Source organism: Dama dama, chromosome 19 (assembly GCF_033118175.1).
Source record: "Dama dama isolate Ldn47 chromosome 19, ASM3311817v1, whole genome shotgun sequence".
Classification (NCBI taxonomy): Eukaryota; Metazoa; Chordata; class Mammalia; order Artiodactyla; family Cervidae; genus Dama; species Dama dama.
In genome coordinates this window covers 14,544,106-15,100,775 of record NC_083699.1, presented here as the reverse complement: position 1 = coordinate 15,100,775, position 556,670 = coordinate 14,544,106, and the positions used below count along the sequence as shown (strand labels likewise).

The 556,670-nt window shown below is 40.4% G+C and overlaps 5 protein-coding genes, 1 long non-coding RNA gene and 1 other non-coding gene across 12 annotated transcripts; 3 read left to right on the top strand and 4 right to left on the bottom strand.

Annotated features, from left to right (window-relative positions):
* The first annotated feature begins 60,909 nt into the window (after nt 1–60,909).
* On the top strand, nt 60,910–61,014 carry LOC133074323 (small nucleolar RNA U13). Its single transcript, XR_009697167.1, has one exon. It is a non-coding gene; the product is annotated as a small nucleolar RNA U13 (small nucleolar RNA).
* Nucleotides 61,015–103,572: 42,558 nt separating this feature from the next.
* Nucleotides 103,573–130,995, top strand: B3GALNT1 (beta-1,3-N-acetylgalactosaminyltransferase 1 (globoside blood group)). Of its 6 annotated transcripts, none has more exons than XM_061168247.1 (7): nt 103,580–103,672; nt 104,673–104,757; nt 106,913–107,000; nt 122,357–122,423; nt 125,425–125,520; nt 126,407–126,427; nt 129,265–130,995. In XM_061168247.1, the coding sequence occupies exon 7, from the start codon at nt 129,338–129,340 to the stop codon at nt 130,331–130,333; it is 996 nt and encodes a 331-aa protein (XP_061024230.1). In that variant the 5' UTR covers nt 103,580–103,672; nt 104,673–104,757; nt 106,913–107,000; nt 122,357–122,423; nt 125,425–125,520; nt 126,407–126,427; nt 129,265–129,337; the 3' UTR covers nt 130,334–130,995. The 6 variants fall into 6 exon arrangements, with proteins under 6 accessions (XP_061024231.1, XP_061024230.1, XP_061024234.1 ...); XM_061168246.1 differs by lacking the exon at nt 103,580–103,672 and adding an exon at nt 103,691–103,948; XM_061168248.1 differs by lacking the exon at nt 104,673–104,757 and having other exon boundaries at nt 103,573–103,672.
* A 13,711-nt stretch (nt 130,996–144,706) lies between these two features.
* Nucleotides 144,707–469,793, bottom strand: PPM1L (protein phosphatase, Mg2+/Mn2+ dependent 1L). Its single transcript, XM_061168244.1, has 4 exons — nt 468,621–469,793; nt 246,318–246,492; nt 158,762–158,923; nt 144,707–155,235 (listed from the first exon to the last, which is right to left on the bottom strand). Exons 1-4 carry the CDS (start codon nt 469,017–469,019, stop codon nt 154,889–154,891), a joined length of 1,083 nt encoding a protein of 360 aa, XP_061024227.1. The 5' UTR covers nt 469,020–469,793; the 3' UTR covers nt 144,707–154,888.
* LOC133073879 (small ribosomal subunit protein uS8-like) lies at nt 441,928–442,353 on the top strand. Its single transcript, XM_061167864.1, has one exon. The coding sequence runs from the start codon at nt 441,955–441,957 to the stop codon at nt 442,345–442,347; it is 393 nt and encodes a 130-aa protein (XP_061023847.1). The 5' UTR covers nt 441,928–441,954; the 3' UTR covers nt 442,348–442,353.
* LOC133073878 (uncharacterized) lies at nt 457,302–460,476 on the bottom strand. The gene is made up of 3 exons (XR_009697059.1): nt 460,396–460,476; nt 458,662–458,707; nt 457,302–457,440 (listed from the first exon to the last, which is right to left on the bottom strand). It is a non-coding gene; the product is annotated as an uncharacterized LOC133073878 (long non-coding RNA).
* Nucleotides 469,794–530,486: 60,693 nt separating the features above from the next.
* Nucleotides 530,487–531,070, bottom strand: LOC133074211 (calmodulin-like). The gene has a single exon (XM_061168243.1). The coding sequence runs from the start codon at nt 530,851–530,853 to the stop codon at nt 530,512–530,514; it is 342 nt and encodes a 113-aa protein (XP_061024226.1). The 5' UTR covers nt 530,854–531,070; the 3' UTR covers nt 530,487–530,511.
* A 22,380-nt stretch (nt 531,071–553,450) lies between these two features.
* Nucleotides 553,451–555,495, bottom strand: ARL14 (ADP ribosylation factor like GTPase 14). The gene has a single exon (XM_061167863.1). The coding sequence runs from the start codon at nt 555,396–555,398 to the stop codon at nt 554,745–554,747; it is 654 nt and encodes a 217-aa protein (XP_061023846.1). The 5' UTR covers nt 555,399–555,495; the 3' UTR covers nt 553,451–554,744.
* Between the last annotated feature and the right edge of the window lie 1,175 nt (nt 555,496–556,670).

The window sequence follows — 556,670 nt, the reverse complement described above, 5'->3', positions numbered from 1 at the left end:
CTGATACTAGAAGAACTCTTAGAAATACACACACTATCTTTTTATTAACAGTTCTAGCATTAATAACTCTTACTATTATGAATAGTAATTTTCCTTTACCCTTCTAGGTTCTGTGATCAGACCCCTTGTAATAAAAGACAGATTAAATAGAGAAAAACACACAGAAGTTTATTAACATATATTTCATGTATACAAGGGAGATACCCACGAAAACTGAGTAAAATACCCTGAAATGGCCCAATCCATTACTTGAAATACTATCTTCAGCTAAAGACGAAAGAAAGATGTTGGAAACTAGGGGAGACAGTTACAGGAGGTTATCAGGAAAGACACAGTAAACAGGGCAAGGTCGTTATGCAGATTTAAGCCAGCACCTTCTTCATGGATGAGTTTTGTGATTTAGAGTCATTCTCTTCCTGGTACAGAGAGGAAGATAACATAATCAATGGAGATTTCCCTCGCTGCTGCTGCTGCTGCTAAGTCACTTCAGTCGTGTCCGACTGTGTGTGACCCCAGAGACGGCAGCCCATCAGGCTCCCCTGTCCCTGGGATTCTCCAGGCAAGAACACTGGAATGGATTGCCATTTCCTTCTCCACTGTAGGAAAGTGAAAAGTGAAAGTGAAGTCACTCAGTAGTGTCTGACTCTTAGTGACCCCATGGACTGCAGCCTACCAGGCTCCTCTGTCCATGGGATTTTCCAGGCAAGAATACTGGAGTGGGGTGCCATTGCCTTCTCCAGGAGATTTCCCTTAGAAAAGGGTAAATTCAGCTCTTTTTTAGCTTCTCCTGTGTCTGCTGTTTCTTAAAAAAAAATAATAATAATCAGTTCAAAATAATCCTTATGCCAAAGAGGTATATTTTGGAGTGGGATATTCTGCTGTTTTTCATTCCATCCTTTGAAAGTTCCCTGCTAAGTTTCATAGTCTTTGTGAAGTTGTGAAGTCTTTGTGAACTAGTCTCTTAGTACTGAGAATAGGTCAGTTCAGTTACAGAGCTGTGTCTCACTTCAGAAGGTGGTATAAGGGAGGAAAAATAATTTCCCCTCTATCCTCCCAGCTTGTTGGCTGAGTGAGACCCACCTGTAGTAAAAAGACTAGGTCAGGTGACTGTGGCTCAGACAGTAAAGCGTCTGCCTACCATGCGGGAGACCCGGGTTCAATCCCTGGGTTGGGAAAATCCCCTGGAGAAGGGCAAGGCAACCCACTCCAGTACTCTTGCCTGGAAAATCCCATGGATGAAGGAGCCTGGTAGGCTACAGTCCACGGGGTCGCAAAGAGACAGACACGACTAAGTGAGTAATAGGAGATAAACAACATAATTATATGAGACCCCCCCACTGCCCCCTGCCCCGCAAAGACATGAGACTCAAAGTGAGCAAAGCAGGACACTTTTATACTGTTGCAGCTACGCATTCCAGGAAACAAACTCACTCAGAAGAGCAATGCAGATAGTGGAGGGCAGTTTATGACACCAGTGGGCCCAAGGCAGAGTCTCCACTTAGCCAAGGACCCTGACCAGGTTTTGTGAAAACCTTATATACCCTAAGTGTACATGCTCAAACCCACCTCCCCAAATGCTCTGAAACTAGTCTGAACAAAGGAAAAGAAAGATACACTCAAAGTTAACCCGTGATTCGTATGCCTTAAGCCTAGGTAGTTAACAGTGGACAATTATCAATAGGCCTGTGGTCATACCCCAATAAGCATAATAGAATTTATGATTCTATTTGGTTACACAGATAATTAGGGTGTTCTTTTAGGCGACAGAGAATCTAGGTATGAGCCCTGGGGCTCTTCCATCCGGAGGTCTGCTTTTCCAGGTGGTATGTCCTTTCCATAGATACTGCACACAGAGCTCAGAGTCCACAGTCCAGCCCAAGATGGAGTCCTGCTTTAAAGATGAAGCCTGTCCATCTGTTTCCTCCTTCATTTTAGACAAAGAAACAATAAACATGTGAACAATTGACAAGACAAGAGGGTTTTGTCTTGGGGTAGTAACATGATGAAGTAGCAAGGTTTGTTTCTACAGCTTTCTTGGCCCTAAATTCCCTGTCTCTGGTGATAAAAATGCCTTCTGCCCTCCTGGTACAGGGAGGGTACCTTGTACATGAGAGGTTTATCTCCTACTTTTTGGAGGGGGGACAAAGTAAGGTCAGAGTTCTTGCATCAGCCATTTCTAAAGTAACTTTAATTCAAAATAATCAATATACCGATGTGGCATATTTTAGGGTGACATATTCTGAACCCCTATAGAGCTATAGATGATACAGCTGGGCTCCAAAAGTGAGGCTTATATGGTTCAAGCCATTAGGTATTTAATTAGAGGCATTTCTAGGGAAACAAAATAGTAACAAAGGTTAGTAATTGAAAGAGACTGTAAGTCCAATTTCTGAGTTCTGAGGGGAGCCAGTGATTTTGAGATATTTGGGTGTGAAGCATCATTTGTGGTTTTAATCTCTCTGGTGATGTCATCAGATATCCAAGGAACTTTATGTGTGGCCCACACAGCAACAGGCATGAAGGTCAGCCACACATGAACTGTTGCAGTGATTCCTCTGAAGTTTATATCAAGTTGTCCAGCTTCAGTTTGCAGAGAAAAAGGCAGTCTCTGTTCTCAGTGGCTTTAAATCAGATGAATGGAAGAAAATTAGAAATGCTAGCTTGGAGAGTCATCACCAGATACTTGAAATTAGAAGAATTCAGTATGCAGCCTAATTTACAGGTAGATAAAAAATCTCAAAGACAATTTACAAGACTAGATTCTGGTATCCACTGAACGTGTGCTATTGAATAATAATTCTCACAGGTTGCTTATAGGTCATGAGAGTAAAAAAAAAGCTAACTATATGAATAGCACCTTGACCAGAAGATCAAAATGAGCACAAATTATCACAAATGAGAGACTAAGGACACATTGCCACTAATGTAGCCAGCATGCAAAATCTGAAACTAATGATGAGGAAATATTAGACAAGCTCAAAATAAGACAAATTCCACTTTTTTATTTTACAGGGTCTATATTTTTCCAAAATATTAAGGTCATAAAAGACAATGAAAAGCCAAGGAAATGTTCCATATTAAGGGAGACTAAAGAGATGTTACAGCTAAGTGCAGTTGGCCCTTGAACAACGAGGGAATTAGAGGTACCAGTCTTCCTCACAGTCGAAAGTCTACATTTAGTTTTACAGTGGTCCGTGCATATCTGAGGTTCAGTATCCTGGGATTCTGGTCCACCAAGTGTGGACCACGCAGTACTGTAGTGTATATTCAGTGAAAGAAAACCGTGTATACGTGGACTCACAAAGTTCAAACCCCTGCTATTCAAGGGTCTGCTATGTAATAACCTAGTTCTAGATTGGACCCTCTGCTGGAAAGGAAATGTTTGTTATAAATATATTATTGGGTCAATTGACAAAACTGGAAAGTGGATGGTAGATTTAGGAAATATAATTATATCCAGATTAAGTGTACTAAAGTTGATAATGGTGCTGTGATTATGTGAGAGGGATACCTTTGTTCTTTGTAAGGTTAAATTAATTAAACAAGGAAACCATTAGACTGAGGTGCTTTGCCTGCATAGGTAAACCACAGCCTAGGTCTATAAATGCTTCAAGGTGAAGAACTCAGAACCAAAGGACAACCAGTCACCAGCAGCAAACTAGGCTTTCATAAATGAAGCAATTAAATAATTTCCTTGTTTTGTTTCTACCTGTTCTCTATAAAAATCTTTCCCTGAGTTCTTGTTGGCGGAGTGCTCCTTTCTCCTTCTGGTTTGGTGTTGCCTGATAGGAATAGTTCTTGTTCACATAAATTCTTAATATTTTTAATATGCCTCGGTTTGTCTTTTAATAATTCATACAAACTGAAGTATTAGGGGTAAATACAGTGGGGAAAAGGTGGTTCAGAAAATACACACATTCAATGAGTTTATATCTGTATATCTATCTTGATATTGATATAGATACATAGAGAGATGAGGGGACTAATAATCTACCAGAATGGCATAAAGATTACCTTCAATGATAAAAATTTGAGCAAAATATGCATTAGGATATCTTATCTGAATTGCCCTTATCTGGCTAAACCAGAGCCCCTCAAAATGCAGCTGCCATTTAACACCCCTCCAAGGGAGTTGCATGTTTGGGAGAAAATGGAATTCTAGCACCAGGAGGTGAGAATTCAGCTGCCATAAGTTCCCCTCCGGGAGAGTTTCCAGCCAGGAAGGAGGCTCCTCATTAGCATCAGGATGAAACAGCCCAGTAGAATCTTTTGTACTTTCCAACTAAAGTCCTTAACCACACCCAAACTTTTCCACTATTAAGATGCTATACAAACTGTTATGAGTGGTCTTACAGGTTTGTAAATAATTGTCTTTCCTCCTGGAATGTGGCTATTGTCAGTTAATTCACAGACCTCCACCACCCCACTCTGAGGTGGTAGAGGAACAGTTCCTCCCCCAGTAAAGAACAAAAGATAAAGCAAACGAGGCAAAATGTAAATAACAGGGGGATCTGATGGAGGGCATGTGGTCATTCTTTGTACTATTCTTGCAAATTTTCTGTGAGTTTGAAACCACATCCAAATAAAAAGTTTTAAAAACTGAAAACCAGAGATACACATTGAAATGATATCTGTAATAGCAAAAAAAGAAAAGAGAAAAATTCTTAAATAATTTTTATGTATCCATTCAATGTCATCATCAAAGCTGATGTTTTTAAAATGTTCTTTAACATGGGAGAATGTAATATAAATATTCCTTTAAGAAAAAAAGAAATGAAAGCAATCTATACAGGAAGATGCCAGTTAGGTCAAACACTAAATGGTTTATGTATTTAAGCAGGATATTAAATAATGTAAGAAGAGTCTCATGAAATTGTTTTCAGCTTCATAACTGGAAAACCAGACTTACTCTGAACAGCTCTAGCAGTTAAGATATGTCTGGGGAGGGAAAGTAGAAGAGCAGTACCATATTTCTCCTTGTCTCTCTAGTTCCAAATTTCTGCTTTTGATAAATAAGTCTCTATTCTCTAGAGCATAGTCCCCAATATAAGGCACATCTTCTTTTCCTTGCTTTATTTCTAAAGGATAAAATAAATCATTTGCATGTACTGGAGAAATAAAAGTCCTGCAAATGAAGGGAGACCCCTCCACATCAATGCAGAAAAGAAAACTAATTTAGTACTTGAGATATTATAATTTATGAGAAATATATATTTGGTCAGTCAAATGACCAGAATATATTTCTCATGTATATTTGATCTCTATCCTCAGGTCCTGGCTCACCAGCCCCAAAACCCTTGGAATTTCATCAGTGTGGAGAGTGATAAAGGTATCTTTTATGTTAATGAGGTGACAGTGGAACCAACCATGAGATTAGAGGGTTAGAAACTTTAATCCTACCCCCAACCTCCAGGGAGGGGAGAAGGGCTGGAAGTTAAATCAGTCACCAGTGACTGGTGAGTTAATCAATCATGCCTATGTAATGAAGCCTCCATATAAACCTAACAGAAGGAAATTTGGAGAGCTTCCCAGTTGTGCACATGTGGAGACTGGAGAGAGCGTGGAGCCTGGGGAGGGCATGGGAACTCTGCGCCGTTTTCCTGTGCTGTGCCCTACACATCTCTTCCACCTGGCTGTTCCTGAGTTATATCCTTTCCTAACAAACCGGTAATCTAGCAAGTAAAATGTTTCTCTGAGTTCTGTGAGCTGCTCTAGCAAGTTAATTGAACCCAAGTAGGGTGTCGTGGGAACTTCTGATTTATAGCCAGTTGGTTAGAAGCTCAGGGATACAAGCCTGGGCTTGTGACTAGTGTCTGAAGTGTGTGTCTTATGGTGGGGAGGTGAGGCAGGGATGGGCTGTCTTGTAGGATTTGTTAAAACACAAAACTCAACTGAGTAAATGTAAGGATTTAATTGACTCTTCAGTGTTTCATGCAGCATCTCATCTAGCAGACAGAAAGGAGCTCCAAGGAGCTATACAAAATGAAGCGCTTTTATATGCAAAAGGGGGCTGGAAGAGGAAGTTTCTAGCAAGGAGTAGATTATTTCAGGCAAGGTCACCTTCTGGTGTGGGAAGGTGGGCTCTATCAGACAGATTACCTTACTAGTGCCCACCAGGTACAGACATACCTCAGAGATACGGTGGTCCGGTTCTAAACCACTGCAATAAAGGGAGTCACACAGATTTTTTTTTTTTTTTTTTACTTCCCAGTGCATCTAAAAGTTATATTTGCACTCTACTGTAATCTATTAAGTGTGCAATAGCATTATATCTGAAAAAACAGCATGCATCCTGATGCCTGGTATATGTATTGTGTACTGGTACCAAATCAAATCTCAGAGACAGAGTTTTGAGTGAAGCAGAAAAGAATAGCTTCATTCAGGAAAAGGGGGATACAACAGTCCTGTGCTCTCAAAAACTGTGTGCTCACCAGGGGGAATTTGGTGAGGAGTTTTATAGCAGGGGTTCAAGGGTGGGGTTGCTAATAAGGGTGTGTGCACAGCCTCCAGGCCTTTAATCTTGCTTCAGGCTGTCTCCTGTTGAGCTTCTGTGGATCTCAAAGTTATCAAACTGTGACCTTCTCTCTGGAATAAAGAATGCCTCATCAGGAGTTAATGTCTTTTTTTTTTGTTGTTGGGGGGTTAAGTTCTGCAGGAGAACTCAAAGATATTGTTATGTGTACCCAAGCCCATGCAACAGCAAAGACCCAGGACAGTCAAAGCTGCATAGATAAATAAATTAAAAATTTTTAAATACTTTATGGGCTTTCCCTGCCGATCCAGTGGTTAGGACTCTGCACTATCACTACTGAGGGCCTGTGTTCTACCCCTGGTTGGGGAACTAAGAACGCACAAGACGTATGATGTGGTTGGGGAAAAAATTAAGTACTACTAAAGATGATCCAGATACCCACGATGGTGTGATCACACACCTAGAGCCAGACATTATAGAATGTGTAGTCAAGTGGGCCTTAGCATCACTATGAACAAAGCTAGTGGAGGTGATGGAATCCCAATTGAGCTACTTCAAATCCTAAAAGATGATGCTGTTAAAGTGCTGCACCCAGTGTGCCAGCAAATTTGGAAAATTCCACACTGGCCATAAGACTGGAAAAAGTCACTTTTCATTCCAATCCCAAAGAAGGGCAGTGACAAAGAATGTTCAAACTACCGCACAATTGCACTCATCTCACACACTAGTAATGCAATGCTCAAAATTCTCCAAGCCAGGCTTCAACAGTACATGAACCATGAATTTCCAGATGTTCAAGCTGGATTTAGAAAAGGCAGAGGAACCAGAAATCAAATTGCTAACATCTGCTGGATCATAGAAAAAGCAAGAGAGTTCCAGAAAAACATCTACTTCTGCTTTATTCACTACACCAAAACTTTTGACTATGTGGATCACAACAAACTGTGGAAGATTCTTTAAGAGATAGGAATACCAGACCACCTGACCTGCCTCCTGAAAAACCTGTATGCAGGTCAAGAAGCAATAGTTAGAACCAGACTGGTTCCAAATTGGAAAAGGAGTATGTCAAGGCTGTATATTGTCACCCTGCTTATTTAACTTATATGCAGAGTACATCATGAGAAACACTGGGCTGGAGGAAGAACAAGCTGGAATCAAGATTGCAGGGAGAAATATCAATAACCTCAGATATGCAGATGACACCACCCTTATGGCAGGAAGTGAAGAACTAAAGAGCCTCTTAATGAAACTGAAAGAGGGTGAAAAATTTGGCTTAAAGCTCAACATTCAGAAAACTGAGATCATGGCATCCTGTCCCATGACTTCATGGCAAATAGATGGGGAAATAATGGAAAGAGTGAGAGACTTTATTTTCTTGGGCTCCTATATCACTGTGGACAGTAACTGCAGCCATGAAATTATTATTTTTTTTTTTTTTTTTTGCAGCCGTGAAACTAAAAAACACTTGCTCATTGGAAGAAAAGCTATGAGCAACCTAGACAGTGTTTTAAAAAGCAGAGACATTACTTTGTCAACAAAGGTCCATCTATTCAAAGCTATGGCTTTTCCAGTAGTCATGTATGGATGTGAGAGTTGGACTATAAAGAAAGCTGAGCGATGAAGAATTGATGCTTTTGAACTGTGGTGTTAGAGGAGGCTCTTGAGAGTCTCTTGGACTGCAAGGAGATCCAACCAGTCCATCCTAAAAGAGATGAGTCCTGGGTGTTCATTGGAAGGACTGATGATGAAGCTGAAACTCCAATACTTTGGCCACTTGATGCAAACAACTAACTCATTTGAAAAGACCCTGATTCTGGGAAAGATTGAAGGCATGAGGAAAAGAGGACAACAGAGGGTAAGATGGTTGGATGGCATCACCGACTCAATGGACATGAGTTTGAGTAAACTCCGGGAGTTGGTGATGGACAGGGAAGCCTGGTGTGCTGCAGTCCATGGAGTCACAAAGAGTCAGACACTACTGAGTGACTGAACTGAACTGAGCTGAACCATCATCTGAGCCTTCAGTGAGTTTTCATATGTTGCTGGTTGAAGGTTGGAAGTATTGCAAGGATAAACAAACTGTGACAGACAGACACCAAATGAGCAAATGCTATTGGAAAACGGTGCCTATTGACTTGCTCGGTGAAGGACTGCCACAAATGTTCAATTTATAAAAAATGCAGTATCTGTGAAGCACAGTAAAATGAAGCATAGTAAAATAGGGTATGCCTATACTTCCAGATTTGTTAAAAGTCATATTCCTGGGAGAGGCTGAAACTGCAGTTAGGTTAGATATTATGATGTCTTGGTCTGGTGATGTGGGGCTTAGCACAAGAAATCTCATTTTATTAACAGAGTGAAGTTTAACCTGTGGAATTGGATGCTCTCTCCGGGTAGATAGTGTCAGAATTGAGTTGAACTCTTGCACACCCTACTGGTGTCTGAGAATTGCTTGGTGTTGTAAGGGCAATCTTCCCCGGAGACACCACACATTATAATTGGGTCTAGGAACCTGACTGGTTGCTGAGTAAGCCCAGCAGAGCAGTGCTGCACATGAGTAGCCTGTGAGTAACTACGAAGCCAGGATGAAGTCTCACACAAGTGAGTAAAGCAGAGGAAAGACTGTTTAAACTTCTCTTTCCCTGAGAGGCAAAGAGTTACTCCAGACAGCCTGCTGGGTTAACTCCAGAATTGTGTGTGGACATTTCAAGGGGTATGAAGCCCAGACCTTGCAGATAACTCTGCATAGGGAAACAGGAGTTGGAGCTTATCTGGAGAGATCTTCCCAAGTTCCAAAAAGTTAAAGTAGGGGCCAAGGACTGTTCTGTTTCTGAAGAGATTGTTTCAAAAGCAAAGGTAGAGAGAAAGCTCTTCCTCTCCTTTACATGCAGAGGAAAATGATTTTCATCTATCCTCACACACGGGCAGCAGCTTTATGCACTTTGGGGACTCTGTGTATGAAGTGCGGGGCCAAATGAGAGTGACGTCTGGTGAACAGCTGAAGACTGAACCTCCTGTTTCATATATCCTGGTTATTAGTCTTCTAGCCTCCACAGTTACTGGAATTTTGCCCAGAGCACCTCTATCTCAGCAGGCTCTCGCCTTTCCCATTTTCTTATTCCATTTCTGACTCCACACTCTACTTCTCCCACTTTGGCCACCTTCCTCCCCTAGCAAGGTGAAACTCTATTTCCCTGGTATTTTTATGCAGAGTAATTTTGTTTTCCATCTACTACTAGTCTCTGGAGCATCAAAGACATTTCTATCCCATAATGCTTTCACAACTCAGGCATCAACTCCAGATCCCACTCTTTATCGGCAGAGAAAGATGGGCAGAGGCTTTGCAACTTCAGATTTCCCTTCTTCTTTATCAGGGTTTGAGGAGAAGGAAGAGAAAAGGAGAGATGTGTTGCCCAACTGCTGATATGAATTATGCCATCCTTTCCCTCCATACTTCCCCTCAGAAGGCAACAATGAACAAGAAGGGAAAAAAACAAGAAAGCAGCAATAGCTAGACTCAGGTTTAGTTTTAAATTAATATTTTCCTCTGATTTTTTCAATTTCCTTTGCTCTAGGATATCTATTTCTATTCATGTCATCTAAAAATTGAGATATATCACATATATATATGTGTGTGTGTGTATATATAATGCCATCAAGTAATAAGATATCATTTTTATATATAAAATTAGTGAAGATTTTTGGTTTTGTAGGACCAGAGGAATTAAAATTATATTGTCAATAGCAAGCTGCGTGATAAGTTGGCATCAGTAATCATATTCAAGTTTCAGTTCTGGGGCTTCCCTGGGTGGTACAGTGGTAAAGAATCTGCCTGCCAATGCAGGAGACACAGGTTTGATCCTTGGTCTAAGAAGATCCCACATGCTGAGGAGCGGCTAAGCACCACAACTGCTGGGCCTGTTCTCCAGAGCACGGGAGCCGCAGCTACTGAAGCCCGAGAGCCTAGAGCCCGTGCTCTGCATCAACAGGAGCCTCTGCAGGAGGAGCCCAAGCACCGCAATGCTTAGCAGCCCTGCTCGCTGCAACTAGAGAAAAGCCCAAGCGGCAACAAAGACTCAGCACAGCCAAGAGATAGTTTAAAAAAAAGGGTCAGTTCAGTTCTAACCTAGGTTTGGAGTCCTAGTGTTCTTAAACTGTCTTCAAAAATCGTGCACAGAGCAAAGAGTACGGAGATAGAGCTACAGAAAGTGTACCCCATGTGCAGTAAATATTAGCCACTGAGGAATAACCACAGATAGACAAAGCTGTCTCTCTTATTGTCACTGTTCCAAGTACAAAATGACTGCCTGTTACATGCTGGGAAATGCTGTCAAAGGCTAGACAAAGTGTCAGAGCTTTTGGAATAGATCACAGATTGTTCAAGCCTAGGGGAGTTGGTGTGACTCACTCATCCAGGCTTCAAGGACTCTCAGTAAGATGTTGACCATCAACTTGTCAGAAGTCTTCTGCTGACTTTCAGGAGACACTCTTTATCTTCCTTCAAAATACAATTTACTCAGGAACTCAATAAAACCGACGAGTTTAACCAAAAGGTAACAGTCAAAACCCTTAAATTCCTTGATTAACCTCAAAATAAAACTGTCTGCAACTGTGTACCTAAAGGTTGCTAGAGAAACCATGATCAGGTACACATATTCCAGACATTATCATGTCTCCATGAAGATCTGCAGGGAATCTTCATATTAACAATGTGGGGAAGTCCTGGACTCAGACTTCCATTGCAATGCTGAAAAGTGACAATTAGGTAGATGCAGTATATTAGTGTGCCCAGGCTGCCATCACAAATACCATAGACTGGGTGGCTTCAGCAACAGAAATTCATTTCTCCCAGTTCTGGAGGCTGGAAGTGCATGATCAAGGCATTAGCAGGATGGATTACTCCTATAGCTTCCCACTTTGGTTGCACATGGTTGCAACCATCCTCATATGGTCTTTACTCTGTCTGTGTTAACCTCGGGTGTCTCTTTGTGTGTCCAAATATCCTCTTCCAAAGGACACCAGTCATACTGGATTAGAGTCCTCACTCTACTTCCTTTTAACTTAATCACCTCTTTAAAGGCCCTATCTTCAAATGCATGACTTAAGGTCTTCCCACCTTAAAGCATATGTGGTTTAAGGTCTTTCTACCTTAAACCATATGTTAAAAAACTTCATAAAAATCCTGCCTTTATCTGCCCCACTTTGAAACACTGGGACTTTTCACAGTAGTCTTCTCCTTTATCATTTTGAGCAATAAATAAACTGTACTTTATCAGCAGATTATTTTGGTGGTATTTTCAGGCAGTCAGTTCTCAACATTTAGAAGACTCGACAAACTATGTAGTTCTACTGTCCATCACACCTGAGTCTCTCATACACTATCCCTAACAGATAATATTCTGGTTTCTACTTGGCCCTTGGATCCAGGGCCTGGGAGTTCACTATCTGTAAGTCATGAGCCTTTAGACAGTGACATTTTTGGAGCTGGCCAGGTATTTAACAGGAGGTAATAATGTAATGGTAGTAATAAATGTCATTTCAATCAGTGAAAGGATAGATGGCCCGTGTCAGGCTTCACTGGTACTCTAGTTCGCTAAAAAAACTAGGATTAAAAATTTTATTTATCTCCTTTCAATCTCCTTTATTTTTCTGTGTTTTATTTCTTCCCTACTCCATCATTGTAAAATGATTTTAAAATGATTTTTGTGTGTGATTATAATATTCTGTTTGTAGAACATTGTTGGAAACTTTGAGAAGAGATAAACAGGAAAGTAAATCTTTGGAGGACTTCCCTGGTAATCCGGTGTTGAAGACTCTGTGCTCCCAATGCATGGGGCTCGGGTTTGATCCCTGGTCAGGGAACTAAGACCCTACATGCTGCACAGTGCAACATAAAAAAAAGAAAGAAAGAAATCTTTGGAAACTGGGGGGATAAAAGCTCAGGTAATAAATTTTTGAAAATATGTTTATTTTCAGAGCTTCATAATTATTTTCTATAGTGATTTCTTCTTTGTTATGCTCTTAATTCACTTTGAATTAATGAGGACATAGTCTCCAATAGTATTCATTTTAAAGATTAATAAAACTAGTTTATGGAAAAAGAGAAGAAAAAATGAGTAGCTCCCCAAAATCTATTAATTAGGAAAAATATAAACTGCTGACATATATACAGAGAGAATAGCATTGCTGATTATCATTTTGATACAGAAAAACAGACACACCCGCCAAAAGTTCTTGCCCGTAAACAAACTGAAAATAAAATATTGAAAATTTTTCTGAAGTTCTACTTACCAATAAAAACTACTTAATGATGTAATTATTTCAAGGAGGAAAAAAAATTAAGAATCACTCTGAATTAATAAGATGTTAGTAGTCAGAATATACAGAAAAGATGTGTATGCATATCTGGAGTATTTTCCAACACCAACAGCCAGTTCTCTGATACTCTGGACACCAGTTGAATATCCTTTAATTCAATTAAAAAAAAAAAAACAAAAACATTTTTCTTTTTTGGCCACAGGGCACGTGGGATCATTGTTCCCCAACCAGGGATGGAACCTGCGTCCCCCTGCAATGGAAGGGTAGAGTCTTAATCTCGGGATCACCAGGGAAGTCCACCTAGAATTTCATTTTGATATGAACTACTTAGAATTAGCACAGATACCACAAGATTAAGACTCAGTCCTCCATAAAACTACCCCCATTTCCAATACCAGTCTCAAGTCTGGCCACCCATACTTCCAACCTGCTGTTACGAAGTAGAGGTTCCCATGATTCCATCCTAAAGTATGCTAATTTGCTAGAATGGGTCACAGAACTTAGCGAAACACTTTATTTCTATTTATCAGTTTATTATAAAGGATATAACTCAGCAATAGTCAAATGGAAGAGATGCATAGAGCAAGGTACAGGGGGTGGAGGCAGGCATGGAACTTCAATGCCTTCTCCTGGCTTGCCACCTTCCCATAACTTTTATGTATTCACCAGCCCAAGAAGCTCATTAAATCTCATCATTCAAGAGTTTTTATAGACTTAACTTTCCAGACCCAAGATGCAGATGATACCACTCTAAGAGCAGAAAGTGAAGAGGAACTAAAGAGCTTCTTGATGAGGGTGAAAGAGGAAAGTGAAAACCTTGGCTGGTAACTCAACATTCAAAAAACTAAGATCATGGTATCTGGTCCCATCACTTCATAGCAAATAGAAGGGGGAAAAGTGGAAGCAGTGACAGACTTTTTTCCTTGGGCTCCGCAATAACTGCAGACGGTGACTGCTGTCATGAAATTCAAAGACACTTGCTCCTTGAAAGAAAAGCTATGACAAACAAACCTAGTATGTGCATGCCCAGTCCTGTCTGCCTCTTTGCAACCCCATGGACTGTAGCCTGCCAGACTCCAACATCCATGGAATTTTCCAGGCAAGAATACTTTAGTGGGTTGCTAGTTCCTACTCCAGAGGATCTTCCTGACCCAGGGATCAAACCTGCATCTCCTGCATTGGCAGGTGGATTCTATACTACTAGCACCACCTATTATGTCAAATGCTTTTTATGCATCTACTGGGATGATCATATGATTTTTATCCCTTATTCTATAATTGTAGTATATCATAATGATTGATTTGCAGATATTGAATCATCCTTCTGTCCCTGGAATAATTTGATCATGGAGTATGAACCTTTTAACATACTGCTGAATTTGGTGTGCTGACATTTTGTTGAGGATTTTTGCATCTATGTTCATCAGGGATATGGGCTTGCAATTTTTTTGTGGCATCCTTATCTGCTTCTGGTATAGTGGAAATGCTGACCTTATAAAATGAGGTTGGAAGTGGTCCATCTGTACTGATGTTTTTGGGAAGAACTTGAGAAGGACTAATATTAACTCTTCTTTAACTGTGTGGGAGAACTCATCAGTAAAGCTATCTGGTACTGAAAAATGATAGATTTTTACAGTTAAGATATATGAACAATGCTTAAATTACTTCTGGGTAAATACTACTCACTTGTACCTGGAAGACTACTATGATTAGTTTCACCTCTATATTATATTTATATAATTATATTCATATAATATTATACAATTATATTTATACATTAATTATAATTATATAGTTATCTATAATATATATTATATTTAATATTGTTCCAATATTAAAACCCTGTGCAACCCTCTCAAATGATAGAATCAGGAGAGCCACAGCTGACTCTTCCCCAGTCCTGTTCATTCATTTATGAATAATAACGTTTGATCCTATTTGTTACAGTTTGGCTAAACTTCTATTGTTGTTGTTCAGTCATTCAGTAATGTCTGACTCTTTGTGACCCCATGGACTGCAGCACGCCAGGCTTCCCTGTCCTTCACCATCTCCCAGAGCTTGCTCAAATTCACGTCCATTGAGTCAGTGATCCTATCCAACCATCTCATCCTCTGTCATCCCATTCTCCTCCTGCCTTCAATCTTTTCCAGCATCAGGGTCTTTTCCAATGAGTCTGCTCTTCGCATCAGGTGGCCAATGTATTGGAGCTTCAGCTTCAACATCAGTCCTTCCAATGAATATTCAGGGTTGATTTCCTTCAGGGTTGACTGGTTTGATTTCCTTGCAGTCCCAGGGACTCTCAAGAGTCTTCTCCAACACCAGAGTTTGAAAGCATCAATTCTTGAGCACTCAGCCTCCTTAATGGTCCAACTCTAACATCTGTACATGACTACTAGAAAAACCATAGCTTTGACTATACAGACCTTTCTCAATGAAGTAATGTCTCTGCTTTTTAATACGCTGTCTATGTCTGTCATAGCTTTTCTTTAAAGGAGCAAGCATTTTTTAATTTCATGGCTGCAGTTACTGTCCACAGTGATTTTGGAGCCCCCAAAAATAAAGTCTCTCACTGTTTCCATTGTTTCCCCATCCATTTGCCATGAAGTGATGGCGCAGGATGCCATGATCTTTGTTTTTTGAATGTTGAGTTTTAAGCCAGCTTTTTCACTCTCCTCTTTCACTTTCATCAAGAGGCTCTTTAGTTCCTCCTCGCCTTCTGCCGTAAGGGTGGTGTCATCTGCATATCTGAAGTTGTTGATATTTCTCCCAGCAATCTTGATTCTAGCTTGTGCTTCATCCAGCCTAGTATTTTGCATGATGTAGTCTGCATATAAGTATTTTGCATGATGTACTCTGCATATAAGCAGGGTAACAATATACAGCCTTGACAAACTCCTTTCACAGTTTGGAACCAGTCTGTTGTTCCATGTCCAGTTCTAACTGCTGCTTCTTGACCTGATTATAGTTTCTCAGGAGGCAGGTAAGATGATCTGATATTCCTATCTCTTGAAGAATTTTCCACAGTTTGCTGTGATCCACACAGTCAAAGGCTTTAGTGTAGTCAGTGAAGCAAAAGTAAATGTTTTTCTGCAATTCTCTTGCTTTTTGTATGATCCAATGGATGTTGGCAATTTGATCTCTGGTACCGTTGCCTTTTCTAAATCCAGCTTGAATATCTGAAAGTTCATGTTTCACGTACTGTTGAAGCCTCACTTGGATGATTTTGAGCATTATCTTTCTAGCACATGAAATCAGTGCAACTGTGTTGTAGTTTAAACGTTCTTTGGCATTGCCTTTCATTGGGATTGGAATGAAAACTGCTCTTTTCTAGTCCTGTAACCACTGCTGAGTTTTCCAAATTTGCTGGCATATTGAGTGCAGCACTTTCACAACATCATCCTTTAGGATTTGAAATAGTTCAGCTGGAATTCCATCTCCTCTACTAGCTTTGCTTGTAGGGATGCTTCTTAAGGCCCACTTCACTTTGCACTCCTGGATGTCTGGCTCTAGGTGAGTGATCACACCATTGTGGTAATCTGGGTCATTAAGATGTTTTTTGTATAGTTCTTCTGTGTATTCTTGCCACCTCTTCTTAATATCTTCTGAATCTATTAGGTCCATACTGTTTCTGTCCTTTATTGAGCCCATTTTTGCATGAAATGTTCCCTTGGTATCTCTTATTTTCTTGAAGAGATCTCTAGTCTTTCCCATTCTATTGTTTTTCTCTGTTTCTTTGCATTGTTTACTTAGGAAGCCTTTCTTATCTCATTGCTATTCTTTGGAACTGTGCATCCAGATGGTAAATGTTTCCTTTTCTCCTTTGCCTTTTGCTTCTCTTATTTTCTCAGCTATTTGTAAGGCCTCCTCAGACAATCATTTTGCCTTTTTGCATTTCTTTTTCTTGGAGATGGTTTTGATCACTGCCTCCTGTACAATGTCATGAACTTCCATCCATAGTTCTTTAGGCATTCTATCACATCTAATCCCTTGAATCTATTTGTCACGTCCACTATATAACTATAAGTTATTTTATTTAGGTCACACTTGAATGGCCTAGTGGTTTTCCCTACCTTCTTCAATTCAAGTCTGAAAATTGCAATTGGGAGTTCATGATCTGAGTAACAGTCAGCTCCTGGCCTTGTTTTTGCTGACTATATAGGGTTTCTCCATCTTTGGCTGCAAAGAATATAATCAATCTGATTTCAGTGTTGACCATCTGGTGATGTCCATGTGTAGAGTTGTCTCTTGTGTTATTGGAAGAAGGTGTTTGCCATGACCAGTGCATTCTCTTGGCAAAATTCTATTAGCCTTTGCCCCCCTTCATTTTGTACTCCAAGGCCAAACTTGTCTGTTACTGCAGCTATCTCTTGGCTTCCTGCTTTGCATTCCAGTTCCCTATAATGAAAAGTACAACTTTTTCTTTTTTTTTTGGTATTAAGTTCTAGAAGGTCTTATAGGTCTTCAGATAACCATTCAATTCCAGCTTCCTCAGCGATAGTTGTTAGGGCACAGACTTTGATTACTGTGATACTGAATGGTTTGCCTTGGAAACAAACCAAGATCATTCTGTCATTTTTGAAATTGCACCCAAGTACTGCATTTCAGACTCTTTTGTTTACTATGAGGGCTACTCCATTTCTTCTAAGGGATTCTTGGCCACAGTAGTAGATATAATGGCCATCTGAATTAAATTTGCCCATTCCCATCCATTTTAGTTCACTGATTACTAAAATGTCAATATTCACTCTTGCCATCTCCTGTTTGACCTCTTCCACTTTACCTTGATTCATGGATCTAACATTCCAGGTTCCCATACAATATTGTTATTTACAGCATCTGGCTTTACTTTCACCACCAGGATCATCCACAACTGGGCATCACTTCTGCTTTGGCTCAGCCTCTTCATTCCTTTTGGAGTTACTTCTCTGCTCTTCTCCAGTAGCATATTGGGCACCTACTGACCTGGGGAGTTCATCTTGCAGTGTCATACCTTTTTGCCTTTTCGTACTGTTCATGGGGTTCTCAAGGCAAGAATGCTGAAGTGGTTTGCCTTTCCCTTCTCCAGTGAACCACATTTTGTCAGAACTCTCCACCATGATACATCCACCTTGGGTGGCCCTACATGGCATGACTCATAGTTTTCTTTGAGTTAGATAAGGCTGTGTTTCCATGTGATCAGTTTGATTAGTTTTCTGTGATTGTGGTTTTCTGTCTGCCCTCTAAACAGAGGCTAACGCACAGTGGATTAAACTAAGTTAACTTATTTCTCTCTCATAGAACAGTAATGCTAAGTGTGCTCACCTCCACATCTGGTTCCAGCCTGCTGGATGTGGGGGTTAAAGTCCATAGCGAGTGGCTTCAAATTTTAGGTGATTATATAAAAATGGCACACATCACCTGTGCACATCCCTATCAGGCAAAACCTAAGACACAAAGTGCCATCCACTGCAAGGCAAACTGAGATATAAGGACCAGCCGGGCTGCCACGCATGCACGCAGTTAAAACTTGGGGTTCTCTTTCCAAAGGGAAGAGTAAAAATTGAAATGCAATTTGTACTCTAACCTATGCTGTCCTGAAAATACTCTGGAATATTATCTCCAAGTTCTGTCTGTCTAGCCTGCCTCTCCTTCGTCCTACACCACTCTTTCCACTCTACCATTCTGCCTTTACATTTTCTCGACATTATTTAAATGCTCGATTCTCCATGGATCTGGTCTAGACAGCATGTTAAAAAGCAGAGACATCCCTTTGCTGACAAAAGTCCATATAGTCAAAGCTATGGTTTTTCCAGTAGTCATGTACAGGTGTGAGAATTGGATCATAAAGGGGCTAAGCACCAAAGAATTGATGCTTTTGAACTGAGGAGTTGGAGAAGATCCTTGAGAATCCCTTGGACTGCAAGGGGATAAAACCAGTCCATGCTAAAGGAAATAAACCCTGAATAATCATTGGAAGGGTTGAAGCTGAAGCTGGAGCTCCAATACTTTGGCTACCTGATTTGAAGAGCTGACTCGTTGGGAAAGTCTCTGATTCTGGGAGGATTGAAGGCAAAAGGAGAGGAGGATGGCAGACGATGAGATGGTTGGATGGCATCACCAACTCAATGGACATACACCTGAGGAAACTTCAGGAGATAGTGAAGGACAGAGGAGTCTGGCATGCTGCAGTCCAATGGGTCACAAAGAGTTGGACAGGACTTAGTGACTAACCAACAACAACAGTTCCAGACCCAGCTTTTCTCCCTGGAAGTCATTGAGTGGGACTCAAAGTTTCAGCCTTCTAATCACTTGGTCTTTCTGGTGACCAGCCCTCTCCTGAGGCTATCTAGAGGCCCCACCCAAATTATCTCGTTAGTATAAATTCAGATGTATCCTAAAAGGCTAATTATGGATAACAAAGATACTCCTGGCTGTTGTTCAGTCACTCACTTGTGTCCAGTCCTTTGTGACCCCATGGACAGAAGCACCCCAGGCTTCCCTGTCCTTTACTATCTCCCAGAACTTGCTCAAACTTGTGTCTGTTGAGTCAGTGATGCCATCCAACCATCTCACCCTCAGGGTTTTAGGAGCTATGTCTTCCACTTCCACCCTCTTTCACACCTGTTGGGCCTACAACATACTCCTCTGGTTCAGTTTCTCTGGGATATAAGCCTGTGACTGCTGCCTAGGGATAGTTACTGGGCACACGGGAGTGGAACTGAATCCAGCCTCTCTTAATACTGACCTAAGGAGATCCCTCTGCTTTTAATACCACACCTTCACCCCTGGTGTGTCTAATATGTGAATCTTTCAGGAATTTTCTAGAGCAAACCTATCTCTCAGCTAGTCTTTAGCTTGTTCTGACCACTAGCATATGGTAGAAGTGATCCTATGTGACCTCTGAGCCTCACCTTCAAGATATGCTGCAGCTTTGGCTCTCATCCTCTTAGAAATATGCCCTAACACTGCCATGGAAGAGATCTGATGTCACCTGCTGAAGAACGAGAAGCCACATGGAGAACTGAGGCCCCTGTCAGTTGCCAGACACATGAATGAGGCCATCGAGAGCCAGCTATTCCTCAGCCAACCTGCTCAGTTCAGTTCAGTTCACTTCAGTTGCTCTGTCGTGTCTGACTCTTTGGGACCCCGTGAATCGCAGCACACCAGGCCTCCCTGTCCATCACCAACTCCCGGAGTTTACTCAAACTTATGCCCATTGAGTCGGTAATGCCATCCAGCCATCTCATCCTCTATCGTCCCCTTCTCCTCCTGCCCACAATCCCTCCAGCATCAGGATCTTTTCCAATGAGTCAACTCTTCGCATGAGGTGGCCAAAGTATTGGAGTTTCAGCTTCAGCATCAGTCCTTCCAATGAACACCCAGGACTGATCTCCTTTAGGATGGACTGGTTGGATCTCCTTGCAGTCCAAGGGACTCTCAAGAGTCTTCTCCAACACCAAAGTTCAAAAGCATCAATTTTTCGGCCCTCAGCTTTCTTCACAGTCCAGAAAAACCCACATGGAACAGAGAAAAATCACTATAGTCACATCCTACTCAAAGTTTCAAGCCACAGAATCATAAAAATAAATGGCTATTTTAAAACTCTAGGTAATTTGTTTCCTAGCAAAAGTTAAACTGATACAATGGTAAAGTATAATGATGTCTGCTACTTTCAAATGTTTCTGAAAAAAAACATATATATACGTACACATACATACAAATATCTATATAAATATATTTGAGAAAGGTAAAGCAAATATGTTAACATATTTGTTGTTTAGTCACTAAATTGTGTCAGATTCTTTGCAACCCCATGAACTGCAGTACACCAGGCCTCCCTGTCCTTCATTATCTCCCTGAGTTTACTCAAACTCATGTCCATTGAGTCAGTGATCTCATCCATCCATATCATCCTCTGTCGACCTCTTCTTCTCTTGCCCTCAATGTTTCCCAGCATCAGGACATTTTCCAGTGAGTCTGCTCTTCACATCAGGTGGCCAAAGTATTGGAGCTTCAGCTTCAGCATCAGTCCTTTCAATAGATATTCAGGGTTGATCTTTAGGATTGATTGGTTTGATCTCCTTGTTGTCCAAGGGACTCTCAAGAGTCTTCTCCAGCACCACAGTTTGAAAGCATCAATTCTTGAGCACACAGCCTTCTTTATGGTCCAACTCTCACATCCATACATGACTACAGGAGAAACCATAGAAGATAGTGTGGACCTTTGTCAGCAAAGTGATGTCTCTGCTTTTTAATACACTCTGTAGGTTTGTCATAGCTTTTCTTCTAAGAAGCAAGCATCTTTTAATTTTGTGGCTGCAGTCACTGTCAGCAGTGATTTGGGAGCCCAACAAAATAAAATCTGTCACTGTTCATATTAGCAATTGTTAAATGTAGGTAAAAGGTATGTGAGTATTTATTGTACTGTCCTTTCTTCTTTATGTATGTTAGAAATTATTCAAATTAAAAGTTGAAAGGAAAGAAAATCTAAAATACAAAGGAAAATAATATTGGCAAAATGTTGATAATTTTTGAAGGCAAGTAATGAATATGCAGGGATTCACAATGCCAATTTTTGCTTATGTTTGATATTTTCACAGTAAACAAGTTAAAATATACAGCAGGCTTGATTACTAGGCAGGGAGTTAAGATTTGGTTCCTAGTCCGCTTCAACGGACCTGCTTCTGTTGCCTCTACAGAACTGTTGCCTTTATCAGTTTTACTAAAGTTTCAGACTCTCTAGGTTACCTACCTACTTTCCAACCCTCTCCTTCCTTTCTGGCAGAATCTGTTTCCCACTAAAGAAACTGGAAATGGCAAGCTGTCACTTCCCTGGGCTTCCCAGGTTGCGCTCCTGGTAAAGAGCCTGCCTGCCAATGCAGGAGGCATAAGAGATTTGGGTTTGATCCCTGGGCCGGGAAGATCCCCTCGAGGAGAAGGCAACCCACTCCAGTATTCTTGCCTGGAGAATCCCATGAATGGAGGAGCCTGGTGGGTTACAGTCCATACAGTCCCAAAGAGTCGGATACAACTGAAGCGATTTTGCACGCGGCACACACAGGCTGCTTATAGCCTTCCCAGAGCATGGATGGTTTAGGGCCCAAGCAGAGGTTTGGGGTGAAATTTATATGCAGAATTTGGGGTGCCCCTCTATGACTCTGTCCTTTCTAGGATGTTCCCCTTTATTTTCCTGCTTTTGTGGTCCCTGTGAACTGTCTCCCCTGGTACTTTAATTCAGTAAAATTGTGGATTTCTGTGTACGGGGATTCAGCCAACCCTCCTAGGGCTTGTCCTCAAGCTTAGAATTTTTAAAAATGGGGAAACTCACTGAGTGCATTTTTCCTTTTCCAACTGCAGACCCTGTTTCTACCCGCTTTTAGTCTCCAACACTTCCAGGGAGTTGTTTATTTTTGCCCAGACTTTCTATTTGTTGTATGCAGGAGGACTGGACTAACAAAAGGTTTTTGTTGTTCAGTCACTAAGTTGGGTCCAACGTTTTGTGATGCTATGGTCTGCAGCAGGCCAGGTTCCTCTGTCCTCCACTCTCTCCCAGAGTTTGCTCAAACTTCTGTCCGTTGATTCGATGATGCCATTAAACCAGCTCATCCTCTGTCACCCCCTTCTCCTCCTGCCTTCTACCAGAGACAGGGTCGTTTTCAATGTGTCAGCTCTTCACATCAGGTGCTCAAAGTATTGGAGCTCCAGCATCAGTCCTTCCAATGAATATTGATACTTACTTCACAATTCTCTTCCAGAAGACAAAAGAAATATGACAGTAAACTCATAATTTTTAGATATTCAACCTTAGTGAATGCATACTACGAAGAGAATCAGAATCTGTGTAGAAATTGCTTAATCTTGCTTTTTACAAAATATCCCAGCTCTTTGAAGAATTGCTAATTATAAATATGTTCATTTTTAAAAATAGGCTAATGAAAAATATCTGTTGTCTTAACATATTAGCCAGATAAAACTATTGATTTTTCTTATATATAAAAGGAAATAGTGTTAGTGATCATTTGACTTTTACTTCTACTGACCTAATTTAAAATGTTGATTTGCTCAACACTTTATTCTCAATAGCAGTTTGAGAAAGTATAGCCACTCAGTAAGTTGTTGAAATAACTTATACAGTGACCAATATATACAATTAATGGCGTCAATCTCTTTGTGGTTTTAATTGGGAAAGTATATATTCCAGATCAAAACTTAAAATGCAATAAAATTTTACCATAAAGACTTACCAGAAAAGCAAAGTACTCTGTTGGGTTGGTCCAAAAGTTCACTCAGGTTTTTGCATCTTATGGGAAAACCAGAACATTTTGGCCATCCTAATATATTACTTTTTTTAATATACAGAAATCAATAGGGTCCAAAATAGTAGCCATAGAGGAACAATACATACGTTAGAAAAAGCAGAATATGAACCAATCTGGAAGAGGCTAAAGATACCATCTTCTCTCATTTTTCAATAATTCAAAAGGTACCTCCTGCTATGCAATTATGTGTTTATAATGCATAATTGCATTTGTATGCATTTATAATGTTCCTAGATTATGATTAAGGACAACAGACTCACATTTTATATGCATGGCAGTATAAACCTTGTAAAAGTGAAAAGAGAAAAGGTGAACAGCACACTTATTTTGGACCCTTCAAAGTGCTGACTTAACTGAGGTGATTGTGAGGGAATCTCAGCTTTCCTGATGCTTATGATGAATCAGAATCAGCCAACTGACAGATAACCTTTTCTGGATCGGCTTCCATTTATTGTTTTTGCAACTGGTTAAAGGATAATGTCATCACGTAGGCCACTGTGACTCCACAGGAAAGTGATTACAGACACAGGGAAATGTCTTTCTTGGAAACTCTAACTGGTTTATCTGTGTGAATGAAAACCCTTGATGAGAAGATTGTAAACACCACATTTGTCTCATGATGCAGTATCAGCCCGGGCCTCTTTAGAAACCACGCATTATTTATCCAACACCTGTTGTTTAGTCACTAAGTTGTATCAACTCTTTTGTGACCCGATGGACTGTAGCCCACCAGGCTCTTCTGTCCATGGGATTTCCTAGACAGGAATACTGGAGTGGGTTGACATGCCCTCCTCCAAGGGATCTTCCCAACCCATGAATTGAACCCGTGTCTCCTGCATTGGCAGGTGGATTCCTTACCCCTGAGCCACCAGGGAAGCCCTATCCAACACCTGGGGATGCACGAAACACAAGCTGCTGAAACTTCGAGGAGATATAGGCTTTGTCCACAAAACAGTAACTTTTCAAGCCATACTCTGCTTCTGTCTCACATCTTGGTACTGCAGGAGATGACTACAGTCTCCAGATATATTTTGTTCAATCTGCAAGTATTTTTAAAGAATGAAACAGTATTTTAAAATATGGAGAGCTTTGTTTCTCAAAAAAATTTTTTAAGCATAAACAAAAATCCAGATTTCCATCTTCTCTTGAAACTTGGAGGATGTGGCAACTCAACATTCAAATTCCTGCATGAGAGCTGAGTATTTGCAGCTCCTAAGGGGCCTGGGCTCTCAGTTCACTCCATCCTTTCCTTACCTTCTCAGCTCTAAAGGATTTGAATTTGAGATCTTTCCCTTAAACGATTACAAACTATCTTGTAGGCATTATTCACCAATGTATGTAAAACTGAAGTTGTTGCTGAGGAGGCCCAATGGTCTTTGAGAATCAGACCCAAATACAGGATATTATAGGAGTCATCTCTCTAATCAAACCCCTACAGAGAATATACAAGCTTTGCTAAGGTGACTTTTCAGCATACAAGCCAAAAACTATTTTTTTTTCTGCATTAATCTATATATACAGGTTTTTAAGAGAGTTGTTGAGCATTTTTTCAGTGTGATTTATATCTATTACAAGATGTAAAAATTCACTACTTTTGCCAAACACATATTTCCAGCATGAAGTAGAAGTAAAAACTGTCTATAACCTCTAACTTAAGAGTGATGGGAGGGGAATTCCCTGGAGGTTCAGTGGTTAGGACTCTGTGCTTTTGCAGGGGTTTGATCTCTGGTTGGTGAACTAAGATCCTACAAGCCATGTGGCAAAAAAAAAAAAAAAAAAGTGATGGAAGAATTTAAAGAAACTGAAAACAAGTCCTAAAAGTTGCTAAAACTTCAGAAAATTGAACTTGTCCAAAGAATAAGCATAATCTATAAAAAAGAAGTAAATTCCTGACCCAAATTCTGATAGACCTTACTAATATGTATATTCCACTTGACCTCATTTACTCATCAAGACAATCGTACATTGTGGATTGTATTCATTATTTATTGCTGGATAAGAAATTGCCCCATAACTTAGAAACTAAAAACAGTAAACATTTGTTGTTTAATTAACCATAGGTAAGACTTAGGAAAACCTGTATGATTACGAAACTAAAATGCTGATGGGTACTTTTCCTTCCATTTATTCAGATGGTGGTTTGTACAAAAATCCTCCTCAATATATACATACCCATGAAAATATATATATTTGAAAGAAGTTTTTGAACAGTGCGTGCCTGCATGCTAAGACGCTCAGTCGTGTCCTGCTCTTTGCAACCCTATGGACCATAGCCTGCCAGGCTTCTCTGTTCATGGGATGCTCCAGGCAAGAATACTGGAGTGGATAGCCATGCCCTCCTCCAGGGGATCTTCCCCACCCAGGGATCGAACCCATGTCTCTTACATCTCCTGCATTACCACTAGCGCCACCTGGGAAGGCTTTTTGAACAGTAACATTATAGTAAAAATAGAAATGTTTTCCAGGGGAACAGCTTCCGCCACCCCCACCCTACCTGTTCTCACAGTGGCTGTGGATCCTTAGCTAACTGAGAGCGTCATTGTTCAGTTTACTTCCCTTTCCCTTGCTTTAGTTTTTTTTCTCTGTTTCCCTGATTCCTTCTTCAAACAAAACTACTTTTAAAATATTGCTTGGATTTTATGAACCCAATCTTGCTCTTGGGACATTCTACGTGAATTAGCAAATAAAATGTATCCTATTTTTATAGTGACATTTTGGAGGAAATTAAAACCACACTATAACAACGACAAACAAAACCCCTGAAAAATTGCTATTATGGGCTCTTCCATAATGCAAATTAAATAGTTGACTGCAATACACATAGAACATCTGCTAACTCAAATTAAAATGAATGAGGAGATAAATTAGAATTGCTTTTTCCACCTAATCATATAGAAAACTAAATGTATTATGAGCCAGATAGTCTCAGTGTTTTAAGGTATTACCTATTAGTGAGCTTAGTACAGTAAATTGAAACAATAACTAAATAGTAGCCTAGAGACCTTCACTGAAAGAGTTAATGACAGTGGCTGCCTAAGTGCTTAATTAACAGCTGCGTAGAGCCACCAGGCAACTATAATTCAGTAATAACAACAAAAGGTACAAATTTACTCTATATCCCAAGCCAGTATAGGTCATAGTTCTTTTTTCTTGATTTGAACAATTTTGTGCTCTCTTGCTTTAATTACTTGTTATCAAATGTATTATCTTGGTATGCATATAGTATAAAAGAGTAGAAAATAGAAGACAGAAAAGAATGTTTTAAAACATCTCATTGTCAAAATTTTTGAAAATGATCATTTGAAAGCATGCCAGAAGGATACAAAATATAATGTCCATTTCTCTAAGAACAACCTGACTTCTTTCCTTTCAACATTTTTTCATCACTAAAGAAAAAATAAATCATGCTTCTTTCAATTGCATATATATCAAAATCAGAGCAAATCCCCAAAATGAGATTAGCATGACCCTAACTCCCTATGACATGAAACCTACTAAAGTATCCACATTTTTTTACATTGCTTAAAATTAAATAATTACTTAAATTATTTGAATTCATTAAAATTAAATGAATTACAGCTGGAATTACTTTCAATTGTACCTAATGAGAAACTTAACCAAATACTTGTTTAAACAAACTATGGTAGATATTCTCATTAATTTTTCAAAGGAGCTATCAAAGAACCAGTTAGCTTTCCATGTTAGCATTTCTTGTGTTTAGATTTCATTCTGTGAACGCATCTTGATACCAAAATAGCTCTTCTCCCACCTTGTTCTTACATTCCAGAAGGAATAATGAGAAGGAAGAAAGACAAGATACATGTACCTGCTTAGACCCTTTAAAGAGAGCTTTTCTAAATATCCCACATGGTAGACATAGCTCCTAGGCCAGACCTGTACTATTTGTCCTATGTCTACCCCTAGCTTCAAGAAAGTCCAATAAATCAAGTTTTGAGCTATACATATTACCATCAAAAACAAATGGAGTTCTGTTAATGATGAAGAAGAGAGAAACATATCATGTAGTGATAGTCTATGGTGAACAATGTCAGATTTGCGATCTCTGAAGGAGAGAATTTTGCTTCAGGACCAAAGATAACAGCTTCAGTCACTCAGAGCTTCATGTGGCCAAAGTTTTATTACAGTGAAAAAGATATAGAAAAGGCTTCTGACATAGACATCAGAAGCTGGCAGAGAGTGCCCCACTGGCTAGTCTTATCAAGGCCTATATAAGGTATAGTATATACCTTATATACTAAAAAAGTATATAACTTTTTTAGTTGGTTGCTAAAGGTCTTACCAGACCCACTGCCACAATATACATCTCAAGATAACAGGATTAGTCAGAAGGTTCTTGTTAAGAAGAAGAAACATGTCCTTGAGCAAGATACATTGTTGGTATATAATAATTAGTACAGAGCTTAAGGGAAGACATGCCTTTGAGCAAGAAGTGTTGTTTTGCTGTGTAATCATTATTTCTGGGCTTAAAGTTAGTCTTAAAGATTGTCGTCATAACAACTCAGACTTTAAGAAAAAACATCTTATATGATTAAGGAATGTTAAAAAAAAAACTTGTTCCTTTCTCCTCCTGGGTTATCAACCTACCTAAGAATTAGGTCTCTCAGTAGGCAACTACCACTGTCTGCTAGATGGCATGAAACAAAGACTTAAGGATATCACAAAGATTGCAGAGGAAAAAAGCAAAGAGATTATAAGTTTCAGAGAACATGATAAACTGAACAGACAAAGATGACCTATCCAATTGATATCCCTGAGTTAAAACTCAACAGGGAAAGTGTAAAAATTTAAATGTAGAAAAATTTTACTGAAAAAATACTGACCCCTGAGTTAGGATACATTATACATAAGGGGAAAACTGGTGTAGATCAAGATATGCTGCAGTTAAGTTACTGAACTTGGAGAATTAAAAATATTAATGCCTTAAAAGGAACTAAAAAATATTATTCAGGCAAAACAAGTTCTTTATAAGAGAAAAAAGAATGTCACACTGAGTCTCAGATTTTGATAAGGCAAATATCCATGCTAGAAAGGAATGGAGTGAGCACTGTCTTCTAAAGGCTGAAAGAACAAGCCCCATAAATATTATATCCAGCCAAGATATCACTCAGTCATACAGCAAAGCAGCAGACATTTTCAGGGACTAAAGAACTTAGAGAATATAGCAACCTGTAAGTTCCAGGGGCTCTGGGTGTTGCAGACTTGGGTATGGCATAAGCCCTTTTGGAGGAGATCGCCATCACCCCACCATAGAGCTGCCAGAACTTACACAGGACCGGGAAATAAACTCTTGGAGGGCACAAACAGAACATTGCGCGCCAGGACCCAGGAGAAAAGAGCAGTGACCCCATAAGAGACTGACCCAGAGATCCTGTGAGTGTCCAGGAGTCTCCAGTGGAGGTGTGGGTCGGTGGTGGCCTGCTGCAGGGTTGGGGGCATGGAGTGTAGCAGTACATGCATGGGATATTTTGAAGGAAATTACCATTATTTTCATTACCTCCACCATAGTTTAGCCCTGGGTAAATAGCAGGGGCACTGATGAGTTTTCCGACTTTGCTGGCATATTGAGTGCAGCACTTTCACAGCATCATCTTTTAGGATTTGAAATAGCTCAACTGGAATTCCATCACCTCCACTAGCTTTGGTCATAGTGATGCTTCCTAAGGCCCACCTGACTTTCATATTCCAGGATGTCCGGCTCTAGGTGAGTGATCACACCATCATGATTATCCGGGTTGTGAAGATCTTTTTTGTACAGTTCTTCTGTGTATTCTTGCCACCTTTTCTTAATATCTTCCGCTTCTGTTAGGTCCGTACCATTTCTGTCCTTTAATGAGCCCATCTTTGCATGAAATGTTCCCTTAGTATCTCTAATTTTCTTGAAGAGATCTCTAGTCTTTCCCATTCTATTGTTTTTCCTCTATTTCTTTGCATTGATCGCTGAGGAAGGCTTTCTTATCTCTCCTTGCTATTCTTTGGAACTCTGCATTCAAACAGGTATATCTTTCCTTTTCTCCTTTGCTTTTTGCTTCTCTTCTTTTAACAGCTATTTGTAAGGCCTCTTTAGACAGCCATTTTGCTTTTTTGCATCTTTTTGGGGGGGATGGTCTTGATCCCTGTCTCCTGTACAATGTCACAAACCTCCGTCCATAGTTCTTCAGGCACTCTGTCTATCAGATCTAGTCCCTGAAATCTATTTCTCACTTCTACTATATAATTGTAAGAGATCTGATTTAAGTCATACCTGAATGGTCTAGTGGTTTTCCCAACTTTCCTCACTTTAAGTCTGAATTTGGCAATAAGGAGTTCATGATCTGAGCCACAGTCTGCTCCCGGTCTTGTTTTTGCTGACTGTATAGACCTTCCCCATCTTTGGCGGCAAAAAATATAATCAATGTCTTATGGGAACTAAAATGATATCTGATTGTTTTCAGATCTCTCTGTCTGGCTTTTTATGACTGTTTTAGTCGTAACATTCAAGGACATTCTACTAATTCTTTGGTGTTATTCAAGTAAAATTAAGTACTTTTTAATAGGTTCTGCTTTTGTCATCTTATTTCTTTCTCTATTCCCAAATGAACTGTTGTATCTGTGTGTGTGTGTGTGTGTGTGTGTGTGTGTACGTGCAGGTGCACACACTTGACTGTGGGCTTCCTAATTGGTGCTAGTGGTAAATGACCCACCAGCCAATGCAGGAGGTGTTAAGATACATGGGTTCAATTCCCGGATCTGGAAGGTCCCCTGGAGAAGGGCATGGCAGCCCACTCCAGTATTCTTGCCTGGAGAATCCCGTGGACAAAGGAGCCTGGAGGGATACAGTCCACAGGGTCTCAAGGAGTCGGACATGACTGAAGCAAGTGGGCACAGATGCACACATGTGGTTGTTTGCTGTGCGTCTGTGTGTTTATCTGGGTATACTTGTGTGTATGGACTTGTGTGTGTGTGTGTGTGAATATGTACACACATACATGCAGGTGATAGTGGGAGACAAAGACTCCCAATATTTTCAAAGCGAGTTGATAGCAATCACGTTCACCAACAATGATACTAGTTATTTCAGGATAGTAAGATTCAGAGATGTTTGCTGCTTTTTACTTTAAATCTTTCTCTATTGTTTGAATAAGCAAGTGTCACTTTTAAGAGGGTAAAAAACTCTTTTCTTTAATATTTTTTGAGAGGATAACTTTCCTTGTATTGACATAGAAATATGTCTAATATGTCTAAACCATATTACTGAGGGAAAAAGGGGAGTTTTGGAATAATAAATATAGGTTTATCTGATTTTTTTGATAAAAATTTAATGTGCTATTAATATAGGTGGGTCCCAGAAGATACATAATAAATATTAAGAATGTTTATCTCTGGGAGTGGGGTTGGAATTGGGATTGGAAGTATGTTATACATAACTTCCTAGAACATTGATGTAAACAAGAAAGGGGGTTATTTTTGCTCATATAAGTCCAGAGGTGGGCTATCTGCAGCAGGAGTGGAGGGAACCTCAAGGCTCTAGGCTCTTTCTAGCTTTGGTCCCACCGCCTTTTGGGTGTGTTTTCCACACACTCACAGTTATGGCATTATTGATCCACTTCTAGGCATTGCCTCCAAATCCAGTCAGGAAAAAGATGGAAAGATAGACAAAGATGTGTGCCAGATGAGTTTCCCTCTTTTTCTCAGGGGAAAAAAAACAAGTTTCCCAGAAGTCTTTCCTAATAAGACTTAAACTTCTGTCTCATTAGCCAGAACTATGTCATGTGGAAGCCTAGGAAACCTAGCTTCTCAGTTGTCACACTGTTAACCCCAAACATAATCCAAATATTTTTACATTAAGGGAAAAGAGATTTATTCTATATGTGTGTCTATGTGGTTTCCACTTTTATGATATTTTATTTTTTTATGTTTTTCAGCCATGCCATGCAGTTTGTAGGATCTTACTTCTCTGTTCAGAGATTGAACCTAGGCCCTCAGCAGTGAGAGCAGAGAGTCCTAACCATTGGACTACCAGGGAAAAAAACTGCCCTATTTTCACTTTTATAACAATGAACTTAATGCAGTGTGTGTGTGTGTGTGTGTGTGTGCCCGTGCACTTAACTTAGGAAGAATTCATATATATAAGTGAAGGGAGGACATTCCAGGTAGAGAAAATAGTCTGGTTTAAAATTCTTTAAAAAAAATTATTTGTAAATCAAAGCTTGAAAACAGAAAAAAAACTTACTTTCACTTCCTCGATGAGTAGTTTTAATTTTAAAACATCCTCATCTTTCTAGTCCTGACCCTTCCGTGTACATGTTTTACTAATCTCTAATCTCAAATGACTTTCTATTTGTAAACTGGAAACCAATTATTGCAGAGAAGAATTAATGCAAATACCTTTCTCATTTGCATAAACAAAGATGACATCAAAGCAGTGAGATCTTAGAGAATAAATAGTGCAAGGTGTTATCATCTCAGTGAGCTTTTTGTTTGTTTTCTATATTTGGGAGCAGGTGATCGGGGTTTTTCTGTATTTTTTAAATCGTTGTCTTTTTTTTGTGTGTGTGTGACACTTTATGTTTAATTGAAGGATAATTGCTTTACCGAATTTTGTTGTTTTCTGTCAAACATCAACAAGACTCAGCCATAGGTACACCCAAGTCCCCTCCCTCCCAAACCTCCCTCCATCTCCCTCCCCATCCCACCCTTCTAGGTTGTCACAGAGCCCCTGTTTGAGTTTCCTGACTTATACAGCAAATTCCCATTGGCTATCTATTTTACATATAGTCATGTAAATTCCCATGTTACTCTCTCTGTACATCTCACCCTCTCCTCCCCTCTCCCCATGTCCATAGGTCTGTTCTCTATGTCTGTTTCTCCACTGCTGCCCTGCAAATAAATTCTTCAGTACCATCTTTCTAGATTCTATATATATGCATCAGTATACAATATTGATACTTTTCTTTCTGACTTATTTAACGAAAAGGGAACCCTCTTGCATTGCTGGTGGGAATGTAAATTGATACAGCCACTATGGAAGACGGTCTGGAGATTCCTTTAAAAACTAGGAATAAAACCTCCATATGACCCAGCAATCCTACTACTGGGCATATACCCTGAGGAAACCAAAATTGAAAAAGACACATGTACCCCAGTGTTCATTGCAACACTATTTACAATGGCTAGAACATGAAAGTAACCTAGATGTCCGTTAACAGATGAATCACTGTCTTTTTAATGAAGAGTGCTTCCCAGGCATTAGAAGAAAGATTTCAGAAGGTGTGTTTGTGTGCATTCTGTCACTTAGTCATGGCGGACTCTGACACCACAGACTGTAGCCCGCCAGGCTCCTCTGTCCATGGGATTCTCCAGGCAAGAGTACTGGAGTGGGTTGCCATTTCCTGCTCTAGGGGATCTTCTGGCTCCAGGGATTGAACCCATGTCTTTTGCATTGGCAGGTGGATTCTTTCTCCACTGAGCCACCTGTGAAGCCCTTCAAAAGGCAAAGCTCTCCAAGTAGACTGTGGGCTCTGGTTAGCAGGGAGCAGCTGCCTGAGGACAAGAAACCACAGCCTCTCAGGAGGAGCTTGAACACCCTGGAGAGGAGACAGAGCCCAGAGCTGATGGGCTGATGAGGTATTAAGGTGTGAGGGATGAGTCAAAAGCCTGGGCTGGGTGCAGGATGACATGGGGATGAGGCAAGTTTCTCATCTCAAATATTGACTTCTGGAGGGAAGCAGTTCCCTACCCCCCTACCCCCAATCTTGTGTGTTTGGGGAAAAGGAATCAGTTCTAGAGTATGGCACAAAGGAAGCAAGGGGACTGGACAGAGAAAAAGACCTACTAACTGCAATAACAATTTTAAAGGTCTGGAAGTTTAAAAAGAATTAAATATTATCTGCAAAGCCTCCAGTGATACAGGCCCTGGGAAAAACATTAGCCCGTCTGTCCCACTGACATTGGAGGTCCCTTGGTGCCTGCAAGGTGATTTGCATTTGCTGAGTGCTCGCTAAGAACCTACTGCAGGACAAGATAAGGCTGATGGCCACAGCCTATTCATCCCAGGAGATATTTGGGCAAGATTTATAAGATTTCATATTTATAAGCCTGAATTTCTCTATATCATAATCCTCTCTCAGCATCCCCTGAGTCCAACTGCTCTGTCTTTACCACCTTCCAGAGAACTGGGAGCCTATTGTTATATGGAACTCTCCAACCTGTAGCCCTTGGGACCTCTTTCCTGGTCAGCATTTTAATCCAAAATTTAAGCTTCATCTCTCCCACACTGGTGGCCACACAGTACCTCTGTTCCTCACACCAGTTCAGGCACTAACTGTGCTGCTCCATGTCCCCGCCGGGACACCAGCCATGGCACCCTATCATGCCAGGCTTGGGTTCAGCAGGGGAACCCATCTAACCACTGGCCTGTGCATCTGCAGTCCTCCAGGGATGACAGAAAGCTTTTTTTTTTTTTTAAACTAAAAACAACCAACTTAACAGTTTTCCATTTTCACATACCTCTTATTTCTGCACTTAAACATTAACTATTGAAAAACCGTGCCAGATTTTACTAGGAATATTTAACACCTTGCCAGTATTTCAACCTTCAGTTATGATTCATACACTCCACAGCAGTTACATCATCTTTGTTCAATATAATGATTATTCATGAGCACTCTTTTCCATTAGCTTTCCTCCTAATTCAGACCATTAATATACCTCATGCAGCTTCACTGCTCTGCCTAGCTCCTGGAGGAGGACAGGGCCTCCAGGCCCTCCATCACACCCAGTTATTCTAATTACCGTGTCCTAAGACATCTTTGTAAAACACAGACGTGATCATGCAATGCTCCTGATCAAAAACCTTTGATGATTTCCTGCTGTAGAAGAGCTAACACCTGCTGCTTCTCAATCATGCCTACCTCTGCAACACGTCTCTTTAGGTTTCATTCCACACTGTTCATCTTCAGGGCTGTTGTTCAAGGTATTCTTGGTATACTGAGTGTTCACTAACTATAGAAGTTTTCTTGCAGCCTTGTTTTCTGTCTTTCCCTCCTCCATACTCCAAGAGCTTTTTGAACCTCTTTTACAATATGTCTTATGTTGAAATGATATATGTATTGCCCACTTCCATAAGATTGAGACCAAGGGACTAGAACTGGTGTTTCATTTATCCTCCTCACTCCCATTTCTCCTTGGGTAATTGACCTGTGTGTTCCAGAGTGTAAAAGCAACATCACCAATACACATGATTCTGGAACCCTCCTTCTTATAGCAGAATCTGATTGGAGCAGAATGGATACTTAGGCTAAGCCAAACAGATTCTCTCCTGAATTTGGAACTAGATAGAACACACGCACAAAATCTAGGAAAGTAGGTGGGCTTAGTGTCTGAAGCTGTAATTTGGGGTTATCTTGATGGGCCATCTACAAACAGGTCAGAGAGCAGAGAGGAGTCTTACAGAAAGCAGAATGAAGCAGAAGCATTGCAGAGGCAGGAAGTCATGCAGTAAGAGAGAAGAGGGCAACAGAATTGTTGTCCAAAAACAAATAGATTGCCAGATATTTCTCCACTAAAAAAAGGAGGGGGGGTGGTTTCTTCAGGATCAGCAGAGAATTGCAATTTGGGGTCTGCAGGGCATGAGCTTGAGTAAGCTCCAGGAGTTGGTGATGGACAGGGGAGCCTGTCGTGCTGCAGTCCATGGGGTCGCAAAGGGTCGGACACGACTGAGTGACACTGAACTGAACTGAGGGCTTCCCTAGTGGTTCAGATGATAAAGAATCTGCCTGCCGTGCGAGAGACCCAGGTTCGACCCCTGGGTCCAAAAGATCCCTTGGAGAAGGAGATGGCTACCCACTCAAGTATTCTTTCCTGGGGAATTCCGTGGACACAGGAGCCTGGTGGGCTACAGCCCATGGGGTCACAAACCACCTGACATGACTGAGAGACTAACGCATACACAACCATGGCAACCTCGTGCAAGGTCCCCCACGACAAGGGGAGGAGAACACTTAGAAAGGGGAAAGGTGGTGGGAGGGGCTAGAGCCAGCAAAGAGTCCAGTGGCTTTTCATTGGCTGAGCCTTGGCGGGGGGCGGGGGCTGGGTGCGGGAGTCGGGGAAGCAGAGTCCCTGCTTCCGGCTTGGCTGTTTTGCAGGGCATGAGCGCTCCAAGAGGAGAGTGAAAACGCAAGCTTAAAATTCAACATTCAGAAAACTAAGATCATGGCATCTCGTCTCATCACTTCATAGCAAATAGATAGGGAAACAATGGAAACAGTGACAGACTATTTTGGGGAGGCTTCAAAATCACTGCAGATGGTGACTGCAGTCAAGAAATTAGAAGACGCTTGCTCCTCGGAAGAAAAGTTATGACCAACCTAGACATCATATTAAAAAGCAGAGACATTACTTTGCCAACAAAGGTCCTTGTAGTCAAAGCTATGGTTTATCCAGTAGTCATGTATGGATGTGAGAGTTGGACTATAAAGAAAGCTGAGCACTGAATTATTGATGCTTTTGAACTATGGTATTGGCGAAGACTCTTGAGAATCCCTTGGACTGCAAGGAGATCCAACCAGTCCATCCTAAAGGAAATTAGTCCTGAATTTTTATTGGAAGGACTGATGCTGAAGCTGAAGCTCCAGTACTTTGGCCACCTGATGAAAAGAGCTGACTCATTTGAAAAGCCCCTGAGGCTGGGAAAGATTTAAGGCGGGAAGAGAAGGGGACAATAGAGGATGAGATGGTTGGATGGTATCACCGACTCAATGGAGATGAGTTTGCGTAAACTCCGGAAGTTGGTGATAGACATGGAAGCCTGGCGTGCTGCAGTCCGTGCGGTCACAAAGAGTCGGACACAACTGAGCGACTGAAATGAACTGAACTGAACTGAGAGCTCCCCATTCTGGTCTCCCAACTCTTTTTTGTTTTTTGCAACATTGCACTGCTTGCAGAATTCCAGCTCCCCATTCAGGGACTGAACCCACACCCTCAGCAGTGAAAGCTGAGTCCTAGGTACTAGAGGCCGGGGAATTCCCTCTCAACTCTCTTTAGTTGAGGTTTCTGTGTATTAAATTTTTACAGAGGACAGAACCAAAGAGGGTGTGTGGGTCAGGGCAAGGGAAAGACGAAGATGTCTAGCCATTTTCCAGTTCCAATGGGGTCTGACTATCTTCCTAGCATAGGCGCTAAGAAGCTTCTCTGCACCCTTACCCTTCATACAAACAAACCTGAGTGAGAATGGTCTTTCCTTACAACTAAGGGATCCCTTACTAACACAGCCTAGCATTGTGCTTTGCTTATTAAATGTCTATTAAATTGAAGTGTTAAAAAACATTACACTGATTAGAATTTCCTTCAGTTGAATTGAGACTGGGCAGCCTCAGGAATGCAGGACATAAGTGGACCAATGTGCCATGACTGGTGGTTGCTGGTTGTTCCTATGGAGCTTATCCTCCAACATGGAGGAGAGAGGGCAGGACTCTCTCCACTGTCCCAAACTGTCTCATAAATTTTACATTAAAAAATTATGAGTCATTTCTCCAGAGCAACACACATTTATTACCTATGTTATAAAAAATGAATGATTCAATATTTTTATTTTATTCTAGATTTTCAGTAATCTTGGGGTTAATTTGATATTGATTGATAGAATGAACACTTTTACTGGAAGCTACAAATAAAATATTTACAAGCACAATCCTACGGACTGAACTAGCCACAGGAGGTTTGATTAAGATGTATAGAATTCTCTATTTGCTGACCTTAACATGAGGGCCAAAGGGCAGCTCCCATCACAATTAAACCCTGCAGCCTGTATCAGAATTAACCTGTAGGAAAATCTGACCATTATTTAGACATTTCTGTTCTGAAACCCCTTCCTGAATTGGAATAAATAAATTATATGCCAGTCAGCGCTAAAACAAAAAATACTTTAAACATGAAATTTAGCTTGCATACAACATAGAGGCTATGTTGCTAGAAACGAATTTTAAGAACAGATTTTACACGTTTGTACCTCATAACTATTACCCTTCTCATGTGTGCAGTTAAGGATGTGACCAGAAAGGTAAGAAAATGCCTGCATGAGGATGTATGCTTTTTAACACAGTGAGAAATGTTTACAGAGTAGCTTGATTGCTTCATCAAATAAAACAAAAAGCGGTGTTTTATATGTTCCTTTCCTATCCTCCTTCACTTTTATTTTTTATAGGTGCATGTGTGTAGCTAGTTATGCAGAACAGAGTAAAATGCAAGATCTAGGTCATTTTGGCCAAAGAAATGGAAAATGTTAACTGTTTTCTCAACTTGGCTTCACCTCTGGCAGAGAAAAGGAATTTGCCAAGAAATTCAATGCTAGTGCAGACTGAAGGAGATGCTATTGAATAAGAAATTAAACAATGCTACTCACATTGAAACTATTCATATATAATCTCCTTATGAAATTCATTTATGGAAAGCAATCTGGGTAGATTGTATGTGCTTTACAATGAGAAAAAAAATCACAATTCTCCAGCATTCTTCAGTCTTTTCAAACTCTTCCTGTGAACTTGTTTGCCTGAAAGTTTATAGTGCAGACCTGGCCAGTTTTAATGCAAGTGGAGCAGAGCTGGTATCCAGTCCACTGACCCGCAGGGTACCGAGTCCAAGAATTAGCGAAACAGTCCAGGGTAGCATGAGCTGGGGAGAGACACTGTGCATTTACCAAATAACTCTCCCCTGATCATTTGATCCAACCTTGTCAAACCTGTCATATGACAAGTTATTTATTGCTGAAGCACATAAAACTTCACTTTTAGAGCTTATTAGGTGCTTTGGATGAATATTTCAACTTGATTCATTATAAACCAAGATGTAGTTCAGCAAAAGGATTTGGACAGGATAAGAAGTAATTTAAATTATTCTGTTCTTTTTATGTACATTTCATGATAGATATATTTTTTACTTTTTCCATTTCTTTAAGGAACTTAATACAGTATTAAAAGATAAATTAAGTAAACTCTGGGATATTATGCAATGGAATATTAATAGAATAATATAGACTTATTTGAATTATATGTATAGTCTACGGCCATACCACCCTGAACGCACCCGATCTCATCTGAATTATATGTATAGAGATAAAGAAAAGTTCTTTGATGTAATAGACAATAAAAAAGAAATAGATATCTACATACATAATATGATTCTATGTAATGAAAATCTACACATAGAAAATAATGCTAGAAGGAAATATACAAAAATATTTATGGTGACTGTGTCTGGGTGCCACTGAGAGTCATTTTTTCTTCTATTTTCAAACTTTGCAAGTTTTCCTTTATGAACACACAACATTTGTTAATGGTAAAATAAGCTTAACAGTGTGGTCACAAGTTTATACATTTTATGATCAGATATTCAGTGAAAATACAACCTTTAAAATTTTCTCCATAACAGATATGATCCTTTTTTTTTTTTTTTTTTAATTTACTTTTGTCTGTGCCGGGTCTTCATTGCTGTGAGTGGACTTCCTCTAGTTGTGGTGAGCAGGGGCTGCTCCTCATTGTGGTGTCAGCTTCTTACTGCAGTGGCTTCTCTTGTTACAGAGGTTGGGCTCTAGGCACGTGGGCTTCAGTAGCTGTGTCTCACGGGCTCTCGAGCGCAGGCCAAGTAGTTGTGATTCCTGACCCAGATATTGAACCCGCATCTCTCATATCTCCTACACTGGCAGGCGTGTTCTTTACCACTAGCGCCACCTGAGAGGCCCCTGGTTTACAGAGAAGGCAAAAGAGAGAATGGATACACAGAGGAGACGTGAAATAATAGTTTAATCTGAGGAACTCCTAGTAGTTGGGCATGGGGACATTGTGTAAATGTGGGGAAATAAGATGAGACCGAGAAAAGAAAGTGGGGTTCTCTTTGTGAAGGTCCTTGCTTGATAAGCCCAGGATTTTTCATTTATGCAGCAGGTGATGAGATAGCATCAGAGGATTTTAAACAGAGATTACATTGTCAGGTTCGCATTTTCTGAAGAATACTCCAAGGCCAAATAGAGAAGTACTGGGGGGAAAAGAAGCCAAAAAGGCTAGAATATAACCTATAGAAGAAAGGGTGAGGGTCTGAACCGAGGCAGGGCTGAGATGGGAAGGGAAGACAGGATCCTTAGGAGGTGAGGTGAACTAGAGCTAGTGATGGATTTGATACAGAGCAGGAAGTGTCTAGGCTGAGTCCCCATTTCTTTATTTTACAACTAATGACTAGTGACAAGACAAGAGGAGTGTTTGGAGACTGGACAGAAGAGGAAGGTATTTTCAGAGTTGGGGTTTTTTTTCGGCCGTGCCATAGGGCTTTCAGGATCTTAGTTCACTGACCAGGTATCAAACCCAGGCCCCAGCAGTGAAAGTTCTGAGTCCTAACCACTGGGCCGCCAGGGAATTCTTCATTAAGAGTTTTTGAGACATCTAGGCAAACATGTCCAGTGCCCAGTAGGATGGTTGGGTGTAGAGGAAAAATGAGGACTGAGAGACAAATTTTAAAGTCACAAACAGAAAGCCATTATTCATGGGAGAGATGATCTGGCTTAGAGAGATGCAGAGATTATGCCTTGAACCTAAGAATTTCTTTAGTGACACAAGGAAATCAGGAGTTTTACTGCAAATACATGGGTGGCACTTTCTTTATGAAATCTTCACAGACTCCCAGGCAAAATTAAGCCTTCCCATGTGTTTGGAAGGGATACTGTAATAAAATATTTACCACAGACTGGGTGGCTTAAACAACAGAGATTTATTTTGTCACAGTTCTGGAGACTAGAAGCCCAAGATCTTGTGTTGGCAGGTTTGGCTTGTTCTGAAAGCCTCTCTCCTTGACTGTGGATGGCCGTCTTCTCACTGTTCTTCACATGGTCACGTCTCTGAGAACATCTGTGTCCTAATTTCCTCTTCTGATGACACCGGTCACGTTGGATTAGAGCCCACCGTAATGACCTCATTTCAGCCTAATCACTTCTTTAGAGTCCCTGTCTCCAAGTACGGTCACATTCTGAGGTTCTGGGTTAGGACGTCAAGAAATGCCCTGAGCGAGCAGGGACATGATTCGGCCCACAAGAGTGCGGCTGGGCTAACACTGGGCTTCCCAGGAGGCACAGTGGTAGAGAAGCTGCCTGCCAATGCGGGAGACGCAGCAGATACTGGTTCCATCCCTGGGGAAGCAAGATCCCCTGGAGGATGACATGGCGACCTACTCCAGGATTCTTGCCTGGTGAATCCCATGGATAGGAAAGCCTGGTGGGCTACAGTCCCTGGGGTCACAGAGAGTAGGATGTGAGTGAGCACGCATGCACGGGCTCACACCGCATCCCTTCCTGATGCTCCCTGCATGCCCTTAGCTGGTGCTCTAAGCCTTTGCCTATGTGCGCATCCCCTGCTGAGACTCAGAGCTCCTTTGGGGCAGTAGCAATATCTCACTTATCTCTGTGTCCCCAGACACTGAGCCATTGCTGCTAGTTTCCAGAAATTATTTGCAGGCTTGAGCATGCTCTAAATTTGGGGGAAAACACCTCATTAACAAAACAGGCTTTTCCGAGACCAGAAACAGAATGCCCAAGGACAAATTGCAGCCCATAGATGTGTTTGTTTGGCCACATTGTTTTTGTTTTATGAAATCAAGAGTTTTTACTTTTTTTAAATCTGGTATTTTCACTTCTTTTGAATAATATAGAGATTTGGCAACTTGTAGCTTTGTTCCTGTGTGTCCATAATCAGCTTGGGCTTATTGGCAGCTGCCACAGTTATTTCCTTTTCTAATTTTCATTGTGAATATTATAATGAATCCTCTTGTACCTTTCACATAACTTCAACAATTATTATAGTTTTCACAATCTCATTTCACCTGTTTAGAGCAAATTCCAAATATTTTAGTATGCCTTTGTAACTGAAAAAAAGTATATGTTTTATATAACCACTATGCCATTATTATATCTCTGAAAATTAGCAGTAATTCCTTAATAGCATCTAACATACAGTCTGTATTCATATTTTCCTGTTTCAAAGCTGTCTTTTGATACTTGGTTTGTTCAAACTGGGATTCGAAATTACTCATCACATTTGATTGTTTTGTGTCCTAAAACCTTTAAAAAATATCATTTAACTGTTTTAAAATATAAGTCGTTTGTCCCATAGAATGTTCCAGATTCAGAATTTGGCGGGTTGTGTCCTAACAACATCATTTTATTTGTTTTTGTAGCTCTTAAAAAAAAAAAAAAAACTGTCTTAATTGCCTCTAGTTGTGGTGCATGGGCTGTAGAGCAAGCATGTGGGCTCAGTAGTTGCAGAGTTGCAGTGTGTGGGATCTTATTTCCCCAACCAGGGATCAACCTGTGTCCCCTGCATTGCAGGCAGACTCTCAACCACTGGACCACTAGGGAAGTCCCTCTTCTAGCTTTCATACCTCCTACAAATGGGTAGTTAAATCCAAAGCAGTACTGCTCAATCTCAATGTTCATAAGGGATAAGGATTTTCTATGTCTGTGCTATCTGATAGAGCAGCCACGATCAATATATGATGAGAGAGTCCTTGAAATAACAGAGGAACTGAACTATCCAGCCTATTTTCCAGCTATCTGTAGCTGTGAACTAAGATTTAGTGCATAGGAAATAGAAGAAAGTGATGGCCTCAACTTCTGGGTCTTGTTTCTAAAAGGAAGGGGACTAGCTTTCACTGTCCCCTTCTTCAGACTTCAGATTCCTGCCTGTGTGAGTGCAGAGATGAGTCTTTCCCACCATGTAAGAAATATTTTACACATGACAGAGCAATAAGATAGAATGAACCTGGACCCCCAATACCATGCCACCCCCAGACAGCTTATGTTTAAACTATTATGGGAGAGTTATGCTCTATCTTTTAAGCCACTGTTAAATTGGATCTGACTACAAAGCGAACAGATTCTCTAATACATGTCCCATTTAACTCAGCACAGAAGCCTACTGTGGGAGGAGAACTGTTTCCATGAATGTTGGTCATCCTTCTACTTTAACCTACTGTGTGTGTCTCTATCTAATGAGCAAGGTACTGACAGTCACTTGCAGAGATGGCATACACATGGGCTCAATAAGGAATTTTCCCTCCCAAAGGCCCTCCCTGCCACTACTGAGTACTTAATTTTCCAGATGGTAGCAAACCACAGCACCAAAATATTCTAGTTGTCTGGGGTCCTGACAACTAGCTGCATCACATAGATGCCTGTAACCTTTCATCATGTAGATTGAGCTTCCCAGGTTGGGCTTCTGGTAAAGAACCTGACTGCCAGTGCAGGAGACTTAAGAGACATGGGTTTGATCACTGAGTCAGGAAATCCCTTGGAGGAGGGCATGTCAACCCACTTCAGTAATCTTGCCTGGAGAATCCCATGAACAGAGGAGCCTGGTGGGCTATAGTCCAGAGGGTTGCGAAGTTGGATGCTACTAAAGTGACTGAGCACACACACATCATGTTGACCGTAAGAATAGATGCTTAATTCTGCATTTGTCAGGCTTCCTTTACCCATCATTCTTCTGCCAGCACTAACATCATTTGTGTTATTTATTGAATATCCTAGACACCACCATGCTTTCTTAGTAAATGTTGCTTTCAAACAGGATTTTTATCAATGACAAAAAAAGGTGAAGCCATGGTATAATGCTCCAGCTGTTCCTATCAGGGATGGTAGCCTTAAAAGGCAGTAAATGGAATGGATAAAGGAGAGGGAAAATCATAAACGCCAAACTAAAGCTGCATGACCATTCGTAAAAATGAGAACAAAACCTCTACTGTACTTTCTTAATTGGGCATCTGGTCATCAGAATAAAATTTACATTTTCCAGCCTCCCTTGCATCTATCTGTGGCTATGAACTAAGGTTTATGGAAGTTGAATAAAGTGGTAGATTCAACTTTCAGGTTGTGCCCCTAAAGAGAAGGTAGTAGCTTTCAGGTTTCCTTCTTTAGTCTTCAGGCTTCTTCCTGGTAGGTGAATGTACTGCAAGAAGCTTGAATAATTACTCCTCCCCCCATTCTTTTTAAGAAATAGCATTTGAACAAAAGTCTTTATCCTCTTTGCTCTTCCTTTTTCCCTATTGTTGTTTCATAGCAGTAGTCTGCAAATTTCTTTGCCAGTAGTTCCTCAAAAGAATTTTTAAAACATTTGTTGCACAATTTTAAGTTACCTAAGATTTTTCAGCCTAAGTTTTAAGTGGATATAATGTGGGGTATATTATAAATATTGACATTTTAAAATAAAATACACCATTCCTTCAAAGAAATGCAAGAGAAACTTAACAATATAGCAGTTTAAAAATAATTAGCATTCATTTAAAAATTAGAACAAGTTCTTTTTCAACAGTCAAAAGTTTTACACCATTTTTTAACTCCTTAAACTCCTATTTGCATTCCATGTCCTTCACAGAATTCCATTCTAATGTATTACATTCCTTTGTTTGAGTGTCTTTTATTGACCATTCTCTCATACTCTGTGTAGCAAAAATATGCATATGTATAAAATTAATGTTTTTAGACTGTGAATTTGACTCTAAGATTTTAAAAAATGTCTTCTAGATTGGATCAGCCATACAATATTATGTAAACACAAATGATCAAAACAATTTCCATATAAAAACATTTGATCAAAGAAAATAAATATAAAAATTAAAACTCAGATGTTTGTCACTTTCTGAATTAGATGGAGCTTTTTAAAATATATAACTTTATGGGTGAATAATTAGTAGAATGAGACAAGGTAAAGAATTATTTCCAATCTTCACATTTTTATAGATTTCATTTCTGATAAATCTTATTCATATAAATAAGTAGTTGGGAATAAAAGGAGTTTCAGGCTAATGGTATCATTTGGTTCTTTGAATTCCTTCAAAGTTATTTTTTAAAAAAGATAAAAACATGTTATTTAGCATCAAAAATATATTTACGAAGCTAATAGTTTACAACACAATTGGGTTCTCCTTCAATTTTATTGTTAGCAAAGAATTAGAAACCGCTTGACTTGCAAAGGATTTAGTACAGAAAAGAAGAGTTTGGACCAGGACCTGCACTTCTGGGAGAGAAGGTTCCCATGGGTAGACCCTCACCCTGGGAAATGAAAAGGGCGAGCCACAGTCTGGATATTCCAGTCCTGGAATCCTGCACGGAGGAGACAAGACCCCTTGCCTGCTGGGAAATGCAGAGACAGAGTCTAGACTCTGCCTGGGAGGCCTGGCCATGTGCTGGCTTGCTAATAATCCGGGCAGAGGGTTTTGCGCTCTGGCCACTGCGCAATCTGAGGGTGTGAACACCCCGATCCTGCTCACTCTACACCACAGCCTGGTGCAAGATCCGGGACCACCACGCCTTGGGGAATGACTCAGTCACGAGACAGAGCGGGGCACCTAGACTGTAATTTGGATGGCGCCTCAGAAGCCACGGTCAGCACAGGCATGAGGTGACGTCACACGTGTGCTCAGCAGCCAGGCGCTGAATCTTCGGCAGACAGGACCTGGGAGAGGCCAGCCTGGAGGGCCGGGGCGCGGGCTGAGTGTGGCCGCGGTGGCCGCTGTCAGCACGCTCGGGGCGGCGAGAGTGCCCAGCTCTGCGAGCTCCGCGCTGCAGCTCAGCGCTGGCTCTAAGGCAGACGGGTCCTGGGAGAAGGCCGCCACGGAGGCGGCCCAGATCTCAGGTGGCTGCAGACCACCGCAACCCCTGCGGCCACAACACCCAGACCCGCAACCTCAGCCTGCTCCACACCACCGCCCTGAACTAGATCCGGGACAAACACAGCAGAGAAAGGGATGCAACCTTCAGCCGCTTCCGAGCGGAACTGAGCACGTAGGTCCTCCATGATTGCACAGGCCTCACTTCCTTCAACAATCACCTCCTTTGGCGGCAGCGCATGCACTCGAGGGCAATGGAACCTGCTCAAACCTGACCCTCGGGGGTTCTAATCCAACAACTAGGGAGCAGCCTCACCCTGTCAGGGCGGCAACAGCCGTGGAGCGGAGAGGAGGCCCCACACAATATCCAGGGCAGCCTCTGGGCAGCAGGGCACCAACCACGTGCCCTGTCAAGGTGATATCAGCCAGCATACCCCGAGGAAAGGCATGACTGGTGTCCATACCAAAATTAGCCCTTACACCAGAAGCACTGGGTACACACAGCCTACACAGGGGTGCTCCCTCATAATAACACCACTTCAAGACCACAGTAATAACTCTTCCTCCTAAACTCGTAGAGACAGAACAAATTTAGTAAAATGAAAAGGCAGAGGAACTACTCCCAGTTAAAAGAACAAGAGAAATCCCCTGAAAGAATAAATGAAGCAGATCTCACCAATCAATTAGAACCCAAGTTCAAAAAAAGTAGCAATAAATGTGCTAACTAAATTGAGAAAGATTATTGACAGAAATATAGATCAGTGACCAAGGAACTAGAAGGTATAAAAATGAGCCAGTCAAAACCAGACAATTCACTTGCTGGTACAGAAATTGATCTAGAATCAAAGATTAGCAGACTAAGTGACAAAAAAGAATGAATAAGTGATATGGAAGCTGGATAATGGAAATCACCCCATCAGAACAGCAGACAAAAAGACAAATTTTAAAATATGAAAGCAAAGTATGAGATCTATGAGATAATATAAAACATGTGCCAGCCTATGTATAATAGGATCAAACTGGTCTCATCAAATCCTTTATTTTCCTTCCAGTTTTACTGAGATGTAATTGACATATGACACTGTATGAAAGTGAAAGTGAAGTTGCTCAGTTGTGTCTGACTCTTTGCGACTCCATGAACTATAGCCTACCAGGCTCCTCAGTCCATGGGATTTTCCGTGCAAGAGTACTGGATTGGGTTGCCATTTCCTTCTCCAGGGGATCTTCCCAATCCAGGGATCAAACCTGGGTATCCTGCATTGTAGGCAGACGCTTTTACTCTCTGAGCCACCAGGGAAGTCCATGACACTGTATAAATCTAAGATTTATAGCATAATGATTTGACTAGCAGAAATCATGAAATGATTATCACAATAAGTTTAGTGAATATCCATCATCTCATATAGACACGAAACTAAAGAAGTAGAAAAAAATATTTTTCCTTTGTAGTAGAACTCTTAAGATTTATTCTCTTAACAACTTTCATATATAATATACAGCAGTGGGTTTTTTTTTTTTAACTGAATATAGTTCCCTGTACTATACAGTAGCTCCTTGCTGTTTACCTATTTTATACATAGTACATTTGTATCTGCTAATACCAAACTCATACTTTATCCCTTCTCCAACAGTAAATTATATTTATCGTGTTGTGCATTATATCCCTTATAACTAGAACTTTATATCTTTTGATTACCTTCATCCAGTTCCCCCACTTCTTGCCTCCGGTAACCACAAATCTGAACTCTTTTAATATGACTTTGTGGTTTTTAAAGTACAACTTATCTAGAATGCTGTTAATTCCTGTTATACAACAAAATGATTTGGTATTTCTATTCATTTCAAAATAATCATGATAATTCTAGTTAGACTGTTACCATTCAAAGATATTACAGTTATTTACTATATTTGCCATACTGTAGATAGCCATACTTTTTTAAAAGTTGCTGATCTCTTAAGCTCAAACACATTTTAACAACCCTGCATTTTTACTCCCCCCTACCACCACCACATTTACTGATTTTGACATCATATTTTATTTTTGTTTGGGTGTTCTTACTGCTGATACAGATTATTTTACCACTATTTTCTTTTAATCTTCCTATCAGCTTTATACATGGCAGTTTTGTTACCTTTACTGTATATTTTTGCTTTTGTGTGTGCGTGCTGAGTCATATCTGACTCTTTACATCCCCATGGACAGTAGCCTGCCAGACTCCTCTGTCCGTAGAATTTCCAGGCAAGAATACTGGAATGGGTTGCCATTTCCTTCTCCAGGGGATCTTCCCAACCCAGGGATCAAAGCTGCATCTCCTGCATTGCAGGTGGATTCTTTATCTGCTGAGCCATCAGGGAAGCCCATGTTTGCCTTTACCCAGTGGGATTTTTCCTTTCTTCATTGCATGTTTCTAGAAGTGGTCTTTTTTTTTTTTTTTTCCTTCTTCTTAGAAAAGTCCCTTCAACATTTCTTGTAAAGCTGGTTTGGTGGTGCTGAACTCCTTTAGCTGTTGTCTAAAATTTGACCTCTATCAAATCTGAATGAAACTCTTGCTGGGTAGAATATCTTAGTTGCAGGTTTTTCCCTTTCATCACCTTAAGTATATTGTGTCTGCAGATTGTCTGCTGTCAGCTGATTGCCTTATGGGAGTTCCCTTGTAGGTAACTTGTTGCTTTTTCCGCTTGCTGCTTTTAACTTTCTCTATCTGTAACTTTTTCTGTTTTAATTACAATGTTACTGGTGTGGTCTGCTTTGAGCTGATCTTGTCTGGGACTCTGCTTCCGGGACAGAGAGCTCCAGCTTGATGATCCATTCCTCAGTTATCATGTAATCTATTAATGAGTCCTTCTAATATGTTTTGCATTTCAGTGATTATATTCTTCATTTTCATTCAGTTCTCCTTTATATTTTTCTAATTCTTTGTTTAAAATTTCTAACTTGGACTTAGCTGGGGGCAGTGGTTATGAATCCACCTACCTATGCAAAGGGTATGGGTTCAATTTCGGCCTGGCTGCAGGGCAGCTCAGCCTGTGTGCCACAACCACTAAGCCTGCTCTCTGGAACCCACGTGCCTAAAGCCTGTACTCTGCAACAAGAGAAGCCACCGAAATGCAAAGCCCTTGCACCACAACCAGAGAACGTCCACATGCAACAATGAAGACCCCAGCACAGCCGAAAATAAATACATTTTTAAAAATAATAAATAAAACTACTAACTTCTCACTCAGTTCATCGAGTCTTCTCCCAAGTTCTTTGAACATCTTTGTGATCATTACCTTGAACTCTCTATGAGGTTGACTGCCGATCTCTACTGCACTTACTTCTTCTGCGGTTTTGTCTTGTTCCTTCATTTGGAAGATCCTCCTGTGTAGCCACATTTTGTCTAAGTTGCTGTTTTTATCTCTATTTATCTGGTAGGTTGGTTACATTTTCTGACCTCGGAGAAGTAGCCTTTTGTAGGAGATGTCCTGTGCATCCCAGCAGTACACCTCCCTTTGGTCACCAGAACTGTATGTTCTATGGGTGCCCCCTATTTGGGTTGCATGGGTCCTTCTGTCTTGGTGGGCTGACTCTTGTGGGTGGTCTGGTCAGCATGGCTGGCCCTCAGTCTGGTTTGTTGCCTGGCCCTGCCTTGTGTGGAGACAGTCAGCCACTGATTCCAGGGCAGTGTTGGTTAGGACTAGTTGGGACTCAGTGAGTGCTTTCACTGCCAGAGCCCAAGTTCAGTCCCTGATCAGGGAACTAAGATCTCACAAGCTGCACAGCATGGCCAAAAACAAAGAACAAAAACAACAAAAATATCCACAAACAACAACAGCAACAAAGATGCTGGCTGCAGGCCCAAGGAGGACCCTGGCCCACTGGTGGTGGAGCTGGCTTCTAGAACAGGTGGTTGTAGAGCTGGGGTCCCAGATCTAGTGTTGGCCAGCTGGCAGGCGGGGCCAGTTCCTGACACAGCTGGCTATAGGGCTGGCCATATACCAAAGCTGGTGTTGGCCTGGTGGTGACTAGGGCTGGACCCTACGTGGGACTGGTGTCAAGGAGGTCTTGGGTTTAGTGCCAGCTTACTGGTGAGCAAAGACAGGTCCCCAGATCTGTGGCTGCAGGACCCAGAGCTAATGCTGGCCTGCTCATGGTTTGCCTGGATGCTGGTTTGGAAAGCTGCCAGGCTGTGGTGGTTCAGAGGCTGCAGCCTGTCCACTGAGGGTGGAGTCAGGCCCCAGGGTCTCTGGCTGCAAGACCCTGGGGCTCCAAGGGCTAGTGCCAATGTGTTGATATGCATGGCAGGTCCTGGGCTCTCGGGTGGAACTTGTCTGGGTCCTGGGGTGGCTGAGAGCTCAGGCAGTCTTAAGGTAGCAAACCTGCTGGTGGGTGGGGCTATGTCCCTACCTGGCTCGTTGCTTGGCCTGAGGCATCCTAGTACGGGTGCCAAAAGACTGGTGGGCAGACCCAGGTCCCCAGGCTAATAAGCTGGAGGGTGGATTCTAAGATTCTTCTTGCCAACATCATTGTCCATGTGGTAGCATGAACACCTAAAAATATGAACAGCTGCTGCCAACATCTCTGTTCCCAGGGTGAGCTCTAGTTGCCTCTTGCCTCTCTGGAGACTTTCCAAGGTCAGCAGGCAAGTCTGACTCAGGCTCCTTTCAAACTACTGCCGAAGCCCTGGGTCCCCTGAGATTTTGTGTGTTCCTTTAAGAGTGGAATTTCTATTTTCCACAGCCCTGTGGGCCTCCTAAAAGTAAATCCCACTGGCCTTCAAAACCAAACGTTCTGGGGGCTTGTCTTCCAGGTGCAGGACCCCAGGATTGGGGAGCTGGGTGGGGGTTCAGACCACTTGTTCTTTGGGGAGGACCTCTGTGATTGTAATTATTTTCTCCTTTGTGAGTCACTCCTTGATGGCTCAGTAGGTACAGAACCAGCCTGCCAATGCAGGAGACACAGGAGACGTGGATTCCAGCTCTGGGCAGGGGAGAACCCTGGAGGAGGAAATGGCAACCTACTCCAGTATTCTTGCTGGAAAATTCCATGGACAGAAGAGCCTGGCGGGCTACAGTCCATGGGGTCACAACACGACTGTGCATGTGGTGTATACACACACACACCTCCCAGGGATATGGGTCTTGATTATACCATGCCTCTGCCCCTCCTTCCCATCTCATTGTGGTTCCTTCTTTATATCTTTAATTGTACGCAGCTTTTCCTGCTAGCCTTCCAGTTTACATAGTTGTAACTTTGGTGTGTCCCTGGCAGAAGATGAGCTTAGGGCCTTCCTACTCAGCTGTTTTGGCCCCACCTCTGGTCTCATCAAATCTTTTGTGTCCAAGTTAGACAAGATACAGATCCTGTCATAGGTTTATCACCTGGGTGAGATAAGGAGCCAGAGCCCCCATTTTCTACCAGTATCTTCGCTCTGATTCTTAGGGGTCCTTTCACAGAGGAATACTTCTTTAACAAGAGTCAGGGGGGTAAAGAGACTAAGTCATTGATGGGAAACTGTCATTTCTCATACTGTGCCACTTCCTGCATGCTCAGTCACTTAGTCACGTCTGACTCTTTTATGACCCCTATAGCCTGCCAGGTTCCTCCATCCATGAAATTCTCCAGGCACAGACACTGCAGTGGGTTGCCATTTCCTTCTCCAGGGGATCTTCCCAACCCAGGGGTCGAACCAGCATCTCCTGCATTGGCAGGTGAATACTTTACCACTGAGCCACATGGGAAGCCCTGTGTCACTTCCTAACATATCTGAATTCAGAATATCCTGCTACTAATGTTTCTCTCTCAACCAAAAAACATGTTAGACAGCAAAAGACACCTGTGTATTTATGATGCCTTGATTAAAGAAAGCTTCTCCAGTATGAATGGTGTAAGATAGCTTGTTGTTCAGTCCTCCTGGGGTTTTACACCCTGATAAATGAACCAGAGTAAGATCCATGATCTGGGGAAAGTACACTTGTAATAAGTTAGACTCTATTGTAAAAGAGGAGATAGGGAAGCAGAGACTCAAGAGTCCTCAAACTGAAACACATCTCAGAGGGATCAGTTGTAAGAAGCTGAGAATCTGGACACTGATTCCCTCAAAACTTTCCATGCTGAAGTACCCCTTGGAATGTTTTTATGTACCTCTAAATTTACTGGAGTAACAGGCAAATTTGGCCTTGGAGTACAGAATGAAGCAGGTTAAAGGCTAACAGAGTTCTGCCAAGAGAACGCACTGGTCATAACAAACACCCTCTTCCACAACACAAGAGAAGACTCTACACATGGACATCACCAGATGGTCAACACTGAAATCAGATTGATTATATCCTTTGCAGCCAAAGATGGAGAAGCTCTATACAGTCAGCAAAAACAAGACTGGGAGCTCACTGTGGCTCAGATCATGAACTCCTGATTGACAAATTCAGACTTAAATTGAAGAAACTAGGGAAAACCACTAGACCATTCAGGTATGACCTAAATCAAATCCCTTACAATTAAACACTGAAAGTGCAAAATAAATTTAAGGGACTAGATCTGATAGACAGAGTGCCTGATGAACTATGGACAGAGGTTCTTGGCATTGTACAGGAGACAGGGATCAAGACCATCCCCAAGAAAAAGAAATGCAAAAAAGCAAAATGGCTCTCTGAGGAGGCATTACAAATAGCTCTGAAAAGAAGAGAGGTGAAAGGCAAAGGATAAAAGGAGAGATATACCCATTTGTATGCAGAGTTCCAAAGAATAGCCAGGAGAGATAAGAAAGTCTTCCTCAGCATCAATGCAAAGAAATAGAGGAAAACAATAGAATGGGAAAGACTAGAGATCTCCATAAGAAAATGAGAGATACCAAGGGAACATTTCATGCAAAGATGGGCTCAGTAAAGGACAGAAATGGTATGGACCTAACAGAAGCAGAAGATATTAAGAAGAGGTGGCAAGAATACACAGAACTATACAGAAAAGATCTTCACGACCCAAATAATCTTGAAGGTGTGATCACTCACACTCACCTAGAGCCGGCATCCTGGAATGTGAAGTCAGGTGGGCCTTAGGAAGCATCACTAGGAACAAACCTAGTGGAGGTGATGGAATTCCAGTTGAATTCCACCCTAAATCCTGTTCCTATTTCAAATCCTAAAAGATGATGCTGTGAAAGTGCTGCACTCAATATGTCAGCAAATTTTGAAAACTCAGCAGTGGCCACAAGACTAAGTTCAGTTTTCATTCCAATCCCAAAGAAAGGCAATGCCAAAGAATGCTCACACTACCACATAATTGCACTCATCTCACACGCTAGTAAAGTAACGCTCAAAATTTTCCGAGCCAGGCTTCAGCAATATGTGAACCTTGAACTTCGAGATGTTCAAGCTGGTTTTAGAAAAGACAGAGGAACCAGAAATCAAATTGCCAACATCCACTGGATCATTGAAAAAGCAAGAGAGTTCAAAAAAAAAAATCTATTTCTGCTTTATTGACTATGACAAAGCTTTTGACTGTGTGGATTACAACAAACTGTGGAAAATTCTGAAAGAGAAGGGAATACCAGACCACCTGACCTGCCTCTCGAGAAACCTGTATGCAGGTCAGGAAGCAACAGTTAGAACTGGACATGGAACAACAGACTGGTTCCAAATAGGAAAAGGAGTGCATCAAGGCTGTGTATTGTCACCCTGCTTATTTAACTTATATGCAGAGTACATCATGAGAAACGCTGGGCTGGGTGAAGCACAAGCTGGAATCAAGATTGCCGGGAGAAATATCAATAACCTCAGATATGCAGATGACACCACCCTTATGGCAGAGAGTGAAGAAGAACTAAAGAGCCTCTTGATGAAAGTAAGAGAAGAGAGTGAAAAAGTTGGCTTAAAGCTCAGCATTCAGAAAACTAAGATCATGGCGTCCAGTTCCATCACTTCATGGCAAATAGATGGGGAAACTGTGGAAACAGTGGCTGATTTTATTTTTCTTGGCTCCAAAATCACTGTGGATGGTGACTGCAGCCATGGAATTAAAAGATGCTTACTCCTTGGAAGCAAAGTTATGACCAACCTAGACAGCATATTAAAAAGCAGAGATATTACTTTGCCAACAAATGTCCGTCTAGTCAAGGCTATGGTTTTTCCAGTAGTCATGTATGGATGTGAGAGTTGGACCACAAAGAAAGCTGAATGCCAAAGAATTGATGCTTTTTAACTGTGATGTTCAAGAAGACTCTTGAGAGTCCCTTGGACTGCAAGGAGATCCAACCAGTCCATCCTAAAGGAGATCAGTCCTGGGTGTTCATTGGAGAGATTGATGTTGAAGCTGAAACTCCAATACTTTGGCCACCTGAAGCGAAGAGTTGACTCACTTGAAAAGACCCTGATGCTGGGAGGGATCGGGGGCAGGAGGAGAAGGGGATGACAGAGGATGAGATGGTTGGATGGCATCACCAACACAATGGACATGGGTTTGGGTGGACTCCGGGAGTTGGTGATGGAGAAGGAGGCCTGGCATGCTGAGGTTCATGGGGTCACAGAGTCAGACACAACTGAACTGAACAGTTTGAAAAACCACTATAATTTAGGATATGTTAATGATTAAATTTTTCAGCCACCTGGTTTACTATAGAGTATGAAAGGTTGTTTTGACAGAACTGGCGGAGTAAGCGTGCTGTAGGAAATCCCTGACTTGCAGCCGTATGATCTTATGCCATCGGTCAGTACAGGGAGGAGTTTGCGTCATCTCCCACTGGAAAGGGGTGGTGCAGTTGTGTGTGGGAGAGATGAACCATACAGTGACAGGAAGGCTTCAGATGTATGAGATGGGCAGGTAGGCACAATGGAGTGGGCAGTTTTGGAGTACTGTACCACACTTTGTTTCTTTGCAACCTTCCCCTGGTACACAGGGTTGGGCAGTCATGTCTGTAATACATGAACCTGCCCCCCTAAGAATAGATACTTGATATGGAGATTAATACTCAACCTAAGCTAAACCAATCAGATTTTCCGAGGACTTTGAAATTTTGGACTAAAAGTCACCCAGAATATGAGTTTTAGAGCTGAGTTACACTAATGGCAGAATTCTAGAAAGAAGAACTCCTATTCTTTGAAGTTTCCTGATTTCTGACATTCCAGAGGCTTAGGTTTTTAGTAGTGCCTTATATTTCATGCACTATTATAGCAGTATCATAGTACCATTTTTTTCATTTGGTAATACTACATAAATAAGTAAGTCAATGAAACAGAATGAAATCCAGAAATAGACCCACATATATTGAATTTAATGAGAATATGACAGTGTTAATACAAGACTATTATAAAAGTAGTACTCAAAACTTAGTGGAGAAAGGAATTGTTTGACAGATGGAGAGAGAATCTCATTTCTTTTCCCAAAATATACTTAAGATATTATTTTTTATCCCAAATATCTCAATGAAAAAAATTACATAAGGTATACAAAGAGGATTTTCCTGGCCTGTTTTCTTCGAAGATTGCATTCAAGTCTTTCTTGGAAATGTACAACTTTGGGAGCCGACTTTATGCTGAGTACAGATTTGGGGCCTGGGATTATTTTAAGGATTGAAGTTCATGAGCAGTTGCTTTGAAAAATTTTTTAAAATTTTGGCTATGCCAAAACTTAGTAGATGGCTGGTCTACTAGCAAGAACCACAGCCAAAAACTTCATCCAGACATGATTTTCAGTGTATCTGCCTGTCATTTACTTAGCTGGCCCCCCCATTCTGCATCCCTCCCATTCACAGCTCACTTTACCCCATCTGGAAGATAACGCTCAATCTGAACTTCTCTAACCAGTTTGCTCCTGTTTTCTGGCTGAAGATTCTGATCAGAATGGAAGGAATAGGCATTGAGGTACAGTCTTCAGTAAGGCTTCCGTTTTACAGCCACCAAATAAACAGCTCTACTATGGGACACAGAAGGAGTTAGCTTTCTCAAGCTCCAAGCCACAGTAGTCAGGACTTTTCACTGCAGGGTGCAACAGAAAGCAGCGTCTTATATATCCAGGCTGAACCATACTCAGGTGTGATTATTATTAAAGGGGAAGGGATCAATATTACTTTATAAGAGGTGTTGTGGTCTTCCAGGCACAAACTGTTTACCTATCTTTTCCTGAAGCTAACAGCCATAGGTGCTCAATACTTACATTCAATAATTCATTAAAGATTGTCAAATACTGCTCATATTCAAATTCTGTTTCTTCTTCTTCTGTTATCTGATGGACTGCTTCCATAAAAAGAAACTTCACATCATCTACTATTTGGTTACCTACTATTACAGTTTATACAGGAAAGGCAGGCTAAATGCTTGATTGTTTTCTTTTATTTACCAGTTTTCAAAATAAAGAGATAGTTTCTAAGCATCCTCCAATGATGACCAAATGACCAAGTAGTTTTCTGTATCAAGATGAAATCATGGTTTTAAATATATTTGATGTGTAGTATATTTGATTCATTGTAGTTATCTTCCTCAGTAATACTCAAATTATTCCATCTTCAGTCAGTAGGAGCCAATAATGCTACCACCAGTGATTACTGGAAAGAGTTACAAATTCTTTTGAATGTGTTCTCCATCCTCACCCCACTTTTCTGCAATTGTTGTTGTTAAGTTGCTCAACTGTTTCCAACTCTGTGCCCCCATGGACTACAGCAGGCCAGGCTTCCCTCTCCTTTACTATCTCCAGGAATTTGCTCAAATTCATGACTGTTGAGTCAGTGATGCTGTCCAAACAACTCATCCTCTATCACCCCTTTCTCCTCCTGCCCTCAATCTTTCCCAGCATCATGGTCTTTTTCGATGAATCGGCTCTTTGCATCAGGTGGCCAAAGTACTGGAGCTTCAGCTTAAGCATCAGTCCTTCCAATGAGCATTCAGGGTTGATTTCCTTTAGGATTGACTGGTTTGATCTCTATGCTGTGCAAGGAACTCTCAAGAGTCTTCTCCAATACCACAGTTCAAAAGCATCAATTCTTCGGTGCTCAGCCTTCTTTATGGTGCAACTCTCACATCTGTACATGACTACTGGAAAAACCATAGCTTTGACTACACAGACCTTTGTTAACAACTGTGCTACACCTATATTGTCAGAGCACTCAGCTACCACTCACTATAGACTCTTCCTTATGTCTCTTATTTCAGTTCAGTTCAGGTCAGTTCAGTCTCTCAGTCATGTCTGACCCTTTGTGACTCCATGGACTGCAGCACACCAGGGTTCCCTGTCCATCACCAACTCCCAGAGCTTGCTGAAACTCTTGTTCATAGAGTCGGTAATGCCATCCAGCCATCTCATCTTCTGTCAACCCCCTTCTCCGCCTGCCTTCAATCTTTCCCAGTATCAGAGTCTTTTCAAATGAGTCAGTTCTTTGCATCAAGTGGCTAAAGTATTGGAGCTTCAGCTTCAGCATCAGTCCCTCCAATGAATACTCGGGACTGATTTCCTTTAGGATGGATTGGTTGGATCTCCTTGCAGTCCAAGGGACTCTCAAGAGCCTGCTCCAACACCACAGGTCAAAAGCATCAATTCTTCGGTGCTCAGCTTTCTTTATGGCCCAACTCTCACATCCATACATGACCACTGGAAAAACCATAGCTTCGACCATATAAGACCTGTGTCGGTAAAGTAATGTCTCTGCTTTTTAATATGCTGTCTAGCTTGGTCATAGCTTTTCTTTCAAGGAGCAAGTGTCTTTTAATTTCATGGCTGTAGTCACCATATGCAGTGATTTTGATGCCCAAGAAAATAGTCTGTCACTGTTTCCATTGCTTCCCCATCTATTTGCCATGAAGTGAGGGCACCAGATGCCATGATCTTAGTTTTCTGAATGTTGAGTTTTAAGTCAGGTGTTTCACTCTCTTCTTTCACTTTCATCAAGAGGCTCTTTAGTTCCTCTTCAATTTCTGCCATAAGGGTGGTGTCATCTGCATATCTAAGGTTATTGATATTTCTCCTGACAATCTTCATTCCAGCTTGTGCTTCATCCAGCCCAGGATTTTGCATGATGTACTCTGCATGTAAGTTAAATAAGCAGGGTGACAATATACAGCCTTGACATACTCCTTTCCCAGTTTGGAACCAGTCCATTGTTCCATGTCTGGTTCTAACTGTTGCTTCTTGATCTGCATACAGATTTCTCAGGAGGCAGGTAAGGTGGTCTGGTATTCCCATCTCTTTAAGAATTTTCCACAGTTTGTTGTGATCTACACTGTCAAAGGCTTTGGTGTAGTCAATAAAGCAGAAGTAGATGTTTTTTAATTTAGTTTTTTTCATTTAAAATCTCTCATTTAGTCTAGTTTACATAGAAATTATGCATTCATCATCAGTTATTTATCCTGTCTCTTAAGAATTCTGCTTTCTTCAATCTCCTTTTCTTTTTTTTTTTTTAAAGTACTTGTTTATTTACTTATTTGGCTGTATCAGATCTTAGCGCAGGATGCAGGATTTTTTAGTTGTGACATGCACACTCTTAGTTGCAGCATGTGGGATCTAGTTCCCTGACCAGGGATCAAACCTTGGCCCCTGCTTTGGGAGGTCAGAGTCTTAGCCACTGGACCACCAGAGAAGTCTCTCAATCCCCTTTTCCAGTAGATTCATAATGAATACTATTCCCTGAGTTCTTACATGTTGATGACAGCTTGTAAAGATAAAAATTCCTTGCCTCATGTTTTCTTTCTTTGAGTATCTTAAATATATTGCTAAAGTTTCTTCAAGCATAAAGCACTGACGTTAAAAAGTTTAAAGACAATATTATTTTCTTCCCTAAGTAACTTGGACTTTTTCTCTAAGTCCCTAAAATATCTTTTTTCTTTCCCTTAAAAGTCCATGATGGTAATTCTGGGTTAGTTTTATCAGATAAACTAAATGTCCTCTCAATATTTGATTTCAATTTTCATTTTATTTCAATTTCTTATCTCAAAGAGGTTTCATCATGGTTTTCTTCTGATATTCCATATATAGATACATATATATGTATATATATATATAATCGTCTCTGCCTCTCTTTTTGCTCCTTGAATCCTCTTCATCTCTCTCTTCTTCCATTGTATTTTTAAAAATTTCCCTTCTTTTTATCTTCCATTGAGGCATTATCTTGTATTCTTTCTAATTTTGCTTTTATTTTAGTTCTTCTATTTCTTAATATTTTGCTTTAATTTTTTTTTAGTTCTGTCACCTCAGATAAATTCTAATATATTTGTCTAATCAACTTATTTGATTTCTTTGTGTCTACTAGCTTGATTTGAAATATTAGCTTTTAATCTATTTTATAGGAATTTTTTTGGACATTATTTCATCATCTGTAGGAATATTGTTTTTTTTTTTTTTCTTTAATTTTGATGGAGTTTTATTTCCATCTTTTCTGATGCTGAATTTGTATGTCAAAATCATTTAGAAAGCTCCTAAGCTTCTAGAAAGAAGATATTGTTCTGGATAGCTTTTTCAGTTTAAGTTTCTATCCAAACTTTGATAGCACTATAGCCAAACCTTATACTTTTGAGTTTTCTTGCATTGATATTTTTTCAAAGCATTCAAGAACATGTCAGGTTACATTTTGAAACCTCCTGAGTGTTCCCTCCTGCCTCCACCCCACTGTTCATCTGGATGTACCTTTTCTTTTGCCCTTGGTATCTGTGTCCTGCTAAATTTTCGATTTTATTCCCAGATGTTTCTCCTCTTTGAGCAATTTTGTCCTAGAAGGGAGTTTACTTAGAGAAGGTATATGGCCCAGACAGCCTTTTCAGTTTCTGCTACACTCCTATCACAGAAAGACATGTAATATTGACTTCAGCAAGAAAAAAAATAAAGAAAAATTAAGATATTAAAAATGTACTGATTTAGAAAAAGTCACGAAGTTCTCTGAGGCAAGGCCTTTTCCTGACTATTAGAAAACTAACAAAAATAATTTTAAAGTAAGAGAAATTCCTCAAAATTTCATGCAGAAATCACCATATATTTAACATTTTTCTTATAAGTAACAGAAACCACTTTTAACTAACTGAAACAAAAAAAGGATCATTTACCCTAAGGAAGGAGAGCTGATTCAAATAGCCTGAGAGTAGGGTGCAACCAGGCCAGGAAGTCTTCCTGCCCCAGCATTCAATTCTGCTTTAATCCTTGGGTGGGGAAGTTCCCCTGGAGAAGGAATGGCAACCCACTCCAGGTACTCTTGCCTGGAGAATCCCATGGACGGAGGAGCCTGGTGGGCTACAGTCCACGGGGTCGCAAAGAGTCGGACACGACTGAGCGGTGCTCACTTTCTTTCTTTCTTTCTTTCCGTTTTTTTCTGCTCTCTTACCACACACTAGCTTAGGCTACATCCTAGTTCACAAAGTGGAAGTATCTACTGACATCTTCTGAATTTCCATCTCCTTTGTTCCAAAAAGCAGCAGAATAGGGCTAGGAATTGTTAGTGTTAAGTCCTGAGTGTCTGCGGAGGGATTCTGATTGATCCTGAGTGTATCACTGTGACCAAGAGAGTGGGATCAGGTTGTTAGAAAAAGTGTTCTCACTGTGATCAAATGATGGCACAGGATTAAGCCTAGTGATGAGATGGAGGGGCAGGGCAAATGGAAAGATGGGTTAGTTCCTGGGAAAAGGGAGTCAAACAATAAAAATGGGTATGAAATACAGATTTCCATTTTCACCAATATTAGACGTGTATATTGCACACATGTGGTATGGCTATAAAGACTCAGGGGTTAAAAAAAAAAAAAAAACTGGTTCAAAAACTAGGAGCATGAGTAAAAACTAAGAGATCTTTTCTACTCCATCTCCAACATTATTTTTTGAAACAAAATCAAGACTGTGAGAACTAAAATTGATGCCCAGGAGGTTAGAAACAACAAAAACAACTTAAAACTAAATACCCAAGCTGAATCTTGAGTTTTAAGCAGGATGTTTGCTGAGTACTACCTTTTCAGAAGCAAATTTAGACTATCCAGTAATGTCAGAGTTATATGAGCTTCCGAAATACTTTGTTTAAATGAAAACAGACAGGTTAGTTACTGAACTTAACATAAGCAAAACTGCGTAAAATGCATATTTTGGAAGCAAATACTTTATAAGCTTAGCTACTGTCTCCACTTCAGAAAGGTTAGCTATCTGAAATAACTTTGGTCAGTGACAGTGTAACTGGCAGCAACAGTGAGAAGGTTTGAATCCTCAAAAGATGCATTTTCAGAGGAATACAAGTTTCGGATCCTAGATTCAATTTACTGTCAGCTGTCACTGAGATTTATTATATACTGTTTTACCTTTTTTTTTTCTTTCAGTTTTAGATGAACAGAGCGATAAATCCTCTTAGACATTGGAAGCAAATAATTTGAAGATAAAACTTTCAATTCTTCTGTCATATTGTTGATAAAGTCTTCTTGGGGAAGATACATACCATTCTTATGTTTAAGTATGTACGGTACCTAATTTTTAAAAACAGATTTCAAACTTAAAATACAGGTATGAATTTACACTGTGTAAAAAGTTATATGGGTTTCCCAGGTAGCTCAGTGGTAAACAATTCACCTGCAATGTGGGAGGCTTGTGTTTGATCCCTGGGTCGGGAAGATACCTTGGAGCAGGAAAATCCAGCCCAGCCCAGTTTTCATGCCTGGAAAAATCCATGGACAGAGTAGCCTGGTGGACTATAGTCTATGGAGTTGCAAAGACACAACTGAGCAACTAAACCACAACCAAATGTTATATACCTATTCCTGAGGTGGGCTCCTTATCATAAGAAAATCCTTCCAGACAATGAATTGTGTTTGTTCATTTGTGGTGAGGCAAGTTGGCACCTGCTTCTCCATTTTCAAAGACAAAGAATTATCATGCAACTGTGCTACTCCAGTGGTGCAGTACAGCTCAGTCACTCAACTGTGTCCTACTCTTTGTGACCCCATGGACTGCAGCACACCAGGCTTCCCTGTCCATCACCAGCTCCCGGAGTTTACCAAAACTCATGTCCATTGAGTCGGTGATGCCATCCAACCATCACATCCTCTATCATCCCCTTCTCCTCCTGCCTTCAATCTTTCCCAGCATCAGTCTTTTCAAATGAGTCAGGTGGCCAAAGGATTGGAGTTTCAGCTTCAACATCAGTCTTTCCAATGACACCCAGGACTGATCTCCTTTACGATGGACTGGTTGAATCTCCTTGCAGTCCAAGGGACTCTCAAGAGTCTTCTCCAACACTACAGTTAAAAAACATCAGTGGGATCCTTTTGTAGTTCATGAGCATGATGATTGGGTGTTCACGCTGCTGCGTGACATGTGCCTCCTTCCAAACCTTGTTACGACATCGGCACATTACCTGTCTGACGTGAGAAAAAAAAAAAAAAAAATCAATGGTTCGGCACTCAGCTTTCTTTATAGTCCAATACTCACATCCATATATGACTACTGGAAAAATCATAGCCTTGACTAGACAGACCTTTGTTGGCAAAGTAATGTCTCTGCTTTTTAATATGCTGTCTAGCTTGGTCATAGCTTTTCTTCCAAAGAGCAAGCATCTTTTAATTTCATGGCTGCAGTCACCATCTGCAGTGATTTTGGAACCCAAAAAAATAAAGTCTGTCACTGTTTCCATTGTTTCCCCATCTATTTCCCATGAAGTGATGGGATGATGCCATGATCTTAGTTTTCTGAATGTTGAGTTTTAATTCAACTTTTTCACTCTCCTCTTTCACTTTCATAGAGAGGCTCTTCAGTTCTTCTTCGCTTTCTGCCATAAGGGTGGTGAGATCTGCATATGTGAAGTTATTGATATTTCTCCCGGCAATCTTGATTGCTTGTGCTTCATCCAGCCCAGCATTTCACATGATGCACTCTGCATATAAGTTAAATAAGCAGGGTGACAATACACAGCCTTCACGTACTCCTTTCCCGATTTGGAACCCATCTGTTGTTCCATATCCAGTTTTAACTGTTGCTTCTTAACCTTCATACAGATTTCTCAGGAGGCCAATAAGGTAGTCTAGTATTCCCATCTCTTGAAGAATTTTCCAGCTTGTTGTGATCCACACAGTCAAAGACTTTGGCATGGTCAATAAAGCAGAAGTAGATGTTTTTCCGGAATGCTCTTGCTTTTTCTATGATCCAGCAGATGTTGGCAATTTGACCTCTGGTTCCTCTGCCTTTTCAAAATCCAGCTTGAACATCTGGAAGTTCATGGTTCACGGTTAAATTGAAGAAAGTAGGGAAAACCACTAGACCATTCAGGTATGATCTAGATCAAATCCCTTACAATTATACAGTGGAAGTGAGAAATAGATTCAAGGGAATAGATCAGAATACCTGAAGAACTATGGACAGAGGTTCATAACATTGTACAGGAGGCAGTGATCAAGACCATCCCCAAGAAAAAGAAATGCAAAAAGGCAAAATGATTGCCTGAGGAGGCCTTAGAAATAGCTGAGACAAGAAGAGAAGTGAAAGGCAAAGGAGAAAAGGAAGGATATACCCGGTTGAATGCACAATTCCAAAGATTAACAAGGAGTGATAAGAAAGCCTTCCTCAGTGATCAGTGCAAAGAAATAGAGGAAAACAATAGAATGGGAAAAACTAGAGATGTCTTCAAGAAAATGAGAGATACCAAGGGAACATTTCATGCAAAAATGGGTACAATAAAGGACAGAAATGATATGGACCTAACAGAAGCAGAAGATATTAAGAAGAGGTGGCAAGAATACACAGAAGAACTATATAAAAAAAGACCTTAATGGCCCAGATAACCTCAATGGTCTGATCACTCACCTGAAGCCAGACATCCTGGAATGTGAAGTCAAGTGGGCCTTAGGAAGAATCACTACGAACAAAGCTAGTGGAGGTGATGGAATTCCAGCTGAGCTATTTCAAATCCTAAAAGATGATGCTGTGAAAGTGCTACACTCAATATGCCAGCAAATTTGGAAAACTCAGCAGTGGTCACAGGACTGGAAAGGGTCAGTTTTAATTCCAATCCCAAAGGAAGGCAATGACAAAGAATGTTCAAACTACTGCACAATTGTACTCATCTCACATGCTAGCAAAGTAATGCTTAAAATTCTCCAAGCCAGGCTTCAACAGTATGTGAACCATGAACTTCCAGATGTTCAAGCTGGATTTGGAAAAGGCAGCAGAAACATCTTTAACCCTCTTTTATTAGACTGTGATCTCCCTCTTCAAAAGCAAGAAGTTCTCATTCTAGTTTGCTTCCCAATTCTTTGTTAATCTAGAAATCAGAAAAATATCAAGGCAGTTGCTTCTAATGCAGATGGAAAGTGAAATAGGCAAGTGAGAGGGTTTTCATCTGTTGACACAGAAAAAGAAAAATGACAGTGCTGTGAGTATTGAATATTCACATTGAATTTTTTTTTTCACGTTGAATATTGAATAAGGTTGAATTTATCCAATTTGACCATCCATTATTCTAAGGTTGTCTCTCTGGTTTTATGTTAAAATAACTTAAAAAAAAAAACTAATGATAATAATGGGTAGGAAAAAAAACTAATGATGAAAATGGGTAGAAAAATTTTTGTTTTATTTTGATATTTTAATAATGTCCTTTGACACTGGTTTGTGGGCTTCACTGGTGACTCAGACGGTAAAGCATCTGCCTGCAATGTGGGAGACCCGGGGTTCGATCCCTGGGTCGGAAAGATTCCCCTGGAGGAGGAAATGGCAACCCACTCCAGTACTCGTGCCTGGAAAATTTCCAAGGACTGAGGAGCCTGGTAGGCTACAGTCCATGGGGGTCACAAAGAGTCGTACACGACTGAGCAACTTCACTTTCTTTCACTTTTGACACTGGCAAAATAAGGTCACAAAATCACAAGGGTGGGAGCTAGTTTCCTGACATACAGGATAAACAAATCTCCCTGTGGAAGATATTTCCATTTTCCTCTCCTGTGTGTTCCACCTGTGGCCAGGGCTGATTCAGCAATTCTCAGTCTGTCACTCTGCCATGACACTGTGACCAGTCACTCTGAGAACAGACCGCAAAAAGAATTTAAATAATCATCAAAAGGGAAACAATTAAAAATACCATAGTGCTAGGGACATCATGCCGCAGTTATGAAGAATGAGGCTGATGTAAGTGAATGACAGATAGAGTCCTCCCTGACCACATATTTTATGAAAGAAGGGTGTACTGGTTATCCAGTGTATAGTCTGGGTTTGCCAGAGAAACAGAACCAATCAATATATATTCTCTAAATACACAGACAGATACATACATCTATATATCTGTATCTGTTGCTGCTGTTCAGTTGGTAAATTATGTCCGACTCTTCTGCAACCCCTTGGACTGTAGCCCACCAGGCCCCTCTGTCCATGAGATTTCCTAAGCAAGAATACTGGAGTGGGTTGCCACTTCCTTCTCCAGGAGATCTTCCCAACCCAGGGATCAAACCCATGTCTCCTGTATTGGCAGGAGGATTCTTGACCGCTGCGCCACCTGGGAAGCCCATCTGTATCTGTATCTTACATGGTAAGAGAGATTTCCTTTAAGGAATTTCCTTTAAAGAATTGGTTCACACAATTATGGAGGCTGATAAGTTCAAGATTTGAAGCTGGCAAGGGATAGACTAGAGAGAGCCTGTAGTGAAAGTTCCAGTCCAAGTCCAAAGGCCTGAAATTCAGGAGAGCAGATGGCATAGGTTCAAGTCCAAGTTAAGAGTTCAAAGGCAGGAGAAGACTGATGTCCCAGCTTGAAAACAGACAGGCAGAGAAAAAGGACTCTTTTGTACTCAGCTTTTGATTCTATTCATGCATTCAGTGGACTGGATGAAGTTCATCCACATTGGGAAGAGCAATCTGCCTTATTCAGTCTACTGATTCAGATGTTAATCTCATCCAAAAATGTTTAACCAAATATTTGGGCATCCTGTGAATTACTGACACACAGAATTAATCATCACAAGTCTACTCCTTGTCAACTTGTCACTCATGCATCTTCCTCAACTATACATACCTAAAGCCTCAAAAAAAAAAAAAGACATTAACAAGATCCTAATTCCATCTAACATGATAAAACTGTTTTGTGTACAATCAGAAATGTACTGATCCTTTCTGCAGAAGAAGTAATGCGATGTCCTTAAATGATGTTTACTCTTCTCCTTGATATCCTGTAACTTAAAGACTATGACATAAAGTCAATACAGCTATGTTACACGATTAGGGAGTACAAAGGGAAAGAAGACGAAGATACTTGCTTTATACACACACACACTCACACACATTCATAACAAAATAAGGAGGAATACTCATAACAATTGCAGTCCCTATTTCTGTAACTGGTCATGTGGTCACAGCTAGTATTTATAACTACCTTCTTCCACCATGGGCTTCCCTGGTTACTTAGATGGTAAAGAATCTGCCTGCAGTGTGGGAGACCTAGGTTAAGTCTCTGAGTTGGGAAGATACCCTGGAGAAGGCAATGGCTACCCACTCCAGAATTTTTGCCTAGAGAATTACATGGACAGAGGAGCCTGGCAGGCTCCAGGCCATGGCGTCACAAAGAGTCAGACACAACTGAGGAAATAACACTTTCACTTTTCTTCCACTGACCATTCTCTATTCCCTTTGCCTTTGGTAAATACTTCAGCTGGTAGTGACTCTTACCACACTGAAGTGACCAAACCTTCATTCCTGAAAGATCTGGGCCACAGGTAGTCCTGCCTGGATTCGGTTATTGTTTGCTACTGACTTTAATCACAAGGCATGGTAATATTGATACCTCCTTAAGGGATCTTCTATATTCCAGACACACTCTTCCATATCTCTGTTGGGGAGTAAAGTCCATCTTTCTCTTGATAATCAGGACCAGTCATCTCAGCCAGCATAGTAACACACTGTGCATTTCCTGTTGAGTCAGAGGCATGAGGAGTCCAAAGTGACCAGACAGCAATTTTAAAGTTCAGTTCAGTGAAATCATTATTCTATCTCCTGATGAAAGCATTTTTCTCTTTGGCCTAAGATTTCTAAGCCAGTAGAGCATAAGGTCATGGGAGCAAGAAGCAAAAAAAAAAAATTTTTAATGTGGACCATTTTGTTAAAAATTATTTATTTTTAATTAAGTATAATTGCTTTACAATGTTGTGTTGGTTTCTGCGATACATCAACATGCATCAGCCATAGGGATACATATGTCTCCTCCCTCTTGAATCTCCCTCCCGCCTTCCACCCCATCCCATCCGTCTAGGATGTCACAGAGCCTCAGTTTGTGTTCCCTGAGTCATAGAGCAAATTTCCACTGGCTATCTATTTTGATGCGGGCCAGTTTTAAAGTCTTTATTGAATTTGTTGCAATATCACTTCTGTTCTTTTATGAAGTTTTTTTGGTGTTATGGCCACAAAGCATGTGAGATCCTAGCTCCACAAACAGGGATTGAACCCACACCTCCTGCATGGGAAGGCAAAGTCAGCTACTGGACCACCATGGAAGTCCCAAGAAGCAAAACTTTTGCCAGTGGGTCACTAGGGGTCATAGTGAGCAGGTGCAGTCATGTCTGACTCTTTGTGACCCTATGGACTGTAGCCCACCAGGCTCCTCTGCCCATGGGATTCTCCAGGCAAGAATACTGGAGTGGGTAGTGATTCCCTTCTCCAGAGGATCTTCCCAACCCAGGGATCGAACGAGCACCTCCTGTGTTACAGGCAGATTCTTTACTGTCTGAACCAGCAGGGAAGCCCACAGTGAGTAGAGCCACTTCCACTTCCACCCTTGATTCACGAATCTCAGCCTTGGGAGACACAGCAACAAACAGTGCATTCAGGGCCTTCACAGCCTTCTGGAGAAACCTGACCCAGTCCTGCAAGGTACTGCCATCTGCTGGATGCTGTAACTGATTCTTCAAAAGGACATCCCACCATTCCACCAAGCCAGCTGTTTCAGAACAGTGAAGGACAGGTAAGGCAGTGAACTCCATGAGCATGGGGACACTGACACACTTCTTTTGCTCTGAGGTCAGCTCCTTGATCAGAAACAGTGCTGTGTAGACTGCCATGATGGTTGATAAGGTGTCCTGTAAGTAAGATGGTAGTTCTGGTAGAAGCATTGTGTGCAGAGAAAGGCAAGTCTTATATCCAGAGAACAGATCTACTCCAAGAACAAGATACTGCCCCCTCCATGATGGAAGTGGTCCAGTGTAATCAACCTGCTAGCAGGTAGTTGGCTGATCACCCTGGGGGACAGTGCCCTATCTAAGACTCAGTATTGGTCTCTGCTGCCAGATTGGATACTCAGCAGTGGCCATAGCCAGGTCAGCCTGGTTGAGTTGAAGTCTGTGTTGCTGAGCCCATGCATAACTTCCATCCTTGGCACTATAGCCACTTTGCTCACAAGCCCACTGAGTTATGATGTGGGTAGCTGGGAAGGAGGCTGACTGGCTTCCACAGACAGGGTCATCCTACCCACTTGGTCATTAAAATCCTCCTCTGCTTAGGTTACCCTAGGGTGAGCATTCATATGGGACTCAAATATCTTCATGTTTTCAGTTATTCAGAGACATCTATCTATATACCTCTTACCCAGATTTCCTTGTCACCATTCACGTTCCTTCTGAGTCCCTGACCATCCAGAAAAACCACTGGCCACAGCCATGAATTAGTACATAATCACATGTCTGGTCATTTCTCCTTCCAAGCAAAATGAACAAGGGCACAATGCTCAAAGTTCTGTCCACTGGGAGCATTTCCCTTCAGCTTCAGGGATGTCCCAGAAAGGGGCTGTGGTCTGCAGCTGACTACATTCCAATGATGTATGCATACTGTGTAGAACCATCTGTAAATCTAAGTCTTCCTCTGTCAAGTGATCAATCATAGAGAACTCTCCATGAGGCCATAGGTACAGGCAGGGAGAGAGAAGAAAGTGTAGCAGAAATGGGGACCATGGGCACTTGGGCCACTTCTTCAAGTAACTTACACGTGCCCTCAGGGCCTACTTGGGTCCATCCCCTGTATACCACTTCCATTTCATGATAGAGTGCTGCCGTACAAGCCCAAATTAATGGCTTGGTGAGTCAGATCACACCTAGTTTGTGATGAGCATCTTAGGTCTTATGGTTTCTTGGTGGTGTATGGTCAAGCATTCAGTCTCTACTAAGGCCTAGTATCAGGCCAAGAGCTATTTCTCAAAAGAAGAGTAGTTTTCTGCAGAGGTTGGCAGGGCTTCACTGCAAAATCCTAAATGTCTGTTCTGTGGTTTACCTTTAGGGGCATTCCTGGTGGTTCAGATGATAAATGACCTGCCTGCAATGCAGGACACTGGGTTCAATCCCTGGATTGGGAAGATCCCCTGGAGAAGGGGATGGTTACCCACTCCAGTATTCTTGCCTGGGAAATTCCATGGACAGAGGAGCCTGATAGGCTACAGTCCATGGGGTCACAAAAAGTCAGACACAACTGAGTGATCAACACTTTTACTTTCTTTAGGGACCTTCCAAAGGCTTCAAATCACATCCCCATCTGCCACTGACACTTCAGATAATGTTGGATCTGCTGGATCTTGTGACCCAAGGATCAGAGCAGCTTGTACATCAGCCTAGACCCGTTGCAGAGTCTTCTCTTTTTTTGGATCCACTTAAAACTGGTCAGTTTTCAGGTCAGTAAGAAATGGGCTGGAGTAATTCACCTAAATAAGGATTATGTTGCCTCTGAGATCCAAGGAGGCCCACTAGGCATTATGTTTCTTTCTTGGTTTTAGGAGCAGCCAAATGCAACAACTTACACTTCACATTAGAAAGGATACCTTGACATGCCCTATACTACTAGACCCCTACAAATGTCCCTGACTATAGAGGGCCTCTAAATTTCTGTCAGATTTATTTATCACCTTCTGACATGCAAATGTCTTGCCAATAAGTCCAGAGTACTTGCTATTTCTTGCTCACTATGTCAAAGCAGCATAATATCTTCAATGTAATGCAACAGTGTGACACCTTCTGGGTTTCCCAGGTGGTACAAGTGGTAAAACATCTGCCTGCCAATGCAGGAGATATGAGTTCTATTCCTGGGTCAGGAAGATCCCCTGGAGAAGGAAATGGCAACCCACTCCAGTATTCTTGCCTAGAAAATTTCATGGACAGAGAAGCCTGGTAGGCTACGGTCCATGGGGTCACAAAGAGTCAGACACGACTGACTGAGCATGCACACACGTGACATCTTGTAGAAGGGAAAGGCCGTCAAGAGTCCTAAGACCTAAACTAAGACACGGGGTGAAAGAGTTGATACATCCCTGACACAAGAGAGTGAAGATGTATTACTGGCCTTGCCAGCTGAAAGCAAACTGCTTCTGGTGGTCTTTACTAACAAGTTAAAAGGCAGGCATTTACCAGATGAATCACTGCATACCAGGTAGTAGGGGAGGTTCTAACTTGCTCAAGCAGTGAAACCACATCTGGTACCGCAGCTGCAATTGGAATGACAATCTCATTAAGCTTGCGATAGTCCACTGTCCTTCTCCAGGGCCCACCTGTCTTCTTTACAGGCCAGATAGGTGAGCTGAATGGGGACATGGTGGAAATCACCAGTGTGCATCTTTCAAGTCCTTAATGGTGGCACTGACCTCTGACATTCCTCCAGGAATGTGGTATTGCTTTTGGTTTACTGTTTTCCTAGGTGGAGTTCTAGTAGCTTCCATTTGGCCTTTTCCACCATCACAGCCCTCACTCCACAGGTCGGGGAACCAATGTGGTGGTTCTGCCAACTGCTAAGTATATTTACTCTGATTATGTTTTCGAGAAGGCTTCCTAGGTGGCACAGTGGTAAAGAACTTACCTGCCAATGCAAGAGATATAAGAAATGCAGGCTCAATCCCTGGGTTGGAAAGATCCCCTGGAAGAGGGCATGGCAACCCACTCCAGTATTCTTGCCTGGAGAATCTCATGGACAGAGGAGCCTGCTGGACTACAGTCCTTAGAGTCACAAAGCCTTGGACATGACTGAAATGACTTAGCATTCACATGTTTTCTAGAGCTGGAGAAATAACCACAGGGTGGATTTGGGGACCCACTGGGCCCATGGTGAGATGGACCTGAGCTAAAACTCCACTGGCCACATCACTTCCATAAGTCCCCTACTCTGACTAGTTGACCTCAAGGACATTTGGATCTCCTGGAATTAGGGTCAATGAAGGGCCAGGTCCAGTAGCCCCTGAAAGGTCTAATTATTTCTTTTTCCCCAATGCACAGTTTGCCTGGTAAAGGCCACAGGTCCCTCAAGGAAGGCTAGGAGAAAGATCAACAGTACAAATGTTTAACAGTGTCCAAAGGCAACTGGTCTCCCCTTCGTTCAAGGGGTTCTAGGTCTGTAAGCTGGCTCAAGGCTGAGAATTGATTAATGGACTGTTACTCCCCATTTTTATGATTCAGATTTGACTTTCTTTAACTTGACCTCGAATTTTTCTGTTTATACAGATCAAGTAAGTATTCAGTAGGCTTCCAATCTATTTCCTATCTACTACTTCCTATCTACTTTCAAGAACACTGGTGTCAATGCCATAGGTCTGTGGGAGTCAGACTGTTCTGATTGCTGCTTTGACTCTGCTGTCCATCACTTGACCTTTGGTGGCTGAATGTGGCCATTTGGCCCTTGTCATCCACAGATCCTGCCACACTTAGGTTTTCCAATTCAATGCCTCCAGTCCCCACGGTAAGGTCTGGTATTAGAGAAGAGCAGTCACGGAACTCTTAAGAATGCTGGGGCTCCTCTCACAAATTTATTTCTCACAGTAGAGGTGACTGGTATATCTTCTGGACCCTCTGGTGGGTGGTTAAGTAGATCTTAAAGGACAAATTCAATCTAATATTGCAAATTCCCTAAGCCGTTGAATCCCTCCCTACATTAAACCGAGGCATGTCTACTATTTCTAAATTCTAATTTGTTCACCGTGGGCCCCTTTTTGGTCCATGTTTCAGCCAACAAACCAAACAAACCACTTGAGCCCTTCCTGACTCCTCAAGCTGCAATATTCAATGCAGCATCTCTGCTTAGAGAGCCCATATCAATCCACTGGCTCCATCCAACTTTATGTTCCTTCCATCACTACCCCACACCTCAATATCCAATCCCACACATATTCTCCAGATTTGTTTCTGTATAAATTGTAAAATTCAAAGTAGTTCTTCTAGAGTAGAGCACACCTCCTCATGGGTCTCACTCTGTATCTCTGTGTTAAGGCTTCTGGGACTTGAGTCTAGTTTTAGGTCTCAAGGGCTTTCCTGGTGGCTCAGACAGTAAAGAACCTGCCTGCAATGCAGGGGATGTGGGTTCGATCCTTGGGTCAGGAAGATCCCCTGGAGAAGGGAATGGCAACCCACTCCAGTATTTCTGCCTAGAGAATTCCATGGACAGAGGAGCCTGGCGGGCTACAGTCCATGGGGTCACAAAGAGTCAGATATGACTGAGTGACTAACACTTTCACTTTCATAGGTCTAGAAGCAGACAGGGTTGAATTATGGAGAGAACCAGCACTGTCTTCTTTGGCAATTGCCTCAGGAGAGGCCATTACAGTTTCTTCAGACTAGAGGAATCCCCTCAGATAGAGGTGGACAGACTGCTACCAGTGAGGGTAGGGAAGCCACTTTTTTATTCCCTTTTGGCCTTGTGGTTTGCGAGATCTTAGTTCCCTGACCAGGGATCAAACTTGTGCCCCCTGCAGGGAAAGTGCAGAGTCTTAACCACTGGACCACAAGGGAAGTCCCAGGGAAGCTAATTCCAAATGGCCACATTCAGCCACCTAAGCTCAGGTGATGGAGAGCCTGCTTTCATTCAGGGTTGGGGGGCCTCTTCCACCAGCAAAAGTGACATTAGAATTTAGGTGCTCAGTGTCTCCAGCTTCACCAGGGTCTTACCACATATCCCCATTACAGCTTACAGAATTCCCACCCAGTCAACACCTTCGCTGTAACAAGGGACACCTACCATGGCTGGGAGCTTAACTTGTGCTGTCATCCAGCCAGTCACAAGATAAGATTCTCTGTTTGGATTTAAACAACCTCAGCCCTGAAGCTACAGTAGTGAAGGGTCCATCAGGAAACTCAGAGATTTTCAGGTCATGCTGTGTGGTGTGTGTGTTGAGAATCTGAACCTCTGAACTCAAACTTTTCCTTCACCACCTAGTCTAGTGGCCTGAGGACCAACCAGCCATTCTAACTATATTTGTTAGCTTTCCAACGATGTTTTGAAAGTATCCTATTCACCGTCACTCAGTTCTCTGATTCTCAAAAGTTGTTGATTTCATAGTATGCAATGGAGATATTTTCCATATCTCTATTGCCAGATCATGCCATGGACTACAAGTGCTCTCTTTACTACTGGAAATAGTCATTAATGTCTTTTAATCTAATCATATGAGACATTCAAGTCCAAAAATCCCAGAACCCAATTAAGAAAACTTCCTTAACATTCTGTTCCTCTAGAGCCACTCTCGGTACCTAAATCTATACTAATCTGGGTTCTCCAGTGAAATAGGACTACCAAGTACACCATGGCCCAGTCAAACTGACACATACAATTAACCATCACATGTACTGATGCATAATAAATTATTCCAAAACATAGCGGCTTAAAAGAGCAAACATTTATTGTCTCACTGCGGTATGTCAGGAATCAGGTAACAGCTTAGACTCTCTTAGGAGGCTGCAGTCAAGGTGTTGGCCACAGCTACTGTTATCTCAGGGCTTGAGGGGGAATGGATCTGCTTCTAGCTCACTCTTGCTGTTTTCAAGTCTCAGGTTCCACCTAACTGTTGTCCAGAGATTAATATTTTTTTTTTTGCAACATAGGACTAGTCCCAACATGGCAGCTTGCATCCCCCAGAGCAAGGGCTCAGAGAGAAAGAACAAAACAGAATCCAATCTTCCTGTAACCTAATCTTGGAAGTAACATATTATTGCTTTTGCCTTATTATATTGGTTAGGAGCAATTCACTAAGTCTAGCCTACTCATTTGTGTGCATACATGCTAAGTTGCTTTAGTCACGTCCATCACTTTGAGATCCTATGGACTGTAGCCGGCCAGGTTCCTTTGTCCATGGGATTCTCCAAGCAAGAATACTGGAGTGGGTTGCCATGCCCTCCTCCAGGGGATCTTCCCGACCTAGGGATTGAACCTGCATCCCTTACGTCTCCTGCATTGGCAGGTGGACTCTTTACCACTGAGCCACCAGGGAAGCCCAGCCTACTCATTTTTGTATATGTAAAAATCTAGCTCTCAAATAGCTTGTGTGGGGAAAGGAACTGGAAAGCTACAGAGCAGGCCAACATGGGTGGTTGGTTCTTCCTGTAAATGTAGTGGAATTCTGGTATAGGGGAAGGCCAGGTGAGATGGGGATGCAAGGGAGGAAATGGTGTTAAGAAGGGCTTTCACACTTCCATTTTATTTGCATTGTTTGAGTTGTTTTACCAGAATATATTAAAGTATTACATGTGTAATTGAAAATAAATACAAATCCAGAAAAATCTTCACTGAAGTCAATAAGTACTCCTATTTGCTGTTGAAGGAAAAAAAATTTTAAGGAATAAAATGTCATAATCACTGAAATGTTCTTATATTGAAAGAAGCGCTTTAAGAATATCTGCAGCTTACATTATGAGCTATATGCAAAGGTACAATAAAGCGGTGACCTTTTAGTTTGGACTTGATTTTCCTAAGTTGAATGGAACTCTGGCAGTGGCTTTTAATTGTTTTTTGATTAAATACAACTGAAAGTATCTACTTAGGTTGGCAGTGGGAACTAGGAGGGCAAAGGGCAAGAGTTAAATAGACTTGTTCATAAGCTAATTTTTGAGAATGATTTTTTTTGCATATTACTGAGATGGAATATAATTTTTCCATGAGAGACCATTATGCTAACAATGTTAAAGCTATATGACATCTTTTGAATTTTTAATATGTGCCAGGTTCTGTGCAAAGAGCTTTTCATACATTATCTCATTTAATCCTGACACCCCTATGCAGAATGCACTATAACTGCTCTCTTTTTCAGGCTAGGAGAGGCTCAAGGTCACACAAGAGTAAGAAGTTAATATGGAGCTCTGTTCAATGTTATGTGGCAGCCAGGATGAGAGAGGACTTTGGGGGGAAATGGATACATGTATATGTTTGGCTGAGTCCCTTCGCTGTTCATTTTAAGCTATCATAACATTGTTTGTTAATCAGCTATACCCCAATACAAAATTTAAAGTTTAAAAAAAAAATTTTTTTTTTAATTATGATGTGAAAAAAAAAAAGTGGTTAAGCTGTGATTCAGCGGTCTTTGTTTTATGACTTCCCTGTGAGGAATGAGGCCCATCTCTGACCCTGAGAATAGGAGCACCCTACCTGGTTTGTGCATGTCCTTGGTCTTCTCAGTCGTGTCTGACTCTTTGCAACTCTATGGACTATAGCCCACCAGGCTCCTCTGTCCATGGGATTCTCCAGGCAAGAATACTGGAGTGGGGTGCACTTCCTCCTCCAGAGGATCTTCCCCACTCAGGGATCGAACCCAAGTCTCTTGCATCTCCCGCATTAGCAGGCAGATTCTCTACCACTGTGCAACCTGGGAAACCCCACTATCTGGCAGAAAATGTAAAAAGTGATGATGAAATTAAATGACAACTCTCTCCTTCTGCTTTTCTCCAGAGCACTTGCCTGACCAGGATTTGATCTCAAAATCTGGGCCCCAGCTCTTTCTAGATGGTGGATCTGGCCTTACTCAGATCATGTGTCTGGGCCCAGGAGAGAAGTCTGTTGTGGAGTACACACTTTATATTATTATGTGAGAGATTCTTCAGGCACCAAATAAGGAGACAAATGTTTTCTTCCATCAAGACCAAAGTTTTCTTCCTCCAACCAAGACCAGGAGGGAAAAAGGGAGCCTCACAGAAATAAATCAAACATGTCTTATCCACTAGGGTCGAGGGGGAGGTGTGTGCCTGGTAAGCAGGATTACGAGGACATTGAGTACTGGCACAGCATAAGTGCCTCGTTACACAATTGAGAAATCCAGAAAGGAAAGGAAAGTGATTCATGGACTTTCTACCAACAAGGGGATAGCTGGTAGTAGAGGCCAGATCTCCTGGCTCCCGGCTCGGTGCTCTTTTTCTATCATGTGCCAAGATGAAGACCTCACATCCTTCTGGCTGAGATATGTGATGGGATTAACAAAAGTGTAGACAAACCGCACACAAAGAACAGGAAATCATTTAGGAGCATGGAGGATCTGAATGAGAGCAGCTCAACACAGCCAGAAACGCGGGAGAGGGTCGCTCTCCAGCAAGCCGTACACGCTGGGGTCAGGCCATAGTGTGAAGTAGTAAGAATGTACCAGCTGGCATAGGCTGAAAGCCAAAGGGCAGGTGGAAAAGACATGAAAGGGCTTCAGTGAAGAGAGGCAGTTCTTGAAAGCTATTCCAGGCCTGGAGAAAGGAACAGACAAGGAGTGAGTCAGTGGGGACTAAACCTCCTATGGAAAATGCCCTGGGCTCCATCAACTTAAGGTCACTGTGAGTCAGCACTATAGCCAAGATGGTAACCCAGGTTGGGTCCTGGGACTATGATGAAAAAGTTTTGACTCTGGGATACAGAAGGGATCAAACACTGAAATGCCTTCAGTACCTGGAGGGATAATGAAAATAAATTACATGATCAGGGAGAAGTGAAGTCTTTGCCCCACCACCTCTTTTCATCCCTCTCAAACCAGTTTTCGAAAAGATCGTCAACAGTAGGGATTGGGTCACTTAAGGCAGAAATTTGATTTTTCATGTGGTTCATCAAATGTGTTGTATTAGAGTTCCGAAGAATAGCAAGGAGAGATAAGAAAGCCTTCCTAAGTGAACAATGCAAAAAAAATAGAGGAAAACAATAGAATGGGAAAGATCAGAGATCACTTCAAGAAAATTAGAGATACCAAGGGAACATTTCATGCAAAGATGGGCACAATAAAGGACAGAAATGGTATGGACCTAACAGAAGCAGAAGACATTAAGAAGAGGTGGCAAGAATACACAGAAGAACTATGCAGAAAAGATCTTAGTGACCCAGATAACCACGATGGTGTGATCACTCACCTAAAGTCAGACATCTTGGAGTGCTAAGTCAAATGGGCCTTAGGAAGCATCACTATGACACAAAGCTAGTGGACATGATGGAATTCCAATTGAACTTTTTCAAATCCTAAAAGATGCTGTGAAAGTGCTGCACTCAATATGCCAGCAAATTTGGAAAACTCAGCAGTGGCCACAGGACTGGAAAAGGTCAGTTTTCATTCCAATCCCAAAGAAGGGCAATGCCAAAGAATGTGCAAACTACCATACAATTGCACTCGTTTCACATGCTGGGAAGATAATGCTCAAAATCCTTCACGCCAGACCTCAACAGTACGTGAACTGAGAACTTCCAGGTGTATAAACTGGATTTAGAAAAGGCAGAGGAACCAGAGATCAAATTGCCAACATCCGTTGGGTCATCGAAAAGGCAAGGGAATTCCAGAAAAACATTTACTTCTGCTTCATTGACTACACTAAAACATTTGACTGTGTGGATTACAACAAACTGTGGAAAATTCTTAAAGTGATGGGAATACCAGACCTCCTTACCTGCCTCCTGAGAAATCTGTATGCAGGTCAAGAAGCAACAGTTAGAACCAGACATGGAACGGACTGGTTCAAAATTAGAAAAGGAGTATGTCAAGGCTGTATATTGTCACCCTGCTTGTTTAATTTATATGCAGAGTACATTATGTGAAATGCCAGGCTGGATGAAGCACAAGCTGGGTTCAAGATTGCCGGGAGAAATATCAACAACCTCAGATATGCAGATGATACCACCTTTATGGCAGAAAGCTAAGAGGAACTAAAGAGCCTCTTCATGAGGGTGAAAGAGGAGCGTGACAAAGCTGACTTAAAACTCAACATTCAAGAAATGAAGATCATGACATCCAGTCCCATCACTTCATGGCAAATAGAAAGGGGAAAACAGAAGCTGTGACAGATTTTCTTTTCTTGGACTTCAAATTACTGCAGATGGTAATTGCAGCCATGAAATTAAAAGACACTTGCTCCCTGGAAGGAAAACTATGACAAACCTAGGCAGTGTATTAAATAGCAGAGACATCACTATGCCAACAAAGGTCCATACAGTCAAAGCTATGGTTTTTCTAGTAATCATGTACAGATGTGAGAGTTGGACTATAAAGAAGGCTGAGAGTCAAAGAACTGATGCTTTTGAATTCTGCTGGAGTAGACTCTTGAGAGTCCCTTGGACTGCAAGAAGGTCAAACCAGTCAATCCTAAAGGAAATCAACCTGGAATATTCATTGGAAGCACTGGTGCTGAAGCTGAAGCCCCAATACTTTGGCCACCTGATGCAAAGAGCCAACTCACTGGGAAAGGCCCTGATGCTGGGAAAGATTGAAGGCTTTTTGGAGAACGGAGCAGCAGAGAATGAGATGGTTAGATAGCATCACTGACTCAATGCAAATGACTGAGCAAACTCTGGGAGCTAATGAAGGACAGGGAAGCCAGGCATGCTGTAGTCTGCTGCTGCTGCTGCTAAGTCGCTTCAGTCGTGTCCGACCCTGTGCAACCCCATAGACGGCAGCCCACCAGGCGTCCCTGTCCCAGGGATTCTCCAGGCAAGGACACTGGAGTGGGTTGCCATTTCCTTCTCCAATGCATGAAAGTGAAAAGTGAAAGTTAAGTCACTCAGCTGTGTTTGACTCTTAGAGACCCCATGGACTGCAGCCCACCAGGCTCCTCCATCCATGGGATTCTCCAGGCAAGAGTACTGGAGTGGGTCGCCATTGCCTTCTCCCATGCTGTAGTCTATGGGGTTGCAAACAGTCGGATGCAACTTAGCAACTGAACAAATTTTCTTTAGGCAAATTAGATTAGAGCTCTTTTACAAATTAACCTCAGTAATATTATCCAAAGACAAACTCACATATTGAGACATACATACATCCAGACAGACACAATGATATATCTAGTTTTATTTTCTAAACTTAGTCATGAATCTGATATCCCAGTATAAAACTTACTAATTATAAATAACAGTTGGAATAAGAAAATTTTTAAATGTTTCATTCCCTTTTTTTTTTTTCTCTCTCCTCAGTTTCAGAAATTAGAGACGGTCCAGATTCAATAAGTGATCCAGAGAGCTCTGGTCTCAAGGCACAGGAAGCAAAAATCAGGTTCTCCTAGTAGGAGTTGTTCCCTCAGGGAAAGAATTCTAAAGAGAGATATATGTCAGGAAGCATTTAACAAGAGGCTTCCTGTGTGCTGTTTTGGATCTGTCAGGAACCCTCTGGCCCTTATTAAGTCCTGAATATTCGAGAATTAAGAGGAGAGGCACGCCTTTCCCTGGGCTGAGGAATCCAGGCATTTCTCATTACAGTGATTAAGTACCCTCTTCCTTTTTATGAGCCAAATGGCAAGGGGTGATTGTTTGCAGCTCTCTCTTTGATAGGGATCATCTTATGTTTTGTAAGTCTGGAATTTTAATCTTTGTCTTTGCTGAGAATAACCACCCTGTAAGACAGTATGTATGCCCACACCATGTTGATTAAAACACCTTTGCTTCATCAGAGCTTGGGTCCCCGTGTCTCTCTTTCTTTCTTTCTATTCTTCCTGTCTTCCTCTCTCTCTCTCTCTTTCTGGCTAATTCCTTGGAGCGCGGAGGCCCGCTGAGCTCACTTTCTTGCTTGGGCTTCTAAGACCCTCTGGAGAAGGCGCACTGTGCCGTCACCCACTGGAGAGGGCGCCTGGTGCCCACATGCAGCAGCGCGAGCCCCAAGAACAGGCCTCTATTGGCTTTCCGCGCAAACCAGGGGATGTCAGCCTCTTTCTCTCTCTTACTCTCCGGACCACCAGGTTCCGGTCCATTAAAGAACCAACAGATATATATATTTTTTTCTTCAAGCTTTCTCTACTGTTTGGGAGTTAAACTGATTAGGGGCCAGTTAACCTTCTACTCAACATTCAATAAACTAAGATAATGGCATCCAGTCCTATCACTTTATGGCAAACCGATGGGGAAAAAATGGAAACACTAACAGACTTTATTTTCTTGGACTCTAAAATCACAAAGACTCAGACACGACTGAGTGACTGAATGACAAACCTTACTGGCATTGTGTAATTAATTGGCAGAGGTGAATATTCATAATTTTCATAGATACCCCCTTTTCTTGCTTTTTAATGGTTTTGAAAAATTGGTCAGCCAGTATAACAAGGCCATTTTGTGTATAACTCAGACCAACCTAAGTGAAGTGAAGTCGCTCAGTTGTGTCCGACTCTTTGTGACCCCATGAACTGTAGCCCACCAGGCTCCTCCATCCATAGAATTTTCTAGGCAAGAGTACTGGAGTGGGTTGCCAGTTCCTTCTCCAGGGACCAACCTAAATTTTCTTTTTTCTTAAAAGTAGCCAAATCCTTATCTAAGTCTTCTTTAAAGGCAGAATTAAGCAAAGCATCATTTTGGTAGTTAGAGAATGATTCAGGTGTCAAGCCAGAATATCGCTTAAAAGTTTTTTCTTTCCAATCTCCCACAGTAGTCTGGATTGATTCATCTGATCTTTCTTTGCATTGTTGAAGCTTTGTCCAATTTACAGTTTTTGGAGGAACCTCTGGGATAGTTTCGAGTAATTTCCGAGCTAATTCCTTGCATTCATTGTGATCCTCTGGACTAGTGATTTAAAGTCCATTAAGGGGCTTTTCCTTCCTGCTTTCTCTATTCATTCCCTTGCTTTGCTTTCAGAATGTAACAGCTGTATTAGTTGATACAGATCAAAAAACCTGGCTCATAGGACCAGATGGTTAAATCAAATTCCTTAGCAAATCCCAATGGACCCTGACTTGGATCAGGAAATTCTTTAGCTAAGGCCCTAAGTTCTGTTTGGGTCCAGGGTATATGGATAAACACTGAGGATGGTTCACTTCTCCCTGTAATAGGTTTCTCCTTAAAAGAGCTATAATCACTTCTGATTTTTTTTTTTTTTTTTAATCCTCTTTTGCTGGGGAAAAGGGAGCAGCAGGAAGCAGAAGAGTTGGAAGAGAAAAAGTCTGGGCCAGGCAGTTCAGATGGAAAAGGATTCATGGGAGGAGCAGAGGGAGAGGGAGAGGCAGTGCTGGTGGCCTTTTTTAGTTCTGATAGAGTTTCAAGCAATTTCTTGTTAATTTCCTGCAAAGAAGTTACTCTATCATTTCCTGTTTTAGAAGCTTCTAGGTACCAAAACATTCCATTCAGTCTGTTTGATCTTATGATTGGCTCTTTTTTTTTTTCTTTTCTTCTAACTGTACACACAAAAATATCAATTTTGGAGTATCAAAATCACCCCAATTTGGCCATTTTAGTTGAGATCCCCTTTAGTATAATTTCCAAGTTAAGTAGGTACTTACAAGTTTTGAAGGAATCTTTTGGGCCTAGAAAAGAGAACAACAGTCTCAAAGGCCCCTTGCTGAATCATCTAACTTCGGAGAAAACAGAGCATAACTTTAGTTCCACCCTGATGCTCCAGGCCAGTTGCATCTATCACCCCCTTTCTGGAAACCTACCACCCCTTACACCTGCCCAGAAGACTTATCACCCCCTGCCCAACTACAAGTGTCATCTCAACAAAAGAATACTCAAAATATCCCACCTGATTGACGTTTCCCTTATCGCTTCCACAAACCTCCCTATAAGTATGAAGCCTCCCTGATCCCTTTCGGCGCTCAGCCTGGTCGTTAGGCCGACTGTCGCCCCTCCTTGCCTGAATAAAGGTAACCTACTTCTGTTGAGGTCGTCTTTCCTTTTCTGCCTTGCTGGAACTATGCCTTACAAGTTTCACAAGTACATAACCCTGGCTGGAGTGTTAGAAGCTGGTTTCTGATGGCCCTGGTTTCTGTGTTTGAGCGGATCTATTTTCCATTTTTAGTTGAATCTGTCAGAGATAACAATGGCTGGTGAAACTGCGTGGTGGGCCTGTGTGGTGGGCCATGTGCCACGTGTGGCACACGACTCCTCTAGGAGTCGCCCCCGAGTCGTTTCAGCCCTCTTATGTGTCTCAGTTAACACCCTTCAGCACCCTAAGATCACTAAGCGGCCAGTTCTTATCTGTGACACTTGGATGAGCAAGCATTTTAATTAATAAGTATGGGGGTGGAGAGTCCCTATGGGACCACCACATAGTATAAGGACTTAGCCTCTACCACTTCTATAAATTTCTCAGTCACCTGAGAAAACTGTAACAGGCCGGGAGGAGTCTCATCCCTTTCCTTTGGAACGAAGTTCTCATGTAGTATCTTCACTTTTATCCTGACAAATTTTAGGGAAATGTAGGGAAATCTGAGGGGGGAATTCTGATGAGGAATTTTAGGGACATCTGATGAGGGAAAGCATCAGATCAGCCTCTCACCTAACTACTCAGCACAGACCACTCTGACTCCTACAACTAAGCAACATCCGTGTCTTTCAACCGAACCCCACGCAGTGTCTAGACGATGAGTGGGTACACCTCCTTATCTTTCAACTGCCCTGCTCCAGTATCTTTCAACTGAGAGAGGGCAGGTAACCTGCTCCACCACTAAATAAAACTCAGGATCATCAACCAAAACAGGAGTTTGTCCAGACTCCCCAAAGAGGAAGATGGACACAAGGGGTGACTGCTGGTACCAGGAGCTGCTGGTTCCTCACACAGTTCAGGTCAAGGAGGGAAGTCCACTCTGGGTCACTTTGTCAGCTGCCATAACTGTTGACTTTAAAAAGATGCACAAATGTGAGAATTGCAAATTAAGTTTAATTTAGGGCTAGCCGAGGTGCTGTCTCCCCAGCTGCAGTCCTCATTTTGCCCCAAATAAAACTTAAATCACAACTCTCATATTGTGCATCTTTTTTAAGTTAACAGCTCTTAACCATTTCTGTTGTGTGCTATGGCTATGTCATTCTCTCTCTTTTTTTTTTTTTTTTAATTAGTTGGAGGCTAATTACTTTACAATATTGTAGTGGGTTTTGTCATACATTGACATGAATCAGCCATGGATTTACATGTATTCCCCATCCCGATCCCCCCTCCCACCTCTCTCTCCACCCGATTCCTCTGGGTCTTCCCAGTGCACCAGGCCCGAGCACTTGTCTCACGCATCCCACCTGGGCTGGCGATCTGTTTCACTATAGATAATATACATGCTGTTCTCTCGAAACATCCCACCCTCGCCTTCTCCCACAGAGTCCAAAAGTCTGTTCTGTACATCTGTGTCTCTTTTTCTGTTTTGCATATAGGGTTATCATTACCATCTTTCTAAATTCCATATATATGTGTTAGTATGCTGTAATGTTCTTTATCTTTCTGGCTTACTTCACTCTGTATAATGGGCTCCAGTTTCATCCATCTCATTAGAACTGATTCAAATGAATTCTTTTTAACAGCTGAGTAATATTCCATGGTGTATATGTACCACAGCTTCCTTATCCATTCATCTGCTGATGGGCATCTAGGTTGCTTCCATGTCCTGGCTATTATAAACAGTGCTGCGATGAACATTGGGGTGCACGTGTCTCTTTCAGATCTGGTTTCCTCAGTGTGTATGCCCAGAAGTGGGATTGCTGGGTCGTATGGCAGTTCTATTTCCAGTTTTTTAAGAAATCTCCACACTGTTCTCCATAGTGGCTATACTAGTTTGCATTCCCACCAACAGTGTAAGAGGGTTCCCTTTTCTCCACACCCTCTCCAGCATTTATTGCTTGTAGACTTTTGGATAGCAGCCATCCTGACTGGCATGTAATGGTACCTCATTGTGGTTTTGATTTGCATTTCTCTGATGATGAGTGATGTTGAGCATCTTTTCATGTATTTGTTAGCCATCTGTATGTCTTCTTTGGAGAAATGTCTGTTTAGTTCTTTGGCCCATTTTTTGATTGGGTCATTTATTTTTCTGGAATTGAGCTGCAGGAGTTGCTTGTATATTTTTGAGATTAATCCTTTATCTGTTGCTTCATTTGCTAATATTTACTCCCAATCTGAGGGCTGTCTTTTCACCTTGCTTATAGTTTCCTTTGTTGTGCAAAAGCTTTTAAGTTTCATTAGGTCCCATTTATTTATTTTTGCTTTTATTTCCAATATTCTGGGAGGTGGGTCATAGAGGATCCTGCTTGGATTCATGTTGGAGAGTGTTTTGCCTATGTTCTCCTCTAGGAGTTTTATAGTTTCTGTTCTTACATTTAGATCTTTAATCCATTTTGAGTCTATTTTTGTGTATGGTGTTAGAATCTTTTAAAGGTTGTGCCTTGCCCCATTCCCTCCTACTTCTATATGATAGTTGAGAGTGGTGGGAACTGTGGCAAATAGACAATCTTCCCATCTAAACAAGCAGCCTGCTATTCAGGGCCAGCAACTATCTGATCTGTCAGAATTCAGACTCAGTAACGCTAGCTTTCCAGCTTCCCAACAGACACTAGAAATCGAGACATTTTTGTGTAACCACCTGAGTTTTACTATTGGCAACACACTTCAGATAGTTTAAACCTGTACAGACAATGCACTTTTTTTTGTAAGGTATAGCTCTGGCCGAGGCAGAAAAGGAGAGATGACCTCAACGGAGGTAGGTTACCTTTATTCAAGGCAAGGAGGGGCGACAGTCGGCCTAATGACCAGGCTGAGCTCGAGAGGGATCAGGGAGGCTTCGTATTTAAAGGGAGGTTTGTGGAAGCGATAAGGGAAATGTTAGTTAGTCAGGTGGGACGTTTTGGGTAATCTTTAGTTGAGATGGCATTTGTAGTTGAACAGGGGGGTGGAAGTTTTCGGGGCAGGGGGTGAAAAGTCCCAGGTAGATGCAACAGGCCGGGAGCATCAGGGCAGGACCTAAAGTTCGGTTTTGTTTTCCCCGAAGTGAGATGATTCAGCAAGGGCCTTTGAGACCATTGTTTTCTTTTCTAGGCCCAAAGATTCCTTCACTTTTATCTCAGAACCGCAGCAGGAGGTGGGATGGCGTTTATATCTAAAGATCAAGGGAAACAGACTCTGCTTCCCCAAGGACTCTGAGGCCAACTTCCAGCTTGAATGAAGGTTCATACAGCTGCAAATTCCTTATCTAAGTCTAAATCCCTATCCCTTGTGGCCAGACAGGGTTTGAAACTCAGCAGTTTTCAGATTTACAGGGCCCTTGCCACAGAGCTGACAGAGAGAAGTCTGGGGCAGTGTCCTACTGACAAACACATCCATTTTTCTGCAGCAAAGCATATAAATATTCAGAACTCAAGTGACATACACAGTATAAACAATTTCACATAAGTTCTAGTCAACCTTTGCCACCAAATGAGATTGTTTCAAACCTGTAAAAAAAATATATTAAGTCGTCAAAGTCATTGGGATTTCAGAATTACTGATAGGAGATTGTGAACCTGCTATAAGGAAGAGACACAACCATTGAGGAAAGGCTACATAATCCATGAATTAACAGACACAAAATATGTATGCCTGATGACCTCTACCCTTTGGCAAATTTGTTTATATCTTTATTAACTGACAATATCCCTGCTGGCTCCCCTTTGGTCCCAGGGGAAAGGCAGTGCTTTCCCCCTAGCTGGGGCACATGCTTCTCTTAATCTCCCCAGCACACCTGAAACAGAATGTCAGGGGAGTTTAGCACAGGCAGTCGTGTTCTTCCAGTGGCTCTTAGAAGTGTCTTCTCTCAGAGATGCCTCCCCCAGTGGGCCCTGCTTTGACGGCCTCCCTGTTGAACTCCCAATTTTCTTTTCTTCCTCTTTTTTTTGGCAGTACCATGCAGCTTGTTGGGATCAGGGATCGAATCTGGACCAGCTCTCATCAATGAAAGCTCCGAGTCCTAACCTCTGGACTATGATAATTCCCAGCTCCCAACTATCTTGATGTAAACTTTCAACAAGGACCCAGACCAAGGAAAAAGTTCTCCTTCCTCTCTAGTTCCTGCCCCTCTTCCGTCCTCAGATTTTACACCCCAGTAGTTTATCATTGTGAACCTATTATAAAACCTATGTAAACCTATATTTAGTCAGCTAAAGAATAATGGGTACACATTTCATTATTCAGGTAGAAGGTTGGCAGTGGAATTTTGTTTCCCTTCAAAAGAATCCCCACCCTAACCCTCAGGTTATCCTGAGCTCCATCCTCTCTCAGCCCCCAGGGAAATCGCAACATAACCGCAGTTGGTATCAGCACAATCTGGGTTATGGAATCTCAGTGAGTGTATCCACAATCCACTGTTTACTGACCTGGATTCAGTGTAGGTCACTTCTTCCATGAAGTCCTGGAGGAAGATCCGGTGTGCGTATCTCTCCTACAGCTTTGGGGGTCTGCTCCCACTTCTGTGTGCATTACCCCACTAAGAAGAATATAGACACATCTCCAGTGATAACAGCCAAGTGGTACTGGGTTGGGTTTACTCACTCAGTCGTGACCGACTCTTTGTGACCCCATGGACTATAACTTCCAGGCTCCTTTGTCCATGGGATTCTCCAGGCTGGAGTGGGTTGCCATGCCCTCCTCCAGGGGATCTTCCCGACTCCAGGGATTGAACCAGGCTGTCCCACACTGCAGGCACACTCTTTACCAGCTGAGCTACCCGAGAAGCCCATCACCAAGCAGCGCACAGGCTAACTCGAAACGTGGAAAAGAATCCTTTCTCTGACGGAAGATACACTTCTGCAGGACCTTGGCTTTGTTAAAATACTGCTTTGCTGCAAGACACAGTGGATTTATATTATGAAATAAGGTACTTGGTTTAGCTTCTCAGCATCACTATTCCGATAGCCTCAATTTACCGCAGGAACAATATTTTTGTGTCTAGAAGTAGGAGTGTTCCAAAACAACATGCCCAAAGATAAAAACAGAAGTCTCTTATTTCAGTGAAGATTATTGTTGAAGATCTCATAAGAGTTCCTCCCATTTCTGGGCTACTGAAGGTTTACAAAGATCAGGGTACTAATCTTGACACATTCCAGTGTGTGTGTGTGTGTGTGTGTGTGTGTGTGTGTGTGTGAGTGATATTATAATTAATAGGTAACTGTGGGATGATACATGATAATGTGTGAATACCTGTTGCTCAATAATCCTTGAAAATCTTTCATTCAATAATTTCAGCATCTAAATTTATGATCCTTGCCTAAATTATTACAATGTTGGTGGCAAAAATGGTAATTTTTCTGACTCAATATTTTCTTTTTACATTTACTAGTTAGCAGCCTTTGAAAGAAGAAAGCTCATTTCCACCACCATTTTTAAGTGTCACTATGAACTATTGGGTTATTTTCTGATTCAACAGAATCATTATCATTATTCATGTTTTATTTTACTCAAGTATAGTTGCTGTACAATATGTTACTGGTGTCCAATATAGTTATCACCATTTTTAGAGTTTATAATCCATTTATATTTACAAAATATTGGCTATATTCTCCATTTGTACAATATATCCTTATAGTTTGTTTTCTACGTAATAGTTTGTACTTCTTACTTCCCCATCCCTTTATTGCCCCTCCCTGCTTCGTTTTCCCCCCTGGTAAGCATTAGTTTGTTCTCTCTGTGAGTCTGCTTCTTTTATGTTATATTCAGTAAGTTATTGCATTTTTTTAGATTCCACATCTAAGTGATATCATACAGTATTTGTCTTTCTCTGTCTGACTTACTTAGCATAATGCCCTCCAAGTCCATCAGTTCAGTTCAGTTATTCAGTTGTGGCCGACTGTTTGCGACCCCATGGCCTGCAGCACGCCTGGCTTCCCTGTCCATCACCAACTCCCGGAGCTTGCTCAAACTTATGTCTATCAAGTTGCTGATGCCATCTAACCATCTCTGTTGTCCCGTTCTCCTCCTGCCTTCAATCTTTCCCAGCATCAGGTTCTTTTCCAATCAGTTAGTTCTTCTCCTCAGGTGGCCGAAGTATTGGAGCTTCAGCTTTAGCATCAGTCCTTCCAATGAATACTCAGGACTGATTTCCTTGAGGATTGACTGGTTTGATCTCCTTGCAGCCTGAGGGACTCACAAGAGTCTTCTCCAACACCACAGTTTAAAAGCATCAATTCTTCAGCACTCAGCTTTCCTTATGGTGCAACTCTCACATCCATACATGACTACTGGAAAAACCATAGCTTTGACTAGACAGACCTTTGTTGGCAAAGTAATGTCTCTGCTTTTTAATATGCTATCTAGCTTGGTCATAGGTTTTCTTCCAAGGTACAAGTGTCTTTTTTTAATTTCATGGCTGTAGTCACCATCTGCAGTGATTTTGGAGCCCCCAAAAATGAAGTCTCTCACTGTTTCCATTTTTTCCCTATCTATTTGCCATGAAGTGATGAGACCGGATGCCATGATCTTAGTTTTCTGAATGTTGAGTTTTAAGCCAACTTTTTCACTCTCCTCTTTCACTTTCATCAAGAGGCTCTTTAGTTCTTCACTTCCTGCCATAAGGGTGGTGTCATCTGCATATCTGAGGTTATTGATATTTCTCCCAGCAATCTTGATTCCAGCTTGTGCTTCATCCAGTCAGGCATTTCACATGATGTACTCTGCATGTAAGTTAAATAAGCAGGGTGACAATATACAGCCTTGACATACTCCTTTCCCAATTTGGAACCAGTCTGTTGTTCCATGTCTGATTCTAACTGTTGCTTCTTAACCTGCATACAGATTTCTCAGGAGCCAAGTAAGGTGGTCTGGTATTCCCATCTCTTTCAGAGTTTTCCACAGTTTGCTGTGATCCACACAGTCAAAGGCTTTGGCGTAGTCAATAAAGCAGAAATAGATGTTTTTATGGCACTCTTTTGTTTTTTCAATGATCCAATGGGTGTTGGCAATTTGATCTCTGGTTCCTCTGCCTTTTCTAAATCCAACTTGAACATCTGGAAGTTTATGGATCTCGTCAAGAGATATCTGGAGTAACAGGCAGATAAGGAAAGGAAAGATATACCCAAGTCCATCATGCTACTGCAAATGGCGAAATGTTCTCTTTTATGGTTGAATAGTATTCCATAGTCATAGAATATATGATAATATATATGTCAAATATATATATATCACATATATGATGTATATATATCTCACATCTTCTTTACCCAGTCATCTTTTGATGGACACAGATTGCTTCCATATCTTGGCAATTGTAAATAATGCTGCTATGAACACTGGGGTACATGTATTTTTTTGAATTAGCATTTTTGTTTTTGTCAGATATATACCCAGGGTTGGACTTGCTGGATCATATGGTAGTTCTATATTTAGTTTTTTGAGTACCTATGGACTCATGGGTTCTTTTTTAACTCAAGATAATATAACTATTACCATCATTATTCTTTTTGATGGTATACTTATCACAAACTTGGCCAGCGGGAACAATTCTGAGCTAGCTGCTATATCCTTTGGCATGTCTCCATTAATTAAGAAAACTTTGCCAATTTTATGCACAAGATTCTCCAGTTCACTGTGCACTTTTCATGTTCCAAACTGTGCATTTTCCATATTCAGCCATTTCTCCAAGGAACCTGAGTTCCTTCCAGTGGAGGACAATATTTAGAAATCAGCATCTGCATACTAGGTATACCCATTGTTGTCAGAATATTACCACTCCTAGGCTTTTTCAGGAAACTAGAAAATAAAAATTTCAGAGCTAGAAAATATTAAGCCATGAGTTAATACCAATACCTCCAATGTAAATCAGACACAATTTTAAAAAATGACTCTTCCATAACCTTTTCCTATTCCAACTGGTGTCTCCTTTCTCCCACAGTGAGAAAGAATCTGGTTTCCAACAATTTCTTCTAATCCATAACATGTACAAAATACCTTTAGAATTTCTTCACTGATATCATTATTTTAAAAAATAAGAAATGATCAGTATTTCTTTGCAATTCATTTGGTACTTAGAATACATTTTATTAAGAGAGTATTGTGCTCAAGTCAGTTGAATTAATTATTTTTTGTGTGCCCATGGTATCAGTTTGATAGTTTCATTAGGCAGGTTAATTTGTGGCTCCTTGATTCCAATATTTGAGTTTGCTTTTTAAATATTTGTTCATTTAATATGCAAATATTTACATGGTTCAAAAGTAAAAGCTACAAAGAGATAAACTCAGAGAAGTTCCATTTCATTTTCAACATTTTTGTTAGTTCCTACTTTATCCTTTTCACATAATTTTTTAAACAATAAGCAAATATATATGTAGTTTAGGGCTTCCCAGGTGGCACTAGTGGTAAAGAATCTGCCTGCCAGTGTAGGAGACGTAAGAGATACAGGTTCAATCCCTGGTTCAGGAAGATCCTCTGGAGGAGGAAATGGCAACTCACTCCAGTACTCCTGCCTGGGAAATCCCACAACAGAGGAGCCTGGCGGGCTACAGTCCATGGGGTTGCAAAGAGCTGGACACGACTCAGCACACACGCAGAACCGGATGCAGATAGGTAGTCTTATTTCCTTCCTTTTAATGCAACAATGTTTTATTATCACAACATTCCTCGAAAACATCAGTACATAGAGATTTTTGCTGCATAGTATTCCATTATTTGGATGTATCATCCTTTACTCAATTAGTTTTATATGGGTGGGCATGTAGGGCATGTATTTCTTCTATGAAAATTGACTTGTTTAAGCTTCATCCTTATTAGGGAAAATTTTGGAAATTTTAATTGTTCTATGAAATGAGTTATTTCAACCAGGTTTTCAAGTGCATGTGCTTGAAGTTGTGCAAAGTAGTCTCTTAAATGTTTAACATTTTCTTCTGTTTCAGAGCTTGTATCTTGTCATTTCTTGTTTTGTATATTTTCTCCCTTTTATCATGATTAGATTAGTTGATGGTTTAATTTTTTTTTCACAGAACTACTTATGTTATTTTTCCCAAAGATTTATTTATAAATTTTTTAATCTTTCCTAGTCTAATAATTAATTTCTCTGCTTCTTAATCTTTATTATTTTCTTCTCCTTGCTTTTTTGTTTTTTCTCCCTGCTTTCCTTTGTTTTATTTTAGTATTCTCTATCTAGGTTTGGACTTGAAATTTTAGTTTATTCATTTACATTCTTCCATTTTTACTGATGGATTTTAGGCTATTGATTTTCCTCCTATTGCTGCTTTCATTGTTCCTCTATGCCCTATATTCCTAAGTCTATAAAACTGACTTAGATCTGGAAGCATGATTAGATTTTTATTCACGAATACTTCACTGATGGTGTTATGTGCTTCCCATTACATTTTACCATGAGGCACACATTACCAGCTTTTCCAGTTTTATTGCTGCTAAAGGTGATCATCAGGTTTTAGTGATGTTAGCCACTTTTCTCCATTTTAAAGTTCCTTATCAACATTTTACCTAATATTTTTAGTAGCCTTAGGCGCTAGCTTCCTTCTGCTGCTAAGTCGCTTCAGTCGTACCCGACTCTTTTGCGACCTTCTTCTGTCCATGAGATTCTCCAGGCAAGCATACTGGAGTGGGTTGCCATGCCTTTCTCCAGGGGATCTTCCCCACCCAGGGATCGAAGCCATGCCTCTTATGTCTCCTGCATTGGTAGGTGAGCTCTTTATGATGAGCACCACTTGAGAATCTCCCCTTTATTTCATTAGAGGCTGCAAAATGGTGGTGGGCTATTCTACCATTGCTTCTATATTCATTAGCTGAAATTCATGTACAAAAAATGACTTTTCCTCATTAATTATTACGTTTATATAAGAAAGGTAGGATCCTTGATTTTTTTTCCTTTATTCATCAATGTTTAGAATAGTGACTTAGTAATCTAGTAACCACCAATGGTAACCAGTGTGTGTGTGTGTTTTATTGGAGTATAGTTGATTTACAATGTTGTATTTTAGGTGTGCAGCAAAGTGAATCAGTTATACATATATCCACTCATTTTTTTTTTAAGATTCTTTTTCCATATAGGCCACTACAGAGTATTGAGTAGAGTTCCCTGTGCTATATACAGAGAAAACAAATAACTATCTATGTTAGTTATGTATTTTATATATAGTAATGTGTATATATCAATCCCAATCTCCCAATTTATCCCTCCCCACTTATACCCTGCTAACCATATGTTTGTTTTCTACATCCGTAACTGTACTTCTGTTTTGTAAACAGGTTTATTTGTACCTTTTTTTTTTTTTAATTTTTTTATTAGTTGGAGGCTAATTACTTCACATGTACCTTTTTTTTTTAGAGTCCACATATTAGTGGTATCATATGATATTTGTCTTTCTGTGTCTGACTTACTTCACTCAGTATGACAATCTCTAGGTCCGTTCATGCTGCTACAAATGGCATTAAGTAACCAGTGTGGTTTTATTTTTTACCTTTTTAATGGCAAATACATTGAAAATTTTTCTTTAGTTTGTTTGTATTCAAAAAGCAGTAGAGGTTTAAATTAAGTAAGTAAGAAGAGTTTAACCACAAAAATTGCTTCCTTAGGGAGGTAAAAGGCTATGGTAATTAAAATAACTAGTGCGTTTTTAAAGCATTATCATGAACTCAGATTTATTTATATTTGACATTTTGATCCACTGCAGTCATTATCCTGTTTTCACTTAACTTTTAAAGTTTTACACTTGTATCTATTTTACTGTGCAAATCTTAGTTTCTAATAGCATTAACACAAGTGTTTACTTGAGTTCCTTTTTTTTTCTTACATCATGTCACTGTTAGTGTTACAGTAGGAACATGGTACCACTGGATCACCAGGGAAGTCCTAGATTTTAAACAAGGGATTATTTTCTCTATGCAGCTATGGCCAAAATTGATATATGGTTGGTTAGGTTCATTTGTTTCCAATTTGTTAGGGATTTTTTTCCCCCATCTTTGGATTATATAAACAGCCGGTAAAGAATCCACCTGCAATGCAGGAGACCTGGGTTCAATCCCTGGGTTGGGAAGATCCCCTGGAGAAGGGAAAGGCTACCCGCTCCAGTATTCTGGCCTGGAGAATTCCATGGACATGGGGTCTCAAAGAGTCTGACAGGACTGAGTAACTTTCACTTTCACTTTATATGGTTCCCAAGCCACAAAATGCACCCATAAAACTTTTTCTACTCTCCTTGCCCCTTCATCCTGCACCCTCTTTCACAATCTATGAAACCATTTTTATTAATTTTGGACATACACTCATTGTTATTTCTTGAAAAATATAACAAATATGTTTTCTTTTCCACCATTTCTCACACAAAACACTGTCTAGTATCTTACTTTAATTCACTTAACAATCACCTAGTGATGGTTCTATACCAATACATGCAGGTCTTCCTCATTCCTTTTTATGGTTGTATGGTTCTTCACTATTTGGATGCCCCAGAGTTTACTAAACCACTTCCCTATCACTGAACATTTGGATTGTTTCTAGTTCTTAGGTTTTTTTCCTACTATAGCAAATAATGCCACCATAATTAGCTCTATGCCTACTCTAATAATTTATAACAATTTCATATTTGTGCAAGGATATCTTCAGGAGATATTCCTGAAGGTGAGTGAATGTTGGGTCAAAGGGTAAGTGCTTGTGTTATTTTTCAAGACATTGCCAAACTTGCCACCAGAGTGGTTATACTACGTTTTTTGTTGTTGTTTTTTTTTGCCTTGCCGCTAGCAATAAGAAGGCCTGTTTCCTCACAGCTTCATAGGATTAAACTCAGACTTCTGTCAATCTAATGGGTGAGAAATTACATTTCAGTGTTGTTTTCATTAACATTTCTTTCTTTCTGTTTTTTTTTAACTTATTTTTTACTTTTTAAAACATTTTTCATTGTGGCAAAATATACATGTTTTATCTTTTTAACCACTTTTAAGTGTACAGTTCAGTGGCATTAAGTATGTTCACATTATTGTGCAATCATCACCACTGTCCATCTACAGAACTTTCATAAAGCTGAAGCTCTATACTTATTAAGTAATAACTCCTCACTCCTTCTTTCCCTCATCCCTGGTAACCTCTGTTCTACCTTTTGTCTCTTCGTATCTGAGTATTTTAGATACGTATTTAGATAGTATTTCAGATAGATATTCCATGTAAGTGGAATCTTAAAGTATTGGTACATCTGTGTCTGGTCTATTTCACTTAAGAGTATATCCTCAAGGTTCCGCCATGCTGCAGCAGGCATTGGAACTTCGTTCCTTTCTACAGCTGAATCATATTCCATAGCACGCAGATACCTCACTTTGCTTATTTATGCATCTACTGATAGACACGGGGGTTGTTTCCATCTTTCATCTATTGTGAATAAGGCTCCTATGAACATTAGTTAACTAATATCAGTTCAAATCCTTGCTTTCAATTCTTCTGTATATATACCTAGTAGAATTGCTAGTAATATACATGCATCTATATACTGATGTTTGCAATTTATTTTGAAATGCACCAAAAATTAATATGGATTGACAGATGGATAGAGAGAAATTATATAAGTGATAAAGCAAGTATAATAAAACATTGATGGCAGAATCTAGGTGATATGTGTTCTCCACAAAAGTTTTTCAAATTTGCTATATGTTTGAAAATGTTTAAAACTGTGCTCACTTCACCAGCACATATACAAATTGAAAATACATTTGGGGAAAATATTTGCTCTTTAATGATAGACATTACAAATATTTTCTCCAAGTTGTCAGGAGTTTTTACTTGCTTATAGTTTTTCCTCGTGAAAAGTGTTTTTTAAAAACTTATATATAAGTGCATTTATGTATCTTTTATTTCTTCTTAATTTTGAATCATATTTTATGTTTTCTCTTTCTTATGTCATATAGCAATTCATTCATGCCATCTAATACTACCTGCATTATTTTCTTTGTGTGCATTTAAGTCATTGATTTTTAAGAAATAAATCACTGTGCATTCAGTGAACTGCCGTCTGCCACCCTAGTCTCTGACTCCTTACCCCTCATTAGAGGTAATCAGTCATGTGTTTGGTTTTGTATGTTTTATTATATATGATATATATTTATAATACATATATATACTTACAAACAATTATAACTACAATTTTCACATTTGTAAAACATATCCATAAATAACACCTTTCTGGAATTTGCTTTCTCTGATCAACATTATCTATTTTAAATTTATCCAAACTGAGAAATATAGCTCTAATTCATTCATTTTAAATTATCACATGAAATTCTTCCTAAAGCATGCTGCATTTATTTATCATTCCTCCTATTTGTGCATATTAGTTGCTTCAGATGCCTTTCAGTTAAAAGAAAGCTACCATAAACACTGCTGGACACACCTTCTCATGCACACACGCAAGTTTCTCCAGGGAGGACACCTAAGAGTAGAACCACAGATTATAGGACACGCACATTTTCAGTTTTACTAGAGAAGTGATTTATATAATCATCAGCAGTGATTACATCCTGACAACTTGATATTATTGGACTTTCAAATTTCTGACAATAAGTAGGTATAAAATTGTATCTCATTGTGGCTTTAATTTGCATTTCCCTGATTCCCAGGAAAATGTACATCTTTTCAGATATTTACTGGCCTTGTAGATTTCCTCTTCTGTAAATTATTTCCTCATATCCTTTGTGAATTTTTCTACAGGTCTAAACAGGGCTATTTGCATGGGCCTGGAAACTGCATAGTTACACAGAGCCCTGCACTTAAAAGGGCACTGTGTTTTGTATAATATTCTGTGGTTACTGTTTTGAAATTCTTAATAATTTTTGTACAAACGGTCCTGTACTTCATTTTGCACTGGCCTCCACAAATTATGTAGCTGGTCTTTAGGCTGAACCATGTTTGATCTGAATTTTAACAGATGAAAAGGCACTCATATAGATCTGTATTATTCAATATGGTAGGGATTCATATTATTCAATCTGGTGGCTACTTAAATTTAAAGTAAGTAAAATTAAAAATCTAGTTCCTCAGTGTCATTAGCTACACTGCCTGGCTCAGTAGTTACAAATGATTAGTGCCTATGGTACTGGAAAGCAGAGAGCATTTTTATCATCACAGATAGTTCGACAGAGGATGGCATCATCAACTCGATGTTCATGAGTTTGAGTAACTCCAGGAGACAATGAAGGACAGGGAAGCTTGGTGTGCTGCAGTCCATGGGGTTGCAAAGAGTCCAACATGACTGAGTGACTGAAAAACCACAATAAATAGTTCTATTAGATGGCGCAGCCCTAGACTTGGTGGAGTTAGAGTTGAGAAGTACTACTATAGAAGTTGTGAGCCTTGGGTGAGTCAGGTGGTGTGGCTCTGGGGTGCAGGGAATCAGGGAATGAAAGGGCATTCTGATGGGGAAGTGGGTGCCAAGACAGGTGCAGGAAAATGGAGTGAGAGCAGGAACTAAAACAGCAGGAATTTGCCGACTGAACCAGACTAAGGAGCTTTGTAACCCTTTAGACTGTGCCCTGGGGGAGCCACTGAGCCATTTAAAGCCAGAAGTGCATGGAAAGATGTGAGTTTAAGGAAGACAGTCCTCATAGTAATGAGGATTGGATGGGCAACTCAGAAGTCAGAGGAACAGACAGAAAGCTCTAACGCAAACCCAGGTGAAAAATGAGGTTTTCTGGGGAGCAGGAGAAGGATCAGAAGGTCAGGTCTCAGAGAGAAAGAGAATCCACAGGGTCTTGGTGACTGTTCATGTGGAGTAAAGAAGAGGGAAGAATTAAGGATCAAACTGGGAAGACTGATAAATGAGGCTGCTTTAACCGAATTTGGAATCTAGGAGAATAAACAGGTTTTATGGGAAGGTACTGAGGTTGACTTGAACACATTCAATTTGAAACATTCTAGAATAATTGTTCACCAGTCTCCCCACCTGCCAAATGAGATGGTGGTAGCATCGTCCCAGAGGACCGATGTATTAATAATCAACTGACAGAGTATATGTGAATATACTTTGTTCGTGTTTAAGTGTCATAGACATGTGATCTAGCATCAGTCCTGTATGTACCTGTGGTCTGATGGAAAGAAACAGGGGAGTGCAAACTGCTTGCGTTTGCACAAAAGCAGCACCATCCATCTAGTTCAGTAAGACAGGAGACACCGAGGAAAATGCCAAAGAGAATGAAAAATGTGGACAGTCAAGTAAGAAATATCAGATAACAAATCATCAACTAGAACTACACCCCAGCTGCTTCTAAACATAATAAATTGTCAAAGCTTTCCATCAAGTGGGAGAAGACAAGTGGAGTTACAATGAGATCTTGGAGAAAACACATATTAAAAAATTCAGCTGAGTAATTAGTAGCAGCATTTACTGCAGATTAGATATCCTCTCCAGAATTAGTTCTGCCTTGGAACGTACACAGGCTATATATTATAAACTGCTGTTACTTTTTTATTTTCATCTGCAGACACATTTAAAGTTAAAATGTAACATGTCCTTAAAAGTGGATGCTGTTCAAACTTGTCATTAAGCATACTGCTTCTTAACACTTGAGTATATGTTTGAAAAACTGTTAGGAAGCTTAACTATCTGATTAGATAGTATTCAGGTGTGAAACGTGACTCTGATACATGATGTTCTTTCAGAATTTGGAGGCAGTGTAAGACTCTTAAATTAGTTTTGCTCTTGCAAAGTAAGCAAATAACTGATGTTAAACCTCAGTTAGGTTATTTAATTAAATTCTGTACCTATCTATTGAAGATATGTCACAGTAAGGCAGAGTGGTGGGGTGTGGTCCTTCCTTCACGGAGCTGGCATCTCCTAGCAGAGACACCTGTAAACTGGTACAAGGGGAAATGAGTGAGTGCTCACAGAATTCGAAACAGGCTGGGGTGATAAGGGAAAACAAGAGCTTAAGAGCAGTAGCCGCCATCAGAAGTCATAAATCCACAGTTTATGACTCAATCTGAAGTTATCTGAATAAGGCTCTGAGAGTCAATCTAATGTCAAGGTGTCAGCATCAGCCTCCCATCTCCCAGGGTGGTGCGGACAGTAGAAATCTCCCACTTAGTTTAGCTAGCTGTGGCCACAATATCCACACTGTTCCTGCTGACAGGGAAGCTAGTAGCCCATCCCTTCAATCTGCATTGGCCTCGTGGTCTCTTCTGACCTATAGAATGTGGCATATGTGACCCTGTGTGACTCCCCGGCTATGCCTTAACTCTGACCACTTCCACCTTCCACAGACAGAACGGAGCACATGGAGGATGAGAAGCCCTGAAGATCCTCCAGAAGAATCATGGCCAGCAGTGGGTGGCATCACCAACTGCCAGACACATACTGAAGCCACCTTGGACTTGCAGCTTAGCTGACTCTCCAGTTCAGGGGTTGGCAAACTATGAATACAAACAGGGCCCTCAGCCTGTTTCCATGTAGGGCCCTTGAGCTAAGAATAACTTTTACTTTTTAAAGGCTTGTGAAAAAAATGAATAAATAACAGAAGAATATGAAGTGAAGTGAAAGTCGTTCAGCTGTGTCCAACTCTTTGCAGACCCCATGGACTGTAGTCTGCCAGGCTCCTCTGTCCATGGGATTTCCCAGGCAAGAATCCTGGAGTGGGTTGCCACTTTTTTCTCCAGGGAATCTTCCAGACCCGAGGATTGAACCCAGGTCTCCCACATTGTGGGCAGACTCTTTACTGTCTGGGCCCCCAGGGAAGGCCAATGAGACAGAACAAAAGCTAAAATGTGCACAATCTCCCACCCTTTGCAGAAACTTTGCTGGCTCCTGGACATAACTATGTGAGTAAATCTAGATAAAACCACAGAGGAGCCAACCAACCAACCCTAAGAATTGTGAGGAATATTAAATGGATATTTTCAGTATACGGGATGCAATCAGTTCAGTTCAGTTGCTCAGTTGTGTCCAATTCTTTGCAACCCCATGAACCACAGCACACCAGGCCTCCCTGTCCATCACCAACTCTCGGAGTTTACCCAAACTCATGTCCATCGAGTCGGTGATGCCATCCAGCCATCCCATCCTCTGCCACCCCCTTCTCCTCCCACCCTCAATCTTTCCCAGCATCAGGGTCTTTTCAAATGAGTCAGCTCTTCACATCAGGTGGCCAAAGTATTGGAGTTTCAGCTTCAACATCAGTCCTTCCGATGAACACCCAGGACTGATCTCCTTTAGGATGGACTGGTTGGATCTCCTTGAAGTCCAAGGGACTCTCAAGAGTCTTCTCCAACACCACAGTTCAAAAGCATCAATTCTTCGGCGCTCAGCTTTCCTTATAGTCTAATTCTCACATCCATCCATGACTACTGGAAAAACCATAGCCTTGACTAGACAGACCTTTGTTGGCAAAGTAATGTCTCTGCTTTTTAATATGCTGTCTAGGTTGGTCATAACTTTCCTTCCAAGGAGTAAGCATCTTTTAATTTCATGGCTGCAGTCACCATCTGCAATGATTTTGGAGCCCCCCAAAAATAAAGTCAGCCACTGTTTCGACTGTTTCCCCATCTAATGGGATGCGATAGATAGCTGAATCACAAGCTGAATAAATGCTACACAAAGAAATAGGAAACTGCCTTGAAGGAAATAATCTTTTGAAAGTTTTGGAACTTTTCTTCTCACTTATTTCACTTGGGAGGATTTCTTCCCCCCCAGTCTGCTGTCCATGGCTCCGTTTCACATCCTGGGGAGGTTTTGCCATCTACGAGCACATATACCCACTCATTATTCATGGGACATTCAAAACATTTTGAAAACAGGAATTGAAATATCACTTTTCAAAAATAAAAATACAGAATTTGTAAGATACAGTATGAGTGTCCTAAAGCATCCTTCCAAATACAGAGGTTGATTTTTTTTTTCATATATTAGTTTATTTGCAATGGAGCCTTTCTAGTTTTGTTATCGGTGGACTTCCTTTACTTGGTGAGGTGAACTGTCAGCCAAGGAGAGGTGAAGAGTGGCTATGACTATGATAAAGACGCCAGCAGGCAGCAATCACTTTACACTTTGCAAAGGGCACGACGACCTTCCAGGGCTGGAGCCAGGAAAAGAATCATAACCACAGCTTCTGATCTGAATATTTACACAGCGTCAACCAAGTCCAGTGCTTGGAACCACACTGCTACTATCCAAAAATAATTTTGCCGTACACCCATTTTAACTCCTATATCCACCTCAAATCACCATAAATAATTTTTAAGTGTATATTTCACATCCCTATTCTTCCCTCTTCTGTAGGGGGGAAAAAAAAAACCACTTTGATAAAGGAGAAGCAGTTGAACCAGAGAATATGTAAACAAAAAGAAATATGGCCCCATATCTATAGTGTTGATGAAAATCTGTAGATCACAGTTGGGAATGGGTGGTTATGACTAGTGTGAGTGGGTGCTTAGTTGCCCAGTCGTGTCCCGCTGTTTGTGACCCCATGGACTGTAGCCCACCAGGCTCCTCTGTCCATGGGATTCTCCAAGCAAGAATACTGGAGTGGGTTGCCATTCTGTTCTCCAGAGGATCTTCCCAACCCAGAGGTTGAACCTACGTCTCCTGCATTACAGGTAGATTCTTCACCAGCTGAGCCACCAGGGAAGCCCCAGTTATGACTAGGTTTGAAGTTAAATAGATGATCCAGATCCACCTGATTTTAAGCAAAGGACCACTATGATCAAGACTACACATTTAAGTTTGCATTTGGCTGAGAGCAGTGTGGTAGCTCCTTTCCAAATGTGTTCCCTCCCCACCCCTACAATGAGCCTCATCTCCTGTTGTTTATGGCTTGTCTGATCCCCTCCCCTTGAATCTTTTTTTTTTTTTTCTCCTTGAATCATGAACAGTCCTATGCTTGCTATTGATCAATAAAATGTTACCAAAAATGATGCTACATAACTTTCAAGGTTACCTTCTTTTTTTTTTTTTTTTAATATATTTGTTTATTTTTGGCTGTGCTCCATCTTCATTAATGCATGGACTTTTCTCTAGTTGCAGCAAGCAGGGGTAACTCTCCATTGCAGCACACAGACTTCCCATCGCGGTGGCTTCTTTTGTTGTGGAGCACAGGCTCTAGGGCTCATGGGCTTCAGTAGTTGCAGTTCCTAGGTTCTAGACCACAGGCTCAATAGATGTGGCCCACAGGCTTAGATGCTCCGAGGCCTGTGGGATCTTCCGACCCAGGAATCTAACCTGTGTCTCCTGAATTGGCAGCAGATTCTTTACCACTGAACTACCAGAGAAGCCCCAAGGCTGGCTTCTGCCTTGGACTCTTAGAAAGCTGACTCTGATAAAATTCAGATCAACTGGCAGAGGGATGAGCGGACACTCATTTGCTGATGCAAACAAAAACCATTGATGTGATCCACTGACTTAGACTGACTTACTAAAAATTGTAAAAGTGAAGATACAGGCTCTCTGTTTAGAACCCTACATTTGCCTGTGGAATAGAAGATGCTCTTTGAGAGTTTTCTCCTGGGAGAAACCACTCGAAGTGGCCATTGTTATACAGCGTAAACTTGACACAGATCTCACCCTGTGGAGCTTATGAGCATAAATGGATGAGCTCACATTCCTGGATATTTATGATATGAGCCACAGACTGAGACTACATATATATATTATATATTCTTGAGGTTTGTTTCTGTTATTGGAATGGAACTGGGAGTTTAATTCAGGTTTGCTCAGTTAAATACAGGAAACTTCCTCTGGATTTTTTCAAGTCTTCTTAAAACATACATCACAAGACCCGGTAGAAAGTATCACTATTTTTTACCAGTAAGCGAGTGAAAGTCGCTCAGTCATGTCCGGCTCTTTGTTACCCCGTGGACTATACAGTCCATGGAATTCTCCAGGCAAGAATACTGTAGTGGGTAGCCTTTCCCTTGAATTATCCATAAGAATGGGCTTCCCAGGTGGTGCTAGTGGTAAAGAACATGCCTGCTAATGCAGAAGACATAAGAGATATGGGTTCGATCCCTGGGTGGGGAAGATCCCCGGGAGAAGGAAATGACAACCCACTCCAGTATTCTTGCCTGGAGAATCCCATGGACAGAGGAGCCTGGAGAGTTACAGTCCATGGGGTTGCAAAGAGTTGGACACAACTAAAGTGACTTGGCATGCACACACACATCTAAAAGAACTCTAAGGTGGCTCAAACTCCACTGAGTGCAGAATTTTACTGTTCTTTGAACAAAGCGAGTATGTAATTCAATGAGGCTTCTAACATTACGTGATCTGAAGTAGGAGGTACCAGAATAATACGAAGGATTACTCCATCTGCCTAGGTGAGTAGATCTGTAACCTATGTTCTCCTTGCAAGGATCTAAGACTTTCTCTTCCAAACATTTCCAAAGTCTTCACTCCACTGATCACTCATTAACTACAAAAGAGTAAATGAACTTTAATAGAGAATCTGGAGAACACTTCAGATTTCAGTGACCACTGATACTGGTACAACTTAATATTATGCATATAAGAATAACAGGTGCTTAATATTTAAAATGGTCTTGCTGAAGGAAAACAATAAGAAGAGCACCTCATACTGTGTGCCATCTTAGAAGGGTTCTTGCCATCTAATCAAACCAAAGAATTGATGCTCTCAAATTGTGGTGCTAGGGAAGACTCTTAAGAGTCCCTTGCACAGTAAGAAGATCAAACCAGTCAGTCCTAAAAGAAATCAACCCTGAATATTCATCAGAAGGACTGATACTGAAGCTCCAATACTTTGGCCACCTGATTCAAAGAGCTAACTCATTGGAAAAGTCCCTGATGCTGGGAAAGATTGAGGGCTGGGGGAGAAGGGGGCAGCAGAGGATGAGATGGTTGGATGGCATCATTGACTCAATGGACATGACTTTGTGCAAACTCCAGGAGATAGCGAAGGACAGGGAAGCCTGTCGTTCTACAGTCCATGGGGTTGCAAAGAGCCGGACATGACTTCGTGACTGAACAACAATCAAACCTCTCAACCTTCCTTTGAGCCTACAGACAAAATGGTGTCTAATTTTTTAGAGAAAAAATTAAATGACATCAGGAGGAAAACAAAGTCAGACAAATTAAGAAAGAATCCTCTGTTTAAATAATTGGCTCACACTCTTCAAAAACTTAATACCACAAAAAATAGGTAGAGGATTTATTTTCTATTTATTCTCCAATAAAACAGACAACCATAACAACAAAGGCATGTATGACTCTTTATTGGGCTATTTCTCCATAAAACCAAGACTTTTTTGACAACTGTATTAATTTGCATATGGCCTAGATATTCAGTTCAGTTCAGTCGCTCAGTCGTGTCCGACTCTTTGAGACCCCATGAATCGCAGCACGCCAGGCCTCCCTGTCCATCACCAACTCCTGGAGTTTATTCAAACTCATGTCCATCAAGTCGGTGATGCCATCCAGCCACCTCATCCTCTGTCGTCCCCTTCTTCTCCTGCCCCCAATCCCTCCCAGCATCAGGGTGTTTCCCAATGAGTCAACTCTTCACATGAGGTGGCCAAAGTATTGGAGTTTCAGCTTCAACATCAGTCCTTCCAATGAACACCCAGGACTGATCTCCTTTAGAATGGGCTGGTTGGATCTCCTTGCAGTTCAAGGGACTCTCAAGAGTCTTCTCCAACACCACAGTTCAAAAGCATCAATTCTTTGGCACTCAGCTTTCTTCACAGTCCAACTCTCACATCCACGACCTTTGTCGGCAAAGTAATGTCTCTGCTTTTTAATATGCTGTCTAGGTTGGTCATAACTTTCCTTCCAAGGAGTAAGCATCTTTTAATTTCATGGCTGCAATCACCATCTGCAGTGATTCTGGAGGCCCCAAAAATAAAGTCAGCCACTGTTTCCACTGTTTCCCCATCTATTTCCCATGAACTGATGGGACCAGATGCCATGATCTTAGTTTTCTGAAAGTTGAGCTTTAAGCCAACTGTTTCACTCTCCTCTTTCACTTTCATCAAGAGGCTTTTTAGTTCCTCTTCACTTTCTGCCATAAGGGTGGTGTCATCTGCATATCTGAAGTTATTGATATTTCTCCCGGCAATCTTGATTCCAGTTTGTGCTTCTTCCAGCCCAGCGTTTCTCATGATGTACTCTGCATATAAGATAAATAAGCAGGGCTAGATATTGGGTGATATCAAATTATCAAGTTTCTTAGATGTGATTTAGTTTATAATGTGGTTGCACTGGAGAATGTCTTTGTCTTTATTTAGGCAAGAGACAGCATAGAAAGAAAGCAAAATGTTAAGAGCTACTCATTTCTTGGAGGAATGGACATGGGCGTTCACTGAACTATTCTTCCAGCTTTTCACACAGCGATGGTGCAGCCAAAGGGTTCACGATACGACAGAATGGGAAGCAGTTTTCAGATGGCACTACTTTAGGGGTGCCCAAGAGATGAGAGGAAATACTATTCCTGGGTTAATTCAACAACCGCCACCCAGAGACCGGTACAACCAGAGGTGCGCCTCAATAACAGCACACTCAGCTCCCGCGCCTCAAAGCCTCTCCATGCCTCCCAGGGAGCAGCAGTTTGGTGGGACAGACTTCCTCTGAATTCTCCAGGGCAAAGGAAGAGTACCGAGAGGCATTTCACCAGAGCGCGCGACGCCAGGGATTTCTGTTCACACCCCGGACCACTGAAACCCCGACGTATCCCCACCCTCCGTTTTCTATTGATTCTAAAAGGAAAACGCGCATTTCTTCCGCGAGAACAAAAGAACTCCCCAAGCTTTCTTCTCTCCTTCCTAGCCCTGTGCGGGCTGCAATAAGTAAATCCCTCCCAGATTGCCTCGAGGCCGGGCATTTACGCAACTTGAAAACAGGGCTAGGAGAGCATATAGGAGTGCGTCTTAAATCGAAATCCTTCCCGAAGTCGGCCACTACATCGACTCACCCTGGCTAGGCTCAACTGTAAATTGCCTACCTAGCACCCCGGTGCGTGACATGCAAACTGATGGCGAGGATCCAGAGCGCGCGCCCGGACCAGCGCGGAGGGCTGGGGGCAGATGCCCGCCGCCCTCCAGCTGGATTCCGGGCCCGCGCGTGCGTACGAGCGAGCGAGCGAGGGGCTTCCGGGCGCGGCGCGTAGTCTGCGCGCGCCCGGCCGTGTGTGTGGCTGCGGGAGGCTGCGTGTGCGCGCGGGGAGGGACAGTCCGCCGCCCGCGCGCGTCGGAGCGGGGTGCGCGCCCTGCGCGGGAGGTGAGTGTGGGCAGGGGCGCTGGGCCGGCGCGGAAGCCTTGGAAAGCACCCCCCCGCCTCCACTCCCCGGGCTGGGTGGCGGGCGTGGCCCTAGGACCCGCTCCTTCCGCGCCGCGCCCTCTTCAGGGACACCCGGGCCCGGGCGGCTCGGCCGGGAGGAGGGCAGAGCGGTGCCGCCTAATCCTCAGGCCCTCTCTCGGAGCGCCGCTGGGGGTGGAACCGCGATCAGCCGAGCCCTGGGGCTCTGGCCTCCGCGACGTTCAGCTGCCCCACCGGGTGAGCGCGGGAGATGGGGCCCCGTGGGGCTGTGGGCGACATCGCGGAGCGCCGGGCTGCGTGGTGGGGCCAGGCGGAGGCTAGAAGGAGCTCGCTGTCCTTCCTGACCCACCCCAGGGCGCAGCCCACCCCAGCCCGTCGCCTCGGACCGCTCCGGTGGCACATTCTGGGAGCAGCCGGTGGCTCGTTAGCCGGGTCGGCTGGGGAGGAGACGGGACAGTGTTTCGGCGTCGGATTCCCCAGCAGGCCTGGAGTAATTCATTGCCCAGACTCTGGGGAAGGGCCCAGGAGCTGAACTGTGGGAGGGTTGTTCCTCCTGGGGAGGAATTGGGAGGAATATGGACCTAAGAAGGATGGGCGGGCGAATTGGCCAGAGGGAGGAGGAAAGCTCAAGGGGCTGGGGCTTTGTGATTTTTAAGAGGCGGTCTTAGCAAGCCTACAAGTCATTTTAAAGGAAACCTTGAAGGTGTAATGGAGCCTCACTTTTTCAAGCAGTAAGGAATGATACCAGTAGGAAGCAGGAGTTACATTCCGTATTCCTTCTTTCTCTTCCGCTTCTCACTGCTTTTCTAGGAGGGAAATTTGCAAAGCAGAGATGGTTTTCTTTCCTCTCTGTGTTCTTCACATAGTACCAGCGGTAAGGAGGTGGCTGCTTTGTCAGCCACAAGTTGTTTTTTTGTTTTTGGGTGTTTTTTTTTTTTTTTTTCTTTCTTTCTGTTTTTAGAGGTAAAGAAGATTTGAGTTTGCAGTCCTCAGCTGGGAACGGCTTTGTGTTTTGGCCCTTTTTTCCCCGGGCGGCTTAGACAGAGGTAGGGAGCTAACGTTTTGCTCTCAAAATGTGTTAATGCCTGATAAAAGCATACGTTGAACCTGTATCAGTGTAGAGAAATGAACTATTTACTATTTAGAGATAAGAGTCTAAGACTCTTTTTTTCTCCTAAAGTAGAAAGTTCATTCAAATGAATGGTTGTTGGGTAATTTCAGTCCTGAAAATAAAGCCTGTTATTTAGACAGTTGCTCAGTTGTGTCAGACTCTTTTCGTTCCCATGGATTGCAGCATGCCAGACTTCCTGTATTTCACCATCTCCCAGAGCTTGCTCAAACTCAGTGTCCATCAAGTTGGTGACGCCTTCCAACCATCTCATCCTCTGTCATCCCCTTCTCCCCCTGCCTTCAATCTTTCCCAGCATCAAGGTCTTTTCCAATGAGTCCGCTCTTCTATCAGGTGGCCAAAGTATTGGAGCTTCAGATTCAGCATCAGTCCTTCCGGTGAATATTCAGGACTGATTTCCCTTAGAATTTACTGACTTGATCTCCTTGCAGTCCAAGCGACTTTCCAACACCACAGTTTAAAAGCATCAATTCCTCACTGCTCAGCCTTCTTTACAGTCCAACTCTCACATCTGTACATGACTACTGGAAAAACCATTGCTTTGATTAGACGGACCTTTGTTGGCAGAGTAATGTCTTTGCTTTTTAATATGCTGTCTAGGTGTGTCATAGCTTTTCTTCCAAGGAGTAACTGTCTTTTAATTTCATGGCTGCAGTCACCATCTGCAGTGAGCCCAGGAAAAGAAAGTCTGTCACTGTTTCCATTGTTTCCCCACCTATTTGCCATGAAGTGATGGGACCAGATGCCATGATCTTTGTTTTTTGAATGTTGAGTTTTAAACCAGCTTTTTCACACTCCTTCTTTCGCTTTCATCAAGGGGCTCTTTAGTTTCTCTTCACTTTCTGCCATAAGGGGTGGTGTCATCTGCATATCTGAGGTTATTGATATTTCTCCTGGCAGTCTTGATTCCAGCTTGTGCTTCATCCAGCTCAACATTTCACATGATGTACTCAGCATATAAGTTAAATAAGTAGTTTGACAAAATCAGTCTTCATGTACCCCTTTTCCAACTTGGAACCAGTCTGTTGTTCCATATCCAGTTTTAATTGTTGCTTCCTGAGCTGCATGTAGGTTTCTTAGGAGGCAGGTCAGGTGGTCTGGTATTTCCATGTCTTTCAGAATTTTCCACAGTTTGTTGTGATCCACACAGTCAAAGGCTTTAGCATAGTCAGTGAAGCAGAAGTAGATGTTTTTCTGGAATTCTCTTGCTTTTTCTATGATCCAACGGATGTTGGCAATTTGATCTCTGGTTCCTCTGTCTTTTCTAAATTCATCTTGAACATGTGGAAGTTCGTGGTTCACGTACTGTTAAAGCCTAGCTTGGAGGATTTTGAGAATTACTTTGCTAGCATGTGAGATGAGTGCAATTTTGCGGTAGTTTGAACATTCTTTGGCATTGCCCTTCTCTGGGATTGGAATGAAAACTGAGTCCTGTTGCCACTGCTGAGTTTTCCAAATTTTGAGTGCTGGTATATTGAGTGCAGCACTTTCACAGTAACATCTTAGCACTTTCACAGTAACATCTTTTAGGATTTGAAGTAGTTTAGCTGGAATTCCATCACTTCCACTAGCTTTGTTTGTAGTGATCAAGACAGTGGCCAAATATAAATCCAGATGAGATGCATGAAGTGATTTGAGAGCAAGGAAGAAGAGAGGATCTAAGCTTTAACAGAAATGAAAATAATGTTGATAATAGGTACAGAACATTAATTTTACTAATTTTTTAAATGTTTTATTTTGTTTTGGGGTGTAGCTGATTAACAATGTTGTGATAGTTTCAGGTGAACAAAAAAGGGACTCAGACATACATATGCATGAATCCACTCTCCCCCAAACTCCTCTCCCATCCAGTCTGCCACATACCATTGAGCAGAGTTCCACGTTCCTTACAGGAATAGGTGTTTGTTGCTTATCCAGTTTAAATATAGCAGTGTGTTGATCCCAAACTCCCCAACTATCCCTCCCCTTCCCCCTGCAACCATAAGTTCCTAGAACATTAATTTTAGATGTTATCATGCCCAGTGTTGTTAAGTTATGACTGTAATACATTCCTTTTCTTTTCTTCTGTTCAGTAGTTCATGGCAAATCTTGTAATTAAGCATGGAATATGGAAAACAAAACACTTCAGCTGGTACTTTAGTCTCATGTGAAATTCTACAGGTAAGCCCATCTTATTTTAATTGAGAAATTATCCATATTGGTTAAAATTGCATATAATAGTCTTCTTTATAAGATTTTAAGGATCATTTATGCAGCTGCAAGTTTTGTTGTGTATTCTAATATATTTCTTTCCCTAAAAGATTCCAGGAGTTGAAAGAGTTAAGCTCAATTAAACCATTTAAGATTATATAGATATATGTGTGTGTATATATTTATATATATAATCATCATAAAACACCATGGTATCTCAGAAAAACATAGCTATATATACTGAAATTAGTGGTCATATTCGACTCAAGATCGGACTCAACGCTCTTTATCCCTAAAAACATACTCCATTGAATATTTCTGTCTTTTTCTTCCCTTTCACATGATTTGCCTTGTCTCTATGCCCAGTCTCCAGCTCTGTTCTGTTCACTATTGGGTAATACAGGTAGAACTCCGTTTTAGGAAATGCCTTTATCCCTTCTGCCACCATATAATGTCCAGGCCAAATACGCTTTTCTGTTGCATCTCTAACATCTATCATTGCTCATCCCTGCTCACTGTGTAGTAGGTACCCACGCTACAGCTTCATGAATGAGATTCACAATGGGAGAGTCAAACAGGGTGCTTTTAAATGGCCTGGCACAACAGATTCAAGAGTTGCAATCAGTTTAATAGCAGGCTCTTTAGCATATATCTTTTTTGAGACTATGAGCATTGATTTCGTTTTAGTAAAATGTTGCATATAATAAATATTGATTTGCTTTTGCAACCAGAGCTTTTGATACATTGTGAATTAGAAGAGAAGGGAAGGCGGCAAAGCCAGAAGTGACTTGTAGGGGGTCTTCCTCCATCTTCTCCAGATGGGCTTTGCTCATACTGTTCAGTCTGAAACTTGGAGTTGTGAACCTTGCTCTACACTCTGCACTGTGTCTGAAACTTGAGGGCCAGGCAGCCCAGTCTCTATCATAGGTCCAGTGTATTAAATGGATGAATGAAATACATTCAAATAGCTAAGGACAAGGAAAGTGGTAACTTGGTTTGACAGACAAGAGTGACAAGAGATCTGTTAATACTCCTCATCTAGGGCCACAGTGGGAAGAAGTATTAGCTAGAGCAGCTTTCACTGTCCTCCAATGAGTGAAGCTCTAACAAAATAGAGACAGGCAGCCCAGCTATCAGGTCAGCCTTGGTGCTGCTCTGCCTGACTTGCTACTCAGCCTCTGCTGCACTGGCTACTTGCTAGTCAATCTTTGCTACACTTCCAGTTTTCCTAGCTTTTCTGGACCTGGTTATCCTGTTGCTTCTTCCCACAGGCTACTCTGTCATGTGACTCCCTCAGACTGCCTACCACTCGGGGCAGAGTTGTGTCAACTGTTTTGTACACTTTGCTCCCTGCACTGGAATCTCGAAAGGCTGTGAGGTTGGGTGTGAGGTTGGGCTTTTCTACAGGTACTGTGCTCTAGAGGAGGGACATAGCATTTAGAGTTGAACCTGAGCTTGGGTTCCAGGTCCACCTGTTCTTGGGCTGCACTGGTCTCTGAAACAATGACATGGTGACACCCATTTTACCATGTTGTGAAATGTGCTTTGTAAATTGCCCAAAAGTCCACTTAACCTTGAAACAAACAAACAAACCCTGCTGACAACATTGTAAATCAACTGTACTTCAATAAAAAAAATAAAAAAAAATTAAAAAAGTTTTAAACCCTGCTTAAAATTCTAACATGTATTGCAAATTACAAGAAGTACATTCTGTGTGTGTGTGTGTGTGTGTGTGTGTGTGTTGGATACAGTTGCACATAGGGCAGAAGCAAAGAGAAAATTGCAAATGAAAAGCAAAGAGAAAATTGCAGATTGGCAGGTCCTGCTACTTCTGATTGCTCTTCATCTTTCTAAGCCTAAAGATCCTACACTCCACAACCACAGAAATCTGTAAAATATAGATGTCCTCTATCTGCAGGGGATTAGTTCTAGGGCTCCCTCAGATACCAAAATCCATCACAAGTCCTTAAGACGTCCATGCACATCCTCCATATACTTTAAATCATCTCTAGGTTACTTCTAATACCTAATATAAATGTTATGTAAAATATAACATTTAGTTTTGTTGTTTGTAAATACAAGGTAAATGATACATAAATAGTTGGCAGTGCATATGGCAAATTCAAGTTTTGCTTTTGGGAACTTTTTGAAAATTTTTTTTTTTAACATTTTTAATCAAAAGTTAGTGGAGCCCATGGTTGCAGAGCGCTGTATTCCCTTCTGTTGTTATTCCTACACTAAAATACCTTGTTTATAAACAGTACATGCCTTTTTAAAATATGTTTTTATAAAAGCCCAGATGTCTTCTACCTCAATAAGCAGGAGACTGGAGGCTTCTCTAATGAGGCTGGAATAAAGGGTATTCCTCCCACACATCTGAGTATCTGAAGGTGGTACTGCTGCCACCTGCAGGGCGTGCAAGGGCAGAGTGGGGAGATGATGAAGCTTTAGGTGTTTATACTCACCCTGTCTACCTAAAACTGTATAACAACCACAGTTATGCTTAATACGAATGGTTTTCTTAAACTCATTGTACTTCCAGTCCATTCTAAAAATGGAACAACTTTAAACTGTTATGCAAAACGAAACCTTTTCTATATACTACATCTTATTTTATTTTTAACATTTATTTATTTATTTGGCTATCCTTGGGCTTAGTTAACGGCATGCGGGATCTAGTTCCCTGACCAGGGATCAAACCTAGGTCCCCTGCATTGGGAGTGGGGAATCTTAGCCACTGGATCACCAGAGAACTCCTCTGTATACTACATTTTAAACATGAATAGCAAAGTCATGGAATCTTGAAGTTGGAAGGGACTTTAGAAGTTATCTAAAATAACTTAAAACTCAGTAAGGAATTAATCTTTGAAAATTCCTGCCTACTGCTTCAAGATTTCTATTGGTGAGGAGCAGCCCATTCTAGTACAGTCATCTGTACTGAATCTTCCCACTGATTTTTATCCTTGGGCTTCCATCTGCCTTACAGAGTTACACTGATGTATTGTTCAAAGTATCTGAAAGCATCTATCATGGTCCTTCTAAGCTTTTGTTTTCCCCAGAATAGAATATGCCCCAGTTCCTTCAGCCACTACTTCATACAGTCCTTATTATGGGAGATGATAAACCCTTAACCTTCCTCTGCACTAAATCTAACTTGTCAGTTTTCCTTTTAAAATGGAACATATATGTAGCTATAGGATTATGATCCCTTTTACCCAGACTTTTTCCTGTTTCTTGAACCTAAGAGTGTGTTAGGGGTTTTAGTGTGTGTATGTGTTTTGGCAGGACACATTATGGTATTAACTTGTAGAATTTCTGTAAGCATTGTCATTCATTTACAAGCACTTGGGGAATGCTTTCTGTCCTAGACACTGGGGACTCCGCAGCTATAAAAATGAACATTGTCTCTGTTCTGCTGGAACTAGACAGGGCCTGAGAGGTATCTGGCCCACTCTCTTAAAGATTCTAATGAGAGAAGCAACGCCCAAAATTCAGTAACTTGTCCCCTTCTTTAGCCGTTGGAACTAGAACCCTTGTGCCCTCACTATCCAGTTCCTCCTTTACATCGTCACCTTTCTTCATATTGAGTTCATACTCAACTAAAACATTTAAGTCTTCTTAACTTCGACTGCTGTTAAAATGATCTCCTATCCTCTCTTGTACAGTTGGTTTTTTGAACTCTGACACAGATCAGTACATTTGTTTTCACCAGATTTCATCCTGCTTTGGCTCTATTCTAACCTGTTGAAAGTTTTTTAGATTGTAATTATATCTTCTATTGAATATGCTATTTTTTTCCCCTGCTTTCGCCTGTCTTCAAAATTGAACATTATCTTTCAGCTTTTATTGTCTTTGTTTTTGCATTCACAGTTCTCTGATGAACATACATTTGTAATTAGAAACATTTTATATGTTTTTTAAATAATTAATTTTCACTTTGCAGAAAATAAGCAATGTTTTTGCACCCCAGGGAAGAATATCAGATTATTTTGGCTTAAATAATTATACCATTGCCATAACGCTCTTTTCCATTTCCCTGGAACCCTTGTATTTGACCTGATCCTTCCACCCATGCCTCAAATTTATTTTCTTGTACCCAGCATGTTTCTGATGGAAAATGAAAGGTCCATACCTGCATGAATTGTTAGTTTATTATATTTGACTGTTATTAATAACTCATATGTCAGGTTTTGAGAATGGGCATCTTGAGTCTTGCTATATAAAAATGGTGAGGCTGTAATGCCATTTTACTGTTTCTCTCAAGGTTCAGTGGTTAGAAGAAGTTTCATCCTGCTCAGGGTAGCTCTGGTCATGAGGGTTGCAGCAGATGCCCTCGGATAGGAAGGGCAGTGGCCAGGAACGTGAGGTTTGGAGTTCTATTTGATTTTGGTTCTACCTCTGCTTGTACCTGTGTTTACCTTTGTTTATAGCCTATGACTTTGAGCAAGATATCAACTCTCCCTAAGCCTTAGTTTACTCACCTGTTAAATGTGAACAGTAAAGGTCTTAAAAGCTCCTTAAATCGTGGACTCTCTTGAAGATGACATAAGTTAGTGCCTGGTGCTTTTCCCATAGCTGGGACACCCGGGGCCAGCATATCGTGTGGACACCTGCCTACATAGATTGCACACGGTATCTGTATAAACAGATAACTGATTGAACGGCCAAGCTCTTCTTACCTTTCTGTTGGAGTATGGTGTACAAAAAGAAAAGTGTGCAAGTTAGAAGATAAATTATTAGAGTGACCACACCTGTAGCCACCATCTAGATATAGAAATAGCACATGGCCAGCACCGCCAAAGGTCCCCTCCAGACTCTCCCAGCTGTATTTCCTCCCTCTCCCCAGGGGTTACCACTGTCCTGAATTCTAACACCACAGATTACTTCTGCCTGCTTTTCAACTTTGTGTAAACAGCATCATGATGTCTCTTCTTCAGGTACCTGACTTTAGCTCACCATTATGGTTGAGAGATTCTCCATGGTGTCATGGGAGGTTATAGTTTGTCTTCATTTTGCATAAAGTGCTATTCTCTGAATTTCTTTCTTTCTTCTATCATGAGTTGTTTCCAGGTTGGGGCTGTCATGAATAGTGTGCTATTAAGAACTTTTTTGGGGGTGTCTTTAAACAGACATACACGTTGTTGCCTGTTCTGCCCGAGGTATAGTAGCCATGTCATTGGGCTGCTCAGTTGTATCTCAGTGAAGATTTTTCCATTTCCATTAATTGAACCAGTTTGTTCAGCCTTTTGTTTTTGTTTTTATTTCAACTATTTAAATATTTATTTGTTAAATTATTAAAATTAGTTTCACAGTTCAGTGAATACAAGATGTTCTAGGACAGGATTTCCCGAGGTGCAGAATTCTAGTCTTGCCAGAGGCTGTGAAATTTAAAATAGGTTCTTTGTTCAGTTAAGTTTGAGAAACGTTGCACAACATATCCTCTTCTCAGAAAATGTACAGTAGTATGTTAAGAACTCTAAAAGACTCTCCACATGGACACTACTGTGTGTAAACTTCATAGCTGGTCGGAAGCTCTGTATAGCCCAGGGAGGCCAGCCCGGTGCTCTGGGGCGGCCTCTGAGCGTGGGATGGGGGTGGGAGCGAGGTTGAGAAGGTGACAGTCTCCAAGCTGTGTCCAGTTCTTTGCAACCCCATGGACTATCGGTCCATGGAATTCTCCAGTCCAGGATACTGGATTGGGTAGCCTATCCCTTCTCCAGGGGATCTTCCGGACCCAGGAATTGAACCAGAGTCTCCTGCATTGCAGGTGGATTGTTTACCAGCTGAGCTGAGGTGGAGGAGATAGGAGATATATGTATACTTAGAGCTGATTCACTTTGTTGTGCAACAGAAACCAACACAATGGTAAAGCAACTACACCCCAATAAAAAAATAGTAATAATAGTTTGAATGAAAAAAAAAAATAGTTTGATTTCCAGTTTTTTTTGTCACAGCCCTTTTGAGGTTCTGTAACACCTAAGGTAAGACGCAGATGCAGCCATCTTTGGCTGCCATAAAGTCCTATGCTTAATAACTGAGACGCCAGTTCCTTCTCCGAGGATGGTGGTTTCATTGGATATTTAAAGCATTTGCATACTTAATAATCTAGAAGCTGACAACTGTTTTGTCTCTGGAGGTCCTTTGGGCTTTTCTGTTATTTGAGATTTTTCTTCAGCTGTCGTAGTGATGATGATGCTAAGTCACTTCAGTCGTGTCCGACTCTGTGCGACCCCACGGACTGCAGCCCACCAGGCTCCTCCATCCATGGGATTTTCCAGGCAAGAGTACTGGAGTGGGGTGCCACTGCCTTCTCTCCTCAACCACCAAATCAACAAGTAATTACTGGTAACCTGCGGTGTACCCAGCATTGTGCTAGACTTGTGAGACAGAGAAGATGTTTTGCTTAGTGTAAATTATTTAGAGTCTAGTTGGTGAATGCCTGTGCAGTTAATACAATCACAAGTTTATTTTTTAGGAAATGAAAAGTATTTTAAAATTATAAATATAATTTATTTCTTGACAATGAAAAGTGATATTATTAAGAAGTCAGTAATAAAATCCTAGTGTCCATGTTGGGCCCTTTTGTGTTTTTCTGTGCACTACTGTCTTAGGTTTTTCTTTCTGTCCCTCCCCTTGGGCGTGGGGTTTAGAACAGTGTCAGGGTTCATCAAGCGTCCCGCTCAGCCTTCCTAAGTTGCCCCGGCTGTCACGGCATGGGCTGCTTCCAGAGCTCGGGCGAGGCCAGCTGGATTTCTGCGGCATTACAGTACGGGCCTTTGGATGTCATTCACCTTCGTGAACTGCTGAGTGCCCCAGTGCTGACTGGTTAATTCGTGTTCCCCACGTAAACCTCATCATAACCAAATTGGTATCGATGCTTGATTTATATCTGGAAGAAGACGCTTTTGAGAAGTTAACTTCTCCAAGGTCACGCAGCCCGTTAAGTGCTGCAACCAAGATGGAGAGTGAGCCGTCTAATTGCATTTTTGTTATGGTTTTTTTTTTCCTGTTTGGATAAATTTGAAATACAAAGAAAACTATGAATATAAGAGAAAACCTGCATTTCTATCACCCTGAGTTAACAACTGCTCATACTTCATAGTACTTGTGTCCAATCTCCTTTTTCCCATGTCTCCCACGTGCCTCCTTCATTCTTTCATAGTAACACCCACACTGCTTACTGTGGAAGGTGTTCCTTTAAAAAATAGCTTTATAGCTGCTTCTAAAAACTCGCTCTTTCTTGTGTACAGTTTACAATTGTTAATCTAAGTGGTATTATATATGGTGTATACATAATGGTGTAATTATTCAACTCGTATTTTGTTGTCAACATTTTGATTTTGAGAACTGTTCAAATGAATACACTATGTACAAATCCAGTTCATTTCTTTTAACTGTCTTGTCGGCTTCCACTGAAAGAAGACACACGGGTTTTATTTTATCTACTGTCTTTTGTTCATTGTTTAGTCGCTAGGTCATGCTTATTGCTTTTTGTTTTTCATTATTTTCTGTTTTATCTTATTATTCCTTTTATTTTCTTAGTAGTAACATCAGAATTTTTTGAACTTTTTGTACTCAGATCATTTATTTTCAGTCTGTTTTTAAGATAGGGAAAGTGAAAGTTGCTCAGTTATATCCGACTCTTTGTGACCCCATGGACTGTAGCCCACCAGGCTCCTCTGTCCATGGAATTCCCCAGGCAAGAATTCTGAACTGGATTGAAGTGAAGATTCTCTTCTCCAGGGATCAAACCTGGGTCTCCCACATTGCTGGCAGATTCTTTACCATCTGAACCACTATGTTATCTGTTAATGATGATGAAAGAAGACAGACTAAAAAGTCTGCATAACATTATTTCATTTATGTGCTTTCTGGTAGACAAAACTATGGGATGAAAAAATCAGTTGTTGCCTGGGGGTTGGGGGAAGAATTGATTACAAAGGAACACTAGTAGATTGTTGTGATGGAGCTGTTTCGTATCTTGATTGTGTTGGTGGTTACATGAGCGTCAAAACTTACAGAATAGTGTGGGGAGATTCCTTAGAAAACTGGAAACAGAACTGCCATATGACCCAGCAGTCCCACTGGGCATACACACCAAGGAAACCAGAATTGAAAGAGACACGTGCACCCCAATGTTCATTGCAGCACTATTTACAATAGCCAGGACATGGAAGCAACCTAGATGTCCATCAGCAGACGAATGGATAAGAAAGACGTGGTACATATACACAATGGAATATTACTTAACTCAGCCATTAAAAAGAATACATTTGAATCAGTTCTAATGAGGTGGATGAAACTGGAGCCTATTATACAGAGTGAAGTAAGCCAGAAAGAAAAACACCCAATACAATATACTAACACATATATATGGAATTTAGAAAGATGGTAACAATAACCCTACATGCGAGACAGCAAAAGAGACACAGTGTATAGAACAGTCTTTTGGACTCTGTGAGAGAAGGCGAGGGTGGGAAGATCTGAGAGAATAGCATTGAAACATGTATATTATCATATATGAAACAGATCACCAGTCCAGGTTGGATGCATGAGACAAGTGCTCGGGGCTGGTGCACTGGGATGACCCTGAGGGATGGGGTGGGGAGGGAGGTGGGAGGGGGGTTCAGAATGGGGAACACATGTAAATCCATGGCTGATTCATATCAGTGTATGACAAAACCACTACAATATTGTAAAGTAATTAGCCTCCAACTAAAATAAATAAAATAAATAAAATAAATAAATAAAACCCTACTAATAAAAAAAAACTTACAGAATAGTACAATAAAAATGATGAACTTTACTGTATGTAAACTATATGCCAGTGAAAATATATCACATAGATACAAAAAATATATAAAAGTAATACTACTTTTTTTGAAAAAAGTCCATTATTTTTAAAAGTTAATTTTCTGTAAGGATTGTTTTAGTTATACCCCATGCATTCTTATACGCAGCACTTTTTTAAATGGGGAGGGAAATTTTTTATTTTCCTTGTTTTGAATTGTAATGTATTCATGTATCCTAAGAATCAAAATAATATTTAAAATATGTATAAATAATGATGTAATATAGCAATATAATATTACAATTACTAATTATAATATTAGTGGTGGTGGTTTAGTCGCTGAGTCATGTCTGACTCTTGCAACCCCATGGAGTATAGCCCCCCAGGCTCCTCTGTCCAGGAGATTCTCCAGGCAAGAATACTGAAGTGGGTTGCCACTTCCTTCTCCAGGGGATCTTCCCGACCCAGAAATGGAACCTGGGTCTCCTGCATTGCAGGCAGATTCTTTCCCAACTGAGCTATAAGGGAAGCCCCATGATATTAGTAATTAATTGTTACTAATATTACATTGTTATTTTACATTGTTACTTTGTAATATTGAATTGTTAATGTAAAAGTAATATTACAAAGTAACACAAAGTTAGATTGAGTAATCTAACAAAGTGATAGCAAGTAGTGTAACAAAGTAATACAAAAAGGAGTGCTCTTACCTTTTTTCTCTACCCTGTTCCTCTCTGTTCACTGTATGTGTGTCTTTGTTTTTCTTATGTACATACAAATGTTTGCTTTATTTCTTCTTCCTTTCTAACACAAAAGTTAACATATCATAAACTTTGTTCTATGCTTCTTCCTTTGTATATATTCCATGTCAGCACTTAGAGAATATGGGCTTCCCAGGTGGTTCGGTGGTAAAGAATCCACCTGCCAATGGAGGAGACGCAGGAGACGCAGGTCCGATTCTTGGGTCAGGAAGATGCCCTGAAGGAGGAAGTGGCAGCCCACTCCAGTGTTCTTGCCTGGAGAATCCCAGGGACAGAGGAGCCCGGTGGGTTATAGTCCAAAGAGTCGCAAAGAGTCAGACACGACTGAGGACAAGCATGAGCAGACAGGATATTGAATATAGTTCTCTGTGTTATGTAGTTAAGACCTTGTTGTTTATCTGCTTTACATAGAGTTGTTTGTATCTGCCAATCCCAAACTGCTCATTTATCTCATATCCCTTGTCCCCTTTGGTAACCGGGTAACCGTAAGTTTGTTTTCTGTGTCTGTGAGGCTGTTTCTGTTTTGTAAATAACTTCATTTGCATCCTCTTTGAGATTCCACGTATAAATAATACCATATGGTATTTGTCTTTCTCTGACTTCACTTAGTGTGATAATCTCTAGGTCCATTCAGGTTGCTGTAGCTAGCACTATTTTATTCTTTTTTACGACTGATAATTTTCCACATTTTCTTTTTTAATTCATTCATCTTTTGGTGGACATTTAGTTTGCTTCCGTGTCTTAGCTGTTGTAAATAGTGCTGTTATAAATACTGGGCTTCAGGTATCTTTTCAAATTAGAGTTTTTTCTGGGTATATGCCAAGGAATAGAGTTGCTGGATCATATTGTAACTCTATTTTTAGTTTTGCAAGGAACCTCCATGCTGCTTTCTATAGTGGCTGGTACCAATTTGCATTCCCACCAACAGTGTTGAGGGTTCCCCTTTCTCTACACCTCTTCAGCATTTGTTATGTATAAACTTTCTAATGACCTGTTGAAGTGATATCTGATTGTAGTTTTGGTTTGCAGTCTCTAGTAATTAGCAAAATTGAACATCTCTTCATGTGCCTATTGACCATCTGTGTGTTTTATTAGAGAAATGTCTATTTAGGTCTGCCCATTTTGGGATTGGGTTTCCTTTTTTTGTTATTGAGTTGTGTGAGCAGTTTATGTATTTTGGAAATGAAGCCCTTGTCAGTTGCATCATTTTCAAATATCTTTCCCAGTCTCGGGTCTGTCTTTGCATTTTGTTTACAGTTTCCTTTCTTTGCAAACACTTGTAAGTTTAATTAGATCCCATTCGTTTATTTTTGTTTTTATTTATATTGCCTTAGGAGACAGATCTAAGAAAACATTGCTACAGTTTATGTTAGAGAATGTGTTGCCAGTGTTCTCTTTTACCAGCTTTATTCTGTCATGTCTTGGACTTCTCTTGTGGCTCAGCTGGTAAAGAATCCACCTGCAATGTGGGAGACCTGGGTTCAATCCCTGGGTTGGGAAGATCCCCTGGAGAAGGGAAAGGCTACCCACTCCAGTATTCTGGCCTGGAGAATTCCATAGATTACAGTCCGCGGGGTTGCAAAGAGCTGGACATGACTAAGCAACTTTCACTTCACTTATATTTAAGTCTTTAAGCTGTTTTGAGTTTTATTTTGGTGTATGATATGAGGGAGTGTTCTGATCTCTTTGGTTTACATGCAGGTTTCCAGCTGTCTCAATACGATTTGCTGAAAAGACTGTTTTCCCTCCATACTATATTTTATTCTTGCTCCCTTTGTCAAAGATTCAGTGACCACAGGTGTATAGGTTTATTTCTGGGCTTTCTATTCTATTCCATTGATTCATATATCTATTTTTGTGCCAATACCGTGTTGTTTTGATTATTGTCACTTTGTAATATTTCCTGAAGCCTGGGAGGGTTAAGTCTCCAGTTTTGATCCTTTTCCTCAGGATTGTTTTGGTAATTCTGGGTCTTTCATGAGTCCATATAAATTTTAGGATTATTTGTTCTAGTTCTGTGAAAAATGTCATGTATAATTTAAGAGAGATAACATTAGTTCTGTAGATTGCTTTGGGTAAGTATGGTCATTTTAACAATATTAATTCTTCCAATCCAAAAGCATGAACTTTCTTTTTATTTCTTTGAATCAGCCTCAGTTTCTTTTATCAATGTCTTATAGTTCTCCACATGGAAGTCTTTAACCACCTTGGTCAAAGCTTTCTTGTTTGTTTTTGATGTGATTTTAAAAGTTACACTGTCAGTGTAAAGAAATGCAGGTCTCCCGCTTTGCAGGCAGATCCTTTACCGTCTGAGCCACAAGAGAAGCCCAGTGTAAAGAAATGCAGCAGATTTCTATATGGTAATTTTGTATCCTGTTGCTTTACTGAGTTTGTTTATCTAGTAGTTTTTGTGTGGAGTCTTTAGGGTTTTCTCTATATAGAATCATGTCATCTGCCTGTAATGACAGTTTTACCTCTTCCCTTCTAATCTGGGGGCTTCCCTAGTGGCTCAGACGGTAAAGCATCTGTCTGCAATGCAGGAGACCCGGGTTCAATCCCTGGGTTGGGAAGATCCCCTGGAGAAGGAAATGGCAGCCCACTCCAGTATTCTTGCCTGGAAAATCCCATGGACCACGGAGCCTGGTAGGCTACCGTCCATGGGGTCGCAAAGAGTCGGACATGACTGAGCGACTTCACTTTCACTTTCAGGTTTCTAATCTGGGTACCTTTTGTATCCTTTTCTTGTCTGACTCCTGTGGGTAGAACTTCTAATACTATGTTGAATAGAAGTGGTGAGACTGGGCATCCTTGTCTTATTACAGATCTTAGTGAGGGATGGCTTTTAGCTTTTCACTGTTGAGTATTATGTTGGCTGTGGGCTTGTAATAAACAGTTTCTATTATATTGAGATGTGTTCCCTTAACACCCACTTTGATAAGAGTTTTTGTCATGAATGGATGTTGAAGTTTATCAGATGCTTTTTTCACCTCTGTTGAAGTGATTATGTGATTTTCTCTTTTCTTTTGTTGATGTGGTGTATCACATTGATTGATTTGTATACATCAAACCATCCTTGTGACCTGGGGATAAATCTAATATGATTATCTCGTATGATTTTTTTCTTGGATTTGATTTGCTGATTTTTGTTGAAAATTTTTACATCTGTATTCATTCAAGATATCAGCCTGTAATTTTCTTTTTTGGTATTATCTGGTTTTGGTGTCAGGGTGATATGATGACTTAAGTTCTTCTTTATATGTTTGGTAGAATTCCCCAGTGAAGCCATCTCTGTGTTCTGAATTCTTAAATAAAATGTTATATAGCCTGTGTCAGTACTTTCTTTTTATAGCTGAATAGTATTCCATTGTGTGGATTCTCCATTAACATTATCACACCTAACAAAATCTGCAATCCTTTTTGCATCACCTAATATCTTGATCATCTTCAGTTTCTCCAAGATCCAGTCTGGGATCTTTACATTGCAGTTGTGTACATTCCCTTAATCTTCTTTACTCGAGTCATTCTTTGTTTTATGGGATTGACTAGCTGCAGACACCATGCTAGTTATAAGAGAATGTCCCACCTCCTGGGTTTGTTTGAGTGTTTCCTTGTGGAGTTCCTAGCTTCTTCTTCTGTCCTCTGTATTTCATATAAAATGTGATTAGATTCCTGTTAACCATTTTGGCTAGGATGTACACTTCATTGTATCTCATTGGGAAACACATGATATGTGTTTCACTATTTATAGTGCTGAGACTGATGATTGAATGAGAGTGGTAGCAGTTTGATTCCTCCATTGTGAATTTTATCTTTTTTCAGTCCTTACAAGTAAGAAGTAATCTTTGTTGTATTACTTTGGTACCATACAATGTCTAATTCTCCATCAATCGTTTGTTTGATGATTAAAACACTGATAATCATTGCCTTAATCAGTAATTTCATGAAATATTGCAAAATAATAATTTTCTTATTCTGTCATTCTGCCTACATTCATAATTGTCATTTTTTTTATAAAGAAGAGCTTTTCCTTTTCACTTGGAGCTATCTGCCTCTCCTGAACCACCGATCACTCTTTGAAACCAAAACAACAACAATCAAAATTTACTTGTCTTCTCCCCAATAGTTTTAAGGAAAGGGTTGATGTTATAGCTGCCTCCTTGAAACTGAAATCGCTGGCATTCAGTTGCAGGTATTTTGTAGTCACCACTATGGTGTTCTGTTTGCTGCTGCTGGTAAGTCGCTTCAGTCGTGTCCGACTCTGTGCGACCCCATAGACGGCAGCCCACCAGGCTCCCCCGTCCCTGGGATTCTCCAGGCAAGAACACTGGAGTGGGTTGCCATTTCCTTCTCCAATGCTTGAAAGTGAAAAGTGAAAGTGAAGTCGCTCAGTCATGTCCAACTCTTAGCGACCCCATGGACTGCAGCCTACTAGGCTGATCTGTCCATGGGATTTTCCAGGCGAGAGTGCTGGAGTGGGGTGCCATTGCCTTCTCCGGGTGTTCTGTTTAAGTTTATGGATTAAACAAAAGTTGGTTTTGTGAGAGTTTTGAGCTTCCAGACAGGTTTGTTTTTTTGTTTGTGTTTTTCAAGTTATGTTTTTGTAGTTAAACAATATATATGAAATAATATTATACATCTAATATATATTATATTGTATATATATTGTACATTGTATTATATATTGTATATATTATAATATGTATTATATATAAATGAAAATAGTACTATGATCAGACTGGGGCCTGTGTTAAATTGAATTTCGAATTTTAGAGACAGCTTGTATAACTTAATATGATCAGTTTTTTAATTAATGTTTTCATGTGGTCTTGAAAAGAATATTCCTGTTCTTTATAATTGAATGAAAAGCCCTAAATCAAGACTATTAGTAATATTAATAATGTTATTTGAAACACTCATATCCCTATTTTTTGTCTGCTTGATCTATTAGCCATTTAGAGAGATTTGTTAAAAATCTCGTATTAGAATTATAGATTTTTCCATTTGTACTCACACTTTTCAGGATTTACTTTATGTATTTTGAGCCTATGTTTCTGTCTTTATGTAGCTTCCTGATTGTTACATTATCTTTTTGGATGGTTCCTTTTATTAGCAACAGAATCTCCTTGTCTCTTTTTTAATTAATTAATACTTATTTTTAAATTCACTTCTGGCTGAGCTTTGTTGCTGTGGCTTTTCTCTGGTTGTGGTGAGTGGGCTCCTCTCCAGCTGCAGCGTGCAGGCTTCTCATCGTGGGGCTTCTCCTGTAAAGCTCAGGCTCTGGGCTTCAGGGCTTCGGTAGCTGCAGTGCATGGGCTCCGTAGCTGTGGCCTCATGGTTTTGGCGCGCAGACTCAGTAGTGGCTCACGGGCTTAGTTACTCTGTGGCTTGTGGGGTCTTCCTGGACCAGGGGTGGAACCCATGTCCCCTGCATTGGCAGGCAGATTCTTTACGACTGAGCCACCAGGGAAGCCTGCCTTGTCCCTTTTAAATGCTGCTTATTTAAAATACCTGGTGTTAATAAATAACCACAGCAGATTTCTGATGGGCATTTTCCTGATTTTTAAAAAATTTCCTCTGCATTTATTTCTGCCCTAATTTTTAAGATTTCTTTCCTTCTACTAACCCTGGCGTTCTTCATTTCTCCCTTCTCTAGTTGCTTTAGGTGTAGAGTTAGGTTATTTATTTGACTTTTTTCTTGTTTCTTGAGGTAAGCCTGTAATGCTATGAACCTTCCCCTTAGCACTGCTTTAAATTTTTGTGTTGTTTTGTTTTAGGCATGTGTCTTATAAGCAGTATACAGCAGAATTTTAAGCCAGTCTGAGAGTCTCTGTTTTTCAGTAGGTGAGTTTACATTTATATTTACTCTGATGATACATTTGAATTTAGTTTTGTCATCTTCTCTTGTGCTTTTCCATTTGCCATGCATTTTCTCTGCTTTTTTTTTTTTTCTCTTCTCCTGTCCTCTGTTGAACTATTAGCTTGCTTTGTTTCTTTTATTTCTTAATCTGTGTGGAAATGCATATGTTCTGTATCTGTTCTTTTAGTGGTCACTCTGAAGCTTAATATGCATTAAGTGAAACTCTCTTTACGCAACCATGTCACTTTTACATAGTATTTTGGATTCACTTTTTTTTTTTTTTTGGATTCACTTTTTAACCACACCAAAAAGTACTTTTTGTGCTCTCCTTTACTCTGTGTATTTGTTAGTTTTCTTTTTCTTTCAATAATCTCTTTATTTACCTTTGTTTCTTGCATTCCTTTCCTTCCTCCTGAGATCGTTTTTCTTCATACTAAAATACATTCCCTTGATACTTCTTTTAGCTAGAGTTTGTGCACTTTATAAGTCCTGATCTGTTTCAGAATGTTGTTGTTTCATCTTCATTTCACCTGAACTCTCTAACATTCACCTGTAAATTATGTACAATAAAACCAGTTGGCCCACAATATAGGGCTATTGGGGGTAACTAATAATATTTGTTGAAACACTTTATAAACTGTTTTGTGTGTATATATAATGCTATTATTATTAGCTAATATACCTCCTGAAAATGAAAGTGTTAGTTGCTCAGTTGTGTCTGATTCTTTGAGACCTCATGGACTGTAGCCCACCAGGCTCCTCTGTCCATGGAATTCTCCAGGCAAGAATACTGGAGTAATACTTCTCCAAGGGATCTTCCCACTCAGGGATCAAACCCAAGTCTCCTGCATTGCAGGCGAATTCTTTACCATCTGTGTTACCAGGGAAGCCCAATATATATCCTATTAGAGTTATATTAGAATTACTATATTTTGAATGGATTTTAAAAAGCATCACCTACTGTATTGAGATCATATTTACTAAGATAAAAGAGAATACCTACTAGAAATACCATGAATTGTACTTGCTCACTCCTTGGGAGAAGAGCAGCTGGGATAAGATGAAATTAGGGGCCCTAACTGCCAACTTCGGTTACTACCATTCAGTAGAAATTTGAGACATGCAAGCATGAAGTCCAATTGTTTTACTTTGTTTTTATCTATTTGCAAAGACAATGCACAAATGGTGTGGAAAATTCAAATGATAAGAAAAGAAGAGGAAAGAAAGAAATCTTTCCAGAAATCCCACAGAATTGAAACTGTTGACATATTGGAACACATCCTTCTAGAACACATCTTCCTCTGCATGTATAGCTATATGGATTTATAGAGACTTGTCTTTGCATTTTTCAAATGGAATCTTACTATATATGCAGTTTTGCTACTGCATTTCTCACTTAGTAATTATCAAGGGAATTTAAATGAACATCATTGTATAGAACATTGAATAGATGTATAGGGTCGAGAAGATCTCCTGGAGGAGGGCATGGCAACCCATCTAGTATTCTTACCTGGAGGATTTCATGGACAGAGGAGACTGGCAGGCTACAGTCCATAGGGTCGCAAAGAGTTGGACACAATCGAAGCAACATAGCATGCACATACTATTGTATGGATGTGTCATAATTTTATTTAATCAGTTCCCTATTGTGAGGCTTTAAAATTATTTTTATTCTATAAAGTATGCACAGTTGCCTGAAAATGTCTTTAAGATAAATTGCTTGCAGTGATATTAATTAAAGAGTGTGCACATTCACGTTTTTTATACATATTTAATTTTTCTCTCCAGAAAGTGTCCAAGAATGCCCCTTATCCTCACGCAAACTAAGTATTGTCATTTTTTCCTTTTAAGTTTCCAGTTTGAGATTTTTATCAATATCCCTGCTTACTATCATTTGAGTATCTTACTGAGTTTAAGTACCTTTTCTTGTTTTATCGATCTTTTGTAACTATTTTGAAAATTTTCCTTTTGGTCATTTATTCTCTTTTTGCGTTTATCCATTGCTTATTAAGCTGTGTGGACCTTTTTCTTATTTGGCTTATAAGTTCTTTATTATAAATATCCTGTTGTTGTTTTTTTAATCTTTCAACTTTGTGCTTTTTATTATGTTACTGTTTTTTGATTTTTTGATTTTCAACCTTGTTCAAGAATTTTTTGAAATTTTTATTTGATCAAAATTTCCTTTATGAGTTCTGGGTTGTTTCCTTACATGGGATAACTGAAAGTTCTTCCCCACTTCAAAATTATTAGAATGTTCTCTCATATTTTCTTTTAATGCTCTTACCAGTTTATTTTTCTCCCATTTAGAATCTTTAACCTATTTGGAGTGTTTTTGGTATAAGGAGTGATATATATGTGATATATATATATATATATATCATATATGTGTATATATATCACTACCTTCCTGTTTCTCACATTCTGTTCTGCCTTTTAAACTTGACTGATAAAAATCAAGGTACATTAAACATCCTGAATCGTGGCAAGAAGTGAGATGTGCTGTATGGTTTTCAGTTTACTAATGTGTCTTGGGTATTTGTGAGCAGAGTCGGAGGCTCAGAGGGGGAAAGAGTGGATTGGGAAGAAGTTGACAGTCTCATGTCTGGGTTACCTTGTATGTACGTGCGTGAAATAGAATTAAAGAGAGGATAGAAGCAATTTGTCTCTTAGAAGTTCTGTGTTTCACTTCTTTTAGTGACCCTGAGTTCTTTATCAGGGGAAGTGGAGCTGTGGTAAGAAGACATAAAACACCAGCTAATGTGAGGACCTAGAGGGTTTGCATCTTGAATACCAAGTGCCCTTCATGATAAATCCATGAACTTTATGAATTCTGTGAACTGGTGGGGTTTTCTTTAACTATTTTTCCAGCACGTGTTTCATTTTAGAAAGAAATTGGAATAGGGAGCAGGATTCCCTTTCCCTCTCTGACCTCTGATCCCCTGACCCATAAGTAAATGCTTGTTAAGCTTCTTGTATATCTTACAGAAATTGCAAGCATTATTTTGACTGCTACTTGCTATCAAATGCTCAGTTGGTGAAATTGGAGGTCTTTCACTCAGAAGAGAAAAACCAGGAAAGAAGGTGAGAAATAGAAATCTGTTTATGGCTTTGAAACATACATTTCTTCAAGTTAAGAACAATTCACAAGATAATTTCTTTAGGACAGTCCCTTTCAACAATAAAAATCAGTTTAATGAACATAAACAGGAAGTAACAGATGCCAAGGGTGGAATATGGCTCGTGATGACAGCCTCTGTTTATTGTGTACTGACACTGGCCAGATGCTTTGCACACACTGTCACTAATTCACACCATATTGACATCTTCAGTGCAGAGATGAAGAAACTGGGGCTTCCAGAGAGAAATAACATGCCCCGAGCTTGCCCTGGTTGGTAAAGAACAGAGTTGGATTTGGACTCTAGTCTTCACCTTTGGAGCCACCTGTGTTGTGGGTAACCTGAAGTCTGTTCCAGCCAGGCCTGAAAGACCTTCCCCCCACTTTTGAAATAGACCATTCCTTTTCTTTTTTCTGCTATTTTGTTCATAGGCCCATAATAGATGTAATACATCTAATACATTACATTATTACAGTAGATGTAATAATACAGACACAATTTCACATTTGTCAACTATGGCTTGTAGAATGCCTATAGGATAATTTTTATAGTAATATTTGCTGTTTTGAATTCTTCCCATTATTGAAGAGTCTCTGGGCCTCCATTGCTGTGTGTGCATTACTCAGGATCCTTCTATTTGTCCGTAATTTGTTATAATGTGTTGATTCATTAGAATGAGATGTAAAACTGACACTTGATAACGGTTGTAATTAATGTACAGGCATCAGTGGCTGAGATTAGATGGTGCATGCCCCCTAGGGTTATGCCCTGTCTAGTGGGCAGGTGAGGGGGGAGAGCAAGAAGATATTGATTTCTTCCATAATTCTCATTCAAGGTCTGTTCTGTTTCAGGTTTCTCTGGGAACTGGCTGGGTAAGATATTAATGGGGAGAAGGAAGGATGGGGTGGGATGGGCAGACCTATATTTTATCCTTATACAAATAGAAATGTCGTATCACACGTCATGTCCATTGCACTTCTTCCGTAGGTCTGTCTCCGTCTTGTACTTTGTTGTTGTTTGGTCGTTAAGTCGTGTCTGACTCTTTGCTCATGGACTGCCGCACACCAGGCTCCTCTCTCTTCCTTCATTATCTTCCAGAGTTTGCTCAAATTCATGTCCATTGAGTCGGTGATGCTGTCGAACCATCTCATCCTCTGCCGCCCTCTTTTCCTTTCGCCTTCAAACTTTCTCAGCATCAGGGTCTTTTCCAGTGAGTCAAGACTCCTCCTTTCCATCTGGCCATATCTTAGCTGTCCTGACTACTTCTGGCCACAATAATCTTCACATCAGGTGGCCAAAGTATTGGAGCTTCAGCTTCAGCATCCGTCCTTCCAATGAATATTCAGGGTTGATTTCCTTTGAGATTGACTGGCCTGATGTCCTTGCAGTCCAGGGAACTCTGAAGAGTCTTCTCCAGCCCCCACAATTCGAAAGCATCAATTCTTCAGCACTCAGCCTTTTTTATGGGCCAACTCTCATATCCATACATGACCACTGGAAAAACCATAGCTTGGACTATACAGACCTTTGTTGGCAAAGTGGTGTCTCTACTTTTTAATATGGTGTCTAGGTTTGTTATAGTTTTCCCTCCAATGAGCAAGCGTTTTTTTAATTTCATGGCTTCAGTCACCATCCACAGTGATTTTGGAGCCCAAGAAAATAAAATCTGTCACTGCTTCTGCCTTTTCCCCTTCTATTTACTGTGAAGTGATGGGACCAGATGGCATGATCTTCGGTTTTTTTCATGTTGAGTTTTAAGCAACTACTTTGACGCTTGTGAAAAGAAAAACATCCTTTGCCAATAAGGTCATAGGATATAAGTGGAAAGGCAGGGCACATAAACAAACATGAAACCAAACTAGAGAGTTTGCTGAAGCATTCCACTGTACTATGTGACTTAAAATATAAAAAACATTAGAAATAGGAAAGATTATTGTGGCCAGAAGTAGTCAGGACAGCTAAGATATGGCCAGATGGAAAGGAGGAGTCTTGAGATCCTGTCATTTTTATATATAGTAAGAGACTGAAGAGGGGTTTCCCTGATAGCTCAGTTGATAAAGAATCCGCCTGCAATGCAGGAGACCCCAGTTGGATTCCTGGGTTGGGAAGATCTCTGGAGAAGGGATAGGCTACCCACTCCAGTATTCTTGGGCTTCCCTTGTGGCTCAGCTGGTAAAGAATCTGGCTGCAATGCTCGACACCTGGGTTCAGTCCCTGGGTTGGGAAGATCCCCTGGTGAAGGAAAAGGCTATCCACTCCAGTATTCTGGCCTGGAGAATTCCATGGGCTGTGTAGTCTGTGGAGTCGCAAAGAGTCGGACACAACTGAGCGACTTACACTTTCACTTTCAAGAGACAGAAGATCTGTGTGTCCAAAGACCTAAGATAAACCCAAGGGTAGAACCCTTGGTAAACCAGTCTTTCTAAGTAATCACATTAATGTATGTCCTCCATGGCAAATTCTGGGTTCCCAGGGGCCCTTCCCCCAGATAATTGTAGGTGAAAGGTCATCATCAAGAAGCTTCCTCAGCCTGCCCTTTGTGTTAGGTGATCTGTCTTACCCTGAAGTCCCTTGGCACTTGCCGTAAACAGGTTGTACTCCATTATTGTGACATGTTTATGTGTTGTCTTGGAATCTGTTCTCCTCCCATTCCTTCTTCCTTTGGCCTCCTTAGTGCCTGGTGCAGTCTGCGGATGTAGAAGGTCTAATAACAGTGCATGAATGCCTTTGGACTGAGGCCCATGATCTTGGCACCAGGAAAGCCCTGTGGGGTCCTGAATTGTAAACCAACCTCATGCTTGAGATCCAAAACAGAGCTGAGCTTGAGATGTGAACGCACCATGTCTCCTAGCTCTGTTTTCTTGTCTCAGATGGAATTTCTGTGTTAAAAAGAGTTCTAGGAGATTCCATCCCCATCCTCTGCAGGATTTCTGAACAGATTAGAATGGGAAACACATGAAAACTCATGCTACAGACAGACCTTTAATTTAAGCACTTGCTGTCCAGACTGATCATTGAGTTCAGCAGTGAGTTAGAAAGGAGATGAGAGGGTGGTATTTGAGCCTTGTGCCTTTAAAAACCCCAGAGATGGTTATTCTGTTTATGTTTAGAAGACTCAGCTTTCAGGGGAAGTATCTCCACTTTATCTCATCCCATATCAAGCAGGTCACCAAGAATAATTGTAGCCCTTTTCTTACTCTAGATTTGCTAGAATCATGTCAGATCCCACGGCTAAGAAAGACCCTTGGTCTGTCTGAAAGACCCTTGGACATGTCACTGATAATATCTCTTCACATTAATGGTTTTGTTGCCGATAATATTTCTTTGCAGTAATGATTTTATCCTGGATATCCAGAGGGACAGAAAGAGATGAGTAATGGGGGAGTGGAGTTACAAAATAAATCTACAGTAAAAATAAAACAAATTGCTTCTCTACTGTTGTAAAAAAGAAGTAAAGAATTATTTCAACAGTTATTTATGTCAAGCAGGAAGTATTAATTTTCCCCAAATAATTAAGAATATGTTTTTAACACTGGTCTTGATATAAAATGCTGAAATATACTTTTGGTTGTGGGTTTCCATTTGCTTATAGTTAAATGAAGCTAAGTAGACTCAGGTCAGGGTATCTGGTTTTGCTTTGATGCATTTGTTTTCCCAGTTCTTTTTCTTTTAAGGAGGTGATCAGGTATCATTTGGAAATGTGTTTCAGGTGATGGCATACTAAGCAGATCTTTGATAAATCTTCCAGAACCCGAGGCTTGCATGCTTCTGAGCTTCTGTGAATGGCCCCGGCACTCCTGACCACCCTTCCGGCTAGGATGTCACTCAGATCCCTGAAATGGAGCCTCCTCCTGCTGTCGCTGCTGAGTTTCCTGGTGATGTGGTACCTCAGCCTGCCGCATTACAACGTGATAGAGCGTGTGAACTGGATGTACTTCTATGAGTATGAGCCCATTTACAGACAAGACTTCCGCTTCACACTGCGAGAGCATTCAAACTGCTCTCATCAAAACCCATTTCTTGTCATCCTGGTGACCTCACACCCCTCAGATGTGAAAGCCAGGCAGGCCATTAGAGTTACCTGGGGTGAAAAGAAGTCTTGGTGGGGATATGAAGTTCTTACATTTTTCTTATTAGGCCAACAGGCTGAAAAGGAAGACAAAGTGTTAGCATTATCCTTAGAGGATGAACACCTCCTTTATGCGGACATAATACGACAGGATTTTTTAGACACATACAATAATCTGACCTTGAAAACCATAATGGCGTTTAGGTGGGTAACTGAGTTTTGCCCCAACGCCAGGTATATCATGAAGACAGACACTGATGTTTTCATCAATACTGGCAATTTAGTGAAGTATCTTTTAAATTTAAACCACTCAGAGAAGTTTTTCACAGGTTATCCTCTAATTGATAATTATTCCTATAGAGGATTTTATCAGAAAACCCATATTTCATACCAGGAATATCCCTTCAAGGTGTTCCCACCTTACTGCAGTGGGTTGGGTTATATAATGTCCAGAGATTTGGTGCCGAGAATCTATGAAATGATGAGTCACGTAAAACCCATCAAGTTTGAAGATGTTTATGTTGGGATCTGTTTGAATTTATTAAAAGTGGACATTCATATTCCAGAAGACACCAACCTTTTCTTTTTATATAGGATCCATTTGGATGTCTGTCAGCTCAGACGTGTGATTGCAGCCCATGGCTTTTCTTCCAAGGAAATCATCACATTTTGGCAGGTTATGCTAAGGAACACCACATGTCATTATTAATTTGACATTCTACCCAAGCCTAGAGAAGGGAGGGATACTTTGTAGAAAGTGTTAACGTTAGACTATGAAATCGCCAGTGAAAAACCCATGAGAAGGTCACTGTGTGGCTTACACAAAGCTGAAACTCATGTAGAGCCTATAGACGAGACTAGAGGGTTGCACTTGGCCTGTGGTTTATTATGACAACAATCAAGTCAAGCCTTTTAAAAGTGATATTCAGAGGAATTAAAATCTTATAAAGGAATGGGAAGTTTTTTTTAAATAAAACTAATAGGGCCAAACAGTTTGAACATGTCATTCTACAGACTAGAGCTTCTTAAATGGGTTTCATTGAATTATAAGCTCATTTATCCATAACAACAAAACAGTGTGCAGTATTATTCATGAGGCATCTAGTCAGTTCAGGGTTTTGTGTATATCTTCATAGATTACTAGTTTTTTTAAATATACAGTTCTGTGTAAAAGAAACTGAAGTTATTTCTGAACAAAGTTTAATCTGTTTTTGGTCATTTGGAAGATATTTCAAGATGTTGCAGTATTAAAGAGTTATTAATTATTATTTAATAATACTTAGAGTTTTACACTTTATGGATGTTTGAATGTTTTGGTTTCAATACTGCATAAACAGAATAAACTTTTTTTCCAGTTACTTCAGCGATGAATTTATGGTGAATAGCTCCGTTAATGTGTTCTCATTATTGTATATCAATAATCTCTTGGACTTTGATAAATATTTCATCGTGGTAATGTAGAGAAGAATTAAAGCAAGAATATCAAAATTATTGTCTTGTTTTTAAAAACAACCCCTGGTATTTTTAGATGCCACTTCATTTGTCTCATTTTTCTGCCTGGAAATTTGGAGTAATATAGAACGCCAGGTAGCATGTTTCCTTTCAGAAAGGACTCTGAAGCCAAAAAAGAACGAACGAACATGATGGCCAGAATATCATGAAAAGGAGTATCGTATTTCAGTGCTTGAGTTGGAAAGAGAAGACTAATTGAGTTGCCGTTAACTGTTCCATGTTTTTTTCGTTAACAATCAGTTTGAGAATAAAAAAGAATAAAGAAAAAAAACACTGTTGCTGTTGTTCCTAGTTTCACATCCAGAGGAAAGCCCGACTGTGGTCTAAAATCAAGTCTGATTTCATGTCGTAGAGAAACACATTATTTCATAGGAGTGGTGACGTAGGTCACCTTTGACCTACTAGTTGGTCCAAGAAGAGCACTCCTTGCCCCCGTATTCTTGGGGCTGTGCAGTTTCCCATTATGCCTGATATGGGAGAAGTGACTCTTTTTCTCTGGATTACATGACGGCAAAAGATCAAATCTGCTGGGAGAAAATATGAACTTGAAAGTATATAGTCAGCTCTTAGAACACTCATACATTTGTAATTTTCCTGTAAAAAAGCTTAGTTTGAATTAGAAGTGTTATAACGTGTGATTCCTTATAACAAGGCTGTTTCCATTTCCCTCATCTCAGACCTGATCCAATCACAATAAAATCATAAAATAAATATTCTGTGGAATCAATCCATGCCCTTACTAATTCCCACCCATCTGGGAGTCACTTTCTCTAAGACAGGTGGTGGTTTTTTTGTGGTAGGATTAGATCTGATTGAATTTGCGTTGTTTATATTCATGTTTGGGAAGCTAACTCAAAGAAGTTTTAAAGAGAACTTGTGAAATAAAAGATAGTGTCCCTTCACTTTTAAGACTAAAAAAAGGAGTAAAATGTGAATAATTGCCAAGTTTTAGAAGATTTTTCCTTTTCAACTACAGATTGGTGCTTAAGAGATCTCTAAAGAATTAAATGATTATGAAAAACATTAAGAGATCAGATCATTTTATTTATTTTTTTTAACTTCATGTTTGTTTCCAAGTAGTATTAATCAGCTGTATTATTAAAATCTTGGCCTCTGATGTTTAACCACATCAGCAGCACTTTTTATTTTAACTGATAACAAAGTTCAATACAGGAGCCTAACCTCAGGCTGCTTCTCTTCTACCATCAACAGCCCTGCCATCGCCGTGATCTTACATACTCTCTGTCTCACTCATTTAAATGCCCCGTAAGCATTGAGTCTGGGACCCAAGCATGTTAACTTCTGCCAGATTATGCTGCAAGAACAGATCCCAGAAGTCGTTAACAACCATACCGCATGCCTCTGGTTACTTTGGCATGCCATCCTGGTTACTATGTGTGTCTTCTCACCTCAGGGTCTGGTTGAAGGACAGCCCTTGTCTGGACCATGTCATCCTTATCAAGGGAAGGGAAAACACTGGCATCTATATCCACTGACAAAAGCAAATATCATGCCAAGGCCAGTGTCACTAGCGGCTGGGGATGGGGGGATTTGGTCTCACTGGAAATAGTCCAAGTCATGTTTTGGCAGCCAGGAGTATTTTGTTCTTTTACAGGATGGGGGAGGGATAGTTGGGTCCAATAATCTGCTTCCCTGGTGGCTCAGACGATAAAGAATCTGCCTACAATGCAGGAGATGTGGGGTCAACCCCTGGGTCGGGAAAATCCCTCGGAGGAGGGCATGGCAACCCACTCCAGGATTCTTGCCTGGAGAATCCCATGGACAGAGGAGCCTGGCGGGCTACAGTCCATGGGGTCGCAAAGAGTCATGACTGAGTGACTAAGCATAGCAGAGTCTGCCACACCTCGTGTGTGAAAAGGAGAAGGGACTCAGGGATCTGGCCTCTGAGGCCAGCGCCGGAGGACCAGAGGTTTTCTGGCTCACTTGGAGACAGTGAGCCCTTCCCTGAGAGGGCTGCCCTTTCTCCCTCCTTAATCTCCCCCCAGCTCTTGCTTAAGTGATCTTGGTATTATCATGTTCCAATCAACTTGCCAGATGAAGAGCAGCCAGAGTTGAGCTATTTATAACAGTATTTCTGACTGTGAGGTTGGGGATAAAGCTCTCTTCTCTTGGGGTCTGGTAGGCAGTTATTTCAGGATGTGGAGTGGGAGAGAGAGGCATTGGAAGGGGGCCAGCTTTGAGGCTGGAAGGGTGAATGAAGGAAATGTAGCAGAACTGCATCTTTGGGGTTCTTTATATCCACTAGGAATTAATCTTTATATTAAGGCAACTCCTCTGGGTTTTGTGTAAGCCATTAGAACCCTCTCACATTCTCTCTCAGTTCCCATGTATAGTTAATACAGGACAGATCCTATAAGGAGTCAAAACAGGTGGCCTGTGGTGATGGAGGTGTTGGTAGGAGACAGAAGCAAGCACGGGAATATGGGTCCTGAGAGGCAAGAGGCAGTTTGAGTGGGCAGTCCCTTGGAAGAGGCAACTCATGGGTCTTATAAAGTCAAAGGAGGGCCCAACAAGAATGAGTACCATCGCTCTGTATTTAAGGTAAATGACAGGCACAGAACTTGCACTTGGATAGTCTCCCCTCACATCTAACCTTTCTTCCACATTTGCAAGCCCTTACCCCTCCTTTAGGTTTTCAGTGAATAATTTCTAAAATATCTTGTCAACTTAGCCCTCCACGTGGGAGGAAGGGTGGAGGTCAGTGCTACTTACATTTTACCCTTAAAGGACCCTCTACACAACATTTTTCCAGGTTAAAAAAATCAAGATCCCTCATGGTGAATTACATCATTCTCTTAAAAGGTTGCAGCAGCTGCACCAAAGGTTTTAAATCACACTCTTCCCCTTCTCCCTAACATATATAGAAACCACAGAAACAAGCAGAAGAAAACATCAAACTGGTAACAGGAATTGCCTCTCAACAACTTTGCTACCTTTGAAGCACCTTTTATCACTTCTTTCTCAACAACAAGGATGAATTACTTTTATAACACATGTTTTAACAATATATTAACAAACTTGTTTTTGTGTTGTGCTTAGTTTGCTCAGCTGTGTCTGACTCTTTGCAACCCCATGTCGCAAAGGCTTTGTAGCCCGCCATGCTGCTCTGTCCATGGGATTCTCCAGGCAAGAATCCTGGAGTGGGTTGCATGCCCTCCTCCAGGGGATCTTCCCAACCCAGGGATCAAACCCAGGTCTCCCACATTGCAGGTGGATTTTTTACCCTCTGAGCCACCAGAGAAGCCCATTAACAAATTTAGGTAAAGGCAAAAAAGCAGGGTCAGAAAATGTCATGGGGAAACACTGGTGGGGTGTAAGGTCAAAAGCTGGGCTCGTTTTGCTGAGCCGCCAGGCCCCTCTGCCCTGCCCCCTTTCTCCCACAGCTGAGGCTTGTGAATAAATCCGAGGCTGTAGGCTCCCAGGTGAAACCAAGCAACTCTGACTGGGACTTGAATGAGCTTGTCTTTTAGTCAAAATTGCTTCAGGACTTACTGAAGCTCAGGTTCTCTGTTCGCAGAAAGAGTTCCGTGAGAGACAAAGTGATAGGGAAGAAGTGGATTTATTAAGAGAGAGATATAGTCCACAGAGAGTGTGCTCCGTCTCAAGGCCCCAGGATCTGGGATCGTCTTGGAAAGTGAGAACGGCCCTGGGAGAAACACACTGCAAAGACAGGAACCCAGACCATCACAAAAGGTAAGAGCACCCCTGGAGGCTAGTTTTTGTGGGCTGTGGCATTTCATATGCTAACTACAGTGGGAGGATTATTTCCAACTCTTTGGGGAAGGAGCAGAGATTTTCAGGATTTGGGCCATTGCCCACTTTTTGACCTTTTCTGGTTGGCCTCAGAGATGTTATGGTGTTGGTGGTGTGTTATTTAGCTTGTGCTATTACAGTGAGTACATAATGAGACTCAAGATCTGTGGGGAGGTGAACCTTCCGCCATCTTGGGCCTAGTCGGTTTTAGCCAGTTTATGCATATTTTCAAGGGCTGTGTAATTCTTTTAAAGGTTGTGCCCTGCCACTTCCCTCCTGTTTCACAGGGGCCATCTACTGGGCTCCTGTGGGCTGTTCCAGCCTCATTTTTTTAAAAAAAAAAAAAGGAGAATGCCTCCTTCTCCTTCATCAGAGGTTCCATCTATACTGCTGGGATCTGCAGCTTCCATGCTGATCCCTGAGGCTAAAGGCCAAGGCGGTGAGCTAAAGCGGCAAGCCCGGGCTGACATTCTTCTAGACTCTGGAGGTGTGTCATAACCACGCCTTGGGATGTAGTGGGTCCAGGGGTCAGTTCCTCACAGCTGAGGGGAATCTGACTAGGGACATGGGAACAGTTTGCCTGACGAGTGGGTTGTGCTCACGGTTGAGTGGGAAGCTGTAAGAACATAAGAATTCCTCTGGGGTAGAGAGGAAACAGCTGGCTCATGACTTGGGGGCTCTGGGGCTCCAGTGTGGATTGTGCTGGGGGCCAGGTAGGGCGGTGAGTCTGTGGGGGCAGGGGGGCAGGAAGCCAGGGAGGGAGCCCTGAGGAGTCTTTACGCAGCTCATGTGAAGCCGGCTCTTCTCATTTGGGAGAAGAGATGCCAGGGCCTCATCTGTTTGCCTTCCGTGGTTTACCCCCTGTGTCATCCCAGGAGGTTTGCTTTGTGAACTTGGCACAAAGTAGTTTCAGGGTTTGATGATAATACCATTCACTCTGCCCTCTTCACAAATGAGAAGCCAGAAAATCTCTAGCTTTGGGTAAATTCACAATGAAATGACCAGTGCTCTGGACCCAGATCTTGCCGTTCTTCTGTGCCCCGGGACTGCTGTGATTTCTTTTTTTTAAATGGAATGAAATGTCTCAAGGTTTCAGGAAAAGAACTCTTGAGAAACCATAAATGATTAATTTGGTGTTCAAAAGGTCAAGTGATAATCAAATCTGTCTCTTAGGCCAATGACTATGAGGAGGAGGAAAGTATACCTCAGTTTTATCATTGAATCTCTTTTTATATGAATCTTTAAAAATTTCTGCACATTTTGTTTCTCTTTCCTTTAGTGAACCTTAACATAAAAATGAAGTAAAATTTTAAAAAGTATTACATATGTAAAAATTAAAATTTTTATTTCTCAGCCTTAAATTCAAAAGCAAATGGACAGGCAGTTATTATTTTGTCTGTTGAACAACCTCCTGGAGAATTTCTACTTCTGAGAAATGTCTTCTCCACTAACCCCCTCTGCATGGTCAGTACAGTGTGACTCAAGCCATGAGGATTCCCCCAGTCCTAAGATCCCAGCTCCCTGGAGACAGCCCAGTGGTCAACTTGACATTACTGGGCAATTGCAGTTCCTCTCAAAGAATTTAGAATTAAGGCTAAGCAGTCTAAGTCTGAGCTTTGTCTTCAACTAAGGAGATATAAGTCTGGGAAATTTTGATATTTGTTGTTTAGTCACTAAGTCATGTCAGCTCTTTGTGACCCCATGGACTGCAGCACACCAGGCTTCCCTGTCCTTCACCATCTCCCAGAGTTTGCTCAAACTCATGTCCACTGAGTCGATGATGCCATTCAACCATCTCATCCCCCATCGTCCCCTTCTCTTCCTGCCTTCAATCTTTCTCAGCATCAGGGTCTTTTCTAAACGAGTCAGTTCTTTGCATCAGGTGGCCAAAGTATTGTAATTTCAACTACAGCATCAGTCCTTCCAATGAATATTCAGGGTTGATTTCCTTTAGGATTGGTTGGTTTGATCTCCTTGCTGTCCAAGGGACTGTCAAGGGTCTTCTCCAGCACCACAGTTCGAAAGCATCAATTCTTCAACACTCAGCCTTCTTTATGGTCCAACTCACATCCATATATGACTACTGGAAAGACCATAGCTTTGACTATTCGGACCTTTGTCAGCAAAGTAATGTCCCTATTTTTTAATATGCTGTTTAGGTTTGTCACAACTTTTCTTCCAAGGAGCAAGCATCTTTTTAATTTCATGGCTAGTGTCACCATCTGCAGTGATTTTGGAGCCCAAGAAAATAAAGCTATTAAAAAATAATAATAAATTTCATTTTTTAGAGCAGTCTTAGTTTCACAAAAAAACTGAAAAGGAAGTATAGAGATTTCCATATACTCTCTGCCCCCACAAACACACACTCTCCCCCACCAGGAACATTCCCCACCAGAAGAGTCCATGTATTACCCTGGCTGTCATCACAGTGACACATCGTTGTCACCCAAAGCCCACAGTTTACACTGCACTCTTGGTGGATTGTCAGTGAGGCTAAGACTATAATCCCTGGGGAAAGCTCCAGAGCGGAGGGAGGTCTTCAGCTCGTGGAAGGGCAGTAGTTTACAGAAACAGAAAAGGCCCACATTCAGATAAGCCCTTTGCCAGGACCAGTCCCCTTTCCATGGCTGACCTAGGGTGGGGCTGGTGGACCTGCGGCTCTGAGGGCTTCACTTCCACCAGACCTCACAGGAGGCAGCAAGTCTTCCTATGGATGCCAACCCCAGGCTGGCATCTGTACCGGTAGGTAGGAGGGCAAAGGGGTAAATTTGACATTTGGGGGCCAACAGCTTCAGGGATTTGGTTTCAAACTGCAAATGCAGCCCAGCACTGCCCGCTCCCTGCCCCCAACCTCCACCCCACGCCTTGCACACCTGTCATCTTCCACCCTGCCATTTGTTTCTCAGGCACCCTAGGCCCATGTTGGCCACCTGCCTACATCTCAGTACTTTACCTGGAGTGCACATTGCTTTTTCTGGGTCTCTATTTCCTCATTTATAAAGAGGGATAATATTAATAATTCTCATTCTATTCAGAGTCAGATGATGATTTAGAGATGCTGGGGCCATCAACCTGGAGCATAGAAAGCCTTGTGGCAGAGAAAACAGTCAGAGTGACTCTGGAAAGCAGGACCAAGGTAATGGGGGGTAGTAGCAGGGAGAAAGACTTTAGTGCAGGATCAGAGAAAACCAGAGATAGAGAAGGCTGCTTCAGGCAAGAGTGAACTCCCAACCTTAAAGGAAGTAAGCGAAGCTGGAGAGTCCTTTGGTAAGGATTCTGGAAGTGGAGAATAAACAGGGTCTGGACTTGAAAAATCTCCTCTGAGAGAAATACCAGTGTCAGCTTTGGAGTCGCACAGACCTGAGTTCAAATCTTAGTGCAACCTCTTACTAGCTAGGTTACTTCTTCTGAGCCTCATTTGCCTCAACGTGGCAGGGAGGTAATAAGCGTGTCTGGCTTGTAGTGCTTTTGCAAGAATTCATTGAAGTAGGAGATGGGAAGGACCCGACAGGAAGTAGGTACCCAGTACCTGGGAAATTTCATTAAATCACCATTTGGTTCTAAAGAATGGTTGTAAACAGTGGAGGGCACAGTGGAGAAGACATTGCTACTGCCCCCAGGGCCAGAGTTTAGAAAGATTGCCAGCAGGAAGGCAGAGATTGGAAGCGAGTAGTGTGTTCTTTGCAGAGGAACAAGGGAAAAATGAATGGGTGATATGTATATTGATTTTTTTTTTCCTGAACTCTAATTCTGTTCCATAGCTCTGTAGATCTGTCTTTCCATCACTGCCATACTATCTTGATTACTCTGGCCTTATACTAAGGTTTTTATTTTTTTTTTTAATTAAAAAATTTTTTTGGCTATGCTGGGTCTTCGTTGCTGTTTTCTCAGTTGCGGTGAGCAAAGGTTACTCTCTAGTTGTGGTGCTTGGGTTTCTCATTGTGGTGGCTTCTCTCATTGTGGAACTGGAGCACAGGCTCCAGGGCACAATGGTTTCAGTAGTTGTGGCTCACTGAGGCTTAGTTGCCCCTTCAGTTCAGTCCAGTCACTCAGCCACATCCAACTCTTTGCGACCCCATGGAGCAGCATGCCATGCTTCCCTGTCCATCACCAACTCTTGGAGCTTGCTCAAACTCATGTCCATCGAGTCAGTGATGCCATCCAGCCATCTCATCCTCTGTCATCCCCTTCTCCTCCTGCCTTCAATCTTTCCCAGCATCAGGGTCTTTTCCAATGAGTCAGGTCTTTGGATCAGGTGGCCAAAGTATTGGAGTTTCAGCTTCAGCATCAGTCCTTCCAATGAACATCCAGGACTGATCTCCTTTAGGATGGACCGGCTGGATCTCCTTGCAGTCCAAGGGACTCTCAATAGTCTTCTCCAACACCACAGTTCAAAAGCATCCATTCTTCAGTGCTCAGCTTTCTTCACAGTCCAACTCTCACATCCATACATGACCACTGGAAAAACCATAGCTTTGACTAGACGGACCTTTGTTAGCAAGGTAATGTCTCTGCTTTTTAATATGCTGTCTAGGTTGCTCATAGCTTTTCTCCCAAGGAGAAAGCGTCTTTTAATTTCATGGCTGCAGTCACCATCTGCAGTGATTTTGGAGCCCCCCAAAATAGTCTCTCAATGTTTCCTTTGTTTCCCCATCTATTTGCCATGAAGTGATGGGACTGGATGCTATGATCTAGTTGCCCCTTGGTATTTTTTATGCTCCTGGTCTTCCCGGACCAGGGTTTGAACTTGTGTCTCTTGCATTGGTAGACAGATTCTTAACCACTGGACCACCAGGGAAGCCCACTAGGTCTTAAAATCTGATAATACAGATCCTCCAACTTTATTCTTCCACAGTGTTGTTTTTGGCTATTATATGACCTTTGAATTTTCATGAAAAGTTTGGAATCAGCTTGTCAGTTTCTATGAAAGAGTTTTCCAGGCTTTTGATTAGAATTGTATTAAATATAAAAAATGGGGGGAAAGGATATTTTCATAGTATCGAGTCCACCAGTTTATGAATGTGGTCTATCTCTCCATTTATTCAGATTTCCTTTAATTTCTCTCAACAATATTCTGAAGTTGGTAAAAAGGTAGCAATCTTGCATATATTTCATTAGACTTATTCCCAAGTATTTTATATATCTTGATGCTATTGTCAAAGTTTTTATAGCGGTGCAATTAGCATACAATAAAATGTACAGAACTTAAGGGCTCAGTTCAATAACTTTAGACAGTTTTATACGTGTACAGCCATCACCTAAAACAAGATACAGAACACTTACATCATCCCAGAAAGGTTTCTAATGCCACTTTCTAATCCCTACCCCTATGCTACCCCCACTACAGAGCAACCACTTCCTGGTCTCTCACTATAGATTTAGTCTTGCCTATTTGGGATTTCATATAAATGTATTCATGCAGTATGTATTATTTGAAGTCTTGCTTCTTTGATTAAACATAATGTGCTTGACATTAATCCATGTTTTGTGTGTCAGAAATTTCTTTTAATTGTTGAGTATTATTGCTTTACATGAGTGAATGGCAATTTGGCTATCCATTTGGACTGTTTCTAGTTTGGGGAGATTATGAATGACTGCTATAAAGATCTTTGTATTAGATTTTTTGTGTATTTATATTTTCATTTCTCTCTGTAAACACCTAGGAATGGAATTGCAGGGTCATAGGGTGCATGCGTGCTTAGTCACTTCAGTTGTGTCTGACTCTGCGACCCCACGGACCAGTCAGCCAGGCTCCTTTGTTGACGGGATTTTCCCAGCAAGAATACTGGAGTGGGTTGCCATGCCCTCCTCCAGGGGATCTTCCCGACCCAGTCATCGAACCCAAGTCTCCTCCATTGCAGATGGATTCTTTACCACTGAGCCACCAGAGTTTTCTATGAAATGCCAAATAGTTCTCAAAAGTGTTTGTACAATTGTATATTTCTACAGTTTTTCTTTTATGGTTTATGCTTTTTGTGCCTCACCCAAGAAACCATTACCTACTCCAAAGTGAGGGAGATCTTCTCTTATGTTTTCTTCCAGAAGCTTGATGGTTTTAGGATTTACGTTTAGGTCTATGATCCATCTCCAATTTAAATTTTTATTCAGAGTGAGTGAGAAAGCATTTGAAATTCATTTCCCATGCAAATATCTAGTTTTTAAATATCAGCAGCATTTTAAAAAAAGACTTTCCACATTAGCGAGTGTTTAGTCCATTTTTATTTAATATAATTTTTATGATTGGTTTTAAGTGTACTTTCTACTTTGCGCCTCTGTGGACCCTTTCTTGCCTTCTTTTGAGTTAAGTGAGTAATCACTAGCTTATCATTTAATTTCCTTGATTGCTGTCTTAGCTAGTACTCATTCTTATTTTTGAAATTAATTTTTTTAATTGATTGCTTTAGAGCTAGGCTTCTCAACCTTGGTACTATTGACATTTTGAGTCAGATAATTCTTTGTGGGGTGTGCTTTATTTGTATTTTGCTTCATTGTGGTTTGCTGATCTTGCTTGTTTCATACATTGATGTTTTTCATAAAACTTGAGAATTCATGGTCACTATTTCTTCAGTTATTTTTCTGTCCTATCCTCACTCTTGACTCTTTCTGGTATTTGAGTAACATATAACTTAAACTGTTTTGTAGTCTCCTACATGTCTTTGTAAAATGTATTCCATTAATTTTCCTTTAATCTTTTTTCTTCTTTTCTTCAGATCAGATAATTTGTATTGATCAAGTTCACTCACTCCTTCTTTTGCCATCTCCAAGTTCTGTTAAGCCAATTCAGTGAAATTTTCATTCCAGTTTTTTATTTAACTGTACTAGAATTTTTATTTTTAAATTTCCACTTCTTTAGTTTATCTGTTTTCTTATTAAGACCATAGTGGCCTTAAATTCCTTGATCATATTTATTATTGCTGCTATAAAATCAATATCAATATTGATATTGATAGCAATAAAACCAAGATCAATATCTAGGCTTCTCCCAGTTGACTACCATTGGCAGCTGTTTTTCTTGACTATCATTCACATTTTCCTGTTTCTTTGCATGTCTAATAGTTTCTCAGGCTTATATTGTACTAGGCAAAGTGAGTGTTATGCTGAAAATCTGTAAATATTCTGGATTCTACTGTTTTCCCCTGAAGAGTTTTGATGTTTGGTTTTTGTTTTAGTAAGTAGTTCAGTTACTATCTAGTCATCTTGATCTATTTTTAAGGTTTTTTTTTTTTTTTTTTTTTGATGGGAGTAGCAGGAGGAACATGTTATAGTTTGTCTCAGCAAGTCTATAAAAGCCTGAGGTGTTCCCAAGACTCTTCAGTTAGTTGTTACTCAACTTCCCCATTCTGTCTTGCGGATCTTGTCAACACTTGAATTTAGGCTCAGTTAGGCTAGATCTGACGGGGAAGGCAATGGCACCCCACTCCAGTACTCTCGCCTGGAAAATCAGCCTACTAGGCTGATCTGTCCATGGTGTTGCTAAGAGTCAGGCACGACTGAGTGACTTCACTTTCACTTTTCACTTTCATGCATTGGAGAAGGAAATGGCAACCCACTCCAGTGTTCTTGCCTGGAGAATCCCAGGGACAGAGGAGCCTGGTGGGCTGCCGTCTATGGGGTCGCACAGAGTCGGACACAACTGAAGCGACTTAGCAGCAGCAGCAGCAGGCTAGATCTGAAATGGGCCTTCTTTGAGAGTGTGGTCCTTACTTCTAATACACAGCCTAAGTACTTCACTGGGTGTCCCTCCAACTCTGTTTTGGCCAGAACTTGATTTTCCCCACAACACTCATTTACAGTGTTTCTATTCCACTCTCAGTCCCAGGGCAGCCACTTCCGGCTGAGCCTTGGATTCTGGCCCCTGTGCACATCAGTGAGCTCTCAGCTGAGGGCTCGTGAGGGGCCCACGCGTAGACTTCCAAGGCTCCCCCTCTGTTAAGCTCTCCACAGACTCCAGCCACATCCTTTATCTTCACTTCAGTCCATCTCCGCTTGGACTCCAGGTTGCTGTGCCAGTCAGAAAAGGTCTGCTCACAGAGCTGAGGTGATCCTGAGACAACTCGTGACTGCTTCGCCCGAGGATGCCATCTTGCACTCCCTATAGGCCAGTGTTGCCCAATGTCTGAACACAGTTGCTTAGCACCATTTATCCAGTTTCACAGTTTCCTGTTTACTCTGGATGGCCTAGTGCAATACCAGTTAATCTGTGAGAGCTGGAAGAGGAAGCCCCTGGAGACTTCTTGATAGTTTTTGAGTGTTGAGTGTGAATTGTTCCTGAGGCCTCATGTAAATACTCAAAGCCCTTGAATTCCATAAAAGTGAAAGTGTTAGTCACTCAGTTGTGTCCGACTCTGTGAGTCCATGGACTGTAGCCCACCAGGCTCCTCTGACCATGGAATTCTCCAGGCAAGAATACTGGAGTAGCTTGCCATGCCCTTCTCCAGAGGATCTTCTCAACCCAGGGAAGATCCCAGGTCTCCCACATTGAGGGCAGATTCTTTAATGTTTGAGCTACCCGGATTCCATGAAAGTGAAGTGAAAATGAAGTCGCTCAGTCGTGTCCGACTCTTTGCCACCCCGTGGACTGTAGTCTACCAGGGTCCTCCGTCCATGGGATTTTCCAGGCAAGAATACTGGAGTGGGTTGCCATTTCCTTCTCCAGGGGATCTTCCTGACCCAGGGACTGAACCTGGGTCATCCCGCATTGCAGGCAGACGCTTTAACCTCTGAGCCACCAGGGAAGCCCAGATTCCATGAGGCACCACTAAAATCCTTAAAGTTCCCTTTCTGCTTAAACTACCAGGATCTGTTGCTGTTACCTCAAAAATCCGAATAGACTGTCACCACTGTATTTCTAAAAATGCAAGGAAAGAGAGAGAATATAACCAATCACTGAAGTGAAAGTGGGGATTTGTAATTTCTTGATTCCTATTTCCTTGGATCTGTGGTTGATGTTGGAAACGTCCATAGTTCTTACTCTAATCCAGATAAGAAACGCCTGTCCCAGAATCTCTAATCACATCCTTCATTTTATGTTAGAAACCTTCTATCCAGAGAAAGGAGTGGAAGACCAGAATTTGCAGACTGCATGTTCTAATCTGGCTATCAAATATTATTTTTAATGAAAAGGATAAAAATAATCCAAAGCCACAGTTTTTTCCCCTGCTTTGTTATACCCAATTACAAATTTAGTAATCTAGTGATTAACTTTTATTGTTGTTGTTCTAAGTTCCAGGTGCTGTTCGCATCTAAGCATTTCACGTACATGTAAACATAGTATTACATGTGTGCATGGGTGTGTGTATATATCTGTCTCTAAATTCCATACTGTTCCTTCCTGCATCTTGTGAAAACCTTTGCAGATGGATATCCTCTACTGAACAGCTTTCCCAGAAGTGTGTCATGTCACGTTGCTGGAGTTTACATATGTGTATAGCTAATCTAACTTTACCACCTAATACCGGTTATACACTTTGTTGTTGTGGTATAAAACTGGGTGAAAGTTGTGTTAACACTAAGCAATTTTTATTGCATACATTTAAAAAAGTTATCTCATTTTGAGTCAAAGCTAGGCTTATTCCTGTTCCAAATGAAAGCACCCAAATTCTCGATACTTCCTATTTCTTGCTTCTGTTATGCTTTTATCTTATCCTCAGGCCATGAACTGTTTTTTCTGCTTTCTATGTGGAATCCCAACTTACCAGCCACTCCAACCCAGAAGCATTGAGAAATTAGAAAATTCCAGCATAGGCATCAGAATGTAAAGTGTAACCAAAAGAAAAAGAAGAGCAGCAGTCTCATTTGTAAAGTCCAATAGCTTTAATGTGTTTACTCTTGCTTTAATCTGGTCATCAAGGGTGTATTTTTAGCTGTTCATTTGGTATACAACAACACAGAATCAGTGATTGCATGAACACATTAGTCTCTACAAGGCTAAATCTACCTCTAGCACACATCCAAGGGACCTGAATGACATGCCATGCATCTTAAATGACCACACTGCCAAGTACTCCAAGCTCATCGTCAAATTGACATTTTAGCTTTATTTCAAATGTCTCTTAGAGACAAACAGAGACTAGTAGATATAAAAACCTCTGAAGAGTACGAAGAGCGATGAGGTTTTGCCAATGTTTTGTTGTATTTTATGGACAGTTTTCAGGGACTAACTTACCAGAAAGTCTGATTGATTTGAGCAGTCATTTTGATCTGTGATTTAATTATTAAAATACAGTTGGAAGGTTCCTAAAAGAAAGCATTGTTGAATATATCCTGCTATCTTTGTATAAATCCATAACATCATATGATTTTTAAAATAGCGAGAAAAAACTGATGGAAAATTTTCCTTAATGTTAAAATGGGTATAGTAAATGCATTTGCAAAGTCCTGTTTCAAACTTCAGCAGGGAACAAGGACAGAGCTTTTGAGATATACAGTTCATGAAAAATACTTCTAAGTTATGTGAGTTTTCTTCTTACTCCATCCAACCCTCCTTTCCTTTCTTTACAACTGGACTCCCCCTGTAGTTTTAATCTTACCAAATCAGAAATTGGTTTCATTTAACTTGCATTTCCTTTTGTATATTCTTTTGATTAAAAACAACAAAAATTCCACTGCTGACCACAATGAGATATTCCCAATCTCTTATTTACTCTCCATTATTTTAATTCAATAGGATTCTAATGTAATTTGGCAACAGCTAATATTACTTGAATCAAGAAGCATTTGGCATAAACAGAAAGAGATGTCTAGGGAAGATGACCAAGCAAAGAATTTAGAAAGAAGGGATGGCCTCTGTGCTTAAAAAGAAAAGTCTGGTATTCAGTTCTGCTTTACTGTGCAGAAAATAGATACTGTTGTTATTATTCAAAATATAAAACTTAAATCCCATGCTTAGATTCTGGAATATCTAAAGTAACTATGGATACCAAATTTATGATTAAAAAAAAAATCTTGCACTTAGTCTTCACATTTAAGATCAAGACGTATTTCTGAAATGTGTTAATTTTCTATACAATAAATTCGCTCATTTATCAAGGAATACTGATGATTAAAAACTCAGTTCTGGGTTCTCATCTGGGACATGAAGCTGGGACATAGCCTCTTGGGAATAAAAATAAAAACAGGCCATGGAGAGATGTTCTCATTGTTTCCTGTCTGCCTTTGCTGTAATTCTCTCCTTCCTCCAGAGGACCCTGTAGGGAGATCCCTGGCTTGGATCTCCTGCTGAGCCCTTGTATGGCTATTGTTCCAGTGGTTATTCCTCAGTGGGACAGCCCTACCCCTGCCCTGCTCCCCAGAAGCTCCCTGTCTCACCACCCCACTCCATCCTTGGGAAACTAGATGATCTAATGTGGAGTAATTATCTGTGCAATTTGCTTGGGTGGTGGTAAGATACTCCCAATCTGTTACCATTCTCTGTCTGTTAAGTGTAGTAAAGAATGACTCTTAATTCTGCCCTGTCCTTACACAACTAAGTCACTGGAGAAAATCTTGAAAGATGTGTTTTTACCCCATTCAGCCAATACTGAGCATTGCAATATCCATGAAGCCTCCACGGGCCTGAAAGTGACAAGGCAGGAACGATGCCTGAGTACTCACCTCTAGATACACTCCCTTAGGCTATCTGCACTTGGCACATGGTAGGTGCTCAAAAAAGTCATAATAGTAATGGAAAGAATATACAAGCAGGTTTATTTACAGCAAAAATAGTGGCTTTCTCAACTAAATCTAATGTAGATCAATGTTTTATGAATCCAGTGATGCTTATATGTGTGTGTATATACATATATATTTATATATTTTAAAACTTGTGTATTTGGTATATAGGAATTATGTATGTGAACATAATTCACATTGGGGTGTTTTGGAACGAACTGTTTCATTACTGTTTTTCAGGCTTGTTAGAATAATTATTCTTTTGAACTCTAAAATGTCTTCTTTTGCTTCTGTTTTCCTTTTCCTGGCTGACCAAGGGAACGTTGAGGCATTGCAAAACAAATTTCAACTCTTTATAATCTGAAATGAAATTGTGTGAGTGCTATGAATCAAAGCCACTGGCTTTAGTAACTGAAAGAGTAACCAAAGATAACGCTGTAGGTGTCAGTGTTCCAATGTGAACATGTATTTCTGATAAAATATTAAAAAAGCAAACAGTGCTTTCTGAAAGAGGAGCAAATATTATTGGACCTTCTCCCATTCTGTATTTACTACTCCATTTTTCTGAATATATGCTTGAGATAAGGGTAATCAAGATGAAAAATACATAGACTGGTTATAGTCTTAGAACCTGAATAGGGGGAGTATTCTCGCTTAACGTCCCATGGTTATAGTTTTTCCGCATGGCAGGATTTATATCTTTTCATTATTACACTAAGCAGCCACTGTTTGTCTCTGCATACACTGGGAGACAGATGGGGATATCAAATGTGCACAGGAGATATCATTCTCTTCAGTTAGAGATGTCTAATACATCATTTCTACAGGATTTTAAAAAAATTATATGAGCAAACGTGACCTTTGTACTTATATGAAAAAGTCTCTAGGAAGCAGTGCTTTGTCTGTGAAATGGTCAGTTTTAAATTGAATACTAATTGGCATTCATGTTGGTGTTTGAAAAACTATCAAATTTAGAACTCACCCCCAGATGTAGCTGTGAGCGACTTTATCTTACTTCTGTTTTATTGAGACACCCTAAAATATAAGGTCTATCAGTTAGTGTCTCTTACTATTTAAAAAAAAAATTCTATAAAGGAGTATTCCCTCCTGGAAATGCACAAATTCTTAGGATTCAGGGTAAAACAATGTCTAGCATTTGGAAAGCAAACAGTACTTAGGACAGTGAAAGTAGTTTAGGAGAGCAGTAAATGAGACCACATGTATCTGTTTTCACTGGCAAAGAATGGAACAAGAGTTGTAATTTTACTAACTTTACAAATAACCCACGATTCAATTTTACTTCAATGTTATCTACTTAACTTCAGAAAGAGCACAAATATTAGAATGATTCATGATGTTAATAAAATATAATGTCTTCTTAATTGAAAATATGTTTTCTTTGGTTTTGTCTTAAATATTTTTTTGAAAATGCTCTTCTTTACATTCTGACTTCGATCTCATTGGAAATTAATTTTGCACTTTTTAAAATTAAAAAATGCTTCAAGCTGTATTTTCCTTATCTATTATTCTACCTAGACCATCAGTAATATAAAAAGATTTAGAATTGTATTTATTAACATATAAGCAAAGCTTTAACCAATACTTTAAATGGGAAGCCTTGAATTTGATTAAGTGAAAAGTGAGAAAAACTGCTTTCTATGGGTCTATGTGCATGGGCTTCCCAGGTAGCAGGGTGGTAAAGGAGATGCCTGCCAATGCAGGAGATGCAGGTTCGATCCCTGGGTCAGGAAGATCCCCTGGAGTAGGAAACAGCAACCCACTCTACTATTCTTGCCTACAAGATTCCATGGACAGGAGTCTGGTGGGCTATAGTCCATGGAGTCACAGAGAGTCATATACACCTGAGCGCTTGGGTCTCTGTGCAGAGGTCCGCAATTGCTATTAAATACAACATATGCAAGTAAAATTCTAACAATCCAAATTTTTGATAACTAACTTTTTAACATTTTTAATGTCTGATTACTCTAAAGGTTTTTTTCTCCCTAGTTCCTCGACTATTACTTCTACCTTTGTTTCTGCATGAGCACATTTAAAATTATGCCTTGTCTAATTAATATAGAAATAGGTTGAGATCCTGCATGGCCTCACATTTAACCTCTGAATTTCTTTATGACAAAAGGTGATGGGAGAATGTGGCTGAAACATGGTCCCTTTCCTATGAAGAAGTGACCCAGGCAGACTGCCCTGCCTCCTAACCCTCCCCCCACCACAATCTGCCACTGAAGCCCTCACCGTAGGGCTGTGCTCCAAGCTAGGGACTCTGGTCCTTAGAGGGTCTGAGATTAATTTGGATTCAGCAAATGTCAGAGGGGATTTCTGTGGCAGGTAATGCCAGATTATAGGGCTTCTAGAGTAAACAGAACCACATCTCTAAACATAATCCACATTTTTGCAACTTGCTTGCTTTTTGGTTGTGTTTTTTTCCTTTTCAACATTTTTTTTTAATTGTAAAATACACATAAAATGTGTCATCTTAGCTGAGTAGAGTTCCCTGTGCTATACAGTAGATTCTCATTAGTTATTTATAGTGTCTATATGTCATCCCAATCTCCCAATTCATCCCACCTCTCATCCTTGCCTTGGTAGCCATATGTTTGTTCTCTAGGTCTGTCTCTATTTCTGCTTTGCAAATAAGGACATCTATACCATTTTTCTAAATTCCCTATATATATAATATGGTATTTGTTTTTCTCTTCCTGACTTACCTCACTCTGTATGGTAGGCTCTAGGTCCATCCCTGTCTCTGCAAATGACACAGTTTCTTTCCTTTAAATGGCTAATATTCCAGTGTATATATGTACCACATCTTTTTTAAATCCATTCCTCTGTTGATGGGCATTTAGGTTACTTGCATGTCCTGGTTATAGAATACAGTGCTGTAGTGAATACTGGGGTGCATGTATCTCTCTGAATTATGGTTTTCTCTGGGTATATGCCTAGTAGGATTGCTGGGTCATATGATAATTCTGTTTTTAGTTTTTTAAGGAACTTCCATACTGTTCTCCATAGAGGTTATATCAATTTACATCTTCATTGGTGGAGTTGTGAATTGTGCAAATGCCTGTGATGATCTGTTAAAATGAACAGTTACTACATGGTCTCTTCAAAGTCCTTAACTTGGATTTATTGAAGTGATTGTACAAATGAAGGGGTGGTCATTACTAAACACTTGAACATGATCATAATCAACCCTTGGTTAAATAGTTTGTGGCTAGTGGTAAAAATAAAAAATAATGGACAAAGCATGAACATTATTAAGAATTAGCAAATAAACTTACATACTAGAAAACAAATTTAGAATCAGGTATATAATGGAAACCTCATAATCACTTGCTGTGTGCAATCTGCCACCGAGTCTAAGAGGTCTTACTTTCAGTTTTATTCTATTTTGGATAACAACCAGAAAGAGTGTATTCCTAAATACTGGATGCAATTTTAAGATAATGACTTTACTGTAAATTCACTTTGTACCATGTTTTCAACTAGATTTATTTCCTCTGTGGTATGGATTCTCTCTCAGAGCTTTCCGAACATATTATACAGGCTGAGAGTGACAATTATGGAGCTATAGTCAAGCCTTACATTTTAGGCAAGAAATAACTTGCCAAACTTAATTATATATATAAAATGTGAAAGGTGGGACAACATGGGATAGGGATTTTAGAATGAATAAGAAGAGAGAGTAAATAAATGTAAATAGTTTACATTTCCATTATTATAAAATGGATACATAATTTTTAGAAGTCTAGCTAGAATTTTAAAAATGAATTAATACCAAATTTGCTATTCCCCCTTTTCCATTATTTTAAATAGATTTTCTTACTCTCACATAGAATCAAAATAAATACTTATATTTTATCACTATCTGAAAAGCAAAGATAACTTCAAAAATGCAACTAAAAGCTCTTGGAACGAATTTTAAAAATCCCTAGCTGTAGCAAGGTTTTTGCTTATTATTCATACAAAAAGAAGGCGAGCCCATGTTTAGAGTTTCAAGCAAGATCGCCGGGCTTCTACCATCGATGTGAGGTTGCTGAAGGTCAAAGGAAATCATGCTATTTCTTAATACTGCTTTCATTAACAAATCAGCCTCTTCCATGAAAGGATGAGTGTTTCTAAATTGCAAACTACACTGCAACTGCTAACAGTCATAGTGAATGAGAAAACAGTCATATTTCCATACAGCAGAATTTCCCAAAGTGGTTCCTATGGAACACAAGCTTCTTTTACTAGGTGTTACTCAAAAAAGTTTCCACGGTCAAAATGAATCTGGAAAACACTAGAACTATGTATGAGGGGGGGGGTTGTTTTTTAATTTTCCTCAGAGGATATTTAAATTAGAACCTTCAATGTGCTGATACGTACTAACTTTCTAAGACGGTATCTTTCCCCAAACTCTTTTGACCCTGGAACCCTATATGAGGAAGGGTATCTTTGGACCTTGTATCCTGTGGAACATGATGGGGGAACACTCCTACAGTGCTCAACTAATTAGCTTCAAAGTCTAGATGTGAGTGAGTTGATCCAGGGGCAATTAAAAAGGCCCTAGTGTGGTATCAAATGGTCATGTCATTTCTGCAGAGCTAGGTCAGGAATGCTGGTGTGACGAGCTAAGGCAATTTAGGGGAACATCAAAATCAGTCTCATACTGGGCTGAAGGAAGGCAACAATTTTCTGAGATCACTGGAAAATAAAACCTGATCCAGAGTATGGATGACTGTACTTCCAAATGCACAATGAACTGGTGCCCTTTTCTAAACTTTCTGTGTTTCCAGTTGCAAGAGAGTTAGCTCTAGCAACAACTCAGGGCGGGGTGGGGGGGTGGGGGGAGTCAGGAAAATCGAAGTATACTTGGCAAAGAGGTGATCACTCCCTTTGTGAGCTCCTCATGTATGGATGAACATCGCAGTGATCCAGTTCAATCATGTAATCAACTTCCTAGAACCACTTCAGATAGGGTTGACGATGCCATCACTCACATAATCCTGCCTGCACAAAATGTTCATGGGTTGAAATGACAACGGTTGTATGCAATAAGGCCCATTTTAAATATCCAAATTGCATGGGCTCCCTGGTGCTCAGACGGTAAGGAATCCACCTTCAATGCAGGAAACCCAGGTTTGATCTCTGGGTCAGGAAAATCTCTGGAGAGGGGAATGGCAACCCACTCCAGTACTCTTGCCTGGAGAATCCCATGGATGGAGGAGCCTGGTAGGCTCCAGTCCATGGGGTCGCAAAGAGTGGGACCCAACTGAGTGATTAACACTTTCACTTTCATATGCTCCTTCACTCTGTAAAACACTCTGTAATACTCTTACCACATAGACAAAATGCTACAGGCCAATGCCTTCAGTCCAAGGCAAGGAATAGAATAGAGCCTTGATTACCAGTGACATGTACAGTCATGCTGTATTAGAATGGTGACCTCAGAGTCAAGTGCCTTGGGCATGCTGGTCACATGAAATAAATGCCGGTCTTGGGAACTAGTTTCAGAGTTTTCCATATAAGTATTATTTATTCCTTCCACTAGAAACCTGCAAATACCGTGAGTTAAAAGTAAGTTTCCCTGCCTTCTCCCCCTGCCGCTACCCTCCCCGCCCCCACCAAATTCCGACCCATTTTAGGAGTACAGATTGCCACTAGCGCAGCAGGAAAGCTGTGCATTAATGAAGACCTGGGCTTGGCATCTTGCTGGGGGGTCATAAGCACATGATCATTGGTTCCCAGCTTCATTTCTTAAAGACTACAAAACCGTTCCAAAATTTGGCACCATGGGGGCTAATGGCAATGTGAACTTGGGCTAGGAAGCTGGGGTGACAGTTCCAAAGCTTTGGCAGTACTATTTCAGGAAGCTTCACATGCAAACTTCTCAAGTCAATTTCCCTAACTAGACTCAACCTTCCTGTCCCTAGAAAATGGGGCGGCTGGCTAGAGAGCCACAGGGCACCCCAGGTGAGGTCTGCAGACCCCTGGAGGCTGGAGGCAGCTGAGAGAGAAAGAGAGAGAGCGAGCGAGCTCCGGGAGAATGGGAAGGGAACAAAGTAGCCTGACTTGAGACAACTATTCATCAAATTGCGGCTATCTTTGCCTGTTTCAAAAATCTACAAGCCAAAATGGGAGAGAAAGAGTCAGTAAAAAATACACACACTACTTGGTTAAAGTCAGAAAGGGGTTCATTCTACAAAGAAAAGTTTAGAAGATGCCTTGTGAACCTCAGTCAGAGGGAAAGCCACACACTTCTGCACTCAGCACCATCTACTAAGACATTTCGCAGGGCAGAGAAACACTGATTTACTAATTTAGTAGCTTTTCTTCTTCATCTTCACCAAAACAGTACCATTTTCGTTTTATGCAATAACAATGATCACAGAACTTAAAAAGGTCTTTCCATTGTTATTTATGAATTCTGGGTTAACTTAAAAATAGAAAAAGGAAAATGAACTGTGTGCTATAACATGCTGACACTGCTTACTCCTGGACTCCAGTTAGAGGGTGGGCTCCGGTAACTTCATAATCAGAATGTCCCGAATCCCCAAACAAACTCAGGCCACCTGGCCCGACCATCCCATCAGTGATCATAACCAGCATGCTTCCCACAACTCCCTCCCCACCCCACCTCAAATACACACATCCAAACACTGTGCCTCTCAAGAGGCAGAGGCTCCAATCTAACATGGTGGCAGGTATTTTGTACTGAAACATGCTACATCTAAAAAAAAAACAAAACCAAAGTTCTAATTCTAATATCGTAAATTCCAATGTTAGTTTACAAAAGTAAGTACATCGCTTGGGAAACCATTATTCTTTCAGTCAAAGAAAGGTTAAGAGCTCAGAGGGATCCAGACAGATCACAGTCCTCGGCAGCCACAACGGGATCTTTGCATCCTCCTGAGTTCTCTCCTAGAACCTTCCACATTTGAAGAAGGCAGGGGAGGAGGTGGTCAGCAAATGGGGCCTCGGAGAAGCCATAAAGACAAATGCCCACTCTGGAAGGACAAAACCAGGTGGATGCCCTGGTTTTTCAGACACAGGGTAGGGATGCCGTGAATATCTTGTTTGGCTGTTTGAGCCCAGCATTTTCCATAATAATAAAATACTGAGATTGGAAATGTGACATTGGTGATAAGAAATGAAAAGTAGCAGGTCTGGCCCCAAAATAACTCAATGGTTTGCAACCAAACATTAAAGACTGCTGCCTTTCTACCATCTAGCAGAAGCACATCCCAGTAATTTACTACCAAATTCCAACAGGAGGCTGGGGACTCTGTACTTGGCTTCAGGGGGCACACATGCAGTTCTACGCAGCTGCTTCTCAGAACACCGCTTGAGAGATGCTCGAAAGCTACTAGGACAGAAAGAAATACACAAAACCAGGCAGCTGGCGCTCAAGTCAGGATGGCAACCTCAGTAGCTTTCTCTCCCAATGCAAAGCAGCAAACTTCCCAGGGGATGCTGTGACTTATTTGGCTGTGATTTCCCCATCTATCCTTAAAGGTAGAAGGAATTGCGGTATTGTGATTTGCTTTTTTCCACTTGGTACTGTAAAAAAAAAAAATCACGGTGTCAGGTGGTAAAGTTTAACAGGTGCCTATTCCATTAGGTAAAGTGTAAGCAAAAGGTTAAGGTCATGCACGATTAGGACAAACACACACAGACTGGTTGGGTGGCACACAAAGTCTATTTAACTAACGAAGGCGGGGGAGGTGACTTAAGGGCGGCAGGTGGTTCTCCTCCTCCCCACTTCCCTCAGCTTTGAAGAACAGGTGTGGAATAATAAACCATTTCCAAATCTGTTTCTGGGCTGCTGCAGAGCAGAAAAGCTGGGCTCAGGAGGACAAAGCACCCTCGGGACAGCTCTGCCTCTCAGCAAGGGGCATGGCCACATTGGCTCCGACTCATGGGTTACCCACAGCATCTCCTGGGAGTCCTGCCCTGCTCATTGCTCCAGTGAGAGGACACGAAGTCTGACGATCGGAGGGCCTGTAAGGGATCTTGAAAGCAACTGTAAAAGGAGAATATATGGCACATACGCCTTTAACTTCATACATGTGACTCTACAGCTATATCTATTTTGGATGTTGGATGAAAGAGTTGGGAAAACACGAAGAAACCATTTTCCAGCCTCTCAACTACATTGGCCAAGAGCACCCTCTGTTCATACGGCACATAGACTTAAGACAGTTGGGGACGGGGAACCCCATGTCTGGGATGGATGATCCTAATTGTTACTCCCACACCTTTCACTACATTAAAAGAGACCAGTGTGTTGAAAGTCCTTTAGTCTAAGGCAGCTGAGACCCCGAAGGGTTCACTGCTCTTCTGTTTTGCTGCTATTCCTGAACTTCACCACCATGACTGTTATGTTGTCAGGGCAGCCTCTGTAAAAGGACTGTAAAACGATGCTCTTGGCCCCAAAGTGAGGTTCATCCAAGCGGTCCTTGATGAATCGAACAGCTTCCTCGTTGCTGAAAGCATCCCAGAGGCCATCTGATGCCAAGATCATGAACTCAGGCTGGAGCTTGTCCAGGTCAAAGGTCAGGATATCTGGGTCTGGGATGACCACATTGAGGTTTTTCAATGGATAATCCCCCAGCGATCGAGACATGGCCAGGATGCCCTGGACCCTCCAGGAGCCATTGAAACTGATAAAACCACCTGGAAAGAGAGAATGAGCCCATTAGCTTGAGCAGCTGCTCTCTCACATCCTGGTGTGATTCATGTGCACCTGCAAAGGGCTGACCTACTGTGTGTGACCTGTCATAGGTGCTCCTGCTGGCTCTGCCAGGAGGGAGCAGTGTTCCTCCTGCATGGCCTGACGTCTGATGCTCTACTAGTAGATCCTCAGGCCCTCATCCCTGGCATCTTAAAGGTCTTCAGGACTAAATCAGTAGGAATATTGAGGGTAGGAGGGATGGATGGGTGAGAGCACCAGTTTTATTAGTAACTAAAGGACACCTCAGTAGTTCAGTGACTGATAGTAGGGAGCCCCAAGCAGGGGATTCAGGGACAGCAGTGAAACAACACTGAAAGGCAGGTTGCTGGACCAGATACGACCACTGGGACCCATCATTAGCATGAGGCCGCCCTTGGTTGTGCCTGTATTGATCACAAACATCTCCCCAGCTGGGACAGGGATTAAAGAATGGTGTACTTTAGCACAGTTGTTAAAGGCTCAGGCTCTCGGGTCAGTCTACTAGGATCTGATTCCTGGCTCTGTTACTTCTAGCTCTGAGTGACTTTGGATGAGAAACTCTCTAATCCTTGGTTTCCCTGGTTGCAAAATTTGGACAATAGTAGTATCTATTCCATTGAGAAGTTGTGAGAAATAGAGTTATTCTATATTAATCAGTTGGCACAGTGTCTGAATATAACATGCACTCAGTATTACCTGGTGGCTCAGATGGTAAAGAGTCTGCTTGCAATGCGGGAGACCTGAGTTCGATCCCTACCTAAGTCAGGAAGATCCCCTGGAGAATGAAATGGCTACCTACTCCAGTATTCTTGCCTGGAAAATCCCATGGCTGGAGGAGCCTGGTGGGCTACAGTCCGTAGGGTTGCAAAGAGTCAGACACTACTAAGCAACTTCACTTTCACAGTATTATCTATTATTATTTTTTCTTTAAGGGAACTAGAACTTTGTTCATTTGCAAGTTATGTCAGATATTTATTAAATATATGCTCCATGCAGGGCAGTTTGCAGGCTATAAAGTTGGACAAGATCTAGACCTTTTCCTAAAGAAGCAGAGAGTCTGGCAGGAGGGAAAATTCACCTGCATTCACAGCTACAAGCACAGAGCAGTAATTTTTTCAGGGAGAACCTAGCACCTGTTAAATGCTATAGACAGAGGAGAGAGGGAAGATTTCCAGTTGTGATAATCAGGGCAGAGTGAGCATTAAAGCTCAGCTCTGAACGGAATGATAGGTAGGACTTCCATGAGCAGGGATGTCTAAGAACATTCCAGGAAGAGTGGTTTCCCGGGCAAGAGCGCAGGCTCTCTCTTGAGTCACTGTCTGGGGTTTCAGTTCTGGTCTCACCATTCACTAGCTGTGTGTCCTTGGGCACACAAGCCTCTCTGAGGCTCCATTTCTTTGGTTGTAAAATGAGAATAACATTATCAACCTCATAAGGTAGGGAAAGAGAAAGTGTATGTAAAGCACCCAGCGTAGCTCCCAGCACAGAGTAGAATGCACGGTAAATGACCGCTGACATCACTACTGTTGTACAAACAGCTTAAGGCAGGGAGACAGAAAGACTGATGTGTATTTTGACCTAGACAGGTTGCAGGGTATTGCGACACCAAACAGGAGGGGGATAGGTGTCCAGAAAGGAAGGCTGAGGTCAGAGAAGACACACATAAATATAATAAAACCAGTCATTGCTCATTAAGTCCTGCTGTAAAGTATACCCTTGACACAGCACATGAGATTAACCTCCTTGGAGATGCGGTCTGAATTTGCTCCTATAATCACTTCCGGGTGGGGGCAGGGAGGAGGAGAGAGGATACAGTGGGCTGACATGTCAGAAGAGAGCGCTAAGGTGGCATCTCAGGTGTACCGTATACACATCCCCACTGTGCTTCCTCAAGAGCAAGCTGACTGTATCCCAAGTCCAGGGTCACAGTGGATGACTGAGGAGATGCTGCCTTCATAAGCAAGGGAGATCATCAAAGCTTGACAGATGTTCTTAAAACACCGTGCCATCCCACTGACAGAAAACCTGTCCAGTGCTTTCATTAAAAATTATTCTGCATCTCAAGTAGTCACTGAAGCAGGAGGTTGTAATAAAATTCAATGATTTTGGATTCAACAGTATAGCTTCCCACTGTGAGAACTCAAATGTTGATTAGGTTCTGGGCAGAAGCTGGTGTGCAGAGATTGATGGTCAATCTGCAGATTCCCCTAGAGGGCAGGGGCACTTCTTGGGCAGCGACCTGGGGGACCTGAACTCCCTTGGGCAACAGGGCCTGCCGCTTGGCATGCGACAGAGAGGCTACAAGCTGTAGTGGTCAGTTTGGGGAGACAAGGGGTCCTCCTCTGGACAGGTAGAAAAAACGAAAGTGTTAGTTGCTCAGTAGTGTCCAAGTCTTTGAGACCCCATGGATTGGAGCCCACCAGGCTCCTCTGTCCATGGGATTCTCCAGGCAAGACTACTAGAGTGGGTTGCCATTCCCTTCTCCAGGAGATCTTCCTGACCCTGGGATTGAACCCAGGTCTCCTGCATTGCAGGTAGACTTTTTATGGTCTGAGCCACCAGGAAAGCCTACAGGTAGAAAAGAATCCCTCCAAATTAACTATGAAAATGTAATCACCAACTGATAATCTTTCTTTAAGTCTTTGCCAATGTCACCTTAGTGAGACCCACACTGACCACCCCAACACTCCCCTTTCCCTAACGTTCTGTGTCTCTCCATAGCAGTTATCACCTTGTAATAGACTAAATAATTTGCCTGTTTTAACTTTTTAATAATATCTGTCTACTCCATCCCCTACCCCTTCTCAATTCCAGGATGTCCATTTGTACCTCCAGCCCCTAGACGTTGAAAAAATAAAAAAGGGATTCTCTCCCTCCTCCAACTGACATATATACTTAGATCAGGCATTGAGCTTGGAGTTGGGAGTATACAGATGAACAGACCAAATATGTCCACATCCTGCGAAAAGTGACCCAAGAGGTCCACATAGGATGCCAGGGAAAGACTGAAGGGGTACCTAAGCCAGACTGGGGAAGCCTTTGGCTCAGTGTGACAGGGAAGGCTGCCAAAAGGACATCCTGAAACCAAGTCTTAAAGGGCAAGGTCATTATTACCCACTGGACAGTGTGGGCAACACTTGCAAAGGCACAGACGTGTCAGCTCCATGGTTCATTTGGTGGTTAGTAGTTTGGCATGGCTGGAAGGAAGCAGAGTATGGTAAGCAATGGCCCAAAGATCCCATTAGCCTTTCAACTAAGGGCTTTTTTTGGCTATTGTGGACACGTTGGCCATGAAGAAGGGCAAATTCAGTGGCCACGCATTTGATGGGAAATGTTACAAAGTCCAGTCCCAGCTGCCTCAGTTGCAGCCTTTGCATGGATCTGTTCCTCACTGGGTAAAGGAGCATCTCTCCCGGGGAATCTCCCGGAAACCGCCTTGGCCACTTGAACAAGACAGCACACAGTCCTTGGAGGCACTGATAAGCTCACCGGCTCTCTTTATCCTCTTCCTCTCCTTCAGCTGGTAGGGTTTGTGATCATGAGACAAAGGAATGGCATTTCCATCCTTGTCACATAGGACCCCACGCGAGTCACCCACGTTGGCCACAGTGAGGTCTTTATCTGATAGCAGAGCAATCAAACACGTCGTACCTGCAAAACAGAAGAGACAAGCCACATGGGCAGTCAGCGGCGCTTTGAGGTTAAGCTGCTTCTCGAGGTTACTGGCGTCTTCAGGCATTAAAACTGCTCCTGCTGGGTCAGCATCTGACTCCCGCCACTCCGGGAAGGAGGGCTGTTCACTTCAACAACACTGATCAGATCTGACAGTCAATTTTCTTAACCATGTTGGAGTGTCACTGAAATCGGCTAGGATAAGATTATCATTTTCCCAAATCATTGTTGTCTCTGGTTCTCTTGATTTAAGTGCATATCACACTTAAAAGGATTAGGAGAGAATCAGAATCGGCTTGAAGCTTCAGACAATGGATACTTATTTTCTGCTTCTTGGTGGTGCTTAGGTTCTGTGAAATCCCAGTTGAAAGTGGGAAGAATGGGGGGTGGGCTCTCACTGGGAGCACCTGGACAGACCAGCAGATGACAGATGGTAACAACCAGATCCTATGGAGCCAGGGGCACAGGCTATGCACACAGAGTCTGAGAGCAAAGAGCAGTGGCCAGAAATAGGTTGGCTCCAGGGTGTGATATGGCAGACCATCAGGGGAGAGGCAGGAAAACCTACTGTGATGAGGGAAATGACACCTAGGCCAATAGGAGGTGGGGACTGGAGGTGGTCAGAGTCAGAAGGGAAGTAAGAGTGAAGAGCTGTTTGCCTGGGTCCACAAAGACACAAAAGGACACGTTCCCTTTCCTCAAACTCTTGCCGGAACAAGAATGGATAAAAGCAATAGAACTACAGAGTCTGGTCTAGTTGGAGGTCGTCCTTCTTACCTGCCCATTACCCTCTGTTCACCCCTCACGTTTCTCCTCCCAGCCTTTTGACAGTGTCACTAAATATGCAAATACCTGCTGAAACGCAGAATCCATTAAGCTCTTGCTTCAAACTGATAATGACCTTCCTTGTTAAAATTATGCATCAATTAGTCTTCATTAATATTTAACCTCCTCATTAAGAAGGTCATATTCCATAACAGAATGTAAGTTGCATCTAAACAGCTCTTTCTCTTCATAGAACAACAGCAAAGGCTGAATTCTTAAATAGACATAAAGAATAAATACAGGTTGATATCAAGAGGGAGGAGAATAATCAGTATATTCAGCTATCACAGAGTTCTATTCGAAATTCCATTCTAAAGCCTGTGTAGCTCAAAAGTGCCTTGATTAGAAATGGAAACGCATGAAATGTTGGTTGTCTCAAGATGTCTGATATGAAAGGCCTTGTGAAAGGAAAAAAGACTAATCTCAGGATTATCAAAGCAAATCACAAATCTTTCATCTTAAAAAAACTGTAAGAATGAAAATGTAACCATAAGAACAATCCATATGATTAGAAATTGTTATTCTTAGTTTTTGATATTAGCTGCATTCTGGTGTTAAACTGGCCTCACTTTGTCTTCAAGCATCTGCTTGTGTTAACCTGTTGATCACAATGACAGCACAAATTCTCCTAGAAGGCAGACTCTCGGAAGTTTGAAAGGTGAAATGGAGACACTACGTTATTGGGGTATTACATGGTTTGGGGGCATTATTCAACTCAAAGACCCCTTTCTACTCTAGCTTGGTGCACTTTGAGAAATCATAGCCCAGAAAGGGCTTTGAGGTCCCCATATGAGGGAAGCAAAAGGATCCACTTGGATGAGCTATGAGCCCCTTCCACACCCCCATTTCAGTCACAGCAGTTCTATATCCATTGTTATCTTAATTGAGCTGCCATGTATCTTTCTTTCTCTTTTTTTTTTAAAGAGAGAGGTCATACCTATGGTCAGAAGAAAAAATTGAGATTTAATTGTATATGGGTTAAAAAATCCCTGAAGGATTTTAAGTAGGAAAGTGATATGATGAGATCTGTGTTTTATAAGATAACATCAGTGGCTTTGTGGAAGGTAAACTGGAAGCAGGGAGAACTGGGAGAGTTCATGAGAATCTGAAATACTGTAGTAAACAAAAGGATGGAGGATCAGTGACAGATTACTGAAGATCAGAACAGACAGGTGATAGAGAATAAGGAAATACAGGAGAGGGGAGAATTCAGGATAATGTCCTGGTGTCTAGAACACAGTGGGGAGGGGCACTGGGTGCCCCATGGACAAGCACTTAAGGAAACGTCTGCTTGGGCTTCTGGGAAAGGCCAATTTCTCTCACCGAAGGAGACGCCATGCAGAACACAACCCATTTCTTTGGCCTCGTGTGGCTCTTGTGTTTCCTGGAGCTGTGGCAGCCATGTTGTACCACGAGGGGCTACAGCTCAGAGTCAAGGCTCTGTGCCCAGGAGGAGCAGCCAAGGGGTGAGGAACCTGAGTCCCTAAGACATCACAGGACTTCTGAACCAGCCTAGACTCACCCTGTTCTTGTTCTGGGAGACACCAAACGTCCTTACTTTTTAAGGCTTTTTATGGTGGGTTTTGTTGTCATTTCTTCTCGTGGCATCCTAACTGGTTCAAGGGCTCATAGTTCAATAAGGCCGTTTCTGGGTGAGAGATTTCGTCTGACTGCTTTGCTTCACTCACACATGAAGATTCACGGCTTGCTAACTTCTCTGTCCAGAACACAATCCCATTGTTTCTATGGGTCAATAAAATCTACCTCCTGATGTGGATTTCAGGAATGCACTGCTTTGAAAAAGTGGAAACTGCCTGTGACAACATTAGACTCTTAGATGGGACAAAAGGGGTGAGCCCCAGATGGCAGAATGAGAGCTGCAGGCAGCGTTGAGGATCACTGAAATGGTACCATTCTCCCTCCGCAGAAATCTGCCTGTGTCCCGGGGGGAGGCCCACGCGTGATCGAAAACAAAACACGATGCTTCACTGTAAACAACTTATTGTTTGGACTTTGCAGTCTTAGCTCAGGATTATAAGAGATAATTTATAATCTAATCTTACATTACAGCAGAATGTAACTACCTTGTGGTTGAGAAAAACGCCAGAAAAACATGCCCAAGAGGAAACATGCCAAGCCTTTTGTCATTGGGCCTCTGTGTTCCCTCTGCCTAGCATAGTGCCTGGTCCTTGATTTTGTGCACATGGTGATGATTCAGTTCAAGCATGATATCTTCAGAGGCCTTCTTTGATGGGGGAATCTAATTTCCTCTTGATGTCCTTTATTGCCCTCAGAACACATAATTATGTAAATATCTTGTTTATTTCTTTAAGCAATTTATTTAACACCAGTCTTCCCCTGTACAACATAAACTTCACGAGAGTAAGACTATCACCTGCTTGCTCTTCCTCTAGAATGCTGAAGTCTAGAATACTGCAGACCTCAGTATTTGCTGAATAAACAAATTAACAGAGAAGTGATAAAGAATCCCATACTCTCTCTGGTCCTGATCGAATATTACGCTAAGCACCCACCGTCTTGCTCTGAGTATATCAAACCAGTTCAATAGCACACTGTACAACATCTTCTAGATATTGCCACAGCAGGGAGACACCCAACTGCAGCAAAATGCATTTTATACACTGATCAAAACATAAGGACCCCCCTGTACATGTATAGGCATGCTCACAGGCACACTGTTAGCAAGTAGGCAGAAGTTCAGCCTAGGCCTGGCCCTAGCTCTTTCCTCCAGTCCAGGCTCCTGGGCCAATGCAAATGAAACAGGGGTAGGGTGCCCATCCTCAACAGCTTCCAAAGCCATAGCACATTGGGACGCAATAAATGCATCACGGTGACCATTACATGAGCAACTTGTGTCTACTTCTGACCTCAATGTGTACTTCAGCAAAGCAGGCACGTTTTTGTGTTGTTCTATTAATTCTTGTTTTCCTTAGGGAAGAACACACAAAGGCCAATTATTCATTAGCCTATTCCTCTAAACCAGCCTGTTCTCTCTTCATTTAATTTCTAGGCTGCAAAGTAAAAGTACACAAGAAAATCTGTTCTGGACTTATCTAAATATTTTTATTGGCTAACATTATTCAGTGAATTCACCTGATGAGCTGAGCTGGAGACAAATGTAAATCTTAATGAGGGATAAGTAGTTTGGGACATCTCAGCCATCTTTTAAAACCCTAATTTAAAACGTTCCTGGTGAAATGAATAACAAAGTAGTAATAGTTGGTTCAGTACTACAAATGCCACTAGTGTTAGGCACTCGGTTGTGTCTGACTCTCTGCGACCCCATGGACTGTAGCCCATCTGGCAAAGAATACTGGAGCGGGTAGCTGTTCCCTCCTTCAGGGGATCTTTCCAACCCAGGGATCGAACCTGGGTCTCCCACACTGTAGGCAAATTCTTTACCGTCTAAGCCACTAGGGAAGCCCATGAACCCACAAACGCACTTGCAGTTGATTTCCTGACACCTTATGGTGGAGAAGAGGTAGCTATTATTCTTCAATTTAAGCAGATGAGAAAAATGCGACTCAGAGAATTCAAGTGTCATATTCATGATTACATGACTCAGTGCATATGTACTAAAAGACCAAATTGACTAAAAAAAACAGGGAATCCAGAATTATTATTAGTAATAATAACAATGACAGACCTACTCCTTATGCATTTTACTATAATGCTAAACATTCTATTTATATTATGTAACTTAATCTGCACTACCTATAAGAAGGCATAATTATCTCCAACTTACAGATGGGGAAACTAGATCTCAGACAGTACAGCAATCTGCCCAGGTCACTCATATGGACTGTCTGATTCCCTGGGCCAAACCTTTGATAAATTAGCACTCCTTCTTGCTCTAAACTGTTCTCTTCCACCTCCAAGAAGGAATGACTTCTGTAACCAGTTTCTGCATTTCTGTGTTTTGAATAGTCCCCATCAACTTGCCCCCTCTTGTAGTATAAACTAGTGCATGTTACAGAAATGTTTGTAAACCAGAAGAAATTCTGATTAGTGTGACATGAATTTCCTTTCATATAACTGTAAGTCTGGATTAACTTAAAGCTGATACATTTCAAATTCTCAATAATGATCAGTCAGAAAGTATCTGAACTTCTGCAGGTAAAAAGCAAGCGACTTGGATTAGCTTTACATCCTTTCCAGCTTGAATATTTTGCTGGTTTTGAATAGGAACTGCAAACTCCTCTGCCTTCAGGTGTAAGAAAAAGCTTATGATCCTCTTGGAGTAGCTTTACCCCTGTACTTTTGACAGGATCCTGGGTTCTGAAGATGTTTTTCTACTCTAAGAATGGGCAAGCATGAAGATAAGAGACAAGTGACATCAGGTTTCAGTGCTGGGTCCATAGCAAGCAGTGGTGGGGCTGGTGGCAAGCTAGAGAATGCACGCTATTGGGGCAGCATTTCCTCTGCAAGGAAAACGGCTGCCAGGGGGAACGTAATAGTTATTCAATGTACATAGTTATTCAGATTTTTCAAGAGAAGCTGTTTTTATGTGAACTCTGACTTATGATGTTGACCACTTTTACTACAACGCAGGCCACACCTGGCTATATTTAAAATGGATAACCAACAAAGTCCTACTGTATGGCACAGGGAACTCTGCTCAGTCTGGATGGGAGGGGAGTTCGGGGGAGAAAGGATATATGTATATGTATGGCTGAGTCCCTCTGCTGTCCACTGGAAACTATCACAACATTGTTAACCGGCTATCCTCCAAAATAAAACAAAAAGTTAAAAAAAATAAAAATAATACAGATATCAACAATTAAAAAAAAAAAAAAACAATGCACGCCAAACAATAGGCAACTGTAGGTCAAATGATTCTTTGACCCATTAGACTGGCAACTTCTTTTTGACCCAGGGTGACACCTTATTGACTGCAGTATTCTTAACACAGTGCTTCCTACCCTGCACAGACCCTAATGTTGGGAGGGATGCTAAGGACTGAAGTGGTGGTAAGGAAAGTGGGGTGCTTATCGATATACAACTTATACTAATTGTAGTATTTATACAATTCATACCTTTGTCCTATGTAAATATATATACTCTGATTTTTTGAAAAATATTAGCAGAGTTATGCAGTCGATGGGATGTTAGACCACTTTGTTTTCTTCTTTATACTTTTCTGCATTAAGGTGAATTTAACGTTACTTAAAACCACAAATTAGTCACAGTGTTTCAGAAGGCATGTCCTATAAATGATTCACAACATTTCAGAAACTATATCCACTGCATGAAGCAAAGTATCCAAGCCATAAAACAGAAAAAGCAGAACTGACGGTCGTGGTAGTAGGATGGTACAGGTAGAAAAAAGACACAGAGGAACAGCAGTAACAAATGATGACAGCACCATTGTCGACAGACGGTCAAGTTCAAATTCAGATCTGAGCATCAGGGATCATCCATCAAGGACTCAGTGACAGACCAGTGAACCTCAGCTGCCTTCGGGCTTCCCGCTGCACAGCCTCATCTCACCTCTGAGCAGGGCTATCTACAGTTTCTACTCAGAGCAAAACACCCAGCCCTGAAAGTGAAGGTCAAAGTGTTCGTCTTTCAGTCGTGTCCAACTGCGACCCCACGGACTGTAGCCCACCAGGCTGCTCTGTCCATGGGATTCTCTAGGCAAGAACACTAGAGTGGGCAGCTATTCCCTTCTCAAGGGGATCTTCCCAACCCAGGGGTCGAACCCAGGTCTCCCACACTGCAGGCAGATTCTTTAATGTCTGAGCTACCAGGGAAGCCCCACTCAGCCCTGAGTCCCCATCAAAACACAATACCATCAACCCCTTGCACTCCCCTCCCCCTCTTCCTGTATGCAGACAGCTATGATTTAAAAAAACTGGAGTAATGAGAATCCCTATTTTATGCAAGTTCAGCTTACTGCAACATCTTCTTGTGTGCCTGACACTGCAGTTTCACTTTTTCTGGTGAGGGAGTGTGAGGCTGGGCCAAGTGGAGAAAGCCGGATGTGATGAGCTGGGTGCAATTAGTCGGTGCTTGCATGCTTCAAAGCAGTGGATGTTTTCCCAAACAGCAAGGCCCCACAGTGAACGCCACTCACTCAAGCTAACAGTGATTTCCCTCTGTGACAGAAAGTCTTTTGTAAGAGAATTTTAAAAATTTCCTTTTCTTTTTCCCTTCAGAAAAGAAAGAAATTGGGAGATAAGTGGAGAAGAAGGGAAGGAAATGGACACATTCACAGGAGCAGAGAGAGGGAGAAGGGGAGAGAGAATGAATGAATATTTCGGTGAAGGTGTTACAGCTGCCTAAAAGTCATTCTTTATACACAGCAAAGGAGAATCAACACATTCATATGATAAGGGAAGATAGGTTTATCTTGAAAAGGTTTGACAATGAATGTGAGTTCAATAACACAATTCCAGAGCCTAGATGACATCAAGGCCTGGTAACTGACAGAAATTATATTGGTGTGCAACATATTGGAAAAAGAGCGGGCAAAGCCAGCCATTAATGAAAGCATTACAGGGAATGATAAGATCACTGTCGGCAGGGGCTTCTAGCCCCTACCTCCCACAGCCAACATTGTGATGAGCCCTGAAACACAGATAAAGGGCCAGGCAGCTTGAAGATAAGGCTCCTGGGCCCCATCCCCCGTCTGCACAATCTCTAAATCCGCCAAAGTTTGACTTGCTCAGAGCCTGCTCACCAGTCTTGTAATTGTTAATGCCATGGCAGAGACACATCTGTCGGGACAATCCATTGTCTGAAAAACTAAAGAGTAAGCTCTAATTTTTCCTTTTTTATTCCTTTTCTCTCATTATTGCCTGAGTCTTTGCACCCCATGCTCTAAATCCTCAGGCCCTCTTTAGAATTTCTATATTAATGTGCATGGGTGGGGCTACTAAGTTAATAGTAATTAACTTTTCAAACTATAAGTCAATAAGTCTACTGTAATGAGTCTTGTGAGAGTTTGAAAGCTATTTTATGCTACAAGAGCCTTGAATGGAAAGCAATTAGAGATCTACGTGCAGAGAGACACGTGTGGGTCAAATTGTGAGAGCTGCTATATACTGTCCATGCACCATGAAAGCAAGTCGAAGTGTTAGTGCTCAGTCGTGTCTGACTCTTTGCGACCCCGTGGACTGTAGCTCACTAGGCTCCTCTGTCCATGGAATTCTCCAGGGAAGAATACTGGAGTGGATAGCCATTCCCCTCTCCAGGGGATCGACCTTGACCCAGGGATCGACCCTGGGTCTCCCACATTGCAGGGAGATTCTTTACCATCTGAGCCACCAGGGAAGCACCCCCATTTGCCATGTGCAGAGGTAATATCTTTAATTCTAACAGCCTATAGGGTACTATTGTCCCCATTTTACAGATGATAAAACTGAGATTAAAAGATCAGCCCAAAATTATGCGGCTAAGTGAGGGACAGAATTTAACTAGTCTGTTGCCTGAGTGTTGCTTTCAACCTTGAAGCAGGCTGTGGCTAGCCCATGGTTCTTGTATCTGTGCAAACCAGATGTCTTAGGGCATCTCTTCCTTAAGAGATTTATTAAGGTTTATTACCATCCTCATAAAAGGGCTGTAATACATGTTCAAGTTGACAACGACTACAGTGTGAAAAGTGACTCCTAGAACCCGTGAGCAAACATGCCTGGTGATGTGGGCAACCCTGCTTCTGGGCTATATCCTGGCCCTGCTGCCCCACACCCCCTGTCCCGGGAGGGAAGAGACCAGAGGAGAGGGTCGCTCAGTGAGGAATTTCAGGAGAACAGCCAAACATAAGAGGTTTTCAACTTCACGTGAAGACTAGCAGTAGTCCAAAAGCCCAAACTGGAAGAGTGAAATACGGACAGCAACACGTGAGGCCACACTGGAGTATTACCGGGAGTACTTTAAGGCCTTCTCCCATCAAGGCCTGAAGTATTGGTGCTAAGAAGGCAAACTATCTCTGAGGCTTCCCAAACAGAGCGAGCAGTGATAGGACACACCACATAGACAGGGAGGCTCATGTGGGCCCCCCACAACACGGCACCCCTTTGGTCCTCCTTTATAACCCAAGCTGTCTCAACTTCCCCTCATCACATGCTGGAGGGCAGAGTGGCAGAAGTAACACTGTGTGAGGAAAAAAGTTCTATTACCAATTGTAATTTTCTTTTCCTCTCTGAGACGTCTGCATGAGCAAAAATATCAGCCACTGAGTTTGACACTGGCTGACTGTGAGGCAATCAATTTGATGGCAAATTCTATTATTTTAAATCCTAGGTAGTCTAATTCCAGATTTAGGTTTATTTGGGCTCTTCCTTGGCAGACATACAGTAATTCATAAAATGACAAGAAGAAATAAGAAACCATGTCCAAGTGCCAGAAAGGTCTTTCCCACAAATGAGCTGTGCTATCCTAAATGAGATAATCTGTTTTATGGGGGAGGGAGGTTAGGGTTAGGGTGTGTGATCTGTCACTTCAGTCGTGGTGGACTCTTTGCGACCCTATGGACTATAGTCCTCCAGGCTTCTCTGTCAATGGGATTCTCCAGGCAAAAATACTGGACTGGGTTGCCATGCCCTCCTCCAGGGGATCGAACCCACGTCTCCTGCATGGCAGGTGGGTTTTTTACCCACTGAGCCACCTCAGTAATTCAAACTTTTAGAATCTGATGGAGTATTCATTAAATTTTCACACTTCACCAAAGTTAAAATTATAGATACGTTATCTGATGCTCTTGAATCGCATTTTAAAATCAAAGTGTTCTTCAACTTCACATTTCAACTACTGTAGTAGTTCAATGTGGACAAGTTGAGGAGTCACCTCCTGTTAAACTGGTCACATACTGGGGAGTCTTAGAAAACCACAGCAGCAGCAGATCCTCATACTTTAGGAGCCTCTATCTTTCTCTCCAACGTGACTATTTTGAGGTATGAGTAAGCACGCACGCTTTTCTGAAACTCATTAACATCCTGCTCATTACTCTGACTGACATTTAGTTCAGATGATAACATGCTGCTGAAATTAATTTCTAATTACATAATGACAACCTAGATTCTAAGTTCTGTGTCTTTTAGTGGTAAATAAAATCAATTTCATGGTTCTTTGATTCTTCCTACATAAGCCAGAGATGCACTACTATATTTTTTCATGTCTTCATGTTATATCAGAATCCTTCAGTGAGATATTTCATTTCTTTTTAGGGCTCCCAGCCCTAAATTACAAGTACTGTTTCTGCTTCTTTATGAATGCTATGGGAACGAGGTTAAATATGAACTTCTGAAATTGAGCTTTATTAAAAGGGGCATTTGCTTTTTAATAAAAGGCAGCGAGAGCAAAGAGAAGAAGGCTGGGAATAAGAGGTGCAGCCTGATTCATCTGGTGCTCGGCAGAGATGTGCACTTTCTTTGACCTTTTCTTTTTTTTCCTCAGCACAGAATCAACCCTCCTCCCTATTCTTTCCATTAAAAACAAACCTGATCTTTGAGGTTATTAAGTTGGAGCTCCCCTGGTGGCTCAGACAGTAAAGAATCTGCCTGACATGCAGGAGACCCAAGTTTGATCCCTGGTCAGGAAGATCCCCTGGAGAAGGAAAAGGCAACCCACTTCAGTATTCTTGTCTGGAGAATTTCAACCACAGAGGAGCTTGATGGGCTACATTTCATTAGGTCTCAAAGAGTCAGACACAACTGGAAGTTATTAAATTATCTTTACTTGAATTACCATATATATAGCTATCTACCTACCTACCTACATATGTGTGCATGGGTGTGGGTGTGTTGGAAGGATGACATCTGGAGATATTAATGGAAATTCCTGCCCCATGCGTGGACGGAACCCTCTTTCACTCAATGTGAGGCACTCGTTGTCCCAGGGAAGATTAGGAGTACTGTGGCTGAAGTGCAAGGAGACAGAGGTAGTCAGATTTAGCTTCTGAGGCTTGGGGAGATTGGAACTCACAAAAAGACAATGTTCTCAAGAGAAAAATCTTCCTGAGCATCCATCAGCCTTGGTTCTTGGAAAACCACAGGTGTATGAAGGTGGAGCAAGTTCTCCTGCCCACAACTGCCCTCTTCCTGCTCCCCTGACATGTAAGGCTGGGCAGGCAGGAAGGCTGTGATGGGGGGAGGTGGAGGGAAGACAGAATCTTTGATGTGTGGAACTCCAAGAATTATATGGTGCTCAAAGCACAAGAGACTAGACCTTGCTTTCCAGGGTAGAGCCCAAGAGATCAGAAACCTCTGCCCCAGTGTAGGGAGGCAATGGCTGAATGAACCCACTTGGACAGCCCAGTGTGGAGCAGAGAGGACAGCTGAGGACTGCTGGGCTTGTCCTGAGGGAGGAAAGACACCTCTCAGGAGCACAAGACACTCCAGACACAGGTCCTGGAGACCCTGGGTCATCCCAACAAGTGCCGGGATAGTAACAACAACCTGATATGTAGATCACTCATGGAGGAAAGGGGTGTGAGCACATGGCTCAACTTGGTATTTACACTTAAGAACCTGAGGAAAAATCAGGAAATTACATCATGTATCTGCTAATGAATATGGCAAGATTTTAGTAACAGATCCAATAAGGACTCAAGATCTGCTACATTCAGTTCTATGGAGACAAATAAAGTTAAATTTCACATGTTTATTTTGTAGCTGTGTAATCTGTGTGTGTGTGTGTGTGCATGCATGCATCTGTTTATTGGCTGTCACACATTGCACATGTTATATTTTACGCTGACTTCTGTTCATTTCAGTCGCTCAGTAGTGTCTGACTCTGCGATCCCATGGACTTCAGCAGGCCAGGCTTCCCTGTCCATCATCAACTCCCGGAGCTTGGTGAAACCTCATGTCCATTGAGTTGGTGATGCCATCCAACCATCTCATCCTCTATTGTCTCCTTCCCCTCCTGCCTTCAATCTTTCCCAGCATCAGGGTCTTTTCAAATGAGTCAGTTCTTTGCATCAGGTGGCCAAATGGATGCCACCATTTGGAGTTTCAGCTTCAGCATCAATCCTTCCAATGAATATTTAGGACTGATTTCCTTTAGGATGGACTGATCTGATCTCCGTGCAGTCCAAGGGACTCTCAAGAGTCTTCTCCAACACCACAGTTCAAAAGCATCAATTCTTTGACATTCAGCTTTCTTTATAGTCCAACTCTCACATCCATACATGACTACAGGGAAAACCATAGTTTTGACTAGATGGGCCTTTGTTGGCAAAGTAATGTCTCTCTGCTTTTTACCCTGACTTGGGCATTATGAAATCAGTTAGTACCAACAATGTTTGACAACCAAACAAGACTTCCTTGGGCACTGAGTTGGTTAACACATATCTGAATTATTACTGTATTACTGTGTCAGTCACTCAGTCGTATCCAACTCTTTGCAACCCCATGAACTGTAGCCCCCACCAGGCTCCTCTGTCCATGGAATTTCCATGCAGGAATACTGGGGTGGGTAGCCATTCCCTTCTCCATTAACATGTACCTATTACTAAGGAATTCCAGATGGAAGGTGAAACTGTTTCCAAAGCCAAGTTTGCCATGTGAAGCACACCATTGGTAGGTTGTGCAGCTACACATAAGTTATTTTCAAATGATCTTTTCCATTCAAACAGAACACAGTCACTTATATCCCCATTTAAAGGGACAAAATAAAAGTTGTACAATTATATTTATTTAGGATAATTAAAACAAATCTGATTTGGGGCTAATTTGATTCAGTAAAGATTAATTATCCAGTTTGTTTTTGGTTCAGTGGACTACAAAACTGACTCTAAATCGATGTCTCCAGGAAGGCTGTGTCCTCAAAGACCTGATAAAATCCTGACTTTAATTCCATCTGGCCCATGCCCAAAAGTGATATCCCATCTCTATACCTACAGCCAAGAATATCCAACCATATTCCTTCATGATAATGACCATCTTTCTTCTCTTTCTCTCTCATACCTCTATGTCCTGTACCTAATAATAATAAGATTGGAAGTGTGTGTGTGTTGACTAAATAGTTGTATGGCCTTTGTTCCCTTATTCTGTGCCTGTGTATGCATGTGTGCATGCTAAGTCACTTCAGTCATGGCCTACTCTTTGCTACCCGATGGACTGTATCCCTCCAGGCTCCTCTGTCCACGGGATTCTCCAGACATGAACGCTGGTATGGGTTGCCATATTCTGTGTATAAGTTACTAGGTTTGGTGCGGGAACAATAAAGATGAACAAGGTACATTCCTTAACCCCCAGCACTTACTGCCCAATGGTGAGATGGAGTTAGACACTTAGGATCCAGTATGGTAGATGCCGTGACACCGCTATGAGTGGAGGAGGAAATGGCAACCCGCTCCAGCATGCGTGCCTGGAGAATCCCGTGGTTACAAGAGTCTGGCAGGCTGCAGTCCAGGGGTCACAAAGAGTTGGACATGACTGAAGTGACTTAGCACGCGTGTGCTATGAGAGCTGGGATTGTGGATGGGGGTGACGGCAGAGGGGGCACGGCTCAGGCTAGGGAGATGCTGGGTGGTGAGGAGATATGCAGGGAGGATGACCGGGGAGACGTGAAGCCTGAGCTCTCCTGAAGATGCAACAGGGTAAGGAATTCGTGTAACCCAATTTGGTTCTTGGCACAAAGGAGGAGTTAAAGAATGAATCTGTAGGGTAAAAATGGATGATGAGAGTAGCTCTCTGAAGGAGATTTCTTTATAGTTCATTTCAAAACAAAGACTAGAACAAACACTTGTTTATACCCTAACCTGATAATGCCAATTCTTGAATTTTTTTCCTAAGGAAATAATCTGAGATACAAACAGAGCTTCATATATAAGGATTGACCTCACAGAATTTAAATAATACAATAGAAATAACCAAAATGAACAGATATATAACACATCATGAAATATTCAAATAATAAAAGCACTCCAAGGACATTAAATATAGTGTTTCTGAAGAACATACACTGTGCTTATAAGTGAAAAATAAAAACTGTACATAAATTTCTTTATAATACATTAGCATTTTATTTGGAAACAATCATATATAAAATATTTCAATTGCTATTACTTCAATAAATACATGTGTGTAAATGTATGCAGAAAAATGTTAGAAGGAAACAAAAATAGATTATTAAATAGATTATTAAAGTTCATTAAAGTTTTTTAAAAAGATTGTTCTGAATTTTCCTCAGTTTTATTCATTAATGTGACTCATTTATAGAAATTATTTCACTTTTTATCAAATTCAGTGCTTTTTACTTTCTTGTTACTTGATGTTATTAGGCACTTCTATCCTTCCCACTGAGGGTCTTCTGTTATGGTCTACAATGCCTTGACTGGATTTTTAGTTGAGCTATTTGATTTTACTCACTGAACCAACTTGTTAACTAACAAGACTGGGGCTGTGCCTCCACTGGTTCCATGTTGGCTGATGGCTAATATAGCTCTAGAAAAAGAAGGAACAGTGTCAGGGGGCACCAAGCCCCAGACTCATGATGGGTGGGCTCAGAATGCTCCCCGCTGGTGACAGCACACTCGTGTGACACGATCATCCTACATGATTAGATGCTGTTGCTCAGAAAGTGGGAAGGGATGACTGTAGGGGGCAGAGGGCAGCAGGAACAGGCTGTTTGTGACACATCTCCTGCACAGGAAGTCTTGACCAGGGAGAGCCAGGTCCCCAAAGAAGTGGCTTGGGGAGGTTAGGTCTATTCTTGTCCGAGCAGGTGGTCAGGTCTGTTCCTGCTCAGACCATTGCTGAGTGGGTGTCACAGTACAGGCAGTGAGGCTGAAGAGGGGAGAGGGGGAAGGAGGGGAGGACAGGAGACAAAGGAAGAGTCTCAAGATACCTGCACCTCAAGTCACAAAGGAAATGTCATTAACTAAACAAGTTACAGTGGGCCAGGCACTCTGCTTGCGGCTCACACATGCCTGACTTTATTTTACTTTATTTTCATAAAAATCCTGCAAGGTGTACCTTGTTATCATCACCATCACCATCACCCCCGTCTCTCCATTCTACAGATAAGACACAAGAGGCTCACCAAGGTCTCACACAGCTTTTGAGCAGAAGCATTGGAAACTGAACCCAGATCTGACACCCTCAATCAGGCTTTAAAAATATTCTCTAAGAAAACTGAATCAGGAGTGTGACAAGGAAGCAGCCAGTTTTGCCAGCAAACTGCTTTATTTTAGGATCTTTTAAAGTTTATATTTGCTTCCACTGAGGAACAACACAGGGAAATACACAAACCAGATATTCACAGAAGCCTTTCTGGCACAGTATACAAATGATGTATAAAATATTTTTAAAAACCATTTTCTAATTCATGACCGAGGTGGAAGATGAGTATGTGATTTTCCGGAGGCCAGAAGCAACATGAAGGTGAAAAGCCCAAGGAGTAAGTAAGGGAGAAAGATCTGCTCAGGTCGGTAAAGAGTAAGGAGATTCTACAATTAATTAGAGAACACTGGGCTCTAAGTAGCTTTAAATCCCCTCTTGACCCCTGACTGCTTAATATGTGAACTGCAGGAGACATCTTTTGAACTGAAAAATAAGACTCCATCAAGGAGCATAACCTCCATTTACTTAAACACTGCTTTCAGGATCACTACAAGGTCTTCCCTCCAATTGATGGCTGAGAAGTGGAGCTTCTCACAGCCTCACTGCCCTTCTGCACCAACCCTGAGTTGAACTGGTTTCTGAAGGCAGTTTCTTTTCACTTGTCTCCAGTCTATTTTCCAGGCAAATGTGATGAAGTCACCTCTGACTTGAATACAAAACAAGGTGGTTAAACATTAAGCACGATTCATGGAATTGAATTTTGCCTAAAAGGGCTTCCCTGGTAGCTCAGCTGGTAAAGAATCTGCCTGCGATGCAGGTGATCCCAGTTCAGTTCCTGGGTCAGGAAGATCCCCTGACTGAGCAACTGACAGACACACCCCTCACCTCTGCATCCCAAACAAGCCTGGCCTGGTGACACATGGGGTCACAGACAGCCAGACAAGACCGAGTGACTCAACAACAAAAGCCACACACACACCCCTAACTCCAGTATTCTTGAGCTTCCCTGGTGGCTCAGCTGGTAAAGAATCCGCCTGCAACGACAGGTTCGATCCCTGGGTTGGGAAGATCCCTTGGAGGAGGGCACAGCAACTCACTCCAGTACTCTTGCCTGGAGAATTCCATGGACAGAGAAGCCTGGCAGGGTCTACAAGAGCTGGACGTGACTGAGCGACTAAGCACAAGGCTGGTAAACATTAAGTACGATTCATGGAGATTCAGTGAATTCTGTCTAGGGCTCTTGCAAGGGGACTGCAGCTCTCTACCTACTTCACGGAGCTCCTGAATAAGCAAACAGTCTGTAGGAGCCTCGCTCACACTGAGCTGGTTGTGGGTCTACAGGCTGCGCAAAACTGGTAGGCAGCAGGGACCTTAGGTGGGAAGGCACGTGGTTTCGGTGTTGGTTTGGCCTCACACAGCCTCTGAAGGTGCTCTAAACCCCAGGGTGGCACTGTCGTAGACTTGCTGGGTTCCTACCAGTCTGGCTGAGTTTATAAATGATGCTTATTTAGCCTCTGAACTCCTCTGCTAGCTGGCCCAGAGGCGAGAGTTATTCATTCATTTAGAAGGCTTTTAACAAGCACTTTCTGCTGTGCTAGGCATTCTGATAGGAGCTGGGGACTCAAACAAAAGATGCAGTCTCTAAGTGAAGAAGTCAGAGGGAAGAGCATAGAAAAACAATTCTATGATGGTTGGAAGTTGAGAGAGGAAACCACAGAAACCCACCTACAATCATATGAGGAGCAGGTGTTTGAGCTGAGTTCTGGCTGATGAATAGAAGTTAGCCAGACAAAGTTGGCGGGGGATGGGGGGTGGGGAGGAAGGCTTGGACTGTGTGTGTGTCTGTGTGTGTGTCCTCCTTGTGTCTATGTATGGGGTGGGGAGAGTTGAATAAATAAATGAATGAAAGGGACTTTTTTTCCTCTCCTTCATTAAAGAAAGACTTTTAAAATATTCTTTTATTGTGATGATGAGTAGGACATCTGATTTAACGTGAGTCCAAATGTATCAAATCTCAGTATGGAAATTAGTGACATTAAGAAATGTCAAAGCTCTCAAACGTTGCCGAGTTGCAAATATGATTGTATAGACCCACATGCTGTTTAAGAAAATTATGTTTAGAAAGAAAACACAATAAAGAAGCAAATTCCCAACTTGACTTTAGAATGTTCACAAATCATCCATACGGAACTTTCTGTGATTACTTAATTAATAGTAAAGACTCTCACCATATGCTAGAGTACCCCATTTCAGCACTGTAGACAGTCAATTACTGTACTTAATTTTGCTCTATTTTCAATTCATATGTTTAATCTTATAGAGAGTTAGGGAACATGTGCTCTTACTCGCTTGCAAATAGAATGTGTAATGGGAAATCCCCAGCCTTGAAGAATTTAAATCAATAGCACATGTTGTATCATCCCTTGTTATGATGGCTGGATGACACCCAGCTGTGGAGTTCTGAAAAAAGGAGTCGAGTGTCTAAGCACCACTTATTAACTAAAGCTCCAAGGCTATGGTTTAAAAACAATTCTAAAAGTACTGTGTATCGTACTTCAAAATCTTGATGAAAATTGCTGAACTGTCACTCCTTGAAGAAATATCTTAATGTAAAGAAGAAAGTAAAAGGTTATTCAGAGTTAAAAAAATGCATTTCACTAAGCACCAAGCCATTGACCAGCTAGCACTTTTTAAAGTAGGATCATGAACTCTGGCAAATTCTTATTGCCTTAGGATACACAAATGGCATAATCCATCTTAGACACAAATCTGGTAGATATATACTCAGTTTCCAAAAGGAGTATATATTGTTTGAGATCCAGGACCAATTTTCCAGAAGTCAGTGTTTAAAGATCTGAACACTTGTGGAATCAGATTTTGGCATTTATGTTGGAGAAGTTTAAGTCAGGCTCCATTTTGCTCAGCAGATGGGATGCAGTTTCGTTCAATGCTTTGTACCTAAATTTACCAAATGGTAGAAATTTACAATACAATGAGGTATGAGCTTCATAAAATTCCAAGAGAGAAACTGAATGTTGGAAGTGCCAATGCTGAACGGCTTCAAACGAAAAAAACCCATGACGCCTCCTGATGGCTTCCCCACTTAGTCACCCTGCTTTCTAAGAGGGCAGGGCATTAAGAACCTGGATCATTTTTCCTGGAGAGTTCCCAGGGCAGTCTCCTAAGTGATGAAAGGTGGAACTGCTGAAGAAAATGGAAGGATATTTGCATGACTTTCAGACTAATTACTGAAGAAGACTGGGTTATAAAACATACCAAGAAAATATGCTTATGATTAAGAATGAAAAGATATAAGGATAGAATCAACTTTAATTTTAAAAGAAAATAAAACTCTTAAATATACTTGTTGGTATATGCCACCTAAAACCAGCCCTCTACTGAAAATGTATCTGAGGTGATGTGACTTAGTTTCTTGCTGAAGAAATGGACACAAGGATAAAAGTGTTAACCACTTGTATCTTGGCAGGAGAAAATGACTTGATACTTACAACCTTAATGCAATCCCTTTAAATCATGGATCTCTGCTCTGAAAGTGCCCTTGAATTTGCAACATTAAATGGATGTGGAATACCCTGATGGGTGACCACAGGTTGATAATGACTAGGCAAAGAGACTGAAGGAAACATGAAAAAGGAGAAAAAACATAGGTAAACAAGAAGGAATCTGTACTCTGCATCAAAAACTCCCCCAAGGTCTGCAATGTCTTAACTAGCCCTGGCTTGTCTTAACCAAACTCTATGACTATCTAGGTAAAATTCATCATTTACTGAAAGATAATTACAGCTAATGTTTATTGAGCACCCACTTTGTACCAAGCATTGTTCTAGTACTTTAAAATGTATTAATTCCCATAGTCCTCACAGTGCGCGCGTGCACGCACGCATGCGCGCGCACACACACACACACACACACACACACACACACATGTATGCTCAGTTCAGTTCAATTTCTCAGTCATGTCTGACTCTTTGCAACCCTATGGACTGCAGCACGCCAGGCCTCCCTGTCCATCGCCAACTCCTGGAGCTAACCCACTCATGTCCATTGAGTCGGTGATGCCATCTAACCATCTCATCCTCTGTCGTCCCCTTCTCCTCCTGCTCTCAATCTTTCCCAGCATCAGGGTCTTTTCAAATGAGTCAGCTCTTTGCATCAGGTGGCCAAAGTATTGGAGTTTCAGCTTCAACATCAGTCCTTCCAATGAACACCCAGGACCCATCTCCTTTAGGATGGACTGGTTGGATCTCCTTGCAGTCCAAGGGACTCTCAAGAGTCTTCTCCAACACCACAGTTCAAAAGCAGCAATTCTTCGGCGCTCGGCTTTCTTTACAGTCCAACTCTCACATCCATACATGACCACTGGAAAAACTGTAGCCTTGCCTAGACAGACCTTTGTTGGCAAAGGAATGTCTCTGGTTTTTAATATGCTGTCTAGGTTGGTCATAACTTTCCTTCCAAGAAGTAAGCGTCTTTTAATTTCATGGCTGCAATCACCATCTGCAGTGATTTTGGAGCCCCCCAAAATAAAGCCTGCCACTGTTTCCACTGTTTCCCCATCTATTTGCCATGAAGTGATGGGACTGGATGTCATGATCTTAGTTTTCTGAATGTTCAGTTTTAAGCCAACTTTTCACTCTTCTCTTTCACTTTCATCAAGAGGCTCTTTAGTTCTTCTTCACTTTCTTCCATCAAGGGTGGTGTCATCTGCATATCTGAGGTTACTGATATTTCTCCTGGCAATCTTGATTCCAGCTTGTGCTTCTTCCAGCCCAGCGTTTCTCATGATGTTCTCTGCATAGAAGTTAAATAAGCAGGGTGACAATATACAGCCTTGACGTACTCCTTTTCCTATTTGGAACCAGTCTGTTGTTCCATGTCCAGTTTTAACTGTTGCTTCCTGACCTGCATTCAGATTTCTCAAGAGGCAGGTCAGGTGGTCTGGTATTCCCATCTCTTTCAGAATTTTCCACAGTTCATTGTGATCCACACACTCAAAGGCTTTGGCATAGTCAATAAAGCAGAAGTAGATGTTTTTCTGGAACTCTCTTGTTTTTCGATGATCCAGCGGATGTTGGCAATTTGATCTCTGGTTCCTCTGCCTTTTCTAAAACCAGCTTGAACATCTGGAAGTTCACGGTTCATGCATTGCTGAAGCCTGGCTTGGAGAATTTTGAGCATTACTTTGCTAGTGTGTGAGATGAGTGAAGTTGTGCGGTAGTTTGAGCACTCCTTGGCACTGCCCATGAACAGCATGTGTGCTCAGTCATGTCCAACTCCTGCGATCCTATGGACTGCAGCCCACCAACTTCCTCTGTCCATGGGATTGTGCAGGCAAGAATACTGGAGTGGGTTGTCATTTCCTCCTCCATGGGATCTTCCTGATCCCAGGGACTGAATCCTCACCTTCCATGTCTCCTGCACTGGCAGGCAGATTCTTTACCACTGCTCTACCTGGGAAGCCCAAGTATTTCTCTCTCAACAACTAAAAGAAGCTGGATCTTGCCTTTAAATTATGAGACACAACCAGCTGTCTGCACTTGTGAAGACAGTCAAAACCACTTTCTAGTTACTTGAAAGCAATGGTTACTTCTCTCAGAATTAGCTATTTCCCCTTTTGGCCAAGGGGCACTGTACATAAATCATGAAAACTCTACATGTATTACATTAAGTTTTAGAGCTTCCTGCATTGCCAGCCACTTGCTTTAATTTAGGTTCCTTACCTATTCAATAAGCAGAAGCAAGCTCAGGCAATCTGTGAGGTGTCTTAATTTTGTCTCAAAGGGTCTCATAGTCTCTTTCCTCCTTGGAGGTGGCAGTGGGGTTGGGGTAGGGACTTTAATCCCATCCCCTAGCGCCCAACACTTTAAGACTTCTCTGCCTACTAAACCACTATATACAGGTCTGTTCGCACAAGCAATGCTCCAAGCCTCCAAAATCTCCCACTTTTCTGACTCTTCATCTCCACCGCTCCCACCTAGGATTGCTATTACCTTAGTTTGAAGAGCCTAGGTGTTAGGTGAACACTGAGTATTAGAAAGTTGATCTACAAACACTAGGTCAGGAATCTGCAATCCAATCCTCAAGCCCTTGTAATAAAATTCTGAATCACTTTGGGTATTTACAAATTGCTCAGGAGTGTGACCTATTGAGTGATGGACGATGAACCAAAGTGAGAGTAGGAACTCTTTGAAATACTGGAATACCCAACCCAACAGGAGTGAATGGATGCAATTCTATTGCTTCCACTTATGGGGAAAGGGCCTGGCTCCACTTTACCCATTTGGATAAATCTACTGACACTACTATAAGAAAGTACTTTAAAAACTGACCTCTTGTGGGACTTCCCTGGTGGTCCAATGTCTGAGACTCCATGCTCCCAGTGCAGGGGGCCCAAGTTTGAACCCTGGTCAGGGAACTAAGAGACATGAATTTGATCCCTGGGTCAGGAAAATGCCCTGGAGAAGGAAATGTCAACCCACTCCAGTATTCTTGCCTGGGAAATCCCACAGACAGAGGAGGCTGGCGGGCTACAGTCCATGGAGTTGCAAAGAGTCAGACATGCCTGAGTGACTAAACAACAACAAAAACTAACACAGGGAACGAAATCCCACTTGCTGCAACTAAAAATCCCACATGCCACAACAAAGATCGAAGATCCTTCTTGCCGCAGCAAAAACTCAGCTCAGGCCCCCGCAAAAAAACAAAAAAAAGACCTTTTGTGTTCAAGCCCTAAAATAAAATGGGCTGGGGGTAAATTAGACTGGGAAGAGAGACAAGGAAGAAGAAAGGCCAGCTCTGTTGGATTCCACTCTCTCTCCCCATTTTCTCCCTGGGCAGAGAAAGATGCTAGCAAAGCCCCACCCTTGTTGCCCTATTTCACACTCCATGGCCCCCACAGATAAGCTGTTTGGGGTGCAACAGCGCCATCAGCAGGTGGGCTAACTCGGCTGACCCCCCTCATCACAGACCGCTTCTGTTGCTGCACCAGGATGCAGAACACACGGCTACCATCAACAAAAACAGGGAAGAGCTGTTCTGCCAGAGAGTGATGGAGAGAACTGGAGCTTTAGATTGGACAGCCGAGCTTCGCCATCTAGTTAAATACCCTCAGGCAAGTGAACCAAGCTCTCTGGTTTCAGCAGTACACAGCAGTGCCTGAGAAATTATCTGGAACAGTCTTTGCTCAGTGGGTGTTTGCTCCCAGTGTTTTTCTTTCCAGATCATTACAAGGTCACCCTTACCGCCAGCTTGTACCTGTGGTATCTTCCAGAACTTTCTGCCTTCACTACACTTGACCTCTTGCCTGATCACACAGATAAACAGCATTTGGTTCTTCCTTGGTACTTCTCAGAAACACAAACTTCTTACCTGCCTGAATTCCTGCTGGAAGGGACCTGGTCGTCTAGTCTGTGATTGTAGTTTATGAAGGTAAAGAAACAGAACAGGGGTGAATCATTTTGGGTCCCGTTTCAGGAGGGAGCCTGGAATATAGTCTTTATGGTCAAGCCTACTTGTCTAAGATTTCTTTCTCCTGTTCTTTTACTCAAAGTCTGGTTTGACATCCCAATTCTTTTCTAAAGTCTGATGAATTACACCAAAGGAATGACCTCTGCAAACCTTCCTTTCTGGCTCAAAGGGGGGGCTGTTCCTATAACCTGTATGATGATTAGTAAGTGCATTAGGGGCTGCCTTTCTTTCATTTCATGTAATTTAGGATTTTGATGTGTGGATTATGCTTATGGGGAAGCCATATATAGCTTTGAAAAACACATTAGGAAGCAAAAATGTTGGAAGCCTGGGCCCATCCACGAGTCTGACTCCGACTGGTAGTTCTCTAAACACCTAAATTCCTACTGTTGTATCTCTCTCTCTGGAAAAGAAAAAAAAAAACTATTTGGTCCCACCAGGTCTTACTTGTGGCACACGGGACCTTCAATCTTCATTGTGGCATGCATGATCTCTTAGCTGCAGTGTGTGGGATCTAGTTCCCTGACCAGGGATCAAACCTGGGTCCCCTGCATTGAGAGCATGGAGTCTTAGTCACTCGACCACCAGGGAAGTCCCACCCACTTCTGTATCTCTTGATAACAGATATGACTGTAATGGTGACAGGAAGCAACTGCTGATTGGTAAGTGGAGAAGTTATCATAAAAGGGAAAACAGAGTCTGGAAGGTTTTAATTGAGATTAGCATGAAACAGCTAACAGTGTGGTCTCATGGTGTCAATGGGCAAGAACTCAAGAAAGTATCCCAAGCCTCCAGGGGTCAGGTTAGGCCCAGTCTTTTTTCCATCGTTTCCCAGGACCTCAGGGAGGCCCTAGGGTGGGAGTGGCAAGGGTCCTGATACCAGGAATCAAGTCACATCCTTCTGTAAAACAACCACTGAGGCAGAGGTTCAAGTCTCATTCTCTTTAGGTTTCTCTTCACCAGTACTGCCATAAATCCTAGCAGAACAGCCAGGAGGGGAGAAATGCTATGGAGTGTGTGTTAGTTAAGGGAGATGGTAGAAGGGGAGGGTGAGGCGGTGGTTTCCACAAAATGGTTTGTATGAAACTGAGCTCCTGGGGTTAGCAATAAACAGCAAGGTCCAGCAAGGGCAATATATTAAAATTCTCTTCTGGGCAAGGTGGGGCTAATAAGAAAGTACTTTTAGAGATTATTTTGAAGTGTCTTTTATGTTTTCAGCTACTACTTTTGATGTTAATAATGGAAACTAAATATATCCTTCCTACATATGGCTTTCTTCTCTTAGTGCTTTCAGGTTCCTTATTTATTTGAATTTTATGATATACTTCGAAGGCAGGCAGTCTGATTTCATACGATTCCATCTTGGCATCATTAGTGGAAATCATTAAGCTTTGAAGTGAGATGGGCAAGGGTTTCACATTTTAGTTCCTTATTTACTATTTGTGTGTCCCTGACCTTGGCAAGCTATCAGCCCTCTGAAACTCAACTTCATTTGTTCACTCAGTCTGGCTCCTCCTCATAACTGCCTGAGAGGATGCACCAGAGGATACAAGGAGATAACCTCTGTAAAATGCTGGCCACAGATGTTTCGAGAGAACAGCATCGAAACATGTATATTATCTAGGGTGAAACAGATCACCAGCCCAGGTTGGATGCATGAGACAAGTGCTCGGGCCTGGTGCACTGGGAAGACCCAGAGAGATTGGGTAGATAGGGAGGTGGGAGGGGGGATCGGGATGGGGAATACATGTAAATCCATGGCTGATTCATGTCAATGTATGACAAAAACCACTACAATATTGTAAAGTAATTAGCCTCCAACTAATAAAAATAAATGAAAAAAAAAAAAAAAAAAGCTGGCCACAATGAGCAATCATTGTGAATGCTATTTCCCCTTGTGTGAGACAGCAAATCCACGGTTGCCCTCACACGCCAGCTGCCCTCAGACTGCACGCTGAGGTTTTTGTTTTCTGTGTGCTGGCTCTGACACTAGAATTGAGATGGGTGGACACTAGAATTGAGATGGGTGGACACTAGAATTGAGATGGGTGAACACTAAACAAACGATCACTAGAAATGCTTAATGGCGCTGAGTGTAACAAAAACCACAAGTCCATTGAATGTGATGAATGAGACGTCTGTTTGTACAGATGACCTCCCTGAATCCACAGACCAGAGTTCATCAAGATTACCGCTATCACATGGAGCCGCGTGTTAAAGAGTACAATCTCACCAATTAAAAATGTGTAGGGTGTACATACTGACAGTCTGTCAGCATCCCGATAACTTTTTATTAATGAAGGTCTCAGACTTAGGGCGCCCCCTCCATTGCGTGTCTGGGAGAACCTTCCTGTCTTTGGTATCACGTAGCCCTGTCCACACACATACCCGTTTACTCGTGTGGGGGAGACGGCAGGAAAAGGGGTGGCTATCAGCCTCTGCAAGACGGATGATCTGCTCCTGGATTTCTGGGCCACATCTCCTTTCCTTTCCTCCTGTCTCTGCTCCGTGTCTTTTTCCAGTCCACTTTGCAGAACGTGTGTCTTCTACCAGTTCCCCAGGATTCTGTCCTTGATTCCCTATCTTTTTTTTTAAATTTACTTTTAAAAAATTCTATTTATTTTTAATTGAAGGATAATTGCTTTTCAGTATTGTGTTGGTTTCTGCCATACATCAACATGAATCATGTGGATAGGTATACATATGTTACAGGTATACATAAGTCCCTTCCCTCTTGAACCTCCCTCCTACCTACCTCCCCAATAAATCTACTTATTTTCTTTAAACACTAGCAACTATTTAAAAATTTTAACACTACAGAGATGGTTAGATGGCATCACCAACTCAATGGACACGAGTCTGAGCAAACTTCAGGAGATGGTAAAGGATAGGGAAGCCTGGAGTGCTTCAGTCCATGGGGTCACAAACAGTCGGACACTACTGAGTGACTCAACAACAACAAAAGCCACACACACACACACAGAGCGCAAACAGTCGGACACGACTGAGTGACTCAACAACAACAAAAGCCACACACACACACACACACACACACACACACACAGAGCTCACCTCTGCATCCCAACCCAAACTCTGCCTGGTACCCTATAGCAGCTTGTTGAACTGCCTGATCACCACACTGCAAAACAATGTCAGTCCCCTTTCTAGTCGTCCTCTACTTTCGGAGGGTGGTCCAGCCACACTGGCACCTTCAGGCACACCCGCCTGTTGACATCTATTCACCATATCTGCATTTTCAGCTTGAGTATCCAACCTATCAAGGCTTTGTACTGTGTTTTCCTATAGGGACCTCAGAGATTTATTTTAAAAATTTAAAAATTAATTTACAAATGTCTTTGCTTTACACTTGCTTCCTCACTGATGTAGCCTGAATGAAAGAGGCACATCAACATTAATCCACATTCTGAGACCTGGGAGTCAACATCAACACCTCCCTCCATGCCCAGAGCAGTGCAGGCATGCGTGCTAAGTCCCTAAAGTCGTGTCTGACTCTTTGTGACCCTATGGAGAGTAGCCCACCAGGCTCCTCTGTCCATGGGATTCTCCAGGCAAGAATACTGGAGTGGGTTGTCATACCCTCTTCCAGGAGATCTTCCTGGCCCAGGTTTCAAACCTGAGTCTCTTTATGTCTCCTGCCTGGCTCCTTACCACTAGCGCCACCTGGGAAGCCCAATTACCCAGTATATCTTGCTAATTCTATCCATTTACTGTCTATGAAATACCCCCTTTTCTCTTGGCGCTTTCTGATTAGGAGAGGAACACCATAATGGCTTTGGGACTGATTCCTAGGGTTTCTGCTTAACAACTGTGTGGTTATAAGCAAAGACCTTAGCCTTTCTGATCCTTGGTTTCTTCATCTGTAAAACACAAATAACATCTGATTTGTTGTTTAAATGAGTTGGTGTTTGGTATGGAGGCCATGAAGAGCTCTGCACACAGTTACATTTTGAATGGTTTCTCATGTCTTCTGAGTTACACCAGGGCTTTGACTTGGTTGCATATAAGATTCACCTGGAGGACCGCATCCTAGGAAATCTGTATTTCTAACAAGTACCTAGGTGATGCTGACTCTGCAGCTCCCAGGCCCATACCTTGACTAAAGAGAAGCCCCTTGGCCTGCAACCTTGCCAATCCCAGCCCCACCTCCACCCTATACACAGCCATCTTTAAAAAACATCCTCTGATCTTTACATAAAAATTACTTGAACTTCCTAGTAATTGCTTAGCACTTTTTCTGCACTCAAACTTCCAAGTAAGTGCTTAACATGAATGAGTTTATTCAAAGCTGGTAACAGCCTGTGAGATGGTACCTCCATTCTACAGATGAGGAAGCTGAAGCACAGAGAGCTTAAGGAATCCGTCCACGGTGACAAAGGTAGTAAGCCTCAGAGTTGGAAGTTGACACCAGATTCCAGCCCTTGAGTCCAGAGGCCAGAATCTTTATTAAAATTTACTTATTTATTTATTTGACTGCTCTGGGTCTTGGTTGTGGCATGCGGGATCTAGTTCCTGACCAGGGCTTGAAACCTGGGCCCCCTGCATTGGGAGCAGGAGTCTCAGCCACTGGACTACCAAGGAAGTCTGAGAGGCCAAAATCTTAAACATTGTACTCACTGCCTTTCTGCCTTGTCATTTCCTCATCTTAAGATCCTCCAAAAAACAACAGTCTACAGGATTTAAACCCATCCCTTTGCATAGCCTATGTGACCCCAACGTCTCCTTCTGCACCACTCACCATCTTGTTCCCTGACCTCTAGACATTATAAACTGGTTTATCAAGCACATTTCCCCTGCATAAAACATCTCTTGACCACCTCTATTCATTCTTTACAAAGTTCAGCTAAGATATTACCTCTTTTGAGAAGTCTTCCCAGCTCTTCCTCACTAACTGTGGATTAAAAGTCGCTCTTCTCTGAAAGCTCCCCTAGCACTTAGCTCTCTTGGAGCTACTCCACACACACTTGCTTACTGCTGGACCCTTTACCAAACAGTAAGCACCCAGCTCAGGGCACTGCAGACTCCTCTAAGTGCACCTAGGAGGCAGGTAGAGACCACCTGTCCGTGAGTGACATAAACTACATCCAATGGCACTTTCAGGCCCTCTCCTCTGAATTCCTCAGTGGGTTCTTTCTCTGGGCTCCCTCAGGCCTGTGTGAAAACCAGTCTTGATGACATTTCTCTAAAAGAGATTTAACTTAGCTTTATTGTTGAGAATTTCCCTCAAGAATAAAATGTAAAATGTATTTATCGCAAATATCCATATACCTGCCACACAGCATTTTTTTAATTGAAATACTTACAATAGTCAAATTTACAATATTGTCTCTGTTGTGATTTACAATATTGTGTTAGTTTCAGGTGAACAACAAAGCGATTCAGTTATGTATTTTCAGGTTATTTTCCATTATAGATTATTTCAAGGTACTGAATCTAGTTCCCTGTGCTATACAATAAATTCTGGTTGCTTCTCTATTTTATGTATAGTAGTTTGCATCTGTTAGTCCCACACTCCTAAATTATTCCTCCCTCACCCATTTCAGTAACCATAAGTTGGTTTTCCATGTCTGTGAGTCTGTTCCTGTTTTGTATACAGATTCATTTGTGTTATTTTTTACATTGCACATACAAATGATACCATATTTGTCTCCATCTGACTTACTTCACTTAATATGATATTCTCTAGGTCTGCTCATGTTGCTCCAAATGGCAATATTTCATTCTTTTTTATCGCTAACATTCCATCATGTATATGTGTGTGTGTGCATACGTGCACGTGTATGCCACATCTTCCTAACCAGTTGTCTGTTGTTAGGACTTGGGTTGTTTCCATGTCTTGACTATTGTAAATAGGTGCTGCTATGAACTGGGGTGCATGTATCTTTTCAAATTCAAGTTTGCTTCTTTTCTGGAGGCATATATCTAGGAGTGGGATTGCTGGATCATATCTATTTTAGATTTTTAGGGAAACTCCATACTGTTTTGGAATATTATGTCCCCTAATGGGTGTGCCAATTTATATTCTTATCAACAGTGCATGATGGTTCCCTTTTCTTCATATCCTTGCCAAAACTTGTTATGTGCTGTCTCTTTAATAATACCAAGTCTGACAGTGAATGATGCGATAGCTCACTGTGGTTTCGATCTGCAGTTCCCTGATAAGTGATATTGAGCATCCTTTCAAGTGCCTGTTGGTCATCTATATGTCTTGTTTGGAGAGATGTCTGTTTAGGTCTTCTGCCCATTTTGGGGGGGGGGGTGGTTATACTGAGTTATACGAGCTGCTTGTATATTTTGGATATTAACCCATTCTTGGTCTCATTGTTTGCAAATATTTTCCCCCAATCTGTGGGTTTCGTCTTGGTTTAGTCACTAAGTCATGCCCAACTCTTGAGACCTCATGCACTGTAGCCTGCAAGGCTCCTCTGTCCATGGGATTCTCCAGGCAAGAATACTGGAGTGGGTTGCCATTTCCTTCTCCAGGGGAGTCTTCCCAACCCAGGAATTGAACCGGGGTCTTCTGCATTGTAGGCAGATTCTTTACCGACTGAGCTACGAGAGTTTCTTTTAGGGGTGATGAAAATATTGTAAAATTGAAGAGAGGTGATAATTGCACAACTCTGTGAATATACTACAAACCACTTAATTGGACATTTCAAAGGCATATATTTTATGGTCTTTGAATTATATATCAGTGAAGCTGTCTTAAAGATAAACAAAAAAAATCTGTATACTTCAAATTACTCTGGCATCTCCTGAGACCCTGAATAATACTTGCTAGGAGGCAAAAGTCAGATATCACATTTGTTCCTTTAGAAAACTAAATGTAATTGTCAACTAGAGGCTAAGCACACCAGCTAGAGGTCTGTGATGAGTTTGCTTTCATCATCTCACTCTTCCTGCAGCTGTTTACACTGACCATTTGGTTGATCCCCCTCAATCTGGACTGCACACAGAGGCTGTCTCTCCCTTCCCCCTTCCCAGTCTACTTTCTGTGTGTCTAGTAGCCCAGGGCCACATTTATCCAACTTAAGTCAAATGTAAGAGGCGATGCAGAGGACTGTAACATCAGGAATGGCATCTGTAATTGAAGCTTGGATAGCAAAATGCTCACTGGAAAGCAAAATGAAAGAATCAGTGTAAGTGAACCTTTATATGGTATTAATATCTTAAGGAGCACAGTCAGGGAAGTGTTAGTCACTCAGTCGTGTCTGACTCTTTGTGACCCCATGGGCTGTAGCCAGACAGGCTCCTCTGTCCATAAGATTCTTCAGGCAAGAATACTGGAGTGGGTTGCCATTCCCTTTTCCAGAGGATCTTCCCAACCCAGGGATTGAACCCCAGGTCTCCTGCATTGCAGGCTGATTCTTTACTGTCTGAACCACTAGTCAGGAAAACTCATTCCTAAATAACAGAATCCATTTGGGGGCCTCTTCACCTTCTGAATGTTCACTCCACAGAGGGACCAAGCAATTTATTTCTGAACACTGGTAAGAGGACAGTGATAAAACCAGTCCTTGAGCCAAAGGTCAAGATTAAGCTCTTTTCTATCACTGTCTTTATATTAGTTTGTTTTTAAGTGGTTTTTTTTTGTTGTTGTGTGTGTGTGTGTGTGTTTTTCTTAGGCATACCTCTAAGCAACTGAACGTAGGTTTGAGGCTTTAAAGAGTAGAAAGGATGTTTGGGTTTGCTTAGTTCTGTGTTTGCTTTTCCTCAACTGTATCCAGGGACTCTGATTGAACCCCATTTTCACTTGAAATTCTAAGTCCTTGTAAACAAATTCCTTTTGGTAGCAGTAACTTATTTTCATCACATTCATCTAATTTTGTCTCTGGTTGAAAGAGCCCAGGTAGGCTGCTGCAATCTAGAGAACCTAATTGTTAGGAGGGCTGATGAGCAATATCCTGTTGAACATGGCATTTCTAGGTATGAGACGTGCTGTGAGTGTAAAAAGCTCTAATTATAAAGCCCCAGGAGAGTCAACCACAGTAGCAGCTGCAGGCATTAGTGACACGTGAATGTTTTGTACTCCTGCCACTTCTAATGTTTCAGGGTGGTGTTTCTGGAATCACATGCAATTGACTGTTAGGATAAATAAATTCCACATTTTGACAGCACAAAAGATAACATCAATGGCCTGGCTCAAACTTACAGGGAAATGCAGGCCTAAAAACTAAATCTGCTTCCTCCACTACCTGCTTCCCTTGTACATGTAATGATACATAAATCAGTTTAGAAGAACCTCATCATTTCCGAACAGCAAGTTAGTAATTCAGACAGAGAATCAAGTTCTAGTGAAACCCAAGATTTTATTTATGTAGGATGCTAATGAGTGTGTATGAGAAAATGGAAGAGTGGGTGTGTGACAACAGGGAAAAGAAGAGATTCCAGCATAATTACCTTCTTCTCTCTCCCACTCCTGAGCTTCAGGCCAAGAGCAGAGAAATTACCATGTGGAAATCTGTCTCTACCATTAAACAGTGAGCTCTTTACAAAGACATTTGCTTTCACTGCAAGCATGGGACATAGCACAGAGTCTGCGCAAAAAAAAAAAAAAAAAAATGTTACTGAAGGAAGGGAAGAAAGGGAAAGGTAGGATAAAGGAAGGAAGCTTGATGTATCTTGCCTAGTGAGTGGTGTTAGCGTTGATAGCCTCTCTCTGGCACAAGATGAGGTTGTTTCTTAGGGAGAAAGGAAGAGAGAATGTCTAGAGTATAGGCTTTAAACAGTGGCATTCTTTTTCCTTTTTCATGATGAAAGAGGATATCAGCTGTTACTTGAACCCAGAAACTGATAACTCCGTGGAAATGTGAAGAAAGGAAAGAAAGGCAGGCCAAAATAGATTATATTAAACTAACTTTAGATACAAGGTTAGTTATTGGATCTAACTTTGCAGCAGTTAGATACAATAACAGAGGGTGTGGTCATTTTCCCTTGCTATATAAGAATTTACTGCAAATTCAGCAGCTTAAAACATCACACACCAATTACTGCACAATTTATTTGGGTCCCCAGGAGTTTGAATACAGCTCTATGGGGTCCTCCATGCAGAGTCTCCCAAGGGTATAGCCAAGGTATCAACAAAACTGTGGTTCTCATCCAGACCTTGGTGTCCTCTCCAAGCTCATTCAGGCAGAATTCAATTCCTTGAAGTTGTAGGACTGAGGTTGTCATTGTATTGTTGGCTGTTGGCAGGGTGCGGATGGGGGCCCTCTCAACTCCTAAAGCTCACTCTTCGTTCCAAGTCATTGCTCCTCTTCAAAATGGCAGCTTCAAAGCCAGCAGGAGCAGTAGTCTTATGTAACATAATATCATCCTGGTATGACTGCCCATCACCTTGGATTAAGATTTTCAGCATCATCATATATAGTATTATCTAGAGTTGATAATCAGCCAAATCTATCAAATAACCTTATCTTACACTCCAGTGTTTCCTAAAATGGTTTCCATGGAGTATCAGTTCAGCTTTATGTAAACAGAGGTCATTCACTTAAAAAGGTCCATGTCTTAGTAAGTTTGGGTAAATCAAGTTACCACAGTTAAAACAGTTAAACTAACAGTCTTTATAAAGCCTTTAATGTACTGTCCAACAGTGGATCCAAGTAGAAACATGGTTATGCAAGATACATTAAATGTTTTTTGTAGAACACCTGCGTCCCAAGGAATATACACTGAAAATGTGCACAGCTTCCTATAGTAATAAGATTCAATAAATTTTCTTGACCATTAAGTTATAATTTAAAAGAAACATTATTCTTGGATATAAATTTTTTTATCAGTTTTATAGTAATGGGCAGTGTGTAATAAATATTTACACTACAAGAAAAATATTCACACTCCTATAACTGTACAAACTTCCTTTTTAAAAGGATATGATTCAAATTCATTAAAATGCTAATTAAATCTAATCTTAAGCTAATTATTCTTTGTCATCAACTGTAGCTTGACTTTTATATAATATCCAAATAATAAAAAGACCCAAAGCAATAATATTGGACTTTTCATTTATAAATGTAGCTATGTTATCTTTCCTGTTAATAGAAAAATGAAAGAAGCTATGAAAACCACTTGATAATATTACTTTTGAAGAAACAAAATACATTTGAAGATTTCTACTTGAAAATTCTTGCTTAGAGTCAATTTACTTGTAAAATGAAAAGAGTGCTTTTTAAAAATTGACTGTCATGGTCTTTTACATGTAAATGCAAATCCTGTATTTGTGATTTGCTATGGAGTATTCTTCTCTAAGGACGGTCCTTCCTGCTGCAGAGAATGGGTTAGCTAGCACTTAATCTATGAGGAAGCAAACACATTCACAGACAGTCTACAGGAAAACTTAATTTGGTTTATAATCTGTTCCATTTCTTTTAAGACTGATAGCTGAATAATATCAGGATATGTGCCCCATTTACTCTTATAAAGATGGGCTGGCATCTTTGCACCAAGGACAGAATGGGACATAGCAGAGGATTTAAATGAGTTAATTACTCTCTCTCTTTGACCACTGAAATGTTTTCAACTTCCCACGACAATTCTAAGCTTAGTAAAATTGTAACAGTAGGTATAATGGGCATTTACTTTGAAGGCTGGCATTCACTTACAAAGGTAGAACCCAATGGACTTTCAATGAAACACCCAAATGTAGGCAGATCATTAAGACATGTTCTAGAATCTTGAGGGTCTTTGGCGAATAAGAAAATTGGTGAAGAAATGAAAATGCTACTGAAGAGCCAGTCAACATAATAAGCTGGGTCAAGATGCTCAGACTCCATGACTGGGCTTAAAAAAAAATTATAACCATACTCTATATTTAATGTCCCTCAAACTCCTTAGAATTCTGACAATTTGCTGTTTATTGTATTCTGCAGCAGTGACATTCCCCTTTCTCTTTAATTTTCACCATGGCATTGATTCAAATGTTCTTTCACTTGGGATCATTTGGGAAGAGTTTTAGCATGTTCCCTGAGCTAGCTGGAGACACACTCAACTGTCTCTTTCTAAAGTGTCACATGCAAAAATGAAAGCTATGAATCATCTCCATTCATAGTTCCACTTCAAAAATAATGACATATTCCATAAATCTATACCTTTCCAGCTAGAAATAACAGCTGAAATAAATATTTTAAACTAGTTCTTAATGATATGACAAGACAGGTATAAAAAGGAAAAAAGTGAACCGTGTTTGGTTCAGACAACATTCCAAACATCATCTAGAAAACTGAGAAACAGACTCTTCTGTCGCAGGTGAGCACTTAACCCATGGGCATGCACTGTCCTTAAAGATTCACTTACTGCTTAACCCTTTAGAAAGTTTCCAAATTATGGACATATCATTCTAATCAGTGAAGGTGTTAGTCGCTCAGTCGTGTCTGACTCTTTGGCAACCCCATGGACTGTAGCCCACCAGGCTCCTCTGTCCATGGAATTAATTCTCCAGGCAAGAACACTAGAGTGGGTTGCCATTTCTTCCTCCAGGGGATCTTTCTGATCCAGGGATTGAACCCGGGTCTCCTGCATTTGCAGGTGGATTCTTTACCATCTGAGCCGTCAGGGCACCCATCCTAATCAGGGCCTACTCTACATAAAATTGACAGTAAAACTGCTCTCAACAAGTTTCCTGTTCCCTAACCCAGTGTCCTGTCACTGAGTTCTTCATGCTCAACCCCATCTTTCTCTTCTACCAAAGCCTGTTTGTACTATGCCTTACTTCTCCAACAGAGACATGATGAAATAAGTTTCCTGTAACAAGCAGTTCCTCGTGTGTTTCCTAAGCCCTATTTGGAACTGCCCACTAGACAACATAACTTGGATCCCTGCGAGCACCTGAAACCCAAATGAACATCTCTCCCTGCATCCCCCTCCAGCAACCTGTTCTTACTTCTGGGTTCTGGATCTTGGCTAAGGCATCATCATCCACTCATCTGCCTCATTTAGAAATCTGAGAGCCAGTTGATCATGTCATAGTAGAATTATTTGTTTGCATAGAAGTTTCACCCATAGGACTGTTTCTTTTTTATTGTGATAAAATATACATATTTATCATTCTTTTTATTGAAGTATAGATGATTTACAATATTGCATTAGTTTCAGGTGTGTAACAAAGTGATTTGGTTATATACATAGTCTTTTGATTCTTTTGCATTATAGTTTATTGCAAGGTATTGAGTATAGTTCTTTATGCTATATGGTAAACCCTTGCTATTTATTATATATGTATTAGTGGGCATCTGTTAGTCTCATACTCCCAATTTACCCCTCTCCCCCACTTCCCCTTTGATAACCTAAGTTTGCTTTCTACGTCTGTGTCTGTTTCTGTAAATAAGTTCATTTTTACTCTTTTTTATTTTCTACATATAAGTGGTATCATGTAAGTTTGCCATTTTCTAACTTCACTAAATATGACACTCTCTGGGTCCACTCCTGTTGCTGTCATTGTGTGCGTGTGTGTGTGGATACACACCACTTCTTTATCCGTTCGTCTTGTCAATGGACACTTAGGTTGTTTCTATGTCTTGACTACTGTAAAGAGTGCTGCTAGGAATCCTGGGGGGCATGTATCTTTTTGAATTACAGCTTTCTGGAAAAAACAAAGACTGTTAATTCTTTAGAGAAATATGATGAGTCTCTCCCAGAATACAACACCAAACTATACTGCCTAAGTGAATATGTGTTTGATGCTGATAGAGATCATAGTCAAATGCACTATCATATATATGTGTGTGTGTACATATATATAGTTGTTATTTAGTTGCTCAGTTGTGTCCGACCAACTCTTTTGCAGCCCCATGGACTGTAGCCCACCAGGCTCCTCTGTCCATGAGATTTTCCAGGCAAGAATACTGGAGTGGGTTGCCATTTCCTTCTCCAGGGGATCTTCCTGACCCAGGGATCGAACCCATATCTCCTGCAATGCCAGCAGATTCTTTACCACTGAGCCACTAAGGAAGCCCTTGGTCAATTTTTTAAGTTAGCAGCTAGAATGCCCTCAAAGGAATTACAGCATTGGTAAAGTTTTCATACCTGGGTACCCACTTTGCATGAAACCTTGATAAATGAGGATAAATGGGTAATTCCAAAGCATCTCAGGAGGCCAGATGCCATAGGTGGTATAGCCACATCTCCTGTTGACCTGGCCAACCACAAAGTTAAAGCCAGGACAATCCTTTCCATAGGATTCAGTCAAGACTGGAAATTCTGGGCACTCCTCTTTCCAATTGGGGATATACTTTTCACAAGGGCATGCAATAAAAGGCAAACACTGGATTCAGATTGAATGAGGGTAACTCACAATACCCATCTGTTCTAATGAATAAAAACGGTACTCCAGTTCTATGAAGGGCAGTATTTGGCTTGGAGGCTGCCTGCATACATACTGATCAGGTTTTAATTAGCCACTCCAAACAGCAGCTAGCTTGGTAAACTGATTCTTGCTGAAGAAATAAAGCAAACCAATCAGAAGACCACTGAATCAGTTGGACAAAAAAAAGCAGAACTAAAATATTTACTCTGACATAAAACAGGAGGGCCCAGACCAGGCTCAGCTGCGTGACACAAGAAAGCCTTTGTCTGGAGACAGGTCCCAGGTGGTAGGTGTTGGAGCTAAGTCAGGGGATTTAATTAGGGAATGCAGCTGAAGGATGTAAATAATGACCAGTTTAGAGATGCTGCTCGCATCTCCTGATCAGTTGGCGCCAGCATTAATAGAACACATCTGCTAGAAAATCCCCTTTAGGGTTTCAGATCACATTAGACAAATTGCTTTTACTATAACTGCATTATCTCCAGGCCCTGGCACAGAGGTTTTATGAAGAACTTGCACATGTCAGTGGCACAACCATATTTCAGTCCACCGCTGACTTCACTGAGGTACCCTGTAAATACCTAGTGTTCCAGCGAGTTTGGAAGTAAAAAAAGAATCACCAGCATCATCTCAAAAATGAGACTGGGTCTGCAGTGAGATTCTGGGCTCAAATTGCTAATACCTGGAAAGCAGACTCAATATAGCACACGATTATGTTACAGTGGGGTGTGTGTGTGTGTGTGGCGGGGTTGTCTGCAGTGAGATTCTGGGCTCAAATTGCTAATACCTGGAAAGCAGACTCAATACAGCACACGATTATGTTACAGTGGTGTGTGTGAGTGTGTGTGTGTGTGTGTGTGTGTGTGTGTGTGGCGGGGTTGTCTGCAGTGAGATTCTGGGCTCAAATTGCTAATACCTGGAAAGCAGACTCAATATAGCACACGATTATGTTACAGTGGTGTGTGTGTGTGTGTGTGTGTGTGGCGGGGTTCTGCATCCAGTAACAATCTTCCCCATTCATTCCCTCTTTGCTCCTCTACCAGCACACGATTATGTTACAGTTCTGTGTGTGTGTGTGTGTGTGTGTGTGTGTGGCGGGGTTCTGCATCCAGTAACAATCTTCCCCATTCATTCCCTCTTTGCTCCTCTACCAGCACACGATTATGTTACAGTTCTGTATGTGTGTGTGTGTGTGTGTGTGTGTGTGTGTGTGTGTGTGTGTGTGGCGGGGTTCTGCATTCAGTAACAATCTTCCCCATTCATTCCCTCTTTGCTCCTCTACCAGCACACACCTAGACTTATTGCTCCTTGATTTACAATCGTGACTCTCCCCAGGGAGCAGCTGCCTCCTATGACAACTCCTTAAATATGGAAATAGAGTTGCCTGCACAGAGGAAACTCAGGCACACTTCTTTGCTCCAAGCCTGGTAGAATCAACTGCTTGGAGGTGGTATACTATAACTCTCCCAGACATCCCCAGCCAGGAGATGAAGGCAAAGACAGAGATAGCTGAAGAGTTAGTGCTTATCCTACTTTCTACTACTATTAAAAATCTTAACTTGAAAAAAGGAAGTGATAGTGTTTGGCATTTTGAACCAATGGCATCAGTTTCGTAAATCTGAGAATGTGGAGCACAAAAACAACATAGATATTTAACATTTGGAGGCTGATGTCAGAAACAGTTCTGTTCAGTGACACACCAAATTTGAATATCTTCTGTAGTAGAATTTCAGAGAGAGAGAAATCCTGGCAAGCATTGCTTTCTGGGCTGAACTAAAAGTGTGTAGCAAGCCAACAGGTTTGCTTTTCAAGTATAAAGGATTCAGTTGGACATATAGCTTGCAGCTGGTTTTGAGCTTTGCTTTTGTGACTTTTCAGTTTAAAAAAAAAACCTTTGGGAAAGAATAGAAAAGGACAGCCTATAGTCTTTTTATCTGACCACCTTTTCTGACTCAGACTAATTTGTAGTCAGAGGCAAAGGAGGGAGATGGAAGGAATGAAATCAATAGGTTCTTACACTGCATTTTAACAGGCTGCAGAAATGTGGTATTGACTTCGGAGGGTGGGAGATGAATGACAGGAGGGGTTAGGTAACAAATCTGGTCAACCAGATTTCAAAACATTATTTTCATTGAGATGATGCAGAAGGTCGATTTGCATCCAATTAAGAAAAAAATGAACAAACACTGCATCTTTAAATAGTATGGGTACTATGTGGTCATGTTGTTTTTTTTTTTTAATTTCTGAGTAAATTTAATTTTCTCTATATAAGCCTACATTATAATAAATGTTTCATTCTAAAAAGGGGGGAAAATTGAAACCACCTTTGGGGACAACATTGTGGGCAAACTACCCAGCACACTTCGGTTTACCATTCATCACTACCACCCAGGCACCGACAACTCACAAAGCACTATAGAAATTCCTATTAGGAGTCACTTGCAAAGGGATGTTTTCTGAGACATCCTCCTCCTTCACTGGCAGCTCCTCAAGCCTTGCAGCGTCTTCCTTATTTCCTCGTGTTGAAGTGGGCAGCCTAGGGCTCAAGTCCACAGAACTCTTCCTCAATTACACTTATGCCCTAGCTGATCACATCCAGTTTAATGGCTTTAAAATCCATCTCTCTGCAGGTGATTTCCAAACTTTTGTTTCCAGCGCTGATCTTTCTACTGAACTTCAGACTCATATTCAATTACCTACTTAATCCAATTTAGCATCTCAGACTGAACACCTCCCAGACTAAAATCCCAGGTCTATTATTCCAGCAAAAGTGTTGCTCTTGTATTCCCTGCCTCAGTACACAGCAGCTTGGGCCAAGACGCCTGGAGTCACCCTAGACTCCTCTCTCTCACTGCACATCCAATCCGTTAGAATCCCCACTGGCTCCACCTTCACAACCAGATCTCACACCTCTTGCTACCATTTGGTCTCAGTCACCTTTGTTTTCCTCCCGACTTGATTCTCTGCTTCCCTCTCCTCCCTCCTATAGTCCATTATCTGCTGCCAGAGAGACCATGTTGCTCAGCATTCCCCAATGACTCCCATCTGACTATAGTGAAAACAAGGTCTATATAATGGCCCACAAGTGCCCTGCCCCCAGCTACTTCTCTGATCTGATCTCCAATTCCACCCCTCTTCCCCTTGCTCTCCCTCCCAAAGCTACTGGACTCCCTGACCTTCTCCCTCAAAATCCAGCCACTCCTCCCTCGGGGCTTTCGCCCTGGATGGTCCCTCTACATGGAAGAGTCTTCCCCCAGACAGCCACTGTTCACCTTCCTCCGTTTTCAAATATTCCTGCTCATGTCTTCTACATGAGGCTTTCCTTGGTTACACTATATATAATAGCATTCCTCTTTTGCCCTAGCATTCCTCCCTTCTCACCCCCAACAATCTTTTCTCTAGAGCCCTTAACACCACCTGGCATACTATGCATTTACTTGTTTATTATCTGTCTCCCCCTATTAGACCATAAGTCTGCAGGTGTAAGGATTTTGTTCTCTCACTGTTAAGTCCCTGTCTAAACAAATAGTACGTAGCATGCACTCAATAAATATTACATGACAGAATGACTGGGGTAGTAAGAGGAGTAATTAAAATTGGCACATTTTCCTAATGGCAAAAGGGAAAGAGCCACATTGGAGAGGGTAGGATTTCAGAAGGTATTCTATGGCATAAAAGCTTCAAGCACCACGGTGAAGAAAAAAGAAATGGGATTTTAAGGAAAATCAATTATTAAAATTTTTTTTCCACTTCAGCATTCTTCAACATTTAGATTAAAATAACTTTCTTTTTCTAAAATTTTTTCATTTATTTTTATTAGTTGGAGGCTATTTACTTTACAATATTGTAGTGGTTTTTGCCATACGTTGACATGAATCAGCCATGGATTTACATGTGTCCCCATCCTGAACCCCCCTCCCACCTCCCTCCCCATCCCATCCCTCTGGGTCTTCCCAGTGCACCAGCCCTGAGCACTTGTCTCATTTAAAAAAAAAACATACAAAATTCTCTCTCTCAACTGTTTCTTCATTTTTCGAATTGAAGTGTAGTTGATTTACAATATTATGTTAGTTTCAGGCATACAGCAAAGTGTTTTAATTAAATATACATGCATATTTTCAGATTATTTTCCACTAGAGATTATTATGGAGAAGGAAATGGCAACCCGCTCCAGTATTCTTGCCTGGAGAATCCCATGAACAGAGGAGCGCAGAGGGCTACAGTCTATGGGGCTGCAAAGAGTCATACACAACTGAGAGACTAACACCTTCACTTCTTTCAGAGGTTATTAGAAGATATTGAATATAGTTTCCTTTGGTATATAGTAAATCCTGTTCCTTATCTATTTTGTGTATAGTAGTTTGTGTCTGTTAATCCCCATTCTCCTGATCTATCCCCCTCTTTCCCCTTTAATAACTGTAAGTTTATTTTCTATGAGTCTGTCTTTTATATACAGATTCATTTGTATTTTTTAGATTGCACATATAAGTGATATCAATTTGTCTCTCTCTGACTTACTAAACTTAGTATGGTATTCCTTAGGTACATTTTGGTGCTGAAAATGGCAATATTATATTCTTTTTAATGGCTGAGTAATAGTCCAATAGGTACCACATCTTCTTTATCCATTCGTCTGTTGCTTCCATGTCTTGGCTATTGCAAACAGTGCTGGTATGAACACTGGGGTGCATGTTATCTTTTCAAACTAAGCTTTCAGTTTTTATGGCTACATACTCAGGAGTGGGATTGCTGGATCATATGGTAGCTCTGTTTTTAGTCTTTTTGTAGAACTTCCATACTGTTATCCATAGTGGCTATACCCTTTTACATTCTTAGCAACAGCCACAGGGTCCCAATTTTTCCATATCCTCACCAACACTTGTTATTTTCTGTTTTCTTTGTTTTTTGATAGTGGCCATCCTAATGAAGTGATACGGTTTTGATTTGTACTTTGCTAATGTTGTGACCAACCTAGATAGCATATTAAAAAGCAGAGACATTACTTTGCCAACAAAGGTCCGTCTAGTCAAGGCTATGGTTTTTCCAGTGGTCATGTATGGATGTGAGAATTGGATTATAAAAAGGGCTGAGCACCGAAGAATTGATGCTTTTGAACTGTGGTGTTGGAGAAGACCCTTGAGAGTCCCCTGGACTGCAAGGAGATCCAACCAGTCCATCCTAAAGGAGATGAGTCCTAGGTGTTCACTGGGAGGAGTGATGCTGAAGCTGAAACTCCAATACTTTGGCCACCTCATGTGAAGAGTTGACTCATTGGAAAAGACCCTGATGCTAGGAGTGATTGGGGGCAGGAGGAGAAGGAGACAACAGAGGATGAGATGGCTGGATGGCATCACCGACTCGATGGACATGAGTTTGAGTAAACTCTGGGAGTTGGTGATGGACGGGGAGGCCTGGTGTGCTGCAATTCATGGGGTCGCAAAGAGTCAGACACGACTGAGCGACTGAACTGAAAGATTAGTAATGTTGCACCATTTCATATGCTTGTTATCTTCTTTGGAGAAATGTCTATTAAGGTCTTTTGTACATTTTAAGATCTGGTTTTGTTGTTGTTGAATTAGAAAAATCCTTTGTACATTCTGAATATTAATCCCTTATTAGACGTGTGATTTGCAATTGCTTTCTCCCATTCTGTATGTTACCTTTCCATTATGTTGACTGTTTCCTTTGATGTACAGAAATTTTAAAGCTTTGATATAGTCCTATCTGTCTTTTTTTGCTTTTCTTACCTGTGCTTTTAAGATCATATCCATGAAATTATTGCCAAATACAATGTCATGAAGCTTTCCCCCTACACTTTTTTTTAGAAGTTTTACTGTTTTTTTGCTCAAAGTTTACTTTTTAAAAATTATCACATAAGCAGGTGGTTAATAATTAAATTTCTCTTTTTTTTGGCCTCTATTAAGTTCTGCAAAATTTTAGTGCTATTTATGGTATTTTTAATGCAGTTTATTTTGATGGTAAATTTATCAACCCTTTCATTTACAGCCTCTGGATCTGGAGTCACACCTCAGAAAGCCCCTTCCTACTCCGAGATTATATTTGATTTCTTCTAAGGTTTACGTTTTTATATTTTGTAATCTTTGCTCTTTTTGAACTTTAATTCAGCCAGATTAATGTCTGCATGTCTAAATCCTACTTATCCTATCTCTCAAGGCCCAGTTTAAAGAATAACAGATAATCCTTTGTGGAGGACTTATGTTCTAAGTGCTTTAATTATCACAACCCATTTATATCTCAGAAGAGATTATAAAGTAAATACTACTGTTTCCATTTCATAGATAAGGAAACTGAATAACAGACAGCTTACTGAGTTGGACGCGACTGAGCACATGCAACTTCAGTTCAGTTCAGTTCAGTCGCTCAGTTGTGTCCGACTCTTTGTGACCCCATGAATCGCAGCACGCCAGGCCTCCCTCTCCATCACAAACTCCCGGAGTTTACCCAGACTCATGTCCATCGAGTTGGTGATGCCATCCAGCCATCTCATCCTCTGTCGTCCCCTTCTCTTCCTGTCCCCAATCCCTCCCAGCATCAGGGTCTTTTCCAATGAGTCAACTCTTCGCGTGAGGTGGCCAAAGTATTGGAGTTTCAGCTTCAGCATCCTTCCAATGAAGGACTGATCTCCTTTAGGATGGACTGGTTGGATCTCCTTGCAGTCCAAGGGACTCTCAAGAGTCTTCTCCAACACCATAGTTCAAAAGCATCAATTCTTCAGCTCTCAGCTTTCTTCACAGTCCAACTCTCACATCCATACATGACCACTGGAAAAACCATAGCCTTGACCAGACGGACCTTTGTTGGCAAAGAAATGTCTCTGCTTTTTAATATGCTGTCTAGGTTGGTCATAACTTTCCTTCTAAGGAGTAAGCGTCTTTTAATTTCATGGCTGCAGTCACCATCCGCAGTGATTTTGGAGCCCAAAAAAATAAAGTCTGACACTGTTTCTACTGTCTCCCCATCTATTTCCCATGAGGTGATGGGACCAGATGCTATGATCTTAGTTTTCTGAATGTTCAGCTTTAAGCCAACTTTTTCACTCTCCTCTTTCACTTTCACCAAGAGGCTTTTCAGTTCCTCTTCACTCTCTGCCATAAAGGTGGTGTCACCTGCATATCTGAGGTTATTGATATTTCTCCCGGCAACCTTGATTCCAGCTTGTGCTTCTTCCAGCCCAGCGTTTCTCATTTACTCTGCATATAAGTTAAATAAGCAGGGTGACAATATACAGCCTTGACATACTCCTTTTCCTATTTGGAACCAGTCTGTTGTTCCATGTCCAGTTCTAACTGTTGCTTCCTGACCTGCATACAGGTTTCTCAAGAGGCAGGTCAGGTGGTCTAGTATTCCCATCTCTTTCAGAATTTTCCACAGTTAATTGTGATCCACACAGTCGAAGGCTTTGGCGTACTCAATAAAGCAGAAATAGATGTTTTTCTGGAACTCTCTTGCTTTTTCGATGATCCAGCAGATATTGGCAATTTGATCTCTGATTCCTCTGCCTTTTCTAAAACCAGATTGAACATCTGGAAGTTCTCGGTTCACGTATTGCTGAAGCCTGGCTTGGAGAATTTTGAGCATTACTTTACTAGCATGTAAGATAAGTGCAAATGTGCGGTAGTTTGAGCATTCTTTGGGATTGCCTTTCTTAGGGATTGGAATGAAAACTGACCTTTTCCAGTCCAGCGGCCACTGCTGAGTTTTCCAAATTTGCTGGCATATTGAGTGCAGCACTTTCACAGCATCATCTTTCAGGATTTGAAATAGCTCAACTGGAATTCCATCACATCCACTAGCTTTGTTCGTAGTGATGCTTTCTAAGGCCCACTTGACTTCACATTCCAGGATGTCTGGCTCCAGGTGAGTGATCACACCATTGTGATTATCTGGCTCGTGAAGATCTTTTTTGTACAGTTCTTCTGTGTATTCTTGCCACCTCTTCTTAATATCTTCTGCTTCTGTTAGGTCCATACCATTTCTGTCCTTTATTGAGCCCACCTTTGCCTGAAATGTTCCCTTGATATCTCTAATTTTCTTGACGAGATCTCTAGTCTTTCCCATTCTGTTGTTTTCCTCTATTTCTCTGCATTGATCGCTGAGGAAGGCTTTCTTATCTCTCCTGGCTATTCTTTGGAACTCTGCAATCAAATGGGAATATCTTTCCTTTTCTCCTTTCCTTTTTGCTTCTCTTCTTTCCACAGCTATTTGTAAGACCTCTTCAGACAACCATTTTGCCTTTTTGCATTTCTTTTCCATGGGGATGGTCTTGATCCCTGTCTCCTGTACAATGTCACGAACCTCCGTCCATAGTTCATCAGGGTCTCTGTCTATCAGATCTAGTCCCTTAAATCTATTTCTCACTTCCACTGTATAGTCATAAGGGATTTGATTTAGGGCATACCTGAATGGTCTAGTGGTTTTCCCTACTTTCTTCAGTTTAAGTCTGAATTTGGCAATAAGGAGTTCATGATCTGAGCCACAGTCAGCTCCTGGTCTTGTTTTTGCTGACTGTATTGAGCTTCTCCATCTTGCCCAAAATCATTCAGCAAGTACCACAGTTAGGATTTAAACCCAGGCAAAGCTGTTGAAGATCCCTTTTTTAATCATCATGCTATACAACCCTCTTAACTGCCACACTCTTTCCATAAAACTTTCCCACACTGAGTTTGAGGTGGGCCTCTCCTTTTCCTAAGCTCTAGAAAACCTGTTCTCCTCACTTTTAAAAATCTTAGCTCATAAGTTATATACATTTCACGCTACTTTAAAAAGTAGTAGCTTTCATATCTAATTCACCTTATATTCCTCAAACTAGTATTATGCAGAAAGTTCACTAAATATTTATTGAGTGAATAAATACATAAGTTAGAAAAATGCTTAAAATGTAAATACCTTAGGAGGGCTCATATAGAATTCACATTAAGTTATGAATAGGTGATAAAAAGTCCCTTCCATTACTAAATAGGAAAGAGAAGAAAGCTTGAGGGCACTGATAACTAGTGATGTTTAGACAGAAGGAAAAACGAAGGCCTGGAGGCATCTTAAATTACATTTAATATTTATAAATATGTATTGTTTTATGACTGGGCCTTGATATATAAATATTGGGTTGGCTAAAAAGCTCATTTGGGTTTTTCAGTTTTATATATTTTCCTATCATTGGGAAAAGCTGGGTTTGTTTGCTTTTAAACTATAGGGCTTTAGTTCCTAGGGAGTTTCTGTAATCTAGTCTATAGGGTGCTCAGAGAATTGCCTGAACGGCAATTGGCTTGTGATTCATAGAATAACAAGTGAAAGGAAGAAACAATTACTGTTATAGAAAATCAGAAATTATAATTATTTATAGATGGTCTTAAATCTTAATAGTTTGAAGTAGACTCAAGCCACGTTCTTGAAATTAAATTCCTAGTAAGAGTTTATAATACACTTAGATTTTAGGAAGTAAAATTAATTCTTCAGTGAGTTGGTATCTTTTCCTCAACTGAGGCATAGCTGACGTACAGCACTATATTAATTTCAGGTGTATAATGTAATGATTCAACATTTATACATTTTGCAAAATGATCACCACAGTAAGTTTAGCTCACATTCGTTGCCACCCAGATTTTTTTTCTTGTGAACACTTTTAAGATTTTTTTCTCTTAGCAACTTCCAAGTATGCAATACAGTACTAACTAAATATTAACTACAGTTGTTATGCTGCACATCACTCTACCTCTACAATCACCAGTCTGTTTGCTGTTTATATGAGCTTGTGGGTTTCATTTTTGATTCCTCATATAAGTGAGAAATAATCTGGTATTCTTATCATTTCCTGAAAGTAAGCACCCAGCATAGTCTTTAAGATGGTCATTGATGGATCAAGGAGGTTTTAGTTAGATGTATCTTTGAGCTCTGTAAAGTGTCGACAGAAAGAAAAAAAACAAATATCCAGTGATTTAAGTGATTTATTTAAGAATGTGCTCTGCTCAATGTTATATGGCAGCCCTGAATGGTAGGTGAGTTGGGGCAGAATGGATACATGTGTATGTGTGGCTGAGTCCCTTCACTGTTCATCTGAAACTATCACAACACTGTTGATCGGCAATATCCCAATACAAAATAAAAGGTTTTTTTTTTTTTTTTTTTCCCTCTCAAAAGGGGTCAAAGGAGAAGAAGAAGTTAGAGAAACTTATAATGGAAAACAAAATATTTCTACCAATCTCAAAAATTAAATGCCAGTGGCATTAAAAAAGTAAAATTCTTTCAGGGAAAAAAAAACACACAACAACGTGCTCTCCACAAGGCTACTTTGTTTTAAGCAAAATTCTTAAAATGATTCCACCCTGGAATCAATCCAAATGATTATTTTAATTGGTAAATAGCCCAAGTGAGTCTTATAAAAATGGCAAAAGGCTACCTATCGGGAACAGTTTTTGTTAGAAATCAATACAATGAATATAAATAAAAATGTGAAAAACAAATTATTTCACTGGAAATGTACTTTTAAAGGCCTCTAACAACATTTTGTTCTTGCCAAATTCACTGGCCTTCTTGCCCTTTTTTTTCTTGATTTGCCTTATACATCTGATAACTTACTTGTCATATGCTTGCTTGATTTTACTGGTCACATTTGTGTGTGTGATTGTTTAAGTTGAAGTAAAGTTGATTTACAGTGTTGTGTTAATATCTGCTATATGACAAAGTAATTCAACTATACACATATATGCATTCTTTTTTTTTTAATTCTTATCCATTATGGTTTATCATAGGATACTGAATAGAGTTCTCTGCGCTATACTGGAAGACTTTTGTTGCTTATCCATTCTACATATTAAAGCTTATATCTGGTAACCCCGACCTCCTGTGCCATCTCTCCCCCAACTCCTTCCTTCCTGGCAACCAGAAGTCTGTTCTCTATATTTGTGATTCTGTTTCAAAGATTTGTTCATTTGTTATAATTTAGTTTCCACATATAAGTGACATCATATGATATTTGTCTTTCTCTTTCTGACTTCACTGAGTATGATGATCTCTAGCTGCATCCATGTTGCTGCAAATGGCATTCATTTGTTCTTCCTTATGACTGAGTTGTGTTCCGTTGTGTATATGTACTCCAGCTTCTTTATCCATTCATCTGTTGATGGACATTTAGGTTGCCTCCATGTCTTGGCTATTGTCAATAGTGCTGCTGGGAACATAGAGGTTCATGTATCTTTTTGAATTACAGTTTTATGCCCAAGAATGGGATTGCTGGATCATTTGGTAATTCTATTTTTAGCTTTCTGAGGACCCTCCATATAGTTTTCCATAACAGCTGCATTAACTTGCATTCCCACTAACAGTGTAGGAGGGTTTCTTTTTCTCCACACCTTTCCAGCATTTATTATTTGTAGGCTTTTTAATGATGGCCATTCTGACAGGTGTGAGGTCACTGTAGGTTTGATTTGCATTTCTCTAAGTTGACCATCTTCTCACATGCCTATTGGCCATCTGCATGTCTTTTGAAGAAATATCTATTTAGGTCTTCTGCCCATTTTTGGATAGGGTTGTTTGCTTTTTGGTTATTGAGTTGTATGAGCTGTTTGTATATTTTGGAAATTAAGCCTTTGTCAATCACATCATTTACAAATATTTTCTCCCATTCCATGGGCTATCTTTTGTGTTTATGGTTTCCTTTGCTGCACAAAAGCTTGTAAGTTTGTTTAGGTCCTGTTTGGTTAGTTTTGTTCTTATTTCTATTGCCTTGGGAGATTGTACTGGTCACTTTTGAAACTCATTTCTTTCTTAGCTTCTGATAGATGCACCTTCTTGAACTGCTTCTAACTTCTCTGAATGCCACTTCACTAGCTTCGTTACCAGATTACATTCTCCTAAACTTTATGTGTTTTCTTCAAGTCTCACTCTGCTTCCCCATCCTTCACTGCTTTTCTTTTTAAGACATACTTTGAATTACAGCTTCAATTTCATATTCTTTATTGGGAATCTGAGAGTCTGTATGTGTAGCTCTGATTTCTTATCCAATTTCTGACCTCTAACCTCTAATTATTTAAAGCACATGTGTATTCATTCATTATCAACTTGCTGTATTAAAGAGTAATGACATGTTTATTTAATTGTCTGTTCATATACCAGACATTTACTAAATGTCTGTTTGTGCTAGATTATGTGGCTGCCAAGGTGAGCACAACTGATCCTGTCCTGGAGGACTTCAGGCTTGGGAAGGAAAAATACCCAAATTAGTACTTAGAACACAAATACACATTTTAAGGATTACAATTAGAATTGGCCTACACATCCTCTCTTGATTCTGGGAAGGAGATTTTTAGTGATCCAAATATAAGAACCTTTGCCTTGTTTTTGGTGAAAACATGAACAAGCAAAATGACCCAAACTATGGAAGCTTCAGACCAAGGTATTGGCATCATAAGCTGGACAGGTGAACAGGACTTTGAAAGTTACTAGGTGAACTCTGAGGAATTACAGGAAGCTATGTCATTCCTGAGGTCTGAGTTGGGGGATTAAGGTGGCTACATCCAATAAAAAATTATGCCTGGCTAGCAGCAATCTCCTTAGAGTGTGGCAGATGTGAGGGAGGAAGAAATTTTCCTCTACCCTCTACCTTCTAAGTTCTTCTGGCTGGCCTAAGAATTATATTGACAAGTAACAGATTAACAAGAGAAAATCAAACGAGTTTAATTAAGTGTATACACAGACCTTCTAGGTGGCGCTAGTGGTGAAGAACACTGTGCCAATGCAAGAGATGTAAGAGATGGGGGTTCAATTCCTGGGTTGGGAAGATCCTCTGGAGGGAGGAAATGGCAACCGACTCCACTATTCTTTTTTTTTTTTTTTATGTTTATTTATTTATTTGACTGCATGAGGTCTTAGTTACAGCACATGGGATCTTGTTCCCTGACCAGGGTTTGAACTCGGGCCCCCTGCATTGGAAGCACAGAGTCTTAGCCACTGAACCACCAGGGAAGTCCCTCCACTGTTCTTGCCTGGAGAATCCCATGGACAGAGGAGCCTGGTGGGCTACTGTCCATAGGGTCACAAAGAGTTGACCACAACTGAAGCAACTTAGCATGCATGCATACATGGAAGAGACCCAGGAAAACTGAGTAACAATAGCTGAAACCCTCCCCTTAAATACCATCTTCACGCTAAAACAAAAGATGTTGGGATAGTGGTTTGGGACATCAAAGGGCAGAAAGATGGAGATGAAAAAGCAACTGTTTGGTAAACAAAAGTCTGCTGGGCCTGCAGAGACAATGGAACACATTGAGTTTCCCCCAGGATACCTGACCCATGTTCTTCGCACGTGTCTCCGGTGATGGCTTTATTCCAGGAACAGCTCCTGTATCCAAATTCTTTTAGGCAATTAAGGGACAGGTAACAAGACAGATTTCCTGAGTGTTCTGTTTTTGTTTTTAATAATCAACCTAAATTAATCTTTATGCCAAAGAGACATATTTTGAGGTAGCCAATTTTCCTCCCAGAACAGAAATCATGGTAGCGAGGTGAGAAGGCTGGGAAGAAAACACTGAACTCATGAGTAGCAAGTGTGAAGTCATACCCTGGGAAGTAGGAGTTGTGGCTTGAGGTTCTAATTACCCTCTGTCCTGCTGATACAATGATCTGGATTTAAAATGAATAGTGAGTCAATAATGATGAAATGATGGCTTCCTAAGTGCAACACACTATGACATCGAGCTTTACTAGACCGTAGGCTCTAGAAGCAAAGTTCCAGCAGTGGAAACCCAGATTGGCCACTTGGAGATGGGTCATCTTGAGCAAGGTACTCTGCCTTCCCATGCTGCAGACTCTTCATCCACAAAGTGAACATATTCGTTAGTCCTTCCTCATAGGGTGGCTGTGAAGACTAGACACGCTACTCCATCTAGAATGCATGAAAGAAAGGCACATCGAATGTGCTAAAAAATCTAAGCTATTATTAGCATGTTTGCATTTTATCCTACACTGCACCATAATTGTGTTGCGAAGAGGTAGCAACTATGTCATATCTTGAGTGGCCTTTACTGAGAAAACATAGCTCCTTTCACAAGCAGCTTTTTAAAATTACAATAGAGCCATAAAAAGTAAAATCCATTCTCTTAGAGGGCAAATAGTTTATTAAAAAGCCACATACCTTTGTGAAGTGAAAGTCGCTCAGTCATGTCCGACTGTTTGTGACCCCATGGACTATACAGTCCATGGGATTCTCCAGGCCAGAATAGTGGAGTGGGTAGCCTATCCCTTCTCCAAGAGATCTTCCTAACCCAGAGGTCACACTCAGGTCTCCTACATTGCAGGCGGCTTCTTTACCAACTGAGCCACAAGGGAAGCCCACATACCTTTATAATTCACTATTAATAAGTCCAATTATGAAATAACTTTCTGATCAACCCTGTCAGGCTACTGGGATCACATCACTGTCTAACCACAGTACTTCACAAACAATCCCTGTATTACAGTGATAACTTAATGGTCAATATTTATTCTTGCTTCATAAAAATGTACACTAAAGAAAGGACTTTTAATAGTCTTGCTTGTACTGCCAATGAATTTATTCACTCTTGCTCAAATACCTAAAATGTGATCTAGGCGCTCCAAGTCTCCCCAGACATCTCTTCAAGGATGCCTGTCAAAAATCTCCCTAAAAAAAGTCCTTCTGAATTCTGTGACTATAATGAAGGTGATGACAAAGTCACCTTTGTGGTTTGCTATGAAAGAAAAAAAGGGAAGGAAAGGAGAGTGAAGTACAAGAATAACAATGTTAAGAGCCACATCAGATTAAATAATATTTTATGTGTTTTCTTCTAGCTGTACTAATTTGTACATACTTTTTGTTATTTTGGCAAATGAATAGAAGGGGTGATAATAAAAAACATTAACAACCAACAAGGCACAGATGCTAAACAATTAGAACAGATGCTGGCTGTAGACAGCTGGAATAGTGAGTCCCAGGTGAAAATCAATCTTATTGTACATTAGCATGGCATTTGTGGTCATTTCAGTACAATATGGGGCACTTTCATTATGTTGTTTTTTATGTGGAAACTGGATTGTGGAAATGTCACGCAACAGAGGGAAAATTTTCCAGTAATGTTATTTGTCTTGACTGCAAAAGCTACTTATATATTCAAAGTAATTTGACAGTAAGAGCTTTTAGTTACATATTACTTTCCTTCTATTATATTTTCTATTATATTCAATTATAGCCTTCTATTATACTTCCCCAACAGGCTCTGTGATATGCTCTTCTGAATTTTTTCATCAAACCTGCTTCCTGTGGTCCTCAGCCATTCTAAGTCCTGGTAGGTTCTTAGTACATGAATAATTTTATTTTGAGATTGTCTGTAACAGGTTATTCTTATTTAATCTAGAAGTAACTTATAATACTAGAAAAACAAAACTGAAAGATAGGTCTGTGTCTTTGCTTCCTACTTTCCAGCTGACTTTTTCCCCCCTCTTTAATCTCATCAAGGGAATGTTAGAGCCAGAATAAAACCATCTTCCAAGACCTGGAGTTATTCAGTCTTATTCCAGCCTGACCTAAGATTGTCCTTAAGATGACAAGTTAGTCATTAAACCAGCCCATTTGGCATCTGACAGTGTGACTGGTTGGAACCACCCAGGTTTCCTATACCATACTTAAATAGCCATAACTGACACATGTAAGAGAATGCAACAAAATAGTTTCCCAGTCTGGTTTTTTCTTGACAGCATCCTAACTGCTGCCAACAGCATTAACATTCTCCCTTTCACTCAAGGTCAAAAACTCAAAAGTCATCTCCAGTAGATATTAAACAAATATGGAGATATTTATCACTTTAATAATAGGTGGGACGCAGACTCCCCCTCCTGCTATTGCCACCAAAAAGCCCAGATACTCACTTTCTTAACCTCCCTTTAGTGTCAGGAAACAAAATTTGCCACACCAAAATATCTCTTTGACATGCAGATTATTATGAGCTGAAAACAATCAAGACCCAAAAGACTCAGGAAGCGAGACCTTCTCCCTTGACTGCCTAAAAGAGTTTAGAGGGCCTGTTCCTGGAATAAAACTTTCACCAGAGAAATCTGCAAAAACTACGGCCCAGGTGTGGTGGGGTAAACAGCAAGGCCTAGAAATCAGTCCATTTTATGTCACCTTGTTTCTGTGGTCACCCAACAAACATTTGTTTACCAAACATCTGCATTTTCATCTTCATGCGAATTGCCTTCCTCCCCTTTGAGATCCCAAACCACTACCCAAACATCATTTCTTGTCTTTAGCTGATGACGATATCTTCAGCCATTGTTACTATTTTCCTGGGTCTCTAAGGACATTAGAAACTCTCTTAGCCAGCATATTTGAGACTGGTACGTGCATGCTAAGTTGCTTCATTCATTTCCGACTCTTTGCAAACCCATGGACTATAGCCTGTCAGGCTCTGTCTGTCCATGGGATTTTTTTTTTTTTTAAATATTTATTTTTATTTATTTGGCTGCACAGAGTCTTAGTTGTGGCACGTGTGATCTAGTTCCCTGACCAGGGATCGAACCCAGCCCCCCTGTATCAGGAGCGCAGAGTCTTAGCCACTGGACCACCACGGAATTCCCTGTCCATGGGATTCTTGAGGCAAGAATACTGGAGTGGGTTACCATGCCATTCTCCAGGGGATCTTCCTGACCCAGGGATCAAACCTGCATCTCTTAGGTCTCCTGAATTGACAGGCAGGTTCTTTACCACTAGCACCACCCGGGAAGCCCTTTGAGACCAGTAGCTGCCTAATATCCAAATTCCAGGTTATCTTTTCACATAAACCATATCCATCTGATATTATCTAGGACAGTTCTTTTCAAAATGTGTTCCCTGGACTGGCAGAGTCAGTATCACCTGGGAACCTGACAGAAATATACATTTTCAAGGCTCACTCCAGACTTGAATCAAACCCCAAGGTGGGGCCTAGCTCTCCAAATGATCCTGAAGCATGCTAAAGTTTGAGAACCACTGGTCTTGACTATATAGTTTCAGTCTCTAAGCAGAGTAAAATGTCATCCCTTTAAAGACAAGAACAAAAAACAATCTGCAAGCAGAATACTTCTTGATTTTCTTACATATTCCTCCTTATTTGTTCATTCAGTCATTTGATAAACGCCAAGCATGTTCTAAAGCACTTAGGATTTAAGTTAAATAAGACCAACAAAACTCCCAGCCCTGGTTGGAGCTGGCATTCCTGCAGACTGTGTTCTAGAGAGCAGCTGTCTTCGGTGAGGATTCAGCTTCCCATGGGTGTTGGTCAGCATGTCTTACGTGAGGGCCAGAAACATTCAGGTAATCTGACAAGTCAATTGAATGCATGTTGGTTAACAGAATCTCCTAAATCAACTTAATTTTTAAAGCACTGGCTTATTTATCTCTGATCTCTCATATAATTCCTAATTCATGTTTGACCAATTATTTTTGTGGTCAACAGTGAAAAGTAAGAGCAATCTAAATGTGTAACAGTAAATGAATGATGTGTGTGTGTCTGTTTAGTTGCTCAGTCGTGTCTGACTCTTTGCGACCCCATGGATTGTAGCCCACAAGGCTCTTCTGCCCATGGGATTTTCCAGGCAAGAATACTGGAGTGGGTTGCCATTTCCTTTCCCAGGGGATCTTTCCAACCCAGAGACTGAACCCACATCTCCTACATTGGCAGTGGATTCTTTACCACTGTGCCACCTGGTTAGCCCCAAATGAATAAGTCATAACAAATTAAAGGTCTGTAATAGGGATTTGTTTGTAATAACCAAAAACCCAAAATTAGTGGGTGACTTAAATAAATGATGGTAAGTTATAAAACATTACAGAATGATTCCAATTTTTAGAAAATAATAATATATAATTATATACATATACTAAAAGGATTCTGGCAAAAAATATATAGAAGCACTATTAGTCTCTAAATAGAATTGTGGATTTTTAAATCTATGTTTGGTTGTCTGTATTTTCTCATTTCACTAGAACAAACCTCCACTGCTAATAAATAAGATAAAGCATTAACAAGTTAACCACAACACCCCTACCCCTCTGCCAAATCTGAGCTTATAGGGGATTTGTAGTATGTTTTCTATTTCAAATGTTTTTCTAATTCACTTTAAGACAATTACATTTTCTTGCCCTTATTTGTTTATATTTTAAAGTTTTATGTGTAAGGTTTTATGTATAAACTTGAAGTACACTTAGGTCATTCTGATTCTCTGATTTTTAGACATTTTATTTTTCCAACTAATCTCTTATTTTGAAGGACTGAAGCTGTTCTGACTAATCCTCAGTGAGTGGATTTTTAGCTTATTACAGGTTACTATGAACCTTTAGTTAGTTAGTTAGGTTGCTCAGTCGTGTCCAACTCTTTGCGACTCCGTGGACTGTAGCCCACCAGGCTCCTCCGTCCATGGGATTCTCCAGGCAAGAATACTGGAGTGGGTTGCCATTTCCTTCACCAGGGGATCTTCCTGACCCAGGGATCGAACCCAGGTCTCCTGCATTGCAGGCAGACGCTTTAACCTCTGAGCCACCAGGGAAGCTCCCTACTGTTGGGCATGCATATTACATGCATGACTTGATACCATTGCATGAAGTCCAGAAATCTGTTGCATTTCTTTACACTAAGGATGAAATATCAGAAAGGGAATGTGGGGGGAAAAAAACCTTTTAAAATCACACCAAAAAAAGGAAGAAAAAAACAACTTAGGAATAAACCTGACCAAAGAGATGAAATGCCAAGAACTATAAAACATTAATTAAAAAAATTAAAGATTATTCAAAGAAATGGAAAGATTATGCATGCTCCTGGATTGGAAGAATTAATATTGTTAAAATAGCCATACTACCCAAAGCAATCTACAGATTTAATGTGATTCCCTATCAATTACCCATGACATTTTTTTTTACAGAACTAGAACAAATTATCCTAAAATTTACATGGAAACACAAAGTACCCCAAATTGCCAAAGCAATCCTGAGAAAAAAGAACAAAGCAGGAGGCATAACTCTCCTAGACTTCAGACAATATTATAAAGTTACAGAAATTAAAACTCTGTGGTACTGATACAAAAACATGGATCAATGGAACAGAATAGAGTCCAGAAATAGACTCACACACCTAGTTCAATTAATCTTTTACAAAGGAGATAAGAACATACAACAGGAAATAGTCTCTTCAGCAAGTGGTGTTAGGAAAGTTGAACAGTTGCATGTAAACCAACGAAGTCACTACACACTCTCTCACCAAACACAAAAATAACCTCAAAATGACATAAAGACTTAAATATAAGACATGATACCATAAAACTCCTAGAAGAGAATATAGACAAAACATTCTCTGACGTTAATTTTACCAATTTTTTCTTAGGTCATTCTCCCAAGGCAATAGAAATAAAACCAAAAACAAATAGGATATAATCAAACTTACAAGCTTTTGCATAGCAAAGGAAACCATAAAATGAAAATGCCACCTATGGAATGGGAGAAAAAATATACAAATGATGCAACCAACAAAGGGCTCAATTTCCAAAATATATATAAACAGCTCATACAACTCAATAACAACAACAAAACAATCCAATTGAAAAATGGGCAGATCTAAATAGACATTTCTTCAAAGAAGACATACAGATGGCCAAGAGACACATGAAATGACGCTCAACATCACTAATTATTAGAGAAATGCATAACAAATCTACAATGAGGTACCACCTCACACCAATCAGAACAGTCATCATGGAAAAAAAACTACAAATAACAAATGCTGGAGAGAGTGTGAAGAAAAGGAAATCCTACCACACTGTTGGTGGGAATGAAAGTTGGTATAGCCACTATGGAAAACAATATGAAGGTTCCTCAGAAAACTAAAAATAAAACTACCATATGATCTAACAATCCCACTCCTGGGCATATATCTGGACAAAACTATAGTTCAAGAAGATACAGGCAACCCTATGTTTATAGCAGCAACCAACCTAAATGTCCATGAACAGATGAATGGATAAAGAAGACATGGTATACATATAATAAAATGAAATACTACTCAGTCATAAAAAACCAAAATAATGTCATTTGCAGCCACGGACAGACTTAGAGATTATCATATTAAATGAACTAAGTTAGACAAAGAAAAATATCATAAGTTATCACTTATATGTGGAATCTAAAAAAAATTAATACAAATGAACTTATTTACAAAACAGAAACAGACTCACAGACTTTGAAAACACACATGGCTACCAAGGGGAAAGGTGGGGAGGGAAGGTATGTTAGGAGTTTGGGATTAACAGACACACACTACTATATAAAATAATCAACAAGGACCTACTGTATAGCACAGGGAACTCAACTCAATATTCTGTAATAACCTAGAATCTGAAAAAGAAAGGATACATTTATAACTGAACCACTTTGTTACATACCTGAAATTAATACAATATAATAAACCAACTATATTCCAATACAAAATAAGTTACTTAATATAAGTAAAACATAACACAAATGAACCTATCTACAAAACAGAGACAGATACATAGGCACAGAACAGACTTGTGGTTGCTTGGCTGGGGAGGGGCAGATGGACTGGGAGTTTGGGGTCTGCAGATGCAAACCATTAAATTCAGAATGGATAGACAAGGTTGTACTGCATAGCACAGGGAACTATACTCAATATCCTGAGATAAACAACAATGGAAAATAATAAAAGGAATATGCATACACAGCCATATAAACACATTTATATGTATGGCTGAATCACTTTGCTCTACAGCAGGAACTAACATTGTAAATCAACTATACTTCAATTTTACAAAAAGGAAAATATCACCATTCACCACTTTGTACATCCCTGTTTTCCCTGTCATCATAAGAAGTCCAAGCCTCACAGTCAGGACTCATCCCAATTTGCCTCCATGTATCCCCTAAGCTGTCTCCCATCTCCTATTTCTCCCTTCAACTATCTCTCTTCTAACCTTTCTACTATGTCCACTGGAGTTTCTTACCAGAAAATTATCCTGATGCTGAAAACTCTTTTTTGATACTCTCTTCACCTCCTTGTTCCAGCTGAAGCCTGGCTCCATCTTCTCTCACACCCCCAACATGAAAGGCTCTAAGGGCAGGGCCCAGCTCTTCTTTTTCTCTTCCCTCAGGGCTGCTTCCACCCCACTTCCCTTTCTGCAAACACTGAGCTCCTAGGAAGAACCGGTAGGTAGACTATCCAACCCCCCTGCTCTATGCTGCCTCCCAGGGCACAGGAGGACAAGCGCCTCTCCTATCACCGTCTCGCCCACTGCCACCATCGCTGAGAAGCCCTGCCGCTTAGTGAACCTTGAACCACCTTGGGAATCTTGACTTGAAGCATGTTCTTCTCCAACCACCACCTCCTAACTTTCCAGATCATTCCCAGTGCCACTTGGGCTCCAAAAACTCTTCAGCCAACCAGATATTCTATCAGCTCTATCCCTTTTGCACCATCCCTCACATCCCCGTACCCTGCCCAACATGGAAATTTTTCCTGTGTTCATCACTCTGTTGCCCTGCCTAGAAAATCTCCAAATCTGGTTAATCCAACCCTCTTTTGACTTCATGTGTGCACTTTAGAATTTCCCCTACTGTCTCACCTTGAATTTCTGATCATAAATCTCAGAACACTCATCACTGCATTTTTACCATTTTCTCCTACTTAATTCAGTCTCTCCATCTCTGAGTGGACTATTTCATACATTTCCTTCTTTTCTCAGATTCCTCAAACCACTCTCTTTATCCTTATTCTCAACTCATGACCTCATCTATTTTACTAAGAAAAAAGATACAATCTGAGAAAATGAAACTATTCTCCCCCGTGATTAATTTATTAACCCAGAGAAGCAAGAAACTCTTGCCTGCCTTCCTGTTCCTATCTCTCTCACCTACTCAAGAGCTCTCATCTTATAATTATTAATATCCTCTCTCCTGCATCATCAATTTCTTCTATTCCAGAGGGCCATTCATTAGCATATCAGTATGCTGTTATTTCTATCATTTAAAAAAAAAATTTGTCTAAATACCCAAGACGCTCTCACTATTGGTACATCTCTTTGCTCCTCTTTATGGTAAAGTGCAAGAAAAACTCATCTTTACTTAAAATTTCCACTTTTTTCACCTTCCACAATTTCCTCTTAACCCATTTAAAGAGTTTTTGTTCTCACCAAAACTGCTTCTGTGGAGGAACTGACAACCCGTATTTTGTCAAAGCAACTGTCAACTTCTGTTTTTCATCTTATACCAACAAAGTAGCATTTGAAATAAGCCTCAGGACTCTCCTTGCCCCTCCAACCTTACATCCTACCCATCCTCTGCCTTGCTCATTCTGTAATTCCTTGAACATGGCACGCTTATTCCTGCCTCTGGGTCCTTGTCTTTGCTGGTCACTGGGCTTGGGGTGCTCTTCCTGCAGTTCTGAGAAGGGCTTACTCCTTCACTCCATCAGGTCTTTCCCTGCCCACTGCTCCTGGCCTCTCCAGGACCTTACTGACCAAGCTCTAGGGTTCTGTCCCACTTTGCCTCTGCAGCACTTGCCTCCATTCTGGGTGCTGTCCGCTCATCATCACGTTGTCTCCTTCACTACACTGTAGGCGCCATGAGGGCAGGGAACGTGTCTGGCTTGCTCACAGCTGAATTTCTAGAACCTAGAACTGTGCCTGGCACTTCAGTTCAGTTCAGTCGCTAAGTCGTGTCCGACTCTTTGCGACTCCATGAATCACAGCACGCCAGGCCTCCCTGTCCATCACCAACTCCCGGAGTTTACCCAAACTCATGTCCATCAAGTCGGTGATGCCATTCAGCCATCTCATCCTCTGTCGTCCCCTTCTCCTCCTGCCCCCAATCCCTCCCAGCATTAGGGTCTTTTCCAATGAGTCAGCTCTTCGCATGAGGTGGCCAAAGTATGGGAGTTTCAGCTTCAGCATCAGTCCTTCCAATGAACACCCAGGACTGATCTCCTTTAGGATGGACTGGTTGGATCTCCTTGCAGTCCAAGGGACTCTCAAGAGTCTTCTCCAACACCACAGTTCAAAAGCATCAATTCTTTGGCACTCAGCTTTCTTCACAGTCCAACTCTCACATCCATACATGACCACTAGAAAAACCATAGCCTTGACTAGACGGACCTTTGTTGGCAAAGGAATGTCTCTGCTTTTTAATATGCTATCTAGGTTGGTCATAACTTTCCTTCCAAGGAGTAAGCGTCTTTTAATTTCATGGCTGCAGTCACCATCTGCAGTGATTTTGGAGCCCCCCAAAAATAAAGCCTGCCACTGTTTCCACTGTTTCCCCATCTATTTGCCATGAAGAGATGAGACCAGATGTCACTTAGCAAGTGTCAAATAACTATTTTTCCAATGAATGAGTAAAATTTCTCAACTATGGTTAAGGTTATTTTTATTCATGAATAAATAGAATATTTCCCCTCCCAAATAAATCTTGAGTGAGATTTGCAAAAAAGAGACCAGAAAAAAAAAAAAAGAAGAGAGAGACCAGAAAAGGTGTCAGGATGAATTTGCTCATATGCATGAGAAAGAAAATGGAAATTAGCTGAACAGTGAAAGAAAAAAGGGGAAATGGAGTGGGGATTGGTATGGGGCAGGAAAAAGCAAGGCCTCACGTGTATCCAACCCTGATGAGAGAAAAATGAGCTAATAGTTTAGAATGGTTCTGTCTTCAAAGTGAGGGACAGGAGTGAACTCCTCTACACCTGGTGATGCCATTCGAAGGTTGTTTCTATGGCCTGAATGTGCCTGAAGTGCTGACCTGTGTTCATACCATGGCATTGGCCACTGTATAAATCACAGACGTTGATTATTGTAGTTCTCATGTCTAGCTGCATACCACTCATCCTGTGAATCTGGGTCCCTCCCCATTTACCAAATCAGTCTCCAGGATTGAGGCCTGTGAGCTATAGTTTTACAAAGCTTGCCCCCAGTCTTCCAGTGTAGGCAGACTGCTGCTGATGGTTTAGAATCATTACTAGTACAGTACTTTTCACCTAGCAGACCTGGCGCAGGCAAGTGGCAGCTTTTTCACCACCTTGCAGTCATCTCTACTCTGACCCTCTTCAGTATGACATGTTGTAGTTCAGGTCCCATATTTTCTGACCTGATTTCCTTTTCCCCTGCCCAGCTCTGTTGTAGAGAACCAGACAATTTATCAAACTCTGGAGTTTAATCAAGATTAGGAAATCCTGCTCCATAATTCATCTAGTTGCTGACAAGCCTTGGGATATTGTTGCTAGGCATCAACTGAGACCAGAATACACTGTAATTTTTCGCTAGATGTTCATTATTGAGGCAATGGCAGAAATATCATTTTTACTTATGAGTACAGAATAATATCAGCTAACAATTACCCTATGCCAGGCACTGTTTATAACTCTATATTTTCATGTATAAAACAAAACAAAGGAAGAAACATCATTATAACGAAAGTAAACACTGTATTGTGGATCAGCAATTCAGGTACACGTTGGAGATGCTGTGGCCTGGCAATGCAGAAATAGCAGTCAGTCAGATTCTGGCTTAGTCTGTGTCCTGGAAACAGTCACATGTTGTTTTGACCTATCCAGCATTGCTCTTCCCTGGGGAGCCACCTGTCTTCTAAGCCATGAGGCCCACCTTGCCTGCCTACCCTCCCACAGAGAGCTGAGGTGGATGAGCAGATGGCTCAGGGTGGCCAATCAGACTTCTTCCTCCTTGGCCACAGCTGGTGGGTTCAAAGCTGAGCATGTGACCCACACCAGCCAATCAAAATCCTCCCTGTGGATACCAGAAAAGAGCATCTCTAACACTGGAATCAAAAGCTGTAAATATTTTTTGTGGCTCCAAGAAGGAAACTATTTGCAATAGACAAGAATAAGGTTAATATGCAAAGAGAAGGAGAGCTCAGAGAGGCTGAGAGGGAGCTTTGATATTCTTTGAGACTTGGATCAAACCATTTATAAATCAAGAGTATCCCCTGGACTTTTTCACTTATGAAACCAATACATTTCACATTCCATTTTTTTTCTTTGCTTAAATGAGTCAGAATTCAATTTCTGTCAGTTGGAAAGGAAAGTCCAGGGCCCCAATTTTGATGAACTGAGTGAAGGTGACACTTGCCACTTTCCCAGTTTTACAGATAGTTCTGTTCATGTGCTTCTGGTTACACTGAAATTAACACTGGGAGTTTCCTATAGACGCTTAAGGAATAAAGCTGTAACAGCTTTCTTAACCATTATCACCTCCAAACATTTAGCTTCATCAGACTTGAGAGCAGGATAAATTTAAAAGGTGCCTCTTTGTGTATTCTGAATTGCTAACCCATGTCCTCAGTCTTCCTATTTCTTAAATATGTGTAGCTAATGGCTCAGAGCTTGGATTCTAGAAACACTGACTGCCTGGGTTCAAGTTCTGGCTCTGCTACTTACAAGTGAGGGACTCTTATGCAAGTTACCTAACCTCTTCATGCCTTCATTTCCCAGTGTAAAAATTCCCCATATAAAATAATGATACTTATTTTCTAGAGCTGTTGGAGAATTAAACATGTGAAGTGCTTGGAACTGTATCCAGTACATAGAAGTAGTCAATAATTGTTAGTTGTCATTATTGGTTACTATATTACCTAGGGAAACCTAGACATGGTGCTCTCCTCATAAATTTACTGTAAATGCATGTACATACATGTATAAATGCATATACTGACTGCAACATAATGAGATGAATGGTACATATTGATATTTTTAGACATTAGGCTTGTCAATTTCTAGGCAAGCACTTTGGGTTCTCATTAGTACATCAGTGGTTTCAGGGTCCTCCTGTGGGTCTCTCCTACAGGCCACAGTCCTTGGGCTACATTTAAGGTCTAGGTTCCAATAACTGCACAGAAAATGAGACAGTGTTAACTTCAGGAGATTCTAATAGACACACAGTGGATCTGGGGTACTCCTAGAAAGATATATATACACTTTAATTTCAAAAAATATTTATACAATTGCCCAAGATACAAGTGACCCCATTTTTTAGGTTCCTTAAAATGGTGTTTAGGCTTGAACCAATATCTGTCATTGGGAATCTTCTTTCCCTAACCAAACCACAGGGATTCTAATGAAACTCAAATAGTTTTGTGAAAGCTATAAATGTAATGTGCCATCTCTAAACAACATCTTTCTTTTTCCTGAGAAGATCTTATGGTCTGGAGGTTCCAATATTTGAAAATGGAACAACGGGTCTCAACATTTCAAAGCCAAAGACAATGAATCAAAAACATTTAAACTATACTCAAAAAGACTAACATCTCTCACCTCAACTTAATTCTTCACTTTTATTCCAGATTATCTAGAGTACTGGCTCTAAATGGGGGCATTTTGAATATTTAGAGGTGCAGTTTCATTTGTCACAATGACTGTGTGTTACACACATACACACACACGCAAAGGGCAGTGACAGCAGAGTTCTTGCAACACAATACATAGCCCTGCAAAACAAGGACGTTTCTACATCCCATGCAATTTTCCAGTAACAGAGGTGAAAGCCTGTTTATAATCACATGAGCCTGGACCTTCTGCTTTATGTATAAACAAAATATATTTTTGGAATGGCTTTATTATACACTGAATTTTCCCGGAATGCAACTACTGTGTGAATTAAGAGGAACTTGCACGTTGTTTAGAACTTTATGACGAGTTAATCTCATCATGGAAAAATCACTTCACCAACAATAGCACCACTGATTGTATTGGAGTTGTCAAAGCAATCCACAGTCAGCCTGCACCCGTAGCTGTTGTACTGATGGAGGGAGCTCCAGCATCAGGTGCAGGCATCTGACAACTCCACTGTGATTTCTAATATATTGGGGCCTGAATATTTATAAACTGAAATACATGCAATTTTACTATGCATTCCTTTCCTTTGTTTTCCCCTTTCTATTATTAGGACATTTCAGTGACTTTTTAAAACATTATGCATATCAGTAGACTATATTATCTATGAATTTCATTTTGGGATGGTAAATAGAGTGCTAAAAAGTGTTTCTAAAAAAAGTGCTGGTTTGTAAGGGTGAGAATTACTGTTTGAGAGTATTAACAGAATGGAAAGAGATACTCAAATTGTTTTCTCTGACTTCCCACTACAGAGGAACTTACTACAGGGAAACCATCATGTTGGTTTTATGGGATTTTGTTCTATAAAAATTAAAGGGGGAAAAGAGAAAAATGGACAGGTAACTAAACAGATTAAGAAATATTGAGAGGAAAAGAAAAACACTTCAGCATGAGGCAGTGAAGTCCTTATACTCTTCAAATGTCAGATTTTCCTAAGGAATTGTTCCTTTTGTTCCAGCCTATTTTTTTCTTTCTTCCCCTTGCATAAGAAGTGAGTAACAGCATTCACTTAAATCAATACATTGAGTTTTATATTAGCCAGCTCTAGTTAGATCTTTCCTACAAATGAATCATGCCTTCTCCCTCCCATAGCAAAAACCCTTTTCTAGTAAAGGTCTGATTACCCTTAAAATCTGCTGCTCATGAGATCCACAGAATTGGTTTATAAAATCACAGACATTTCCTAGCTTCTTCTCAAGCATAAAGAATCATATTGACTAGCTCCACTAACACATAAATTCTATCCGAAGCAGGTTAGTAGTGCATAAACGCTGGCTCCCAGGATAGTTTCCATAGTTAAGGACTGACTATTCTCTTCTAAGTTGTTCAGAGATCTTGAGAAAGTTATTTAACCTCCCAGATTTGTTCTCCCAAGCAGAAAGAAAGCTTAGAAAACATTCTTTTCTTCTTTAGAGCCTGCTCTTGTAGTATCACACCAAAATTAGAACCATGTCTCCCTGTACTTACTACCTTAGGGTGCTCAGCTAAGCTAAACTTACCAGATTAGGTAGCTTGAGAATCTCAGAGGAAAGATCTTTCATTCAGCGCTGTTAATTATTGACTGGAACTCAAAGCCAAGAAAATCTGATATTTAACAGATGCTTCTACAAATTGGAAATCTATAGCTACTGTGAAGTGGTTCTTTTGTTTTTGATTTTGCTCAAGGTCCAATTTGTTCTCGTTTCAAGAACAAGGTTGATTTTCTCATATCATTCACTTACTGCTTACCTAGAATGCTTCCAGACTTCACTTTCTTGTGGATGTCATATACATAAACAACTCAAATGCCGTGCTCCCGACAGAACTTACCTCCCATGGGCTTCAGCCACCCTGTGGCGTTTTCCTTATTTCTTTTCTTTTGCCAGTTTCCTCTGCCCACCAAAGTACTTATGGAAGGCAATAACATGGTTGCCATTCTTGGCAGTGTCTACACTAGAGATCCCGTTATTCCTTCCTCAATCTTGAACTCTTTTTAGAGAACCTGCCTATTTCAGAGCCAGAGAAGAAAAGTTTTACTAAATAGGGAAGCCTGTCCCCTTTGCCAGAGCTGACAGGACAAGGGGAACTGATCTATATAACGAGATGAGTCAAGCAGGGTCCCTAGGTCAAGAATTCAAACCAAGAAACAAAGTGAAGCTGGTGGCCCAGAGTATCAATCGTTTTAAATGCTACAAATGCTCTGATACTCCTCCCATGAAGAGGTGGAGCCTCTGTTCCCTCCTCTTGGACCTGGGTGGGCTTTTGACTGCTTCCACAAAGAGAATTTGGCAGAAGTGACTTCCAGGTTAGGTAAAAAAAGAAAAAAGGCATGCAACTTCTACCCGGAACTTTTGGGATGATTACTTCTTGGATCTTCCCTCTTAGGACACTCCCTGTCAAAACACTGCACTGCCGAATAAAAAGTCTATCTTTTGGCCTCCATATTAATAAGCCCATGTGTGGGCACTCAGGCCAACAGTCCCAAGGGAAGCCCAACACTTTCACAGTTCTTACCAAGAGGCCAAAAGTATGAATGAAGAAGCTATGTTGGAAGTGGCTTCTCCAGGCCCAGGTCCTCAGCCCTCTGGGTCTCCCACAATCTCTTTAAAGAAGCTGGATGTTTTCCAGAGTTCCACAACCTGACCTCCACTAAGGCTTTGAAACAAGTGTGGAAGAGGACAGTTTTATTGTTTACTAGGCAGGTGTGTACTGGTTTTTATAAATGGAATGGTTTTTACTATATAGTAAATTGTTAGTAATAGACCACTTAGAGTAATTGTTCAATCTACTCTGTCAAAAGCTTTGAAATGCACTTATGATTTTGGGGGTTTCCTGAAGACCTGCATCATCAATACAGGCAATTGAAATAAAATAAAAAGCTACATGTTATAATAATAATACTTGGAGACTATATATCTGTTTAGAGTGACTGTCTATGCATTTGGAGATTCAGTTTTTGGTGAAAGAAAATAGTGAAGAATGGAGTACAAAGGCAAAAATTCATATAAAATATTCTTAGAGAGGAAACTTTATATTCTATGCTTTGCACAGCACATCCGTTCAGGTAGATACAAATGATGAGACTTGTTCATCAAGTAAAAAAGATACACGAGAAACATCCAAGGGAAACAAATCAATAATATTCCAATCTTGCTCCAAATGTTATCTGAGAGAACTTTATCCATTAAAACTACCAGTAAATACCTGCTATCACGACTTACCAGAAGGATAGAAAGAACCAAAGGAAACAAACTTCCAACATGGCAATGACAATAGCAGTGCCTCAAGTGTTAAGCACTGGCTTTAGAGAATATAAAATGTTAAAAATTCATTTGAACCTTACTATCATACTATAACGGGACATTGCCCAATACATCAAACCATATTTTAACGATGTCCTTTCAGGTACTTTAATAAGGAAAGTATCTGAGATGATGCCTAAGCTAGTCTTGCCCTCTAAAAATGTTTGCCGTAGAGTAGTAGTTCTCAACCTTGGCTGTGTACTCGGATCATCCTGGAAGATTTTAAAAATACTGAGGCCTGGGTCCCACTGCTCAAATACTCTGATTTAATGGACCTGGGTGCCAGACTGGCCATAACACTCCCCCCACCCCCCACCCCCCACTGCTCTGCCCCAGGGTGATTCTAGTATGCTGCAAAGGTTGAGAAATATTGCTTGAAGTAGAAGTTCCAAGACCTCAGCACTATCAACATTCACTAGCACAGTACGGTACTAAGTCACTTCAGTCGTGTGTGACTCTTCGCGACCCTATGGACTGTAGCCCTCCAGGCTCCTCTGTCCATGGGATTATCCAGGCAAGAATACTGGAGCAGGTTGCCATTTCCTTCTCCAGGAGATCTTCCCTGACCCGGGGATCAAACCTGTGCCTCTAAGTCTCCTGCATTGCAAGCGGGTTCTTTACCACCAGCGCCACTTGGGAAGCCCCTGGTGGCCAACCTTTGGGGCCAGATAATTCAACATTTGAGGCCAGATAATTCTTTACTACAAGGGCTGTCCTGTGCATTACAGCATATTTAGCATCATCCCTGGCTTCTACCCACTAGATACCAGTAGCCCTCACTCCCACTCCCCTTCCTCAGTTGGGACAACAAAGAACACCTCTAGACATTGCCAAATGCTGGAGGAGGTGGAGGCAGGTTGGAAATTGAAAACCGCAGCTGTATACAGAGAGTACTATAGTCAATGGATTTGACTACTTGAGGCTGGTAGAAAACAATTCCTGACAAATAAAAGCAGGGTATAAGAGAACCTCACTCGAGACTCCAGGAAGTAGGACCCAGCGGGTACCAGGGAACAGGGCCCTCACTGACAAAGCATGGAACACAGCCGAGTGCCCCCCAAAGCTGAAGCGACGTGGAGAACTGCTGAAGATGCCATACATTCAGTAACACGTCAAAATCTCCATTTTAAAAATCAGCACAACCACAGGATTTACAGATTAGAGGTGGATTTGACTGTATCTGTAGTATTTGACCTCATTCCATTTTGTAAAGCTTTAGAGTTAGGGGGGTGGGGGTGGGGTAGGGGGTGAGGGAGTTGGCGGGTGGGGAATCTGCTAAAGTCTTGTCAACAAGCAACTATTTTTAGACAAGCTCATTTTCTTTGGTGGCTCTGAAATACTGATTTTCCCTACCGGGGAAGGTTTACAGGGAAGTACAGTCAACCAAAGAGGTTTGAAGTTACTGACATTACAACAAAAAGGGAAAATTAACCCACCTAATTGGGTTACCTAATTATACTCTGAGCACTAGAGCTTCCTGCATTTTATTTGCAAATGCAATTACACCAGGCCCATAACACTCTCAGGTATGATTTTAAAACACACGCAGGCCTGAAGACGAGTAGGCAAATTTGGCTGTGTTTATTTCTTTCTATTTACATGGGCCAATACTTTTCAAAAGCTAAATCTTAAGTGCAAAAATCAAATACATCTCTAATTCTGTGAGGGCATTTTCATTTTTCCTAGTCCCTAACCTCAGATTGAATTTTCTATAGGTCAGAAAGCAATTTGAAGAATGGAAGGTTAAAAATGTATGAGTTTTTTTCAAAACATTTTAAACAAATCTAGCCTCAAAGAAATAGTCCCTAGGAAATGAGGGGACAGTTATTTGTTAGTTCCATCCACGTTTTTCTTCTACAAATGCTGACACAATGAAAGACTCACTCATTTACTGCTGTTTTCTTTAAGAACAAAGAACTTAAAGTAGAGGAGTTTGGTAGAAAAGCAGAAGATCACAAAAAAAGGGAAATCAGGGCATTGTAAAAAGTGGAAGAGACAGGCAAGATCTTCAGTGACTGTCTCATTTTCACTTTTTCACTTTTTTCTTGTGCAATAGAAGAGACAGCCAAGAAGTAATAAAGAAAGAACAGGAAACTTTTTTTTTTTAAACTGAAGATAACAGCTGAGTCAAATACAAAAAAAATTTATTGTTATTCTACCCATCCATTTTAAAAATAAACAGAACAAGTCATCGACATTTTTAATAAATATAAAAATTAAAAATGCAATAAATTTTAGAACAGCCATTTAAATGAAAGAAACAAAGAGAAAAATAAGGCGAGGGGTGGGGAGTGAGAGATTGTTGAAAGCAAGAGAGAGATGGAGATGAAGATGACAGCATTACCAACTAGAGGATAATGCCTTAATTTGAAGGATTCAGGATACTGCTGAGAAAACTAAACTGCAATTTCACAACTATTGAGATACTCGAGTCTTAGGGTCTGAATGTTTGTATCCCCACTATGAATTCTCAGGTTGAAATCCTAATGCTTCCATGATGGTATTAAGAGATGGGCTTTTGGGGGTGATTAGGTCATGAGAGCAGAGCCCTCATAAATGGGATGAGTGCTCTTATAAAGGAGGCCTGAGGGGGGGGGGGTACTCTTTTGCCCCCTTCTGATGCCTATGTCAGAAGCTTTCTCTATCTCCTTTATACTTTAATAAAACTTTATTACACAAAAGCTCTGAGCGATCCAGCCTCGTCTCTGGCCCCAGATTGAATTCATCTCCTCCGGAGGCCAAGAATCCCACGTCTCATCGTTCAGCAACAACCTTTCATCTTGGGGGCTCGTCCGGGATCCTTCAGGACAAGATGGGCCTGACAATCTATGTGAGCCTACTTCTGCTGACTCCAGAAATCCTGAGTCTGCTGTTTGATCCTCAAGACAATGCCTTCCTGTCCTGGGCTCACTTCTATGCTGCATTCCACAATCGGTCTAACTGCAGGGTCTGCGGAGCACTCCCCTCTTCATCAGTGGAAGGCGTCCCATGGTGGACATCTCCACTTCAAGGAAAAGACTTTCTCCAAGTCTGCGAATACATTCGACAACAATCACATGTGATGCCTCTGCTTCGTCTGATGACATCTAACAACCCTAGAATGGACTGGTGCAATACTCTGTACCTTAACTACGGACATAACGTGACTTTTAATTCTGATTGTTTTGTTTTTGCTGTTTGGTCCGTGCATCTGTAACTGTGTAACTGGATTTGTTTCTAGTAGCATGAAAGCTTTTAAGTTACAAATGGTTGCTCAAACTCCTGCTATCACTGCAGCCTCTCCCGACTACTATTTGGGGCCCCGGATCAGACATCCTCACTATGAGGATTAGGAGAATATGTTGCCTCACCAATTAAGCTGACAACGCCCCTTGTCAGCTTGGAAGCAGTTATGGAATGAGAACAACGCCCGTTTTCCCTAGGCAACATAATTCTCCTAAAAGAAAAGTGGGGAATGAGAGAGTCATTTCCTAGGCAGGTTGATAAGAAGTCTAGGGGTCCCCAAGGAGAGAGAGGTCTGGGATATTCAAGGAGGAAGAAAGGACAAACTTTTTTACTTTTTTTCCTCTACATTCCTTAGGATTATATAACAATAATGTATCCTGCCTGAGGACAGTCTTTGGATTAAACCCTCTGGCTAATTCTGTTATCTTAAAATGTAAATTATGGGAGTAGGTCTGGTCTTTACAAGGATGTATCCTGCCTGAGGACAATCTTTGGATTAAACCTTCTGGCCAACTCTGTTATCTTAAAATGTAAATTATGGGAGTGGGTCTGGTGAGGTCTTTACAACCTCCAGACATTCTTTGGATTCACTGGAGAGTATATAACTCCATTGCTAACACTAGCAAAGGGGGTACTCTTTTGCCCCCTTCTGATGCCTATGTCTGAAGCTTTCTCTATCTCCTTTATACTTTAATAAAACTTTATTACACACACACACACACAAAAAAAAAAGGAGGCCTGAGAAAGCTACATAGCCTTTACTCCATGTGAGGACCCAAGAAGTCAGAAGAGGGCCCTCAGCTGACCATAAAGGTACCCTATCTTGGACTTTCAGCCTTTAAAAACCATGCAAAATAAATTTCTATTGTTTATAAACCATTTACAATGGGGTACATTCTGATCAATCCATTGTAAACGGAAAATACCATTAAGTTGAAAAGGCAATTAATACATCTACTGAACATCAAAGCTTGGTCTAGCCTACCCTAAAAGTGCTCAGAACACTTACATTAGCCTGGGCTTAGTCACTCTGTCATGTCCAACTCTTTGTGACCCCATGGACTGTAGCCCACCAGGCTCCTCTGTCCATGGAATTCTCCAGGCAACAATACTGGAGTGGGTTGCCATGTCCTTCTCCATACATTACCTACAATTGGACATCTCAAATCATCTAATACAAAGCCAATTTTATAATGAAGTGTTGAGTATCTCATGTAATTTACTGAATACTGTACTGAAAGTGAATATGAGAATGGCTATCAGCAAAAAAAAAAAAAAAAGAGAATGGCTATCAGCAAATTGGTTGTTCACCCTCACGATTGTGTGGCTGGCTGGGAGCTTCAGCTCGCTGCCCTGCCCAGCCTCATGAGAGAGAACCCTACTGTGTTTGTCCAGCCTGGGAAAAGAGAAAAATGCAAAATTAAAAGTCCAGTTTCTTCTGAATACATATCACTTTTGCACCGTCATAAAGTCAAAAGATCGTAAGTCGAACCATCATAAGTTGCGGGCTGTCGGTATTTTATTGTAGCAACCTGAACAGACTACAGCACTGGGCATATGTGAAGATGCTCCAGGAGGAGATGTCTTCATGAAATAGAGGAGACAGAAGTGATATGCAAAATGAGAAGTTGATGGCATTGCTTTTGCTCTGGTGAAATGAAGCTGAGGTATGGGAAAGGAGGCTGGGGTAAGCACCCTACAGCCATCTGGTGCTGAGCGCAGGGCTACACACTCCAGCTTGGGTTTAGAGAAGTGGGATGTAGGTAGTCATTAGGAAATTAGAGGAAAAGATGATGATACTGGAGAGAGGAGATGAAGGAGCTGGCAGAGTCAAAATAGATATTTTTACAAGGCAGACTGTAGTAGCCTACCTCTAAGATGCCCTGCAAGCTGAAATCCACGGGGTCACACAGAGTCGGACACGACTTAGTGACTGAACAACAGCAGGGACCCTGGTAGCTCAGTCGGCAAATAATCCGTCTGCAATGCAGGAGTCTGCTGTGTTTAGTCGTTCTTTGTGACCCCACAGACCGTAGCCCGCCAGGCTCCTCTGCCCATGGGGATTCTCCAGGCAAGAATACTGGAGTGGGTTGCCATTTCCTCCTCCAGGGGATCTTCCCAACCCAGGGACTGAACCCAGGTTTCCCACACTGCAGGTGGATTCTTTACCATCTGAGGCACCAGGGAAGACTGGGGTTCAATCCCTGGGTTGAGAAGATCCCGTGGAGAAGGAAATGGTAACCCACTCCAGTACTCTTGCCTGGAAAATCCCATGGACAGAGGAGCCTGGCGGGCTACAGTCTATGGAGTCTCAAGAGTCAGACACGACTTAGCAACTAGACCACCACCACCACCAAGATGCCCTCATGAGCACCACTTCCTGAAGTCATACCCGTGTATGTCCCCTCCCACAATCAATTCATGTTGGTCTGTGTAACCAAGAGCATATGGCAGAAGTTATAATATTTTACTTTTGATAATAGATTATATAAAACTTCAGTTCCATCTTGGGTTCTCCTGGGCTCTCTCAGGCCACTTACGCCAAGGGAAGCCAGGTAGCAAACAGCCTTATGGAGAAGCCCATGTAGAAAGGAAGTGAGACCTCCCGCAAGAGCCACGTGAGTAAGCTCGCACTTCTAGCCTGCCTTTAAAGACTAGCCGACAGCTTGACTGCAACCTCGTGAGAGAGTAATCAGCATTCTGGACCCTCAGAAGGCATGTGAGATAATAGACATTTATTGTTTTAAGCTACTAAGTTTTGGTACTTTTCAGTAAACTTGTAGATTAATAATGATTTATTGTTTTAAGATACTAAGTCATTTATTAGATAGCAGTGGTTAACTAACACATAGCATTAGAAAACGTGAAAACAAATATACAAAAACATAGTACACATACACTAAACTCAAGGGACTGCTTTTCCATCTAGGGCAGAGCATGGAATGAAGAGAAGGCTGACAGAGCCAGTATTTTGGTGATTTCAGTTGTGCCCTGGGTAAGAATCAAATTAACTTATGCCAAGTGCATCACAGTAAATCCTCTCTACCATGAAAGTGATTGGAAAATACACCTATATACCAAGCCAAGTAGATGGCAAGTTAAGTGTATTTCCTATGAAGTTGTTTAAAAGACTTCATTTTTATGCTCACACAGCTACCTCCTGCGTAGCATTTCACACACTCTCGGTCCCACTGCACAGGGACCAGAAGAGCCAAATGCAGCCCTGACCTGAGCCCTTTATCACTTGCCCTTCCCTGGAGCTGCCCTGATGCCAAGGTGTGCGATGTCCCCAGAACCCATGCAGCTCTCAGGCATACACAAGCCAGAAGTGTGGGTCAGCTAATGTCTATGGAGCTCCCCTTGACAAACAAAGGCATGAGACTGGATGTTAAATGCTTCTTCCTTCACCTCCTGGTAGAAAGTTCTGAGATGCCACTCCACTCCACACTCAGTGGAGACCAGCTCCATACTGTGTCCTCATTCTAGCTTTCCCTTCTCTTTCCCTTCCTTCCTGGTTCACTTCCAAGCGCTCTCACTCCTGCCCCTTCGGTTACATTCTTAAATTGGTGACACACACAGTAAAGAATCCACCTGCAATGCGGGAGATCTAGGCTTGATCCCTGGGTCAGGAAGATCCCCTGGAGGAAGGTATGGCTACCCACTCCAGTATTCTTGCCTGGAGAACTCCATGGACAGAGGAGCCTTGCAGGCTACAGTCCATGGGGTCACACAGAGTCAGCCAGGACTGAGCGATCAACACTTTCCCTCTGGCCTTTTGTTTCAGCCTCTGCTCTGGGGAAACTCAAGCTGAGACAATGTTGCTCAGTGTCCAAAGTACAAGGGAGCTTGTGAAAAAGGCTCTGTAAACTTCAGCATTAGGAGTTGTCTCCATGGAAAAACACTTTCATTTTGTCTTTTCTTTATGGTTAGTGCATTTGTTTCCTTCCTGTTTTTTGTCTTTGATTTTCTGTTGTTATTTTAACATTACTTTTGCATGTATGGCAAATCCAACTTTCAGGAAGCTAGTAGGATATAAATAACAGACATGTGATTTGTGTCACTCCCTTAATAAGAAGGATTGAGATCGAAGGAACAGAGAAGGCCCTGGCTCAGAGAACGAAGAAGCCAGCTAAGGTGTCCTTTTGAAGCACCTCTTAGAGGACAGATTTATAGAGACAGCACTCAAGATGAGCAATAAATTCAAAGGGAAAAGACCTCTAACTTGACTGTCCTGCCCCATTTCTTAGATTCTCAGCACTTAGCCAGAACCTGGCACACAATAAATGTTTGTGTTGAATGAACAGTGATGGCCCTAGGGATTTCTCTGTAGCTGATTTAGTTTCCTTTGACTGATTGCAGAACTACAAGAGTACATTCAGGTGCTTCCTGAGAGTCTATACTATAGAAACTCCATCAAACCAGCCTCGGAGATGGCCTTAGCCACACAGCCTTGTGACAAGGACATTAACAACAGGAGAAACACAGAAAGTATCCCTCTGGGCACTAGAAAGTGGCTTAAAAACAACGCCATTCAGGAGGCAGTTTACCAGATGAGACGTCAGAGTATCCAGCAGCTCACCAAGATTGAACTTAACATTATAGCAAAATGACATTAAATGGCAGTCCAGCTGCCTCCGATTACAGATCTTCCGAATCTGAAAGTCAGCCAGAGGATACATTTTCCTTACTTCTCACCACTACAAATGGAGGGTCACAGTACATTAGAAATTTCAGTGCTTTAAAAACCACCTATCGTTCCCTTCATACTGAAAGTCTTACCATTAACATGGAGTTCATGAAAACTTATTATGAGCATTCCAACAAGGCCTCACAGAAGCTCGGTTACCAAACTCCCATGGTACAGAAAGGAAGAGATACAGATGGCATCGACACCCTGCCTCTAGCTGGTCAATGCAGTCTAAATGGTGACCACCTGGTACAATTATTTTCTTTGAAGTAAACACATTTTCTCCAGGCCTCGTAATCAAATACTACTTCAGAGCAGGTAGTAACATTACTTCCTTTGTGACAAACAATGACAACTTGATTAGGAAGATAAACACAGCTCCAGTCAAATGTGTTCATCACCAGAGGCAGCATATCTTCATTCTAAATCTCAGTGTTAGCCTGTTTCCAGTGTTCTCAGCAAAGTTCCCTAAAACTTAACGTTTTGTTTGCCCACTGCAAAACTTGGATCAATGTATTCTCAGAGTGCATATGAGGCCTTTTATGAAAAAGATAAGATGAAGTTGGAAAATGTGATTTTAAAAAAAAATAACTTCCCATCATATTGTTTTTATAAAATTTAGTCTGAATTATTATGTTTTTAGGGGGTAGGGGTGAGACCTCATAAGAAAACAGGTGATCCTGATAAGTATATTAATATAAGCTAATTAAGTTATGACCAACCTAGACAGCATATTAAAAAGCAGAGACATTACTTTGTCAACAAAGGTCTATCTAGTCAAAGCTATGGTTTTTCCTGTAGTTATGTATGGATATAAGAGTTGGACTATAAAGAAAGCAGAGTACCAAAGAATTGATGCTTCTGAACTGTGGTGTTGGAGAAGACTCTTGAGAGTCCCTTGGACTGCAAGGAGATCCAACGAATCCATCCTAAAGGAAATCAGTCCTGAATATTCATTGGAAGGACTGATGGTGAAGCTGAAACTCCAACACTTTGGCCACCTTATGCGAAGAACTGACTCATTTGAAAAGATCCTGATGCTGGGAAAGATTGAAGGCAGGAGGAGAAGGGGACGACAGAGGATGAGATGGTTGGATGGCATCACTGATTCGATGGACATGAGTTTAAGCAAGCTCTGGGAGCTGGTGATAGGCAGGAGAGCCTGGTGTGCTGTAGTCCATGGGGTCACAAAGAGTTGGACACAACTGAGCGACTGAACTGAATTAATATAAACTAAAATTAGTTGGAGAGTGACACAGAATGCAGAAGGTGATGTTACAGTAGAGGTTAAGAATAGGTCTGTACAGATGGCCAATAGGCACATGAAAAGATGCTCAGCCCCACTAATAATCAGGGAAATACAAATCAAAACTACAGTGAGGTACTATCTCATACCACTCAGAATGGCCATTATTAAAAAGTCTACAAATAATAAATGCTGGAGAGGATGTGAAGAAAATGGAACCCTCCTACATTACTGGTAGGAATGTACATTGGTACAGCCACTATTGAGAACAGTATGGAGGTTCCCTAAAAAACTAAAAATAGAGTTACCATATGATCCAGCAATCCCAATGCTGGACATATATCTGGGGAAAACTCCAATCTGAAAAGAAACATGTACCCCAGTGATCATAGCAGCGATCTTTACCATCGCCAAGACCTGGAAGCGACTTCAGTGTTCATCAACAGATGAATGGGTAAAGAAGATGTGGCGTACATATACAACGGAATATTATTCAGCTATAAAAAGAATGAAATAATGCCATTTGCAGCAACATGGACAGACCTGGAGATTATCATACTAACTGAAGTAAGCCGGAAAAAGACAAATAGCATGTGATATTGCTTATCTATGAGTTCTAGAAAAAAAAGAAAAAATGTATAAATGAACTCATTTGCAAAACAGAAAGAGACTCACAAATGTGGAAAACAAATTTATGGTTACCAAAGGGGAAAGGGGAGGGAAGGATAAATTCGGAGTTTGAGATTAACATATATACACTACCACTGGGGGCAGGAGGAGAAAGGGACGACAGAGGATGAGATGGCTGGATGGCATCACCGACTCAATGAACTTGAGTTTGAGTAAACTCCAGGAGTTGGTGATGGACAGGGAGGCCTGGCGTGCTGCGATTCATGGAGTCACAAAGAGTTGGACATGACTGAGCGACTGAACTGAATTGATACATAAAATAAACAAAAAAGTCCTACTGTATAGAATGGGGCACTATATGCAATATCTTATAATAAACTACAATGGAAAAGATTATCAATATTATAAACTATAAAAGAACTACTTTGCTGTACACCAGAAACACAACATTGTAAATCAACTGTACGTCAACTGATAAAAATTTATTTTCAAAAGAATAGGTCTGTATAATAGTAACCACAGTTACTGAGCAAAGAAGAAAAAAAGCATCACTCACAATAAACCTGCCTTTAAAACATGCAACTGATGTTATAGTTCAAGACGAACAGTTCAAGAGATTTATAGGTTCTCTTACCATTTCCTGATTTCTTTGAGAACTTTCTCAATCCCAAACCTTATCCCTTCCTCCTCTACCCATTCACTATCCCCTGAGCACACACAGTAGCCCCAAGTGCCCTGTACTGTAGTTTTCTGTTCCTACCACTGTGTGTCTGGCCTCCCAGCACCACACAAATGTGCATATGAACGTGTATGCCCCCACACACACCTGGAGTGAAGGGCCATGTGGTCGTCTGGGCATCCCCAGCGGCAGGCACGGTGCCTGGTTCCTGGGCACTTAGTGTTTACAGAGTAAAGAAGGAAATGAACCAGTGAAAGTTAAATGAACTGGACACAAAAGCCACACATTGTTAAAGCTGCGAGAGGCATAAGGATATATCCAACCCATTGTCCTTTGGTTTTTTTTTTTACAGTAAATGAAACCAAGCGGAGAGACCTGCAATGTCTTGCCATAAACACGGAAACCAATCCCAGCGCTGGTGAATCGTGCATCTGGATCCTTTCCAACAGCCATGGCAGATAGTCCCCTAGTTTGTAGATGGCGAAGTCACTCTGTTTAGTTGCTACTCCTTCGCCCTTTATCTTTTGGCCTTTTAAATCCATGCTATAACGGGAAAATATAAGAATTAAATGAAATTCAAATCATCTTGGTTAAAAAGACTTGTATTATTGGCCAGAAAAAAGTTGAGTTTGTAAGTAGATTTTAACTAGCTATTTTCGTCCTCTGCTCCCACTGCTATATGACTAACAGCTGGCTGCATTACAGAAGTCTTCATCAGCTTCTGGTCAGTCATACTACCATCCTCATCTTTTCAGATTAGAAAGAGACCTCCAAATTCAGGTGACATGAACTGTGACATGGTGACCAGGACTGAAACAGGAATAAAAGAGAGGGGCCAAACTGAAAATGTTCAGAGGTTCTAGGGACGCTAACTGTGGCATATCCATTCAGTAGGATACTATGCAGTCTTTATCAATTACTCTTATGAGTGGCTTGTTAGAGCACTGAGAAATATGATTATATTTCATTGTTAACTGAATAAAAGGCATCAAATGGGGCACAAATTATTAAAACGCAGCAAGGAAAAATGACTAGAAATAAATATACCAAAAGATGGTCATTATGTTTCGGTGGTAGAATTACAGCTAATCTTTTCCTCTTCTATTTTTTCACAGTTTAAAAATGTTCTAAAACATATTTATATTACTCTCATAATGGAAAAATCAAACATATAACTTTTTACATAAATTTAAAAGTTTGTATCAGAGGTTACACAACCAATATTAAATTTTCCTTTATAACATTTTTCTTAAGTTTCCCCGTTCTTCTCTTCCTTCCAAATCCTGACAAAGCCTCTGGTGAGAATGTATTCTGAGCTTGGAAATAAGGTTGTGGTTGAAGACATAAATTAAGGAAACCTAAAGCCACCTTTTCCCTTAGGACGTGTTTGAGAAACATACTGAGAAATTCACTCTATTTATTAGAGTGAAGAACTTCCCGCAAAGGCCTTTTACTGCACTTTTTATGTTCTTGGAAAACTTGGAGGGCCCTAAATATTTCACAATCTCTTTCCTGGGTTTGGTTTCTCAATGTGTATTCAATTTTTTCTCTATGACGGTAAATGGCTTTCCTTTTGAGATCAGTGGTTACTCTGACACTAACGGCTCAATTAAATCAGAGATATAACTTCTAGGTACCATCTATATTAAGAAGAAGAAAATAAGCTCGATAGGAGGGACCCCTCCTGCTACTTCCTAAATTGCTTACAGCACATTTGCCACCCTTTTAAAAACAAAAAGTGCATTACAGTACTTGGTGTGTCTTCATGGCAGGTAGCTTTGCTGGGGCTCAGCTCTCAGGAACTCCTACTGGAGGACTGCATCAGGCAATCACCAAGCAAAGGCTGACAGCTTCATGCTGTCCCTCCTTCCTTCCTTCCTCTGGGAAAGTTGGACGTGACTGCCTGACACTTGTCGATGGATCTGTGGGCCCCCAGCCTGAACTGATGCCCAGATGAACACAATAAACAGCTGACTGAGTTCTTTCCCTACCTCATCAGCACTGTCTGGCCCACTTTTTACCTCTAAGTGCTCTTTCTACGTGGTAGACAGATGTGTTCCTTGGAAAGCTGTCTAGGTTTCTAGTGGACTGTAAGAACAAATAAAACCTTTGCCAGTCTAAGATTTAACTCTGAGAAAGAGATCAAGGCATCAACTTCAGCAAATGTTTCCAGACCCAAAACAAGATTCCCCTGCTGGAGAGTCCACCCACTCACGAGCAGACTCAGCTCTTCCCAAAGGGAAAAGGAGGTGCTCTCTACTTCTGTTTCCCATGCCTTGGGGTTCTTGAGTGTGCAACCAAGTATCATTCTCAAATAAATGGACCTATTCTTCTCACAATTCCCTCAAACACAAGGCATTACAAGTTACACTACTTTATCCTTAACAAGAGAACGTGTAGATTATTAATTCATGCCCAAACTTTAGAAAAAAATTATAAAAAATTTGAGGTTACTTAGACATAACCTGGATAATCAGGGTGGTGTGGTCACTCACCTAGAGCCAGACATCTTGGAGTATGAAGTCAAGTGGGCCTTAGGAAGCATCACTATGAACAAAGTTAGTGAGCTATTTCAAATCCAACTGAGCTATTTCAAATCCTAAAAGATGATGCTGTGAAAGTACTGCACTCAATACGCCAGCAAATTTGGAAAATGCATCAGCGGCCACAGGACTGGAAAAGGTCAGTTTTCATTCTAGTCCCAAAGAAGGGCAATGCCAAAGAATATTTTAACTACCACACAATTGTACTCATCTCACTCGCTAGCAAGGTCATGCTCAAAATTCTCCAAAATAAGCTTCAACAGTATATGAACTGAGAACTTCCAGATGTACAAGCTGGATTTAGAAAAGGCAGAAGAACCAGAAATCAAATTGACAACACCTGCTGGATCACAGAAAAAGCAAGGGGATTCTAGAAAAACATCTACTTCTGCTTCACTGACTACGCTAAAGCTTTTGAGAGTGTGGATCACAACAAACTGTGGAAAATTCTTAAAGAGATGGGAATACCAGAACCACCTTACCTGCCTCCTGAGAAATCTGTATGCAGATCAAGAAGCAACAGTTAGAATCAGACATGGAATGACGGACTGGTTCAAAATTGGGAAAGGAGTACGTCAAGGCTGTATATTGTCACTCTGCTTATCTAACTTATATGCAGAGTACATCATGCAAAATGCTGGGCTGAATGAAGCACAAGTTGGAATCAAGGTTGCTGGGAGAAATTATCAATAACCTCAGATATGCAGAAGACCCCACCCTAATGGCAGAAAGTAAAGAGGAAACAAAGAGCCTCTTGATGAATGTGAAAGAGGAGAGTGAAAAAGCTGGCTTTAAACTCAACATTCACAAAACGAAGATCATGGCATGGCAAATAGATGGGGAAAAAATGGAAACAGTGACAGACTTTCTTTTCTTGGGCTCCAAAATCACTGTAAATGGTGACTGCAGCCATGAAATTAAAAGATGCTTGCTCCTTGAAAGAAAATCTATGACAAACCTAGACAGCATATTAGAAATCAGAGATATTACTTTGCTGACAAAGGCCCTTCTAATCAAAGCTATGATTTTTCCAGTAGTCATGTACAGATGTGGGAGTTTGACCATTAAGAAAGTTGAGCACCAAAGAATTGATGCTTTTGAACTGTGGTGTTGGAGAAGACTCTTGAGAGTCCCTTGGAGTTCAAACCAGTCAATGCTAAAGGAAATCAACCCTGAATATTCATTGGAAGGACTGATGCTGAAACTGAAGCTCCAATACTTTGGTCACCTGAAGCGAAGAGCCAACTCATTGGGAAAGACACTGATGCTGGGAAAGATTGAGGGCAGGAGGAGCAGGGGGTGACAGAGGGTTAGGGTTAGGGTTAGGAGGGCTTCACTGATTCAGTGAACAAGAGATTGAGCAAACTCCGGGAGATAACAAAGGACAGAGAAGCCTGGCATGCCATAGTCCATGGGTCACAAAGAGTTGGACATGACTGAATGACTAAACAACAAAGAGAGACATGAATAACATACCAGCATAAAAGTAAATAATGAGAGAAAAAAAATTCCCTCTTGGGCTATCTCAACCCTTCAACTTTTGCCCACTCTGTGTGCAGGCTAAATCGCTTCAGTCGTGTCTGACTCTCTGCAAACCTAGGGACTGTAATCCACCAGGCTTCTCTGTCCATGGGATTCTCCAGGCAAGAATACTGGAGTGGGTTGCCATGCCCTCCTCCAGGGGATCTTCCTGACCCAGAGATCGAACCCAGGTCTCTTATGTCTTCTGCGTTGGCAGGTAGGTTCTTTACCACTATTGCCCACTATGATAAACACTAAATACTTAGGTTAATGATGCTCTCTGAGACAGTGTGGAATGCTATTTTGAATCATGCAACTCTTTTCCTTGGAAATTTCTTTCTGCAAAATCCAATCTATTGATATGTGTATGAACTTGTACCTCCATTTAAATAAAAACATTAATGGATCAAAAGCAAACCATATTTCTTATGCTAGATTTTGCTTAGTATTAATAAGTGCTAATAAAAAAATCTAAGCAGTCTTACAAAATGCTGGAGAGGGTGGGGAGAAAAGGGAACCCTCTTACACTGTTGGTGGGAATGCAAACTAGTACAGCCACTATGGAGAACAGTGTGGAGATTCCTTAAAAAACTGGAAATAGAACTGCCATACAACCCAGAAATCCCACTGCTGGGCATACACACCGAGGAAACCAGAATTGAAAGAGACATGTGTACCCCAGTGTTCATCACAGCACTGTTTACAGTAGCCAGGACATGGAAGCAACCTAGATGCCCATCAGCAGATGAACAGATAAGAAAGCTGTGGTACATATACACAACGGGATATTACTCGGCTATTAAAAAGAATGCATTTGAATCAGTTCTAATGAGGTGGATAAAACTGCAATAAAAACACCAATACAGTATACTAATGCATATATATGGAATTTAGAAAGATGGTAATGATGACCCTATACAAGACAGCAAAAGAGACACAGATGTAAAGAACAGTCTTTTGGACTCTGTGGGAGAAGGCAAGGGTGGGATAATTTGAGAGAATAGCATTGAAACATGTATATTATCATATGTGAAACAGATCGCCAGTCCAGGTTTGATGCATGAGACAAGTGCTCAGGGCTGGTATATTGGGATGACCCAGAGGGATGGGATGGGGAGGGAGGTGGGAGGAGGGTTCAGAATGGGGAACACATGTACACCTGTGGCTGATCCATGTCAACATATGGCAAAAACCACTACAATATTGTAAAGTAAGTAGCCTCCAATTAAAATAAATAAATTTATTTTTAAAAAATCTAAGCAGCCTGAACAAGAATACATGAATGATGGCTCAGAACCTTTCCTCCCAAAATCTGGTTTTGCCTCACTCATACAGTCTCACTCATATCTTACCAACAAAAGCATGCCTGAGCAAATTCATGTGCACATGCCATAAAAGCTAAGTGACAGTTGTCTTCTAGTCAGTTTTTAAACAAATTACATTGGATATCTGTGAAGAGAGGAGAAAGGCAAATGAGCAAGCAGAAGATTCATGAAGCAGCTATGTGCAACCTTCCAGAAACTATGACTACCTGAGTTTTCCATGTCAAAAGACCAGAATCATAGTTTTAGAAATGGAAGACATCTATGAGATCCTATTCACACCTTCCATTTCTAGGGAAATAGGCTTTAGGGAGGTTTGGTGACTTAATCAAGGTCATATACCTGGTTGGCAGCAGAGTTAGGAACAAAATCTGGGTCTTCTGGCTCCAAGAACTCTTTCAATTATACCGCAAAAATCGTTATTCCTATAATAGTCTGACTTAAAAATAAACCAACCGGATGAAAATCTAAAGTGGTTTAAATTCATACAATTCCTATTTTTATATACAGAATGTAATTAACATTATTGAACTTTTTCTCTGTGAATGAAGGTCACTGTTAAGTAGATCGATGATGTCAGCTCTGTAATGCAGAGTCTGTAAATGCTGATTTGAATTACAGTGTAGGGCCATATGATCACTACTTTTTATGGATTTACTCTTTGCTGTTATTCCTTGCTGCTCTGAGGCTTTGCTCTAAGCATCATCCCCTTCCCTACCTTCTAATTCTAAATTCATGTTTTTGAAAGTCTGTTCCCTAGAGTAATATGAAATGTAGACAAATGTATATATTCACTGCAGCATTATTCATAATAGCAAAACCAAAAACCATAATCATCCAACATAAGAAATGTTAGAAAGTGAAAGTGAAGTCGCTCAGTCGTGTCCGACTCTCTGCAACCCTATGGACTGTAGCCTACCAGGCTCCTTCGTCCATGGCATTTTCCAGCCAAGAATACTGGAGTGGGATGCCACTCTAGAAATGGGAGTGAGTAGCAATTTCCTTCTAAGAAATGTTTAGTGAGTAGCAATTTCAAAGAATAGAACATTATGCAGCCATTAAAATTACCTTCACATGAAGAGGTTTTAATAAAATGAACCACTTAGATAATAATGTTAACTGAAAAAAAGAAAGATATAAAACTGCAAGATATGAAAAATGTACAAAATCTCAAATCTCAAGAATGTTTAGACTGAGGGAAGTACACCAAGATTGTTCACCATGGCAGGATTACAGATCATTATTAGTCTCTTATCATACCACTATATATATTTCTATTTCTGCAGTAAAAATGTAACACTCAATTTCAGAAAAAAGAATAATAAGAAACGCATTATATTGGAACATATAACCTCACTGGTCAGAAATATATAAAATAATAATATATAGATTCTAGATGAGACTCTATAGCTCCTGTGACACGGTATGGCTACATGTGGCTTTAGCTTTCTTCCCATTTTTGGCTGGCTTTCAAGTCTGTCAGATTGCTGCAGAGTTGAATTGTGAATGAGTAAGGCATTAGGATAGGTATGTACTTAAAGGGGGCAAGAGGATACTGAGAGAGAGAAAGAGAAGGGAGGGAGAAAAGGCTGTGAGTCACTGCTTCTGGACAAGCACTGAAGGACTGTTTTCTTTTTGTCCTTATTTGGTTTTAGAAGTTTAGCCACAGATGACAGTAACTGTCATTAAGTTACTCAGGCTGATTTATCAGTGGATGAGAATTAAAGACAAATTAACCTCTCTAGCTACCAGGAAGTTGTCTGATTAACAATTAACTACTGCCTAAAACTGGGAGAGCTGACTTAAAAATGTGAGGAAGTAAAACTGGGGAAGCATGGCAAGAAGCTAAGTGGTTCGAAGCTAATGAGTGGCTTAGTGAAGGATGTTTATATTTGAAGGTATTGGATACTATTTCCAATTTTCTGTCCTGATTCCTTTGTATGATGATGACTTTTTTTTTCTGTTAAAGAGCAGTAACTTCATATTTTCCCTTCTTTGAAATAAAATCATTCATATATTCATATATGGGAGGAGGAAGCAGTGTTTTGATTCACAACACACAGCAACATTCATTTATTCATGCATACACACAGTCCCCACCAAACGTGTCACCTCATGCAGGAATGACCAAGGGCAAACTGAGCCTGGAGTGAATGATTTAACAAATAGATGCTGTTTGACTTCTCAAAGGTTCTGAAGATCAGTTTTAAAATGTGCCTCTGCCTCTCCAAACACTACATGTCAAGAAAAAAACTCAAACAGTACTTTTAACTGGTCTGAATGACAGACAACATCTGTATCTGTTCTTATTCAGCATTAGTGACATCTGCAATAAGAAGGATTAAGGACTTGCCCAAATATTATGTAATTTATCATAATATCCCTATGAGATTTTATTAACCCAACTTCATACATGAAGAAACAGAGGCCTTAGGCATTAATCATGCCAGTTTTAAGCCAGAGCAAAGGCTGGAAATTCAGATCCTCTAACTGATCCTGTAGCTATTACCACTTTTTGGTGCTCCAGAATTTATTGATCATTAATTCCATGCCAAAGTATTTGTCCCTAAGGGTCATACACAGATTAATCACTGCTCAACAACAGTGCAGGTGAGTGGAAAATAATTCCTGAAGGAGGAAATGTTGAGTGGTGGGAGGTGGCAGATGATGTTTACTCTCACCTTGGTGTCCCCTTGGGCCCCCTTCATCACATAGGCTGCATCACTCTTCTCTTGAATCCACGTTCATTGTTAGTCCTTCAGGGTCTAGGCAAATGCCCTCCCCTAAAGAATTCCACTGAAAACTTGAGCCACTTTCACTGTTCCTTTTCTCCACATCCCCTCAGCTTAACTTTAACAGATTATGGACATTACAGAGTGTACGTATTCCAAATGGTCAGCAATTTTTAAATCTATGTTTTAGCTAGATTTTCTCTAGAAGTCATAAATCTATGTTTCAACATAAACATAAAACATAAACTATGTTTTAGCTAGATTTCATTATGCAAGATCTCTGTTTTCTACATCTCAGTTTCCTCTCTGCCGTTTCTACACTCGCCCCTCTTTCTTACAACTGCCAAGCATGCTGCTGTGCATTCCACAAACGCCAACTGAGTGAATGACAACTTGCATGAATATGGGGACAACCCAGCTTGATTAGCAGTTAGGAGGTTGGAGTTCCAGCTCTATAACTAACTGTGTTACTTTAGACAAGTCACAGTTTTCTCATTATAGAATGGTAATGGACAATCTTAAAATTTACATGGATGCATAAAAGACCCAGAATTACCAAAGCAATCCTGAAGGGGGAGAAAAAGCAGGAGGCATAACCCTCTCAGACTTCAGACAATACTATAAAGCTACAGTAATCAAAACTGCATGATACTGGCACAAAAACAGACATATGGATCAATGTAACAGAAGAGAAAGCCCAAGTATCAACCCACACACTTATGGACAATTAATCTGACAAATGAGGCAAGAATATACAATGCAGAAAGGACAGTCTCTTCAAGTGGTGTTGGGAGGGTTAGACAGTCACATGTAAATCAATGAGGTTAGAACACATCCTTTCACCAAACACAAAAATAAATGAAAAATGGCTTAATGAAATATAAGACATAACAGCATAAAACTCCTTGAGGAGAACACAGGCAAAACATTCTCTGACATAAATTATACCAATGTTTTCTTAGGTCAGTGTTCCAAGGCAATAGAAATGAACGCAAAAATAAACAAATGGAACCTAATCAAGCTTATAAACTTTTGCACAGTAAAGGAAACTAAAAACAAAAAGACAACCTATGGACTGGGAGAAAATATTTGCAAATGATGCGACCAGTAAGGGCTTAATTTCTAAAATAGATAAACAGTTCACGTAATTCAATAACAACAGCCTAAGCAACTCAATTGAAAACTGAGCAGAAGACCTAAACAGACATTTCTCCAAAGAAGACATAAAGACAGTCAATAGACACGTGAAAAGATGCTAATGCTGGAGAGGATGTGGCAAAAAGGGAATCCTTTTATACTGTTGGCGGGAATGTAAATTGGCACAGCCACTGTGTTAAAGTGTGAAGGTTCCTCAAAAAAATAAAAATGGAGTTGCCATGTGATCCAGCAATCCTACTCCTGGGCATCTACCTACCCAAACAAAACTATAATTTGAAAATACACATGCACCTCAATATTCACATGAGCACCATTTACAATGGCCAAGACATGGAACCAGCCTAAACGTCCACCATCAGATGAATGTACAAAGATGTGGTATACATATATACATATATATGTGTGTATATAAATACACACACAAAATGGAATGTCACTCAGCCATAAAAAAACAAAACAATGAAAAAAAAAATGCCATTTTAGCCACATTAATGGACCTAGAGATGATCATACTAAATGAAGTCAGTCAGAAAAAGACAAATAGCATACGATATCACTTATATGTGGAATCTAAAATATGACACAAATGAACCTATTTATGAAACAGAAACAGACTTAGAGAACAGACCTGTGGTTGCCAAGCGGGAGGGAGAAGGGGTTGAATGAACGGAGAGTTTGGAAATAGTTGATGCAAGCTAGTATATATAGAGATAGATAAACAAGGTCCTACTATGTAGCACAGGGTACTATAATCAATTTCCTGTGATAAACCATAACGAAAATGAACATGAAAAAGAATATATATCCACATATAACACAATCACTTTGCTGTACAGCAGAAATTAATACAATATTTAAATCATCTATACTTCAAATAACATTTAAAACATGGTTATGGGGACAGGAAGCAGATGGACTATTTGAGTTCCATAATCTCTGAGAAGCTTGAAACTTTAAAAATTATTTTGACAGGGCTGGTCATAGCCTTACGTTACTCCAATAGGATGAGAGAGGAGATGACTGAGCATTCCAAAGAGAAGAATGTTAAAAATAAGACAAATACAGAGGCTAAATAACTAAAAGTCCAACAAGCAGAAGAAAGTCACCGTGTCTTTCCCACAATCAATAAAGCAAAGAAGAATCAGAGAGAGTAGTGATGTCCTGGGCAAGCCTAGACATGTGTATCTACCCTGTGTATATAAACAGGTTAGCAGTCTGAATGAAAATGTGGACAGCTTAATCACCACAAAAGGTGCATCGGTGGTTAGGCATGCACAGAAAAAAAATTTTTTTTAAGGTTTGCTCTTCTGTTTGCTATTTAAGCTTGAAATCCAGTGTTAAGAATGTCAGCACTGAGACTGTTTAGATCGTGTGAAAGAAAATAAGATGCATAATAACAATTCCTTTGTAGAAAGAGAAACAGAAGATGCTGGTATTAAAACGGGGATTAACACTACTAGTGTTTAACCATTAGAAACCTATTTTCCGATACTTCTTAATCCATTTTGTGGGAGGGTGGGATGCAGAGGTGGTATGATCATTTTAATCAAGATATTTCTCCTGAATAAGTTTAGTTTTATTAAAGATTTTAATAATTCCAAGTCATATGGCACTGGTTTCATTACAATTAGGTTTTAGCTGACAGACCATGTAATACATAAAATGGTATTACAAGGGAGGTCAATCCAGGCCTTCATTAGTAAGTTCCTTCATTAAAAAGCTCTTTTCGATAATATGAACTTACAGAAGGCAGTAAACCAAAGCGTCCAGTGTGGTGTTAGGGGCTAGGATTCATCTGAGGAACTAAAGGAAAAGAAAGTCAAGTTCAACTTGAAACTTCAGGGGAAAAAATGGTACCTCTTTAGAGAAGAAAATTAAAAAATAATACTTGAAGCAACTAACAGTTCTTGGATTATTGGATGTAAAAGTTTTCAGCTCACATCTAAAACTGAAGTGACGCTTTAAAAGATTAAATCAGTAGAAGCACATGGCTGATAAAAGGCCAGAAAAATTCCATTTAAAAAAGAGCAAAAAATTTTAACAGGATTTGATATTTAAGAGCCATTTTTAGAAATCTCTTGATTAAAGTCTTTGATACTAAAACTTCAGAGATGAAATTTACTGCTAATCCATGTTATATAACTTTGAATCCAGTCTACCCTTCATCTTCTATCAAAGAAAAGGACCTAAATGTAACCAAAATCTAAAAAAAAAATTTCTTTAGGAAGAAAACATTGTATGTGTGCATGCATGTGTGTGTGTGTATGTATGTATTAAAGACCAACATACCTGCTTCATCATAGGATACAGTCAATTTTTCTAGCATTTCTCGGTCAATGGATAGAATCTGCTGCTCAAGGATGGTCTGGTAAGACAATACACTGTTTTCTTTGTCTTTCTCGTAGTCTTGAAGGTGCTGTTTAAGGGCCTCTGGGAGTCGAGATTTTACATATTCAGCTGCTGTCTGCAGATAAAACAAACAGTGAACCCCATTAGTATTTCTCATCTTAGGTTTTTCACTTCCCTTTAGGTGCTGCAGTGAGAACTCCAGAGTACTGTGGAACCAGCTCTTTACACAAACATGTCCTTGTCACTGTTGTTGTTATTTTTAGACTCCACTGTACCAAGTTTAGGTGTCAAATACACAAAATCACAGACTTTTAAGAGTTTTCCATCAGGTTTAAAGGTATAAAAGATGCGGACTGACATTTATGGAGTGAGACCTCAGAGTTTCAACTATTCCACTGAACCTGGAAGGCCCAGTGAGAGTAATTCTACTGGAGATAATCTGACTCACCCTTGTCTAGAATACAGAAGCTAGTAACTCATCTGAGCAGGAAGCCCTACCATGCTGTGTCATCCACATCTCTGCTTTGCTTTCTTGTTCTCTGCTCATTGATGCTTAGGCAGGAACTCTTGTGAAGCAAATAAAAAGGAAAGCCCTCTGCAAGGGTTAATAATGGAATAATAGGAGAAACAGAAAATGAAGAGATCTAAAACAATGATGCCTCAGCCTGAACAAAGAACTGTTTGCCACTAAAATATCTTGGCCTTTATATATGTATATATGCATATAGAAATATATATTTTATTATATGTAAATAATATATATATATATATTATTCTGAACTTTTTTCCCTGCTTCTGGACTATCTGCATAATAAACTCTCAACTAGTGACACACAAAATCACACACAATGACTTTCAACCAAGCAAGCGAGCTTCCCTTAAGAGGTAGAAAGGAAGACATCTGAAAAAGACCTTCCCAAAGATTCTGATATATTCTTCTGCTGGACTGAGGCCATAGCACACTTTTCTCCCTTCCAGCTGAGAATCACAGTTAAAGTTAAGTAGAACTTCAAGGGAGAAATTAAGTAATAGCGCAGCATGTATGACTCAGAAGAACTGAGTTCTTAAATTCTTAAAACACATTTCTTGAGAATGCCAAGAGTGTTGGCATCTTCTTATAGTGCAGCCCTGCATCATACGTAGAGGGTCTAAAGTTGATAAAATAAATGAAGGCATATATATATATATAAAATTTATAATTATATTCACAATTACTAGAAAACTAAAATAAGAGAAATTGTTAAACAGTATTGTCTCTGGGGTATGGGCCCAGAATAAGGTGAAGACACATTTACATATTTTTTTAAAATTCTCATAATTAAAAACATTATCTTTAAAATATGTTTTTTGGGGGGTAACTTTTGTAGTTTTCCTTCTAAAGGTTAGCACAATTTAGGATGAAAAAAAAAACTTGCCAGAAGAACAACAACTGACTCTCAGGAAAAACCCACTGGGAAGTGATGGGATAAACTATATTTCAGTCTTCAGAGCAGCCAAATATAGCACACAACACTTCATTTCCAGATTTATATTTAGATCCTCCAAGTTGGTTGCTGATGAAACTACAACTTTAAAATATCACCAAACACCACTCGTTTTCTCTGCCAGCTACCTAGTGCAGAACAAATACAATTATCCCATAAAATGTAAATGGACTCAGCACATTAGTGCAACATATTTAATTCTAGAATTTAATAACAATTTTCTACTGACAATGGAAAATGAAGAAACACACTGCAAATAACTATTCAAATAGTTATTTGAATAACTATTTCAGAATTCACACTACCTTGCTCTTCAGTGTAACACGTGTCTTTGATTTTTTTCCCTTGGAAATATCTATGAGGTACAAGAAATAATTCCGTAATGTACACTGAAAAAGTCTTGGTGTATTCAGTTTTACTGAAAGCAAACCACACATTTTCTTCCCATTGTGTCCACTGATATACTCTTCTAATTAAAATCGTGATGTAAGTCTTGGAACAGAGCCAATATTTTTTACTAAAGTGGAGTTAAATGTTGGCATTTCATTTCTAAAACAGTATCATTTCATGGACAGTCAGCCCTCTGTATCTACAGGTTCCAAATCTGTGGCTTCAATCAGCTGCAGGTGGAAAATATATGGAAAGAAACCTGCCCCATCAGTCTGGGTGAGTGCCCTGGCCAGCACCAGGGCCCCTCCAACATGGCCCACAAACTTGCCAGCATGACTAGGCACCCTTGGTGGGCACCAGCATACCCCCACAGTAGGTCTCACCCTACGGGTCATACCAGAACATTTGCAACAGTGGCAACCAGGCCTTACAGCCAGCCCGAGCACCAGCATGCCCACAGCAAGGGGACTGTTGTCTTACACCATGTACAGTAATGAACTCAAAATGGATTACAGACTTTAAGGCCTGAGACCATAAAACCCCTAGGAGAAAACACAGTCAGTATGGTCTCTGACATTGATCTCAGCAATATTTTTTTGGCTCTATCTCCTCAGGCCAGGGAAACAAAAGCACAAATAAACAAAAGTAAAACTACATCAAACTAGAAAGCTTTTGCACAGCAAAGGAAACCATCAACAAAACAACAAGACAACCTACTGAACAGGAGAAGATATTTGTAAATGGCAGATCTGATAAGGGGTTATTGTCCAAATTATATAAAGAAGTCATACAATTCAATTTTTTTTAAATCCATTTAAAAAATGGGCAGAGAAACTGAATGGACATTTCTCCAAAGAAGACATACAGATGGCTAACAGACACATGAAAAGATGCTCAAAGTCACTAATCATCAGGAAAATGCAAATCAACATCACAATGAGCTATCACCTCACACCTATCAGAATGGCTGTCATCAAAAAGACAACAAATGACAAGTGTTGGTGAGAATATGGAGAAAAGGGAACCCTTGAGCACTGTTGGCTGGAGTGTAAGTTGGTGTACCCACTATGGAAAACATGTGGGTATGTTTTCCATGAAGGTTCCTTTAAAATTAAAAATAGAACCACTAGGCTTCCTGGTGGTCCAGTGGTTAAGAGTCCACCATGCAATGCAGGGGACGTGGGTTCCATTCCTGGTCCATGAAGATCCCACATGCTGCAGGGCAATTAAGTCTGTGCACTGCGACTACTGAAGCCTGAATGCCTAGAGTCCATGCTCCACAACCAGTGAAGCCACTGCAATGAGAAGCCTGTGTACCACAACTAGACAGTAGCCCCCATTTGCTGCAATTAGAGAAAAGCTTGTATACAACAATGAACTCCCAGAGCAGCCAAAGATGAAACAATACGTTAACTTAAAAATACTATTAAAAAACTACCAAACAATCTAGAAATTCCACTTCTGAGTATTTAACCAAGGGGAGAGAAAACCCACTAACTCAAAAACAGCCATATGTTCAGTGCAGTACTATTTACTAAAGCCAAGATATGGAAACAACCTAAAAATGTCTGTTGGATCATGAAAAAATTCCACACAACCATAGGGACAGCTCCAGCAGCCTATCTTGTGTATTTGTGTGTCTGTTAGTCACTCAGTTGTGTCCGACTCTTTGCAACCCCATCCACTGTAGCCCGCCCGGCTCCTTTGTCCATGGGATCAAACCCAGGTCATCTGCATTGCAGGCAGATTCTTCACCATATGAGCCACCAGGGAAGCATACCTAAGATATGGAAGTAAACTAGAAGTTCACTGATAGAAGAATGGATAAAAGAAGATCTGGTATATATGTGCAAAGGAATATAACTCAGTCATGAAAAAGAATAAAATGTTGTCATTTGCAGCAAAATGGTATTATGCTAAGTGAAATAAATTAGGCAAAGAAAGACAAATACTATGTGATCTCATTTACATGTGGAATCTAAAAAGCAAAGCAAATTAACAAACCAAGGAAGAGAAAAACAAACTCATGGATATAAAGAGGTGGAGGATATAGAATGGGAGGTTAGGTGAAATAAGTAAAGGGGATTAAGAGGTGCAAACTTCAAGTTATAAAATAAATAAATCACGGAGATGTACTATACAGCATAAGGAATATATAGGCATTCCTTGTTTTACTATGCTATCATTTATTGCTTTTTCTTTTTCTTTTTTTTTTTTTTTTTTTAACAAATTGAAGGTTTGTGGCAGCCCTACATTGTAAAATTGTGGTCAGCAATTTTTAGCAATACAGTATTTTTTAATTACTTTGCCAACAAAGGTTCATTTAGTCAAAGCTATGGTTTTTCCAGTAGTCATGTATCAATGTGAGAGTTGGACCATAAAAAAGGCTGAGCACCAAGGAACTGATGCTTTTGAACTGTGGCGTTGGAAAGACTCTTGACAGTCCCTTGGACTACAAGGAGATCAAACCAGTCAATCCTAAAGGAAATCAATACTGAATATTCATTTGAAGGGCTGATGCTGAAGCTGAAGCTCCAATACTTTGGCCACCTGATGCAAAAAGCCAACTCATTAGAAAAGACCCTGATGCTGGGAAAGATTGAAGGCAGGGGGAGAAAGGGATGACAGAAGAAAAGATGGTTGGACGGCATCACTGACTCAATGGATGTGAGTTTGAGCAAGCTCCAGGAGATAGTGAAGGACAGGGAAGCCTGGGTGCTGCAGTCCATGAGGTCACAAAGAGTCAGACATGACTGAGCAGTTGAACAAAAACATTTTTTAAATAAAAGGTATAGTGCTCGCTTCGGCAGCACATATATTAAATAAAAGGTATGTACATTGTACTTTTTTTAGACATAATGCTACTGTACACTTAATAGGCTATAATAACTTTTATATGCACTCAGAAACCAAAAAGAATTGTATGGTTCACTTTATTGCAATATTAGCTTTATTTCAGTGGTCTGGAACCAAACCTGCAGTATCTCAGAGCATGACTGTAGCAGATAACACTGTAAAAATTTTGTGTGGTGACAGATGGTTACTGGACTTACTGTGGGGATCATTTTGTAATACATTTAATTGTCAAATGATTATGTTGGACACCTGAAACTAACATAATGTTGTGTGTTAACTATACTTCAATTTTTAAAAATTAAAAAAGAATTCAGAAAATTCCATAAAGCAAAAATTGAATCTGCCATGCCAGCAACTGTTTACATAGGATTTACATGGTATCTAACAACTATTTACATAGCATTTACATTGTATTAGGTATTATAAGTGATCTACAGATGATTTAAAGCATGTGCATAGGTTATATGTAAATACTACATCTTTTTATATGCAGCTTGAGTGACTTGGATTTTGGCATCTGAGAGGGTCCTGGAACTAATCCTCTGTGGACACTCAGGGACTACTGTAGAGAGTTCTTTCCACTGGGAAAGACTTTTAAGAAGAACAGAAAGAAACAACTCTAGCAAAATATTAGCTTCTTTCAAGATATTTCAAGAAATCACCTTTATACTGAGGTGATTCTCTAAGTGGACTCAAATGTCAGTTAAAACCTTACATTCTAGCAAAAACCTGTGCTAAAAAGTAGGCTGGCTGTCATAAAAATACCACACGATCTCACGTGTGAAAAATAAAAACACAAAAACCAAACTCACAGATATAGAGAACAGACTGGTGATTGCCAGAGGTGAGCAAAATGGGTGAAAGTAGTCAAAAGATACCAAACCTCCACTTATAAAATAAGTCCTGGGGTTACAATGTACAGCATGGTGACCACAGTTAATAATGCTGTATTGCATTGTTGAAAGTTGATAAGAAAACAGATTTTAAATGTTTGCATCAAAAGAAAAATATGCATAACGATGTGTGATTAACTAGACCTTACTGTGGTGATCATTTCACAATATACACAAATATTGAATCACTATGTTGTACACATGAAACTAATAAGTCAATTATATCTCAATAAAAAAACAGGCGTTCATGTTATTAACTGAGACTATAATTATTGCACAAGTAATAGTACAAAGAGCAGCTTAAATTTTAAACTTTCACTGGAATTCTAAAAGTGAAGTGAAAAACAAAATTAAAAAATAGGATTACTTATCTATTCTTTCATCATTGATAAGTGCCATCTAGTCAAGGCTATGGTTTTTCCAGTGGTCATGTATGGATATGACAGTTGGACGGTGAAGAAAGCTGAGCACCGAAGAATTGATGCTTTTGAACTATGGCGCTGGAGAAGACTCTTGAGAGTCCCTTGGACTGCAAGGAGATCCAACCAGTCCATCCTAAAGGAGGTCAGTCCTGGGTGTTCATTGGAAGGACTGATGCTGAAGCTGAAACTCCAGTACTTTGGCCACCTCATGCAAAGAGTTGACTCACTGGAAAAGACCCTGATGCTGGGAGGGATTGGGGGCAGGAGGAGAAGGGGACGACAGAGGATGAGATGGCTGGATGGCATCACCGACTCGAAGGACATGAGTTTGGGTAAACTCCAGGAGTTGGTGATGGACAGGGAGGCCTTGCGTGCTGTGATTCATGGGGTTGCAAAGAGTCGAACAGGACTGAGCAACTAAACTGAACTAGAAGCTTAAGTTCTAAACTGAATATTCTCATAAACTATTCCAGAAATAGTACTTTGTTACAATCTTGAGTCTTGCATTTGTGTGGTACTGTATACTTTTCTCAGCAATTTAGGTGGCTATCATTCTGTGTCTTCACAATAACTCTGAGTGAAAGTAGGCAGAATATGGGCTTCCCTGGTAGCTTAGATGGTAAAGAATCTGCCTGCAATGCAGGAGATCCCGGTTTGATTCCTAGGTCGGGAAGTTCCTCTGGAGAAGGGGATAGGATACCCACTCAAGTATTATTGGGCTTCCCTGGAGGCACAGATGGTAAAGAAACCTCCTGCAATGTGGGAGACCTGGGTTTGACCCCTGGCTTGTTGGGAAGATCCCCCAGAGGATGGCATGGCAACCCACTCCAGTATTCTTGCCTGGAGAATCCCCATGGGCGGGCTACAGTCCATGGGGTTGCAAAGAGTCAGACACGACTGAGTGACTAAGCATAGCACACAGGTAGATTATGGATTTGGCCAGTCCTTCACATTCTTCAAAGTGGGCTCAAGTGTTATAAATTCTGTTAGTGAACCCATCTAATAACAGCCAATAGTCTTTCAAGTGTTTATAGAGGTACAGGTATTTTAGCTCCCCAGTTTGGCTGATGTAAAGACTGTATCTTACATATCATTGTAAGATACAAGAATTGTATTCCCCCAGCACCAAGTTCAGCGCTCTGTACCACAGAAGCTTAATATCTTTACCATATCCAAGAATCAGGGACTTTGAGATAGCTTTCAGAGAAAACTTCCAGACAATTCACCATTCTTTGTAATCAGAACTTCCTTTCATGACTCAACAAAGGTGTGGTCTTCTACTGGCAAATGGAACTACACTCAGTCTTTAATTATTATTGGAGCCATTATTTTAGGAAATAAACAACTTAAATCCACAACATCATCCACATGCCAACATGGTCAGTTATGTACTTCATATACTAAGCTGCATATGAAGCTCTATTTAACAACGTCCTCCATAGTGTTTGATCTTCTCCATTCTTGCCTTTATTTCTTCATTTGGGAATGAACTCAATTCTGTTAGGGGCTCTCTGAGCAGTCACATAGAGTGCCTCAGGAAAGTGTTCCTGAAGTGAAGGGTTGCCTTGCAGGGTGCTAACGCAGCCTGGACACTCAGGTTTTGCTTAGCTGAACTGCTGAGTAGGTTCCCAAACACGCCCCAGGAGGTGGCAGAGAAACCTCAAGACAGAAAGTGGATGATACAGGTTCATGGGTTCTTTTGGTTATAACTGGGAAGATGATGGAATAAAAAGATGGGCTAAAAGTTTTGAGACCATGCAGAAAAGGTGCCCAAAACCCCTTCTTATGGAATTTGCATACATTTTTATTACCCATGCCAACTTCATTCTGGAAGACAGTAAAAGGCTGGAATAAACCCTGTAAAAAGATTCAATGAATGAAAAAGATAAAAGAAGCAGAAAAATTAAGGATCTAAATTCTGGGAACCTACTAGGTAGAATGCTCATACTGGTCATTATGCAAAAACACTACTAACTCTAACAGTTGTATGTTCTTTAAGAAATAACCAATGTCTATGAAATCATTTTGCAGGGAATGGGGAAGAGTGTGCAAATAAATAAATAAATAAATAAACTAGTGTATTTTAAAAGCTGCTAAATGCTTCACAGTTCGTCTTAAAAAAGAAAACGTGTCAGCCAGACAATTCTAATTAATTGAGTGTCTGCTGAGTGAAGCACATTAGATTTGACACTGCTGGGAGAACAAACCTCTGCCACAAACCTGCAGTTTTAACATGCCAACACCACACAGCTGAAACACTGGAAAAATGCATTTTACAAACCAATACAAAAATAGATGTGAATCTTGAGATAAATTACTATTTGTTTAACATATGAGCTATGGTAAGTGTCGAGCAGCCTTTAGGGAGAGAAATTAAAGAGGGCACAAGAAAAAGAATCAGGAAATAATGCTGATGTAGTTTAAGGATCGGTTTCGAGGTTAGAAACTCTTGTTGGAGGAAAGAAAAGCAATCTATAATGTAGTGAATGTGACTTCATGGGGAAGAATAATAAAAGAAGTTGATGAAACTAGGAGTATGAGATAGCTGGCAGGTGAAGAAGTTTTAACCCCCTGTTAAACCAGGGAGTTTTGACTTGTAGAGATTAGTAAGAAGAAACAACTGAAACATCAAAAAAAGTGAAAAGTGAAAGTGAAAGAAAGTGAAGTCGCTCAGTCGTGTCCGACTCTTTGTGACCCCATGGACTGTAGCCTACCAGGCTCCTCCATCCATGGCATTTTCCAGGTAATAATACTGGAGTGGGTTGCCATTTCCTTCTCCCAGGGATCTTCCTGACCCAGGGATTGAACCCGGGTCTCCTGCATTGTAGACAGACGCTTTACCATCTGAGCCACCAAGGGAAGTCAAAAAGAGTGAATAAATGATCAAATCTTGTTTGTGGAAGAATGAAATTTGCTTGAAATTGAGTTTACAATGCATTGAAACAGAAAAACGATTAAAGCAAGGAGACAAAAAGCCTGAAGTAAAGGAAGACTGGCCTTCTACACTGTGATTGGAATATAAATCAGACAATCTTTTTGGACAAGCAAATGAAAAAGTGGAACCAAAACTTTAGTTTACACTTTTAACTTAGTAACTGTCCTTCCGAGAATTGAAGAAAAAGTTAAAGATGAGCATAAAGAGTTGTGTAGCAAACATGTTTATCAAAGTATTATTCAAGATAATGAAAATTTGTCTAGAAAATGGTTGATTACATTATGGGATAGCTGAGAAATGGAATACAATGCAGCTATCATTAAAAATCATGTTATGAAAGAATATTAATAATGTGAGAAAACGTTCATAATGAGAAACTGATTACAAAGCAGTTTGCTTACTACAAATATGAGGGGGAAATGGCTGAATTACACTAACATGTATCATTAGTTATCTCAGACTAAAGAGTTTGGTTGATATCTCTCTATGCAGTTTTCTTCGTTTTCCAAATTTTCTAAAATAAAAAACAGAAAAATGATTGACTATTTTCTGTGTGCCAAGCCCTGTGCTGAATGCTTCACACGTGTTTGCTTATTTCATCCTTTCAACAACCCTTACTGGTTTTTATAGATGAGGAAACAGACTCAGAGAGGTTAACTAATTTATCCTTGGTATACAGTGAGTGGTGGATTGGCACAGGAATCACCAAACACTTCTGAACCAGAGAAGAAAAAAAAAAATCATATTTTACAAAGAAGACAATGCCTACTGTGGTCCCTTTCTTTGCAGGGTAAAGCAGCCCCAGGCTAGGCTAAGGCCCTTGAGAAGAGAAAGAGAGCACAGAAGCAAAGCCTGGTGACCCATGGAAAAGAAAAACCCGTAAGAGGGCCTCAATGTTGCAAAACTGGAAGCGAAAGATGATGGAGATGCTATTGAATATAATGGGAAAACAGAGTAAAGTGAACATTAAATTTACTTTGAACATTTAACTGTAAGCCTGAAAATGGTCCACCTCTGTATTTTACAGAGTTATCTACTACTCCCTAAAAAAGACAAACCTCCAGGAGGAAAAGTATTAGACTTACATTAGAAAACTCCAAAGAAAAATATCAAACTAATGATTTTGGTTACAAGTTTCAGAGAGGCAAAAGCTATTTTCTTTTTCCTTTTCATTTATTTTTATTAGTTGGAGGCTAATTACTTCATAACATTGCAGTGGGTTTTGTCATACATTGACATGAATCAGCCATGGAGTTACATGCATTACCCATCCCGATCCCCCCTCCCACCTCCCTCTCCACCCCATTCCTCTGGGTCTTCCAGTGCACCAGGCCCGAGCACTTGTCTCATGCATCCCACCTGGGCTGGTGATCTGTTTCACTATAGATAATATACATGCTGTTCTCTCGAAACACCCCACCCTCGCCTTCTCCCACAGAGTCCAAAAGTCTGTTCTGTACATCTGTGTCTCTTTTTCTGTTTTGCATATAGGGTTATCATTACCATCTTTCTAAATTCCATATATATGTGTTAGTATGCTGTAATGTTCTTTATCTTTCTGGCTTACTTCACTCTGTATAATGGGCTCCAGTTTCATCCATCTCATTAGAACTGATTCAAATGAATTCTTTTTAATGGCTGAGTAATATTCCATGGTGTATATGTGCCACAGCTTCCTTATCCATTCGTCTGCTGATGGGCATCTAGGTTGCTTCCATGTCCTGGCTATTATAAACAGTGCTGCGATGAACATTGGGGTGCACGTGTCTCTTTCAGATCTGGTTTCCTCAGTGTGTATGCCCAGAAGTGGGATTGCTGGGTCGTATGGCAGTTCTATTTGCAGTTTTTCAAGAAATCTCCACACTGTTCTCCATAGTGGCTGTATTAGTTTGCATTCCCACCAACAGTGTAAGAGGGTTCCCTTTTCTCCACACCCTCTCCAGCATTTATTGCTTGTAGACTTTTGGATAGCAGCCATCCTGACTGGTGTGTGATGGTACCTCATTGTGGTTTTGATTTGCATTTCTCTGATAATGAGTGATGTTGAGCATCTTTTCATGTGTTTGTTAGCCATCTGTATGTCTTCTTTGGAGAAGTGTCTGTTTAGTTCTTTGGCCCATTTTTTGATTGGGTCATTTATTTTTCTGGAATTGAGCTTCAGGAGTTGCTTGTATATTTTTGAGATTAATCCTTTGTCTGTTGCTTCGTTTGCTATTATTTTCTCCCAATCTGAGGGCTGTCTTTTCACCTTACTTATAGTTTCCTTTGTTGTACAAAAGCTTTTAAGTTTCATTAGGTCCCATTTGTTTATTTTTGCTTTTATTTCCAGTATTCTGGGAGGTGGGTCATAGAGGATCCTGCTGTGATTCATGTCGGAGAGTGTTTTGCCTATGTTCTCCTCTATGAGTTTTAGTTTCTGTTCTTACATTTAGATCTTTAATCTATTTTGAGTTTATTTTTGTGTATGGTGTTAGAAAGTGTTCCAGTTTCATTCTTTTACAAGTGGTTGACCAGTTTTCCCAGCACCACTTGTTAAAGAGGTTGTCTTTTTTCCATTGTATATCCTCAGAGAGGCAAAAGCTATTTTCAAGAAGATATTAAGTGATATTGAATTCTATTCTAATACAGCCTCCATTAGAGAAAGATCATGAGTAAATTAGAATTATGTTCAAATCACTTTTAGGATTTTTCTCTAGGAATCTGCAAAGGGCAAGTTACTATTCTTTTTAATTTTAATAGATATAAAATAAAAATAGGCCTCTGATGTCCTTAACTATGGAAATATACCTTACAATTTTTATTTAATATTGCATATTTCATAGATGTGGGAAGGTTTCTTGCTGCCTTCTTTTAAATCAAATGTTCTATTTTACAACCAAGTCTAAGACCCTATATGCTGCTGCTAAGTCAATTCAGTTGTGTCCAACTCTGTGCAACCCCATAGACGGCACCCCACCAGGCTCCACCATCCCTGGGATTCTCCAGGCAAGAACACTGGAGTGGGTTGCCATTTCCTTCTCCAATGCATGAAAGTGAAAAGTCAAAGTGAAGTCGCTCAGTCATGTCCTACTCTTTGAGACCCCAAGGACTTCAGCCTACCAGGCTCCTCCATCCATGGCATTCTCCAGGCAAGAGCACTGGAGTGGGTTGCCATTGCCTTCTCCCAAGACCATATATATAAAACGCAATGTTACATTTTAAAAGTTAGGTATGATATTTAAAGGAAATGTGGTATTCAAACTCAATAAATTCTCACTTAGAAGATATTTTCAAAGCCAAGGAATGGATTTTATCATTAACTGTGTAATGAGTTGTGTTGTAAATGAGGATTCTGATGTAAAGACCCAATTTTAAGCAACTTTGAAAAACCAACAGATGAGATTCTAAGATTACAAAACCTGGAAATTCATCTTAAGAAGAAATAGCCACTTTTGCCTCAAGGATGGTCCAACTGTGCTTTGCCAAGATAAAACAAATAAAACGGAATTTTGGAATTTTACTATCTTTCAAAGTATCTGATTTTATAAATTACCCTTCCCCTTTCATTTAATGTATGTATGTGCACACACACACACACACACTGTAATTTGGCAGAGACACATCCTCAAGCTCCACTGAAATGAATGGGACCAGTAATTGATTCCAGTGCCTCTCAGTTTATATTTACATAGCAGGTATGCCTGCCTTGGACACACACTGCTACTGTTTCTGATAGGAGTGTCAATCATGTATGGACACAGGCTTCTAAGACTGGATCAAATGGAGACTAAAGCAAAGGGGCTGATCCTTGGACCCATGCTAAGGGTAAATGCACACTAATCCCCCACACAGTAAGGTGCTATCTCTGGCTCTGAGGGCATCTGAGCAGTGACCCTCTGGGGAGAGGAAGACTTTGACACTGAGGAGGACACACAAGGGAGGTGAAAGTGGGGGATCAATTCTGTAAATGCTGGGCAGGAAAGAGCTGAATTTTAGGAATAGTAAACTCAGGGATGATGGCTACATAATCAGCAGATAGAGGAGATGCTTCAAAATTCGTGCCACAGGAAGACAGAGAGAGAAGGGAGTAATATTTTTATTGCAGACAAGGTTGCCCTGCCCTTGAAGGGAGATGAGTGTGCATGTGCTGAGTTGGCAGCAGCCAGCACGGACCACAGGTGAATTTACTTAGGTCCACCTTGGCATCCATCTTTCTTGGGGGAACATATCATTAACTCTTGACAACAGCTCTTTGGCTGCAGGCAGTTCAAAACAACGTCAGAGTGAGTGTCCTTGCCCACTAGAAGAGGACAGAAAGCAAGGGAGTTGTTCCTTTCTCTCACCTGCCAAAAGCATCATTTCTTGCCATTTTTAGTCTTTGCCACTTCTAACCTGGAGGGGTTATTTAAATACGAAAAGCATCTTTCACAGGACCATCTTGCATTTCGGAATTCGTAATTATGCCTCAAGGAGGCAAATTTGATTCCTTCTAGACACACAGCATCAGGAAAAAGTCTCAGGCTTAAACCTGAAGTATGTAAAGGTTACCCTATGCTTATTATGGAGATTTGCAATTGCCCTGGAAAACCAAAGCTGTGGACCTGCAAATGCTAGTCAGTCGGGTGGCAAAATGACCAGAGAGGGTGACTCAATATGTCAGGGACGTGGAGCCATATAATCTAACCTACTTAATATGGAAATTAAATTTTTCATTGATTTTAAATATTAAAATGACAGCTAAGTTATATGTTTTTCAGGACAATTCCTCTGGGGCTCCTCAAGTGGCAAACCTTTGATAAATAACTATCAGTCGTCTGACTCACATGTCTGGGACATAGTCATGTGCTAGCGCCAAGCATACCATAGTGTGAAAATATAACACAAACTCCATCTCCTGAAGGATGGCTTCCCTGATGACAGACGGATGTTTTTTAATATATATATGTATATAAATATATATATATATATATACACACACATACATATATAAATCATATCATATGATGTGATATAAATCAAATCATATGTATCATATATACATGATACAATAAGATATCAAATACTGTTTAGCCATGTGGTCCATTTTCCTAAGCTTATTATCTTGGTCAAATCTACATTCACACTCTAAGGGGTTAAAAATATATCTCTTTACAGTCTAAAGAAAAGTGGTGGTTATTTCACCACTACTACTACCAAAGTGATGATTAATAAACTGGATCTCAGTTACCATACATATTTGAGAGTCCGGGGAACAGATCATACTGTACCAGTTCCATGACTATACTAGTTCCTTCTTTTTATCTTCTTAAAGCACATACACACATTCAAGTTCTCCTGAGAGATGGCAACATAAAAACAGCCAGCCAGTAGAGTTATATTTTTTTATTATAAATCTGTTAAGAAAACAAGCAGAACCCAGCCAGAGTGGTCTTCTTAAATCTGTGTAATAGGCGAGTTCCTATCTCTTCAGCAGTTATAAAAAGACATAATAAATTGTTTCATACTCTATATACTTGAGCTCTATAGAAGAAAAATGTTTACAGACAGGAAAATGTTTCCTATTTCAAAGGAAATTATAGTTAATTACTGATAAAATTCCCTTTCATTTCAGAATGTTGGGGCTAGAAAGCCTGAGGAAAATTTAACTTCTATGAGCACTATTCAAGTGTATTCTAGAAAGTTCCATGCATAATGCTAACCAAAAAATGCCCTTGGTGATTCAGGAAGCCAATGGGACCAACTGTTATAAATGAATTATAAAACACTCATGAAGAATTCATCAAAAACAACTCTGTAGCTATGACAATAGAGCAGTCCCTCAGGGAGGCAGCCGATGCACAGGGAGACAAAATGCTCCTTGGCTGGTAACAGGGCCGGGGGACCCCTGTTGGAACTCACCTGACTCCTGCCCGTGGCTTCCTATCAGGCTCTTTTGGGAGCACCTCCAGAGAGCTAGTGAGGCCACGGCGGCAGGGAAGCTGAAGGCTGATGCCAGTCACTGGATGTCCCCAGTCTGACATGCTTGGGGGAAGTGTCTTCAAAAGCAGCATGAGACTTAGGCTCCTTGTATGTGCAGTGGGGGACTGGATAAGGGTCCATCTTTCTGTCCAGGAATCTGGTCTTCTGTAATGTGATTTAAGGATCCCCAAAAGGACCTCTGCCCCCAAATCATTTTCTCTTTTGGCTTTGAACCCTGAAATTCTATCATTACAACTTTCAATCTCTGGCTTACATCAGTTCTTCCCCTTCCCAAAAGGCAAATATTTTAAAGAAAATTAATAAATCAAGAAATGTTCAGTCTTAGTGTGATTTTTACACACAGGGAAGGGGAATGAGAGGGCTTCCCAGGTGATGCTAGTAGTAAAGAACCTGCCTGCCAATGCAGATAGACCTAAGAGATGTGAGTTTGATCCCTTGGTTGGGAAGATCCCTGGAAAAGGAAATGGCAACCCACTCCAGTATTCTTGCATGGAGAATCCCATGGACAGAGAAGCCTGGCAGGCTACGGTACATAAGGTTGCAAAGAATCAGACACGACTGAAATAACAGCATACACACACGCATGAAGGGGAATGAGAAGCAGAAAAGCACCCAGGGAAATTCCTGGAAATAAGAGGCAAAATTGTCAAGGGAAGGTCAGGAAAGACAAACGTTGTCTACTCTGATATTTAACCATGTATGGAGGAAAACACAAAAATCTGTACTGTTTGAAGGTTTAATTTACTCTTCACCACCACTGGCTCCACTGGCAAGACCAACTATCCAAACTATTTTGAGGTTAACCTGAGAAGGAAAACATAATTTGTTGCATTTCACATGTTGATCAATAAAGAAGGCATTCAGTGTCATCTACAGCACATTATTATTATTATTTTTTTTTAGTCTCTAGTTCCTATACTTTTTTTTTTTTTTTCATCTATTTTTATTAGTTGGAGGCTAATTACTTCACAACATTGCAGTGGGTTTTGTCATACATTGACATGAATCAGCCATGGAGTTACACGTATTCCCCATCCCGATCCCCCCTCCCACCTCCCTCTCCACCCGATTCCTCTGGGCCTTCCCAGTGCACCAGGCCGGAGCACTTGTCTCATGCATCCCACCTGGGCTGGTGATCTGTTTCACCATAGATAGTATACATGCTGTTCTTTCAAAACATCCCACCCTCACCTTCTCCCACAGAGTCCAAAAGTCTGTTCTGTATTTCTGTGTCTCTTTTTCTGTTTTGCATATAGGGTTATCATTACCATCTTTCTAAATCCCATATATATGTGTTAGTATGCTGTAATGTTCTTTATCTTTCTGGCTTACTTCACTCTGTATAATGGGCTCCAGTTTCATCCATCTCATTAGAACTGATTCAAATGAATTCTTTTTAATGGCTGAGTAATATTCCATGGTGTATATGTACCACAGCTTCCTTATCCATTTGTCTACTGATGGGCATCTAGGTTGCTTCCATGTCCTGGCTATTATAAACAGTACAGCACATTATTTTAAAAATTTTCTTGTTCAGATAGGAGGCACTGCAAATGCGGCGCAAGTGTCTTCTAGAACAAAAGCCACTGCTCCCTCGGCAGGGCTGCCCCAGCACTGTCCTGCATCAGACGTCTTCACAGTGTCTCCATCTAGCCATCTAGTTGCCTCCTCACTAGTTTGTGAGCAACTAGCAGGGAGAACAAAAGTTTTTCACATACCAAGATTTCCCCAACATCTAACCCAGTGCAGGGATGCCAGAAGAAAACAATGGGGAAAGGGTGCTTTCAAAGTAGGCTTAGAACCTCATGAGTGATAATTCTGTATAACCACAAACATGAAAAAAAGGACCAGGTTCCCTGGGTTTCTATCACTCTGACATTTGTCATAGGCTAGCAATGTTGTACTATTTTATATTTCTTAAGCATCAAATCCTGTTTAATTCCACAGAAACAGGACAGCTGCTTTGGATGGAGCCAAAGCTTGTTGCATCTCAAACTAAGAAAGTGTTTCCTATTATTTTTGTATAATTTTGAACCTAAATGAAAATCTGATGAGAGCCATGGATCCTCTTCCCAAGCACATGCGCACACCCACACATACACACACATATACACTCTAGAGTCCCGTTTTAGGAATCCGAGTATGAAGTTCATGAACCAGGTCACAGTGAAGGCTTATTAGATCCATGCATGCATGAGATGGGCACCCGGTACGGGGCTGTGGTTTTTGTACAAAATGATGTGGTTAGACTTGACCGGCATTTCTCAAGGGTGGTACGCCAACCAACTGCTTCTGAAGCACCTGGGAGAGGGAAGGGGGTGTCTTAAAAATGCATAATATGGCTCCTGCTTCATATGCAGTAAAGCAAGGTATTTCAGAAGGCACCCTAGAATCTGCTTTTTAAACTCGTGCTACATTTCAGCAAGCGTACTGAGAAGTGAAACCCACAACATCTACCCCTGAGAGTTCTGATCTTTTAACACCTAGTCACATGTATTTTCACAAAGTTAGACAGTACATTCTGATGGACGTCCGGAGTTGTACCAGATTCTCCACAATAAGAGCCCTCTGCATCCCCCAGGACTCAGTTTGGCAAGTAAGTATTTTTAATTCTTTTGATAACCTTGACAGTGTGCAGTGACATTCCCACACTGCCTGTCTACCGTCAGTGCCACGGGCTTTTCTTTTTCCTCCATCGAACTGCAAATCTGCTCAGCCTCTGAAAGGTTAGCCCTCCCTAAAGCAAGCTAAGTGACCTTGAGTCCTTCTGATAGCGGCAGCACCTGGAACCCTTTTCCAACAGCTTGTGGGCAGTCAAGTAGGTCTCGGCAAGCTGTGTGAAACAGGCCACAGCATGACCTGTGGCAAGGCACCTTGAAAACACCATGATTTCCTCTTGACCGAGCCTGGGCATGATCAGAACACTGAGCTGACCTCTGCTGGGGACAGTTAGTGGAATTGGGAAGCCTGGGGAAGAACAGCAAAATGCGGCAGAAAAGAAAGCAAATCAGCATTTCCAGCACTGTTGCAGAACTTTGCATACAGAGCTTGAAAGGTATCTTATTTTAGCAAGAGGAAAATGGGATACCTAATTGCATGGAAAAGCTATAATTTCAGCAGTGAATGCACCTGCTTGCGTAAATATAAAATGACATTTTAAAATCTGAATGAGCAAATGGCTGAGAGAAAATGTACCCTTTCCCGAGTCCTGCTTCAGTTCCACGTGATGACGGCTGGGTGGGCAGGCAGGCTGTAGTGGGGTAGAACTAAACCTTTCGATGAATACATCAGGGTCCACCATGCACCAGGCACTGCGCCAGCCGCTAGGAATAAATGGTGGGTGCACATCAACAGGCCTCTGCCCTCAGGAAGTCTGTCATCTAGTGGAGAGATAAGGATTAACCAAATAACCACTTCCGTGTAGAAGCAGTACTGCTCTACGCAAAGGAACAAGGTTCTTTGAGAGGATCTAACAAAAGAACGGAAACAGCCTGGAAAGACAGGTTTCCTGAGAGAGTGACACTCAGTGGAGATCTCAGAAATGATGAGGATGGTCACAGCTAAGGATGGTCACAGGATGAAGGAAGGAAGGAAGAAGTCAATGCAGGTGGGACACACAGTCTATTTTATTGATAGGAATTTGCCAAAATGTGGATAAATGAGAGCCACAGGTGAATGAAAGTTGAATTTATAGGATACAGGCCTTCAAGATGGACGTGTGCTCTGAGATGTTAAGATACCCAGTCACTGGGTCTGTGGGGGAACATGAGGGAGGGCTCAGTGTTCACTACACCTGCCCAAACAAAACCAGCAAAAACTTTCTGTTGTTGTGGGGGTGATATTAGTTTCTGAATTTCTAGTCATTAAAATGGCTTTTATAGGAGAAGGAAATGGCGACCCACTCCAGTACTCTTGCCTGGAAAATTCCATGGACAGAGGAGCCTTGTAGGCTGCAGTCTATGGGGTCACAAAGAGTTGGACACGACTGAGCAACTTCACTTCACTTCTTCACTTCATATCCTTCTACTCTTCTGTATATTCATTCTGTTAATTTTTGAGAGTTTGATATTGAAACTCCAACTAAAAATCTTTATCTACTTAAAAAGATAATTGTAATATATAGTGGAACTATATGTAACCTTGTTCTGCATTTTCCAAGTCTCCTATAAATGTGTTATCATACTTTCATAATTTAAAACAATAAAATTTAAAAAAAATTTAAAAAATGGCTTTTATAAAGAATCTGAGTTAAAACATCACTAATTATGAGAGAAATGCAAATCAAAACTACAATGAGGTATTAGTTCACACTGATCGGAATGACCATCATCAAAAATATCCACAAACAACAAATGCTGAAGACGATGTGGAGAAAAAGGGACCCTTCTATATTGTTGGTGAAAATGTAAACCGGTATAGCCACTATGGAGAACAGTATGGAGATTCCTTAAAAAACTAAGAATAATTCAACTACCATACGACCCAGCAATCCCACTCCTGTGTGAATATCCCGAGAAAACCATAATGTGAAGGGATGCATGCCCACCAAAGTTCACTGCAGTGTCATTTACAATAGCCAAGACATGGAAGCAACCTAGATGTCCATCAACAGAGGAATGGATAAAGAAGATGTGGTACATAAACACAATGAAATATTGTGCTGCTATGTATGTGCTCAGTAATGTTGGACTCTCTGTGAATCCACTGACTGTAGCCCACCAGGCTCTTCTGCGCACAGAACTTGCCAGGCAAGAACACTGCAGTGGGTTGCCCCTTCCTTCTCCAGGGGATCTTCCCAACCTGGGGATCAAACCGGGGTCTCCCATGTTGCAGGCAGATTCTTTACCTTCTGAGTTCCCAGGGAAGCCTAGTGAGCAACTAATGTGGTTTGATTTTCTCTTCCTCACCTCATCCTCACACTGTCACTTCTCTTTGTTTAATTCAGGCCACTGGTAGAGCCTCAGCTCTCCTTCCATGTTACCCTCAAGCACTGAATTTACACCAAGTTTTGACCTTTTTACAAAAATATTCAGAGTTATAACATATCTGGGTGTCTTATACAAGTGATTTCTTTCAAAAGTCAGCTAAAACAGCATCGATTGATAAGTATAATTTGATTGGAATCATTTGTCCCACGCTGTAAAATTTTTGCCCCCACATTCAGAGGAATAAAACTAAAATGAGCTTTTCTCTTTTAAGAAATGTATGTCTCAGCAGGGTAATAAGCCAAATGGCCTTTCCACTCCAAACTCTTCATAATTCTTCTGTGTTGATGCATGATCCTATTCCATGCATAAAGTTCCCCACAAACAGAAGAGTAGGAAAGAAGACTCAAATGCATAGTGTGGCCTAGTATTTCCCAGAGAGAGACTCAGAAAGACAAAATCTGAGTAAATGAGAGAGTATTCCCATCTTTAGTGTTTCTGCCTCCCAGGGAGAAGGGGCTGAAAAAATCCTAAGTAATGCAATTCGCCTTCCTAGGCGGGTGGGCCAGCTCTTTAATAGGCATATATTTAACAGTTATCATTTATTGAGTACTTACTGTGCGCCAGGTACTATGTTTGGTCCTTTATATAAATTACTTTATTTAAATCTCACAACAACCCTGAAAGGTAGGTATACTTACAGATGTTTTACAGATGGGCCCCTACATATTTCCTACAGTCCTTTGCTCTTCAACAAAGTCTACAGTGTCATAAATATTTTGTGTAGGTAAATTTTCGGAAATTGAGACTAAGAAAAAAAGATAGTAAAGTTGAGATAAAGCCCAGGGATAAAGCTGAGACACAAAATATATGCCTTAAGATTCCTTTGATTTGTTAGTGATGAATTAAAATCTGAGTCCCCAGCACCCAAAGCAAAGAAATAAAGGCTATCATCTTCACAGGTTATAGTGTCCTTAAAATATAAGAAGAATCCAAATAATGCCTATGGGAGACAATATTAATCAATTAAAGAACTATTCGCCATTGTGCCCAGACATACCCTGAGAATTCATCTCAATACAGTGCTCCAGGCAGCAACCAATCAACCAAAGTTAGCACAGGAGATGAAATGTGTTCATGAGCCTTGGTCTAAATCAAGGGTGGCAAACTACAATAAAAACACCTATTTTTGTGAATAAAGATTTATTGCAACATGGTCCCACTCAATTGTTCACATATGGTCTATGGTTGCTTCTGAACTTCAATGGAAGCATTGAGCTATTGAGGTAGAGTTTGTGAAACAAAACCTAAAATATTTACTGTATGACTCCTTATAGAAAAAGTTTACTGAACCCTGATATAGATGCATTATCAAACTAAAGCAAAATTAGCAGGCCTGTGTGTGTATACAACTGACATTGTTTAACTTACATTTATTATTTCCCCTTACATATTGAACAATGTGATGGGGTTCAGGTGTATGAAAATAAGTTGTACAGAGTTGTTACCATGAAAGAGTTCACAACCTAGTTACAGAAATGACTAAACAGATAATCACGAGATAATTTGATTGGTTCTAAAATATAAGTACATACAATTTGCTGTGTGAACCCAACAAAGTGATTTAAAATTCTAATATCCCAGAGAGACTTCTTAAGCATTCTAATGCTTTCCACTTGACCACACAACCTAAAAAGTCAGAAAGAGTCTTGGAAATTACAGTCCTGCAGCAATCCTCAAAGGAAATGAGTGGATAAAAATGTAACCAGACAATATAAAGAGTGGCTGCTTCAACTTGAAAAATGAAAATGTCCCTAGGCATTCTAAAAACAACAGGCAACTGGTGATGCCCCATAAAAAACTAACTTAAACAACTTTGGATTCTCAAAACTGTCATTTGTTGGGAGCCACATAATCATGAGAAAATGAACAAGGTTCCAAAGAGACATGTAAAGTTTAAATTAGGATTCACAGGAGATTGGCAGAGACATAATAAAATTCATAATTATAGTAATCCACAGCTGCTTCAACCTTAGAAAATAATGAATTGCTTAGTGAGGGCTGTTAAATGGCAAGTGAAAACCATCTGCTATGGAGCAGTGTCTTATCTTTAGGTCCTATAGCCACACAGTCCATATCCAATAGAGACTCACCTCAAAATCTATCATTGCAACAAGCAACTTCCAAATGTCATAAATCAGTATGGAAATTGTCAGACAAGAAAAAAACATAAACTTTGCCATTCACAATACTCAATTATTAATTGCCTTTTATTCCCCAAGATAGTACCTGTGATTCTTCTTCAAAACATATTGATCTGAATGCCCTAGGATAAAGAAGTCATTAAATAAGTCAATATGACTTATGACACCCACTCAATAAACCAAGCTTTCTTTTCTAACACAAATCATATGTCCACATTCAGGCAATTCAATACTGAAGGTGAGTAGAGTGTTAGAAGGCAGGTGGCTTGCCATTTCTACTTTGAATAGCTATTTATAAATTGAGCTGGGAGCTCTGAAATCTTTCCTTCAGAGATGTATGAAATAAAATTTTATATATAATACATTTTAACTTAGTATTTAATGGTATCCTTTCAAATAACTAGATAAATTCTCAGGGCCCCTTTTTTTGGTTCTTCAGTTAAAGAGAAAATTAAATTGGATATATGTGTGTGTGTGTGTGTGTGTGTGTGTGTGTGTGTGTGTGTGTCCTATGTAATTTTTCAAATGAAAGTTGTATAAATGATAGCTTGATTCTGTAATACCTCATTTAACAAGTGCCATCAGGGAATGAATAGTTCCACATAAGTGAATGTCCCATTTAACTCAACTTCACAGTCTAAATGATGAAAAATTATTTTAACCTCTTTTCATGGTAATGTTTCTAAACTGAAACACATACTTCTGCAATTTTTCAGAGTATGCATGGAAGAAAATCCAGTGGGTTTTTTTTTTTTTTTTTTGGATGATTTAAGGTCATTTTTTGGAATATGAAAGGAGGGTTGAAATGTGCACACCTCCTGCATATGAAACTGGCTCCCACACCAAATCTCCCTGATACTGTAAGAGGCTCTGGGTTCTCCTTCCATAAGCAGATAACCCGACTTCTAAGCAGCTACTTTATGCACAACTGTCTACCCTCAAGACCTGGAAAATGTTTAACCTTCCTAATGGAAAGAGGTAGGTGTATGGGTTTTGTGATGTTTCTTCTTAGTCCTTCTTTGTTAACCACCTTGTTCATTATAGTGCTTCAGACAGTTGAAATGCAAAAATAAGGTCTATCCATCAGATAAGTGCAATATAAGAAGCCAGAAATATGAAGACTGAATGGATATTTACTTTTTATTAGAAGTTATAAAGAACTTCCCTTTAGATTCACATGCTCCAAGAAAACCCATCAAAAGGCATGAAGTGTTATCTTTGAAATCTATTATGTTTATAATGCTCATGGATGGGTCAACCAAAATAAGGAATTCTTATGAAAATCTAAATGGTGCTGGTATGATTTGTCTTATGAAAGTTACACAGCTTTACATTCTGACCTAAATATTCATTAATTGAGCCAAAACTGAAGCTACACATTTCATCTCTGGCTCTTTAGCATTGTGTACAGTATCAGGCATTAGAGGTAGGCACTCAGTAAATGCTTGGTGAATGAATGAATCAAAAGACTCTGGTGTCACAGAAACATTTTTAAAGTTCAATATCCAAATTTTAGATAATCAGTTTACTTAAATTACAACAGTTATTCTTCTCCATTTTATAACAAAAAAATTCATAAGCAATTTCAGATGTCAGAGCTATATATAATGGATGGACCATTTGCTCCAGAATCTGTGCCACTATTCTCTTTATGAACCAAAGCAATTAGAAAAGCAATTAGAGTCTGGAAAGCTCCTAAAGCCACAGTTTAAACATTTTTATAAATAAGCATTATAAAACTTTTAAGTTTTATTCTATCACATACTGGAACAGATAAGCAACATTTAGTTCCATATATCTTATTTGCCCAAATAATGTTTTAAAATATTACTTGTGATGGACCAACTTCTTAAAATATCAAGAAAACAAATGTACGAGAATGAAAGGACAATACCAAGGAGTTTTTGGTTCTTTCACTCGGCTTCTGGAAACCAACATGAAACAGTGAAAAATTCCATATTAATGAACAACAATCACCTTAACTTCCATATGGTTTTGGTTAAGCATGAGCCTTAGGCTCATGTGGTTTTGGTTAGCCTTAGGTTCATATGGTTTTAGGCTCATATAGTTTTTATTTAAGCATGAGTCTTAGGCTCATATGGCTTTGGTTAAGCATGAGCCAGCTGCAAAAGATTGAAAGCAGGAGGAGAAGGGGACGACAGAGGATGAGATGGTTGGATGGCATCACCGGTTCGATGGACATGAGTTTGAGCAAGTTCCGGGAGTTGGTGATGGGCAGGGAAGCCCGGGTGCTGCAGTCCATGGGGTGGACAACTGATCAAAAGAACTGACTGGAGCATGAGCCTGTAGTTACCCTTTTGTCCACCAGATGGCATTCATGAATCAAAAGAAATACCTAAATAAAATGATACTCAAGAGGAAAACAAAAAACTCTGAAGGATGGCTGGCCTCTTCTTGACTAGATGAGCAGTTGATAAAATTCAATTATGATAAAGCAGATGACTGTCTGTACAGGGCTGCAAAGCAAGCCTAGTAATTCATTCATCTATGCATTCTTGTAACATAATCACCATGGGTTAACAATGCTCCTAGCATTATGGTGAATATAGAGAACAAGAAAATCCTTGCCCTCAAAGAGCTTATGATTTAAGGAAGCAGATGAGGGGCAAACAGATAACTACAAATGACAGCAGTAACTACAAACAATAAATTCTCTAACTGAGAAGCCTTGGAGACACCATGTCAGAAGGGATGTACGGGCTGAATCTTGAGAGATGGTAGGAATGAGCAGAACAATGGACTGGGTAGTAATCCAGGCAGAGAGCACAGCCCACACAAAGACAGAGGCACAAAAAAGCCTAGACTGTTTCCGGCTAAAATTGGGTGCAGGGCTGCAGTGGACTGTACCAAAGGGGAAGAAAACGTGGAGGAAATAGAAGATTAAGAACTAACAGCAGACTGGAACCACATATGTATACTTAGGAATTTTCATTTTAACTTTAATTCTATGAAAATAATAAGTAGGAATAGCTAATATTTATTAAAAATCTTTCTAATGTTGAACACTAGGCTAACACTCAAAATGTTTACTCCTCATTATAACTCTCAAGAATATGTACTACTGTTATACCTATTTTTCAAATAAGGCCAAAAATATCACTTAACTTGCTTAGCTTAGTAAATGGTAAAGCTGGAATTTCAACCCAAGTCACTATTTGCTTCTAGTCCAAATTACTAAATCCATAGCTTGAAAAGCTGGCGAGGTAATGCTCAAAATCCTTCAAGCTAGTCTTTAGCAGTATGTGAACCAAGAACTTCTAGATGTGCAAGCTGAATTTAGAAATGGCAGAGGAACCAGAGATCAAACTGCCAACATCTCTTGGATCACAGAGAAAGCAAGGGAATTCCAAAAAACATCTGCTTCACTGACTATGCTAAAGCCTTTGACTGTGTGGATCACAACAGCAAACTGTGGAAAATTCTTCAAGAGATGGGAATACCAGACCACTTTACCTGTCCCCTGAGAAATCTGTGTTTGGGTCAAGAAGCAACAGTTAGAACAAGACATGGAACAACAGACTGGTTCAAAACCTGGAAAGGAGTATGACAAGACTATATATGGTCACCCTGCTTATTTAACTTCTATGCAGAGTACATCATGCAAAATGCCAGGCTGGATGAATCACAGACTTGAATCAAGATTGTTCGAAGAAGTATCAACAACCTCCAGATATGCAGATGATACCACTTTAATGGCAGAAAGTGAAGACGAACTAAAGAGTCTGTTGATGGGAGAGAAAGAGGAGAGTGAGATAGCTGGCTTAAACTCAACATTCAAAAAACCAAGATCATGGCATCCAGTCCCATCACTTTATGGCAACAGATGGGGGAAAAGTGGAAACAGTGACCGATTTTATTTGGGGTGGGGGGGTCCAAAATCACTGTGGACAGTGACTGCAGCCATGAAATTAAAAGATGTTTGCTCCTTGGAAGGAAAGCTATGACAAACCTAGACAGAGTACTAAAAAACAGAGATCACTTTGCCAACAAAGGTCTGTATAATCAAATCTATGGTTTTTCCAGTAGACATGTACGGATGTGAGGGAGGGACCATAAAGAAGGCTGAGCATCAGAGAACTGATGCTTCTGAACTGTGGTGTTGGAGAAGACTCTTTGAGAGTCCCTTGGACTGCCAGGAGATCCAACCAGTCAGTCTTAAAGGAAAGGAGATCAAACCAATCAATCCTAAAGGAAATCAACCTTGAATATTCATTAAAAGGACTGATGCTGAAGCTCCAATACTTTGGCCACCTGCTGTGAAGAGCTGACTCACTGGAAAAGACCCTGATGCTGGGAAAGATTGAGGGAAGGAGAAGTGGATGGCAGAGGACGAGATGGTTGGATGGCAACCACCTCAATGGACATGAGTTTGAGCAAACTCTGGGAGATAGTGAAGGACAGGGAAGCCTGGCATGCTGCAGTTCATGGGATTGCAAAGAGTTGGACATGACTCAGCAACTGAACAAGCTTGAAAAAGCTTCTTGCAGAGTCTACAATACAAACAAACCCCTAAAGTGTTTTAAACAAAAGAATGGCCCACCACGACTGTGATTTAAAACAGCAAATGGGGCGGTAGTGAGGAGGATGCAATGACGTTAAGAAGATTCTGTCAGAAAGGAAATCTGAGGTAGATAATACTAAGTTAATCATATTAAGTTAGACAGAAACAGACAAATTCTTTTCAAATACACTTGCCCAAGGATGCCTTAAACTGACTTTGTCATATTGAGACTAAAATTTTGTTCTTTTTTTAAAAAACAATTTCCAGACTGCACAGTTAACTATGCCTTGTTATTTTGTCGCTAAGTCATGTCCAACTCTTTTAACCCCATGGACTGCAGCCTGCTAGGCTCCTCCGCCCATGGGATTTACCTGGCAGGAATACTGGAGTGGGTTGCTATTTCCTTCTCCAGGGCATCTTTCTGGCCAGGGATCAAACCCGAGTCCCCTTGAGCCACAAGGGAAGCTCTCACTGTACTTTGGGGCCTTATAAAGTAAATATTTCTTAGAGAGATTCCAAGGTATTATGATTGAATCAAGTTTCAGTTATTCTTTTTTTTTTTTTTTTCCCCAGCTTGAGGTATAATCAACATGTAAATTTGTAAGATATTTAAAGCGTACATCATGGTGACTTGATATATTTTTTTTACAATGTGAAAGGATTCCTCCCATTTAGTTAATTAACACATTCATCACCTCATATTTTCCTCTTCCTTCTCATCCCCTTTCTCGTCCTTCTCCTTCTTTTGTGGGGGTGGGAATATTTAAGTTCTACTCTCTTAGCAAATTTCAACTATACAATCCAATTGTTCTTTAAGTGGGCAATAATAGGCAAAGTGTTAGTCACTCAGTTATGTCAGACTCTTTGTGTGACTGACTCTTTTGTCTCTCCATGAACTGTAGCCCGCCAGCCTCCTCTGTCCATTGAACTCTCCAGGCAAGAAAACTGGAGTGGGTTGCTTTTCCCTTCACCAGGGGATCTTCCCAATCCAGGGATCAAATCCAGGTCTCCTGCATTGGCTGGCAAATTCTTTACCATCTAAATTAGGCAATAATTGGGAAGAGGTGACTTAGAATGACCTATATGATAACTTACTTTTCTTATACACTTGGTGGTTGAAGGAAAAACTATAGCATTCTTGTTGAGTTACCTCATAGATTTGTGAATCAACTGTGACAGATGAATCTAAGAGTGAGAATGCATGAAGAAATGGGAGTTATTTTCTCTATGGCTTTAAAAGAATAGTTGAACCAATTTACAGATGCTACTTTAAAAACTAAATTTCCTAGCAAGTTCCCAGCATTCTAAACAGTATGCCGTTGGTCTGTCCTTAGGTTCCCACTGTGGACCCACTATAATAACTGTTTCTCCCTACTACCCACCTACTTTCAAAACCCGTGGAAATGGCTAGGCATGCTTTCCTTGGGGAAGTAATTCTAGTTCATGGTAAACTATGGGGCAACAAAGTTTTCCGTTGTTCTAGTTTCCTCTGGAAGGAGTCCCCAACAGGACTATGAAACACGGGTTCCTGTTCACATTGCAATTGGCCGGCTCTGTGGCTATGTTCTCCGGCACATGGTATTAACCTCTCTGACCTTCGGTCTCCTCATTGATAAGGCAGGGGAGCGGGCTGGAGGAAAAATACTGGGTTGGAGGATCTTCAAATTCCTTCCTGTCTGAAATTTTATTACATGAATTTTTAAAGTATATGTATGTTTGCAAGTATTTAATGTTTCCCTCTGTCACACCAGGTGGCTCAGGGGTAAAGGATCCACCTGCCAATGCAAGACATGCAGGAGACACGGGTTCGATCCCTGGGGTGAGAAGATCCCCTGCAGGAGGTACTGGCACCCCACTCCAGTACTCTTGATGGGGAAATCCCATGGTCAGAGGAGCTGGGCGGGCTACAGTCCATGGGGTTGCAGAGAGTCAGATACAACTAAGGGACTGAGGACATATTCACACGCACACATCTGTTAAACCATCCTATTTGGGAGGTGCTCATGAGTAATTTAAGGCAGGATACAAAAAAAAAAAAAAAAAAAAAATCTATAAAACCTATATAACCATAGAACCTGAGAATTTACTATAATTCAACAGACTAATCACACAGGAAAAAACAGTAGTTTACAAGTTGCTTACATCCGTTTTGCAAACTTTCTGTTTTGCAGGTATACTAAGCAGTAATCTCTCAAAGTTAAATAGTACAAGCCTAATGAACAGAAGGCACATTGATTATCCAGATGGTTAAAAATATGCTCATGTTTTTGTATATCATTGGAACAGAAGTAGTTTAAAAACCTCTGTTAACTTCAGTGACTTAGCAGCCATCCATTGGCAGTGCGAAGCCATTACTGAATTAACAGAACCAGCTCAGAAATCAGATGGCTTCAAATTCCCGCTGACAGTTAGCGACACTAAACAAATCCACTTATTAAATAACAGCAACTCTCTTGTTGAGTCTTAACTAAAGCAGCAAAAACGAGACCTAGTGTGACTGATTTTCAACATCATAGGAGTATAGTGTTAATAAGCAGTCATGATTTAAGAATGAAGCAGGAAAATACTTGTAAGAATTTAAAAATGACACTTTAAGGCAAGCACTAAATGTTAGTCCTTTAAAAAAAAAAAAAAAGACTGACATATCAGACTTAAACCATACAACTCTTCATTTTAGGTAGATCTATACCTATAAAGCCATGAAATTAAAAGATGCTTACTCCTTGGAAGGAAAGTTATGACCAACCTAGACAGCATATTAAAAAGCAGAGACAATACTTTGCCAACAAAGGTCCATCTGGTCAAGGCTGTGGTTTTTCCAGTGGTCATGCATGGATGTGAGAGTTGGACTGTGAAGAAAGCTGAGTGCCGAAAAGTTGATGCTTTTGAACTATGGTGTTGGAGAAGACTCTTGAGAGTCCCTTGGACTGCAAGGAGATCCAACCAGTCCATCCTGAAGGAGATCAGTCCTGGGTGTTCACTGGAAGGACTGATGCTGAAGCTGAAACTCCAATACTTTGGCCATCTGATGGGAAGAGTTGACTCATTGGAAAAGACCCTGATGCTGCGAGGGATTGGGGGCAGGAGGAGAAGGGGGCGACAGAGGATGAGATGGTTGGATGGCATCACTGACTTGATGGACATGGGTCTGAGTAAACTCCAGGAGTTGGTAATGGACAGGGAGGCCTGGCGTGCTGCAATTCATGGGGTCGCAAAGAGTCAGACACGACTGAGCGACTGAACTGAACTGAACTGATACCTATAAAAGTATTCAGCAATAATTATGTATTGAAGAACTTAGAAAATATCCTGAACTTGTGACATAACAGTTTCCATAGCTCAGTGACTCTTTATGCTAATTCATTGCCCTTTGAAGCATAAAACGTTGTATGAATCTAGAATTTTAAAAACAGTACAAAGTATTGAAGTGATTTAACCTGAAAATAGGCATTTTATTCCTATTGTGTCAGAGTTCCCTTATGTGGTTTTGTACTCTTTTATCATTAAAGAAAATGGATGATAAATGAGAAGTGTTTTAATTCAGAGATGACTATGAAATGAATTTAAATTATTTTACTAGCTCCTGGGAAACACATTTTATTAAAATTGATTCAGAGTTTACTTTTAATTCTGTGAGACTCTGTAAATACTTGGAGATTTAATTATTTCAAACAAAAACATACAAGTTGCTACTAGAGGTAAAAAAAAAAAATGAACCGAAATATTTTGGTGAATACAATGAAAATGTTCACAAGTGCTACTACTTATTGAACATTCACTATGGGCCAGAAACTTAGCTAAGAATCATACATGTATATTCCTGCAACGAAAGTAAACAAAAAATTAAGAAAAAAATCTACTTGGCCAGTCCCAAAATCACACTAGATTGTCTTTCTTGAATGAAATTCATCCCATTTCAGAGTTATTCTATAAAACACTGCATAATTATTACTCCATATGGGGCTCCACCTACATGAAATAAAAAATGAGAGTAATTTAAAAGGCCATGATTAATAATTACGTTGACCAATAAATTAAACTCTCATAAAAAAGAAATAAAATAATATTAGGCAGGATTCATTAAGTCCATTAAGTGAAAGTTGCTCAGTCGCGTCCGACTCTTGGCGACCCCATGGACTACACAGTCCATGGAATTCTCCAGGCCAGAACACTGGAGTGCACAGCCTTTCCCTTCTCCAGGGGATCTTCCCAACCCAGGGATTGAACCCAGGTCTCCTGCATGGCAGGTGGATTCTTCACCAACTGAGCTATAAGGGAAGCCCATTAAGTCTACTAGGAAACATAAATCACACACTATTTCTAATACTTCATATTTTAGGGTATTTTGCATTACAATGAACCTGACAGTAGATATCTGGTACAGTTACACAATAAAATAACTTGTATGTTAAGAAACAATTCTGTTGATGTTGCCACCATATTTCAAAACATAAGACAAACACACCACTGGGAATACTAACCATCTGAGAAACTCTATTCACTTACAGCTGTTTAGAGAAGGCATTACACAAGTTTCTTCACGTGTTGTCAGACTGATAACTTAGGACTGAATGAATCTTGAGCCATTAAAACAATGTCAAAAAAATCAATGAAAATTCTCTCCCAATTCCCCACACATGACCATTATAATAGAGGAGAGGAAGAAACAGACAAACAAAACACCTAGGTAGACTCCATCTCAAATGTGACTCAGAAAGTCTTAGGTTATCACAGGACCTTTGAATATGTTTCTTCAACAGGACTTGTTAGCCATTGGGAGAGCAAGAGTGGCCTAGGACACAGTAGCTGGCACCTCCAACTTTACTGGATTGTCAAAATGTTTCTCTGATCTTTCTACCATACAATAAAATATGAACCATTCAAAGGGAAAAATGCATTCTTTATGAGCAGATTTAGTGCAAGGGCCTGATGATATTTTCCAGCAGTGGAACAGCTAGTAATTAAATATCAAGGAGTTAATGACCTGGCTGACTCAACAAGCTTTGATTTGGTGCAATTAAGACTCCTTCACTAAAGCTCATTCTTCTCTGGGGTCTCTGAGGTGCAGAGCTCCAAGTCCCAGGACAAGTCGCTGGGAAGAGCAAATAAAGGAGCAGCAACTTCTACTATTTATGCAATGCCACTTCAGTTCTGCCTGGGTATACACCATCTCCGTATTTTCCAGTATTTCTGCTGCAGTGCAGATTTCTGGCCTGGCAAACTGGAACTGATGGATCACTATTCTTTCGACCACACAGAACCAAACATAAAAGCCATTTATATACATATGCTTACACAAATGTATGCAGCTAGTCACTCCCCAGCCTCCTTCCTGCCAGAAAGGTTACCCCACAGCTGTCACAAATCACATTATTCAAAGATGTAGCTTGAGGAGAGATGAGATTAATGGATTAGAATCTAAACTACATCCTGCAAGATGAGAGAATTACGTGATTGTCAATATGAAGTTCATTTGCAATTTAAAAAAAAGTTAACAGTCCCACAGACAACACGTTCTCATGACTTTAAGGAAAAAACATTGTATAGAAATTGCCTTGTTCACTTTGAGCAATGACAGTGAAAAACCCTCTCCCCAGAGACTTTTTTTAGCCACGAAGGAAGCAAGGCACCAGACATGAAAAAGAAGAGATGGAAAAATCTAGACTCTCCCCAAAGTCTTACCAGTTCAGTTCCCTGGACATTCCAGCACCCAGGTCTTCACAGGTGCATAAACTGTGCACTCACCCTTTTATGGCCTGTAACTTACCTTCAGGGTTTAGGGTGTAAGGCTTTTGTTTTCAAATAAATATTTTGTCCCTGTCTACATATATTTATATGATGGAACACAACACAACCATCAAAAATGATGTAAAAGAAGTTTTAATAATGTGAAAAATTTACAGTACTGCTCCCTGGAAAAATGTTTACCAAACTGTTGCTCTGGTGTGAACTCACATACACATAAAACAAGGATGTACACCACTACACAGAAGTACTATCAACAGTGGTTCTCTCTGAGTAGAGGAATTACATGTGATTTTTTTTTTTCCTCAAGTTTTTTGTATTTTTGAGGATTTCTACAATGAATACATATTACTTTAATTTAAAAAAAATTGGATTAAAAAAAGGGAAAAAGGAAGAAAATACAATAGGTAGATAGGTGGTACCATGGGAACACTGAATGTGCTATCTCTTAAATTAACCTCCTTAAATGTCAAGCTTCCCTCCTTTCCAATCATTTTGACTCTGGTCACAGCAGAAAACCTACCAAAAAGGCATGTGTGGTAGGGCAGAGCAGAACAGGCACAGATGTAACCCACAAAAAATCAAAGTCTAAAAACAGAAGAGGCAGCTGAGAAGTACACTATATAACACCAGCCCAGAGAGGAAAGTTATGAGGCATGTAGTTTAAACATAGTTTAATGGTTTTCAGTTTTTAAGAAACTGATCATCTAGATTTCTTGTTTTTCATATCCTCATCTTGCCAACTTACATTTAAAATGAATAACATGCTAAAGTTGAAAACATTTGCTTTTGTTACCTGTTAGCTTTAGGAAAAAAAAAAAAAAGACCAATTCCCTGTAGGAACAGGATTAATGACATATGGTAATTACACCATTAGGCTGAAATATCCATAACAACATAAACCTCCATTAAAAACATTTCTCAAGAGGAACTTTTATTAAAGAGAGATGCAGCCATTTTAAATTCATAAACAGAAAGTTTTGGGTCAAAACACCTTTTCTCTGTAGACTGTCTGAAGTCATTTTTTCCACCATTCCTGGCCCAGATTTCAGATAAAGAGAGAAAGTTAGGTTACAGCCCAGGCAAGACAGTATGTGAAGCTCTCAATTCAGGAAAAATTGTCAAGGCAACAAAAAGAATGTACACTTTCTATTTGTGTGCTATAAATTCTTGGTCAGCTGTGGGTCATTTCCCACCAAACTCTCAGGCTCCGAAGTCTCCCATTCTTGCAAATGATGAGTGGGTTGGGCATATAGGGAGGTGAGGACACTCAAAAGAAAGACAAGGAAAACTGATCAAGAGACAAGAAATGCAACATAGTAGCACCCTTACTCTCCTCTTTCCTTGGAGGTATTTTGCACCACATATCATCAGGTGTCCAAAATTAACTCCTTTTTTTTTCTTTTGGTTTTCTAATAAATTATTCTTTTTAAAAATTGATTTTTTTACCGATCTGGTTTTTGTTCCAAGTTCCTTATTACTTGTTTTCTATTTGTCTTAATTTTATGAACAATTTAAATTTTTTTCTTAAAATAGGTAAATTAATAATAAAAATCATTTATTCAGGTCATAACATTTCAAGTGCTAATAAAATCAAAATGAATTGTTTCCTGTAATATTTCTAAACAACAGCTGTACTCAGTTCATAGTCAGTACACAATACAAAACTACCATGTTTTAAAATATGATGTTTATTAGAATCCCTTTTAAAATTCCATCAGAAAAATAAAACATTTAGGAATAAACCTGACCACAGAGGTGAAAGACTTACATGCTAAGAACTAGAAAACACTGACAAAAGAAACTAAAGAAATGGAACAATATTCCATGCCTTTGGATTTGAAGAATTAATATTGTTTAAATGGCCGTACTACCTAAAGCAATCTACAGATTTAATGTGATCCTTATCAAATATTCCATGCTGTTTTTCACAGAACTAGAGCAAATAATCCTAAAATTTACTGCATAAATTGTACCAGTGTTTTCTTAGGTCAGTCTCCCAAGGCAACATAAATAAAGGCAAAAATAAACAAATGAAACCTAATCAAACTTATAAACTTTTGCATAGTGAAGGAAAACATAAACAAAATTAAAAGACAGCCTATGGAGTGGGAGAAAATATTAGCAAACGGTGCAACAGACAAGGGCTTAATTCCAAAACATACAAATAGCTCGTACAACTCAATAACAACAACAACAAAATCAGATAACCCAATCAAAAATGGGCAGAAGATCTAAACAGATGTTTTTCCAAAGAAGACAAACAGATAGCCAATAAGCACATGAAAGGATGTTCAACACTGAGTCATCAGAGAAATGCAAATCAAAGCTACAATGACGCACTAGCTCACACTGGTCAGAATGTCTATCATTAAAAAGTCACAACAAATGCTGGAGAAGGTATGGAGAAAGGGAACCCTTCTACACTATCGCTAGGAATGTAATTTGGTGCATATGGACACAGTATGGAGATTCCTCGGAAAACAGTATGGAGATTCCTCAGAAAACTAAAAATTGAGTTGCTATATGACAAAAGAATCCCATTCCTAGACCTATATCTGGATGTAACCTTAATTTGAAAAGATATATGCAGCCCAATGTTCACTACAGCACTGTTTACAACAGCCAAGATATGGAAGCAACCTAAATGTCCATCAACGAATGAATGGATGAAGAAGATATGGTGTGTGTGTGTATTTCACACACACAATGGAATACTACCCAGCTACAAAAAGAAATAATTCCATTTGCAACAATATGGAGGGACCCAGAGATTATCATACTAAGTGAAGTAAGTCAGACAGAGAAAGACAAACCTATGACATTGCCTATACCTGGAATCTAAAAAAAAAAGACACAAGTGAACTTATTTCCAAAATACAAAGAGACTCACAGACACAAAAAAACAAAATTCTGGTTACCAAAAAAGAAAGGGGGGGGGGGGATAAATTAGGAGTTTTGGACTAACATATACACACTACTATGTATAAAACAGATAGCAAACAAGGACCTACTATATCACAAGGGAACTATACTCAAAATTATGTAACAACCTATCAGGGAAAAAAATCTGAAAAACAATATACATATCAGTTCAGTTCAGTTGCTCAGTCGTCTCCAACTCTTTGCGACCCCATGGACTGCAGCACATCAGGCTTCCCTATCCATCACCAACACCCACAGCTTACTCAAACTCATGTCCATCGAGTGGGTGATGCCATCCAACCATCTCATCCTCTGTCGTCCCCTTCTCCTCCCACCTCCAATCTTTCCCAGCATCAGGGTCTTTTCCAATGAGTCAGTTCTATACATTAGGTGGCCAAAGTATTGGACTTTCAGCTTCAGCATCAGTCCTTCCAATGAATATTTAGGACTGACTTCCTTTAAGATTGACTGGTTGGATCTCCTTGCAGTCCAAGGCACTCTCAAGAGTCTTCTCCAACACTACAGTTCAAAAGCAGCAATTCTTTGGTGCTCAGCTTTCTTTATAGTCCAACTCGCACACCCACACATGACTACTGGAAAAACCATAGTTTTGACTAGATGGGCCTTTGTTGGCAAAGTAATGTCTCTGCTTTTTAATATGCCATCTAGGTTGGTCATAACTTTCCTTCCAAGGAGCAAGCATCTTTTAATTTAATTGCTGCAGTCACCATCTGCAGTGATTTTGGAGCCCAAGAAAATAAAGTCTGACACTGTTTCCATTGATTCCCCATCTATTTGCCATGCAGTGATGGGACCAGATGCCATGATTTTAGTTTTCTGAATGTTGAGTTTTAAGCCAACTTTTTCACTCTCCTCTTTCACTTTCATCAAGAGGCTCTTTAGTTCTTTTTCACTTTCTGCCATAAGGGTGGTGTCATCAGCATATCTGAGGTTATTGATATTCCTCCTGGCAATCTTGACTCCAGCTTGTGCTTCATCCAGCCTGGTATTTCACATGATGTACTCTGCATGTAAGTTAAATAAGCAGGGTGGCAATATACACTCTTGACATACTCCTTCCCCAATCTGGAACCAGCCTGTTGTTCCATGTCCAGTTCTAACTGTTGCTTCTTGACCTGCATACAGATTTCTCAGGAGGCAAGTACGGTGGTCAGGTGTTCCCATCTCTTTCAGAATTTTCCAGTTTGTTGTGATCTACACAGTCAAAGGCTTTGATGTGGTCAATAAAGCAGAAGTAGATGTTTTTCTGGAATTCTCTTGCTTTTTCGATGATCCAACTGATGTTGGCAATTTGATCTCTGGTTCCTCTGACCTTTTTAAATCCAGCTTGAACATCTGGAAGTTCACAGTTCACGTATTGTTGAAGCCTGGCTTGGACAATTTTGAGCATTACTTTGCTAGCTTGTGAGATGAGTGCAATTGTGCGGTAGTTTGAGCATTCTTTGGCATTGCCTTTCTTTGGGACTGGAATGAAAACTGACCTTTTCCAGTCCTGTGGCCACTGCTGACTTTTCCAAACTTGCTGGCATATTGAGTGAAGTACCTTAACAACATCATCTTTTAGGATTTGAAATAGCTCAACTGGAATTCCATCACCTCTACTATCTTTGTTCGTAGTGATGCTTCCTAAGGCCCACTTGACTTCACATTCTACAATGTCTGGCTCTAGGTGAGTGACCACACTGTTGTGGTTATCTGCGTCATGAAGATCTTTTTTTGTATAGTTCTTCTGTGTATTCTTGCCACCTCTTCTTAATATCTTCTGCTTCTGTTAGGTCCATAACATTTCTGTTCTTTATTGTACCCATCTTTGCATGAAATATATATATATATATATAACTGACTCATATACATATAGTAGGTATATATATGTATATATACACACACATAGCCTATAGGGCTTCCCTACATGTATGTGTGTGTGTATATATATATATATATGCATACACACACACAGACACACACAGACACACACACACAGCCTATATATATACATATATATATATATAGGGGCTTCCCAGGTGGCACGATGGTAAAGAATCCTCTTGCCAATATAGGAGATGCAGGTTGACATCCTGAGCCAGGAAGATCCCCTGGACTAGGAAATGGCAACCCACCCCAGTATTCTTGCCTGGAGAATCCCAGGGACAGAGGAGCCTGCTGGGCTGCCGTCTGTGGGGTCACACAGAGTCGGACAAGACTGAAGTGACTTAGCAGCAGCAGCAGCAGCAGCATATCACCAATGCAATGGTCATGAACTTGGGCAAACCTGGCAGATGGTGAGGGACAGGGAGGCCTGGCGTGTGTGGTCTCAAAGAGAGAGACACCACTGGGCGACTCAACAACAACACACACACACACACAGTACAGGGAACTGAATTCAATATCCTGTAATAAGCCACAATGTTAGAGAATAAGTATATTCGTATAAATGAATCACTTCAGAAATGTACACCAGAAATGAATATGACATTGTAAATCAATTGTACTTTAATAAAAAATAACAAAAAGCAAAATATGTCACTAGAAAACAAATGGCAGATGTGCCTCACTTTCTCAGCTACAGTAAACTTAAAAAGAGAAACTGAATTTATGATAGTCATACCCCTTCATGAATGCTTTTTTTTATAGGAAAAAAGAAATCTGTTTTGCAAATACTAGAGGTTTTAATAGGAGGGCTTCCCCAGTGGATCAGATGATAAAGAATCTGCCTCGATCCCTGGGTTGGGAAGATCTCCTGGAGAAGGGCATGGCTACCCCCTCCCATATTCTTGCCTGGAGAATTCCATGGACACAGAGCCTGGTGGGCTTCAATCCATGGGATTGCAAACAGCTGGACAGGACTGAGCAATTCACACACACACACACACACACACACACACACACACACAGAGGTTCCACAGTGGTAGTTTTTTTTTAAGAGGAAGAACACTAGCACTTAGGCTTTTAAGCCTATCATAACAGTGGGTTAGGTGCTTCCATCATTTTTATCACTTAACACTCAAAACCATTTCACAGAGGAACCTGAAGCACAGAAAGAGTAAAATCCCCTAGGGTCATTTGGCAGTGACTGCTGGGACTCAAATCCACACCCACTTCTTCTCTGCTTCAAAAGACAGAGTTTTCTAACACAATGACTCTCGGGAATACTGCAGCAGGGACAGTCACTTCATAGGACATTTACCCAACCAGGGACACAGGTAAGATGTCATGAATCTTTGCCTCAGGATAAACGAACTTAGGGAGAACAGTTTTGTTGACCAAGATCCATCATAAGCATAAAACTCAAAACCAGCAAATGGCAATGATAATAATTCATCAGATGTGAAGGTTTTTATTATAAAAAAAAATATTAAGGTTTCTTCACTTATCCCCATAACACTCCTGAGAGACAGTGAGGCAGGTTTTAACACTACCCTCTTCTTGTAGCCAAGGAGACTGAGGTACATAAGGCACCGAGTGACTACTCAAGAATAACCATTAGTGAGGACCAAAGCAGGAGCCAGAACCCATGTTTCTGAACGTGCCATCCGTGCTACTTCTCCTGTGTCATCCAGCATTCGGGAAATGGTTTTTATCCAAATGAAACTGACAACTGATAGTCTCAACAGGTGTCAAGCATTCTCTCCAGTCCACACTTTAAGCAGCTTTTGCATTGCAGTGGAAATACAGGCTCTTTCTCAATTCATCCCATGTCTGTCTGGCCAAATTGTTCTATTTCACAACATGCTCATAACCATATTCACTTTCTTGGGCTGTCTTGAAGAAAACCTCAGGTAATCTGTCTTGGAGAAAACATTATTATTAGTAAACTATTCATTGCCAAAGAGGCTTTCCTCATTCATCTTACTGACCCTCTCCATTCCCCTGGGATCCCTGCTATGCAGTAGAATAAATAGAGGGATTAACCACAGAGAGTAAGAAAGCAGAAAACAAAAGAACGACTCCTCTGTGGGCACTCTTTAGGTTTCTGATGACAAGAAGCTCTGAGAGGCAGAATTGACCACTTAAGAAAAAATATGATACACAAACTTCTGTTCCAGTAAACACTGACGATTCCCAGAGTAGTCTTTTTAAACAAATTCTAAGCTCTACTTGGGAAGAGAGTCAAGCACCATCTGAAGAAGACAACATTTTGGAGGAAAAGGCTTGAGTTGTACTCCTGTAAAACACTGCGTTCTAATCAAATGGAACCTTTCATTTAGCATTACTGACTTGTTCAGTCGTCTCTGACTCTTCGCAACCCCATGGACTGTAGGCCGCCAGTCTCCTCTGTCCATGGAATTTTCCAGGCAAGAATACTGGAGTGGATTGCCATTTCCTTCTCCAGGGGATATTCCCAACCCAAGGATGGAACCTGGGTTTCCTGCATTGCAGGCGGATTCTTTACCATCTGAGCTACCGGGGAAGCCCATGAACTGCATACTTGGACAAACAGTGATCCCTATCCTTGAGGCTTCCTCTGCCAAGAATGTCACCCTCAGCCCCAGATTAAGATAGGTGACCCCGGCCCTCCACCCACCCCCTCTCCCTCCCATCACTTTTCTTCTTGCCCCTTGGCCCAATTTACAATTGTGCCCTTAAGTGTTTGATGTTTGTTTCTATTAGATTGTAAGTTCTGTCGGTTTAGCTTATCCTATAGACCCAGTGTCTGTTTAAATGCCTGGGGAAACTAGAAGATGTTCAGTAAATAACTGCTAAATAAACTTAATAGATGAAGGAGAGACAGGTGAATTCCAAGGACAGGTGCAGCTTCCCACTGGACCTCTACTTTTCGCGGACAACTTCTCCAACCCTTGAACGAAGAACATTCTTCTCTGAGTGAACTACGGATTGGCCGATCAGTCTGGGCATCTTGGCCAAGTACCACAACCACAGAAGCCTCCACTGAGTGTGTGGATGTGGTGTGTATTTGTGCAGACAGAAGGCTTCAGAAACTAAAATGGAGAGAAATGCTGGCTCCTTGGGTGACTCTCATTTTTCACTTTAAGTGTTTGTCCCCTACCGTCTTGATTACTGCCATTTATACATGTAGTTAGGAGAGCAGCACAAATTGAAAGCTATGTATTATGAACAATTCTACCTTAAGTAAGTAATAAAGCATGCATTAATGAGACATGAAACAAGGCCCCCCAACCAACCTCTATAAATCTGTTGGAAACGTCTGCTTTGTCAAGGACAGCCACACTGTATTTTCTGTTTCTGGCACGTTCGGCCCCTCCCTGTACCTCTTCAGAGCAAAGGGAGTGAGTTCCCTACACTTGTGCAGCACTTCATGGCTCAGAGTACTTTTTTTTCCTAAGGTCTATTAAACTGGAAGTTTCCACTGAGATACCACAAAAGTGAAATTCCCACTTAAAGCTCCAGGCCCATGGGCAAATCTGTAAAAGAAATATTTAATAATTCACTTGTGATTCTAACTGGACCTAACCCATGTGCAAAATGAAAGGGTCAAGAAAATGACAATTAAGGGTTTCCAAGGAAGATTTCATGGGGCAGCACTGTTTCAGATGTGCCTTCCCACACATAATACAGAAGGTGGGTACAGGTGGTGGGTACATCTCCTTTCACTTCACATCAGGAAAGAGGGGCTCCAAAATATCATGTGGAGAGCCTAGCATGTGTCCCCCTATTTGGAGTTCGGGGGAATGAATGGCTGGGTCCCTCTTGAGAGAGCTAAGAGCACAAGAACTGGAGGAGAGGCGGCAGGACAAGGTGACCAAGCTGGCCTGGCCTGAGCCCCAGCACTTGTCACAAGATCCCCTCAAGTACTTCCGGCGGACAGATGTGGGCCCCAGGGAAAGAGAGCTAGTGGGGGAGAGAAGACAATGGGTCCTGCCCAGGAGGATGGCTTGCAGGGGCGAAAGGACTCCAGACAGTCTGTATGGTATGGATGACTGAGAACAAGAAGTAAGGGGAAAGCAATGCTTATAGCATAACTAAGTAAAATGCAGGGTCAGGGGAGAGGCTGAAAAACTCACACAAGTGACCAGGAAAGAGTCTTTCAGCATTTAGGAGGCACTGAAAGCATGAAGCCATTTTGTGCCACCATCAGTCAAGAGCACTTCCCTGCCCCTCTCTTCTCCTGCTTAGACCTTGACAAGATCAGAAACTTAGGGCAGGGTTCCCAATCACAAAGGTCTTAGCTGCATGAGGGAAACAGGAAGATCTCATTTCAAATCAAGTTTGAAGTTTTGATGACCTCATCAAACTGCTCATTTAATCCTCTGACCTGAGACTGTATTTGCAACTTAAAAGCCCCCATAATCAAGGATGGGTACACACTGGAAAGTAGTGTTAGTCGTTCAGTTGTGTCCAACTCTTTGCGACCCTAAGGACTATAGTCTTCCAGGCTCCTCTGTCCATGGCACTTCCCAGGCAAGAATACTGGAATGGGTAGCCAGTCCCTTCTCCAGGGCATCTTTCCGACCAAGGGTTTGAACCCGGTCTCCTGCATTGCTGGCAGATTCTTTATCATCTGAGCCTGCCAGGGAAGCCCAATAATCAAGGATATTACTTGTAAATTGTCAGAAAGCCATAGGACTGCCCAAGTTTTCACCCCAGGGTAGGGGAAGAACTTCCTCCACTGAATACATCCTAACTGGACAGTGAGAAGCAAACATCAAGATGATTTCTGATTAGATTCCACCTTGTTTGTGGTTGCTAAATTAACTGAAACTCTTTCAGTAGCAAGTCATACTTGAAACCCAACAAAATACCTTCCACAGACTGAGTTGTAGCCCCTACAACTTGTATGTTGAAATGCCAACTCTCTGTACATCAGAAAGTGGAGGTATTCAGAAATAAGGCCTCTAAAGAGGTAATGGAGTTTAAATTAGGTCGTTAACATGGACACTAATCCAATATGACTGAGGTCCTTACAAGAAGCAATTAGGACAGAGTCACACAGAGGAAAGACCCCGAGAAGACAGCCAGGCATCTGCAAGCCAAGGGGAGGCCTCAGAAGAAGCCAATCGTGTCCCACCTTCATTGTGACTTTCTAGCCTCTAGAACTGTGAGAAAACAAATTTCTGCTGTTTATGCCACGCAGTATGTGGCACTTTGTTACGGCAGCCTACAAAAATCACATAAAGTGGAACAGTTTTGCCAGCAGCATGTATAAGTCTCCAACATAAAAAGAAAATTCATCAGCACCAGAATGCAGACACAACTACAAAGTCAAGGTGGAAAACAAATTTTATGTAGGTTATTTTTTAGAACTTAAAATGTGGTTGTTCAAACAGTTCCTCTATTTATCACTTCATAATTCTCCCTATTTTAAAAATATCCACAGTAGGTATTAAACACCCATGCTATCACACCAGACAACTTCAAAGACAAAACTGGAAATTATTTTGCTTTTCCAACTGTACTTTCCGGACAGCTTCTGGTTAGAAGAGATAACACAGCTGGCTTTGATTCTGGGCTTTTGCTGAGGTTGGGATATTAAAGCAACACAGGTTAGGGTTTTCTAGCTTTACTTTCAGGCATGGGACGGTCCTTGTACACATATTTGGCTAAGGCAAAGATGCAGAAAAAGACCTCCTGCCCCATCAACCTTCAGAGCATCTATTTAACGACATCAACCCATTTGCCGTAGGTAGCAAACCTAACAACTTCAGCTTTCTTGATTCATCTGTAAAACAGAAATACTTGCTGTGAGGCATCCCGGGAGGATCAATGATTATTTATAGGACTATAACAAGCTCCTTGGAATATACTTGAAATAAAACAAGTGCAAGTGACTTGCTTCTTAAAGAAGTTCCTCTATCAATTCAGGCTCTACCCAACCAATATTCAAAACAAGTCAGGAGGGCCCAGGAGAATGTCATGGTCCCCATCTATTTGGGTCAGAGTGCGGGCCTGTGACAATAGTATCTGATTTTTTAACCCATTACCCACAGCCAATCATAATGAAGACAGAAAAGAAACTTCTCAAACTGAAACAAATATCCCCCTACTAGGTTGACGGGAGCCACACAGCCACTACAGCTAGCAGAATGCTTTGCTCCAAAGGCAACTCAGTATGCACTTCCATGACTGTGGAATTTTCCAGCCCTGTGTAGCTATCCTGGGAAGGTCTAAGAAATCCTTGTCCTCAACGAGCTTAAATTCTTGGTATGGAGTCAGGCTTATTGAAATGAAACTACAGAGAGCAATCACGTGCTGGAAAGAGATGTAAAATAGCTCTGGTCCCAGGCCTACTATATTTATTACCTGTTTCATCTCAAGTTTCCTCACTCCACTCACCTTTGAATAAGGAACCTGGCCTAATGGTCAGTACACCTCAGTTCCCAAATTCTAGAACCCTAATCAAGCATCAAAATGCATGGTTCAACCTATCATGGCATGGTTCAGAAGTCATAAAATGAGATGCCATTAGGGCCCTCTAGAAATAGAGGGAATCAGTGAGTTGAGATATGAATTAGCAGAGAGAAGGAATCAGACTAAACTAGGGCAAAGGGGCCCTAGTTACAGAGCCAGCCTTCCTGGCTCCTCAATGTTAGGTCCCTGAAGGAGCCTTGTCTCAAGGGCTGTTATCTCTTATCCTGCTTCCGTCACCTGTACCCCCACTTCCGCCAGCATCAGGGTTCCTAGCTGCTAGAGTACTGAATCCAGAGGTTTATGGCCATGAGGTTAGCTTGCCTTATAGCTCCAGTAGGCTTAATTTTCTACCACCATCAACTTTGGCATGAGTATCCCATAAAGAATGCTAGTGCCTTGTAAGAGAGAGATGAGCAGAACTAGAAGGTGGGATTTCTGTCCCCTCTGGTCCTACACTTAACTAACTCTTCAACCCCGGACCAGTCATGAAACCTCTCTAGACTTCAATTTACTCCCTCATAATATCTGCTTTCGTTATTAAAATACCACCACTTTCATCTGAGGAAACTACCTGAGATAACAGACATGACTAAACCTTAATTCTGAAAACATTAAGGTAGTTATTTTTATTCTTATTATTAGTGGCACAGCTGTGAGGGCTTATTAAGATGATGAATTAGAAGAGTTTGGTATTCTGCTTCCAGTAATAGTAGACTGCTGCTGCTGCTAAGTCGCTTCAGTCGTGTCCGACTCTGTGCAAATCCATAGACGGCAGCCCACCAGGCTCCCCCGTCCTTGGGATTCTCCAGGCAAGAACACTGGAGTGGGTTGCCATTTCCTTCTGCAATGCATGAAAGTGAAAAGTGAAAGGGAAGTTGCTCAGTCGTGTCCAACGGTTCGTGACCCAATGGACTGCAGCCTACCAGGCTCCTCTGTCCATGGGATTTTCCAGTCAAGAGTACTGGAGTGGGGTGCCATTGCCTTCTCCGAATAGGAGACTAGTTTACAGCAAAATCATCAGCCAGCGTCCTGAGAACACAAGGACTCACTAAAACACTTAATAACTGCTATAAAAGTTGAAGGCCACAAATTTTTGTTAATAATGACAAAATTAGAACAATTAGGCCAAACTCAATTGTTGTTTTGATCACCAAATGGATAGTTTAAGTAAAACTATACTGCATTTCCGTCTATGTGCTCTACAACATACACATCCTAAATAAATAAAAAACCTCTCAAAAATATAATGATTCCAACTTCCAAAATTCACTGGCAGCATGAACTGGAATGAGAAATTCAATTTTATGCATGCAAATGTGACACTTACAAATAGGGATTTTAGTGAACTGGTAAATCAGATTTGCTGAACAGCGGCTGTTGCAAATGGCCGTGACTGCTTCTTGTTTGATAACAACGCGTGATTTCCACATTTAGAATTCTAAGAGCTGACTTCCATGATTAGAAGTAGCTTGACGATTTTCAGAATTTTACAAGTTGAGTGTGTTTGTACAGAAGCAGCTTATTCTTAAACGGAATATAAACCAAACAGCAGAGAACAGTCATTTTTCTATTTTTGCTGAGCGAGATAAAAATGAACCTCAGTGAGGTTTTATGTCAATAAACATCTGACAGAGAATAACAGATCTGAAAGGAAATCTAAATGTGAATTATTTCCTATCATCAGACATAAGTCAGAATTTAGCTTGTCACTTTGCAAAAATATCATGTAACTGACCTACCTTGGTCCCATGTGGAGAAGTCAGTCTACTATACACCTGCTCTGTGCCTTATAGCATGTCACAAAGTGTTATATATTACATTTTGATTGTGGAAGGCATATGCCAGTACCTCTACCAAGCCTTGAAATAGCAAATGTTTTCCAGGAAGCCTACTATACTTAGGATACTATATTTTTCTAACACTTAAGCCCCATGGCTGCTTTATTTTATTCTGTTTTTGAGAACAATATATAGGTAGGTGCTGACTTCCACATGGAGAAGTTGCCCCATTCATTATTAGGCTAGATTTTCGCTGGTTAGACTTGATTCTCTCTCTTTCTCTCTCCCTAGGATAGAACCTGCCAAAACTAGAGATGATTTTGTCTCTGGGCTGGATCTTCCTTTAATTCTAGAAGTTTAAGAATATAAAGAGATGGAGAATAGCCAAAAGTTTTTTATGTTCCTCTCAAAAATAATACCAAGCTATTACCCACACTATTGTAACCCTCTGCAAGACTGGATTCTTCAATGTATCCAAAATTTCTAGGCTTCAAGCTGAGGTGGCTGGGTGTTTCTCATAGCTAAGTGCTGTGGGAGTTCTCAATTGACTATGCCTAAGACAATAATTTTTTTCGTAGGGCAGAAATCATGGCTCAATGACAATATCCAATCACATCCTCCTGTGTCATTTAGGAGAGAGGTTAAACCTTAACTAATTTCTTTTCTAAAATAAACAGAGGACTTCCCTGGTGGCACAGTGGATAGGAATCTGCCTAACAATGCAAGGAAAACCGGTTCAATCCCTGGTCTGGGAAGATTCCACATGCTATGGAGCAACGAAGCCCTTGAGCCACAGCTACCAAGCGCAAGTGCTGCAACTACTGAAGCCCACGTGCCTAGAGCCTATGCTCTGCAATAAGAGAAGCCACCACGATGAGAAGCCTGCCCACGGAAACAGAGGAGCCCCCGCTGACTGCAACCAGAGAAAGCCCGCACAAAGACCCAGGGCAGCCAAAAACAAATACATTTTAAAAATACACAGAATGAGTGAATGTAACTTCTGAAGAAAGAGCTTCAACAAGGCATTTGCAGAAAAATTTTTACCCTCTTTGCTGATTCTCTGGGAGAGGGGCATACAGTTTGTGGTTTAACTTGTCTTAGAGTATCAGATAACAGAATTGGATAATTCCATCCACTTCCCTAGAGAAGAATAAAAAATCATCTTCTGAAGATGTTACGAGTCCCAGAACCCAAGAAGATTGTCCTGAGACTTTATCATGCTCACAAGGTTCAACCGCACCCATACAAGCTTTGTGGAAAAAGACTATTTTGCCCAGCAGAGAATCATTCTGGGGTCATATCAAAGAAGGGTAAGCTCTCTTACACTGTCTGAATTTCCAACCCATCTTCAATATTCATTTAAAAGTGAGGGTGGGGGGTACTCTTTTGCCCCCTTCTGATGCCTATGTCAGAAGCTTTCTCTATCTTCTTTATACTTTAATAAAACTTTATTACACAAAAGCTCTGAGCGATCCAGCCTCGTCTCTGGCCCCGGATTGAATTCATCTCCTCCGGAGGCCAAGAATCCCACGTCTCATCGTTCAGCAACAACCTTTCACCTTGGGGGCTCGTCCGGGATCCTTCAGGACAAGATGGGCCTGATAATCTTTGTGAGCCTACTTCTGCTGACTCCAGAAATCCTGAGTCTGCCATTTGATCCTCAAGACAATGCCTTCCTGTCCTGGGCTCACTCCTATGCTGCATTCCACCATCGGTCTAACTGCTGGGTCTGCGGAGCACTCCCCTCTTCATCAGTGAAAGGCGTCCCATGGTGGACATCTCCACTTCAAGGAAAGGACTTTCTCCAAGTCTGCAAATACCTTCAACAATCGCATGTGATGCCTCTTAAACTGATGACATCTAACGACCTTAAGATGGACTGATGTAACTATGGACATAATATGACTTTTCATTTTGATTTTAACTTGGTTTAATGACTATTTTGCCTTACATCTGTAACTGTATAATGAGGTTTTCCAACCGTCTAAAAGCTTTTAATTTACAAATAGTTGTCCGAGCTCCTATGAGTGCCACAGCCTCCTCCAGCTATTACGTGGAGCCCCTGGATCAGACATCCTCACTATGAGGATTAGGAGAATATGTTGCCTCACCAATTTAGGGACAACGCCCCTTGTCAGCTCGGAAGCAGTTATGGAATGAGAACGACGCCCCTTTTCCCTAGGCAACATAATTCTCCTAAAAGAAAAGGGGGGAATGAGAGAGTCATTCCTAGGCAGGTTGATAAGAAGTTTAGGGGTCCCCAGGGAGAGAGAGGTCTGGGATATTCAAGGAGGAAGAAAGGACAAACTTTTTTACTTTTTTCCTCTACATTCCTTAGGATTATATAACAATAGTGTATCCTGCCTGAGGACAGTCTTTGGATTAAACCCTCTGGCTAATTCTGTTATTTTAAAACATAAATTATGGGAGTAGGTCTGGTCTTTACAAGGATGTATCCTGCCTGAGGACAATTTTTGGATTAAACCTTCTGGCCAGCTCTGTTATCTTAAAATGTAAATTATGGGAGTAGGTCTGGTGAGGTCTTTACAACCTCCAGACATTTTTTGGATTCATTGGAGGGTATATAACTCCATTGCTAACACTAGCAAAGGGGGTACTCTTTTGCCCCCTTCTGATGCCTACGTCAGAAGCTTTCTCTATCTTCTTTATACTTTAATAAAACTTTATTACACACACAAAAAAATAAAAAAAATAACAGTGAGGGTGACTGAGGGGAAACTAGTATTTCCTTATGACTACTTTTCTTTTTTAATGAAGTATAGCTAACTACTTTTCTATTTAATATTCTAGCACCCAGTCCAATATTCTTTGATGTGACATAGTTTGAGAGCAGTGGTGACAGAGAAAAGCTATTTCACATGTTGTCATGAGTTAAACCCACTTAATAAACCAGCTGCATGTTCTAGGCAATGACCTACAACTTGCTAAAATAAGGCCACATTTTCTAAGTCATCTTGACTAACTCCTAAAGCCCTTTCTTAAGAATCAGGAAATAAAGCATATGGTTCTCATGAAGCTTTTGCAGAATGATAAAACATTCATTTAAAAAAAAAAAAAATCTTAAAGTGGAAATAAGGCAGGAATCAGTCTAACTAGATTCTGACTCATTCCAATTTCCTGACGGACTTCAAAGCAAAATGCCGAAACTCCTTATGATCAAGCTTTATTATGATATTTAAAGTGAGATCTTAAAAGGCAGATGACTTCATTTTAAAATAAAGCTCATCAGTGAATAGGGAATATATTGATTGCTTTTAGAATTGGGCTTTTTTCCTTTGTTCCTTGAGGTTATTCTTGATACAACCAGACAGAAATTGTAGTCACTTTGCCAGTAAAAATTTCTAAGTTAATTTTATAGCAACTGCAAATTGGACAGGCATTAGTTTCACTCCAGAGAAGGGGTAAATTAGTACCTTTGGATGTTTATTCATTGGCAATTTACTGGTAAAACAGGCCCGATATACAAATAACCTGTCCTTATATTACCTGAATTTCACTTTTAGGATATGGTCAACCTCACTTTATCACATGCTTTATGAGGAGAGAATTCATGACTGTCTTCTTTTTTTGCCTAGCACAGAGCCTGACACATATGCCAACTGTATAATAACTTTTATTTTTTAAGAATCATTTAAGTTTGCTTATCTGCACATACCAAAAATGCATAAATTCTTTCAGTTTTTACTGCTGTGGGAATGACTTCAAGGTACATACAAGCTATCCAAATCCAATCTATATCATTTAAGTACCTTTTAGAATTGTGTGGTCCTAAGAATTTGAAAGACTGTAAGATCCCATCAAGTTCTTTAGATATAGATGGAAGGGTCAATTACATAATAGGAACCAGAAAGATGCAAGTGATGAACCTGTTGGATGACAGAGACATTTGGATCGTGTAGTCAGTTTCCAGTGTATGAAGACAGTCTGGGGAATGAGCAAAGTACCTTTATAATATTGGCATTCTGAGACCAAGATTTCCTCACCACCACCTTCTGATTTATAAAAGAGATTGTCCAAAACAAGCATTCTCAGGCCTTTAAAAATTGTGTGTGAGTGTGTGAGAGAGAAGGAGAATGGCAGACCAGTCTCTAAGATTATATAACACACTTGCAACGCATATAAGACCCTAAATTCTTAAGTTGCAGAGCATGCATGATAAGCCTTGCAAAAACTTGGCAGGGGGTGGAATGTGAGTGACTGAGGATTTAATGTGGCAGGATATGAAAACTAAATGCATAAATGCAACTGCCGGGTTTCAGCTGTCTCAACAAAACATGCAGTTCACCCTTGGGGGATGGGAGACCGTGATACTGCATTCCTAAAAACTAAAACCATCTTACCCATAGGAAAGTAAAGAGGCTTTTGTGGTCCTAGAATTTTATCCATTTAGAGCTTCCAGATGGGTCATAAACCTCATTGTAAAAGACAAAGCGAAGCAAAGTCCTTCCAGAGTGGAGGTACCAGGAGCCTGGGGAGGGTGAGAGGCAGGCTGGGGATGCAGCGGATCCCTCGGGTCAGTCTGGAAGGCCTGGCCCTTATTTCCACAAACCCCTCAGAGGTGGCAGACCTCTGAGTGACCACAATGAGTGTTCTGGCTCTCGGGCATACTTCCCTTGGCTGGCACCACACAGCCTGTCTGCAGTGACCAAGGCCATGGGTGGCAACTTCAGAGAGCCCCTCACAGTCATAGACCCGGGCAGCGGAGTGCTACTCCAGCCTTGGCAAAGTAAACAAAAGCAGCCATGGTGACCATGATGACAGGTCAGGGCCAGACTTCTCCTTGTGCTCCCAGGACCATTTAAACCCTGGGAGACCAGGACAACCCAGTGCGCAGGGGGGTGGGTGAGGGGAGGTTGGTGGCAGCACTGGAGGAGAACCTCAGAAACAACTGACATCAGATTTCTCAGCAACCCTGACAAGAAGGGCTCGAAAGTCAATTTAACTTGAGTGGTAAAAATAAAGACTAGTAATGTTTTCTTGAGCCCAAGTTTCAGAGAGCAATTCACACCAGCTACTCGCTTATTAATGTTCTAACACAAAACAGGACAAAGTATATATATATGTGACATTTGGATGCAGCTATTTCCAACAGGAGAAAAAGATTTTCTTCAGTCTGAAAACAAACTATTAGACTTTTAGCTTTTGTATAACAGGCATCTCTCCTTTCTAGCAGCCTTCTCTACGCTTGAGCTGATGAAGGTACCTATCGTGAGCAACATGAGAACACGGCCCAGGCACACCTATTAGAGCCATTGGTTATTTTTTTATCTTTAAGACAGCACTGTGAAAATGGTCACAAGTAAATACCCTATTTTGAAAGAAAGCCCAGTGCTTAGGTGGCCTCAATTATGACCTCAGATAAATGAAAAAGCAGAACACAGTTGTCACAGGCCAAAGGGAGACGAAAAGACAGGAGGAAAAAAGGCCCTCAGAAAAGGCTTCTTGGTCAGTCCTCCTGCTGAATCAAAGGGTGCAGAGAGCCGGCTCTAAAAATATCCGGTCTAACCAGACTCTTCCTGTCTTTAGTGGGTTTCACCAATTTTATTCTAAAACTAAATAGTACTGGTGGTTATGATTCTCATACATATAAAAAAAGGGAATTTCAAAGCTATTATCCTAGTCTGAGAAGATTTCACCATTTTTTTCACTAACTACCCAGGGCTTAATAACCCTTTGCTCTAATCTCTGTTTTACTCCTGGCACTAAACTTTAAACTCAACTTCCCTTCATTTGTATGTATCACTGTGCTTCTAGGTCTAATGACTAGAACATGGCATTTTGAAATTTAAGGCTATCACCTAACGTTATCCATGTCCTCTAATTTCTGGTTATTAGCAAACCTGTTAGTAATGAGTCTTGTCTCTTTGTTGGATTAAAATGATTCCAAACGACAGTATTTTATTACTGACTAGATCTATAGCACATTTCTTATTGTTCTCTCTCAGTCAAGTCAATGGTGAACTATTCAAGGTTCTCAAAGTATCATTTTCCAAAATTATTTAATTATAGGAAAACATCCAATTGTGTGATGTCACATGGACATTTTTAATATCAAACAAAAACCATTAAGGACAGATACATTTAATCTATAAATTTTCTATTATGCTAGAATATTTACACACGGTACAGCTTTTTAGATTCAGTTTGTCTTTCACATTTGAAAGACATCCCTGATCCTACTCTGAATTCTTATCTGCTGAGATTCTGTGTAACAGATATTTCCATACAGATGAGAACACCTGTTTTCAAAAGATTTGGGCAGGCTGCTTTTCCAAAGTACTGTACAGACAAATCTTGGCTACCCAGAAGTTATTCTGGATTCATTCACATCTGTTCAGCCATTCATTTATTCAACAACTATTTGTTAAGCATCTATTCTGTGCCGGTACTACTGTGCTAGGCATATATATCAGTGAATAGCTTTCAGTATTGTACAAAAGCTGAGCAAGTAAACGGGCAATTACCATACAGTGCTGTGAATGTCACGAAGATACAAACAAGCAAAGGGTAATCAAAGGAGGGCCAGTTAAATCAATTTTCCTAAGGAAAACACCCTTAGCAGGCGAGTCCTGGATAAGAGGAGTTTAGTGTACATAGTGTGTGTGCAGCGGATGGGGGGAGGGCACAGAAGAATCAGGACAGGAAGCAGGAGAAAGTTTTCCTGATGGCCAAAGCCTTCAATCTTGATGTATAACAACATTTACTTAATGATTTTGGTTTGAAATCTACCTAGAATTTTATTACAAAGAACACAGGATGATTGCTTAACATTTTCTTTATGACTCAGGACCATCACATCACTGGTATGACTTATATCACAGGGATGTCCTTGGGGTCCAATGGGATTTGCTACATCTTACTATATGATCCCAAATTGGTTTTGAAAATCATGTCCTTTTTTTAATGTGGTGGTCTCTTCCTCTGATCTGCAATCAGTGTTTCTGCACATAGGAGTCCCTCACCACCTCATCTTCCTTTTTTGCTTTTAATAGCTGTGGGCCTGGAAACCAGATAACCAGACTTATGAAAGTCATACTTAATAGAAAACATAAGCTCTGAGTGAAGCTAGAGGAATTCTGCTAGGCCTAAAGTCTGTGAGATAGGAGGAAAAGGTATCTATTTTAGTCATCCAGGGATCACGTCACTTACTGTTCATTGATTAGATATAGTCAAAGTAATCAAGGCCAGAAATACAAATTCTAGAAAGGTCTAGAAAGGTCTTTTCTAAAAGAAGAAACACTTTCACTGATCTGTCATTTTATAGTTTACATAGCAATGTAAGTTTAGATGAAGCCAGACAGAATAGCCTATACCTAGATTGGGAGATTTCTTTAATAACTTTCAGCAACAGGGGATCATAAGACCAAATGTCTCACACTAATGCATTTGCAGAATGCCTATTCCATCTCACTGAACCAAATACTGTCCTGAGAGCCACTATGTCAACAAGAGCAGATGACGATAAGTGGCAGGAGGGACAGAAATGAATGGCATCAGAAGCATTCAAGAATCCTAATTCCTTCTCTTGACCTCAGCATCTGTTCTCTAAGTAGTCTTGGGAATTATGTCTGTGTTCTCCACCATGAAGTTAAGCTTTCTGGCAATGTAGAGACAGCACAAGGAATAGCTGATGAGCAAGTGGGTTGCAAAGACTTGGACACAACTGAAGCAATTTAGCACAAGTGTTCCTATAGCTTAAAACGTAAAGTCACTGACAGAAAGAGGGATGGCGCTATATGTTCCTAAGTCACTTTTTAAAAACTGGTAGTAGGCAAGTTTTCTTTTCCTTCCTATTAGAAAGTGAATGGTTGGATGGCATCACCGACTCAACGGACATGAGTTTGAGTCGACTCCGGGAGTTGGTGCCTGGCATGCTGCAGTCCATAGGGTCGCAAAGAGTCGGACATGACTGAGCAACTGAACTGAACTGAGAAAGTGAAAATCATTCAGTCGTGACCGACTCTTGCAGCCCCATAGACTGTAGCCCACTAGGCTCCTCTGTCCATGGAATTCTCTAGGCAAGAATACTGGAGTGGGTAGCCATTTCCTTCTCCAGGGGATCTTCCCAACCCAGGGATCAAACCTGGGTCTCCTGCATTGCAGGCCGATTCTTTACCATCTGAGCCACCAGGGAAGCCCTCCCTCCTACTTGGAGGGCCTGATTCCTCCAAGAAGCTCCATGAACTTAATCACGCACATAACCAGCCCAAATGCCTTCCTGATACCTAGAAATGGAACAGGAGGCATATGGAGCCAAAAGCAGTAGCTGAAGTTGGAAGCATATGTTTCTCAAAGGTGTTGCCAGGAAAAAACTGGAATGTGAAATTAGAACTCAACTGGCAGCTGTCTAAAAAAATATATACTTTAAAAAATAGGTGGATTTCAGAGTATACTGAAAAGTGATATGAAGACAGGCCTCTTGTTTGAAATCTGATATCATGAAATTGAAGATGACAAAAAGTATTTTTAATCTACATTTTTCTATTTTACTCAAATGAGCTACATCAGAGAAAATGTGTTACATTTTAGCAACCAGACCAATATTTTTATTTTGATTACGTATTGAAACCACTACTGTGGCAAGATTTTCAGTACTTTCTTGTAGTCAAAAAGTACTTTAAATATTCATGATATCTAATAAAGAAGTTATATCCAGAATATATAAAGAATCATTACAATTTAACAAGAAAGTAAACAACACTATTAAAAAAATGGCCATTTCTCTGATAATGAGTGATGTTGAGCATCTTTTCATGTGTTTGTTAGCCATCTGTATGTCTTCTTCGGAGAAATGTCTGTTTAGATCTTTGGCCCATTTTTTGATTGGGTCATTTATTTTTCTGGAATTGAGCTGCAGGAGTTGCTTGTATATTTTTGAGATTAATCCTTTGTCTGTTTCTTCATTTGCTATTAGTTTCTCCCATTCTGAAGGCTGTCTTTTCACCTTGCTTATAGTTTCCTTTGTTGTGCAAAAGCTTTTAAGTTTCATTAGGTCCCATTTGTTTATTTTTGCTTTTATTTCCAATATTCTGGGAGGTGGGTCATAGAGGATCCTGCTGTGATTTATGTCGGAGAGTGTTTTGCCTATGTTCTCCTCTAGGAGTTTTATAGTTTCTGGTCTTACATTTAGATCTTTAATCCATTTTGAGTTTATTTTTGTGTATGGTGTTAGAAAGTGTTCTAGTTTCATTCTTTTACATGTGGTTGACCAGTTTTCCCAGCACCACTTGTTAAAGAGGTTGTCTTTTTTCCATTGTATATTCTTGAAACCTCAATGAGGTACCATTACACACCAGTCAGAATGGCTGCTATCCAAAAGTCTACAAGCAATAAATGCTGGAGAGGGTGTGGAGAAAAGGGAACCCTCTTACACTGTTGGTGGGAATGCAAACTAGTACAGCCACTATGGAGAACAGTGTGGAGATTCCTTAAAAAACTGGAAATAGAACTGCCATATGACCCAGCAATCCCACTGCTGGGCATACACACCGAAGAAACCAGATCTGAAAGAGACACGTGTACCCCAATGTTCATCGCAGCACTGTTTATAATAGCCAGGACATGGAAGCAACCTAGATGCCCATCAGCAGATGAATGGATGAGGAAGCTGTGGTACATAGACACCATGGAATATTACTCAGCCATTAAAAAGAATTCATTTGAATCAGTTCTAATGAGATGGATGAAACTGGAGCCCATTATACAGAGTGAAGGAAGCCAGAAAGATAAAGACCAATACAGTATACTAATGCATATATATGGAATTTTAAAAGATGGTAACAATAACCCTATATGCAAAACAGAAAAAGAGACACAGATGTACAGAACAGACTTTTTAACTCTGTGGGAGCAGGCAAGGGTGGGATGTTCAGAGAGAACAGCATTGAAACAAGTATACTATCAAGGGTAAAAGAGATCACCAGCCCAGGTTGGATGCATGAGACGGGTGCTCAGGGTTGGTGCACTGGAAAGACCCAGAGGGATGGGATGGAGAGGGAGGCAGGCAAGGGGTTCGGGATGGGGAACACATGTAAATCCATGGCTGATTCATGTCAATGTATGGCAAAAACCACTACAATATTGTAAAGTAATTAGCCTCCAACGAATAAAAAGAAATGGGAAAAAAAAAAAGAAAAAAAATGACCAAAGACATGGCACTTCACAAAAGTAGATATATACAAATAGACAACAAGCACATCATTAGTCACCAGGAAAACACAAGTTAAAACCACAATAAAATACCACTACACACCTAATATATTCGGTAAAATTTTGAAAGAATGACCATGCCAAGCGTTTGCAAAGATGCAGGGAAACTTGAACTCTCACTCACTACTGCAACAAAAAACGGTACAACCTCCTGGAAAACAGTTTGTCAGTTTCCTATAAAGGTAGACATATACTTAGTATACAACCAAGCAACTCCACACTTAGGTATTCATCCAAGAAAAATCAAAACATATTTCTAATCAAAAATTGTACATGGAAGCAACCTAAGTGTCTATCAACAGATGAATGGATAAAGAAGCCGTGTTATATATACACACACACACACATATACACACAGAGATATATATACATATATAATGGAATATTAGTCAGCATAACAAATGAAATAATGCCATTTGCAGTGATATGGATGACCTAGACGTTATCATACTAAGTGAAGTAAGTTAGAGAAAGACAAATATTATATGATATGACTTACATGTGAAATCTAAAAAATAGACAAATGAACTTATTTATAAAATAGAAACAGACTCACAGACATAGAAAACAAACTATGGTTACCAAGAGGATGGGGAGACACGGATAAATTGGGAGTATAGAATTAACATAGGTATACTACCATATACAAAATAGACAGCAAGGATTTACTGTATAGCACAGAGTTATATTCAGTATCTTATAATAAATGATACTGGAAAAAAACTAGAAAAAATAATATATATATATATATATATATACACACATGTATATGTATAACATACTTTCCTGTATATCTGTTACCAATACAACATTGTAAATCAACTATACCTCAAAAAAATTGTACATGAATGTTCACAGTAGCTTTATTAACAGAAGTCAAACACTGGAAACAACCCAAATATCCATGAGGAGCTGAATGGATGCATACTTAGAAATGAAAAGGAAAGAACTGCTAATATACAGATCGACATGACTGAATCTCAGAAACATGCTGAGCAAAAACAAGCCGGACAAAAAGAATACACCTTGTACGACTCCTTTCAGATGAGATCTGAGAGACGACCAATCTAACCTACAGTGACAGAAAGAATAGCAGCAGTTGCCCGGGGCCAGAAGTCAAGGTAGGAAATAACGGAAAAGGGGCACAAGAGAACTGTCTGGAGTGATGAAATATTCTATATTTTGATTGCGGTGATTACACAGCTATACCAATTTACCAAAACCCACTGAAATATACTTAAAATGGGTTTGTTTTATTATAGATGTATTATACCTCAAAAAAGGTGATTTTAAAATGTTTCATGTTAAAACTAAAAATATTACTGAAATCATATTTTCTTCAACTTCTGACAATATGGTTCTCTGTCTACCTCTAGATAGCCTAGGTTCCCTACACTTGTCTGAAATAAAAATTTACCTACTTTGCAGCCTCCTAATTTCACTTTTTGCACATTATCACCCTCAAAACTCATGAATCCAACTCTACTAGCTGTTGAGGGGCCAAAAATTCCATACCCTTATTTGAACCTCTGCTCTTTCTCCTTTTAAACACAGCCCCAAGATAACTCAAATATTTTGAAAAATTTGTAAGTCATTTGCATGGAACATAGATATGTTATCCACAGAACATCTTAGCTACAGGGCATCCCATTAAACATCTTATCTGTCCCCTGAAAACCTGCTTCATAGTCAAGTCACCCTATCACAGTATGTAACGCTGTCAAATACACATCTCAAAATAGTTATCAAATCCAACGTTTACAAGAAAACTCAGGGTTATTTCACTACTGGGGATATCCCAAATATCCTTCTCTCTCTGCTGGAGCGTCTCTTACTACATGATAAAATCATTTGGGAAGGAATCATTTATTCTCCCATTTACCCAGGAGGCCCGGACCAGTGGTAAAGAATCCACCTGCAGTGCACAAGATGCAGGTTTGATCCCACTCCAGCATTCTTGCTGGAAAACCCCATGGGCAGAGGAGCCTGGGGGGCTACAGTCTACAGGGTCACAAGAGAGCTGAACACAAATGAGCATGCGCACGCACGCGTGTGTGTGTGTGTGTGTGTGTGTGTGCGCACACACACATATTTTATGACTCACAGCACCTACAGCAGCCCTCTGAACTTCATAAATACTTAATAACTGTTTGTCACATCAATTAGTACATCGACCTATCAACCAACCTGCTGTAATTAACACTTCAACAATTTCTATCAGACACACTTCAATTTGAGCAAATAACTCTCCAGCATGGACAGTCACATTCTTATAGAAGGTCATAGGAGATTCAGAGAAGTGAACTGGTAGAACTGGGGAAATTCCCGGCCTTAGTGAATGTCTTCAGAATCCCTCCGATAACTGCCTCTCAGTATCTTTTCCCTATTTTTAAGAGTTTGCTCTCCCAGTGCAGAATCCTGTCAACAGAAGGCAGCTCCGTGGTGTTACAGAGTGCACCGATGCTAAATTTAAGGCTTTAAGTGTTTCGGTCTCTTCCTCTGATTAATGGGTAGGGTTAAAAGTTAAGGGGAAGCTCTTTGAAAACACAAAACCAGCAATTATAAAGGATTATTTTCTAACAAGTAAGAGGTGAAGAGGCATGGATTTGCTCAGAGAAAGCAAATAGACCCCAGCTTGCATAATAATTTGCCTGACTGAAGCACTGTTTTAGGAAAAGTTGAGAGTGAGGTTTGTCCCAGGATTTATTTAGGCTTTGTCCTTTAGGCTTGAAGAATAAATACACCAGGTGATCTCTAAATTCCATTCAATTTTCAGGGCGTATGGTTCTATTTAAATCCCAACTATCCCTTCTCACTACTGATTTAGCACAGATTAATCTCATAAACTGAGAAGTCTTTACCACCAGCTTCTCTGCTTTCCTTCCTGAATGTAGAGATACAAATAACCTGTAGGGGTTCAAGACTCTCCCTCCACCATCAAGAGCAGCAGAATTGGTATCGGGATGAGATCAAAGCCCAATAGCCCACATGTTTGAAAGCAGGACAGATCAAACCTCTTGGTCTACTCTGCTTGCCCCTTTTGTATTCCTCCACCAGTGTCTATGGGGCTTCTCAGGTAGCTCAGTGGTAAATAATCCACCTGCCAATGCAGAAGACTCAGGTTTGATCACTAGGTCAGGAATATCTCCTGGAGAAGGAAGTGGCAACTCACTAAAGTATTCTTGCCTGGGAAATCCCATGGACAGAGGAGCCTGGTGGCCTATAGTCCATGGGTTGAAAAAAGTCGGACACGACTCATAATACATCACAGTCTATAGACTAGACGTTACTAATCCTCCTTTGAAATGCCTTCTCCCGTGTGTAATAAGGCTGCTCCTGGCTTGGGAGGACCCTTGCCTCTCCTGTGTTATGATTACTGTTTCTAAACGTAAGGTATGCTTTTTCAAAAGGAAAGTAGTGGTATGTAGATTACATATATAGTCACAGCCTCTGTCCAGAGACTTTCTCCCCCATGTTCACAGATATTTACAAAGCAGCATTCAAAGAAACTGAGAAACAACTATCCAACAAAAATTATTTCTTTGTATAAACATCACATCCATTTCTTATTACTCCAAATGTAACAAGGATCCATATTTCTTCTTTGTAAGTCATTTTAATGTCAAATATCCAGAGTAAAAGCAACTCTTAGGTCATGACTTTCATCATAAATAGAACCTAATAAAAACATGATCTAATACTTTAAAAAGCAGTTCTTGAGTTGGCTTTAACAATTTAACGGCCATTCAAGTTTAAAGACTGATAAAAACTGACAACTTTTTAAGGGTAAACACATTCAAATAGGTTCATATTTCAAACAAGAACCAAATAAAGAAATAAAAATATTTTCCTTCTTTGCTGAATGTTCTCCTTCTGTCCCTCCAGAATCATTCTCCACCCTCTATGGTGCTCTGCCCTGAGCTGCTGATCTGCAGAGCCAGCAACAGTTGGACTCCCTTGCCTTCTAGCTTCTCAGTGGGTCTGACTAATGGAAAGTAGGAGATTTGACTAATGGAAAGAGGCTGAGAGGACAGTGAGGTTGAGATATTTATCTCCTTGGGCTCCTCCCTGTCAGACCACAGACTGGCAGTGGCTACATTCCTGTTCCTCTTGAACAGTCGGCCTCTCACATCTCCAGCTCTTGCTGGTTTCCAATAACAGGATACTGCTTCCCCTTAAGGCTTAGGAGTAGCATCAGCTTCCCACTGTTGCTAGCTCAGGACTCCTTCACCATCCCTTTTTGATTTCTCTTATCTCTGTCACACTGTTATAAATGGCCCTTTCATTAAATGGGCTTCCCTGGTAGCTCAGCTGGTAAAGAATCCACCTGCAATGTGGGAGACCTGGGTTTGCTCCCTGGGTTGGGAAGATCCCACAGAGAAGGGAATGGCTACCCACTCCAGTATTCTGGCCTGGAGAATTCCATGGACTGTATAGTCCACTGGGTTTCAAAGAGCTGGACATGACTGAGCACCTTTCACTTTTTCATTAAACATAGTGACAATACTTGGAAACGAATTGGCAAGATATGATGAAGAAAATAATTGAATCTCAGCAATAAATATAACAAAACATAATACACACATGTGTGAGTGCTCAGTCACGTCCAACTCTTTGTAATCCTATGGACTGTAGCACTCCAGGGTCCTCTGTGCAAGAATACTTCCTCAGGCACTGAAGTGGGTTGCCATTTCCTTCTCCAGGGGATCTTCCCAATCCAGCGATCAAACCCAGGTCTCCTGCACTGCAGGCAGATTCTTAATCACTGAGCCACCTGGGAAGCCCCAGGACACACATAACTAAGAGCAAAAATATTACACTGCCAGTTCAGAAAAATGAAGCACACAACAAATAAAAAATATAAACTTGAGAGAAAAAGAAGAAAGCATGCTGATACTTTATATGATAACCTCCTAAATATTATTGCTTAATTATTCTTTGTTTTTGATGTGAAAGGTCAATATTCCACATTTATCAATGAAACAGTGTCAACTGTAAGAACATAACGATCCCAGGTGAACAGGATTCAGTGTGCAGTGTAATGAGATTAAGAATGACCAATGGACAGAACATGCTCTATAGAGCTGGAGTGGTAGGGCCACAACAAGAAGAATACTTATCCAGAAAGACTGTTGTATATTAGAACTGGGAGAGAAAATGCAAAAGAAATCCAGTAGATTACCTCATACGAGGTTAGGTTAGCAAATCACATAGTTAAAATTACCCTTAAGATCCTTAGAAAGGGTCAGAGAAACACAGTAACGTCTCTGTTGAGTCCAAGTCAGCCAGCCTTTCCTCCAGCACTGGAACAGACCTTTATTTTTCTGCTGTGAACCAGATGAAACAGTTGGAGCACGTTGTACAGAATCACGTATCTTTCAACACCAAAATCACACCCAGCATGGCAAGAAGCTCACAACCTGAGACACCAGGCGAGCAAGATGACTTAGGAAGAGCAGGTGCACATCTCACGTGACAGGTGCACTCCAGGAATAGCACGGGGAATGGCTCATACCATGAAAGACATTATCTGTCTGTCTCCCTCTCCTGTCTCTATCTCAATCTCTCTCTGCCCCCCCACCACCCCATTCCCTCCCTCTGTTTCCTTCTTTCCCTTTCTCCCTCTCTCTCTCCACTCCCAAAATATAATGTACATACAACAATAAGCTACTGCAGTTGGCGGAAAAGATCTAGTTGGCGGAAACAATCTAGTTACAGCTGATAACAATGTAGCACTGAAACTTTTAAAAGATAAGATCAGTAAGAATTTGGCCCAGTGATTTGAGCTCACCTTCCCAATGCAATAGACTGTATTCTTACCCTTATCATCTTTCCCTCTTCTACACTAGAATTCTACTAAATACTTCCTGCAATGGAGGGGAGACACATCATGGGGGATGTATGGAAATACTATGGCTCTAAAAGTCAAGAGACCTAGGCTCTAGGATGGCTGCACCCTACTAATTTTGTGAACACGAACATGTCCCAAGACTTTTCTAGGCCTCAGCTTTTTCTTTTTAGAAATATATTATCCTAAACAGTGATCTCTCTAAGGTAATTTTCAGCTGGGCATTATGCCTTTATTTCCCATACATCAAGGTTTGAAATCTTTTTTTCCTAGTACATAATGAATCTCTTGTGAAGTATTACAGCCAAATGCTTAAGAGCTTGGGCTCTGAAGTACAATAAATCTGGATTCAAATCCCAGCGCTGTCACTTTCTGTGACAAAGGGCAAAGTTGCTAACCTCTCTGACCTTGTGTTTTCCCTTCTAAGATGCAGGGCAATAATATTCCTTTTGCAATAGGATTGCTATGAAGACAAAGAATACATATGAGTCACCTACTATAGTGTCTTGTAAACTCGAAATAAATGTTATTATTGATGATGATGTTACTGGAATAAAAATGGATTAAACGTTTGGTTAAAATGAAGCCCCAGAGGAATGGGAAGCAAGTGATTCCTAGGGTATCAAACCAAGACCCTTGCTTCATTAGCTCCTTGTGCCAATCCATGAAGCGCTCAGATCAAATCTTGTCCAAGATATCCTGTCTATTCTGGCTTCATAGTCAGAATATTTTGGCTTCCAAAATATGGACAGTGGTCTGTGCTTAAATGGAAGTAGAAAACCTGTTTAAAACTGAGATTATTTGCTTGTATGAAAGAAGTCAAAGAAGGTTATCTAGAATTTTATTTTGCTATAAAAATCACACATACCCCTCAATTTTTCTTTTAAGTTTAAAAAGTATATTTTAAAAGAGAGAAAGAGAAAGAGGTGAAATACCTAGAAATCAACTTCTGCTAATAGAAAGGTTGAGGACAAGAACTTACATGGCATACAAGAGAGTTAATAAAAAACACAAATTACTTGGTATTATGATATTAAATAATATTAATATTAAATATGATATTAAAAGCATGTTTATTTTCATTAGCTCTTGCCCATTGAAGAGCAATTTAATCTCAAACACAGAACCACTTCAAATTTAGAAAATGTAACTTAAACATTGACATAGTTTATTTTTTTAGTATTTATTTATTTTTATTTGGCTGCATAGGATCTTAGTTGCAGTATGGGAACTCTTAATTGTGGGAATGACAACGTGGGAAAACTGCTTAACCCTCTAGCCCTCCTTTCTCATTTACAAGAGGAACTAATATCATCTATTTAGTAGGTTTGCATTACAAAACACCAAGCATAATACCTGAAAATAGCCAGTGCTAGATAAAGGAAAGCTATGGGGAACATTGAGAAGTGAGATGAAAAAGGGAAAACCTAAGAGGTAGGTCCATAGTGGGAAACCATGGATACTGGAACTAAACAGACCTACCAGATCTGGTTCTGCTGAGTCTTCTTCCCCACCTCTGTAATTCTGTACAACTGTTGTAAAGATTAGAAACTGGAAATACAAGACAATTATTATGGAGTATGGCACATAATAAGTGCACATAAATAGTGACTCTTGTCATCACTCCCACACTGCCTCAATTGTAAGTCTTCATGAAGGACTGTTGAACTGAATTAGAACTTTATTGTCAGAATCTCACTTTGCTGTCCGACCAGGTGTCCTACCAAGAATCTGTCTGCCAATGCAGGAGACACAAAAGACACGGGTTCAATCCCAGGGTCAGGAAGATCCACTGGAGAAGGAAATGGCAACCCACTTCAGTATTCCTGCTTGGAAAATCCCAAGAATAAAGGAGCCTGGCAGGCTACAGTCCACGGGGTCACCAAGAGTCAGACATGACTGAATGTGCACATCATGGGGCACTTGGGTTAGCCTGGTCCCCTGATAACCCAACAAGAAAGAGAAATGACAGCAAGCTATCAATTTAGTGAGGCCAGGTCTCAAGACTCCGCCCCAGTTTTTGCCTGTGGTTCAGCAGAGGTCAGAATAACTGGGGCCTCAGGATTAAAAAGCAATCTCATGTGAGGTTGTCTCGCTGAATAATTTGTTAGGAGTCCTTTTCATGAAGTTAGATCATTAAAATTGGCACCACAGCCATCTCTGAGAGAGCCTAAGGCAGGTCTCACTCCTCATTAATATAAATTAAATTCCTCAGGAGACACTGTGAGTCTTCCCACCTGACAAACAGTGTTGACATTTTGCCGGATTTCCCTCTGACCTTTCTGGACTTAGGAAATATCTCCAAATATTAGCTATGAATAAGCTATTATTTTGGTTTGTACATCACCTCTATCCCTGAGAGTAAAGCATTTTTGTCAACTTTGTTTTTTTAGAATGACCCTTCATTTAATGTGTCACCTTCCTTTTATGCTCACACATGAGGTCGTGCATGCCAAAAGAGGAGCTAGTGTGAATGGAATAACAATTCTGAGGCAAGATTCTTTATTGGAGATCTTTTTTTCCTCCATTAAGTAAAGACAGGTGATTTTTTTCTTCCTGAAAAGTCAAAGCTAAAAATCTTTCATTCGGTATCTCAAATCCTAGAAGTAATACTAAAAGGTATATTAAAATAGCACTGTTACTCCATTTTGTTGGTATTAATGGAGCTCATTAAATTACACAGTTGTAAAATGTTAAGGGGGAGAAAGGTTCTTGCTAAGTGAGTGATTGGGTGGAGGTGGGATGCTGAGAATATTGTTATTAAAATATGCAAACATGAATGTTCACCAGGGATAGTGCAGACTGGAGCTTTTCGAACTGCCATTTCCCTGTACCCAGCTATCAGTCTTGCTAATTATCACACCGTCATTCTGGCAGATGAATTTTGATGAATTATAGAAGGAGGGATCTTTGAGATCACCTAATATAACCCACATATTATGAATCGGGAAGATGAAGTCTGCAGAGGAGAAGTCATTTGCTCAAAGCTTTAAAGCCCATTAGCTGTCAGAGCCAATGCCAGCACTGAGCTCTCTTGGTCTCTTTGCCCAGTTCCACACTCCTTCATTATTAGGAATAAAGGTAAAGGCTGTCTCCACTGTAGAGGTTCATGGAGGGGTTGGGGGTCAGGAGACTAAGAAAAGCAAAAAGGCACTATCTAGTCAGAGACGTCAGAGGCATCATCTGATGATGAAGCCCTACAAAAGTCAGTAATATGAGAAATGTCAGCCATTCATTGTGACTAGGGTAGTAATCAACCCAGCTGTAAGAGGTGTTAACAGTCAAAGGAAGGGTGTTCATAAAGCTACACTCACTGTGAGCACCCAACAGTAAAAACACAAAAAATAAAGCACTATTTCTACTTGGTCATGGGACCATCTGGTTATCTAAATAAAATTTCCAAATGACCTTCTAATAAGGCTAGACAAGACCATAATAATTCCCATTAATGTCAACTTGAATTATGATTGTGTCAAAATTTCCATCATAACTCCAGGCAAAGCTATCAGAAACACAATGCTCTCAGCCAATAAATATCTTTCCATTTTTGACCATAATATTGTAAAGAGTGACTTTTGTCATTTTAAAACACTTTGGTAGTGGAAAATGAAATGTGAGGCATCATTGCTCACAATGGCTCCTATACTTACTTTTTAAAGGGGCTAGGAAGGTTATAATCTCGAACATGTCATCAGTCTTTAAGATGACATATTTCTATCCTAAGAATTGATTTGCTATGAGTAAATGGAAGTAAACTCCCTTTAAAAAATAAATGTAATTTGAGACATTATTTGCCCAAAATTCAGTTAACTTTGAATACTTAAATACAATCACTAGAGAACAAAGAAAAACACAAATGGAAAATAAAATTTAAGTTTTAATTAAAAAGATGTACAGCTGAATTGATTTATAAAATAAACTATAATCCTCTAAAATACTACTTTCTTTCAGCTTCTAAAATTCCAGTTAATATACTGAAAGGCATTGGAAGTTAAAGTTTTTTCCCACAAACTATTATTTGTATGTGTGCGTGCAAGCTCAGTCTCTCAGTCACGTCTGACTCTTTTCAACCCCATGGACTGTAGCCCACCAGGCTCCTCTGTCCATGGAATTTTCCAGGCAAGAACACTGGAGTGAGTAGCCATTTCCTACTCCAGGGGATCTTCCTGACCTAGGGATTGAACCCATGTCTCTTGCATCTCCTGCACTGGCCAGTGGATTCTTTACCACTGCACCACCAGGGAAGACCCTCATACTATTGTTTAATTCTAGTTAAATAACTCAAAGTAAAATTATAAGGAAGGAATTGAGGGAAAAAAATACTAAAAATGCATTTTTCTCCCCAAATCAATCTAATAAATGTTACAAACAACCTATAACGTGCAAAGCTCTCCTCTAGAAGTTTCCTAAAATCCCTCAAGGAACTTTCAGTCTAGCTCTGGACTAAATTAAAAATTAATAGTAGTAATAATTATGATACTCAATGTAACATGGTGGGGAGAGGTGAATCAGAGACGCTTAAAAGAAAAAGCAGCATTGGAGAGGGGACTCTAGGAAGGCAGACATTAGTGAAGATTGGAGAGGACAAAAGCAGAGAGGAGCAACATCTTGGTACTAAGACAGCCGATAAAAAACTTGGCTGGGGCTTCCCCGTTGGCTGAGTGCCGAAGAGTCCGCCTGGCAAGGCCAATGCAGGAGACACGGGTTCAATCCCTGCTCCAGGAGGATCCCATGTGTGGCAGAGCAACTGAGCCCGTGTTCCCTAACTACTGAGCCTGTGCTCTAGAGCCTGGGAGCTGTAACTATTGAGCCCATGAGCCATAACGACTGAAGCCCGGGAGCTCCTGCTCCACAAGAGAAGTCACTGCGATGACAGTGCATCGCCAACTAGAGAGCAGACCCCACTCGCAGCAACTAGAGAAAAGCCCCCACAGCAATGAAGACCCAGCACAGCCAAAATAAAATAAGCAAATAAAATTATTTTTAAAAATTTTGGTTGGTGGAGGAGGGTCCTGCTAACAATATTAGACCATCTTACGCTGTTGTTAAACGACATTTGTCCGTTTATAAAGCATTTTCTCCCCTTCCTCCCCCTCTGCCTCTTCCTTAATAGATAGTAGGGGTTTGGGTGACACTCCTGATGTCCTTACTGAGACGACATACTCAAAGGATCAAGAACCCCAAACAAAGCGCTCTTCTATAAATGTCTCAGAAACTCTATGAGTGTCACGTTCTAAGGTACAGAATAGACGACTATTATTCCCACTGGCCACAAAACAAGTTCAGAAGGCACAGTGAGGACCCAAATGAAAGCTGTAGGTGAAGAGTAGCACTGCGGAAATTCTGGCAGGTCTTCAAAACTGACAACTTAAGAACTTTTCCCACCAGGCTCACCAAAGTGAGGACAAAGTTCAGAGTGAGGCTGTACACAGTAAGGTCCCAAGACACATCTAACCCCTGTTCTTAAGCAATAACGTGAATGTAACATCAGATAGAAGCTACGAAAATTGACTTTACTCCCCACGGCACAGGATAATAAAAGACACAGGAGAAAAAAAAAAAGACATGTAGTTTGGCAAAAAGGAATAAAAATAGGTAATAATAAGTTAACAAGGTCTTATAAAGTGAATTACAATATCATAGTAATCTAGAATTTCGAAATCATTAGATCCATGTTTCTGAATTGATCATAATGCCTGGTTATGGGAAAATCAAATCTCCTGAATGCAGATTTCTCATTGAGTATATATATATTTTTGACTGTTTTTAATGGTACAAACACTTTCATTTATTTATTTAATTTCTGGCCACATTCCACGGCATTGGGACCTTAGTCCCCTGACAAGGGATCAAATCTCTGCCCTGCATTGGGAGGTGAGTCCTAACCACTGGTGTCTATGTGCTTAGTCACGCAGTCCTGTCCAACTCTCTGCAACCCCATGGACTGCAGCCCACCAGGCTCCTCTGTCCATGGGATTCTCCAGGCAAGAACACTGGAGTGGGTTGTCATGCCCTCCTCCAAGGGATCTTCCCCAACCCAAGGATTGACCCCAGGTCTCCACAATGCAGGTAGACTGGACTGACGGGCATGTATACTTTTTATACAAAAAGAAAAAAGGTACACTAACAAAATGGGCAAAGCCAACGTCCTTTGTGGTCGTTTGCCTTGTTGCTAAACAAGATTCTATATCTACTGAACTGAAAAATGAGTAATAAGCCAGGGATCTGGGGATTAGATGGTTCCTATCTCAGCTCCACCACTAACTGGCTTTGCAATCTTGGGCAAAATACCTCACCTCTTCAGGTCTTTGTTTCTGACCTGAAAACTGAAGCAATTCACCTGAGTTATATTTATGGGTCCTTCTTCTCTAATGGAGTCTATTCATTCCCAAGTTTTTGGACATATAAGAATTCAGAAGATTACATGAGCCATTTTCCCTTAGTACCTTATTACAAAACTTGTACATATGAAAATCTAAAATGCATACAGAACAGGTGAGTCAAGCTCCATGGACCCAGTGTAACACCCAATACTTACATAGCACTTTAGTGTTTCAAAGCGCATTTTCATGTATCTCCCACACTTTAAAGGCACACTTATACGTACTTGCAACAGAAACAGAAAGCAATCTAAATTTTCCTTGCAATACTGGAGATATTAAAATAGCAATAGAATTTCAGTGTAGTGTTTCTATCAGTGCTAGAAGTGCATGCTACAAGGTCCATCATTTTTTACTTCATTTTTACATCATTACTTTACTTCGGCAAAATATACAAAACAAATTACATAACTCAGCCAAAATGTCCTTCAAGTCTGGTACATTATCTTAAACTACACTGAAGGTTAAAGATAACTTAGACACTCATAGGGCCAAGCCTTTACTTTGGGATCATTGACCAATTGATTGGGGTATGGACAACAGGGGATAATCTTGGTCCATCAGTTTGATATAGGAAGCTCTATAAATAAAAACAATTTCATCCACTTTCACCTTCATATTTTGACATCTGGAGACTGATTTTGGAATCAGGAAAATGACAGATAAGACTGAAGAGGAAATGCTATTTGGTTCATGTCCCAGGGATATTATTTAACAAAAGTGCTGAGTGAGCTATTTCAATAGCTCAGCAAGAGAGAAGGCGAATGCACTATATGCTATTTATGATGCTTTTAGAAACATCCCTGGAGGTATCCCTTTTGGCAACTTATACACATTGCTTTAGGCATTTTCCTGTATTGGTTTCCTGCCTTCTATATAGAGAAAAGTTTTATCCATTGCAAGAAAGAGAGGCAACAAGAAGTATATGCATGTTGATGATGATAAGAAAGCAAGTGCAATATATTTTGAGATACATGGTCAGGAAGTGAAGATATCTTGCTTCTGTGAATTACTGAACACAGCCTTCTTTGATCTGCTGTGATATTTTACATGCATTGATTATATATATACACATATTTTATAGCTTTATACATTATATATTATATTATTACACAGTTTTACCTGAAAAATATTAAGAAAAAATTATGAGGATCTTTTTCAAAATACCAAAAACTTAGATTAAAAAAATATATATAGTGATACAGCAAAAAAAATTTTGATTTCTACTGAAATGACTGATATTTATTGTCCTATTATCAATAAATTTCAGGAATCTAATTGTAATCTCCCCTGTTTCCAGAAATGAAGATATATGGTAAAAAATCTGAATTTTATCTTCTTTCTAATCTCCTTGAAAGTGAAAGTGAAGTTTCTCAGTGGTGTCCAACTCTTTGCGACCACATGGACTGTAACCTAACAGGCTCCTCCGTGCATGGGATTTTCCAGGCAAGCGTACTGGAGTGGGTTGCCATTTCCTTCTCTAATCTCCTTAAAAAGTGCTAAAAACTTGAAAGAAACATTCCAAGAGAAGTAATATAAGTTGCTGAGCAGATCCTTGATCATTCTGAGCCAAATTATAAATTCACTTTACTTACAATCTGCAGCAGAGAGTTTTCTACACATTGCATTACTTGGTTTGAAGATACATTTAATGTCAGTTTAAAATATTAATGAGATTTTCCTGGTAAAGGATCTACCTGCAATCCAGGAGACTCGGGTTCAATCCCTGGATTGGGAAGATCCCCTAGAGAAGGAAACGGCAACCCACTCTGGTATAATTGCCTGGAGAATCCCATGGACAGAGGAGCCTGGCAGGCTATAGCCCAAGGGGTTGCAAAAGACATGACTTAGTGACTAAATAACGACAACCAAATATTCATAAAGCAGTTAATTAGGCTTAGAAATAAACTTATAAATTCTAAAATATATTTCCATCACATAATAACAGTCCAGGCATGCCATGTCCAACTCTTTGCAACCCTACAGACTATAGCCCACCAAACTACTCTGTCCATAGGATTTTCCAGGCAAGAATACTGCATTGGGTTGCCATTTCCTACTCCAAGGGAGCTTCCCAACCTAGGGATGGAACTCCCGTCTCTAACGTCTACTGATTAGACAGGTGGGTTCTTTACCACTAGCGCCACCTGGGAAGACCCAGTTCAGGCATCTTACACTCTGTTCCGATCAGCTCAGTCTCTCAGTCGTGTCTGATTCTTCGTGAACTCATGGACTGCAGCATGCTAGGCTTCCCTGTCCATCACCATATCCTGGAGATTTTGCAAATTCATGTCCATCGAGTCAGTGATGCCATCCAACCATCTCATCCTTGTTGTCCTCCTCCTCCTGCCTTCAATACTTGCCAGCATCACGGTCTGTTCTAATGAGTTGGCTCTTCAAATCAGGTGGCCAAAGTACTGGAGCTTCGGCTTCAGCATCAATCCTTATAATGAATATTCGAGACTGATTTCCTTGCTGTCCAAGGGGTTCTCAAAAGTCTTCTCCAACACCACAGTTCAAAAGCATCAATTCTTCAGCATTCAGCTTTCTTTATGGTCCAACTCTCATCCGTACATGACTACTGGAAAAACCATAGCTTTGACTAGACGGACCTTTGTCAGCAAAGTAATGTCTCTGCTTTTTAATATGCTGTCTAGGTTGGTCATAGCTTTTCTTCCAAGGAGCAAGCGTCTTTTAATTTCATGGCTGTCACCATCTGCGGTGACCTTGGAGCCACCCCAAAATAAAGTCTGTCACTGCTTCCATTTTTTCCCCATCTATTTACCATGAAGCAATGGGACTGGAAGCCATGATCTTAGTTTTTTGAATGCTGAGTTTTAAGCTGGCTTGTTCACTCTCCTCTTTCACTTTCATCAAGAGGCTCTTTAGTTCCTCTTCACTTTCTGCCATAAGGGTGGTGTCATCTGCGTATTTGAGGCTATAGATATTTTTCCCAGCAATCTTGATTCCAGCTTGTGTTTCATCCAGTCCAGCATTTCACATGATGTATTCTGCATATAAGTTACGTAAGCAAAGTAAGTGTCACACATAAATAAGTGACAACATACAGCCTTGACGTACTCCTTTCCCAATCTGGAATCAGTCTGTTGTTCATGTCTAGTTGTAACTGTTGCTTCTTGGCCTGCATACAGACTTCTCAGGAGGCAAGTAAGGTGGTCTGCTATTCCCATCTGTTGAAGAATTTACCACAGTGTGTTGTGATATACATAGTCAAAGGCTTTAGCATAGTCAATGAAGCAGAAGTAGATTTTTTCTGGAACTCTCTTGCTTTTTGTATCATCCAACACATGTTGACAATTCTATCTCTTGTTCCTCTGCCTTTTCTAAACACAGCTTGAACATCTGGAAGTTCTCAATTCACAGACTTTTGAAGCCTGGCTTGGAGAATTTTGAGCATTCTTTTAGTGTGTGAGATGAGTGTAATTGTGCGACAGTTTGAACATTCTTTGGCATTACTTTTCTTTGGCATTGGAATGAAAACTGACCTTTTCCAGTCCTGTGGCCACTTCTGATTTTTCCAAATTTGCTGGCATATTGAGTGTAGCACTTTCACAGCATCGTCTTTTAGGATTTGAAATAGCTCAGCTGGAATTCTATCATCTCCAATAACTTTGTTTGCAGTGATGCTTCCTAAGGCCCACTTGACTTTGCATTCTAGGATGTCTGGCTCTAGGTGAGATATCACACCATCATGGTTATCTGGGTCACAAAGATCTGTTTTGTATAGTTCTGGTGTGTATTCCTGCCATCTCTTCTTAATATCTTCTGCTTCTGTTAGGTCCATACCATTTCTGTCCTTTATTGGGCCCATCTTTGCATGAAATGTTCCCTTGGTATCTCTCATTTTCTTGAAGAGAGTCTTTCCCATTGCATTTTTTCCCTATATTTCTTTGCACTGATCACTTAGAAAGGCTTCTTTCTCTCCTGGCTACTCTTTGAGACTCTGCATTCAGATGGATATATCCTTCCTTTTCGCCTTTGCCTTTCACTTCTTTTCTTTTCTCAGCTATTTGTAAGGGCTCCTCAGACAGCCATTTTGCCTTTTTGCATTTCTTCTTCTTGGGGATGGTTTTGATCACTGCCTCCTGTACAGTGTTACAAGCCTCCATCCATAGTTCTTTAGGCTCTCTGTCTGTCAGATCTAATCCCTTGAATCTACTTGTCACTTCCACTGTATAATCATAAGGGATTTAATTTAGGTCATACCTGAATGGTCTAGTGGTTTTCCCTACTTCCTTCAATTTAAGTCTGAATTTTGTAATAAAGACTTCATGATCTGGGCCACAGTCAGCTCCCAGTCTTGTTTTTGCTGACTGTATAGAGCTTCTCCATCTTTGGTTGCAAAGAATAGAATCAATCTGATTTCAGTACTGACCATCTGGTGATGTCCGTGTGTAGAGCTGTCTCTTGTGTTTTTGGAAGAGGGTGTTATTCCAATGATCCACTACTTCCTGGTGGCTCAGGCAGTCAAGAATCGTCCTGCAATGCAGGAGACCTGGGTTCAATCCCAGGTTGGGAAGGTCCCCTGGAGGAGGGCATGGTGACCCACTCTAGTATTCCTGCCTAGAGAATCCCCGTGGACAGAGGAGCCTGGTGGACTACAGTCCTTGGGGTCACAAAGAGTCAGACATGACTGAGCGACTAAGAACACAGCACTACTAATCTAGAGGTGATCAATAACCTACTTGGCCTTTGCTTACATGTATATATTTATATTTTTCTTCACAAATGTTTTTTGGACCACACCATGCTGCTTATGGATCTTAAGTCCCAAACCAGGGATTGAAACCCAGGCCCCAAGGACGAAACCCTGAAATCCTAGGACTGCCAGGCTTCCCAGGTGACGCTAGTGGTAAAGAACCTGCCTGCCAATGCAGGTTCGATCTCTGGGTCTGGAAGATCCCCTGCAGGGAGGGCATGGCAACCCACTCCAGTAGGCTTGCCTGGAGAATCCCATGTACAGAGGAGCCTGGCAGGCTACAGTCCATGGGGTCACAAAGAGTCTGACATTAACTGAAGTGCTATAGCATGCATGCACATAGGGAACTCCCCCCAACTTTTTAGTAAGGTTTTTATTATAAAATTTTAGCAATTAGGGATTAGGAGAGGGAGCCCTTACTGTTCATGCAACTGAAGAATAATTTATCATACCTTAGGTTGGGTCAGAGAAGGGGTAGAGATAGGGAGTGGGAGACTGGAGGCATGGACAAAAGATATGAGGGTGGCCAGGGAGCCCACATTGCTCCTGGCCCTCTGAGCACCTGTCCCACCCCTACCCTGCTCAAAGTCTGATATGCTGGAGAGGATGCAAGTAAGGGAAATGGTAAGCAAAGCATCTGCTTTCTTAAAAATTTCATTTAATTGGCAGATAATTACCTTACAATATTGTGATGGTTTTTGCCATAGATCAACATGAATCATCCATAGGCATACATGTGTCCCCTCCCCCCTGAACCCCCCAACCTCTTCCCTCCCCACTCCATCCATCCTGGTTGTCACAGAGCACCAGTTTTGGGTGCCCTGCTTCATACATCAAACTTCCACTGGCTATCTATTTTACATATGGTAATGTATATGTTTCAATGTGATTCTCTCAAATCATACCACCCTCTCCTCCCACTGAGTTCACAAGTCTGTTCTTTATGTCTGTGTCTCCTTTGCTGCCCTATACATAGGATCATTGGTACCATCTCTCTCGATTCCATACATATATACATTAATATATGATATTTGTCTTTCTCTTTCTGACTTACTTTGCTCTGTATAATAGGCTCTAGGTTCATCCACCTCATTAGAACTAACTCAAATGTGTTCCTTTTTATGGCCGAGTAATATTCCATCTTTTGACAAAGCTCCACACTGTCCCTGATGACTGGAAGAGAACATCTTGGGGAGATGTTAATACAAACTCAGGGAACAAAGGGTTCTGAGGTCCTGTAAGCTTGGGCAGTGCTTACACTAAACCTCCCTCCATGGGATTTGGCATATCAGCACAGTAAATTTTCCAAGGTTAACAATAAATCCTATTATGAGTATGGGCACTTTAGTAGAGAGACCAAACTTTTAAGAGCATCCACTGAAAACTAAATTTTCTTCATGTACAAAGTTGTTTACTTGGTAATGGTACCATAGTAAGTATTAAATGCATTAGTCTACTCAAAAGCTACCAACAGTCCTGCTGAAACAATCTATACCACCAAGGTCCTACAGCACACAGGCCACAGAGCAAAATGACTGCTTAAGCTAACGTCCCTGGAGAAATAAGGCCACTTGCTACTCCTTAAATGTCCTTTCATTCCCATCACCAAACCTTTGCTCTGCCCAGAATGTCCTCCCCACGATTATGTCTCCAAATGTCAGTCTTACTTTACTAACTCATACAGACCTGTCTACCTAAATGCCAGCTTCTCCATGAAGCTTTTCCAGATCGTCCACAGTTGGTTGGCTTCTGCCTCCTTTAAAATACACCCCAGGACTGTGGTTAAGACTCCAAGTTTCCAATGCAGGCGACATGGATTCAATCTCTGGTCAGGGAAATTCCTCATGTCGTGCAGCCAAAAGAATAACTAACTTGAAATTTTAAAATAAAAATAAAACAAACCTCCCCAACCACTGTGTATCTCTTAAAGCAATAATCTTATTCTTGTTTTATGACCACAGTTCTTCTAATCTCATCTTCCCATTAGATGATAAATTCTTTAGAGATAGGAACTATGTCTTCCCCCTATATAGACAAATAAAAATGCAGCCATTTATCTAAGGTCGCATAACTAGTAGAACCAACTTCCATAGTGGCTCAGATGGTAATAAATTTGCCTGCAATGCAGGAGACCCAGGTTCAATCCCTGGGTTGGGAAGATCCCCTGGAGAAAGGAATATCTATCCACTCCAGTATTTCTGTCTGGAGAATTCCATGGACAGAGGAGCCTGGTGGGCTACAGTCCACCTGGTCACAAAGAGTTGGACATAACTGAGCAACTTTCACTTTTCACATAACTAGTACATGGCAGTGTTGGGATTCACACCAGATCTGTCTAATCTCCAAAGCCAGGCTCTTTCTCCCATCCTCCATCCTCTCACAACCTCTCAGACAACAAGGCAGTGGTTCCTGTGGCAGGAAAAAGAACACAGTCTCCTCCTATTAGAGGCAGGCAGGAGAAAAGTTCTACCTTTCTGCCCTAACTTAGTGCCTGGCGTCTGACTCAATGTTTTAACTCTGCCTTCTGCTTTTAAACCTTTATTTCTCCAAACATATTCTGGAAAATAATAGCAATGAGAGGTGTAATTTTTTTAAAAAATAACTTTATGAGCAACTGTAGGCTAAACAAAGTTAGACACATTGATTGCTTACTGCCGAACTCTGCAGATCATTTTATATGCTACTATGCAGCATTATACAGTTTTAGTATATATAGTTTCTATTTTAGAAGGTATAGGATATTAACACATATTTTATTATGTATGAATGAACAGAACTGTCCTTCATAAATTTCATCTAATAGAGCTGTACCTTATTTTAACAGCACCATTTTACTATATAATAGCACCAAATTCATTTCAAAACTATTTAACCACACATATCTAAATAAGAAATCCCATAACCAAATGCTGTAGGATTTAACGTTACTAGTATTTAAAACGAGCAACAATCCACTTTGTGCCAGCAAGTGAGTGATTAAGTGCTACCCATACCATGTCTGACATTTAATGAGGGAGTCACATGGATACAGAATATGTTTCACTCCATGATTAATATAGGTTCACTATATTTAGTTTGTACTTGAACATTTCATCTTTTCTTCTCATCGGTGAACCCAGCCGAGGACATGGGATAAATGTGATGACTAAAATCAGGAAGTTTTGATGAATGAAACAGATGAAGAAAAAGACTGACTCTTCAAGGAGAAAATGAGACTTTCCCCCCAATATCATTTTTAGACGAGTTGCAGCTATTTAAAATAAACTAAAATAACATTGGTAACCTTTGAGGAGGGCAAATGGGTAACCTGAGGATAGCAAGAGACAGGAACTTTTCATATATACACTTTTATATCTGTATGGATAGAACTATGAGCCCCTAAAAGAGATCTGTTCAAGTGTTAACACCCCTGATATCTGTGAACATGAGGTCACAGTGCATGGAGGTAGGCCCTAATCCAATGACTGATGTTCTCATAAGAAGAGAAAATTGGATACAGGCTCAGACTGGGGCACCAGGAGAACCCCATGTGATGACAAAGGCAGGGACTGTGGTGATACAGTTGCAAGCCAGGGAACACCAAGAATGCTGCTTAACCAGCAGAAGGTAGAAGGGAAAAAGAAAAATTCTTTACTAGAGCTTCTAGAGACCGGGGTCCTGCCAACATCTTGACTTCAGACTAGTAGCTTTCAGGACTCAGAGAAATTTCTGTCCTGTAAAGCCACTCACAGTTTGGGTTACTCTGTGTGGCTACCCTAAGAAATTAATACAAATACTTGATACAAAGTGACAATGCCATGTGTGCAAAAATTAATCAAATTAAGATGAAGCAAGCTCAAGGGAATGAAAACACAAGCCACAGACTGGGAGAACAGCAAAAAGATATATCTGATAAAAGACTTTACTAAAAATATACAAGGAACTCGTAAAATTAAACAATAAGAAAACAGACAATCTGACTAAAAATGGGCTAAAGACCTTAGTAGACACCTCACAAAGAGATATATAGATGGCAAATAAGTATATAAAACATGCTGCATTCATATGTCCTCAGGGAAATGCAAATTTAAAAACAAGATACTGCTACATACCAACTGGAATAGCCATATCTGGGACAATGACAACACCAGATAAATACTGGTGAGTATGCGAAACAACAGAATTCTCATTCACTGCTGGTGGGAATGCAAAATCATACCGTCATTTTGAAAGACAGGCAATGTCTTACAAAACTAAATATACTTTTACCACACAATCCAACAATTATGCTACTTTGTATTTACCCAAAGGAGTTGAAAATTATATCCAGACAAAAATGTGCATATGGACAGCTATAGTAGCTTTATTCATAATCACCAAAACTTGGGAGCAACCAAGATGTCCTTCAGTAAGTAAATAAATAAATAAGCTATGGTACATTCTGACAATGGAATAGTATTCAGCACTAAAAAGAGAAGAGCTACCAAGCCATGAAAAGACATGGAGGAACCTTCAATGTACATTACTAAGTGCAAGAAGCCAATCTGAAAAAGATTCCAACCATATGACATTCTGGAAAAGGTGAAACTCTGAAGACAGCACAAAGATGAGTGGTTGTCAGGGGTGAGGGTGGGGGGAGGGATGAAAAGGCAGAGCACAGAGGGGTTTTAGGACATGAAACTCCTTTGTACAATATTACTATGGTGGACGTATTTAATTACACATTACACATTTGTCCAAACCCACAGAATATACAACACTGAGGAGCAAACCCTACTGCAAACTATGGACTCTGAGTGATGATGTGTCACTGTAGGTTCATTAATTGCAACAAATATATCACCCTGGTGGGCGATGTTGATGACAACAGAGCCATGAATGTGTAGAGACAGGGAGTACATGGAAAATTTCTGTACTTTTTACTTAATTTTGCTGTAAATATGAAACTGCTCTAAAAAACAAAGTCTAATAAATATATTTTTACATCCTTAGGCAAGCCAAAAGTTCTACCCTTTTTTATACTACAGTTTAGTAACCATCTTGAACCCATGACTAAAATATGCATATTTTTTGTTAAAGCTTTCCATGTTCCTTTGTTTGTTCACTCATTCATTCATTCAAACTTCAACTAAGTACTTACTCCAGGCCAGATGTGGTAGACTGGGAAAGGTTCCAGAGAATCCAGAAATAAGATATTCCTGGTCCTTTGGAATGATGTCTACTCTTAAAAATAATCATAGAGGCAATATATCAATTTAGCAGCAAAAGCCTTACTTATCTATCTTGGGGAATTAAGATTAAGATCAAATTTTCAACTGCTATTCAACCATGCACATGAGACAGATTATATTTCTTCTTCCCTCTGCTCAAAGATTAATGATATCAAAAGTATACTATTTACTTGACTGGTTCAAGAAGCATCTTGGGCGAAAAGACAAAAATTACAAGAGTGAGATCATTGGATGTATACCACAGCATGAAAACACTGAAGAGCTCTGAAAAAGGAAGACTGTTAAAACAACCAAAAAAAGCCACTTAAGAGAATAGTTCAAAATGGAACTAGACTCTGAAATCACTAAAACTCTACTGTTAAAAGAGAATGAAAACTGGAGGTGAATGAGTCATATGACACTGGGGGATTCTTGGATCTTAAAAAAGAAGGGAAGGAAGGTCTTAAAATTATTCTGAAAAGACACAGGTCAAGAACAGAATTATGTACAAATCTCAACTGTCCTCCCCTAACCTTCTGTTCCTCTGCTCTTGTCAAATTAAGGAAAAACTGGTAACTCGGTTTCTAGAAATTGACAGTAATGATTTATTCTCACGAAAAAAAAAAATTGGAAGGAAACATTTAAAAGAAATGTGGCCCTCTCCTGGAACCAGGTCCTCAATCTTCTTAAAGGAAAAATAGAACAAAAGTAATAAACATAATGTAACACACATCTTTATATCCAAAAGGTTACTGCTCAATCCTGTAGTTAAAAATCTTTGCAGAAAAAACAGCACAGTCTTCCTTAGTGCCTAATTAGATGTATGCATTGGTATGCTTCAAGATAAAGAAAACCATTACCTTAGAGAGAGTGGTATTTTTTAAATGGCTGAGAAAGTAGGAAAAAAAAAAAAAAAACCCAACAAGCTACTCTCTATATTAAGAATCACATGCTAGCAAACATTTGAAAAATTACCATAAAGAAAAACAAAGAACTACCGTCCTATGAAATACACACCAAGTTTCACTATATCCCCAAATCCTGGTATCACTATATCTAGGGAGGTGAATGTGTATCATTGGAAGATAACGGAGGAAAGGGATAGAGCTGCAAACTGGGTTGGAGGGGAGGAGGGCTGTCGGGCTCCCCTCCGCAGACCTACAGGGCTGCGCTTGCCCAGCTTCAAGACTGCAGAGCAAGCCCGGGGTCCCCAGCAGAGACATTAATGGCTGAATATGGATGGGGGGAGCGTACATGTCTGAAGCAGGTCCTGATGCAACACACCACCGTGTGCGGCTAACAGCGCGCAGGACTGGTCAGCAGTCCGGGCTCCCGGAGCGGGAAGGGGAGTTACCAGTTATAGTTATAGGGGAATTGATGTCAGGTGGGCTCCTGAGTCACCGGAGAAACCAGCAGAGGGGCATGCCTCTCACTGTCCCTTTGATAAGCATGCTCATCAGCTGGGGTCTGGGGCAAGTCCATAGGAAGGTCAGCCATGTATCAGGGTATCAGTGAAGCAGGCACTGGTCAAGCAGCGGAATGTACAGAGAACAAGAGACCAACCATCTTGAGGAGCCTGACCGTACAAGGACCTGTGGTAATGTTTTCTGGCTCAATATCAACAATGCCCAGAATCAATTTCACCAGATCAACCTTAAACTGCTGTCAGATTAAGAACTGGTTTCAGCAGAGGACAGAGAAACTGTAGGAAACGTCTTATTCTCTCTGTATTGGTATTTAATAGAAACTTCGGACACATCTAAGTAATGATTCAAGTACATTTAAGATTCCCTACTGTTAAAAAAAAAAAACAACAAAAAACCACTGCAGAAAAGAAACTGCAGAATGCTCTTTCCCAAGTAATACAAAATAGTAGGAATACATATTTGGGAGCAGAATCATATCTACTGCTAACTTAATAGCAATGAAACCTCCACTTTGCTGCAGTAAAACATTATGGCAAACCCCCTTCCAGAGGCTGTTATTGCATTTCTCCTTCAAAAATATATATACTCAATCAGCAAGTGTTCTCAAAAAGTACCAAACAAGCCTTTCCAAAGAAGCTTGTTTTCTGAACTCTTCACCCTACATAATTTTTTATTTTTTCTCCTCTCCATTTTCCTAATTTTAACTTAATTGGGTGTGAATCCAAAAACATGTGTTTCCTATTTGCATTTGGCTGCAGAAAAAAATTCTTAATGTACTTTAGGGAATGTAGGGGTGAATGCTGAAAGTAAGAGAAAGTAAAAGAATAACAACAGCTAAACAAAACCAAGAATACTATTTCTCTCCTTCTACTGTTGCCAAGAATATGGCATAAATTTCCTCTCCTTGTGCAGAATTCCCTAATTATAGGAAAAAGCAGGCTCCCTGCTTATGATATCAAAAGTGGATATTTTAGAGTGCTACAAGCTGTCCTCTTAAAATGAGGCCAGAAAAGAGAAGTGTGGTAACTGCAGTACTTGGGGGGATGGACCATCTCAGTACACATCAATCACACCTTTGTGTCACCTCTCTTCTCCCTGACCTCTGAGAGCAGCAGTTAGCATCATGATCTTCAGATCAGTAGCATCAGCACCAGCCGGGAACTTAGAAATCCAAGTCAGCAGGCCCCACCCCAGGCCTACCACCTAATCGGAAACTCTGGGGGTAGGACACTGGAGTCTGTTTCAATAAGAATTCCATGGGATTCTGACTTGATGAACCATATTCAACAGAAACATGGTCTCCCCTGGTGGCTCAGTGGTAAAGAATCCACCTGCCAATGCAGGAGACATGGGTTTGATCCCTCGGTCGGGAAGCTCCCCTGGAGAAGGACATGGCAACCCCCTCCAGTATTCTTGTCTGAAGAATCCTACAGACAGAGGAGCCTGGTGGGCTACAGTCCGTGGGGTCACAAAGAGTCGGACATGATGTAGCGACTAAAAAACAACAGAAACTTACTCTCTTCCAGTTCATCCTGGCTTTTAATCACAAGCAACCAGAATTGTTACCAAACATTTTCATGTGTATACATTGTCCAACTAATTTATATGATTCTTGGGGCAAAAATTCTCTCCTCCCTGGTCCCCTTTGCTTTCCCTTGCCTGCCAGTATCCTACATAGAGCCAGTAAGCAAACAGAAACATAATGAGCATTCACAACGACAGGAACAGGGGAGGGGTCCTCAAAGGAGAGCTCCCCTTTTGAACGTGACAGTCCCACCCAGCTGAGATAGACCTATTTCCCTTAATTATGACCTAGAAATGAAAGGGCCCAGTTCCCCAATATACAGTCTAGAGAGGATTCAGTCATTCTCCAGATGGAACTGCTCAGCTTCAGAATTTGGGTACTCCAGCTGAAAATCAAATTAAAAGCTGCACAAAATATTTCCCCCAAAAGGCTTGGCAACCTCGAATACAGAGTGAAAAAGGAGAGGTAACACTACTTTTTCAGAAGCACGCAGTAGGGGTCATATACATGGAATGTTCATTAGTTAGAGCTGTGGCTGGATATAACCATCCAAACTCTTTTAATATGAAAATACCTTTCTGTTTGCCTTCTCCTCCTTTGCCACGTCCAAAACATAAAAGGCAAATAGTTCCCCTCACACACAGGGTGCCCCCACTATCCTTGAGCAAAGTGGAACTAGTCCTTCAGTCGCTAATGATTCAGGTTCTGAATTGAATAAAAGTCAGAGCTTAGTGGTGGTGGTTCCTGCGGAGGCTTTAACCACAGGGGAATTCCTCCACCTGGCATAAATAAATAAAATGTGGTCAAATGTGTTTGTTAGCACTGAGCATGGATCCTATTGACCTGAATGTGCAGAGATGTGCCACATTATGGCAGAAACAATCACCTGTGCTTTCCCTGTTCTGGACCTGATTTTTTTCCTGAGAACGGCAGGGGCTGGGATTTGTACTTTTTTTTTTTTTTTTGTAATTGAAGTTAGTTGATTGACAATATTGTGTTAGTTTCAGATGTACAGCAAAGTGGTTCAGTTGCATGTTTGAGTGTGTGGGTGTTCAGTCACCCAGTTGTATTCAACTCTTTTTGACCCTATGAACTGTAGCCCATCAGATTGTAATAACCTAAAATGGAAAAGAATCTAAAAGAATATATATGTGTGTGGGGGTATATATCTGAAAGAATAAATATATATATATGTATGTATGTATATACACACACATACATATGAATGTATATATATATATACATTTGCATGATATATATGCACACACATATATATTCTTTCATATCTTTTCCATTTTAGGTTATTACAAGATGTTGAATATAGTCTCCTGTACTATACAGTATGAACCTGATATTTTTAAAAAGTATCTACACACTAAAGAGAGAGGCTTCTCCTAGGTTCATCCATTTCTCCAATGAAAACATCTGTAGGTTCTTCAAGACAATCTGAAAAGGGGCCTATTCTGGACTAAATGTCTGTGTGCCCCCAAAATTTACATGTTGAAGCTCTAACCCCCACAGCGTTTGGAAGTGGGGCCCTCAGAAGGTAATTAGATTTAGGTGAGGTCATGAGGGTGGAGCCCTCATGATGGAATTAGTGCCCTCATAAGATGGCAGAGAATCAACTCACGCTGACATCTTGCTCCCTCTACCACATAAGGACAAATCAAGAGGGTGGTTGTCTGTAAACCCAGAAAAGGGCTTTCACCAGCAACTAAATCTGCCAGGACCTTGATCATGGACTTCCCAGAACTGTGAGAAACTGATGTTTCTAGTTTAAGCTACCTAATCCACTGTATTCTGTTACAGCATCCTGCACAGACTAATACAGACCCCAGCCTGGAACTTTCCTTTCATGGCTCCTTGCTAGACCTCTGGCCCCAAATTCTTAGTAAAGATAGGAAATGGTTTTGTTTGCATATGCTAGTGCACATCTGATCTAACTCAGCTACATGCAATCCAGGGGGGCCAATGTAAGCTGTGACCTCTGGAGAGAAGATGGTAGGCACTGGGTGCCTAGACTCAAAATACAAAATAATTTCCATGAGCCAGGCATAACCAGAAAGTCACAGAACTGCCAGAGCTGAAGAGGAAGTGCACACTGAGGTAAGAGGCATCTCAGCAGAAATCACTGCCATCTCCAGCTTGCCGTGAACTCAGAGTTGGGAAGAACTCAAAAACTGACAAAGGTCAAATTTCTCTCCAGCCTGGTGGAAATGGGGAAGGTCCTCTGCTGAAAATTAAGCTATCCAAAAAGAAATTTTAAATTGTGAATTTTCCCAACCGATCTGACTTTGAAGATAGATTTATACTTACGACACACATGGCTCATAAAAAAGAGCCCTTAGAGGATTATTCATGTCAAATCTAGGTCTCTGCAGTGAAACACCAGAGCAAATAATAGACTGAAAAAATACAGCAAAATTTTGTCCTTTGTGGGATTCTTGCAAACCTAGACTCTCTAGAATGTGGTGATGTCCCTTTTCCTAAAGCTAATTAGTAGATTTTTCCTTTTCCTTTGTAGTTAGGGGTCTTCAGCCTATGGTTGTCTAGGTGCAGGAGTCATTCTCAAAGGATATAAAAAAAGCAACGACTTTTTGTCACTTGCTAGGCTCAAGTTTGCTGTTTGAAGACAAAAACACAAAGTCATTTTTCATTACCTTCTGCATCATTAGGGAAAATGGGATACACCCATCTCCCAATAAGACAATTTTGGCCATTGTAGCTACACCTTCATGAAGCATTTTTGTGAAAAGGACTTCTGGCAATTCGCTGCTGAGTATTTAGAAGTGCTGAGCTTCCAGGGGCTTGTTGTTTGCTAGGAAATCAATTCCTCTAAGTATAAAATTCAGTGGTGCTGACATACATAATAGCACAGTGTCTGCAGTAATGTACAGGGGCTCTTTCAGAGAGGAGATTCGGGTTTTGGCAAGGACGCTGATGTTGGAAAAGATTGAGGGCAGGAGAAGAAGGAGGCGACAGAGGATGAGATGATTGGATGGCATCACTGACTCAAAGGACATGAGTTTGAGCAAATTTCGGGAGACAGTGAAGGACAGGGAAGCCTGGCGTGGTTCAGTCCGTGGGGTTGCAAATAGTTGGATATGGCTGAGCAAATGAACAACAGAGATGAATTTTTTCTAACATCTTATTTGCCAATTTTCTCCTATAAATCATCTATGCTGAGGAAGCTAAGCATGATGTACATACTATTAAAAAAAAAAAACACTAAAGTAATCAGGATCAATATACTTTTCTTTCTTCTCTCTTCTTAACTCTATGTCAGCATAGTTTGCTGACATCATTCCACACAACAAGTGTGGCGGGGAGAGAGCACACACAAAAAACACACAAAACAATAGTCTCCATGTCCTTCCCTCAGTTCAGTTCAGATCAGTCGCTCAGTTGTGTCCGACTCTTTGCGACCCCATGAATCACAGCACGCCAGGCCTCCCTGTCCATCACCAACTCCCGGAGTGTACTCAAACTCATGCCCATCGAATCGGTGATACCATCCAGCCATCTCATCCTCTGTCATCCCCTTCTCCTCCTGCCCCCAATCCCTCCCAGCATCAGGGTCTTCTCTAATGAGTCAGTTCTTTGCATCAGGTGGCCAAAGTATTGGAGTTTCAGCTTCAGCATCAGTCCTTCCAATGAACACCCAGGACTGATCTCCTTTAGGATGGACTGGTTGGATCTCCTTGCAGTCCAAGGGACTCTCAAGAGTCTTCTCCAACACCACAGTTCAAAAGCATCAATTTTTCGGCGCTCAGCTTTCTTCACAGTCCAACTCTCACATCCATACATGCCCTCAAATCCTCAAACTACTGTCACAGGTCACTCAAATTTGAAGTATTAGAGGTAGAAATCTCCTACCTGAAATACTTAACAATTAGTGTCATTATGAAGGATAAATTATTTTTGCATCATTTGTATACAACTTGTGCACTTCCTACACAAAGCAGACTTGATTCAAAGAACAGCTGGACACAGCTGCCACAGAGGCCATCAAGATTCCCACACAGTTTATGTTCTCACACTTTTCCTAAGAATATGGAGCCGCTTAAAACATAGCAAGACCATGGCTTGTGGCACATGGGAGAAGGTGTAAAAGTGTATTTTTTATTCTGAAAGGGAAATGTATGAAAAGGGCTAGAGTGTGTGTGTGTGTGCAGTCATTGGATATAGGGGCCTTAACGGTAATTCTGAACAAGGAAGAGAAAGAAGTAAGCTAAGATGCTGAAGCATCACGCATAGCCATTCTGGCTGTAGAGCATGGGGGTTTACAAATACACTGACCCTAAAGACACATACAGCCCTAGGTTCAAATCCCAGCTGATAGCTAATGTGACCTGAGCAAGTTTTACTTATCTTACATGTGTTCCTCACTTGTAAAATGGAGTGCAAGTAATAAAATCTACCTCATAAGATTGTTATGATGACTGGATAAGAAGTCCTAGAGGCACTAAGCGTAGTGCCTGGCACACAGAAAATCCTCAGTAACTTTCAGAAATTAAATAAAATGAGCCAAAACTCCCTTTAAATTCTACTCTGTTAAGTGGGACATGCAACCCAAAAGAAGAGTTTTCATCTTGTTTTTTGAAAGATGTGTTAGAGTCTTAATAGAGGGCATGAATTTACATTTAGAGATACATACACAGGACACTGCCAAGCAACATTTTATCATGGCCATAATGGAATGAGGTGTAAAGCTGCTACAAATATCCAGAAAACTACTATTTTTAACATCTCAATATTGAAGATAGTCTTGATATTTTATAAAGCTCTATAATGTTATTCCAGCCAAGTTTGGTCTACGAAAGACAAAACAAGTACCACTCTCTTAACCTATAAAATGCAAAAGGGAAAAAGTAGATCAGTAAGTTCCTTGCATATCAATAACTCTGTCTTTTAAGAATCTGAAAACATGATTCTATGCTAAGAGTTAAAGCTCGGGTGTTCTAGTTTGAATAGCTATAATAGCCAGAGTTCTGGATACATAATGCTATATAATAAACCCAAAGTGGCTTCAAACAATAGCAATGTTTATTTTGTTCATGAATCTGCAATCTGTACAGGGCACAACCAAGACAGTTTATTTCTGCTCCACTCAACATCTGCCAGGCCGGCTTAAAGGCTGGGGGCTGAAATCCTCTGAAAAGCTTACCCGCTCTTCTGTCTGTATGTCATCAAAACTGGAAAAACTCAACCAGCGAGCTGCTGGAACAGCTGGGGCTCTTCTGGCATCCCTTCAAACTCCACGGAGTCCTTCCATGTGATTTCCCTAATATGGTAGATTCAGGGTCACAAGGCACAGGTCACAAGAAAGGAAGAGAACCAGGAGGAAACAATTGTCTCTCATGGCCTCACCTAGAAAGTCACTCGATAATTCCACTACTTTCCATTAGCCCACCCAGATAAGGAATGAGAACACAGATCCCCAAGGACTGGGAAATTAATACTGTAAGAAGTATATGTTGCTCTTTAGTCGCTAAGTCATGTCCAACTCTTTGGCGACGCCATGGGCTGTGTGTAGACTTGCCAGGCTCCTCTGTCCATAAGACTTCCCAAGCAAGAATACTGGAGTGGGTTGCCATCTCCAAGGGATCTTCCCATCCCAGAGATCAAACTCATGTCCCCTGCATGGGCAGGTGGATTCTTTACCACTGAGTCACGTGGGCTTCCGAAGACAACATTATAAATCAACTATATTTCAATAAAAAGAAAGAAAAGCAGACAGCTTGTTCCACCTGATATAAGAACATAACACAATCTATAATGCAATCCTGCGGGGAGGGAAGAAAATTTTAAACCATTAAGCCTATAGAGTCAACTGTCAACTTGCAGAAAATACAAAGAGAATAGAAGAACATGATAAACTATACTATGGGGATGCAATCAGTAAAATCCAGACTGGGAAACTGCAGGACTAACAACCCTTTGAGACATACCGAATCATCCCACATCGATTTAAAAGCTATCCAGGAAGATTCAAGATTCTACAGTTTAGTCATATTAATAGGGCAGAATTACTGGTATTCTTAGTCTTGTTTAAATGGTTGAGGTACTTAGTTTAACAAACAAGTATTTCTAAAGGATTCCTTGTCTAACCTTAACCTCTTTGTATTTCAGTTTTAAAATCATTTCCTTTTATTTTGCCCTTAGCAGAGGTGAAGAACAACTAATCCTCAAAGGCTAAAATCATAACACTTCATGTGTATGAAGGCTTTTACGATAACATATCACCTTTGTACTTTTGCTCTTCTGGAATATATCAGATGTGTCCCTTCAACCTCTTTCTGTTTTGGTTTTTTAGACCCCACTGATAAATACTTTCTTGATTCTTTCAAACCACTTTCTCCTCCCATTCAAGCTCAAATCCAAAAAAGAATAAGAACAGTGTCAATTATAAGAAAACAGTTTAGAGAATTGTAACAGCAGACTTTGAAACTGAAGCCTCGATATTTACATATAAATATATTTTTAAATATATATATTTAAAGCTGAGGTAAAATGGGATAGAATTTCTAAAGCATCCCAGAATAGATCTTTGGATTTCAAACCAATTACTCTTAAGTTACTTATTTAAATTTCCAGCTCTGGATTCAATCAAAGGATCAAGCTATTTAATTTCTGAGAAATTACAAAGATGTGCTCAACATGAGTAGGCAAGTCCCACTCATATACTGAGATTTAAAAATAACTACTCTTTAACATACCTGCCTTCACTTTTATGATTATGATTATTATTATTATTACAAGATTTGCCGAGAACTAAAACCTCCGGGAGTTGGTGACGGACAGGGAGGACTGGCATGCTGCAATTCATGGGGTCGCAAAGAGTCGGACACGACTGAGCGACTGAATTGAACTGAAAACCATACTACAACACTTGTTTAAATGAAATATTACAAATATAAATTTAAATAATAATTTGTTATTCTGTTTTCATAAACTGAGTGTAAATGCCTGTCTTCTGTGGGAGGACCTCAGGAAGTCTAATTATCAGCTTCAGACAACAAATTATAACCTTAAGCCTTTAGATTCAATGGTTGTAAAGCTACCATTACCTGCCAAAACATGGAAATGACACAAAAATGTCACAGTTCATGAATTACTGTGAAGACCCAGCAGTGTTCTGTATGTGTCCACCACCATGTCTGTCTGTATTGGCCTGGTGTTCATTGGAAGGCCTGATGCTGAAGCTGAAACTTCAATACTTTGGCCACCTCATGCGAAGAGTTGACACATTGGAAAAGACCCTGATGCTGGGAGGGATTGGGGGAAGGAGGAGAAGGGGACGAGAGAGGATGAGATGGCTGGATGGCACCACCGACTCTATGGGCATGAGTTTGAGTACACTCCGGGAGTTGGTGATAGACAGGGAAGCCTGGTGTGCTGCGATTCATGGGGTCACAAAGAGTTGGACATGACTGAGTGACTGAACTGAACTGAACTGAACTGAGGCCACTATGACATCATCAGTTAATGATTTGTTAGTAGATACTATGGCCTGCGCCAGAGCATGTGGCTTTTAATTAATATAATGGCATGATTTTTTTTAATGTATAATGAATTTAAAGACCTTTTGGAACTATTTAGACACTTCTAGTATCTTGCCTCCCAAGGAAACAATCTTGTATTATATTCTTATATATTCTCAGGTTACTTTAAAAGGACAGTTGCTCGATGGCCTTAGACCAACTTTGACTCAGTTTTGGTGAGGAGGGTAGGACAACTTTCCTCCCGTGGTGAAAGGAAAGTTACAGCACTCTGCCCAGAGAGCCTTTACCTGGTAACTCAGGTAGTAAAGCATCTGCCTGCAATGCAGGTAGAAAGGGTTTGATCCCTGGGTCAGGAAGATCCCCTTGAGAAGGGAATGGCTACCCACTCCAGTTATTCTTGCCTGGAGAATCCCATGGACTGAGGAGCCTGGCAGGCTACAGTCCATGGGATTGCAAACGAGTCAGACATGACTGAGTGACTAACACACATTTTGGAGCCTTCTACTGTGAAGTCTGCTTTACAGAGTTCATCATCTCCTCCCCCTCCTTCCCTCATACTTAGTGGCAGGTGCTGGCAATAAATACTAATCCAGTCCTCAGGGCAGATTCTGAATTGTTACTGACACAGAGATACCTATCAGGAGGGACCAAGTTACAGAGACAGCTGGACAAGAACAGTATGTGATTCTGGCAGCAACAGACAAAGCAAGACTAAAGCATCCCATAGCGATACCTGAAGTCCATGCCAGGGTTTCCGAGCTCTGTGCAACTACATTCTTCCTAGAATTTTCTTGACTAGAGAGAACATTCACATGCCCAATCCTGTCTGCAATATCTTTCTTTTGAGTACTGAAAATAAGCCCAATTTACATACATACAAACATTTGTATACACACACACATACAAAACCAAAGGTAGGAACTATAAAAGAAAAGATTAGTATTCTATTTTATTGAATATGACTTGGCTTCTTCATATTTTTGACATCTCTAAAAGCATTATGTGTCATATAGTTGACAGTTCTTATATCCAAAGAAAAGCAATGTATCTCATGATATGATAAAAGTTTAAATTTCTTCATAGCAGAAAACACTATATACACTGAAAAGCAAGGCAAAAAATATATATAACATGCCTAAACCTAAAACACTAAACATAACCTAAATCTACAGACGTAAGGTTTATATCCTAAATAACCAGCAGCTTTCACAAATCAAACCCAAAATGAGCAAACAATAGGGAAACGGGCAAAGGATATGAACAGGAAATTCACAAAACAGGAGGCAGAAAATTTTATGTCTTATTATGTTTTTACTATTATGATAATGTGGAGTAGGAAATGGCAACCCATTCCAATGTTCTTGCCTGGAGAATCCCATGGACAGAGGAGCCTGGCGGCCATAGTCCATGGGGTCGCAAAGAGTCAGACTCAACTGAGCATTATGATAATGATCATCTTAAAGCCCTCCCTCTACCCTAATGCTCCTAAAAGTCCAGTTATTAACGGAGGCTGGAGAAAAGGGAAAACAGAATTTCTCTGTCCCAGGCACTGTCCTACCAGATTTCATGAACACGAGTTCATGAAAAACCATACAACACCCTGAAGAGCTAGATATCACTGTATAGATGAGGAAATATAGCATTAGAGAAGCAGAAGGACTTAAGCAAATTGTCTAAACAAGTGTGGTAAAGCCCAGGTTCAGAGCTTTCATACAGCTTCTGCTCACAGCATGACTTTAGAAATCCTATTCAGACAAAGGATTTCCCTTGAGAACAAGGGACTGGACCTCAGAGTTTTAAACCCAAAGGACTAATTGAAGGTCAAAGGCATCAAGTTTCATGAATCTGAAAAGCTAGTATCAAGCTACACAAGAGATTTCTTAAAGTCCTGTTTATAATTTTCTTACTTTGGAAAAGAAGAAATTAAGTGTCATAAAATATGTTTAGATGCAAAGATTAAGTCCATTTGATTTAAAATACAGATAATTTTGTACTATGAGTGAAACCATGACTTGAAAAAACAAAACAATTCTTAAGTGTCACTACACTTTGTCCACCTCAAAAAGATAAAACAGTTGCAATTACCAGATCCCTCCCTAATCATTAGATTTAGTTTTAGGTGGAAATAGCAAAGAGGAACTAAAGAGCCTCTTGATGAAGGTGAGAAGTGAAAGTCTCTCAATCATGTCCGACTCTTTGCGATCCCATGGTCTATATAGTCCGTGTAATTCTCCAGGCCAGAATACTGAAGTGGGTAGCCTTTCCCTTCTCCAGGGGATCTCCCCCACCCAGGAATCAAACTGGGGTCTCCTGCATTGCAGGCGGATTCTTTACCAGCTGAGCCACAAGGGAAGCCCAAGAATACTGGAGTGGGTAGCCTATCCCTTCTATCGCAGATCTTCCCCACCCAGGAATTGAACCAGGGTCTCCTGCATTGCAGGCAGATTCTTTACAAACTGAGCTATCAGGGAAGCCCAATGAAGGTGAAAGAGAATGAAAAAGCTGACTTAAAACTCAACATTCAAAAAACAGTGACAGATTTTATTTTTCTTGGACTTCAAAATCACTGCAGATAGTGACTGCAGCCATGAAATTAAAAGACGCTTGTTCCTTGGAAGAAAAGCTATGACAAACCTAGACAGTGTAATAAAAAGCAGAGACATTACTTTGCCGACAAATATTGGTAAAGTCAAAGCTATGTTTTTCCAGTAGTCCTGCAAGGATGTGACAGTTGGACCATAAACAAGGCTGAGCACCAAATAATTGATACTTTCAAATTGTGGTGTTGGAGAAGACCCCTGAGAGTCCCTTGGACTGCAAGGAGATCAAACCAGTCAATTCTAAAGGAAATCAATCCTGAATTGTCATTGGAAGGACTGATGCTGAAGCTGAAGCTCCAATAGTTAGGCCACCTGATGCGAAGAGCTCACTCATTGGAAAAGACCCTGATGCTGGGAAAGATTGAAGGCAAGAGAAGAAGGGGACGACAGAGGGTGAGATGGTTGGATGGCATCACCAACTCAATGGACATGAATTTAAGCAAACTCTGGGAGATGGTGAAGGACAGGGAAGCCTGGCATGCTGTAGTCCATGGGGTCACAAAGAGCTGGACACAACTGAGTGAACAAAGCTAATGGGAGAAAAATATATCCTTTTACTGAAACACATTCAAGGAAGAGGGACCAGTGACAATTAGGTCCTGCTCTGGTGTCCCAGAGGGAAGGAGTTCTAATGAAGGGCTGACACAGGCCAGGATTCCTCGAGGCAATGTTATGGCCTTGTTGCACAGGTAAGGCCTAAAACCTGACCCTAATGATCCAGCTTCAAGTCTTGGCAGGGTGCCTTATCCACAGCCCAGGAAGTCAACAATAGGACCTTTGCTGCCAGCCACCCCTCTCCCAAGGTGAAAAAAGAATCTTCATTCTCTGTGTCCAGGGTTAGGAGAACAGAGACAAGCAAGAGATGTCACTTGCATATCTGTCCACTGTACACAGAAAAATAGGTCTCTTATCCTTTCAAAAATAATCAGGTATTAAGGGCGCTCAGTATGATGCATGTTGCTGGGTTACAAAGGATTAAAACAGGATGCCTCCAATTTCCCAGTCTTAGAAGCCATTCTACAATATCAGCCTAGGGCTTATATAATACTTCTCAACTTCCAATAAAGACTGATATTTCTCCCTAGCCTTTTTGTAGACCAGCCCACTCCTTTAAAAACCAATTTTATTTTTTCTGGACAATCAAAATGTAATCAATAGGAAATCAAGTAGGTTGGGTTATTTAGCCTGAATTCTGATCATTTTTGTGAATATGTTAAATGTGTAAAGTGTCACAGGCATTCTGTCCTGGAACTCACCCTCCAAAAAAGTGGCCAGTTAAAAGGACTAAACCAAAATGACTCTTTTCAGCCCAGTTGTTTAAACTGAGAGCATGCTGCCAATGTGCTATGTCAGCTGCATTTCACCAGCCATTCATCAAAATAATATCATTATTTTATAACTGTCAAAACAAAGGAGAGAATGAATCCTATTTTCAAGTACTTAGTTTACAATTGTCTGTTTTCAACACTGACTAAAAAATATTTTATTCAGGTCAGAAGTTTCTTCTAGATTTAAAGATTTAAGGAAAAGGGAAGGAAGGGAAGAAGGCTGAGAAATACAAGATGTCAAGAAAACTTAAAACACAATTGTAGTTACATCATAATAGTGCAGAGTGTATGTTGGGGGAAGGTGGGGGTAAAGACAGAGAACCTAGAAAACCTAACACTTAGATATATGTCCTCAAAATCTGAAATAAAAGGATAGAGATACAAAGAGCTTAACAAGCCTATTTGCCCTACTGTAAGAAATAGAATATGAAACTGATTTTGGGCCAAAATGTAAACAGGAATCTTATTCAAAGATTCCTGCTAAATCAATTAGGGCTACAGATACTTTCAGAAGTTCATGAAAAATTAAAAAACAGCCTAGTAATTTCCAGTAACAATATACTATTTGCTGATCATCTTTTCTTTCCGTTCTTTTAAAAGTTGTAAGATAAGTGGGTTCTAAGAGTCTAAAAAGCCAATGAGAAAAAGCTTTTGAGCCTAGAAATTAATCTGAGAGATTATAAATGAGAAAAAGGTAATCAGATGTCTTATTAGATGCTGAAAATACCTGATGATTAAACATAAGGCGCCTCTAATACAAGGGGGAATGAGTTCTTTGTGTGGGGACAGATGGTTTACCATTATCACATCTTTCTAGGGTACCACGAATATCACTTTCAACTTTTATGACAGATTTACTACAGTGGTTTTAAGATGAAAATCTTAAAGACATTCAATGCTTATATTTTGATGTGAAGTCAAAGTCGCTCAGTCGTGTCCAACTCTTTGGCACTCCATGGACTATGTAGTCCATGGAATTCTTCAGGCCAGAATACTGGAGTAGGTAGCCTATCCCTTCTCCAGCGGATCTTCCCCACCCAGGAATCGAACCAGAGTCTCCTGCATTGCAGGCAGATTCTTTACCAACTGAGCTATCAGGGAGGACCCGTGCTTATATTATGTAGTGATATATATCATTTCAGTATTAACATTTTCATCATGTGTACATCATTATCTAGAACAGTAAGAATCAAGTACTGAATATTTCTAAAGGAAATGTAAGTCATAAAATGTGCATAGGGCACGAATCTTTCCAACAAAGAATGAAATGAGCAGCAGTCATATTTTCCGGAACTAGCGCCTCACCAGCTTGAGCCTATGATAAAATCTAGCAAACAGTTCCACTGGCCTCCATAATTTATAAAACTAATAAAGTTAAATCATCCCATTAATATTAAAATCCCAAAGAGTGTGTCTTCATGACCATTCTGCATAGCACTAAATACAAAGCAGACACTGTGTAAATACTGATATTCAGAAGGACTTTAGCCAAGTACCTTTCCTGGGCATGGAGAGCAGAAAAATTCCCTATGTCTGATAGGAGGAGGAAATAAAAAAAAGCCACAGTGGCTGTAATAGTTCAGGATGACATAAGAGATGCCTTATTGAATGAGACCAATTGTCGGCTTGGTATTTGGTCCTGGGCAGAAATATCAAAACACATTTTAAGAAAAAATACATTGGCTCTCTATGACAACTTCTGATGCTAAGAGACACATATTTAACATGATCTATTTCTTTAATATTCCACGAGGAATCTACTATACACATAAGTACATACCACCCACTGAGATAAAGAATTTCCTAGTTGTATCTTAAAATCTGCTAAAAGACCCATTTCTAACCTTATAACTACATTCACAAAAAGGCAGAACAATTTTGAAACTAATCCAAGGGGGGTTAATTACTACAACAGCAAAAGATATTTATCCTAAAGTGGTTTCATCTTAGGCAATGTTACAGTTTAGACTTGAAAGTGTTAGTTGCTCAGTCATGTCTGGCTCTTTGTGACCTCATGGACTGTAGCTTGCTAGGCTCCTCTGTCCATGGAATTCTCCAGGCAAGAACACTGGAGTGGGTAGCTATTCCCTTCTCCAAGCAATCTTCCTGACCCAGAGATCAAACCCAGGTCTCCTGCATTGCATGCAGATTCTTTACAGTCTGAGCTACCAGGGAAGCCCCAAGAATACTGGAATAGGTAGCTATTCCCTTCTCCAGCGGATCTTCCCAACCCAGAGATGGAACCCAGGTCTCCCACATCGCAAGCAGATTCTTGGTGACTCAAATGGTAAAGAATCTTCCTGCAGTGCGGGAGACCAAGGTTCGATCCCTGGGTTGGGAAGATCCCCTGGAGAAGGGAATGGCTACCACTCCAGTTTTCTTGCCTGGAGAACTCCTTGGACAGAGAAGCCTGGCAAGCAACAGACCATAAGGTTGCAAAGACGCGGACACAACTGAGAGATTAACACTTTTACTTTCAGACTTTAAAGCCAACAGTAAATACAATCTCCATAACTTTTCAATGACCCTAAAGTCACTTTTTCAAAGCTTTAAAATATTTTTATAATTTGAGGAATAAGTTCATATTTGCCTTATTCACATACCTCGTGATTTCATAAACCTGGCTCAGGTCTCCTCTGGGACTTTGTCTTTCTGGAAAGTCAGTCTTCTTGGTTAGTCTTTATACTGAAGCTACTTTAAAGCCTCAATTATTGACTTTTCCAGAACACCACAGCTCTCTGCTTTCTGGTATTTGCCATCAGAACTGGATACATTAGAGATAACTTATGGCTAAGATAAAAATATTAGAATTTTTTAGATTTTCCTCTTTTTTTTTCTTTTCAAGAAAACACTTCTTTGGCTGGTTTTCACTAGCCTGTATAAACTGCTACAGTGTACTGTCTTTATCTGTAGACAACACTCAGTAGATTAATTTTGAAGTGCTAGACTTTCACCTGAAGCTTAGACACTTGACAGATTAAAGCACATCTTTTTGGATTTTTCAGCATATACATTTATTCAAACTTGCAACTCTGAATTCATTACCAATGTTTCTACCCACTCCTAAGATATAAACTTCCTAGACAATCTTGGTTAATACTTTATCCTGAAATTTCTGCAATCTGCTACCTCTTACTTCTTGTTGAGAATAAATTGCTCTAGTTTCCCCAATGAAGACTCAGCCTTCTTTAGACTGTTCCCTGGGGATAGGAAGGGTCTTTTCAGGAAATGGCACCATGTCTATGGTGACGGTGTCCATGAAGATAAGACTCATGTCTTATGGATCTGTTTATGCCCAGCACCAGTGAATAGTTGTTCAATAAAATAATTGCTAAAAGAATTGATCAAGATTCTAAATCAACTATGATGAAGTAGAAATAAATGGATTATTCTGGAATTCTAATATTTATTTATATATCCTTTGACACCTATCTTCTGGAGCAGAAGCAAAGAGTGGTCAAGAAAAACAGGGGAGAATGAGGTTCTAAGATCTCCTGGGGACGTGGCTTTAAAAAAAGTCAGCTGGACTCCTACAGTTCAATATGGGTCATGGGAGGCTATTTTGTCTTCTCTGCATTAACACTTGGGTTTCCCAAGTGGCACAGTGGTAAAGAATCCTCCTGCCAATGTAGGAGACCCAAGAGATGTGGGTTCAATACCTGAGTCGGGAAGATCCCCTGGAGTGGGAAATGGCAATCCACTCCAGTATTCCATGGACAGAGAATTCCATGGACAGAGGAGCCTGGTGGGCTACCATTCATAAATTTGCAAAGAGTTGGACATGACTGCACACACACACACTTCAATACAGAGTGGTAGCCAATGTAACAGAATTCTGAGTGAGGGAAGGTAAAGACTCTGAGATGGTCTGTCGGGTAACTTTCAGGAAGTTCTGAAATCACTTGCTTTACCTACTCAGGCTTCCTTCATCTTCCCACATCCGTCCAAATGACTTTTCAAACTCAAATATTCCAATCTGATTAACTTCTTCACAGAATGAACATTCTCACCCTGAGTTCTCCTTGGGGGTTCCCAGGGAACAATGAAATCCCTAGAACTGTACCCTTGACACCTGGAGGAAATGACTTTTCCTCCAGGAGGAGGAGAACAGAAGGGCATAAGGTTCCACGCAGAAGGAAGAACTGCTTAGGAATTAGGCTTGTGTGATCAAGGGACCAACTACTGATGACAGATATGTTAAGGTTCAAACTGCAGCAACATACATGATAGCGGTCTAACCTACACACTGTCCCATCAGTCTAATACCTTCACATGTTATGCAGGTGCATGCTTAGTCGCTTCAGTCACGTCCAACTCTTCGCGACCCCATAGACTGTAGTCCGCCAGGCTCCTCTGTCCATGGGATTCTCCAGGCAGGAATACTGGAGTGGGTTGCCATGCCCTCCTCCAGGGGACCTTCCCGACCCAGGGATTGAACCCGGGTCTCATATGTCTCCTGCGTTGGCAGGAGTTCTTTACCACTCGCGCCACCTGGGCTTCCCAGGTGGTGGGAAGGTCCCATGTTTATGCAGGTCCCGGACACTTTTCACAACAGCACATGACCTAAATCAGGGCTAGGACTGGGGGCTGGAGCTTTACATAGAAATGTCAACCTGTTTCAACCACTGGGTGATGAGAGCAAAGCTTTCTCCAGATGGCAATCATGATGGATGGTGTTAAATTTCTGTAGGAAACAATCATTTAAAAATGAAAGGCATTTAGTGAAGCGACAGGGAATATACAAGGGCCAAGCAGAAACAAGTGGCTTTAGCTGACTGGTAAATGCTGATTCTGCGAAAGATTTCCTGATGCTGGGGAAAACTGAAGATGAAAGGAGAAGAGGCAGCGGAAGATAAGATGGTTAGATAGCATCACTGACTCAATGGACATGAACTTGAGCAAACTCTAGGAGATAGTTGAGGACAGGGAAGCCTGGCTTACTGCAGTCAATGGGGCCACAAAGAGCTGGACATGACTTAGTGACTAAACAACAGAGAGCATTGGGCAAACCAGGAGCTGAGAGAGAAGGCTGGAAGGCTAAGGCAGAGCCAGAAAACTGAGAGCCTCTGGTTTGCTATAGAGTGCTCTGAACGTGGTCTCCAACTCTCCATTTTTTAAATGCTACAGACTTCACTTTAAAGTCACCGTTGTAATATGTGGTCTTTTATTTGAAGAAAATAATTTATACTTGTCATAATTGACAAAAAAAAAACCCATATGTGAAAATATATCAGTGAAAGCATCTGACAAAATAGAAGCCATGCAGGTATTGTGTCTAAGAAAGGCTAGTAAGAGAACGCATTGAGTGACTGTCAAATCACTGCAGTGTCCTCCTGCTATAGGACAATTTGTCTGATTTGTGTTTTTAAAGGAATTGACAGGTTGTTCTTTATTCTTCTCCTTAGCAGACCTATAATTTATAACAAAATAGAAGGAAAATTAAAGCAAGAGGTATCTTCACACTAGTGTTTTTAAAAAGCTAATCACCATTTTATTCTATTGTCATTTCACTCAAGCTTTTTTTTAAACTACCTTCCTGATTATGACCTCTTCATTTAAAAAAATTTATTTATTTAGTTATTTAGCTGTATTGGGTCTTAGTTGTGGCATGCAGGATCTTTGATCATAGTTGCAGCAGGTGGGATCTCTAGTTGTGGCATGTAGATGAGATCTAGTTCCCTGACCAGGGATCAAACTCGGGGCCCCTGCATTGGGAGCGTATAGCCTTAGTCACTGGACCACCACAAAAGTCCCAGACCTCTTCATTTTTTATCCATAGTTTTTCCTGCAAACTAAGACTCACTTGGGAATTTGACAGGATTACAGTTTCAACAGTCCATGGGGTCGCAAAGAGTAGGACATGACTTAGCAACTGAACAACAACAGTTTCAGAAGTATGTGTGTGTATGTGTGTGTGTGCATAGAAACAGGGATAGAGACTAAAGCTTTCTGTGCATCTTCTGTGTAAGACTGTCTTCTCAGTTCAATATTTCAAATATGATTATTGACCCTCTGCTATGAACAGTTACTTTATCTCATTCTAAGTCAAACCCTGTCTGTTTCTCGTCTCCTCATTGCCTTCTCTGTTACTTGTGCTAGATTGACAGCTGGGTTTTTCTCCCAGAAAACATGATTGTACTTTGCTGCCTTTTAATGCCTGAATCAAAAGGATGATGTATGTAACTATTCTATGGCTTCCCAGGCAACCCTGTAAAGGAAGACATTTTCGATCACAAGGTAAAGATCCTTTTATCAAACCAGAAGTGTCATTCTTTTATTAGGCCAGCCTTGCTCTTCTTATGTGCTTTTGGATAGAACAACTTATTTTCTTTGATGAAATACCAGAAGTAATTTTGGGAACAACTGAAATATTAATAGGAGTAGCTACTATTCCTCATCATTTTCATTAGCATCATTATCATCAGTGTGGTAGGCAGAATAATGGTCCCAAGAGATGTTCAGATCCTAACGCCTGATATGGATGCATGTCACCTCATATGGCAAATGGGACTCTGCAGATGTGACGGTGTTAAGGATCTTGAGATGGAAGATTATCCTGGATTTTTTAAGTGGGCCCAAGATAATCACAAGGGTCCTTCTGAGAAGGAAGCAGGAATATAAGAGCCAGAGGAAAATGTGATGACAGAAGAAGTCAGAGTGACACCAGTGCTGGGAGGGGGCTATGAGCCAAGGAATGTGGGCAGTCTCTAGAAGCTGGAAAAGGCAAGAAGAAAATTCACCCTTATTCTAAAGGAACACAGCCTTGTTTAGCCCCGTTAAGATCCATTTTCAGAAGTCCAACCCCTAGAATTAAAACAATAAACTTACATTTCCTTATTTAAGTGACTATATTTTTTATAATTTCTGCAGTAGCAAGAAACCAATGTTTCTAATAGGTGTATTAACTTCCAGAGCTGGCTCAAACTCATGCCCATCGAGCTGGTGATACCATCCAACCATCTCATCAGACGAGGAAACTAAGGCTCAAAGGCACTTCAGACAGCAAGTAACATAGCCAAGAATCAAATTCAGTACTGTTTGGCATCAAAACTCACATTCTAAGTAAATAATTATACTATAATGGCTATAAGACCAGTTGGTAAGATAAAAAAATGATTAAATATAAAGCATTTATATTTAATATAAAGCATTCTTTATATCAGCCACTAAGCCCTTGATTAGCCAGCTTTTCCCAGTCACCTACCCTATTTAAATGGCCCAATATCTTGGCTTTCTCATGTCAAAGACACATGAGAGTTGTCTCCATCCACTAGTGGGTAATTACACTATAGTCTGTCTAGTACATAGTTGATCCTCATCATAATCCTTACTGATATTAAAGTTTCCATTGTTATTAATATCTTTGGGCTGATGGCACAAGAAGGCTGTGTGGTGGAGAAGAAAGAACACTGGCCCTGGAGTCAGCAAACAAACATTCTATACCGAGTGGTGTGACTAACAACATACTATGAGACCTTCCACTTTGATTCAACCTTTTAGCTGAAAAAAAATCGAGACCAAATGATGTCTTAAGGACCTGCTATTGACTGAATATTTGTATACCCCACCCCTGACCAAATTCATTTGTTGAAACCCTAATACCCATTGTGATAGCATCTGGAGATTGGGTCTTTGGGAGATAATCAGGTCATGAGGGTAGCACCTTACGCATGGGATAAGAGCCCTCCAAAGAGTCATGAAACAGCTAGCTGCTTCTCTTTCTTTTCGCCATGTGAAGCCATAGCAAGAAAGCAGCTCTCTGCAAATCAGGAAGAGGGCTCTCAGCAAACGTCAAGTCTATCAGGACTTCCCAGTAAGTGTGAGAAATGTTTGCTACTTAAGCCATCCAAGCCTCTGGTTATTTCCTTATAGGAGCCAAACTGACTAACTTGCTTTGAGATACAAAGTTCAATGACTTCATAACTTCTAGATCTATACAGGGACTCCATTCCTTCCACCAAGTGCTATGTCTAAATCTGCAACTTCTGATGCAATCATTCCAGCTGGGTGTCTTATCACCTATCATGGACCCCTTATCAATCTGCCTCCTGTTAATAATAACACCACTGTCCCAGTCTCTCAGATATATTTTGCTCAGTCCTATCTCCTGTTCTCCATATTCTATCAGTCACCACATTCAGCTGCCTTATTATGTAACTAGGGTATATTATTTTAAGGAAGAAAAATGTGGCAATAGGATACTGGTTACAGAACAGATCGGCATCCACAAGGTGAGTCACGAGTTTGTACTGTTTGTGGGAATGAACAGAGAAAATCAAAGTTTAAGGTATGATCTGGAGGAAGATATCTGGAAGTAGTAACTAATATTTGCTTCTTTAAACAAGTTTAAACTCATCAGCTGGATTTCGAAATCTGAAACTACCTTCATATCTATTCTTATTAGGTATTTCCCAGATTTAGTATTCATTGTTCAGATGGTTCCAACCCAGTCTAGTCTCCTTTATCCAGAGATGTGTATGGAATCTAGCCCAGCCAATTAATTGCCACTCTGCTACTCCTGCAGCCACTGTGGTTGGTTAGAGTTGACAAGCAACCCAGGCTAGATTAATCAAAAGTCAACTTCTGAGTTCTGTCTGGAAATGTTGAAAAGAAGCTTACTTTTCAGTAAAGTTTCTTATATTTCCTAGTCTGTTGCTTCTGGCACAATTAATCAATGAAACTCACTGAATAAACTAGGTACATTCATTCCTAAATGATTTCAGTCATCATCAAGTTTTACATGCAAACGGCTTCCACAAACATTAAATACCACATCATCCTCACAAGTACCCAACATCTGAAAGATGAGGGAAGTCTATACAACTTGATCAAGGTTACCTGGGCTTCTGCATCCATGTTCTCTCTCTTCTGCTTCACTATCTCATGAACCCTCTCATAAATGTTTATAAATTTTCACGCGTGCCACAGGTATTCTCTTTTTCTCCATTCTTATGCAGTATTCTTAAAAAGTCATCATCACAAAATGCACATATTATCCTGAGGGTGGGGAGACTCAGAAAGGGATCAATTGTGAATGTGATTCAGAAAGGGATAATTTCTCACATCAAGCAGAGTTTTGCTTTTCTTTTTTGTTTGCTTGTTTTATTTCAAAGGGTCTAAGTGAATACAGCTGGACCTCCCTGGACCAAGGGAGGGTAAGTCATAGACAGTCAAGTGTGCTATAACATGAAGATAAATAAGATCAAAATCTAGATAACTTTGATAAAAATAAGATCAAAATGTAGAACAGCTACTCTTGGCCTTCCACTTATAGTTCTCAGGATGGAGAAATTACTTCTGAGAATTTTCGGTTGTTACTTGCCTAACCTCTATCGATGAAAGTAATCTAACTTGCATATGATACAGGAAGGCAGAGAATCATAGAACATTGAAATGGAAACACCATGGAGGTTAACTAACCCAACTGAATTAGCCTGGACCCTGCTATTTGCATGTGGCAGAAGAAAGGACAATTCAAACTGATTTTAAAGCAACAACAAAAACCCTTTATTGGTCAAATATCCGAAAAGGCAATAGTAGCTCCAGGTACATCCTGGATCTGCTTTCCTCAATAGAATTTCCTTCCATCCCTAGTGCTCCTGCTGTGGAGCTTTCCCACAATTCCAGCTTTCCATTCTACTTAACTTAGGGAGCTTATTGAAAAGTAAACTTCTCAACAGTGCAAGACAAAGCCCAGAATTTGACTTCTGATTCCTCCAGCCTGCGTTGCCTGTCTGCTCTGTCCATCCACAGTGATGGGAGGAGGCAGCAAGTAACTGGCTGGACTGGGTCACGTGCGCATCTCTAGATAAAAGGGACTGGGCTGGCCTGGAACCATCTGAACAATGAGAATTCAATCTGAGAAAGCAGCAACTCCCTTAAGGGCAACTCCTTAAGTGAGGAATGGAAGCTGAGCAGAACAAACAAATGTTTACTATCCCTTATTAAAGATGAAAAAACTGAAGTGCCCAAGGTCAGACGGTTAGGACTTTCCTTCACTCAGTAATTCATTTAGATTTAAACAGGATTAATACCACCTACCCTTGGAGAAGGGCATGACAACCCACTCCAGTATTCTTGCCTGGAGAATCCCATGGACAGGGGAGCCTGGCAAGCTAGCCCATGGGGTCACAAAGAGTCGGACATGACTAAGTAACTAACACAGGTACACACGCACACACACACAATACCACCTACATAGACGATCTTGGATTTTATTTACCTGTGCTGCACTGTTCGGCAAACACTTTCTTAAAACTGTATTTTCACTCAAAATGTAACTAATATGAAATAAAGGTAGAGATTTCCCTTTAAGGGTAATATATTCCCTTTAATTTTAAAAAACAAACAAAAATAAAGAGCTAAGGCTCCACTATGAATCATTACACATGAAGTGGCTTTGAAAGTTATTTGTCCTAAAAGGGAGGCGCTGCTTTACCTAATTGCATATACGTGTGTGTGTGCGCGCTTATACATATATATCTGGTTCCATATTCTAAAAACAGTTCACATTATATAATATGGATAATTTTCCTTCTAGGACTGTAGGCTCTGCCATGTTTCATATCAACTGCAACACTCTAAATGCTTCCAAAATAATGAGACACATTATTTTTCTCTCTGTTAACACTTAAAGGCAGAGCCAGGATATTAGAGAGTGCTACCAAAAAGAAGAGGAGGAGATACAGGAAAAGGCTTTCACACCTAAAATGAAGAAACCTGGAGGAGAAAAGAATAAGCAAGCAATATCTCTATGTGTGTATCCAAAAAAAAGAAAAGATCCACAGATAAAGATTCATAAATAATCAGTTGGGAAATGTGGGCTAGACAGTTTAAGCCACAAGGCGGACTTTGTCTTATCACTATAACAGCATTTATTATTTTAGGCTGTAATTATTTGTTTATATGCCTGCCTCTCCCACAAGCCTCTTTAAGAGCAAGGATCATGCCTTTCATTTCTGGATTCACAGGACTGGCACAGAAGAGATACTCCATATGGGTTTCCCAGGTGGCGCTGGTAAGTAAAGAATCCACCTGCCAATGCCGGAGATGTAAGAGGCACGGGTTCAGTCCCTGGGCTGGGAAGATCCCCTGGAGGAGGGCATGGCAACCCATTCCAGTATTCTTGCCTGGAGAATCCCATGGACAGAGTAGCCTCACTACAGTCCATGGAGTCAAAAAGTGTCAGACGTGACTAAGCGTCTCAGCACTGCACAGACACAGTACACAAAAGAACGAACAAATAAACAGAATATAAATGGAGTCTACACAAAAAAGGACTTTTACACATATGAAGTTCAGAAAACAATAAGGTCCCAGTTGCAAGACAAGAGATGACCAGTTATTTGCATTATATTTTTAAGGTAGCCACTTAAATTATACTACTCACAGAGTCTACCCTTGATGATCCAACCAGAAACACAAGTAAAACAATTTTAGCTGTACATCAAAGTTGGGGTTCTGCTTTGTTTTTCGTTTTTTTTTTTTTTAATTCCAAACTTGTGATTTTTCTGAATAATGGTTTAAGACCTAATGATTGTTAAGGCAAAGGATCAAATGTGTTGAATTTGATGAAAAGTACATTTAAGAGTTATGACAGTACAAATTCCAGGGCCCACACTGTAAGAATTTTAATTAGACGAAATCATGACCTTTTGGAAGCAAAATTTCCATATTTTGTCTGGAAACAAAAGGCATTTCTTAAAAAGAAGCATAACATAACATGAAGAACACTGACCTCTTTTTTTTTTTCAAGTGGTAAAACTTTCAAAATGCAAAGTTCAGGGTTTCTTTGTTACTTTTGGCAAAAAAAAAAAAAAAAAGACTGGAACTCAGAATCAAATATCAATATACACTCTTGGAAAGGAGTTTCAGAAATTGGTTTAAAATTATAGAAAGGAAATAAAATACTGAAAAATCAACTACAAAAATAGTCTAAGTAAATCTACTATTGTCTAAGAGGAAATATATATGGAGGAAGAGATCACATGAAGAGGGAAACGATTATAAAAAGAAGAAAATCCACATTTCTAAGCCTAGTATCCAAGTCTTTCCATGATCAGACTTAAAAGAATGGCTCCAGCCTTACCTTCCACTGTTCCCTACAAATGCCCTCTGTGGCACCCAGACAGGTAGATCCTAAAAATATCTTTACCTTGTACACTTACGCCTACATAGAAGGACTGGAAAAACACCGCTCAGGCAAGAGTATAAGATCAGACCCCAGAGATATACTAACTGGCTCTGGCTCCTTCAAATGAGTTCTCCGAACTTCAGGTAAACAAGGGCAACGGGGCAATTCTTTCCCCTGTCTTCATTTTTAAATTAACTGAACCACGTAATGAGGGTTAAGATATCTATCTGGTTTACACGTCTCAGACATTTCTACAGTCTAAAAGACAGATCTCTTCAATCAACTTGGCCCTGGCTGCCTAGCACGCCAAGATCACCTGAAAATCCAATAAACCTTACTAGTTGGGTTCACACTAACTTGACACTGTTGTCAGCAACTGATATATGCGGATTGCAATTATAAATAGCTGCATGTGTAGGGCAAGTCCAGGCTCAGGCAGAGGGGTTAATTAAGGTTTAACATTACATGTTCTCTTCTTTCTGAGAACTATGAAAAGGAGAAGCATTTTATGGGCATCTGTCAAAAATGAATTAAACTGGAAACAAATATAATACAAACTATCTTTAGTTTCACAAACATTAATACTTTGTATCAAAATACTACTAATAACTTGATCATCATGTACGCACCTTACGAATTATTTACAGACAAAGTTTCAATCCAAAATAAATTATTCTCAACTCTCATTCAACATAACCCAAATGTACCCTTTATCATCCAATATTTTCCAGGTGTCAAATGGTGGTAAGGATGATTTTAAATATTTTAATGATTTTAATATTGTCATACTTGTACAGTTGACCAAGATCAAATATAATGATACTAGGATTATTTTCCTTTGCATATTTTCTATTTTTAATTACACTAGTATGATCTACAGCATGAAAAATTAAATCTAGGTTGATTACTGGGAAAGGTAAAAAGTTCATATTTTGATCTCTATCTGAACCTCAAGATTTAGAAAGATTATGATGGTATATTTCAAGTGTAGGTAGAATAGGTATATTGAATATTCCAAATCTTACAGACCAATAAGAAAGAAAAAAGCACTTTTTCTAAGAAAAAAAAAAACTTTTAATTTTGTAGTGGAACTTCCCTGGTGGTTCAGATGGTAAAGAACCTGCCTGCAATGCAGGAGACTGGGTTTGATCCCTGGGCCGGGAAGATCCCCTGAAGAAGGGAAAGGCTACCTACTCCAATATTCCTGCCGGGAGAATTCCATGAACACAGAAGCCTGGTGGGCCATAGTCCATGGGATCACAAAGAGTCGGAAACGACTGAGCAACTAACAACAACAAAGCCTATTAACAATGTTGTGATAGTTTCAGGTAAACAGCAAAGGGACTCAGCAATACATATCCATGTATCCATTCTCCCCCAGGCTCCCCCATCCAAGCTGCCATATAACATTGAGCAGAGTTCCATGTGCTATACAGTAGGTCCTTGTCGGTTACCCATTTTAAACACAGCAGGATGTACATGTCCATCCCAAACTCCCTAACTATCCTTTCTCCCCATCCTTCCGTGGGGCAGCCATGAGTTCATAGAAAGAACAAAGTACTTCCTTTGAATGATGCCCCCAGAAAAAAAAGATATGTCCATGTCTTAAGCCTCAGAACATGTGACTTTTACGTTATAACCAAAATGTATGATTAAGGATTTTGAGAAGAGGGTGGATCATGAGGGTGGCCCCTAAATGCAATCAGAGGGGATTTTCAGAGGAGGTAATGTGACCATGGAGGCAGAGGCTGGACTGAAGTAGCCACAAGCTAAGGAATGCCAGGAGCTTGCTGAAAAGGCAAGTAAAGGATGCACCTCTGGAGCTTTCACAGGGACCATGCCATGCCAACACCTTGATTTCAGACCTCTGGCCTCCAAAACAATGAAAGAATGAATTCCTATTGTTTTAAGTCATCAACTTTATGGTAATTTGGGAACAGCAACCACAGGAAACTAACATAATTGAATTATAATTGATTCACACTATTGTGTTGGCTTCAGATGTGCAGCATGTCGATTCCGTTATTTTTTTCTGCTTATATTCCATTATAGGAATTAGTTGGTTAGTTAGTTCAGTTGCTCAGTCGTGTGCGACTCTTTGCGACCCCATGAATCGCAGCACGCCAGGCCTCCCTGTCCATCACCAACTCCCGGAGTTTACTCAAACTCATGCCCATCGAGTCGGTGATGCCATCCAGCCATCTCATCCTCTGTTGTCCCCTTCTCCTCCTGCCCCCAGTCCCTCCCAGCATCAGGGTCTTTTCCAATGAGTCAACTCTTTGCATGAGGTGGCCAAAGTACTGGAGTTTCAGCTTAAGCATGAGTCCTTCCAATGAACACCCAGGACTGATCTCCTTTAGGATGGACTGGTTGGATCTCCTTGCGGTCCAGGGACTCTCAAGAGTCTTCTCCAACACCACAGTTCAAAAGCATCAATTTTTCGGCGCTCAGCTTTCCTCACAGTCCAACTCTCACATCCATACATGACATGATTATAGGAATTACATGATATTAAATATAATTCCCTGTGCTATACAGTAAATCCTTGTTGCTTATCTATTTTAGGTATTGTAACTTGTCTCTGTTCATTCCATACTCCTGATTCGTCCCTCTCTCCCTCCACTTTGGTGACCATAAGTTTGTTTTCTAAGTCTGTGAGTCAGTTTCGGTTTTGTACATAGATTCATTAGTAGTATAGTTTAGATCCCACACATAAATGATATCACATAGTATTTGTCTTTCTCTGAGTATTAAGCATAATATTCAATACATCAATAACATGAAGCTTTGATGGGAGAAGAAAAGATCAAAATCTTAGAAAACAGGACTTTTTATAAAGTGGATATCTTGGATTAAGTGCTTAGTAGTACATTAGTTGGGGCTTCCCAGGTGGCTGGTAAAGAATCCACCTACCAGTACAGGAGTTGCAGGTGTGATCCCTTCAGGGCAGAGATGCCCTGAAGAAGGAAATGGCAACTCGCTCCAGTGTTCTTGCCTCGGAAATCCCATGGACAGAGGAGCCTGGTGGGCTACAGTCCGTGGGATAACAAAAGTCAGATACGACTTAGTGACTAAAGAACCACCACAACAAGGACATTAGTTAGCTAGAGGGAAAGATCAGATACTTGGAGAATGGAGAGAGAAGAAGCCAGGAAAGGAGCAGGAAGGTGGGAAGGATACCCTGCCATTATTCCTTACAGTGAGCCTTGCTCCATTCAGCTCAGTTCAGTTGCTCAGTTGTGTCCGACTCTTTGCAACCCCAGGGACTGCATGTAGCACACCAGGCCTCCCTGTCCATCACCAACTCCTTGCTGGAGCCTGTATTTTCTGAGCAAAGACTTAAATTCTATAATAAGCCACCTGAAGTACCTAATTATTCACAGAATACAATGGGAGAAGTACAATATTAAAAGCCTAGTTGCTGACTGAGAGTCAGCGAAAAGCTGGGATTCTTCCAAAAAATTTGTTCACAGGAGATGAGCTGGGTTTTTTGCAGCATAAGATAAGGGGTCTGATTTTTTGCATTTGGGTCATGTGCTTCATTGGATGAACAAGGTCAAGAAAAAATAACCAACCTTTTAAATTCCGAATTAATAGATTACTCATATGTAAGGGTTTTATTTGAAGGGGCAGAAATAATAAGACAATTGGGGGAAGCTTTCTCACTGGTATCCCTTGTCATTAACATGCTTCATTAAAATAGAGTGGGCTTTTTAAAATTAAATATCTTCCTTAATTGCTTTGCAGAAGACTACACAAATACATTTTTTTATTTTTTTTTTGGTAACACAGAAGACTGTACAAGAAAAATCTACTTGTCCCATTTGCCCTTGATTGTCCTGGAGGCTCAGATGCCCCAGGCTCTCTAGCTCCTGATGCTGCCATAAATCTTACTTCTCAGAATGGTTTCTTATCAACAATTTTCTTCTGAGGAGCAGTAACAGACAGCATCTTCCTTTATGAAACACTTGTCATGAACATTAGGCTCTCAGAGTTTAATACATCCTAACTAATCTTCATTTGCCCCGAAGATTAAAGCTGAATTTCACTTGATGGTTCAGAAAATGATTGTCTATAAAACAGACTATAGGACCTTTTCTTCAGCAGAGAGTTCTAATCATCCATCCCTTGAGGGGGGAAGTGACATGATGTCAAAACCAACAATGAACTCATTGCTTTCTATGAAGAGCAAAACCAGAGCTAATACTTGTCAGAGAACAGAGGTCCTTGCTCAGAAAACACAGGCTCCAGCAAGGCTCACTGTAAGGAATAACGGCAGGGTATCTTTCCCACCTTCCTGCCCCTTTTCTGGTTTCCTCTCTCTCCATTCCCCGAGTATCTGATCTTTCCCTCTAGCTAACTAATGTACCTGTTGTGGTTGCTGCTCAGTCACTAAGTCGTATCTGACTCTTGTTATCCCATGGACTGTAGCCCACCAGGCTCCTCTGTCCAGGGGATTTCCCAGGCAAGAATAATGAAGTGAGTTGCCATTCCCTTCTCCAGGGGCTCTTCCCAACTCAGGGATTGAACCCGCATCTCCTGCATTGCCAGGCAGAATGAACCACTGAACCACCTGGGAAGTCCCAACTAGTGTCCTACTAAGCACTTAATTAAAAATATCCCCTTTATAAAAACTCCTGTTCTCTAAAATTTTGATCTTTTCTTCTTCCATCAAAGCTTCATGTTATCTATAGACTATTATGCTTAATACAGTAAGTCAGACAGGGAAAGACAAATACTATATAATATCATTTACATGTGGGATCTAAACTATACTAAAAATGAATCTATATATAAAACAGAAACTGACTCACAGACATAGAAAACAAACTTATGGTCACTAAAGTGGAGGGAGAGAGGGATGAATCAGGAGTATGGGATTAACAGATGCAAGTTACTATACATAGACCAGACAAGCAACAAGGATTTAAGTGGCTCAGATGGTAAAAGTATCTGCCTGCAATGCAAGAGACCCGGCTTTGATCCTTAGTCAGGAATATGCCCTGGAGAAGGGAACGGCAACCGAACTCAGTATTCTTGCCTGGAGAATCCCATGAACAAAGGAGTCTGGCGGACTACAGTCCAAGGGTTCCAAAAAGTCAGACACGACTGGGCAACTAACACTTTCACAGGGAATTATATTTAATATTGTGCAATGCCTATAATGGAATTTAAGCAGAAAAAAATAACAATAGGTATGGTGCACGTCTCAAACCAACACAATAGTGTAAATCAACTACAGTCAGTCAAAGTCAAGTCGCTCAGTCGTGTCCGACTCTTTGCGACCCCATGGACTGTAGCCTACCAGGCTCCTCTGTCCATGGGATTTTCCAGGCAAGAGTACTGGAGTGGGTTGCCATTTCCTTCAATTTTAAAAAAAAAATGCTTCTTAAAAAGTTTCATATTAGATGTTCAACAAATGCTTTTAATATTTTAATAAACTCTTTTACTCAAAGATTAAGTATGTACCTCTTCCAGGAATATCTAACTTCCTAAAAGGAACAATTTACCTCAACTTGGAAAGCAGTATGCTGAAGCAAATTACCCCTGCCAAGCAGCCATGGAATCTACTGGCAGAGGTAATTTGCCTCTTAAAAAATTTTTTAAAAAGGCATCTGAATTGACGATTTTCACATAGTTTGGCCTCGTGCTTAGACACAGACCTTAACTTTTCAAAGAAAAGAAATAGTCCCTGCTTTGATGCCTTTTATAACCCTAGATGATTAGTTCAGTTCAGTCACTCAGTCGCCCTAGATAATAGCCAATCAAAAACACATCTACTTAAGTAAATACAGATTAATCAGAAGCAGATGCTGTCTTTAATTTTTAATCATCTCTGATGGAAGGGGCTACACCTCTGATTTTCTAAACAAGATTCCATTATCCCATTCTCCTATTTAAAACAAAAAAATTCTGCCTACAAGATCAGGGAAATTTAACATCTCTCAGGTCTTACAGCTGTGCAATATTTCAAATCCTTTGTCACGGAAGGAGGAGAATAAAATAACGTGTAGAAGAACATTTTACAAGGATGTCTCCTGAGAAGTGGGGACTGAGGAGATATAGGAACCCCCGTGGGAATGACCGGGGAAAGAAACTGCTCTCTGACAGGCATGAGGAAGGACCGAGAGAGAATGACGATCAAAACACAACCTTCCTGACATCCAAAAGAGGAGAGGACATATGTTTGTGTATGGCTGACTCGCCTTACAGGACAGCAGAAGCTAACACAGCAGTGGAAAGCAACCATGCTCCAATAAAAAATCATAAACAGAATAAAGACAAAGACCAACCCTCCTTAAAGTGCAGGAAGCGCCCTCCTCCTGTGGATTCCGCAATGAAGACATGACATGGTGTTACAGACTTCGGGCCAGCTAAGCAGTCCTATTCCCCAAACGGCACAGGGGGAAAAAAATGAAACTATCCCCAATTCCCTGATAGCTCAGTTGGTAAAGAATCTGCCTGCAATGCAGGAGACTCTGGTTCGATTCTCGGATCGGGAAGATCTGCTGGAGAAGGGATAGGCTACCCATCCCTGTATTCTTGGGCTTCCTTTGTAGCTCAGCTGGTAAAGAATCTGCCTGCAATGTGGGAGACCTGGGTTCAATTCCTGGGTTGGGAAGATCCCCTGGAGAAGGGAAAGGCTGCCCACTCCAGTATTCTGGCCTGGAGAATTCCACGGACTGTATAGTCCATGGGGTCACAAAGAGTCGGACATGACTGAGTGACTTTCACTTAACCCCAATTCCAGCCCAAGATCTGGGACAAACTAAAATTGCAGGTCTCCTGGACATACCAGAGGCCTCTGCCTGCCACTCAAATACAGGGTATGCCAAAAACAAGAGAAGGTCTTGAGAACATCCCTACTGGACAGGAAACATGGCTCTGGAAAAGATGAGAGTTTTTCTAGGTCTAGGGCAGCCCAGAGAATTCTAGGGCAGTCCAGGCTAGCCAGGAAATCATGAAATAGTGCATGGAGAAGTGAGGAGGAAAAAATATAGCATGATCTCAGAAATGTAAGGACTGGAAAACAACCCAAACACTGGTGTTTAATACCTGCCCATATATTGATAAGTCTTGAATCACTAACCTGACATAAAAAATGAAGTCACTGGACTGGGGAGTATAGGTTTCTCCACTCCCCAGAGGCACTATCTATTCTACAAGAGTACTGCAGAGAGAAGGCAGTAGTTTTGGAATAACGCAATTAATTTGTAAAATTTCTGGGAATGAAACTGAGAGGTTTTCATGGGCAATTTGAAAGGGATCACCAAGGAAGAAGGATCTTGGAGAAGAGCTAGATTTCTAGCTTCCATAACTGAGTGGATGGTGGTTTCAACAAATGGTGGAGAGTGATATAGGAGAAGAATGAATTCAGCAGAAAAGAATAGGAACTTCATTTTAGATGTGTAGGATCTGTGAAGCCTGGGACTATCCCAGGGCAATATCAAGGAGAGAGGTGCCAAGATTAGAAGGCTGCCCACTCAAGACCCCAGTCTGGGGATTATGGTCAGAAAACAGAATCAGGGAGTGTGGCTGACATGCCCCAGTGTGTACACAAAAAGGCAGGTGCCAAAGACACAACCTGGGTACAGGAAGAGGAGCCCGTGGGGATACGATGGTTGACATAAGATGTGGCAGAGCACACTTTTCCACAAAGAAGAATAAAGAGCTACAAAGTGGAGACGTTACAATAGCATCAAACACAGCAGATAGCTCTAGAAAAACAGCAACAAGGGGGAAAGACACACTGGATTTGGAAACTGGGTCACTGTTGGCCTGGCAAGAGCAATTTCAGTACTCTGTGCTGTGCTAGAAGCCTAACTACAGCGCACTGAAGAGGGAATAAAATGTACAAAAACTCCATTTTCCCTGAAATGTTTGAAAACATTTACCAAGGCCCCCAAACAGAATTATCTGCACTACTATGCTCCACACATGATTGTCACCTCATTCATTAATTCAAGAAAACATTCAGTAAATATCTACTACGTGTCAGAACCCATACAATGCAGCAGGATATACAGATGAATAAAAGATGAGCCCTGTCTTTGAGAGTCTGCAGGTACAGAGACATACATCCATCATCAACCCACATGACTTAACCAGACTGCTTGAGACTCCACGGTGATACACTGTGCTAATTACAGCAACAGATGCAGGAAGAAAGTACCTGGAGAAGACAGCCCCAGGGGACACCTGGACAGAAGTTACACATGAACTCAGAATGGAGGAAGGGGAGGGGGTGGTGGAGACAGGAAGGGTCAGGTGGGGTTGACAGTGTGAACATTCCAGGCAGAAAGAATCTGGAAAGGACTGAATACTGACTGGTCCACATTTGTGAGAAATTCAGCAGATTTTTATACCAACCTAATTGGTTTTTCCAATTAGTGGTCATGTATGGATGTGAGAGTTGGACTGTGAAGAAAGCTGAGCGCCAAAGAATTGATGCTTTTGAACTATGGCGTTAGAGAAGACTATTGAGAGTCCCTTGGACTGCAAGGAGATCCAACCAGTCCATCCTAAAGGAGATCGGTCCTAGGTGTTCATTGGAAGGACTGATGCTGAAGCTGAAACTCCAGTACTTTGGCCACCTCATGCGAAGAGCTGACTCATTGGAAAAGACCCTGATGCTGGGAGGGATTGGGGGCAGGAGGAGAAGGGGACGACAGAGGATGAGATGGCTGGATGGCATCACTGACTCGATGGACATGAGTTTGGGTAAACTCCAGGAGTTGGTGATGGACAGGGAGGCCTGGTGTGCTGTGATTCATGAGGTCACAAAGAGTCGGACACGACTGAGTGACTGAACTGAACTGAAGGATTTGGGGGTAGGTGGGTTGTTTGGTTTGTGTGTGTGTGTGTGTTTTGTTTGGTATGCCAGAACTTCACCATTATTTCCAAAGTGGAAACACCAGTGGCAAACAGAGAACATGTGCTAGGAAGGGTAGAAGGGTTCCTAGGATCAGACCTTTTATAATTCAGATCAAAAACAACATTTATTTGAAGTCTTCTTTTGTATTTCATGTAAATTCTGCATTCTCCACTACATGGTGACGGTGGTGGTTTAGACACTAAGTCGCGTCCAACTCTTGTGACCTCATGGACTGTAGTCTGAAAGGTTCCTCTGTCCATGGAATTATACTAGCAAGAATACTGGAGTGGGTTGCCATTCCCTTCTCCAGGGGATCTTCCGCACCCAGGGATCATACCCAGGTCTCCTGCCATGCACGCAGACTCTTTACCGACTAAGCCAGCTGGGAAGCCCCTCTACACTATATACATTGTCTATATTGAGAAATGTTTTAACTTAATATAAAATATTGGTTTTCCTGTAAAATTTTTAGGTAAAACTGATGTCACAAGCAAATGTACCATATTTATACCCTTCACACACACACACACCCCTACCCAGCCACCAGTTTCAATACACATGACCTTGAATGAGTCTCATATAATAATTTCAAACATGACCTCTGATGGTGGGAATGAAGAGGTAGTTTTAAAGAGGAAAGCACTGTGATGTGACTTGGTTTCAGGAATATAATTCTGTATCCTTAAGAGAATATGAAACACTCCCTGTAGCTCAGACGGTAAAGAATCTGCCCGCAATGTGGGAGACCTGGGTTCGATCCCTGGGTCAGGAAGATCCCCTGGAGAAGGGAATGGCAACCCACTTCAGTATTCTCACCTGGAGAATCCCATGGACAAGAGGAGCCTGGTGGGCTACAGTCCACGGGGTCGCAGAGAGTCGGACACGACGGAGCAACTGACACTTACTTATCTGATAAGGAGTTTTAAACTTTGCTTAAAAGCAACATTACATTAGCTTCAGTGTGAGTTTTCAGTATATTTATTCCTCCCTTCCCACCCATTTTTTAAATTAGTTTATTTATTTTAATTGGAGACAAATTACTTTACAATAGTGTAGTGGTTTTTGCCATACACTGACATGAATCATCATGGGTTTACATGTGTCCCCCAACCTGAACCCCCCTCCCACCTCCCTCCCTGTCCCATCTCTCAGGGTTGTCCCCCTGCACCAGCTTTGAGGGCCCTGTTTCATGCATCAGACCTGGACTGGTGATCTATTTCACTTATGATAATATACATGTTTCAGTGCTATTCTCTCAGATCATCCTACCCTTGCCTTCTCCCACAGAGTCCAAAAGTCTATTCTTTATATCTGCGTCTCTTTTGCTGTTTTGCATATAGGGTTATCATTACCATCTTTCTAAATTCCATATATATGCGTTAATATACTATATTGGGTGTTTTTCTTTCTGACTTACTTCACTGTATAACAGGCTCCAGTTTCACCCACCTCATTAGAACTGAATCAAATAATGTTTTTGATCTCTTATACTAACCTGTTATAAGCCTGTTGTTGTAAACCACCTCAAATCTATTTTGAAGTAAACCAGACAAAATTAGCAAAAAAAAAGAAGTCATATGAGATTGGCAAATAATATCATGATGTTCTAGAATTAGATACTAGTGATGGTTGCACAAATTTGTATGTACACTAAAAACACTAAATCATACATTTTAAAAGGATAAATTTTATACTATGTGAATTATAAAATTATATGCCAGTAAAGAAATCTTTTTAAAAAAGAGCATAGCAAAAGCACTATGCACTTGTTAATGTCAAATATATTTTATAACTAACCAACCAATTTCACTGATAACCCCCCTACAGGGGTATGGTAGTTTTCAGTTATTCAGCTGTGCTATTATGTAACAGGAGGTTGTACTTTTAAAAGCTTATCTTAATGTCATAATCACTTTTTTAAATACCTGAATGATATGAACTTTTAAAGGAACACAATGAGTTATAAAGTATCTAATGCATGACTGTAAATCTGCAGAGACAGTGAGTAATATAAAAAAATATAAAGTATCTTCAGAGGTTTCCCAAGACAAACAGGCCAATTTTTCTAAAACAGAAGTTTGTCTTAAAGCAAAATAACTACAAAGAAAGAGACAACAAAACCCCATGGAAAATTTATATTCTATTAATGAGGTATAACTTCACCATATGTCCACCAACTGTTCACAAACTACCTAATTAAAGCCATGGATGAACAAAATTCCAGACAAAAAGACTTGACATATGAAAAGTCAAGTCTTTTCATTGTGGTTCATTATTTTAGCTTAAAGACTTTAGAACTTTTAAAATAATATCTGTGTTTTCATCTTCAAGGAGAAACTTGCTTTCCATTTTCTTTATGGGAAGATAATCTTATCAAATAGTATTCCATTTGTAAGGCTTTCAAGTAGCATTTATAAATAAATGGACCTTTATAAAAAGAAATTGGTGTTCCTGATTTTAAACTTTTTTTTTGTTATTTTTACAAGAAGTAAATATTCTCTCTCTCTTGTAGGTGGAAAAACTGAGGGGCTTCTACATCTTAATGTCTTGACACCGCTACCTCCTATTTAGCTTTCTTCTTTAGAGGCTAACAGTTGGACGATTCCATCTCAGATGTATTTCCTTCTCAGAAAGAAAACTAACTTGCAGTCTAACTGCATACGAGACAGTTAAAATTTAACCTAAAAGTTCAACAAATGGTCCTGGCACAACTAGACACACTTTTTACAAAAATTAACTTGAATGCATCACAGACTTAAGAAATACGATGAGTAAGTTCTGAGGATCCAGGGCGCAGCATGGTGACCACAGGTACTAATGTCGTGTCACCTGAAAGTTGCTAAGAGAGTAGATCTTGAATGTTATCGCTACAAAGAAAAATGACAATTATGTGAGGTGATAGAGGTGTCAACTAACCTCACTGTGGTAATCATTTCACAGTACATATGTGTATCAAATCATCATGGACACCTTCAACTTACACAATGTTATAAGTCAATTATATCTCAATACACCTGGAAAAAAAATTTTTAAGTGTTAGAAATATTTACACCATACCCAAATTTAATAAAAAATGGACCATAGACCTAAATATGAATGTAAGAATTAAAAATATAAAACTCTTAAAACATCGGGGTAAATTTGTGACATTGGATCAAGTAACGGATTCTTAGCTATAACAACAAAAGCACCCATAAGACAAATATATATATATATATTCCCCAGTGGACTTCAATGAAATTAAAAACTTTTGTCCTATAAATGATATCATCAAGAAAGTGAAAAGAAAGACAGCCCAAAGAACAGTAAAAAAATATTGCAAATCATATATGTGATAAGATAATTATACCCTGAATACATAAAGAACACTTACAACTCAGCAATAAAAGGATAATTCAGTTTAAAAATGGGCAAAGAAACTAAACAGACATTTCTCCAAAGAAGATACACCATCTTTTTTTCATGTGCTTATTGTAGATGTACACCATCTTCTCTTCATTTGCTCATTGTAGACGTGCATTCACACACACACACACACACACACACACACACACACACACACACACGGCGGGGGGGCATGGGCAGGGAGAGAAGGAGTCTCACTAAGGAGACATTAATCAAAATCTCAATGAGCAATCACTACCTGCCATTACTTTTCTTATAGGAATGTAAAGTGCTAGAGCCACCCTGGAAAGAGCATATGGCAGTTTGCTGTAAAACTAAATATACACTTCTTTCACAACAAAGCAATACACTCTTAAGCATTTATCCTACAGAAAAGAAAACTTATATTCACAAATGTTCACAGCAGCTTTACTTGTACTAGCTGAAAATTGAAAACAATACAAATGTTCCTCCAAAGGGTGACTGGTTAAACGAAGTGTAGTATAGTCACATCCTGGAATACTACTCAGCAATAAAAAGGAATGAACTCTGGATACACATAACTTGAATGTACCTCAAGGGAATGGTATTGAGTGAAAAAAATTCAATCTCAAAGCCTTATGTGTATAATTATCACAATAAAAATGTCAATTAACAAAAAATTAATGCATATCAGATTTATGTATTTTCATAAACAACTCTGTGAGGAGGGAAGCTATCTAGAGCCTAGGGGATTAGCTGTTCTTTGTCCTCTCTGTGGTAAATGACTAAGAGTTAAACAGTGGTTCTGAGGACTGGACTGCTTATCAAAAAAAGCTAACATACTGTAAGGTCCCATTTATATAATATTCTTGAAATGGCAAAGATGGAGAATTGACTGGTGGTCGCCAGGAACTAGGGAAAAAGTAAGGAAAGAAGTAACTGCTAAAAAGGGTAACACAAAGGAGTCTTGTGTTGATGGTACTAACAGTGGTGTAATCACATCAATCTATACCTGTGATAAAACTGCACAGAATTACACATGCATATACACACACTCAGTCACTTACAAATGAGGACATACAAAGCTAATGAAATCTGAATAAGCTTTGTGGATTCCATTAAAGTCAATTTCCTCATTGTGATAGTATACTCTAGCTATTCAAGATGTTACTTTTGGGAGAAAATGGGTGAAGAGTATATGGGCTATCTCTGTATTGTTTCATACAACTGCCTATGAGTCTACAATGATCTCAAAAGAAAAATCTTTTAAAAATTTGGTTGAAAAACCTAAACAGATGATGAAAAACAGAAAAAATCCACAAGTTTTTGCAACAGCACATCTCATTATGTGAAAGAATATTTTTAGATATGTGATCATTTTCATATATTTGTTGTGGCATATAAGCACTGTGATGTGCCATATATTTTACTGAGTCTGACCCGTGGAATTCTAGAGGTAATGACCTGTACAAGTATCATGACTGCAAAGGAGAAAGTAGCCCCAAGTGTGTGTCAATGGAGTCTGTGAGGGCATGCTCTGTTGAGGAGATCATATCCCAAATTCTAAGACTTCACTACTATAAAAAGAAATAAAGATAACATTAGACTGAATGATTATAGATAAAATCTTAACCTCTTTAATTGGAAAGTTAAAATCCTTTATAGTAGATTAAAAACTAAGGGCAAAATATTCTATATAAGAATATCAGTGAAATTAAAACACATTTATGGCATATTTAAGATGGCTATACATCCATGAGAAAAACATCACAATTGGTCTCATTTCCATGGTGACACGGGCCTAAGATACAAGAACATACTGAGGGCCTTGGCAGAGGTTGTTGGCTATCAGAATCTTACCTTCCCTCTTCCACAGTAATGGCTATTCAGGCAGGAGACTACATTTCCCAGCTTCCACTGCAGCCAGGCATGACCAAGGGGCTAAGTTCTGGCCAATGGGATAGAAGGGCATTACGTGGTAGTTTCCTGGCACCTCCCTTAAAAGACAACTCTGATTCCTAAGGGTTTTTGTTTTTTCTTTCTTCTAGCTCAAGATCCTACCCCTACAGGGTAATGGAAAAGGAAATAAAGTATGTGAAAAAGAGTCGCACAGCTAAAAACCAAAATTAACATAATTAAATTAAACCTATCCAAATCCCACCAACCACAATACCAATAGCTACAATTCTACTGAGTGTCCTACCCAAATGTGAATGAGTTAAAAGCTGCTCAGTCACGACTGACTCTTTGTGACCCCATGAACTATACAGTCCATGGAATTCTCCAGGCCAGAACACTGGAGTGAGTAGCTGTTCCCTTCTCCAGGGGATCTTCCCAACCCAGGGAGCGAACTCAGGTCTCCCACATTGCAGGTGGATTCTTTACCAGATGAGCTACCAGGGAAGCCTAGTTCTAACCAAACATTGTGCTAAATTATCCATTTTTATCTCCAGAATAGCCCTACAAGCTAAGTATTATTCCCCATTTTAAAGATGAAGAAGCTGAGGCTCAGAGATGGCAAGGGCTTGGAATCTGGGGAGACAAAACCTTTAATTCTGTTTTTACCCAGAGACTCTCTCCAGCTAGTCTATATCCCAACAGGTCTCACAATGATTCTAGCCTGATATGCCCTTAAAAGTCTGTGTTTTTATCTATGCTCTGCCACTATGATTCTCGGAAGAAATCCACTTATATAGAGGGAAAAGAACCTGCTTTAAGTTCTATCCACAGAACTAGAAAAACAACATGACCTAATACACTTAGGTCACCCAGGGAGTGAGTGGCAGAATGGGGATGTAAAACCAGATTTTCTGACTCCAAAGCCTGCACCATGATCTACTTATACCCACGTCACAACACCTGCTGCTAATATGGACGGTGTCCTTTAGAACTTAATTTTAGATGTTGAAAAGTCTAACTTCCATCAATGGCTCACACTTCAAAAAAAACTCTATTTCTGTAACTTGCGAGATATGAAACAGGAGGTCCAGGAATAAAAAAAGTCTTTAAAGAATTGCTACCTAATATTTGGAGGAAGTCTTTTTATAACTTTTTAAGTATAGTTAAAGCCAAAAACTACTCTAGAAAAAAAAAAAATTAGAGTGCAGAGGGATCTAAATATTCTTGGCTCTGTGTTATATGCCTTTTGAGTCTGAACGATCCAGACAAATATTTAAGCAGAAAAGAAAAAAAACATATACTTTTACTTAAATGGTGAGAAAGAACTAGGCCACATTTCATTTTCATGTCCTGAAATGCTTAATTTAGAATTGGATTTTAAAAACAATCCTCCACAGGCCAGGTCTGGCCCTTCCAGTTGGCACCTGGACATCAAACTCATGACAATCTGGAACAACTGAAAATAGCTCTGAGTATTCAAACCATCATGCAGTAAGGAAGGTCAAATTTGAATTAATGTATTTTAAAAGCCTCAAAAGAGGGGTTTATACAAGCCTTAAATGAGAACAGGAAAAATAAAGAGAAGAATGACAATTAAGCAGTCAACCCAACCTACATCCCCATCAGCAGTGAGGCCAGACCCCGCTCACAGTTTCACCACTGTCTGCATCAGAAGGTACCGCCATTCACAGCTGTGCGCGGCTGCTCTAACTACAAAGCTGTTTCTTGCATTTTCTACCTATTCCTGTCCAACAAGTTTCACTATTTATATATCTTCTACCGAATAAAGTCCAAATTCCTTTGTCTGGCATTCACTTTCTGATTTGAATTCAATCTACCTTTCCAATTTTATTTCCCATTATTCTTCATTAGTCCCCTATTAGATCCAAACAAGTCTACTCACTGTTGAGAAGGCAGGCACATTCCAGTCCAGCCACCTTTGGTAACGCCATCATCCCTCCTACCCTTGTCCACCTGGTTGAATCCTTCCTACTTCCAAGGACCAACTCAAGGCCCATCTCTTGTATGAGTCATCACCAGCCACACCAGGATGTATAAAGTCTCTCTTCCTTTGAAGTCCTAAATTAGGTTATGCAATATTCGAAACCACTCATTTGGGGCTCAATATAAACTCTCTCATATTAATATTTTTTTAATCTTATTTCTGTCTTAAGTCCTCAAATAAATCTTAAGTTCCCTGAGGGAACAGACTTCAGTCTTCTTTATCACTATATTTTATATTACCTCTAACCAGGAACAAATTAATGTTACATGAGCTTCAGCTAATAGGATTTTAAAGCATTCATGCCAGGATGCTAAGCAAGTTACTATTTGTAAGTCAAAGAGGGGAGTATATATCATCAGAAAATTTCAATATTTCATTGTTTCCACATGTCCCAATATAGTGACAATAGTTTCTTTAATTAAAATAAAACTATAGAAGTCCCAATGTGTTCCCACGCCAGGAAAGGATAACTACTGAAGACAAAGCTATTTGACCTGCTGAAAAAGGCGGCAATAAGTTTAATCGCAGCAAGTAGTTTCTCTGCTTGATTCCACATAAAATATGACTGTGCTGCACCCTGTAGTCTATGGGAAAAAGGGGTTGTAAGAAAGCCTATTCAAAGATTAATCAATGTTTGGGCAGGAAATAATTTTCCTGCTGTTCTAGAAATACTAATCAATTTTCTTTCCAATGTTGTCATTATACACTGAGAATACACAAAGGAATTGTACCTGTAATCACCATTTCATGTTTGGAAATAAGAGTTCTACATTCGTTTTCCTTATTCTAGAATCAACGAAAATGAAACGAGTGTCTATAAAACCACATTACTCTACAATACGACCTTTGATCCTCTGAAAATAATCTCAGTAGTTAAATACTGTGTTCACTGAGTCCTTGCTGTGAGAATACGGCTGAATTCTGGGATAGGCCTTAACAAGCAACTTCCCAAGCTCTCTTTTAAGAAAGTATGCTATCAGGAGAAGAAATACACAGATAAAGGAAGTCTTGGACTCTGAGAACTCCACACTGACTTACAATATGTAGATCCAAATTCCCAACACCATGTTGCCAAATTCCATTTCCACCCTGGGGTCCACACTGGGATAATTCCATCTGGTAAGTAAATGGTCGTGCTAGGTATTCCTGTGGATTCCAGAACACTCAGGTAGACCTTAGGGAACCAGATGCAAACTGGGATTCAATAAAATGTTCCCAAGCTGCTCCATGCTTTCCACCCAAGAGGATTCCAGAAATACCTCAAGTGCAAGCTTAACACCACGTTTTGCAACATAGTGTTTTCCAAAAGCACTGCCAAAGGAAACATTTTAAAGGTATCATTAGCAAATGAAGTTGGTGTTCCTACTGAAGATCACTCTTTAAAAGGTATGTGGAATCTTAAAAAAAAAAAATGATACAAATGAATCTATATACAAAACAGAAAGAGGCCCACAGACATAGAAAACAAACTTGCAGTTACCAAAGAAGAGGGGGCATAAATAAGGAGTTAAGGATTAACATATATACACACTACTGTATATAGAATAAGATAACCAACAAGGACACACTGTATTGCACAGGGAACTACATTCAATATTTTGTAATAACCTACAAGGAAAAAGAATGAAAAAGTATGTGTATATCTGAATCACTTTGCTATACACCTGAAATTAACACAACATTGTAAACCAACTAACTTTCAATAAATAAACAAATAACTTTTCAAACAAAGCAGATGAAATGCTTTGGAAAAAGTCCTCCTAAAGGAAAACAACTTACATTCACTTAAGCCAGCGTGTCCCCAGCTTATCTGAAATCCTACAAATACTTCTCTGGGCATATGAACGTCCTTCATAGCTCAGTTGGCAAAGAATCTGCCTGCAATGCAGGAGACCCCGGTTCGACTCCTGGCTTGGGAAGATCCCCTGGAGAAGGGAAAGGCTACGCACTCCAGTATTCTGGTCTGGAGAATTACATAAACTGTGTAGTCCATGGGGTCACAAAGAGTTGGACACAACTGAGCAACTTTCACTTTCATTTTCACATCCCTCTTCACCCCATGATTTTTATGCACTAAGTATCTCATCTCTACTACTAAAGAAATTCAAATAGGAAAGATGCATACAGTCAAGCTATATTTTTAGTGTCACAGGGAAAAACTGCCAAGGCACCTACCAAAATGACATTCATTACTTTGGCCAATTTGCCATAGTATGGAGCCTGTGCAAATTCAAAACTGACTGTGTCAGCACACCAGAGAGATTCCAAATTTCACTGGCAGACCCCCAATATAACCACAGTCATAAGCACAAGCCTAGAATGTCAATTTATTAAACTACAATTAGCAAGGGACTTCCCTGGTAGTCCAGAGGTTAAGATTCCATGCTGCCAATGGAGGGGTCCCAGGGTTCAATCCCTGGTCAGGGAACTAGATCTCACATGCCACAACTAAGACCCGGCACAGCCAAATAAATACCTAAATAAATAATAAATACTGAAAAAAATCAATAAATAAATTAAAAACTACAATTAACAATAAGTACTCACAGAAACACTGACATTCTAATCTGCAGAGCTCACCCACTGCCTCCCCTCTGGTAGATCCACTAGGGAAGTCAAATCATAAAAAATTGCTGAGCACACAAACAGGGGAAAAATGATTAGATGAATGCATTTTTAATGGCATCAGACTAAGAAAGAAAGTCTTAAAACTCTTCTGTCCATTCCTGCAGATGGGCAATTGTTGTCTTCACAATCTTATCTAAAGTGTAGGGAAAATCATTAGAAAGCTGAGCTAATTTTTATGATCTATGTCATAAAATTTGAGTAAAAACAGTGAGTTTACTATGCAAACACAGCTCCAAAACAGGTCTCCCCAAATCAGTCTCCCTGTTAGTCCTGAAGCCCGTCCAATACAGAAAGTCTGGAACTCTTTTTGTATCATAAACCTCAACATCTATTGGCAACTCTTGCTCTAACTCTATCTTCTTACCAGGGATGGCCTCATCAAAGATATTAAAGTTAGGTCTATTACTATGGCTGCCTCCCCTAAAAAAGTAATTTGGTCACTTCCCATGTTTACCTCTAGAAAACAAGGTGGTTATTTTTTAATGTCTATTTAAGGATTGAAATGAATTCAATTTGACAGTATTTTTCTTTAATTGGAAAATGTCCCAGTCAAGGGACTTCCCTGGTGGTCCAGTGGTTAAGCATATGCCTTGCAATGGCAGGGGATGATGGTTTGATCCCTGGATGGGAAACTAAGATCCCATATGATGCAAAGCAGTGAAACCCACCAGCTGCAACTACTGAGTCTGCCCGCTCCAGAGCCCAAGTGCCACAACTAAGACCCAACACAGCCAGATAGAAGATAGATAACTAGATAAATACAGATCACAGTCAAAAAAACCAAGGTTTATAGCTCATCCTAAAGCATCTGAAGAGTTTAGCCCCACGGGACAAAGACAAGGCTAAATACAACATGGCAATAACAAGCTGAAGCAGAACAGTTCTTCCTTCAGGTGGGTCGCGCTTCCTCTGGTGCTCACCCCGACTGCCCACCATCCCTGTCATCTCACAGCCACTCTTGGTGGATATCTACACTTGCCAGCCCCTGCTTGATCCAGCATGGGTTGATTGAATTCACAGATATTGTATGTATTATAGCTCAGATGGTAAAGACTCTGCCTGCAATGCAAGAGACCCAGGTTCGATCCCTGAGTCAGGAAGATCCCCTGGAGAAGGGAATGGCAACTCACTCCAGTATTCTTACCTGAGAAATCCCATGGACAGAGGAGCCTGGCGTGCTACAGTCTATGGGGTCGTAGAGTCGGACTATGACTGAGCAACTTAACACTGTCACTTTCCATCTTCACTTGCACAGTGTTTTCAAGTTCCTAAGGCTGAGTGCACTGCACTGGCTCAAGCTTTCCTTATATAAGTTGCGCCATTCCCTCTGTTACTCTACAACCATGAAAGAGAGGCAGGAAGGCAGAAAGGCAACCAGACCACCTGGAAGTTTAAAGCAAAAGGAATCCTGGAATCCAGTGTTGGATCCCTTAAGCTAAGGTCAGTCAGAAGGGATCTAGCACGTAGTAACTGAAACCTCCTTTTTGCCACTCACTTCTAGATTTCACTCTTCCATTTCTACCCCATGAAACTACTCTGTGAAGCTTTCTGTAAATATATCTCCCTACTCTATCCCAAGCACTAGCTATATATGCAGAGCCCAGTGTAAGATGAAAATTCAGGGCCCCTTTTCAAATTACAAAAAAATTGTAACAAATTACAAGACAAGGACAGCTCAGCATTAAACCAAGTATGCCCTTCTAAATGTGGGAAACTGTTCAGCCACACGGTTCACATGCCTATGAATCCAGCCCTACCCTCTTCCTTTCTTCTAACCAACCTCTACAATCTCCCTGTGGCCTCCAAGGGTTCTGCCCTTGGCTTGACAATCTGAATCTGGCCTCATTTGCTTCTGACTGTGTTTCGTTCAACGAAGACAAGCAATTCTTTTCCTGGCACAAAGACTGGCTTCTTGACAAAATGTATAGCATAACACTTACTTCTATATGGTCTATGACTCCAGAGTTATTCAATGAAGAAATAGTTATTTGGAAAAAAAAAAAAAAGAGGGCAAGCATTTAAGGCCCAAACATCATTTTGTTAGAATTCCTTCTTTACATGCACAAATTTACCTTGATGATAACAGGGATTGCAGGTCAAGGAAATTAATTTTTCTTTTATAAACTCCTGTTTCCATTCTTATTTATCACCTATGTCATCTATACACTTATAGTCATATTCATTTTTTTTTTCTTTATGCCTCCCTTCATTGACCATTCAACCAACAGACCCAGATGGTCTCATGTAAAGTTTTCCAAAGCATAGAACACTGCACAAGATGTTTTCAAATGGCATGAGGGTCCTTTTTTAGACATAGTTAATTACTTTAAAGTGAACTGGAGATAATAGAATGAAATAAATATATAATGAACAATTTGAACAAATATAATGAATGACATGATGAAATCAAACTGTGAGTACAGTTATTAAATTTTTTAATGTATTTAAGTAAAATAAAGTAAGTCAATTTTAATGAAAAATATTAAGAAAATAACAGTAGGAGTGGAACTCAGAAAGTAAAAAAGATGTAAGATAGAAGTCAAGACAGAACTCACATAATTTAATGCAGAAAATACTGCCTTAGATAAGATGGCAAGAGAACTCTGTTTCTTAAAACAAAATGAGCATTTGTGTCTATTTCCTCCAGTGGAGCTGACATTTTCTTTAAAAGAACAGTGGTGTACCAACTTGCACTTAGAGAACATTATCTAGGGCTTCCATAATCCTTATCAAATGAGCCAGGTAAAAATTCACAGAGAGGTCAAAAAGAAACCAACCAGTCTAAGGAACTTTAAAATGCTTGAAATGTACATGGTAGTAACCCAGAGTGCTTTGTTGACTAAAGCTGGGCTGCCTGGAGGAGTCCATCAAGAAAGCACAGGTGTCCGACCTCCACTAAGCTAATCTACTATCCACATACACGGTGGATGGTATAAAGACACCTATATGCAACAAACACACAAGTTCTCGGCTGGTCCTATCATGAATGAATCATATGACCTTAAGTGCTACAGAGGGAATGTTTGTGTCCCCCCAAAGTTCTTATCCTGAAGCCCTAACCTCCAACATGATGATATTTGGAGGTGAAGCTTTGGGGAGGTAGTTTTAGATAAAGTCATGAAGGAGGAGCCCCTATGATGGGATTTGTTGTTGCTTAGCTGCTAGGTCATATACAACTCTGTGCAACCCGATGGACTGTAGCCAGCCAGGCTCCCCTATCCATGGGATTCTCCAGGCAAGAATACTGGAGTGGGTTGCTGTTTCCTTCTTCAAGGATGACAGGATTAGTGCCTTCATAAGAAGAGGCAGAGACTGGAACTTTCTCTCACTGCCAAAGGAGGACACAAGATAAGACAAGAAGGTGACCATCTGCAAATCAGGAAGAAAGCCTTCACAGACACCAAATCTGAGGGCAATCAGACACTTTGATCTTGGACTTCCCAGCCTCCAGAACTGCAAGAAGTAAATATCTGTTGTTTAAGCCACCCAGTCTATGGTATCTTGTTATATCAGCCCTAACTGACTAACAGACGACGACATAAAGCAACTCCTTTAACTTCCTTGCATCTATGAATCAAAGACACCAAACTTTTAGAGTTGAAAAAATTCAGTCTAGCCTGATGAAAATCAGGTTCAATAACTTGCTCAAAGGCACACACTTTCATGCTAGAGAGATACTAAATCAGTACTAGAGCAAAAGGCTCTGAGTCTCCTGGCCAGCATTCCAGGCCTCTCCCAGGCTGTCTCCTCTGCCTAGAAAACCCTTCTACCACCCCTTGTCTCCCTCTGAACTATATCACATCTCAAAGCCAAGTTCAATGACACCTATGAGAAGCATTATCTGGCCTGGGCTTCCCCACCATACCAGACAGAGTTCTGACTGTTCTTCTCTATCCCCATAATCCACAGTGCTGTATCCATTCAGTAATGTATTCCACTACGTTGTACACTAGTTAGCTAACTTTTCATTCCTTCTCCTGTGAACTCTTTGAATAGACTGAAGTCATTCATCTTTATATCTCTAGTAACTCCACAAAGCCTGCTGCATTGAAAGTATTCAACAAATAAATGCAGATTAATTTACACAATAGGAACATGAAAATACTATATTCCAAATTCCAATCAATAGAAGAACCAGGGACTATCATTACCTACATAAATATTACTTGTAGAACAAAACAGAGTACCTTCCCGAGCATCATTTCCTATCCAGGAGTTAAAGAGAGACTTACAATGTCCACTTGGAAAATGGAACATGTCAGGCATTAAACTAAGTATTCTGGATTTAATCTTCACAACAACCTGCAGATTTAAGTACTACTACATCCATTTTACTGATAAGAAAACCAAACCTCAGAGAGCCTAAGCTTCATTAAAATAACATGAAAAGAAGGAGCTGGGACTCAAATCTAGATTTCTTATACCTCTATTCTGGTCCCATTACTTCATGGCAAAGAGATGGGGAAACAGTGAGAGACTTTATTTTTGGGGGCTTCAAAATCATTGCAAGCCATGAAATTAAAAGATGCTTGCTCCTTGGAAGAAAATTTATGACCAACCAAGACAGCATATTAAAAAGCAGAGACATTACTTTGCCAACAAAGACCCATCTAGTCAAAGCTATGGTTTTTCCCAGTAGTCATGTATGGATATGAGAGTTGGACTACAAAGAAAGCTGAGCGCTGAAGAATTGATGCTTTTGAACTATGGTGTTGGAGAAGACTCTTGAGAGTCCCTTGGACAGCAAGGAGATCCAAACCAGTGGATCCTAAAGGAAATTAGTCCTGAATATTCATTGGAAGGATTGATGCTCAAGCTGAAACTCCAATACTTTGGCTACCTGATGTGAAGAGCTGATTCATTTGAAAAGACCCTGATGCTGGGAAAGACTGAAGGTGGGAGGAGAAGGGGATGACAGAGGATGAGATGGCTGGATGGCATCACCGACTTAATGGACACGAGTTTGAGTAAACCCCGGGAGTTAGTGATGGACAAGGGCACCTGGCGTGCTGCAGTCCATGGGTCGCAAAGAGTCGGACACAACTGAGCGACTGAACTGAATCCCTCTGCTCACTGCTTCACACAGATTCTAAGCTTCTCACAAACAGCTCATCTGACCCTAGAAGGTGGCCTAACAGATAACTGATGGGGAAAAAAAGCAAGACACCAAATCAGTTCCCATAAACTAGCAATGCAGAGGGCCTTTAGCCGCCTGGCCCTCATCCTTTCTGTACCTGGCTTTGTGTAGCAGGAGTCATGATAGCTGGCTTAGACTAACTTGAAATAGTATTTGAAACAGAACACCTTATTACATAATTTTGAGCTCTTTAAGCTTAATTCCACTCAAATTAGATCATATAGAGTTCACAAAGGACTGCCGGCAAAAAGAAAATACATAGGAACAAAGCTTCTGTTGCCATCAACTCATATTTGAAACATACCTAATGCTCTCCAGCCCCAACTGACTACTGACTGTTACTCAGAAGTTAATTCAGGGACTTCCCTGGTGGCGCGGTGGGAAAGAAACCACCTGCCAATGCAGGGGACACACACTGATCCCTGGTCCAGGATGATTCCACATGCCTTGGAGCAACTAAGCTTGTGGACCACAACTACTGAGTGCGTGCTCCAGAGCCCAGGAGCCACAACTCCTGAGTCTCTGTGCCACAACTACTGAGGCCCACACGCCTTAGAACCTGTGCTCCACAAGAGAAGCCACTGCAGTGAGTAGCCCACGCACCACAGTGAAGACCAGCCCCTGCTCACCAAACTAGAGAACGTGCACATGGAGCAAGGAAGACACAGCATCAGCAAAAATAAAATAAATTAAAATCTTTAAAAAAAAAAAAAAAAAAGCTTGTGCCCTCCTCACCCTCCCACACCATTTCAGGCAAGTCTTCCAGCTTCTGGGACAGATGCATCTGACACCAGGGGGAAAACTACAGTTGCATGGCCCCTTGTTCCACCTACCAGCTCATCATCCTCACCCGGTGTTCACTTCCTGGCTCTGGCTGGCTGTTTGCAAGCCTCATGCCCACGGGTTCACTATTCCAGCACCGGGAAGGCCTTCTGGGATTATGGCCTTAATCTTGGCCTAAACCATGGCTCTTCAAAGAGACCCTGAGAGAAAATGATTTCACCACTTCTACAGAGAAGCACATTGGAATGCTGGACACTGGAGATCAAGCCCTGAGCCTTTGGAGTGGCAGTACTGACTCTAAAACCCTAGAATACCAGAGAATCAACCCTAGGGAGAATCGAATAGTGAGGACTCACACAAAGGGAACCACTTGAATACAAGACCAACAACCAGTAGCACCCTGTGCAGGACGCCTCATCCAAACAAACAAAAATACAAACCAAATCATCAGCAGACGGGATTACCACTTCACTCAGCCTTGCCCATTAGAGGGAAAAAAAAACAAACAACAACAACAACAAAAAAAACTCAGCACAAATCTCACATTATATGAAGCTTACACAAACCACTGGACCAACCTTAGGAAGGCAGAAACCAAAAGAAAGAACTCAACCTTAAAGCCTGGGAAAAGGAGACCTCAAACACAATCAGTTAAAAAAAAAATAATAATGAAAAGGCAGAGAAATACTATACAAATGAAGGAAGAAACTAGAAACACAGAAGTCCAAATAAATGAAGAGGAAATGGGCAAACTACCAGAAAAAGAATTCAGAATAATGATAATAAAGATGATCAAAAACCCTGAAAACAAAATGGAGAAAATGCAAGAATCAATTAACAAAGACCTAGGAGAATTAAAGAATAAACATACAGAGACAAACAACACAATTACTGAAGTTAAAAATACTCTAAAAGGATTCAATAGCAGAATATCTGAAGCAGAATGAATCAGTGAGCTAGAAAACAAAATGGTGGAAATTACTTCTGAAGAGCAGAATAAAGTAAAAAGAATGAAGAGAACTGAGGATAGTCTCAGAGACCTCTGGGACAATATCAAATGCACCAACATTTGAATTATAGGGGTCCCAGAAAAAGAAGAGAAAAAGAAAGGATATGAGAAAATTTTTGAAGAGATTATAGTTGAAAATTTCCCCAATATGGGAAAAGGAAACAGTCAATCAAGTCCAAGAGGCACAAAGAGTCCCATACAGGAAAACCCAAGGAGAAACACACCAAGACACATACTAATCAAACTAACAATGACTAAACACAAAGAAAGAATATTAAAAGCAGCAAGGGAGAAGGAACAAGTAATTATACAAGGGAAACCCCATACACTTAACAGCTGATCTTTCAGCAGAAACTCTGCAGGCCAGAAGGGAATGGCAGGATATATCTAAAGTACTGAAAGAGAAATATCTATAACCAAGATTACTGTACCTGGCAAGGATCTCATTCAAAATTGGTGGAGAAATAAAAAGCTTTTCAGATAAGCAACAGTTAAGAGAATTCAGCACCACCAAATCAGCTTTTACAGCAAATGTTAAAGGGACTTATATAGTCAAGACATACAACAGAAGAAAAAAAATCTTCAAAATCAACCCCAAACAATTAAGAAAATGGAAATAGGAACATATATATCAATAATTACTTTAAATGTAAATGGATTAAATGCTCCAACCAAAAGACACAGACTGGCTGCATGGATACAAAAGCAAGACCCATATACATGCTGTCTACAAGAAACCCACTTCAGACCTCAAGACACATATATATAGACTGAATGTGACAGGATGGAAAAATATACTCCATGCAAATGGGAAGCAAAAGAAAGCTGGAGTAGCAATCCTCATCAGACAAAACAGACCTTAAAATAAAGACGATTACAAGAGATAAGGAAGGACACTACATAATGATCAAGGGATCAATCCAAGAGGAAGACATAACAATTGTAAATATCTATGTACCCAACATAGGAACACCTCAATACATAAGACAAATACTAACAGACATAAAAGGAGAAACTGACAGTAACACAATAACTGTAGGAGACTTTAGCACCCCACTCAAACCAATGGACAGATCATCAAAACAGAAAATTAATAAGAAAATACGTCTTGAATGATACATTAGATGAGATGAATCTCCTTGATATCTTTAGGACATTCCATCCAAATGCAGAAGAATACACCTTCTTCTCAAGTGCACATGGAACATTCTCCAGGATAGACCACATCTTGGGTCACAAATCAAACCTCAGTAAATGTAAGAAAACTGAAGTCACATAAAGCATCTTCTCTGACCACAATGCTATGAGACTAGATATCAATTACAAGAAAAAAACTGTAAGAAACACAAACACATGGAGATTAAACAACATGCTTGCTTCTAAATAATCAACAGGTTACTGAAGAAATCAAAAGGGAAATCAAAAAATTTCTAGAAACAAATGACAATGAAAACATGACAACTCAAAACCTATGGGATGCAGTAAAAGCAGTTTTAAGAGAGAAGTTTATAGCAGTACAATCCTACCTCAAGAAACAAAAAAAAACATCAAATAGATAACCTAACTTTACACCTAAAACAACTGGAAAAAGAAGAACAAAAAAAAACCAAAATTAGCAGAAGGAAAGAAATGATAAAGTTCCAAGCAGAAATAAATGAAAAAGAAATGAAAGAAACAGTAGTAAAGATTAATAAAACTAAAAGCTGGTTCTTTGAGAAGATAAACAAAATTGACAAACTTTTAGCCAGACTCATCAAGAAAAAATGAGAGAAGAATCAAATCAATAAAATTAGAAAGGAAAAAGGAGAGGTTACAACAGACAATGCAGAAATACAAAGGATTATAAAAGAGTATTATGAACAACTATACAGCAATAAAATGGATAACCTGGAAGAAATGGACAGATTCTTAGAAAAGTGCAATCTTCCAAGACTGAACCAGTAAGAAATAGAAATTACAATTACAAGCAGTGAAATTGAAGCTGTGATCAAAAATCTCCCAAAAAACAAAAGCCCAGGAACAGACAGCTTCACAGGAGAATTCTATCAAACATTTAGAGAAGAGCTAATGCCTATCCTTCTAAACCTCTTTCAAAAAATTACAGAGGAAGGGACACTTCCAAACTCATTCTATGAGGCCACCATCAACCTGATACCAAAACCAGACAAAGACAACACAAAGAAAGAAAACTACAGGCCAATATCACTGATGAACATAGATGCAAAAGTCCTCAACAAAATTTTAGCAAACAGAATTCAGCAACACATAGAAAAGCTCATATACCATAATCAAGTTGGATTTATTCCAGGAATGCAAAGATTCTTCAATATATGCAAATCAATCAAGGTGATATACCATAATAACAAATTGAAAGATAAAAACCATATGATAATCTCAATAGATGCAGAAAAAGCCTTTGATAAAATTCAGCACCGATTTATGATTAAAACTACAAAAAATAGGCATAGAAGGAACCTACCTCAACATAGTAAAGGCCACATATGATAAGCCTACAGCAAACATTTTTCTCAATGGTGAAAACCTGAAAGCATTCCCCCTAAGACCAGGAACAAGTCAAGGGTGTCCACTTTCACCACTATCATTCAACACAGTTCTGGAAGTCTTAGCTACAGCAGTCAGAGAAGAAATAGAAATAAAAGGAATCCAGATCAGAAAAGAAATAAAGTTCTCACTGTTTGCAGATGACATGATACTGTACATAGAAAACCCTAAAGATAGTATCAGAAAATTACTAGAGCTCATCAGTCAACTTCACAAAGTTGCAGGATACAAAATCAATACACAGAAATCACTTGCCAGTTCTATATACTAACAATGAAAAATCAGAAAGAGAAATTAAGGAATCAGTCCCATTCACCACTGCAACAAAAAGAATTAAGTATCTAGGAATAAACTTACCTAAGGAGATAAAAGAACTGTACACAGAAAATTACAAGAGACTAGTGAAAGAAATCAAAGATGACATAAACAGATGGAGGGATATTCCATGTTCCTGGATATGAAGAATCAATATTGTGAAAATGACTATACCACCAAACACAATCTACAGATTCAGTGTGATTCCTATCAAATTACCAATGACATTTTTCACAAAACTAGAACAAAAAATTTCACAATTCATATGGAAACACAAAAGACCCCCAAATAACCAAAGCAGTCTTGAGAAAGAAGAATGGGGCTGGAGGAATCACCCTTCCTGACTTCAGATTATACTACAAAGCTACAATCATCAAGACAGTATGGTACTGGCACAAAAACAGAAATATAGACCAATGGAACAAGATAGAAAGCTCAGAAATAAACCAAGGACCTATGAGTACTTTATTTTTGACAAAGGAGGAAAGAATATACAATGGGACAAAGACAGCCTCTTCAATAAATGATGCTGGGAAAACTGGACAGCTACATGTAAAAGAATGAAATTAGAACACTTTCTAACACCATTTACAAAGATAAACTCAAAATGGATTAAAGACCTAAATGTAAGACCAGAAACTATAAAACTCTTAGAGGAAAACATAGGGAGAACACTTGATGACATAAATCAAAGCAAGATCCTCTATGACCCACCTCCTAGAGTAACAGAAATAAAAACAAAAGTAAACAAGTGGGACTTAAAAGCTTTTGCACAGCAAAGGAAACTATAAGCAAGGTGAAAAGACAACCCTCAGAATGGGAGAAAATAATAGCAAATGAAACAACTGACAAAGGATTAATTTCCAAAATATACAAGCAGCTCATACAACTGAAGACCAGAAAAACGAACAACCCAATCAAAAAGTGAGAAAAAGACCTAAACAGACATTTCTCCAAAAAAGACATACAGATGGCTAACAAATACATAAAAAGATGCTCAGTATTGCTCATTATTAGCGAAATACAAATCGAAACTACAATGAGATATCACCCCATACCAGTCAGGATGGCCATCATCAAAAAGTCTACAAACAATAAATGCTGGAGAGGGTGTGGAGAAAAGGGAACACTCTGCACTGTTGGTGGGAATGTAAATTGATACAGCCACTATGGAAGACAGTATGAAGATTCCTTAAAAAACTAGGAATAAAATCACCATATGACCCAGCAATTCCACTCCTAGGCATATACCTGAGGAAACCAAAATTGAAAAAGACACATGTATCCCATTGTTCACTGCGGCACTATTTACAATAGCCAGAACATGGAAGCAATCTAGACATCCGTCGACAGATGAATGGATAAAGAAGTTGTGGTACATATACACAATGCAATATTACCCAGCCATAAAAAGGAAAGCCTTTGAGTCAATTCTAATGAGGTGGATAAACCTAGAATCTATTATACAGAGTGAAGTAAGCCAGAAAGAGATAGATAAATATCATATTCTAACGCATATATATGGAATCTAGAAAATTTTACTGATGAATCTATTTACAGGGCAGCAATGGAGAAACAGACATAGAGAATAGACTTATGGACATGGGGAGAGGGGATGGGAAGATGAGATGTATGGAACGAGTAGCATGGAAACTTATATTACCATATGCAAAATAGATAGCCAATGGGAATTTGCTCTATGGCCCAGGAAACTCAAACAGGGCTCTGTATCAACCTAGAGGGGTGGGATGGGAGGGAGATGGGAGGGAGGCTCAAAAGGGAGGGGATATATGTATACCTATGGCTGATTCATGTTGAGGTTTGATAGAAAATAACAAAAGTCTGAAAGGCAATTATCCTTCAATAAAAAATAAATAAATTTTTTTAAAAGTTAATTCAGACCACACACAGGTTAATTTTTTAATTATGTGACCAGTGATGAAAAACCAGATTCTCCCTGGTTACTTAAACAGAAACCATGTTTAAATAAGCGCATTCCAATGCACCTAATATTCAACCCTTTTGGGTGCTGTCCAAGGTAGGTACAGGCTATCGCTGGTACTGTTCAACAGAACTCCATTCCCAACACGTTTCTGGCATGGAACAGGAATTTGGAAAATGCTTTGCTGATTTATAATCTGTGCTAAAGTGGGCAATTAGAAAGTTTCTTTAAATAGTTCCTAAACACTCTTATTGTAACCTTAGGCATGTTTACAAGTAGCAAACTCAAAGCTATTTTTAAACTATTTAAACTAGTTCTGAAATTACATAAGAAAACATACCATCAAGATTCATCAGAAAACAATCTGGAGTACATTTTTTTTTTTTTTTTTAGGTCTTCATTTTCCCCACTGTAGAATGCTTTACTGTAGACTGAGGATATGATCTGAATTATCAATCTCACATGGATCTTGAGCCTGAAAAATTCATCAATAAATGTAAAGACTAATTTTCAGAGCAACAAAGTATAATTATGGTTTGACTTGTTTCTCTTTTATGTGAATCCAAACTCCTCTATTCCATTTAGAAAATGAAGTACTAGACTTTTAGGGTATTGTGGGGGGCTTTCCAGGTGGTTCTAGTGATAAAGAACCCGTCTGCAAATGAAGGAGATGTAAGAGAAACAGGTTTGATCCCTGGGTTGGGAAGAGTCCCTGCAGGAGGGCATGGCAACCCACCCCAGTATTCTTGCCCAGAGAATCCCATGGACAGAGGAGGCCAGCAGTCTACAGTCCATGGGGTCAGGACACAACTGAAGCAACTCAGCAGCAGCAGGGTACTGTGGGAATAATATAAAATCCTCTCCCTCCCAGGGAAAAGTTTATAGATTACTTCCCTCTGTAGTTTTACCCAACCTCAAACTCAATGCCTCCATAGGAAAATTCATATGGTTTTCCTTTCTGATCTAGTACCAGATTGTGATTTAGAACTCAGGGTCAAAAATCCTTCCTTGGGAAGGTTACAGGAGGATTACCTGAGCTTATCATCATAAAGACTATAGCTGTCTGCTGACATTCAATACACAGCAGTTTTCATGACAACAGCCAAAAGGATAACAAGAATGAGGATGATGATGAGAACAGGACAAACCTTTAAGTGTCATTTTAAATGAAGCTAAAAAAAAAAAAAAAAAAAAAAAACCCCATTGTACCCCAAGAAATGCCTAACAGCAAGGAAGCAAAGTTTACCCAGCCAAGATTCATCATGCCAGGCTTCTGAAATTCCTGTTTTCTCAACTCACCTAAGAACTACAGTCCTGTTTATACGGCAGGTCAATCCACTTGTGTTTCCCAGGCTGAGAAAGAGCTGCCAGGCTGCAGCTTCTCAGGCTGAAGCGCAGCATGTGTGAAGGACACTCTACGGAGTTAAGGAACACAGCATGGAAGAGGGTGCAGGTGATGGGACCAACGCCTGAGATTTCTGCTGTCTCTAAAGAACTAGAAAATACCTGCATATTCATCCTGCACCTCCCCCTCCCTGATAAACCAAAGTTGCTGCTCCCTTAATAACTCTGCCTCCCAAACCCTTCTTAAAGCTCAACCGTATCTCTGACAACTTATGAGTCGAGCTGACAGGCTACAAATGAAATCCTATTCTAGCCTGTCTACCTGCAGGATGCCAAGGGAGTAGTTAGTGAGGCAAGCAGGGAAGAGGAGGCTCCCCAGTCAGGAGGGGGGGAAAGCCATCTTTTACAGATAGATGGAAAAGAGGAAACTATATGATGTCCACTTAAAAAAACATGAACGCAAAAGTGCCTTCCTCTCAGGTAGTTGAGTTAGTTGTCTGGCAGTCTCCTTAACCACAGTCTTGCCTTGTTTTAATCAGAGGAATGTGAGAGGAAGGAGAATCTAAGCAAGTGAGAAGCGGGACAAAGCCTGGGAAGGCCACTTCTAACAGCTATTTGTGAACTGAAAAGTAAGGTGGGCAAATGCCAGGTGTCCTCCCCTCTCTCATCCCGTTCACACATTCATGCAGCACATTTACTGACCACTTACTGATGCCGGATACCACAAAAGCTGTCAAGGACACACAGAAAAAGAACTGAGTCCCTATCCTCCCGGAGATGGGTGTTGATAAACAAAAACAAGGAAGGAGGGCAGTCCAGGTTTAAAAACAACAACAGCATTTAACTGGTAGAAAAAAATAACACATGCAGAGGTAGCCAGCAAGTGCAGAGCATATTCTAGAAGACTGAGGAGACCTGATGCTTCTACTGCTTGCTCTTCATTGGGCCACTAAATGACCACATGTATCATGTTCTCACTGTGTGATATCCCTGCCCTGGAATTAGTTGTTCAGTCACTAAGTTGTGTCCAACTCTTTGTGACCCTATGGACTGTAGCATAAGCTTCCCTGTCCTTCACTATCTCCTGGAGTTCACTCAAACTTCTGTCCATTGAGTTGGTGATGCCATCCAACTATCTCATCCACTGTTGCCCCTTTTCCTCCTGCCCTCAATCTTTCCCAGCATCAGTCTCTTCCAATGAGTTGATTCTTCGAATCAGGTGGCCAAAATACTGGAGCTTCAGCTTCAGGAACAGTCCTTCCAATGAATATTTAGGGTTGATTTCCTTTAGGATTGACTGGCTTGATCTCTATGTTCTCCAAGGGACTCTCAAGAGTCTTCTCCTGTACCACAATTTGAAAGCATCAGTTCTTTGGTGCTCAGTCTCCTTTAAGGTCGAATTCTCACATCATCTGTGACTACTGGAAAAATCATAGCTTTGACTATACAGACCTTTTGTCAGCAAAGTGATGTCTCTGCTTTTTCCTTCTAATCACTGGTCTCCTTTATTAAACTAAAAATGGCAATTCTATTGGAGGTACAAACATTCAGACTCCAATATTTGAGTGAAGGGTAGTTTCTTTTCAGTTACACATCTCTCTCAGGGTATCTCAATATTTTCTACTTAGCTGTTTTGGTAGACTTGGCTATAAATAAAAGGTGTTTAGGGCACTGTCCTTTGGTTTAGTTTTTAGTAGTTCTACCTAACTCTATATGCTGAAAGGTTTTCTCTTCTTGAAGTTAGAGCAAGCAATGGAATCTAAGGAAATAATGCAGGAGATCTAAGGACTGTGGGTAGGCAGAGCACAAAGGGGGTCCATTATCATATGTTCCAGATATGAATGTGGTTCACTCCTTATCAAAAATAATAATCCCTACACACCCCAGTACCACCTGCTACACCCTTTCAATATGCTTGGTTTTAGCCCTAGTACCCATCATATCCAACCTATCCTACTTTTTAGTAACTTATCTATCTATACTCCATTTGACCCTTCTGAAGAGAAGGGATTTTTCTTTTTTATCACCACTGCATCTCTATCATCCATAATAGTAACTAGTATAGAGTAGGCATCTGATAAGTACTTGCTGAATGCATGCTGAATAAATGAATTCTATGGGACAGTCCCAATTCTAAATACTTTGTCACACTGTCCCCATAAACATAACCCTACCTACATCATACGTCCTGATTTAGAGGTTGGCAACTATGGTCAAGACATGAAATATACACATGTGTAGGTAAAGAAGCTTAATACCTGCTATCCATAGCTAAAAGTATCTTATTATCTGCCATTTGTAGAGACACATAAGTATTATACTTACAGAGCATCAAGCAGTACTAACCTACTAACCCACATGGTTTCTACACACATTAATCTACACTTAATTAATCACATTAAATCATTAGTCAATGGGTGAGGTGCAGAAGCCTGTGTGAAAACACAGCTTAATAGCCATGCCTTTGCCAAATGTGTTATTTGGCCATGTTTATATTTTCTGTGCTATAGCTCCAAGTGTCTTCTCTAAAAGTAGAAATCTTTCTGGACAATATAGTATGCATGCATTTTTCCTCCAGTTCTGCCACTCTTACCCTTGGAATTTAAAATAGACACCTTACACCAAAATTCTTTCCCAGTAGGCATTTTGTATATGAAGGCACACATAGGGACTTCCTTGCTATTCTTTGGAACTCTGCGTTCAAATGGGAATATCTTTCCTTTTCTCCTTTGCTTTTTGCCTCTCTTCTTTTCAGAGCTATTTGTAAGGCCTCCTCAGACCGCCATTTTGCTTTTTTGCATTTCTTTTTCTTGGGGATGGTCTTGATCCCTGTCTCCTGTACAATGTCATGAACCTCCGTCCATAGTTCATCAGGCACTCTATCAGATCTAGTCCCTTAAAACTATTTCTCACTTGCACTGTATAATCATTAAGGATTTGATTTAGGTCATACCAGAATGGTCTAGTAGTTTTCCCTAGTTTCTCCAACTTAAGTGTGATTTTGGCAATAAGGAGTTCATGATCTGAGCCAAAGTCAGCTCCTAGCCTTGTTTTTGCTCACTGTATAGAGCTTCTCCATCTTTGGCTGCAAAGAATATAATCAATCTGATTTCAGTATTGACCATCTGGTGATGTCCATGTGTAGAGTCTTCTCTTGTGTTGTTGGAAGAGGGTGTCTGCTATGACCAGTGCATTCTCTTGACAAAACTCTATTAGCCTTTGCCCTGCTTCATTCTGGACTCCAAGCTAAATTTGCCTGAAACTCCAGGTGTTTCTTGACTTCCTACTTTTGCATTCCAGCCCCTATAACGAAAAGGACATCTTTTGGGGTGTTAGTTCCAGAAGGTCTTGTAGGTCTTCATAATACCATTCAAATTCAGCTTCTTCAGCATTACTGGTTGGGGCATAGACTTGGATTACCGTAATATTGAATGGTTTGCCTTGGAAACGAACAGAGATCATTGTCATTTTCGAAATTGTACCCAAGTACTGCATTTTATACTCTTGTTGACTATGAGGGCTATTCCATTTCTTCTAAGGGATTCTTGCCCACAGTAGTAGATATAATGGTCATCTGAGTGAAATTCACCCATTCCAGGTCATTTTAGTTCGCTGATTCCTAAAATGTCAATGGTCACTCTTGCCATCTCCTGTTTGATCACTTCCAATTTGCCTTGATTCACGCAACTAACATTCCAGGTTCCTATGTAATTTTGCTCTTTACAGCATCGGACCTTGCTTCCATCACCAGTCACATCCACAACGAGATGTTGTTTTTGCTTTGGCCCCGTCTCTTCATTCTTTCTGGAGATATTTCTCCACTGATCTCCAGTAGCATATTGGGCACCTACCAACCTGGGGAGTTCATCTTTCAGTATCCTATCTTTTTGCCTTTTCATACTGTTCATGGGGTTCTCAAGGCAAGAATACTGAAGTGGTTTGCCATTCCCTTCTCCAGTGGACCACGTTTTGTCAGAACTCTCCACCATTTTGGGTGGCCCTACACGGCATGGCTCATAGTTTCATTGGGTTAGACAAGGATGTGGTCAATGTGATCAGATTGGTTAGTTTCCTGTGATTGTGGTTTTCATTCTGTCTGCCCTTTGGTGGAGAAGGATAAGAGGCTTATGGAAGCTTCCTGATGGGAGAGACAGACTAAGGGGGAAACTGGATCTTGTTCTGAAGGGCAAGGCTATGCTCAATAGATCTTTAATCCAATTTTCTGTTGATGGGTAAAGCTGTGTTCCCTCCCTGCTAATTACCTGGGGCCAAACTATGATGGAGGTAATGAAGATAATGGTGACCTCCCTCAAAAGATACCATGCATGCACTGCCTCACTCAGTGCCCCCAACACTGCAGCAGGCCACCACCAACCCACGCCTCCAACAGAGACTCCCAGACACCCACAGGCAAGTCCGGGACAGTCTCCTGTGGGGTCACAGCTCTTTTCTCCTGGGTCCTGGTACACAAGGTTCTGCTGTGCCCTCCAAGAGTCTGTTTCCCAGTCCTGTGTAAGTTCTGGCAGCTCTATGGTATATGGAATAGCAAGGAGAGATAAGAAAGCCTTCCTCAGTGATCGGTGCAAAAAAATAGAGGAAAACAACAGAATGGGAAAGACTAGAGATCTCTTCAAGGAAATTAGAGATATCAAGGGAACATTTCATGCAAAGATGGGCTCAATAAAGGACAGAAATAGTATGGACCTAACAGAAGCAGAAAATATTATGAAGAGGTGGCAAGAATACACAGAAAAACTGTACAAAATAGATCTTCACAACCCAGATAATCATGATGGTGTGATCACTCACCTAGAGCCAGATGTCCTGGAATGTGAAGTCGAGTGGGCCTTAGGAAGCATCACTACAAACAAAGCTAGTGGAGGTGATGGAATTCCAGTTGAGCTATTTCAAATCCTAAAAGATGATGTTGTGAAGTGCTGCACTCAATATGCCAGCAAATTTGGAAAACTCAGCACCAGCCACAGGACTTGAAAAGGTCAGTTTTCATTCCAATCCCAAAGAAAGGCAATGCCAAAGTGTGCTCAAACTACTGCACAATTGCACTCATCTCATACACCAGTAAAGTAATGCTCAAAATTCTCCAAGCCAGGCTTCAACAACACGTGAACCATGAACTTCCAGATGTTCAAGCTGGATTTAGAAAAGGCAGAGGAACCAAAGATCAAATTGCCAACATCCACTGGATCATCGAAAAACCAAGAGAGTTCCAGAAAAACATCTATTTCTTCTTGATTGACTATGCCAAAGCCTTTGACTGTGTGAATCACAATAAACTGTGGAAAATTCTGAAAGAGATGGGAATACCAGACCACCTGACCTGCCTCCTGAGTAATCTGTATGCAGGTCAGGAAGCAACAGTTAGAACTGGACATGGAACAACAGACTGGTTCCAAACAGGAAAAGGAGTACATCAAGACTGTATATTGTCACCATACTTATTTAACTTATATCCAGAGTACATCATGAGAAACGCTGGGCTGGATAAAGCATAAGCTGGAATCAAGATTGCCGGGAGAAATATCAATAACCTCAGATATGCAGATGACACCACCCTTATGGCAGAAAGTGAAGAAGAACTAAAGAGCCTCTTGATGAAAGTGAAAGAGGAGAGTGAAAAAGTTGGCTTAAAACTCAACATTCAGAAAACAAGCATTATGGCATCCAGTCCCATCACTTCATGGCAAATAGTTGGAGAAACAGTGAAAAAAGAGAGAAACTACTTTTGGGGGGCTCCAAAATCACTGCAGATGGCGATTGCAACCATGAAATTAAAAGACGCTTACTCCTTGGAAGGAAAGTTATGACCAACCTAGACAGCATATTAAAAAGCAGAGACTTCACTTTGCCAACAAAGGTCCATCTAGTCAAGGCTATGGTTTTTCCAATAGTCATGTAATGATGTGAGAGTTGGACTACAAAGCAAGCTGAGCTCTGAAGAATTGATACTTTTGAACTGTGGCGTTGGAGAAGACTCTTGAGAGTCCCTTGGACTGCAAGGAGATCCAACCAGTCCATCCTAAATGAAATCAGCCCTGAATGTTTATTGGAAAGACTGATGTTGAAGCTGAAACTCCAGTACTTTGGCCACCTGATGCGAAGGACTGTCTCATTTGAAAAGACCCTGATGCTGGGAAAGACTGAAGGCAGGAGGAGAAGGGGACAACAGAGGATGAGAAGGTTGGATGGCATCACTGACTCAATGGGCATGTTTTTGAGTAAACTCCAGGAGTTGGTGATGGACAAGGAAGGCTGGCGTGCTGTGGTCCACGCGGTCAAAAAGAGTCCAACACGACTGAGTGACTGAACTGAACTGACTGATAGGAACTTCCTATCAGTCTCTCGCAAAGAGTTGGACACAACTAAGCAACCAAGTGCACACACACATACTTCTAAAAAAGGGAGGACAGGAGAGTGTATCAAGTAGGAAGACCATTGTTACTTCTAATTAAGCCTCTTTAAACGTTAAGATTTTAAAAAGAAAAAAAAAAAAAAAAAAATCAGCCCATGAAAAAGAATCTCCGGGGAGAACAGGATTTCTGCTGCAAACCAGCCCTCGCAGAGGCTGATCATATTTGCAGAGGCAAAAGTCCATTATTTCTCCAACAACTTCAGAAACATTATTCTCTGTCAAAGGACCAGAGAGGGAGGGAGGGGGAACTGTCCTTCTTCTAAATGGGGAAGGAAAGCAGCCAAGCAAAAAGAACTGGAGAAAGAACAATGGCCTCCTGGTGAGAAAGCGTGTTAAGTAGGTCGGTATTGGATCCACATTTGTTGCACACAAATCCATCATTGTTCCTTTGTATTTTCTTTTCCTTCTCTTTCCCTCTTCTTTTCTCCCCCCTGCCCTATTCACTATTATTGTCATCTCATGTGAGTTTTTTTAGACCATGATATATTTGCTCAATTATCTGTAGACCTACAGCCTCTTCATCAAATTAGCTGATCTCTATTTATAGCTGATAATTCTGTACAGAAGATCTAATGAAATTTCCTGAGAGTGAGAAAACTAAGTCAAATTTTGTGTTGCTGTTTTTGACCCAAGGATTGTTGCCATTAGCCAAAAATTTGTTTCAATGAGTGTTATAAATGTATCTTTTTAAAAAGATAGTACTTTTCAAAAAGAAAAACTGGGCTGAGTAGTATCAGGAGATAACATTTCCACAATTTCCTTCACTCTCTACTTCAAGATTATATTATCTTAAAAAATTAGTTTTGAGAGACAAAAAGATAGAATAAACCTAAACAGACTTTGAATAATGATTCTATCAGGAAGGGAATTCATCTGTACCTGGTAAGTATAATTGCAGAAAATGCGCTGATGTATCTTCAGCAATTAATATGCAAAACTGTCAAAGAAACTCAGCTATAATACTCAGTACTCCAGTGTGACTTTTTTGTTATTCATATTCATAGTAACATTTTCATAGCAACTAATTATACAAAACATTTAATTTCATTTACTATACTCAAGTTATCCATTGTCCTAATGGCTTCTAATGATATTAAAAAGTGTAATAAAGAAAAAATTAAGACATATAGCATCATTAAGCCAGGGTCTAACAAAGACCCCAACCACATTCTGAGCAATGGATCAAAATCTATGTTAGGGCTTCCCCGGTGGCTCAGTAGTATAGAATCTGCCTGCCAATGCAGGAGACGTGGGTTTGATACCTGGGCTGGGAAGACCCTATATGCCGTAGGACAACTAAGCCTGTAAGTTGCAACTGTCGAAGCCTACATGCCTAGAACCCATGCTCCACAACCAGAGAAAGAATGAGAAGTCTGCCCACAACTAGAGAGCAGCCCCCCCCACTGCAACTGAAGTTCCAAAAGTCTAAACAGAAAGACAAGTTCTTACCTAGAATATTCAAAGGTTGACGAAACAACCAGAATGAGAATTAACAATAAACCCTGCTCATCTGGCAGAACTTGACTGCACCCTGCCCTGTTTTAAAGCTGTTACTAGGTGTGTTAAGGGTTGGCAAAAATCAACCAGTCAAAAAGAATTTAGAAGCCTTTGTGCACTTCTCTTCCAAACGACAATAAAATTATTTCACAACACCAATGGCTCAAAAAAAGTATCAGAGATGATACTGGCTCAAAAGTGTCAGAGCTGTTTTAACAGTCAAATATTATCTTCCTTCTCGTCTTGTCGTCCTCTACTGACTCAATCAGCCCTGCCAGTCAAAATAATGAGGGAGGTAAACATTAGCTAAGAGTGCTACACTAAGTGACTTTGAAAAAGCTACTTAACTTCTCCAACCTGTTCCTCTGTCTGGGAAATGGGGAAAAATAATACTCGTCTCACTGAGTGGGAGGATGCAGTAACGCATCAAAGCAGGACTTCCCTGGCGGTCCAGTGATACTATAACAAAGTCAGTAAAGACTTTAAAAATGATCCACAACAACACCAAAAAATATTTTTAAAAAGGCATGAAAGCATTTAAGACAGTCCAGGCATATAATACAAGCAATCAGTGTAAATGAGCTGCTGTTGTGACCAGCATTTTTTTGTTAAACCATTAAAAATGTCATTTTTTAGACAGCTACATACAAAAGAATCGAACTGGATTACTTTCATACCATATACAAAAATAAACTCAAAGTGCTGTAAAGCCTTAAACGAAAGATCTGGAATCATGAAGTTCCTAGAAGAAAACAGGCAGTGTACGCTTTGACATCAGTCCTAGCCACGTATTTTTGGATACGTCTCCTCAGGCAAGAGAAACAAAAACAAGAATAAATAAATAAGATGACATCAAACTAAAAAGTTTCTGTACAGCAAAGGAAACTGTCAATAAAACAAAAAGGCCACCTACTGAATAGGAGCAGATATTTGCAAATATCTCAATATCCAAAACATACAAAGAACTCATACAACTCAACACCAAAAGAAAAAACAGGCCAACTAAAAACGAACACAGGATCTGAGTAGACAGTTTTCCAGAGAAGACATACAGATGGCTTATGGGCACATGAAAAGACACTCAACGTAATTATCAGGAAAATGAAAACCAAAGCCACAAGGAGATACCACCTCACACCTATCAAAATGACTGCCGTCAAAATGACAACAAATAACAAGTGTTGACAAGGATGTAGAGAAAAAGGAAGCCAGTTGGTGGGAATGTAAACTGGTGTATACTATTGAAAATAGCATGGAGGTTGCTCAAAAGATTAAAAATAGAACTACCATACAATCCAGCAATTCCATTTCTGGGTACTTTTCCAAGAAAAACAAAAACACCAATGCAAAAAGATAGCATATACTTCAATGTTCACTGCAGCATTATTTATAACAGCCAAGATATGGAAGCAGCCTAAGTGGCCATCCATGGATGAATGGATAAAGAGGATGTGGTATGTGTGTGTGTGTGTGGGGGGGGGGGGGGGGAGGGGTTGTGTACAGACTCATAGATCACAGTGAACAAACTGGTGGTTATCAAAGGAGAGGGAGTGGGGGGGATTAGTGAAATAGGTGACGGAGATTAAGAGACACAAACTTCCAGTTATACAATAGATTAAGAGACACAAACTTCCAGTTATACATCCATGGGCATGTAATGTACAGCCTAGGGAACATAATCACTAATAATTTTGTATGGTGACCAATATTAACTAGACTTATCATAGTGATCATTTTGTAATGCACAAAAATGTCAAGTCACTGTGTTGTTTATCTGACATTAATACAATATTGTAATCAGTTATAATTCAATTTAAAAATGTCATTTCTATAGGGAAAAATGGCCTAATATTGGCAATTTCATATGGTTCACCCCAAAATTTACATTAATTATGACCAATTTATTCACATTAATAACAGTAGTAGTACTGACAAAGATTTTTGACTTCTTACAGTCCTACTTTAGGTACCAAAATGTTCTCAGTTTAGAAATGTAGACAAATAGAAACTATTCTATTGCAAATGCCTCTCTATTGATCAATCTTCCCAAAAAGTTGTGTCAAGAGTAAGGAAAGCCAGGCTACAACAGGATGCAAAACATTACAAAAGAATGAGATGACCACGAGATTTTTTTGCTCTTATATAGTTTAACCATTTGAGTCACTGCCATGCTAATGACACTGTCCTAGGTCCTGGAGCCTAGGAATTCAAATTAAGGAAAGTTAAAAGAAAACATGGACGTTTAGAGACCTCAAAAGGAAGAATTACCAAAATAAGGGTGAGTTCAAGGAAAATAAAATGAAGCCCAAAGGAGAAGGGAACATGTAAAAATATGGGACTAAAAAAATAAATGTTTATATATTTAATACTTTTTATTAAAAATATATATATATTATTTCTCTGAGGCCTTCTGTAACAGAGCTCTGATTTGTAGCCACCATCCTAGGGATGTAGGTGCACCAAGCTATCTACATCCTCACATTTGCTTCCCCTTATGCCCAAATGCCCACTGTGTCAGGTGGGAGCCAGGGTTAAAAGGGCAGAGTTTGGCCCTAGATGAGCAAGGGAACTGATACCCACAGGACTCTAGCCCATGACTTAACTCTCATAAAGCGAACTCCCTGCCCTAATCACAAACTAACTGGGCTAAAATGTGTTCAAAATACCAGCAACATTATGATTTAGTATTTAACAAGCACTCATAAATAACCCTTTTTGAAATTTAATTAGAATCTTAAATCTAGACGTGAACGGCATAATAAAAATAAGAGCTCTCCTGGTCTCTGAATATCATACACACAAAGATCCAAACAAACCAACTTCTGAATAAACCAACTTCTGAATAAACCTGGTCATCTACACTAAATAGTGTCATTGTCAAGGGTGCCAGTATTAGCCTACCTAGATTTAAATCCCAAGCTTAGTAGCTACAGTAACTTAAACAAATCATTTAACATTTTGTGCCTCACTTTCATCATCTGTATGTAAATGGGGGGCACTATTAAGGCTACCTTGTAGCACTCTTGTGAAAATTAAATGCTCCGACATACAAAAAGTGCTCAGCAAAGTACCTGGCACATAGGAAATGTTGATAAAATGGTAACAGTTAGTTAGTATTATGGTCATACTAATAGGTTATATCTATACTAATAACGATGTTATGAATATAGAAAATGAATGATGAACATTAGAAAGAATCATTGTATATTATATATATTTTATTTTATGGGGCTCCAAAATCACTGTAGTCAGTGACTGCAGCCATGAAATCAGAAGATGTTTGCTCCTTGCAAAGAAAGCTATGACAAACCTAGACAGTTTATTAAAAAGCAGAGACATCACTTTGCCAACAAAGGTCTGTATTAGTCAAAGCTATGGTTTTTTCCAGTAGTCATGAACGGATGGGAGAGCTGAACCATAAAGAAGGCTGAGCACTGAAGAATTGATGCTTTCGAACTGGAGAGCTGGAGAAGACTCTTGAGAGCCCCTTGGATTGCAAGGAGATCCAAGCAGTCAATCCCAAAGGAAAGCAACCCTGAATATTCATTGAAAGGACTGATGCTAAAGCTGAAGCAGGAATATTTTAGTCACCCGATGCAAAGAGCTGACTCACTGGAAGACTGATGCTGGGAAAGACTGAAGGCAAAAGAAGGGGGCAGGAGAGGATGAGATGGTTGGATGACATCACCAACTCAAGGAACACAAATTTGAGCAAATTGCAGGAGACAGTGAAAGACAGGGGAGTCTGATGAGCTGCTGTCCATGGGGTCACAAAGAGTCAGACACAACTTAGCAAATGAACACACACACACACACAACATATAAAGAGAAAAAGTATAACCATTTACAATTTTTCACAACAGATTAAGAGCCTCAACATTACTTTACACTAATACACCACTCATCAACTACTTTTGAAAACGCCCTCACTCTAGCCATCTGTAATCAAGAAGAATATTAAAAAGATCAAGCAAGTAAACAATCAGATGAATAAAGAAAACAACATTGGTTTTCTGTAAATTAGAACTCCCTTCAACTTTGTCTCATCAAAGGCTATCCTGGCAACCATCCAGGCAGTCAGTGCCTGTACAAATTATGCATGCTAATTTATTTAAATCAAGCTAATTTTATTCTCTTGAGATTAGAGAAGACAGTTCCATCTTATTGTTATGAGTAGCGATATTTTTTACTTTGTCTTCTAAGATTCACTTTTCATATTCCTTTTGTCTCACAGGTTTTTGTCTATTTCCTCTCCTTAATCTCATGTTATTTGCCTTAAAATAGCTTTTTTCTATAAAAGCTAAACATAGCTTTTTCTAGACATTCTAATTCAACTTTCCTTAATCTAACCTTCAAGTTATTTTATCTGAGGCTTCCCTGTTGGCTCAGCGGTTAAGAATCTGCCTGCCAATGCAGGAGACCTGGATTCAATCTCTGAATTGGGAAGATCCCCTGAAGAAGGAAATGGCAGCCCACTCCAGTGTTCTTGCCCTGGAAAATCCCAGGGACAGAGGGGCCTGGTGGGCTGCCATCTATGGGGTCGTACAGAATCGGACATGACTGAAGCGACTTAGCAGCAGCCGCAGCAGCAGCAGCTTTTAAAAAGATTTCAAAAGAATGACAACTGTGTTGGGTGATTTCTCCTTAATGTTAAATAGCTTCTAATTAACACTGTTATCAAAATGTGCAAAAATAAACACACACACACAGTATTATGAATCTTTTTAAAAATTTCATTTTTTTTAAAAAAGCCCATAAAACTGTGTGGTATAAAGGGATGAAAACCACCTTTGTAGCCAAAGGACCCCAGTTGTAATTCAGCCTTTACCTTTTTGCTCCTAAAGCTATCAAGGGAATTAAATAAAATTACAGAGGTAAGATATTTAGTGCAGTTCCAGACACCTAGTAAGGGTTCAAAAAATAACAATACCATTACCATTAAATGAAAGCATATTAAGTACATAATTCATTTTGTATCCTCCCTAAATTGTTCTAGAATGTAATGGGATTAAAAATAAAAAGTGAAAACCACAAAAATAATGAAAAGAGAAGACAATAACAACAAAATCGTGTAAGCTTGTAAATAGATGGATGAGTCATAACTAACCTACCAGAGCTGACAAAGCCAATCCTAAGTCCTTTGCAGGACTCTTAGCTGTACTGTTTCAAACTACAGCTAAATATTTATTATAGTTTTATTATTATTGAAACATTCCTATCTATAAAACACCAGCTAAGCAGAAAAGTTTTTAAGATTATTCATGAAAACTGCAATCATTGCTTCTGACAGTACAGGACAAGAATACTAGAGACAAGGATTCTAATATATTTCAATTTTTTTTAACTACAGAAGAAAAATAGGATTAGGATTGGGTCTAATGTTAGTGAAAGTCGCTCAATCATGTCTGACTCTCTGCGACCCCATGGACTATACAGTCCATGGAATTCTCTAGGCCAGAATACTGCAGTGGGTAGCCTTTCCCTTCTCTAGGGGATATTCCCAACTCAGGAATCGAACCCAGGTCTCCCACATTGCAGGTGGATTCTTTACCAGCTGGGCCACAAGGGAAGCCACTAGGATTGGGTAGAACAACCAAAAAACAAAAGCAAATTAAAATGAGAAGTTACCAGGGCTTTACAGATAACAATAAGCCATTAAATCAGTCAATAATTTGAAGGTTCTCAAAGAGCTAGTAAGGCTTACGTGTAAGACTTCTCATAAATTTCCCAGTTCATTCCCAATACCAACAATACATACACACAAGGGGTCAAAACCTAGAGAGAAACAGAGGGAGGAAAAGGTATGTGCTTTGGGAGGTGATTCTCAGACATCACAGACTGCCTTGCCCCTGTTAATAAGAAGCACCAGTCTACAAAATACAGGTTTTCTTTCCAGCAGTAAAGTTAAGGAACACTCTCTACAATGCATTATTGACAGGAGTGTAACTTGGTGCAACCAATATGAAGAACAATTTAGTAATAATCTAATAAAATTTAAGGTGTGCATATCTTATTACCTAGCAATTCCATTCCTGTAAACCAAAAATAAGCTCTTGCATATGTACACAAGGAAGTAGGTACTAAAATGTCCATGGCAACATTGTTTATACTACCAAAACATAGAAACACTGAAATGTCCATTAACAGGAAAAGAGACAAATAGATAGTGGTATAATCTCACAATGGACAGCAGTAAAAAAGCACGCTACATGCATCAACATGAATGAATCTCATAAACAATTCTGAGCTAAACAGAGCTGCCATGGAATAAATAGAGCATTATACCACTCATTTAACATTTACCATACATAGCAATATAATTACATTTCTTAGAAACACAAACATATGTAGTAAAAGGTTTTCTGGTGGTTGTTTTAAGAAGGAATGACAGCCAATTTAAATAGCAGTGTTACTACTGAGACGGATGAGAAAGAAACGAAATCAAGCAACAGAACTATAAGGGCTAAAATGTTTGACTTCTCATACTAGGTAGCGTGAATAGGAGGGTCCAATGCCTTAAATATCTTCCTGCTTTTTATGTCTTAAATATTTTACAATAAAAATTTAAATCTCAAATAAAAATTCTGAGATTCTCTAGGTTTGTGGCCCTGAATGTGGAAAGTACAAAAACAAATAAACCAAGAATGATTTCCTCATCATGCACCTCATCTAAACACACATGAAGAGTGGGTGAATACTAATTTTGTGCCGTGATGACAGTGCAATGCCTTTTCTCTTAAATCCAATCCCGTCCAGCTGTGTACTTCACTGCCACTACTAAGGTTATATGTACCTCATCACCTCTCCCCTCTAAGTGGTCTCCTCACCTAAGTCTCTGCTCAACTCCCACCTGGACTCCCCCTTGCCCCAACTCCTGCTTTTTAAAAATCACTTTAAAATAAGGCACAAATAGAACTTACTAGTAGATCAAGATTATTGACAATATTCCAGTTTTTGGCTTTGGTGATGGGTACATAGATTTTCCTTACATTACTAGTACATAAATAAACTAACCATAAAATGACCAAGGATGTAGTCTGTCATGAGGAAAAAACTATTACTAATCAAATCCTATATACCTAAGATCTACTTGAAAACTAATAATGAGAAGGCCAACTTCACTCTCCAAGCTCCCTCCCCTCATGAATCTTACATGAGAGTGTATAAAGACAATTAACAAATAAATACACAAAATATACAGTATATTAGACAATGATACATTTATTTACTGACCAATTACCCTCTATAGAATATAGGCTCTTAGAGGGCAAGAATTTTTTCACTGCTATATCCCTAGCACCTAGAATATTGCCTGACACACAGTAGAAAAGCAGTAAATAACTGCTGAATGAATAAACAATATATGGCAAAATAAGTGTTCAATAAATGTTACTTGCCATTGTTGTTATCATTGAATATGGCCTGGCCTTCCCTACTACACGTATAGTGATAATGAATGGAAAGTGACTTTTAGAAAAAAGCAAATCACCTTGCCTTCCCAGTAAGTGTGCGTGCTCAGTTTGTTGGACTCTTTGCAACCCTATGGATTGTACCCACCAGGCTCCTCTCTCCATGGGATTTTCCAGGCAAGAATATGGAGTGGGTTGCCATGTCCTCCTTGAAGGGATCTTCCCCGCCCAGGGATAGAACTGGCGTCTTCTGTGCCTCCTGCATTGGCAGGCAGATTCTCTTACCACTGAGCCACCTGGGAAGCCCATGCCTTCAACAATGGTGGAATCCAAATGAAAATTGGACGTCTACAGTCTACCTCCATCAAGTGGGTCTTAAGACTCAGTTTCTCATGCTTTTTTAAATGACACTACGTAATGTTACTAAACCACACATCTCAGTGTACATTAGAAACATCAATTATTTTTAAAAAAATTCTTATAATGTAAAAGAATAAATTTAAACCAACTAAAAACAGCAATTTGCCTGAAGTCAAATGTATTAATGACTGGTTTAGGATCTTGGACTCAGAGAATATCATTTTTTTCATTTGTTTATTTGGCTGCAACAGGTCTTGGTTGTGGCATGTGGGATCTAGTTCGCTGACCAGGGATCAAACCCAAGCCCCCTACATTGGGAGTACGTAGTCTTAGCCACTGGACCACCAGGGAAGTCCCAGAAGATATCATTTTAGACTCAATGATACCATCGATCATAATTATAATACTCAGTTTATACTATGGTACCTTTCTTTTTAGCTGCTGCTCAACTTTGTCACCAAGTTGACTAAACAGCAATATGTCTGTCACTTTCGACCAGACTCCAAATATCAAGGCAAGACTGCTGGCAGCTCACCAAAAGAGACAAGGCAGAGAAGTCAGAACTGTGCGCAAGGGAAACAAAGGAAGGCTTGTTTTTGCTTGTCCCAAAACATATCAGAAGGTACCGTAAAATGAAAGCAGAAGAAAAGCAGTCTGACAAGACCAGCTGAAGTTGAAAGACAAGAAGAATCAAATTTTTAATAGTACAACTGTGGCATTTTTCTGTGGGCTATAATTTTCAGAGTTTAAAAAACTACCAATTGATTATTTTATTCATAATTTTGATATACTAGGAATGCCACTAAACTGGATAAGGAGTTGAAAGAACTGTAGGACAGTGAGTTCAGTAACTCAGCTGGACATCAGATCAAAAGCATTTAAGTTTATCACAGCTATGTCACAAAGGCTTATGTAGGTAGGCAAAGGCTTTCAAATAAATATACTGTCCCAGCAATCTGTGTGAAGCACTAATTTCAAACAAAACATGTCCTGGACTATTCTTCATACTAACTTCACCCAACTACTCTTTTTCTTTTGGCTGCGCCATATGGTATGTGGGATCTTAACTCCCCAACCAGGGATGGAACCCAGAGTGGAAGCTCAGAGTCTTAACCATGGGACTGCCAGGGAAGTTTCACCAGCAATCATTCTTAAACTGCAGTTTTATCTTGGCTCCATAACTTTTCCCTTGTGTTTGATACGACTCTTGAAAATTTCCTAACCTCTTGCCAAATCCAATGTGCTTAGTTCACTTTGCCATCTTTCCAGCATCTGTCAATATTAAACTTTTTCTTTAAATTCTTTCCTCGTTGAACTTTCCTAACTTGTACATTCTGGTTTTTTCTACTACAATTCTATTTCTTTTAAACATTCCTGTTCCTTCAAACTTCTAACTATCCCTTGATGACCAGGCTGTATTCCATGGTTTTAACCAACAACTCCACACAGTTGATTCTCCTATCTCCAGTTAATTCCCTGTCTCTAGCATCCACTCCAGGCTATAACCAATAAGAGACACTTATCTGGCAAACAGTCTCCTAAACCCAAATATGTATGTCTAAATCTGAACTCCATCTTCCAAAACATGTCCCTCCCTCAGTCAAACCAACTCCCTTTATCAACTTCCCTGTCTTCCTCAATGGAAGCTAGACAGGGCCCTGGTTTTTCCTCTGGTGTAGACATGTATCAGATGGAAAAGAACTCAATACAAAATTAAGGAATCTTTGGAAATATTTACATTATCTTCCCCTCTCCCCATCAAACCAAGGCTATCTTGTCCTTACAAAGCCTGTAATTAGCTAGGACTGGATTTAAAAAAAAAAAAAAATACCTTCTCTTCCTTTCTTAAATCTCAAAAAATTTTAACTGCATTTTCTTAGGCCAAATTGTATAATGAAAGTGAATTTTCCTTTCCTGTTCATAAAATGTCCCATATTTCACAGAAAAGAAATAAAACAAACAGTTTCCCCTATACTCACAAATATTTAAAGTCCCAATCTATGGATTTCACCTAAAAATGAAATTGCTGTTCATCACAGATATATCATACTCACATACACACACAATTCACTTCTTTTTCCTTTTTCCTGATAATTTTTACTCTAAAGGAGGAGAAATCAGTTTATTGATATCTAGGTGTTTTAAAACTTCACCTTTCCTGTCTCTTCCTTCACTGAAGGTAAAATTGAAGGTTCGGTGTAAAAGGGAAGGCTGTTTACATTCCAACAGCGTATTTTTGTGAGAATGCAAAGAGGAGACGAGGAGTGAAAGATGACGTCCAGGTAACTGAAAAGTACTGTTTATACTTGGTATTTCTCTTCCTTTCAGTTCTTGTCATGTAACTTGAACACAGTCTCTTTCCTAGGGAAAAAGGGCCCAAGGTATTTTTAATCTTTCACAGCTCCAGTATCTGTCTACAGGATTCAGTGTATGCTCTGCCTTGAGCAAATTGTAAAACATTTGATTTCTTTTAATAAAGGTCTTTTTCTGCAAATTTCACCCTTTCCTTTCTCTCTGATCATAAGTATATCTCCCAAAAATCTGGGGCTCTCTACACAGGCCCTTGGCATAATTCCTAATGGTAAAGTGGCAGTTAGTAAGGCCAGTAAGTTATTGAACAAAGCTTATTAAGTACCCATTATGGACAACTTGGACCTTCCTCAATATGTCAATCATTTTTCCTGGGAAACAAAGATTCTGTAATTAAAATGTTCTGGTTTTTTAACACTGGATCAAGCAGGTTTCTCAGAACCTATAATATGTTAAAGAACACCTGGGACTCAAAAGAGTCCTGGCCAGCAGGGATTCCCAAACTTACTGACCAGCAGCCAGCGCGGCTTTTATTGAATACCTATTTACGGCTCTGCAACATGATTGGGGAAAAGTTGTGCTTGGAGAATTCAGGGAAGGCAGAAAGCATCTATACTGGAGGGGACAAATTAGAAATAGCTTCATGGAGGACCATTTGAGCCAGGTCCTGACGGATGGGTAAAGTGTGACCGCAGAAATGGGAAAAGGTCACCGAGCATGGGAAGCCCTGGGCAGTGCCTCTCTGTCACTCGCTTTGGGTCATCTACCCATTTCACTTAGGCTGAAGTCAGGCCACCCATGCCCCAGGCTGAACCTACTCTGGAGAAACCTCTACGGCTCAAACCTACCAAGGTTCCCTCGTGGCTCAGAGGGTAAAGAACTGGTCTGCAACGCGGGAGAGCTGGGTCCGAGTCCTGCGTCGAGAAGATCCCCTGGAGAAGGAAATGGCAACCCAGTCCAGTATACTTGCCTGGAGAATTCCATGGGCAGAGGAGCCTGGTGAGCTACAGTCCATGGGGTTGCAAAGAGTCAGACACAGCTGAGCGACTAACAGACACACATACACCAAGGCCCCAGATGCCCAGCCCGGCATGCAGACCCAGCTCTGAGGAGCAGGGGAAGGCAACGAGACTGAAGATGGAAGGTTGTGAGCTTCCTTCTCAGCCCTTCCTTACCTGCTTCCAAAGATTTCCCTATTTTAACTCTCTTTTGCCCTAAGCAAGTTAATATATCTTGCCAGTTGCAGATTTCAAAAGACAGAAGCCTTGAGAATTAAAAATCTCTACTTTTCATGTATCTCTAAACAAAATTTCCCAAATGTGTTAATGATACTATTGCCCCTCTTTGTCTCAGATGTAGAGATCTATAAAGCAAGTTGTCAAAAATTATTGCTTCTAATAATAAAGTAGGTGTACAGTGCATGCAGACCACACCACTTAATCAGATTCATTCCCTTCACTTCTGAATCTCTAAGGCAAGGGTTATTAGAAAACAGTAGCTTTGAATTAAAAAAAAAAAAATGTGTGGCTTAAATACAGTCCTAAAATTAAACCAATGTGAGGGGATAGAGAGTATTGTTAGTGGCTGTAGAACAGTGCTAAAAAAATTTTTTTTATCTTATATAAATGAATGCCTATTCATCATTAAAAAAAAAAAAAAACCCAAAGCAACAACAGAGAAATGTAAAAAAGCCAAAGAAGAAAATTAAAACTACCAAGACAATTTATTAATTTCTTTAAAATTGTATTCTGATCATTTACAATAGACTTTAAAAAATATGGTATAATACACACAACATGAAATGTACTCTCTTAATGTAATTTTTTTTCTTAATGTAATTTTTAAGTGTACAGTATAGCGGCATTGAGTACATAAAAGAGATTTTGATGTCCAGAACACTTGGGTTTCTCAAGCCATTTGAGGAGGAAAAAAAAAAAAAAAAAATGCTATTTGGCCCTTAAACAACAAAACACTATTTATTAACACTATGTAAAAGACCTGGACTATAAAGAAGGCTGAGCACCAAAGAACTGATGCCTTCAAACTGTGGTGCTGGAGAAGACTCTTGAAAGTCCCTGCAAGGAGACTAAACTAGTCAATCCTAACAGAAATCAACCCTGAACATTCGTTGGAAGGACTGATACTGAAGCTCCCATACTTTGGTCACCTGATGCAAAGGGCTGACTCACTGGAAAAGACCCCGATGCTGGGGAAGATTAAAGGCAAAACGAAAAGATGGCAGAAGAGGATGAGATGGTTAGAGAGCACCTCCAACTCAGTGGACAAGAGTTTGAGCAAGCCCCGGGAGACAGTGAAAGACAGGGAAGCCTGGGGTGCTGCAGTCCATGGGGGCGTCGCAAAGAACTGGACATGACTTGGCGATTAAACAACAAGTGGATAAAAAGAAAACCCTTACATAATATGTAACATCTTAATAAAGCCATCCTGTACCTGAAGGGAAAATGCCACATATATAAAAGGCATTATAAACATCACCTACTTTCTTCTAAGGTTGGCAGGGACTTTCTCACGTGCGGCTTTCTTCACTTCCTGCCAAATACAGCCATGTGTTACAGATGGAGAACCCTAATTTAGCATTTGCTACCTGTAATCAGAGTGTTAGAAATCCTGGCCAAAAGCCTCATCCCTAAGCACACCACTAAGATCGGACTTGCCAAGCAGCCCCACACTCCCAGGAAAAGGAGAACAGCCTGATCTTTGCACACCCTCTCAGTTACACCTCTCAGAAACTCATAGGTTGAGTGCAGGCTTCCAAAGGAATAATTCTATCACACTTGTAAAATCAAGCAGTATATAATTACACAATCAGAGAACTTCTGGGCCCCAACCATTTCAAAACAGCAAGCATAAAGATTTTTTCTAAAACCACCCCCATAACTTCAACCTCCACTGAAAGGTACTCGGGCAGAATACAGTGCTTCTGAGTCTCCTAGGTACAAAGCAGAGAAGTTATCTATTTCATTTTCTGAAAAAAAAAAAAGGAAAGGAACAGCAGTTTAAATCCCTCGCCAGAAGTCACTTGGAAATCATAGTGACACCTTAGGAAAGGGACAGTTAAGACCATATTCTTTTTGACCCAATTAATGGATACATTGTCCTTTAGGAAAAGCAGGAGGAGAGAAGAAGAAAGAACAGTTCTTGGCAACAAATCAGCATCAAAGGTTCAAATGTTCACAAGTATTTGGAAGAGTGCCCAGTGCTTAGGCTCAAAGACACAAACTCTCCTGAGATTCTCAGGTAAAAGTCACGCAGCCAGGATTCAGAACCAAGTCTGCCTGACTCTGAAGCCTATTCCTTTTCCACTCTTCTACTGTGCTAACCTCGCTGAGGACACAATCTAGGGCATTCAACTTAAGCTCATAAAGAGAAATAACTTATTGGGAGACTGGGATTAACTGTAGCCCTCCAGGCTCCTCTGTCCATGGAATTCTCCAGGCAACACTGGAGTGGGGAGGCAATCCCTTCTCCAGGGTAGTAACCTAAATGGGAAGGAAATCTAAAAAAGAGGGGATAAATGTACACATAGAGCTGATTCACTTTGCCGTACAGCAGACTGACACAGCAGTGTAAAGCAACTCCATTCTAATAAAATTTTTTAAATCAGAGACAGAAAGATCTTATTTATAACATATTAAAACAGAAGTTGACCACGTTTTTCTGTAGAGGGCCAGTGAATATTTTAGATTTTGCAAGCCATGTAATGTTTCTGTTGATTTGCTTTCTCTTGCAACTTTCTAAAAACATTTTTTAAAAATTCCTAGCTCATAAGGCTGTACAAAAACTGGCCATAAGCCACAATGTACCAACCCCTGGGTTAGAAGATGAGGTCCAAGCAAGGCTAAGTGATTTTGAAGGATGAGAACTGTATCACTGACTCAGTTTCTTGATTTACCAAGGCACTTTTCACTTCAGAATGGGGAGAAAAAAGGGAGGCCAGAAGAAGATCAGTATTCAATCCAGTCACTTCTTATACATTCCATTATAAAGTAAAGGGTAAAGAATAGCAGTCCCTTACACAGACTCCTTCATTAGAATAGTTTTAGAAGCTACTCAGCATTTATTTCTTCATTCTGTTTTCATGCCTTTGCATATTCCAACTTAGACATTAATCAGTGACTGAAAATCAATGCTTTCTGCAGTCTAATTAAAAACGACTATTTTACGTGGGCCAAAACATAATGAACAGAAACCTAGGGAGATTCAAGTTGACCAGGGGCTCTTTCAGTATGATCAAAGGCCTCAGGGGTTCTGCGATTTGAAATTATAAAAAATATTTTCCATTCATTTTACGACACTTGTAAAACAGGCTTCTGAACACTCCCTGCAATTTGCAATAATCATCAAGTCATCCTAACAGATGTTGCAAACGGGATCCAGTTCATCAACCCCAGAGCACATAATGAGACGCATTTTAAATGACATTCAGATTTCACTATACAAGCAAAAATAATCTACAACTTGTGACCTCCTTAATATTCTCTTTAGATATTAAAACTCACATCTAGGATTTGCTCTCAGACCATCCTTAGTATATGCAAACCATGTGCCCTGTCAGTTGTTGGCTGGCTGACCTCTGCCTTGATCTGGGCAATGCAAGCTTAGTACCAGCTCCAAGAGTCTCTGGTTAAAATATTTTCAACTCTGCTGATTCATGCCCAGCTGCTTGGGAGCTACAAAGTGGAAACAGAAGATGGCCACCAGGGGCCAATTTAACAGCAACAAATGTTATTTTCTCGGCTGAACTAAATAAATTGGAAACCAGAAGAGTCCAGATTCCAAAAGCTGGCACCTAATTTCAAAGGTGGCATGTGGAACCACACAGCTTAGTCTACAGGTAAATATATACAGGCCAATCTTGATCACAGAGACAACCAGCAAATCAGGATAGGAATGAGAGCAATGAATGCAGCTCCCTTCTCGAATTTTGCCCCTTTTGTGCAGTTGCATAATCCCCTCTTTTGAAACCCAAAACAGTCAGGAAAAAGACCTGGCCCAAGACCTACTAACAGATTAAACAGGACTGGAAAAAACTAACCAACTGCAGAAGCTAATTACAAAGAGCAAACAAATAACGAAAGTGCTTCCTTGTGTACAAAGGTTATGGCAACCTCAGTCATGATGAAGATCCAGCGCCCCAAGGCGTGAAGGTATGTATTTGACATTCAGTATATCACATGATCATCATAAACTTGTAAGAGAGGAAACAGCACCCCCAATTTAGAGATGACAAACTGAGGCTGGGGAACACATATCCAAGATCACACAAGTAAGAAAGCCAGGCTGGGGAATTCCAACTGTGTCCGTCTGGGATCAAACTTGACCTTTCATTTCATCAGGCTTCATCTCCCACAAGAAAAATAAAAAAACAGAGCATAGAATAGAGAACATTCAGGAGTTATACAGACAGGTGGTATTAGTAAGCAGCAGGGCTCCAAGCTCAGGCCAGAACTCTATCATTCCATGGGAGAGACTGCAAGAGCAAGCCAGAAAGCAAGGGCCATAGTTACAAATGACATCATACTTGGCAACAACCATCTTTCCAAAGTCAGTTCCCAACACCCAGCACTGTCAACATGAAGCCAGAAGCCAGGTACAAAGTGTGGAGACCTGGGACTCAGTTGGCACCATGGGATTCCAGGGTAGGGGGTTGTCACCTGCCAGGAAAGGTAACCTCGACCCCATCTACCAAGAGGCCGAAGCTGTTTAAATACTGTCTGTCTTGGCTCTGCTGCTAAGTCACTTCAGTCATGTCCGACTCTGTGCGACCCCACAGACGGCAGCCCACCAGGCTCCTCCGTCCCTGGGATTCTCCAGGCAAGAACACTGGAGTGGGTTCCCATTTCTTTCTCCAGTGCATGAAAGTGAAAAGTGAAAGTGAAGTCGCTCAGTCATGTCCTACTCTTAGCGACCCCATGGACCGCAGCCTACCAGGCTCCTCCATCCATGGGATTTTCCAGGCAAGAGTACTGGAGTGGAGTGCCATTGCCTTCTCCAGTCTTGGCTCTAGGGTAGTTCAAAAACTAAAGTCAAGCCTTCAGGGGAGAAACTCAATGTGGAGAGGGAGAGGGCAGGAGTTATAGGACAGGCCTGACAAGTTTTTAACCTCAGGACCAGGGCAAACACAATCAACTTTCCTTTCCATTTCTTCACATCAATGACCTTCACAGAAGCCCAAGTCTCCACAACCAAAAGAACAGAGAGAATCAGGATAATAACCTAAGGAAGCTTAAAAAAAAAGAGAGAGCGAGAGTATTTTGCCAGAATTAGATCAGAATTTTGTATTCCCAAACACCAGCCCCAGGCTGACAGAGCTGGGCTCTGGGAGCCGATTCTGAGAGAACCCTGGTGCCAGGCACGCTGGTATTAGCAGCTGGCATTCCCCTGCCCTTGCTGCCGGCGCTCACACCCCTGTGCGGGCTACTGCCACACCTCTTACCCAAGGCACCCAATCAAACGTGAAGTCAGTCCTCGGCCGTGTGAGGTGGAAAGCAAGGAAGCTGGCAGCAGGGGTGGTGAACAGGAGGGAAGGTGGCCAGGAAGGTGAAATGCCCTCACTGGGGACCCCCTTCCGTCCAGAAAGAAGGTGCTCTACAAATATACGGGTGGGGGGAAGGAAGCGGCAGGATTTCAAAATTCAAGCCCTGATTCACTAGGCTCTGACTGAGGAGTGAACCAGCTGGATGCACTAGGCTGACTACATGATTAATCATTCCCTTTCTCTGCTCTGTGACGGAAGCCATGGTCTCAAGACTTGTAATTACATCCCAGGTGTCCTCGGGCACCTGAAGGTGATAGCCAGGCTGGGCAGAGCTTCAGGTCTGGCCCTCCTGGACTGGCTGACTCTCCCACCGGGTCAAGTGATGCCACTGCTATAGGTCTGAGAAGAAGCCAGCCAGGTTCAAGAGTGGGGTTGGGAGGTGAGGTCAAAGCTCCTCAGGCAGCCGCACTAACCTGACTCTCTCCAGAAGCCCAGCACCACCTCTCTCCTCCCACAAGGAGGAGACTCCCACTGGAGGGAGAGGGGAATAACCAGACCCCTCCCCTCTAGCCTAAGAGGGAAACAGATGTGAACCAACAGAAAATCTTTAAAACATCTAAAATCGTATACCAATAAAGTCCAATTGCTGGATTCAATTTACATAAATCAGCTTTCTCAGATAAATGGGCAGTTTGGAAAAGATCATTGATCAAGATACAAAAGATTAATTGGAAGAGGTGTTTTTGTTTTGCTTTGTTTTGTTTGATCATAGAGATAAAAGAAATCTCAACAAGCTATCTGGTCAGATAGGCAGTAGTCAATCTTCTTCATAAAGCTCTCCTAGAAAAGAAATCACACGGTTAACACCACTACTGAATAGTCTTTAAACAAGAAATGATTCTTTAGACATAAATCTCTAAAACTCCTTTAACTTTAAACAAACACCTACCACTTCACTCTCAGTGGAAACAAAAGTTACTCTCCGCAAAAAAATACCCATACAGAAATTTTTTCACCTCAGTCTATTCTTATCCGAAATAAAGATAACCCAATTCATAAACATTTCTTTAACTCTTTCATTATTTTCCTTTTTCCCCCTCTGAACCCTCTACAAACTAATTATGAGGCCAGGAATAATCATTTGACAATACAGCTGATGATATCTTTCACCCAGTAAAAGTGGTTTTTATCTAAGTGTGTTTTCCACACAATGTTTTGTTTTTGTCTATTTTCCAACTAGATGTCCCAATATAAAACAAGGAAGAATGTGGAGAAAAGAGAAGCAGTTGGTGTTGGAAACTCAACAAATGCCTAAGCTAATTTGCAGAGAGATTGAAAAATAATCCACTTACATTTCAAATCAAAATGCAGCCATGTGGAAAATGGCATGTGGCTATACAACATAAACTACCAAAATTATAAAAAGCTGTTAATGTCCTGCAATGACACTGCTGCTGAGCTATCTGTCACCACTTCAGTTTGAAGAATTATTTCACTGTTGTGGGAGAAACTGATCTTTTGAAGACAGGCCCCTATTTGTTTAAACACCTATGTGCTATCATAGTTAAATAAAGATGTTCATCACAGGTGGACTTTCCTAAAATCATCATGAAATATTCTAACCCAAAACTAAAATCATGACAAATTACTTGCCTTTAGATGACCCTTAGTTAGTTAAGTCGCTCAGTTGGCGTCCGACTCTTTGCGACCCCGTGGACTGTAGCCCACCAGGCTCCTCCGTCCATGGAGTAAGCAAGAATACTGGAGTAGGTTGCCATTCCCTTCTCCAGGGGATCTTCCCGACCTAAGGATCGAACCCAGGTCCCCGCATTGCAGGCAGACGCTTTAACCTCTGAGCCACCAAGGAACCCCAAGACCTTAGTCACATGTATTAGACCGGTTTCTGTTAAGTTTGGCTGCACATTGGACTCACCTGAGGAGCTTTAAAAACTACTGGTGACTGAGCCCCACCCTCAGAGATTCAGATGTAATTGGTCTGGGGTGAAGCTCGGATACTGAGTTTTTAGAGCTCCCCAGGTGATTCTAATGTGTGGCTAAGGCAGAGAACCACTGCTTTAGATAATTATCAATTAAAAATAATGTATCTCAAGCTTACTGGGCTTCCCAAGTGGTGCTAGTGGTAAAGAACCCAGCTGCCAATGCAGGAGACTTAAGAGATGCGGTTTTAATCCCCAGGTCAGGAAGATCCCCTGGAGGATCTGGCAACCCACTGCAGTATTCTTGCCTGGAGAATCCCATGGACAGAGGAGCCTGGCGGGCTACAGTCCGTGGGGTGGCATAAACGAAGTCTGACGCGACTGAAGCGACTTAGCACGCCCGCACAAGCTTAGTACGTGCCAAGAATTGTGAGTTACTGAGTAAAAGGAGAAGTGTAAGACAGACCCTGCCCTCAAGGCCCCCAGTCTCAGGGAGAGAAAGACATGTAATCCAACAGCTACCACAGAGAGTGCTGAGTGCTACGACCAAGGAGCAGAAAGCAGTTAAAGAGCCTGGCAGCGGGGCACGTAACACAACCAGGCAGAGAGGGAGTGGTGTTAGAGGCGGCTTCTCCAACCCCGCCACCAGGCTGGGTCAGCCAGGAGGAGAAAGTTTGGAAAGGTGTCTCAGGAAGAGGGACCAGAATGTGCCAAGGCTAGAGAGAAGCAGGGGAGTGTGACTCCTTCCTCAGAGCTCTGCACATGGTTCTCCGGTGAGGCAGAGGGTGGGTGTGACTACAAGAGGAAAATGAGGCTACCGGGGTCTCCCAGGGTGCTGAGAGGGTAATGTGAATGGACTGAGCCGTCTAAACTTCAGTCAACAGCTGGTGTGGAGGACTACCCAACCCAAGACGGAGACGGGGAGGGGTGATGACTGCTGCTTCTTAACTCCACTCAATGTAAGAATAAAGGTTCAATAGTGACATATCCTCCAGATTTTCAATGCATGCCAAGAATCTAGTCCCGCGGTGAAATTTGCAGGTTTTAAAACCTAGAGAAGGAGAACCACGTCTGCGGGCCAGATACTGCCCACAGAGCTGCAAGTATGGCCCACACCTTTTCACTTCATTATGGAAAACTACTTAAGGCTGTTAACGGGATGAGGGCAGCAGTACCCAATTTAGATTCAAGTACATCTTTAAACGTGAAATTGAACTGCAGTGTCAGCAGGCAGCAATCTGATAAGTCCAATTGCCTAAAGCTTTCCTCCCCACAGTAATGCTAAGTCAAGGTGCTGCTGTCTTTAAATTAGGCCCCTACTTGTTCATTTTTCAAATTCAATACAGGACCTTCTTACTTTTCACCATAGAGAGGGAAAAAATCTGGTAAATATAAGATGCAAGTAAAGACCACACTTATTAGGACTCCAGCTAACGTAAAGTATAGTCAGATTTGAATTATACATGCAGCTGGAGTACCGAGGTGGTCATCAAAAATCACAGATGATCCGCCAAGCTGGGCTAGGGCTCCAGGCCCTGGGCAGTGACCCTCTGTAGGCTGGGAACACAGCCAGCTGTCCAAGCAGGACAGCCTGACAGGGGGAGTGGAAAACCCAGATGCCAGGAGAAGGTCACCCAGTCCCCAGGGAGGACTCTGGGCACCACCTCGACCTCCTTCCCAAGGTCAAGTTCCCAAATGTAAGGGAAGAGACAGATCCCTCACACAGGACGATGGGATGTAAGGGTCAACCACGAACAGAAATTCTACACTCTCTCTAAGTGAGTATCCATTTAAAGGCACAAGGCAAAGCTCCATGAGGAGCAAACAGAGCGCTCATATAAGATTCTCCCAGAAATCTATAAAAGGCACTTGGCTTAAATGTCCCAAAGGTATATTTCACAAACATAGTTGTCTATAAACAAAATTAGCAAGTGTGAACATTTGGATGACCTTATAGATTTTTAGGGGAAAAAAGTCCTAACTCAAAAACTGGGCAGTGGTAAGGAACACGTGATAGACACATGGCTACAACTGATTCTCAAACCAAATAAATGGACAGAAGTATTGTCCAAAGAAAGGCTGTTTATCTAGTAAAATGCTAACTGATTTTTTTTTCCCTTCAGGTTTTAACAGAAAGAGAAAACATATCATTACCATGTCTGGTAAAATGCCTGTAGTCTCTGCATGTCATTTCTAATTTTAGATATGGAAATGGGTTTCTCTCAGGCACTCTGACTTCCAAAGAGAGGTTGCTGAACTGCAAGACATTAGAATCTCTGAGGGCTTGGAAATTATACAGTAACATTTATAATTCAGCAAAACCAGCGGTCCTTTTTTTCACAAGGAAGAGGCTATTTAAAGTTAAATTACATTTAACAATCTACATTGAGTCTCTCAAGTATTTTTTAAAGATTAAAATTACACAAACTCATAAAATACCTCTAAAGGCAGAGAAGGAAAAGTACCTTTAAATATGAAAACTCAAAATTTAATTTGAAAAATTGTTCTCCAGCCACCAATTGTTGTGCACAAACAGCTAGATAAAGAAATCACAGCACTAAGATCATTAGAAGAGTTTCCTTTTTCAGCAAGAAGTCACCTTAGTGAACCCACAAAGCATGTATTAGAATGTATTCTATGTGAGAATGTATTAATAACAAACATTTTTAAGTCCCATCTAAACACGTCCAACATACAATCATATTTTTCCTGATATAGAAATTAATATTTGTGGGACATCCCTTGTGGTCCACTAGCTAAGACGCTGCACTCCCAGTGCAGGGGCCCCAGGTTCGATCCCTAGTCAGGGAACTAGATCCTACATGCTGCAATTAAAGATTCTGCATGCCTCAACGAAGATCAAAGATTGGGGGTACCATGACTAAGACCTAGAACAGCCAAATAAATAAATATTGAAAAAGAAAGAAAGAAAGTAATATTTGTGTCAGTTTTTACCAATGGTTTCTTTTAAATATGCCACAAGTTCTTAATTTCTAAAGTTACTATTCAAAGAGATGTAACTCTGGTTAAATAAATCATTCGATGCTGATATAGGGATGGTCCTTCCAAGGAGAGAGGCCTAGATTAATGACACCACATAGGAAAGAAGGAAAATGGATTATATGAGTATACAACTGTCTACTGGGGGCAGGGGGGTGGACATACAAACAATCATATGTCTTTCTACTGGATTAGCTTTGGAAAGCAGCCTAAATTTCCCCTTTGTGTATTTCACACTTAAGTGTTGCGTTATCCCCAGGGTTCACTGTAATGCTCCAGCTAGATCAGCTGGCCAACCCTGTCTCTTTCATCTTCACCTGTTGGGGCTTACTGGAAACTCTAGGAATCTTGCACTTAATCCACGAGGGAATTTAGCATGAGTACATGCTCAGTCGTGTCAGACTCTCTCTGTGATCCCATGGACTGTAGCCCACCAGGCTCCTCTGTCCGTGGGATTCTCCAGGCAAGAATACTGGAGGGAGTAGCCATTCCCTTCTCCAGGGGATATTCCTGACCCAGGGATCGAACCCAGGTCTCCTGCATTGCAGGCGAATTCTTTACCATTTGAACCACCAGGGAAGCCCAAGGGAAATTCTCTTTACTAGCCTTCATGTTCTACCTCCAAAGGGCTTGAACCAACGGTATGAGTAGTGAGATTTTTTTATTTTGCTTTCTTTAAACCAAAACTCTGTATTTTATTTTTTCTTTAAAAACTAACTTTTTAAAAATAATTTATCCCAGAAGGACTATTACTTTTGCCTAGATAAAAGTGAGATTTAAATTCAGGTTTCTGTGACTTTCCAAAACCCATCTCATACCGTTACTTCCTATCACACCACACTGTCTTCTAGCGTGACTTTGTTGGGCACACTTAGAATTTGCAATATAATGTGTGCAGGTGTTTAAATCCATACACTGTTGTTCAGTTACCCAGCCGCGTCCGACTCTGCGACTCCATGGACTGTAGCACACCAGGCCTCCTGGTCCCTCACCAGCTCCCCGAGTTCGCCCAAATTCCAGTTTATTGCATCGGTGATGCCATCCAGCCATCGCAGCGATATATATGTTTTCTTCTAAATGCTCCTGCCAGTCACTCGCTCCTCCATAAGAATACTGGGGGCCGAGTGAGAACAGGACTCAATAAACATTCACGCCCTTCCTAAGACCCAGTTGCCCACCTTTTAAAATGAAAGAATTCTAACACAGAGTGGATGGCTCACCTGCAGAGAATCATATCTTTGAACCTTGTTTCTGAATTCTGGTTTATAGATTTCTAACCACTTGCTTAGATGGATGGCATACCACAGCCTAACCACACAATGACCACATCCCTCTCTCCTAGTCACACCCCCAGGCATGACCACAGAGCCCAGAGAACATCTGTGAGATAAGCCAATATCTGAGACCCTCTCCCCCAGGGACTGCACCTGGACAAACAGATTACAAAGAAACTATAAGGAACCAAAAAATAATTGTGCGTTTTGGCAGCTTGGACAATTAGGAACAGTAAGATACAAAAGGCCACAAACTGACTGCCATTTCTTTTCTTATTTTTTTTCCAATCTTCAATCTGTATTTCTATTACTTAACTGTCTCCAGAAACAGAGTATTTAATACAAAATATAAACTGTTTTTTCACTAGACAATTCCACAAGATTTCAGTGAATATTTAACATTCATTATCTTTGTAAATTCCATGTAATTATCAGTGGCTACCAAAGGTTTCCTATGTGTGATTTTTATACTTTTGCACAATCCTTCATATAAACTATGTACCGGGAGGAAATGTGGTAAGAAATACCCAAAGGACAACTATTCCTCTTTCCTGAAACAGCAAAATCAGATTACACCCTATCTCACACCCCTCCACTGCCATGCAGACAGTTGTTGTTTAATCGCAAAGTCATGTCTGACTCTGCGACCCCATAGACTGTAGCCCACCAGACTCCTCTTCCTCGGGATTTCCCAGGCAATAATACTGAAGTGGGTTGCCATTTCTTCCTTCATCGACTGCCATTTCTGAGGTGCTGGTAACAAAATCAGGGCCCTACACCTGATTCCCACAGACAGCACCACCAAGGGGGTGGGCAGACCACCTAAGTTACACCTTCTGCCTAACCCATGGAGCCCAGCTGTTACCCCTTTAAGGGCCCCAGCAGCTCGTCTCAGGAAGCAAGGAAGGACACCTGTTTCTAATTCCCATTCCCTTATGCTGCTGCACAAGTCCCTATAAAACCTTATCTGAATCTCCTGCCTGGGCTCTTATCAATTTCTATGGATCAAAGAGTCCGGGGTTGGTAACACCTGGGGTGAGTTTGGGGCCCCAAGGTAAGAGAAAATATTAATAGAGCAAAATCATGAGGGCAGGCTGTGAGGGAAAAAAAAAAGATACAGGTTTCCAAAACCTTATGTAACCAAAAAGACAAAGATGAGGCTTTCCAATGTAAGGAATCAGTGCAGGGAAGAGGACAAACATCCCAGGAGATGCCATCTAAGTGGAGGATGCTGTCTTAATTCCCAGGACGGGACATCTACGGAGGGGATGCTGGCAGAACACAGTGAGACACCAAGATGCCTTCTGTGAAGAGACAAGGAAACGACTTCTGAAGTTACAGATGGGAGGGGGGCTGGAGCGTGCTTTCCCAGTGACCAAAGCAATGGATAGAAATAGCTGCAGCCCAGATTAGACAGTAGCAGAAAGTAAGAATCTGGAAGGAAAGCTGGAAATGACTATATAAGTTCAAACCATGTGTGACACAGAGCCAGTGAGAACTGAGCAGTGTGAATCTATACAATATTCTAATCTGTAGATAGGTCCCCAAGTTCTTCTTCACTATTGAGAATTAAATTATCTCAGGCTGAGACACTGTGGGAGAGGAAAATTACAGAGAAACACCCTAGAGGCAGAGAGGACACAGTTTGGAAAGGAAAAACAAAAAACAAAAAAACACTGCCATATCCCGAGTAAATTCAGGAGAGTACCAGTTACCTCGGCACAAAGAGTCAGCTACGGCTCTGCTGAAGACTGTGCTATGCCAGGCTTCATCACATCAACCCAAGAACCCCTGGGCACATGAATCATTTGCTGATGTACATAAGAAAACACCCATGGTTCTGCTTTAAACACGCCTCCTCATGTGAATGGCTGTGAACTGGCAGTCTTAAATTGGACAGTGTTCTCCATCCAGGCTGCAGAAATTAAATATTACTACTTCTCCAGCCCTGCAAGACATAAAATCCATTTACTTAAATTTTGCTTTGCTCCAAGTGCAAAATGTCCTTCAAAGCATAGGTTTTATGCTCATATTCAGAAAGTTATTTGGCTCTAAGATGGATAAACCTCTGAGACAAAAATCACTTGTATTTGAGATGATCTAGGTAGGTATGATAAATAACCTGGTAAATATTTGTGTCTTTCCTTTCAGCATTGCTAAAAGGTAAAAAAAGGTGCCTTGTGAATATTACTCAACATTCAATAAATCTCATCAATACCACTTGGAAAAGGCGTATTTGTAGGATTATGTTTTCTCAAACAAATGGTGAAAACTGACTTACAGCTTGCACTCTCAGGACAGGCTTTATACACAGTAATAAATAGGAAATTAAAACTGAGTGCAGCTGTATTTAAAAAAAAAGAAAAAGATGTGAAGTAGCGCATTTAGAAATCTATTTTATCAAAGTTGGTTTCAAAAATCATTTAAACTGCTAATCACTGTTCCCTACCCAAGATAAAAATATAGAAAATATGTGAACACCATGGACTGATAAGCATACCAGATATTCCTGTTCTTAGAGTACTTTATTAACCCAAGGGAGTCTAGATGCAGAACCAGAGGTGAAGCATCAAATAGGGTGGAAATAAAACAGGCTCTCAGGTGACTTTTAAAGATACATGGCAAAACACATATCTGGTGAGTGAAGTTATCATCAGAATTGCTAAAATAAAAATGACCATGACTCCAGTTGTTTAAATATTGCATGCTATTCTTTCAGAGTAAACAGGAAAAAAAAAAAACATTTTTTAAAAATTCAGCAGATTTTCCCCCACAGTGGCAACAAAACACATCTTTACACTATTTTCAGTTAAGAAAATCTACCTCAATATATTCATGTATTTTCAGAAAAGAAAAAGGTACTGGGATTTTGACAATCAGCTGAAGGTCACAAAAATTGATCTAAGTAGAACACACGTCTCTATTTTCCCAATTCACCACACAACAGTGACCTACAGACAGGAATGTTAATGATACAATTAAAAGTTCTCTAAAATTAAAACTGTAGGAAGGGAAAAGCCTCAGAAGAAATCGTATTTTAATATAAAAACAGTGACGGTGAAAAATGGTTACCTTTGAATTAAATAATATTTTGAGGTGATAATAATGAGACAATTTAAATATTTTACTTTTTAAAATCAGTATACATGTTTTTTCTTTAAAAAAAACTGATGAAAAGTGTAATAAATAATTTGAATAAATAAATGTTTATTGAGAACCAAATAGAGGCCAAGTATTGTCCTAGGCACTGGGTACACAGCAATTAACAATGAGTCCCTGACCCTAAGAGGCTTATTTTAGTTGGGGGAGACAGATAATACAGAAACAAAAATCTGCCAACAGATGCTGAGTGGCATACAGAAAAATAAGCAGGGCAAAGGGGAGAGGAGATAAAGAGCAAGTCCTATTTCACATAAGACTGTCAGAGGCTTTTCTGATAGGTGACATAGGAATAGACCTGAAGGATGTGAAGGAATAGGCCTCGTGAACACCCAGTCCAGGCAAAGAATGAATAACAAACGCAAAGGCCCGAGGGCATGAGCTTGGGATGCTGAGAGAAAGGGCAGGCAAAGTGAGTATTGGGTGCGGGGGAGGGGGGGTGCGGTAATGGGAGATATACTTTTGTCTATTCTGTCTATCCATAGCATTTGGAATGAATTGGTTTCAAAAGGTAAAGGGTAAAAAAAGCAGACGTGATTGTAGAGACATGGACGGACCTAAAGAGTGTTGTACCGAGTGAACTAGATCAGAAAAAGAAAAGCAAATATCATATATTAACGCATATATGTGGAATCTAGCAAAACGGTACAGATGAACTTATTTGCAAGACAGAAATAGAGACACAGGTGTAGAAGACAAATGAATGGATACCAAGTGGGGGTGGGAGGAACTGGGAGATCGGGATTGGCACATATACACTCTTGATACTAGGTGTGAGATAGATAAGGAACAAGAACATACTCTACAGCACAGGGGACTCAGCAGGCTGAGGTGACCCAGGCGGGAAGGAAACCCAGAAGGGAGGAGATACATGTATGCACGGCTGATTCTCTCTGCTGTCCAGCAGACAGTAACATAATACTGCAAGCCAACTATACTCCAATAAAAATTAATTTAAAAAAATAAAAGTGAAAACAGAAAAACAACAGAGAATTAAAAAAAGAAAAGTAGGAAGTGAGAGTGAAAAGACAGGAAATACGTTTCATTGAACGCCTACTAAGTGACTGATAAAGGACATTATCTCACTTAATCCATTCCTATTACAGGTGTTGTTACAGATGAAGCACAGAGGAGTTATGAGACAGACAGCAAGCGGCAGAACCTAATTTAAATGTAGAGCCTCCCAGCTCTAAAGTTGAAGTCCTTAATCATTATGCTTCTCTGTTTCCCTTAGACAAAAGTATCAGCTATAAAGGGGAGAATCTTCAAACTAACTGAGGTCCTACAAAGAGAAAAGCAAAATTACACAGCTGATAGCCATGTGATACTTCTGTGTACATTCTTGTAATGGTTTCTTATTTTTCAGATCACCCAAAACAAGGCACTTAATATGCTAACTGAGGTAAAAGATACCTTCAGAAACTAAGGATGACAGATGAATTGAGAATCAAAGTAACAGAGATGCAGCCAAAAATACCTGTCACAGAGTCTAGGTAGCTCTTTCCTCCCCTTTCCCAGGCCCCAACTCTACCTCCAGCTGCTTGGCAAATAAAACCTCTGAGAGGTTGAAATATGGAAAGTTAGAAATCTGGAAAAACTGGAAAGAGACTTAGAAATCCAAAAGGAAAAGGTGATAGAGGCAAGAGATGCTTGCTGCTTTTCTTTTGCTTTACTCCATTTTTACATAAGGCCACCCATGGAAACACCATAAAACTTTATTATCTACAACATACATAAGCTATTCAAAGAAAGTAATAGAGATTCACTCCCTTAAAGATTTCCAGACCAGCGTTTCCTCGGCTCTCAGCTTTGAATTCCGAGAAGACTGAGAGGGGGAAGTCTTTGGCTGCTGGTTTGTTCCCTCATTAAAAAGAAAGTATTCCCTCTCTCTAAATTCAGATTTGGGAGAAAGTAGTAAAGGGATTTCCCTGAGACCGACCTCCACCAGAACTTTCTCTAGGGAAATAACTAGTTGAAATCACTAGCATGGGTTAGCAAAGCCATTGTGAGACCAAAGAGCTGCAGACAAAAACTCCTTGGGCAGCCCTGGGAGGCTCTGCAAAGAGGTAAGTGGGGGAGAGTTTGCAGTTTTCCTAAAAGTAAAATAATAGCAAGAATACAATTAAGTAGTGACTGATGAGAGTTTAAATTCACTTGAGGAAATGTACTTGTAAATATGATTTGGATTACTTTAAAACTGTTCAACATCATGTCAAGATAAATTTGCTACACACGGTTATTCATTAGTGCTCCATCTTCAAAACCAAACCCAGAAACACTATGTACTATGTATGTGTGCGCTTGGTCGTGTTGGACTATTTGCAACCCCATGGACTGTAGCCTGCCAGGCTCCTCTTGCCTATGGAGTTTTCCAGGCAAGAATACTGGAGTGGGTTGCCATTTCCTACTCCAAGGGATATTCCCAACCAGGGATTGAACCCACATCCCTTACACCTCCTGCACTGGTAGGCAGATTCTTTACCACTAGTGCCATCTGAGAATCCCCAAAAAGTGGTGAGCACAAACAGCATCTCTCATTTTGCAGGCAGAGAAAAGAGGACTGACTGGGGATGATACATGACACTGCGAAGATGCACGTCATGGTCAAAAGTGGGGTCTGAAGGCCGCAGTGCTGAACTTAAAGCAGTCATCCTCACCTAAGGGCAATCCTGCTCCCCAAAGGATATTTGGCAATGTACAAAAACAGTTTTGTTTGTCACGACATGGGGTAAGAGGGTTGAGCTGAAGCCAGGGATGCTGCTAAACATCCTACAAATGCACCAGACAGTCCCCACAACAATAAAGGATTATCCAGCCCCAAATGCCAACAGTGTCCAAGTTGAGAAATCCTGGTCTAAACTAGAAAAGGGGAGTATCTGTCATTTGAGGTGGGCGTGTAGGAGGGGGAAAAAAGACAAAGTTGGGAAAATTACTGGGAAAAAAATACTTACTGATGGATCAGAATTTTGCAGGAAAGGTATGGCAATACATTACACAGTCTGCTATCCAGGTGGTACTTTCCCATCTTTCATTCCAAAAGTAATATTTCTCCCTAGAAGTGCTATTCCCTGCAAGGTAGGTGAGGTCCACCAACTACAGCAGAAGCAGCTTTTCTTTTCAGTCAGACATGGACCCAGTCAAGATAACCAAGTCTAATCTCCCAGGTTCAGCCATTGCCTCAAATCAGATCATTTTACCATCATCCCCTGGGTTTCTTCTTTCCATAAAGTGAAAATAACACTCTTGCTCTTGGAGACTGTTATTGAGATTAATCGGCCCATTAAGAACATCATATTTATAATGAAGACAAGAGGAGCTAAGTGTTTTTAGATGTTACAAATGATGCGGCTTGGAGCACTTGAAGGAAAAAATAATAAAAAGATGCAAATCAAACTACAAGGTGAATAACATTTTTTCCTACCCCTAAACCAAATGCTATTCAGTGAATATTCCAACTTAAAATGTCTTATGATTTGCATATGTCTGGAAGCTAGAGTTTTATCACCAGGAGAGCTATTTGCAGGACATCAGTCACAGTAGGGTTCTTAAATCCCTCAGCCAACTCAGAATGCCCTTTTCCCCACTCTGCAACTATCAGATTTAATACACTGCTCTTCTTTTCTCCAAGTAGTTCTACAAGTTATCTGACATGGCAGACCACAGAACCTGAACATGCATAAAATATTAAGGCAAACCACCCATTAATGAAAAGTTGAATCTTCCCAGATAAAGACAATAGCAAAAATCTCCAAAGTTCAACACCTATGGAATTCTTGCACGGAAGAATTAAATTTCATGGAAACAAATGCAGAGGAGCGGAATTTGCCACCGCAAAATGTGTCTCTTTGGCGTATTAATTATTTTAAGATGATTCTTTTCTAAGAAACAGCAGACATGAGGAAAACTCTGAAAATGAAGTAGGAGTTACCCTGTTCTTAAAAATATTTATGTTTGAAAGGAAAATCTCCATCTGTAAGGGTGTCTTCCTCAATGTACCAAGAAGAGAAAGATGGCCAAATCCCTAGAAATTTATCAGTGGAAAAAGCAACAGCTTAAATCTGCATAACTTTGCCTGTGTTCACTGTACTCTTCCTGGTAATGTCTCAACTGATTCTTTCCACCCTCAACATCTTCTTTTGGCCATTTTGGAGAGTTACTCAGTTCTGGGTCTCTCCCAAGTTATACATGTTATTAAACTTTGTTTAATTTTCTCCTATTAAGCTGTCTCATGTCAATGTAATTTTAGTTCAACCAGAAGAACCTAGAAAGACAAGAGGAAAATTTCCTCCTCCCAAACATAAACGTGCACAACACTTTACTCAGCTGAAACTAAATAACATGAACACAACATTACAAAGGAAAGAAGCGGCTCTCACTGTATTTCCTATCACAAAACCCATTAGAAAGCTGTGGCAGGGAGAGTGGGGAGGAGGGTATGACAGTTTTCTATCTGGCAGGGGCTTCCCTGGTGACGCGGTGGTAAAGCGTCTGTTCACCAATGCAGAAGATGCAAGAGACACAGGTTCAATCACTGCATCAGGAAGATCCCCTGGAGTAAGAAAAAGCAACCCACTCCAGTATTCTTGCCTGAAAAATTCCATGGACAGAGGAGCCTGGCAGACTACAGTCCCTGAGGATACAGAGAGTCAGACACAATTGAGTACACACACACACAGACTACTCACCACACCATAGGTTACCCACATAAGACAGCCTGAGGCAGAACCCTGCATATGTAGCACTTGAATCATCAAAATCCCTCTCTCCAACAGGGAACTCTTCATCTATCAACATCTAACTCTATGACCCCTCCAAGTTTGCTTATTTTAAGAGAAATCCCATTCAGCTCTCAGGATTCCACTTTTTGAACATTTGAAAAAATTAACAGATTCTTAAAGACTTACAGATTTCAAATCTTGGGCTTCTCTCATGGCTCAGGAGTAAAGAATCCATCTGCCAGTGCAGGAGATGGGTTCGATCCCTGGTAGGGGAAGATACCATCAGCCTGCGAAGCAAGTAAGCCTCTCTGCCACGACTATTGAGCCTGTGCTCTAGAGACTGGGAGCCACAACTATTAAGACCACATCTGCAACCACTGAAGCCCTAGAGACCGTGCTCCCCAAGGGAAGCCCACGCACTGTAACTGAAGAGTAAGCCCTGCTCACCACCACTGGAGAAAAGCCCATGCAGCAGTGAAGACCCAGCACAGCCAAAAATAAACAAATTAAATTGTTTTTTTTTAATTTCAAATCTTTTCTATCAAACATACCTTTATCCTACTCCATACTCAAGGTGATAGAGCATACTCCTCATTCTTTAAGTGTGGGCTGCACATAGTAACTGCTTTCCAAAGAGTATAATAAGAAAGGGGGGGGGGGGCTAGTAACTTTACAGTGGAGAAAACTGATAAAACTATCTCACCTGATGATTAAGGTCAGGATCAACAGTCATAAGTCACATTGGTCATGGACCCTTGACATGATGGTGTAAAGAAATGTTGCCTGCCATTCCAGTTCTATGAGGATCAAACCATTAGCCACTACAGTTGCCCACCAACAGTGCACCCTGAGGGGAATATGGGATGAAGAAACACAAGAAGCATTCTGTGCTTCGACTATACCAGTGCCTAGATAGTTAAGATATATAAGGAAAAATTTCAATGACCCAGATTCCTGCATCTTCCCATACGTAGAAAAGCACTAAAATCACTGAATTGAGATACCTGTTCTTTGTGATTAGCAGTAATATTTTGATGTCCAACTACATGTGTGTGTATGTGTTTGTGTGTGTGTTTGGCAAAAAAAAAAAATTATATATATCCTGGCTCCTCCTCACTCCTTTGGAGCAGTTCCTCAAGAGCTATCTGACAGGCTGTCTACTGGACTAGAGTCCCCACTAAGGTCCCTCAATAAAACTTAACTCACAACTTTTATATTGCCCATTTTGGTCTGCAGTTTTGGCAACCACAATGGAACCTAGAGCAGACATCTCTCCTTAACCTGAACTCTCCAAGGATCGAGAGTCTTGGTAACAGCAAGGGCCACCTGTGCCTTTTACCTCTTCAGTGAGTCCAGATGATTGGGTGACTCTCTCCTGGGTCTTGGATCTCCCATTATTAGCTGATGATCCTAAGTTCTATTTGGCGGTAGATAAAAAATTACCTGACTCCTCAGTTGAGAGACATTGAGAAAAATACATTCAATTGAAAGACACCAGGGAATAATGCCTCAGTTGAAACATTAGATTAACTAGTATTAATTATGTTAGCAAGGGAATAGGAAGAAGCTGGGCAGAAAGTCGAGTGACTTCTTCTCAAGAAGGTGAAAATTTTAAAGGGACTTGTCCCAGAAAGACAAAAATCTTTACATGCTTATTAAGAAAGAGGATAAATAAAACAGACGTTGATGGGATTAGAACAAAGGTTTTAATACAGTATTACTTAAGGTTGGGTCAAAGGCACCGCCTATTGGTCCTAATATTAAGGGCTCCAAACAAAAAAGCCCACTCCTTTTACTCAATTTAAAAATAAACAAATAAATAAGGCTAAAAGAAAACTACACCAAGATAGCTGACCAGCAATTGATTGGTGCCATTAATCAAGGCACAGATTGACCGAAGGGCCTGGGTACCTCATCTCAACCCCTCACCGGGCACTCCAGAGCCTTTTATATAAATAGATAAAATGGCAGGGAATAAAAGGAAAGTTTCTGGGACTCTTTGTAAGACCAAGACTTGCTGATGGGATCCCAATGTAAGATAAAGTTAAAGGTATAAAAGCTGATAGACTTGGGATAAAAACTTACTAAAAACTGGGGTATATTTGAACAGGCTTTATGTAAGATGAGTACATCTTTTACATAATTATCTTGTGGGACAGAAATTACATCTCACTGAAGAATGCTTCCTCTGCATGGTATTATAAGACAGGGCATAAAAATATCCCTCAGACAATATTAATTAGACATACTAAAAGAAACTAATAGGGTGACGGTGCCTGGTGGGCTGCCGTCTATGGGTTCGCACAGAGTCGGACACGACTGAAGCGACTTAGCAGCAGCAAGTGCACATAACATGGAGTTAAAACTGGGGTCTAATAGTCACGGTATAGTAAGAGCAACAATGGAGATTTTGTTTTTTTAAACCCCCAGAGTAAACTGGTCTGAATTTTACTTGTACACACAGATAGAGAGCCTGTGTTGAACACCTTACAGAAACTTTTTTTTTTTACACAAACTTTTGAAAGCATGATATACTGAACCCTATAGTTCTAGAACATAAAAATCTTTTGATTGCCAGTTTGGTTGGAAATCTTCTCACGGATAAAAAGAAACAAAAATTTTTAAATGTGGTAAGGCAAATCAATCTTTTGGTATGATTTGGGCAATAATCCAGTTCTTTGGGGAACTAAAAACTGTCTTTATCTTGCAAGTATCTACAAATCAGAAATGTAATGACCTGACTCTGAGCTCAATCAGGTAGAACCTAAAACCAAAAAAAAAAAAAAAAAAAAACCAACAATAGAGGATAAGAGGCCTTTATATTTTTTTTTCCATTTATTTTTATTAGTTGGAGGCTAATTACTTTACAATATTGTAGTGGTTTTTGCCATACATTGACATGAATCAGCCATGGATTTGCATGTATTCCCCATCCCAATCCCCCCTCCCACCTCCCTCTCCACCCGATCCCTCTGGGTCTTCCCAGTGCACCAGCCCTGAGCACTTGTCTCATGCATCCAACCTGGGCTGGTGATCTGTTTCACCCTTGATAATACACATGTTTCGATGCTGTTCTCTCGAAACATCCCACCCTCGCCTTCTCCCACAGAGTCCAAAAGTCTGTTCTGTACATCTGTGTCTCTTTTTCTGTTTTGCATATAGGGTTATCGTTACCATCTTTCTAAATTCCATATATATGCATTAGTATACTGTATTGGTCTTTATCTTTCTGGCTTACTTCACTTTGTATAATAGGCTCCAGTTTCATCCATCTCATTAGAACTGATTCAAAGGAATTCTTTTTAATGGCTGAGTAATATTCCATGGTGTATATGTACCACAGCTTCCTCATCCATTCATCTGCTGATGGGCATCTAGTTTGCTTCCATGTCCTGGCTATTATAAACAGTGCTGCGATGAACATTGGGGTGCACGTGTCTCTTTCAGATCTGGTTTCCTCAGTGTGTATGCCCAGAAGTGGGATTGCTGGGTCATATGGCAGTTCTATTTCCAGTTTTTTAAGAAATCTCCACACTGTTCTCCATAGCGGCTGTACTAGTTTGCATTCCCACCAACAGTGTAAGAGGGTTCCCTTTTCTCCACACCCTCTCCAGCATTTATTGCTTGTAGACTTTTGGATAGCAGCCATCCTGACTGGCGTGTAATGGTACCTCATTGTGGTTTTGATTTGCATTTCTCTGATAATGAGTGATGTTGAGCATCGTTTCATGTGTTTGTTAGCCATCTGTATGTCTTCTTTGGAGAAATGTCTGTTTAGTTCTTTGGCCCATTTTTTGATTAGGTCATTTATTTTTCTGGAATTGAGCTGCAGAAGTTGCTTGTATATTTTTGAGATTAATCCTTTGTTGCTTCGTTTGCTATTATTTTCTCCCATTGTGAGGGTTTTCTTTTCACCTTGCCTATAGTTTCCTTTGTTGTACAAAAGCTTTTAAGTTTAATTAGGTCCCGTTTGTTTATTTTTGCTTTTATTTCCAATATTCTGGGAGTTGGGTCATAGAGGATCCTGCTGTGATTTATGTCAGAGAGTGTTTTGCCTATGTTCTCCTCTAGGAGTTTTATAGTTTCTGGTCTTACATTTAGATCTTTAATCCATTTTGAGTTTATTTTTGTGTATGGTGTTAGAAAGTGTTCTAGTTTCATTCTTTTACAAGTGGTTGACCAGTTTTCCCAGCACCCCTTGTTAAAGAGGTTGTCTTTTTTCATTGTATATTCTTGCCTCTTTTGTCGAAGATAAGGTGTCCATAGGTTCGTGGATTTATCTCTGGGCTTTCTATTCTGTTCCATTGATCTATATTTCTGTCTTTGTGCCAGTACCATACTGTCTTGATGACTGTGGCTTTGTAGTAGAGTCTGAAGTCAGGCAGGTTGATTCCTCCAGTTCCATTCTTCTTTCTCAAGATTACTTTGGCTATTCGAGGTTTTTTGTATGTCCATACACACTGTGAAATTATTTGTTCTAGTTCTGTGAAAAATACCGCTGGTAGCTTAATAGGGATTGCATTGAATCTATAGATTGCTTTGGGTAGTATAGCCATTCTGACAATATTGATTCTTCCAACCCATGAACACGGTATGTTTCTCCATCTCTTTGTGTCCTCTTTGATTTCTTTCATCAGTGTTTTATAGTTTTCTATGTATAGGTCTTTTGTTTCTTTAGGTAGATATACTCCTAAGTATTTTATTCTTTTTGTTGCAGTGGTGAATGGTATTGTTTCCTTAATTTCTCTTTCTGTTTTCTCATTGTTAGTGTATAGGAATGCAAGGGATTTCTGTGTGTTAATTTTATATCCTGCAACTTTACTATATTCATTGATTAGCTCTAGTAATTTTCTGGTAGAGTCTTTAGGGCTTTCTATGTAGAGGATCATGTCATCTGCAAACAGTGAGAGTTTCACTTCTTCTTTTCCTATCTGGATTCCTTTTACTTCTTTTTCTGCTCTGATTGCTGCGGCCAAAACTTCCAAAACTATGTTGAATGGTAGTGGTGAGAGTGGGCACCCTTGTCTTTTTCCTGATTTTAGGGGAAATGCTTTCAGTTTTTCACCATTGAGGGTAATGCTTGCTGTGGGTTTGTCATATATAGCTTTTATTATGTTGAGGTATGTTCCTTCTATTCCTGCTTTCTGGAGAGTTTTAATCATAAATGGATGTTGAATTTTGTCAAAGGCTTTCTCTGCATCTATTGAGATAATCATTTTTAATAGTTTTTTATAGTTTTATAGTTTTAATAGTTTTTTTCCTGTAATTGAGATCTAATCTTACTGCACTGTGGTCAGAAAAGATGACTGGAATGATTTCAACTTTTTTGAATTTACCAAGACTAGATTTATGGCCCAGGATGTGATCTATTCTGGAGAAGGTTCCATGTGCACTTGAGAAAAAGGTGAAGTTGATTGTTTTGGGGTGAAATGTCCTATAGATATCAATTAGGTCTAGCTGGTCCATTGTGTCATTTAAAGTTTGTGTTTCCTTGTTAATTTTCTGTTTAGTTGATCTATCCATAGTTGTGAGTGGGGTATTAAAGTCTCCCACTATTATTGTGTTACTGTTAATTTCCTCTTTCATACTCGTTAGCATTTGCCTTACATATTGCAGTGCTCCTATGTTGGGTGCATATATATTTATAATTGTTATATCTTCTTCTTAGATTGATCCTTTGATCATTATTTAGTGTCCTTCTTTGTCTCTTTGCACAGCCTTTATTTTAAAGTCTATTTTATCTGATATGAGTATTGTGACTCCTGCTTTCTTTTGGTCTCCGTTTGTGTGAACTATTTTTTTCCAGCCCTTCACTTTTAGTCTGTATGTGTCCCTTGTTTTGAGGTGGGTCTCTTGTAGACAGCATATATAGGGGTCTTGTTTTTGTATCCATTCAGCCAGTCTTTGTCTTTTGGTTGGAGCATTCAACCCATTTACATTTAAGGTAATTATTGATAGGTATGGTCCCGTTGCCATTTACTTTGTTGTTTTGGGTTCACGTTTATACAACCTTTCTGTGTTTCCTGTCTAGAGAAGATCCTTTAGCATTTGTTGAAGAGCTGGTTTGGTGGTGCTGAATTCTCTCAGCTTTTGCTTGTCTGTAAAGCTTTTGAATTCTCCTTCATATCTGAATGAGATCCTTGCTGTAGGTTATTCTCTTTCATTACTTTAAGTATGTCCTGCCATTCCCTTCTGGAAGAGGCCTTTTTAAACTCAAACTGCTAAAGAGGCTCCCTCACACAAATTCTAATCCACAGCCTCCTTAAGGATTTATCAAGGACAAATACAAACCTTAAGTCTCTTCTGCAAACAGTATAAAGCCTTAGTCATACGAACAAAGAAATTTAACTTATTACAATCATTATTTTAAAACTAGTAAGTTTTGTATTAAAATACCTGATTCATGACTAAGTTTTAAAATGAAGCTATGCAGTCTGTGGTTATGTCTGTTTATATGTTTATGTGTCCATTAGAGATATGTCTCTAGCTCCCAATGGTACTCTCAAAATTAATTTGTAAAAGAGCTCTATTTAATTGACTTAAAAGTAAGTGCTTATACTTGAAGGAAGCATTGAAATTATTATATGCCATTTCAATTTGCACTATTCAAAATAAGTACATCTGGTCCTTGCATAATCACACATTTGAGACTATCCAAACTGTTTATTCTTTTAAGATCTAATTTAATTTAATCTGCCAAATAAAGAATAATTCAACAACTGTTTTAAAAAAACACTAAGTGCTTATAAATTAAATCTTTCTAAATGTAACAGAGACTAACCCAAATGAATTTTGAGTTCATGTGATTTAGGGAATATTCAATGTGTGCGTGCACGCTCAGTCACTCAGTCATGTCTGACTCTTTATGACCCTATAGACTGTAGCCGTCCAGGCTCCTCTGGCCATGGAACTTCTTAGACAAGAATACTGGAGTGGGTGCCATTTCCTCCTCCACAGGATCACAAGATCTTCTTGATCCAGGGATAAACCCACATCTCCTGCATTGGCAGGCAGATTCATTACGACTGAGCCACCCGGGAAGCCCACAGAATATTCAATATTAAAGTTTAAAATTTGTTGGTTAAATTAATACAGACATACCTTTTATCGTACTTAGGTTTACTAAAAGTCAAATAAGTCATATTATCTCTGTTATAAAACTTATCAGCAAGAAAAATGGCTTGGGATGAATGCTGACTTAGTCAAGTGTCTCATGAAATTTTCATGGGTGATTAAATAATTGTTGGAAACAAGTGAATTATGTAAATACAAATGGGATAAGAACTTTTAGGTGAACTCTTTAAGAATAACTATGTTTTATGGTATGCCTAACTTAAAAATAGTTTCTCCAGTGTTTTAGTAACTTGACACTTTAGAAATTTGCTAAGTTAAATGAAGGAAGTTTATTAAGTATCTAGATCATTTCCAAATAAAATAAGACACTGAAACATTAATTATGGATCAGAGGCTTCCTTTTAAAAAGAAACTAAAGGTATTTAAGACAATTAATAAATATATTTGGTGCCACACTGAAAATTTTTCTGATAAAAACACATGTTCTTAGAAATCATAAATAGTTACCAATCTACAAAATGCTAATATAAAAGTTCATAATTGAGTCTCACTTTTCATTAGAAATTAAGGCTTTTAAAGGTTAAGAATTCTAACTAAAATATGTAATTAAAACTACTAAGTTAATCAGGAAAACATCTTTGTACATAAGAAACAAAAAAGTACAAGGAAAAGAAATGTGTTTTGTTAAGAGAGAAGAAAGTAATTTTGCCGTGGAGAAAAAAAAGGGGGTGGGGGTGGAATACAGGGCAAAATCTGAATAAAAAAAGGAAGTTATAAAAGGTTTTTGGGAAAAGAACTCTGAGAAGAGTTTCATGCACAGTCAGAACTCACTAAGAATAGAACAAAACTTAATTGAATAAATAAACTTTAATACTAAAAGTAAGCTAATACAAAACTAGAGTTTGGTTTTCTCTGTGTGTTTTCTTGGAATATTGATCTGTTTCTGATAACAAAAAAAAAAAATCTTTACCTTTTAAAAAGTTACTCTCCCTTTTAAGTGATCTGTTAATACTTTCTGTATTTGCCTTTAAAATCTTTTATTGTTACCTTGGTTAAGTAAATAAACAATGTTTCACAATGACCTATGATCCTATTTGACCAAGTATTTTAAAACCTTTTGATATCTTTAACAAACTTGCCCGAAATCAAATTCTAAATGAAGTTCTTTGGACCTCAAGCTAACTCTGAGATGATTCAGAGGACCCCTGAAGCATCCCAAAGAAAGATATTAAACTAGTTTATTTGGTATGTTAAATTACATGGGAAACACTGTCCAAATAGTGGTAATAAATCTTCTTGGGTTATAATCTATGTGTAAATGTCATTAGTATAGACATTGTAGAAATCATATGGAATTCCTAAAAATCTGGGGTGTCATGTATGTTCTGGTATAATTTTTTTTATTGATATTTTCTTTTTTTTTTAAATTTATTTAATTGGAGGCTAATTACTTTACAGTATTGTAGTGGTTTTTGCCATACATTTACATGAATCAGCCATGAGTTTACATGTGTTCCCCATCCTGAACCCCCTTCCCACCTCCCTCCCCATCCCACCCCTCTGGGTCATCCCAGTGCACCAGCCTTGAAGCACCCTGTCTCATGCATTGAACTTAGATGGCGATCTGTTTCACATATGATAATATACATGTTTCAATGCTATTCTCAGATCATCCCACCCTTGCCTTCTCCCACAGTCCAAAAGACTGTTCTATAGGGTTATCGTTACCATCTTTCTAAATTCCATATAAATGCGTTAGTATACTGTATTGGTGCTTTTCTTTCTGGCTTACTTCACTCTGTATAATAGGCTCCAGTTTCATCCACCTCATTAGAACTGATTCAAAGGTATTCTTTTTAATGGCTGGTATAATGTTATCAGTCATAGTTCTAGTTATTATCTTAAAATGTTGTACATCATAGAAATAACCAAATTTCTTTGTCAACTGCATTTTAAGCAGATCTTTAATCATGCTATTTTTTAAAGTAATAATCTTTTATTTATGGTTTATGTTATTTTATAATTACCATTGTATTAATTCAACCATGCCATTTTAAGTCTTTTGTCATATATACTGTCATTATATATATAGTATTATTTTCTCTGATTTCACAAAATGAAGATCTTCAAGAATGAAGATCTTCAAGAAGATTTATTAAAAAAGCCTTTCAGCAAATATAGATTTCTGATGAATTTTAGATCATATCATTGAACTGGGTGAAAAATTACAAAACTCTATTGGAAAACGTACTCACTTCATTCAGATCAACAAGCATTCATTATATGGGACTGAATGGACTGGTAAATAAGATTTATAATTTTTATGAATTTTGTTTGGAATATTACTGGCTTTTAATCCTTGTTTCCCAGAAAACCTTTTCTCTTGTGCTATGACCTACAGCAAGTTGGTAAGGTATAGCTTTGTAAACAAAGATGAAATATTTATTGTTTTCTCTCTAACCTGATTTGTCTAGAATTTGACTTCTCCAGCTGGCTCCCCTCTGAACTTCATAGCTGAGATTCAAACTACAACTAGTTATACTAATAACTGTTTTAACTGATTCTTTGTTGTTTTCAAACTACTTATGCTTTCTCTTTCTGCAGTGCTGCTACCTTATTAATGTTAGGGTATATATTACATATATCCTATCTATTTTATAAGACTGTCCTCTTTTGTATGACCCAATGGGTAACCAGATCTCTGACAATATTAATAATCACTTGAGGCAATCATCACACATATAAGTATATAAAATTAATTGCAGTTGTGCAACTCTAGATATGGGAATAAGCAACAAGAGAAAAAATTACCCTGGATCATACCATAGTGGTAAAACAGATGATTCAGAGAATTTTAGGTTATTAAGAGGGCCTAATCCAGACACAGCACACAACTGGCCCATCACTGAAATACTCACCTAAGAATAAGCGTTTCTAGAAGCACAGGACAAATTGGTCATTAAATGCCTCCCAGACTTTGGTAGAATTTATGACTAAGAAGTACTTTACAGAAAAAAATTATTGCCTGCCATTCCAGTTCTACAAGGATCAAGCCATTAGCCAATTTGAATGATCCCAGATTCTTGCATCTTCCCACACATAGAAAAAGCACTGAAATCATTAACCTGAGATATCTGTTCTTTGTGATTAGCAATAATGTTTTGATGATCCCTGACTACACTTTTTTTTCCAGCAAAAAGGAAGAAAGAAAGTTCATCCTGGTTCCTCCCTTACCTCTTCAAAGCAGTTCCTCAGAGTTATCTGTGAGGCTGTCTCCCAGGCTAGAGTCCTTAGTAATGTCCCAAAATTTAATTCACAACCCTTACACTGTGCGTTTTTCCTTTAATCAATAATAGGTTGAGAATGGCACTTTACCTCCATGGTCTTCTTCCCAAAAACACCATAACCCCAAGTTAATCTGAGAAAAACATCTTACAAACCCAGACAGAGTGACATTCCACAGTGAGTTTTCCTGGTTGGTCATCATATATCATTGTGTCTGGAGGCTGATGTATCCCATGGCCATGGAAGCTTCACATCTGGGGCACTCCCAGACTTCATCCTAGTGACACGCTTTTCTTCATTGGCCACTCCTGATTTGCATCCTTTATAATAAAACTGTAATCATAAGTATAGCAGTCTTCTAAGTTCTGAGTAAGATTAGAACAGCAGCCCCCAACTTTTTTGGCACCAGGGACCAATTTCGTGGAAGATGATTTTTCCACAGAGGGTGGAAGGGGTGGTGTTGAGATGATTCAAGCTCATTACATTTAGTGTGCACTTTATTTACATTATTATTACATCAGCTCCATCTCAGATCATCAGGCATTAGATCTTCAAGACTGGGAACCCCTGTCTAGAGAATTACTGAACCTGATGAGGTAGTGGAAACCGCTTAATTTTAGCTAGTTGGTCAGAAACACAGATGGTCTGGAAACCCCAAAGCTTGCAGCTGGTGTCCGAAATGAGAAGTCTGTGAAAGTCATGTTTGCCTCTTTGCAACTCCATGGACTGTAGCCTGCCAGGCTCCTCTGTCCCTGCAATTCTCCAGGCAAGAATACTGGAGTGGGTAGCCATTTCCATCTCCAGTGGATCTTCCTGACCCAGGGATCAAACCCAAGTCTCCTGCACTGCAGGAAGATTCCTCACCATCTGAGCCACCAAGGAAGCCCTATAGTCTGTGGAGGACTATTAATAATAGCAGAAACTGGATGTGGATTATATGGAAATTCTCTCTGTAACTATTCTGCAAATCTGAAACTATTCTTACAAGTTTACTTTTAAAAATATACCTTTATCCTAGTTCTAAGCTACCATCAAATATATGAGTGATGTTCAGTACAAATTTGTTACCTAAGTGGTCATACTTTTTATATCATGCCACAGTATCCCAAGAATAACCATAAACCAAATGGCACTAAGAAAAATAATTAAAAGTTAATTATATGAGCATATTACTTTAATCACCTCTCATTAGCTAACACAAAAATTAGTTATGTATAATGGGCCTCACTTTGATTTTTAATCTACTTGCTTCACTATATTAAGATAAGGCTCTCATTCTGCTTCTTCTCAAAGGATAATATTATGTATACTATCCAGGTACATGCTGAGATCAGACTATTACCACAGTAGTTCTGCAATGAAAATTAACATATATCCATAGATCTGAGGCTTAGAAGAAATTGCAAGCTCCCCTCATAGCAAATTCCAAATGCTGATCTGTCAGTTAAGTCGCTCAGTCATGTCCGACTCTTTGCGACTCCATGGACTGCAGCACACCAGGCTTCCCTATCCATCACCAACTCTGGGAGCTTGCCCAAACTCAAGTCCATAGCATCGGTGATGCCATCCAGCCATCTCATCCTCTGTGGTCCTCTTCTCCTCCTACCTTCAATCTTTCCCAGCATCAGGGTCTTTTCCAATGAGTCAGTTCTTTCTATCAGGTGGCCAAAGTATTGGAGTTCCAGCTTCAGCATTAGTCCTTCCAGTGAATATTCAGGACTGATTTCCTTCATGTTTGACTGATTTGATCTCCTTGCAGTCCAAGGGACTTTGATCTGTGAGATCCCTCAAAATCTTGCCCTTGTCCGAACATCTCCATCCTTCTCTTCCTACAGCATGACAAATTCACTGCCATCTTTGTACTATCTGCTCCCTCTGCCTACAATGTTCTTCCTCTAGATCTTAGCATAGCTGGCTCCTTTTGGATACTCAGGTCTCAGTAAAATGTCACTTAATCGAAGAAGGCTTTCCTGTCCATCCAATCTAAAATAGTACTTCTGACACTCTATTTCCATTTCTCCTGATTTATATTTTCTATTGTGATGCTAATCACCACATGATATTTTCTAGTTTATTTGGTTTTCTCTCTTTCTCCCTACTCAGAATGCAAGTTTCATTGAACAGGGACCTTGCTTGATCTATGTCTAATCCCAGCCCCTAGAACAGTGCCTGACAGAGCAGGTTCTCAATGAATGTTTTCAGCATGAATAAATGAATGAAATGGAACCAGACACAGAAAATCATGCAATAAGACTATAACATAAGATATCAAGAAAAAGAGGAACTTTATTAAATACACAAACATTAAAAGCTAATTATGCTATCTCCTTCATGGACTGACTGGTTCAAAATTGGGAAAGGAGTATGACAAGGCAGTCTATTGTCACCCTGCTTATTTAAATTATATACAGAGTACATCATGTGAAATGCCAGGGCTGGATGAATCATAAGCTGGAATCAAGATTGCCGGGAGAAATATCAACAAACTCAAATATGCAGATGACACCACTCTAATGGCATAAAGTGAAGAGGAACTAAAGAACCTCTTGAAGGGTGAAAGAGGAGAGTGAAAACACTGACTTGAAATTCAGCATTCAAAAAACTAAGATCATGGCATCCAGTCCCATCACTTCATGGCAAAAAGATGGGGGACAAGTGGAAACAGTGATAGATTCTATTTTCTTGGCTTCAAAATCACTGCAGATGGTGACTGAAGCCATGAAATTAAAAGACACTTTTAATTGCTTCTTGTAAGGAGAGCTATGACAAACCTAGGGAGTGTATTAAAAAGCAGAGACATCACTTTATCAAGAAAAGTCCATATAGTCAAAGCTGTGGTTTTTCCAGTAGTCGTGTACAGATGTGAGAGTTGGACCATAAAGAAGGCTAAGCACCAAAGAATGATACTTTCAAATTGTGAGGCTGGAGAAGACTCTTGAGAGTCCCTTGGACTGAAAGGAGATTAAACCAGCCAATCCTAAAGGAAATCAATCCTAAATATTCACTGGGAGGACTGCTGCTGAAGCTCCAATACTTTGGCCACCTAATGCGAAGAGCCAACTCACTGGAAAAGACTGATGCTGGGAAAGATTGAAGGCAAAAAGAGAAGAGCGTGGCAGAGGGTGAGATGGTTAGACAGCATCACCGACTCAATGGACATGAATTTGAGCAAACTCTGGGAGATGGTGGAGGACAGAGGAGCCTGGCACGCTACATTCTATGGGGTGGCAAAGAGTAAGGCACAACTTAGCGACTGAACAACAACAGCAATTATGTTCCAGGTTCTTCACATACATTATCTCACTAAATATTCACAAATCTACAAAGTACATAATATTAACCCTATTTACCATTTACAGATGAAGGCTCAGTCAGTTCAGTTCAGTTCAGTCGCTCAGTCGTGTCTGACTCTTTGGGACCCCATGAATCGCAGCACGCCAGGCCTCCCTGTCCATCACCAACTCCCGGAGTTTACTCAAACTCACATCCATCAAGTCAGTGATGCCATCCAGCCATCTCATCCTCTGTAGTCCCCTTCTCCTCCTGCCCCCAATCCCTCCCAGCATCAGGGTCTTTTCCAATGAGTCAACTCTTCGCATTCGGTGGCCAAAGTATTGGAGTTCCAGCTTCAGCATCAGTCCTTCCAGTGAACACCCAGGACTGATCTCCTTTAGGATAGACTGGTTGGATCTCCTTGCAGTCCAAAGGACTCTCAAGAGTCTTCTCCAACACCACAGTTTCAAAGCATCAATTTTTCAGCGCTCAGCTTTCTTCACAGTCCAACCCTAGGAGAAGTCTAATAAGCAGTTCAGTGAAAAAAGTGGCATGGTTTCACTTATGATTGGCTCTAAGCCTGTGTTCTTTCCATTCCTTTTTAATGTATAAACCCAACCCAATTCCTCATTCTATGACCCTCTTTTTAAAACAGTCTCATGATAGCTAGGAGTTGAGCAAAATGCTGATTGCCGTGAATGTGACCTTAGCTAGATAAAACCAGTGAGTAAGACCAGATGATAGAGTAGCACCAATTCAACTGGGCATGGTGAATGAAAATACTGTGAGCTGGTGAGATGTTTACAAGTCAAAGACCTTCTGAATTTCTCTCCTGGCCAAAACACTTAGCTCAAATTCAATTGAAAGGTGACATAAAGAAACTTCCTAGAGCCTAGAATCCTCTAAGAACACTGTACAACCTAAAAATAACTCTACCAGGTCAGCCTAACCCTGACTCACGTAATCCTTAACTATATCCTTCCCGACTCAAACATCCACACTGACCATCATGGAGAGAAAACACAAGTTGTTACGTATGTAAATCTAAATGGTGGTAGTGGTCTAGTTGCTAAGTCGTGTCTGACTCTTTTCTGACCCCACAGGCTATAGCCTACCAGGCTCCTCTGTCCCTGGGATTTCTGAGGCAAGAATACTGCAGTGGGTTGCCATTTCCTTCCCCAGGGAATCTTCCCAACCCAGGGATCAAACCCAGGTCTCCTGCCTTGCAAGTAGGTTCTTTACTGACTGAGCCACCAGGGAAGCCCTCCAAAGACAGATATGGTTGGTCTCCCCGTGGTAGGCTCTGCCATCCCTCGGTGATTTCCTGCAGCTGAACTTTGTCTCCATGTACCATCTCCAAAAAGAAGATCCAACCATACAGGCATTCTCAAGTAATGAGAATTACTTAAGAATTCTCAAGATTTTACGACAGTAACACATCTTGTCCTCAGAGAATTTCCACCAAGTCACAGGCTCACTCTCCTGTCCCTCCACTTTCCGAAACCTGTGTTCCCAAATGGGACCCTCTTCACTTGATAGAGCCCCCACAAAAAAGGGTTTTCAGCCCCCTGGATTCACTGCCTCTCTGCCAGGCCAATTTGTCTTCCCCAGTTTACTTCAATCTTATCATATATTTATATACAATATATTTGCAAAGAACTGTGTTACATTTTATCCTGAAAAATTATTTTACACATTGTAGTTAAAGAAGCATACCTAATTTCTAAGGTGCTACAGAAGAATAAAAATATTAATAAAGTTTTAACTTTAAATGCTAAAAATGATCATCTGAACTCTCAAAAACAAACCAATGTCAAATATACAAAACATCATATCATTAATTAGTGTTACACTTCATCAAAACAGGTTAATAGAAGTTCGTGTAACTAAGTAATATATAAAAACTCTACCTCACAAAGCAACAGGCCCATAGAATGGTACAGATGAATTCTAGCAAATCTTCAAAGGAATGGATAATTCCAGTGTTTACGAATAAAAGGTAAAGAGATTTAAAATTCTTTGTATACCAGAATAAATCTGTTACAAATACCTTTTAAAAAAGATAAAAGCCCATAGAGCCATCTCACTTATGGATATCATATGATTCATACTATTATTCAGATTAAAATATCAGTATAGAAATCCTGATTGAAAAATGAGTCAACAGAATCCATTAATACTTTAAAAGAATAACACACGCATGCTCATGCGCGGTTCACACTAGTAAGACAAAAACAGTTCAATATTAGGGATCTACCAATGTAGTATATTTACATTAGCAGGTCAATGGAGGAAAAAAATGATAATATTTCTAAATGTGAACACATGTTTTATAAAATTCAACATAAATTTCTAATTTTAAAAATTCTTAGTAAAACACAAAAGTATATATACTGAATGACTAACATTTTCTCTCTTCATATATATATATATATATGTATATGTATATATACATATACATATATATATGTAGGTATATAAATATAGATATAGTCCAAAGCTTATATCATGATTAATGATGAGATTCTAGAAACAATTCTACTAAACTCAGGAACAAAACACAGATGCATATTATCACCATTATTATTTAACAGTATTCTGAAATTCCAAGTCAATGCAATTAGAACAGAGGGGAAAAAATGAGAGCTATAAACAGCAAAGGAAGAAGCAAAATTATCAGTATTTACAGCTAATATTAAATAACAAAAAGACCTATGAGAATCTACTAGAAAAACTATAACAAAGAGTAAGAGAATTCAGTACAGTAGCTTTTCTGTATATAAGGAAAAAATTAAAAAACAGTATGCCATAAAAGAGCATATCTGTAAACATAATAACTAAACAGAAAAGTCCTAAGAATAAATTTAATAATTTATTCTTAAATGTAAAAGATCTATATGAAAACCTCTGTGTGTGTGTATATGTGTGTGCTCAGTCATGTCTGACTCTTTGTGACCACATGAATTGTGCCCACCATTGAATTTTCCAGGCAAGAATACTGGGGTGGGTTGCCATTTCCTCCTCCAGGGGCTCTTCCAGATCCAGGAACCAAACCCATGTCTCTTGTCTCATGCACTGGCAGGCAGGTTCTTTACCTCTGAGCCACCTGGTAAGCCCATGAAGAACTTTGGGACTCGAAAATAGGCCATAACAGAAGTCTCAAATAAATTAAAGAAGTATCCTCTTCCTGGGTATTATAAAATTATCAATTTATTTCAACTAATTCATAAAGGTAATGAAATCCTGACAAGACTACCAAAAGAATTTTTGTCGTTGTTTGAAACCATATAAACTGATTCTGAAAGTCAGATAGTAAAATGAAACACACTAAAGTAGCCAGGACAATTCTATCTTTTAAAACATTATAAAGCTATAGTAATTAAAATCATTTGTACTCGGTGTATGAAAAGCAATGAAATAGAAAAAGCCCTGCAATAGACTCAAAAATATATTTTCAAAATTAATAAACAATAAAATTGCACTTCAAACTGCTGATGAAACAAATGGATTATTCTAGTAGGCTGGAAAAATAAAACTAAACGTCTATCTACATCACTTCTCACAACATAATAATTTGAGTGATCAAAGGTAAAAAGAAAACAATATATAATCTTTATCTCTTCAAAACATAAATGTGTTTTCTAAGTGAAACACAAAATCCCAAAACTATACAAGAAAATGGCTAAATTTGACAGCAAAAGAATATGCTTTAATCTGTAAAGAAAAAAATGCCATGAGTCAAAACACAAACAACAAAAGGCAAAAATATAATGGCAGCATATATGACAAAGACAATTTTTCTTATATAGAGAGAACTCTTATTACTTGGTCAGGAGAAGACTAACAGTAGGAAAAACGCAAAGAACATGAACCAGAAGTTCACAAAATATAAATACTAACAAATTTCATCCACGAAACTTTCAGCTTCAGTCATGGTTAAAGAACTAAATATTTTAATGAGATATCATTTTCACCCAACCAACAGGCAAAAGTGAAAAAGTTTCAAAATAGAACATTATGGTAAGAACATGAGGATTCAGGAACTATCACCTCACCCTAACGGAAGTATACACTGGTCAGCCCCAGGAAGCTCCTTTTGACAATATCTATCAAACTAAGAACTATATACTCTTTGACCTAGAATTCTCTTCAAGGGCTTCCCTCGTAGTTCAGTCCGTAAAGAGTCTGCCTACAATGGAGGAGACTTGGGTTTGATCCCTGGGTCAGGAAGATCCTCTGGAGAAGGAAATGGCAAGCCACTCCAGTATTCTTGCCTGAAGAATCCCATGGACAGAGGAGCCTGGCGGGCTACAGTCCATGGGTTCGCAAAGAGTCACACACAACTGAATGACTTTTACTTCACTTTACTTCTCTTCTAAGGATGTACGCTAAAGATACACACTTGGGAAAGAGATATCTTAAAAAAAAAAAATCAGTGTAGCAAAGTCTATTGGAGCAAAACCTGGGGAAAACTTAAATGCCTATTAAGATTAAATAATGAATAACAAACAGTTCACTCATACAATGGAATATTGAGCAGCCAGTTTAAAAAAAAAAAAAAAATGCAGTAGATATGAAAAAGTACCAGGATCAGAAAAGATTATATAATATGCTCCCATTTGTATGAAAAGGGGCCTGGAATCAAATATATATGTACATATATTTGTACATACTTAAACCTTTACTCAAAGGTGCGAGAAAAACTGACAGTGAGAGTTGCTTTGGGGGAGGACGTTTAGAGTACTGGAGACTTTCTACTCTAGGGAATTTAATATTTTTATTAAACCCATTTTTACAGTGTTTGAATGTTTTAGTTTGGGTATTTTTTAATTTAAAAAAATAATATAACTTTCACTTTACTTTCAGGCTTAAGGTACTTAAAAGTCACCAATGTTTCTTTTAGATAAATTTTTTTTCTTTTTACTTTTTCCTGGAATATAGTTGATTTACAATGTTGTGTTACTGTCTGCTATACAGGAGATAAAGTGTTTTCTTTTTAAATGAATAAAATAATCATTTACTATTTCTTATACAAAGCTTAAAATTATAAAGAACCTTCAAAATGTTCCAGGAAGTGAACCCCTAAAACTCTTTCCTCTAAAAGTGTGGATCCTTAGACCTTTAAGCATAATCCTAATGATTTAACCACTAGTTTGGGAAGATCCCCTGGAGAGTGGAGTGGCTACCCACTCCAGGATTCTTGCCTGGAGAACTCCATGGACAGAGGAGCCTGGCGGGACACGACTGAGCAACCAATACTGAGACCGAGACTTCGAATACCTAACACGCTGGTTAACAAAGAGTAAGCAAACACTTCATAAATGCGTGCTGAATGAAACGAAAAAGAAATCATACACTGGATGAAACAAAATATTCTCCCCAATGCTAGTCTTCAAATACGAGAAATAACTTCTGATTGTGTCAAAGGCTTGGAGAGTTTCCAGTCACCCTCAGAACAACCACAGAGCCAGATATACTGGTCAGAGTGGTTCCTTGATAATATACTCTTTCCCAAACAATCAATGCTTTTGTCTTGTCATTCCTAGCTTGTCGAAAACCAGCACATCTTTTCTTCCATAGGTTTATTCCATAGGTAAGGTTTATCTGGACAAAAAAAGAAGTACTTTCCTTTCAACTAAACCAACTGATGATTGATCTATCCAAAATTCATGGCAGGAGCACAAATAAGGATTTGTTGAGATAAATTAATGTCTGACAGGGAGATTACATAAGGCAATGAATTTGCCTTTGGGTGACAGAGTATGTCAGGGGGAAAAAAATAAAAACAATAACAATGTTTTAAAATACTATTTATGTAAGTATTAAGTACAACTTCTTGTGAAGCTTCACACAAGGTAAGCTTCAGAGCCTACACACTCTTCTCTGTTTTCCTGGGAAAACAAAGCATGTGTAACCTGACCTCATCTTACTGTGTGGGTGGCTTGGGTTTGTTTTTGTTTTTTTCCATTTTCTCTTTCACTTGTGGGTGCTAATATTCATTAAGGCTCCAGACTTTTCTGCAAGATATTCTTTATTCCTGATTAACTATTCATATAGTGGAAGATGGTTTGCTTGGCCTTTTACAACTTTTTCCAGTCCATTATCAATATCAAATCATGTTCCAATAGTCACATCACTCCAGCAAATAATACTACATACGAAGGAAACAGTATAGCAGAGGAGATAGTATCAAACTATTTTAAAACTACAGTGATGACACATATATATACATTAAATATCCTAAAGTGAATTTGCTACAAGTTACCCTAGTAGAATGAAAATATGGTATAAGTTCAAAGATGCTAAATCATTATTAGGTAGTTGCTCAGGCAATAGCTGAATCCAACTCGTTTAAGTACTTGTTCACGTAAATTATATATTCTTCCTAGAAACTTCTGACCTAAAGTAAGTGTAAGATTCTCTTCCAAACCCCATTTTTGGTACTTAAAAAACTTAACTGCTAGAGCCATCTCTTTACCTGTAAGGTTATTTCTTTGGTCCTATATCTGATTCCCATGAACATAGTTCTAAAATTAAGCATCTCTACATTTCTCCTGGGAAACTGCAGAAGACATTGCAGAACACTAGGATGAAAAAGTAAATATGGCAGAGAAATGCTCAAGTGAACATTCCAATAAAATATGTGTATTGTTTTGTGTAATAAAATACACAAAAGTTTGTTTTTTGTTTCACATAAAAGTGAAAAGGAGAGACATTTAATATGGGGGGAAGGTTCTAGTGAGTCCAGTCAACCTCAGAATCTTGACAACTCCACTATTTAATTTCTATACATAGTAAAAATACCATTCCTTTCCTGAGATTTACTAAAAAGTGTGCTTTACAATCAAATCACCATAATGAAATATCTATACTTGAAGATATGCAGACAAGAATTTGGCAGTCATTTGGTCCTGAAGGCTTTGGATAAAAGCTGCTCTGAGAGATGAGGCCTCTTTAAGAGTTCTTAAAGAGTTCATGCAGCCTTCTTTGATGATAAACAGACCTAGCTTTGGAAGTATGTATATTTCCATAGTTTCTCAGAAGTTCCGCTGGACCATGAACAAACTAAAGTAATTTTTAAGAAATATTAAAGGTTTTTGGTTTTTTTTAAGCAATCACTACTTTGAAAGAAAAAGTTTTAAACCTTCCAGAAACCTAAAAACAGTATGCAATTATAGAACACAATTCGCTCTTTCCACCATCTTTCCGTGCCGCCAGAATGGTGCGCATGAATGTCCTGGCTGATGCTCTCAAGAGTATCAACAACGCCGAAAAGAGAGGCAAACGCCAGGTGCTTATTCGGCCGTGCTCCAAGGTCATCGTCAGGTTTCTAACAGTGATGATGAAGCATGGTTACATTGGCGAATTTGAAATCATTGATGATCACAGGGCTGGGAAAATTGTTGTGAACCTCACAGGCAGGCTAAATAAGTGTGGAGTGATCAGCCCCAGATTTGATGTGCAACTCAAAGATCTAGAAAAATGGCAGAATAACCTGCTCCCATCCCATCAGTTTGGTTTCATTGTACTGACAACCTCAGCTGGCATCATGGACCATGAAGAAGCAAGACGAAAACATACAGGAGGGAAAATCCTTGGATTCTTTTTCTAGGATGTAATACGTACAAATAAAATGCCTTAGAGGACAAAAAAAAAAAAAAAAGAACACAATTCAACTTCCACAACTGCACTTCCACTGTTTATTTGAAACTTAAGTAAAAATTGGAATGTGATCAATAATTTATAATAACTTTGTATAGGGACAGCTGGTTACTAGACTTACTGTGGTACCATTTCACAGTATATGCAAATGTAAGGTCACTACACAGTACACGTGAAAATCAACTTTATTTCCATTTTTTTAAATATTGAAAAAAATCTTAAAAATAAAAATTATAATGATTGAAAACAAAAAAAATTAAAAACTGAACAGGCTATATGATTAGACATAAAAATATTTGACACATAAACTCTGTAAAGTGAGAGGAAGGATGACAACTCTTTTCTCATTTCACAACTCTTCTAAGGTCTACACATTCAAGAAATGTTTTCAACTAGCATCTATTACTTTTGAAATAATAAAAACACAAGAAGGCAATGGCAACCCACTCCAGTACTCTTGCCTGGAGAATCCCAGGGACGGGGGAGCCTGGTGGGCTGCCGCCTATGGGGTTGCACAGAGTCGGACATGACTGAAGCGACTTAGCAGCAGCAGCAATAAAAATACAGACTCAAAAAAATATTTTAGTCTAAATGAGGTGTTTAAAATAGGTCAATCACATTCATTTAGAAATAATCTATTTTAGGCCTTCAACTAAGAGTTAACACAAATAAATTTTATGCCTTTTTTTTTTTCCCCAAAAGCAGGTAGTTGCAGAAGCAAATAAACCTAAACCTTTCCACAGAGGCCAGAAGAACTGATTTCTCAATCCATTAAACTCTTAAAACACAGGTCAGCTTTGGCAGATTATCATAAGTCTTCACCAAGCTAGTTAGTTTTATAGGAGTCACACTGTTGTTCACATGCACTGAAATTTTTTTAAGTAATTATGACTAACATACTGTCATTTTATGTCTTAATAACAGTTTCAGTCAACACATTATTTGTGATACTACTGGAAAATGTGCCCCCAAGTCCACTTGATGAATATACTAAAACCCACCAAACTGTGCATACTTTAATAGGGGGGAGTTTTATGGTATGTGAATTGTATCTCAATTTAAAAGAAAACTAACTAAATAAATCTCAAGAATAAAATAGTAGCCAAAAATGAGGAATGACATTCTGAAATGCATGAACAACATTTTAGCAGAGCTCTTAGCTGAGCCCAGTAAATTAAACAAGACGCACCCAGCAAGACTAACATGATGGTGATTTCAGAGTTAATGTGTTTCTGTACTTTGATTTCATAAAGAAAATATAGAGGTAGCCTCAGACTCAATCCCTGAATTTTTATTCTTCTTCTGAGAAGCTGCCATGTAAAAAATTACTATTGGTTTTCTAAATGTGACCGGACAAAAGCAGGGTAAACACACTACAGTCCATTACTTCCAGAACTGGCCAGTCCTTCAGCCTCACCATGTCGGTCAATGGCAGGAGATGAGGACATACAAGTGCACCCAGCATTATACAGCCTTCCTTCACCACAGGATATCTTTCATGTCCCCTGAACTCTATTGAATGTGGAATGCTTTTAGAGAGGACATCTAAGAGGTCTGCGTGGCCGAGCTATTTTCCTTTTCTTTTAGTACAATGGACTCCTTTTCAGTTTCAATGGACTTTTACAATATAGACAAATAAAAGCAAAGAACACATCACTCATTTGCAGAGGGAGAGCTACAAGATGATTCAGTCTATCCATGTCCAAATATAACAACCCCCAGGTCTGAAACCCCTTTCCAGAAGATGTGCTTTTTAAAGCAAAAGAAAATAAAAGCATATAATAAGGCCATCCCTAAGGCTAGAACTGTCAGTCACACCTATTAAGAGTTTACATAAAGCCATAGTAGCTTTGAATGTCACTAAACGGGGAAAAAAAAATTTTTTTTGTTAAAAACTAAAGGATAATGGCCAGAAGGGAACATGAGTACGGTAACGGTAATATTCTGTTAAGTGCTGACTGCATGAGTGGGTTCAATTTGTGGAAATTCATTAAGTTATCAAATTATGAGGTGCACTTTTCTGAATGTGTGTGTGTCCGTAAGAGTATTTTTAAAAATAAAAAGTAAAGTAAAAGGGAAAGTGAGTTGCTGAAAAGTAAAGAGTTTATTTCTAAACTGAACTAAAACATAAAATTTAAGAGTAATGATGAGTATAATGATGATGACTATGATGACATCAGCTAACTCTTATTAATAATAAAGCACTACAATGCCAGGCATTATGCTAAACCCTATGCATATACTTTACCTTGCAATTAAATAATATATTCTTGCATTTATAAAGGGCTGCACCATATGTGACCTATAAACATGTCCATCTAAAATCTGATACCTGCAGGAACTGATCAGTCGCCTCAGTTCAGTCGCTTGGTTGTGTCTGACTCTTTGCGACTCCATGGATTGCAGCATACCAGGCTTTCCTGTCCATCACCACCTCCCAGAGCTTGCTCAAATTCATGTTCATCAAGTCCATGATGCCATCCAACCACCTGGTCCTCTGTCGCCCCTTTTCTCCTGCCTTCAGTCTTTCCCAGCATCAGGGTGTTTTCTAATGAGTCAGTTCTTCCCATCAGGTGGCCAAAGTATTGGAGCTTCAACTTCAGCATCAGTCCTCCCAATGAATATTTTGGCTTGATTTCCTTTAGGATTGACTGGTTTGATCTCCTTGCAGTCTAAGGGACTCTCTAGTATCTTCTCCAACACCAGTTCAAAAGCATCAATTCTTCAGCACTCAGGAACTGGTAGAACCCAATATTTGGTTCCCCAGAAAATTATCTTTGAGTGATTCAATCTCATATACTATCAAGGGCAGGACCTGTTCACCCACCGGGATACACAATCACACCTCAAGGATGAACACGGAGTTTAAAAAGAATCAAGTTTTTCTGCTATTTCTCCACTTCCTCTCCACTGAGGGTAACTTCATGAAGGCTAGACTAGGAAAACAACTGTTTCCAATCCAAACCCCTCCTCACCACTCCATACGTTCAGCTGACTCTCATAATTCCACAGAACTCTGGTCTCATAATTCCGCAAAGTCTGACTAGGCCTGCAATTCTTGAAGCACATTTTTTTTTTAATTTAATTTTTTTCCCCATTTATTTTTATTAGTTGGAGGCTAATTACTTTACAATATTGTAGTGGTTTTTGCCATACATTGACATGAATCAGTCATGGATTTACATGTGTTCCCCATCCCGATCCCTCTTCCCACCTCCCTCCCCATCCCATCCCTCTGGGTCTTCCCAGTGCACCAGTCCTGAGCACTTGTCTCATGCATCCAACCTGGGCTGGTGATCTGTTTCACCCTTGATAGTATACTTGTTTCAATGCTATTCTCTCAGAACATCCCACCCTCGCCTTCTCCCACAGAGTCTAAAAGTCTTTTCTGTACACCTGTGTCTCTTTTTCTGTTTTGCATATAGGGTTATCGTTACCATCTTTTTAAATTCCATATATATGCGTTAGTATACTGTATTGGTCTTTGTCTTTCTGGCTTACTTCACTCTGTATAATAGGCTCCAGTTTCATCCACCTCATTAGAACTGATTCAAATGAATTCTTTTTAATGGCTGAGTAATATTCCATGGTGTATATGTACCACAGCTTCTTTATCCATTCGTCTGCTGATGGGCATCTAGGTTGTTGAAGCACATTTTTTAACAAGAACCCAAAGGAATCTTTAGCAGGTACAAATAGGAAGCAAGAGAACGACCAGTTTCCTTTTTGTATCCTGAAAACATCTTAAGATCAAATGCCCACTCATTTAACTTTAGGAGCTACTGAAATTTTGTTATAATGGCATTATAAGAAACTGTCTGCTACCAAAATTTAAATTTTAAAAAGCCAGTCATCAAGCACCTTCTATTTGTTCAACACTACAGGGTCCTTTAATCCTTAATCTCAAAGAAACCCCAAAGTAGCTATTTACTGAGTGTCTATTACGTGCCAGGCACCAATTTAAGTGCTTTACACGCATTAATTCATTTAATGTCAGAACAGCCCTATGTTGTTGCTGTTGTTTAGATGCTGAGTTATGTCTGACTCTTCGCATCTCCACGGACTCTAGCCCACCAGACTCCTCTGTCCATGGGATTTCCCAGACAAGAATATTGAAGCAGGTTGCCATTTCCTTCTTCAGGCGATCTTTCTGACCCAAGGATTGAACCCGTGTCTCCTGCATTGGCAGATTCTTTACCACTGAGCCACCTGGGAAGCTCAAAAATCCTATGAAGTAAATACTATTCTATTTCTTCTCACTTTTCGAATGAAGAAACTAAGGCCTAGAAAGGCCGAAAAACTCATCAAAGGACACACAGTGAGAGGCAGCAGAGTGAAGATCCGAGAGGCAGCCAATTAAATGTGAGGGTTCACAGCCTTAACCACTGCATCCACTGCCCTTCATCACTCGGCAAAGCAGACATTATACCCCAGGCAGAGAGGACAACAGACTTTGGAGAATATACTGTATTTGCCCAAAGTCAGAGAGCTAGTAATGGATGGGCCTGGAATCAAAGCCAGGTCCACAGGATGCCAACATCCATACTATTTCCACTCTCCTCCCCCTACTGGAGCAAGAGATAAAAGAGAGCTGGCAGCCAGCTTCTCTGCAGTGAATGAGAACGGAAAGAAAGCCATCTAAGGCACCTTTCCCCAACACCACTGCTTTCTTCCTCTAAGCATCAAGCACAGTAACATTTGCTTTTTTCAGAGTTTACATAGTTTTTCTACAGCAGCAAACGGCAAAGAGAAGAGAACACGGTAACAGAAACATGTGAGCTATAAGTGACTGCAATGCAAAATAACACCAGGGAGAGTATTTTTAGACTGTTCACTGCAGAAAATTTATAGTAAGAAGACCAACTAAGTTCCCTCGTTGTGGGCTACACATAAAAGAGAAAAAAAAATTTTTTCATACCTATTCTTTAATCAAGCAAGTCTTCTTTGTGCTATCCAAGTACTTTGGATGTGTTTGACAGAATTTCTGGGCCCAAAGCCTTTAAAGTGTTCAAGACAGGTTTTCTGCAAAGTCTGGTTCCTGGGGATAGGGCAAGAGTTCTCTGCTTTGGCACTATTAACATTTTGGACTGGATAATTCTTGTTAGTGTGGGGCTGCCCTATACACTACAAGATGTTAGCAGGACTCCTGGACTCTACTAGACACCAGCAGTAAACTTTCTGCCATGCATTCTGCAGTGATGTCAACCAGTGAGCCTCCAAACACTGCCAGAAGTTCTCCAGGGGACAAAAACATCCCATGTTTGAAAACCACCAGGACAAGTCTCCAGTTGTAATAACTCAAGTTATTCTTATTTTTGGCCCCTTCTCACTTGTGTTCTTATATTATTCTCATCTGTACTTGCTGCTTTATAAACATCCTTATTCGTTTTCCATGTTTAGATGGGGACCATGTTTACATTTTTATATCTCCCATAGCCACAAGTAGTTCATTCTGTTTAGAAGACTCACTAAAATGTCAAGAAACCTAGGTGGTCCTTCAAAAAACCAGTGATTCTGTATAAAGAGTATGCAGGAGTTCCCTGTACTAATCTTGCCATTTTTCTGTAAGTTTGCAATTATATCAACATAAAAAGTTACAAAAACATTACTAGAAATATGGAAGAAAATATCTGCAGGTCATTTATTTAGTAAGGGGCTAATATTTAGAATATATAGAACTATTAAAACTCAATAACAACAAAAATAAATAACTTGATTTAAAAATGGATGAAAGACTTGAATAGGCATTTCTCCAAAGATGATATATGAATGGCCAAAAAGTATATGAAATATTCAAGATCAATAATCCTTCAGTTCAGTTCAGTTCAGTTCAGTCACTCAGTCACATCCAACTCTTTGCGACCCCGTGAATCACAGCACGCCAGGCCTCCCTGTCCATCACCAACTCCCAGAGTTTACTCAAACTCATGTCCATTGAGTCGGTGATGCCATCCAGCCATCTCAACCTTTGTCGTCCCCTTCTCTTCCTGCCCCCAATCCCTCCCAGCATCAGGGTCTTTTCCAATGAGTCAACTCTTCGCATCAGGTGGCTGAAGTATTGGAGTTTCAGCTTCAGCATCAGTCCTTCCAATGAACACCTAGGACTGATCTCCTTTAGGATAGACTGGTTGGATCTCCTTGCAGTCCAAGGGACTCTCAAGAGCCTTCTCCAACCTTAATAATCCTTAAAGGAATGCAAATCAAAATATAAGCTATCACCTCACACCCATTACATTGGCTACTACTTTAAAAAGCAGAAATGTTAGTCAGGAAGTGGAGAAGTTGGAACCCTTGTGCACTGTTAGTAGGAGTATAAAACAAAACAATCACTATTGAAAATAGTATGGCAGTTCCTCAAAAAATTAAAATAGAACTACCATATGATCCTAGTGTGATGCAGTCCATGGGATCGCAAAGTCGGACATGACTTGGCAACTGAACAATAACAAGCATGTAATCCAGCATTCTCATTTCTAATTATATAACCAAAAAAACTGAAAGCAGGATCTCAAAGACGTATTTACATACTTGTGTACATAGAAGCATTATCACAATAACCAAGAGATAGAAACAACCCAAATATCCTTTGACAGATGAATGGATGAACAAAATATGGTGCATACAATACAAAAGATGATACATTCTACAACATAGATTAATCTTGATGACATTTTGCTAAGGGAAATATGCCAGTCACAAAAAGACAAATACTGAATAATTTCACTTACATGAGTTCTCTAAAGTAGTCGTTCATAAAAACAGGAAGCTGAATGGCAGTATGAATAGGATGGAGATAGACAGAAACTGTAATTACTGTTCAATAGATACCGAGTTTCAGTTTTCCAAGATGAAAAAGTTCTGGAGATCTGTTGTATAACAACATGGATATACTTAACACTACTAAACTGTTCACTTAAAAAATGGTTAAGATGGGAAATTATATGTTATATAATTTTGCCACAATTTTTAAATATTTTAAAGAAAAAAAATTTTAGAATTTAGATTAAATCCTCATTCTAGAAGAAGTAAAAAAGCTACCTAAGAACTTTCATAGTAATAATCTTCTCTGATTCCCTGATGAGATGAATCTGATAAACATTTATGGGGTATGTATAAGGTGCCAAGGTAGTACGGTATGTCTGAAAGGAGTCATACAATAACTAAACAGTTAAAAACAGGCATAATGCTAACTCAAACATTCATAGCCATAACTTCTACCCAATTTCAAGAAACTAGAAATGTTTTGGGTATTTCCATGACCGTCCAGTGGTTAAGACTCCACATTCCCAATGCAAGGGGCGCCAGTTCAATCCCTGGCCAGGGAGCTAAGATCCAATATCCCACATGGCAAAAAAATAAATAATAAAAGATCTTCATAGAACACTCATTTTTAAAAAAATAAGAATTTTTTTTTTTAATGAATTTATACTCAAACTGAACACGACCAAAGGGAAATTGGGCTTCCTTAGTAGTTTAGATGGTAAAGAATCTGCCTGCAATGCAGGAGACCTGGATTCAGTCCTTGAGTTGGGAGGATACCCTGGAGGAGGGCATGGCAACCCACTTCGGTGTTCTTGCCTGGAGAATTCCCATGGACAGAGGAGCCTGGCAGGCTACAGTCCATGGGGTCACAAAAAGTAGGACACGACTGAACGACTAAACAAAAGGGAAATTTAATCAATTGCTTGAGGAAATATCATGTTTTCATTCTGTGTGACCTGTTTCTCTCTGGAGTGGTGATCAGTGACAACTGCATGGGTGAAAAGAACCATAGAGCAACTTCTGTTTCCCATGGCTGGAAGAGCTGAGGAAGAGGTAGCTAATGGAGTTACCTGTTAAGAACTGAGTTACCTGGGTTTTGAATATGAGTCAAAAAGCTCCCCCCCCCCAAAAAAAAGCTCCCCAAAGGTTGTCTACTTCTCCCCAAAGTAGAAAATGTAGAATTTTGTACATGAGAAATCTATCACCTCCTCATGCTGGATGTTTTCTAAAATGCCATTCTTTCAACTCAATAGTGTAGAAGAAGCATATATTTTCATGACATTAGGCAAAATAAGATAAAGTTGATGACATTCACCTCTTCCAAAGGTATTCTGACACTATCAGTAAACTATTTTCTCTTCTGTCATGCAACTTATCTGATGCCTCTCTCCTCTTGAGTACAAACCAAGAATGTCTGAGTTCCAAATCTCAAGTCTATGAATCACTGTTTCTACCCCTAGGCAGCCAAAGTTGTTCATTTATACTTCTCCACTCTTTGATACTCACTAAATACTATAATTTTATTTTGCATGATGCTTTTGGGAGAGAAGCTATAGATTAAACCTTTGTTTTAATTGAGCTCTAGAATGTCCTTTCGTACTTACCTTTGAAAACTGAGGCATGCCTAATGCCCTATAATCCATAACAACCCAGCAACATAATTGAGCCACCTTGGGAAGGGAAGACTGAGTTAAAGCAGAGAATGCTGGTTGCCAGCTTCCTTTGAAGAGCCGGCTTCAATTTTCAAAATTCCTGCCTTACAATCAGATATAGGGTCACACCTGTCAAACTGATGAAAACCATTTGCCTAGGCTCACCTTCAGAATTCTATGTATTTAATCTGCATTTTTCTTGGTCATTATTTAAACAGCTTTTGGGTGGACCATATATTGCACAAGTCACAAGAGTTGATGAGAAAAAGCAAAAAGTAAATACAAGTGAATGATGTAAATAAATTACTTTATTTCCTCAACTTTATTCCATTTCCATGTACTTGAAATATCCATTACAGATAATCTAAAGTGGTAGAAACCGAGAGCTAAGAGTACCTCAGAAATAACCCCCAGGTGAAGGCCTTGCCAAACCTTGTCGTTGCCTACACAGACAGCGTGGTACAGAGAAGGGGGATTTGGCATTGGGGCAGACAAGAGAAATATTTTCATTCCAGCCCTTCCACTTAGCAGTCGTGTGGCTCTGGGCACACAGTAGTCTGAGCAGCAGTTTCCCCAACTGTGAAATGAAGACAACCACGGGCATGCTAAGTCACTTCAGTCGTGTCCAGCTCTGCGACCCTTAGGACTGTAGCCCGCCAGGCTCCTCTGTCCATGGGATTTTTCCAGGCGAGAATATTGGAGTGGATTGCCATCCCCTCCCCCAGGGGATCTTCCTGACCCGAGGATCAAACCCTCGCCAGGCAAGTTCTTTATCACAGCTACCACCTGGGAAGCCTGAAGATATCCACAGCAGCCCGCAAAGACCATGAGGATTCAGTAAAGCACCTGGCACGTTGCAGGCACTTGGTCAGAACGGCAGGGCCCTGTGGTTTCCAACTGGGAGGATGATAACAAATGCAGTCACAAAACTTGGTGTTTCCTTTTCATCTGCAAGGCATCATTATTTCCGGGATTATTGTAAGGCGTTGTTATTGTCAGAATGCAAGCGTCTGGAACAGTGCAGGCGCACCTTAGGGATTTGAGAGAGACATGAAACTCAAGGAAGCTGAACTCTGGCTGAAGAGAAAAGGTACCTTAAAAATGAGTAATAATACAAGACACAGTCCACGGGGTTGCAAAGAGTTGGACATGACTGAGTGACTTTTACTTTTTTTTTTTTTTTTTTTTGGAATAAGGATAAAACACAGTTATGAGAAAAGGAATGGGAATCAGAGAACGGAATAGAGCTTTTCACAAGTAGCAGCAGTGGCGTGTGTACCCATCAGGTATTTGGGGAATAATAAAAAGACTAGTTCTGCTGCAGTGCAGAGTTTTGTGTAGGAGAGCAACCCATGATAAGGGTGAATAAGGTAAAGTAATCAGGAATGCTGTTAAGAGTATCCCACAAATAAATTCAGAGGAATATATTATGGCTGGTCAGAAATCAAAGCCTTTTTAAAACAAACAATGTACCAGCCAGGAGCTTAAAAGACTGACCTATCAAAGGTGATTGGATTGTCAATCCAGTGAGTGGATTGGCAGGGAGAGCGACCAGAGACTAAGTAACCCATGAGGAAGCCACGGTCACAGTCCTAGCAGGAAGCAGTGAAAGCCTGAATTAGGATGGTGGCGGTGGGACTATAAAGATGGAGACAGTAAAAAAAAAATTTAAAAAAGATGGAGACAGAAATGAGACATATGACACAGTCTCACAGACTTGAATGAAGAGAGAAGAAACAAATGTAGTCGTTTCAAGAGTGGGAGACTGAAAACAAGACGGTAGTACCACGACAGAAAGAGACAAGTCTGAAGATAAAATTAATCTATAGACACAGCAGGCAAATTTGGTTTCAGACAGGTAGCTATGGAGGTGACACCAAGACATAAAAGTCAGCATGAAAAGATGTGGACTCTAGATGGGAAGGAAAGCCCTCTTCTCAAAGAGGATGGCTGAATCCAGGGAAGCTGCAAAGATTCTGGTGCAAAGGAACAGAATGGGACCAGTACACTGAGGACAGCTGTCCTCGAAACCCAGGTTCATAAGGAAATGAAAACCTAACAGAAGAGAAGGCAAAAAAAAGAAAAAAGTGTCACTAAGGCTAGGGAGATGAGTCTGAAGAAGACAGAGGTGGTCAGGAAAGCCAGATCCTGCAGAAAAATCTAAGATGAGGACTGAAAGCAAGTCATCACACGTGGCAGTTATGAGGCCTCTGGAGACCAGCAAAAAACCAGATTTGAAAAAGTGTCAGATGACAACATGATAAGTAGAAAGAAAGCAGAAGCAGTATGTACAGCCTCTGTTTTCAAAGGCATTTAGGAGAAGTCTCTTTCAGATTTTTCATTTGGAACACAAGAACATGCGGTTTTAAGAACACGAAAGAATCTGATAATACAAACTGTCCTTAGTGGTCACTGGCCTCGTCTTTCTTTTCTGCCCTCCTTGTTTCATCTAATTTCCTGGTTATCCTGCACAGCCTCTCAGCACCTCTTATTTTTGGCTGCACTCCTAGCCTCTCTCAGTAAGAGAGAGTCATGTATAATCACTCATACTCCTTGCACTTCTTACTCTCTTCTTTCACTCACACCAAAGAGAAAAGGATTAAAAGTCAGATTTTACAAGAAAACCAAAATTTAATAACCACCTTTTTCTGTTTTCAAAAGAAGACCATCTTCCCCAAAGTACATTAAAAAGATGCTCAATATCATTAGTCATTAGGAAAATGCAAACTAAAACCATACTGAGCAACCAGTCATGACTACTAGGAATTATATTGGGTTGGCCAAAAAGTTTGTTCAGTTAGTGAATACATTGTTCAATAAAGTTCTTGGTAAATAGGAAAACTATGTCTTTTATGTTTTACTTAAAATTGAATGAACTTTTTGGCCAACCCAAAACTAAAATTTAGAAGACTGGCAAGGATATGGAGCAGCAACCAGAACTCTCACACACCAATGATGAAAATGTAAGATAGTACAACCACTTTGGAATAGCAGTTTACCCAGCAGTTTCTTAGAAAGATAATATAACACCTACCATATGATCCAGTCATTCTGTTTCTAGGGCAACACCATGGACAGAGGAGGCTGGTGGGCTACATACAGTCCCTGTGGTCACAAACAGTCAGACATGACTGAACATCTGAGCACGCCCACATACAATGAAGGCATATGTCAGTACACATACTTAGATGAATATTGACAGGCAAAAACTGGCATCAGTTCAACTGTCCAGGAACATGTGAATGGATAGTCAATTGTCAGTATATAATTCAATTCAATAATTATGCTAGGGCGGGGTGAGGGAAAGCAGCCAGGAAAAAATATATATACTGTATATTTCCATTTATATAAATTACATTAACAAAGTGCAACTAACTCTATAGTGACAGAAAGCACATCCAGTGATAAAGGGATGGATTGGAGAAGAACATTAGAATAAAGGTATTACAAAGGGGCAGGAAGAAACTTTTGAGGGTGATGGATATGTTCATCATCTCATGGTGGTGGATACGTTCATTATCTCGATGGTAGTAATGGTTTCACAAGTATATATAAAATTAATCAAATTGTATATATTAAACATATGCAGTTTATTGTATGTCAGTCATACGTAAAGCTGTTTTTAAAGAGAACAGTTGCGATGATTGGCAAAATTGGAATATGCACTGTGTATCAGATAATAATATCATATCAATGTTAAATTTTCTTTAATGAAGAAAGTCAATATCCTAACCTCCATTAACAGACAGTCACCATGAAAGCTAGAGCTGAGACTTCTCTCAGGTAAAGTGAAAATATCAGTTAGGCACTCCCACTGTTATCCTACTTTTGAGAGACAGAAAAAAAACTAACAGCCCTTTCCATCAAATTTAGGCGATACTGCCAAAATATATGCCTGCCTGTGCTATTTCATGTCTAAACTACTTGCATTACATTGTCTTTGGGAATAAAAACTCTCCATCACTGTGTGACTCTGTGAACCAGAGCAGGGTCTTTGATTCTAACAGGAAAGGGTGGAGAGTTTCTCTGGCCCCCATCAGAATCCCAGCTCTTTACCCGTGTGATTTCTTCAGCAGCAGCCACTTGGATCTCACAGCTATTTAAAATACAAGCTTCCTTTCCAAGAATTCCTTGCTGCTCAAAAAGTCTCATTCTTAGACAAACCCAGGACCAGACACTTATCAAACGAATTTAGACTTGAAGTACCATATCAGATTGGGGTTTCCCAGGTAGCGCAGTGCTAAAGAATCCGCCTGCCGATGCAGGAGCCACAGGAGACACCAGCTCAAAGTCTGCGTCAGGGAAGACCTCCCTGGAGGAGCACATAACAACCCACTCCAGTATTCTTGCCTGGAAAAAATTCCATGGACAGAGAATCCTGGCAGACTGCAGCCCATGGGGTCTCAAAGAGTCAGATACAGCTGAACACAGCACAGAACAACCATATCAGATGCTTAGGAGAGGCACCAGGAAACTGGGCAAGGTCAGAATTCCTGATTTGTCTCTTCTGAAATCACTGGAGAATAAAATCCCCCAAGGTCTCAAGCCATAGGCAAGAAAGAAGTAGCAAGTATAAACTATTTCTATGTGTTAATGAATACAAATTACCACGCTGGGTGCCCATCTCTATACTTCCATCTGGTGTCAAAGATACGGCTGGCACTTAGATTAAAAATAAAGTATTCAATATGGCACTATAATTATCCTTCTAAAACCTACTTTCAAAATAATCAGGATAAATTCAGCCTGACTCCAAAACACCAGATATTTATTCTGCTTTGTATTTTTAAAACTTTAAGTAACTAAATTTTCTCAAAGTAATCACACAGAAATATATAACACACTCTCTAAAGGAAATAAATTCCTGTTGTCACTTAAAAATCACAAACACTCTTCAATTTCTTATCCTATTATCTTACAGAAGGTACAGTGAAATGATACTATTTACAAATCTACACAAATTCAAGATATTCTTTTATATCATTTAAAACACCTTAAACTATATTTTATATGCACCTCCTTTACTTTATGCTTAGTCACTTCAGTCATGTCCAACTCTTTGCAACTCCATAGACTGCAGCCCACCAGGCTCCTTTGTCCATGGAATTTCCCAGGCAAGAATACTAGAGTGGGTTGCCATTTCCTTCTCCATCCCATACTTTATACTATACATGATTTGGGTTTCCCTGGTGACTCAGAGGGTAAAGAATCAGCCTGCAATGCGGGAGACCTGGGTACAATCCCTGCATTGGGAATTACCCTGGAGAAAAGAATGGCAACCCATTCCAGTATTCTTGCCTGGAGAATCCCATGGACAGAGGACCCTGGTGGGCAATGGTCCATGGTGTCACAACTAACCACAGCGCAGCACATACATGACTTGGGGATATTATATATTTATACCTAGATACTGCTCTACAGAATAAGAAGTACAACATCATAGACACCATTCTCTATAGTCAACTTGAGGGATCATTCCAAGGAGATTTTGGCTATACATGATCTTATATTTTTAAACCAACTTAGGACCCAACTCCCTCCATACAAGACTCTTCCACAATCAGCTGCAGTTTTCTTATAAGACATGTAGTAGAAATTAGAGCAAGAACCTTCTTGAAATCTCAGAGGGGAAAGAAAAAGAATAACCTTCACCAAAACTGGCAGAGGTACCAAGGTAAGACAGCTCCAGCACTTGCCCACTCCTCTGGAACTATGGTTTCCTTCCAGGCAAAACCATCCTAAAGCCAATTTGAAAATAAGATGGCTTACCCTTTTCTAAAGTCTTCTAACTTTTTCCCTTGTGTCAGTGTTACACACTTCATAACAACATTCTTCAATGAGGTTGCTAATGTGTAGATAAGAAATATTCCAGGCCACCTTCTCTGAACCCTCCTGTGTGGCCCAACCAACAACCCTTCCCACTTCCCTTTCTTCTAGCTAGCAAAACTCAGGCCTTGTCCACCTTCCTAGGCTGTCCATGATCTCCAAAGGAGGCTGGGTTCTTCTCCAGAACCGAGGTGAAATATGATGGGTCAGAGCTCATCACCATGGTGATAAGTTTTCCCAGGGCCCATTCCCAGTTGAGCCATGGAAACAACTCTGGCCAAGGAGATGTGAGTGGTAGTTTCTATTTTTTTTTTTTTTTTTTGAGTAGTAGTTTCTAGATAGGTTTTCCTCAGGCTTTAAGAATGCAGGACAGGTACAGTTTCTTTTTCACCTCTCTGGATGTAGCTATACAAAGACTTGAAGTCACTGAGCTGCTGAATCAACCAATCTTGGAAACACCTACTTCCAGGACATTTGTTACATGAGATAATAAATAAACCTAGAGTTTAAGCTGCTTCCACTTGAGTTCTATGTCACCTACAACCAAAAACTTCCAAATAATGCACTAGCTAGGTGTGTCTTGAATTTACTTCTGCTACAGCCTAAGTCTCTGACAATGAACATGAAAGACAAAACCAGCCAATCTGTAAAACTGGAAGAGGACGTTTCCTTTATTGCCCAACTGGCTCTTTAACAAAGAGGAGGTATTATTGATTATATGGAAACATCATTCTGTCTTTGGTTGAAATTATCTTGTATCTCCTTTTTCCAAGATGAATACTTCTTCCATAAATTTGATGTACCTGTTTAATACGGGGGGAGGAGATTTCTGATTACCATAATCTTACTGATTTATGAACCATAACAAACTAATCCTACATTATCTCCATTGAGGGCAGACTAAAAGAAATACATTTTAACCAACAGAATGTAGTTCACATATAAAGATGATTTTCCTGAGAGAGGATTATAGAGACAAAAATTCTCCAGGGACAATGTGAAATCTCCTTGATGAAAGTCTTTAAAAATAGATTATCCATGTAGCTGTGAAGTTTTAGGCACTATATTTGGATTATATGACAATTCACTATCTCTGCCAAGCCTATCTAAAGAGAAAATTTATCTTCTTTCTAAACAGAAATTTAGAAAAACATCTGAGAGTTAAAATAAAAGAGAACTAAAAACTTCCTAATCCCAAATTCTAGGACAGTTATATTTATCATACACATATGCAAATCAGTTCTTACAGCAAATTCAACTCATCATATTAAGGATCAAAAAGGCAAACAGTATGATCGAAATCCTACTATGTCTCAATTTCCATAAAATCCTGACCGTGTCAGTTAAAAGCCTTACTGGATAGAAAATGTCAGTGACTAATTTAACTAAGAGTTAATCTATTTAATTAAAAAGAGAAACAAAACCACTCAGTAGATTAAAAAGAAACAGTATATATGTATCAGAATAAAACAGTTTCTACTCTCTGGCAATCCTATAATGAAGAGAATAAAAATTTCTTAACGTTTTTAGATGTAAACTTTACCGCTAATGCTAAATATAGACTGTCCTATAAAAAACACCATTTGAAATATTTAAGATTTATAGCTACAGGGCATTAAATCCCCATTCATGTTTATAATGACCAATAACTTTGAAAAGCAAACACTAATAAGTGTTTACTTCTCCAGGGAAGTCATAAAATTTGCTGGCATAATGTGTGGTGAATAACTGGTCTTTGGCTTAGCAAACTAAGACATACAGATTATCTGTCACCTGCTCACACAGGAGCAAAACAAGGATGGATGGTATGGTAAAGAATGTGAGTCTCAGAAGTCTAGCCTATTGTTATGGTGACTTTTGTAGAAATTAGAAAAAGGCACCCTTTCCAGGTGACTACAGGCCCACAGATGCCTAGCTTGGGAAACAGACAGTTCTTCTGCACACACAGAAAAGGGTGTTTCTCTACCTGGCTTCCTTACACAGTTTACATCTTACACAATTATACACAATGGCACCAAACTTACCTTTGGGTGGTCCATCTGCAGTAGCTGACAGGAACTTCCTTGTCTTCTAGGAATGGAGGAAAGTAAGTCTCATTCTTTCCTTAACAGACTCAACTACCAAAGCCCTCCCTCATTCTTAAAAAGTTGGAGGCTGCTGAAGTTCCATTAAACTGGGTCCCATTCTCACTAAACAGAGAAAGGGGAAAAAAAAATTCCCAAGAGAGACCAAGCAAGTGAGACTTCTATAGATTTATTTTTCAGATGTAAAGTATCATATCTTTACTTTTTAAGCATAGTATTTCATAGTACAGACTTCAGCTTTATTGAAAATATCAACATATCAGAATGCATGGTTTCTCTATATATGAATATTTACTTTAAATGCTTTGTACTTTTCAAGGGAGGGCCTGTAACTACAAAAGCTTTAAGGGGACTACAGAGCTACTCTTATCTTTAAAATAATGTCTTCCTTCATTTACTTAAACGTTACCTTTGAAGATTTATATTAAAAACAGATTATAACTATCACAAAGACTGGGCTTGACATAAGGCCAACTAAGAGAACAAAGTTCTAGGGAGTCTTCTGGGATGGAAACGCAAGACTTAGCACCTACTCAAACTAAACAAACCAACTCAGTATTAAAAACAAATGAAAAAATGCTACCTTGCTCTTTAAAATTAACAATTATCTACATATTAGGAAGTTATTGGTCCTCCAAAAAAAAAAAAACTGTGCTTCAGTATAAAAGAGTATAAAAAAGAAATTATGCAAATATATACACACATAAACCTATATACTTATTCTAAAGTCAAACCTTTGGTACTTTAGAATAAAATAAAATATAAATCATTATTGTTTATTGAGAATGGCCACAGAAGCCTTTCACGAGCTAAGAGGCAAAAATGTTAGGGATTCTCTGCAGTGGGATAGAGATTCTGCCAGCAAAGAAGGGGAGTAGCTGAGAAAGGCTAAGCGTGAGTCACCACCTGCTCTGACTTCTGACCCCTAATTTCTTTAACTTCAGGACTTTCCCAGGTAATTATAAAAAATCTACCTACCAAGGTACCAGCATGGAGTTTTCAAAAGCAACATGTCACGGGACATAGGGACACAATCATCAAAGAAGAAACTCCATCTCTTGCCAACATGAGAAAACCCGGCAGTGTCCACCTAACAACGCTATCTGCACTTTATTGCCCAAATTTAAGATACGGAGAGCTTCAACTGGAAACTGACAGCACAAGCTTTGGAGGTAGATAGCTCTAAGTTTGAATCCCAGTTTCAAATCCTAGTTTCACCACTTAGGAGCCGTGGACAGTCCTTGGGCAAATTACTTAACCTCTCAGAGCCTTAATTTCTACTTATGTACGTAGATAATATAGTACCTACATCAAAAAAGTGCCATGATCACTAAAATTCGATAATATATATAAAGTACTTAGGCTTCCCTAGTGGCTCAGCTGGTGAAGAATCTGCCTGCAATGCAGGAGACTGGGGTTCAATCCCTGGGTCAGGAAGATCCCCTGGAGAAGGGAATAGCTACCCACTCCAATATTCTTGCCTCGAAAATCCCATAGGCAGAGCAACCTGGAGGACTACAGTCGATGAGGTTCCAGAGAGTCAGGACTGAGCAACTAACACTTTCACTTTCAGAAAGTACTTTAAATAAAGTACCAGTACATAAAGTACTGGTACATAAAGTACTGGCATATTATATACATTCAATAACTGTCAACCATTATTATCATTATTACCATGAATACTGGTTTCTTCACTTCTTCTCTGATCCAGAAATCCCACTTCTGGAAATCCACCCTGGAGGAATAACCCAAACTACAGTAAAAGCACAACAATACTTATTACAACCATATTTACTGTTTACAATGGTGAAAAGTCAGAGGAATCTAAACATATACCAATAAGGAAGCAATTAAGTAAATCATCAAATATTCAGTAAAATATTACTCCATCACTAAAAAGTACATTAGAAATATAACAAAGAATTATGGAGCAAAATAACTGAGTCTATACAAAGTGGAAAAAAGCCAAGATTTAAAACTATATATATATCATTATAACAATGTAAAATAATATTTTTAAAACATATAAAAAAAGATGAACAAGTAATACACCAAAATCATAATAGTGGATGTGACAGAATAATGAAATTTGGAGTGATTTTTTTTCTATATGATAATGTAGTCATACTACTTTTATAATTTTAAAATTATTTTTAAATATGTTTAATTTGCTGCATTTACTTTAATATCCATTAAATAATTATTAAAATGGTAATAAAAATTAAACCACAAAAATATATTACTGAAGTAATTCAAAATCAAAATAGAAATTAAGAATAAAACAAATGCTTCAAATATTAACATCCAAATTAAAATATTACTTTTTAAAAATCTGAGTCCCTATTGAATTATGTGCTTACATTTAAACTGGACAGAGCCTGGGAAACATTTTCATCTGAGACTGAATGATATACATATTTTTAAATTTAAAATAAGTGTCAGTGAAATGAAATCATTTAAGATATATAAAGATACCCTGTTGTTTTTTAGTCTTAGAAAAGCTATATTTCATAACAAAACCTAAATTATTCCTAGTAACAAAGTAAAACAGTAAAAAGTGCCTTTCTATTTGAATAAATCAAATATTATATACGATGCCTATTTTCACTGTTTTAAAATGTGTCCATTTAGATAAGGTATGACAGAGATAACGTTTTACAAATTGGGGTGCTAAACAGTCAACAAATATTTTATGAATCTCAGAAAATGTCTAAGGATAACAGAAAAAAATTTATAAGCGGACTCACACCATTCTCACTATTGCCCAAATGTGCTCGTCTATCTGTGCCATCTCTATGTCGATGGTGGGACACTGGGAGCCCTGGCAGCAGCCTCGCTACTTCAGAGTGTCTCCAAGTCATCTTTCCCCCTCTTCAGCAATGACCCACACCCCAGGGTTTCCTCTTCTCTGCTCTGGCCCAGCCCTCCTCAACTGACACCACCCGCCACACACACACATCCTTTCCATCTTATTTATTCGTGGGGGTTTAGTTGCTAAGTCATGTCTGACTCTTGGCAATCCCATGTACTATAACTCGCCAGGCTTCTCTATCCATGGGGATTCTCCAGGCAAGAATACTGGAGTGGGTTGCCATTTCCTTCTCCAATCAATCCTCTATATAGATTAGAGGGATTAGGAGACCACGGATTTAAAAGCCATGCCTTTGCTCAAAAATATCTATGGTTCTCCATCATCCACAGCACATGAGCCAGGCTCCTCGGCGTGGCTGGCGGCGTCAGGGCTGACCACAGTCCCAGCGGCATCTCCAGCTCCTCACCTGTGCAAACCGCGAAGTCCAGGCTAAGCCTCCTCAACCGCGAGCCCCAGCACGGCTGTCATTGTGTATCTTGTCATTGTAAGGAATCACAATTTGTGACCAATAATGGCTCAAGTTCCAAAACTGACGAATTATTTACTTTTTAAACTAAGCTAGAAAGGATTCAGGCTTATTCCTATAATATTTCCTCATTTAACTGCAATAGAAACAGGGATGGAATTTCCGCTAGAATGCTGTAAACTGCCTATAATTCTGGGTTCCCCATGGAGGGATGTTACACACGAAATCTTATCTGTCGCATGAGTCAGAAAGCTGTTCCAAATCAAGGCTCCTCACAGAGTGGCCTCACCAGAGGCACCTTCCACCTGAAAAGGGAACAAGAAGCCTGCCTCACTTCAAACTGTGGCCAACAACTAAACTTTAAAAGCCACCTTTCTGCTCATAAAAAGCAAGGGGAGGGGGACAGAAGGACTCCAGAGGTAACCAGATACTAAGAGAAGAACTTTTTTTAGACTCACTCTACTCCATCAAGATGGAGACAGCTTATTAGCAGGTTGGAGGCCAAGAATTTCATTTTCTGGATTTTCCACTCACAGCGCTGATATGAAGTTTCTTTTTTAAACAAATATACTTGACTTTAAAAAACAGATGATCTAAAAAGCAATATAAAGTATATCATAAAATAGAAGGTATTTAAATAAAGAAGAAAATGTGTGGGCTTCTGGATCACAGCAGATGGGGAAAGCCTGCTCTAAACAAACAGAGCCACCTGCCTTTCTTCTACTGTGCCTGCATTTTACATCTATACCACTTTCACACTTTTTCTTTCACCTGTAATGCTATCTTTTCACCACCCTCCACGCAATCTGTTTACTAAAATGGGAGGATACAGTCAAATGTCAGTTCCTTTACAAAATTTTCCAGGACTCCCCAATCTCCCTTAGTCAGGCCAACACTCTCTTGCAGGTAGCCCACCTTCATCTTGTAGTTCTGCTATTTCTTTAAAAAAAACTCATCCCTTCAAGCAGATGGAATGCTCCCTGAGGGCAGAGAATGTACTGATTCATCTATGGGTATTACAGAGAACATAACTCTTGTTTGCCGCAAGCCGCAGATTATACAGAAAATGCATGTTTAATTAAACTGAATTTCTAAACAATCTTTTCAGAAGATGCAACAAAGTCAGCCGTCAGGATCCTACATTCACCTACAAACAGCCACTGAGCCCAGGACAGGCGTGGATTATTAAAGGGAAAGTGCCTCCCTCTTTGGGGGCAGAAAGGTTAATGTGCCATTGAAAGCTAAAACAATCTGAATTTTCTCTTAAACCATAAGGCATTTGTCCACACTAAATCTACAGGCTTCTAGTATGTCAATAATGTGGGAGCCCAACATTTACTAACAGCAGCAGTAATGTCTGAAAAGCAGATCATTCATTGTGCCACTTAAAATTTATTTGGAACTAGCACGTCTTATTTCAGAAATATCTACTGAAACACATAAACACATATACCACAAGATAAACTGGCATATCTAAAAGGAGAAAGAGAAAAATGGGGCAAAAGAAAGGTAAACATAGGAACTATAAACTTTCCTGGGAGTGAGCCTCAGTTGATGTACCAAATTAATAAAATTCTCCACTCTTGCTAGAGGTAGGTCAGAGGTTTGGCTCTAACACTTCTGGCAGCCAACAAACACAGGATAAGCCAATCATGATTCAGCATCCTTATGATTAAAAACAAAAGGCTCTCAGTGAACTCTCCCTCCCTTGGTCCTTATCAAGAGAATACTATCTAATGTAACAAAGTCCTCAATGACATCCTGCAGTTGATCTGTCAGAGCATTTTGGAAGACCATCCTTCATACTAATCTTCACAGGCAAATGCCAGCACACACATCAGTAAATACAAAATGACAGAGAAGAAGGTGATCAGGGCAACCGAGGTACACTGCTCCCTGCAGGTCTAGATCTATCAGAAACATTTTATTCTATCTAGACTAACCTAAAATCCAGAGGTTTCAGGCATCCAATTCTCTTTGAAATTATAAACAAAACTTGATGCTCATGTCCATCTTTCTGGGGGATATGTCTATGGTTTCATAACATCTTCAAAGGGAAGCATGACTTAAGAAAAGATAAGAACCACTGATCTAAAGAACCAGACTGTATATATCCTTCAGGCAACCGTTCATAAGCAGTTTTTCTTCTGAGCTTCTAATAAGTGCTAAGCCTGAAGACTATAGCTTCTGACAAGCATCTGAAGTATAGCTTCTCTCTAAAGTCATGTGTGGAACTCTAAGCTTAAACCACTAGCCAAATTGTGTGTTAACTGTATGATACAATGACACATGACTTTGAATACAGTAATGCCCATAAGCATACAGAGTACATAACAATTATTCTTCTACACAGTTTCAGCCATGAACATTGACAAAGGTGCCTCAAAGGATCAGTGGTATTTTTCTAGTTAATATAAAAAGTTTAAAAACAAAAAACACCTTTTGCCTGTGAATAAAAATTACAGATAAGTGCCAAAAACAATTTTCCTACATAAACAGTATTTTATAATCTTACAATAACCTTTCCACATTAGTTGACACAATCTACACTTTTTTTCCTTTTTGTTGCTTTAACTTGCATTATACAGCAAAACAGAAGCTGCCTTGACTTTAGACGCACACACATAGAGTCAACCATCTACCCACAGTATGGTGGTCAGAATGTCTCAAGGGCCCAAGGGCATCAAGTGAGGAAGCCGGCCCATAGAAACTCTTAAAAAAAAAAAAAAAAGCTCATTAAGACAGCATCCATCTAGAAGCCACAGCCATCCTGAGTCTGGTCCTCAGCATAACAAGTCCAGAGACATAGCTTTGTCAAAAATAAACAGTGACTAGACTCAAGAGAACTAACTCATGTTAACTTAACTCATAAGAGGCTAAAGTACAAATCAGAATACCAATTGGCCAATTAACCATAAAGAATATTCCTTTTTACTTATCAGAAATTTTTCACCTGAAGCCAGGATGCTACTTCCCCAATGCTAGGATACCTGAAATTCTAAATAAATAATTGGTTCACCAAAAGTTAGAACAAGCAGTGCTAGAGAGTTTGGTGGATACCTAATGAAGTACCTATATCCAATATACAACTTTCTAATGATCAAAGTTGTGGCTTTCATGGGTAGAGTCTCTTTTCTTCTGTTGAATACTGTTGCCCTAATACTGTGGACTTCTTGGTCTCCAAGCTTTCCTCTTTCACAACCTTCTATCATCAAGTATTTTTCTAGACAGGCTATTAGACAACTGATGAAGGTGAACCTCACATGCATCATTATCCATATTTTTCAGACTAAAAACCCCCAGATAAAGTTGCTTACGCAAACTTGCCCGAAGTCACAGACAGTTTAAAGCAGAGCGCGGATTGAAAACCTATACATTTAACCTTGCAGTAAATGAAGCTTCAAGGTGTCCTTCCCAGGGTCTCTGACCTCCCTATTTGATTAAAATGACAATGTTCCAATAAGACCCTAACTATAACCGCAAGTACACCATAACTATAATTCCTGGTATACAGGTCTATCTCTCTCACCAAATTGAAACTCTTTGAGGAAGGGAACTGTATCTCATTCATCAATGTATCCCTATTGTGATATCTATTTACCTAGGTAAATATGCAAATAAATTTGTCCACTGGTTTAACATAAAGACTATCAAACTGAAGGCCTTGAATAGCCACGCAGTCTTAGGAAAGTCACAACTTCTCCTGCCATCAGTAAACATACCATCTAAAAAACAGAATGAAATAGATATACAAGGTGGCTGAGGTTCTTTCTGTATCTAAAAGCACTACCATTGAAGATGGGTCCTGATTTTTAGTAGCCTATCTTATTAGTCTGAATTATTATAAACAAATTAAATTCCTCATTTATCTTCCATACTATACTACAGACAATACATAGTTATATACACAGAGTTCAGAAAAAGCTTCCTCTTTTCTGAAAGGTGATAACTATCATCCATACCAAAATCAAACAGTGGCACCCTCCTCTGGTGAATATTAAAGGAGTTAAACCACACAAAAGACAAGATTTAGATGGGGGGATTTTCTTTGAATGAAAGAAAAAGCAAGAGAGAAGCTACCTAATATTATTTGCCATCACATTCCCAAGAGCAATTAAATAGCTCCTTTTTATAACTATATTTTGTCCTAAAACAAAGCCAAAACGAATGAACTGGCTACAGTCTGTACAATGTCATACAGAGAACAATTATTCTATTTTCCAGAGTACTGATAATACTTATTATTTTGCAGACAGCAAACTTTTTAATGGAAGGCACAATGAAACTCATTTCATAGTCTGGCTAACGATGATCTCCTTTATTATTTAAAAATTTAATGAAAAGCCTTATACAGGTAAAATATTTCCAGTTAAATAAAAGCATTTATTATGGATCTTTTCTGAATGGTACATGTACCAGAAGATAATACTGAATTTTTCAACTTGAAATCTGTTGGAGTCTTCAACATTTAAGTTTTAGAATATGTTCAAAACATAACATGTTCAAAACATAACAATACAGCACACCCAGAGAAGCACAACCCAGAGTTTCACAACATTAATACTACATCCAGACCTTTAAATTAATAAAACTGTACTTTCTAAGACAAGAATCAGACCTGCCAACAATTTTAATGTAAAAGTATGTAATAAACATAATCTTTATTAAATGATTTATAAGAATTGAGGCACGGTGGAAACCTATATTACCATATGTAAAATAGATAGCCAATGGGAATTTGCTATATGACTCCGGGAACTCCAACCAGAGCTCTGCAACTACCTAGAGGGGTGGGATGGAGAGGTAGGTGGGAGGGAGTCTCAAGAGGGAGGGGACATATGTATACCTATGGCTGATTCATGTTGATGTTTGGCAGAAACCAACACAATTCTGTAAAGCAATTATCCTTGAATTAAAAGAAATAAATATAAAATAAAAATTTTTTTTTAAAAAGACATAAAATGAAAATATAGACATTCTGACTCAAACCAGGAAACAAATCAGTCATTATATTGGCAACCTCCTCCTTCAGATATGTTTTTACCCAAGTACACAGTGGCCCTTCCCTCAATTAACTTCACATCTTGGCCCTTCCCTCCGTTATAACTTCACACCTTTCACCTACTCAAAGGAAAAGAACCCCAAACTATGTAAGAGGCTACAAAATTACAATCCATGAGAAAACTTCATTTTGAAACACAGAACACAGAAAGGGCTAGGGTGGATGAAAAAATCACAAAAATTTATTTCAGCTCTACCAAATAAACTTTCCAACTATTAGTAAGTTGTCATTGCTGGCAAAGTTGGTTCTACCAGGCAGGTAGATGCAGTATGTCGTAAAGATGAGCGGAGTGGTGGCTGAAGTGACTTGGTACCAAAAGAGACAACCAGCTGAGAGCTCTCTCAGTGTTCACCAAAAACAAAGAACAAGCTTGAAAGAGAATTCCCGCTACAGCCCACCCAGTGACCATAGCTCCATAGCTCCAAGAAGAGAACGAGCGGAGGGGAGTGATGAAGAAGGGGTGGCAAAGGTGGGGGGAGGCGAGGGGATATGAGTAAGAAAGTACGCTTAAAAAAGAAAGTATGCAGCAAGGAAACTCCATTCCAAACTGCCAGATTTAGAGATGGGGTGACTGAACCACGTTCACCACTCACTTCGCCTGGGCCGATGCCCAAGGACCAATGCCAGTTCTCGCTCCGACCTCCAGGAAATCTGAGCCCCGACAAGCAATCAGGATGCCGCAGAAACGCTGGAGAGGGACCTGAACCTCCCTCTAACCTCAACTCTTGCCCCTGCATGAACCCCCGAATAGAAGAATTCAGAAGCAGGGAGACGTCTCCGTCCCACGCCGGCTCGGGGGATTTCGCAGGGATGAAATCTGGGCACCGCTACCTCTGCGGGCTTTGCCACCTCTTCTAAGGCCAGAGGGACCTCGGTCCCGCGCCTCGATCCAGCTAAAAGCGGCCGGCCACCTAAGCGCTGCTGTCAAGTGGCCGGATTGCACTTGCAAAGTTAATGGAATTGGGAAGGAGCCCAGCGCTGCCCCCTCGGGTTCCTCCTCTGGGAGATGGAGATGGAAAGGAATCACCGCTTCCTCCATCCTCACTAAGCCCTCACTGACTCGGCTCTGCAGATGTTATCTTTTTCCTAACGAGAATCAAAGATACCTTATTCCTCTTTTGTGCCTAGCTCGGGTTCCCAACCCATAACAGGGGCGCTGAGGCCCGGGACCAAAGTTGACAGTAGAAACCATTAACTCTCCCAGGAAAACTAGCACAGTCATTTGCTGCATTCTGGCCTTGAAAAACTTCATAAATTATGAGTTATGCATGATCCTCCCTCCCCCGCATAGGACCCTCTGTACAAGAGGTCTGGGTCCGTAAGTGTTTTTGACAACTTGGTCACATTTGGAACTAGTGGCTCTGTCCAACCCACCCCCAGGTAGGGCATCACCACGCCCCTCGCACCCAGTCCTACCGGCTGCGCACACAACGTCCTGTAATACACACACACACACACACACACACACACACACAGTCAAAGTCTCAGAGAATTCCTACCTCGCCCCCGTGCCCGTCGAAGATCCCGAAGATAGAGGGGTGCGTCTTGTTGGCTAGGTCCGTAAGAACTTCGAAACGGTCCTCCATGTGGTCTCTCCGACCCTGGATGGAATACACCGCCACATTGTGGCTCTTGAACTCCCAGGTCTTGGAGAACTCAGCCTCCAGCACGTCGAGCCCCCCCAGTCGATCGTTCTGCATGATCTCGGCCACCTTGCCCTTCACCATCTTCACGGCGTCCCGGCTGGACTTGACGATGGTCTTCACCTCGTCCGTGTGGAAGAAGTAACTCCACAGCGCCAGGCTGATGCACAGCAGGAAGAGCGTCTCGGGTCTCAGCAAGAAGTAGCGCATGATGCGACCCAGGAGAGACAGCAAAGTCATTGTATCCTCTATCATTTATTATCGCTAGAGCCCGAACCACCAGCAGCGACGCGCGCCCCGAAGGCTGGCTGGGTCCCGGAGCCCTGCGGGGACAGCCCGCGGGGAGGGAGGCGGAGCAGCAGCCGAGGGTAGGCGGGGGGGGGGGGGGGAGGAGGCTCACGGAGCCGGGCGGGAGGCGAACGATCGGGCAGCTCCGAGCCGGTCCGGCGAACGGAGGCAGTTTCCCTTTTGTCTCCCGGCCTCGGCGGCCCGGAGGCTAGCGCCCCGCGTACCGGCGCCGGTGCCCGCCGCCTGCTACCCCTCCCTACGCCCCTTTGTGAGGCGGCGAGTGCTGCGGCCGAGACGCCGGCGGTGGCAGAGCAGTCGCGGGTGCCGGGGCCGGACGAGAGGAATCAAGTTTAAGTTGGACCGGGCGGGTCTGCGGCGGTGGGCTGGAGAGTTTCTGGGCGCCGGCGCCCGCGCGGCCCCTCGGCTGGGGCCCCTCGCCGCTCCCGGGAGCGATCTGCAGGTGAGGAAGCGCGAGGCGCGAGAGCCCCGCGGGCGAGGGATGCACGTCCCCTGGGTCGTCGCCGCAGGGGAGCGCACAGCGGGCCAATCGCTCCGGGTCCTTCAGGCAGGCCGGGGGGCCTCAGAGAATAAAACTTTTGCGGGAGCCTGGGCAGAGGCGGGGGTACCTGGAGCCGGGGACGCAGCAAGAACGGCGCGGAGCCGCAGGCGGCCGGCCAGGCTCTGCCTGCCTCTCCCCAGCACCTCCCAGCTCCGCTCGGCTCGGCTCGCGCGCTCCCTCCTCGCGCCGCCGCTCGCGCTCGCCCCGCCCCGCGCGCGCTCGCCCCGCCCCGCCTCGCTCCGCCCGCTGAGCCGGGACTAGAGGCCTGGAGGTGCTCGCGCCGAGCTGTCAAAGGCCGAGGCCGCTCAGCCGCGGCTGGCGCGCTTGCAGCCGCCGGCGGTCCGGACGAACCGAAGGGGAGGGAAGGGGTGCTTCTGCAGCGGAGCTCGAGTGGACGGTCTTGTGTGCCTCCTGTGCGAGCTCTCAGGACAATATAAAACTGACCCTGGTGGTCTGATCGGTGGTTTTCTGGGAGCCACGGCTACCGGCTGGAAAGCAGAGGGTCGCACGTGAGCGTCCCCCCCTCCGGCTGGCGGCATGGTAGTGCGGTCCCCGCCTTGCCAGGCATAAGGCAAGCGAGAAGGGACGCACTTTTGCTCGCAAAGCGAGGCGGAGAGGCTCGGACCCTTGGTTTTTTGTGACAGAGGCCTACCAGGATCTCCCGAGAGTCTGAGAGAGATCGTCGGACCTAAAAGGCTTCTCTCGACGAGAAAAGATCGAAAACAGCAAGATATGAGGACTCAGAGCCACGTGGAAGTGCGTTCTGATAATAACCTCGGGAGAGATGAGGATGGGCTGGCCCCTCTTCGAGTCGCAGCCCCTGGAGTGGGGACTTAGCCACGAAGGCCTTTCCGGAGTCGTAACCCTTCCACAAAGAGACACAGAGTCAGCTAGAATACGGAAACAAGGGGGCCTTAAAAGAAAATATTGTGTTGCTATCCCTGTCCAGGAAGGCGAGTGCTGATCGGCAGCTTCTAGTCCGCTCGACAATAGAAGCTGTCTGATTCCCAGCCCAGCCAGAGGCTGTCTCCGCAAGCACTCCTGACGACGTTTTTAAAAAATAAAAGGAATGAAACACTGGAGGAAAATACACCAAAATGTTAACGATGATTAACTACAGTAGTAATTGTATGTGGTTTTCGTTTTCTGATTTGAACTTGTGTCTGCTTTCTACAACTTTTCCAACGATTTTACAAATGTCATAGATTGCCATCTTAACCAGAAAAAAAAAAGGAAACTTTGACATTTCAATGACATATACAACATGATCTCAATTATATACATATGCATAGAAAAGGAAGGAAATGGGAAGAATTGTTAACATTGTGCTATTTTTGACAGCTCAGATTTGGTCTCTTGTTCTAATTTGCACTTTATGGTATTTTCCACATGATAAATAGAGAAATTAAGCAGTTTAGAAATGAATGAGATCATTCTGTTCAAAAGTCATAAGTCATGAAGTTCAAAAATGAGATAATGAATTCAAAAGCCTTCAGGAACTATAAAGCAAAGGTAATACACTAGTGCTATAATGAAGATAAGTTTATAATATTTCTTGCTGTAAATTAGCAAATGGATTTAGGGTGCATTATGAGTCTCTCTGTATGAATCTATTTTTCTGTGGCAAAGGCAACTTGCAGGTAAGTTGATCAAGACTTCAAAACTACAAGTCAAACCAGGTACCAGGGAAAACAATTCCAAACCTAAGGGTCCATCCAACCTGCCCATAACATTACTACATTGATGACAGCAGCAGACATTCATGAGAGGCATACCTAAACAGAGAAGAGAAAGGACTGTACTGGTCTCTCTGGAGGTTAAATAACAAAAGGAAGGTTTGACTTGTTTACAAATGTAGATATCCTGCAGGTTCTGTGGAGGTTTCCTATGACATTTACCTCTAAGTAGTTTATGTATGCGTTCATTTGTGTGTAAATCAATAAAACAATTTTTCAAGTGGACCCTAAAGGCATTTTCTTATTTCTATTAAGAAATTAATCTAGTTTACAGAGTGATTTTGTAAATGTCCTAAGTAAGCTTTTTGTTAATTTACTGTGAATTTTTTTAATCTTTATAAAACCATTGTTTATTGTATGACAGACCTGGGAACCTTTAGGAAATTAATATTTGAAATTTATGTCTTTTTTAAATTTTTATTGGTATATAGCTGATTTACAAGGTTGTGTTAGTTTCAGGTGTACAACAAATTGAATCAGTTATGAAGTGAGGTGAAGTGAAATCGCTCAGTTATGTCTGACTCTTTGCGACCTCGTGGACTGTAGGCCACCAGGCTCCTCCGTCCATGGGATTTCCCAGGCAAGAATACTGGAGTGGGTTGCCATATACATCTATCCACTCTTTTTAAGATTCTTCTCTCATATAGGTTGTTACAGAGTATTGAGTAGAGTTCCCTGTGCTACACAGTGGGTCTTTTTTAGTTATCTATTTTATATATAGTGGTTGGGAAGATCCCCTGGAGGAAGGCATGGCATCCCCCTCCAATATTCTAGCCTGGAGAATCCCCATGGACAGAGGAGCCTGGGGGGGCTACAGTCCATGGGGTCACAAAGAGTCAGATACAACTGAGCGACTAAGCACACATGGTGTGTGTATATATACCCCAATCCCTCAATTTATCCCTCCCCCTGTGAATTTTAATATATATTAAAAATAAATAAGACTTTTCTCTAGTGACAAACTTTAGCTTATTACTTGAGATTATAAAGGTTTTTAATGTATATCAACTTATTGCCATTCTCATAACAGTTCTATGAAGAAGATAGAAGAGCTACTATCTCTGTATTTACTACTATCCCTGTATTTATAAATACAAGGAAGATGAGGCACAAAGATATTAAATAACTATCACAATTCAGCAAATATGAAACTGGAAACTCAAACTCAGTTCTTCTGACCACCAATTCAGTACCCTAATATCCACCGATTGTTCAGTGACACTGAGATGATGAGTCTAACTTTTATACTTCTCTAGTAACACTTCAGTAGATCTCTGTTATAGAAATCTCAAAAAGAATACACAGGTTCTTTTTCCACAATTCTGACTTAAACGTTCAGGATAAGCACTGCACTAGGAATATTTACTTCACCCATCAAGAATATTTGTGGGGCAGAAGACAAGTGCAAGTAAACTGTCCTTTGTCTTAATGTAGAAGTCTCAAGATTTGTTACTAAAGTAAAATGCTATGTGAATTTCACAGAGAAGAAGAGTACCATAGAATGTACATTACACAAATACAAATGTATTATACAAATACAAATACATTATACATTATGCAAATACCATGTCACCATTAAAGTGACATGGTAATGAACAGAGAGCTAATTGCAATCTAGGCTTTCATGAGATACAATAATAGTGATAAATAGTTACCAGGTAAATACCCATTTTCAACTATGCAATTAACTCATGTCAACCTTGCAAGTATATAAAGAACATAAAATACGGTGTATTCTCAGGGGAAAAAAAAAAGAATTGTAGCTCTTATGTTTATGAATTCTTTCAAACAGAGCTTGATAAATCTATTTCCTAATGTGATGTTGATTCATGATGTCCTCATTTCTTTTTGTTTTTGCCACCTATTACAAAATTATAAAAATCAGATATATCAGCTAAGCCTCTGAACAATGAATGTAATAGAAATTTTCTGAAATCAAATTTAAATGTAACTTTTACAGAGAAATTCTCCACACATTTCAAAATTTCCCAATTATCAGTTTGATTTGTATTCTTAAATTATTTCTGCCATATGCATATAAATATGTACAGAGTATTAAGGACCCTCTTACTATTATTCCATCAATATGTGTCTGTATATGTATAACCTTTTAAACTAGACATACAAAAGAGTGTGTCAGCTATAAATCGGCACTTACCATCTACTTCTACAAGGATTAGCTGATGTGCTGCTCAGCTGCTGACCCTCAGCATCCCCTGAAAGGAGCTGGGGTAGGGGGTGACTGCCAGGACAGGAATTCAGATAGTTAGATTTTTTTTTTTTTTTTGAATACAACTTTATCTTTTATTTATTTTTTTTCCCCCAGTGGGTTTTGTCATACATTGATATGAATCAGCCATAGATTTACACGTATTCCCCATCCCGATCCCCCCTCCCACCTTCCTCTCCACCTGATTCCTCTGGGTCTTCCCAGTGCACCAGGCCCGAGCACTTGTCTCATGCATCCCACCTGGGCTGGTGATCTGTTTCACCATAGATAGTATACATGCTGTTCTTTTGAAATATCCCACCCTCACCTTCTCCCACAGAGTTCAAAAGTCTGTTTTGTATTTCTGTGTCTCTTTTTCTGTTTTGCATGTAGGGTTGTCGTTACCATCTTTCTAAATTCCATATATATGTGTTAGTATGCTGTAATGTTCTTTATCTTTCTGGCTTACTTCACTCTGTATAAGGGGCTCCAGTTTCATCCATCTCATTAGGACTGGTTCAAATGAATTCTTTTTAACGGCTGAGTAATATTCCATGGTGTATATGTACCACAGCTTCCTTATCCATTCATCTGCTGATGGGCATCTAGGTTGCTTCCATGTCCTGGCTATTATAAACAGTGCTGCGATGAACATTGGGGTGCACACGTCTCTTTCAGATCTGGTTTCCTCAGTGTGTATGCCCAGAAGTGGGATTGCTGGGTCATATGGCAGTTCTATTTCCAGTTTTTTAAGAAATCTCCACACTGTTCTCCATAGCGGCTGTACTAGTTTGCATTCCCACCAACAGTGTAAGAGGGTTCCCTTTTCTCCACACCCTCTCCAGCATTTATTGCTTGTAGACTTTTGGATAGCAGCCATCCTGACTGGCGTGTAATGGTATCTCAATGTGGTTTTGATTTGCATTTCTCTGATAATGAGTGATGTTGAGCATCTTTTCATGTGTTTGTTAGCCATCTGTATGTCTTCTTTGGAGAAATGTGTGTTTAGTTCTTTGGCCCATGTTTTGATTGGGTCATTTATTTTTCTGGAATTGAGCTTCAGGAGTTGCTTGTATATTTTTGAGATTAATCCTTTGTCTGTTTCTTCATTTGCTATTATTTTCTCCCAATCTGAGGGCTGTCTTTTCACCTTACTTATAGTTTCCTTTGTAGTGCAAAAGCTTTTAAGTTTCATTAGGTCCCATTTGTTTAGTTTTGCTTTTATTTCCAATATTCTGGGAGGTGGGTCATAGAGGATCTTGCTGTGATTTATGTCGGAGAGTGTTTTGCCTATGTTCTCCTCTAGGAGTTTTATAGTTTCTGGTCTTACATTTAGATCTTTAATCCATTTTGAGTTTATTTTTGTGTATGGTGTTAGAAAGTGTTCTAGTTTCATTCTTTTACAAGTGGTTGACCAGTTTTCCCAGCACCACTTGTTAAAGAGGTTGTCTTTTTTCCATTGTATATCCTTGCCTCCTTTGTCAAAGATAAGGTGTCCATTGGTACGTGGATTTATCTCTGGGCTTTCTATTCTGTTCCATTGATCTATATTTCTGTCTTTGTGCCAGTACCATACTGTCTTGATGACTGTGGCTTTGTAGTAGAGTCTGAAGTCAGGCAGGTTGATTCCTCCAGTTCCATTCTTCTTTCTCAAGATTACTTTGGCTGTTCGAGGTTTTTTGTATTTCCATACAAATTGTGAAATTCTTTGGTCTAGTTCTGTGAAAAATACCGTTGGTAGCTTGATAGGGATTGCATTGAATCTATAGATGGCTTTGGGTAGTATAGCCATTCTGACAATATTGATTCTTCCAACCCATGAACACGGTATGTTTCTCCATCTGTTTGTGTCCTCTTTGATTTCTTTCATCAGTGTTTTATAGTTTTCTATGTATAGGTCTTTTGTTTCTTTAGGTAGATATACTCCTAAGTATTTTATTCTTTTTGTTGCAATGGTGAATGGTATTGTTTCCTTAATTTCTCTTTCTGTTTTCTCATTGTTAGTATATAGGAATGCAAGGGATTTCTGTGTGTTAATTTTATATCCTGCAACTTTACTATATTCATTGATTAGCTCTAGTAATTTTCTGGTAGAGTCTTTAGGGTTTTCTATGTAGAGGATCATGTCATCTGCAAACAGTGAGAGTTTCACTTCTTCTTTTCCTATGTGGATTCCTTTTTACTTCTTTTTCTGCTCTGATTGCTGTGGCCAGAACTTCCAACACTATGTTGAATAGTAGTGGTGAGAGTGGGCACCCTTGTCTTGTTCCTGATTTCAGGGGAAATGCCTTCAATTTTTCACCATTGAGGGTGATGCTTGCTGTGGGTTTGTCATATATAGCTTTTATTATGTTGAGGTATGTTCCTTCTATTCCTGCTTTTTGGAGAGTTTTAATCATAAATGAGTGTTGAATTTTGTCAAAGGCTTTCTCTGCATCTATTGAGATAATCATATGGTTTTTATCTTTCAATTTGTTAATGTGGTGTATTACATTGATTGATTTGTGGATATTAAAGAATCCTTGCATTCCTGGGATAAAGCCCACTTGGTCATGGTGTATGATTTTTTTAATATGTTGTTGGATTCTGTTTGCTAGAATTTTGTTAAGGATTTTTGCATCTATGTTCATCAGTGATATTGGCCTGTAGTTTTCTTTTTTTGTGGCATCTTTGTCTGGTTTTGTAATTAGGGTGATGGTGGCCTCATAGAATGAGTTTGGAAGCTTACCTTCATCTGCAATTTTCTGGAAGAGTTTGAGTAAGATAGGTGTTAGCTCTTCTCTAAATTTTTGGTAGAATTCAGCTGTGAAGCCATCTGGTCCTGGGCTTTTGTTTGCTGGAAGATTTTTGATTACAGTTTCGATTTCCTTGCTTGTGATGGGTCTGTTAAGATCTTCTATTTCTTCCCGGTTCAGTTTTGGAAAGTTATACTTTTCTAAGAATTTGTCCATTTCATCCAAGTTGTCCATTTTATTGGCATAGAGCTGCTGGTAGTAGTCTCTTATGATCCTTTGTATTTCAGTGTTGTCTGTTGTGATCTCTCCATTTTCATTTCTAATTTTGTTAATTTGGTTCTTCTCTCTTTGTTTCTTAATGAGTCTTGCTAATGGTTTGTCAATTTTGTTTATTTTTTCAAAAAACCAGCTTTTAGCTTTGTTGATTTTTGCTATGGTCTCTTTAGTTTCTTTTGCATTTATTTCTGCCCTGATTTTTAAGATTTCTTTCCTTCTGCTAACTCTGGGGTTCTTCATTTCTTCCTTCTCTAATTGCTTTAGGTGTAGAGTTAGGTTATTTATTTGGTTTTTTTCTTGTTTCTTGATGTAAGCCTGTAATGCTATGAACCTTCCCCTTAGCACTGCTTTTACAGTGTCCCATAGGTTTTGGGTTGTTGTGTTTTCATTTTCATTCATTTCTATACATATTTTGATTTCTTTTTTGATTTCTTCTATGATTTGTTGGTTATTCAGAAGCGTGTTATTTAGCCTCCATGTGTTTGAATTTTTAACAATTTTTTTCCTGTAATTGAGATCTAATCTTACTGCACTGTGGTCAGAAAAGATGACTGGAATGATTTACATTTTTTTGAATTTTCCAAGACCAGATTTATGGCCCAGGATGTGATCTATTCTGGAGAATGTTCCGTGTGCACTTGAGAAAAAGGTGAAGTTGATTGTTTTGGGGTGAAATGTCCTATAGATATCAATTAGGTCTAGCTGGTCCATTGTGTCATTTAAGGTTTGTGTTTCCTTGTTAATTTTCTGTTTAGTTGATCTATCCATAGTTGTGAGTGGGGTATTAAAGTCTCCCACTATTATTGTGTTACTATTAATTTCCTCTTTCATACTCGTTAGTGTTTGCCGTACATATTGCGGTGCTCCTATGTTGGGTGCATATATATTTATAATTGTTATATCTTCTTCTTGGATTGATCCTTTGATCATTATGTAGTGTCCTTCTTTGTCTCTTTTCACATCCTTTGTTTGAAAGTCTATTTTATCTGATATGAGTATTGCGACTCCTGCTTTCTTTTGGTCTCCGTTTTCATCAATAGTTAGATATTTTAAGGAGCCGATTTTATGAGCCCAATTCTTGTATCTCCTCATATCTAGAAAAGCACTAAAATCCTTCATGATGATGACTGTTCCTTGTGACTAGCAGAAAGCATCATCATGAGACTAGCAGAAACCTGCTGGAAAAAATACGTGCTTGAATGCAAGTATTCCCCCTTCACCATAACCACATATATGCTGACTTTCCTCCCTATCTCTTTAGAACAGTTTCTCAGAGCTATCTGAGCCGCTGTTTCCCAGGCAGCCATCCTCATTTTGCCCCAAGTAAAACTTAATTTGCAACTCTTACATTTTTTTAAGTGGACAGGTGGGTGAAAGTATAGTAATGAAGCACAACCGTGAGTACTATACACATAAACCTGACCTAAAAACTGACCAATCTTTGACCAACATGACAAGCTCTTTCCCTATCCCACCTCCCTGCCTGTCCTCCACAGGTAGCTAGCCGCTAGCCCGAATTTTGTGTTTTATCATCCCCTTGTCTGCACTCCAAATAATACATTTTTTAGTTTTGCTTGGTTTGAGCTTGATAAAGGGTATCTTACTTATATACAGTCCTCTGGTACTTGTTTTTTCACTCAGCATTATATTTCTAGATCATTCCACATTATTACATATAGTTCAATCATGTCACTGCTGTATAACATTCTACCACGTGACCAATCTATAGTTTATGTGTTCATTTTCTCTGGACATTTGAGTTCTAGCTTTTTGCTATCATGATCAATGATTTCATGAGTTATTTTTGTGTTAGCTCTTGGTGCATATGTGCAGAAGTTTCTCTAGGGTGTATAACTAAGAATTAAACTGCTGAATAGTTGGGAATGAAAATGTTCAACTTTACAATTTAGAGGCAAACTGTATTTGAAAATGTATTGTTCCTGGATCAAACCTCCTTAATATAAAGGACCATTATTATAAATTCTATCTTAAAAGTGATTTTCAATATTGGTCCCAATGTTAACCATTCAGAAAATGGTTAACAATGATCATGACTATTAAACCATTTTAAATGTTCAAGTGCTTCTCAAACAACCTTTCTAGCTGCAAAATTTAACAATACATATTCAGTTTTAGGGGCTTCTGAAGTGGCGTTAGTGGTAAAAAAAAAAAAAAAAAAAAACCTGCCTGCCAATGCAAGAGATGTAAGATACATGGGTTCGATGCCTGGGTTGGAAAATCCCCTGGAGAAGGAAACAGCAACCTACTCCAGTATTCTTGCCTGGAGAATCCCATGGACAGAGGAGCCTGGAGGGTGCATGCTGGTGGCTCAGATGGTAAAGAATCTGCCTGCAATACAGAAGACCTGGGTTCAATCCCTGGCCCAGGAATATCCCCTGGAAAAGGTGCCCTTTACAAAATGAATCTGTTTTAGAAGTACAATTAAAAAAATAAATCCATCATTTAAATAAGTATAATAATATGTCAATCTGGACTTACAATTTTAATGTCAGGTGTTCTGTCAAACGAACCACGGTGTCAAAAGACACCAACCATGTTTAATATCATTTTATTTCACTGGAATCCAAAAGCACAACCCAATTTTTTATATTAATTACAGAGATATATTAAAGATATTTCTTAAAAAAATAAATAAAGATACTTGTTTTCTGAAAATTTGTTTTGTACCACTGCACCAAGTCTGTTTGCAAAAACCACATTTATCCTAAGAATCCTTCATCTAGTTGCCCTAGGCTTCTCTATGATAATTTTCAAAGACCACTTCCTAAATTATAATGTTAATCTAAAGCATTACCTAAATTTTTTTATTCTAATTAGCACATATCAACACTATAGCTGATTGCAATAGTTGAATAATCCTGCTTAAAACCATCAAATGACTTCTCACCACTTTTAGAATAAAGACAAAAGTCTTAACTATGGCTTTCTTCTCCTTCTCAGCCTTATCCCATGCCACCAGCTCTCTCAGCCCATCTACTTCAGCCACATCTGACTTCTTACAATTCCTTTAGAGCACCCAGCTTCCTGTTGACTGGGGTCCTTTATTCAGGCAGTTTCATTTAGCTGGAATGCTGGCCTTTCCCTAACCCACTCTCCCACCCACACTCCTCCTAGTTAACTATTATCCCTCAGATCTAGCTCATACTTCACTCTCTCAAGAGCCTTTCCTGACCATGTGGTCTAAGTGAGGTCCCTCCTCCCCTCTCTTATGGCACCTTCAGAGTGTTCATCAAAGTTGTAAATCTATATGTTGGTGATTTTTAAAAACTAATGTCTGTTTTTGACATAAAGAACAGACTTTTGGTTGCAAAGGGGAGGTGGGGTCGGGGAGGAATGAGTTGGGACTTTGGGATTAGCAGATACAAACTATAGAATGAAAAAGCAACAAGGTCCTATTGTACAGGGAACTATATTCAGTATCCTGTGATAAAACATAATAGAAAAGAAAATAAGAAGAATGCATACTATGTATAACTGAATCACTTTTCTGTACAGCAGAAACCAACACAATATTGTAAATCAACTATACTTGAATAAAATAAATTTTTTAAAAAGGTAATGTCTCTTTTCCCCAACTGTCACTACAGTTTATATGCTCCACAAGGGCAGATGTGTCTGCTTTCTTCTGCATTGCAACTCCAACACCTAACGTGATGCCTGGCGCCAATTCTATGGAAGTCAAGCTGAAACCAATGAGATTTTAGCACCAGAGTAAAAGAAACGAGTGACCTCAAAGGTTGTGACATCCAAACATGAAGTGACTGCATTTAGGATTGATGTTGAAATCATTATTACCCTTTTGGGAGGAGAAAGGTGTCAGCAGACATAATTTAAGTGTAAAATATCACTTCATTGTGATTATAAACACTTAAGTGTAAACACTTACTCAGTGAAAATATCTTTTGACAAGAATCCATGCTTGCTAGCTGAGACCTAGTGTTTGAAGCTGAAGGGAAGATCTGATTGCTATGATTATATGTTTGGATCTAATTTTGAAGTGCCTGTAACCTGAAAATAGAAATGTCCAAAGGTTTGGGACCTTAAAAGGGGAATACATTCTTACTTGGGATTCATCCCAAAGCAGGTGTGGTGCTCATGAGTGGTACTGTGAGCTGAGGGGACTGGAGTAGCTTCTGCAGAAAACCCAAAGGCCACAACACGACTTGAGTTCATTGAGTGAAATCTTTGTGCAGCCTATGAGAATGTGCTTCATGCTAGGCAATCTTCCTAGAGGGTCATCAGTTGCATTGAGCAGGAAGCCATCTAGAAAGTCTCATCAACTCAGTCTAGCCCACACTCAGCTAGAAAACAGAGAACAAGGCAAGGCAGCATAGGTCTATTCCACAAAGCAGTTTCCCAGTCAGCATTTTCCTGGTCGAGTCCCTCTTGATTTCAGTGGTCTTTATACTCACAACGTTGTGCAGCCACCACCACTATTTAATTCCAGAACATTTTTTATCACCATGCAAGAAAACTTGCGGGCATTAGCTGTCGTTGTCATTTGCCCTCTCTCCAGCCCCTGTCAACCACTAATTTATTTTCTCTGTCTACATTTGCCTGTTCTGGACAGTCGATAAAAATGGAGTCCTACAATATGTGGCCTTTTATGAATGGCTTCTTTTACTTAGCATAGCGTCAAGGTCCACCCACATTGCAACATGCATCAATGCTTCATTCCTATTTATGGCTGAATAATATTCCATTGTCTGTATATAACCCATTCATCAATGCTGATGGACATTTTGCTGTTTCCACCTTTTGATATTTCTTGATTCTTAATGCTCAAGTTTTTACAATGGCATATCTTTTGAAATAATGCTTTTCGATGATGTTTATATAAGAAAAATTTCCATCCTCAAAACTTAATACATTTTAAATTATGTAGGAGGAAAGTAATGATGTATATTCCAAATAAAATTGGTAAAATGTCAGAATCACACATAAATGCTTTGAAAAGCATGTGGAGTATCAGTAAAGGGGAGGTCCATCTGGGATATTGCTGGAACAAAACATCATAGTCACCCACAGTACATAAAGTTTATGGTTTAACAAAAAAAAGCCTTGGCTTAGGCTCCTTAAAAGCAAAAACTTAAGACAAGCTCTCAAGTGCAAATACTTCATTTGCAGGGGTAGGGACTGGAGTGGGTGGGGGAGATTAAGGGAACATTCGTCTTTATCCTCCCACTCCAGGCAGTCTTTGGGGAGAACTGCTCCTAGAGGGCATTAACTAGAAGACAAAGTCCTAGCAGCTAGAGCGGACTGTGCAAGTCCGCAGGCAAAGAATCTCAGGTTCTGGCTGCTGGAAATCAGCTAGTTGCAGGAAGGGCCAGAGAGGTGTGGGCAGTCACAGACTGTATTCTACTGTTTTAGTCAGGGTTCTCCAGAGAAATAGAACTAGCAAAACCAATCTATGAGGATATATAGGAAACATAAAAATTGGCTCACATGGTTATAGAGGCCAAAAAGCAGGAGGAAAGTGGGTGGTGTGAGTTCATGCTTCATTTTAGGAAATGCCTAAGCATTGACCAATAGCCATTACAGTTTTTCCCATTGAAAATAATAGCAATAGGACCTAGTTAGTGTCTGCTGCATGTATCACCTGATTTTTAAGGATTCGAGTACCCATGTTCAGAGGGAGAGCCCTATTTGTATAATTAAGTCTTGATTGTTAGCTCAGATCCCATAATGGAGAAAGACGTATCCTTGTGCACTGTTGTTGGTGGGCAGTTCTTCACTGAAACAGCCTGAGAGGAGCATGTCTGATAAGTATGGAAACAAAGGGCCATGATTCAGGTGTGGCTGGGTAGAATGTATTCCTGAAACCCCCTGTGTTATAGCTTGCCGCTGTGCACTGAGCTACCCTTCACCAGCAAGCGTTTCATCTTATTTTCTGCTGAAAACCTTCCTGGGCCCACAGAACTGGGCTCTGTCCAAATGACCATGGGAGCTATATATGAAACAACTTTGTCCTCTGAATTTTTAGGACAAATCACAGAGGCAGGTAAAGCAATTTATCAGCTACTGAGTAACTTTGTAAATCCTTAATAAACCATTTATAAAAGATCACTCCCAACAATGTACTCATACAAGAAACATCAAAGCAAAAGATATTTTTTTTTTTCGATTTCCCAGGTTCTCAACCCCTTTCCCCATCTCAGAAAACATAAGGGCCATGACACACCCTGCCAGTGTCTGGCTGCGGGGCAGGGCTTCTCCGCCAGGCAACAGGTCCCCATGGCCACTAATGACATTGGGAGCTGGGGTGGAGGGGCTGGGGCTGGAGGTGGTGGAAGAGGCAGCAAGGCAGCTCCGCAGGGATTCCAATACCCAGTCTGTGGCCATGAGACTGCACTTCTCTGCGAGCTACCGCAGGACTGACCAGGCGCCCTGTGCTGAAGTCCACGGCTGAGATTGTGCAGAGGCCAGGCTTCCCTTGAGCTTTTCTCCATGACAAAATACTAAATACTTAGGGCTACAGGAGCACTAAAGACCAAGACAGGCCCCATCCTGAGAGATGGGACTTCCCTGGCTGGTGACTTTGGCTCCAGGACCCACTGACAGCCTTGCCGAGCCTTCCTTGAACTACAGGTGACCTGGGACATTTCCACCTGCCCTTCTGTCTCCATCCTTGAGACTCACACTACAGGTTGATGTTCTCCCGGCTTATCTGCTTTCCTTCCCGTTTTCTTTCACACAAATGTTTCCCTTAATAAAATTCTTTCACGTCAAATCCTGTTTTGGCTGATTCTCGAGGACCTAGAATAACACACTTTCGTAGTTTATCATTACTGATTTAGATTGTCTTTATCCAGAATTTCTGGCATTGCCTCAGAAATAGAAATCTTATAATACTCCACTGTGCACGTTCTTCAGAATATTCCTCTAGCCAAGTGGCTGCTCTTCTATGAAGTTATCTGCTACTCTTTACAGCTTGCCCTCAAAATAAGCTCCTCCAGGCTTACCTCCTCAATTTTAATTCAACTGGTTAATAATTATTCTCTAACTGGTGCCATAGTCACAAAAGCTGAAAGGAAAAAAGAAGCAGTTGGTCTCCTCTACACTTCCCTCTTTAAAGCAAGACAATCAAAACTATGTTTCTTTCTCTGTTACATTTTTGCTCACTGAGGTTTTTTAAATGTAGACAAAAAAACTGAAATGTTGTGAAGTAATTAGCCTCCAACTAATAAAAAATAAATAAATAGGAAAAAAATGAATGCAAAAGGTAAAAAAATAAATGCAAAAGATAAAATACTAAAAAAAAAAAAAAAAAAAAGACAAAAAAGATGCACAATGTGAGAGTTGCAAGTTAAGTTTTATTTGGGGCAAAATGAAGACTGCAGCCCAGGAGACGATACCTCAGAGAGCTCTGAGAGATTGCTCTAAACAGTCAGGCAGGGAAGGTCACCACATAAAGTTTTGGTAAAGAGGGAGTTCAATGGGCAGTTAATTACTTTGCACAAGTGTTTCTGCTAGCCACCAGGAGCTGATGTCACCATGAAGGGATTTAGTGATTTCCTAGATGAAGACATGAAAGGATCGGGATCATGAAATCAGTTTCTAAAACTATCCAGCTATCTAAAGACCTGCTCCTCCAGATTCCACCAGAGTGTCTCACTCCACCCAGAACTCCCTCGGGGGGTGGTGAAGGTCAATAGCTGCAGCAACACAGGGTTCAATCTCCGCAGAAAGAATGAATGAATGCAAGTCACTCAGCCTGTCCGACTATAGCCTGCCTGGCTTCTCTGTCCATGGAATTTTCCAGGCAAGAATACTGGAGTGGGTTGCCATTTCCTTCTCCAAGGGATCTTTCTGACCCAGGGGTTGAACCCAGGTCTCCTGCACTGCAGGCGTATTCTTTACTCTCTGAGCCACAAATGCCCATTGTTTAATCGCTGGCAATGTTCTTGGCAAGTGCCAATTTGTAGTCAACAAAAACAAAACAAAAAAATACCCCCTAGGTTCTAAAACACTGCTGATGTGGTGTTTCTCAAATTTTATTGGGTTTAGAGACCCTCCGGGACCCATTACTGGCCCCAGAAATACTTACACAGGCAAAATTTTACACAAAAACTCTAAGCTAATGGTCTTTGTAGGCTAAAGGGCATTTCAGATGGCCTATTTGACCACACTGATTCTATGGACTCTGCATTAGTCAACGTCACACCAAATGTAAATCTATATAACTTAAATATAACTGTAATAATCGTTTTTCACAAAATCTTCCTGTCTGGAGCAGAGAGTTTATGGAGGAGAGTGCAGAAGATAATGTGGGATACAGGCTCTGGAGACAGACTGCTTGGTTTTAAACTGCACACCACCCTTCCGTAAATACACTTTGCACTCTCTCCCATGAGGGCTTTTTCACTTATTATACCCTCTTTCTGGATAGCTCTGCTCTCAAATATTCCCATGGCTCATTCCCTTACTTCTCTAAACTCATTTCTCAAGTGTGATCTTATACAAAGGAGCCTACTCTCCATCACTCTCTACTCTGACTCTGCTTCATATTTCTTCATAGAACTTATCACCATCTGACGTATCATCTACCTACAGTCTGTGTCCTCCTGAAAGGATATAAACTCCATGTAAACAAGGATTTTACCCACAAGTGCATGCACACACACACACACACACACACACACACACACACATACACATATCAATCCAATGCTAGAACAATACCTTACATGTGGCTATCTGTGTCTAGTCACTCAGTAGTGTCCAACTCTTTGGAACCCCATGGACTGTAGCCCACCAGGCTCTTTTGTCCATGGGGATTCTCCAGGCAAGAATACTGGAGTGGGCTGCCATGCCCTCCTCCAGGGAATCTTCCCAACCCATGGATCAAACCCAGGTCTCCCACATTGCAGGCAGGTTCTTTACCATCTGAGCCACCAGGGAAGCCCTTACACATGATTGGTACTCAATAAATATTAGAAAGAGTGTTTGTCTATGCAAACATTCCAAATGTATATTATTTACCATTTAGAAAATATTTATTACATGTGGTTGGTGCTCAATAAATATTTGCTAAATGGTAAATAATAAACATTTTGGAATGTTTGCACAAACACAGACTATTTCTAATATAACATTCTAAATTACTAAATTACTTTTAATGACAAATATGTCATTCATCTTTTGATAAGAGACTTGAATGACTTTTCAAGGCAGATACTCTTGTCTGCAAGCTTATATAGTATGGAAGTTATATTGACTTAGTTATCTTGGGATTCCAATAAAACTTCTTTCAGTAAATATATCTGAAAGTTCATAAATAATTATAGCTAATGCTAAAATAGTGCTTGCTGCTTTGAATGCTCTACATATGTTAGTTCCTAAAATCCTCTAACAGCCATGACATAGGTAGTTCTTATCCCATTTTACAAATAAAGAAGCCTAGGCACAGAAAGTGTATAATGTATGGAAGATCATCCAGTTAACAAAAGACAGAGCTAGGATTCAGCAGTTTGATCTGGATGCATGCTCTTAACCACTACCTTGTACACGCTTTTTAGTATATGAAAGAGGAAAGCTGGAGTTTATGGTTGGGGAAATCTCAGTGTTTTCTGTTACTTGCACTTTCTATCTACAGTGAGAATATAGCACTGCTGTGGTTATTTAAAGTGCCCAAATTATCTTCTCTAAAAATTCAAGGAAAAAAAAAAATCAAAGGTTAATTGCTCAAGCCACAGAAATCTCAAAGCATTAGTAAAGAATTATCATTGGCTACTCCTTTTCTCCCCATCATAATGAGCTTATTTATATACACATTGCACCACGTTGGATTTTCAAAATATCCTTGCAGTTCATCCAGGAATACATTTCCATAATAAAAGTAATTAGCTTGTAGAATCTTTTTCTAAGAGAAAGTAGCAAAATCGTTATAGCTTTGGGCATGGATAACCTCACCTGTCTAGGAATGTTTCTGAGGGAAAATCCTGGATGAACCAATCCCATGACCACAGCTTCTCCATTTCTAGTTTGTGTAGCTCTTTTCAAAATGATAAGGACTTCTCATCAGGTCCTGCCCATTGGGTTCCTTTCTGAGACAGATATTTTTTGAAACTAGTTCCAGATGTCCAGTGAATTTGAGAAGTGGATTTACTCTGATCTATAATTTTGTACAATACACTGGAGTTTTTGCCAGATCCATCTGGGAAAACAAGTTGATGGTACTTCCAGATTTCAAAAGCAGGTGTGAAATAAATGAACACTTACAGGGTGATGAACAGCTAAGCTAAGCTCTCAGAGGACCATGATTTACCACTAAGCGTCACATGTCAGGAACCTGTGCAAACTTAGGCTGCGTATTTCAAGTATGTCTGCAAATATCTAGTTGTGTATCCTGCCAATTTTGCTCCATTTTCTGGTGTAAATGACAGCTGTGCTGTGGATTTGACTGAATTGCATTGCATTCTTTTTTCATACTAGCAATTTTGGATTTCAGAAAAGTGAAGGTGTTGAAAACAGTTCACAGACTAAATTTTTTTCATTAACATTTTTAAAGAGCAAAGGGCTTGACATTTCTCCTGAAGCAGCTGTTTTAAATCACAATTGATTGCCTTGAAATCTAGTATTGGAAATAAACAGAACTCCTATCTCACCAATGTTCAAGCTAGGAATGAGCAGAGATTCTCAGACAACCAGGTTTATTCTTAATTCCTAAAGAACTCACTAACCCTTGTGCTTTATTGGTAATCCATTGACCTAACATCACTGGTTATCTCCATCTCGCATTCTTTTGAGAGTAGATAGACTATAAATCCCAAACATTTTTTAAAGTTCCTTTGCAGTATAATTCTCAGTCCATGAAACAGACACTTCATCACTGGGTCTCAGCATTTCATTTCTCCTTTCCAATCTCCAGTTTGGATTCATGACCTTCTGGGAAATCTGAGCCTAAACTCTGCTTCTGAGATTGAGCATGTGACTTAGGCTAAGCCAATCAGAACATTTCAGTCCTTTGGCCAATCATATGCCTTAGCCAGAGTTTGTGGCAATGTGGGAGTGTGAGCTTTGAAACTTGCAAATGTTTGGTTGCTTTGAAGAAAGTCAACCTGAAAAAGAAGCCAATAATTGAAGGACAGAGTTGAGAAACTCAGGCAGCAAAAGAAGCCAGGTTACTGATAACATCAAGATAACATGTGGGGCCTGCAGCTAAGCCCATTCCACAACTACTAAGCCTGTGCTCTGGAGCCGGTGAGCAGCAACTCCTGAGCCAAAATACCACAGCTACTGAAGTCCTGGCACCTAGAACTTCTAGATCATAATCTCTAGAGCCTGCCCTACCTCAACACTTCTCATTTTTATAAGCCAGTGAATTCCTTTTTTTAGATGTGAGTTGTGGCTTTTGTGACATGTCATTTAAAATGTGTTCAGAAATAGTCTCTTGCAAGGCATCAAATGGTACATTTAAGAGGCATTTTCTTAATATTGGAGCCCTATCTTCCCCATTTTATGAAGTAGGAGGCTTTCAGCTACAACCTTAGAAAAATTTTATACAAGTGGTTTAAACAGTAAGATCCAGGACCACAGTGTTATTCGGATGTGAATCGTTCCCCCTGAAGTTATGCAGTATAGGAGCTCTGACAAGTCTATTTATAATATCACATAATGAAAACTTCAGAAGTGGGCCTGATGCAAGGTCAATTAATTTAACAGCTCAACAAGATGGCGAAAGACCTAGATTCCTTCTCTTTCCATTTTGTGGCCTGAGTGGGTTGGCTCCTCCCTTGTAGTCCCAAGACGGCTGACAAAGAGGAAGATTTTCTCTCAGAAGGGCCCTGCAGACTTTGCCTATATGTCATTGTCCAGAACTGGGTCATCCACCTACATAAAAGCAGAGATAAACCAGAATGGGCAAAGTATAGCTTATATTTGGGGGCTCAGGAGGAATCCCACCTTCCCTATGTACATTGCCATCTGATAATCTGAGAAAAAAATTAATGTTTTTAAAAGACTGCATTGACTTAAGACTTAAGTCTTTGCATAAGACTTGAAGCAAATTCTAACAAACAATAACTTAAGAAGTGACAAATGGGAGAAATAGAAAACATTAGAGAAGGAAAGGAAAATTAATGTATATTTTCCAGTTGACATTTTCTTAATTGTTTAGGGTTTGTTTTTGTAAAGAAAAGGAAACTGAACTAAAGCAAAATGGGAATAGAGAAAGGGGAGCAATAAAAATATTTTTCAAAATGTGTATATGCCTGCTATATAAAACCAGCCAAATATAAGTGATATCTATGCTTTCAAAGATGCTACTATTCATATAACATTTATTAATTTTCAGGTTTTTAATACCAACAATCTTTCTTTATAGAAATTACGTTTGACATGCCTCATTTTTAATCAGTATTAAATTACTCTAGCAATAATTAAAGTCATGCTCTTGGTTTCTGTGAATGTTCTGGCGTATCAGTTCTATTATTTTGATTAGTATGGTGGTTCTCCTGCTGGCCCAGAATGGTATCTAGTAACAGAGAATTTGGCTTTGGCTTAATATTTAATACTTCTACTTTTCTAATAGCTTGCTCTCAGACCCTGCTTATTTCAATACACATCTCCTGCCTTTTTGTTGTTTTGTTGTTTGCAAAGTGATTTGCAAACTCTATAGGGAAAAATTGATCTAGTATAAAGAAAGTCTATAATTATCACAGTATATAATAATAATAATTCTATTGTGGCTTCTTTTTGATGTAAGTCTGCTTATATTTGTTAATTAAAAGTTTAATAACTATGTTGCAAATTGTTGCTTCTGGGATGCACCATTTTCTAGTGTCACATCCTCTACATTTATGTCTTTTTGATGGGGTTAAATTGTGGCATATTTCTCAGTGTCCACATATACTGGATGGATCTAAAACTGTTTCTACAGTAATCATAGGTGTAGCTTTTCAATGGCATTTTAAATTGATGTTCAACTGGAAAAAAATCTAAGATAGTGGTTGTGATAGCCCCTAAGATAACCCCAAATAATTCCTTCCTTCTGGTATTCACAAACCTGTACAGTCCCTCCCTTCGAGTGTAGGCTGCATCCAATGGCTTGCTTGTAATGAATAGGATATGGCAAAAGTAATGAGATGCCACTCCTGAAACTGGGTTGCAAAAGACTCTGGGGAAAGCTAGCTACCATGTTGTGAGTACCCAGTGGAGAGGACTACTTGGCCAAGAACTGAGGGAGGACTTCTGCCCATAGCCAGCGAGTAAGGGAAGCTCCTCACCCCAACAACCCACAAGGAACTAAATACTACCAATGACCACATGAGAAAGCATGAAAGTAGATTATCCCCATCAAGCCCTTAGATATCACCCTAACTTCAACTTGAGCCAGAGCTACGCTGCTAAACTGCACCCAGATATCTGACCCAGAGAAATGTGATAATGAACATGTTTTCAGCCTATAAATTCTGAATCAACTTATACATAACCAATATAGTGGCCATATCAGTCCTTCTATCCCCTAAAAAAACTGGACTGAGAATATTTGGAAATGGTCTATCAACTCTGAAAAAAAAGGAGAGTGCTTCAAGATTTTCAACTCGTTTTTTGAAGTAGCCCCGTTCCCTTCATTTTAGTGGAGAGGTAGGGGGTAGAGCTATTTCAAATTCTAAAAGATGATGCTGTGAAAGTGCTATACTCAATATGCTAGCAAATTTGGAAAACTCAGCGGTGGCCACAGGACTGGAAAAGGGCAGTTTTCATTCTAATCCCAAAGAAAGACAACGCCAAAGAATGTTCAAACTACCACACAATTGCACTCATCTCACACACTAGTAGCATAATGCTCAAAATTCTCCAAGCCAGGCTTCAGCAATACATGAACCATGAACTTCCAGATGTTCAAGCTGGTTTTAGAAAAGGCAGAGGAACCAGAGATCAAATTGCCAACATCTGATGGATCACTGAAAAAGCAAGAGAGTTCCAGAAAAACATCTATTTCTGCTGGATTGACTACGCCAAAGCCTTTGACTGTGTGGATCACAATAAACTGTGGAAAAATCTGAAAGAGATGGGAATACCAGACCATCTGACCTGCCTCTTGAGAAACCTGTATGCAGATCAGGAAGTAACAGTTAGAACTGGACATGGAACAACAGACTGGTTCCAAATAGGAAAAGCAGTACATCAAGGCTGTATACTGTCACCCTGCTTATTTAACCTATATGCAGAGTACATCATGAGAAACGCTGGGCTGGATGAAACACAAGCTGGAATCAAGACTGCCGAGAAATATCAATAACCTCAGATATGCAGATGACACAACCCTTATGGCAGAAAGGGAAGAAGAACTAAAGAACCTCTTGATGAAAGTGAAAGAGGAGAGTGGAAAAGTTGGCTTAAAGCTCAACATGCAGAAAACGAAAATCATGGCATCTGGTCCCATCACTTCATGGCAAATAGAGAAACAGTGGAAAAAGAGACAAACTATTTTTGGGGGGCTCCAAAATCACTGCAGATGGTGACTGCAGCCATGAAATTAAAAGACACTTACTCCCTGGAAGGAAAGTTATGACCAACCTAGACAGCATATTAAAAAGCAGAGACATTACTTTGCCAACAAAGGTCCATCTAGTCAATGCTATGGTTTTTCAGTAGTCATGTATGGGTGTGAGAGATGGACTATAAAAAAAGCTGAGCGCCGAAGAACTGATGCTTTTGAACTATGGTGTTGGAGAAGACTCTTGAGAGTTCCTTGGACTGCAAGGAGATCCAACCAGTCCATCCTAAAGGACATGAGTCCTGGGTGTTCGTTGGAAGGACTGATGTTGAAGCTGAAACTCCAATACTTTGGCCACCTGATGCGAAGAGCTGACTCATTTGGAAAGACCCTGATGCTGGGAGAGATTGAGGGCAGGAGGAGAAGGGGATGACAGAAGATGAGAAAGTTGGATGGCATCACCAACTCAGTGGACGTGGGTTTGGGTAAACTCCAGGAGTTGGTGATGGACAGGGAGGCCTGGTGTGCTGCAGTTCATGGGGTTGCAAAGAGTCGGACAAGACTGAGCATCTGAACTGAACTGAACTGAACAGAGGGCGTGGAGGGAAACCATAGAATAACTCTCTGACTTCACTACCATGTAATCTGTCCATCATTAGTGTCTTAGTGTTTGTTAAGTGTACTGCAGTCTGTTTTTCATTGCCTTACATTAAAGAATATAAATACAATAAAATTAATACTGAAATAGAAAATCAAGGCCATAAGAGGGAGAGTGAGCTGTTGTTCTTTTGGAGTGGGATGGTAGTTTGCAGAATAATGAATGGCCCTTCCCCCAAAGCTATTCACATCCTAATCCCTAGGATCTGTGAATGTGTAAAGTTACACAGCAATTGGAAATTAAGATTGTAGATAGAATTAGATCTGCTAGTTATATTAACTGACCTTAAAGTAAAATAAGACTAACCTGGATTATCCAGGTGAGCCCAATGTAATCACCAAAGTCCTTAAATGGGGAACAAGAAGACAGAAGAGTCAGAAATGCAAGGCAGGCTAGTAATTTCAAACTCCTGCAATTTTCTGTCCTTCCAGGATTGGCTAACCATGTGTTTCGAAAGGCTGAGATTTGTATGCAGGAAGGTCCCCAGAAAGGTGATGCCTGATGGCAGTGCTTGACATGGGTTCCCTCCTCTGAGAGGCTCAGCTCAGGCTCCAGATCCTCACACCCCACCCACTCACCAAAGCAAAAACCTCATCACAAAGCAAATCACACATACCCATACGTCTCAGAAGAAATTTAGTGATGAGTTTTGCTCCCTAGCAAGCCTCCTTGGAGGTCTCATACCCACACCCATCACCTTCTAAAAGTGTTCAGACTCATTTCCTTTTCTGGGCTTCCTCCCCTCCAGCCACACTGGCCTCTTTGCTGTTCCTCAAACAACCCTGCAATTTCCTCAAGTTCCTGGCTTGTAGCCTTTCTGCTTTTGTTTCCTCTTTCTGATATGTTCTTCCGCAGGGGTTCTGCTCCTTTAATTTTTTTTTTTTTTTAATAATTAATTAATTTTAATTTGGCTGCACTGGGTCTTGGTTACAGCATACGTGATCTATTTCCTTGATCAGAGATGGAACCTGGGCCCCCTGCATTGGGAATATGGAGTTTTAACGACTTGATGACCAAGGAAGTCCCTTTTTTTTTTTTTTTTTTTTTTTTTTTTACTATTTTTAGGTCTCTGCTCAAAGTTATCCTAGTAGAAAATTCTTCTCTCCATCCTGTGTAAAATGCTCTTCCCCACCACTCCACCCCCTTAATCTGCTTTGTCAGTTCAGTTCAGTCACTCATTCGTGTCCAACTTTGCAACCCCATGGACTACAGCACACCAGGCCTCCCTGTCTATCACCAACTCCCGGAGTTTACCCAAACTCATGTCCATTGAGTCAGTGATGCCATCCAACCATTTCATCCTCTGCCGTCCCCTTCTTCTCCTGCCCTCAATCTCTCCCAGCATCAGGGTCTTTTCAAGTGAGTCAGCTCTTCGCATCATGTGGTCAAAGTATTGGAGTTTCAGCTTCAACATCAGTCCTTCCAATGAACACCCGGGACTGATCTCCTTTAGGATGGACTGGTTGGATCTCCTTGCAGTCCAAGGGACTCTCAAGAGTCTTCTCCAACACATCAGTTCAAAAGCATCAATTCTTCAGTGCTCAGCTTTCTTTATAGTCCAACTCTCACATGCATACGTGACTACTGGAAAAACCATAGCATTGACTAGATGGACTTTGTTGGCAAAGTAATGTCTCTGCTTTTTAATATGCTGTCTAGGTTGGTCATAGCTTTTCTTCCAAGGAGTAAGCATCTTTTTATTTCATGGCTGCAATCACCATCTGCAGCGATTTTGGAGCCCCCAAAAATAAAATCTGTTTCCACTGTTTCTCCATCTATTTGCCATGAAGTGATGGGACCAGATGCCATGATCGATCTCAGTTTTCTGAATGTTGAGCTTTGAGCCAACTTTTTCACTCTCCTCTTTCACCCCCATAAAGAGGCTCCTTAGTTCCTCCTCACTTTCTGCCATAAGGGTGGTGTCATCTGCATATCTGAGGTTATTGATAGTTCTCCCGGCAGTCTTGATTCCAGCTTGTGCTTCATCCAGCCCAGTGTTTCTTATGATGTTCTCCGCATATAAGTTAAGTAAGCACAGTGACAATATACAGCCTTGACTGTTTATTGGTTCCTTTCCCAATGTGGAACCAATCTGTTGTTCCATGTCCAATTCTAACTGTTGCTTCCTGACCTGCATACAGGTTTCTCAAGAGGCAGGTCAGGTGGTCTGGTATGCCCATCTGTTTCAGAAGTTTATTGTGATCCACACAGTCAAAGGCTTTGGCACAGTGAATAAAGCAGAAATAGATGTTTTTCTGGAACTCTCTTGCTTTTTCAGTGATCCATTGGATGTTGGCAATTTGATCTGGTTCCTCTGCCTTTTCTAAAACCAGCTTGAACATCTGGAAGTTCATGGTTCATGTATTGCTGAAGCCAGGCTTAGAGAATTTTGAGCATTACTTTACTAGCGTGTGAGATGAGTGAAATTGTGCAGTAGTTTGAACATTCTTTGGCATTGCCTTTCTTTAGGATTGGAGTGAAAACTGCCCTTTTCCAGTCCTGTGGCCACTGCTGAGTTTTCCAAATTTGCTGGCATATGGAGTGCAGCATTTTCACAGCATCATCTTTTAGGATTTGAAATAGCTCAACTGGAATTCCATCACCTCCACTAGCTTTGTTCATAGTGATACTTACTAAGGCCCACTTGACTTCACATTCCAGGTTGTCTGGCTCTAGGTGAGTGATCATTTCATTGTGATTATCTGGGTCATGAAGATCTTTTTTGTACGGCTCTTCTGTGTATTCTTGCCACCTCTTCTTAATATCTTCTGCTTCTGTTAGGCCCTTACGATTTCTGTCCTTTATTGAGCCCATCTTTTCATGAAATGTTCCCTGGTATCTCTAATTTTCTTGAAGAGATCTCTAGTCTTTCCCATTCTATTGTTTTCCTCTATTTCTTTGCACTGATCACTGAGGAAGGCTTTCTTATCTCTCTTTAGTATTCTTTGGAACTCTGCATTCAAATGGGTATATCTTTCCTTTTCTCCTTTGCTTTTCGCTTCTCTTCTTTTCTCAGCTATTTGTAAGGCCTCCTCAGACAACCATTTACCTTTTTTGCATTTCTTTTTCTTGGGGATGGTCTTGATCCCTGTCTCCTCTACAATGTCATGAACCTCCATCCATAGTTCATCAGGCACTCTGTCTATCAGATCTAGTCCCTTAAATCTATCTTCTCCCTTGCACTGTATAATCATAAGGGATTTGATTTAGGTCACACCTGAATGGTCTAGTGGTTTTCCCTACTTTCTTCAATTTAAGTCTGAATTTGGCAATAAGGAGTTCATGACCTGAGCCACAGTCAGTTCCCAGTCTTCTTGTTGCTGCGTATATAGAGCTTCTCCATCTTTGGCTGCAAAGAATATAATCAATCTTTTTGGTATTGACCATCTGGTGATGTCCATGTGTAGAGTCTTCTCTTGTGTTTTGGAAGTGGGTGTTTGCTATGACAAGCGCCTTCTCTTGGTAGAACTCTATTAGCTTTTGCCCTGCTTCATTCTGTACTCCAAGGCCAAATTTGTCTGTTACTGCAGGTGTTTCTTGACTTCCTACTTTTGCATTCCAGTCCCCTATAATGAAAAGCACATCTTTTTGGGGTGTTAGTCTGCTTTACTCTTGTTCATAGCTCTTGTCACTCCTGCATTTTCTGTATCTACTCTGTATTGTCTACGACTCCCACTAGAATGTAGTCTCTGCGGGAGCTGGGACTCTGGTATTTTGTTCACTACTTATCCTCAGCATCTAGGACCATGATAGGCACACAGGAAGCATGCAGTGAATTTTAGTGAATAAATGAATGAATGCTTTCCAACTACCTATAATCCTCTGCCAGAGAAGTTTTCATAAATCATTTTGTTACACTGTCACAGATGTATGTACAGTCCAGTCATCTGGAGAGTTTTCTGGTACCTGGGAAGCTCTTTGGGGCCCTCTGCTTGTTTTTTTTTTTTTTGATTGGTCTGGATCTCAGTAGTGGACTAGTGGTTTGCAGGTTTCTCTTGCAATCCATGGAGAACAGGCTCTACTGAGCTTCAGTCTTTGTTGCACACAAGCTTAGCTTTCCTGCAGTGTGTGGGGTCTTAGTTCCCCAGCTAGGGATTGAACCCGTCCCTTTTTTATTGAAGGACTGATTCTTAACCACTGGACCACCATGGAAGTGGCATGATTGGACTTTGAGTAGCCACAGATTTGACCTGTGTATACTTATTAGAGAGTCAGTAACATCTCTTCCATCCCCCAGAACTTTACATCTTCCAGTTTGAATAGAGTTCTCTCATAAATAATAGGTTTCAGTGCTGTTGTTTTCATATTTATTTTAGCCCTAATTGTTCAAAGGATAAGCAAGTTCAACATATAAAAACTAAATTAAGCAGCTATGCTCCATTCCATCTCCAAACTCATCCCTCTACTGCCTACAACTCCCAAGGGGGCTCCACAAACTCCCTGCTTTTCTGAGATCACACAGCATGAAGACACATGTCTCCAGGCATATGTTATTCTTACTAATCCCTCAATTCAGGGCTCAATAACAATAGTCTCCTGAGCATTGCCTACAGTGAGCATTTATTACTGATTTACTGCTTATCAGAATCATGGAAATATGTCTAGAGGGTAAGAATTTACAGAGTTCTCCTGCCCGTTTCTTTTGGCAGAGAAGTCCTCTGATCTCAGTGATCCAGGGTCTGCTAATCCTTTCTCAGATTCCACAATAGCTGCCAAAAGGCTTATGATGTCTGAATTCAGGAAGCATGAATGAGACAATATCATTAATGAAATGAAAGTTCTACATAGGTTATTTTCTTTCTGTCACAGAAGTTGCACTTGGTTATTGTAAAAAAATATTTTTTTTTTCCATCAAACAATACAGAAGTGAATGAAATAAGTATGACCCACTTCACCAGTTTGAGGTACAACTACAGTAACATCTCTTTTATTTTCCCATAATCACTCACAGGTGCCCCCTAAGATGTGGCAGGAAGCCCACATCTTACTGAAGCTTCCTTTCCTTCTTGTCCTTTGTCCAAGAACCCTGGGCTCACTCAGAAATATCATACCTGCTGCTTCCAAACAGGACACTATCACCAGTGAATAGCTGACCTCTTTTTTCAGCTGATTTTCACAAGTAGTTGCTCCCCAGGATGGCTGTGACAGTAGCAGTGTGCTGCCCTTGAAGATCCATGCTCTTTTTAAAATTTGTTTATTTATTTATTCCTTCAGTCTTCCTGGTGGCTTAGATGATAAAGAATCCACCTGTAATGTGGAAGACACAGGTTCAGTCCCTGGGTTGGGAAGATCCCCTGGAGGAGGGCATAGCAACCCACTGCAGTATTCTTGCCTGGAGAATCCCCAAGGACAGAGGAGCCTGGTGGGCTGAGGTCTGTGGGGTTGCACAGAGTTGGACAGGACTGAGTGACTAAGCACAGCACAGCATTTATTTATTAGGCTGCACCAGGTCTTATTTGTGGCATGCAAACTCTTCGTTGAGGTATATGGGATCTAGTTCCCTGACCAGGGATTGAACCCAGGCACCTTGCATTGGGACCTTGCATTGTCTTAGCCACTGGACCACCAGGGAAGTCCCAAAGATCCACAGTCTGGATAAAGTCCCCGGGGTCCCTGTATCGTTCCCCAGCAACGTGCACATTCTCCTGACTTACAAGGGACCAAATGTGGTCATTCAGGCAGGGAGGAAAGACTCAAACAAGAGCCACTCCATAGAGGAAATCCTACCATGGGCCCACAGATGCCTGACATTCCATTCTAATGAGTTTTCTTTGAAATTACATGTTTTAATTTTGTGTTCTTACAGATGTTATTCTGAGGAGAAATCCCTGGCCATCCAGTGTTTAAGGACTTGGCACTTTCCCTGCCAAGGCCTGGGTTTGACCCCTGGTTGGGGAACTAAGATCCTGCATGCTGCCTGGCACAGTTTTGATGGCAAAAGTGCTGTCTTGTGAACAGAAGAAGATCAAAGAGTTTTTAGCCAAAATATGTATGGAGAAAAGTATCCTGGAGGTGAGTGAGACAATTAGTTAATAAATATATCAATTTCCTAGATTGTTCTATTGTTGGGGGCATGTCTTATGCTTCTTTTGCATGGTTTTGCTGCTAAGCAAGCTTACTTGGTTTTGTGGTTAAGCAAATATGCTCTCTTGAGTAGTCATTAACTTACAGGGGTCTTCTATAATTTTTATACTTGCAATATCCTAGGGGGATTAGCCATTTAATCACTTATTTGTCCCTCTACTCTGCCCTTATCTGTTTGTGGTACATGTTAACAAAAACTTTGCTCCAAAGATTATATTTTCTAAGATTGTCTCCTATTACATCAATGTTTTCACTTTTCTATATAAATCTTTCAAGTTCTTCATAACTACTTAATACATGATATAAAGTAGTGATATATGTATTTCCTTGGATATTTTAATATATATTTCAAATGGCTATCAAATTTAGATAGCACTATATATTGAACAATTTGTGTATTCTTCCACTGACTAGAAATATGGAAATATAGTATCTTTATCGTATTCTTTTTATATATATGACTAATATTTAAATATAATTTCTGAGTTCACTTTGTACTGATTCTTAGGTTAGTACTAAACTGTTTAATAACTAGAATTTTAAATATAGCAATATTTGATATAGGGCAAGTCCCTCATCTTTAATCTTTATTTTCAAAATATTTATGTTTTAATAAGTTAACTTATTCCTCCAAAGGAACTTTAGAATGCATATTTCTTGCCTCTTCTCCACATCCCCCCACACTTTTTTTGAGGTTTGGGCAAAGACATCATTGAATTTTGGGTGGAGAATTGTTATAGTTAGCAATGTTGAACATCCTCATTTGGGAGTATGATATATTTCTCAAATTAGTTGTCTTCTTTTACTTATTCATTTATTTATTTATTTTTGGCCACACTGCATGGCCCATGGCAGTGAAAGTGTGGAGTCCTAATCACTGAATCAGCAAGTAATTCCCTTGTCTTCTTCTAAATTCAATATATTTATGTCTTAGATATTCCTTGGTTTAAGTTTATTCCTAGGTATTTTATAGATTGTTCTCAGGGTTTTTTTCCCCCACTATGCTTTCTTAGGAATTATAGCTCACAAAAGCTATTGCGTAACTAATATTGGTTTGTGCGTACATGTGTGTGTGTGTGTGTGTGTGTGGTCTTATTCTAAACTTCATCAATTTTTGTGTTAATGTTATGGCAGCCATTTGTGCTAGATATGTTTATCACTATAATGCCTATTTGGTTCATGTGGCCATGCTATAGAGTCAGTTTTTTAAAAACATTTCTTTCATGTCTAGATATCTGATCTATTTATTGGTCTATTTTTTTTTACTGTAAGTTCTTTTAGTAATTCTTGTCTAATATGTTTTTAAATTGACTGCCAGATATTCCTAAGTATATACCCAGATTATATCATTTGCAAAAAGTGATTTTGCTTTTCCTTTCTGATGCATGTTTTTTGTCTATTTTTCTAATTACATTGACTGGAACATTCAGGAGAATGTTAAAAATAGCAAAAATGATAGATAACGCTAGTTTCTAAACTTTACAGAAATAAGTGTCGTCTAATATTTCACTCAAGTACGATGTGTGTTTTTGATTCCTGAAACATAACTTTGATCTCATTAATCAAAGACAACAATTAGTTGTCTTCCCCTAGTTAACAGAGTCGATGTTAAGTTTCTTTGTTTTTTTGAGTGCACTGCAAGGCTTGCGGGACATTGGTTCCCCAACAAAGGACTGAACCCAGACCACCTCAGTAAAAGCACAGAGTCTTAACTGGAATGCCTGGAATACCTCAGAGTTGATTTTAGGAGTCAGAAATTAATATTTAATTTTATCAAATGTATTTTTTTCACCTATAGGGAAAATTATTATTTTTTCTTTAATTTGTTGACTATAATAATTAATTTTTTAATATTGAAGCATTCTTACTCTCCCTTAAACATTCTTACTTCCTTGTAGCATGTAGGATCTTAGTTCCCTGACCAGGGATTGAACCCACATACCCTGCATTGGAAGGTAGATTCTTAACCACTGTCCCACCAGGGAAGTCCCTCTGGCCAACTCTTTAAATTGCAATCTTCACATCATCCCTATCCCACTCTTTTATTTTCTTCTGTGACACTTAACCTGCTAACACACAATATAACTTATTTTGTTTTTTAATGTATATCTTGCTCCACTGGAAAAACGGCTCAAGAGATTGTTTTTTCTCCCCTTTAGCTTTATCCTCCCCATGAGAACTGAAACCTGGTTCTAAGCCTCAGCTTCAGAAGGTTGGGTTTTTGAATTGTTAAGGATGTGCCTTTGATTAATCACCTGGCCCTAAAACTTTCCAAGGGACATGCAAGCAGGGAAAATGTAAAGAATAATGATTTCCAGACCCTTGACTTCCAGAGGTACTCTTTCCCAAAACTGATGTATCAGAGAATGTGCCTGTGTTCACATCAGCCTTTCACCCACTTTTTACATACAGGCACACCTCTCAACCACACCAAGTCTTCAGCTCAGTTCAGTCGCTCAGTCATGTCCGACTCTTTGAGACCCCATGGGCTGCAGCATGCCAGGCCTCCCTATCCTTCACCATTTTCCGCAACTTGCTCAAACACATGTCCATCAAGTCAGTGATGCCATCCAACAACCTCATCCTCTGTCGTCCCCTTCTCCTCCTGCCCTCAATCTTTCCCAGCATCAGGGCCTTTCCCAATGAGTCAGTTCTTCACATCAGGTGGCCAAAGTATTGGAACTTCAGCTTCAGCATTAGTCTTTCCAGAGAATATTCAGGACTAATTTCCTTTAGGATGGACTAGTTGGATCTCCTTGCAGTCCAAGGGATTCTCAAGTCTTCTCCAACACCACAGTTCAAAAGCATCAGTTCTTTGGCATGTAGCTTTCTTTATAGTCCAACTCTCACATCCATACATGACAATGGAAAAACCATAGCTTTGACTAGACGGACTTTTGTCAGCAAAGTAATGTCTCTACTTTTTAATACATTGTCTATGTTGGTCATAGCTTTTCTTCCAAGGAACAAGCATCTTTTAATTTCATGGCTGCAATCACCATCTGCAGTGATCTTGGAGCCGAAGAAAATAAAGTCTGTCACTGTTTCCATTGTTTCCCCATCTATTAGTCATGAAGTGATGGATACCAAGTCTTGCAGTGAAGCCTTTCTTGGAGTGTAAAAACCCAAAAGGGGCTAAGCAAAGGAGCAGACTCCTTTAATGGTTAATCAGGATATAACAAACACTTAGAGTTTCTTGTGCTTCCTAGCTTTATACATATATTTTTTTTGAGAGTAAAACTTTGTGTGACAAATAGCATTTTGGCCTTAGATTCTGTTATGAAGTAGTATGATAATGGGAGTACTAAAAATTCTCATGTAAGGACTGCCTCTTCCATTCTCTGCCTACTCCCAAATAAATAAATACATACATAAATAAACATTATTATGGAACAATCCATGAAAACAAAGCAAAGAGAGAAACAAGATGTATTGAATGCTTTAAAAAAATGTCCTCCCCCACATGTTTAAACACAAAGTATTCTTTTTTTTCTTTTTTGAATTTTTTAAAAATTAATTTATTTTCAATTGGAGGCTAATTACTTTACAATATTGTAGTGGTTTTTGCCATACACTGACATGAATCGGCCATGGGTGTACATGTGTCCCCATCCTGAACCCCCCTCCCGCCTCCCTCCCCATCCCATCCCTCAGGGTCATCCCAGTGCACCAGCCCTGAGCACCCTGTCTCATTCATCGAACCTGGACTGGCGATCTGCTTCACATAAGATAATATACATGTTTCAGTGCTATTCTCTCAAATCATCCCACCCTCGCCTTCTCCCAGATTCCAAAAGTCTGTTCTGTACATCTGTGTCTCTTTTGCTGTCTTGCATATGGGGTCATCATTACCATCTTTCTAAATTCCATATATATGCATTAGTATACTGTATTGGTCTTTATCTTTCTGGCTTACTTCACTCTGGATAATAGGCTCCAGTTTCATCCACCTCATTAGAACTGATTCAAATGCATTCTTTTTTAATGGCTGAGTAATATTCCGTTATGTATATGTACCACAGCTTCCTTATCCATTCGTCTGCTGATGGGCATCTAGGTTGCTTCCATGTCCTGGCTATTATAAACAGTGCTGCGATGGACATTGGGGTGCACGTGTCTCTTTCAATTCTGGTTTCCTCGGTGTGTATGCCCAGCAGTGGGATTGCTGGGTCATATGGCAGTTCCATTTCCAGTTTTTTAAGGAATCTCCACACTGTTCTCCATAGTGGCTGTACTAGTTTGCATTCCCAGCAACAGTGTAAGAGGGTTCCCTTTTCTCCACACCCTCTCCAGCATTTATTGCTTGTAGACTTTTGGATAGCAGTCATTCTGACCGGCGTGAGATGGTACCTCATTGTGTTTTGATTTGCATTTCTCTGATAATGAGTGATGTTGAGCATCTTTTCATGTGTTTGTTAGCCATCTGTATGTCTTCTTTGGAGAAATGTCTGTGTAGTTCTTTGGCCCATTTTTTGATTGGGTCGTTTATTTTTCTGGAATTGAGCTGCAGGAGTTGCTTGTGTATTTTTGAGATTAACTATTAACACAAAGCATTCTTTTCAGATATCCTAGTATTGTCTCCCAGGATTCATAATTATTAAGAAAAGCACCTTAAAACATGCCAAAGCTGAATAGATTAATGGATTAGATAATAGATAATGGCAATTATCTATTGCCAAGTAACAAATTCTAGAATTTGTTGCTATACAACAAAAACTAGAATTCCAGTTGAGCTATTTCAAATCCTAAAAGATGATGCTGTGAAAATGCTGCACTCACGGAGAAGGAAATGGCAACCCACTCCAGTATTCTTGCCTGGGAAATCCATGGACGGAGAGCCTGGCGGGCTGCAGTCCATGGGGTGGCAAAGAGTTGGACCTGACTTAGCCACTAAACCACCACCACCTCCACCAGCACATCTGCTGTTCTCTGGCCTTCAGACTTGAAGGGAGGGGAAAAAAAAGAAAAAAAAAGAAAATGCTGCACTCAATGTGCCAGCAAATTTGGAAAACTCAGCAGTGGCCACAGGACTGGAAAAGGGCAGCTTTCATTCCAATCCCAAAAAAGGCAGTCCCAAAGAATGCTCAATCTACCACACAATTGCACTCATCTCACACGCTAGTAAGGTAATGCTCAAAATTCTCCAAGCCAGGCTTCAGCAATATGTGAACCATGAACTTCCAGATGTTCAAGCTGATTTTATTTTTGGTTTTCTTTTTTTTTTTTTTTTCAAGCTGGTTTTAGAAAAGGCAGAGGAACCAGAGATCAAATTGCCAACATCCGTTGGATTATCGAAAAAGCAAGAGAGTTCCAGAAAAACATCTATTTCTCTGCTTTATTCACTATGCCAAAGCCTTTGACTGTGTGGATCACAATAAACTGTGGAAAATTCTGAATGAGATGGGAATACCAGACCATCTGACATGCCTCTTGAGAAATCTGTATGCAGGTCAGGAAGCAACAGTTAGAACTGGACATGGAACAACAGACTGGTTCCAAATCAGGAAAGGAATCTGTCAAGGCTGTATATTGTTACCCTGCTTCTTTTACTTATATGCAAACTACATCATGAGAAACACTGGGCTGGATGAAGCACAAGGTAGAATCAAGATTGCCAGGAGAAATATCAATAACCTCAGATATGCAGATGACACCACCCTTATGGCAGAAAACGAGGAAGAACTAAAGAGCCTCTGATGAAAGTAAAAGAGGAGAGTGAAAAAGTTGACTTAAAGCTCAACATTCAGAAAACTAAGATCATGGCATCCAGTCCCATCACTTCATGGCAAATAGATGGGGAAACAATGGCGGACTATAATTTTTTGGGCTCCAAAATCACTGCAGATGGTGACTGCAGCCATGAAATTAAAAGACGCTTACTTCTTGGAAGAAAAGTTATGACCAACCTAGACAGCATATTAAAAAGCAGAGACATTACTTTGCCAACAAAGGTCCATCTAGTTAAGGCTATGGTTTTTCCAGTGGCCATGTATGAATGTGAGAGTTGGACTATAAAGAAAGCTGAGCACCGAAGAATTGATACTTTTGAACTGTGGTGTTGGAGAAGACTCTTGAGAGTCCCTTGGACTGCAAGGAGATCCAACCAGTCCATCCTAAAGGAGGTCAGTCCTGGGTGTTCATTGGAAGGACTGATGTTGAAGCTGAAACTCCAATACTTTGGCCACCTGATGTGAGGAACTGACTCATGTGAAAAGACCCTGATGCTGGGGAAGATAGAGGGCAGGAGGAGAAGGGGGCGACAGAGGATGAGGTGATTGGATGGCATCACCGACTCAATGAACATCAATTTGAGTAAACTCCAGGAATTGGTGATGGACAGGGAGGCCTGGCGTGCTGTGGTCCATGGGGTTGCCAAGAGTCGGACACAACTGAGCGACTGAACTGAACACATACAACAAATTACTACTAACTTAGCTGCTTAAACCAACACTTATTTATGATTTCACAGTTGCTTTGGGTCAGGGCTCTGGTCAGAGTTCCACTGAGTCTTCTGCTTGGAGTCTCACAAGGTTGCAATCAAGGTGTTAGTCAGGCTGCATTCTCATCTGGAGAAGGATTCACGTCCAGTTTCACTCAGATTCTTGGCGGAATTCATTCCCTGCAGTTGTAGGACTGAGGGCCCTGGCTTCTTGCTGGCTGTCTGCTGGCAGCAGTCCTCAGCTTCCTGAGGCCATAGTCAGCTCCTAGAAACTACCCACAGGTCTTTGCCACATGAGCTTCCTCAGTATGGCCAATGTGTACGTGCCTGTGTGCATGCTAAATCGCTTCAGTCATGTCTGACTCTGTGCAACCCCACGGACTGTAGCCCACTAGGCTCCTCTGTCCATGGAATTTTCCAGGCAAGAATACTGGAACGGGTTTCCATTCCCTTCTCCAGGGGATCTTCCTGACCCAGGGATTGAACCCATGTCTCATGTCTCTTGCATTGGCAGCGGGGGCTTCTTTACCGCCATTGCTACCTGGGAAGCCCCAGTATGGCCAATTCCTTCACCAAATCAGCAAGGAGAGACTCAGTGTTTCCTAGCAACACAGATATCTTATACGGCTTTACATAATCAAGGAACTACTTCCCATCACCTTTGCCGTGTGCTGACGGTTAGAACCAAGGGAAGGGATTACCCATGAATTCAGGTGACAAGGATCATGGGGGAGTCAGTTAAGAATCATTGATTCTTCATGTGACTAAAATGTTTTCTTGAACTAGCAAGATTTTAATGACTCAGTGGATAAAAATGGCACAAACTTTACAAAAATTTTAAAAATTGATACATATTATTCAATAGGGACTTATAATCTATTTTTATCAAACCAACAAAATATTTACTTTTGCATTTTATCTTAAAATATTTAGTATTTTCTTTTTGAAAAACTTAAAGTTAGCTGCTGAATTGATTATTTTTAATAGTGCTATTTACATTTCTTTAAATACATAGGAAAGCTTGATCATGATGTCTAACAACACTAGTGGAGTTAGTTCTAATTTTATATATAATTCTTATCTAGCTAATCCCAGGAGCTGAACAACAGCCTCTGAGCATACTTCTTAATCATACTCTCTACCTCATAAATAAGTAATATTTTAAGCTACACATTACACTGCATCATTATAAATTAAGTAATGAAAAATAGCATTTTGATTTATTATTTATTACCTTTTTATAACTTGTTCTAACATTGATGAATTAACTATGTTAGATCTATAACATTTAAATCTTGACTGCTCTTGGTAATCTATTTTACAAAATGTATTCTATAACCTTTCCCAATGATTTTTATACTATTTTTGCAAACGTAAAACACATATAAATTAAACTGAAAAATGAGATCAGATTTTTTTCTGACTGACAGTAATCTGATTGGAACTAATGGGCTAAAAAAGATGACTGGTTTGCCAAATAAAGTTTTCAGTTCCAATATTTAGTTGAAAGTATGCATAAGCAGTGTGATAAAAGTATTTTATAAAACATATTGTTTTGGAAAAAGCATAGAAAATAAGCAACATTTCAATTTTTTCAGTTCTCTTTGGGTATATCAAGTTAATTATAGTATCTCAAACTGAAAAAGTAATAGGTTTAATTAGTAATCATTTGCTAATCATTTGTAAATCCTTTTTGATATATTTGCAAGGAATTTGAAAAACTGAATGCCTGTGATGGCTGAGCAACAATTACTCTGCAAGTTGTATAGTTTCCAATTCATTTCATTTGCCAATTTGAAAGATGATCTAATTAAGCCGTCAGTTAATAGATGAGATAAAATAATTATTTATTATTATTATTTGACACATTGTTCAGAAGGAGCTCAAAGGATTGAGTAGCCTTGTTATTATATAACTTGTTCCATTTTTGCTACTTATATGAACAATAACTCCTAGCACATTTTTATGTAAAAATGGAAAAGAGTAACAGAATTAATACAAATTCTGTCTCATTCCAGCAATATGTAATAATCATTCATAGATTCATGGACTAATTGGAGAAAAAAACTCAGGTATTTCATTAAAAATTGGATTTCCATCAAAACTTTAATTTTATATTTACTGATTATTTATCAAAAATTATTATTTTTATATTGTATTATGTACTGGTCATGGCTATAATAACTTAAACCAAAAGAAAAAAATTTTAACCTTCATATAGCTGTTAAGAGACAATTTTAAGTTATATGTATTATTTATATATGTATATATTTGCAGAAAAGTAGTACAAACAATAAGACTTTCATGCTTAAAAATGTATTACTTGAAGGTTAAATTCTGTGGGAGAATTAAAATGGAAATGTGAGTTCAAGGAAGAAAAGAGAAACGTGCAAATTTCCAACTATTTTAAAAGGACCCATTCATGAATACGTAAAGATGTGACGTGTATGTGCTAAGTCGCTTCAGTAGTACCCTACTCTTTGCGACCCTATGGACTGTAGCTCGCCAGGTTCCTCTGTCTATGGGATTCTCAAGGCAAGAATACTAGAGTGGGTTGCCATTTCTTCCTCCAGAGAATCTTCCCAACCCAGGGATGGAGCCCTCATCTCCTATGTCTCCTGCGTTGGCAGATGAGTTCTTTACCTCTAGCACCACCTGGGAAGTAAAAGACAGGGTGCTATGCTGTGCTTAGTCGCTCAGTCATGTCTCACTCTTTGAGACCCCACAGACTGGAACTCACCAGGCTCCTCTGTCCATTGGGATTCTCCAGGCAAGAATACTGGAGTGGGTTGCCATGCCCTCCTCCAGGGGATCTTCTCAATCCAGGGATTGAACCGGGTCTCCCACATTTCAGGCAGATTCTTTCTCATCTGAGCCACAAGGGAAGCCCCAGAATACTGGAGTGGGTAGCCCAGCCCTTCTCCAGAGGAACTTCCCAACCCAAGAATCAAACCAGGGTATCCTGCATTGCAGGCAGATTCTTTACCTGAAAAGACAAGTAGTGGATATCAAATCATTATAATACTTAGATTTCACTGGGCACTTTAAAAAGAGTGACTGAACAATTTTATCTTAAAATATTAACATACTGCAAAATGTCCAATGCTACATCTTTTGCAACTATTTAAACTAGTGATGAAAGATTTTAGATGTTAGCTTAAAGATGTGTGTGGGAGTTTATAATTTTTCAAAGTTAATTTGAAAGTTTTAAGTTAAAAACTTAAAGACTGCCGCTGCTGTCTACAGCTACAAAACGCTGAGAACTGCTTCTGTTCCTAAACCCCGTAAGGCCTCTCTCACACAGGCACCTTGGTGGGAGGCCATTAACATCCATTCAGATTTGTTGACCACCCCTTCTAGAATGCCATACCAAATGCAAAAAAGAACAGGCCACTTCTGGCCCCTTTTCTCTTTTCTCTTTCCGTCAGAGTGGAGCATCTGCTGCCTTCCTGCTCTGTAGTAACTCAGCTTGTTCAATATCAGGCATGGCATGGACTTGGGCCGTGAAGAACCGGTCTCTTGGGCAGGTACCAAAACCTCAGACAAGGCAGGGTTGAGATAAGGATCCGTTTCTGAAAACAAGAATTAAAGACAAGGACTATTTCACAGAACCTGGAAGGGATTTATTATTAAATAATAATAAATTGACAATGCAAAATAGCCATGGTAAATGCGTGGGGCTCCTGAAATTCCACCTGGTTTAGAACAGGATTTTCCCCAGGATCTGGGAAAGCAGAAAGCCTACAGACAATGCCGAGAGATCCCGACCTGACTAAATGAGCTAAAGGAATTCAAACCCAGGACTTCCCTGATGGTCCAGTGGTTAAAACTCTGTGCTCCACTTTAAGGCAGCTAAAATCCCACATGCCACTCTGAGTGGCAAAAAAAAGTAAATAAAATAAAGGAATCCAAGATCCTCTGATTCCACGGCCTCCTGTATAGGTTGAATTGGTGGCTGAAATAGTAAAGAATCTGAGACCCAGGTTCAATCACTGGGTCAGGAAGATCCCCTAGAGAAGGGATTCCCACTTTAATATTCTCGCCTGGAGAATTCTACAGACAGAGGAGCCTGGTGGGCTACAGTCCATGGGGTCGCAAAGAGTCAAACTGAGCTAGACTAACACTATAGATATGTTCAAGTCCTTACCCATGGAACTGTGAATGTGATCTTATTTGGAACTAGAGTCTTTGTAGATTTAATGGAGATAGAAATTAAAACAAGATCCTCCTGGATTATGGTGGGCCCTGATCTAATCACCGGCATCCTTAAAAGAAGAGACACGGAGAAAACAGACACACGAAGAGGGAAGACAGAAAAGTGAAGACTGGCAGAAATTGCAGTGATACAGCTAAAAGCCAAGAAACACCAGAGATGCTGGCAGGCACCGGAATCTAGGAAGAGGCAAGGAAGGATCCTTTCCTAGAGCCTTCAGAGGAGTCACAACCCTGGCAACCCCTTTATAGGGTCCCTGGCAACATCCTTCTAGCCTCCAGGACTGGGAGAGAATAAATTTCTGTCGTTTCAAGGTACCCAGCTTGGGATCACTTGTTAACAACTGTCCTAGGAAACTAATACACATTCCTATTGAGAGGGTATAAGAAATCTCAGGGAATCTGCCACTCACCTGCTATTTGGTTTTATGCAAGTTGCTAACCTTTCTATAACTCAGTTCAATTCAGCCAAACATTTATTCACCGCACACTTAGGGCCTGTCAGTGTGTATTACGCACTGGCACGATTGTCAGTAAAAAAGACAAGAAACACCAGCTCCTGACTCCATGGAGTTTTCAGTCCAGAGAGGGAAAGACTGGAGGCTAAACAAAAACCATAAGTAAAGAAAGTAACTTCGTGTCCTTTCAGTGTCAGGCTTGGTTAGTGTTTAATCAGGCCTGCCCAATAACTCATTCCCTAGAATATACCTTTGTTTGACTTTCCAATTTGCTTTTTGATTAGAGGCCCCAAATAGGAAGTTACATTTTAACTTGCAGATTGCTGTCCAGTACAAAAATAATAATAACAAAGATAACCATTTTATCGTCTGCAGACGTCAACCATCTGTTAAGGATTCCTTTCCTGGAATGCTACATGCACCCCTCTTCGCCAAATGGTCTTGGAAATCAGTTTTGCCATCTTACTAGTTCCTTCGTTCATAATGAGTTGAATATATTTTTGACATACATTCATTATATCTTTCTGTGAAAATCATGTTTTTAACTTTCTTTTTAAAATTTCACGTCCTGTTTTTAACTTTTTGAGAATTGTCCCTTGATGTGGAGCTATTATAAAACTCAAATGATATAATATGGAAAAGATTAATATGGTTCCTGGGACAAGGTAGGTGTTCAATGAGTGTGAGCTCTCCCTCAGCAATGAGCAAAGCCTGGAAGATTCAGGAGAGGCACCATATCAGGGACTCTCTCTGCTGCCAGGCTCCAGCGTACACCAATACAACTGTGGATGTGGCTTCTTCTTTTCTTTGTTCTCTTCCTCCTGCTCATCTTATTCTTGTCTCTTACTAAGGCAGACACCTCAAGTGAAATTTTTTTAAGTTCTTAAGTCTTCTCTGATGAGAAGCTGAAAACTTAACCCATCTCACCCCTTCCTCCTGCTCTGAGCTCTTTAGCTCCTCTTCCCAGCCTCAGGAATTACTTATGGTCCAGCCATCCACCCCCATGGTTTCTTATCCATCTTCTGTAGGGACCCCTTAGACAGCATGCTAAAAAGCAGAGGCATTATTTTGCCAAAAAAGGTCTGTCTAGTCAAAACTATGGTTTTTCCAGTAGTTGTGTGTGGATGTGAGAGTTGGACCATAAAGAAAGCTGAGCAGCAAAGAATTGATGCTTTTGAACTGTGGGGTTGGAGAAGATTCTTGAGAGTCCCTTGCACTGCAAGGAGATCAAACTGTTTTAGTCCACCCTAAAGGAGATCAGTCCTGAATATTCACTGGAAGGACTAATGCTGAAGCTGAAGTCCCATTCTTTAGCCACCTGATGCAAAGAACTGACTCATTAGAAAAGACCCTGATGCTGGGAAAAATCAAAGGCAGGAGGAGAAGGGGACAACAGAAGAAGAGATGGTTGGATGGCATCACCAACTTGATGGGCATGAGTTTGAGCAGGCTCCTGGAGTTGGTGATGGACAGGGAAGCCTGGCGTGCTGCAGTCCACGGGGTCACAAAGGGTTGGACACACCTGAACTGACTGACTGAGGGACCCCTTGATTATTTAAAAAAAAAAAAAGTCTGATCTTATTTAGCATTCTTTTTCTTAATCCTTTGGACATAGTTTATTTTAAACTATAGGGCAAAATTCTATTGCTAAATCCAGAATTGTTGGTAAGTTTTAGACAAGTCTTGGTAATCTTTGCCAAAGTGCAAAAGTAGTAAAATAGAAGCAAGTTTTCTGCAGATTAAAAAATATGCAGGGACAATGTTCTGCATTGTTTCTAAGACACTCAAGAAATGTAAGTATTTAAAAAAAAAAAAAAACTAGGTAAGTTACACTTCACCTCACTAGGACAGCTTCATCCCTGAGCTTGTAAAGAACATTCAGGAACAATTTCTAAAAAATGGTGCCCTTCTTCAAGAGTTAAAAATACTAGAAACAGGGATGAATTCCAGCTTCCACGGGTCGGTATAAGAAGCACAGTGTATAGTTTCTGCACAGATAGAGGTGGCTGCAGTAAAGAGGGGAGAGAAGCGAGTCACTGGGAACCTGAACCTATGGGACTCGTTAACGTTGAGGGCAAGAAGTAGGGCCAGGTGTATGGGAAGAGCCCAGAGAAGAGACTTTGGGTGAACAAATTACATAGCTAGGAACCGTATAGGGCAGGGGTAATCCATTTGTTTATCTAACATTTGCACAGAGGCAAATTTTGTTTCAGAAATTTAGTAATGTTTTTCAAATGCTGTTTAAAGTAAAATTTACCTTGCCATATCTAATAATATTAGTGAAAGTAGATATGTAATTGTTTTTTCTCTTCCTCACCATCAGTGTATTATTCTCTCCTTGACATAGTTATTTTAAAATTTTGTTGTTGTTCAGCCTGGAGGTCGAGTCCAACTCTTTGAGACTCCATGGACTGCAGCACATTAGGCTTCCCTGTCCTCCACTCTCTCCTGGAGTTTGTTCAAATTCATGTCCATTGAGTTGGTGATGCCATCCACCCATCTCACCCTCTGTCTTCCCCTTCGCCTTCTGCCTTCAATCTTCCCCAGCATCAGGGTCTTTTCCAAAGAGTCTTGGCATCAGGTGGCCAAAGCATTGGAACTTCAGCTTCAGCATCAGTCCTTCCAATGAATATTCTGCATTAATTTCCTTTAGGATTGACTGGTTTGATCCCCTTGCAGTCCAGCAGACTCTCAAGAATGTTCTCCAGCACCACAGTTCAAAAGCATTGATTTTTTGGCACTCAGTCTTCATTATGGTCCAAATCTGACATCCATGCATGACTACTGGAAAAACCACAGCTTTGACTATGCAGACCTTTGTCGGCAAAGTGATGTCTTTGCTTTTTAGTTGCTAGCTAGATTTGTCATAGCTTTCCTTCCAAGGAGTAAGGGATTTTTCATTTCATGGCTGCAGTCACCATTCACAGTGATTTTGGAACCCAAGAATATAAAATGTCACTGTTTCCACTTTTTACCCTTCTATTTGCCATGAAGTGATGGGACCAGGTGCCATGATCTTAGTTTTTTTAACGTTGGGTTTTAAGAATAGATTTATTCTATTCACAGGAGAGTGGATGAAGATGTGTGCCTGAGGCCCGCGGGTAAGAAAATTGGACCATGGTGACTGTTGCCACCTTGTGGTAGAGTGGAAGAAATTCACAGTATCTTGACGCTTCAGCACCCAGGTGTTCTTCCACCCTTGTGTTTGACATTTACTCTTCGCCAGGCCCTGGCTAAGAAAATCAAGGTAGGTAGAGTACAGAATGCAGTCATCCAGACACAATTTATTGTTAAAACATCATCGTAGGAAACAGCACTTTTTTGGGGTGGGGGTGATGGAAGAACCGGAAAGACTTTCCCAGAAAAGCAAAATCCAAGATAGCCAGCATGGGTAACCAGGCTGACTCTAGTCTGTGTGGCTTTCTGTGATGAAAGTAATTTCCTAAGCAGGAATTTTTTTTGCCCTTTCTTACTGGTTCTTTCTCAGTAATAAGAAAGGAGAAGAGAGATTGGGAGTTTGGGATTGACATATACATCCTGTTGTATTTAAAATAGATAACCTAAATAAATAAATAAATAAAATAGATAACCAACAAGGACTTACTGTACAGCACACAGAATTCTGCTCAGTATTCTGTAATAACCTCAATGGGAAAATAATTTTTAATTTTTTAAAATACAGTATTTTTTAATTATAAAAGAAGAAGAAGAGGGAAGATGCATTGCTGACTAGCTTCAGAACCTCAGAGAGCCTGGGGAGTGCTCTCTTCATTTCTTTGCCTCTCCAGATACATTCTCCACCAACCTTCATCCTGCCCTACCCCCAGGAGGCTGACCAGTGCCGACTGCCTCTGTCAGTGCCTCTGTCTCGCACACCGACGTAGTTCCCATTCAGAGAACACTTGTAGAGTGGAGGCATTGGCAAAAGATCTGCCAAAGGAAGGAGAAGTCAATCTGGTACTTATGCCCAGATTCTCTCCCATCCAGGCAGGGATACCAAAATGAAAAGTCTCAGTTTTTCTCCCCCTTTTCCTTTCCCAGCCAAGGGTGGTAACCGAGACTGGCTGTTGTTAGCTCCAGAGGGTTACACTTCAGTTCAGTTCAGTCGCTCAGCCGTGTCTGACTCTTTGTGACCCTGTGGACCGCAGCACACCAGGCCTCCCTGTCCATCACCAACTCCCAGAGTTTACTCAAACTCATGTCCATCAAGTCCGTGATGCCATCCAACTCTCTCATCCTCTGTCATCCCCTTCTCCTCCTGCCTTCAATCTTTCCTAGCATCGGGTCTTTTCCAATTGGTCATTTCTTCGCATCAGGTGGCCAAAGTATTAATCTTGCACTAATCCTTGTGATTTTCCTACACTCTGCCAACGCCTTTGTAAATAATCCCTTCAATTATCCCGATTTAAATGTACCATTGGTTTCCTGCTTCCCTGGCTGACATTAAAAAAATTAATAAAAAAAATTGTTGCGTATATAAATTCTATGTAAACGGGTACTTCCCTGGTGGTCCAGTGGTTTAGACTTTGCCTTCCCTTGCAGGGGGTGCTGGTTCAATCCCTGGTTGGGGAGCTAAGATTCCACATGCCTCTTGGCCAAAAAACCAAAACATAAAGCAGAAGCGATATTGTAACAAATTCAATAAAGGCTAAAAATGGTCCACATTTTAAAAATCTTTAAATAAATGTCATGTAAATTAATCCAATAACTGAATGAATAAAGGCATGAATGAATGAATGAGCGCAGAGATGAATGTGTGAGAATTGAATGCAGATGTGTAGAATGTATTAATATTTCATGCAGGAATAAGTGAACAATGACTAAGCAAATGAATGATATGTATGTGAAAACATGAATGGAAGTGTAAATGAAGAATGAACTCATACAAACATGAATCGAGCCCAGTTTGAATCTCTCTGAATGCTTGACTTCACCACCTCCCATGCTTCCATCTGCCTGAACACTGCAAAGAGAAGAAACGATGAACTTTTGCCTAAAGCAGGACTATTACACAGAAACAGAGTTTAGAGAGATGCACTCAGAGCTTAGGTTAGGGAAAAAAGTTTCAAGAAAAGAATAAGTTAACTTTTAAAAGGGCAGAGGGTAAAGATAAAGATATCCTTAGAGGGGCATAAAACACAGAGTGGAAGGATTAAGCTCCTTTGTCCTAGAAGGAAATTAAACAGTTCAGAGACTCAGAGACAAGGAGCCATGGGATGTGAAGCAAGCCAGTGACTATTTCTTCTTCTTCTTTTTTTTAAAGAGCATCTACATTTTTAATGAAACAACTAGAATGCCTTTGAAGTTGAATGACATTGCATAATTAACTCATTACAGAATGAAACTTTTAGGAAACAAAATGTAGAATGGATATAAACAACACTTTAAAGGTGATCACATGTGACTTGGGATCACAGTCTAGCATTGGAATACTGTTTCAAGGATGACTGAACCATATCAGTGAATCACCAAAGGAATAAAATGCATGAAAATTCTAGGTAGCTCATTCCTCTGCTTTCAGATAAAATCTCCACAAATTGACCTAGGTGACGTGAATATTGTCTATTTTAAGCACTCCTAGGGAAAGAGCCTCAAACAAATTTTCTTGAAGTACAGAAATTTAAAAGTAAGGTACTACCCATAGACTACATATTTAAAACATGTAGTTTAAACATATTAAACATACTAAAGCAGAATCTAGTTGTTCACAAGAACTAATCTCAAACATGTTTAAACATATTAAACATACTAAAACAGAATCCAGTTGTTACAAGAACTAATCTCAAAATATACATACAGGATTATGTGTATGTATGTATATGTATATACATACAAAATACACATACAGGTTTACACATATTTAGAAGTTTTCAAAATCTATGTATAATCTAGTTGTTGTTTAGTCAGTAAGTCGTGTTTGACTCTTGAGACCCCACGGACTGTAATCCGCCAGACTTCTCTGTCCATGGGATTTTCCAGGCAGGAATACTGGAGCGGCTTGCCATTTCCTTCTCCAGGGCGTCTTCCCAACCTAGGGATTGAACCCTGGTCTCCCGCATCGGCACGTGGATTCCTTACCACTGAACCACCAGGGAAGCTCATCTGTGCACTAGAAGTGAAGAAAAGTCGTCTTTGCCGCTAGAGCTTACCGCTGCAGGCTGGCGGTGCCCCAGGGTTTGCAGCCCTATATCCGTCCCTCCTTCCCACTCGAGCTGCAGTGCGGGTCTGGGGAAGCAGCTGCTGTCTGGGTTTCTCTCCTTTGGGCTGTTGAAGGCAGAGGCACATGATGCTCGACCTCAGCCAGGAAAGAATACAATGTCCGCCAAGTTTCTCAAGAGCGAACAGACTAGCGCCTGCTTGAGAGCACAGGCGCTAATATTCGCGGGCCCTCACCCGCTGAGCTTCAGAGCACCTTTGGGTTAGAATTCCACATGGTCGTCGTCACTCTCATCGCTGTTACCATTCTCCTCCTCTTCCCTCTTCAACATTTTCAGACATTTACTAGCTAAAATCGTCTTTGATGATGTATCTGCAAGAGGCTGAAAGGTGTCTGATTCCTCTGCGGCGTTTGATAAATCACTGTGAGTGCTTTTTTCTTTTCCACCCCAGCTGCTACAGGAATAGTTGGTGAGATAGTGAACAGTGTTGCGTGACCTTGGCAATGAGCACCAGGGCTTCCTGGACACCTCACGGGGAGCTCTTTATGAGGGTTCGGATGTGGGACAGGGGCGACAGCAGCCGCTGCCGCCGGCACTTGGCTTTGCCCCGGACCACGTCTGCCTTCGCTCCCGCCCCCCACGTGGGAGTTACAGTGTCTGGGCAGCAACCCTCGTCGTGAGGATCAGATAAGGTACAGACATGAGAGAAATGGAAGCATCTGGGCGCAGAGGTGGGGGGATCAGTGAAATATTTTTCTTAAGTCTCGGGTATTATCCATTCAACTGTGGGGTCATGTTGCAGAAATCCCTTTTCAAAGGAGCATGGCCTTTACATGGGCCGTGTAAGATCGCAGTACAAGGTCACTGATTTAACTGACTTGTTCTGAAAATGAGACCCTTGGTTGAGATCCAGTGCTGCTGTATTCAGGCTAAAACATGCAGAGGATACAATTAAAAGCAATTTCAGTCACAAAGCACCAAATCTCATCTGAGCCCGTGTTTTCTAATTTCCTCTTGCTTGAGTTCAAATTCCTATTTAAATATTAAAAAGAGATTAAAGGACACATCCCTACTTACAAATATAGACTAGGGAGTACACAGTTCTCATGCTAGAAACTTGTGGTAAAGTCTAGAAAATATAAAAGGTATCATTCAGGAAAAGGGCCATGACTGTTGCTCTAGAAATCCAATTTTTCTAGGAATATTCTTAAGAAGATAATCACACAGATATAAGAAGATATAAGGGCAAAAAGTTCACTGCAGTATTTCTCACACAAGTTAAAAGAGACCAATAATGTAAATGCCCATTATTGGGAGACTATAAACCAATAACTAATAATAAGAACACTTGTCAAGTATTGATCTAAGTATATATTAACTCATTTAATTGTTGCAATAATCTTAAAAACAAGATAGTACTATTTTACCCAATTTAGAGATGAGGAAACTGAGACATAGAATTCAATTTAATTTCACAAAGCTAGAAATTAGTGGAACTAGCATTTGAATTCAAGCAGTCTGGTTCAACATCTAGGTGCTGAAAGCTATGTCATGCTGCCATTATATCTTCAAAACTCTCTTGCATGTTTATCTTTATTGATAAGGAAAGATGCCTACAGAATATTGGCCTAAAAATATAGTTACAAAAGAGCACATACAGCCAGATCCTACACATGAAAAATTATAAACAAAAGCATAGAGAGAAATCTGGATGAATGGTCTCCAAAATGGTAATTTTTTACAATTACTATGTATCATTTTAACAAAACTGATGCAGTTAATGTCCCAAAATTAAGCACCACCTCACTTGGACACTCACCCATCTCACATGTAGGAACATCGTCATCTTTCAGACATGGTTGTAGATACTGTAGACTAAGGCCCCCACAGCACTCTGGCCTTGCTGCAGTAACTACACAGTTTTGCCTCTGATACTCAAGTGCTATCTACCTCTACCGTTCTAGAACCCCAACATCCCCATTGATATCTAGGAGTTCCATTTCAAGACACCAACTATACAACTTGCAGAAAACAGCAATGACCAAACTTTTCAGGTAAACGTCAATGGCTTCCCACCAGCGCATTTCTTATTATCTAAGTAAAGCAAGTGTGTCTGGCCCTCCTGGGGAGCACACATTAAGAGTTCTTAGACTTTCCATAGTAAATCTGTTCTAATATTTCCTATGCCAAGATCCAACTCAATTCCATAGCAATGAAGTTCTAGAAACTCCACTTCAATTACGGTAAGCTTTCATTATGTTCAGGTTTCAAAGCACCATCACAACACTTCAAACCGATTCCAGTGTCTCTGCCAGAGGTTAAGTCTTGAGTCATCAGTAAGTACCTCCATGCCAACAAATCCCCTTTCTCCGGAGTTCAATGGTAATAATAAGATCCACTCACATATCTTTCCCCTCATTCTTTTCTGATTACATTAGCAAAGCTCTGCAATTCCTTTGGTGGGTTATTTATTTGTCCCTAGAATAAAGCTCATGTTTCACTTCTAAGGCTGGGCCTAGAACTGACTCTGGTTATAAGCCTGGAGATAATAAGGGGTTGTAGCCGAAGGCCTTGAGGACAACCAGCATCGTCTTGTGAGACACGGGCATCACATAGGGTCGTTGCCCGCCTCTAGGCAAGAGGAAGACAGAGCTGTCTCATTTCATTATTATTATTATTGAAGTATAATTGCTTTACAGTGCTGTGATAGTTTCTGTTGTACAACAAAGTAAATCAGCTCCGAGTATGCATATATCCCCTCCCTATTGTACCTGCCTCCTTTGTCTCCCATCCCGCCCCCTAGGTCACCGCAGAACTCCCAGCTAGCTTCTTGTGCGATCCAGCAGGTCCCACTAGCTGTCTATTTTACACGTCGTAGTGTATCTATGTCAATGCTACTCTCACAGTTCATCCCACCCTCCCCTTCCCAACCCCCGCCCCATGTCCACATGGCCATTGTCTACATCCGCATGGAAGCAACCTAAATGTCCATCAATAGATGAATGGGGAAAGAAGATGTGGTACATATATAAAATGGAATATTAGTCATAAAAAGGAATGAAATTGGGTCATTTGTAGAGATGTGGACGGACCTAGTCTGTCATGCAGAATAAAGTAAGTCAGAAAGAGAAAAACAAATATTATATATTAATGCATATACATGGAATCTAGAAAAATAGTACAGATAAACCTATTTGGAGGGCCTGAATAGGGGACACAGCTGTTTCTGATAGTAAGGTTCAGGGAAATCTGAGATCTAAGGGTCTCAGGCTCATCCACCCAATCCCGGGTCTCAGGGTCCCTTTCTTTCCTATCAGGGCCCTGACTTTGACATAGGAGATCTAGTGAAGCTGTGCATCTAGTCTGCCTTCTTGGAGCTCTGCCACCCTTCTAATCAGATCTGAGCCTGATTTCCAGGACAGCCTGATATTCAGGAGCTCCTTTAGTGTGCCGTGTAAGAGTGACTGACTTGGGCTAAAACCAGATCAGCTATGGCCACATTCATCAGGGCTGTGGCTTAATTCTTCCCTGGCAGGAGTCTGGGACTTTGCCTTCTCCTGAACCAAGACTTAGGAAGGATGTTTAGATGTGAGGGTGAAGGCAGTATCTCTTCCTGTAGCAGCCTCTGCTAGCTGGAAGAGGACATATTCTGAAGGTACCCAGGGAACAGGGGACACTGGAGACCCCAGACTTGGCAGCACACACTACTGTGATCCTTATGCTCTGTAGGATCCAGGCAGCCTCACAGCTTGGCTAAACCCCTCTTTAGCTGCTTATTCTACTCAAGTCCCAGCTTTTAATAATAGCTGTCCTGCAGAGTTATTTGGAAAACTAGAGATTATAAAAATAGATATGCTGCAGTATTTAATAAAGTATATAATAAGAAAAAGTTGCTACAGTTATTTTGTTCTGGAATAGAAATAGCAACCATCAGTGGTGGAAGGGCAATACTGTGCCCAACAATTAACACAAAATTAAAAAAAATCATTTAGAGTGAGAGGCATTTTTGGAACCCACAACTCTCATTAGGGTTGTGTTACCCCCAGACTTGGTTTTGCCTCTTTTGTGGGTATCAAGCCAAAGAGTGGGAGAAAGGAGGATTTATTACTCCCACTAAGTAGGGAGTACAGTGGGATCTTTCCAAAGCAGTGTCTCCCCAAGCAGCAAAACTGGGGAAGTTTTAAGCTAAGGGTACATGTATATTCATGAAGGGGTTTGGTTGGTTTATTCATACTGATGAAGGGGCTTAAACAGAGGAGAATTCAGCATAGTATTAAGGCAAACGTTGATAGAATCCAGGCTCTAGTTAAAGTCACCAGGGTCAGCAAAGTCAGCATCATCATTCCTTAGGTTCCAGTTAGTCTGGTAGTTGCATGTTCAAGGGGGTTTAGATCCTGCAAAACAGTTCAAGAATGTGTTTCAGGCTAATCTCTACCTTCAAAACAGAACTAGGCCTCTTTGCAACTGATATATTATCTTCAATATGGTTAAATTCCTGGAGAAGGAAATGGCAACCCACTCCAGTATCCTTGCCTGAAAAATCCCATGGAGAGAGAAGCCTGGCAGCTACAGTCCAAGGAGTCACAAAGTGTTGGACATGACTGAGCACACACACACGGTTAAATTATTTCCCTGGCCTAATAGCAACTGTTTATTCTTACAATTCTTTTGTTTCCTTAACTTTCTTTCCTTATTAACTATTGAGATCCATTCTCCTGCAAAAGCAAGCACTGTGGCCAGGCTTAGATCCCAAAATGACTTAGGCCTAACATGGCTTCTCTTATGTCAAGAAAATTATGTCTAGTTCTTTTTCTTTCAGACCCCCTGCCCTATTTGCCTACAGTTGTGGGTGTGGTAGCAGGGCCTTTGAGGGCTCTGGAAGCTATGAGAATAGCCCAGAAATTGGGGAATGGCCCTGTCCTCACCAAATTCACAAGTTTAGTGCTAGAATCCTGCTACTGTTGTTGTAAGGTCATAGCTCTATACTCACACCACAGCGCCCTCACCCCTCAACACCCTGTCTTCATAATTGGTGTTCAGGACTTTGCATACCTCTGCCTTCTACCCTGGGACTGCTCTTACCTGGCTGCTGATGAGGGGCTGGAGGGCTGGGCCCTGGAGAGAGGGAGAGAAAGTACTACTGTGCGGGACTTCCCTGATGGTCCGATGGTTAAGACTCCACACTTCCAATGCAGTGGGCTTGAGTTTGACCCTTAATGAGGAGCTAAGATCCTGGGTTTGATCTCTGGTGGGGGAATTAAGATCCCATAGGCTGCCTGCAGTGCAGCAAAAGAAAAAAATTTTTTTTAAAGAAAGTATTGGTGTGCAGCCATAAATGGCCATCTCTGAGGAGCTTGATAAAACTGTGCTCGGTACTCAGAAAGAGGGGCTTCCTAGGTGACTTGGTGGTGAAGAATCCACCTGCCAATGCAGAAGACTCAGGTTTGATCCCTGGGTTGGCAAGATCCCCTGGAGAATAAAATGGCAACCCACTCCAGTATTCTTGCCTGGGAAATCCTGTGGACAGAGGAGCCTCGTGGGCTACAGTCCATGGGGCTGCAAATCAGTCACCCGTGACGTAGTGACTTAGTGACTAAATAGCTAAGAGAGAGCCATACACCCGCCCTGTGTCTCTGTAGTTGTTCCCTCCTTCCAGCTCGTCTCTCCTGCTGGATCCACCCCAGAATCGCCCACCATCCAGCTTGCTGATTCTCGTATGTGCTCTTCTGGAAATACTTCTTATACTACTATCTCTACACAGCCCCTACACATAATTAAGGCATTGATGAGGTGCAGGACATACTCCCCCAAACTATGGCAACTTGGCATATTAAATGGCTTTGGCTGAAAAAAAATTTTAAGGAAAGTAGATGCAGGAAGTTCACTCTGACTTACCTGTTTCCCCTACTTCCCTGAAATAGGTCATAAAACTCCTGTGTGAAAGGTACCCTAAGAGGAGCGAAGACATTCTTATTATGATGATGGGAATTTGGAGCCAAGAAATTTGTACAACGTAACCTTATTAAAGTCACCCTTTATTGCAAACTGTATATACAGCCACTATGGAAGACGGTATGGAGTTTCCTTAAAAAGCTAGGAATAAAACCACCATATGACCCAGCAATCCCTTTCCTAGGCATATACCCTGAGGAAAACAAAATTGAAAAACACACGTGTACCCCAATGTTCATTGCAGCACTATTTCCAATAGCTAGAACTGGAAGCAACCTAGATGTCCATCAACAGGTGAATGGATAAAGAAGTTGTGGTACATATATACTATATACTACTCAGCCATAAAAAGGAATACATTTGAGTCAGTGCTAATGAGGTGGATGAACCTAGAGGCCATTATGCAGAGTGAAGTAAGTCAGAAAGAGAAAGATAAATATCATACACTGCTGCGTATATATGGAATCTAAAAAGATGGTACTGAAGAATTTATTTGCAGGGCAGCAATGGAGAAATATCAATAACCTCAGATATCCAGATGACACCACCCTTTAGGCAGAAAGTGAAGAGGAACTAAAAAGCCTCTTGATGAAAGTGAAAGAGGAGAGTGAAAAAGTTGGCTTAAAGCTTAACATTCAGAAAACAAAGATCATGGCATCTGGTCCCATCACCTCATGGGAAATAGATGGGGAGACAGTGGAAACAGTGTCAGACTTTATTTTGGGGGGCTCCAAAATCACTGCAGATGGTGACTGCAGCCATGAAATTAAAAGACGCTTACTCCTTGAAAGGAAAGTTATGACCAAGCTGGATAGCATACTAAAAAGCAGAGACATTACTTTGCCAACAAAGGTCCATCTGGTCAAGGCTATGGTTCTTCCAGTGGTCATGTATGGATGTGAGAGTTGGACTGTGAAGAAATCTGAGCGCCAAAAAATTGATGCTTTTGAACTGTGGTGTTGGAGAAGACTCTTGGGAGTCCCTTGGACTGCAAGGAGATCGAACCAGTCCATCCTAAAGGAGATCAGTCCTGGGTGTTCATTGGAAGGACTGATGTTGAAGCTGAAACTCCAGTACTTTGGCCACCTCATGCGAAGAGTTGACTCATTGGAAAAGACCGTGATGCTAGGAGGGATTGGGGGCAGGAGGAGAAGGGGACAACAGAGGATGAGATGGCTGGATGGCATCACCGACTCCATGGGCATGAGTTTGAGCAAACTCCGGGAGTTGGTGATGGACAGGGAGGCCTGGCATGCTGCGATTCATGGGGTCTCAAAGAGTCGGACACGACTGAGCGACTGAACTGAACTGAATGAGTGATATTAGCATCTTTTCATGTGTTTGTTAGTCATCAGTATGTCTTCTTTGGAGAAATGTCTGTTTAGGTCTTTTTCCCACTTTTTGATTGGATTGTTTGTTTTTCTGGTATTGAGTTGTATGAGCTGCTTGTATATTTTTAAAATTAATTCTTTGTCAGTTTTTTCCTTTGCTATTATTTCCTCCCATTCTGAGGGTTGTCTTTTCACCTTGTTTGTAGTTTCCTTTGCTGTATAAAAACTTTAAGTTTAATTTTGTCTCACTTGTTTATTTTTGTTTTTCTTTCCATTACACTGGGAGGTGGGTCATAGAAGATCTTGTTTTGATTTATATCATCGAGTGTTCTGCCTATCTTTTCCTCTAAGAATTTTAGTTTCTGGTCTTGCATTTAGGTCTCTAATCCATTTTGAGTTTATCTTTGTGTATGGCATTAGGAAGTGTTCTAATTTCATTCTTTTGCACGTAGCTGTCCAGTTTTCCCAGCACCACTTATTGAAGAGGCTATCTTTGCCCCATTGCATATTCTTGAGGAGGCAGATATTTTTGAAGAGGAAATAACAGAAAGAGGTAAAACAAAGCAAAAATGGTGTGTTGGTCACTTGCTTTGGAAATTTGATTTTTGCTAAAACAAAAATCATCCTGAAATGATTAAGAATGTATTCTAGTCCTAAATGACCAAGTATCAGTGAACTCATTTATCTTTTAAAATGTATTGCTAAAGGATATGTATTTTTTAAATGTAAAAATCATGATTCTCATACAATATAAGATGAATATGCATCAAAGTTCTTCTTTCAGTGTGTTATTCAATAATTAAGAAGAAACCAGTAAGATATTGTAACTGGTTCAAAGGAGAATTCAAAGTGATAGATAAGGAATGCTGACATGAAATAACAACGGGATAAACTCACTTTCTCCACGAGGGTGGGGAGAGAAATCAATTGTCCCTCCACTGGACAGAATTCATTTGCATATTTTTGGACAAGAGTCATTTGCATTGTCCTCAATGTCTACCATTTACAAAGTTGTAAGTAGTTCAAAGAAACTCAGAGGAGATAATCCAGGGGGGACGCATGAGACAGAACACTCAGTTACCTTTTGTTGCCGTTTCAAAGTCTTGCACAAATTTTGCTGCGTGTTGTCAGGGTACTTAATTCTCTGCCCATAGTATACAGTTTATATTTGTTAAAAAAAAATCTAGTTTGGCTTTTTATTACTTATTAAAAATTATGAGGACAGGAGTCCTAGTTTTGTATTGATGGGTGCAATTCATTATCTATAAAATTCTTTTCCTGAAAAAAGTAATTATCACAGTAAAAACTTTTTTTTTTGCTAATCTGACTGTGTTTATGTATGCTACTAAGGAATATGACTATTGGATATAACAGTGGTAGGGTGGCCAAGAAAAATACAGAATTAATATAGTTTTATTGTAAGTATATGTCAAATATCAAAAGAAAAAGAGGAAAAATGGCTGTTGAGTGGACAACCTAGTATTTCTATCTCACTAAGCTAGGTTTTGCTTTGATTTTTCTAGTTGTAAAAATGATGGTAGTACCAGGACATAAAATAAGCTGCAATTTTTAAATTTTATTATATTATTCTTATTATTGGTGAGGCCTCATGGCATGCAGGATTTTAGTTCCCCAACCAGGGATTGAATCTGAACACCTTGTAGTCGAAGCAAGGAGTTTTAAAAATTGGACCACCAAAGAAGTCCCTGCAATTTATTTTTAAACTTAACTTTTATTACCTATTATAGGGGAAGACAAAGTTTTCCTCAGCCTTCTTAGGGTCCCTGGCTGGTCTGGAAATTAAACTGACAAAAACAGAATAACAGGAGAAAAAAATAAACATTTATTTAATATAATTTTTACATCACACAGGAGTCTTCATAAGGAAATGATGACCCAAAGAAATGGTTCATCTGGCATCTTTTTATGATAAATTGATGAAGAGTAGACAGTCTTGGAGAAATAGAATAGGTCAAAGAGTCTGAGGTAAGTGTAGTAAACTGGGGCAAACAGTTCATTTGGATTCTTCTCTAGCCCTTTGTCTACAGAGAGAAGAATGCTCTTTTCCCACCAAGGGAGAGAGCCCCCCACAAGAGGATGAGATGGCCTGTTTCAGGGAAGAAGTTGGGGGAGAAGATCCAAAGTGAACTTCCTGCTTTTGCTCTTTTCCCTAACTTCTCAGCTTACAATATTCATTATGCCAAGGTGCCATCCTGCACATTCTGAACCTCATCTAATACTCCACTAAGCAATAGTTATGACTTGCATTTCTGCATGAACACCACCCAACCCAGCTGCCCAAGAGGGGAGCGATCTGACCACATGGTAACTTTTTCTGAGGCCAGAATGGTGAGCCTGTGGTGACAGCCCATCACACCCTGCTTATTATCACTCGAGAGAGTTTCCATTATGACGAGTCATCACAACTTTCTAGCTCATTCGAGACACCGAAGGACACATTCCTCCCTCTTTTCTAATAAAAACTAAGTAGGTAAGCAAGCATAACTCTTGGATGCAGAACACCTTACAGAAATTTGACAAATATGACATGTTTTCTACCTGATTGTATTATCATAATTTGTCTTTCAGGACAAGGTCACACAGACCTTGGTCTCCTCAAGTGTGTTAATTCTACCTACTCAGCAAAACAAAGCAAAAAGCTAACATCAAACAGGGTCATAATAGTTGAATAAAGAAGAGGATAAAATTCTAGACAAGTTTTAGAGGTAGAGTTAATAATTTGCTGTGTGATTAAATAGGAGAAATAAATTGAGGCAGGAGTGGAGTATGCGGCCCAGGCTTCTGGGTTTTGAAGCTGAATACATGGTGACAGTCAGTCCTGTCCAACTCTTTGCAACCCCATGGACTATACAGTCCATGGAATTCTCCAGACCAGAATACTGGAGTGGGTAGTTTTTCCCTTCTCCATGGGATATTCCCAACCCAGGGATCAAACCCAGGTCTCCCTCATTGCAGGCAGATTCTCTACCAGCTGAGCCACAAGGGAAGCCTGAATGAGGCTTCCCTCCCATGGTGAGGCCATCACTAAAATGGAAAATCAAGGAGAAGCAGGTTTGGCTTTTATGTAAAAGAGACTGTAAAGGTGAGATTTGAGTTTCATACTTAACTGTTTTGCACATTTTCCTTCCATTCAATGGTATTTCCACATTTTGGATAATTTTACTTAGCAAATTACATTAAATTTCAGCTCATTTTCTCTTTAAGGAAAAAAACCAGATACCTGTATCATCTAATCAGAGCTTTTGATCAGCCTGAGATGATCAGTGTTCTCATAATGAGTTCTTTTAAATTCCAATCCAAAGAAAATAAACATGGAATTTTAATCACCCTATTCAGCCTCATTGAGAGGAAATTCAGTTTCCTGTTAGGTCTTTTGTCGTAATGAAAAGAGCTTCAAGGTTCCCTTCTCCCCCTCCCTTACACTTGCCTGATCATGCATGTGTGCCCACTTGGTCATGTTCCAGGCAAGAATACTGGAACAGGTTGCCATTTCCTTCTCCAGTGGATCTTCCCAACCCAAGGGTCAAACATGCGTCTCTTGCATCTCCTGCATTGGCAGGTGGGTTCTTTACCAGCTGAGCCACCAGGGAAGACCCTGCCTGATCATGAGTGGTACCCTATAAGTTATTGCTAAAAAATAAATATATCTTCTTTAATATCTCATTTGGCTCTAATGTGCAATTCTGAGGTTTGCTAGAAGCTCTTTTAGTTCATAATCATCTACTATTACCTGGAATATATAGATTTTAAGTATGTAAGGTTTATTTTGGTCCATTTACATAGCTAATGTTGTCCAATGAGTCATGATGTTACCTATTACAACTATGCTAACCACAGAGGAGAAGACCCTACACATGGACATCACCAGATGGTCAATACTGAAATCAGATTGATTATGTTCTTTGCAGCCAAAGATGGAGAAGATGGAGAAATCAGCAAACCAAGACCATGAGCTGGATGTGGCTCAGATAATGAACTCCTTATTTCCAAATTCAGACTGAAATTGAAGAAAGTAGGGAAAACCACTAGATCATTCAGGTACAACCTGAATTAAATCCCTTACCATTATACAGTGGAAGTGACAAACAGAGTCAAGGGATTAGATCTGATAGAAAGAGTGCCTGAAGAACTATGGACATTGTTCATGACATTGTGCAGGAGGCAGGGATCAAGACCATCCCCAGGAAAAAGAAATGCAAAAAGGCAAAATGGTTGTCTGAGGAGGCTTTACAAATAGCTGAGAGAAGAAGAGAAGCTAAAGGCAAGGGAGAAAAGGAAAGATATAGCCATTTAAATGCAGAGTTCCAAAGAATAGCAAGGAGAGATAAGAAAGCCTTCCTCAGCAATCAATGCAAAGAAATAGAGGAAAACAATAGAGTGGGAAAGACTAGAGATCTCTTCAAGAAAATTAGGTATACCAAGGGACTATTTCATGCAAAGATGAGTACAATAAAGGACAGAAATGGTATGGACCTAACGGAAGCAGAAGATATTAAGAAGAGATGGCAAGAATACACAGAAGAACTCTATAAAAACGATCTTAATGACCCAGATAACCACAACGATGTGATCACTCACCTAGAGCCAGACATCCTGGAAGTCAAATGGGCCTTAGGAAGCATCACTATGAACAAAGCTAGTGGAGGTGATGGAATTCCAGTTGAGCTATTTCAATCCTAAAAAATGATGTTGTGAAAGTGCTATACTCAATTTGCCAGAAAATTTGGAAAACTCAGCACTGGCCACAGGACTGGAAAAGGTCAGTTTTCATTCCAATCCCAAAGAAAAACAATGCCAAAGAATGCTCAAACTACTGCATAATTGCACTCATCTCACACGCTAGCAAAGTAATGCCCAGAATTCCCCAAGCCAGGCTTCAACAGTATGTGAACCGTGAACTTCCAGATGTTCTAGCTGGATTTAGAAAAGGCAGAGGAACCAGAGATCAAATTGCCAACATCCACTGGATCATCGAAAAAGCGAAAGAGTTCCAGAAAAACATCTACTTCTGCTTTATTGACTATGCCAAAGCCTTTGACTGTGTGGATCACTACAAACTGTGGAAAATTCTGAAGGAGATGGGAATACCAGACCACCTGACCTGCCTCCTAAGAAATCTGTATGCAGGTCAGGAAGCAACAGTTAGAAGTAGACATGGAACAACAGACTGGTTCCAAATTGGGAAAGGAGTACGTCAAGGCTGTATATTGTCACCTTTAAGTTCTATGCAGAGTACATCAGACAAAATGCCAGGCTGGATGAAGCAGAAGCTGGAATCAAAATTGCCAGGAGAAATATCAATAACCTCAGATATGCAGATGACACCACCTTTATGGCAGAAGCGGAGAAGATCTAAAGAGCTTCTTGATGACAGTGAAAGAGGAGAGTTTAAAAGCTGGCTTAAAACTCAACATTCAGAAAACTAAGATCATGGCATCCAGTCCCAGCACTTCATGGCAAATAGAGGGGGAAACAATGGAAACAGTGACAGACTTTATTTTCTTGGGCTCCAAAATCACTGCAGATGGTGACTGCAACCATGAAATTAAAAAATGCTTACTCCTTGGAAGAAAAGCTATGACTAACCTAGACAGCATATTAAAAAGCAGAGATATTACTTTCCCAACAAAGGTCTGAGTAGTTAAAGCTATGGTTTTTCCAGTAGTCATGTATGGATGTGAGAGTTGGACCATACAGTAAGCTGAGTATTGAAGAATTGATGATTTTGAACTGTGGTGTTGGAGAAGATGCTTTTGAACTGTGGTGTTGGAGAAGACTCTTGAGAGTCCCTTGGACTGCAAGGAGATCCAACCAGTCCATCCTAAAGGAGATCAGTCCTGAATATTCATTGGAAGGACTGATGCTGAAGCTGAAACTCCAATACTTTGGCCACCTGATGCAAACAACTGACTCACTTGAAAAGACCCTGATGCTGGGAAAGATTGAAGGCAAGAGAAGAAGGGGACGACAGACAATGAGATGGTTGGATGGCATCACTGACTCGATGGACATGAGTTTGAGCAAGCTCCAGGAGTTGGTGATGGATAGGGAAGCCTGATGTGCTGCAGTCCATGGGGTTGCAAAGAGTTGGACACGACTGAGTGATTGAACTGAACTAACTGACTAAACAACAGAGGACCATGTCACAACTCCATTTAAAATCTCTGTTGGCTTCCCCATAGAATAAGATCCACACTTTAAGTTCCTTGATACTATGACTCCTGGCTATCCTTTCAGCTAATTTCATTTATATTCTGCTTCCAAACAGAACTTGTTATCAAACCAAATTTGAGTCCATGGGCCAATCTACTGACACTAGGTTGTGTTGAAGGGAACTGCAGCACTTATTGTAGGGTGCTGGTCAAGCAGTCCAGGGCAGCTAGTGCTCAAAAAGTCACAATTCCCCATAGGTTTCAGCAAAACACTTTCAAAAGCCTGGTGAGGGAGGGCCATCTCGTGCGTTCAACTCATGCACAAGTCTCTGATTGGTTGATAGTGAGGTAGCAGGGTGGTGTCACAGGGGTTACTATTATGATCCTTAGGCTCTGGTAGGCCTGGGGGCCATGTTCTTATGATAATCAAGTAGTTTCTTCCACTTGGTGGGGGTTTTCATGTCGGTAAAACAACACAGGAAATGTGCATCAGATACTATTATCTAGGTACTAAAGCAGAAAGGGACTAAAGCAGACAAAATGGAGAAGGGGTGTGTCCTTGGAAGGCCCCATAGGGTCCTACTCAGTTAGAAATTTACACCTCTGCCTTAAGTGCTTGTCACCTACTCCTTGTCACCTACTCACATTCTCAGTCTACTCATACTGAAAGTCCAGACTCAAGTGTCACCTCTTCAGGTTTTGTTTGAAATTCTACAGTATCCTACATAGGCTTCCCTGATGACTCTGGTAAAAGAATCTGCCTGCCAATGCAGGAGATGCAGTTTCGATTCCCAGGTTGGGAAGATCCCCTGGAGAAAGAAATGGTAACCCACTCCAATATTTTTGCCCGGAAAATCCCATGGACAGAGGAACCTGGCGGGCTGCAGTCCATGTGGGCGCAAAGAGTTGGATATGACTTAGCAACTGAAGAACAAGTATCCTACAGAGAGTTTGCCCAAAGATATGTGCAAAAAAAGTCTGTTTTTTTAGTTTCATTCCAAGTATCTTAGATTGAATTATTAAATCAAATTTCTTTCACTAAATTGCAATTCATCTAGGCATTTAAAAAACAAAAAACTGCTAGTATTCTTGAAAAGAAAATCTTTGATAATAATTCTTTGGACATCAAGCCAAGAAAATATTTTTGACACCATTTTTCTTTAAGTTAATGGTCTTTTTATTAGGAAAAAAAAAAAACTAGCATTTACAACTTGGAATGGACGTAAATTGTAAATTTCTTGAACAGCAATGTTGATGGTTGTGCTGAAGTCCACAGCCACAGCCTACTCTGCCGGCTCCAAGTCATGGTTCAGAAGGTGTTAAAAACAGAGAGTCCAAAGATGCTCCCTTGGTAAAAGTTTCTTTTTAAAAATTTGTATGAATGGTGATAGCCTGACACCCATTCTGCTCTAGCACAAGACACACGCGGGTGTGCCGCCAGGGTGTGTCTCGGTCACCAGGGGACGACGAGGCCCATCCTGCAGCAGTGGGGCTACACGCGGACAGCTCTCCTACACAGCATCCTGAGGCGAGCCAACCTTAAACGCCTCTTCTCAGTAAACCAGCTACGACAATTTACACTAACAATTTTAACTAGAACCCCTTGGAGTAGGTTTTGAATTTGTTTTTTTAACTTTTTCATTTTTAATACAAACGCCTGACTGTGTTCAATTGTCAAGCTGCATGCATGAAAAACTGGCCAGCCCAGACAGTGTTATTAATCATGAGCAGATGGACCTGCCACGAGTCCACTAAGCGCGTCCTTATTGTTAAGGTAGGACAAGTATTTATATCGGAAAACTGATGTGGAGCTTGATCTTTAGGGGACAGGACCACCAACCAATACATGCAGATTTTTTGTGTGTGTGGACAGAAGGTACTTTTGACATTCAGTTTTGCTATATAGAAACAGAATGAGTAAATGAACTTTTTTTTTTTTTTTTGCAAGAGGTAAGTAAAAGATTCAATTTGATTCTTCTGGGGGGGGGGGGGGGGAAGGAGTTGAAAGTAGGTCTTCATTTTGCAGTCATCGTCTGTACGAATTCTTCGTAGTTGACTTGCCCGTCTCCATCGATGTCCGCTTCTCTGATCATCTCGTCTACTTCGTCGTCTGTCAGCTTCTCTCCCAGGTTTGTCATGACGTGGCGCAGTTCTGCGGCGCTGATGTATCCATTGCCATCCTTGTCAAAGACTCGGAACGCCTCACGGATTTCTTCTTCACTGTCGGTGTCTTTCATTTTTCTAGCCATCATAGTCAAAAATTCTGGGAAGTCAATGGTGCCATTACCATCAGCGTCCACCTCGTTGATCATGTCCTGCAATTCGGCTTCTGTTGGGTTCTGACCCAACGACCTCATGACGGTTCCAAGTTCCTTGGTTGCGATGGTGCCATCACCATCTTTGTCAAATAGGGAGAAAGCTTCCTTGAATTCAGCAATCTGCTCTGCCGTCAGCTGATCAGCCAGGTGCGAGCGAGGCAGGGCGGCCGAGAGAGCGAGGGTGGCCGCGCCGGGGCCGGGACCGCAGGGCGCCCCCGCTACGGCTGCTGCCGGGGCGCCGTGTGCGCTGAGTGCTGTGCCGTCGCGACCGCCGCCGCCAACTGCGCTAACGGCTCCGCGCCCGCCAGGCTACCGACACCGCCGCCGCCCCATTTTTCTTTAATCCAAAGTATTTTTCACCTAACATAACCAGATACATTTTGTAACATCTCATGAAACACTTGTTTTTAAATAATTTCTGAAATTTCTGTTATGACAATTAACCACTTAAATGATTAAACTCCAACTAGGGTATGAATAACATGCTGAACTCATTGTGTTCTGCAAGCTGAAAATTCATCAGTACCCAGTATAGATAAGTGCTTTTTGGACTGAATTTACATGCTTGGATCTTAACTGGGGAGTGGGGAGATGAACAATAAAAAATGAGTGTCATGTATCAAAGTGATTAAGGCTCTATAGAGATTTAAAATCTTAGATATATGATTGAGTGGCCACTTTAGAATGGAGGGCCTAGGAAGACTTCTCTGTGTAGGCTATTCTCAAACTGAGACCTGAAGATTTTTTTAAAAGGCAATAAAGTGAAATTTAGAAGAAAGGGCATTCCAGCCAGAGGGCTCCGCAGCACAGCAAGGGAGACAGAAAGTGGCAGATGAGGTAGGTGAACAGGCACCCATAAATCATGCAGTTCTTTGTAAGCAAGCATAGGTGAATTTAAATCTCCAAGCAAAGAAGCCATTAGTAGATTGTAAGAAGGGGAGCAAGATAATCTAGATTATACTTTTTTGTCATTTTTGTTTGCTTTTTTAAAACCAACCCTTTAGAAGCCTGTAGAGAACAGATCGCAGAGGGGGTGAGGCCCACTGGAAGGTGATCCACAGATAATTTCAGCTCAGACTAAAATGCTGTTTGTGACAATGGAGAGTTGAATGCAGTTTTGTAAATGGAGTCAAAAGAACTTGCTGATCCACTGGATGAAGGGAAGAAGGGGAGGGAGAGCTGTAAATTCACTTCAGAATATAGACTATTTATGTTCTTTAGGATGCTTTGCAACGCCTGGCGTCTTCCTCACTAAGGAATTAAACTCCTGACACATTTTCATTTTATATTTATATATTTGCATGCAAATACATTTGTGGGCTTTCACGTTCCATCAGGGCCACACCTTGAGGGTTTCATTCTGGCTTCCCTTGGTAGCTCAGCTGGTAAAGAATCCGCCTGCAATGTGGGAGACCTGGGTTCAATCCCTGGGTTGGGAAGACCCCCTGGAGAAGGAAACAGCCACCCACTCTAGTATTCTGGCCTGGAGAATGCCATGTATACAGTCCATCGGGTCGCAAAGAGTCAGACACGACTGAGCAACTTTCACTCACTTCCCCTATCAAAGATAATCTTTAACAGATGAAATGAGTTGAAGAGTGAATGGGAAATGAGGAGAAGAGATAACACCTGTCTACAACTCAAAGAAGTTTGGATTACAGGTCTTGTTCTTCCATTACCCCTCCAGAGCGGCAGCACCTACAATTGCTCTGGGGAACTACGCAATCATTACAGCGTGCTGTCTCAATGCAACCACCAGACAAGATGTTCCTCGGTCCAGATATGTCCGGATAAGGAGGTCAAAGCCATGGATTACTACAAACTGATGTCACACTGACTCCACGCAAATACCCCGCTTGTTCCTCTTGCAAGCTGGCTTCGGAGATCTTCGGAGCAGAGAACCCCAGCGGAGTAAAGTCAGAGCCAGCGGGGGCGGGGAATTGTGTGACGTCAGTGCATCGCGCGGCCCGGGGGCGGGGTCTAGCTTTTCCTCGGCGCCTGGGCGGCTCCAGGTGTCTGTGGCATGATGTCATCGCCATGTCTTCTCACTGCAAGACCTAGAGCTGGGCTTAGTCCCCGGCCCCACCTCTGGTTCGTCGCCCCGGCAGGTGTGACGGGGGAGGTTGGGCACTGTGTTTGGTTGCTTCGGCCTTCTTCCAACTCTTTGGTCCTCCTACCAGCCTCCAGTCCTTACCACTCTCGTTGTAAGTAGTATTTTAAAGCTGAAGGACCCAAGGCTTGGAGATGTGAACTTGCAGAGGATATCACATCAGACTTGGATTCTAGGTAGTCTTCTAACAATTCTCCTCACTGTGAAAGGAACCTAATCATAGCTTCCTCGTGAAATGTTTTGAGGGAATGCGTGTAAAGTTCCTTACATGCTCTTTACCTATGGTGGGGACTAACCATCCTCTCCAGGGCAGGGACCAATTTCGCTTTCTAGCTAGGGCTCTACCGCCTCGATATCAAGAGCCTAGTATCCTGAGCTAAAGGCCTGAAGCCAAGACTGCAAAAGGTAAGGTCAAAATGTAGGCGTCTCAGCTGTGCTCTACCAATCACACATGTAGGCACGAATCCAAATTTACACCTTCTCATCTCAGTTTTTTCTTTTTAATTGGCAACACCCTTCCTCCACTGACCCAGACTGAAAATCTGGTAGTCAGACTGCTCCCCTGCACATCGATTACTCAGGGACTCTCCTCTCCTGCCGCTTCCCTGTTCTCTTTCTACTAGATGAGACTTCATCAGATGACCTCTTAGTCTTTTGAATTGATTTATTTGTTCAATTAATAAATATTTTGTTGTTCAGTGGCTAATTCTATGTGTCCAATTCTATGACCCCATGGACTGTAGTACACCAGGCTCCTTTGTCCACTGCTGTCTCCTGGAATTTGGTCAAATTCATATCCATTGAATCAGTGATGCTATCTAAACATCTCATCCTCTGTCCTCCCCTTCTCCTCCTGCCTTCAATCTTTCTGAGTATTAAGGTCTTTTCCAATAAGTTGGCTCTTCCCATCAGGTGGCCAAAGTATTGCAGCTGCAGCTTCAGCATAAGTCCTTCCAATGAATTTTCAGGGTTGATTCCTTTTGGATTGACTGGTTTGATCTCCTTGCAGCCCAAGGAGCTCTCAAGAGTCTTCTACAGCACCACAATTTGAAAGCATCAGTTCTTCGTTGCTCAGCCTTCTTTATGGTCCATTTCTCACATCTGTACATAACTACTGGAAAAACGATAGCTTTAATCATTAATAAAAAGCATCAGCAAATGCTGCCAGTTTTAACCTTCCCCAGTTGATAGTGGGATTATACTTCCTGGTCCTAATCCGTGAGGTGTGAATAGAGGTGACCTCTGTCACTCTCAGACATAGCCTTTAATTGCTGATTTGAGGTGCTCCAGAACTCTCTTTCCCTCTTGCTTAGCAGCAGACAACATTTGAAATCGTGGTAACTGCATTGACCTGCACCCCTGAATGGCTAAGATAAGCAGAGACCAACGCTGATCTATGTAGCATGGGAAAGAAATAAACTTTTGTTTTAAGGCGCTGAGACTTTGGGGGTATTTGTCACCACAGCTTAACTTAGCATGTTCTGATTGATACAAGTGCCTGTGGGAGTGAACAAAAACAAATTTGTTCTCTGGACTAGTGGAGCTTATACCAGATATATCTCTATAAAATACAAATCTGACTATGTCCCCTTCCCTGCTTTAAAACTGTATTTAAAAATATCTTCCCATTGCTTGAAGGATTAAGTCCAGACTCTTAGTCTGAATGGCCCTTTACCAGTTGACCCAAATTGCACTTCTGTTACCCTTTCCCATCTATTTATGGTCCAGCCAAACTATACTGCTGGCTATTTACTGCGTTAATCCGTATGCTTTGAAACCCCTGCCTGGACTTTCACCCAGGCCAAACATGCCGTATCTTCAAACTGGGCTGCCTTCCACCTATGTTTGTATATCCTGGTTTACTCTCCTGTGCTCACTAAGTTTCACACCACCCCCTACTAACCCTTTTAGAACACTGGTGTGTATGTGTTAAGTTGTTTCTGTCGTGTCCGACTCTCTGTGACCCTATGGACTGTAGCCCCCAAGGCTCCATGGGATTCTCCACGCAAGAATACTGGAGTGGGTTGCCGTGCCCTCCTCCAGGGGATCTTCCTGACCCAGAGATCAAATCCATGTCACTTGTATCCCCTGCATTGGCAGGTGGATTCTTTACCACTAGCTCACGCCAATCTTAGTTACATGTTTCAGTGATTGTCTTCCTCCAGAGCTGTAAACTCTTTAAGAAGTACATCTTATTCAACATTGGGTCAGGCATATATAAGGATTTAAACATGTGTTAAATGAATGAATGGCTTGTTGGATCCTTCAGTCCTCACTAGAAATGCTGTCAGTTCCCATGTATTAGTTTCTTATTGCTATGGTAACAAATTACCACACAATTAATGGCTGAAAACAATATAAATTTATTATTTTATAGTTCTTTAGGCAGGTCTGTATTTCTTTCCAGGTTCTAGGGAAGAATCTGTTTCCTTGCTTTTTCTAGCCACTAGAGGCTGCCCACATTCCTTGCATTGTGGTCCCCTTATTTCATCTTCAAAGCCAGGAAATGTTGCACCTCTGAGCATTCCTCTATAGTCACATCTTCTAACTATGAATTCAGCAGGGAATTCCTCCAATTGTAAGGATCCTTGTAATTAGATTAGGCTCACCTGGATAATCCAAGATAATCTCCTCATCTCAGCATACTTAATTTAATCATATTTTCCTTTTTATCCTGTAAAGTAACATATTCACAGTTCCAGGTACTAGCACCAGGGTATCTGTGGGGGGCCATTATTCTGCCTACCACATTGCAGACTCTTTATTTGCATCTCTGTCTCTCTCACTTGACATTTACCTTTCAACATCAGCCAAGTGAAGTTTTCCATAAGGAGCGTCAGGAGTCTCCTTGAAGTAGGGCAACCAAATATGATCCAAACTTAGACACTTTTAAGACTGAAAGGAAGTACCATAAACATTTACACGAGGTCAACAGGTGTACACTGGTCTGACCAGACACAATAGAATGAAGTGGATATGTGGCCTGTGGAGACCCTACCCTGCATTGAAGCAATATTATTATAGACTTCTCCTTGCAGCTTGGTCTGTTAGAAATCAGGTAGATGTTGGGAGGTTTTACTTTCCTCAGAAGATCCATGCTTTAGACTGGAAATGGGATGCTTTATTTGGCTCAGCAGGCTAAACAGAATCTTTTCCCTCTACAGCTTTAACAACATGTAAATAACAATATATAAACAACATAATACTTATATCAGGAACATGAGACTTCATGATGTTTATTTCTTATATATATATCAATTATATGTGCAAGTATATATCAAACTTACAATTTGACATTTGTCTTTCAATTTCATTACTGATGAAGCCTCTTTTAGTTTGTAGTTCCATTACACCTTGTAGCCACATAAGAAAAGATGAAAAGAATTCAAGGTCAGGACACTGAGGACTGTACTTGTAAGCAGTTTTCAGCTTTGGGGAGAAGGAAAAAGCATGCTAAAGTAGGGATTCCAAAGCTTTCCCTTATCTGGTCAAGGTTTTCCATTTCAAAGTCTTTTAATCCTAAATCACAAATGAAGCCAGAATATATTTCCGGAAATCATCTTATGATCTTACTATACACATAAGTTGAGTGTAGTATAATAGTTACAACTTTGCAGTTGTAAAATAGTGGCTTTCCAATTCTGCTATGCCCTTGACATTTTTCTCTGTAAGAGAACTTCCCCCATTCCACACCTTTACTTTCCTTTTCATCTTCTTATATTTTTAATATCACTATGGACTTAGAATTTTATTTTTGTTTATTCAGTGTATTATAATCGTTTGTCATCTGTATTCTTTTTTGCAGCCCAGATTGTCTCTGAGTTGGTCAGTGAGTCCCTTTAAGCCACTACTGTAACCTTTTGACCTATCTCCATCAGCTTTTGAGTTCTTTTTTTACTCTCTGGCATGAGATATTTCAGGCCTACCTCTACTTTACCTGTCCCAGATCTGAACAGCCATTTTTCCAAGGAGCTCTGGTTCCCTTCAGTGAGGTATTATGTTTACAAACAAGATCTGGACCTCAAGTGCACTAGTTGGTACTTAGCCCTTTTAATTTCCCTTTGGCATTCCTTTTTGGCATTCCCTTTTTCATTCTTTTGTTTGGCTGAGTAGTATTTCACTCTGGGAATATACCTTTTTTTTTTTTTAACCAGTCTCTAATGGAAGATCATGAAGTGTATTTTTATTTTGCTATTACAAATAATGTCACAATCAATAACCTTCCATATATGTTGTTTCAGATTTACGGTTGTGTATCTTTGGGGAAGATTCCTACAAGTGAGACTGCTAGATTAAAACGTAAGTACACCCAATTGGATGAAATTAGCTGTTTTGATCAATGGTCTGCTGTGTTTAAAAGGAAATGTCTAATTCGAAAGATTTAACGTAAGTAGAACTTCAGTAAATCATTTGATTAAATTGAAAAGGTAAGTGTAAATGTAGCATTATTGGAAAATGCCAGATTCTCTACAGAAGTCATATTACTTTCTATCTCCACTAGCACTGAAGAGATTATTCGTTTTCCTAGTTTCAACCAACAGAATTACAAAATGTTATCAAACTTTTAGATTTTTGCAAACATGATAGGTGAGAAATGGTATTTAAATGTAGTGTTAATTTGCATTTCTCTAATAGTGAAGCTAGAGATATTTTTCATTTGTTTAAAGATGATTGAAATATCATTGTCAACACTGTATGTGTCTTTTGTACATTTTTCTACAGAGTTTTGGTTTCTTTTTTCTTGATTGTTAAGTGTTCTCTTATGAACATGTTTATCTATGATATATATTGCAAATATTAATAGCCAGTTTGATAGTTGTATTTTGACTTTATTTATGATGTTTGCCAGGCTTCCCTGGCAGCTCAACTGCTAAAGAATCCGCCTGCAATTCAGGAGACCCTGGTTCTATTCCTGGGTTGGAAAGATCCCCTGGAGGGGGGCATGGCAACCCACTCCAGTATTCTTGCCTGAAGAATCCCCATGGACAAAGGAGCCTCGTTGGCTACAGTCCATTGGGTCACTAAGAGTTGGACATGACTAAGTGACTAAACACAGCACAGCACATGATGTTCATCATAACTTCCATTTTTATGTAGTTGAATTTATCAGTGTTCTTTTTTATTGTATCTGGATTTTGAGTCGCAATTAGTGAAAACTATTATAAATTTTGGCATTAATTTTTTTCCGGTCATGCTGCTGCTGCTGCTAAGTCACTTCAGTCGTGTCCGACTCTGTGCGACCCCATAGACGGCAGCCCACCAGGCTCCCCCGTCCCTGGGATTCTCCAGGCAAGAACACTGGAGTGGGTTGCCATTTCCTTCTCCAATGCATGAAAGTGAAAAGTGAAAGTGAAGTCGTTCAGTTGTGTCCGACTCTCTGCGACCCCATGGACTTCATAAGTGATTTGAAATCTACAAATCTAACTACTGTAACTACTCATATTGATTCTTTAACACATAAGGCTGTAATCATCAATCACCTAATAGCTAAAAGTTTTTACATCTGTTTTTTCTCTTATTTTTAAAGAATCCATCTAGAATAACCTGATTTTAACCTTTTAGAAAGCAGTTTGACAGTATGTATTGAGGCATAAGACTTTGCAGCCTTGAAATACTATCCTAGAGGAAAATGTCCTAAACCCAGAACCTAATATAGTGCTTGGTTTTCATTAGGTGTTCAGGCGATAGTTGCAGAATAGGGCCATAAACATGAGGGAGGGGAAATTTACATATGAACATGTTTGTTGCTGAATTACTTACATGATTGCTGTAACCTAGAAAAGACAACAGTAGAGAAATGATTGAATAATCTATGGTATACCTACTTCATTGAAAATGATGTAGCACTGAAATGGTGGTTCTGAAAGATATATAGTAATATGATAAAGATACATAATACATGGATGTGATAATAGATGAAAAAAATTACCCAATTATCAAAAAAGATGTTTTGAACATATATACATATTGAAGAAAAAGACTGGAAGAAAATGTCACAAAATGCTAACAGAGAGTGGGATTTTCCTATTTTCCAAACTTCCTATTTCTGATTAAAAAAAACAAACTAAAAAAGTTTAAATATTCATTCTCTACTCTCTAACTGTTCTTAGACCCGGAGTGCAGCAGTGGGGAAATCATTTGAGAATGTAAAGTAGGCTTTAGTAGAGGCGCACACAGAGGCGCACTATAGAATTATCACCAAACAACTGTCAGTAGGAGCTTGATTATATACAAAAGATCATGGTAAATGCTTTCACAATTTTAGGTGGCTGTGTGGCTAGGAGTCTCAGATCTCTTAAGTGAGGATAATAATGGTACTATCCCATAGAGTTAATGTAAGGATGAAATGAGATAATACATATAGATGCTTATCACAGAACCTGGCCAACAGTGAGTGCACACTACGTTCGCTGTTTTGGATTCTGGTTTCTGGGTTTTTTTTTTCCCTGAGATTATAAAAATTTGGTTACAATGCCCCCATGTGTCTGTGCTTTGCAATATTTCTGGTCATTAAAAAGATTTCATATTACTTGAGATCAGTGCATTTGAAATGACAGTTCTAGGTCCATGCATTGTCTACTCATGTCTTATATAGATGCTGAAGATTAAACAGCTTTTTTGAAAATAATATTTTATCTCCTGACTATGAAAGTGACACATGCTCACTATATAAAATTTGGAAAATACTAGAACTGTAAGGAGTTATAGCCATCTATAATGTAACTGCTCAAACATTTTGATGTGTTTTATATGTTCTATGTAAATATGTATATATGTGTGTGTGTATATACATATATATATATATATATATACATATGTTTCCTTTTTTACATAGGGTTAAATTTTAAAATTAATGTAAAATGTATCTTTTACCTTTTTTTGGTGAAAAAAAGAACCATCCAAAATTTATTCCCCAACAGACAGACAGCATCAGCAGGTTAAAAACTACAGGGGTTTCTCCGTAGATCATACATTCACAAGACATTATTAGCTTAACAAGTGAGAATGCCTCTGGTGTAATTTCTGTGACAATATCCCCTTCACAGTGTAAACAGTACTCTTATTGTATTCACTTGCCATTCCAGAAGGAAAGGCACAACTCAGCAAAACAGAAAACATTTTGGGGGGTGCAATTACAGAGAGACAGACTTGAGAACATTCACCATCCACTGTTCTTCATACAAGGGCCAATGACTTCACCCAGAAGTGCGAGTCTTTCTCCTTGTTAAATCCTCAAGAGTTGTGCTTCATCATCTACTTAATATCATATATGTGCTCAGTCACTCAGTTGTGGCCAATTCTTTGTGACCCCATGGACTATAGTTCGCCAGGCTCTTCTGTCCATGAAATTTTCCAGGCAAGAATACTGAAGTGGGTTGCCATTTCTTTTTCCAGGAATATTACATATATAAAAGGGAGATTAAAGAAAAAAAGAATCACAATAAGATCTTGAACTTCCAGCTGCTCCCACCAATACATCAACTCCTAGGTTTACGACAGGGTCTGGGAACACTTCAGTGGTCATCAAATAGGAAAATAGACACTATAGCTGCAAAAATAACACATGAATGAAGTAGATGAATTAAAGCTTTAACATCCAGGACTTGCCTGTTCCAACTTGGCAGCCTTCATGCAATACTCAGAAAGAAAAAAAAAAAACCTTCATAATTACTTGGCATGTCAGTCAAGGAAATTTTGGTACAAATTAGTATAAGAAGTTAGTATATAATAAGAAAACACGCCCCTCCATGAGCTTGTTTCTTCAAGAATGGGAACCTAGCTCTTCAACGGAGTAGAAACTGGTGAACTAAATTTTGTCACCTGCGATTCCCTGCTCAGGTGTTCACCCTTCCTGGTTTTAGGAAGAAGGAAGCATCTGGAAGGTATAGGGAAGACGTCAGCATTCTTGGGGTTCCAAGGGTGTGTGTGTGTTCAGTTGTGTCCAACTCTTTGTGACCCCGTGAACTGTAGCCCACAAGGCTCCTCTGTCCATGGAATTTTTCAGGCAAGAATACTGGAGTGGGTTGCCATTTCCTCTTCCAGGGGATCTTCCTGACCCAGAGATCGAACCTCCATCTCTTGCACCTCCTGCATTGGCAGGCGAATTCTTTACCACTGTGCCACCTGGGAAGCCAAGCAGCAACACACACACTGACGAAGGACTAATCCGGCCACTTGAGGGCACTCTACTTCACGTTCCAAGGCTGGAAAAAAATTGGAGTTTTTTACCTTTGGTTTGCATAAAAAGTACACTCATAAAACAAAAGAAAAATGGATACAGAGTTGGGAGAATGCAGAACAGGTCCCTGAATAAATGATAGATCTTGTCCATTTACTCACATACAGTCACAGCAGAGGTATTCATTTCCCCCATCTCACCTTCCAACAGGGGAAACAATTGTCTTCTCCACAGTGGTTCAGTACATTACAGCTTGAAATAGGTGACAGTCTGGAAACAGTTACTCTAGGTTGTACAAGGGTGTTATGGATATAGTTTGTTGCAAGTAACAAAACTTTCTTTGCAAGACCTACTTCTTCCCCCACCCTCAAAAAAATGCTAGTCTGTATTGGTTTTAATATGATTTTTTTGTTGGGTTTTTCCCCCTCTCTTTTTGTTTGTTTTTGTAAAGGAGCATAGCAACATTGTAATTGTAGGATGTGCCTAAGGTTGTGATCACAACTGTAAGCATTATTCGCACATCAGGAAGAAAACTGGAGGAGATGGGGGGGAGTTTTAAAAAAAAAAACAAAAAAAGGTACAGTTCTAGAGAAATCACTGTCTGCACGGTTCCTTCGATGTGTGTTCTCCTGTTGCCTAGCTGATGTCAATCTTGTTTTCCTCCAGGAAGTGAAGGTCTTTTACTTTAAAACAAGAACAGACAGGTAACTCTGTAGATAATGGTGGCTCTCCCATGGTAAACAGAGGATTGCCTCTCATTGTCACCAGTCTCTCATGTTTCCCGTTAATGTGCAGCTACCACAGGTACATTGAACTAGAGTGGAAAGATGCCTTAAAAATGCTTTGCAGTGAAAGAAAATAAAATGTGATTTTGAAGGGAATGGCAACCAACTCCAATATTCTTGCCTGGAGAATTCCATGAACAGGGGATCCTGGCAGGCTACAAGTCCATGGGGTCGCAAAGAGTCAGATACAACTAACACTTATAAATAACTTGAGGAGGAATGTATGAGAATCAGTTTGTTATGCTAAGGAGGCTTCCCTCTTCTTTTTTTAAAATTTATTTTTAATTAATTTTTTATTTTTCGCTTGTTCCAGGCAGCATGTGGAATCTTAGTTCCGTGACCATGGATTGAATCCACTTCCCCTGCATTGGAAGTGGGATGGAGGTGGGGGGAGTTTAACTGCTGCACCACCAGGGAAGTCCCTCTTCTTCTTTAATTAATAATGAGTTGGTAGCAAATCTCTATTTTAAAAGCATTTCTTCTCTGCATATAAAATGTGACATTTTGTGTAAGAATTAGGCGAAAATAAGAATGTAATTATATCTATTTGATTATCCTGATAATGAAAAAGCGAAGGAAGGCTAAAAAAGAAACTAATGAAAATAGTGAAAGACAGGGAAGGTGGCAAGCTGCAGTTCATGAGGTTGCAGAGTCAGACATGATGTAGCAAGTAAACAACAACAATGAAAATAGTTACAGGTTATGGCCAAGTGGAAAAGGTTAAAATGTGAGCCAGACTTCTCTGAATATAGGTTTTCATATAATTGTCATTTTTGAGGCATGTAGATATTCTATGAATTTGAAAATTGAGATTAATATTAACCCAAAAGATAAAGAAGTGTCAAAACTTAAAATTGAATGGAAATAGCAAAAATCAACCTAAAACCAGTATGGTGTTTATAACATAGGCACAGAAAAAAATTAACTTTTGAACACAGCACTCTGAATAAAAGCAGAAAGAACTAAAAAGCCTTGAACTTTCCTGAGTGGGTTTATTAGAGATGACAGTTTGGCATAGTGATTCTGAAAGTATTTTCTTGTGTTGTGCGTATGCATGCTAAATTGCTTCCGTCGTGTCCAATTCTTTGCAACCCAGTGGACAATAGCCCACTAGGCTTCTCTGTCTGTGGGATTCTCCAGGCAAGAATACTGGAGCAGATTGCCATTTCCTTCTCTAGGGGATTTTCCCAACCCAAGGATCGAACTCACGTCTCTTGTGTCTCCTGCTTTGGCAGGCGGATTCTTTACCACTAGCGCCACCTGGGAAGCCTTGAACTTTCCTGAGTGGGTTTATTAGAGATGGCAGTTTGGAATAGTGATTCTGAAAGTATTTTGTTGTATTGTAGCATAGGGCAAATGAGTAACTGTGCTAATGCTTTTTAGAACCAGAGTTCTATGTAGGAGATGAGGGATGCAAATAGAAATGAGGAAGGTAAGGAAAAATCCTATGATGTGCATTCAGTCTGGAGATGTCAATATTATATGTATATCTGTACATTATGTATAGATATTTCCTTGCTTTTTCTATTAAATGGGCCTATAAGCGGTGACATCCAGGAACAGTGAAAACAGCTAGCAACACTATTCAGTTTCTTAAGTACCATTCTGCAATGGAAGGAACCAGTAAATTAAACATTTCCTGGGAGAAATGGTTAATTCCAGGTCTGAGGCAGCAGAGTAGGGAAAGTAGACGATGGCTCACTGTCCTCCCAAACAAGGAATTACTCAAAGACAAACAGGGATATGTCAACAGAACACAGAGGCTGCTTCAAAGAGCTTCTCCTGGGCGAAGTCAGGACAGTTTGAACATTAAAAAGCATTGTGACAGAAATGGATGACAGTAGTCTCAGTAACAACACAAATTCCAGGAACTTCCTGCACATAACACCTCCACCCTACTTACCCCAAATATTCTGACTAATAGGTCTGGGGTCAAATTTGAGAATTTACATTTGGCAGGGGGGCAGGGAGCCTATCATGCTGCATATGGGATCTTAGTTCCCTGACCAGAGATCAAATCCTCAGCCCCTGCATTGGAAGTGCAGAGTCTTTACCTGTGGATCACCAGGGAAATCTCAAGAACTTACTAATACTTTCCTAAGCAGTTTGCAGATGCTGCTGTAGATTATGGACCTCAGTCTGAGTAGCACTGGGTTATAAAAGTTTGAATTTGAAAAGTATGTATGAGTCTATAACAAAAGAGTAGGGAGAAGGGGATTTTTTTTAAAAAAAAAAAAGCTCTTTATTACAGAAGAATACCATCTGATAAATGTAAAAGGAAAAACAGGTTTAGCAAATCACCATTTTGCAGTTCCTAGTGTAATAACTGACTCAGGAAAGGCTTGTCAATGGATGATAAAGCCATTAAGAGAAAGTCTTTAGGGGAACAGAATGTTCATACAGTCTCAAAATATCATACTTATCATGTTAAATTACTTATTAAGAACAGAGGGGAAAGTTACATTTTTACCATGGGGAAATCTAGTGGGCACTCTCATAAAGGAAGTGACCAAATATAGCGTCATCAGTAGCAGTGTGACATTGTGTGCCTACTACTGGATTTAGTGGGAACTACAACAGCATCTATGGGATGTTGTTCAGTTAATAAGTTATGTCCAACTCTTTGGACCCCATGGACTGTATAGCATGCCAGGTTCCTCTGTCCTCCGCTATCTTCCGGAGTTTGCTAAAGTTCATGTCTATCGAGTCGGTGATGCTATCTAACCATATCATCCTCTGCCGCCTCCATCAATCTTTCAGTCTTTCCCATCTTCAGGGTCTTTCCAATTGAGTCAACTCTTTGCATCAGGTGGCCAAAGTATTAGTGCTTCAGCTTCAGCATCAGTTCTTCCAATGAGTATTCAGGGTTGATTTCCTTTAGGATTGACTGGTTTGATCTCCTTGTGGTCCAAGGGAATTTTAAGAGCCTTCTCCAGCACCACAATTTGAAAGCATCATTCTTTGGCACTCAGCTTTCTCTAGGGTCAACATTCACATCCGTACGTGACTACTGGAAAAACCATAGCTTTGACTATACAGACCTTTGTCAGCAAGTGATGTCTCTGCTTTTCAATGTGCTGTCTAGGTTTGTCATAGCTTTCCAGGAGCAAGTATCTTCTAATTTCATGGCCGCAATCACTGTCCACAGTGATCTTGGAGCCCAAGAAATAAAATCTATCACTGCTTCCACTTTTTCCCCCTTTGATTTGCCATGAAGTAATGGGTCTGGATACCATGATCTTAGTTTTGGTTTTTTGTTTTTTTGTTTTTTTTATTGTTGAGTTTTAAGCTAGCTTTTTCACTCTCCTCTTTCACCCTCATCAAGAGGCTCTTTAGTTCCTGTTCACTTTCTGCCATTAGAGTGGTATCAGCTGCATTTCTGAGGTTGTTGATATTTACTCTTGTCAAAAATGTTTACTTGAATTTAGTCATGAAGAAACAATCAAACAAATCCAGACTGTGAGACATTCTTTGAATTATCTGAATTGGGCTCTTCAAAAATTTCTAGGTCATGGAGAAATAGGAAAGGATAGGAGAAATATTCTAAATTGAAAGTGACAACCAAGTGCTATAGATCTTAGATTTTTAAAATTCAATAAATAAGATCTGTTTGAGGAAATTTGACTATGGACTATTAGATGATATTTAATTAGTGCTTAAAATTCTATGTATAATGTACTATGGTTACATAAGAGAATATCCATTTTAAGGAGTCAGATGATAAAGTATTAGGCGTGAGGTGTCAAGATGATTGCAATTGCATGTATGCATGGGTGTGTAGAAAGAAAGAGCACAAATATGGCAAAATTGTTATAATTATTAAAATGAAACATATACCTGTGTTAATTTTACTTTCAAGTTTTCTGAAGGTTTGAAGTTTTTAAAAATAAAACATCGAGGAAAAATTAAATCCCTTTCCCTTCCTGTTTTGGGGTGGTTCAAACGGGGCTTCTAAAATGGGTAAGGGGACAGGGAAGAGGGGATTTGTGTGGAAAAGAAGACCGAGAAAAGGAATGTTTTGAAACACATGAGAGGATCAAGAAGTATGACCCTCCTGTATTAGGTAATGAAGAGCCGGGCTGTAACAACCTCCAAATCTCCAACACAATGAAAGTTTGTTTCTTGTTCAAGTCTCTGCTCTCGCTGAGAAAACTGAGGCTCACAAAGGTGAAACAACCTGCTTAAGAGCCAGCAAGAGACAAACCGGAAATCCCACCCAGATGTCGCTCCACAGCCTATATGTTGGTTTCAGCGCAGCACACTGCCCCTGATGTTAGTGAAACTGGCCTAGGTCCACATCTGCCGTTCTCTTTACTTTCCAGCACGTGTGCACTGGATCCATGTTCCATCCCTTAGAGGCAGCCTCAGGCCCTGGCAAGACCTCCCTTGAGGACTCGGACCGTTCATTCATTCCTTCCACAGGTATCTTTGGAAATACCTTTTATGTCCTAAGCACTAATCTAGGACTTTGTTCACTGTTAGTGAACAAAGTCCCTGCTTCCTTGAACTTACCTTCTAGGGAGAGAAAGGAACAATAACTGAGTAAATGAGTAAATGATACAACTTGAGTAAATGCTATGAGAAATAGTAAAACACGGTGAGAGGAAAAGAGTGGAGGGAAGAAGAGGATCATTTAGATAAGGACTCAGGGAATGCCTCTGCACATCAGTTGGACCTGAGAAAAGTGTATTCTCAGCTCAGGAAATAGCAAGTTTAGGGGTCCTAAGACTGTAAAAAATTAGCAGCAATAGAGGAACATTAAGGCAATTGTGGCTGGAGAGGGACAGGGAGAGGAGAGAAGCAGAAGGCAGGCCCAGGTAGGGTAAGAAGTGAACAGAAGCATTGAGACAGGGCAGTGATGTGATCTGATTTTCATCTTAAGACCTCTCCTGCAGAATTCTGTATGGATGATGCAGCTATTTGGGTGAGAATTGATGATGGCCTGATAGTAGTGATGGGAACTGGGAAGTGGCCAGAAGAGATATATTTTGAAGAAAAAGCTGACAGAATTTGGCATAGATGTGGAATATGAGATGGAAAGAAAGATGCCTTCTACGTTTTTAGCCTAAGAAATACTCTTGATACATAGTCCCTTAGGTTTACAGAGACAGAAATTTAATGGTAAAAATTGTATGTGCCACATTATTGTTCAATTTATTGTATAATACTTACATGAGGTTTTCTTTTTTAAGTCTTGGAAACTGGAGGACTAGGTTTAGTAAGTGCTTAATCAGTTCCTTATTTCTTTAAAGTGGTATTGATAATATTTGTTATGCTTCCCCTTAAGACTCTGTGAGAACAAAATGAGGTAATGCTTGTATCATCTAATAGCCAACTTGTGTATTTGTGTGATATTTTCAAAGCAAAATGTGCTTTCTTGTGCTAATATTCTAATGTGCTTTCTAGTCTGCTAATAGGTAACACTATGCTAAAAATCTGGTGGACACTATATCCCAAATTATGTTAAAATACTAACACTGCCAAAGGAGACATCTCTCTGGTTTCTTTCTGCTTCCCAGTCTCTGTCTGGCTGTCTGTCTCTCTCCGGAAAAGAGCTCATGCAGACAAGAGCAGGCCAACCTCCGGGCTTACAGAAGCCTGACAGATGCTGTTTTGGGGGTTGTTCCTCAGGGGCTTCGCTGGTGGCTCAGTGGTAAAGAATCCCACCTGCAATGCAGGAGACCCAGGTTGGATTCCTGGGTTGGCAAGATCCCCAGAAGGGAATGGCTCCCCACTCCAGTATTCTTGCCTGGAGAATCCCAAGGACAGAGGAACCTGGCAGGCTACAATCCACAGGCTTGCAGAGAGTCAGACACAACTGAGAGACTAACACTTTAACTTTTTTTTCCTACATTCTCAACACACTGATGCCTCTGCGGATTGTCCCTTGGTGCGGCATTACAAGGGACAGCACTTCAGGACACTCCATCTGAAATTCCCTGTCTTCTTGGTTTGGCAGAACCCAGTTTAGTCATCATCAGAACATAACAATGTTTAGCTTTTTAAAATGACAAATGAATTTTATTGTGTATCAGTTACTGCTGCAAGTTTGTTTAGTTGCCATTCTTTGTTCTTAGGCCCTGTAGCCTTTTCGTTTTTTCCCCCTGGGAGTTCTTAGAAAATCAGATAAAAATATTTAACTGATATTTACCTTTCAGTCTCTACCTCTTGAACCAAAGAACGTTTCAAAAGTGTGATTTTGGTTGCTACAGATCCATGGCAGCATGCTATTTTGATGAAAGTTTGGCCTTGTTGCACATAGAGAATAAAATGTATGACAATAATAAATATCAAGGCATGAATACTCACAGACTGTTTCTTCTCACTTGCTAAGGAATGTTTTGGTGTTGTCCATCTAACCCTTTTCCCTTCCTTCAAGTCTGGGCTTGTACTAGGTAGATCAGAATGAGGAGTGTACTGTGTGTGTGTGTTTGTGTTTTGGAAGGTATAGAAGAGTTTGCCGGGAAGAGCAGAAGGGAAGTGCTGAAGGAAAGGAAGATTGCTAAAATTTATATTGAAAGACAAGCAAGTGACTGATGGAAGATAGATTGAATCTCAAGGAAGCAAGAATAAAGCATGAGAGTGTTGAAGTTTCTTAGAGAATACTAGTAGAGATTTTGAGGAACAGCTGCTTATGGGAGAGGGATGTTGAAAGATAGTAAAAAGCCACTTTATGAGGTTTGCTCTACACTAAGGATGTATCTTCTCACCACATCCTCCACAGTCAACCTGGTTTTCTGAAATAAAGATTTTAATTGCTTTTCATTATTTTTCAGTCTGTTTTCTCTGCATCTTACATTATGCTTTGACGAGGCCTCAAAGGGCTAAACTTAATTCAAACTACCAAAATACGCAGGAACACCAGGAAACATTTTCTATTCTGACAATTTTTTATAGATTATTAGGAAGGTTTTTTTTTAGCCCCCCTCCCAGTTTTATTGAGAAATAATTAACGTATATCACTGCATAAGTTTAAGGCACACAGCATGATGATTGATTTACATAATATTATGAAATGATTACCACAGTGGTTCAGCTAACATCCATCATCTCATATACATATAACAAACAGGAAAGGAAGAAGAAAACAGAAAAAAATTCTGCTTGTGATGCAAATTCTTAGGACCACCTTAACAGCTTTCCTGTATATAATATATAGCAATGCTAGCTATAGTTATTGTGTTTTACATTATGTCCCTACTACTTATTTATCTTTTAACTGGACATTTGTACCTTTTGACTACCTTTCTCCAATTACCCCTCCCCACCCCCCATTCTATACAGTCAGCAAAAACAAGACCGGGAGCTGACTGTGGCTCAGATCATGAACTCCTTATTGCCAAATTCAGACTTAAATTGAAGAAAGTAAGGAAAACCACTAGACCATTCAGATATGCCCTAAATCAAATCCCTTAAGACTATACAGTGGAAATAAAAAATAGATTTAAGGGACTAGATCTGATAGACAGAGTGCCTGATGGTTCGTGACATTGTACAGGAGACAGGGATCAAGACCACCCCCAGGAAAAATGCAAAAAAGCAAAATGGCTATCTGAGGAGGCCTTACAAATAGCTGTGAAAAGAAGAGAAGCAAAAAGTGAAGGAGAAAAGGAAAGATATTTCCATTTGAATGCAGAGTTCCAAAGACTAGCAAGGAGAGATAAGAAAGCCTTCCTCAGTGATCAATGCGAAGAAATAGAGGGAAACAATAGAACAGGAAAGACTAGAGATCTCTTCAAGAAAATGAGAGATACCAAGGGAATATTTCACACAAAGATGGGCTCAATAAAGGACAGAAATTGTATGGACCTAACAGAGGCAGAAGATACTAAGAAGAGGTGGCGAGAATACACAGAAGAACTGTACGAAAAAGATCTTCACGACCCAGATAATCACGATGGTGTGATCACTCACCTAGAGCCAGACATCCTGGAATGTGAAGTCAAGTGGGCCTGAGGAAGCATCACTATGAACAAAGCTAGTGGAGGTGATGGAATTCCAGTTGAGCTACTTCAAATCCTAAAAGATGATGCTGTGAAAGTGCTGCACTCAATATGTCAGCAAATTTGGAAAACTCAGCAGTGGACACAGGACTGGAAAAGGGCAGTTTTCATTCCAATCTCGAAGAAAGACAATGCCAAAGAATGCTCAAACTACTGCTCAATTACACTCATCTCACATGCTAGTAAAGTAATGCTCAAAATTCTGCAAGCCAGGCTTCAACAGTATGTGAACTATGAACTTCCAAGTGTTCAAGCTGGTTTTAGAAAAGGCAGAGGAACCAGAGATCAAATTACCAACATCCGCTGGATCACTGAAAAAGCAAGAGAGTTCCAGAAAAACATCTATTTCTGCTTTATTGACTGTGCCAAAGCCTTTGACTGTGTGGATCACAATAAACTATGGAAAATTCTGAAGGAGATGGGAATATCAGACCACCTGATCTGCCTCTTAAGAAACCTGTATGCAGGTCAGGAAGCAACAGTTAGAACTGGACAAGGAACTGGTTCCAAATAGGAATAGGAATACGTCAAGGCTATATATTGTCACCCTGCTTATTTAACTTATATGCAGAGTACATCATGAGAAACGCTGGGCTGGATGAAGCAGAAGCTGGAATCAAGATTGCCGGGAGAAATATCAATAACCTCAGATAATGCAGATGACACCACTCTTATGGCAGAAAGTGAAGAAGAACTAAAGAGCCTTTGGATGAAAGTGAAAGAGGAGAGTGGAAAAAGTTGGCTTAAAACTCAACATTCAGAAAACTAGATCATGGCATCTGGTCCCATCACTTCATGGCAAATAGACGGGGAAACAGTGGAAACAGTGGCTGACTTTATTTTTCTGGGCTTCAAAATCACTGCAGATGGTGATTGCAGCCATGAAATTAAAGACGCTTACTCCTTGGAAGGAAAGTTATGAGCAACCTAGACAGCATAATTAAAAAGCAGAGACATTACTTTGTCAACAAAGGTCCATCTAGTCACAGCTATGGTTTTTCCAGTGGTCATTTATGGATGTGAGAGTTGGACTATAAAGAAAGCTGAGTGCCAAAGAATTGATACTTTTGAACTGTGGTGTTGGAGAAGACTCTTGAGAGTCCCTTGTACTACAAGGAGATCCAGTGAGTCCATCCTAAAGGAGATCAATCCTGGGTGTTCATTGGAAGGACTGATGTTGAAGCAGAAAGTCCAATACTTTGGCCACCTGATGCGAAGAGCTGACTCATTTGAAAAGACCCTGATGCTGGGAAAGATTGAGGGCAGGAGGAGAAGGGGACGAGAAAGGATGAGATGGTTGGATGACATCACCGACTCAATGGACATGGGTTTGGGTAGACTCTGGGAGTTGGTGATGGACAGGGAGGCCTGGCGTGCTGCAGTTCATGGGGTTGAAAAGAGTCAGACACGACTGAGCGACTAAACTGAACTGAACTAGGTTGGTCATAGCTTTTCTTCCAAGGAGCAAGCGTCTTTTAATTTCATGGCTGCAGTCACCTTCTGCAGTGATTTTGAAGCCCCCCAAAATAAAGTCTGTCACTGTTTCCATTGTTTCCCTATTTACCATGAAATGATGGGACCATGTGCCATGATCTTAGTTTTCTGAGTGTTGAGTTTTAAGCCAACTTTTTCACTCTCCTCTTTCACTGTCATCAAGAGGCTCTTTAGTTCTTCTTCGCTTTCTGCCATAAGAGTGGTGTCGTCTGCATATCTTAGGTTATTGATATTTCTCCCAGCAATCTTGATTCCAGCTTGTGCTTCATCCAGCCCAGCATTTTGCATGATGTACTCTGCATATAAGTTAAATAAGCAGGGTAACTATATACAGCCTTGACATACTCTTCTCCCAATTTGGAACCAGTCTGTTGTTCCATGTTCAGTTCTAACTGTTGCTTCTTGACCTGCATACAGATTTCTTAGGAGGCGGGTCAGGTGATCTGGTATTCCCATCTCTTTAAGAATTTTCCACAGTTTGTTGTGATCCACACAGTCAAAGGCTTTGGCGTAGTCAATAAAACAGAAATAGATGTTTTTCTGGAACTCCCTTGATTTTTTGATGATCCAGCGGATGTTGGCGATTTGATCTCTGATTCCTTTGCCTTTTCTAAATCCAACTTGAACATCTGGAAGTTCATAGTTCACATACTGTTGAAGCCTGGCTTGGAGAATTTTGAGCATTGCTTTGCTAGCATATGAGATGATTGCAATTGTGCAATAGTTTGAATGTTCTTTGGCATTTCCATGTCTTGATTTACTATAAATAATGTAATGAATGTGGGAGTGCAGATATCTCTTCAAGATAATGATTTCATTTCTTTTGGATATATACCTAGAAGTTGGATTGCAGGACCATAGTGTTCTTCTATTTTTATTTTAGCTTGGATTTATTTTTATATTTATTTACTTATTTTATTTTTCTTAAAGTATAGCTGTTTTACAATGTTGTTTTAGTTTCAGATGTACAGCAAAGTGATTCAGTAATGCTTACATATATGTCTTTTTTTTAGATTCTTTTCCTCATAGGTTATTACAAATATTGAGTATAGTTTCCTGTGCTATACAGTAAGGCCAGGTTGATTATCTATTTTATATACAGTAGTGCGTGTATGTTAAACCCAAACTCAGCAATTTATCACTCCCTCCACCCCTCTCCCTTTTGATGACCATAAGTTTATTTTCCATGTCTGTGGGTCTATTTCTATTTTGTATATAAGTTTATTTGTATCCTTTTTTTCTTTTGGACTCCACGTATAAGCAATATTATATGATATTTGTCTTTCTGTGTCTGCCTTACTTCACTTAGTATAACTTGCAAGTCCATGCATGTTGCAGGAAATGGCATTATTTCATTCTTTTTTATGGCCGAGTAATATTTAGCTTGAAATTATCCTTTTTTAAAAAATGTTTTTATTTTTGGCTGCACTGTCTTCATTGCCGAGCACAGGCTTTCTCTAGCTGAGGTAAGCGGGGGCTACTCTGCATTGCAGGGTGTGGGCTTCACATTGCAGTGGCTTCTCTCATCGCAGAACACAGGCTGTAGGCACGCAGGCATCAGTAATTGTGGCACACAGGCTCCGTAATTGTAGTTCAAGGGCCCTAGAGCACACGGGCTTCAGTGGTTGTGGCTCGTGGGCTCTAGAGTGTGGCTCAGAGGTTCTGGGCTACGGGCTCAGTTACTCCGCAGCCTGTAGAATCTCCTTGGACCAGGGATCAAACCCATGTTCCCTCCCTTGGCTGACAGAGTCTTATTCACTGTGCCACCAGGGAAGTCCTGAATTTATCCTTCATTGAGCTCATTGAAGACAGAGGCCATACCTTATTTACGAAATAACATCATGGCAATTAACAGCGTACGCCTTGAAGTGCCTCTTTCCCTCCAGGCAGTTATGAACATTAAATGAGTAGATATATGAAAGTGTTTAACACAGTTCCGCGCACACACAGTATTCAACCAATGGTAACTGTGATTAAAGATATGTCTACTTTATTACTTGAATCCCTGCCATGCAACACAGAAGGATTTGTGGCCAAACAACAAATCAGGGCTAGGGTGAGAGAAAAAAACTACAGCAGGAATCCAGGAGCAAGCACCCTTGCTTTACTGTACCTTTATTTTCCTTTGTGACCTTACAATTTGGAGTCCCAGGGGCTGCAGTGGTGGCCTGAGGCCTGCTTCTAACCCAAATGAGCCTTGTTGGTGGTAGGGCAGAGGGAAAGAGTGTCTTCTGTTAGTTCCAGGGCCTCTCTGGGACTTCTGAGCCTCTCAGGGGAATTCCAGTTCAATCTCCAGTTCTTTCTCCCTTCTTCCCCTCCCCAGCAATGTCTCTGGAGAATCTCCAAGTGATGGGACCTTCCAGTGACTAACCTGTACCTTCCACAGGGTCCCCCAGAGTTGGGTACTTAACACCACCTCCTGCATGAAGCACTTCTTGTTTCCCCAGGTCAGAATGAGGCTCTCCTATTACAGCACTTAGTCCTTACTGGTTTATTCTATCTGCTGCCTGTATTTTGTTTGTCTCCCCTGTGAATTGTCAGGTCTCTGAGAGCAAAGTATGGCTCTGGTTCCTGTTTGATCAGTACAGTGAGCTGCACATACGTTCCCAAGTAATAACTGTTATATTGAATTCTACCGAAGCCAGTCTTGGAATTGCAGCCTCCAGCTGGACGATAAGTCCAGACCGTGCCCTAAACTCTAACATGCTCTCTTGATCCCCAGAGCTCTAAGATACAAGCTTCTGCTCCCTATAAAACACAGCCACTGGGCACTTGGCAGCCTGGGGTTCAGGGTTGACTCGCTGTAAGAAGTTTCTAGCAATAGATTTCAAAAACCTAGCAGGAATACAGTAAAACAGAACAAAACAAAATCCCTTTATTTAGGGAATAGGGGTTTATAAAATATTAACAGCAAACATTTTCCTCTTCATAATTTAAAGTTCATTTTTTTATACCACCCAGCTATTACACAGGAGCCTGGTGGAAATTGAATACCTGTAACAGCTGGAAACAGTCTGAAAGAAGTCTGACTCTATTGGCAGCTTAAACTTGGTTCTAGCAGTCACGTAAAAATAATAAGGCAAGAATTTGTTTGTTCTCAAATATGATTATTTGGAATCATCAAACATGCACAAAATTGTAACATTTTCATTCACAATTATCATTACCACATCGTTTGCTAAAGTGTTTGGCCCAAAATAACAGTTTTCCAGATATTATTCCGAGTTGTTTAATGGAATTTAGGTGAAATAACATTTCAGGAAAAGTTTGTCAACTTGGCAATTTGCTTTTCTTACTTGGCCTGGAAAAAAAAAAATTACCCTTTCAACTTCATCAGCATCTCTTCCTCCACTTGGACCTCAGTGCTGCTTGAAAAATGCTAAAGCATCTCCTCTTGATTTCATGTGACTTTTCAAAAATCCAGTTAACTTCTGGAACCCCTCCATTAGCCCGTCCCCAGTGACGGCACAGCAGGGCTGCACGTACCAGTTCCGGTCGCTGCAGAGTTGCTTCACTTTGAACATCCTGGTGATGTCCTTGGCACTTAGAGCTCCAGGCACATCTTGTTTGTTGGCTAACAAGACCACAGGCACGTTTTTAATGTGCTCATTCTTCAAGATGTGCTCAAACGCTTGCCTGGAGTCTTCCAGCCGCTGTGTGTCCGTACTGTCCACAACATACACTAGCCCATCAGTGTTTTCACAGTAGAGGTCCCACATGGTTCTCATCTTCTCTTGTCCTCCAACATCCCAGACCGTGAGTGAGACGCCCTTTGCCAACTCAAGCATCTCCACGTTGAAACCTACTGTTGGCATAGTCACAATATCCGTATCAAGCTTCAATTTGTAAAGGAGCGTAGACTTCCCAGCAGACTCAAGTCCCAGAAGCAGAATTCGGGCTTGCTTGGCTTTGGGCTTTTTAGAATTCGACAGACCCATTTTAAGCTTTTTAACTTTTTCTTTAAAGACCTTTTCTAATGGCCAGAGCCAGTGTTTCCTTTCTAGGTCTTGCATGAAAATGTTAAGAAAGAAGAGAGCAAATGCTTCATGATATAGTCTTAGAATAGGAACTTACGTGCACTTACGTTGTAGCTTATCGACTTGATTATGGGCAAACAGTGTTTTATTTTCAGTCCCAGCCAATCCTGAGGAATCTATGGTGTGAGTAACCAGCCAGTGTCATAGAAGCTCAAAGGGGAAGTTCTTTGTGAGTGAGTAGGACTTGGGAGGGGCATGCCTGTGTGACGCTGAAGCTTGTTCTCCTCCCAATGTTGGAGAGCTAGGGTCATCAAAGATTTGGACAGAGCATGGTTTTGGTAGCAGGATAAAAAGTTAACTGTACAAGTGGTTTGTAGCAGTTCTCTAGTTGTTTGACTGTTTGTCTTACCCCAGTTGTAAATAAGTAACCAGACTTTTGAAGTCATGAAGGGAGAGTTTATCTCATTCTGCTCTGAGCAGTATCTTTAGTACTTTCCAGATTACTCAATAAGAAACTTTAAACCACCCGGAGTTACCTGAACCTTACTCCCATAATCATATAGAGAATCACTTCCTTAATCTTCTTGGTAGGAAATTTACATTATTCACAAGACCAGATTTATAGGAGAGGGAAGTTTGTAACACAAACATTTTTAAAATTAAGCAGTCCAATTAAAGGTGGCAAATTGAATACGCGTATTTATCTCCTCTCCTTCGCAAGACTCCACCAAAATGATGGTAAACAAGTAAAACGAAAATGTAAACTCATACCAAGAGCAGGAGAGTCCATCGGAGGTTGAGAGATTTCCACATCTCTCTGGAAGGTGACATGTAGATAGAAGATGAATAGTAACTGATGCAGCAGGATAAAGCTGAGGCTTAGCGGGCTGATGCAGAGGATACAGAGGGAAGGGGCGAAATGCATAACTGAAAACAGAGGGTTAACTAAAAATCTGAATAAGGAACAGAAAACACGCAAACACACACCCCTCTGCTGGGTGACCATCCAGAATGAGATGTTACTCCCCCGGCCAAAAAAAAAAAAAGGCTTTTCTATAGAAACTGTATGATGTCAGAGAAGAGACCTTTATGTTTTGACAGTTGGGAGTTTCCACACCATAATACCTAACTCAAAATTTAATTAACCTATAGCCAATCTGGCAGTTGGCAAACCTGGCTCATGTACATAGAGACATAGAGTTACCTTCAGTGCACAGAGGTTTTCATGCTTAATATATAACATGTCTAATGAGGGAAAGACCAAGATAAAAATAAGAAGGTTTTAAGAAAGCTTTAACAGAGGTAATG

What these genes read in the sequence shown, in the direction of transcription:
- B3GALNT1 (XM_061168248.1), top strand. Translation starts at nt 129,338, where the DNA reads ATGGCCCCGGCACTCCTGACCACCCTTCCGGCTAGGATGTCACTCAGA.
- LOC133073879 (XM_061167864.1), top strand. Translation starts at nt 441,955, where the DNA reads ATGGTGCGCATGAATGTCCTGGCTGATGCTCTCAAGAGTATCAACAAC.
- PPM1L (XM_061168244.1), bottom strand. Translation starts at nt 469,019, where the DNA reads ATGATAGAGGATACAATGACTTTGCTGTCTCTCCTGGGTCGCATCATG. An exon ending in TCGACGGGCACGGGGGCGAG is followed by an intron (nt 246,493 to 468,620) that starts GTAGGAATTCTC and finishes TTTTATCTGCAG; the next exon opens with ACAGCAGCTGAATATGTAAA. An exon ending in GAAGAGGATAAAGAGAGCCG is followed by an intron (nt 155,236 to 158,761) that starts GTGAGCTTATCA and finishes CTCTCTTTCCAG; the next exon opens with GTGGTTTTATCAGTTTCAAT.
- LOC133074211 (XM_061168243.1), bottom strand. Translation starts at nt 530,853, where the DNA reads ATGAGGTCGTTGGGTCAGAACCCAACAGAAGCCGAATTGCAGGACATG.
- ARL14 (XM_061167863.1), bottom strand. Translation starts at nt 555,398, where the DNA reads ATGCAAGACCTAGAAAGGAAACACTGGCTCTGGCCATTAGAAAAGGTC.